Source organism: Dryobates pubescens, chromosome 4, assembly GCF_014839835.1.
Source record: "Dryobates pubescens isolate bDryPub1 chromosome 4, bDryPub1.pri, whole genome shotgun sequence".
NCBI lineage: Eukaryota > Metazoa > Chordata > Aves > Piciformes > Picidae > Dryobates > Dryobates pubescens.
This window is the reverse complement of record NC_071615.1, coordinates 34,478,023-35,054,738: the sequence shown is the minus strand read 5'-3', so window position 1 is coordinate 35,054,738 and position 576,716 is coordinate 34,478,023. Positions and strand designations below refer to the sequence as shown.

Genomic DNA, 576,716 nt, shown 5'->3' with positions numbered 1-576,716 from the left:
TTTTAGGGAATTTCTTCCTGGTTATGTGTGTGTGGAAAAAAAAACCCAAACCAACAAAAAAAATAAGTTGGTGAAGTGGGACATTCCTGGAAAGTTTCAGTGTTGACAAATATGCATTTTTCATCCATCAGAATCCTAGTTTTAGAATACAAACCATTTTCAACGAGCTAGCATTGATTAAAAAAAACCCTGTTGTGTTATTTTAAACTCCGGTTTGAGTTGCATTCCCATGGAGTGTTCAGGTCCTAGTCCCCTGTGATGATTTAGATGCCCGAGAGAGCTATGAATCTGAAACTTGTCAGGTTGAGCAAGCTCCAGTGTCTAGGTCTTTCTCTTCCTGAATGAACAGCAGGCTGATGCTATCAGCATTTCCTCCTCCTTTCATGTCATCAAAAGAGACATGTGTACTGCAGCCTAGTAGCTCTGCCCCATTCCTCAATCAGGCACAAGCAGAGGAGCCAACCGAGAGCTGCATCTTCTGGCTGTCTGGGAGAGGACACTTCTTAACACATCCTGCTGTCTTTGACAGCTTGTGCTGGCCGAAGACTTTTCACAGCTATGGATTTGAATATTACAGTCAAACTTAGCACCATAAACACCTGGACCAGGCTCTCCAGGGCAGTGGTGGATTCTCCATCCTTGGAGGGATTTAAAAGCTGTGTAGATGTGGTGCTGAGGGACATGGTTTAGTGGTGACTTGGCAGTTCTGGGTTAAGGGTTGGACTTGGTGGTCATAAAGACCTTTTCCAATCAAATCCATTTGGACATTCTGTGTGATTCTGTGAATTTCATGCCTGCAGCCAGCAGGTTGGATTTTTTTCAGTTGAGCAGGACCAGGTTTCATGTTGCCTCTCTTGCTCTCTGGATTAAGCCTCAAGAAACTGTTTCCAGGACTGAAGCTGCAGTCTGTCAATCATGCCCAGCTGCTAGGTGTGTAAAAAGTGAGAAGGAAGGACAGAGTGAGCCTCCCCAAATCCCCATGTTGACATGTTACTCTTTCATCACCGAATATCAAAGTAGTCCAAGTTAATCCTACAACTCTTCCTGCAGGACAAACAAGTCTCTGAGTCAGTTGTGCACACAGCAAAGAACCTCTTCCCTTCCAAAACAGGGAGGTGTTTTAGAGCAGAAACTCTGCTAGATGCACGCACACACATCCAGCAACCCACTGAAATCAGAGAACAATGACAGGGGCTATATATTTCATTTTTTCTTTTCCCTCTTGCCTCCTTGGCAAAAGGAGGGTGGGTGGGGACAGACACTTTGGCTCCACGTTCACCTAAAAGCCCTTTTAAACACCCGGCGCGTTGAGCAACAAGGAGGCAGCAGTTTCTGTCTTCATTTCTGTGTGTTGACAGGGAGAGAGGGGAATTTTAACCGGATCAGCTCGTTTCCCGTGGCGAGGCATGGTTCACATGGGTGTAGCAGGAGCGAGGTGGATCCGCAGCCACGAGCGAGGGCTGCTGTGACACAGGGAAGCGGCCGCGAACTCAGAGGCGTTTTCATCTGGATGAACTCCCGCCTCGCGCTCCAAATCCCAAACTGAATCCAAACCTGAGGCTGCCACATCAAAGTAAGGTCAGGTTCCAAGCCTGGCTCACACCACCCTGTGAGGCACGAGAGATCGCCTGTGCGAGTGGAAAGGCGTGGGAGCTCCAAGCCACAAGGAGAAGGACTGCTTGGTGAGGTTCCAGCCAAAACCACTTCCATACAGCGCCTGCTAGTGAGGTCTGTACCATGATGTCCTGCCCACCTCTGATTTTCCCACCAGTTCTCCACTGAAGCAAGATTTGTGTTATTTTTCTTGCTCAGAATGCTCAAAGTTGACTTTGTCGAGTGTCCTGCCCAGCTGACGGAAGAGGTCAAGCCCAGGAAGCTGATGTGGTCTAAAGGAAACAGAAATAAACCTGGCCCCTGAGTGGAAAGCTGCAGCTTGCTGCTTTCTTCTAAGACCAATTTGCCAAGATGGAAATGTTCTGGAGGCAAAGGGATTACACCAGACATGAACCTGTCTTGCTGTGTTTTGTAAAAAATTGGGTGTGTAGAGTAGAGCTGCCTCCAGGCACGTTCAGCCTGCAAAACCTGTTCATCTCAGTAGAAAATAGGATTTACTGCCCTCAACTGCATCACAAGAGCTCTGCTCCCCTGTAGGGTCGGATTTGTGTTGTTAAAAAGAATGTCCAGTGTTGCTTTAAGGTCTATACAAAATGGGAAGAAATGCTTTTCCTGCCTCAGAAGGCATGGAATCCTGACCAGAGGGGTGTAAGATGGGATCTAGTTTGTTACACAAAATTCGCTGCTGTGTAAGGCCCAGTATCACCTTCCCTTGCAAACAGAGCATCTGCTGCTACCAATTTAAATACATGGAATCATGGAATCATGGAATGGTTTGGGTTGGAAGGAACCTTAACAATCATCTAGTTCCAACCCACCTGCTGTGGACAGGGACACCTTCCACTAGACCAGGCCTTGTCCAGCCTGGCCTTGAACACCGTCCCTACATCCACGCATCCATCTGCATGCAGCCATACATGGACACTGGTGGTATTTATGACTGTTCAATTTTTCCATGACTGAGTTTTTCTGTCCCTTTTAATGGTGCCCAAACAGTACCAATAGTAAAAGTTCTTGCTCAGTGATCATGTATTTCACAGAATCACAGAATTGTTTTGGTTGGAAAAGACCTCTGAGATCACCAAGTCTAACCATCAACCTAGCACCACCATGGCCACCATACTATGTCCTGAAGCACCGTCTCCACACACACCCAGGGATGGCTGTTCCCTCACCTCTCAGGCCAACACATTCCACTGCCTGACCACCCTGACCATTGATTTCAGTTGATGCCAGATACACCTGTAGATTAAAAACAACTTTTAAGCTACACCTTCTGCATCTCACTTATGACAATTCAGTTATTTGCACTTTGTTTACTCAGACACATCATACAACATCGCAGAGGTAAATTCTTATGTGGCACTTCCAAATCTGAATGTCTGTCAAACTCATATAAAGAACTTCTGTGGCTTGGAAAACACTTTGAACATGGATAACACCCCTCCTTCCCCTGCAAATGGGTATTTGACCAGTTAGGCTTTAGTTGTCTGAGTCTCCAGCTTTCACATGAGGTTGCTTTGTGATGCTTTGCGTTTGGTGCTGTGGCTCTGAGATCATCAGGTGAGCTTCCCATGGTGACTCATGGATGAGTTGGGACCCGAGGGGAGGAGGTGAAAAGGGAGGAGGGCTGTGTGTGGGTACGTGCACAGTGCAGGTGATGAAGCAAGGCAGGTAGGTTGTCTTGCAGAGCCTTTAGTTCATATGGTTTCTGCATCTGCCACTGCTCAGTGTGACTGTGGATCACGTCACAGACAGAGGTAATGGAGAGGTTAGACTCAGAAAGTCTGTGTCAGCCTCTCTGCACTTGGGACTTTCTCCAGCCAGCAGCATGGGGATGTCCTATTGTGACTTCTCTGGTCTTCCTGATGCTAGGAAAGAGTCTGCTGTGGAAACATGGGATATGTGGAAAAACACCTTTGTCAGGGATTCACCCTCTGTTCCCACAAGAGAAGAGTGAACCTGTACTGTTAGTTGGGCATGGCCAAAACTCACAGCAGCATGGGGCTGCACATTCTCACCAGTGCCCGTCTCAGCATCAAGGGTTGGATGGGGCACTGGGTTTTATAACAACCTGTCATTTTACCTGTGCCTGTATTAACAAACAGTTACCTTCTTGGAAGTGTTTGTGCCTTTCCTGTTGGGATCCTAAAAGAAGTGGAACCTCTCGGTGCAAAACAAGGTGAAGGGAAGGAGAGTAGCAGAGTAAGAAGCAAGAAGGGAAGCTGTGGTGTGTCCCTGCCATGGTGGGCTCCAGCCTGCTCTTTGGAGGACAGGTGAGGTGAGGGACAGTAAAAAAAGATGTCTGAAATGTCTGTGATGTTTGTCCTTCTTTGTGATAAAACTTAACAAGGGTTTGCCTCAACTGTCCTCAGAAAGATTTTCAGTTTCCACACATTTCTGTTTTGCTCTGTAGCTTGTGGTGGATGTTGTCATCTTCAGAAATTGCACCAACAAATATTACAGCCGCAGGTTTCTCTGATAGCATCAGAGTCCCATGTGTTTCCATTCCCTCACACCTCCCGGCAGCATGTGACATTGCCCGGTGTGCCAGCGGTGCCTGCCTACAGCTCCTCTGACCTCACTTTTGGGGTGGGTGAGAAACAAACCATTGCATATTGTGAAATCACTGGTCTTGTTCTGGGAAAGCATCTGCAGAAAGAACCTCAGGAGACTGCCCTCCAGGCTTCCCCTTTGGATTGTTCCATCATTGCTAACACTGGTACAACTCCAGTGATAGTAGCAGGGGGTGCTGCTACCATTGGGAGCTTGATGTGTCCTGGTTCATGCAAGGTGACACAGTAACAGGAAGGCTGAAGACCTATTTCAACAAGCCTCTCCCCACTACTGCAGAGGCACTTGTGGCCACAACCATAGCATGTTGCAAGGAAGATAAAAAATGTTGGGATGTTGGGTGGAGGTTCCTAGAGGCTGGTTTGCATGCATGGGACTGGCTGGCTGCAGGACAGAATGTTTGTGTGTTGTAGGTACTACCTGAGGTGCAAGCCCTGAAGCCTGGTCCATGGGGTGAAGTTGTTCCTGAAGCACTTGGTGAGGGGAGACCTAATGCCTGAGCTTGGCACCAGACTGTCAACCATCCAGTCCAGACAGATGGGATATAAAAATCTCTAGAAGCAGGTCACCTAAGCTTGGCTTTTCCTGAGATCTTGGCTGGTGAGCCCAGGGACAGGAGGTGTGAGGTCTGGGACCCTGCCAGGTCCTCCATGGCAGCAACCAGCTTCCAAAACAGAAACTTCTGCAAACCATGGGCCTGGTTCTCAACCCCTAGAGGATTCTGCTGATGCTTTCACTGCCCTGGGTACTTTCTTATGTGTAGAAATTGGTCCTGCTTTCCTGCTTCACTTCCCTTTTCAAACAGGCACCAAAGTAAGGGAGTATCAGTGTTCCTCTATAGCTCTTCTCAGGAACTGAAGTGAAATTTGGGGTGTCTCTAATGTTCTTCTGTCTTATCAGTGCATGGGATGTGCATTTGGGCTCTGATTATTTATGTTCATTGCCTTGTTGCTCTTACTCGCATCTGAATTTGTGGGGTAATTACACAGGCAGACAGAAACCACTATGGTCCATTCCCAGAGATAAAACAACCCAAAGCAGGTGTTACCAGCACACTCAAAGAAATAACAATATAATGGGAAAAAAGAATCCCTGCATTCACAGTTTGTATTTTCATGGCCATTGGAAGCAGAGAGTTATCTGCTGGAGTCATTACCATGGCATCTGGCATGTACTAGCAATGGAATGACCTATTCTGAATCATAGAGCAGTAAATGTTTGCACATAAAAGACTCATAGAGCATTTTTATCCTCTGTACTAAAAAGCTTACCATTGTTTTGCCTCTGGATGCCATCTTCTTCAATTCTGAAGAGTAAATCCTCCATATTTTCATGTGGAACCAGTCAGGCAGGAGGGTTCATTTCCTTCTCGCAGTTGTCCTTCCTCCAGGGCCACTACACGCCTGCTCTGATGGTTTGGAGAGCTCACATGTCCCCACCTGCCTCTGGTTATACTTTCAGCTTTCTTCCTACTTTCCTTGAAGTGTCCTCTTCACCTCAGGAAACCAAACAGCTGCCGGTTTTATCCAGCTCTCCAGCTGGCAGCACTAGGGCAGAGATGCTGTTGTTCCTCCAGCACAACCAAAATGTTCTGGGTGGTCACCACTGCGAGCAAAGCACAGCAAAAGGAAGAGGTTAGTGGGAGATCACAGCTCAGGCTGCAATGGGTCTAATGGTCAGGTTTACAGGATATCATGGTAAAACCACCCCTGTCATGTCTATGCTGTAGCTCCACAACTGCAAAGACCTACTCACGGTGAATACAAGTTCAGAGGCATACTTGGAGGATTTGAGTACAGAAACCCTGAGAACAACAGAGGAAAAAAGTCCTCAGGAATTTCAATTTTGTAGTGTACAGTTTTTAAAGGAATCTGACTTATCCCCAATGTTAGGGCAGTGTCAGGACAGCTCCATCTCCAGACAGTGCTGTGACCCTTTGAAAGCATTTTTGTGGTCAGGGCGTGCTTCTGCTCCTAAAAATCAACTTCAAAGCAATTTTTGCCTCCCCCCACCCCATCCTGAAAAACCCATAAATAAATAAAATAAAAGAAGGCAAAGTAAAGGGGACAAGATCTTAGCACTTCCCAAAGCAAAGGAGATGAAGAAGTTTTTAACAACTGCTTTATGATCCATGGACTGCCCTTGATCTGTGTGTGCACAAGAATGAGAAAATGGCATCTCTGGCTGGAAAGAAATGTTTTGGATGCTGAGATTCCTTAAAAATGATAAGCTCTCTTGAGAAGGCAGAGCCCACCCTTCCCTTCCTGGGTCAGACTTAATGTGTGATTGGCACTTAATGCACAGAGCAGGGACTATGGACCTGTATTTTCATTGTTTTATTGATGGCTCATGATACTTTTTCTGTATAATTTCCATCATCCCCTGCCATGAAGCCTGAGATTTGTATAAATAATAATGGAGACACTGCAGAAATTCTGCCCCCTCCACATTTTCCCTGGCAGGCACTGATATAAACAGGTACAATTGCTATTGATATCACATTGACTGGAGTCGTCACATCATTAAAATGTTCGTCTGAAGATAGCACTGATATGTGCGATGTGATCTGAGCCTGGGTGTGTGAACTACAGTGATAGAAAAGAGAGGGAGAGGAGAGAAGAGAGGTGGGAAGGAGAGAAGAGAGGTGGGGAGGAGAGAAGAGAGGAGGGGAGAGGAGGGGAGGGGAAGGGAGGGGAGGGGAGGGGAGGGGAGGGGAGGGGAGGGGAGGGGAGGGGAGGGGAGGGGAGGGGAGGGGAGGGGAGGGGAGGGGAGGGGAGGGGAGGGGAGGGGAGGGGAGGTTCGGAGAGGAGAGGAGAGGTTCGGAGAGGAGAGGTTCGGAGAGGAGAGGTTCGGAGAGGAGAGGAGAGGTTCGGAGAGGAGAGGTTCGGAGAGGAGAGGTTCGGAGAGGAGAGGAGAGGAGAGGAGAGGAGAGGAGAGGTTCGGAGAGGAGAGGTTCGGAGAGGAGAGGAGAGGAGAGGTTCGGAGAGGAGAGGTTCGGAGAGGAGAGGTTCGGAGAGGTTCGGAGAGGAGAGGAGAGGAGAGGAGAGAAGGGGAAAAAGGGAAAGGAAGGAATAGAAAAAGGGAAGGACCCCATCCAGGTGAGATTTTAAAATCTCCAGAGAAGGACACTCCACAACCTCTCTGGACAGCCTGCTCCAGGGCTCTATCACACTCATAGGAAATAAGTTTTTCCTTAAGCTGGAGTGCAGCCTCCTGTGTTCTAGTTTGTACCTATTGCCCGTTGTCCTATCACTGGCTGCCACTGGAAAGAGCCCAGCCCCATCATCATGCCCCCTCCATCCTTTAGATATTGATAAGCACTGAGAAGATCCCCTCTAATTTGTGACTCAGAGAAGGTTTAGACAGACTCATGGAGGATATTGGTGGCTGTTCATTGTGACTGCATGAAAGCCATCTCCTGCAGAAAGACCCTGATGATAGCTAGAGGCTGAGAGTAGAGCAAAGGTCCCACCTAGAAGTATGTCTTCCTGGGTTATCTGTTAATTAGGTTAATATCCACTTCTGGTAGATCATGAAAGTGCACACTGAGAGCTCATGTTGAGCTTCTTGTCCACCAGCACCCCCAAGTCTCTCTCCACAGGGCTGCTTTCCAGCCAGTCACTGCCCAGCCTGTATTTGTGCCTGGGATTGCCTCGATCCAGATGCAGGACCCTGCACTTGGTCTTGTTGAACCTCATGAGGTTGGCTTGTGCCCACCTCTCCAGCCTGTCGAGGTCCCTCTGGATGGCATCCCTTCCCTCCAGCGTGTCTGCTACACCACACAGCTTGGTGTCATCAGCAAACTTGCTGAGGGTGCACTCAATGCCACTGTCCATGTCACTGACAAAGATGTTCTTCTTCCTAACATCCAGTCTGAATCTACTCACTTCTAGTTTTGCTCCATTCTCTAGTCCTATCACTACCTGACATCCTAAAGTCTCTCATCAGCCTTCCTGTAGGCCCTCTTCCAATACTGGACGGTCACAATAAATTCTCTTTGGAGCTGTCTCTTCTCCAGACTGAATAACCCCAAGTCTCTCAGTCTGCCTCCATAGGAGAGGTGCTCACCCTGATTATAATAAAATGATTGCCTGAGAAGTGTGGATTCCATTTAGACTTTTCAATGAAACACTTAGTAGACTTTTTACTGACTGGGGAGGACCTGAAAAAAGTGCTATCATTTGGCTACAAAAACATGGCTTAGTTCCAGTACTAACAGCATAGCTCTGCTGAAATAACTTTGGTGGGTGCAAGCATCTATTGTGACATCATTGAGAGAAGTGTTTTCCTTACAGCAGTATTACTTGGGTGTGGGATATTTTTTTTCACACACATTAATAATATTGGTTTGTTTAGATATTTTTGACAAAAATGGTGAACCAGTGAAGGGTGAAAGCTCTCAGGTCCCATGTTAGCAGTACTCTGTCCTCAATATTATTATCTCTCCATTTTGCTTCTTTTGGGTGAATCTCAACATAGCAATTCAAGCCCCATCAGTCACATAATATCAGATGGTATAAAGACATAGAATCATAGAATTGTTTCAGCTGAAAAAGGCCTCTAAGATCAGCAGGTCCAGATGTCAAACTAATAGGACCGTGGCCATTAAACCATGGCCCCAAGTGCCATATCTACACATTTCTCAAACACCACCAGGAACAGTGACTCCACCTCCACCTGGAGGTGTTCAAAACCCTGTGGACATGGCACTTTGGGATGTGGTTTATTTGCTGTGGTGGTGTTGGGTTGATGGTTCAACTTGATGATCTTAAAGGTCTTTTCCAGCCTTAGTGATTCTGTGATTCTATCACTGAGGTCAGTGAAAGATGAATGCAAAATGCAGCCATTTCGGCTGAACTGGGAGCCATGTCTGCACAAGGTGGAGGGCTCACAGCAAGTTCACACACTCACTGCAAAGGCAGCAGAAGAAGGGTCTTGGTATCTACTCCAAAGGCTCTTGCATGAGGGCAAGAGCCGCCTTCCCTTTTTTTTGGTTGTATTTGCATTGATAGAATCCTGCTATCCAAAACCCCAAAAGGAAATATTTCAGCACAGAGACAGTCTTCAGTGATTAAACTGTCATGAAATACAGACAAAGTTGGTAGGGTTGATTTGCTCTCACTGTGCCTTGACGCAGCTGTGGCTTGGATGAAACAGAACGGGTTATGAGTCAATCAGACTAGGATGGGATCATGCCAGCGGTCAGGGCAAGCAGCTAGTTAGAAGAACACAGAGGGTTACTTTCTCCTTCAGGTTTTCTTTCTTCAGTGCTGGTGATTTTTGACCCTGAAGGAAATGAGGAAGGTGTCCCCATCACAGTCCCTATCATGGTCACATGATACATGCACAATACTGCAAGGACCTACCACCTCCAAACCCTCACCCTCATCAGGGCCAATGCAAGGCTCTGAAGGAGCTTTATAGGAAAGACATTTTTCCTGCAAGAGTGGTCAGGCATTGGAACAGGCTGCCCAGGGGCGTGGTGGAGTCATCGTTCCTGGAGGTGTTCAAGAAATGCATGGACGAGGCACTTTGGGACATGGTTTAATGGCCATGGTGGTGTTGGGTTGATTGTTTGACTTGATGATCTTAGAGGTCTTTTCCAACCTTCATGATCCTATGATTCTATACTACTTAGCTTTTATGGTTGCTTGTGCATGAGACATGGAGTTCAGTTTTGTGTTTAATACTCTCCTAAACTATCTCTGCCTCTTCTCTAAGTTTCTCCTCTTCCCTGCTGTTAGTTGGTTTCCTTCAGTGTTTCTTTACCATAACATTAATTCTGTGCTCACTGTTTTTTAACACTGGTCTTCTTGGCACACTGTCTGTTTTAGTAAAGCCTGGCTGCTTCTTGTGCATGGAAAAGCTGCAAATGAATGGCATGTTCTTCATGTTGGGAGGAATACATATGTAATAAAAAATTTCTTTCCTGAAAGAGTAGTCAGACATTTGAACAGGCTGCCCAGGGAGGTGGTGGAGGTGGTGGGGGTGTTAAAACAATGTAGACGTGTCACTTGGGAAGATGATTTAGTGGGCATAGTGGTGTTGGGTTGATGGCTGAGCTCAGTGATCTTAGAGGTCTTTTCCAACCAAAACCATTCCATGATTCTCTAATATCACATTAATCTCTGTGGAATACCACATTAATCTCTAAATGAAGTGCATCCTGAGCTTTCTGACTCTTACTGTAGAGATTTGTGGATGAAAACTTAAGAGAGGTTGACGATTGTTTGAGGATGGTTATTTAAGAGCACAGAAATAGCTGGGAGCAAATTATGTCCTGACAACATGCTTGTGATGCACTTCATGCAGAAGTGTCTGGCTGTTAAATGGTCACACTGCAATGCTGGCTAAAGTTGCAGGGGACTTTCTTCTGGAAAATGAAGTTTCTCTTAAAAAGCCCCAAGCACTTTGAATAATTGCTAACAATAACCTGGACTGCAGTGCTTCAGATGTACAGTTCAGGAACATTAAACCTCTTAACCTTTGAGTTGCCTACTTGATTTTAAATGACTGTGCTACTCAAGATGATAACAACTGTGCTGCTTCATTTTTTATTTTATTTTTTTTTCTTATTAAGGACACACATGATTTCTCCCCTGCACATTAATGCTGTCATTATAATAATAAAGAATGGCAAAAATACAGGTATCAGAAGATTATTAGTACCTTCCAGACATAGTCTTTTCACAGTTCCTGTTTCTAGAACTACACCACTCTAATTAGCCTAACAAGTATTGCTACATTCAGAGTGTCAACAATAACATTTGATGACACAGAAACCTTTAAAGAGACTCATTTACTCCATTGTTCTGTCTGGAATTTGTTTGAAGAAAAAAAAAAACACCAAACCCCAAAAACCCAACCCTCTGTTTCATGTCTGCTCTTCCTCTATGTTTCTTTTATGGTGTGTAGAGAAAAGCAACAACAATAGCACCCATTTTTGGGGTTAAGGTGAATCAAACTGTACATCATAGGGGAAAATCTGCTTTCTTCCAGAACACCAATGCACAAACACATTGCATGCAACACAAACCATTCTGTTGAGGTGGGGTGCATTTGCATGCTAAAAGATCTTCTCCACATCAAAATGGAGATGCCACACAAAAGAAGAGACAGACCACGGAGAAAAAAAACATGTTTTGCTAACAGCAACAAAGGCAGATAGGCTTTTAGTAATGGATAAGATAAAGTATCTTGCCTGAATTCAGCTAACTCTGAAGTGTAACATTCCTGCCATGGGACTTAAAAGAGATGCTGGCTGCATGAATCAAAACTCAAAGGACCTTTGAGAATGGTGTGCAGCTTAACTGCCCTGAGCCTCAGCAGTGGGGATGGACAGAAGTAGGTTGCAGCCACAGAATGTGCTCTTGGGGCAGCCAAGCTGTAGCCCATGTTACTAGAGCAGCATCAATGTGGCCATGAGAGATGAGATGAATGGGGCAGAGCTCCCATGAAGTGCCATGGCTGTATATGCCCGTCTGCATGCCCAGCACCATGTGAATCATAGAATCTCGGAATCCTTTTGGTTGGAAAAGACATCTAAGATTGTCCAGTCCAACCATTCTCTAACTCTACCAAGTAAGGAGCTAAACCATGTCCCTCAGCGCCAGATCTCTGCCTCTTTGAAACACCTCCAGGGATGGGGATACAACCATCTCCCTGTGAAGCCTGCTTCAGGCATTGAGAACCCTTTCAGTGAAGAAGTTTCTTCTAATATCCAGTCAAGGGAGCAGGGGAGGCACTGCTTCTGGCCCTCTGGCCACTGCTTCTGGCACTGCTGCAGCAAGATGCCTTTATCCCATCCAAAATCTTCTTGGATAACCCCAAACCTGAAACACAAGACCCATTTTCTCCAAAATAAAATAATTTTCACTTAGAATGACTAGAAACACTCTTACCACAAGAAAGATTTGATGAGCAGGCACAGACCAGATTAATTAGCTTGCCTGCAACTCAAAGCAGTTCTACACATCAAGGTTGGAGGGAGGCAAAGCAGCACTTGTGTTTTTACATAAACACTCTGTAGGATTTCAGCCCACCCATGGGACATGGTCGGTTTTGCCACCCTTTGCTGGAACTCAGGGTAAGCTACAAGTGCAGAGGGTTGGATATTTAACAGAGTTAAATATTGCTCCACAATCCTCAGTGGATGAGCTGATTAAATGGAATTTTTCTCCTCCATTAGATGTCTCCTGGTTTTATTAACCTCCTTCTTTTCAAGTCCACACCTCCTTCAGATCACCATTTCAGATACTATCCTTATTTATGTGCAGTGGATTTGGACTAGATTCACAAAAAGGTTCACCTAGCACCACTTTGCCTGCCACTGTACTTCTCAGCACCACCATTTGCATTCCCACTGAGCTGCTGCACACACCCAGAGGAGTCTATTTCTCTGCCAGAAAAATTCCTAAATATGGGCCCAAAACTTGCCAAGGTCATAACACTCTGAGCCCCCAAGCACCTCAATCACATCTAAGCTCTTCTGGGATTTGCAAACAAAGTGTTATCCCTCTCTTGCCAGGCCTGACTTGACATGCATCTTCAGAGTGCACTTTCCAGAGCAGGCACCATGCAAAGTTCAAGAAGAAGAATGGTGGTGAGTCTCCATGGTTGATTGTCCCTCTGGACTCAGTACCAGTGAGGCCACACTGTGAGTGTTCATTTTTGGGCACTCACTACAAGAAAGACATTGAGGTGCTGGAGTGGGTCCAGAGAAGGGCAATGAAGTTGGAGAATAGGTCTTGTGAGGAACAGCTGAGGAACTGGGATTGTTTGGTCTGGAGAAAAGGAGACTGAGGGGACACCTTCTGCCTCTCTACAACTACCTGAAAGGAGGTTGTAGAGAGGTAGGTGTTGGTGTCTTCTCAAAAGTCACAACTGATGTGACGAGAGGAAATAGCCTCAAGTTGCACCAGGGGAGATTTAGGTTGGATATTAGAAGAAACTTCTTAAAAACTCTTGGGACTTTAACTGCCCCTTCCCCTGCCATCACATCCTATCCTTGCACTAAAAACCAGTAGAGACATTTTATGTCCTCCTGTAGTGAGTGCAGCTGTACCAGCACTAGCAGTCCTAGCTTGTAGGGTAGGGGCTAGAGAGACAATGCCTGACAACTGCAGAAGTCTGGCAGAGGACAGAGGGAGATGTTTGGCCTCCAGTCTGTTGTGAATGGGGAAAAGGGAAAAAAGATGTTGCCTCTGTCACTTCAGGACAGCCATGTATGTTGCTGGGTGCTGTCTGAAAGCATCCTCAGTGTCTGAATGCTAACTCAAATTGTATTCCAAGTGGAATGAAGCAACTTTCCAGGAGCTTAAAACCATCATGGGGCAGATCAAAGAGCCTGCTGTGACTTCCTTACTGTTTTGACTGGATTACTGTCCACAGCTTCTCCGCTTGATTGGTTAGGTTTATTGTGCTGAGAAAGATTAAAAGACCAAACTGCACAAGAGTAGATCTCTGGAATTCAAGTAATAATTATGTTAATATTTCTTAAAAGCCATTCCAAGTCAGTTCAGTTATGGAGCCAGTCCTAGCATAAGACAAACTGGCACAGTCACTGCGGGTTTCATAATGCCCTATGGACACAACTAACTGGGAGGAGAAGTGTTTGGAAAGTATTTCCAACCACATGAAAGACAGTGGCATTTACAAAATGGTGATGTGTGTCTGATGTGCTTGGGGAAGATGTCCATGGCTGCATCTCATTATAGGATGTGGGACGCTATCAATGTAGGACCCTACTCACAGTGAGCAAGCCACAGCTCCAGATGGAGAAGAGCAAGAATCCAGCTATGGCTGCATGGACTGTGAGGGCTGTTCATCCTGAGCACCTTAATAAAGAGCTTTCCCAAACCCATCTTCTTACCTCCCTATTGAGGTGGAGACCTCCTCTACTTTGTTTCTGTATCAGTGAATGGAAAAACTTGTTCTCCTTAGAATCACTAAACCATTATATGGCTGGTAGGGATCCCCGGAGATCACAGAATCAAAGTTGGAAATGAACTTTCATGTCTAACAACAACCAGAATGGTCTCCTACTGTCATCCAGTCCAGACTCTTCTTAAAGACTTCCACAACTTCTTCAGACAACATGCTTTGCTGCTCTTACTCTTAAAGAATTGTTCTAACTGAAGCACAAACCTTGCTTTATCCACTACAAGCATCCAGGACAAATCTTTCCTCTTTGCAGCAGCCTTCAGTGGAGACTCATTTTGTCACACCTGAGGGGATTTTTGAAGGCTGAAGAACCCAAATGCTTTTGCCTTTCCTTCAGAGGTCCTATTTCCTCCAGCCCTTCTCACAGCTGCTCCATGAAACCTTCCTGGTTGTCCTGTGACATTCTGGCAATGTAGCACACAAGACTGGAGATAGCATTTGCAGTACCATGAAATCCATCAGCTCAAAGGCTTAGACCTTTATGTATGCCCAAACAATCAAAAGTGCCATTTCCTCACTTGGTGGTAGAATAGGGATAACTATAAAAGGAAAAAAGGGAATTAAAAAAAGAAAGAAAGAAAGAAATTTAAAGAAGCTTCACATGCAGACATCCCATCCTTCAAGATATATCTCTGGTCATCTGAAAGCCACGTCTCCAAACATAGAAGGCACACTTTGCTGGATGTAAGGTAGAGGGATTCAGATACTGTGGGATCCCAGCTCTCCCCGGATAAAGCCTGATGTGGGTGAAGAGGACAAGAGGAGGGCAGCATGGGGGTCCTGACCAGTGCAACATGCTAGGTGCACACAGTCATGTTTGGCTCTTAGACAGCAAATGACATGTCAGCAACAGCAGGAGACAGATGGGAGCAGGCAGAGAATTTTGGTTTGCTCCTGGGATATCAGGTCCGTACTTGGCCTCTCAATGCCTTTCTATATTAAACTTTGGTATAAAGGAGGACACAAATTCAGCACCTAGCAGCTGGAATGAATCAAGAGCAGATTGAGTCAATCCACAGTAAGAACCTTGAATTTCAGAAGTACCCACACATGGCATGTTATTAAAAAGAACTACTTGGAAATAGCTATTCTGGCTCCAGACAGAGGCAACCCAACAGGTCATGTGGTAAAATTCAAATGCAGCTTAGAAAATCAGACAGAGGAAACCACATTGAGGTCTTGGAGTGGGTCCAGAGAAGGGTATCAAAGCTGGTAAAGGGTCTGGAGAACAGGTCTTGTGAGGAGCGGCTGGAGGAACTGGGGTTGTTTAGTCTTGAGAAGAGGGGAGACTTCACTCTCCTCAGTTCTTTTAAAGGAGGTTGTAGTGAGGTAAGGTCTCTTCTCCCAAGTCAAAAGTGATAGGACAAGAGGAAATTACCTCAGGCTGCATCAGGGGAGGTTTAGATTGGATATTAGTCAAAAAATTCTTCTCTGAAACAATGGTCAAATACCAGAATAGGCTATGCAGGGAGCTGGTTGAATCCCCATCCGTGGAATTGTCTCAAAGAGTCAGAGATGCTGAGGGACATGGGTAAGGTCCAGCTTTGGTAGGTAGAGTTAGGTAACAGTTGTACTTGATGATCTTAGAGGTCTTTCCCAACCAAAATGATTCTGTGTTACTGGTGAAACCACCACCAAAGTCTCACCAATTTCCACAAGGCTAGAATCTCCCTCTTTATTTTGGTGTGGATACACCCCAGGCAATGGGTGCTGTGAGAATTTATCGCCACAGAGGCTGTGACTGAAAGGACCTGTCAGGTCATTCAGTCTCTTCTGCCAAAGAATAAATAATTTGTTCCTTAGTGATACCAGGAAGGAATCACAGCTCACACTGAATTCAATTATCTGCCTAAAAGGCAATGGGAATCTAAGGACTTGCAAGCAACCTTTATCATCTTATTTATTTCCCAGTGATTTCCTGAAAGTAGTCACAGCTTGATGCTTTTGTGAGGTCCCATAGCTCCCTTCTCAGAGAAGATGTATTTAAAGTAATCATCCATTTATGCCATTTATATCTGGCAGATAGCTGAACACTAAGCACTGTTGTAGACTTGTCTGATAAAAAAATAAAAAAAAAAAAGGGAAGACATTTCTATGAGAATGGGATTTCTATGGTATTTTGGGGGAAACACTCTGCTTATACCATTTCTCTAATTTAGATGCTAAATTCCATAGAAGCACAGAATGGTCTGGGTTGGAAGGGACCTCCAAAGGTCAGCTGGTCCAACCCCCTCTGCAGTAAGCAGGGACGTTCTCCACTGGATCAGGTTGCCCAGAGCCCTTTTGAGCCTCACCTTGAATATCTCCAGGCATGGGACTTCAACTACCTCCTTGGTCAACTTGTTGCAGTGTTCCACCACTCTTCTCTAGTGTGAAGCCACTGTCACTTGTCCTGTCACTGCAGTCTCTCTCCGGCCTTCTTGTAGCCCCTTTTGGGTGGTGGAAGGGAATTATTAGGTCTCCCCAGAGCCTTATCTTCTCCAGGCTGAACAACCCCAGCTCCCTCAGCCTGTCCTTGCATCAGAGGTGTTTGAGCCCCTGATCATTTTTGTGGTCCTCTTCTGAACCCACTCTATCAGGTCCATGTCCTCCAGAGCTGGCCACAGGTACTAGCGGACCATGGAGGAGAGTCATGTGTGAAGCTTTGGTGTGCCATGAGCTCCTTTACAGATGAAAGGGGGGTCAATTAAAAAGTGTCTCTTTCATTTTGCCCCCAGATTCCTGCAATGCCATGGAAATGAACGGGATTAGAGTGGCACAACCAGGAGAGGTGCAGCGGTGAATCAGAACCTGGCGCGAACAGCCTGGTTTAAGTCGTGTTCAAACTGTGTTAATTGGCAGAAGATAAAGCATCCACACTGTTTGTTTTGCTGCTGTTAAGGAGTTTGTGTTGAAAACCATGACTAGATAACAATTAACAGGCTTCAAGTAATCAATCAGTAGTATTTCATGAAAAGAAAACGTAATCTAGAATCTTGGACTCGGCTTTAAAGCTCGATGGTGGGGTTTGTTTTCTTCCTTTCTTTTTCTTTCTTTGCCTTTTTCTTTCCTTTTCTTTTGGTTTGGGTGGGGGTTTTTCTGGTTTTGTTTCTTTTTCTTGTCTTCTTTTTTTTTTTTTTCTTTTTTTTTTTGCAGCAGTGCTGCAAAGCTGAAACTAAATCTAGGCTTGCACTTGATTAGCAGTTCCTTATTGTGGTTTTACAATGTTAAATTTGTACAAACAGATTAAGTGTGTTTTTTAAGCTGTTCCTAAATAGCCTGGGAGCTAGGAATTAAGTGCAGATTCTACCCAGCCCCTCAAAACCCAACACACCCTTCTCCAAGGCCAACACCTGCTGTTAAAAATACACCACACAATGGCTCTGATCTTATATACCAGCAGATGTGAAGATGCCCAGAGGTCTCTCAGATGTTTGTGTTCCTGGGTCACGTGAGGGCACCAGGAAGGGGAGGGAAAATTACCCTGGAATTCTGGAGGTCACTGCTGGACAAAAATAGTGAAAATTGCACACATGTTGAGAAAAACAAAAGCTTCAGAAATCTGGAAGTTTGGCCAAGAAACTTTACTGAGGGCAATGTTTCATCCCTGAATTAAAAGAAAAGAAAGGGGAATGAAGAAAAGAAATGAAGAAAATGTCACCAGGAGAAAGAAAGGACTTTAGGTTGGTCTCTAGCCTCAAGCTGAAAATAATTAAAAAGTCTTAGCCAAAAAAAAAAGGGAAGGTGATCCTCTCTCACAAGGCTTCCCTGGGTGAGCTTTTCAATGTCCTTACTGTAGTTTGCATATTCCTACTGCAGCTAGCTTCTATATCTTCAGCTTACAAATATGAATCACCATGAAAGACCTGCTGCACGTTTTTGCATCCAATAGAATTTTATTCCCACAGAACCTGCCTGGTCTACATTTGTTTTATCTGTATATTTTTAGCCAAGGAAAAAGCCTCACATTTGGCCTCATAATTTTATTTGTGTACTTACCCACATGGTAAGTTGGATTCTGGGGAGATGATTCCCACCAGCAAGTCATTGCTTCAATCAAAAAAAGCTTTTCAGCTCAGCTCACCTAGCAGTGTTGGTCATTTCTTTGGTGTTTGCCATTGTTGAGTCTGCAGCCTTTTCCTTATGCTGAGGAAGGTCTCATGCAGTCCCCACTGGAGGGAATGGTGTTGGAAAGGATCTGGTACACATGTGGAGGGGGATGAAAGCCCGGGCCACGCATGCACAACACATGGCAGCACTAACAGTGCTCAGAGCTTCTCAAAATAATCAACTGAGCAGCAGTGACACAGCAAAATACATCATAATCACATCAATTATGCAATCATTATTTTGTGAAAACAAGCCTCTGGGATTTCTTTTTAAGTAATCAAAGAAATATCAGATGGGAAAACAATGAACCTTCCTATTGCAAACGAGCAAGTCTCCACTGGGGAAGGGAAAAAAATACAAGAGAAAGAGAGAGAGAGAAAACTAGCCCCAGACAGGCCATGAAGTGTCTAATTCTGCCTACAAGAACGTGACCCTCTGTCTTCAGCCCTGGGAGAGGGCAAAGCTGCTCAGCACCAGCTTGTTCATGCCTCCTCCCCACCTATGGGTGCTGCACATCCTCTTTCACAGAGTCAGAGAATCATTAAGGTTAGAAAAGACTTTGAAGATCATCAGGCCTAACCATCAACCCAACACCACCATGCCTGCTACACCATGCCCCCAAGTGCCATGTCTACACATAGAATCAGAATGGTTTGGGTTGGAAGGGACCTACAAAGGTCATCTAGTCCAACCACACTGCAGTGAGCATGGACACTCCAGTAGATCATACCTCTTTAAAACACCTCCAGGGATGGGGATTCAACCACTTTCCTAGGCAGCCTGTTCCAATGCCTGACCACCCTTGCAAGAAACACATTTTTCCTACTATCCAGTCTAAACCTCCCTGGTACAACTCAAGGCCATTTCCTCTTCTATTATCCCTAGTGTTACAGACAAAAGACCAGCCCCTACCTCCTTTCAGGGAGTTGTAGAGAGCCATAAGGTCTCCCCTCAGCCTCCTTTTTCACCAGGCTAAACACCCCCAGTTCCCTCAACTGCTCTCCTTTTCTCCAGACCCTTCACCACTCTGTTGCCCTTCTCTGAATTCACTCCAGCACTTCAATGTCTTTCTTATAGTCTTTACCCGGGGATGCTATCAGTGTGACACTTGTGTAGGGCTTGATAGGGATGGAAGGGGCAGTGCTGGGTATGTACTGGTGCCCATCACCATGGATTTTTCACCTGGCCCTCCTATTCCAGCCTCTTGGCACCACATGAGCATCTGCAGTTTGCAGGTCCCATTGACTGGCTGATAAATCCCATCCTGTGAAGAGAGAAGCCCACAGCCTGCACTTGAGGGAACCCATGGTGCCCCCAGAATGTGCTGCACAGCCTGGCTCCTCCCAGGTCCCCACAGCAGCCAGGCTGCAAAGGCACAGGGGTGTGGTTTTGGGGTGATCAAGCTCATTTTGGCAGGCCACCTTTGTGAAAGCTGGCAAAACCCCTTTACAAAATGCTCACAGCACTGCAAGCACAGAGGCTGCAGAGAATTCCAACATCTTCTCCCCACCATACTTATGCAAGTGCTCTCAGGCACTCCTGCCGAGCTGCTCCCAGACCAGCAGTGTGCAAGCCTTGGGGGATGGGTTACAGCTGCTGCAACCGCAGCCTGAATTTGGCAGCAGGCGTTGGAAGCAACTCTAAAGAAACACTTTGCCTTGCAGCTAAGAAGTGTGATAAAAATCTGTGAGCATATGAATGGTGAGGGGAAAAAAGGGTCAATTCAGTCCTCTCCCTTCCCTCTCCTCTTCCTCTTGGATTTTCAGATCATCGCCTGTGCCTCTAATCTGCTCTGTGGGGCAGTTGGGTGTCTCCCCTTGTCTCCTCACCTTGACTCTGCTGGGAGCAGCATGGCTGGTGTGACTGATGAACCCATGGTGCTTGTGTGCTGTGTGGCACCCAGGGATCCAACCCACCCCATAGCTATCACCCCCAGGGACCTCACAGGCTGCAGCAAGGTGGGAACAACCACTTCTTGACAGCCAACCTTGTCCTTTGGAACCTGATGGAGCAGCATCTCCCTGCTTTATGGGACAGAAGAAGGAGGCACCACATGGGGCTGAGGGTGCCAGCCCTGGGCCCTCACCTGCCCAGGCACCCCATGAACTCCACCCTAAATAGGCTGGTGCACGCCGAGGTAATCTGGCCCCCGAGGGAAGGGATCTGGGAGCAGCGAGTAGTGGAGCCTTGCCTTGCTGACATCAAGCGTGAATAATCGGGCTTTAATGTGGCTGAAAGGTGGGAGGGGTGAAGGTGGCAAATGAACCACCTTTGTGCCCCGGGCCAGGGCATGGACGGTTGCTGGTTCCTACCCCTTCCCTCCATCCCTCCTTTCAACCCGGGGCTGGGGAGGCAGCTGTTCCACGCCCCCCACAAAATGCTTTGAGCTCAAAGGAGCTTTATAAACCTGATCCCTGGGTGCTGCTCAGGTCTCCCCGCCCTGATGTGACCTCTGCTGCATGGGCTCTCCAAGGTGGCCAGCCTCCCACAGTTGTGGTCCCCCCATCCCAGGGCAATGCTCTTCTTGGGCTCCTTGAAGGCATGGCCCCCAAAAGTTTGAAGGATTCAGGCACCTCCTTCTCATTACATTTCACTGAGGATTGGTTGATGCTTAAACCCTTTGGATGCTTCTGGATAGCCAACCCCAAGAGTCATGCTCTTCCCCTCCCTTTGCTGAGCAGAGGGAAATCCCTACGGAGCTGCTGAGGGTACTTGTGGTTTCCCTGGGGGCACAAGGGACATTTCCCTTCAGTGTCCTCTATCACCACAACCTTCAGCACCTCCAGCTTACTCTTCCTGCTGGGGTGCTTCTGTTTGTGCTCAGCAGGACAAGTAACATTAAAAACTGGGCAAGTGAGAGGATCCAAGTTTTAAAAATATTCAGGGTTGAATTTTACTTTTGCCCCCTTTTCCTTAGCTCTAACAATTTAATTGAGGTGGTGGAAACTTCTTAGATCAGCCTTGCCATGGGAGAAATGATTCCATGCATCGACCCCTTTTGGTACCAGCTCATTGCTGTAAAACACAAGGCTGGTAACATGAATGTCTAAGCCAGTACCTTGTCTGGCTTCATATTACATATCCTGCCTGAAAAAGCCTTCCCTTTCAAACACAAAGAAAGGATTTCCCAATGCACCCCTACTGATGCTTCCTCTCCCTCTCCTTCCAGCCTGGCTGTTTTTATTCCTTACTTCCATTCTTCTTCACCCCCTTCATTTTCTTCCAACTTGTGTGTTGCCAAAGGTGCTTATTTCCCTTTCCCATAACCAAACTATAGATTCCAGTGCATTAACAGGCTAGCCAAAGGCAGGCAACCCCATTTATCTTGGAGTTGAATCTTTTCTTTACTCTTCCCAACAAATCTAATTACAGGATTGCTCTGCTGTGAAATCTTTCTGACCTGCCCGTTTCCCCAGTTCTGAAGGATGATGTTAGGAGATATGTGAAGATATGGGTTACTGTATTGAGATTTCTTGTATTTGAACTTCAGGGCTCTTCAGCTTTGCTGTGAAAAGAAATCTCTCAGCAATTCTTCCTTTAGATTGTGTTTAAAAATATCCTGAGAACATACAGCTAGGTTTACATAGGGAGGGCATTGGGACTGTGTGTTTCAGCATGAACTACTGCTACGGACCACAGTGGAAAGCTTTGGACACTCAGCTCTAGAACCAACTCCTAGAAAAGAAGACTAATATCATAGAATCATAGAATAGTTTGGGTTGGAAGGGACCTTAAAGATCATCTGGTTCCAACCCCCCTACCATGGTCAGGGACACATTTCTACTAGACCAGGTTGCTCAAGGCCCTTGAACACTTGCAGGGAGGGGGCACCCACAACCTCCCTGGGCAAATTGTTCCAGTGTCTCACCACCCTCACTGTCAAGAATTTCTTTCTAATTTCCAGTCTAAATCTACCCTCTTCCATCTTAAAGCCATCTGGCCAATATTCTAGTGATTATATATAAAGTAGAATCACAGAATAAAATCATGAAGGTTGGAAAAGACCTCCAAGATTATCAAGTCCAGATTAACAGGTGTAAGGGAGTTGCTCCTTCCTAAGCCTTTTCTGTACAAAATGATAAAAACACCAAATGAAATGAAACTTTGACTGATACACAATAGCAACACAAAGCTTTTGAGTTATAGTTTTGAAGCAGAAAATAAAGAGAAAGATAATTTGATAGAGTGAAGGCAGTAAGAGGCATTGTATTGTACACAGCAGACTGCATGAAGGGCAGATATGGATTCAGATAGCTTGAAAGGAAAATTAGTGTCTTATGTACAGATGCTTCTCATTGTCATTTCATTTGCTCTCATTCTGCACATGTACAGCCATAGTTCTTCAGGTGAAATTTATTGTAACTCTAAGAAAAGCAATAAAAAGCCAGTTATTAAAAGAAGAACTGGATCTACAGTTTGCAGTCAGTAGTGCTCTGAAGTACACAGATATATCCAAAGAAGCAGGGGGAGGAACTATAATAAGCTTGAAGGAATCAGTCTTGAATTGATTTGGGAACTTTCAATTTACTGTAAATTCTGCTTTTGGCTTCCATAATCACAGAATCATAGAGTGGATTGGGTTAGAAGGGGCCCTAAAGATCATCTAGTTCCAACCCCCACTGCCATGGGCAGGAACACTTTCTACTAGACCACACTGATCAAGGCACCATCCAATCTGGCTTTGAACACTGCCAGGGTTGGAGTCTCCACAACTAATGATAATGGAAAAGAAACAAATGTAGAGAAGTTTTGGAGTTTGGAGACTCAAAAGGGAAGCTTTGCCTTCACACCTGATGCATACTTGCAGAGGAAGGTCAAAGTAGCAGGTAGGCCACTGGATTATGACTCAGAAAACCTGGGGGGAAGAAGACCTTGAGCAACCTCATCTAGTGGAAGCTGTCCCTGCCTGTGGCAGGAGGGTTGGAGCTGGATGATCTTGAAGGTCTCTTCCAACCTAAACTATTCTATGACTCTATGAAAGACCTAGGGGCAAGGAGACCTAGGAAGAATTTAATCTCTGTACCAAACTTCTTTGATGACAGTGAGGAAACCTTCTGTGTCTTATGTCTACATCAGTAACCGTCTGGACTGCAGAATTTCTATGCTGACCTATTTTTTGTTTTTGTAAGCAAACCTCTCCATATCCACTAAGCACCAACCAGAGCAGCTGGGCACTAGTGCAAAGAGCCCAGATTACACAGGCACAAATGTTTTGCATTAAAAAAATGCAAGTACAGATGTAGAGCAGGGGAGATGCAGACACTGGGGCTTAGCTTCCATTGCATTCCTGGTACAGTGTGTGACTGCCACCTCCTTCCCTCAGATTCATCATATAAAGAAGGTTTTATGCTTGTTGTAAAAATAGTGTTAATGCTTTCATTTGACATTGTCGTGGCAGGGGGAAGTCTTAACTGTAGAGACAGAAAGTCCCTCGGGGCTAGACAGTCCAGGGCAGCAAACCCAGGAAACTAGGTTTGATACCCAATCCCATAATAATGCCATCTGGTTTTAAGGTGGCAGCAAGGCCAACTCAGACTCTTTTCTCCCTTCTTTTGTCTCTCTGGAGGGAGTTCCTTATCTAGCAATGTGGGGAAGCATGCCTCTTTGTGGCCTTCAGAGGCCTGACTATTTTTTCCTGCACAATTTTGGCCTGTTTAGGCTTAATGGAAGGGAGACAATGCAGGGCATGGGGGGGGGGGGGGGGTGTAGAGAAAAGGAGCACTGGGGCTTGTGGTTTAGTCTGGTTGGAGGAAGGTTTTTGGGGTTTTTCATGTATCCTGTATATGTATTAGGTGTTAAGGATTCATCTTTCTGTATTTTCCTGTGTATTTTTGAATATAATTCTGTATTTCTCTACAATTCAATGACAGCATCTTTATTCTGCTTCCTTTGGGAGTAAAATTATATCTGTCTGCTCTGTAAACAATGACAAACATGTTTAAAGGCACAGGGTAGAGTCTTAACCAACAACTTACAAACATGAAGGAAAAATAGAGAGAGGCAGGAGCGCACCAGATTTTACTGTGGCTTTGCTTTCTTTCTTTCTTTCTTTCTTTTTTTCTTTCTTTCTTTCTTTTTCTTTCTTTCTTTCTTTCTTTCTTTCTTTCTTTCTTTTTCTTTCTTTCTTTCTTTCTTTCTTTCTTTCTTTCTTTCTTTCTTTCTTTCTTTCTTTCTTTCTTTCTTTCTTTCTTTCTTTCTTTCTTTCTCTCTTTCTTTCTCTCTCTCTTTCTTTCTTTCTTTCTTTCTCTCTTTCTTTTTTTTTTTTTTCCCCCCTGTGGTCTTTTTAAAGAAGAAAAGGGCATGAGAGGGAGAAAGAAAGGTCCGAGTTGAATAAATGTAAATGTATGAATGAGACACTTCTAAGCATAGCCAGGTGTCTTGCCAGCTCAATGCAGAGAGGTCACAGAGAAATAGAATGTCTAATCATTGGCATAAACACAGCTGTGCATACTTACATTTTCCATACCTATTTTGCTAGTGGGGAAAAAAAATAATCACTCCTCAGAAGATCTTTTCCAGCCACTTCTTGCTTCTTTATTTTTTATCCAAATTCTTTTTTTCTTCAGAAGTGTGTTGCTTTCCCCCCCCCCCCTTCTTCTTCTTTCTTCTTTCTTCTTTCTTCTTTCTTCTTTCTTCTTTCTTCTTTCTTCTTTCTTCTTTCTTTCTTCTTTATTCTTTCTTCTTTTTTTCCCCTTTCTTATTTATTCTACTTTTTTTTCTTTATTTCTTCTTCTTATTTTCTTTCTTCCCCTTGTCTTTTCTCTTCTTTTCTTTTCTTCTCTTTTCCTTTTTTCTTTTTTTTTCTTTTCTTTTTTTTTTCTTTACTTTTATTTTATTTTCTTTTCTTTTATTTTCTTTTATTTTCTTTTCTTTTCTTTTCTTTTCTTTTCTTTTCTTTTCTTTTCTTTTTTTCCTTTCCTTTCCTTTCGTTTCCTTTCCTTTCCTTTCCTTTCCTTTCCTTTCCTTTCCTTTCCTTTCCTTTCCTTTTCCTTTCCTTTCCTTTCCTTTCCTTTCCTTTCCTTTCCTTTCCTTTCCTTTCCTTTCCTTTCCTTTCCTTTCCTTTCCTTTCCTTTCCTTTCCTTTCCTTTCCTTTCCTTTCCTTTCCTTTCCTTTTCCTTTTTCTTCTCTTCTCTTCTCTTCTCTTCTCTTCTCTTCTCTTCTCTTCTCTTCTCTTCTCTTCTCTTCTCTTCTCTTCTCTTCTCTTCTCTTCTCTTCTCTTCTCTTCCCTTCTCTTCTCTTCTCTTCTCTTCTCTTCTCTTCTCTTCTCTTCTCTTCTCTTCTCTTCTCTTCTCTTCTCTTCTCTTCTCTTCTCTTCTCTTCTCTTCTCTTCTCTTCTCTTCTCTTCTCTTCTTTAAATATTTGGGAGGCAAAAAATAATTAAGCTCCATCCCCTGACTGGTTGTTCTCTTTGAGATGATTTTTAGTGTTTAGAATGTTGCTTTGCCTTTCAAATATTTTTGGTATCACATTGTATAGGAGTGTGTGCAGACAACTTTTTATTTTCTTTTTTTCAGTATGGAATTTAACACTTGTAAAATTTGAAGGCAGAGAAGAAAGAGACTTGAAGGATTTTTTTTTTGTTTGTTTGTTTTGGTTTTTTTTTGGATGGCAAATGCAAAATGGGAAGATTTAGTTTGGACAGAACCAGTGGGGAATAAAAGAACAAAATGAATTCTGCTCAACGTGAGGCACACAAAATTCAGCAGGAACCACCAAGGGTTATGATTCTTTAAAATTTCTACAAGTTTGAAAAGAATATTTGAAAACCTTTGGATTCAGGGGGAGCATTTTGAAGAGCTATGTGTTTGGGACGTTTTATACCAACCAAATGTGGAGCCAGATTGTAGAAAAGCAAACATGCTTTTGGATAAATCAAATAAGAGATATTAACCCTCCCTAGGAACCTTACCCCACCTGTACTTGCTTTTAAGGAATTTGTTGTCACAGCATTTGGCAAAGAGAATTTATGCCAGGGTAGGAAATCTCCTTGCAAAATTAAGTTGAATAATTGAAACTGTTCTTGGCTGGTGACCAGGCAGTTGCTTTTAGCACATCATTTGAAAACAAGGGGCTCAGCCACCAACTACTGCTGCAGTGCATATGGATAAAACTTGTAGATAACACTCTGCTATTGAGAATTATAGCAACTACTCCTATCTGCATATCCATAAGAAATCCACATTTTTCTTGTTTGCTTTTCTTTTATAACATGGCAAAAAATCATTGCTCCAAGATGAAAATGTCTTTTAGTTTATAGGGCAGGGAAAAAGAGGTCTGTTGCTTTCTCAAAATAATGTTGAGTCTGTTGCATCCCCAGAAGAAATTTTATAAGATGAGATTTTGCTGCTGTTCTAAGAATGTGATATGTTTGCTCCTTTGGAGGTTGAGAAATGAGCAAACAGGGCTCGATGCTTGTCTGAAGTCCCATCATTTTGAGCTATTTCATTTGCAGTAGACAAATGTCCTTTGGAAGATGGCTCCCACCCATCTGAGAAATGATCAACTCTTTCCTGACCCACTGGATCTCCACACAATCTGCAGAGAAGCCACTGAGTAACAGGACAAACTGGCATGCTCAGCTCCCCTTGAAGCTGGACCTAGTTGACTTGCTGTCTCTTTTGGGACAGCAAACAATCGAGATGGCAGGACTAGATGGGAATGATTTTGCTAATGTGGCTTTCCATCTCTGTGTGGGCCCTTAGTGCACCTTCTTGGGAGAAGAGACAGGTTGTACATGGGAGATCTAGGCAGAAACCATAACTGAATTTTGTTGATAAACCAAATTCTTTCTCTCTGGTTTTTGGTTTGTTTTTTTTTTTTTTTTTTTTCCCCTCTGGGAAAAGTAGGAACAAAAGGAAAAGCGACAGAGTGAGATCATTATGGCTAATTCTCTTTTAAATACCCAGGCCAATTCAGATAATGTTATAGCAAGGGCCATATTGAAGCAATTTCTAAATAACCTTTCCTGCCTGCTTCTGCACAACCTTATCACTGTTTTTGCTACAGAGAGAAGCAAAACTCCCACTATGGCTTCAAGCAGTGCACAGGGCTTGCAATGCACTCCAACAGCAGCTCTCTTGAGCACCCTCAGCAACTGAAGGGCTCTGCTTCACCTTTTGAGATGCAGCTCCATAGCTGTGAGCTACACAGGTTTTAAAAAACATTTTCAAAACCTACTTTGATGGTAAAAAACCCCCAAGACACATGAAGTAAAATCATCTCTTTAAAATGTATTTTTTTAGCAGTTTCTTCGTACAATGGAGTCCATTGAGTATACAAACAGCTCATTGTAAATACCTGGGAGACCCAAAGCTGTGGAGGAGATCAAATGCTCACAGGCAGGGGATATCCAAAGCCAAGCTTTCCTTGGGTGCATTTAAAAACCTTGCAGGTTTTGTAGAACAGAATCACAGAATTGTTTCATCTGGAAAAGACCTTTAAGATCATTCTGTGATTCTATGTTCACAGAATCCAACTGCCAGCCCAACACCACCATGCCCCCAAACCATGTCCCACAGTGCCACATCTGCACATTTTCTGAACACCTCTATGGATGGTGACCCTACCACTCCCTGGGTCCAGTGCTTGAGGATGATGTTTGCAAGCACTAGAACCAGTTTTGTAATTTCAATGACCCAGTGCAGCTGCTGACTTCTGGAAGTCTGCATCAAATCTGCCCCATAGTGAGAACCTGTCCAAACACTTCCCCATTGTAGCAAGCGGAGGGTGAGGTGGGTGCTGAACTTCCCAAAGGGCTCAGAAGAGTAGCAGGAATGTGTAACCAGTCACATGGGAAAAGCCTAAGGGACTGGCAAAACTCAGCCTGGTGAAGCGCTAAGAGGAGTAACAAAATATCTCTAGACGCCAAAACGAAGGCAGCAAGCAATGAATCTCACTAATCTACAAGGCCAGAAGAACAACTAATGGAGCTTGAATGACACAAACGTCACAATACTAAAAATGCTGCAAAAAAATCCCCTGTCACAAAGAGTAAGAAGAGAAAGCATTGACAAAATGCAAAAGGTTTGATTTATTTTCCAGCTCTGCTGTCGCTTTCCATTGTGTCTTTAGCTTTTCCATCACTGAAGGAGGCTCCAGGAGGATCAATGAGTTAATATCGATGTATGCAAGTCACAGAAGAAATAGTGACTGAACTGAGGTCCCATCAATTTTACACCCATATAACCACAACTGCATCAGGGTATGTGAAGAGAATAAACAAAAGAGGCTTCTACTTTCCTTATAGCAAAGGTCATATAAGAAAAGCACATCACCAGATAAATGGTTCTTTGTGTACATCTTACTCACAAGTCATTCCTAGAAAGACAGCATCATATGTGGTTATTAGCCCCTTTTTGATTCTCTGATGTAGCTGCCAAAAGAGCAACTGTTAAAGGAAGACTTTAAATTACATTTTAGAAGCATTCAATTTTTCTGTATGAAAGAAAAAAAATATTATTTTGCTTTGCTCAGTATGAAATAAGACTTTTGGTCACTTCTAAGAGAAGCTTATGAGACTAAAGTTGCAGGAAGGGAGAAGGAGTCAACTTTTTTTATCCAGTGGTTCCAACTGAGGAGGAGAAAGGGGTTCAATAGTCCTCTTCCCTGCTAGTGAGCTCCTTGTCTGCTAGGCTCCAGCATCCAAGAAGGAAAACTTCGAGGGTGCTGGAGTGGAGCACTGGTTCAGGCTGCCCAGAGAGGTTGTGGAGCCTCCTCCTCTGGAGACTTTCAAACCCCACCTGAACACATTGCTGTACAATCTGCTCTAGCAGAGGGGTTGGAATAGATGATCTCCAGAGGTCCCTTCCAACCCCTGCCATTCTGTGATTCTGTGTGATTCTGTGATCCCCAGGCAAAGGAAGCTGTCACTTTGTCTTCTTGACACTATTCCATTTTTTATGCTTATATTTGGTTTGCTTGAGGTGAGATGATCCACCTTTGGATATTATTCTCCCCACCTGTCTCAGCCCACATGTCCACCTGCCATCCCTTCTGTCTAAAGGCCAGCATCTACCACAAAAAGCAGTGTCAGCAGAAAGGACTGCCCAAGAACCCATCAGGAAACACAACTGTGCCAGAGCCATGCCAGAAACTGGCAGGTCATAACCCTCTTTGGGCAGATGTGGAAACTGAACTTGGGTTCTGTTGAGCCTGGAAGAGTGTCCTGGGTGTTGACAAAAAGGAGACTATCATCATGACCCTCTGTTTATGCTGCCTGGTCAATCTAGCTTTCCTGCCCCAAAATGTAATTTAATTTCATGAACTGGAATATCCATCTGGAATTAGCTGGTAGAGTTAGTCCAGCCAAAGCCAGGGATGCTAAATTTATTACCCAGCAACTGAAAATCAACAAAAGTAAGGAACATCACAGTTCATTATCACAGAATCACAGAACATGAAGGGTTGGAAGGGACCTTGAATGATCATCTAGTCCAACACCCCTACCAGGACAGGATCACCTAGAGTAGGTCACACAGGAAAGCATCCAGTCAGGTTTTGCAAGTCTCTAGAGAAGGAGATTTCACGACCTCTCTGGGAAGCCAAATTCAATGTTTTGACGCCCTCACAGTTTTCGTTATGTTCAAACGGAACCTTCTGTGCTCCAGCTTGCACACATTGCTCCTTGTCCTATCATTTGGCATCTCTGAGAAGAGCCTGGCTCTGTCCTCCTGACACTCACCCTTCACATATTTATGAATGTGAATGAGGTCACCTCTCAGTGAGGTTTACATGCAGCCAGGAGAATAGGCTGTGGAACAGAAATAGGATGGCTTTGAAGGAGGGTAAACTCTCAGATCAGGTCAGGTAGGAGCATGGTAGAGCCTCAGTGACTTGCAGCCTTTAAGTCATGGTCACCTGTCTTTCTGAAATGTAGGCTACAATTCATGAAGAAGTTAAAGACCTGATGCCCAAATGCAGGTCATACCTGCTCCATTGGGGCCTTAACATCCCCAAGAGCAGATGACGTGAAAGTCCAGAACACAACTGTGACAATGATCGTCTTTGCTCTTAGGGTTGTATTTGATGTGTCACATTGAAGGCTACCTATAAACAGGAACCCACTGGAAAAGCTGGCTCTGGTTTCATTTATATATTGGCTTATTGAAGGTAATTGTGTGATTATTCTCTCACTTTTGATTTAACTTGAGGTGACTTTGAAGAAGTTTGAGCTCCATTGAAACAGAGCAGAGTTAAGAACCTCCACACACAGACTCATGCTTAAATTACAATAGAATCATAGAATTGTCAGGCTTGAGGACAGCCCTGAAGAAAAGGACTTTGGTATGCTGATGAATGAAAAGCTCAGTAAGAGCCTCCAGTGTACCATATCCTGGGCTGCATTGAGAGACCTGTGGCCAGCAGGTCAAGGGAGGTGATTCTCCTCTACACTGCTCTCATGAGACCCCACCTGGAGTACCGTGTCCAGTTCTGGAGCCCCTATTACAAGAAAGATATGGGCATGCTGGAATGTGTCCAGATGAGGGCCACAAGGATGATCAGAGGGCTGGAGCTCCTCTCCTATGGAGACAAAGAAAGTTGGGGTTATTCAGTCTAGAGAAGAGAAGGCTCTGAGAAGACCTTATTGTGGCCTTCCAGTATCTGAAGGGGGCCTACTAGAAAGCTGGTGAGAGACTTCTTAGGGTATTGGGGGAATTTTTAGGACTAGAGGAAATGGGCATAAGGAAGAAATTCTTCATCATGGGGGTGGTGAGGCACTGGACCAGGTTGCCCAAAGAGGTGGTGGAAGCCCCATCCCTGGAAGTTTTTAAGGCCAGGCTGGATGTGGCTCTGGGCAACCTGATCTAGTGGAAAGTATGTGAATTGAAACCTGGCTTGTTGTCATGCTCCCAGCTTGGATGCAAACAAAATCACTTGAGGTACACCAGAGCCCTGAAGGATGTAGGATTTAATTGCTAATCACCACTGACAGTCTGGTGGCTCAGTAGGCAGGAGACGCAATGTGCCAACTGCCAACAAGAAGTGAGTTGGTAATAAATTAAGATGTGTATTCTGAGATTTTGGCTGATTCCAGACAGCCTGTGGGAGTGGCAGAAAGAGGAACTTTGCAGTCTTAAGAAGCTGGTTACAGCCAGGCTCAGTGGAAAAAGAACACGAGCCAGTCGCTCCATGTTATGATCACAAAGTGATCTGGTAATTATGAAAGACCATTCTCTGTTGCTCAGCTGGTGTTTCAGAGCATTGCTGATCCTGAGTTTTCTGGTATAATCTAGCTAAAATTGATTGCCCTGCAGTCACTTGATCCTAATTCATGACCACTTTGCACTACCAGCACAGGCTGTCTCGGACACTTCTCATGGCAACATCCAGTAGAGATCTGCTAGCCCAAAACTGGAGTGACTTATCTTCCAATTAGTGAGGAAATGGTTTTATCCAGGAAACAGTCTACACCATCAAGGCCATTTCACAAAAGATCATTTCTTCATCATCCTTCCTAGAAAAACATTCAAATGCATGCTCAAACCCAAGATGGGTTAATCTCTTAGAAAATGAAATTAGAGGACTGTGTGGAGAGCTTGTCGGGGCCAGGAACACACATTGCCCCACAGAGGTACCAGGGCTCAATGACAGATGAAGATATAAAATGCCAAGCTGGGGGCTGCACCAAAGAACATCCCTTAATGAGGGGTCTGAGAACCTAATAGATGTCAGCAAGGGGTTAGTCTAAAGCAGGCCTACCATCACCTCTGAACAACCAAGGAGAGAAAGACCTTACCACTCTGGACTCTAACCTCTGCCTGTCCTGTAGCAGGAGCAGAGGGCAGCTTGTCCTCCAAGATCCCAGAATTTCCCAAACTGTGCTTCTGCTCCCCACCCAGCAGACACACAGCCCAGCTTGACCCAGGGAACAGCATTCACTACAAAGCAAAGGAAAAACCCAAAATAAAGCAAATATCAGTGGGGGGGAAAAGAAGCAATCGATGAAACAGTCACTTCTGCAGTGCAGCTGCTTGGTCCTGCAGGGTATCGATGACCAGCCCTTTGTGGATTAGTAGGAAGAACCTGCACTGTTGCGTTACCAAGATAAAACTATTCAGGTGTGAATTTCCCATCGCTTGAAGACATAAAAAAACCCCTGACAGCAACTTCTGAGCACATTCTATTCTTCTTTCCTCCTCAGACCCGTGTTAGAAAAACAGTTTATTGATCTGTGCTAAGAAATCAAACGTTGTTATAACTCGGAAGGGTGTCCAGTTACAGAGAAAATCGGTGGTAATCGGAAGCTTCGTGCAGACCTGGCGTGACCCTGCTCATTCCGGCACAGAAAACTGTTTTTGTCTAACTTCGAAAGAAACCAGACAAACCCTGTGAGGTTACTTCTAATCCTGACACCACTCTCACAATTGCCATATGCTGGGAACATGCTTTCTTGCCTATCTACAGTACGTATCTGAAGGACTTTGTTGCAGCCCTGATATTTGGCATAGCTTAAGCCTATTTAGAACATCAACACCATCAATCACTTGGTACGGGGGCTGAGCAGCTGGATGAACCTTGGCTATCATGCGAAGGTTATTTGTCATCTGGGCAAGCCTGTGTGGTGTGTAACACTCTAGTCCCAGAACAATTTTCCCTCTCCAAAAATATTCTCTTTGATTCAGGAAACACGTGATTAATAACCAACAAGGGCTTAAAGATGGAGGTCAAGGCTGAAATCTTAACCAAACAAGTGCATTGCTTACTAAGGTTTGCGTCAGCCTTCAGATATTCCCTTGAAGAGCACCCTTGGTGGAGAAATGCAGAACTGTTCAAGCTGGAGGAGAGTAGATTTACGTTGGATATTAGAAAGGAATTCTTTACAACAAGGGTGATGAGACACTGGGACAGGTTGCCCAGGGAGGTTGTGGATGCCCCCTCTCTAGAGATATTCAAGGCTAGGTGAGGCCTTGAGCAAGCTGGTATAGCAGAAAGTGTCCCTGCCCATGGCAGGGGGTTGGAATGAGATGATTTTAAGGCCCCTTACAACCCAAACCATTGATTCTATGTTCCTAGCTAACATGAGATTTGAGATACCTGGGTAGCCATGGCCACAACAGATGTTTCCTGAACTGTGAATTGTCACAGTTCTTCTTACAAACTGGTAGCCAGACAACAGCTCTCTAACAGCATCCCACATTTATCACAGAATCATAGAATAGTCTGTGCTGGAAAAGACCCTAAAACTCATCTATTTCCAATCCCCTGCCATGGACAGGGACAACTTCCACTAGTTCAGGTTGCTCTAAGCCACATCCAACCTGTGCCCACATTACCTTCCTGTTGTCTCCAAGACAAGTGATACTCAACACTTCTGACACTGAGGCAATTAGCCCTCCCTTCAAAATAAGAAATGTTAGCTGAGGTATCTTAACCAGCTGTGTGAGCCAAAATATGAGCCAGGGAGTTTACATAAAGAGTCTTAGCATGCTTAACAAGCATGTAGCTAATGATTTATTTTTGTAAGCCTCAACAATAGAGACTACTGGATATAAGCAAGTACTTCATCATTTGTGTCTCTGTGCTGTTAATGAAAGACTAGTAATTAGTGGGTGACTAAACTTCAAAAGTACATGTTGCTTCAGTACGTGGTGTTGTGAAAGACACATTCTCCCCAGGCATCTGCAGAGCCAGAAGGGAAAGGGAGGAGAAAAATCTTTTGAGAGCTTGCCTTATCAATGAAAGTATTTTGTTCATATCTTCAGCCCCACTTCTTAACCTCTCTTCACAGCTTATCTCTCTCCATCTTCTCCATATTTGTTAGGTGCCTAATCTTGTTTAGAGTGCAAATAAGCAGGGAAGCTGCTTGTCACTGTGTTTTTATAAGCAGGTCTCAACACAAGGCAGAGTAATCTAACATCTGCCTTGCTGGGAGGTTTGCTGGGTACAAGGCATAGGCTATGCTTGTGGTCACAGGCACGACTCTGTTAAGCAATGACAATGCCTGCAACCCCCAAATTTGTTAGCACTCATTGTTACTGAAGCAGGGTGAGTGACCTTGTCATATCTAACAGCTCTGAGCAGACACAGCAGTGGAGATCCCGAGGGCAAAACCAGAATTTCCACTAGTGATGTAATAATATACCAGGATAATTAACCCCTTTTCCACTTCCAGCGGCTTGAATAACTGCACAGTCCAGCTGGCAAAATCCCGATGCTTGGAACCCGTGCAGCCACGATTTGTACAAACAAAAACCCAAACAAAAGTCACAAGTGGTCTGCCTCATCTCCAAACAAGTGCAGCATTCAGACAGCAGAGCGCTTCTAGCCTGGCAGCAGTCACGCTAGCATGGACACCACCACCTCCTTCTCCCAGTGCTGCTGGAGCAGCAGCAACAGAAACAAAGGGTACAAGAAATGGCAAGAAGCAAGCCAAGGAGATGGCAAAAGATGGACATTTTGAAGTACTTTTCAAATGCAGCTGAAAACCCAAGGGACTGACGAATGAAATACCTTGTTTACAGTTGAATTCCTGATCCAGGTAGCTAAGCAACACGGCACCATGGCTCCATAAAATGGAAGCAAAGTTAATTTTTTAACAATGCCACATTACCTTTGTACATCTTGTTCCTACTCTCCCTCAGGGTCTTACATGAATGAATCAGAAAATTGCTCCCTTATGTTAGGCTTGTGTCTGCACCTGCATTAAATTCATGTCAGAGAGGGGTGGAGGAAGCAAATGCTGGGAGCCCCAATAGGATGGTACCTCTGGATTTCAGCTCCCAGTCTGCTCAGCATGACAATTGCCTTTAATAGTTTTTTGAGGCACTACAAGAAACCAGCCTTGCACCAGTGGTGGTCCCTTCAGATTGAAAAAAAAACCAACAACAGTAAAACCAGGTCACCCCCCTGCAAGCAGTCAGAGCCCATGCAGATTCAGATTCACAGATTGCATCAGGTTGGAAAAGACCTTCAAAGGCCATCTTGGCCAACCCCCCTGCTGTCAGCAAGGGACACCTCCAAGTCAATCGGGCTGCCCAGGACCACACCAAGTCTGATCTTTAGCACCTCCAGGGACAGGGCCTCAACCACATCCCTGGGGCAGCCCGTTCCAGTATTTCACTACCTTCATTGTAAAGAACTTCCTCATGTCCATCCTAAATCTCCCCTGCTCCAGTTTCAAACCACTGTCCCTCAGCCCTGCAAGCCCTTCTAAGCAGTCCTCCCACAGCCTTCCTGGAGGTCCCCTTCAGATATTGATGGGAATGAGTTACTTGCACTCACAATGTTTTGGTAAATAAAGTACTTTCTTTTTGCACCAGGTTAATATTTTTGACAGTAGAAAAGTGGAGTTTTAAGCCATTGAATCTGGGCCTTGTAGGTGTCTCAGCGCTGGACCTATGCCCACAGCCCTGGTCTGGCCTTGAGCCAAATCCAAAGCTGAAAGCTCTCTGCTTCTGGTTTTGGATGTCTGATTTTGGCACAGGCGGATTGGAATGTGAGCTCAGCCTCGAACCCCAGCATTAAACTAAACCTAATCTGAAGCTTCAGCCTGCTTCACATTATTCCTGCTGGTTAATTCCAGCTGTTAAACTTCTCCCCTCCACACTATCGAGCCAGAGAGCGTTTTGTTGACAAATTTGCCATGCATTTCAAGGAAAGCAGGTTCTGGCCAAGGCTTTGGGGTGATATATTTTTTTTTCCACTGCAGGAAATGGAAGTGTTGGCAAAAATATTCACCGTTGTTTAGGATAAGAGAGTGTTTGGACATATCCAGTTTTAAGCGGTCTGCTTAGTCTGATACTCTTGATATATGAGACAGCAAAGAAATATGTCTAGGAGTCTTGGAATGAGGCATCTTTTTTTATAAGATGAGTGAAATACACACGAGGATGAAATATTGCTTGCATATTACCACCAAAGCTGGTTAAAATTCACTCAATTGACTCCAGATGTGGGTTTCTTCAGCAATTTTAAAGTTAGCACTACTGTAACTAGGTGTGAGGCCAAGGCAAACTACTCTGGTGCTTTATAGCACTTGGAAGCTACAGTAGTCAAATCAAAATATGTTACAAGAGAATCAGTTTCTTTAAGCTTAGCAGCAGGAAGGATTTAATATACTGAATACAGCCAACCCATCTTCATTTGAAAGAACATAAAATAAATCCTTACCACATTTTGTGACTTATTATTTGCATGAAGGACCCAGTTCAAGAGGCAGATCCCTGGCATGACTCGTGCAAGCAGAGCCATACAAGTCTGCGCTACTGTTAATTTCATTTATTTCCTTTCCATGAGATGACAACTATGTGTAAGGTGAGCATGAGCCTCCACGCTCTGCTGATGCAGGTCAGTTGTCTGAATATTCAAAGCTACTTTTTAACACTTATTAAGCACTTAATGGAAGAGACTTTTTTACTCTTTCCCAACCAAAACAATTCTATGATTCCATGATTCTTTTCCTATGCCTTCCCATTCCCCTTGCAATTAGGAACTCTGTGTAAAAATCTTAACCAGCAAGAAGTTTGTCTCATCCTATGGTGATGGTACTGTGCGTTTTAGCAATGTCTTTTAGTGCCTTATCTATTCACTAACCACTTGTACTGGCACAGAACATTCCAGCTACTGTCTTCACTTACAACTTCATGATTAGGCAGTGGGAGTGATTCGATAAGGAAAGGTAAGCAGCCTCCACAGTGCTTTCCTAACTCACAGCTAATGTTGTCCTGAGCTCCAAAGGCAATGCCCATCCTCTGCTGTGCTCAAGGAAGAGAGGGTTTCCATGGTAATAGATATTCAGACTCATTCTTGACCCACTGACACCTCTATGATGATAAACCAACTACATTTTCCCTGCAGCTCAAACCACTTCTTTTTTTTTTTTTTTCCACTGCAAGGCTGCTAAGATCCTGCTCTTAAAGCCCCAGGTCCTGGGGCAGTAAGGTTGCCACCTTTCCTGAAGTTGATTCTTTTTTTTTTTTTTTAAATTTTTGTTTTAATTGATGAATTTTTTTCTGCTATTTTGTTTTTAAGGGCACCTTAAAAATGAAGAATCTGGGAGAGAAAATAATTTCTTTTAAAAGTAAGGACTTTGTGTAAACCACTCTCCTGACTTTGGAGTGTTTAATGCTGGCAACGTTGCAGCCACACTATGCTGGAATGACAGACATGCTCCACTTCCACCACGGAAAAGCTTTCCCTGGCTGCAAGGGAAGAAGTCAGACTTGCCACAAAATTGCACAGCAACCTAAGTGTTTAAGACTTTCTCTAAACCACTCAAAACCAGCTCCTTTTTGCCTGACATTTCCAGTGTGGGCATATTGCAAGAGGAAAATTTTAATATATAATGTAAGGGTGGTCAGGCAAGTTTGCTTTTAATATGTTTCATCGAGACACTTGAACGTGTCCAGAGAAGGGCAACAAGGCTGGTGAGAGGCCTTGAGCACAAGCCCTATGAGGAGAGGCTGAGGGAGCTGGGATTGTTCAGCCTGGAGAAGAGAAGGATCAGAGGTGACCTCATTGCCCTCTACAACTACCTGAAAGGTGGTTGTAGACAGGAGGGGGTTGGTCTCTTCTCCCAGGCAACCAGCACCAGAACAAGGGGACACAGTCTCAAGCTGTGCCAGGGGAGGTTTAGACTCGAGGTGAGGAAAAAGTTCTTCACTGAGCGAATCATTCGTCATTGGAATGGGCTGCTCAGGGAGGTGGTGGAGTCGCCGTCCCTGGAGGTGTTCAAGGGGAGATTGGATGTGGCACTTGGTGTCATGGTCTAGTTGTGAGGTCTGTTGGAACAGGTTGGACTTGATGATCCTTGGGGTCTCTTCCAACCTTAGTTACTGTGATACTGTGATATAGTTCACAGGTATAGGAAGGAAACCTGAAGTCACTTAGGGGGTTTGGACTGACCTGCTGTGGAAATAGTTTTATCAGAGAGCTGCCTTAGTATGGGCTGGTGATGGAAGGACATAACCTTAGGTGGTATAAACAGCAGCCTGTAGCTCCACACATAGCTGGGGGGGGGACGGGGACACGGATGCACTTTGCCGTGAATGACAATAATCATGCAAATTTCCCCTGATGATTTTAGAATCCTCCAGTTCTTTAGTAAACCATCTCTTTGCCAAAAGTTTCAAAGAGATGTAAGCAGCAGAGAAAAGAAAAAAAAAAAGTGGCAATAAAAAAAAAAGAGAAAATCTCTTAGACTTAAGAACCCTTGGCAAGCTACGCAGCCCTGTTTGATTAAGTGAAGTTGCAATACAAAGACAAGGATTAATCACACAAAAGAGCAACATAATTAATTGCAAAAGCTAAGGGAGAACTTCAAGAAAGAATGCATCCTTTCATTTCCCTTACAAAAATACAATTAGCAATTATTACTGATTTCCTGGAGAAAGTCCAGAGCAGAATTAAAAATATGTGGAGTCACAGGGAAGTTCATTGGTCCGTGGGGACAGACACGCTGGGCTGGGGGAAGCTTGTATTTGTTCAGCAAACTTCTTGTTTTCCGAGAGATCCCTGCTGAGTTGCACATCAGGACACCCATCGCTGGCTGTGTGCCAAACCTGGTGGGTGGAACTCTTACTTTTAAATGCCAATGATCCATTTAAAAAAAAAACCACACCAAATTTCTGCCTGAAAATATTGCAACAGCTGCTAAAGAAGGAACAGTTAAAGCTCGTTGTAATTAAAAAGAAATAAAAAGTTGTTACAGGCAATCAGAAAAAAACAAAACTCATCCATTTAAAAATAAATACTTTACAAAGTCATCATGAGCTGACCAATTTCACCTAGAATCATAGAATCATAGTATGGGCTGGGTTGGAGGGGACCTCCAAAGGTCATCTTGTCCAACCCCCTCTGCAGTCAGCAGGGACATCCTCCACTAGATCAGGTTGTCCAGAGCCCTGTCAAGCCTCACATTGAATATCTCCAGGTATGAGGCTTCAACTACCTCCCTGGGCAACCTGTTGCAGTGTTTCACCATTCTTTTCTAGTTTGAAGCCATTGCCCCTCATCCTATCACTGCAGGCCTTTCTAAAGTCTTTCTGCAGCCTTCTTGTAGCCCCCTTTGGGTAGTGGAAGGGAATTATTAGGTCTCCCCAGAGATTCTCTTCTCCAGGCAGAACAACCCCACTTCCCTCAGCCTGTCCTTGTAGCAGAGGTGTTTGAGCCCCTGATCATTTTTGTGGCCCTCCTCTGGACCCATTTTATCAGGTCTATGTCCTTCTTCAGAGCTGGCCACAGTACTCCATGTGAGGTCTCACCAGAGCAGAGTAAATTAATTGAGCTCACGTGTAGCAAACTGAGGCATTTCAGTGGAACAACATCCTTTAAAAGTATCTGCCTGGAATCACCTGATCATCCCTCATGTTTCTTCCACGCTATGTAGACACAGATGCTGCTTAGACAGAAGCACCTAAGAAAAAAATCCTAGCTGGTGTAACCCACGCAGTGGGGTTTGTTTGTTCCTAGCTCCCTGCGACAGCAGTAGCTCCTGAACAGGACTGTTGCCTCCTCTGCAGGGACGTGGGAGGATGCCACAAACATAGAATCAGCACACACCCAAAACACCCTTTTTAATAGAAAAAACAACCTCCCACAAAAGCATTTGGCTCTGTATCTCCTGCTCACTTGCAGCCTTGACTCTCACAGAGTTTTCTCAGAAGCCCTTGCATTAGAATCCTACAATGGTTTGGGTTGGAAGGGACCTGAAAAATCATCTAGTGCCACCCTCTGCCATGGACAGGGACACATCCTACTAGCTCAGCTTGCTCAAGGCCCCAGCCGACCTGCCTTTGAGCACTTTCAGGCTTTGAGCCTCCACAACTTCTCGGAGCAACCTGTTCCAGTATTTTGCTACCCTAAGTAGCACCTTAGTTAGCTGAGTCTAGTTTGGTGTCACCCAAAAGGCTTCTGCTATATTATTTCATCTCACTGTAACCAAGCATTTCAATTGGCTTCTTTTCTGTGCTGCTGTTGAATACCTGAACAGTTTGTACATCTTCTGTGGTGCATGAAAGCAAAGAAGCATTGTGTTTAAAGCTGCAAAAGAACAACATAGATTTCAAGTTCCAGGTGCTCACAGGACCAAAAGTACCTCCAGAAGGACATTGATCTGGAAGAGCAGAATTGATGTAATTCTATTTTGGGGTGAAGAATAGATGTGGTGGAGGTTGTAAAGACTTCTTATTAAATGCCCATGTGAAGTGGCAATGCTGAAGATACAAACTCTTGATCAGTGAACTGTGTTGTATAGAAACCATCAGCGAGATTCCTGTATTTGCAGGGAGCTGGACGAGTTGTTCTATCTCATAGGTCTTTCCCATCTCAGATTTTTATCACTGTGATTCATGCTAATTGTTAGTAGGAAATCACTTAGTGTCAGTAATAGCAGTGACACATTCATTTCTTTTTAGTCATTGCAGTGATATTGTATTGGAGGTGAAAGAAAGGGTTTATTTCTCCTCTCCTTTCCCCAGAAGCATGTTTGGATTTCATGCATAAATAGTCTTTCTTCCCTTAATCTGCTTCACATGACAGTATGCATTTGCATAAAGCTTCTACTTGGGAAAACCATTCAAACCTTTATCAAGAGGCAGTAGATGTGTCACAGAATTATGTCCTGCTTTACCAGACAGCTTCCCCCCCTGCCCTTTTTTTTTTTCCTGATGCATTATTTGTTATCATATGCTAATTTATTATAATGGTTATTAAGAGCACTAGGCCTTGCCTTTCAGCATCACACATTTCCCCAGGCATACCCTAACATTCCTCTCTTTTCAGATGTGCTCATCTTCTCCTGTCAGGAAGTAAAGAACAATTAATACACACTGCAGATAAAAATGTTCACACCAACCCACTTGTTATTTGTTGTGGCTACAGCTTCATTATGCTCCTGTGCTTTCTAGCCCTACAAACTGGATCTTCCCCAGTGAGAACATGAATGGTAACACATCTTAAAGTTGCTCATTTTTACCACACCACCTGTGTGGTGGCCAGCGGGACAGTACTTTAACCCCCCCAAAAAACAAGTTCTGGGTCAAATAAAGCTCAGAATCAGAGCTGGGACTTTCAATTCTTCATGACCCTGCTTCAGAGGTATTCACCAGTTGAAAGGAGATGAGGAATGAAGTGAAGATCGCAATTGTCCTCACTGGCTTTCTGCCACTTTGAGCTAAAATCTTACCCCTAGTAGCTCCTCCCTTCAGGAGAATCTGAGCTCTCTAGACCAGCAGTGAAGAACAGCCTCCCTTTTCACTCCAAGCACATCCAGTTCCCTAACCAAGAAGGAAGATTTCAAACTCCCATTCTATGCCCTTCCTAAATTCCATGTGGAGAAGCTCTCACCTGAAGCTCATACTCTACAGCTTTTGGCTGTTATTCTTAAGTCAACAGACTCACACTGGGACAAAGCTGATTCTATCTGTGGCTTCTACTCTGGCCCCTTCTTAGCTCTTGGATTCATTCTGCCTTTGACAAAATGTAACACATGGGATAATTCATATTTGTGGCTATGTAACTGAAGAAAGAGAGATCCAGTTTTGAAAAAGCCTGCAATTTATAATGTAACAGCAAGCCTAGACATATTTTATGGCTCTTAATGAACAATAAAATTGCTGTGGACACTTATGAAGTCAAGTTCCTTTTTGTCCCAATCCTGAAATACGAGTTTGAACAGAGCCAGTATCAATATTTTTCCTCTTGATAAAGTATTGTGTGTTTCAGAAAGCCAAAATCTATATAAACTTCACTAAAATGTTCCTTTTCTATGGAGTCATGATGTCTCCAGCTGATACAATACTCACCATCATAACTCTTCTCAAGAGAAAGAGTTATAGGTAGATTTTGTACCAACATTAAGGTCAATATTCAGAAGAAGAACAGATTAGCATCCATTCAGAAGAGAGGTAGAGCTGTGTTGAGAGGTTTGGTGACACCAGAAACTTAAAAAGCACAAGTCAATTAGCTTCTCCTATGGGAAGAGTTTGCATTTGCAGCTCAGCTGAAGTGGCACTCAGTGAACTAAACTGGTGCTAAACGTGGCAATACATCACTGTGTGCATCCTTAGATACCTACCCAAAATAAAGCCGTTGGAGGGATGCAGGCAAGTGTGGGTGAAATGAATGAAGGTGAAATTCTATCTCCAGTCATCAACATATTAAAGTCACAGCTATTTTTACATGTTATTCCACTGAGGTAATTCATGAGAAGTGGTTTTCAGAATGGGGCAAAATACAGTCACAGTCCTTAATGGTCAGGCTTATTTAATGTGCATGCAAACTGAAGAAGGTGGAGGTGAAATATTATCTCTAAAACAAGTCATTGAAATCAGGAAGTGGATCCTTTAAAGAGACAAAAAATTATTCAGTGGGAGGCATGCAGGGTTTTCTGTAGCAGGTATTTTGTGTGGAGAAATGGAGCAATAAAGTCAGACCAGCATGCAGAGCAAAGTTGGTCCCTCCATCCCTTTGCCAGTGTTTGCCCTTGTGCACGCCACTCTCTAAGACTTTTTTTCATGGGGCTAGCAAGAGTAAACTGCAGCAATGACAGGGACACACATCTCCCACTGCCCAACCCCACTGCTTCCCCACTCTGCCTTCAACACTCCAAATTGGTGTGGTTTTTTCCCCCCTCCTGTACAGCACATTGGTAGGCCGGTTTGAGTAACTATTACACTAAAGCATCAAAGACCAAATGAATAGTACTAGCTGTTGGGAGACCTCCTTGTTCCTTGCTGAAGACATGCTGGGAAAGAGTATTTTGAACAGGACAGCTGAAATGATTAATGTGACAGCAAGCTCCAAAACCCCCTGTGTGGCTACATGATCATGGCAATTCCCTGGCAGGCCCTAAACATTGCTCTTCTCACAAATACAGGTCTGCCAGACCAGCAGAGCACTATCTGTTGGGAGTGCTCTTCCTCCAGTAGAACACTGAGGGCACTCAATTTAAGTGTACCTGTCCCTTGAGAGCTACCACAGCTGTAGCCAATAATAATACTGGAATCTGTCCAGAGAAGGGCCACAAAGATGATCAGAGGGCTGGAGCTGAAGGGCTCATGATGATCATAGGGCTGGATCTCTTAGGAGGACAGGCTGAGAGAGTTGGGGTTGTTCAGTTTGGAGAAGAGAAGGCTCCAAGGAGACCTTATTGTGGCCTTCCAGTATCCGAAGGGGGCCTACAAGAAAGCCGGGGAGGGATTTGTTAGGGTGTTGGGTAGTGATAGGACTAGGAGGAATGGATCCAAGCTAGAGAAGGGGAAATTTAGATTAGATGTTAGGAAGAAGTTCTTCACATTAAGGGTGGTGACACACTGGACCAGGTTGCCCAAAGAGGTGGTGGAAGCCCCGTTCTTGGAATTTTTTAAGGCCAGGCTGGATGTGGCTCTGGGCAATCTGATCTAGTAAAAGTGTCCCTGCCCAAAGCAGAAGAGTTAGAACTAGATGATCATTGAGGTCCCTCTGTGTTTCTGTAATGATAGTGGTCAAAGTGAGGACTTGGGTTTCTGTAGTGAGGAATGGCAGCTTTTTTCTTGCTGAGATCAGTAGCAGCTGAAGAAATCCAACAAATCTTTCCTTTTTTTTTTTTTATGAGCCCCTTAGAGCTTGTAAAATAGTATTAGCTATTATCATAGTTAATATTGCCTGATGTGGAAATATAAACTTGGGAAAGCAAGGACTAAAACATTTGTGTTAATGTAACTCCTGCCATTTATATGTATTCATTTGCTTTTGAGCAGTTTTCCATATTAAAAAGAAAGAGAGATTGATTACTCTGAATGTGGAAAATACCACGTTGTCACTAATATATTTTATTTCATTACAACAGAAAAAGCAACAGAAAAAGAGGTTTGTAATATAATTCCTGTGCACAATTCTTTATGCAAGTTGGTTGCTTTTTGTTGTGGGTTTTTTTTTTGGTTGGGTTTTTTTTCAGACCTAACACACACTTGACAAGAAACAGATATGTTGAAAGACATCAATAAATGTACTGATTAAGAGTTTGAGACACTTACTTTAAAAATCTGGAGCAAAGGATGAGTATTCTAATTACCTGAGACATGTGAAGTCAATTGTCCTTAATACTTTAAGAATGACAGATTACTAATGAATAGATATTAGGGCTTTCTGCTCTGTTGCTTGCTGAAGAATCTGTTGAAGGACAAGTACTTGGATATGTCACCTTGTGTCTGGGGAGGGGAGGAGGGAGGTTGTGAAGAAGAATGAAAGGATGATGATGGGAAAAGTGAGATTATCTTAGTGTTGCATTCTTTCCTAAATCCAAAGTGAGACCCGATTCTCCAAGTGAAAACAATGCTTTGTGGTTTTCAATTAGGAATACTTCAAGGCATATGCAGCTTAAGCTCTGAGTGTTAGGCTCTCTTAACAGCTCTGAGGAACGCTAAGAAATTGCACAGCCTGTGTTTCCCATATATATCAAAAAGAAGGAACCAATTGTCTTTAGTGCTGGAATGACATGGCCCTCTGAGTAAAGTGTTTGCTGTTTTCAAAAGGCTCAAACCAACAGCTAAACTTCTAATGGTGTTAATACAAACCCTCAGCTACAAGATTTAGTCTTTGTTTTAAGCAAGCCCTTGAGCAGCTTTGCTTTTAGACAGAAAAGGCACACCTGGGAACCTACCCTGCTCTTCTACAGGTCAGGAAGTGTATGGCTTGAGGTTAGTGAGTGTGGCATTTCCTTTAAGGAATGATTTTTGCATGGAAACAGCCTGTGAGAACTGCAGCGTGAGGCTGGACTTGGCACAGTCCTTAGAACTGCAGCGTGAGGCTGGAGTTGGCACAGTCACCTAGTTTACATCTGCATAAAATAAGCCATCATTTGCTGCTTCCAGCACAAAAGAGAGTCTTTGCCACTGCATTTGGGCACAGCCATGTGAAATAGAGAAAACCCAGCAGCAGTCACACAGCAAACACAGTAAGTGCATGAGGTCTTCCCAGGACAGCTCCCACAACCAACCTCATACGGCAACAGGATCCCATGCAGAAGGTCCCTTGATGATAGGGCTGGTGTGGAGCTAAACAAGACAGCCAAGTCTTCACCTCTCTGTGACAGACAGAAGCAGTGTATACTCTCCCAGTGACTGATGCTCATGCATTAATGCCTTACTGCCCCTCTTGACACAAACCCCATTGAAACTGGTGACCTCGCCATGGAGGTATTTATGACACGTTCATTACCCAGCATTTGAACACCTGGAAGAGAAAAGGCTCTGGATTCTGTTACCAATCCTCTGAGCTGTGCTGTTCCACTAATTACTTTTAATTCTCATAATAAAATAACACAGCTATTTCTCTGCCCATCTTTCAAAGTGCCATGTAGAAACATTATTTACTCCTTGCTAAGTCACCAAGTGAGAAAGTGAGGCTGTGTTTCTCTTCAGATCCACAAGAAAGAGAACTACTCTAACAAAACGTGCTTTAGGCATAAAATAATCATGTTCATTTATGGAAATAAATATTGGCATCTTTTTTTCCCCCAACACAATTAACATTCCATTTCCAGGGTAAAAGCCATGAGGCAGTGACTGAACCCAAAACACAGCCCTTGAGAAGGAAGATTTCAACTAACACGTACAGAAATGCACCTAAATACATCATAATTGGCAAGGCACACACAAAAAAATAATGAATTGCTGAGAGCCATTCTAAATTTGGCAGCAGATCTGTTAATATTGTGGTCCTCTAGACACAAGGGATATTTACCCTGCTTGGGTTTTAGCAACACGACCTCCCTTGTAGATACAAAATGCCAGTTACATAGAGGGCTTATTTTCCTATGGCTTTCCCAGAATCTGAGTCAAGATGAGCTCTAGCTAATATATCTGATACAAACATCTCTACACATACAGATGATAAATGTTTCTACAGGGTTGTTGGTTTTGTAGGTTTGTTTGCTGTTCGGGTTTTTTGTTTGTTTGGGGGTTTTTTGTTTGTTTTGTTGGCTGTTGTTTCTGTTGTGGTTTGGTTTGGTTTTTGGTCCCATCCCCACCCTCCCCCAGAAAGACCATTCCCCTTAGAGTGATTAAAGTAAAAAGGCTCAGGATATGGACTTCTTATTCTTTGTGCTTTGATAGGCTTAGAAAAAAAATGGTGGGTAGCAGCAGAGCCCAAAGTACATATCACGAAATTTCAGTAAGTGTATTTGCGTAGAAATACTTGTACAAAGTACTCAAGAAAACAGGACTCAGTATCATTTGGGGATGTTCTCCTCAAAGTGCATGAGATAAGAGGAAAAGATGGAACTTAAAGGCAACAGAACAGTAACCATCTGCCAGGAGCAGAGAATAAATCCAGAGCAGTCCTATAAATCACATATATTTATAAGATGAAATGAGTGGAGAGGTAGAAGTTGAACTGGAGAATTGTCTTCTCATCCTCCCACTTTACTCCCTACTTGAGAACAATCATAAAAATTCAAATTAATTTGGAGCAAGGGCCCATTCTCCTGCTAGAATCCTTAATGCATTTAATTTCTTCTAGTTACTCTTAAGAGCTTCATCAGGGAAACAATTATATGATTCATGCACATCTAGGACAGAAAATATTTTAGTGAACTAATACAGTGCTTGACTCTACATTCTTACGGTCAAAACCACAGGGAGAAGAGACAAATTTACCTATATAACCACAAAAGTCTTTTTCACTTCCCCCAAGGTATAACAACCAGGTTTAATTATAATTACACCTTTACTTTTTATGAAAATATTTCCATGTTACTTCTGTCCAGGCGTGACAAACTCATCTGCATTTCAAGGACCTGGGGAAAAAGGGAAGTGCGCTGACATAAATGACAGACTTTAAGAGACTGAAGGACTTTTAGAGACTGAGTATATACAAAACAAGGCAATTTCCTCCAACAAAAAGCATCAAAATGTGGATTTTAGCAAAGAAAAATCCCAGCTTGAAGATGTGTCCCAAAGCACATTTGCTCCCAAGGGTGCTTGCTGGAGGAAGGGAAATACAAAAGGAAGAATACTGCAAAAGGGAAGAAAATCCACCTAACTCAAACCATACCATTTTCTTGTCTGATAAGTCCAGAGCCAGGTGGCTAGAATAAAAGATTGGTGTTTATCTTTTGGAAGATCAGTGCTGATTCATTCTCATTATGGACAGCTCACCTGTGAGGCTTTATAGATGCCTTGGGGGGGAAAGAGCTCAGCAGGGGTTAACTTTTTGTTGAGGAGGAAAAAGAAAGGCAAGGTGAGATTTGGGGTTTAATTAGTGCAAGGGGAACTCCCCTCTCTTTTATATACCTGGTACAGAGAAAAACACAGGTAATAATAATAAAGAGTCTTAGGACAAGGGTTTTGCTAAGCACAATTCCTGAAGCATTTCCAGGTCAGTTTGGAGGTGGGGGAAGGGAGTTATCATTATAAAAGCTTCCCCTGAGATTCAGTAGGGAACTCGGCTGTGAGATTTGCAGGAGGCTTTAGCATGTGTGAAATCTGGGAGTTTATTGCTTGAATTAACTCTGAGCTGAGGAATAAAGTGTACTTAATGCACTTTTAAAGCACTGTGTTTTACTTCCCCGTTTGTTTCTATAAAAAGGATGCTTTCCAAGCTGATCTATTTGTCCCTTTGGGTTTTACCTTAATTTGCTTGGTTGACTCGAATATCTGGTCCCAAAAGTTATTTTTTTGCTGTGATCCACTGTAATTTCTTTCTTCCTTTCCACTTAAAAGGCTCCAGTTTGGCAAGACTGAAGTTTTCAGGTGCTGGAAACCTAAAACGCCAGGCTTCTCTCTAGTGTAGTGACTGCAAAGATAAAAGAAATCAGTTAAAAAACCCAAACCAGTTGCTTTAGTCCATTTTGCAGGTGATGTGGAATAAAACACCAGGCTGTTTAAAACTAAAAGCTAGAACAAAAAAACCCAAACTAAACAAAACCCAGCTTTTGCATATGGCTGGAAGGCAGTTTATTTTGAACAAAAGCCCTCTAAAGTGATTCCAAAACGACTTGCTTGTAGAGGCAAGGTCTTTCTTTCCATAGCAGCAAAGCATGTTGAGATGTGTTGCCCTCTGTGGGGTTAGCAGATCTGCTCCCACCAGCCACCTCACCCATCTGCTGCCACCTCAGATGGCAGAGCAGCAGGAGACAGTGCCAGACTTTATCACTTTTATGTCAGCCAGAAAGAGTTTTCCATGTCCTGCCTCATGAGTTTCTTCATTCTCTGATAAAATCCTAGAAGAATTGGGTTACCTTCTCTGGGAAATTTTAACAGGAAACACCCCTGGCAAATAATTATGTTTTATATTTGCAATTATTTTTTTTTTTTTGGGTGCTTCTAGCTCTGTGTTAGAGTAGGCAGCTGCCTGCTTTGCCTACCCTTAAAGCTGGCCCTGCCAAATGCTCTGTTGTATTCCCACTGAGGCTATGAAGTTTACAGATTAACAGGACTGCTTTAATGTGGCAAACAGAAAGGCTACAGATAGGTCAAAATTACTCTGATGTTAAAAACCAATCAGCATCTTTTGCTTTACATTTTCACAGCTAAGTGAAGTGGTTTAGCACCAGGCTTGGTAGAGTTAGGTAATGGTTGGACTTGATGGTCTTAAAGGGCTTTTCCAACTGAAACAATTCGATGATTAGCGCTGGAGTTGAGAAACAATTTAAAAAAATAAAGCTTTACAGCTTCCTGTTAAATGTAACTATTTCACACTGTGTAATTAATTGTGCCCTTGCTCCTTCAAGCCTCTCAAACTGAAATTAATAATGTTGTGGGAAGCTGTGACTTTTACAAAGATGTGTGGTTTAAAACCTGCGAAGAAATACGGATTCAAAGAACAAAAAAACCCAGAGGAACATAAAAAACATTCTGTCTAGGGGAGAAATGAGCCTGTTTCTTCACTTTGTCAGCTGGAGGCTCTGCAATTCCCCCACCTCAGTAAATCTCATGAAGTGAGTAATTTGAAGTAGATGACTGTGGATGTACAGTGTAGTAGCACATACATCTTCTGGCTCCACATCACTCATGTGCTTTCAGCTATGTTATGCTCTGTCTTCTGCACATGACTCAAAAGAAGAAACAAACAAACAACCTCCAGTTTGTCTTTCAATCCCATTTAATATCCAGCATCAACTGAAGATGGAAAATGGGAGACTTGAGTAATTTGTCCTTAGTCCATCTGTTTGTTTCACATGATGAGACAAACACCTTCCTTCTGCTGATTTTATTATTTCTGAACTCAAAAAGGAAACACTACTGTGGTGTTGCTTACTATTTTCCTACAGCCTGGCCTGCTCTGAGCCACAGGACTGCTGGCAAAACCACAAGGGCAAGCAGTGGGGTAAAACATGGCTGGCAAAAGTTCTTGCCCCTGCTTCCCACACAGATCCAACTGGTGGCCTCTGCCCCCTCACCTCGGGGTCTTTCTGTCTCTGGAGGCTTGTACTGTCCTGCTGATCAAGGAAACAAAGTTGAATACTGCAATGCCAGATCGAAACCAGTATGAAACTTGATGGATAGAAGGGTGATGGCTCCCCAGTCTATCCCATCACAGAAAGACTGACCAGTGTAATCCTTATTTAAATGCCTAGCCTCTGGCTCTCCTATCCCCTAGTGAAGCAAACAAAAACAAAGGATCCTGAAGTTTCTGGAGAACGTTATTGACATGGTAATAAAATACTCAAAGAAACAAATATAAATCTTGCTTCAAGAAGTTACAGAAGAAGCTGGGACTTTTACCACCAGCTGTGGTGGAAGCAGGCTGTGTCTATATTAGAGCAGGAGGAGATGTAATTGTTTTTATCCCAAGACCACTAAGCTAAGTTCTACCAGCTTCCTCCAAGGAGTCCTGGAGAGCTGCACCCAGTGCTTCCCACCAAGAGGACTGGCACATGGCCACTGACTTCAAGGTCATTCAGCCTGGAGAAGAGAAGGTTCCAGAGAGACCTTAGAGCAGCTTTCCAGTATTTGAAGGAGGCCTCCAAGATAGCTAGAGAGGGACTTTTGGTGAAGGCATGTAGTGACAGGACAAGGGAGAATGGCTTCAAATTGGAAGAAGCTGGATTGAGATTAGATATTAGGAAGAAATTCTTCCCCATGAGAGTGGTGAGGCACTGGAACAGGTTGCCCAGAGAAGATGTGGAGGCTCCAAGACTGGAAATGTTTAATGGCAGGTTGGCTGGGTCTTGAGCCAGCTGGCCTAGTAGGAGACATCTGTGCCCATGATAGGGGGGTGGAACTAGATGATTTTTAAAGGCCCTTCCAACTCAAACTCCCTATAATTCTATGAGACAGGCATGGGGTGTTCAATCTTGGTAGCTCCTGTGCCGGTGCCAGTGAAATACCACGATGACAAAGAGATGAGGTCTTCTTTCACTACCTTGAGCTCTGCACCTCAGAGAAGTGATTTTGCCTGGTATCTACCTGTGTGCTGAGTCAAATCCTGATGCAAACTTTAAGTAAGAGGAATGTAGGTAATAAAGAATCAGATTGGAGGGCAGGAAGAAGGAATAATTGCAATAGAAATAACAAAAAAGGTAGAAAGGTTTGGTGGGGGTCTCTGCAAGAGACTTGGGATGTGAATGTTTGCCATGCCTGAGTTTACAACCCTAAGTTAGGTGCTGAGGGTCTGTACAGAGAGGAAGAGCTTAGTTTCTCAGGAAAATTAAAGCAATTAAAATTACCTACTCAGTGTCTAGAAATGAGAGTCCTAAATGGAGGAGGGAACTGCCCTACCTAATCTGGGAGAAACGGGCAGTATTGCTAACTTGCAAAGGGAACATGTGAGAAAAAGAGTAATTTTCCCTCCTCTCTTCATCTACTAGACACTTCATACTGATTTGTATGTACCTGTAGAGTGTGGGAACCTGGATTTAACCAAAGCTGTTCCCAAACTTTAGGTAAAATGAAATGCAGAAAGAAATGTTGATTTGCCTCCTCCAGTTTGTTGTTCTTTAAATCAGGTAATGAGCCTGCTCCTAATGAGTAACTCCAGAGACAAAAGAAGTGGGAGGCGAGAAAAGAGAAGGCACTTAGCTTAGGTGGGAACTTCCCAGGAATTCAGGGGCAAAACCCTGCTTTTCAGTGAGGTGAAACTATTTTCTGATTCTTAACCCCAAGACATTAAAAGTCTGTCTTGCTTAGGGAAGGAAATTACTTGCTCCAGCTCCTGGAGTAATTAATTCCTGAAACAAAATTAATTCCTGAAACAAAAGGTATTTTAGTTTTTTCACTTCTATTTTTAAGAAAAGGTTAAGATAGTCACCACACATGCAATGCTGAGGGAATTCTTGTTTGTAACAACAGCCAGAATACAGTGAGAGCCAAAGCAGTCCAGGTGGTAACATACAGGAACACAAAATCTCTGTCCCTCAGATATTTCTGGACCAAGAAGAGAAAGAAAAAAGATAGCTGACATGAATCACTATCCTCTACCACTGACCGTCTTCACAGACACCTCCAACTACTCCGTGCACCAAGAGGCAATTTAAACACTACACCAGCTTTTGCCTTTTCTTCCTCTCCCCACCCCACTTTTCCCTTTTCCTTTCTCTATTTATCTTAATTCCCAAGCTTCTTTTGTAGAAGGGATTGTATAGGAATATTCTGGGGCAGGCTGTACTTGCTGCTTTGAACTCCTCCTCGCTGTTGTATTGGCAGTATCTCACTACCCTTACAGAAAAAATAGATCTATTGGATGTCTAATTGCTGGTGTTAATAATGCTAATATAGTTTTTTGGTCAACTTTTGTTATCTGTTTACAAGATCCTACTCAAATCTTACCATATGTAAATTAATAAAATAAAAATGCATACTGGGATACATCTCTTCCAGCTCCCTCTCTCTTGGTTGCTCTCTACCTACTGGTGGGACACAGCCAAAAATACAGACAGGAATTTGATCCCATTGGGAGAAGAAACATTTTAAAATAACATAAGTCTTTAAAAACAAATAAAATCTTCTTTACTTTGAGGGTGATGGAGCACCAGAGCAGGCTGCTTAGAAAGGTTGTGGAGTCTCCTCTGGAAGTTTCCAAAACCCACCTGAATGTGTTCCTGTGCAGCCTGATCTAGGTGAACCTGCTTGAGCGGAGGGGTTGGTCTAAGTGACCTCTGGAGGTCCCAGACAACTCTCCATTCTGTGATTCTGTGAAGAATTATTTGCCACAGCTGGCTGTAGTAGAAGACAGCTAGATCCCAACAGCTAGGCCATTCAATGCAGTCCTCTGTTTCAAGTTTTAGCAGCAGCATCATGACTACATTAGTTTGTGATCTGAAAGACACTTAACTGCCCCAAATCTGCGCCCATAAGTTCTTTCAGTCACAGGAATACCATGTGAAGCACATGCAGGAATGTTTCCATAAAGGGGTCACTTTATACACTGCCTTGCAGCTGCCCTCATTTTCTGACATGAGTCAGTTGGGACTAAGCAACTTCCCACCTTGCTTCTCATGGAAAAGATATCCCAAGGCAGGAACTCTCACTCCCCACCTTCCCCCCCCCCCCCCCTTTTTTTTTAGTGTGGAAACCTGAAAACCCTTTCCAAGGAAGAAGAACATCAGACTGAAACTTGTGAAGCTGTCTTTCATAAGGCTTATTGGAGACTTCTCTACAGCAGTCCCTCCCTCTTCTCCTTCCAGATTATCTCAGACCATGGGCTGAAAAACATTGTTCTGAAGTTAGTTTCCAAATGATAATATAATGCAATGGAACAGAAATCCCTCCAGGACTATTATATTATATTAAAATATTTTAGAACTGCAGGGGAAAATGATGTTTCACTGAAGAAGAAAATGGTAAAGTTGTTTCATAGGGACATAATCTAATATTGACTTCAGAAAAATGCAATTGAGTCATAATCGATTAGACAATTTAAAAGCCTTTAATGAGTTAAAGATGTGGTTTCTTTGTGGTTGCATTATGGTTGGAAAATTGATTTCTCAGAGACAAGACAGCAAATGCTTAACCTGGGTTACTGTGCTGCATGCCCTTACAATCCTCCAAGGAGACCAAGTTTTTGGAGCAATTTTACTGTTTTGCTGTGCTGTTTTTTAGGTTTGAGTATCAAAGCTGTGCAGTCCTAACTAGATGACATTTGAAGGTCCTTTCCAACTCAAACTGTTCTATGGTTCTATGATAAATTTACTGTATCCTTCCTTTATGCTCACAAACAGGTATCAGACTGAGATGGGTTGGTGACCGCTCTTTTTACTAGTTTTTACTGTGGTACCTTTGGAAACTCTCTCACAGGAGAAGTGTTGGCATTTGGAGGTGTACTTTGGGGATTTAGCCATTTTCTTCCTTCTGTGGCATTATACAAGTAGTCCTCTGTGGATTTGTAACAAGCTGGTTATCTTATTTCCCTTTCTAAATCAAATTAAAGAAACAAACGGGGAAATGTCCTGTTTGAAGGATGGGGGGGGAGGTATGCAGAGAAGGCAAGCAAAGTAGATAAAAGCTGATATTAACATTCCTACATTTAGTTCCTGTGTCTATAGACATTATAGACATTAACCTATTTAATATGAATGCTGTCTCTATGGCCATCACAGAATGCCCACAGTAGGCTTGATACTGGTAATAAGAGCTAAACCATGCTGGATTTCATTTCATTCCCGCTGATAGCATTTATCAGCAAAATCTGGATTTAAAAAGCCCTCCAAAATATGCAATTTAAGCCTCATCATAACTGGGACTGCTGAGGAGGAAAGTGAGGGGATTATCTGGGGCCTGGAAGCACAAATCTAAGGGCGTATTGTCAGCGTGGGCCACGGGCCTTTTGGCAAGGGGCATCGTAAGCCTCAGCTGACAGGCCTGTTCGCAGCTGACAGACGAAAATATGAAACTTAAATTCTTCATGACAGATAGCTGTGCTGAATGAAGAGGCCGGTGGGACAGTGCGGGGTTGTGGGGCTGGGGAGAGTGACAGATGCAGGCTCTGTATTTGTCTGCAGCGTGGGGCAGCTCTTTGTGACTCGCGCTCAGGCAATTTCTCCTTAAGACCCTCCTGCTCTGCCAAGCAAACTCTTAAAGCACACTGGGTTGCCTTTCCCCCCACCCCCCATATCTTTTCCTCTCAGATCAACTTTTTTTTTTTTTTTTTTTTGGTCTTTTCTTCAGCTGATGAATGCTGAGTCTTAAAAGACAGGGGTGGCAGATTAAATTTAATATGCAGGCATGAAAGATGTTTCCTGGATGCTTCTCCATCGTACCTTTCCACCCAATCTAACACGCTGCTATTGTAGGAAGTTTTTCTGCTGGTTTATGAACTGTGCTTAATCCTCAGTGATGGCAAGCTTTGTCAAAAGTTCTGAAAAAATGTGTTTAGAAATGATTGCTCCTTTCTGTCAGCATCCTGCCCCTCCAGCCATGCCTGTGCTCAGAGTTCCACGCCCAACAAGGATGCCCCTCAGTGCAGGATGGGGCTCCTGGTGTGAGATGCAGGTTATGGGAGCAGAGCCCAGCACATCTCCTGCCTCCAGATGGGGTTTGGGGATAGCAGGGAAAGTGTAACTTTCACACCTGCAGGTCTGTGAAGTCTGAGGCTGACAGGGCCCACGGTTTTCACTTGCTGTGTCCCTCCCAGCCCTGCTGCCTAGCTCTCCCATAGCTTGCAGCACCTGACGATAGGAAGGTCACTCTTCATGGCCCTTGAAGCCTCCTGAGGGTGCACCAGCCTCCCACAACCATGCACCTCTTGTGCCCACCACTACTTAGCGGCAGCTTCCCAGCCAGCTCCCTTCAAGCCATGCTCCACTCAAGACATGGCCAGTACAGCCACCAAGCTCCTGGCTTGGTGTCCTACAGGGCATCTCACCAGATGATGGCAAAGGTCTCCTCTGGCTTTTGAGTCTGAAAAAGAACAAAACATCCAAGTTTGGGTTTTGTTTGTTTGCTTTTCCTTTGCAGAGGGAAGAGCCCTGCTATGGAGCCGTTAGGGTCACCCCTGTGCTTTCAGACCCCTTACTATGCTATAAAAAGGGGAGACAGGAGCCAAGAGTAACAACACATAGTATGGCCTCTGGCCAACTCTAGAGTCATTACCTCCACAGAATTCCCTCTGAAATCAATGGACTGTAGGATCCAACCCTTAATATTTGTCTTCTTTTATACAAATTGTAATTATCAATTAAAAAAAATAATAAACAACAAACAACAAAAACATGAAACCCAGAAAACTCAAAGGTAATATGTTAATTCTTACCAGATGCACCAAATATATCCTTACATGCTAGAAGCCTGGCAGGACTGCAATGTCACAACAGACATTTACTGAAGTACCTGGGGGAATGTTACAAAAAGTGTTAGTAGAAAATGGTCTTTCAGCTAAATTACCTAATATATTTGCTAATGGTATCTGATTTAAAAGCCATAAAAATACTAAGTTAAAAAGCACATTAGAAGATGTGGTATATTTATAAGTGTTTGTCACCTTGGCAACTAAAGCGAAATACCAAATCTAACACTAACTTTGATGGGCCAAGACCTTGGAAAATTGATAAATACCTCCTCTTTATAGCAATGATCTGCTTTCAGTGAAGAAATACTGCACTGTAAAAGGAAGTTCTTCATTGCATCACAGGATTTCTGTTAACTTTCAGCTATGGTTTTGTTCTCTCTGTCCACTGTAGTATAATTTTAAATCTTGGCAATTAAAACAATACATTTTTAAATACTGTAAAGTGCTGAACATAGAATCTCAGAATGGCAGGGGTTGGAAGGGACCTGCAGAGATCATCTAGTCCAACTGGGTGTCAATCAGATTGGACCTGCAACCTTGTACAGTATTTCAGTGAATTGAAGACCAAGCCCATAGGTCTAAATATCCTCTATCCAGACAGTCATGCCCCAACAGCTCCTGAGTGAACATCTCCAGTGAACCAGAGAACTGACCCTTGTATTAGTGAAATTGCTTTCTAGTGAAATACATGCAATTTATCTGGAGCTGATAAAGCATCTATTAAGACACTGGTTAATAGATGTAGTTGGAGCTATTTTTCAAGTATTGATAATAGGGTGGAAAAAGGGTTTCAATTAACCGAGGTAACAAGTATCACATGGATAGACATGTGCTCTTACACTCAAGTGCACAATTTTCACTGATTGATAAACCTAACACACACCACTTGAAACTATATTCCAGTTACATCACTTCACCATTAAACTCTTCACTTACCCCCAAATGAATAGATTAACATTGAGCAAACCCTGCTGAAAAACTGTCTAATTCAGTGAAGCTTCAATACAAATTTGCAACACCCATAAAAGAAAATTACAATTTATCATTTGGATATCACAATTTATCATTTGGAAATCGTTGTTTAAAATGTACAATTCAAGACTTTTATGCAAGAAGTGTTTCTGATGTGCTTGTTAAATAAGTTTATGCAAAGCTGCAAAGTATCATCATCAGCATGTGTATAATAGAGCATATAGCTATACAACATACACAGCTACTCCGGTGAATATAATCATGGAATGGCTTAGGTCAGGAGGGACCTTAAATACCATCTTCTCCAACCTCCTTGCCATGGGCAGAGATGCCTTTCAACAAGACTCAGCTGCTCAAGGCCTCATCTAACTCAGCCTTGAACACCCTCAGGGAGAAGGCATCCACAACCTCCCTGGGCAACCCATTCCAGAGCCTCACCACCCTCATATTGAAGAACTTCTTCCCAAGATCCAGTCTAAACCTACTCTCTCTCAGCTTCAAACCATTCCCCCTTGTCCTATTACTAGACACCCTTATGAAAAATCCCTCTCCAGCCTTCCTGTGGGATCCCTTTAGGTATTGGGAGGCAGCTTGGAAGTATTTGAAGGTATTGTCAGCATTGGAAGTATTCAGGTATTGGAAGTCCCCCCAGGCTGAACAACCCCAGCTTCCCCAGCCTGTCCTTATAGCAGAGGTGCTCCAGCCCTGGGATCGTCTTTGTGGCCTCCTCTGAACTCACTCCAACAGCTCTGTGTCCTTCTTATGATGGGGACACCAGAACAGGATGCAGTATTCAAGGTGGGGTCTAACAAGACAGCACAGAATCCCCTTTCTTGCCCTGCAGGCCACGCCGCTCTTGATGCAGCCCAGGACACGATTTGCGTTCTGGGCTGCATGAGTGCACTGCCGGCTCATGGTGAGTTTCTCAACACAAAAGTGATTAAATTGTATTATGAAGATTACCAGCTACATGGCTTTAGCAAATTTGTATTCATAGCTTTTGATTGTTCTCATGTATGCCTCAGGTAGACTGGATTTCCCATTTGTTTAAAATAAACAAAGTAGGTTCTATGATTCTGTCAATCAAATCAGTCTTTGATATGCTGAAGAAAAATGACTGTAGTATAGGGGCATTTCTGAAAGCCACTGAAAATGCAGAGAAGGTGGGATTGTCTTAAGAAGGGATGTAAAACCAGTACTGTTAAAAGATTGTGGACCAAATTTGGGAGACCTGGAGTTGTTCCCTGAAGACCAGATAGCTGATACACACCTTGTAATACCTCAAAGGATTTAGAATTCAGTACATACAGTTTGGCTGCACACAGAACTAGAGGTCAATAGCATGGAATCATAGAATTATCTCAGTTAGAAAGGACCTCTAAGACTTGACACCACCGTGGCCATTAAACCATGTCCCAAAGAGCCATGTCCACACTCTTCCTGAACACCTGCAGGGATGGTGACTCCACCACCTCCCTGGGCAGCCTGTTCCAGTGCCTGACCGCTCTTGCAGCAAAGAAATTTTTCCTAATATTCAACCTAAAGATCCCCAGGCACAGTTTCAGGCCATTTCCAATTGTTCTATCCCCTGATACTAGGGAGAAGAGACCAATCCCCACCTCACTCCAATCTCCTTTCAGGTAGTTGTAGAGAGCAATGAAGTCTCTCCTCAGCTTCCTCTTCTCCAAACTAATTTCCACTTGCTCTGAGGTTTCAACTGAAGATGTTTTTCCATTATACCCAAAGTTCAGCTGTCATGAGTCCTTGGTGAATACCTGGAGATCCTTCAGCTCATTCAGAGTATGACAAAATATGATGTTTCTAATTAGCCTTGTGCATCTTAGTTACGAATTATGACAGCATAGGTGAGATCTGCTGATCTCTCTTTCTTCCAGCATATCCACCTTTTCAGGGCTCCTTTTAGCTTTGGGTTTAAACTCACCAACCAAGAGCCAGGCATTTGTACGTATCCAGTTCCGCCATGCCAATAAACCACACATGTGATAACTGGTTGGGAAGGCAAATCCTAAATTTAGTCATGTTTATGGGAATTGAGGAGCCATTGCTTCAGGCCCATCTCTCAGATCTGCATGTGATTGTTTAAATTTCTTTTTTCCTTGTGGCTTACATACAGCCTGCATAAACACCAAACGTACAATTTCAGACCTTCTTGATTTACTTTGGTTATATTGCAGACTGCAGCCATCTCAAACCACTTCTGAGGGAAGACACACTGGAAAATACGGACTTTTCCCTGTAAATGACAAGGCAATGAAAGACAAAGAACGTAAATATTTGTTATATGGCTTTTTATACAGCCTATATATCATTTAACATTAATGTGCAAGAACTTCTGTGAAGATGGGGGTTGGACTAGATGACCTTTGGAGGTCCCTTCCAACACAGACCATTCTATGGTTCTGTGATTCTATGTTGCCATAGCCAGGCACAATCATAGAATTATTCAGTCTGGAAAAGACCTTTCAGATCATCAAATCTAACCATTAACCCAGCACTATGAAATCTACTGGTAAACCATGCCCCTCAGCATATCTACAATGCAATGGAGAGGATCTGAAAGTCCCAGGATTGCAGAGGCCTTGGTTTTGAAATAATTAATGTTTTCCTAACTTTAAATATGCTATCAGTTTCCTGAAAGAAAGGCAATTGTCCTACTGACTGATGTTATGTACGCTACCAGGCAGCACAAAACTGTTGCCTGTAAAACACAGATACGTGTCCCGAATGGTTTTAATAAAATCTGTGCTACTGCATGGGTAAAAAAAAGACTTCGTAGGTTTGCAAGAGCATGAAAACAAGATTATTAAACAATCTTTCAGACCTCAAAGATCTGATATGCAGAAGTGCTTTGCACTGGCATCTCTTGAATCTCCGGGATCTTTCAAAATCAGGCCCAGAGCTTGAATAGGAACGTCACCACAAGACATTTTCATGCTATTTGCAGATTTTTCTATACAATACCTCCAGCTTTTGATTGTGCTAAAACCTTAAAAGCAAATCACAGAAAAGACTCCCCTATTGTGTATTACAAAAGATACAGCCAGAAACAGTAAAACTGAGAGAGCTGTTTCCTAATGCACTCCTTCACATGACAATCAGTTTGGATCTTTTCCTCTCTCTCTCAGCCAACCTTACTAACAATGCACTCAAATCTAACCTTTTTTTTTTCCCACTGCAATACACTCCTGCAGGTGATCCTGCCTACTTTTAATTTACTTGGTACCTTAGAATACTAATTAGCACCACCGTACCACCATATGAACCTGCTTAATTGTATAGTTTACCTGTTGTCGTTTAGTAAGTACTGCACACATTGACATAGGAATTTCTGTCTGTGTATACAATATAGACAAAAGGATTTTACATTTACACTCTGTAATTCCATTGGGTTTGTAGATCAGTTTGGCTTGCACTCAGCCTTTATTCTGGTGCTGTTTTTACAAGCATTCCAGCTGTCGCTGGTGTTGTGCTTGTTATGGGGCTAAGAATTAAAGTTACAGAAGATTTATGTGCTTTGGAAAGTCAGGAAGAGAGAGAGTCCATTTTCTAAGGTTTTCTTTAAATAAACTACTATCTAACTGAAACAAAAAGTGCTGTCAGGTTTGCACTCTTGTACATACAATGGCCCACAGTCTGCCCTGAGCTGCTGCACTTGTAGAAGGATTGAACAAATCACAGAATCATAGAATGGTTTGGGTTGGAAGGGCCATTTAAGATCATCTAGTTCCAACTTCCCTGCCATGAGCAGGGACACCTCCTACTGGACCAGCTTGCTCAAGGCCCCAGCCAACCTGCCTTTGAACATTCCCAGGCTTGGAGTCTCCACATCTTCTCTGGGTAATCTGTTTCAGCGCCTCACCACACTCCTGATGATGAATGTCTTCCTAATGTCTAATCTCAGTGCATCTTCTTTCAGTTTGAAGCCATTCCCCCTTGTCCTGTCACTACATGCCTTCGCCAAAAGTCCCTCTGCAGCTACCTTGGAGGCCTCCTTCAAATACTGGAAGGCTGATCTAAGGTCTCACTGGAACTTTTCTTCTCCAGGCTGAACAACTCCAACTCTCAGCCAATCTTCATAGGAGAGGTGATGCAGACCTATGATCAACTTTTTGGCCTCCTCTGGACCCGTTCTAGAAGGTCCATGTCCTTGTGTTGGGGATTTCAGAGCTGGACACAGTACCACAGGTGGGGTCTCCTGAGAGCAGAGTAGAGGGAATGAACCAGGTTAAGATCGGGACTTGACCCAATAGCTCCTTGTGGTTCTGATTTGACATACTGCCTCAGCTTCACTTGGTAACCTAAGATAATGCACAGGCTTTGATTAAGCTCTCAAGTGTGCCCTCATTTAAAAAGCAATTAATTGACACCTCTGCTGGTGATACAGCATTTCTTTGTTCATTTCTGTAAAAATGGTTCATCAAAATCCCTACACCCCTACAAGGAGTCAGTTACATGAAAAAGATACTCAGACACCACAAGCAGTTATTGCAGTTCACGGCAGGAATGGGATTAATCTGTTTGAACACAGGCAACTGGTACCATTTTAGAAACCCTGGGGCATCTTACCCTATCTCAAAGTGTCATTTGGAATAGCCAAGGTCTCCCAGATTACAACAGGCAGCCCTGTGTTTTAGGGCATCTCATCCAACGTTAGAAACCTTTGTTTAGGCAACTGAATTGTACCCTGACAGTCTTGATATTTGCATGGAAAGGCAAGTTGTGGTGAACAGTACCTAGTAATTAATCACATTGTGATTATCCTTATTCATTCAAAACATCAACACAGTCTGTGCTGAGGCCCAGCAATAAACATTCTGCTGATAGATGAATTCAAGAAACATGTTGACAAGGCACTTCAGGACATGGTTTAATGGCCAGGATGGCCTTAGGTAGACCCAATGATCTTAGAGGTCTTTTCCAGCCAAAACAATTCTATGGTTCTATGGTTCTATGAGTTCTACTGATCTAGTTATGTGTATGTGACTATATATTCTTAGATGGAATATATAGTTATCCCAAGATTACATGGTTTTTCAAAATCTGTTTCTGGATGCATCTGCTAGTCTTCCAGGATGCAGAGCTGAGGGATCAGAGATTGAGTGGCCAGAAAAGGAAAGGGGAACAATATATAGTAAGCATCCTGCCCCCTGTATGGAGGAAGATTCAGAGGAAAATAAGGGTGAAAATGTGCTGTGATGGACTGTGAGGAGAAGAAAGATGATACCAGGAGTGGTAAACAAAGACAGGAAACAGCCTGCTGGTGGTGTTAGTTCTTGATTAGGAGCCCGTTAAGTTTTGGCTAGAGGGCTAAACCCAAGGAGACATTTTGTCAGCCCAAATGTGGAGAGAAACCAGAAAGACAATAGAACAATTAGACAGAGGAAGAGAGCAGAAGTGAACAAACATATTGCCCCTATTACAATGACACACAGCTAGAGCTTTGTGGCAATACTGTCCAGCTGCCTTTAGACTAACTGAAAATGAGAAAATAAATCAAACTTGCTGTTGACTGTCAAGGGTAAAGAGAGAACTGTTTCTTTTTCAGCCACTGGTAACCTGATAGCTTGCCACAGTGTATTTCACATAAGGAAGTCTGTAAGGCAACATTCAAGTGTTCCTTGTGATTAATATTCCTTATGATCTCCAGCCTCCTAATCGCATCCTGACCTTAGCAAGGGTCAACTGTGAAGAAGGGATGGGCTGTGGGAGCAGGGTGGACTACCAGGAGGTGCTGCTGAATGATGGAGCGGCTGGAGAGAAAAAGAGGACCTCTGCAGACATGAATAAATAAATAGTGGCAAAGCAAAGGCACTGACCTCAGGAATAATGCCACTGGTCCAGAGCATTGAAAGAAGTGGGGAAATGAATTCCTAACACCTAGATGCATTGAATGTAAAATATGCTTCCTTCTAGGTCTTTCCCCCTCCTCCTCCCACCCCCCCTTCCTCTTAATGCAGAAAAGCTACAGAACGAAATGCAGCGCTATCCTGAGAGACAGAACACCCACTCCAAAGGGATTCCTGCATTAACTAATGCTTGGACTGCCAGGTATGCTCTGTAGTGCAGGATAGATATTCTGCACTGCACAGCTAATCCTTGCACTCTGAATGGTAACTTTCTTGCTTTTTTTGTTTGTTTGTTTATTTGGTTGTTTTGTTTTCAGGAGCTCAGTGCTTTCCTATGGGACAGTCACTCTTCCATCCAGATAAGCTCTGTGGGCACTGCTGGTCTGAGCCAGAAGTGTCCAACCTTGTGGTCCATTAGATACAGTGCCTGCACACATGGATACCACATTGTGTGGATTAAACCAGCTGGGTCAAATACACACAATGTCAATTTTTCTTGTAGCACAGGATTTCTCTAAATAGGCACTGCTTGGTAGCCTGGGACTATGCAGGCCACCAAAACAACAACTTAGCCTTGAGAAGAAGAGACAGAGTAGGGAACTCATTAATACTTATCAATATTTAAAGGGTGAGTGTCAGGTGGATGGAACCAGACTTTTCTCTGTGGTGTCCAGTGACAGGACAGGGGCAGTGAACACAAACTGGAATACAGGAGGTTGCACACAAACATAAGGGGAAAATTCTTCACTTTGAAGAGCAGAGGTTGTGAAGTCTCCTTCTCTGGAGGCATTCCAAACTCACCTGTGTGATTTACTCTGGGTAATCCTGTATGGCAGAAGGATTAGACTAGATGATCTTCAAAGATACCTTCCAACCCCTACCACCCTGTCATCTGTGGATCTAAAACCCTCATCATGTCTCTGAGATTTTTTTTTTCTAAAGGACACCTTTAATTGCTTATAAGCAATTAATTTCCAATCTGTTCCATTTCCTCTTTTTAATCTTCCCTTCAGAATATGCTTTCAGGCATTAAAGTGCCCAAGATGGGTCCAGGCATAAAAATGACTAATAGTGCTCCTAAAAAAAAAATATATCTGCAAATCAGAACTAGTGTACTAAACACGATTTGTTTCACCTTGAAGGGGGGGAAAAAAAAAGTCTCTAATTCAGAAAAAATGCTCAATTTCCATTTTTCATTTATGCAAATTACACTCTGAATAAATACATCTACATAATCTCACCTCCCTCCTAGACGACTTGCAGTAACATTTGCCAAGCAAAAGACAGGCTTTTCTGGTACTAATGCATAAAACATGCTGAATAACAACAACAACAAAAATTAAAGCAAATCATAAAATACCTGCTGTGCAGCTCTGGAAAGGATAATAGAGGGACTTATGAGTTACTCAGGATTGTCCTGTTCAGTTATTTAAAGCATGCTACTATTTAAGGGTACATATAAGGTAAGGTTTTAATAAAGATGATCGTATCCTAAACCACTGAAATCTGTAGGATTTTTTCCCGTTTAAATTCCATGGAACAGGCATGTAGATATCTCTGCTGAAGCGGCCAGTAGTGTCAGGCTGTTGGTTCTGGAACATCAATTTAGTCAGCATGCAGCTGATAGACTATGTAGGGGCTGCAGCTCTAAGAATGCAGATCCTTTATACTCTTCTGGGAATGTAGGAATTGCCTTTTCTAATTTGATCAAAACTGTTTCTTGCTCTGTGTGTCCTTTGTCCATGTGAGATACAGGCTTGGTAACTGCAAAGATTGCCACTGGTCTTGGGACTGCAAAAGGGATAAAACAAAAATCAGTGTCAGTCTGCTCTGATTAGGTATCAGTGGCCTTTTTCCTCCCTGATTGCCTAGGGGAGATGCTGAGTGGTAACTCATATTCTTGATGGCCTATCTAGAAACTCTCAAACTCCAATCATACTTGGGGCTTGGACATTCTCCTGTAACATTTCAAATATCTTTACACTGGGGAAAATCTGTTCTGGATAGCTGAATCCTTCAGTTTTGGTGTTGTTTTTTTCTCTAAATAATTAAGACTAGTCAATGGGGCTAGGTCCACCAAAAACCTTGAGCATTACAAACTGAGTTACCAAATTTGCAGATGCTGGGATGCTTTGTGGAATTCAAAGATGTCCACAGAGTTTCTCATTGGAGAAACCTAAGTTCCTTACCATGCTTCTTGGGGGGCAGTAAGATATGGGATATACATATATCCTATGTGATATCTGGGACATACTCCAGATTGAGTAGGAATCTACCTAAAAATGCCAGCAAGAAGCCTTAAGAAAATATGGTTGTGCCTCTGCTGAGAAACCACAATCACAAGACTAGCACCAAAATCAGTGACATAGGAATACTCAGCTGCACATATGGGAAATGCAGAGGAGGATTCAGGTACAAGAGTGGTTCACAGAATCACAGAATGTTAGGGGCTGGAAGGGACCTCAAAAGATCATTTAGTCCAACCCCCTGGCAGAGCAGGATCATCTATACCAGATCACACATAACATGTCCAGCCGGGTTGTAGTCAGTCCCTACATAAGCAGTGTCTACTGCTTCAGGACTCTTTGATTTTCCTTGTTTCCCTATGCAGTGGCTGGCCATATCCCTTAGGGAAGCACAGATTCTTCTCTCTGCTGGCACTCCAGAGCTTCCTTCCCGGCAGCTTGACAAAGGAGGAGAAAAGGGGGGTGGAAAGGCCTGCTATATCTTTTCTTCCCAGCAGATATGCATGTAAAATCTTCAAAACAACTTCAAGTTGCTTCCTGCTCCAGGGCTACTTGAAGCTACTTGTCCATAGGAGTTTCCAAGTTACATTTTTTTCTTAGATAACATTAGGTGCATTTGGGCATCTGAGTATTCCCCAGTGTGCTGCAAACTCCCTAGTTTAGCTCTGGGGTTTAAATATGGGCCTTAGTAACTGATGATGGATCTTTGCAAGCTTTTGATATGACAGATCCCTGTCCACTTTGTTACTTTATCTTGTATGTTCTGAATATTATTCCAAAATGCATGGCTTGCAACAAACTCCAGCCAAGTTATCATTAGATTCTACATATAGATTTATTAAACCTGCATTTTCATACTTTTCACAATCATCTGTGTCATGTGAGAACAAAATGTGACCACTTGATTAGAACTGGCAGAAAGGCTCATTCCCCACCTTGCCTTAACTATAGCCACATGCCAGAACACCCTTCTACTGGGTTGAAACTGGACGATATATGAATTCCCACATCATTTTTCGTTCAGTTTCCCTGACTTTAAATCTAGGACACGCTGTAACCCAGCTGTGCAAGTCATTGTCTCTTGAATCAGCTTCTCACAGAGCAAGGGAATAAAAAAACCTCAACCTCTGCAACAAACTGGCAGCGCTGTTAGAAGGTGATTGCTGCCTAGAGAGCAGCCAGGGGAGCAGCCACACGCAGAAACTTGTTCAGGCTAGTAAGCACTGAACTTTGCTTTTGTTTAAATCTTTAACAGAAGTTAGAATTAAGTGAAATGAATACACTTTGGAATATTTAAAACCCAAGGCATTTCTATTTTTTCCCTGCAACATCCTAAGTCTTTATTGAATAATCATAACCTCCACTGCAAGCTGCTTGCCTGTCTGATGTGAGGGACAAGGAACTGAAAAGTTAAAGTCAACCAGATCTAGCACGTTAAAATGCCAAAAGGAAAAAAGCCCACACCGCGGGAGGTTATAGATTAGAAAGCCAGCAAGCTGATATTTGATAGGTTTCGCCTGACTCTAAATCAATAATGATAGAACAGAGGGAGAACAGATGTCTTCAGTAGCGGCAGTGGCTTGTGTGAGTTGGTCTACTGGTGCAGCGAACAGATTTATCCACAGTATGGAATATTTGCCACTCCACCCAGGGAGCCCGGGCTCATTCCGGAGCGGCCAGCCCCTGTTCCCAGACCGGTCCGGTAACCCGCGGCTTCGGCAGCCGCAGGAGCCGTGGCGGAGGAGGGTGCGGGCACGGAGCGGCTTATGGCCTCTACTCTTCCCAGCCCCACGGCACCTGCTGCCTCACTGCGCTCCGTGGGTCAAAGCGGGCAGCAGCCGGAGCTGCCCAGCAGCGCAGGAGCCGGCAGCCGGCGCGGTCGGGCTCTGGGTAACGCGGATACCAGCGGGTGCCAGCGGGCAGCCAAAGCCGGCGGGCGACCGGCGCCAGCGAGGCCGCCCTCAGGGGACCGCAGCGAGAGGCGGAGAAGCAGCCCGGGGCAGGCCGGGCCGGCAGGACGCCGAGGGGAGGCGGGGAGCAGAGAGGGGCGGGGAGCAGCGTGAGACGGCCTCGTCACGGGCAGAGGAGGGGGCCAAGGCAGGCGGGGCTCCGGGGCGGAGCGAGGCGGGCGGCCGGCCGAGGGCCGGCTAGTGGCGGGGCGCAGGCGCGGTGGTGGCCGTCGCCGGTATCCCATCAGCCTGCGCGGGCGGCGGGACGCGGTGCCGGTGCAGCAGGCCGATCATGTCGGAGAAAAAGCAGCCGGTGGACCTGGGGCTTCTGGAGGAGGACGATGAGTTTGAGGAGTTCCCGGCCGAAGGTGCCGGGCGGGACGGGGATAGGAAAGGGAAGAGAGGTGGCGGGGCGGTGGCGTCGGCGGTTCCGCCTGTAGGCCGCAGCCTGGCCCGGGCCGGTGGGCCGCGGCGGGGAAGGAGCGGGCTGCCTCCCGGGGGCGGCTGGGCCGGGGCGCGGCTTGTCAACGTGTCTCTGTCCGCAGAGTAGTCCTCGGGGTCTGCGGGGCGCTGCGAGGCGCCTCGTGTTCCGTTTTAGCTCAGCGGGTTTCATCTCCCCGCCCCACCTCGGTGAGAGGTGCGTGCTATAGCCTCCTTAGAGTCGGGGTCAAGCAGGAAGGTGCTGCCTGTGTGCGGCTGTGCTGGTGTCACGGTGCGGGGCACATCGCACTGGAAGTGCTGTGTCATTGTGCGTGAGAGCTGGGAACAAGTGCCGGAGAAACTTGCTGCATCTTGGCTCAGGAGACAAGAATCACCAGGCAGAGAGGAAGGGTGAAGGCTGGAAGCCGAATGTAGGGTGAAGAAGGTGTGAAAAGGAGATAACATGCTCCAGTTACTCGGAATCTCTCTACCTTTTAAAGTACAACATATGTTGGTTTGCTTTCTCTAGGTTCAAATATATTAAATGAGAAATCTGGACTTCAATTAAAAAAAATCGGTGCCCTTTTAGAGATATAATATTGAAAAGACTCTTTATTAGGGCACGATTGTTTATGCCCATGATTCTGTGAGCTGTCTCAAGATGTGGATAACGAGAAATTTTGTAAAACATGATGGATGAGGTGTCAGGGTTTGTTTTATTCTTGTAATATCATTATATGTGGATTCTTTCCTTTGACCTTACAAACCTTACATGTTCAGAATCCCTCTGTACCAGTAAAAATAATATTTTTGCACTTGGAGAAAAAGTGATTAGCATAGTTTAGATGATAGCTAAACTCCTCTGAGAAGACTATCTCTTCTTTTCCATATGTTTCCCAAACAGGCGGAAGATGTTTCTGTTATTTAATGTAAATTAAGTATTTGCAGTAGCGGTGAAGGAACTCCTTAAAGCATGCTTCTGAACCTTGGCTTGGGCAGAGCACTGAACTGCTGTTGCAGAAGATGGAACTAATTCTTCTTGACTTCAGCAGTACTGCTAGAACCAAGTACTGTGCAAACTTTTTGGGTGGAACAAAGATTTAGTAAAGAGTGACCACAGTCAGGCTTCTTGCTGATCTGTCTTGCAAAAAAAGAGAGTCTCTAAAGAAGCCCATTGAAATTTTTGTGTGAGATAACATTCAAAGTGGTCTGGCCATCCTTTATATTTTCAGTGCTTAGGAAAGAATCATGAAAACAGTGTGCTCAAAGCCATGCCAAATTGTTGTTCTTTCTAATTAAAACACCAGAAGAACTTTGCTGTCTATTGCCCAGGCTTTAGCCAAAGGAAATAAGATAATGCAGATTTACATGAATGGATACAAACTCTGGCTTTTGGGGGATCTATTCTATCCTATTCTATCCTATTCTATCCTATTCTATCCTATTCTATCCTATTCTATTCTATCCTATTCTATCCTATTCTATTCTATCCTATTCTATCCTATTCTATCCTATTCTATCCTATTCTATCCTATTCTATCCTATTCTATCCTATTCTATCCTATTCTATCCTATTCTATCCTATTCTATCCTATTCTATCCTATTCTATCCTATTCTATCCTATTCTATCCTATTCTTTCTCTGCAGCCTTAGCATTTTTCTTCAAATACTTGGTCAATTCAAATTTATGTGTTGAAAGCAGATGTAGCCTGATTTTGTAGGACACTTTATTTGATGTATAGCATGACAGATTCTAGTGTGTGTGAATTAGTCAGTGCTTTTCAGGAAGTAAAGTGTAATGTGTAAAAATAGAGGATTTTTTTCTCTGTGTGTGTCCTCTGCTCTAAAAAATGTTTTTTGTTTTCCTTTCCCAGGTGCAAAATATGGAAATTAGTGATTGGTATATTAAAATACTGCTAAAAATGAGTCCACCCGTGACAGGTTTATCAAAATGTTGTAATATGAGTGTGCATGAGTAATATTTAATGGTAGCAGGCTCTCAGATGTTGTTAATACTTTCAGTCTCAGATAATGCTATATTATTTTACTCTTACTTTGTCACAGGCATATAATGTAGCTGGGAATAATGACTTCAGTATGCGATTCTAGGGTGTACTGTCAACATACAGAGACTACAGAATCTTGTAGCTACAGTGATGAGAATATAATTGAGGCTTTCCCTCAGTGTGGGAGATGACATGAGCCTCTTTGACTGTTTTTGCTCAGTGTGATTTGGAGCCTATTTTTGCAGTCTCCCCAGCTGACCTTTTATGATTTAAGCTGCTCTTTTGTTGTGATGGATACTAGTTGCTATGTCTTGTATCTAATTTGTAGATCTTCCTAAGCAACTTGTGCATTAGTAGACAGAAAAGTTTGACTTTTTGTCCTCTTTCAATTGCTTTGAGCTTTGGTTTTTGTGTCTTTGAAATCTACATAAATGATGTGGGTAATAAAGCTTTTATTTTGACCCAAACTGTAAAATCTGTTGGATATAAATAGGCAAAGCTTATTTCAGATAGTACAAAAATAAAGTCAACCCCTCTGAGCAACTAGCAGTACAACTAAGTTAAATTTTTTATCTTTTTTTCCCCCACCTTTTCTTTCCACTTCCTTTTTATTGCTCTCCTTAGGATTTCTGTGCTCCTTCATCTTTTCCCATTATATAATTTGACTAGGGAAGTCATGCCTTCTACGTGCATGTATTTAATCAGTTACAAATGGGTTTTCCTCCCCTGGTTAATCTCAAAGATTGATCTTGTTGCTTGTCAGTGATAGCAAAAGAGAAAAATGCAAGGAACCAACCTTCATTCTTAATTTCAAAGATTCATTTTGTTACTTGGCAGTGATAGAAAAAGGAATAGAAAATTCAGGGAACCAACCTTCATTCTTATGAAGGGGCTCACAGTGAATCGATTTTAAATCTTTTACCTTACTAGCTTGATTATTATTTTTTTTTTCAGACTACATCTTAGTGTTACTTTAAGCCTTAGTCCTCCAAGCTTTCTCTGCATGTGCAGCAGATTTATTGAATTGTAAAGGGAATAATGTTATCTCTTTAAATATAACAACAAACTTTGACCAATCCAAAGTCACAAGTGTCAGAATTGGGATGCTTCTTATTTTGGTACCCTTAGAACAACCTGATGTCTGTCAGTAGAAGGAAGCTGAGAAGCTGTGTTCCCCAATGAACTGTCCTGCATTTACATAGTGGTTCTGAGCCTTCCTGATTGTATTTTTTTATCCATTTTTGTTATTTTGCTAAAGTAGTTGGTTTGATCTTCGATATTCTTTTATATATAATTAAGCATTAAGAGGGAGATGAGTAAATTGTCAAGGGAGATGTGCCAGATTGTTATAGGAAAAAGAGAATTTAAATTAGCAAATGGACTGTTAATATCTTACCTCTGTACTGAAACAGCTTCTGCTGCTTTGAGAGCCAGAAGTAGCTGGTGATGGCTCACAGCTGCTGTTTGGTGCCTGTCTCAATTTGTCTTTGCTTCTGCCTCACAGATACTTTTGTGGCATTTATCCCTAGGCTGTGCGCATCTGATCTGAGTGAACTGAGGATTTGTTTGTTTGGCAAAAATGTGTGTTTGCTTGATATATATATATATATATACACACATATATTTATTATTTCTTTTAATTAGAAAAAGGTATTTAAATGAAACCCATGAATTGTCTACCTTTTGTTGAGCTTTTATGAGTCAGATATGAAATACTGCTTTCTTTCACATGGTGCTACAGCTTGACCGTTTAAAATGTCTCTTATGAATGTGTAATCCTGCAAGCCATGATGTGAAGTGTGGAATGATTTTAACCACCTTGCATTGTTATGATAATTCATTAAATTGTGAGGTGTTTTGGACTTTTTTGGGTTTGGTGTTAATTTTTTTTTTCTTCTTTTCATTTTTAAAAGAGATTTCTGTGTGTTTTGGTCTCATAACTACTTAAATATGATCCAGACTTTTAAGGAGAGAAACTAGTTACTGGCAGAAGTCTACCTTGTGCAGAGGCTGAGCTAATCTGTCGATGAGACATGGTTCCAGAGCAGTGCAGGATACAATACTTAGAGCTCTTTTTTGTCTTTAGATTGGACTGGCTTAGATGAAGACGAAGATGCACATGTCTGGGAAGACAATTGGGATGATGACAATGTAGAAGATGATTTCTCCAATCAGTTAAGGTAGTTTTATTTTTAACTTCACATTCCAGAAGCTGGGTAAAACATTTAAAATAGCATTGTTTGGGTAATATCTGCTTACTTTAAAAAACAGAGATCTGAAATGAAATGAAGGAACCTTCTGCTTTTCCCTCTAAAGCCTTTCAGAGCCAGACTTGAAGGATTACAGCACTGTGAAGTAGTGATCAGCATCTCATCTTTTAATAATTGCACTGTGAGCCCTGAAGTATGCCTAATGTCACTGATGTATTCAGGCTTTTGCTGTGTTACACAGCTTGAACAGTACAAAGATCTTTACAAATTGTGATGCAACCGACACTTTTCCAATTTGTCATGAAGAAATCCTTTTCTAAGGGCTTTTCTACGTGTGTGAGAACTCTTGAGGTGCACTGCAACTGGAGTAGGTTGCCAGGAGAAGTTGTGAAGGCTCCAAGTGTGGCAGTGTTCAAAGGCAGCTTGGCTGGGGCCTTGAGCAAGCTGGGCTAGTAGGAGGTTTCCCTGCCCCTGGCCGTGGGCGTGGAATTAGATGGACTTTAAGGTCTATTCCAACCCAAACCATTCCTTGATCAATGGCAAGGTATCCGAGATCTCTCTTCTGTGTGGTACACAAAGTGTGTTTTTCCATGGTTTTCCCCCACTGTTCTTTTAAATAGCATTTCTGTTCTTTGTCCAAATAGACTGATTTTCTAGGGATTAGTTATCTGGTTTATTATTAGGGTTCCCTTCTTGTATGCGGTGAGCATAATGCTTATGAGCAACGATATCAAAGTAATTGTTCATCACATGCCTTGAAAAAAGTGACAGCAAATTGCGTACCTCTAATCCAGTTGTTTAATCCTCTTTGCTTGTCGCTTGTTTCAGTTAATCCTTTACTGCTGCATTATTATAACTTAAATTGTTTCAAGCATCAATGCTAATTCACATTTTGTAATTAATCTCTCAGTGTGTTGCATGAAGAGCAAACTATCCGTAGCACTGCCTGGTTGAACAGTTCCTGGGCTGAGCTCTCTTGTTGTAGTTGGCTGAAAATGATCCTTGATGCAGAAGATACAGAAATGGTCTGTTAGTTTGTAGTTGGTTTTTTTAAGTCTGAAAAGCAGTTAAACTAATACTGGATAAGAAGTTGATGTGTTGGGTTGATGGTTGGGCTTGACCTTAGGGGTCTTTTCCAAGCAAAGCAATTCTGTGATTCTGTAGACTGAAACAATCTTTCAAGGGATAGTGTAGTTCTTGATAAACACAGCTGATCTTGACAAACCTTCAGTAACTGTGCCTTCACTGTGGCTAGTAGTGCTGGTGGCTGTATACTGGTGTTGAAATGACAGCTTGTCATGTTGCAGCATGCTTTTATTTAATCATTAGAAAGGGAATGCTGCTGTGCACTTCTAAAATTGCACAGTTAAGTAGGTAAACTAACCTGGAACTAAAGGATCTTTAAGGTCCCTTCCAACCCAAACATTTTCATAGACACACAGAATTATTTCAGTTTGAAAAGACCTCTAAGATCGAGTCCAGCTGTCAAACTAAGACCAGCATGGCCATTAAACCATGTCCCAAAGTGCCACATCCGCATGTTTTTTTAACACCTCCAGGGATAGTGACTCTACCACCTTACTGGGCAGCCTGTTCTCACCACCCTTTGTAAAGAAATTTTTCCTAGTATCCAAACTAAAACTCCCCTGGCTGCTTTCTCTCCTTCTGTTGCCTGATATTGTGGGGGGGTGGGGCGGAAACTGACCCCCACCTCACTATAGGCTCCTTTCAGGCAGTTGTAGAGAGCAACGAGGCCTTCCCTCAGCCTCTTCTTCTCCAGACTAAACAACCCCAGTTCCTCAGCTGCTCTTCACCAGACCCTTCACCAGCTTTGCTGCCTGTCTCTGGACACACTGGCTTGGACTACTGTATCTAGACATGTGTGCTAAGGTGATAAAACCAGGATGTAGTTCTGGCTGATGTGTTTGGAAGCAGGTGAGAAGCAGCAAACTGGTGACAGGGCAAGAATGATAACATTTGGAGTTGCTGAATTGCTGTCCTGGCAATGTCTAAGGGGAAGAAAGAAATCCTTTTCCCTCAGAATTGTTCACTGGAAGGTGTATTGCACCAAGATTTAAAAGTAGTGCTGCTTGGCATTTTTCTTTAAAGCAGGGAAATGAAAAAGTTAAATGATTTTGGAAGTAGATGCATTTACATCACTTAGTGAGCTCATTTGGTTTAAATCTTGAGTGTAAAGCAATATATTGTGGGCTTTGTTTTTTCTAATGCTCCTGGAGTTCTTACAGGTTGACAAGTGACTGAGAAATGTACTTTAGAACCTCAAGTCCTATTCAGGTGACCCAAGCATTCTCTTTATTTTTTTGGTCTTTTATCACTTGAGGTTGTTATTTAATGTGCCATGTTATTGTGCTAGATTCTATGGTCCTGCTCAGGCAGGGGTGTTGGACTCGGAGATCTCCAGAAGTCCCTTCTGACCCCTAACACACTGTGATCCTGTGAACTACATAATTACTTGCTTTAAATGCTGGCAAAAAAAAGGAGTGTATTTGTGTGTTTTAATATGCCTCTCTTTTTCCTGTACAGAGCTGAATTAGAAAAACATGGCTACAAGATGGAGACCTCCTAGATTTTTTTCTGGCCGAACATGGAGTGGTTTGATAATGAACTCTGGACAGACTACACAAAGAAGAAGAGGTGGAAAGTGAACAGACAGACTTAGCTCATTGTCTGCTTGGATTTATTATTGTTTTGTATTAAAATAAAGTTTTTAATCTTAGCCTAGTTGTAAGCTGGTAGCATGTATTTCAGTTCTGAAATGTCTTCTGTCACATAAGGCATGGACCTGCCTAGAATGCTACAAGTGATCTGTCAGTGGCTGATGGTATTGTGCCAGCCCCCCTCATGGGGAACTAAATAGACTAACCCAAATGAGCACTGGTGAATGTTTCTGACATAGGGGATGTGGAGATTTCAAAATGAAATCAAACACCTATTCCAATTGAAGTGCAGCAGAGGCAGAAAGGAGTTTTGGGAAGTGCTAAGGCGTATTTTGCCTCAAGATGTGAGTTCAGAATGACTTGTTTTATTTTTCTTAGCCATTTCATGGGGGTGCCAGTTTGATAGACTTGAAAGATAAAACCCACTTTAAAGTGCACCTTGCAACAGCAGAAATCCACACTCTCCAATCTTGTCCTGTCATTTCTCAAGCTTGTTAAAGAGGAGATCTCTCTGGAGGTGAAAAGTTCTGTTCCCATGCTTATTTAAGCCCAGGAATCTGCTGAAATTGCCTCCAATTTGCCAGTTACAGCAGTTCATCTGTATCACACCACCGTGCCTGCTGAGAACGGAAATCAAACTTCCAACTCATTTCATGGAGGCCCACAAATAGTTGCCAGATAGATAGAGCAGTGGTGACTGGATTTGATTACTCTCAACTGGAAAACAGAAGGTGGAAATTAAAAACCCTGTTAGCAGTTCCAGGAGTCCTCCCCAAAGGAGCTGTTCAAGCTGGTTATACACAAAGATCATGGGAGATGTGACCATCCTGGAAGTGTAGGATGTGACTGCAAATTAAAAACAATTAATAAAGGGGCAAATGTAGCCATGTGCTGCCTTAATTTGAACTGGCTGCTTGCTTTTTCAGCAGCTTACTGTAGAGAAAGCAGAGATGTCATTGTTACTGGAAGTGGGCTTTTAGAGTAAAGATGGACATGCACTAATAGTATTAAATGCTTTAACCTCTTGAAATAACTAAGTATCTTATGTTATACTTGCATTTATTAATGCTTCCTCTACCCCAAAAATTATGTAGGTGGTGCTGTCTTCATAGTGGTGGCAAGATTCAATGTGACCATCACCTTCTTTTGCTGAGTGGTTCTGCAAAACTAAATGTTTCAGAGGGTGTGGAATGCATTCAGTTTGTCTACTTGTGTACTGCTTGGGAAAAGAAAGGGGAGGTCTGGGCCTGCCCTATGCCCAAGTAACTGTCTTATTCAGATTGCATTGTGTGTCTCAGAACCCAACAGCAGCATGCAAAGTCCTGGAGTTCATACTTTGACGAGTAACAAATGACAGGTCTGCGTGGTGAGTGGCAGATAGCAACGCTAATGGCCTCAAGTTAAGATTGGGAGTTTAAGGTCATCATAGAATGGTTTGGGTTGGATGGAATCTTAAATTCAACTAGTCCCAATGCCCCTGCCATGGGCTGGGACATCTCCAGCTTGCTCAAGGGCCCATCCAGCCTGCCTTTGGACACTGCCAGGCTTGGAGCCTCCACAGCTCCTCTGGGCAACCTGTTCCAGTGCCTCACCACCCTCAAGGGGAAGAATTGCTTCTTCATGTCTCATCTCAGTTGAGCTGCTTTCAGTTTGAAATCATTGCCCCTTGTTCTGTCACTGTATACTTTAGTCGAAAGTTCCTCTGCAGCTCTCCTGGACACCCCTTCAGAGAGCAATTTCATGCTGAATGATAAAAGCATGTTCAAGACAGTGCTGGGATTGGTGCTGTTAACTAACAACAACATGAGGGGAGTAATGACTCTGACCAAACAAGATGACAGAAGAATTATGCAGGTGTCTGGTGCAATCTTTGGGTAGGGAGGGCTGTTTTCCATTACTTGATTCTGGAAACATGGGCACAGCAGCCCTGCCCCATCAATTGCCTAACAGCAGAAGGAAACCATGGAGGTGGCAATGCAGCTTTGCCTCAAGAAATCTTCATTTTTGCTGAGCTGCAATTGTCTTCTGTTAGGATCTTATTCTGCTTTCTACACAAAAGCAGAACTGGGAGGGAAGCCCAGCGGAGGTAGTCTGCTGGCTCTGCGCTGTTGCGATAGTAACCTTCAGCTGCCAGCACATGACCTGAGACCCCCAACAGGAGGAAAAAAAAAGCAATCACTTTTAAAGGTCACCCTGGATGCTATGGTCCTGTAATGCTGTGTCTGCCTGGAAGAATTTCTGGCAAAGGAGTAAACAAGCCATGTGCAAAGTGCCACCAGAATGCAGTATATTGCAAAGCCAAGTCCTTCCTGGAGGTTGATGGCCTCTGTAACCACCACTCAATTCTTAATTTTCTTTGCCTTCAAGTTTATTGCATGGTTGTGTGGTTGCTCTTCAGCTTTCTGGTATAAAAATAACTCAGGAAACTTCTTCCTTCAGATTGGCTTATTTATTTAAAGCCCAAGCTGCTTTTGAGACAAGCTAAAGACTTTTAAAATGATTGACTTTTTTCCCCATTTGGGTTTTTACTTCTCTGCCAGCTCAGCTTCAAGCTGTCAAGGTTCTAGAGAGAAGCCAAGGTGACTGCCCAGGATGTCACAGTGACAAGTCACTATACCAATTCACCCTAATTTACCTGCTGCTATACAACTACCAGAGGAACTCAACTCCTCATGTGCTTGCAGGCATGAGTTTTTTAGATTGGCCATGCTGGGAGCGCTTATTTTTGAAGATCTTTCCCAGGAGTGTTCCAGTGATCCTTGTTAGCTGAGGAATGCATGAAGTGTGTGAGATAGGAATGCTTTGGGGGTGTGAGGAGGGGCACACTGAGAGAAGATAGGGGCTTGGGAAGAAGGATCTGCGGCCTTGAGAAGGATAGGAATGTGGTGGAGGGAGGGAGGTTTGGTAAAGATCTGAGCACAGGAGAGGTTGGGCTTTCTAGTTTGGGAAGCAGGACAGCAAGTGGAGGTGTGTGTGACTGGGTGTTGACTGCTGAGTAGTCTGTTCTCTGTTGTGGGAAGGACTTTCAAGTCACAAAGACATCACCCTGTGTTTGGGGACTTAACCTCACCAGCCTGTGCTGCGGCTGCACCGTGAGACTCGTGGATACAGCGTCATTAGTCTGAGCCTTGCTGGGGTATGCAATGTGTCTACAGCTCTCCTCTGCATGAAGACTGAGGTGGTGAGGTTGGTAAAATACTGGAACAGGTTGCCTAGGGAGTGTGGTTAAGGCCCTATCTCCAGAGACATTCAAGATCAGGCTCAATATGGCCCTGGGCAGTGTGACCTAGTTGAGGTGTTCCTACTAACTGCAGGAAGGTTGGACAAGATGACCCTTGAGGGACTCTTCCAACCTGATGCAATCTGTGTTCAGCAGCACAGTGAAGGCTGACTCACCATGGCCTGGATGCTGAGGATGTCCAAGACAAAGCAGTGCTGGAACAGGCTGCCCAGGGAGGCTGTGGAGTCTCCTTCTCTGGAGACTTTCAAAACCCACCTGTCTGTGTACCTGTGCACTCTAGCAGGAGGAGGTGGACTAGATGATCTCCAGATGTCCTTCCAACCTCTACCTTTCTGTGATTCTGCTTTCCCAGGCTCCTCCTGCTATCTTGCCCAAGAGCAGGAGCAGCTTCCCTTGATAGTTCCTGCTCCTGGGTAACACCCTGTCCGGTTCCCTGCTGTCCACGCTGCAGAACACAGAGTTTGGGTCTCCATACAATTTGCAAACACTGTTAATATATTTTCCTCCATCCCTGGGGGATGGAGCTGTGTTTGCCCCTCTTTGAAGCACAGTCTGAAGTGTTGGGTGTGAGCCCCCAGGACCTGGTGTTTCCCTGAGCAGGGCAGAGTGTCAAATGCTCTGCAGGTTCAAATGTCTCTTCAACTTCGGTTACCGCTGTGCCTGTTCAGTGTTTCTGCCCATCAGGATTTATGGGGTATCAAGTTAGCCACCCAGAAAAGGAGGAACAACCTTTGGTGAGGAAGGAAGCAAAGACTCCATAAGCCACCACTTTCCTCTGCTAGTTTTATCCTGAACCTTCTTTTTGTCTTACCCTGTTGTTTTTTTTTTCTCCAGTGCTAACAACGACTAACAAGTCCCTGGGGAGAGTGGGAAATACATGATCCTAAAATGAAAGGCTATGGGAATGCAGATGTAAGGGGGGGAATGGAACTGACATTGCACAGAGGTCCAATTCCAGCATTTCCTATCTGTTACAGCTCTGACTTTACAACCCTAATAATAACCTTTTAATGCAGGTGTGATTTTTGGTGGGGGCTGTTTTTTGCTGGGGTTTTTTTGGTTGGTTGGTCGAGGGTTTTTTTTTTTTTTGCATGATAATACATCTAAATTTGATTTAATTCTAAGGCAGGGAAGGAGGTAAGAAGATTGATGCCCAGAATGCTGAGGGTTTTTTTTGTGTGTGTATGATGGAATTTTAGTAAAGAGTGAATGTTATGTAACATTTCAAACACACCAAGATCCTTCAAGATGAAGTGTGTGATAGAAATGTGAAATATTTGCAAACTGTAATTTAGCAACTGTGCTAAAATCACAGCCAGGCTCCCAACCCTCTCCTATGTGGTGGGTGAGATCCTTTGTCATCTGAGAGCTAAGGGCAGCGAATGTGAGATTCATTAAGTAATTATATAGGAACATTAATTTCAAATTAATTTCAACGGTCGTCTTAGACATTAGCAACCAAATTAGGAGACCAAAGGCAAACAGTAATGCGGCTTAATACTTTCAATAAATGAAGGCATTTGAAGTGATTTACATAAATTGCATGATAAGCCCTCATTTAATGGGCTTCCAAACACTCCCCACCTCCCCTTCCCGTTCACCTTTGCGTGCTTCCAGGATGTAGCTGTGCTCCACATCTCCCTGGCTCTCTCATTACAGCACACTTTGCTCAAGTCCTTCCTATGTGGGCTTCATAATAAACAGTCCAGCTCTCTGGAATTTTTTTGTTGTGAGCTGGAACCTTTTAATGCTTCTGAATCTTCAGTGCTGGGAGGCATGGGGAAGGAATGGAGCTTCCAGGAAAATAAGTGATAAAGAATACAAAAAATAAAAAAAAAATAAAGAAAAAGAAGATAAGGGTATTGGGGATGCTTGCCTAGAGGCAGGGCAGGGAGATGAAAACCAGACCATCAGCAAGTGAAAGGGTCACATGTAACGGATAATGATCAGCCCTTTTCATTGTTTCTGCAGTGAGCTCAAGGCTCCTAATGAAAAGGAACAGGCACTGGTCTGGATTTATGTTGCACCTGATGGAGGCATGGCACTGAGGATGCAAAACCAGCCCTCCCAATACTCCTCCTGCCATGAGCAAAACAAAAGCACTTCCTTCCCAAGGGAGCTGGTAGTCTGTGAGGTGTCCCAGGAGGTGTTCAAAAATTGTGTGGACATGGCACTTCGGGACACGGTTTAACGGCCATGGTCTGTTCAGAGTCAGGTTCTGGCTTCTGCTGGTCCCTGGTGCTTCAGAAGATAAAAGGGCTGTGCAGATGTGGCAGCAAGATGAATACTACTGCATGTTGACTACTGGGAGCATTGGCTCGAGCCTAGAAAGTGACTTTATAGAATTGTTTTTATTGTAAAAGACCTCTAAGATCATTGAGTCCAGCTGTCAGCCTAATGCCTCTATGCCCACTGAACCACGTCCCAAAGTGCCACGTCCGAGTGTTTTTTGAACACCTCCAGGGATGGTGACTGCTCTTGCAAGAAAGAAATTGTTCCCAATATCCAACTTAAACTTCCCCTGGCACAATTTCAGGCCATTTCTTCTCATCCTGTCATGTGCTACTAGGGAGAAGAGGCCAACACTCCAACCTCCTTTCAGGGAGTTTTAGAGAGCAATGAGGTCTCTCCTCAGCCTCCTCTTCTCCAGATTAAACAACCCCTGTTTCCTCAGCTGCTCCTCACCAGACCTTTCTCCAGTCCCTTCACCAGCTTCCTTGCCCTTCTCTGGACACGCTCCACTCTCTGGCTTGGCATTTCACAGGTGAAGCATTTAGTGATGAGAAATGTAAGGGATTTCGTTAAAATGTGCATCAGATTCTACTGCTTGCTTGGCTGCTCTGTGATCAATGTCCATTAGAAAAGAGAGCAAAATACTGTTTCGTTTCCTGGGAGCAGGGGTGAGATGACATTGACACTGTGCCTCTTTCCCAGAATGTCATTTCTAGGCATTATTAGGCTGAAGCTTGCCTCATTAGAGACCATCTCTTCCCCTTTGTAGTTGCTTGATGTCCACACTACAAAGAGGGTCTGGCATGGAGTAAGCTTTAGAGTCATTACGTCAGTTAGAAGAGTAATTATACAACCTGTAGATAGAGATTCGATTGCAACTTGGGGCAGCTGCAGAAACTGTGTGAGTCATCTTCAGCAGAATGTAGATGCTGCAGTTATAAATAGGCTCCTTTTTTGGGGCTGCAGTGACATATTTAGAAATTGCTGTTCTCTTTTAAAAATAGCTTTGATGTTCTACAGGTATCTGGGACTTGCAGGTTCCATTGTTTGTTGAGAAAACACTCGCTTCAGCAGGAGCTTTCTGGCACACCAGGGACTTTTACAAACACAGCACCTAACAGCTCCCCTCCCCGCCCCAAGACTTGCATTGAGACAGAAAAGAAGCAGAGGATACCCTGCAAGAGGGGAGGGGTGGGGGTGGGGTTGTGGTGGCCACTGGTAAAACAGCACAAATAATGAAACAAAAAAATAGAGTTTCCTGAGAGAAGTGGTTAGGATGAAGCAAGAGGCACCCTGATTCAGCCTCAGGCTGAGAGAACTGGAGCTCTTTAGCCTGGAGAAGAGAGTGAGAGGGGGTCTTATCAGTGCTGAACAATATTTAAAGGGTGGTGGTCAAGAGGATGAGGCTGAGCTCTTCTCAGTGGTGCTCAGTGATAGAACAGGGGGCAATGAGTACAAACAAGAACACAGGAGATTTCACTTGAACTTAAGGAAAAACTTCTTTGAGGGTACTGGAGCAGGCTGCCCAGAGATGTTGTGGAGTCTCCTTCTCTGGAGACATTCAAAACCCGCCTGGATGAGTTCCTGTGAAACCTGATCCAAGTGATTGTGCTCTAGCAGGGGGGTTGGACTAGCTGATCTCTAGAGGTCCCTTCCAACTAATTTGAGAAAGTTCCCCATAGCAAGAAAAGTAAATATTCTGCATATTGAGAAGGTAACTCTGAGGCAAGTGTCCCAGTACAAAACTGCTTTAATGCAGTGAAGGTCCCACATGCCTGGAGAGCAACCTTAGGAGGTCAGACCAAGCGGGAGGGATCAGCTGCTGTGAGATTCTGGCTGGGAGGAGCATCTCTACAGCAAAACCTTCCCATCAGCACCACTAATGCTGCTGGCAGGTAGACACAGCTGTTCTGTTGTGAGTGGGGAAATGGTCTTGAAGGAGGATTTTTGCCTTCATGGAAGGATGTCTCTGTGATGCAAGCTGGTGACTTTTACAGCTAGGATGAGCGGGGAGCAGCAGTGATCGTCAGAGCACTTCAGCATGAGCTCTGTAGTGAGCACCGTTAACCCTCAGCACTGATTGCTCTTTCTGAGACTTCAAGTGATTGGAGAAACTGCCCAGCCTTCACAGAAGGAGTTGAACCTCTCCAGCCTACTGCTGAAAAATCTTGAAAACAAATACCTGGTTAGTTTGGGAGGGGATGGCGGAAGTCAAATATTGCATTAGTGGGTTTGGAAAACCATGTGAAGAAAGAAAAAGATGGAATGGGAGAGACAGAAAGAGATGTGGAATGCAAAAGAGCTAAAAGGCACAACAGCCACTGGGTTGGAGATAGCAAGAGTCTTGCTCAGGTTGCCAGAGCTCTTTTGTCACAGGTTTACAGGCTGTGGGAGAGCTTCAACCTCAGTATGAGCCCTACCCTCCCTCCTTGGGACTCACCTCATATGGGTGACTATTTTGTTATGCCTCCCACGGACCCTGCATCCTCCAATCTTCCATCTCTCCTTCCACGTTGGTCAAGGGATTTAGTAGATACAGACACCCACAGATTTTTTTCACTTCTAGCCTGCAGTTAGAAATGATCTGCTCAGAAATGGGGCAAACTATATGGAAGGGCATCAGACCCAAGGAAGCGTCACAGAGCTCTGGGACACCAAATAGCAGAGGAGAACCTTAGAGTGGGCAAAAATGATGGGGTGGGACAAAGAATCATAGAATCATAGATTTGTTAGGGTTGGAAGGGACCTCAAGGTTCGTCTAGTTCCAAGCCCCCTGCCATGGGCAGGGACACTTCACTAGATCAGGTTGCTCAGAGCCACATCCACCCTGGCCTTAAAAATCTCCAGGGATGAGGCTTCTACCACCTCCCTGGGCAACCTGTTCCAGTGTCTCACCACCCTCATGGTGAAGAACTTCTTCGTAATATCCAATCTGAATCTACCTATTTCTGGTTTTGTTGCATCCCTCCTAGTCCTATCACTACCTGACACCCTAAAAAGTCTCTCATCAGCTTTCTTGTAGGCCCCCTTCAGATCCTGGAAGGCCACAATAAGGTGTTACTGGGGCTTCGTCCCATGATACTTTGGCCAGCAGATCTCTGAAGCGATCAAAGTCTGCATGCCTAAAATCCAGGGTTGTAAGCTTGGAATACGTCCTCCTAGTTGCCCTGAGGATCTCAAATTCTATTGCTTCATGGTCACTGCAGCCAAGGTTATCCCTGAGCCTCACATTGGTCACCAGCCCTTCCCTATTGGTGAGAACAAGGTCCAGCATAGCACCTTTTCTCATCGGTTCCTCTACCATCTTGAGGAAGAAATTATCTATGTATTCCAGGAACATCCTGCGATCTGGAAATTGACCAAAGAGGTTGAGGAATCTCCTTTTCTGGAGACTTTCAAAGCCTGTTTGGATGAGTTCCTGTGCAATCTGATCTAGGTGAACCTGCTTTAGCAGGGGGGTTGGACTAGGTGACCTTCCAACCCCTACCATTCTGTGATTCTGTGGTTCTTTGAAGAGCAGATGTTGCTTTCTCAGCAAGGTCAGTGCTGGGATAACATGCTATGTTGTTCTCAATATTCCACTTTGCTACTCCCACTGGCATCCTTATAATTATCAAATAAGTGATTGACATGCTTTTAATGATCACTAGAAGCTTCTTTAAGAATCTCCTACTAAAGTGGTCTTTCATGTTACTGGAGGCCAATGCTCTCTTTGATAGTCACCCATTGCTTCAATGGCTTTGAAGTTGCATTTCTGTTCGACCTGAAATAAAACTGAGTGAAGGCAATGCAATGGCCGCAGGAATGCATTAGCATTTAAAGGAAAAGTCTGCCTAAAACTCACTGGGTGATCACTGATGGTCAAATAAGGTTGTCAAGGGAGGAGGTGGATGGAAATCTGTGCTCCTGGTAATGAGATGGAAGTTGAGTAACAGCAAAGGGAACATGGACAAAACAGGAGGTGTGCAGAGCTGCATTCCTATGAGGACCAAAAAAATCACCCATGTGTTGTTGGGGAGCTGGCACTGCTGACTTTGCTGGAGATTCAGAGACCTAAGTAACCTAATGAAGTGTCATAATTAATTGGAGGTTCATTTCCTCTCTTGGAAGCCATGAAGAGTGGTCATTGCTTGCTAAAAGCATTTAATACTCCTTGTAATGGAGCGAGGATATTTCTCCCCCTCACCAACAGAAGGCCATTACCAGCATGCTGCTGGGCAGTATGGTGGCCAGCAGCTCTGTTCCACCACCATCCAGCCCCTAAAAAGGGGTTCAATGCTCCCACACGTGGAGGAAGTCCTGCCAGGAGGATGACAGGGTTTCCACAGCAGCTTCACCAACCATTAACAAGCTGCACTTTGGTGTCAGGGAGGGATGTGTTTTGGGAAGCAGCTCTGTGCAGCGTTGCTTCATCCTCTGTGGGAAGAGCCAAGAGGTCAGGACTTTATTATTCAACTTGCTGAAAGCATAGAATCACAGAATAGTTTGGCTTGGGAGTGACCTCTGGAGATCATCTAGTCCAGCTCACCTGCTAATGCAGGGTTCCCTTAAACAGGTTGCACAGGAACATGTCCAGGTGGGTTTTGAATGCCTCCAGAGGAGATGCCACAACCTCTCTGGGCAGCCAGTTTCAGTGCTCTGACACCCTCACAGTAAAGAAGTTTTTCCTCCTGCTGAAAGGGAACTTCCTGTGTTCCAGTTTGCATCCATTGCCCCTTGTCCTATCACTAGGCACCAGTGAAAAGAGCCTGGATTCAATTCTTGACACCCACTCTTAAGGTAATGTAAACTTTGATAAGATCCTCTCCCACCCTTTTCTTCTGCAGGCTAAGTAGCCCCAGGTCTCTCAGCCTTTCCTCACTAGAGAGATCTTCTCATCCCTTAGTCAGGCTTGGAAATAACCTTTCTTGGATTTAGCCCAAGCAAAAGGGAACACAATCTCTTCCCATTGGGCAAAAGGAATATTTCAGTCCCTAGAAAAGGAGGGTTTCATTTCACTTTAAGAAGCACTTGGAAAATAGCCAGCTTTAATTTGAAATGCAACGTAAGCAACGTTTAAAAGCTACCATCCCTGCAAAGCAGAATTTCTGACCTCCAAACACAGAACACAGTCTCCAGTGAGCAGCTTTCTGTGAGCTCTGCAGAAGTATTTTCACCAAGGCAGCTCCAGTATTGTGCCAACTTAGTGTAATCATTGTAATCAGCCGAACCAATTACAGCCTAACCACCTACTCTGCACATAATATTGTAGGTATGTATTAAGGATGTTCTGTTAAAATTGGTGAAAATCCTCTATTTCAGCAGCAGGAAGAAAAGCCTTCAGCACTATTTGTATCTTTCCTATTTATTTATTTATTTTGTCGTTCGTGCTTCCTTTCAGTGGAGACTTTAAACAGAGTTGCATTTCTATTGTGCACCTTGGAAAAATATTTGTATTTACAAATAACACTTTAAAGCTGTGAGCCTGCAAACATTAATGCACAGGAGTGACTTTTATTTATACACCAGGAATAGTTTTAGTCAAATGGCCTGATGTTTGCAGCATCAGAGCCTGAGATATAATGTACTGTTTTCCTGTTGTGCCGCTTTTGGTGCAAAAAAATTAATGGATGCATTATTTAAATCAGGCATTTAGAGAGAAGCTTTGCAGCCTGGCTGCTTGGGGCTTTTTTTTCTTCTCTCTCTCTCTCTCTCTCTCTCTTTTTTTTTCTTTTCCCTTTGCTATCATATTGTTGGAAGAAACAAGTAAATAAAATCCGAGGGAATGGGAATTGAATAGAGAGGGAATGAAACGAAAACACATGCCATGTTCAAGATGTGAGGCACACCTGCTCCAGCCTGAAATGTCCCAGATTCAGAGCAAAGGCAATTTTCAACCTTCCCTCCGACACAGGATTTAGTAAAACTCTTGATCCGTCTTTTCACATCGGAAAAAATCCTTTCGTCGTTCTGCTCTCCATCAGCCCCAGAGGTTAAAGCTTCCCTTTCAGCTCTGATTGTCACAGATGTGGCTCTGCATGAGTGGAGACCCTGGGTTTACCCAGGTCTGGCCTTTGCATTCAAGCTCAAATGCCATTTCTTCCAAAGCTCACCCCCCCCCATTTTGTTTAATGCTCTGGATATACTTGGCAGAGAGAGTGCTTGGGACTTTGCTGAAGTCAGATCACTTTTTAACTACAAGAGTGAACGGGCTCTAGCTTCAGCCAGGATGGGTGGACTGTGCTTGCTTGGACGCTGGAAGGAAGAAGATGAGGTCAACAAGCGAGGCTGCAGCAAACCTTTCCCATGCAGAAAAGAAATACCACTGCCACAACTGGAGTGCTGGGTTAATTAGGCAAGTGAATTGTGCCTGATGATGTCCTACACACAGATAGCCATGCTTCTGGGAGTGATCCTTCCTAGACCTTGCATTAGAGATTTAACTAGCTGCTAATGAGAAAATGCACCACCCACCTCCATCAAAAGCACTGCTTGACTCCTTTAAGATTAGATTTTGACCCCAAAGTTGTGGTACTCTTTTCACTGCTGTTTCTGTCACCCTCCAGTAGCTGCTGTGGTCTTGGTGCCATTGTGTAGAAGGAGTCCCCACACAGAGGCTGGGTCCATAGCACGCTCCACTGGGTGCTGAGGTGGGTGGGCTGTAGCTTTGAGGCAATGTGGAGATGTAGTACTCTTGGGTGGTTAAGAAGGTTAAGAAGTTCCTGCACTTTGATAGGCAGAAAAATAAAACATTTCTTTTCATTTTTTTAAATCCCCCATTAAAAACACCTACCTAAATAACTTGTATCCTGTCCTGTCCTTTTATTGTCACTGGTTTGTGCCTGATCTATCAAGCTGTGGAGACCTTGCATGCTCCTTTGTACCAGGGAGTTCCCCAAAGCAGAAGAGCTGGTTGTGTGAGGAAGCTAAGAAAAGAAATACCTGTGTGAATGAAATAATGACAGTCCCAGCCCCCCACCTGAAAGAGCATCTCAGCTGCACAAATTTGAGTATGACAGCAGCTCTACCTCCTTCCCTGGCATGAGGTTTTTACAAAGATGGAGAAGGGACGGAAAGAGACGGATGTTTCTTGAGATGGATGGGATGTTTTATGCCCACCCAAATGGGCTGTTGCTTTCCTGGGTAAATGCAGTGTGGACTTGTTGAGAAACAGAGCAGAACCATTTCACGGTCTACATGACAGGCAGTTTTCTATTGTATCACAGAATCATGAAATCATAGAATGGTTTGGGTTGGAAGGAGCCTTCAGAATCATCTACTTCCAACCCCCTGCCATGGCCAGGGACACCTTCCACTAGACCAGGTTGCTCAAGTCCTCATCCAACCTGGCCTTGAACAGGGAAGGGGCATCTGTGACCTCCCTGGGCAACCTGTTCCAGTGTCTCACCACCCTTACTATAAGGAGTTTCTTCCTAATGTCCAGTCTAAATCTGCCCTCCAGAAGCTTCAATCCATTCCCCCTCATCCTATCGTTACAACCTCTTGTAAAGTCCCTTCCTGGCTTTCTTGTAGGCCCCTTTAGGTACTGGAAGGACTCTACAAAGTCTCCCTGGAGCTTTCTCTTCTCCAGGCTCTCATGACCCACAGAAACTTGGCATCCCCCATGAAGACCTGACCACCTCTTGGTTTATTTATGCTCTGGCTGTCCCTACCTGTCCGTCTCCACTTCCTGCTGCAAAGAGACTTCATGGTGCACACACACTCTTCGACAGAAATGGGATCTGCCTTCCCATCCAGGAGAGACACAATAACTACCATGCATTGTTGACTGTGAATATGTAAATAAGTGCAAATGAAAATGCATCCACTCTCACACAGAATAACATTGCAGCCTTAAACTTCAGCTCCATCCAGAATGATTTGCTAGCACTTGGTGCTCCAAGCTGAAGTGCCAAAAATTGCCTGTCTTGTGCAATTTTCAAACATTCCACCTGCACAGAAGGAAGGGGGGAAAATAGCAATCTCCAAGAGAGAGCAAACTCCATTTAACATGTTTTACAAAGTATTAAATGGCTTTCTTATTTCAGTTGAGGAGCAGAGAAAGTGCCCTTTGTGCTGTACCCTACCAAGTACTTGCAGTATCTTCTGTACCAGGTAGTTTCACCATCACAGCCCTTTGCATGGTCTATAAGTTCAGTGGGGAGGTATTAAATTTGTGTGGCTTTTAATTCCTTGGAGAACTGAAATAATTCCATCCAAAGTGGGACACCAATGTGGCCTTGTGGCCAAGAGGGCCAAAGGTATCCTAAGGTGCATTAAGCAGAGTGTGGTCAGCATGGCAAGCGAGGTTCTCCTCCCCCTCTGCTCTGACCTGGTGGCACCACATCAGGAGTATTGTGTCCAGTTCTGGGCTCCTCAGTTCAATATGGACAGGAGAGTTCAATGGAGGGCCACAAAAATGGTGAGGTGACTGGAAGAGCTCTCTCTTCTGAGGAGAGGCTGAGAGACCTGGGGCTGTTTAACCTGGAGAGAGAAGACTGAGAGATCTCATTGATATTTGTAAATACCTGAAGGGTGGGTGTCAAGAAGAAGGGGCCAGGCTCTTTTCTGTGCTGTGTTGTGGTAGGACGAGGGGCAATGGATACAAACCGGAACACAGGAAATTCCACCTCAGCATGAGGAAAAGTTTCTTTACTGTACTGTGATGGAACGCTGGACCAGGCTGCACAGAGAGGTTGTGGAGTCTCCATCTCTGGAGGCATTCCAAACCCACCTGGATGCGTTCCTGTGTGATTTATTCTGGGTGATCCAGCTCTGGCAGCAGGGTTGGACCAGCTGATCTTCAGAGATCCCTTCCCACCCCCACCATTCTTTGATTCTATGATTCAGAGTGGCTTGGAACTGAGTATAAGGAACTGTGTGTTTTTTCCCTCAGACTTGATGTGTTGGATCCAGGTCAAAACTTGTAGTCAGGACAACTGACCCTGGAAAATAGGAAGTTCTTTTAATTTAATTTGTGCATATGACACAGTGCAGACTTCCTTGACATATTTGCAGCATTTTGTCTTGCCCTCTAGGCTTGAAATATCAGGAGAACAATTTGTCTTGTGATGCTTGGCATGTCTGTTGCTGATGCCAGTGTACGCTACAGAGAGAAAAGGCAAATGGGAATTAAAAAGGTGCAACTCAAAAGCTAAAGTTAAACATCAGATGTCTTTTATTTTACCTCCTCACACATGGCAGCCACTTCAGTCTTTGTGGTATTTGCCAAAGCAACTAAAAATCACACAAATGCTCTGGAGTGAAGCTTGCTCAAAGGCAATATGAGTCACTCTGAGCTGATGTGCTTACAGACAGAGCATTTGTTACCAAGCTGGCACATCCTCCACTGAGCCGTGCATGTTGCCACCTGATTGTCTGACCATCTCTCATGAAGGCTGTGCTGCTGAATGAGCCCCTCCTGAGGAGCTGCCGTGATGGTCTCTGCCAGCAGCACAGGTCCAGGGTGCACACCACCAGCATTCCCAGGCTGGCTAGGAGCCAGGAGTGACAGAAACAGCAGTTTTCCCTGATGGGAAGGGAAAGCAAAGAGGAATTTGGAGTCATTTGCTCAGTGCTCTTCTGTGAACCAGGAGAGATGGCTGGTGGCTTTGATGGCTGTTTCAGCCCCAGCCTCTCCAGTTTGCCTGGTAGCATCAGGTGCTGTGGCACAGGCGTGGAAAACCCTTTGATCCGGAAGAGGTAGACTGGATGGAAGAGAACTGAGTAAGGAAGGTGACAGCGATGTTAAAAGATACCTGGCAGCTGAAAAAACTTTACTGATCTACCAATACTGAGTGAGGGCCAGCAAAGGTAAGAGCTCAGGGTGATGATATTGTATATCATCACAGACACCTCAGGATAGGAGAGACTGTCCAGCTCTGGGGTTCTCAACACAAAAAAGGACATGGACCTGTTTGAGTGGGTACAGAGGAGGCTACAAAATTGATCATGGGGTTGGAACCCCTCTGCCATGAGGACAGACTGAGAGTGTTTGTTGAGAGAGTTGTTCAGCCTGGAGAAAAGAAGGCTCCAGGAAGACCTTGTTGTGACATTTCAGTACTTGAAGGGGTTGAGAAAAAAGATGGGGGACATGGTTTAGTGGCAATCTGGTAGTGCTGGGTTAACAGTTGGACTTCATGGTCTTAAAGGTCTCTTCCAACCAAAATGAGCCTATAAAACTGTTATGATGAGCACTTTGTGACTGTTTAGAAGGGCTTGTAGGGATAGGACAAGGGGCAGGGCAGATTTAGTTGGTCATAAGGAGGAAGTTTTTCACAATAAGAGTGGTGAAATGCTTTTTGAGGCCCTGTCCCCAGAAACATTCAAGGTCAAACCTGATGGGGCCCTGGGCAGCCTGATCTAGTTGGAGATGTCCCTGCTCACTGCCAGGGTTTTAGACAAGATGACCTTTGAGAGCCCCTTCTGACCCAATGCATTCTGTCATTCTGTGAACTTGAGACTCTCTCATGGTGATGCAGGGATCTCCAGTACCATGTCTGGAAATCCAGCAGGACTTTTGCTGCCAACACACCAGACAAACACCTATAGAGGGTCTGTGCTGTGCAGAAAACCATCTCCCTCATCAGGTCTCGGGAGCTTAGAGAAAGTTCATGGCTAACTGCTCATAAAAAGCAAATGTTTGGCTGCATTCATGGCAATTTCTCACTCTGCTCCCTCCGTGTCAAAACGATTATGTTTATTCTTCAGAGTCCATAAAGTTACTCAGCTCCCAAGCCAAAAACATGTGTTGAAAAGCCGAGGTACATTAAAGGCTCCTCCTTGATTCTAGCCATTTCACACACATTTTCCCTTAGCCATGGCAGGCTTCCAGCATAGCTGAATCCAAATGTTGCTCCTCTCACAGGCACATAGTATATGTACATGGTATATTGCTTCTGGAGAAGGCTCCAGGGAGACCTAAGAGCAGCCTTCCAGTACCTGAAGGGGGCTGCCAGAAGGATTGAGAGCAAATGTTTCCAAAGGTCTGTAATGATAGGACAAGGGGCAATGGCTTCAGACAAGAGGAAGGCAAATTTAGATTGGATGTTGGGAACAAGTTCTGCACCATGAGGGTAGTGGAATATTGCCACAGGTTGACCAGAGAGGCAGTTGAATCCCCATCCCTGGAGATATTCAAAGGGAGGCTCTACAGGATTCTAGGCAACCTGATCTAGTGGAGTCTGCCCCTGCTTCCTGCAGAGGATGCTGGACTAGATGACCTTCGGAGGTCCCTTCCAACCCAGACCATTCTGTGATTATGTGATCCAAAGCTTGGGTTATGCCTTCTTGCAGTGCAGTGTTTACTCCTCACCATAGGTGTGTAAGATGAACCTGGTGGCACCAGCTCGGATGCTGCAAGTGCAAAAAACCCAACATGCACAAAACAAAACAAGAGGCAATCCTTCCTTTTGGGGAGTTTTGGCATTTTTTTAATTTGCATTTATCTGCACATCTCTGAGCATTGTTCAACAGTCAAACAATCATGTGTTGGTGGTGAGGAGGCAGGTGAGTTATAAAAATGAACTGGCAAGATTCTGATTTGCAGGGAGTCATTTGTTTTCACTGTAAGGCAGGGATATACATTGTCAGGCTGGTAGAAAGGAGCCTTCTCAAGAAATGAGAGTCAGATTTCCCAGTTTGGTTTCAGAGCCATGCTTGCTGGCTCTATGTGCATAGAGTAGCAAAGCAAATCCAGCTCTCCTGCTGCTTTCCATTTCCCAAGAGCCCCCTTCTCCTCTCTCCCCAGCCCTCCCCTTTCTAGTCCCACATAAATGGAAAATGGTGCTGGCATATTTTTCTAGGTGGAAAAAGCAAAGAGCTTGTAACCTTCCCCTCATGTCAATCATCACTGTGCAGTCCCACCTCAGTCTGGAGCTCAGGACTCTGCATAGCTACACTGCTGCCAGAGCTGCATTTCTTACCCAGGACTTGTGTTTGCTGTCTCTATTTTCTGTCTTAACCATAAACCTGCACCAAAAAAGGATGCTTTTCTTCTGCTTGCCCTCCCAAAGTCCCAACTTTGGCAAGAGTCACTGGACAGAATCTGGTGACATGGAGGATAAGGTTGTGCTGTCTTCTTTTGGAGCACTTGGCTCATGTGAAGGTCAACACATGTCTGGGGTAGCCAGTGGTTATAACTGTGATTCCCAGACCAGCTGCTTACTGCTGTCTTATTTTCCCTGCTGCACCTGGAGATTGCTTCTTGGTTTCACTCAGATCATAACTAGTACCAGGACTCTGCAGCCATTGTCTGGCTGTAATAAGTCTAAAAACCATGTAGATACTTGCACTTCAGGACATGGTTGAGTGGCCAGGGTGTTGTTGGTATGACAATTGGACTTGATGATCTTAGAGGCCTTTTCCAGCTGAGCCAATTCTATGATTCCATGATTCTATATTACTCAACCAGGGTATGACTCTACTGTGTCCTCTTTTGGGCCCTGCAATATAAAGAAAGGCATTGAAGTGCTGGTGTGGGTCCAGAGAAGAGCAGTGAAGCTGGTGAGGAGTTTGGAGAGCAGGTCTTAAGAGGATAGGCTGAGGGAGCTGGGTTGGTTTAACCTGAAAAGAAGGAGGCTGAGAGGAGGCTTTGTTGCTCTCTACAGCTACGTAAAAGGATGTTGTAGTGAGGCTGATGGCTTCTTCACCCAATTAACTAACGATGGGACAAAAACAAATGGTGTCAAGCTGTGCCAGGGGAGGTTTAGGCTGAATATTAAGAAACATTTCTTTCCTGCAAGAGTGGTCAGGCATTGGAACAGGCTGCTCAGGGAGGAGGTGGACTCACCATCCCTGGAGGTGTTCAAAGAACAAGTAGATGTGGCATTTCAGGACATGGTCTAGTGGTCATGAAGGTGTTAGGTAAAAAGTTGAACCTGATAAACTTGGAGTTCTTTCCCAGCCTTAATGATTCTATGATTCCAAGTACGGCCTGAAACACCATTCTGAGCTGGAGCGCTGTCCCTTGCTTTGTGACAGCAATGGGTTCATCACACTCTTCATTGCTGCAATTAAAATAAAAAAAAAAAACAGAAATAAATGGGAAGCAATGAGGCTGGCAGCAGCCACATTGTCCATGGGGTACAGTGAAGTAGAGCAGAGAGCTGAGCAGGGCAGGAGAAAGGCTGGAAGCTCTAAGCCATGGCTCTTCAGGTGTTTTCAGAATATTTTTTCTGGCTCTCATTTTTGGGATCCTTAAACAAGCCACAGGTCTCTGCTTTTCCCTTGTCTGGGGCTTTTGCTTATCAGCCTCTGGCAGCTGCGCTGCTCCTCCAGTTCCCCAGCATGTCAAGCAACGTGTGATACATTGCAATTACCCCAAGGGTGGCAGTCCCTGGGGAGAGCTGCCAGCACAGTTCAGCTCAGCAGAGACTGTGAGTTATTTTCAGGTAGTTTTGAAGATCGTTCAGTGACTCCCTTACATATTTTACAGATTCTCATCAAGATTTTTTCCTCCTGTAGTTTTCCAAATCCCTGTTTCTTCTCACAAGTAAGAACAAGAAGACATTGCACCGTGGAGATGCAATGGCAACTGAGAGTACCAGACTTTAGGAGGTATCTGATTTTTTTCCCACAGATTCAAATTGAATGACCAAATTGCAATGATTTTGAGTTAGTTTTAGCATAGTCTTCTTGGTCTCTTCTTGATCTCTCCTTCCATATCTTCCCTTCCCTCACTGACAGTCACATCTCTCTGCTTATATCCTGATAGCAACCCATAGCCAGTGAATCTTGCCAGATGTTTTCTCTCACTAGACATACTCCACCCCATTATGAAGCCTCCTAAAATGTCATTAGATTGATCCTACTCAGTCCTTGACAAGGAGCTTTGATCAAGCATTTGAGGAGGTTGCCCAGGAAATCTGTGCAGTCTCCATCCCAAGGAGGTTCAAGATTTAGCTGAGTAAGGCCTTGAACAATCTCATCTGATCTCAGAACTGACCCTGCTGTGAGCTGGAGCTTGGATCAAGATCTCCTCAGATCTTTCCCAGCCTGGATTACCCTGTGATCCTGTAGAATGAGTTGGGCCAGTATGATATGGTCTACCTAAAGTTTCTAAAAGTTAAAGGAGATTTGTTCAAAGACCTAAGGAGAGAACCCTGAGGAGGAGGGGAAAAAAAATCACAAACAAATTCCATCCCTTTCCTCATGAGAGGTGAAGTGATAAGTGTGTTGTCACAGCCTTTCTCTCCATGTTGGATTGGTCAGCTGATTGTAGCCACTATCTCACCGTGAGGCACTGTGGCAGAGCTGGAGCAGTTCCAGGGTCAGAGACTTGGCAGAAAGCTTCACATGTGTGTTGGGTCACTGTATGTTGTTGTGCCTTCTTGAAAATGGAAGTAGCAGTTTCTCTCTAGGCAATAGGACTGATTTTAAATTGCTTTCTGATTCATTCAAACTAAATTTCTTCACCGAAAGAGTTATCAAGCACTGGAACAGGCTGCCCAAGGCAGTGGTGAATCATCATCCCCAGAGATCACACGTTGTGGAGATGTGATGCTGAGGGACGTGGTTTAGCACCAGACTTGGTAGAATTAAAGAATGGTTGGACTCAATGATCTGAAAGATCTTTTCCAGCCTAAAGAATTCTATGATTCTATAACTTTAACTTTTTGTTTTAATAAAGAGTGTATTTCTCACCCTTATGGCTGGAGAGAAAAGCTTGAGATCCAGTAACTTATGCAAAGACCCTAGCAAAGGAGATGTGTGGTAACCTTCTTGCTTTTAATTTTGGCCAAGCTGATCTTGCTTCCTAACCTCTGTTATTATCTACAGGACTTTCTCTGACCATTGAATAAGGATGTGAAATCAGTTCTACTGTTGATGGCTCCCCCATCCCAAGACCTGTTTGTTTCCACACCACGTCGCTGAATGTTGTCCTCCAACTGTGATGCCAAAGAAAGGGCTTGGGCACTCCTTGAGTGTCTCTCCAGGAAAGTCAGCTAGCTTAGACAAAAGGCTGAGGATGCTGATCTGTGCTTAGCCAGCCAGCTTTGCTGGTTGAACCCTGGGTAACTGGGAGTCCCTTCCACCTGCACACAGTAAGACCTGAAAGAGGATCTTGGTGTGTGGTCATTGCACCCATCATTTAAACTAAATGGAAATGGCAGGTGAAGTCTTCCATTCCTTGTCTTCCCTTCACAGCAAGGATGTCTGTATTTTTCCCTCTCAGATGCTGCAGCAACTTATTCTGGAGAATTTCCTGCCTTGCACCCAAGAGACCTTTTTAAGCCCCTTACTTGGCACCGTGTTATAATTTTGTCGGGGAAGAAGGTGGTGATTTCTGTGTCAAGGCTGTTTGGCACAGAGCAGGACGTGGATGATGAGTACAATAGAACAAAGGTGGCAGATAAAGACCTTTGCAAAGCCTTAAAAATCAGTTGATATTCTCCTTCCACAAAAGGCAGGTGCTTCCTCAGTCCATACGTACTGATGGTTTGTGGTCACTGACACCTGGCTGGCCAATGAGCCACCCAGCAGATTAGGTGAGCCAGCCAAGGCAGTTAAATCCCCTGGTTAGCATCCCTTCTGCTCACTCCCTGCCCTGAAAATCCACTGCAAAGAGAGGAAAGGTAGGGAATGGGAAGGGGGAAGGGGAGCTCTTGTAGGAGGTTTCACCTGGATACAGTTGCTATAGGAACCACTCTCTGAGCAGCTCCAGCACCTCCACTACACAAGGAAATTTGCTTGCCCTTAACAAAGAGGCAAAGAGGTTTGCTGGCAAGTGTAGACATTCTGCCCTGCTCACCCCTGGTGGGATGGGAGCTCCTTGGCCAGCCCATTGGGTGACAGTGGTGTCTGCAGCAGGGTAATGAACTCCCTTGCCCTGTGAGGCAGGATGGGGAAAGATTGATGCTCTCTTTGCGTCTGCAAAGAGCAGTGATGGTGTTCAAAGGGCTGCTGAAGTAAATGGTTGGTGGTGGACATTCTGTGATTGAGATGCAGAATGAAAATAACCAAGAGATAGTGACAGAAATCAGGAATTTTATCCCAAAGGGAACAGAAAAGGGGAAAGTGTATGTAAGCTTTGGAAGGAACAGAGTAGTGGAAAAGGTGAGAAAAGAAATCGAAGCTGTGGGAGAGGTGGGTGGCATTAAAGGTGGAAACCTTGGAGACTGAAGCAGCATTAGTGGAAAGTGCTCGGCTTAGTGTTTGTAATGTTGGCTGAGATCCTTGGATGAAAGGCTTGAGCAGAAAGAGCAATAACTGTGGGTGTAAATATAATTTTGATAGCTTTTGCACTAGCTATTAGCTTCAGTCCTTGAAGCCTCGTCTCAATGGAAGGTGAGGTGGTGGCTCTGTGTCATTATCCCACTGCTGGGTGTACATTTAGACTTGATGGTGTGGTCCAAGTGCAGAGATTGCAGCTGCTGGAGCAGGGGCTTATCAACTGTACATTAGGGCAAATCTTGACCCTTGGTTTGTGGGGAATAGTTCACTGGCAATGAGGAACAGAATGTGGCAAACAAGTTAATTACCTTTTCCTAGCAGTTCAACAAGAAAAGTGACTGCAAAATGGACATTTCTGGAAGAGCCTGTATCAGAGAACGGTGCTAATCATCATGAAGCAGTGAGAGGAGGCTGCAAGGCAGGGAAAGGATTCAGCTGAATTACACAGAGGACATCCAAGTTCAGCAAAGCACTTAAGGAGCTGCCTAATTTGAAGCCAGAACTAGCTCAGAGTATGAGACAATTTGAAGTGATCAAAGAAGGAGCAATCTAAGGCTGGCTCAACAGGGCAGTGTCACTTAGCAGGAGCTCAAACAAGCAGAAGGAAACTTCAAAATGGCTCAGAGCAGACAACAAGTGCGTGAGCAGAGGTCAGGTGAAGAAGTGTAATGTGGCAGAGGAGGAAGGTGGCAGCAACAGGAGTGAATTATAAACTATTATGATAAATGACAAGTGGATTATAGTAAATCTTCTTGTAGACTGCAAATCAACCAGGGTTGGAGCCTATTTACCATGTGATGCACCTTAACTTCAGGAATTAATGGTATAACCTTAAACAACTTCTGCTAAATGCACCACTTGACTAAATTACACAATTTATGTAAGGAAACCCAGATTTCACATGTCAACTGATATAAATACAGTGTTGCTATAATTGTATTTTTTTTTTCCAAAGGCACACATTAAAAAAAACACAAACCCAAAACCATGGAAACTGAGCACAAGAAAAGTATCTAGACTCACATCTGCGGTTTGTGCACTGCCAGCAGAAGTGAAATTGAAAGTGGGTTTCCTACAGTCAGCTTTGCAAAGGTCTACATCATGGAGCTCCTGACCTCAACAAGTACATATCAGGGAAGTTAAGATGGCTTGAGTTGGAAGGGACCTTAAAGATCATCAGGTTCCAACTTCCCTGGCATGAGCAGGGACATCTCCTGCTAGGCCAGGTTGCTCAAAGCCTCATCCAGCCTGGTCTTACAGACTTTCACAGTATCACAGTATCACCAAGGTTGGAAGAGACCTCAAAGATCATCAAGTCCAACCTGTCACCACAGACCTCATGACTTGACCATGGCACCGAGTGTCACATCCAATCCCTTCTTGAACACCTCCAGGGACGGCGACTCCACCACCTCCCTGGGCAGCCCATTCCAATGACGAATGACTCTCTTGGTGAAGAACTTCCTCCTCACCTTGAGCCTAAACCTCCCCTGGCGCAGCTTGAGACTGTGTCCTCTTGTTCTGGTGCTGGTTGCCTGGGAGAAGAGACCAACTCCCTTCTGGCTACAACCACCCTTCGGGTAGTTGTAGAGAGCAATGAGGTCACCCCTGAGCCTCCTCTTCTCCAGGCTAAACAATCCCAGCTCCCTCAGCCTCTCCTCATAGGGCTTGTGCTCAAGGCCTCTCCCCATCCTCGTTGCCCTTCTCTGGACACCTTCAAGTGTCTCAATGTCCTTCTTAAACTGAGGGGCCCAGAACTGGACACAGGACTCAAGGTGTGGCCTAACCAGTGCTGAGTACAGGGGCACAATGACCTCCCTGCTCCTGCTGGCCACACTGTTCTTGATGCAGTCCAGGATGCCATTGGCCTTCTTGGCCACCTGGGCACACTGCTGACTCATGTTTAGGTGGCTGTCAATCATCACCCCCAGGTCCCTCTCTGTTTGGCAGCTCTCCAGCCACTCCGACCCCAGCCTGTAGCTCTGCATGGGGTTGCCGTGGCCAACGTGCAGCACCCGGCACTTGGACTTGTTGAATGCCATCCCATTGGACTCTGCCCATCTGTCCAGTCAGTCGAGGTCCCTCTGCAGAGCCCCTCTGCCCTCTAACAGGTCAACATCTGCTCCCAGCTTTCAGGGATGAGGCATCCACAACTTCTCTGGGCAACCCATTCCAATGTCTCACCATGCTCATACGTGGTTTCTTTCCAAAATGTCACTACTGCCAACGTTCTTTTGCCTAATCCCACAAAAGAAACCAAGCAGAGCATACAAGAGAAGCCAGGAGCTAGTTGTACACTAGCAGTTAACATAGAGTCACAGAATGCCCTGGGTTGGAAGGGACATTTAAAGGTCATCTAGTCCAACTGCCTGCAGTAAGCAGGGGAACATCTACCTGGGACATACCCAACTAGATCAGGACTGCTTCAAGTGACCATGTGCTTTAAAAATGCTGGCAGTGCTGGCCTGCTTCCAGCAATCCTTTATACAGTCAATGAATTTCCATGAAGTACTGCTTATGGTCTGCACAGGGCAGTGGTGGGTTTGCACCAGGGAAGGTTTAGGTTGGAGATGAGGAAACATTTCTTTCCTGCAAGAGTGGTCAGGCATTGGAACAGGCTGCCCAGGGAGGTGGTGGAGTCACCTTCCCTGAAGGTGTTCAAGAAATGTGTAAACATTGCACTTTGGGACATGGTTTAGTGGGCGTGGTGGTGTTGGGTTGATGGTTGGAGTTGCTGATCTTAGAGGGCTTTTCCAACCTTTATGATTCTATGAAATCAGTGCAACAAGGTAAGACACTAAGTCAGAATTGTTCAGTGTTCCTAGGTTGCCTTGGACTAGCTCCCATCACAGCTAGAACATTTCCAGATGTTTTGCAGTATTAGTAGGGTGGCTCATAATTTTTAATTGGCTTGGTTTGTTTCTTATATGCTGTTTGGGTTTTTTCCTGAGAATAAAGCCACATAAATAACAATAGATCCAAGCCATTTATTGCCGTACAACAAAAGCAAAACTGAAAGCTTTTATTCCCACAAAATCTAACAGACAAGAACATCCTGACTGGCAAATGATTTCCCAGCCCTTTCATCAAGCACAACCTGGCTCTTAAAGGCTAAGACTCAAGACATTGACTCTTTCTGTTTTTTCTCTCTTTTTTTTTTTTTGAAGGAGGCTGTCCAACAAGAGATCTTTGACAGGCTTGAAACACTACAGCAACCTTTAATTTAGAGAAATTATTTCCAGTAGGGAAAGCAGCTGGTCATGTGCAGGACTCAAATTAGGACCACCACCACCACCAACCCCCCCCCCCCAGAAATCAGGATGCATCACACTCTCCAGGCTTGGCTCAGCTCTGGGCCTGATTTGTGCCTCACCAGCAGCTGTTCAAATAAGGAGCTGCCCTGAGGAAAGATCTGTACAAAGGACTGGGTGGGTTTTCTGGGCTTTTCTTTTTTCTTTCTTTCATTTCTTTGCCTCTCACCTAAACCCTGCAGCAGCCAGTTGGCCTCGTGATGGATGATTATAATAATTATTGGAAAACAATTGGAGTGTGATCAGGCAGGGAGGGCGGTAATTGAAATATTGACAGGTGGTTTACTTTGTGCCAAACAGGAGTTTTAAAGTGCTTTGAAGGACTCCTGGCTAGGATGCTTCTGATAAATTCTTCAATTAACTGCCTTATAGATTTTACAACAGGATCTACAGAAAGGCCACAACAAGGCTTTCTAGAGGTGGTTGTGAATCTCATCCGAGTAATTTCCTGTTAAGGAATGCTTTAGCACCTATGCTTTGAAATCATTCTTTTTTCCCCCCTCTGATTGTCCAAAGACCCCAGAAAGTTTGTCTGTCTTCTTAGATGACTAAATATCATCGACACAGGAGATTGTCACAAAAACATCCCTGACACACGATACAGTCACAATTGGGTGATACTAAGGTAATCACATCACGAAGCTGCACATGGCAGGGCAGAATTTAATACCCAGGCAACTATGCCGATGGTAAAAAGATGATTCATTTTGTAAGGATTCTGTGAGTTTATTTGGGGGTGGAATGCAGTTTATGGGCTGGATAGCAGATGTTGGGAATTACTGTGAAACTAATAACATTAAAAAGTATCTTTTCATTCAAGCATTGCACATAATAGACTAAAATACTAAGAGTGTTTCCAGGATAGTAACAATTCTATATTCCTCAAAACCTCCTGGTAGGCAAAAATACTTCCCCAAAGGGTGCTGAACCTGAACTGTTTCCTTGTGGCATTGCCTTCTCATTAAAAGTCATTCCATCAACTGCTGTCCAAGAGCAGTACAGAACATTTAAGCAATCAGCCTTGCAAAGGTTTCCACAAATGTAACTTTTTCTGAAGCTTGACATCTGAGATAAGACACTGCCTACCTTTTAAAACAATATTATTTATTTATCTAAAAATATGAGTCTATGATTTTGGACCTTACAAATGAGGTAGCAGTTTTCCATCAGCTGCTCCTCTGCTGGTAGAGAACACACCCCTTGGGGAAAAAAAGAAGCCATGATCTTTGGATGTTAGGAACAAGTTCTTTAGCATGAGGGTAGTGGAACACTGGAACAGGGTGCCCAGGGAGGTAATTGAGGCCCCATCCCTGGAGCTATTCAAGGTGAGGCTCAACAGGACTCTGGCAACCTGATCTAGTTGAGGACATCACTGCTTACTGCAGAAGGGATTGGACTAGATGACCTTTGGGGATCCTTTCCAACTCAGACCATTCCATGAAAACATGAAGCATGGGGCAGGGAGCTGCAGATCAATTTTCATAGGTAAGTGGCTTTTACAAACAGGCACTCACTGGATGAGGTTTCTGCATCAAATGAATCACCTTTGATGTTGCAGCTGATATTTCTGAGCCAGCTGATTGTTTGGAATTTAAGGCCACTGATCTGCAGTAAAACATTGTAAGTAATGGAACTATCTTTTTAGCTATCTGCATTACTTCTGCCAGCTCCAGGATTAACAAGGCAACTTAGAAGCCTCTCTGTGGTACCATTTCTTAGAATCATTTTGGTTGGAAAAGACTTCTAGGGTCACTGAGTCAGACCTTTAAGATCATTGAGTCAAATCATTCTCTAACTACCAAGTCTGGCGTTAAACTGTGTCACTCAGCACCACATCTCTGCATTTATTTAGTAGCATTTCTAACATTTTCATATTAACTCTTAACAAATTGCAATGTCCTTGCTAAAACCTTAGGAACAGCTCAAGAAGCTGTTTTCATCTGGTTGCCCTAGAAGGCAGCCTCCCTGAATTTCTCTGGCTGGCCAAATGTGTCCTGCTCCATTTTCCTCCCACTTTTGCATCACTTGTACCTGAGTGAGGCTGCTCTATCCCTACAACCATCAAAGTCTTCATTTAGCAGAGTGTATTTTCTGCTGTTACAACTTGGTACCTGGTGGCATGTTTCAAGCAAGAGGCATTAGATATCTGAGCAGTGGGTAGAATTCAAATGTACCCTGGAGCTCCTCATGTCAAACCAAGCAGATGGCTTCCAGGTTCATGGGAAATGGGTGGGAGAGGAAAGTCATTCCCATGACCACTCTTCTCTTGCTGCTCAGGGATTACCATGCAAAGACAGAGCACAAGTGAGGGTCATCACCTCTGGAGGACACAAGGACTCTGGCTGAGGGAGAAAAAGAATCCTGTACCAGATTCCCATAGCTCCTTTTGCAGAGATGATTTGTGAGATTTTTCAGATGTTGAAGAAATTCCCTAAAAACATAGTGGTAAGCAAAGGAAAATGATGAATTGAATGCCCAGGGAGGTGGTGTAGTCACTGTCCCTGGAGGGGTTCAAGAGGGGATTGGATGTGGCACTTGGTGCCATGGTCTAGTCATGAGGTCTGTGGTGGCGGGTTGGACTCGATGATCTTTGAGGTCTCTTCCAGCCTTGGTGATACTGTGATACTGTGAATTCAAGAGGAAATTTCAGGGTCCCCCCTGCCATAACACAGAGGGGGACCAATTCAGAAAAGCCAAACCTGATGGGACCTTCCCTCTATAAAACCCTTTGATTTTCTGAAATTAAATGTAAATTTGAGTATTTAATTAACAGAACTATTATTTTTTTTCCTCATCTAGACCTGCCCAGCACTTCAGAAGCACCTCATTCTGGGTGGACCCAAACAATCTGGATCTCAGTCACCTCTTTCCTGCTGAAGAATAAAATTTTTTCAAGCTGACTTGGAGGGAAGTAAACAAAAAAACCAAAACCAAAACCAAAATTCTGCAAATCCTGCCTCTGTCCAGCAGAGCAGGTCAGTTGTGAATGCTGCTATGCAGGAATGAGGATGGACATGACCTCCCTCTATTTTCTACCATGACACATGGAGCACGTGTTGTGGGATCTAACTGCAGGAGAGGATGAGTTGGCCCACGTCCATGTCCTCTTCTATGCACGGTCAGCTGCATGGCCAAACCGCTTTATGAGCCTCTTGCTATGTCTGGCAAGCTGGAGTAGATTTGAGGCTTATTCCTGTTCAGAAATGAAACTGGATCACAGGATCACCGAATGCTAGGCACTAGAAGGGACATCTGGAGGTCATTTAATCCAAGCCCTCTGCCAAAGCAGGATCATCCAATGTCTTGTTCTCTTGCCCCACCTTCTCACAAGTACTTGACTCTGAGAACACAATGGAAAACAAAAGAGGTCTGATGAAGTTATTTTGGTTTGTTTGAGAGAGAAGGATCCATGACACTGAGGACAAGAGAAGACAATTCTCTGTTCCCCATCTCCTTCCCTGCCCTCAAATCCAGGAAGCCAGAATCTGACTGTTTTTTTTCCTTATTCCTAATTTCCTTATCTTAAAAAACTGAGCTAAGTCATGTTAAAAAAAATTAAAAGCTGGGCTAAATCACACAACAAAACCCCTTAAAATGTGGCCTAAATCACACAAAAAAACCTTCAAAACTGGGCTAAATCCCCTTAGCACCTAAATCAGGTTGCTTGCTGCCACCTAACATTGCTTTCTGCAGCACCTCATTAATATAGTGGGGATCAGAGCACCACTTTTAGAAACAACCACAGAAAACCACAAATTTAATGCCTTTGGTGCCATTTTTTTTCTCTTCTCCTTCCCCCCCCACCCCCATTTTATCTTCCATGGTCCAGACCTGGTGATCTGGCTTTGTTTTGCCTGTGGAATTTCCTCCGTGGTCTTTCTGCAATCACCTGATGTGGCAAGGAGCTGCTGAAAAATGCATCCTCTGTACCTTGGAAGAACCTGTATAAATATTCTCAATAAATAAATAACAGTTGTCATTTTCAAAATATGACAATCTCCAGTTGCCTGTGCTTAAATTGAATGACATGTCATTTATCCTAATAGATGTGAATGCATGTATAGTACATGTGAGTGAGTCACCTCATTCTTATTCACCTCAGCCTTGGTCTCAGTTGGGGGCAAGTGCCTCTAACAAGGTTTGGATGGATCAAATCACAAGCAGAAAAAATCTTGGTCAATTATAGATGCCTAAGGCTAAAAGGGAGGTGTCTTTTTCTCTTCTTCTTCCTTTCTTTCTTTCTTTCTTTTATTTTTTAAATTCTTTTTAAATCTCACCAAACAGAGCATGCCCCTCCTATACCGAAGGAGCAAGTCAATCTGTGGAATTTCTGGGAATATCTCTTCCCCCCAACCCCTCCTTGTAATTTAACGTGACTCAATTCTCCATCCTGATAATACAAGCAGCGAGAAAAGCTCCTAATCCTATTGGCATACCCTCTTGTCAGCACCTCTTTATTTCCCTGCTTTAAAGGCTCAACATGTTTTGATTTACAATAAGCACCAAGATAAGTGCAGGTGCCCTCTCTAAAAAGCAAGGTTAACTCACCTGAGATGAATTCTTTTATTGCAAACAAAAGGGAGGCATGAGGAGGAAATACAATTAATACAGGTGCTTCCCTGGAACTTTGCAAATGCCATTTGTCTTGAAATGACAGAAATCCCCATTATATAAACAGGCTCCAGAGGCTGGATTTCTATTATTTCTGGAGGGGAAGGATTTAAAGCAAAAGATAAATGGAGTGGGGATGGTGGGGGGAAAAAGAAATCCTTGTACTTACAAGGTATTTATTTGACAGCAAAACTGCTACTGTGCTATTTTGTCATTGTATTTTTTAAATATGCAAATGCCTTAATGGGTGGGGGGGTGGGGAGGGCAAAAAGAAAGCCCAGTCTAGATGAGATTTGCAAGTTAACTGGTTTTTGCTGATGATGTGCCATAGCCTGTGTATGTCCAATGCACCACTCAATCTCACACATGAATCTCTTAACGAGTGGTTGTTTGGTGATATTAAAGTTAGATCCTTCTGTGTGTGAAGCGTTGCCAGACTCTGAGAGCCTTGGATCTCCATAGCAGAATGAGGATGCTCCTTCCCTGCACCCTGCACGGTGCAGCTTGAGCTCTTGCTTCCAGTGGGGCCCTTTGAACCACCAGGAATGCAGATCTGTCTGCCCTGGAGGGGCAGGTCCATAGAACTGCTTCTACACCCACCATATCCTAGGGGTGCTGGAGCTCAGGGTTCCAGCACTACCTTGGAGCTGAAGAATCAGGCATCTCCTGGATGAGAGGTAATCATAGAACCACAGAATGATAGAATCACAGAAACATAGAATCATAGAATCACAGAATCATAGAATTACAGAATCACAGACTGGTAGGAATTGGAAGTGACCTCTGGAGATCATCTAGTCCAACCCACTGCTAAAGCAAGTTAGCCATTAACAGGAACATGTCCAGGCAGGTTTTGAAAGTCTCTAGAGGAGACTCTACAACCTCTCTGGGCATGCTGGTCCAGTGCTCTGCCACTCTCAGACTGTCCATGTTGCAGCTGGCATCAGGTGTGCTAGGAAATGCATCAACAAGGAAGCAAGCAGGGAGGGCACCAGCCTGTTAGGTGAGGTACTGCTCTCCAGACACTGTTCTCTTTCCAGCTGTGCTACTGCCTTACCCTGGGCAAGCTCAGGAAACCACCCCACCTTTCTAGTACTCCTCATGCCCCTTTCTCCTGCTGATTTTGTCTGGCTAGTCTTTCACTGCAGGTGGACCATGAGGCCCTGGGCTTTTTAGGTCCAGCAGCTATTGTGCTATGAACAACAGTCTACAACATGGTTTTCTAAGAGATGCATGGTTTTCTTGGGACCATGTGCCTCTCTATCTTCTGCAATTACAAGCATGAACCCTTGGTGTTTACAAGCAGGTAGGAGGAAGGTTTGAGGCTATCATAGCTGCTTACAGTCTAAAAAGCCATTTCAGAGTGGTATTTAGATGATAATTTACCAATTTCCTTTATAATTCATATATAACTGCTTAAAAAACACACTCTAAAATTACCTTAAAAAACGGGGGGGTGGGGGGGGAGGGGGAAAGAAATTGTAACACTTAATAGGATCATCAGACAAACAACTGCAATTATGTTGACAAGTGCATTACACTGGTTTAGATGTTCAGCTGTATCATCACCAAACCCAATACCCTCTATTTCCTCACCCAACTGCTGTGGTTTTTTTCTGAAGAGTGCTCCTCATGCTCAGTTCTTAGCAGCTGAAGTTCTGACTTTTACAACCAGTCCTGCTTGGGTGGATTTCTGTAGCCCTATGGAAACTATTGGCTTCATAGAATCATAGAATTGTTTCAGCTGGAAAAGACCTCTAAGACCACCAAGTCCAACTGTCAGCCTAACACCACCATGGCCATTAAACCAAGCAGCAAAGTGCCATTTCTATACATTTTTTGAACACCTCCAGGGATGGTGACTCTACCTCCTCTCTGGGCAGCCTGTTCCAAAGCCTGACCACTCTTGCAGGAAAGAAACTTTTCCTGATGTCCAAACTAAATCTCCCCTGGCACAATTTCAGGCCAATTCCTCTCATTCTACCACCTGACAATAGGGAAAAGAGCCTGACCTCCACCTCACTGCAACCTCCTTTAAGGGAGTTGAAGAGAGCAGTGAGATCTCCCCTCAGCTTCCTCTTCTCCACACTAAACCACCACAACTCCCTCAGCCTCTCCTCATAAGACTTGTTCAGTTTAACTATGACCCCCAGGAGGAAACCTACAGAAAGCAAATTGCATCATCTGGACCAAAGCTAAAATATTGAGTTGAGCTCATTTCCCTTCTCTTCCCACACAGGCTTGAATCCACTGCACATCTCAAAGGTCCTCCATTATCTACTGGATCTTTTAGGTGCAAGAAAAATGCTGGATGGGTCCCTTTCCCCTGAAAATTCAGGATTTATTCAGGCAGGCTGCAGCAACATTTATCAGCCCTAGTGTGCAGACACCACCTGCTCCAGGAGTGACAAGTTGACACGGTCGTACGCTCAATTAAACCTTCTCCTCAGTTTTCAACAAGTGCATTAGCCTACTAAAGTTGTGTGCAAGTTTTCTCATACATTTTAACTACCTTAAACTTAAGATGCTAAAACTTTGCCTGCAAACCTTACCTTGGTTATTTGGAGGAGAAAGACCTAACACAGGTGTTTTTGGGTTTTGTTTGTTTACAGATATTTAAGGAAAGTCAAAATTGCCCTAGAGTTTTTTCCCCCCATTTTATAGCAGCTTCCCAAGGTAACCATTCTTAAAGGTATGATGTGTAAAGCAAAATATGAAGGACCAATGCCATTCTGGGGATATGAAGGACCAATGCCATTCTGGGGTGTATTAGAAGGGTTGTGGTTACTAGGTTGAGAGTGGTTCTCCTTCCCCTCTACTCTGCCCTGGTGAGGGCACATCTGGAATATTGTGTCCAGTTCTGGGCCCCTCAGTTCAAGAAGGGCCTCAGGGAACTGCTTGAAAGCGTCCAGCACAGAGTAACAAAGATGATTAAGGGAGTAGAACATGTTCCTTATGAGGAGGGTCTGAGGGAGCTGGGGCTCTTTAGTCTGGAGAAGAGGAGACTAAGAGGTGACCTCATTCATGTTTATAAATATGTAAAGGGTGAGTCCCAAGAGCCTCTTCTCGGTGATACCCAATGACAGGACAAGGGGCAATGGGTGGAAGTTGAGGCATAGGAAGTTCCATGGAATCGTGAAGAAAATTATTTTCACTGAGGGTGACAGAACACTGGAACAGGCTGCCTAGGGGGATTGTGGAATCTCCCTCCTTGGAAATATTCAAAACCCTCCTGGATGTGTTCCTGTGTGATCTGGTATAAGTGATCCTTCTCTGGCAGGGGTGTTGGGCTGGATAATACTTTGAGGTCTCTTCCAACCCCTAACATTCTGTGATCTGAAAACCCTGCTTTCCAGAAGTCTCCTGAACAAGCAATCCCAGCTGATGTTGGAGATGGAGAAACATTACCTGAAAATCTAGCCCTGTTGTTCCACAAAACCTGCTTTGAAGACTTTACCAACTATTCAAGTCCAACCTCAGGTGGCAGCTGAGGTATTTTCACTTCAGGGCTCTTTCCTTGCAATTAGTTCCCCCATGAACAGGTCCTTTCCTTTGTCTAGAACCCCACAATGTTCAGCAAAATATTTGTGTCTAAAAATAGAGGGAAATGTAACAATTTGCTCAGTTTGACTGGTCTGTGGATGCAAATGTCCTTGTAGGAAAATGGGACATTTTTAGAAGAAAAGCTTTTTCTGCTGAAATTCTTTTGGATTTTTGTTGTCAGATAAATTAATGAAAACTTCACCCAGGAGAAGCAGCAAGCTTCTCCTGGTGCAACCATCTCTTGCTAGGGTTTTATAGTTCTTTCTTTAACGGAAGGGTCAGACAAACATCTGTCTCCAAAAATAATTGTTAATTTTCTCTTGAATGAGTGATGGAGCAGTTGTTTCTAAGGAGTAAAAAGTTCCTGAGGGTATATCAGAAACTGAAGGTCATCAACAACTTCATTTTTGGCAGATTCAGACTTCCAAAAAGACCACCTGCTGCACACTGAACTTTCTGCGAAGAACCAGAGGTAGATATCCTATCTGCCCTTCTCACTCAGGAGCCTCAAAGGGACATGTCATGTCCATTGCTCCCACCATGGGCTGGGGGGGGTCACCTTGCTACAGTTCAGCCTCCAAAGTCTGAGGCTCCAAACTCTTCTCTGTTTGGTGAAGCTGTTTTATTTTCAAAAGGTCAGAGTTTGGTATAATTCAGGAGGTCGCTGATGGGCATTCATGCCTGAGACACCAAATATTGAATGGAAAATGCTAATGTAGGAATGGCACCGCTGAGCTGAGGTGCTCCAAACATGTTGGCCTTTTTATGTAGGAATCAGCCACTTTCCTTGGTCTTCCCACCCCACCTGAGAAGGGAGGATGAGTCACTTCATTATGGGCATTTCATTTGTCTAAACTGAATCTTCACCAGAACCAGATGATGGTGCAACAAATGCTGATGGGGGAAACTGAACTACAAAGTGATGAAAGCCATTCTTCAGTAGCAGTGAATGTGGTTTGCAGCAGTTAGCTTCAACTGTTGTAAAGAGTGTTGGAGAATATGAGGGAACAGCTGTAGCACATTTAATTTTCACTCTCTGTGTATATCCTCAAAGCCTGTGGATTCATAAGAAACAGCAGAAGAGGAAGGTTTCCCTCCAGAAACCTTCTGCATAGAAGCAGAAGAGGTCTCTTGCAAGGCCATGCTTCTCAGAGAGTGTGACCTTCAAGCCCACGCTGCAGGAAGACAAACCTCTAATTAACACAAAAGTCTGTGGTGAGCTAGAGGCAGGGCAACACTGTCTTCCTGCTACACATGATAGAAAGGAGTCTGTCCCCTAAATGGAGCAGCAGAGGGGTGCTCCGGGTTGGCTCTAGAGGAGTTTTGGGTCTTGACCTGAAGAGTGATACCAGGTAAGCCTGCAGGGTCCACCACAAGGAACGTCTGTGTGCAGCTGTTAGCTTTGAGTTGCTAGATACCATCTTAAATACAATCTTACAATTCCAACTTCAAAATTCCATGGGAAAGCCAGAAAAATATCCTCTGCCCAAATGTTCTCATAATGGACCTGGGAATGTCTTTTGTTTCCTCCAAAATGTGAAAGTTCACAAAGCTCAAAGTTCACAGAATCATGGAATCATAAAATTGTTTCAGTTGGGAAAGATCTTCAAGATCATCAAGTTCAACCATTCTCCAACTCTACCAAGTCTGGAGATAAATCATGTCCCTCAGCACCATACCTCTGCCTCTTTGACACACCTCCAAGGATGGGGATTCAACCATCTCCCTGAGCAGCCTGTTCCAGTCTTTGAGAACCCTTTCAGTCAAGAAGTTTCTTCTACTGTTCAACCTAAACCTCCCCTGGTGCAACCTGAGTCCATTTACTCTTGTGCTAATATGTCTGGGCAAGGAATTTAAAACGGGCGGCTTGGAACTAGGTTATCTTTGAGGTCTCATCCAAGTCATTCTATGCTCTTAGGCATGCTATGAAACTGATCTGCCAACTGTTTGCGAAGAATGTGGAATGAGAAGCACTATTATGTCAATAAAAACTACACTTTGCACCTTCAAAAGGCACTGTTATTTCTGGATGTGATTTTCAGACGTGCCTGATCCCCAGCTGGTATTGCTCTCAGTCAACTCAAAAGGAGTTTTACCCTAAGTTTGATGATATTTTTTTGGAAAATCACACCTAATAGTCTCTCAGGAGTTATGAGGGACATTATTTTCTATCTAAGGGAATGCAGTACCTGCAATAATGATTGCTAGGATTGGAGGTAAATGCTGTACGTGCAGGCAGAGGCTGACAAACGTTCATTTGCAAACAGAGCGAGAGCCGTTCCCAGGCGCTGGTGCTATTGAGCTGCTCTGGTGGGGCTTGGGCACTCTTATCTCATTCTTCCTTCAAAGTCCAATTGTGCTTGCAATTGTTGTTCTGATAATTCAGCAGAGCACAAAATAATGTTGGTCTCCTTGTTGCTATACTAAGAGATGCTTCTTATGCAAGACAAAAAGACATTTCTGCCTTTTGAAAACGTCCTCTACGTTTCACCTTGTCTCCAGAATGGATATTAAGAAGGTGTTTGTCCCCTAAGTCCTCCAGTTTAAAAATCATCCACTATGACAGACTTTCTACCCTGCTTTGATTCCTGTGCCAGCGTAGAATCATAGAATTGTTTCAGTTGGATATCACCCCTAAGGTCATTGAGTCCAACCATCAACCTAACACCACCATGCCCACTAAACCATGCCCCAAAGTGCCATGTCTACATGGTTTTTGAACACCTTCGGAGATGGTGACTCCACCACCTCCCTGGGCAGCCTGTGCCCATGCCTGACCACCCTTTCAGCAAAGAAATTTTTCCTTATATCCAATCTAAACCTCGCACAAGGCATGAGCAGAAAGTACGTGGCAGTCTCCTGCTAGAGATTTTCTCAGCCGGCAGAAGGAGCCTGGCTGGTAGTCTATCTCATTTTCCAGGATGTGGCAGAGGGGTTGAGAGTCTTGGGGAAGCTGCAGCATGCCAGAGCTGTGGGGAAGCTGGAGGCTGAGTTTCTTTTAGTCTCACCAGGTCTTCAAAATCAAGCCCACTTCCTGCCAGGAAATATGTTGAGGATTTTGAAGCTTTTGCTGTCTCCATAAGATCTACTTCCAGGGATGCTACAGCCACTGCCAAATTTCCATGTCTTCTCTGAATGACACCAAGGTGACAGATGTCATATGAAAGTACAGATAATAGAATGTGTCCTGAATTCAGAGCTTGCAGAGAGGTAGTAGCTAGCTGGCACTATTTTCATAATTACAAGTAAATAGGCTTTTAGCAGCAGCAACCCCTCTCCCCCCCCTAATCTAATACCAGTAATCTAATTAAAGAGCTTGTGAAAAACAGATTCTATACCCATATGATGATGTGATGACCTATAAAATGATGATAGATGTCATTAGCTGGCATCAGGAACTAGGAGAAAAAAAACCCTAAGTTTATTGTGGGCAATATCTGAAACTGTAAATTCCATGGTTATGTGCTGATGTCCACGAAACACTGGAGTTCCAGTTATGTTGGCAGATGGATTGAATGGAAAGACAGAAATTAGGGGGGGAAAGGCATTAAAAAAAAAAGGGAAGGGAAGGGAAGGGAAGGGAAGGGAAGGGAAGGGAAGGGAAGGGAAGGGAAGGGAAGGGAAGGGAAGGGAAGGGAAGGGAAGGGAAGGGAAGGGAAGGGAAGGGAAGGGAAGGGAAGGGAAGGGAAGGGAAGGGAAGGGAAGGGAAGGGAAGGGAAGGGAAGGGAAGGGAAGGGAAGGGAAGGGAAGGGAAGGGAAGGGAAGGGAAGGGAAGGGAAGGGAAGGGAAGGGAAGGGAAGGGAAGGGAAGGGAAGGGAAGGGAAGGGAAGGGAAGGGAAAGGGAAGACTATGAAGAGATGGCAGACTGTTTCCCTGGAGCCCATGGAGGTTAGTGGTGGAGCAGATATTCACCCACAGCCTGTGGGGGACCCCATACTGAAACAGGTGGAGGCCTGAAGGAGGCTGTGACCCCACACTGGAGCTGACTCTTGGCAGGACCAGCAGACCCATGGAGGAAGGAGACCACAGTGAAGCAGGTTTGCTGGCAGGACTTGTGACCTCATGGAGTCTCATGATGGAGCAGTCTTTTCCTGAAGGACTGCATGCTGCGGAAGGGAACCATGCTGGAGCAGTTTGGCAAGAACTATAGCCCATGGGATGCATGTTGGAGAAGTCTGTGGAGAACTTTCTCATATGAGAGGGACCCTATGGTGGAGCAGAGGAAGAATGTGTGGAGTCCTTCCCCTTAAGAGGAAGCAGCAGCAGAAACATCATGTGATGAACTGATTACAACTCCCATTCCCATCTCCCTGTGCCACCTGGGGGTAGAAGGCAGAGAAAATCAGGAGTGAAGATGACCCTGGGAAGAAGGGAGGGGTGGGGGAAAGGTGTTTTAGGACATGGTTTTATTTTTCATTATCTTATTCTAATCTAATTGGTAGTCAATTAAATTAATTTCTCCAACTCAAGTCTGCTTTGCCCATGATGTTAACTGGTGAACCATCTCCCTGTCCTTAGCATTTTATCTTCTCTTCCCTGTCCAGCTGAGGAGGGAGAGTGAGAGAGCAGCTTTGATGGGCACTTGGCATCCAGCCAGGGTCAATCTGCCACCCAGACTTACCTCAGGTGAGGTCAGGTTAAGGAAGGATGGATTTCATCTATGCAAAATGTATAAGAAGAAACTGCAGGTCTTGCTTCTTGTAAGTGTGGAATACAGTTTTAGAGGTACTGAATATTTCAATGTTTGTATTAAATGCTCTTCACTTCTATATTTCATAGCCACATTCTTTCTATTTTCCATTTGCTAAAAGGAAAAAAAAAATCAAAAAAGAGAAAGAAACTTTAAGTTTAGGAAGAAATCCCTGCTATCCAGCACCATGCAATTAGCATATATGAATAGGAAATGAGTTCCTGCTGCTGTGGACCATTGTTAATCCATATTGATGGGGTAGAAAACATGACATCAACTATAAAAATCCAAGAACATTCCTTAAAATATTCAAATGATGTGCCTGGCCCTGCCTGTATTCCCTCTGCATCTTAAATTCTCCTTGACTTTGTGGGTGCCTGGAATGCAGGAGGAATGCAGGATTAGCTACGTGTGGTATGACTTACCTTGACAGCAAGACCAGCTTTTGATTCTGTCTGAAATTCTCTGAGACAAATATTCAGGTCAAAGGAACTGCACCAAAAGGGAAAAAAAAGATGCATACACATTTTGTACAGCTGCTCTTTGTTCTGGGCCAGATGCCACCATGAGCTGGATGGGGCTCTGCTCAGCTACTGCTGAAGCTGTGCAGGTCTAGAGAATAGGATAGGGTAGGATAGGATAGGATAGGATAGGGTAGGATAGGATAGGATAGGATAGGATAGGATAGGATAGGATAGGATAGGATAGGATAGGATAGGATAGGATAGGATAGGATAGGATAGGATAGAAAGAATAGGAATAGGAATAGGAATAGGAATAGAATAGAATAGAATAGAATAGAATAGACCAGGTTGGATGAGACCTTCAAGATCATTGTGTCCAACCTATCATCCAACACCACCTAATCAACTAAACCATGCAACCAAGGACCCTATCAAGTCTCCTCCTAAACACCTCCAATGATGGTGACTCCACCACCTCCCCGGGCAGCCCATTCCAATGGGCAATTACTCTCTCTGTGTAGAACTTCTTCCTAACCTCCAGCCTAAACGATCATGGAGCTAACCACCCTTTGAGCTCCTTCACTATACTCACTGCTGCTTGTTCTTGTAATGTCCCTCCCAGTTTTTCACAACCTTTTAGCACTACAAACTTGTCTTTATTCCATGGCTTTTAAAGGTGAGAGAAAAATATCAATCTGATGATAGCTGAGACACTGAGCAATTCTGTATTTTCTGGGAAGTTCTCAAGAATTAGTGTTGAGGGAGTGCTCTGAGAATTGCTAAGTAAAAAAAGACTCAGGAGTTATCCAAAGTGGTGTGTATTAGAGCAGCACTAAGGCTGATCTTAAATGCATCCAAAGCCAAAATTAGCCCCTGTAGCTCCAGAGATACAAGCAGGCAAGTTGCAGTCACATTCACTTTCACCATCCCACATCTTTTTTTTGTTCTCTTCCGTGCTGAAAGAAGCATCTCTTTCAAGCCAATAAATTGTATGTGTAATTGTATCTTTGCCTCCATTAAAAATGCACATAGAGGTATCATAATCCATAAAAAGATGTACCTCTGAGCTCAGATCTGTCTGTGAGAGAATATCTGGGTACCCCTCGAGCCTCCAAAGAAATGTATCAGTCTACCTAATGTCAGCCCACCGCAGTGTGGGCTGGTTCAAAGGCTTTCTCTCAAAGCCCATTTACTTAAATTGTGGTTCACAAATTGTTGACCTTCTTGACTTTAATGACATCTTCTGAACCATCATTATTGATAGGGGAAGTGTGTGAGTCATTTCTCACCCAGCAAATGAAGGTTCAAAAGTTTGGAGCACAAGCCAGCCCTTTACTTTTCAGACCAATCTTTCTACCCCAAAAAGTCAAAGCCATTAGTCCATTTTAGGATTTGCAGGCTGTGAAATGTCATTCTAAAAAGAACATCCATTTTTTGAGTTATTGGAGTACAAAAGCTACCTTATAAAGGTATCACAGTACCACTGATAATAGCTTTGGCAAAGACCTTTCAGGTCATCTAGTCCAAACCCCAGTAAGGAATAGTTATACTAACCTTTTGTATTAGCCTTATTTTGAACACCTCAAACCTGATGCAACTCCATGACTGAAGGGTTTGTTCAAGCACCAATTTCCTTCTCCTGTAATCCTCTAAACCTGACTTTTCCTTTCTTTTGAGTTGGGCCTCCAATCTCTTTTTATTAACTTCAGCAGCACAAAATGTCTCTTTCCTGAATTCTTGTCAATTTTCACCTCAGATGATTGGAAAGTCTGGTTTGGATGGGCAGCCGGTGAGCTGATGGGTTCCTCATCATTCATAGGGCTGTTTTCACTCTCTCACCATTTTGTCAGGTTCAAAGTGTTTGAGATGACACTTTTCTGCCTTTAGGTCATTTGTTGGAGGGTGCAGAATCACAGAATGGTTTGGGTTGGAAGGGACCTTAAAGATCACCTAGTTCCAACCCCCCCTCCTACCATGGGCCTCCCCCAGCCATAGACAGGGACACCTTCCACTAGACCAGGTTGCTCAAGGCTTCATCCAGCCTAGTCTTGAACACCTCCAGGGAGGGGGCATCCACAGCTCCCCTGGGCACCCTGTTCCAGTGTCTCATTCTGTCCCATTGCAATTCCTCCACCAGAGTGAAAGCCCCAGGGGTGGGAGCTCCCCAGCTGCTTACTGGCTTACTCCAGACGTTAAGCTGGAGGATCTGAGTGTTCCCAAAATCAACAACAGCAGGAATCATGATGTTAAGATATAGAATAATCTATTTGGTTTGGTTGGAAAAGACCTCTACGATCCTTGTGTCTACCAACCAAGACCACCATGGCCATTAAACCATGTCCTGGTCTATGGGTATCTTCTTTTGTCAGAGGGATCTAAAATATGGCAGGGACTGCCTTCCATGGAAAAATAAGCTTTTCTCCCAGTATAGAATCATAGAATCATTAATGTTGGAAAAGACCTCTAAGATAATGAAGTCCAACTGTCAATACAACACCACTATGCCCACTAAACCATGCCCCAAAAGTCCCATGTCTACACATTTTTGGAACATCTTCAGGGATGGTGACTCCACCACCTCCCTGGGAGGCCTGTTTCAATGTCTGACCACTCTTGCAGCAAAGAAATTTTTCCTAGTATCCAACCTAAACCTCCCATGGCACAATTTCAGGCCATTTCCTCTCTTTCTGTCACTTGTTACTAGGGAGAAGAGGCCAAACCCCCACTTCACCCCAATCTCCTTTCAGGGAGTTGTAGAGAGCAATGAGGTCTCCCTTTAGCCTCCTCTTCTCCAGACTGAGCAAACTCAGTTCCCTCAGCTGATCCTCACTAGCCCTGTTCAACAGACCCTTCCCCAGCTTTGTTGCCCTTCTCTGGACCTGCTCCGGCACCTCAATGTCCTTCTTGTAGTGAGAGCCCCAAAACTGAACCCAGTACTCAAGGTGTAGCCTCACCAGTGCTGAGTCCAGGGGGACAACCACTCCCCTGGTCATGAAGGCCACACTATTCATGATACAGGCCAGGATGCTGTTGACCATCTTGACCACCTGAGCAGTCTGCTAGCTCATGCTCAGCCAGCTGTCAACCAGTATCCCCAGGTCCTTTTCTGCAGGGCAGCTTTCCAGCCACCCTGCCCCAAGCCTGGAACACTCATGGGGTTGTTCTAGATGCTGTCAGTTTTGTTCTTCTCAGCAAGGCTGTGTCAAGGGGAGATTGGACATGGCACTTGGTGCCATGATCTAGTTGTGAGGTCTGTTGGAACAGGTTGGACTTGATGATCCTTGGGGTCTCTTCCAACCTTAGTTACTGTGATACTGTGTGATACTGTGATATTTCAACTCAGGAGAGAAAGGGATAACTTCTCCCTCCATGCAAGAAGATGGCAATGCTGCTGTGGGTATATTTGACACTGTGTGAGTTTATCCTACCCAACCTTTGGCAAAACTTGGGGAAATTGAAGCTTCTTTAGACATTGCCAGATATCAGCTCCTAATTTAGCCACTCAGCAGTCTCTCTGAGGGTAGATGATTGCTTTGAAAAGCCCTTGTGATGTTTCCTCAGCCATTCAAAAGCAACGCACTATTTTTAACGTGGGGCATTTTACCACCTTCTTGCCCACCAGCCTGCTTGGATTTCTCCCTTATTACAACTCCTACACTGGAAACATTTTCTTCTCATTATGTGAAAAGTAGAAGTTCCCAAAGCTGTATAAATAATTCATGAGCAAGCATGCCTGCCATGTGTGGGAATAAATTGTACGTGTGCGAGAGGAAAAGTTCAGGGGGGACAAAAATTGGAACAAACGAGTGCAGGAGGCACTAAACCCGGGCTGGATTTCTGGCTAATTTCTACCAGGCCAAGAAAATGCCAAGAAGAAAAAGCAAGGCAAATGGGCTTGAAGAGACAACCTAACCTGGAAGCAATTTGGGGCCAGGACAGCATGTTACATGCGTGTACAGCATCTGAGTACATGCTCTGTGTAGGGAGGGAGTGCATAGTGTTGTCTAGATACACACCATAATAGTTAACCACAATTGTATTGACTGCTAATGGAAACCAGCAAGTGGTACCTCCTACATCCCTCACAGTAAAGGGGACTATGCAAGAAGAAGAGAAGGCCATTGAAGGTGGGATATGTCATCACTGCAATGAAAATAATTTAAAATTTTAAAATAAAAGCTACTTTGAGTAAAAATAAAGATTCACCATAGAGCCACAGAATTGTTTTGGTTGGAAAAGACCTCTAAGATCATTGAGTCCAACCATCAACCTAACACCACCATGGCCACTAAACCATGCCCCAGAGTGCCGTGTCTGCACTTTTGTTGAACACCTCCAGGGATCGTGACTCCACCACCTCCCTGGGCAGCCTCTTCCAATGCCTGACCACTCTTGCAGGAAAAACATTTTTCCAAATGTCCAACATAAACCTTCCTTCCCTGGAACAATTTCAGGCCATTTTTTTCTTGTTCTATCACTTATTCCTAGGGAGAAGAGACTAAACCCTACCTGGCTCCAACCTCCTTTCAGGGAGTTATAGAGAGTGAGAAGCCTTCTTTTCTCCACACTAAACAACCCCAGTTCCCTCAGCTGCTCCTCACCAGTTCTGTTCTCCAGACCCTTCAACAGCTTTGTTGCCCTTCCCTAGACCTGCTGCAGCACCTTAATGTCCTTGCAGTGAGAGACCCAAAACTGAACCCAACACTCAAGGTGTGGGCTCACCAGTGCTGAGTCCAGGGGGACAATCACGTTTCTGGTCCTATTTAATACTATTTTTACCATTTAATACTGATTTTTAAAAGCAACTTTTATCTGAATGCATTTTGTCTGTTATTGTGTGTTTGGGAAACTTTGCAGAGATGTTTGCCTTCACAGTCAGCTTTGTTTCTTTCTTTGCCCATCATTGCTACTACAAGAGAAAGAATTGAGACACTGTTCCCCAGGCGCTTCAAAAAGTGAGGAAATTTAACTCCGGTTTTGGATAGTACCTTGCTGGGCTCCCACTGTAGCCAGTGGAGATAAATGGAATAGAGAACCCCAAACAGACACCAGTTTATTTCTACTATTGCCATTGATTAGATAACTTTCTTCAACTCCGTGTGGCCCCTGGTTACTTCCAGATGGCTGAAATAAAACCGGATGAATCCTGTTCTGAGTATGTAGCACTTGGACTCAGTGATCTTCAGAGGTTCCTTTCAACCTTTACCACTCTGTGGCTCTGGGGTTCAAGCAGGGAGCACTGAGGCATCCCTCAACTGTTTTAGGAGGTGAGCAGCCCTTGGCAATGGGCCTTTTGGCTCACATGCTTTGTTTTAAGCAACTCCATCCTGGGTAACTCTTCTTTCAGGCGAGGCTGCTGGTGTTCTGTTCCTGATGGGAGGTCAGGAAGGATAGAGCATAGAATGATAGAATCATTAAGGTTGGAAAAGACCCCTGAGATCATCAAGTTCAACTTTCAGTCCAACACTACCATGACCACTAAAGCCACGTCCTGAAGTGCTATGTCTACACATTTTTTGATCCTCTTCAGGAATGGTGACTCCACCACCTCCTTGGGCAGCCTGATCCAATGCCTGACCAGCTCAGGCAAAGCACCTGCTGAAGATTTAGCCCACTGAGTTTTAAAACAGAGAGAGGTCTTAAAGAGAATGTGGACCTGAATGTGGAGGCATGTACAATAAAGCCCCAAGATAAGCTTTGCATTTCCCTGTTATCAGCCTATACATCACCTTTGTCATTGCTTGGAAAACATATGGTTTACAAACCAGGCACGTTCCTTCTCCACAGCTCATAGAGATACAGAAACTGAAATCAGATTTTATGAATGGAAAATGAAATTAGCCTGAAATTACAGTGATAGATGTAGCTTTAGAAACTCTTAATTCACTTCAGTCGAGTGATTAACTTCTGCCACTCCACAGTGCTCCGTTATTGCAGAGTCATTTGGTGACATTAAACAATTAAACTTTAGACCTGGGAATAATTTTGCAGATCTTTATAGAACCATAAAGTTCATTATTGTTTCACATGCTTGTGATGCAATACGGTGTGTAGCTCCAGCTGTTTACTCTAGCATAAAGCCAGCCTCTGGATAAAAAATGTTATGCTTTGGGCAAACTACCGACTCCCCATCAGTCCAGCTCTCCCAGATGGCCCTTCTCTGCAGGGCAGAGAGTTTCTTTGTCTCTCATGGTGAAACCTCATGAAGTTCAACAAGGGCAAGTGTAGAGGAGTGTACCTGGGAAGGAATAACCCCCTGCACAAGGACAGATTAAGGGTTGACCTGCTGGAAATCATCTTTGTTGAGATGTGCTGGTGAACAGCAAGTTCACCATGAGCCAGCAATGTGCCCTTATGGCCAAAAAGGCCAACAGTATTAGGGAATGCATTAGTAAGAGTGTAGCCAGCAGGTTGAGGGAGGTTCTTCTCCCACTCTACTCTGTCCTGGTAAGGCCACACCAGGAGTACTGTGTCCAGCTCTGGGCTCCCCAGTTCAGAAGAGGGACAGGGAACTACTGGAGAGGGTCCAACAGAAGCCACACAGATGCTGAGGGGACTGGAACATCTCTCTTTTGAGAAGAGGCTGAAAGACTTGGGGCAATTCAGCCTAGAGAAGCACAGACTGAGAGGGGATCTTAGTGCTGATCACTAGCTAAAGGGTGGAGGTCATGAGGATGGGGCTGGACTCTTTTCAGTGGTGTCCAGTGGTAGAACAAGGAGCAATAGGCAAAAACCGGAACACAGGCGGTTTCACTTGAACTTAAGGAGAAGCTTTTTTCCTGTGAGGGTGATGCAGTGCTGGACCAGGCTGCCCAGAGAGATTGTGGAGTCTCCTTCTCTAGAGGCTTTCAAAACCCACCTGGTCATATTCCTGTGCAACCTGCTCTAGCAGGGGGATTGGACCAGATGATCTCCTGAGGTCTGCTGCAATTCCCAGCAATCTGTGATTCTATGAAAAGCTTCTGGAAAATAGTTTCTGCTGCAACAGTCTGACAGAATTGCGGGTAGCAGTGGTCAGAAACAATTTCAGCCAGCCCTGCTGCTGGTGAGCACCAGTTTTCCAAGTGGCATTCCAGAGGCTGCAATGCACCTCAGCTGGCATTCAAAGCCCAGGAAAGAGCAGGCATTTTGACTTTGCTTTGCAGTATCTAGCCTGGTCCCTTTCTTCGTGTCATTATTCCACCACAACAGGAACGTTTTCATTGTAAATAGCCCTATTTCTAAGCAAGAAAACTGGGGCCCTTTGAGGAGGGAAATTGTTGTTTTACTGGAAACACATGTGAAATGTCATGATTTCTCATTTTTTTTCACCACCAAATTACCATTTTGTGTGACACACAACAAACCCAGAACATATGTATGGGTGTGAAAACGGGTAATAACAGAGCAGGGGAAAAAATGTAGTGAATGTTCCCAGCAATGTTTCAGGACCCTGCTCTTTTAAACAAGAGTAGCTCCAACACACATTAAACTAACAAGCAATATGTGTTTGATTTCCATAATGTCCTTGTTGACAGTAAAGGCAGCTAATTAGTCTAATTGATATTTGTATTTACTTCTCAGCTCTTCTCTTGTGTAATTTTGGAGAGAAGCTCTTCATGCTTGCTACCCAAGCTCTGGGTTTAGAGACCAACTTTCCCAGTGGCACAAGGGGCTTTAGGGATGGGTACAGATCCTAGGAGGTTTCTGTGGGCACAGGATGCCCTGATGCATCTAGAAAAAAAGACTGAGCCTTTGTGGGATTGCCAAAATCTCCCGGGGTCAACAGCAAGCCACCATCCTCACCCGGTCCTTCTTCATTCCTGGAGTCAGCTGCCATCGTCACCTGACCCTTCTCATTCCTGGGGCTACCATCTAGGCTCTACAGAGTGGGGCCAGAATGTCTAAGGATGTGATTGGTCCCCTCTACTTGGCACTGGCAAAGCCCCACCTTGAAGGAAGACTTTGAGGTGCTGGAGCACATCCAAAGAAGACCAATCAACTTGTGAATGACCTTGAACATAAATCTTAGGAACGGCTGAATGAACTGGGGTTTAGTTTGGAGAAGGGGAGGCTGAGGGGAGACCTTATTTGCCCTCTACAACTACCTCAATGGGGGCTGAAGTGAGGTGGTTCTTCTCACATTCAGCAACTGACAGGACAAGAGGAAATGGCCTCAAGTTGTGTCAGGGGATGTTCAGGTTGGATATTAGGAAAAGTTTCTTTACAGAAAGGGTTGTCAGGCTTTGGGAGGAGATGGTGGAGTCACTATCCCTAGAGGTACTTAAAAGACACATGGATGTGGTGCTAAAGGACATGGCTTAGCAGTAGTGGCTTAGCAGTCATGGTGGGATTGTGAGCTCTAGGCGAGCAGTTGGACTTGATCTCAAAGGTCTCTTCCAACCTCAATAGTTCTGTGATTCTATGAAACTAAGTTTTGAAGCCTGGAAAAGCAAGGATAAGCTAATTTCCAAGCAGAAGCTGCTTTCCAATCAGAGGTTGCTTTCCAAGCAGAAGTTTATTTCCAAGTAGAGGTATTTTTTCCCCCCACGCTCTAGCTACCAAATGTTACTTACAATAAGCTGCAAGACTCCAGAGGTGACAGCAGCACAGGAACAAATCGCTGCACGACAATCCCACTTACTGCAGCAAGAAACGGCTTTTCTCTGTGACCGCATCTCTAATTGGGCTGTAAGAAATAGCATTAGAGCAGTGGTGTATGAGCAAGAATCATATTTGCATGAGGCTCATGGCTGGTTGTGGCTCATCCAGATACCACTTTACAACTTCAGTCATCAAATCAGCAGAACCACAACAGGCTCTGGTACAAGCCAAAAGGGGGAAAGTGCCATTGTAAAACTGAACACAGCTGCTTCCATAATAGAACTAATTGCATATTGCATCGCAGAGCTAAATTAGTAGTGAAAACAGTTATAAAACCAGCAGACAGTGAAACACGACTCACTGAGGAATTGCTGCCAGTTCGGCGAATTCTCCACTGGCCCCAGTTCAACAGCCCACACCTGCATTTTCTGAATGGTAAATATATAATAAGGCATAATTACTAGGAGGGGGGGGAAAAAGAGAGAAAAAAAAAAGGCAAAAAAAAAGCCCTTCAAACGTGACAACACACTGCTTGTTTATTGGGATGGTGAATAGTGTAGAATAAGTTTGACCCCGCAGTACTTCTGAGCCACCTGGGGTCACAACACAAAGAAGGGAGAGGATCCCAAACTGCCTCAGCAAGGAGGGGTTATCTGTAACATAGCTGATGGCTGCTTCCCATTGACATGCTAAAGTGATAAAAACTTCTGCCTGCTACTAAATCAAAGGAGAGCAAATAGGAAGAAAGCATAAATAATAATCACTGTTTAAAAAAAAATCAGATATTTATAGCCTGGCTTAAATATTCAAGCTGCAGCGACTTGAGATGTCTCAGCTGACTTTACTCACAGTAATAGCTCCCGCAATAAAAAACAGATGTAGAAGGCAAATTTCATCTGTTCCTTCTGCTTGTGGTCCCTTTCTCCCCAATCTTTCCAGAGTTTTCTGACTCTGCTGTCCACAAGTCCCTGAGAGAGGTGGAAATCAGGCCTTGGGCTCAGGGAGTGCCTGTGTGGAGTTTGATCTGTCCACTGCAGACCTTGGAGTTGGTGCTGACTATCAAAGCCAAAGTCTTTCTTGGGCTCCAAGAGTGTCAGCACCCAGCCGTGATTCCCAGTTTGAACAGAGATTTTGAAAGGACAATGGTATACTTGAGTCCAACCTTCCTTATCTCACATAAAATTCCTTCCTTTCTTATTTCTGCAGAGGGTAGGTGGGAAATCTGCTTCTCCCACATTTTTATTAGCCCAACAACGTTGCAGTGCTCCAATTGCTTCTTTCAAATCTGTTTCCATGCCTGTCTCTGGACAGATCTACTAGAGCCACATTAACATTTCTTGCCTCACCTCCAGAGCAGCAACTTTCACTGACCAAGAAATTCAGACATCTAAATTCATTTAGTATTGTCACTAGTGCTCCTGTATGTATTTCATGGAAATAATTTATCTCCCAGATATCAGCTCTCAGAGGTGCAGGGGTCTCTGCCCTGAGGCACTTCAAACTCATTAATAATCTGAGTGAGCTCAGGTAGTTTGATATCTCAGGTCACAGAGTTGAGCAACTGTCAGGATTGACCTTACAAGAGAAGGAAAACAATTCATTGGTATGCTTTCATTAAAGAGCTCTCCCTGCTTTCAGTGCTCTGATACAGCATCACTGCCTCAGGCAAATCCATGTTTTTGTGCTCATGACTCCCACCAACACTATCACAGAACCACAGAATTACAAATTATAAGGTTTGGAAGGGACTTCTGGAGATCATCTAGTCAACCACCACCACCACCACAGCAGGTTTACCTAGAGCAGACTGCACAGAACAGAATCCAGGTGGATTTTGCATGACCCCAGAGATAGAGACTCCACCTCTCTGGGCAGCCTGTTCCATACAGACATCTGGGAGTGCATCAAAACAAATCAGATTGACTGAATTGTGTGTGCAGGCTGGAAATGTCTTCCAGGGATCAGGTAGATCTATTTCTAAATGAGCAAAGCAGCTGATGGAAACAACAGGAGCTTTATTACTGACATGACAGGGCCAGGACTGCACCCCACATTTCAATAAAATATTCAAAGTAAGATTTTGCCCAAGACAGTACAATTTTAGGGATTGCTGACTACAGTAGCTTTTTACTTCTAGAGATCCAGGTTCAAATTCATGCTGTAGGACTATATCAAGTCCTGCCTCTGTATATTTTCTTTTAATATCTATAGACATGTTTTTTTGGTGTGCACTGCCTGCCCTGGACAGCTCAGATTAGGGCAAGAAGCCATGGTATAATTCAAGACTGAAAGATATCAGGAGCACTGTGTAGAGAGTTGCTTGACTTAAATGTTTATTCTGGCAAGCATCAGAATCATAGAAGCACGGAAGCACAGGAGCATAGACTCATGGAATCATGGAAGCATAGAATACACTGGTTTGGAAGGTAAAGGTCATCTAGTCCAAACCCCCTGCAGTAAGGGACATCTCCAACTAGCTAAAGAGCCTCACACAGAGTTAGAAACAAAAATTCCTTTAGCTCTGAATTAAAGCTGTGCAACCAGAAAGAAAGGAAGAAGGGAAGGAGAAGAGCAGGCATCATGCTCAGAGTTCTCCTTTGGTTTAAGGCATCAAGAATTAGTGAAAACATAAGTGTGGGGCAACCAGAATCCTAAATCCAGCCGAAGTGTTAAGCCATTTGTGTGCTACAGGGGAGAAATTAGAATGCAAGCCAGAACCATTTGTCCTGTTGTTTGCACTCAATCTACACATGCTCAACATTCATATTTTCACATGCTCAGTGCCAGTTTTCCGCCTGCTCTGCGTGCATACATATGTGTGCTTGCAAGTATTTAAAACCACTTTTCTTCTGATAAACATGTGAGAGCTGAAGTGTAAAATATTAAGCAAACAAGTATTTCTGTGGAGCTTTGGAAGATACTCAGAAAGTCTTGTTATCAGCTTCTCATTGGCAGGCTCGTGGCATTGCTAAAACCCCAGTGCCAGCCAGCACTAACAACCAACCTTTGATTCCTCTGCCACATCAGCTCCTCAGTGCTGAATATTTCTACTCACATGGTAATATTTTAGCCAGCTGCTGAGTTTGACTTCCGTGTAACTTCTGGGACCAAAGAGCTGCTCTTTTTTCCTAAGTTCCAGAGGAATGGAATAAATTTAGGCTAAATAAGGATGATCATTCTAGGCAAAGATTTCCTTCATTTAATCTTCCCATAACCCAAAAATGCAAGGGGTATTACCACTTATTTAAACAAAACTAACGAATTTCCAAGGGAAATTAGAGAATCAGACCTAAAGTATTTGGATTAAGGAATCTAATTCTGCAGCCTCTTTGCTTGTGAAGGAAAAAGCAGAGTGGATGAGAGCCACATGCTATGCAGTTTCTCAGCCTGGTAGATTTAGTTTTCATTCTCCACCTCTCTGGCCAGAATCTCTGTTTCATTCTCATCACACTTCATGCTCCACTAATGTTGTTTGAGCAGCTGTAAATTCAGACCCATATTTAGACTTTTGCGGAGGTCTGACCTTTATTCTTCTGCTTGACTTCCAGTGCCAGGACTTGGTTTCACCTTCAGAAATGATCTTGGTTATCTAGCAAGTGGTAGCTTGAGTGCCTAAAGAGATGTTTATGAGCCTACAAAACACACCCAGTGGCATGGTGAACTCCATCTTCCCAAAATTTCTCCATCTTCTTTCATCTGTGAAGCATTCCCAAGGAAAGTCACCAAATCAAGCCCAGCTGTATCTTCTCTGGCAGCACTGGGGGGTGGGGGTGGGGGGGAGGGGGGGTGCCCAAGTACTTAAATTGCCATGCCCACTAAACAATGTCCCAAAGCACCATGTCCACACATTTTTCAAGCCTCTCCAAGGATGGTGACCACATCCCTTCTCTGGGCAGCCTGTTCCAATGCCTGACCACTCTTGCAGGACAGAGATTTTTTCCTAATCTCCAACCTAAATCTCCCCTGGTGCAATACAAGGCTATTTCCTCTCGTCCTATCACTTGCTACTAGGAAGAAGAGACCAATCTACACCTCACACCAACATCCTTTCAGGGAAGGTCTACCCTCAGCCTCTTTTTCTCCAGAATAAACCACCTCAGTTCTCAGGCACTCCTCACAAGACATGTTCTCCAGGCCGTCACCAGCTTTGTTGCTCTTCTCGGACCCTCGCCATCACCTCTATGTACTTCTGGTAGTGAGGGGATTCAAATCATGACAAGTTTGTGAGAAGATACATTTTGGTCAAGAGCAGTGTGCCAAATTTTGGTTGTGAGTGTGGATCCAGTGGTCTTTGTTTGACAGTTGTCATGTGGTTCCTGCCTCTGCCAGGATGTTAAGAGTCCAGGAGGGAAGCGCTAGTAGTGGAAATGGGGAAGCAGGGCCCTCAAGGAGCTATGTGCCTGGATGGACAGCAAGGAAACTGAACCCGGAAGACAATCATAATACCATTCAAAGAGGAGGTCAGAAATTTGCATTTCTTCATGGACACTTAGCAGTCAGGAGAACATGGCAACATCCATGGATGATCTGAACAACTCCTGCATGTGTGCCTGCATGCACTCAAGTCAGGCACAGCCATGAAGGTCTCCCTAGCCACATCTCTGAAATATGATGGTGAATGAAATTCTGGAAAGCAGGGTAAAACCAGAAATGGCTCCAAACACAATTAGAATGTGTGGTGTGCCGTCTGCATCGTTAATAAATGTTTGTCTGCAGTGAAATGCAATTAACGTGTGAGATAATGCAGTTTACCTCATTTAGCTCTTCACTGGCTTGATAAACAAATTCTGCCCGTTAACTGTCCTTGCTCAGCAGATGCACTCCCCACACATGAGCTGAAACACACTGCAGACCACAAACTGGAACAGGTGCAGGGATTATAATGGGGTGATGAATTTGTCAATTTACCAACTCTACATGTTGACAACAATGAAGGCGTTTTATTTTAAACACTCAACATTGAAAAGCTCTTTTATTCCCCCCCCCCTTAATCTAGGAAGTCCAAGATGAGAGGAAATAATACATGCAAACTTCTAATTTTAAATGATAGTACAAAAGAGGTCCAAAAAATACAAAAGAGGTCCAAGGTGAGAGGAAATAAGGCAATAGAAGTTCATAATGCATGGAAACCTCTAATTTTAAATGGTAGTGCAGAAGAGGTCAAAAAAACCTTTTTCAGATAACTTGCATGTACTAATTAAGAAGGCTAAACTTTGAAACTATACCACAACCTAGAACGGTTGGACCAGATGATCTTTGAGGTCCCTTCCAACCTGGCATTCTGTGATTCTGTTGTTATATGAAATATGCTATCTATGTTGCAATGGAGGGTTTACCAGAGGAAAGCAGAATGAGAGCTTCTGATTCCTCCTCTGTGAACAAAGAAGCTATAGAATTGTAGAATAATCATAGAATCATAGAATGGTCCAGGCCAGAAGGGACCTCCAAAGGTCACCTAGTCCAACCTCCCCGCAATCATCAGGGACATCCTCAACTAGATCAGGTTGCCTAGGGCCTTTTTGAGCCTCACCTTGAATATCTTCAGAGAAGGGGCCTCAACCACCTCCCTGGGCAACCTGTTCCATTGTTCCACCACCTTCATAGTAAAGAACTTGCTCCTAATACCCAATGTAAATCTGCCCTTCTCTAGTTTGAAGCCATTGCTCCTTGTCCTGTCACTGCAGGCCTTTGTAAACAGTCTCTCTTCATCCCTTCCTGTAGGCTCTCTTCAGGTGCTGGAAGGCTGCTATTAGGTATCACTGCTTTATGCTCAGTCTTGCTCATAATCATGCTGAAGGACTGTCATCTTTCTCCAAGGATAACAGAATCACAGTCACGGAATGTCAGGGATTGGAAGGGACCTCTGAAGATCATCTAGTACAACCACCCTGGTAGAGCAGCATCACCTAGAGTAAATCCCACAGGTACACGTCCAGGTGGGTTTGAATGCCTCCATAGATGGAGACTCCACAACCTCTCTGGCAGCCTACTTCAATGTTCTGCCACTCTCAAAGGGTAGAAGTTTTTTTCTTATGTATAGGTGGAACCTCCTGTGTTCCAGTTTGTGTCCATCCATTGCTCCTTGTCCTGTCACTGGACACCACTGAGAAGAGTCTGGCTCCATCTTCCTGACACTCACCCTTTTACATATTGATCAGCATTAATGATCAATCTCCTCAATTTTTTCTTCTCTAGGCTAAACAGCCCCCTTCTTTTTTTGCCTTCTTGAACCCCATGCCTTTGCTTTGTGGTATTAACTTACACTGGATCATCTGAATTGCTATTAATTTGTTTCACCAGTCTCCATGATTTCACTTAGTTCTCCAAGAGCAATTCAGTTCAGGTGAAGTTTCTTTGTCTTTGCTGTTCAACTAGGGCTGAGTCTTAACCCAGCATAAATCGAGGTACTTCCATTGTAGTCAAAGGAGCTAAGCCAACGTTACTAGGGAACATTGTGCCTGTAGTGTGAATAACAGCTGAAATGTTGCTATTCTCAGCCCCTCTTTCAAATAAATTATGCTGGGTTTAAGTGTGGATAATGAAAGCCTGGAATCAGCCTTGGTGTACATGGGTATAACTCTTCTGACAGCAGGAACATTGCCTTCGGTTACCCCACACCTGAATTTAGCCCAGTCAGTTCAGCTTGGCATTATCAGTGGGAAGATGTGGCTGTGAGTTCATGAAATGTCACAGTCTTTTAGCTATAAAGGTGACACTTTAAATTGTCTTAAAGAGTAAGTGTGCACTTAATTTACATTTAACAGGATGGTTACTGTATATCATTTAAATACTAAATCAGTATAAGGTTTAGTACATGCACCAAGCTTTAGAATTTACAGCAGGTGGGGAGAATGAGTTAAATCATCCCTAATAAAAGGCTGTTGGCTTGGTGGAACTCCAAAAAAAGAATATTTTGGCCTTTAAAAATTTTTCTTCTTTTTTGTTTTCAGAAATTTTCATCACAGAACACAGAAGCAGCCTGAGACAGACAACTTCCTTGCTCATATTTTCATCTGCTTAGTAAACCTAAAGGAAGATTAACATTCCCAAAGACTGACTTTTCTACTGCTGACATAGTTGGTTGCCCAAAACATTGCTGCTCTATTCTCCAGCTACATTTAAACTGCTGATGCACTGTTTAAAACAGCCTAACTAGGTCCTATAGGCATAGGACAAGTAGTCAGAGCCATAGAGGTTTTTTTCTTGGGGGAGGAGGAAAGATTTTTAACCTGATCTAGTTGGGGATGTCCCTGCTTACTTCAGGGGCATTGAACTAGATGACCTTTGGAGGGCCCTTTCAACCCAAGCCATTCTATGATTCTCTATTTTTTTCATTTTGAGGTGAAATTTCAACATGCATGAACTCTGTGTGTGTGGGATTAAAACACTTTTGGCCTTGAATTATGACAAAAAGTTTTGGCAAACTATGAATTCACATCCAGGATGATGGGTCTTTTTGCATCCTCTGAGCATTTAAGAGCCAAAGGTCATTGATTTGTTAACTAGGGGGGGAAAAACCCCAGTTGTTAGTGTAAATTACTTTAAGTCACTCCTGCTCTGCAGCACTCTCTTCATGCTTTTACTTGTTGGTATGTGTAAAGTATTTTGAAGTGGCTTACCATGGCTAGATTGATTATCTTTACATATATATATATACATGAATCACAGAATGATGGGGTTTGGAAGGGACCTCTGGAGATCATCTAGTCCACACCCTACCACCCTACCAAGCAGGGTCACCCAGAGCAGGCTGCACAAGAACACATCCAGGTGGGTTTTGAATCCTTCCAGAGAAGGAGACTCCACAACCTCTCTGGGCAGCCTGCTCCAGGTTTCCAGAATCCTCAAAATAAAAGAGTTCCTCCTCATGTTTAGATGAATCTTCCTATGCTCAAATTTGTGCCCCTTACCTCTTGTCCTGTCACTGGGCATCACTGAACAACGACTGGCCCAGTCCTCCTGATACCTACCCTTTAATGATTGATAAGCATTGGTAAGATCCCCCCTCTCTTCACTTCTTTAGGCTAGAAAGCCCCAAGTCCCTCTGGCTTTCTCCATAAGACAGATGTTCCAGTCCCCTAATAATTTTTGGAGCCCTTTGCTACAGCAGTTCCCTGTCCTTGAACTGGGGAGCCCAGAACTGGACATAATACTACAGATAAGGTCTCACCAGGGCAGAGTGGATGGGCAGGAGAACCTCCCATGATCTGCTGGCTACACTCTTCTTAATGCAGCACAGAATGCCTATATATAAAAGTATGAATATATACATGAATACATAAATAAATAAGAGTTAAACTGTTTTCTCTTAACCAGCTCTGAGAATCTGTGGTGTTGCCTAAGACTGAGAATCACTAAGGATTTGGCTAGATATAGTAAACAGTTTTTCCTCCCCACATTCTGGAGATCACTGACCTTTGATGAACCCCCTAGGCTGCTTGGCAATTCACCCTGTGCTCAGCGGTGGCCCTGGGAAACTCCCAGTTCATCCCAAGCAGCAGTTGTTGCTTAAGCAGCACCTCACCGCTGCAAGGCAGATAACTGCTGCAGAAAAAGCCTTGGCACAGGGTTTGAGTGCCTTGTTTGCAGCAGCAGATGAGGCAATGCTCAGACTGGTGTTCAGGGCTCTCCCACCTCATCCCTACCTTCAGCCCGTAGAGCTCACAGTGCCAAGAAAGAGGCTGCATAATGTAAAACTCTTCCTTTGCAGCTCATTTTGAATTTTTGAGCTTGTGTATCTTTGTAAGTAGCTGTCAAATTAAACAAAATAGGAGTGGAGGAGTAAGCATTAGATGTCAGAGCCCAACGTAGTCTGCTTCCATTTAGTCTAGTTCATGCGCTGACATTTTCAAACAATGCATTCAATTTTTTTACACTAGAAATGAAAAAGCATATTTTCCTCTTTCAGCCTGTGACCTTGTCTTTTGCTGATGACTTCAGCCATTGTTTGTAATAGTCAACCCCCTGGGGCAGAGAACAGAGTGATTCATTTGTACTTAGGGCACTTGGTTTTATAGACCACTAAACAGACTGAAATTATTTTTACTTGAACCTCACATGAGACAGTCTTCAAAAGTCGAAATGTTGCCAAACTGGAGCCCTAGACTCAGATTTCAGTGGGCAGTGCAACCTGTTTCTATAGCAGGCCAAGAATGCATACCAAGTTTTGGGAAAGATCTTTTTTCTGATTATTCAAATTTAATCACAGAATCATTAAGGTTGGAAAAGACCTCTAAGATCACCAAGTCCAACCCAACACCACTATGACCACTAAACCTTGTCCAAAAGTGCCGTGTTTTTTTGAGCACCTCCAGGGATGATGACTCCACCACCTCCATGGGCAATCTGTTCCAAAGCCTGACCACTCTTGCAGGAAAGACATTTTTCCTAATATCCAATCTAAAGCTCCCAATTTACAAACATAACCTTATGAAGGAATGAAGGAACTCACCAGTATGTAAATACCTCTCAGCTTTACTGATGGCTAAGGTAAAGCATGATGGAAATCTCTGCCAACATATCTGCTAGACAGTGCATAAACTATTACTCAAAAAATGGTACTGGCTTAAGGTGTTCAAGTGTCCCCTACCAGCAGCTGCTGACCTCTGTAAGTTAGCACCCTCCCTGGTGGCAGCTTCTCTGATCACTTCCTCACCCTCTTCATGTTCCGTCAGCAGTTTTGCTTGTCTGGCTCCTGTAGCTGTATGCCAGGCTTAAAGGAAGGGTTAAATTTTGTAACCTCCCAGAAGCTAGATGAGCTAAACAGGTCTACAGCAACCCATGGGTGCCAGCAGCAGCAGCTCATCTTTGATGTGCTGACTTCTGAGTAATACCAACTAACTTGTTAAATGAGAGAAATCTAAAACTGGGATTATAGCCTCAGCTTCACCCAAATCCAAGCTAGCACTGGTTTGCATTTCGCAGACCGGGACCTGACAGGTGAGGATTTGCAAATCCAAATCTCCTTTGGTTTTTATCTGTAGCAGAGGCAGGTCCAACACAGAACTCTCATTGCTAACTCTGGGGAAAAGTTTGCATTAAATGGGAATTGGCCTGATCTCCCTTCTGGATTCGACTTTGACAAACAAGCTCTTGCAAAACTCAAACAATCTCCAGTTTGGTCATCTCTGCTTTGCATATTTCAATAGCTCTTTGCCAGCTGCCATGCTTATGATAATAAGAACAACAGAAACCAAAGTGAAACCACAAGTTAAGCTGCTTATTATATAATTTAATTAGACTCCACTGCACTTTCTCTTCCAATTCCCAACTTACAAGGATTGAATTGTTAGGTACATTTTTCACATTGGGATTCTGAAGAGTTTATTTTGACCTGGCAAATGATTTTAAGTCTGAGGAAAAGCAGGTCGTGCAGTGGTGAAATAAAATAGGAAGTATGCAGTTTCTTCTCACCAAGCCTGGTATCTGCGTGACTCCAGCACACAAAGAGCTGGTGTGAATTTCAGGTCCTGTGCCTGCCTTCAATCAAGGCATTTGCAGAAATTGGTTGTGACATGGTTTACCCAGTGGTCTTTGCTGAAGGAGCACTTTTTGCGGGGGAACTTTTGTATCAGATGCTCACAACTTACCGGCTTCATGAGGTCACATGTGCCACTGAGTTAGGAAGGAAGGAAAAAACATGTTGTTATTAGCAAGCCCCTCACCTCCCTCCCTCCCCCATCACCTTCCTCCCTCCCTTTATTCCTCTTTCCTTCGCAATATCTGCTAAACCTGCACAGGCACAAGAAAACGGTGTCTTTTTCATCTGCAATTCGAGGTCCAGAGTTTCCTTTCTGGGGGCACGAATGTTGATTTATCCCCCCTTGGAGTCGATTGACTGATTGTCCCATAACACACCATTTAACTTCGATGTCGCCAGGACATTCGTTGTCTCCCCTTCAATTCTTCCTTCCCCTCACTTTGGCTTTAAAGGCCACATTTTCCAAGAGGGAGACAATCATGAGAAATAATGTTTTTTTGAAAAGGGAGTGATTGTCACTGAAACTGATAGGTCTGTGTGATAACAAAAGCTGTCATTGCCTCTCATGGAACATGTGCCCCGGGGACTGGGAAGAACAAAGAGATCCTTAGAGAGGAGCATCGAGCCATGTGTGTCCTCTCATCTCTGTGGCACCAGGCAGAGCCAACAAGCCATTTTTCTCATACAGCACTGGGACAGATAAATGAAGGAAGCATTTGAACAGTTTCCATTTAAGGAAGGAGTTAAATAGTTGAGTCATTCTTTTCAGCTATATTATTCCTTCTGCACTTTTAGCGGCAACCAGTCAGAAGAGGAAGGACCAGGGAGAAGCTGCAGGTTCTCCATGTATCAACAGAAACATCAGACAGAGAATCCGGTCTTTTCTCCCATCCTCCTCCTAAGCATCAGCTCTTCAGTCCTCTGAAGGGAAACTTAGAATCACAGATTTGTTTTGGTTGGAAAAGACCTCTGAGATCATTGAGTCCAAACCACCACCACCATGGCCATTAAACCATGTCCCAAAGTGCCATGCTTACAAGTATTTTTAATACCTCCAGGGATGGGGATTCAAGTGCCTCCCTGGGCAGCCTGTTCCAATGTTTGAGAAATCTTTCAGTCAAGAAGTTTCTTCTAATATCCAAACTAAACCTCCCCTGGGGCAATCTGAGGCCATTTGCTCTCATCCTATCACTTGTTATTAGAGTGAAGAGACCAACATGCATTACAGCCTCCTTTCAGGTAGTTCAGGAAGATCTCCCTTTCCACCAGTCCCTTTGTCCTTGTGTTTGCCTTTTTAGCAGACTGAAGAGATAAAAAATACTCCCATTTCCCTGAAATATTTCCTAGAGGACAGATGAGAGAAATCCACAGAGATCCTGGATGGCAAATGCCAAGCTTTCTGCCACCTGCTTAACCAACTTATCTGCTGCATTCTGCCACTTATTAATTGTTGCTAATTCATTTTATTGCATCAACTGTACAGTGTCACTACTCATGGTCCTTTGTGTCAATCCTTTCCACTATTTTGAGATGCAAAATTAATAAGTTGCAAAACAGTGACTGCAATCACCTCTGAAAACGATTCCCACATGCAATTCAATAACAAGAGCTGTGTTGATCAATGATGGCTATTATGGCTACACGATAAAAGGAAATGCAGCCCAGCTCTCACTGGAGAGAATAGGACTCTGTGGGCCACTCAGAGGTCTCTAACTTCCCTCTGAGGGATCCTGGAGGCATTCATTCATCCAGGCAAACATCCATGTGTTCCCTGCTTTACATGGGAGTAACAAACAGGGCTTTTATTACCGGTAGTGTATGGTTGAGCCCATGGACCAAGATGTGCAAGCTCTGCATCCCAAAGTGGGGATGCTGAGAGAACAGGGACATAGGACTGGCTTGTGCTGAGGAACAGTGACAGAGGGAAGTAGAGCATCTGTTATGAAGAAAGGCTGAGGAGCCTGGGGCTTTTTAGTCTAGAGAAGAAAAGACAGAGTGGATCTTGTCAAAGCTTATCAGTACCTAAACAGTGGGTGTCAGGATGACAGGGCAAGTCTTTTCAGTGGTGCTCAGTGGCAGGACAAAAGTTAACAGCCACAAATTTGAACATAGGAAGTAGCATCTAAACATGAGGAGGGACTTCTTTACTTTGAGGGTAGCAGAGCACTGGAACAGGCTGCCCAGAGAGGTTGTGTAGTGTCCTTCAATGGAAGCATTCAAAACCCACCTGGCTGCCGTCCTGTGCAGCTTGCTGTGGATGATCCTGCTCTGGCAGGGGAGTTGGACTAGATGATCTCCAGATGTCCCTTTCAATACCTATAATTCTGTGGTTCGGTGAGCCTGTGAAATAGGGCTGGCTTGTCAAGAAGTAAAAGAGACATAGGCTAGCTTATGCTGAGGGAACAGGAACATTGGATTGAACAGGAAAAGGGATATAGGTCTGGCTTCTGATGAAGGAACAGGGATATAGGGCTGGCTTGCCTAAGATGAGCTTCAGACACAGAACTGTGGTGAAGCTTGGGTAGGTTTCAGGTTCCCATAGCTTAGTAAATGCACCAAGATACTGAGATACCATCAGAGGCTTGCTGGCTGTTCTAAATAGACAGTACCTGTTACCACTGCTGCTGTTGGTTGCTGTTGGGACCTGCTGAAGGCAATTAGATTTTTTTACTTTGCCTTCTTTTGGTGCTTCTTACAGCTGAATCTTCTAAAATATATGATGCAAAATTAATGATCTATTTGACAATGAGTCAGATTCTCAAAGCTTTTAAAGGTTTTAAATGTCCTTCTACAATGATCACCCTACAAGAAAGCTGGGGACAGACTTTTTACAAGGGCCGGTAGTGATAGGATGAGAGGGAATGGATTAAAGCTGGAAGAGGGCAGATTTAGTCTGGAGATTAGGATTAAATTCTTCACAGTTAGGGTGGTGAGGAACAGGTTGCCCAGGGTGGTTGTGGATGCCACCTCCCTAGAGGTGTTCAAGGTCAGGTTGGAGGAGGTTTTGTGCAACAGCAGAGGGGGTGGAATTAGATGAGCTTCAAGGTCCCTTCCAACCCAAACCATTCTATGATTCACAAGCCATGACTTCAGTTGGCTTCCGTGTTTCTGAGCCATATCTGGAAACCCAACACATTTGAGAGTCATGGCTAGCTAAATGAGCCTAATCAGGTGCAATCAGGTATAGACACAAGAAAGAATAGAATTCTTCACCCAAACTTGTTGCTGTTCTTATTTTCTCATGGGGCAAAATCTCCAAGAAGATAATAAGGTTAATTATAAGATTGCATAGAAAATGAGCCATAATCCTGCACTTCTCATTTCTACATTCCAATCCCCAAAGTTAAATGATGATAATATTCAGCAGCAGCAGCAGTTGCTTACTGCTGTCAAGAGGCATAAAGCAGTAAGGAGTGTGTTTTGCTGAAAGTGATATAAGAAATGGTATCTGTATTGGGGGTTAAACTGAGGGAGCTTAAACCTGCACACAAGTTGAGAGGTGTCATGGGTTCAACCTGTCTTAAACCAGGACAAGAGGTCTGTGAGCCTTTCTGGGCTACATTAAGAAAAGTGTGTGACCAGCAGGTCAAGCTACATTTTCCTCCCCCTCCACACTTCCCTAGTGAGGCCACCTCTGGAGTATTGTATCTATTTCTGGGTTCCTCAGTTCAAGAGAGACAGGGAACTACTGGAGAGTCCAGTGGTGGCTACAGGGATGATTAAGGGAATAGAATGTCTGTCTTATGAGGAATGGCTGAGAAACCTGGGGCTGTTCAGTCTGGAGAAGACAGAGAGGAGGTCTTATCAATATTTATAAATATCTGAAGGATGAGTGTCAAGAAGAAGGTGCCCAGTGATAGGATGAGGGGCAATGGATAAAAATTGGAACATAGGAAGTTCCACATAAACATGAGGAAAAACTTCTTTACTGTGAGGGTGACAGAGCACTGGAACAAGTTGCCCAGAGAGGTTGTAAAGTTTCCTTCTCTGGAGGCATTCAAAACCTGTCTGGACACGCTCCTGTGTGGCCTGCCCTAGGTGATCCTGATGTAGCTGTGGGGTTGGACTAGATGATCTCCAGAGGACCATTTCAGCCCCTAGCATCTGTGATTCTGTGGATCTTTGCCTTTGCAGAGAGCTGGAAGGTGTTCATCTAGGGCAGTCAATTAGTCTCACAGCACACCTTCCCGGAGGCCAACCTACACTAAAATCCAATTAATATAATCAAACATGGCATGTCCATCTAGTCCTGTCCTGCTGCTTTGAGCAGCAGCTGAAGAGGTTGTAGAGACTCCATTACTTCCAGTAGTGCCAGCAGCACTCACAAGGCCATACTGGGGCAGTACCCAGGGCCTCTATATGGGAGCTCTTGAATCCCTCAGCAATGTTGCCAAACAGAAGACCATTATTCCAAGAATTTCCTTGTTATAGACAGAAAAACAACAACAACCACACAAGCTCAATGGTCATCAAGAGCAATTACAACCACAGCACACAATATGCACTATTGATTTAATCTGTTTCTCTTTCAAAACAGCCTCAGACTGCATTTGTTTATGAGCTGGTTTATCAGATTCAGGCAATGCTAATTACAAAGCAGAGGCAGCAGAAGTGTGCTCTCCACAAGGGCTCTCAGGGCTTGGGAAAGCTGCCACCCTATTCCCATGAGCCCCAAAGCCTCAGTGAGGTTTTGGGAGAGGTGCACACCAGGACAGGGAAAGTACTTAGGATGTTATGTGACTAGCAATCAGGTATGGTTTGTTCTGTTAAAATCATAGAATTATAGTATCATTAAGGTTGGAAAAGACTTCTAAGATCATCAAGTCCAACCATCAACCCAGCACCACCATGCATGTTAAACCATGTCCTGAAATGTCCTGTCTATATGGGTTTTGAAGACCTCCAGGTGCTCAAATCCAAATGGATGAATCACAGCATTAACAGTCACTGCTAAATGATTCTGCAATACCATTAATACAACATTTGTTGAAGGGTGCAGATTAAAGAGCAAACCCAGCTTGCATCATGCAAGTAAGGAAGACAAACTGGACTTTGCTCTGTTTGGTCCCATTGCCAAACTTCTGGGAGATATACTAATGCCCCACCACAGAGTGCTGGTCATGGGTACATGCTGGATGAAACATTAATCCTTGAGCTGAGGTGATCGTGGCATCAGGTTTTTAAAGCACACACCAGCCACACCATGAAAAAAAAAAGACATGAAAAAGAATTCAAAGCCTGAGGGCTGAGAGACCTGGAGCTGTCTAGCCTGGAAAAGAGCTGACTAAATGGGGACATTCTCGATGCTGATCAATACCTAAGGGGTGGAGGTCATGAGGATGGGGCTGGGCTGTTTTCAGTGGTGCCCAGTGATAGGGCAAGGGGCAACTGGCACAAACTGGAACAAAGTAAGTTTCACTTCAGGAAAGTCTCCTTTACTTTGAGGGTGCTTAAGCACTGGAATAGGCTGCCCAGAGAGGTTGCGGAGTCTTCTCTGGACCCGTCTGGTCATGTTCCTGTGCAACTTGCTCTAGGCAAACCTGCTTTAGCAAAGGGTTTGGACTGCATGATCTCCAGAGGTCCCTTCCTACCTCCATCATCCTGTGATCCTATGACTGCTGGAGATAGTGCAATCGATGAAGGCATGACCCTGTTCCCAGCCACCTGACCGAGCTGCTTCCCTGAATCCAAGGTGAGCTTGAGGAAGGCCAAGTGTACCCAAACCAGACACACACTTATTTATACATTTACACCTATTAAAAACAAAAACCAAAACAACAAACCAAACACCTCGAGGCCTCTGCCTGGTTGTTACTAATCACCACCTGACTGATTTTCCTCTTAGACATGCTTCTGCTTCCCCTCCACTCTGCTCTCATGAGACCCCACCTGGAGTACTGCATCCAGCCCCGGGCCCCCAACACAAGAATGACATTGTACTGTTGGAGAAGCTCCAGAGGAGGACATGAAGATGGTCAGAGGGCTGGAGCACCTCTGCTATGGGGACAGGCTCAGAGAGTTGGAGCTGTTCAGCCCGCAGAAGAGAAGGCTCCAGGGAGACCTTAGAGCAGCCTTCCAGTACCTGAAGCAGGCCTGCGGGAAAGCTGGGGATGGATATTTTACAAGGCTGTGTAGAGGTAAGATGAGGGGCAATGGATTTAAGAGGGAAGAGGGGAGATTTAGATTGGATATTAGGAAGATATTCTCTACAGTGAGGGTGGTGAAACACTGGGACAGTGTCTCAAGTTGTGGATGCCACTCCCTGGAGGTGTTCAAGGCCAGGCTGGATGAGGCCTTGAGCAAGCTGGGCTGGTGGAAGGTGTCCCTGCCCATGGCAGGGGGTTGGAATTGGATGAACTTAAAGGTCCCTTCCACCCCAAACCATTGTATGGTTGTATGATTCTGTGATTCTATGATTTTCTGATTCTTTTCTATGGTTCTGCTGAGAAACTTCACCTTTAAAACCCAGCACTAGGTCTGACATTGCAAATCATCCCATAAGCTCTATCTGTCGCATTATCTGCAGACGGTGGCTTCATGCTGAATCCCTGGCAGAAGATCCTGGTCTAGTTGGGGATGTCTCTTCTTACTGCTGGGGGGTTGGATTAGATGACCTTGAAAGGTCCCTGCCAACCCAGTGCATTCAGAGATTCTGTGATTCTGTGCTTGTCCCAAGCCTTTCTGTGTTTTGGCTTCTGAATAACTCCCAGCATGTACAAGAAGCATCCCTCTGAACCACGCAGCTTGTGTGTCTTGTAAAAATTACTTCTAAATCTTACATTTCCCTTGCAGCTCATCTATTATTTGTGGGGAGAGCAGAAAGTTGGGGGTTTTTTAATGTTGATTTTTTTTTATTCCTGTCTGTCTTCCATTAAACTAAAGAACTCTATAAATCAATAATAACCTTTTAGAGATGAACCTCTTTGTAATTATGCCTCCAAAGCCAGATAATTGTTTGCATATTTTTATAGAGAAATAAAGAAGGGAAACATGTGTTCAGTGTGATTGAACTGGAAAAGGACAAGAAAAAAAAAAGAAAAAGATAAAGTGAAAGAAAAAAAAAGGAATTGAAACTGGTTATCAGCATCCATTACTTTCACACTTTTCATCAACATTTTATATTACTCATAGCCAATTAATTTCTCTTGCACAGGAGTCAAATCACTCAAGCAGACAACGAGAGACACAGCAGAGAGGAGAAAGTAGAGTCTCTCAATTGGGATCTGATTTGGATTTTATTACAATATGGTCTTTATTAAGGATAATAATCTACAACCTCTGAGTTAAGGGAATGGTTGATTTCAGTCAAATCAATCTCTGTGTATCTCTCTGATGCCTGGGTGACATTTCCCAACAGGAAGGGGCTAAGAGCCCAAACGGGAGTGATCTCCCATTAAGAAACAACACAGACATCTTGAAGGCACTTGGTTTGTAGAATAAGATGACAGCAACCAGAGTGCCCTGGGGCACTTTTCCAGGATGCCTACTCCCTGCGTGCCAGCCATCTGGGTTCATTTAAAGCCCCTGCCTGCCTCTGCATGTGTGTGTGCACACGCGTGTGCGAGGGGAAGGTGGGGAGTGGTGGTGGGGGGACAGTCTCAGGTTGCAGGCTTCAGTGTGGGCTGTGCTGGGGGCTAAAACCTCCCGCCTGGACCTTCTCAAATCCACCAACATCATCTGCTGGTCCCTCCAGAGGAGCAATTTCAGCAGGACCAGCTGCAGGGGGGATGTTCAGCATATTCTTTATTCAAAGTGAAAGATGCTAAGCAGGAAATTTCAGGAGCCCTCTTGTTCAGAGAAAGAGAAAGGAGGATCAGGGGGAGAAAATAGAAACTGGAAAACATCCATGAAATTAGTCCCCAATCATTGCCTATACCGAGCATTTCCTGACAAGCTGTCAGTCACATATTTGCAGCAGGTTATGCAAAGTCTCCTTCCCTGGTAGCTTCACCACACGACTAATGTGAAAACTCATCTCCCAGCATTTCAGAAACTGAATCCACCAGTGTGCTTTATTTGGAGTTAATTTTCAAAAGAAATGTAACATTTTGTGAAGGCTAGGACATGGCCAGCAGAATGTTCCAAGCCATACATTCCCTCTCCTTGTTAACCCCGCAGCTAAGATGTTTTAAAAGACAAGTGTAGAAGTCTGAAAAGATGTTGCTGCTCTCCCTCAACCTTCCAGGCAGTTTGGATAGTGCAAATAAATTTCAGTATGGTTTGGGGAGTCCTCTGAGAGCTGCAGAACTGTAAGGCAGGGAAGGAATTGAACTCTGCAGTCCCACAGGGATGGAAAATAGGCAGAAATTCAGCAACGCTCTGTCAGTTCTGAAGACAAGATGTCTGGAAAATGTGGGGGGAAAAATCAAGTGAACTCATGTAATAGAATCATAGAATCATTAAGGTTGGAAAAGACCTGTTGGATCTTTGGGTCCAGCCACCAATCCAATGCCTCCATAATCATTAATCCGTGCCCCTAAGTGCCATGTCTACTTGGTTTTTGAACATCTCCAGGGATGATGACTCCACCAATGCCCTGGGTAGCTTATTCTAATCTCTGAGAGTCCTGAGTAGCATGACACTAAGGAAAAAGAAGGACCCCATGGATCACATGGACTGAATACAGAACAGAAAAATCTATAATTAAAATGTCCTCTGTGCTTTCATGCAATATATTGTAAGGAAAATGGAATAAATTATATAATTTTTATAGCTTTTAAACAAAATTTTGAAGTACCCAAATTGCTTCAAGAGCTGTTAGACTGGTTCCATTAAATTCAGTGGATTTGTTCAGTGGTCTTCACCAATCACAGATGAAAGGTCGAATTGGAGAAATAACAATGCCATGCAGGCAGGAGGTAGAGCTGTGACACCAGCCTTAACTGCAGCATGTGAGGCACAAAGGAATGTCCCACCCTCAGGCAAAAGCAGCTCAACCAAACCTTTTATATCCCAGCTGATAAAGGCAGGAGCCTTGTATACCAATAGACAAAGCACTTACAGAGAAAAGGCGGCACTGCAGCTCTTCCCTAGTAAAGGAGGGTGTTTCTTGGTTAAAATTCTACTGTCTTTCTGGTTGTGCTGATTACATCACTGCTGGCTTACCAGTTTCAGTAGATACTGATGATTTCACTAGAGGGTCTACCTTTCTTCAGGTGAAGAAATATACCTCCTTGACAGGTTATGGAGGACAGGTGAAAAGAAAAAACTTCCAACTCCTGCCAACTTTTACCAGTCTGATGGGTGAGGAGATCCATGGATCTCACTATATCTGCAGAGGTTCACAGAGGCCTCTCCTGCCACAGTTAGGGTCTCAGTAGGCATCTCCTACCAGAACCTCAGCTTGCCAAATTGCTCATTGCTCATAAGCAACTGTATTATCCACTGACTTCCAGTGGAGTACAACCAAGGAAAGTGGTAGCACATAAGTAAATGCCCTCCTGGGTCTTTATAGTAAGGTTATGTTTGTCTAGTCAGGTTTATATATGCACATTTTCTGTCTGAGCCAAAAGGAAAAATGAACAAGGGAGGATTTAGCCAGATGGGACTTTGCCATGCCTGCTGAGATGTGTCCAACTTTTAAAAGCAAGAAAGCAAAACCAGAATAAAACAGTGGAATTACCTACTGGTTTCATCTATATCCTCTGATGCCATGTGGTGATAGATGCAGAGAAGGGCCAGCTACTTCAATCTGAGCAAAATCCAACACAGGAGAGCAGATTGGAGTAATTCTGCTGACCTTTCCTCAGGTGAACTTATCCTTTCCATGACAGGTGTTAGTAATGTCTTGCCATTTTTTATATGTTTAATTTTAGAAGCCTTTAATGAAGGAAAATTCTGCTTTCTTGCACAGTAAGAAACAATTCCTGCTCCCCACACAATGTATGGAGCAGATGGCTCCACATTAGAAATGGTAATTGTGACAGAGGCAGAAAGGAAGAACCATAAACAACATACAGGCCTTTGCAGTCCCATTTCTGTGTCCTATCAGCTGGACCATATGGAATAGCCCATTAAAAAATAATTATGTTTGGAATGAAGTGGCATTAAGAGAAAAATTGCAAATTCACTCCCTGAGTAGCTCCTCTGAAGCTGGTGGAGTTGCCCTAGGGATGAATTTGGTCAGGTATATGTCAACTGGCTGTAAGACATAATTTGAACTCCTACCTTTGCCAAACGAGCAAATACACACACGCCATTTATTGCCAGCTCTGTTGGTTTAAGAGGGGCTCTGTGTTTCAAAGCTAACATTTCTACCACTTGTTACTGTGGTTGTCTCTTATTAACACAGCAAATAGCTAATGAAAATCTATGGCCTTGGAAAAACCCAGCTCATAAGTTAGGACTTTAAATGAGCCTGCCTGTCGTATAGCCTCAGCGTGGTACCCCACTACTTTTTGTCTCCTTCCGTCAGTCCATTTATAAGGACACAAAATCACCAGGTTACAAAGGTTGCAAGGAACACTTTTTTTTTTTTTTCCCCAAAAGGAAACAAGTCTGGCTCAACTGCAAACAGGTCATGTTCTATTTAAAGTCAGGCTGCATTCATTTCTCATGCCAGAGAACCCAATTCATCCAGGGTGTAACTCCACAAACATCAGCAAAGGTCCACCGGAGACTAATTTAGTTCGAAGTGCTTTAAAACCTTGCTTAATTTATGCATGTTTCAGTTTGGCTTTAAAGTCAGCAGTCTCTCTGCTTCACTCACTGCTGCCTTCTACTGAAAGAGTGGGCAAGCATTGGAACAAGCTGCCCAGGGATTTGGTGGAGTCATCATCCCTGGAGATGCTCAAAAACTATGTAGACATGGCACTTTGTGACATAGTTTAGAGGGCATGGTGGCAGTGATGGTTGGATCTTATGATCTTAGAGGTCTTTTCCCACTGAAATGATTCTATAAGTCTACTAGACAAGGTGCCACTTCATGGATGCCCCCCTCAGCCCAGTGAAGAAGGGCTTGTCCTTGGAACCCCTTGGCAGAATGTAGAGGGAGATGCTGGAAAGCTGTCTACTTTCTGAGCTGCTCTTCCTCGTGTGTCCTGCAGAAAATGTGACACCAGCATGGCTATGATAACAACATGACCTGTCCAGCAGGCAAATCTGCCTCCAGTTTGGGGCAGGCATTTTCTGGGACTACTGGAGATTTTCAAAACCTGCCTGGACACGTTCCTGTGCAACCTGACCTGGGTGAACCTGCTTTAGCAGGGGAGTTGGACGAGGTGAGAGGTCCCTTCCAACTCCCACTGTTCTGTGATTCTGTGTGGTAGCTCTTACACTTGTCCATTTGAAACAGATTTTCATTGTCACATGTTGCAAGGTCGCATTTGTGTAAAGCAATAATATACCTCTCAAGCTGCACCAGGGGAAAATATTCTTTACTGAAAGAGTGGTCAGGCATTGGAACAGGCTGCCTGGGGAGGTGGTGATGTCACCATGCCTGGAGGTGTTCAGGAAGTGTGTAGGCATGGCAGTTTGGGACATGGTTTAGTGGGCATGGTGGTGTTGAGTTGAGGATTGGACTTGATGATCTTAAAGGTCTCTCCTAACCAAAACAATTCTATAATCCTATGATCATCTCAAGATCATCATAGCAATAAGTCCCTGGCCTCCATCAGAGACTAATTAGACCCATAACATTTAACAGCATCAGAAATTTGGATTGTCTGAAGTGTCCTTTAGCTTTCTTTATTCTCAAATATAACTCATCCATCTGTTAACAGGACACTTGCGAATCCCCACTTCAGGATAGATATTGAGGTGATGAGGAGGATGTGAACTCCTGATGAGGAGGTTGCATCCGAGCTCTAATCACCAGACTTCCCCTAATGGAAGCTCTATGCAGGTCTGATTTGCAGAAACTCCTCCCAGGGTAATTAAAGTAGTGAGCTGTTAGATTTTTTTAAACAAGGTTTCTGGCCCTTCACAAAACATGTGTGCTATATATCCTTAAACATGACATGTTTTCCTCAAGGAGTTCCTTGTCAAGAATCTTTGTGTTTAATAGTGGGTGATGATGAGAATATGCCCTAAATGAAACGTAATTGGAAATGAGATTATGTAACTTTACTTCCTCCCTAAGTAGACTTTCTCTTGACATATTGTAGTCAGGTTTTGCATTTAAGTCTTTAGTGTTAAGCAAACTGACAAATACAAGATTTCTTTTGAGAAATGAAAGGAAAAAGAAAAACACAAAAACACAACCCCCACCGAGATCTGATTTACATCTGCTGGTCTTCTGCAGCAGGAGGAAGCAGAGCCGTGTTCCAGAGGAATATACTTGAAAGGACAAAATCCAGTGGGTGAGGATTTATTTTAAAAAAGTTAGTTTAGAGTGAAAATCCCCATGCCACTTAAGCAAATCAGACATCAAAACAACAACAACAAAAAAGCTTTAATTTCCTAATTACCCTGCTGGTTGTCAAATAAAATTTTAGTCACTATTAGTACAGCTGCTTATGCTCCTTCACAACAGCTCTTGAGGAAAATAGGTGGAGTTTTTGTTTGATTACAGACAGTGAACTCAATTTATTTTTTAATTTATTTTTTATTACATCCAACTCAATTTTTTTTTTTTAGTTCTTTTTTTTTTTACATCCAGGCTTGAGACCATGATGTGATATTTTTACAGGAGGGTAAACGTAGACTGGATACTAGAAAGAAATTCTTTACAGTGAAAGTGGTAAGACACTGGGATAGGTTGCCCTGAGAGGTTGTGGATTCCCCTCCCTGGAGGTGTTCAGGGCCAGGTTGTATGAGGCCTTGAGCAACATGGTCTAGAGAAAGGTGTCCCTGCTCATGGCAGGGGGATTGGAATTAGATCTTCAAGGTCCCTTCCAACCCAAACCATTCTCCGATTCTCAGATTTTGTGTTGAAGATTTTCATACAATTTCAGCAGGCAAAAATAAAGAGTCTGGTTAAGTGATTGTCAGTCAAATCTCAACCTGAGTTTGGCTGGAAATTCCCATTCAAACTAAAGAAAGAAAAAAAAGACAATTTAAAATAATACAAGATTGTATTTTGAATAAAATACTTTGCAAATCCATACACAGCCAAAACTTATAATGGAGTTTGATGCTTACAAAATACCAACTTCCAAAAATCACTACAGAGAGGGGAAAAAACCAGCAGACTGAGAGGGGATCTTCTTAATGCTGATCAATAGTTAAAGGGTGGAGGTCATGAGGATGGGGCTGAGCCCTTTTCAGTGGTGCCCAGTGGTAGGACAAGGGGCAAAGGGTGCAAACTAGAACACAGGAGGTTTCACTTGAACTTAAGGAGAAACTTCTTCACTTTGAGGATAGCAGAGCACTGGACCAGGCTGCCTGGAGAGGTTGTAGAATCTCCTTCTCCAGAGACTTTCAAAAATCCACCTGGACACATTCCTGTGCCACCTGATCTAGGTGAACCTGCTTTAGAGATTGGACTAGATCTCCAGAGGTTCTTTCCAACCCCTATCATTCTGTGATCTCTGATTCTCTGTTGCCTTCTTTCATCTTGCAAAATTTCTCTGCTTTCCCCACTGAGTGATGATCTCACTGAGTGATGATCTCCTTCTCTGGGGACTTTCAAACCCCTCACGGACATGTTTCTCTGTGATTTACTCTAGGTGAATCTGCTCTAGCAGGGATGTTGGACTAAATGATCTCCAGAGGTCCCTTCCACCCATCCCAGTCTGTAACTCTGTGATTAGTGCTTTACCCTTTTGCAGTGGGCCTGATTCTTTCTAAAGTTGGTCTGTAATTCTGCTAGTGATATTACTTCTGGAAAATCCGGTGTGTGGAGAGGTCTATCTTTATTTATTTATTTTGTAAGCCTTAAAGGCTTGCAATTTGCACTGCTAAGTAGCTACAGCAGTAAAAAAGATCCTTTTTTTCCCTGTGCAAAACTGATAGGATCTTTTACCAGTGAATAGCTTTGCTCATCACATTTATCACATGCAGCAGGGCTAGTGGCTTGCTGGGTTTGGTTGAAAGAATCCAGATCTTCCTTGGACAGCTTCTGTCTGGAAAAGATGCTGATACCTGCTACAACTTCCCCATCTTTTCCAGGGGAATAGTGCTTCTGTCTGTGAGTGCAGACCGAGTGTGAATAAAATGATCAGTAAAAGTAATTACAGTATCAAGGGGAGCTAAGCTTCTGCCAGGGCTGCTGTTCCTATCTCAGTTTTCAGTTAAACCAAAACACTTTATCAAGTGTCTGGGGATGAGGTTTAAGCATCTGATATTCAGATTAGAAAGATCTTTTTGCTGAGAGTGGTCCCCTCTGGCCATGTATTTTCTATGTATCCAGATGAAAGGAGATGCACCCTTGGGTAGAGTATTATCGTCCCCACTGTGATGTGGAAGTTGCAGTAATGCACTTCTGGGAATCACAGCCACAGCAGCTCAGCAGTGGCTGAATGGCTAAGAAGAGGAAAGAATGAAAACAGCTCTTGGTCTTGGAGATAAAGAAACAGCCACTAAACTGGGCTCCCCAGTTCACAAAGGACATGGAGCTACTGGAGAGAGGCTGATCGAAGGCCATGAGGATAAGGGAACTGGAAGAGGCAGTGGAGTCACCATCCCTGAAGGTGCTCAAAAAATGTGTAGATATGATCCTTTAGGATGTGGTTTAGTGGGCAGGGTGGTATTAGTTGGACTTCATGAAATCTTTTCCAACCAATTCTATGTTTCTGTGAGAAATCTGGGACAGTTTAGCCTCAAGTAGAGCAAACCAAGTGGCAATCTTAATGTTGATCAGTGTCTGAAGGGTAGAGGTCATGAGGATAGGGCTGAGCTCTTTTTGGTGTTGGCCAGTGATAAGACAAGGGGTAATGGGTACTAACTAGGACACAGGAAGTTTCACTTGAACTTAAGGAGAAACTTCTTTGGTTTGAAGTTGGCAGAGCACTGGAATGAGCTGTCCAAAAAGGTTGCGGAGTCTCTTCCTCCAGAGACTTCAAAATCCACCGGGATATGTTCCTGTGCCACCTGATCTAGGTGAAGGGCCTACTTTAGAGTTTGGACTCCAGAGGTGCCTTCCAACCCCTACCATTCCATGATCTGTTATACACTGTTGCCTTCTTCCATCTATCATAATCTCTCTGCTTTCCCTATTGAGTGGTTATCTCTGCAATTACCCTGAAAGACCTAATCCTAATGCTCTATGAATTCAGAGGGCTGCAGCTAGAAGAGGGCAGATAAAGGTGATTCCACTGCCTCCATGGTCCATGTGTAACATACTTACTGGCTGGGTTAGGACATTGTCCTTCTTTGGCTACTGAAGAAATGACTAGGGTGGTGAAAATCTCCCAGTCTTCTCATCCCTTTCCTGTCAGGGAAGGATTTGAATAAAATCCTAAACGCTTTCATGGGAAGCCTGAAGCCCCTTCAGCTCCCATCTAGTCTATTATTAACACTGTTTGCCTCCTGTTCCTGCCATTAATGACCTTGCAACCACTGGTATCAAAAAGCAGTGTATTCTTTCATATAGATGCATGTCCTGTGGTGGCTTTTCAATAGCACTGCTGGCCATTTGTGCTAGCTGCCCCTCTTTTGATACAAAGGGAATTTGAAATGATATTTACATACAAATACAGATAAGTAGAAAATGCATCAGTCACAGAAAGAAAATGAGACACATGTAATAGAAAAAGAAGTTTGCATCCTTTTCTCTATACTCTGAGGCTACATAAGTGTTAGTAAGCACTGGGGATATAGAAAGGCAAAAAAAAATATCCTGTGTGGAGTGGGACAGGACATTCAGGCATTGGCAGGAAGAAAAGGAATCCTGGGGATGCAAGGACAAAGCAGTGCTGGGGATAAGATAAAAAGCAGAGCAAACACTGGACAAGAAGACCCTGAAAGAAAAGAGGTAGTGAAACTTTCTCCCCTGGTCTCAGCCAAAATGATTTCTTCCTCTTTTCAGTTTCTCTTCAAATGCTTCCTATGTTTGTCTGAGCCTGGCTGCTTTGTGGCCAACTTTAACCACACCTGTAGGTGGTGACTTGTATGGAAGAGCTCTCATCTTGGTACTGCAAGAGAGAATCAGTCTAGAAAATGTCATATGCACATGATAAAGAACAGAGCAGCACAAACAAAAGTAAAAATTGGGTGATAGGTTCACTAGTAAGGCTGGAGGGCTCCACTGGAACTGTTCAAAGATGTTGCTCTAATGGAGATAGCTGTACTAGGGTGTGATGGCACTGTCATCAAAAGTTTGCTGGTAAACTGCACTCCAAGTTTCTCTTTAAGCTCAAGTGGAACCTCCTGTGCTCTAGTTTGCACCTGTTACCCTTTGTTCTGTCACTGGCCACCACTGAAAAAAAGCACAGCCCTATCTTCATGACCTCCACCCTTCAGATACTGATCAGCATTGAGAAGATCCTCTGTGTCCGCTCTTCTCCAGGCAAAACAGCCCCAGGGCTCTCAGCCTCTCCTTGTAAGAGAGATGCTCCAGTCCTCTCAGCATCTTCGAGGCATTCTGTTGGATTCTCTCTAGTTCCCTCTCTCTCTTGAGCCAAAAGTCCAAAACTGGACCCAGTTTTCCAGATGTGGCCTCACCAGGGCAAAGTAGAGGGGGATGCACCTTCTCTTGACCCAATGGCCACACTCATCTTGATGCAGCCCAGTGTACTGGTGGCCTTCGTGGCCAGGAGGGCCAGAAAAATTACAGTCTCTTACCTTTGACATTTTCCATAACACTTTCCATAACATTTTCCATATTGAGTCTTCATGCTCTCAAGACTCACCTGGCTGGAGATGGGTGAGGTGGCTCATTCCCATGTGACTATAAACCAGAATTTGGCTCAAGGACACAACTAGTTTTAAAACCCGGGAATGGAATTTTCTCCAACAATCCTTCAATTAGGAATACCAACTAGCTGGGATCTGGCTTTCATTTCTTCTGTTTACAAGCTTAATTTATGTTAGGTTAGACCTCTCCCAACTTCAAAATGAGCAATTGTGATCAGCTGTTCACTGCCCAGCTGATCAAGAAGGGTTTGCTTAATTAGGGAAGAAGAGTAATTAGGTTGTCAAAGTTTAAACCCCCCAGAAGTCTGTAGCAAGAGGCTAGATGGAAGGATTCCTATCACCGTATTTATTGACCTTTAAACCCTTCAGCTCTTCTGTCATTGATGTTTAATCGAGTCACTTAGGCTGTCAGGCTAATAACTAAGATAATGAAGTAGTCTAGGACCTTGTTTTGTTACTTTGGGAGTCTAATTCTAATTTTAGAATGCTAAAAATAGCTTCACTAAAAATAAGACCTTGTGGGTGGGTTTTTCTCCTAAAACAATTGAACTTCTGTTGCTTCCCTCCCCAAATCACTAAGATGTTATTGGATTTCAAAGAGCTCCCTGGATGGCAAAAGTTAATCATCACATTAAAAAAAAAAAAAAAAAAAATTGGTGAAGGGCTTCATCAACCTCAAGTGATTCTATCTGAAGATAAAGATGGGATTTGTCACTTGTTTACAAACCTTTCCTTCCAAACAGGAAGGGAAAATAACATTTAGCAGAGCGAAGGCATAAGAAGAGCCTTTTGTAAAGGCAACTCCTTTAAAAAGAAAAGGTATTGAGCTAGAAGCAATGACTGCCAAAATGTCTTAAGAGAATGTTAAGTCTGTGGGGTGTCTACAAGGAGAGTTCAGGTCCTCTCAACATTGGCCTGAGCACTTTTCAAAATGATTTTATTTTATTTTATTATTTTATTTTACTTTATTTTCTTTTGTTTTGTTTTATTTTATTTTGTTTTATTTTGTTTTGTTTTATTTTATTTTGTTTTAAGAATTTTAATTTTAAAAAAGTACTTTATCTTATCTTAAAGTGTTTAACTTTTATTTTTATCTGAAGTTTATTTTAGTTTTTAATTTTTATCTTTTATTTTAAAAATACTTTAATTTTTTTATTTTACAATCTTTAATTTTCCTCTTCTTAATCTTACTTTTGAATTTTATTTTTTTTTACACATTCCTTTTATTTTCCTTTTTTTTCACTTTATTTTAACATTTTTGATTCTATATTTTAAGTGTTACTTAATTCTATATGAATTTCCATTTTCTTTTATTTCATTTATTGTTGAAATTTTACTTAATTTTATATGAATTTCCATTTTCTTTTATTTCATTTATTGTTGAAATTTTACTTAATTTTATATGAATTTCCATTTTCTTTTATTTCATTTATTGTTGAAATTTTACTTTCAAATGTTATTTTTTACTCTTTTCTTTTCTTTTCCTTTCAGGTTTTTTACATTTTCTTTTAAAAAGATTTATTTTAAACACGTTAGATTAAAATTCTTATGTTGTGGTTTTAAGATATTTTATTTGCTAACTTTAATTTTAATTTTAAATTTTGGTTTATTTTCAAATTTTAATTTCTTTTAATTTTGTTATTTTTCTTTTGATCTCATCCTCAGGTTGCTAGAAGTCAAATTTATTTTGCAGTGCAATTTCATTTAGTACATGTCTGCATGCACAATACCTGGGCTTCAAATACTGTTGATAAAGCTGCAGTTTCTTTAGTTACCCTTAGGTTACAGGGAGATATATAGATACAAACACACATACACACACATATATATATATATATAGATATATATTCTTCACTTTATAGCCATTTCAATAGCCTTTTTTTTTTGTAGGAAAAAGAGAAAGTTTTGGCCAAAAAAAATTATTAAGGGATGCAACTTTTTAGGGGACAATAAAAAAGAAAGTTTTAGGAGAAAGGAACATTGTGGGATATGCGGTTTAGGGGAAAAAAAAGAGAACATTTTAGGAAAAAATACTTTTTGGGACAAAATAACATTGAGGGGTACTTTTTTTTAGGGGAAAAAAGAGAACATTTTAGGAGAAAAAATACTGAGGAATATGATATTTATAAGGGGAAAAATCTAGAATATTTTAGAGAAGAAACTTCTTAGGAAAAAAAAGCCTTTTTTTTTTAGGATAAGAGGAACAACATTTGAGGAGAAAAGAACACTGATGGATATGTTTTTTAGGGGAAAAAAGAACACTTTAGGAAAAAAAAACTGAGGGTTGTTTTTTTTTTAGAATAAAAAGAAACATTTTAGGAGAAAAGAACACTAAGAGAAGCTTTTTTCATGGGAAAAAAAAAAAGAACATTTAGGCAATAAAGAACATTGAGGAATATGTTTTTTAGGACAAAAAGAGGGGTTTAGGAAAAAAAGGCATTTTAGGAGAAAAGAGAACTGAGGGATATGGTTTTTTAGGGGGGGAAAAGAATAAGGATAAAAACTTTTTCAGGAAAAAGCATTGAGGGATATGTAAAAAAAACATTTAAGGAGAAAAGAACATCCAGGGATGCATTTTTAGGAAAAAAAGAGGACATTCCAGGCAATAAAGAACACTGAGGGATGTAGGGTTTAGGAAAAAAAAAAGAACATTGAGGGATACATTTTTCAGAAGAAAATAACACTGAGGAACTTGGTTTTTAAGAAAAAAGAGAACATTTTAGGAAGAAAAGAACAAAGAGGGATGCAGTTTTTAGGAAATAAAAAACATTTTAGGAGGGGGAAAAAAATTGAAGGATACATTTTGGAAGTAAAAACATTTAGAAAAAAAACCATTGAGGGATAATTTTTGTTGTAGTAAAAAGAGGAACATTTTAGGGAAAAATAGAACATTGAGGGATGTGGTTTTTTAGGAAAATGGAGAGTTCTTTATTACTGGAACTTTGTGTTTTAACGGGAATAAAAGAAAAGAAATCCCTTACATTTGGGATTTTAAAAAAATTATTATTTTTTTTCCCCATCATCTTTTCTCCTCTTCTTCATTTTGAAATTCTCCATTCCCTGCAGCACAGCAGGTTGGCCTCTCAGCTTTGCCGCCATAAAGGCACCTGGCCAACAGGTCAGCAGTTGTTAATTTTACTTTCTCCCTTCCTGTCAAGAAAAATAATTTCCTGACTTCCCATCTCTTCAGAAGGCTGAAATAGATGTTATGAGGACAACCTTACATATCCTATAGCCTAAGAAATTTCCCAGATTATTATTGTGGATCACACAGCTGATTGTCCTAGATAGAGGGGGAGAAAGTTACCACAACTCACACTTGCAAAGCCTCATCTCTGCCAGCCCCCTACTGACTTGTGATTTAATGCCATGTGCTCCCTCTAATAACAAAACTTCCTTCAGCCTGAAACTGAGGCTGTTTTATTTGTCTGCTAACCACTGGGCACACCTTAAAACGCAACGCAAACACCAGGAATGTCTTTGAGACTGCATCCATTATTCACTGTGCTTTCATACCAGGCTTAAATCTGGTGGCAGCTTCATTGTTAACTAATTCAGAATGCTTCCGTAATCTTAGAATCATACAATGGTCTGGGTTGGAAGGAACCTCCAAAGATCATCTGGTCCAACCCACTCTGCAGTATGCAGGGGCATCCTCAACTAGATCAGGTTGCCTTGAATACCTCCAGGGATGGGGCCCCAACCACCTCCATGGGCAACTTATTTCAGTGTTGCCTCACAGTGCAGAACTTGCTCCTAACATCCAATGCAAATCTATTCTTCCCTAGTTTGAAGCCATTGCCTCTCATCCTATCACTGCAGGCCTTTGTGAACAGTCTCTCTGGAGCCTTCCCTTAGTCCCCTACAGGTACTGGCTGGCCACTATTAGGTCTCCCTAGAGTCTTCTCTTCTCCAGGCTTGAACAGCCCCAGCTCCCTCAGCCTGTCTGAGGGTGCTCCAGTCCCCTGATCATTTTCATGGCCCTCCTCTGGACCCTCTCTCTCCATCAGTTCCATGTCCTTCCTGTGTTGAGAGCTCCAGAGCTGGACACAGTACTCCAGGTGTGTTTTCATGAGACCAGAGTAAAGCAGCAGAATCACCTCACTACATCTGCTGGCCATGAACCTTTTGATGCAGCCCAGGATGTGATTGGCCTTGCAGGGTTGTGGCTTCCACAATCTACTGTGTCACATCTTTCTCCTTGTGGATCCTTAGCTTTGAAGGAGATGAGATTCTGCTTCTAGTGAAGTCTTTTCTGGAATTTCTTCACTATTACTCTGGACCAAACAGGGTGTCAAAGGCTTCATTCAGCAAGAAGACTTTTATCTGACCACACTAACTTGTGCTGACCTCTCCCCAAAGGACATCCTACCAAAGGTAGAGTTCCCTGCATCACTGGTACCATCTGGTGCATCAGTTCCCATGCTTTCCTCCAGCATCACCAGCTGGGCAACAAAACTGGAGAAGGGTCTTGAGAATAAGTCTTATGAGGAGTGGCTGAGGGAGCTGGGGTTGTTTAGTCTGAAGAAAAGGAGGCTGAGGGGAGACCTTATGACCTGAAGGGAGGCTGTAGAGAGGTTGGTGTTGGTCTTTTCTTGCAAGTCACAATTGATAGGACAAGAGGAAATGGCATCAAATTATGCTGGGGCAGGTTTAGGTCAGACACTAGGAACAACTTTTATACAGAAAGGATTATCAGACTGGAACAGACTGCTCAGGGAAGAGGATGAGTCATCATCTCTGGAGTTGTTCAAAGAAGTTGTAGAACTTGTAGACACGGCATTTTGGGCCATGGTGCTGGTGGGTCGATGGTTGGACTTGATGATTTTAGAGGTCTTTTCCAACCTTAATGATTCTATGATTACTGTCAGGAACCTGCTGCAGATTTGCCACATTTTCCTAGACCTCACCAGATGCCTTCACTACCTTAAGTCATCTCCCTGACACTAGGCCCCTGAATCCCGCCCTAGATGCAGAGCCTTTGCCTTCTGTGTCCTGCTTTGGAAATGACCTTGCAGCATTGCTTAAACTTACATTTAACAATGTACATGAAAACCAAAACTCAATGAAGTTGCACTGCCAGTGGTAGCTTGTAGGCACACCAAGATGAAAAGGCTCATGCTCAGCCAGAGCCCATTTCTCAGTGCATATTAAGATTTCCCTTGCTTGTTATAATCTATAGAACAAAATTATATGAGCTTCTTATTAATGGATAGGCTTCACCATCTTCTGCTGCCTCACTCTGGGCTTGCTGCAGAAGACCTGAGCTGCCTGCACACTGGTATGCTCATGGCTTGGGTTAGTGCTGGTTCAGCAGGGCCCTGAGGAACACTGCAGCCACTCATCCAGCCTCCTGTATTTGCATTCCTGGGTATTTCAGGAAGGCCTTTGAGTTACATGTTTCGACACAGCTGTGTTGACTCTGAAAGAGAAATGGTGGCCTTAAAAAAACTCCACCTCTCTAAATCAGTGAAGGGATTCACTGAGTCTGGAGAAGAGAAGGCTGACGGGACACCTTTTCACTCTCTACAGCTCACTGAAAGGAGGTTGTAGGGAGGTGGTGTTTGGTCTCTTCTCCTAAGTAACTAGTGATAGGATGAGAGGAAATGGCCTCAAGCTGCACCAGGGGAGGTTTAAGTTGGATAATAGGAACAATTCCTTTTTGGAAAAAGTGGTCAGGCATTGGAAGAGACTGCCCAGGGAGGTGGTGGAGTCAGCATCCCTGGAGATGGACATGGTTTAATGGCCATGGTGGTGCTGGGTTGATAGTTGGACTTGATGACCTCAGAGGTCTCTTCCAGCTTTAATGATTCTAAAATTCTGAATTTCTTTACTGTCAGTAAGAACAGAATTCTCTTCAGCTATCCAAAATTCTTGCATGGGCTGCCCATTTGCTGTGTCCTCATGATACACCTTTTGTTCAGAAAACCCCAAAGCATATTTTTCCATGGAAAAAAAATATTCAAGTGACCAAGAACTTCGAAGGAAGTCAGTCTTTGCCACAGGTGCCTTTGACCTGAGAAATAGTTCTGCTTTACTTATGTTCTATTCATATTTTATTTATTATTTCTACTCATGTTTGTATTTTATGTAATATGTCTATTAATATACAGTTATATTCTGCATGTGTATGTCTGTGTATCTACACATGGAGATATTTGTTTTGGATGCATTCATCAGTTTGCTATCACCACAGATTCTTTTCTTAGCAGTTGCACTCATTGTGCTCCAAAAGTTTATAAATAAAAAGCTACCCAGAATTACAATGCAGATTTTTTTTTTTCATCTCACACATCTTTAAAATAGCTGCTTTTCCCTTTGTGGGAATGCAGCAGCATCCTGCCCTCGCCCATGAACACCTCCAGCTGACTGCGGGATGCATGAAACAGGCAGAGCTGACACTAAATGATTACAGGGTTTAATGAATCTGACTCCAGTGTATGATAACCTAAAGACAGTGAACATGTAGCTTGTATCATGGGGGAGAAGGGTTTTGCAGCTATAAGAGTAGCAGCACCACGTCCTGTTGACAACAGTATGATGACTGCATTCTTGGATGTTTGAGCAAAGACAGGGTTTAGATGTGCAGGGAGAGATTGGTTTTGCCTGGAATGGCTGCAAGCCCTGTAGGTGCTGAGCTCAGCTTACATAAGATTTTTCTCAGAAGGCAAGCTGGGAGTTGGCTTTATGTCCACAAGTCAGTATGTGTGCTCTTCTCTGTGCCAAATCCTTCCTGCTCCTGTGTAGGGAATTGATCACTGCTTTATTATTTTGAAAACAATAATTTGAATCCATTTTTCAGCCAGCACTTTCTTTTTTCATCCTACTCGTACTTTGCCACTGTTTGCCTCTGAACAGTGGCTTGCTGCATACACATAGCTCTGGCCTTATCCCAAACTAGTTAATGATACCCTTCCTACCTCAGATGATTCACCCTTTGCTTCCAAAATGGGAAGTCACTTCTCTTTTCCTCTCCTACAGGCTCTCGTGTGGTGCTGTTGGAGAAAGACTGTCTGCTATATTTAAATGGTATTCACGGCTGCATTTCACTGGTGTTTGGAAAAGCCTTTCCAGCATTCTTCCAGAGGAAAGCATGCCAGGTTAATTCCTGTTGGTATTAGCAAGAAATGCAACAGATAACCTTTATTTCAAAGTGGGTGCAGATGCTGCTCCCTAAGCAAGCTGCTGGGGGTGACACCCAAAGGATCTTGATGCTACTTGTCTTCCTCAGCCTGCTACTGGAATATGAAGCCAGGCTGCAGCATAGAATCATAGAATTATTTTGGCTGGAAAAGACCTTTAAGGTCATTGAGTCCAACCATTCTCTAACTCTACCAAGTCTGGGGCTAAGTGATGTCCCTCAGCACCACATATCTGCCTTTTTGAACCACCTCCAGGGATGGGGATTCAACCAGCTCCCTGGGGAGCCTCTTTCAGGGTTTAAGAACCCTTTCAGTGAAGAAGTTTCTTCTAATCTCCAACCTCAACCTCCCCTGGTGCAACCTGAGGCCATTTCCTCTTGTCCTATCATTGGTTACTTGGAAGAAGAGAACACCACCCACTTCCCAACATCCTCCTTTCAGGGTGTTGTAGAGAGCAATGTGGTCTCCCCTCAGCCTCCCTTTCTCCAGACTAAATAACCACTTCCCTCAGCTTCTCTTCTCAAGACCTTTTCTCCAGACCCTTCACAAGCTTTGCTGCCCTTCTCTGGACCTGCTTCAGCATTTCAGTATTTTTCTTGTAGTGGAGACCCTAAAACTGAACTCAGGACTCAATTTGTTTCCTCAGCAGTGCTGAGTCTAGGGGGGAAAGCATCTTAACTTCCAGAGACACTTTTCAGCCCAAGACCATGACACTGTCTTGTAGGGCCTTAGAAGGTATTTTGAGAAAGGACTTTCTGAAATTCTACCACAACTTCCTGGCTCCCACCACCAAGACATACAAAATTGAAGATAATGGAAATGGAAAATTCTGAGGCACCAACTTCTTAAGTGTGTTGGGCTCCCTCACATTTGCATTCAACAAGGAAAACTATACTACCAGGCACAAATTGGCCCAGGTACCTGAGAAGAAGCAGAAAGTGTTTTAGGAAGAGTTAAGGGAGCACATTCTCTTTCAAAACAAGAGAAGCCACCAGCTTCCAGATGACTGTTTTACCCACAAGGCTAGTAGAACAGAACAGAACAGATCAGAATAGAATAGAATAGAATAGAATAGAATAATAGAATAGAATAAACCAGGTTGAAAGAGACCTTTGAGATCATCGAGTCCAACCTATCATCTAAGATCATCTAATCAACTAAACCATGGCACCAAGCTCCCCATCCAGTCTCTTCCTAAATACCTCCAGTGATGGTGACTCCACCACCTCCCTGGGCAGCCCATTCCAATGGGCAATCTCTCTTTCTGTGAAGAACTTCTTCCTAACAGCCAGCCTAAACCTCCCCTGGTGCAGCTTGAGATGGTGTCCTCTTGTTCTGGTGCTGGCCACCTGGGAGAAGAGACCAACCCTCACCTGGCTACAACCTTCCTTCAGGTAGTTGTAGACAGCAATAAAGTCTCCTCTGAGCCTCCTCTTCTCCAGGCTAATCAACCCCAGCTCCCTCAGCCTCTCCTCACAGAGCTTGTGCTCCAAACCCCTCACAAGCCTTGTTGCCCTTCTCTGGACACGCTCCAGCAAGTCAACATCTCTCCTAAACTGAGGGGCCCAGAACTGGACACAAGTTTTCTCCAAAGTAAGAAGAGTCCTTTTAAGGTGATGTCTGAGAGCCAGAAGTCTTTTCAGAAGGAAACCTCTGGTCAGTAGATACTGTGGCAGCAAAGCTTTTGAAATCTGTTAATCTCAACAACAGGCTCTGGTGAAGAAGAAGAGGCACTTCACTAAGTAGAACCATGGTGTCATGACTGCCAGCCATGTCTTAGCTAGAAATGTTTACAAAGTGTCTGCCACTCTAATATCTAAACGCTGTGCAGGGATTACAAAAATGGACAGAGAGCCACTCGGAAGGACAGTAGATCAATTCAGAGATGAAAAGCCATATCATATTTCATCAAGCAGAATTCTGTTCATTTATTCAGTTGTAGCCTGCTGCCAGCAATTGTAGGACGCAACAAATGGGGCATTCAAAAGCCTCAAAACTTCTAGAAGAAGTGAATAGCATTGGCTCAAACCCCACTCAAAATTTCTAGGCTTACTAAAGAGCTTCTCAAGGGGCCCTCAGAAGATGACAGCTCTATGCATGCAGGAGCAGAAGTTATGCACCCAATGAGGGTCCTTCATGTGCTTGGCTTAGGAATGCATGTTATGTCATGTCTGTGGCCACAGGCCAGCCTCTGTTAGAAGGAACCTTCTGGTACATTAGCACCCCATCATCACACCACTTCCACAGGCTGAAGAGTTTTACAAGCTTAGCATGATTACATTTGACATGCTTCAAAGTCCTTGAAAAGTGCAGACTCCTCCTGTTGTACCAGTTTCCTGCCTGAACCCAGCTATGATAACCTTCTGGTGCACACAGAGAGGTCAATCAACTCTGCCACTGTCCTTGTACTCTTCCCTTCATGAGCCCTGCCAGCGTTAGGGACTTCTTGCTCAAAGACTACTACAGCTCCCTAAGCAAGGTCCCTGCTCTAGCTACCACAACAAGGAACCTTTTCTTTTCTCTTTCTTTCATCTGTTCTTCTCAGTCTCTCAGTTCTGCACTGTGCAATACTATTATTTTGCCTCTTCACTGATGCTTCTCTTTCTGGCTTTCCCCTAGCAGGAGGCCATCATGGTGCTAGCAGGCTTGTATTGTTGAGTCCTTCCAGTGCATGGAATTAGGATTTCTGTTCATTAGTTCATCTAATGATTGCTTGCAGGTTTTGAAAGGAAGCAGAAAGAAATCAGTCTCTGTGGCTCTACATGATCTTCTTGCATTGTTACCACTGGTAGAAAATCTTATTAATCAACAAGCTACAAACTCAAGTTAGTGTTGAACTGAAATCATGTACTTGTGATGTAGTCTGAAGTTCAGGAACACTCAGGAGAAGGTGGAAGAGCAACAGGGGAACCACATGGCAGGTGAAACACACACATGGGACTGCTGGGTCACATCAAAGCAACACATTTGTTAAAGGTCTCATCTCTCAAATCCCAGCAAGGTATCCATAATGCATACAAAGACCAAAAGCAATTTAACTCAAGCTTGGTGCAACCCATCATGAAAAGAAGAGCTGTAAGAAGATTTACATTTAATATCAAGCTTTAAAAATGTTCAAACATTGAGAACAGGACAATGGGAGAATGAAAAGCTTCCCTTCTTTTAGCAGCTTTAATTTTCAATATGTTAGCACAGAAGCCTTCACATTGAAAAAGGGGCTGATAATGTTTTTAATTCTTGCCATTTTATCATGGGTTTTTAAGGAGCTTAAAAAAATAAAATGACAACACAGGTCTTCAAGTTTCATTTTCAAAAGATGTTCTAAACAGCACAGCAAATGAAAATCTCAGTTTGTTTGAGGATTTAAGTGACTCACTTGATCACTCTTGGCTGTTGTATGCTAAAAGAGGATATAGCAAGCAGATCCCTATCTAGAAGCAGCACAGAAATAGCTGCTGATAGTATAGAATAGAATAAAATAGAATAGAATAAACCAGGTTGGAAGAGACCTTCAAGATCATCGTGTCCAACCTATCATCCAACATCACCTAATCAACTAAACCATGCAACCAAGTACCCCATCAAGTCTCCTCCTGAACACCTCCAGTGATGGTGACTCCACCACCTCCTCGTGCAGCCCATTCCAATGGGCAATCACTCCCTCTGTGTAAAATTTCCTCCTAACCTCCAGCCTAAACTTCCCCTGGCGCAGCCTGAGACTGTGTCCTCTTGTTCTGGTGCTGGTTGCCTGGGAGAAGAGACCAACCTCTGCCTGTCTACAACCTCCCTTAAGGTAGTTGTTGAGAGCAATAAGGTCACCCCTGAGTCTCCTCTTCTCCAGGCTAAGCAACCCCAGCTCCCTCAGTCTCTCTTCATAGGGCTTGTGTTCTAAGCCCCTCACCAACCTTGTTGCCCTTCTCTGGACACGTTCCAGCAAGTCAACATCCTTCCTAAACTGAGGGGCCCAGAACTGGACACAGTACTTGAGGTGTGGCCTAACCAGTGCAGTGTACAGGGGCAGAATGACCTCCCTGTTCCTGCTGGCCATACTGTTCCTTATGCAGGCCAGGATGCATAAAAGATGCTGGGTGGAACTACGGACATCAAAAATCAGTCTCCATTCTGGTGACGAATCAAGACATAGAAAGCTTTAGATCCCACTTATTGCAATGTTTTTTTCTTATTTAATGTAATGTAATTTTTTCTTATTTAATGGAAGTAATTTCCTGGGCTCTAAGCCTTGCCTCTTTGCTTGAGTGCAAAGAATGCAGAAGTCTCCCTTAACTACCAAAATAAATCTGGGTAGTCCTCCCAAAGAAGTCGGCCAGATAAGCAAGGAAAAAATATTAGGAAGTTTCCACAGAGATGGCTGCACCATGGTCTAAACCAGGTGAGGTTTAGACTGGATATTAGGAAAAGTTTCTTTGCTTCAAGAGTGGCCAGGTATTGGAACAGGCTGCCCGGGGAGGTGGTAGAGTCGCCATCCCTGGAGGTGTTAAAAAAATATGTAGGCATGGCACTTTGGACATGGTTTAGTGGGTATGGTGGAGTTGGGTTGATGGTTGGTTAGATCTTTTCTAACCTTGATTCTAAATTTCTATATTTGTCTGTTCCCAGATAATAAAAAAACTAACAAGTATGGAGTATTAGCAGCTGGGATTTGCCAATGTATTCACTCCTGGTTTAATGGTTCTCTTGTACAAATAAAGGGGACTACTTCTTCTTACAGTGACAAATCTCATTGGCATCAGAGGGGAAATTACAAAAACCTGAGTGCTTTTTAAAATCCCATCAACTCTACTTTCAAATCAGACCCAGCCTTACTGGTGAGTTGCCCACTATTGTATAAAATAGTAGGCACACATATAAATTTTTGGTCAGACTATGGGACAAGACATTGAAATAGAGAGATGATTTGCTTTTTGGGATGCCATGCAAAGTGGAGTGCTCTGCACTCAATTTCTTCCCTCTGCCAAAGCAAGATTTACCACTTGGTCCTGCTTTTTCTCATTTCTTCTTTACATCATAACCATAGCAAAGTTGTTTTTTTCATGACATCTTTGCTCTGGACAGAAAAGCACCTAAATAACTTCCATGAGCCTGCTGCTAATGCCACTCTGTGGATGGGCTGGCAGGCGATGTTGTCAGAGGTGTGCAGCCAGGATCCCCTCCTGGGGATGCTGCACCTTGTCCTCACACTCTGCCTGTGTGCCCTTGCTCACCCTGGGCCATGGTCTCCCATCTAGACGGTTGCTTTTGGCTTCCAGCAAAACTGGGCAGTAGTAAAGAAGCCCTTTGGTGGCTTGACCCCATCCACAGCCTGGATTCATCCAGGCCTCATCACCCACCAGAGACTGTTTATTTTTTCCACGTCTTTTACTGGCTCCATGGCAAAGGCTGTAAATACTGCCTTTTATCCCTCTTAAAAACTCAGAAGAAATGTGAATGTTGTCTTAGTACCTCCAAGACTGAGCTCCTTTGAAAGAAAAACAAAACACGTTTAGCATCCAGGTATTAGTCTTCTCCAGCATGTGTGAAGGGCTCTTTATTTTCCATAAACATGAAATGGAAAAGCTCCATGGCCCATAGTCCTACTGATGTGGGGTGTCCATACCCCTTGGTTGGCTCAGAGCAGCAAGAAGGAGGTTTGTTAACCTCCCCAAGAATGGAAATGGCTACATCTGCAGTATATTTAAATTACTCTAAATGGATGACTGAAAAATCCAGGTAAAGGATTTGGGGGTTCAGCTACAGGAAGTAGAAGAGGCCAGGAGAAAACACAGAAGAGGGTGGTAATCATCGAGGGACAGGAGACTGGGTGGGGTAAGCTGGTGCTGATGAGGGCTGCAAAGTGCAGAGCTCAGCCTGATGTTCTTTTATAGCAAATAGTTACATAATAACAGCAAATGAGGGGGAGCTCCGGGAACTCGGCCTCTGTCCTTTAGAAAGTTCGGCAGCCTTTGGAAAAGCAGGGCATTAAAAGCTTTCTTCTGTGCTCTTGCAGAGCTTTTGCTTTCTCACATTGAATTTGTGCACCAATATGCGCACTGGAATTAAGAGAATGTGTTTGCTCGTAGGCCACTTCAAAACACAACATCTTTCCAGTCCTGTGGTAGAAAAGTGGCAGGAAATAATAAGGGCACAGAAATATGCATCATCACTCCACTGTTTTGCTTCTTTATCCCATTTTAACATTTTTCACTGTTTTTCTTGCATGGATTTTCCTGCACTGATTTCTCTCTCTGAAATGTGGCCTTTCAGCAGAATCTGCTTTGGTTCACAGTGACCTTCAGTGCACATCATGGAGAAAAGGTAGACTGGGCACGGATGCTGCTGGCAGCCTGGGCTGGTTTAGCACTAGATTTGGTAGCATTAGATAATGGTTGGGCTTGATGTTCTTAAAGGTCTTTTCCAGCTGAGCACTGGAACAGGTTGCCCAGACAGGTAGTTGAGGTCCCATCCCTGGAGTTAATCAAGGTGAGGCTTGAGAGCGCTCTGGGTGACCTGATCTAGGGAAGGATGTCCCTGCTCATGGCAGGGGGGTTCGACTAGATGACCTTCCAACCTGGGTGATTCTGTAATTCTATAATTCTATGATGATTCTGTGATGCAACAACCCTGTGCCCTGTGAATGCACCTCTGCTGCACCTTCCTCTTCCACACATCCACTGCATGAACCACAGCTGCTCCTGTTTGTTTTAATGATGTCCCTTTGCTCCAAGCAGTGATGTCCACACTGATTTTGCATTGACTTAGCCCCAGCTGCTCACCTTTGGGATCTGGCCTGCGACTCAAAGTCTCCACAAATAAACACTGGGCTTAGGAAAACCCACTTGGATGTTGCAATTGTAAAAGCTGACATGTAAATACGAGTGGTTGTACATGCTTACTATTAGTAAGTTGTGCTGGTAGGTAAACAGAAATGTCAGTGGTCAGGGAACAAACAGCTTTACACATCCTGTGTGGATAGCCAGGGCTGTGCACTTCTCCCATTGTTTGCTATTTGCATTCTGAAAATCAAATTGACAGTTGAGATGCCAGAGGGTAAAAATACTCTGCAAACTTAGCTGCAAAAACCCAACTGTCATGAGTTCAGGTAGTCTGTATTTTCTTTCATGTGCTGTCAGTAATACATTCACACTTCCAGAGGCTCTCAGATAAATATTTGCTTGCAAATGCCAGTGGAATGGAAAACTACCTGGTGACTCCTGATGCTTTGAATCAGGATCCAAGGCTAACCCAACCAACAGTTTGCAGTGGATTTGCCTTGGTCAGTCTGCTGCTTCATTTCCAAACAATCTCATTTACTCTTTATCATCCCAATATTTGTGGAAATTTTACTTCTAATTTTGAACATGCCCCTGTGCTTTGCCCCTATATATCATCTGCAGTGTCAGAGAATCATAAAATTGCTTTGGTTGGAAAAAGCTTTGGTTGGATGACCTCTAAGGTCATCAAGTCCAACTGTCAACCCAGCACCACCACAGACATTAAAATGACACGAGGAGATCAATCAAAACCTAATAGTCCATGTTCTGAAGCGCCATGTCTACATGTTTTTTAACTCCTCCAGGGATGGCGACCCTACCACCTCCCTAGGCAGACTCTTCCAAGGCCTGACCACTCTTTCAATAAAGAAGTTTTTCCCAATATCCAACCTAAACCTCCCCTGGCACAACTTAAACTGATTTCCTCTCCTCCTGTCACTTATTACTAGGGAGAAGAGCCCAACCCCCACCTGGCTCCAACCTCCTTTCAGGGAGTTGTAGAGAGCCAGAAGGTCTCCCCTCAGCCTCCTTTTCTCCAGACTAAACAACCCCAGTTCCTTCAGCTGCTCCTCACCAGCCCTGTTCTCCAGACCCTTCACCAGCTTTGTTGCCCTTCTCTGGACCTGCTCTAGCATCTCAATGTCTTTCCTGTATTGAAGGCCCCAAAACTGAACCTGGGACTCAAAGTGTGGGCTCACCAGTGCTGAATCCAGGAGGACAATCACTTCCCTGGTCCTTCTGGCCATACTATTCCTGATGCAGGCCAGGATGCTGTTGGCCTTCTTGGCCCACTGGGCATACAGCTGGCTCATACCCAGCCCACTGTCAAGCAGCACCCCCAGGTCTTTCTCTATTGGGCATCTTTCCAGCCACTCTGCTCCAAGCCTGTAATGTTGCATGAAGTTATGACCACTGCACTTCATATAGTTAGAGGGCTGCATCCTCAGATGCTGGAAATCAGAATAACTACAGTGAAGTCACAGAAGAGACCTCGGTATCAACGAGCTGAAGATGTGGCCAGCTTAACCTGCCTGAAGAATGAACCAGTTTATTTTTAAACTGTTGGTAAATGAAGTTAAACTGCACTGTAATGGCAGCAATGCAATTGGCTTCTAAGCTTTCCCGGATTCTTGTCATAATAGCAATTAGGAGGCAAGTCAAGGCCTTTGCCGACGACTTACAAATATACACTGTAATATCCTCTTGCCTTTGCTGTGGAGGTCCTGAGGTTCAGGGTCTGAAAAAAAACAACTTTGTCTTCCCTGTGGACTCCTGTCTGAAACCTCGACTGTCTTGAGATCAAAGAAGATCCCTTGTCTGTGTTGTCATTTTGAGTGACAGATCAGCAATGTGTAATTCAGTAGATCAAGCCCTACTATGAAAATAATAATACCTCTTCCTTAGTTAGATCGGTGAAATCAAAGTGATGGTCTAACACAACTTAATTTCATCCTTCAGAAAGAAGTCATTCTTGAGCTTGCTGTAACTTCAGAGATTTTTTTTCCCAGCAGTTCCCTGATTAACCCTTTTGGTACTCCAGCCTGTGCTTCGTTTTTTGTCTATCACTGTACCGTGTGCTCTTTTTCCCTTTGCTTCCTTTTCCCTCTTCTTTTTAAAATGAACAATTCAGAAAGAAATCTACATATGCAGGCATCAGGAAGCAGAACATATCTGTGGTAGCAGGGCCAGGAGCCTTAGATTTCTGTAAAATACACCCACAATGCCAGTCAAATTCTCCCTGAATAGCTGTGCATGTCACGGAGTTCTTCCTGGGGTCACAAAACTACATCTCTACATGCTGCAAGAGAAACCTGCTCTGCTAAAGCTTAAAGCTGGTGAAGATGAGAAGTATAACTGAGCTTTGGGGTTATAACTGGGAGATAAGGTGACAAGGCATTTGTGGGGAGACCACATTTCCATTTACAGGGAGGAAAAGGAGGAGCACAGCCTCTCTTGATGGTGTGGACACTGCTTTTCTTGCTAGCTTTGCTGCAGTGGGTTGGAAGGGGCCCTCAGAGGTCCTCTTGTCCAACCCCCCTACAGTCAGCAGGGACACCTCCAATTAGATCAGACCACCCAGGGCCACATCTGGTCTTGAATGTCTCCACAAATGGGGCCTCAGCCATGTCCCTGGGCAACCTGTTCCAGTATTTCACCATTCTCATTGTAAAGAACTTCCTCTTGATGTCCGTTGTTCATGTCAATGCCCAATGCTTGTTAATGCCCAATGCTTGTTTCTTTGTGTTTTTAATCCTGTTCAACTTTATGCACCAGGGTAACTTCAGTAAGAATCTCCTAGTTTCTGTAGAACATTCAGACAAAAGAAGTTCTGTCTTTTTGTCTGCTTGGAGAAGGAAACTTTCTTCCTCCTCCTGTCTTTGCAGGAAGGTCTGGTGAGTACTTAAACCTAACCATTCAGAAGACATGGCTACCTCTAACCATACCAGTTCCCCCACACAGTTCATTGTTTCACAGCTGCTCTTGTAAACTCATTGGGGCAAGAAAGACGCAGCCAAGGTCAGAAGAAAAAAGGATTTAATTTTAGAGATAATCCTTTGCATCACCTTGCAGGAAGAAAAGAGACACTCAGAGAACAATTTCTGGAACATCAGTCAATGGGTGACTTATTCCTCCCCTTTCTTACTTTCTTGGCCATTTTTTCAATTATTCTTGTACAGTTCTTGACCCAAAATGTGAAGAGATTATTTGTGTTTAGGTTGAATAGGTTCCCATAGTTACTCCCATCCAGAAGAACCAAACCAGTTATCTGATATCTATTCTGTTACTATTACATGTACTGTATAGGACATGGAACTCTTAGAGCAGGTCCAGAGGTGGGTCATGAGATGCTCAAAGGGCTGGAGCACCTCTGCTATGAAGACAGGCTGAGAGAGAGAGGTTGTTCAGTGTGGAGAAGAGAAGGCTCTGGGGAGATCTAACAGCACCCTTCCAGTATTGGAAGGAGACCTCCAGGAGAGCTGAAGAGGGACTTTTGACAATGGCATGTAGGGATAGGATGAGGGGTAATGGCTTCAAACTGGAAGAAGCTGGATTGAGATCAGACATTAGGAAGCAATTCTTCCCCAAGAGGGTGGTGAGGCATTGGAGCACGCTGCCCAGAGAGGTGGTGGAGTCTCCATCTCTGGAGTCATTCAAAACCTGCCTGTGCAACCTGCTCTAAGTGGACCTGCTAGACTGGAGGATGTCCAGAGTTCCTTTCCAGCCCCTCTCATTCTATGATTCCCAACTGCTCTGTCTGACATTGCAGGTGAGGGTGCACCTTTTGGGATGCTGGCCTGCATAACATGTGAACTGCTGCATATCTGAAAGAAAAGTGTAACAATGAAACCAAGAACATGCAGAAATCCATTGATTTTCTTTACTGATGATATTTCCTCTAATACCTTTCCATAAGCATAGACTGCATGGGCATTCTCAGACTCCTGCACCTAAAAATCCCAGGATATTCATTTCCATCTGATGAGAACAAGAGATTGTTTCATGTCACAACATTGGATTTGCTCAATTTGCCCAAGTGAATCAAAGTCAAGATTTTGTTTATGTTGAAAGCTCAGGATGCTTATTAACTTTGGGAAGCAAACACAAAAGCTCTATTATATACCTTTACTGTATTAAAAATAAATAAATAAATAGCAATCTTTGATGTCTTCAGCATGCCACTTTTTGAAGTTTCAAATAGTATAGCAGGCCAAGCGTGGAAGGAAGAGCTTTTACTTTGGTCCCTGAGTTGATTGACCTGTGATCTCATGCAATAAGCAACTAATAAAAGCAAAACTTAGATGCTGCAACAGATTTCCTTATAAAATTAAACTATTCCCCCCACCCTCCCCCCTTAGCATCACAAGTCAGAGTATGTTTGTGATTGTTTTAGCAGTCTCAGAGTCTCAGCAGCCTCTGCATGCTTAGAGAAGTTGAACTGCTTTCAAAGGGGATGGCAAGCTGTACGGTCAGAGAGGGCTGAAAACCCTTCATGTTCATTAAATTGTATTTGGAGAAGGATAAATCTTTCCTGCATGTCAAGCAGCCATCTTTTCTGCTTTATTTTAAAAGCTGCTTTTCAGAGATCTAAGACTAAACAAGCATGCAAAGGCTTCTTTAACTACACCAGTTTTAACTTGCTTTCCCCCCTCTCTAATAAAAGAATGTTTATGGCTTCATACCCAGGACTGGAAAGAAAAGGATGTAAGGAGGGAAGATTAAAGGTAGAAAATCCACAGGCTACATTTAAAAGTAACTTAAGAAGCTGTACTCCATGAAGAATATGAAAATAAACTCATTCTTCTTTCTGTTTAAGCCAAAATATTATGACATTTTTCTTTCTATTTTTCTTCTGTATTCTTTTAATTTGTCTTCCTTTCTTTCCCTTTCTCCTTTTCCTTTCCTCCAAACAACCCCCACCCCCTTTCTTTCTGTTTTTCCTCTTTAATTTCTGTTATTTCATTCCTTGGTATAAGCTTTTATCTGAACCTGACAAAACCCCAACATAATAATGGCATTTTCTGTATTAACTGAACATCCAACACCAAGTGATGAGTTTTCGAAACACTTTCCTATTTAACCAGGAGACAAACCAACTTTATGGTTCACTCAGCTAATTCTAAGTTGTTGGTATTAAGTGGGATAGCTAACTTTTTCTGCTGCCTTATTTCTGGTGCCCTCTGCTTTGACAAACACAGATTATTTAGAAAGAGGAGGGAAATCTTCAAGCATTGCAACTGTCACCATTCATTGACCTTACCAAGGCAGGAGCCATTTACATTAGCAGAGTCTGAAGGTTTGCTTTTCAACTTGCTTACCCAGAAGCCTATAAAGTGCCATCTCCATACTGTCCTCAGTGGAGGACTACATCATTTATGTGTTCTTACCATATAGCATTAAGAATGCTACACTAAATTAACTGAAAGGATAGATAAACCACATCTAATATACTTTGTAATTATGGTAAGTGACTTTGCTCATTCTCTGTGTTCAGCCATGCCTCCTATTCAGGGCAAAAGGAACAATGTTCCTCTATACTCCCTTAGCTATGCACACCATGGAAGTCATCAACCATATTAATATTGCTATGCAGCTCCAGAAAGTCCTCTCACCTTTCTTTCATTCATTGTGGCTGTGTTCTGTGACAGGTGCAGTGAATATCTTTTGCTGAGATATCCTAAATCCACTCCTGATGCCACCTGACCTTCTAACCATGATTTTCATGCAAAGCAAATATGCCTTAAATGGTCTGGAACTGTGCATTGTCCTACCATTCCTTCAGGGGAAAAAAACAACCGACCAACAACAAACCTTTGGATATCAACATCTACTCCTCTCTGAAAGGCACCTGAAAACAAGCAGCTGCCTAATGTTTTTCTATTATATTTTAGCACACAATTAGCACACAATAACACAAAGCAACTTTTTGGTGTGAATGCTCAAAGAGGCAAAGCATTATCTGAGGGCATTACCTAATTCCAATTCCTTCTTTCATAAGTTTTCTGCATGACCTCAGGACATTCTCTTAGGATAAAATTTCCAAGAGGGATTTGAACATTAAGCCTAGATCTAGAAAAGGGCTTAAGTGATTAAAAGGGAAGTTAGGGAGGCTTTGAGGACCTGTGACCGAGACTGCAATCCTGCCAACGCCTGCTCCACTGCAGCTTAACCTCAGAGGCACCTAAGGAACATATGGGCCTGAATTTTTTTTGTTTTAAAATGCTTTAGAGATATCAAGTACTGCAAAAGATGTGAAGACACCCCTTCTGAAGCACACAAATGTCACTTAGCATCATACATGGAAAATAAATAGCCCATCAGACTGATAGTAGGAACTGGGTACTGGTTTTCTTCTCATTCTGGCCTTGTAAGTGATAATATTCAGGATTTCATTTAACAAAGTTATGATATTTGGATATATGAGGTCTAATACCCAATTATTTTAGTAGCAGCTGGCAGCCCCTACAGTTCTAAGATTTGGTCTTTGGATGCATAACCTGCTTTTGAAGATGGGACTTACATATTTTTAGTGATGTTACTTGCAGTATCTCTGGACCTCAGCTATTCATCTGGGAAAGGGGCTTGAAGATGCTTTTCTGCTAACCAAGATGTTATGCTAGGTAAGGGCATTCAACAGCATAGAGCTTCTAGGCACTAACGCAAATCTATACCAGATTAGTTTGGGTTAGATTCTACTCAGTTAAAATTCATAGAACCATTTTGGCTGGAGGAGACCTCTAAGATCATCCAGTCCAATCATTCTCTAACTCTACCAAGTCTAGGGTTAAACTATGGCCCTCAGCACCATATCCCTGCATCTTTGAAACACCTCTGGGGATGGGGATTCAGCCACCTCCCTGCTGGTTCATGTTCAGTGCAGTACAGCTCCAAGAAGGCTGATTGACAGCTGCCTAAACATGAGCCAGCAGTGTGCCCAGGTGGCCAAGAAGGCCAATGGCATCCTGGCCTGCATTAGGAATAGTGTGGCCAGCAGGAGCAGGGAGGTCATTGTGCCCCTGTACTCTGCATAGGTTAGGCCACACCTTGAGTACTGTGTCCAGTTCTGGGCCCCTCAGTTTAAGAAGGACATCGAGACACTTGACCATGTCCAGAGAAGGGCAACAAGGATGGGGAGAGGCCTTGAGTACAAGCCCTATGAGGAGAGGCTGAGGGAGCTAGCATTGTTTAGCCTGGAGAAGAGAAGGATCAGGGGTCACCTCATTGCCCTCTACAACTACGTGAAAGGTGGTTGTAGCCAGGAAGGGGTTGGTCTCTTCTCCCAGGCAACCAGCACCAGAACAAGGGGACACAGTCTCAAGCTGCACCAGGGGAGGTTTAAACTTGAAGTGAGGAGAAAGTTCTTCACTGAGTGAGTCGTTCGTCATTGGAATGGGCTGCCCAGGGAGGTGGTGGAGTCACCATCCCTGGAGGTGTTCAAGAGGGGATTGGACGTGGCACTTGGTGCCATGGCCTAGTCATGAGGTCTGTGGAGACAGGTTGGACTTGATGATCCTTGGGGTCTCTTCCAACCTTAGTTATACTGTGATACTGTGTTAGGAATTGAAATTACACAGTGATGAGTGGTGGAACTGCCACAAAACAACCATCTTAATATTCTAGTCCTTCTCAGAAATTCTTTAGCAATTTTGACATGAGTATTGCCTTTTTTTTTTTTTTTATGCACTATTAAATCACATTTGTCAAAAAAGGTAAAGCAAACAAGTGCAACATATTAAAAAGGCTCCTCAAGAGTGTTTTGACCTCTGCCAGAGCAATCTATTTGTTCTGCAAATGTGACAGTTATTTGTGCAAATTTCTGTGCTGGTCACAAGAAATTTCACACACTGGAAATTACTACATTTTGCAAATCATCTCACTGCTGATCTGCAGAGCCTGCACAAAGAATAGGAATCTAAATAGTGCAAATATCCTCCTGATGTAAAGATATATTGACCTCTGGCAACAACAAAATCTTATTTTCAATCTGACAGACTTAAAGTTGACTTTGATTTGTTTTCTAAGCAGTTGTTTTACTAGGTAAGAAAGTATTCTCATGATTGTATGCATTATTTCCTCCCTGTTTAGTTTAAAATAACTCCTAACAAGGGATCTTTGTGAACTATTTTTCTTTGGAAATTGTTTCACAGCCTCAAAGACTTTTCTGCTTGGAATTAGTTCCTGTTACTCTTCTCAAAAATGTAACCTGCTAAAATAATCACATTAGCTTGAAATCCTTGCAACTATTCCCTTCCAAGGCTTTTCAAGGTTAACAGGCAGTACTTGCTTCACCTCTCTATCCTCCTTCTTTAGGCTTCTCTGCAGTCTCTCACATGCTAGCAATCTTATTTCTTTGCTTCACAGCTGACCACTGATACCAGAAACCAGAATTATAGAATCATAGAAACAAAACTCTAGAATCATCTAGTCCAACTGTCAACACAAGACCACCATGCCCACTAAACCATGTCCCAAAGTATCATGTCTACAGATTTTTTTAACACCTCCAGGGATGGTGACTCCACCACCTCCCTAGGCAACATGTTCCAATGCCTGACCACTCTTCCAGTAAAGACATTTTTCTTGATATCCAACCTAAACCTCACCTGGTATAACTTGAGGCTATTTCCTCCTATGAATACCATGAGGTGATCTGTAACAGCTTACTGTGAAGATGCAATGGACACAAACTGGAACACAGGAAGTTCCACCTCAATATGAATAAAATCTTTACTGTAAGGGTGACAGATCACTGGAACAGGCTGCCCAGAGAGGTTGTGAAGTCTTCTGCTCTAGAGACTTTCAAGACCTATCTAGCTGCATTCCTGTGACACCTGCCCTAGGTGCTCCTGCTTTGGCAGGGGGATTAATGATCTTCAGAGGTCCCTTCCCACCCTTACCATTCCATGATTCTGTGGTTCTAATGTGTATTGCAAGGTATGGCATTTAGAACACAATTTTTCACTGGTTGGTCATAGCATTATTTTTCCTTTCTTTCTTGAAGTGATTTATCATTACATAGGTGTATTATTTTTAGTGCCTGTAATGATCTAGTTCTGAAATGACAAAGGATCGTAGAATCACGGAGTCATAGAATCATTTTGGTTGGAAAAGACCTTTAAAATCACCAAGTCCAACCACGACTTTACCAAGTCTGGAGCTAAACCATGTCCCTCAGCACCACATCTCTGCCTCTGTGAAAGACCTCCAGGGATGGGGGATTCAACCACCTCCCTGGGGATCCTATTCCAAGGTTTGAGTACCCTGTCAATGATTTTCCACACCTTGCCAGCAGGAAGATATCAATAAACCCAAGCAGTTAGATTTAGTTTTATGTTGTTTTCTAAAAGCCAACACTGATTAAGAAGGCCTCTGCTAACCCCTGCTTCCAGTTTTCTGCAGGAGAAGAGATGCTGGTTTCCCTAGGAGCTGTGCTTCCTTTGCTATAAGAGCCCTCTGTTACATATAAATTAGTCTGGATAAACATGAACAGTGTTTGAGAAAGTCACTCCAAAAATGCTGCTTTGCTGATGCCTGACAGTCACGCAGCCAGTGGGAGCAAGATGTGTATAGTGCTGCTGTTTTTCACAGAGGGAACAAAGGGACAGGCTGAGCTACTGCATCTCTGCTTTGTTGATATTGGACACTTATCCTGGACAAAGTGATCCAGAGGAAGATAAACAGAAAAAAAAAAAGACTTTGATTTTTTCAAAACAGTGACTTTGAATTGGCCGGAAAAGAAAAATAAAGCAAGCCAGCACCATGTTACCACATGCCAGGAGACAGTGGTAAGTTTTTATTTTTATAGCACATTCTGGAAAACATCAGGGAAGGAAGAGAAAAAAAAAATATCATAGAATCACATAATTATAATCCTCTATATTAGGAATTAAAATACATTTTTATACCGCTTCTCGTGTCACATTTTAGACGCTTTTGTGCATTTTAGGTAATTGGCAATGTTAAGAATTAAAATGATGGGCACAAAAAATGAAGATAAATATAAATTATGTCTGCATTTTGATAGAGGGAATATAGCAGAGTAAACCCTCTCAGTTTCTGAGCTTGTACCTTCAAAAGTGATCTTTTGTATTTTTCTTGGCTGCAGTGGGCCTCTGGATGCATGGGAAGCTCTCCTCGTGTGTCTGATTGCAGGACTGGGACTTCATGTGGTAAGTCTTTGAATGTTCCCCACTTTACACAGAAAAAGCTCTGGTCTGTTGGTTACCACACTGTAATCAATGCAAGGCTAGAAAAAGGGAGAACGGAAGAACTGCATCATTTTCATCCTCACATCCAAAATAGTAAACCCATGAAAATGTCAGCTATATAATAAACTTTTTGTTAGCTTACAGTCAAAGTGGCTTCTGGGCTTTTGTGGAAACCTTCATTCTTTCTTCTGAAGTTTATAAAAAGCACTGACACTCTTTTATAGAGATCTGATCCTGACTGACCTCTGCAGACCTCAGTGGACTATATATGTGGGTTCTTCTGGCCATGCTAGAGACTATGTTGTCATTGCCTTCAAGATCTTCTATGTGAAAGGCCAGCTAGAGTGTGCTGTGAAGCCAGCCTGACATTTCATACAGCTCAGCACCTTTGAAAACTGACTGTAAATAGAGAAAAGCAAAAGCTGAGGCTTCTTGAGGTCAAGGAGGCAATGAGCCAACCCAGTGAAGGCCTGATCTCTGCTGGAGTCACTGCTACAAATATAAAATGAATGAATGCTAACACCAATAGAACAAAAGACAGCTGAAGACCTACCTACCCAAATGTTAGAAAACCCATGGGCTTTAGGAAAAACTGGAGCCAAAGAGATCACAAAGAACATTAAGAAGAAGTTCTTTACTATGAGAGTGGTGGAATACTGGAACAGATTGCCCCGGGAGGTGGTGGAGGCCCCATCCCTGAAGACATTCAAGGTCAGGCTTGATGGGAGTCTGAGCTGTCTGATCTAATTTGGGATGTCCCTGATCTGACCTGAGCTATCAATGGGGCTCTGAGCTATCTGGTCTGGTTTGGGATGTCCCTGGTTACTGTAGGAGTTTTGGACTAGATGACCTTTAAAGGTCCCTTCTAACCTAATGCATTCTATGATTCTATAAAGTTCAAAGCTCTTTTGAAGTAATGCAAATGTTTGTAATCAAGGCCGAATCTAAAGTGGCAACCATGTGATGAACAACACCTCCAACATACTCAGATCTAAAGAAGTGGTTATCTGATAAACAAAGCAACCAAAAGGGGCAGGAAAATGATGAAGCAACATAAAAAGAGAACTTCTTATTCCAGGATGTATGCAAAGCAATGGAGGCAATCTCAGGCAATATAGTATTCTTATTTCTCGAAAACAGTCATTCTTTCAAATCATAATAAAAGCTATCCACAAAACACAGTTTTAAGAAAAAACCAAACCAAACGAAAACAACCAAAAAAAATCCACAACCAAAACAAACCCCCCCACAAACCCCGAAAAACCAAATACCCCAACAAAAAAAACCCAAAGAACTGGAGAGAAGTTACCTTCTCTTGTGTCCAGGAGCACTCTCAGAAATTCAGACAGGAGTTGTGGACTCAACATGATTTTATTCTAGTAAATGTAACAGGGTAGGATCCTTAGTATTCGTAACAACAAAATAACAATCCTTTGGGACTTCTATTGAGTACCTTAATGCAGGAGAATTTTGTAGTGGTGTGTTCTAAAATGTAAATACATGCAGTGGAGATGGGGATCCCTTTTTGTACTTTCAGCTTCTCTGCCTTTTAATTTCCTTGAGAGTCAGTTTGGTCTTGGATTTTTGATAGCACACAGACCACCAAGGTTTGTTTTGTTTTGTTTTGCTTTTTTTAATGGAACAATTCTTTCCTTACAATAAAACTACCTTCTCCAGTTGTTTTCAGTGCCCCCTCAAATCCTCCTCTGTCCTCTAATACCTTGACTTTTGCTTTTACCTGGTTAGTGTTTTGAGATTAACCTGATGGAAATCAAACGTGATGTCCACAGTCAGAGATCCATAAATACAACTGTATCAGAAATGCCATCCCTGTTTACTGTTCTAATTCCGGTTATATTATCAAAGAATCACAGAATGTTAGGAGTTGGAAGGGATCTTGAAGGATCATCTAGTCCAACCCCCCTGCCAGAGGAGGATCACACAGCAATGTGCCCAGGAGGGTTCTGAATATCTCCAGAAAGGGAGACTGCACAAGCCCCCTGTGTAGCCTGTTCTGGTGTTCTGTCACCCTCAGAGGGAAAAAAAATTCCTTATGTTTCCATGGAACTTCCTATGCCTCAACTTCCACCCATTGCCCCTTGTCCTGTCATTAGGCATGACCAAGAAGAGGCTCTTGGCACTCACCTTTTACATATTTATAAACATGAATCAGGTCACTTCTTAATCTCCTCCAGACTAAAGAGCGCCAGCTCCCTCAGTCTCTTCTCGTAAGAAAAATGTTCTACTCCCTTAAACATTTTTGTGGCTCTGTGCTGGACTCTTTCAAGCAGTTCCCTGAGGCCCTTCTTGAACTGAGGAGCCCAGAACTGGACACAATATTCCAGTTGTGGCCTCACCAGGGCAGAGTAGAGGGGGAGGAGAACCTCTCTCAACCTACTAACCACACCCCTTCTAATACACCCCAGAATGGCATTGGTCTTCTTGGCCACAAGAGCACATTGCTGGCTCGTGGTCAACCTTTCATCCACTAGGACTATTAGCTGCAATAACCTGCCACGTTGTTTGTTCCTTCCTTCTGTTTTCTCCATGGTGGACTTTGATGTTTACAGTAGGATGCTGAAAGCAATCTAAGGACTTCTGTGAGATAGGATAGACTAAAAGAATTAGCTACCATTTCACAACAATTTTCTTCTTTCAGTCTCACATAGTGATATACGCCATTCTGTATGGAGAGAGGAAGCAGAGAGACCAGAATTTAAAATACTTTTCTCCTGCTCACCTTTGCTCTTTTTCCCCATAGACCCTAAAGAGTCAGGCTCAAACTTGTGAAGGGATTTCCTCAATGCTCCCTCCATGCATATGTCCTCTTCCCCCTTGTTCTGCCTCAAAAAGGAATCTCTATGGATGCCAGCTTTCAGCTAGCCATACCTGGCAACAGGCAAAAGAAATGTAGCCATAAGCAAAAGAAAATGTAGGTGTAATTTTATGAATGTTCCCCTTATAGTAGAATTTCTTCCCATTTTCAAGGAAAATGTTGACATTTATTCCATCTGAATATCATCTTAATCTATTCCAGCTGGGCTAGGTTAGGGTTCCACTAAAGAACTGAGCAGGATGGTCCTCTTCTCAGGATAAAAAGGCTTTAAATACTCTTATCTCCACTCTCTAGGATTCACAACAGGCTTTAGACAAGCAGATGTGATCCTATACATGTGGGGGCTCCAGCTTTGGAAGTGTTCAAAGGCAGGTTGGATGGAGCCTTGAGCAGCCTGGTCTAGTAGGAGGTGCCCCTGCCCTTGGCAGAGCAGTTGTAACTAGATGGTCTTTAAGACCCTTTCTAACCCAAACTGTTCTATGAGTCTGTGAAAGTGGATTTGTCTAATCATCTGAGAGATGCTGGAATTCATGGAGCTGAGGACACACTTCTGTAAATTGCTTCCTGAATTGTTTATGACTATGGTGTGACATGAATGAAGGAGAGGCATGAGTGAAGAAGCAGCTGATACCCCTGTGACTGCATTCTCACAGCCAGATGTTGACTACTGTAAATGCCAGAGTATGCATTGAGGGCAAATACCAGCTGGACCTAAAGCTGTAGACTGTATGCGGGGTTTGGATCAGTGACTCATTTTTCTTTAGGTTATCCTCCAGTCCAGGAACTAGGATTATAACATATGAATCAAGGCCACTGTATCTGCTCTGGAGAATGTGATTAGCTTGTTTAACAACAAAGTCTTGCTGTAGGTATCCTTAACTGGAATCTGAATTCCAAGGCATTGCTTATGCTGTCATACACTCCTTGGGTGTGTGACAGCACAAAAAGACATGGCATCTCTGTGTCTTTTAAGCACCTTCAGGGCTAAGGATTCAACCACCTCCTCGGACAGCCTGTTCCAGTGCTTGAGAACCTTTTCAGTCAAGAAGTTTCCTCTAATGTCCAGCATAAATCTCCCTTAGTGCAACTTGAAGCCATTTCCCCTTTTCCTGTCATGTTACTAGGGAGAAGAGACCAAGACAGAAAAAAACAGACCTTAAGAAAAATTCATTTTACAAAACTGTCCCAATGAGTAAACATGTTTGTGACCTGAATCTACTTCTGCTTTCTAAAGGCTAGTTTGAGAGAGGCACAAACCCTCAGGTTCATTCATTGTAATTGTTGTTCATAGCTGTGGTTGTTTTCCTTTGGACTCCTGCTCTCCTTTTCCTGCTCTGTGGTCTGCTTTGCACAGTTCACTTGCTCAGGCCATGGAAATAGCTTCCCTTGGAAAACAGCACTGGAGCTCTGCAGCTTAAAAATGTCACAGCACTGCAGAAAAGACTGCAGAAAAACATTCAGAAGCAAAAGGCAGGTATTCAGGAATGTCCTTCAGCTTAAAAAGTGGCATTCACTGAAGATAAACTGGATTTCTGCAATGGGAGATTATTAGTTGTATTTGCTTTGCATTAATGAGAACTGGGATTTACAGTTAAGGACAAAGACTTCAGACTAAAATAGGAGCACTGTTTTGTTCTCTTTCTTGGGAGAATTTATAAGCAATTAATCTATAATTAATCAATTAAATCTTTAAATTCAGCCCTTGATTTATTCCTGGCTAAATATGTTCTTCACCAGCAGCAGCCTTCAACCAGTTTTTTTTTACTGTGTCTACTAAAAATATTTTCTCTCAACTTCCAGCTAGTTCAGCAGACTACCACAGCTTGAACTCAGAATTTCCTCCAGGCATCAGATGAAGACAGCCAAACATGTCTTCCACCCTGGAGATCTCTAAAAAACCACTGCAGCATGCTGAAACCTCACTTCCCACTACACCTGAGTAGTGCAATCTATTTTATTCAGCAAAAGGACTGTGCAAACCCTAAATGTGGGTCTGGGATCCTTATTAACCCTGACTTCTAAATTCAGGAGTGGCACTACTCTCTCTCATGAAAATAATTATGCTTTGAAATACTGCTCACCATGAAGCATGAATTCCCTGAGAAAACCATTAAGGAAGAATGAATCTGTACAGAACACTGCTAAACCCAGAGTGTTGAAGTACATCTGTCACCTATGAGGCTTTGTTTTTAAATCTGGCATTCAGAACTTTTACAGCACAAGATACATTCAAGTAAATAGTTTTCTTTTTCCCAGTACTGTAGAACTGATCTTTAGAATTATAGAACTGCTTTGGTTGGAAGAGACCTTTAAGATCATTGAATCCAATCATTCTCAAAATCTCCCAAGGCTGGGGCTAAACCGTGTCCCTCAGCACCACATCTCTACCTCTTTGAAACACCTCCAGCGACGGGGATTCAACCACCTCCCTGGGCAGCCTGTTCCAGGCTTTGACAACCCTCTTAGTCAAGAAGTATCTTCTAATCTCCAACCAAAACCTCCCCTGGTGCAACTTGAGGCCATTTCCTCTCCTCCTATCACTTGTTACTAGGGAGAAGAGATCAAGACTCATCTGGCTCCAACCTCCTTTCAGGGAGTTGTAAAGTGAGTAGATATCCCCTCAGTCTGCTCCTCTCCAGACTAAATAACCACAGTTCCCTCAGCTGCTCCTCACCAGACCTATTCTTCAGACTCTTCACCAGCTTTGCTGCCCTTCTGTGGACCCACTCAATGTCTTTCTTGTAGGGATTTCTTTTGCATTTACAAATGAAAGTTAGTAATCTGTTTGCACCTTAATGTCTACAATTAGTGCTAAATTAAAGAACAGGAATACAGGACAGGAATAAAGAACAGAATCACAGGAATAAAATTGGATACCACCTGAAGCAAAAGGCAACAAAGAAATCAGTGATTTGTACAAATCCTGTTTGTAGTTGGAATGCTTTCCACTGTTGCACCATTACTTCTACAACTGTGTGAAAAAACATTTTGCACCAGAAACTTTGATTCTGTCTTGCTAAAGTATCATTAATCTGCTCTAATTTTCTGTTATTCTCTGAGAACCAACATTCCTGTTGCTTGAGACTTTACAATGTCTGATCAATTATTGTTTCAAGGGATGGCAAGACTTTCTATACAGCCCATTCTGTGCAGTCATTTACCTTTCTAGAAGACTGAACATACAAAGCATTTTAATTCTAACCATAAAATATTGGTGTGAGTTTTCTTCTCTCTGAGCTATTTTGGGTAAGCTGCCCTTTTCTTCAAAGCTACAATAAGCAATCTCATTTATATTTCTGCTGTTGTATTGTTTCTAATTGTACCTCCTTTCCTTCAATGGCAAGGAAAGGCAAGGGAAAAGAGAAAAGAAAAAAAAAAGAAAGAAAAAAGAAATAAAAGAGAAAATAAAAGAAAAAATAAAATAATGTAATAAAGAAAATGTAGAAAAGAAAGGGAAGGAAAAGAAAAAAGAAAAGAAAAGAAAAGAAAAGAAAAGAAAAGAAAAGAAAAGAAAAGAAAAGAAAAGAAAAGAAAAGAAAAGAAAAGAAAAGAAAAGAAAAGAAAAGAAAAGAAAAGAAAAGAAAAGAAAAGAAAAAATGTAATATAGAAAAAAAGGTATTCTACAAATAATTTATTCAACATACAATTGGATATACTTTTCCCCCAGAGTTTCCCAGTATATTTCAATTTCTTCCCTATTAACCCATTACTACAGGCCAGAATACTCTGTAGTAGCTGATTTTAGCAGAAGTGATGCAGTCATTTTGAAGAATAAGATGAGAAGAGTGTTAGAATGGTGCTAGAAAGTTAGCTGTGGCCAGAAGCCTTTGGAACAGATGGAGGAACACTAATAGACAGCTGATGCTTGCATTAGGATGTACTTTTTATGACTTCATATCAGCGAAGTGAATTAATCTGAACAGATGGAAAGTTTGCAAGATTTCAGATCTGCAGGTTCTCAGTAAGGGTTTGCTCAGCTGGCACCTAAATTCTTGGAATATTTGTTGTCTGTTGAGGCAGCAGCAGAAGGTGCAGGCTCTCTGCATTTCATGGAATGACAACTCTGCTGTTGTTGGCTAATGCAGCACTTAAGAGCCAAAGGAAAACTGGGGAATTTCCTTTCTGCTTTCAGTGCACAAAAGTGGAGAAAATGGCTCAATTAGGGCACAAGAGAAGCAAGTCAGAGCTGGTATGTTGGGAACTGCAGTAGAGTTTGAGAGAAGAAGATGGAAGATGATGAAGAGGAGCCATTTCCTAGTAACAAGTGATAGGAGGAAAGGAAATGTCTTGGGGTTGCACCAAGGGAGGTTAGGTTGGATATTAAAATAAGCTTCTTGACTGAAAGGGTTCTCAAACACTGGAACAGGTTCCCCAGGGAGGTGGTTGAATCCCCATCTCTAGAGGTGTTTCAGTGAGGCAGAGATGTGTTGATGGATGTGGTTTAGTACCAAGTTTTGGTAGAGTTAGAGAATGGTTGGATTCTATGATCTTAGAAGTCTTTTCCAACAAAAATGGTTCTATGATTTGAAAATGTAAAAGGAGTTGGCAAAGGGCTTCAAGCAGTGAGCTGTGAAGGAAACCAACTGAAGAGGGATGAGGTTGCAAACACTAGGATTAGAAATAAGTTAGAGTGGGGATGGCTGCTCAGTGACAGAAAGAATGGAAAGGTGGTTGGTCAGATAAAGTTTCATGAGGAGTAGCCAAGGACATAGAACAGCTGTGAGGGAGAGCTAAAGATATGAATAGGAGTGATACAGGGACAAAACATTATCAGGACAGTGATAGATGAAAGGCCAGTAGCAACCTGGACTGAGGTAAAAAAGCTCACCTACAAATACAAGCACAGTAGTGCAGTCCCTTCAAGAACTGGAATATTGCAATCACTGAACTGTCTTCTCTACTCTCAGCTCCAGCAAGAATGGGCTAGAAAAGACCCCAAGTGGAGATACCACCTTAGATGCCTACAGAACTGTACAGGGAGGCTTCTGAGGGGGCTCTAGCTTTGAGACCGCATTCCCAACCATCCTGACCCAGAGAATTTAGAACATCTCTTCAGGTGGCTTCTGATAGGCTACAAAAAGACCTGACCAGGCATTTCAGAATCTGCATGCAGGTTAGTTAAGCAAAGAGAGACAGAGTTACTGACCTCTGAAAACCTGGCAAGAGTGCTTGAAATCACTTTCTGCTATGCAAAAGGTAGCAAATGAATAATGATTAACAGATTCCAAATATCAACTTTAGACCAGGCAGCTGTGGTCAGAATAAATGGTTTATGTTAATGATTTACATCAACCTTTCAAACTTCGTGGCACCAAAGTGAATATCTTTCATTTTAGCCACAAAAATGTAGAATATCTGCCTGAAGGGAAACTGAAAGCTCAGCTATTGTGATACTTGACCTAAGTATTTCAAGTTCCTCCTTGAAATACTGTGTCCAGTTCTGGCCTTGTAGTTCAACAAGGGCCTCAGGGAACTGCATGAAAGAGTCCAGTGCTGAGCCACAAAGATGCCTAAGGGAGTGGACTATTTCCCTTGTGACAAAACGTTGAGGGAGCTGAGGTCTCTTTAGCTTGGAGCAGAGGAGCCTGAGGGGTGACCTCATTCATGTTGATAAAGATGTGCAGAGCAATGTTGGGAAGATGGAACCAGGCTCTGTTCAAGGATGTCCAATGATAGGACAAGGGACAATGGGTGCAACCTGGAGCAGAGAGGTTCCATGTGAACATAAAGAAAAACTTACTCATTGTGAGGGTGACAGAGCCCTGGACCAGGCTGCCCAGAGAGATTGTGGAGTCCCCTTCACTGGAGACATTCAAAACCTGCCTGTTCATGTTCCTGTGTGACCTACTCTAGGTGACCCTACTCTGGCAGGGGGTTGGACTGGATGATCTTTTGAGGTCCCTTCCAGCCCCACACATTCTGTGATTCTGTGAAATACAGGTATCTTCAATGTACCCAGGCTCACCTTGCTTCTATGTAACCAGTCATGGCCTATTTCTTTCCTCCAGAGATATGGGACATAGAAGACTCTCAAAAGATCTGATTAGTTGAGTTTCACTTAAAATGTGTCAATGCAATGTGAGATAGCAATCCCAGAAAACCTGATCAGAACTGATTTCTTGGTTCTTGTCCAAAAAACAAACAAGCTCTGCAACAGGGCACTTCAGGCCACCAAATTAGGTCTTTCAGAATAAAAAGGAGAGCATATTCTGGAGCTGAAGGTCATTTCTGCTTATGCCCAACATGTGCAGGATATGGTTCTCCTACTAGATATCAAATATGACGAGGACATAGGAAGAAGGCTGTCACTTTGCTTAGTTTTTAAGGGCAAACAAACCAAGACCAGAATTTCCACTGGATACCTGGGAACTCTTTGGGAACTAGGACAAGCTTGGGAGATAATCTCTGCCATTTCACAACTGCCCAGTGCCAGGAGGTCTCACAGAGGTGTCTCGTTCATTGTAAGAATTCCAGCTGCTCAGTGCTATTCTAAATGAGCTTCTGAGCAATGTTACAATACTAGCAAGCGCCTTCAGGAGAGTTTTTAAGATGACATTTGCTCCAACAAGACATACTATTAAGTAGACAATGATACTGTTCTGAAGTTCCAAATGTTCTTCAGGTTCAGCTTCTCTGTGAACCTCACCAAGCCCATTTTCAAAGAGGCAAAATGAAAGTGAGTGTCCCCACTATCAAGGAAAATGCTGGTTGCTTACGGAGCAGCAACCACACTGTAGCTCTTCAGTACTGGCTATCATCTTAGCATCTGGATTCAAGAAGGGCATTGCTTTCAAATGCTCAGTAGCAAAAGTTATACAGATTCTCTCAGTCAATCTGGCTGGATCTAGTAATGAGCCCCAGGATGACTGTACATGTTCTGCACTCACAGGGACATGCCAGAAGAGGAAAGTACACAGGAGTTGAGTGCATTTCATGACTGCTTCTCCAATGCTCCTACAGAAGGCTAAGTTAATGTATTCCCTCACCAGGTGATGAACATATAAATGATGTGTACTTTCAGTCGCTCTACATTAACATCAACAAGCAAAGCAATACACGATAAAGTGGTTCTCTTCACAATGGAACACAAAAGGAACATTTCCCCCCTTTTGCCTGCTTTCCTCTCTCTCTCCTTGGAAAAGGACACTTTGCTGACTCACATCTGATTAGCCCTGTTACTGTAGTAGGAGCAGTGGAGAAGGAGAAAAGAGCTGGATTCTTTTCTGCCTCATACATCACTATCCACCCACAAAATCTAATTGAGGATAAATCATCTTCTCAGGTGGGAATTTTCCTATTGATTTCAGTGAGCATAGCAAGAGATGTTCTGTATTTGTTTAAATCTTGTTAGCCACAGAAATAGTGGCCAAAACAATCCAAACATCTGTTGAAGTTCGACTTTCAGGAATTTAGCCCCTGAAATCTCCTTTTGATATGTAGAGTGTGGACATCTGGTTGGGAGAGCTTGGAGACACTGAAAACAAAAGCTTCACCACACATTTTTAGTGAGTCACCACCACTCATACAACTCATCCTAAAATACCCTGCCTGCTTCTGAGGCATAAAACCCTAGATCCAGATGGTTTTTTCCCACCTGTCCGAGACTGGCTCCAACCAAACTAAAAACAACAAACAAAATGAGGAAAGAAGAGAGAAGCAAGCTATCAAACACACAGATATGTGAGCAGAGCAAACCAGAAAGTCTGCTTTCCTGTGGATTCTTCTGGAGTTTCAAGAACTCAGAAGCTGGGATGACTTTTCCCCTGTGATTAGGCTTTGCTGGTTTCTCTTTGGATCTGGATTAATTGGAGTACATTGAAAGACGAACTTAACAGTGTAGTCTGTTCTTCAATGGAAGCACTAAGACGTCTTTATTCTTCACCAGGCTGCTGTTTTTAACACAATCTGGAGGAATGTAGCACCTCTGAGAAAACTTCTTTTCCTTCAGGCCTGGCTGAAACTGGCTAACAGCTGACTTGTGACCAGATAGACACAAAACCACTGTGACCTGCTTTTCTGGATAATGAAATTAAAAACAAGTGCTTCAAACAATTAGAAGTTATCCTCTTCCTTAGGTAAACACACTTGCTATCGGCACATCCAGTCTTGTAGGTTACTTTAAAACCTTTTGAACTTTTGTCTTTATCCAGCTTGTTTTAACAAAACAAACACCAAAACCTGGCACATGCTTACAACAGGGAGCTGTAAATAGCTAAGTGGGTGATTCTTCCAGTCAAAGCTAAGCACTGAAATCCATGGAAAAGCTCCAGCTGGCTTTAATGGACTTTAAGCTAGACTCTCTTTCTTCAGCTATGGAAATAAATAAATAAACAAATAAATAAGCAGCCTAGCTCATAGCAGGTCCTGTGAAAATGTGTACTAATAATTAATAAAGATTATATCTCCAGGGAAAATAAAAACATGATGAGGGTGGCTGGAGGATGAAAGAAAACCCTGAGTTTCGAGGTGACCAAATGTTTGTATTTCCTGACACCTAACTTTGGTGGAGCAAAGAGGAACTCAGTGCTTTCTTCAAAACTTTGCTGAGCTTCTGTGTCTTCCTGAAAAGTCTTGGCTAATTCAAATCCAGTTGTCCTCTTGCACACAGCGTGCAGACTTTGCCCCATACCCTTTGTAGGCACACGTGTTCTGTTAGAGGATGCTTAGTCTCTTCTCTGAGGAAAGCCTGGTTAAAGCTGTGTGACTATGAAAACATGACCAACACTTTGACAAATGGATTTATTAACAGAGTTCAGTTAGTCTTGTTCTGGATAGTGTTTTACATCTGAGGCATTTTGGTGGCTAGGGTAACTTATAAATAGCAAATTAACACACTGTGCTGAAAAATCTGATCTACTTTTGCTCTATCTTGCAGTGATTGACACATTTATTATAATTTTTTCCTCTTCATTAATGCTTCAAAATTTAGAAGATCTAATCCCTGCTTTGGCATTTTAACTTGCTGTTGCAATTTCATTTACTTAATAAATAAAATTGCAGGAAAAAGAAGGTAATTTGCCCCTTGATAAACCACCCTCTTGTTAACTTCCACCTATGAATTATGGCCAGTAAACATGCAGTGTGCAGGGGCATAGATTCAAAGAATGGTTTAGGTTGGAAAGGACCTTCAAGATCACCTAGTTCCAACCCCTTCTTCCAGGGGTAGGGACACCTTTCACTAAACCAGGTTGCTCAAGGTCTCATCCAACCTGCCCTTCAACACCTCCAGGGAGGGGGCATCCACAACCTCCCTGGGCAACCTGTTCCAGTGTCTCACCATCCTCACTGCAAAGAATTTTTTCCTAATCTCCAGTCTAAATCTGCCCTCCTCAAGCTTCAATCCATTCTCTCCCATCCTATCATTACAAGCCCTTGTAAAAATTCCCTTTCCAGCTTTCTTGTAGCCCCCTTCAGGTAACCAGAAGACTGCTCTATGGTCTCCCCAAGGCTTTTCCAGGCTGAGCAGCCCCACATCTCTCAGCCTGTCCCCATAAGGGAGGTTCTCCAACCCTTTGATCTTTTTTGTGGCCTCCTCTGGACCCACTTCAACAGCTCCATGTCCCTTCCATGTTGGGAGCACCGGAACTGGACACAGTACTCCAGGTGGGGTCTCACCAGAGCAGAGTAGAGGGGGGACAATCACCTCTCTGGTGAGTGGATTTGGTGTAAACAGACAACGCTGATGGTATTGTTAGGAGCTGGCATTTGCACTTATGCAAATGTTTTACTGCTTCAGAATAACAATGATTTAATCCAGCAGCACAGTTCAGCACTTGACATGCAAACACAACTGTTATTGTGTTTTATTTTTTGATGTGCCCCTTATTAGAAGAAAAATATAGATAACTCTCATATCTGAAAGATAATTTACATTCAGCACTTAGCTTCAAAAAGATGATACTATAAGTACACAGTCTGGTAAATATTCTAAGCATACACAACTTGTGCTGGGTGATAAAATATTCTGAGCATGTCCTAAAATGATTCTCTCATCAGAGATGGCTTGTTACCTCCACCATCAGCAGATACTGATAATTAATCAACTGAAATGAATCTTTACAGAATAAACAAATCTGTTATACATGAAGGATGATTATGTTCTTTTGGCTGTGAAGATTTTTCATAACTTATTCATGCCAATGGTGTGCCTGAGTTATGAAGCTGCCTTTTTTCCCCCCCCCCCTTATGAAATAAAAACAGAACCCTTTGTTTGTCATCCATCCCTTCTATTTTCTGGGCTTTACCCAAGTAAATCAGCACAAACGCAGCAGCTCTGCTGATTTACACCAACAGATGAATTAACTCTCTATTCATCAGCAGCATCAACGTTTCCTGAATTATTTCAGATGCATTCCTAACACACAGCCCTGGTAAAGAAAGCATTTTCAACCCTTCCATTTGAGCAGTAATGTCTATGTAAATGCCATCATCAGCTGTAAGCCAGAATCATAGCTGGCTCCTTCCAACTTTGTGAATTCCACTCCCTCCTGGCAGAGGTGATACACTCTCTGGGGGATAGGGTTGTATTTTGAGTTGAGAAAGCCATGAAAATATACCATCATTTCTATGGCTTTTAAAATGAATCCCTACTTTTACATCCTGCTTTCATGCTCACTTTTCCTCAAACTATTGCAATGACCAGCCTGGTTTTTCAATGGCAGGAACACTAATAAATGATGAATTTGAGATGTGCATGTGAAAGACTTTAAAAATCTTATATTCTAAGGAGCAGAAAAGAAGATCATGTTTGGCTGACCTCCTCAGCAATCACAGATAAGCAACAAGATTTAAATTATAAGTGTGTGTGAGATATGTTAAAAATCAACAGTAAAAATAAACACAACAAAACAACAAACAACTGAAAACTGACAACTGTCAATGTTCTAAAATAACCAGCAAATATACGATCTGCTGAGAACATTCTTCTGACAGAGAAAGCAGAATTGTGAATGATTCATTCAGATTGAGTCATCCTTTATTTTATTAGAGAAATACTCAGGGTTAGGCATACTATGGGAGCACAAACTCTTGGCTGAGGTTCACTAACATTGATGTGCTAACTCACAGCAGCCAGACATCCATTATTGTATAAAATAGTGCACAACAAAACACAAACCCACAGGAACAACAAAAACACACAACCAAAACCCCTTGACATAAGGAAGGGGTACAGCTTCATGCCTTTCCTTGAGGCTTCACTGAGGGAGAGGAGTCAATGGAGCGTTTTAAGAAGTATTTAAACAAAATCTGTGCAGGAAAACCTTGTGCTCATTTCTTCTGAACATCCAGCTCTTTCCCACTAGGAATGAGGTCACTTGTTTATTTCTACTCTAAGATGTATTTATAGGAAGCCATCCTTAGTGCAGGTTTTGTAGTAAGTTGACATACAGCAGGCTGGAGATGCTGCTCGGTGTATAATATGCCACAAAAGAAGACATCTGGAAGACAATTACTATATTGTGGAGCAGGAAGAAGATATACTGAGAACAGTTCAAGAATTTGGAGTATCTTATATCCTGAGGACCTTGGGTCAAGCCTTTGCTTTACTTCAGGTTTTCACCAAGGTATTCAGTGCATCCAGGTCTTTCCAGATCTGATCTTTCCAGATACAATCCTTTCCAGATCTCTCCTGATGCACTGAGATCTTTGTAGATCCAAGATATTTTCTTGTCTTTAAGCTATGTACTGAAGTGTCTTCAATTTAGGTATCTGTCTGCCACTGTAAAGTCCAGAACACTGCAAGAGAAATCATAAAAAGAGTAGAGGAGTCAGAATAAGATCCAAAATAGTCAGCACACTGTGCTCTACCTTACACTAGTCAATAGGAAAATACTGATCCTTTATCAGTCCTTTATCAACTAAAAAATAATAATCATGAGCCCCAGGCTGTCAGTCTCCCCAGGGTAATCTTTAATAAACTCAGCAAAGATCTTATGTGCCTATTGAGATATGGTTGTCCTGCTGTGCAATACCCTAATAGTTAAAACACCAGCCACTGAATTAGCTTTATTTCTCTTCTACACGAAAACAATCAAAACCTATTTTTTCACCTCAAGAACAGTGTCCAGATACCAGCCTGTGGCTTCTTTTGGAAATGAGCTACAGCTTTTCCTGCATGACCCGTCTCCACATATACAAAATCAAGACATCCTGCATGAGAAGAAAGCTAACTCTAGGCTGTTCCTCGTTGTAGAGGGGAGCCCTGCAATGACTGTGTGCTCTGTTTCATGAGTGTTAGGCAGTGACACAGAAAAAGCCATTGGTTGAGGAGACACAATCTTCTAACTTCTCCAAGGAATCCGTGTGTGTTTTGCAGTCAAAACTGACTCACAATTTTACCCACATCCCATCGCATTTTACCCTACGAAAGTCAAACTTCAGTTCACTTGGTTTTGGGTTCTCCTGTGCACAACAACACAGCTTCACTAGAAAGATTGAAAAACGTTCCTCCTCTATTCCCCAGAGCAGTTTATGGCTTTGTGGTTAAAACATCCTGAAAGCAGTATGACACATGGGCCTGAATCTAACCTCTGTCAACACTGAACTTTGAAAACAAGTTGCTTTTATAGCCAAAGAAAGTGCTGTAATCTCCTACAGTCACCATCACATGCCATCTCAGAAGGGAACATCAGCCTTCACTGCCTTTTCTATGGAGACAGGGAGCTTGAGCCTGCATGTGTTCATTAGGCATGGGCAGAGACCTGCCAGGACAAAGCCTTCATGCTGATCACACTCAGGTTTGCGTGTAAGCTGGGCAACAACATTCTGGCCTTGTAGTGACCAAGGCACTGATAGAGGCATGCTCAGCACTTGAGGCACATGGAGATCTTGAAGGCTGGGAAATGAAGTAAATTTAGACAAGATATAGGAAGGGATATTTAAAGGTTATGTAGTCCAATCCCCTTGCAGTGATCAAGGACATCTTTATCTAGATCAGGTTGCTCAGATCCCTGTCCAATTTGACCTTAACTGTTTAAAAGGATGGCACATCTGTGACCTCTTCTACCACCTTTCTGGACAACTTGTTCCAGTGTTTCACCACCCTCTTTGTAAAAAATGTCTTCCTTTGATCTAGTCTGAATCCATCCATCAGGTTGGACAGGTCCCTTCCAACCCAAACTACTCTATGATTCTATCATTCTAAGGGCTAGAAGAGCTTAGGTGCTGTTGCATTTAGGGAGCAGTTGAATGAGGCTTACCAGGACCATCCTTTTTTATTTGTCCCTCTGAATATCACCACCTGTCTACTTCAAACATAGGTTTTTACTTCTGTTTTTCCTTGGCAGTTGGCTCAAGATTGTGTGGCAGTATATAGGTGCAGTAATTAGCAGTCTTAACATGGAGGGGAGGGGAAAAAGTCCATTTAAGCCTGTTTTCATAAAAATAAAGCTGAAAAAGACAGACTTTCAGCCTCACATCTAAATATCCTGGCTTCTGTAGATCACAGAATGTTGTGTTTGTATTCTAAAGAATATAAATGTTATGCTATTTTCTTTCTGTATTTTTTTCCTAAGTGGTACGATTAAAACATCGTGAGATTGTTTTCTTGTTGTTCATAAATGGACTGCTATTATCTGTTCATTTATGACAAGGTGACAGCATTTACCTACCCAGTTTGCAGACAGGCACTACACAATAGGATTTTTTTTGGTGTTCGTTTGAAAAGGTGTGGCTGGAGGAAGGTTCCAAGTGTGTTTTGCTCTAATTGCTGTTTTCTAGGAGGTGCAGTGAGAAGGGCTGTGCTGTCTCATAGAACAGCTGAGCACATGCAGTGGGCACATGGATGCAGGGAACGTAGTAAAGAAAAAGAATCCAGCGAGTCGTCTTCTTCACAAGAAGACTGAAAGAGAAGGAGGCAGATTCATTGCCAGGCCTCAGAGGTGATAGAAGAAACTTCTGAGGGGCACAGAGGAGACTGTATGAGTTGCTGAAAACCAGGAAGTCATTAATTCATTGGACTGAAAACAAGCATTTATAGTGGGCAGGCACAGATGCATTTATGAATCCTTATAATTTCTCCACTGTCTCCCTCTAAGACAATTAAAACTAATTGAAGAGTTAATTGTTCTGGTTTGTACTGTAACAGAACTGTCTTTGAGATGCTTTGCCTTTTTAGTATCCTTATGAAACTCACTTTATGAAGTGAGCATCCTTATGAAAATCACTTTATTCTTATGAAAGTCACTTTTTGGCAGACCTGGAGAAGAGCAAGGCTCTGGGGTCACCTCATAGTTGCCTTCCAGTACCTGAAGCAGGTCTCCAAGAAAGCTGGGGAGGCAATTTTTACAAGGGCTTGTAGTGATAGGATGAAAGGGAATGGATTGAAGCTTGAGGAGGGGAGATATAGACTGGACATTAGAAATTCTTTACAGTGAGGGTGGTAAGACACAGGAACAGGTTACCCAGGGAGGATGTGGATGCCCCCTCCCTGGAGGTGTTCAAGGCCAGCTTGGATAAGGCCTTGCGTAAGCTGGGCTAGTGGAAGGTGTCCCTGCCTGGGGTGGGGTTTGGAACTGGATGATCTTGAAGGTCTTTTCCAACCCAAACCACTCTGTGTTTCTGTGTTTAGGGTAAGTGCTAGAATATCCACCTCAAAGCTATGACTAACTTGGTATCTCATTGTAAATGCCAAGCCTCAGCCCCAAGCTACACTTACAAGCAACCTCTAGTTACATGCATGTGACAAGTTCCCTCTCTGCACTACCAGCTTCTCAGGGCAAGAAACATAGAACCACAAACTGGTAAGGGTTGGAAGGGACCTCTGAACATCCTCTAGGCCAAATTTCCCTGCTGGAGCAGGATCACCCAGAGTAAATCATACAGGAACATGTCCAGGCAGCTTTTGAATGCCTCCAGAGCTGGAAACTTCACAGCCTCTCTAGGCAGCCTGTTCCAGTGCTCTGCCCATCTCAAAGGGAGGACTTTTTCCTTATGTTTAGGTGGAACCTCCTGTGTTCCAGTTTGTGTCCATTGCCTCTTGTCTTGCTACTGGACGCCACTGAGTACAGCCTGGCTCCATCCTCCTGACACTTGCCCTTTAGCTATCAATCAGCATTAACGAGCTCTCCCCTCAGTCTCCAGGCTACACGGCCCCAGCTCTCTCAGCTTCTCCTCATCAGACATGTTCCAGTCCCCTCACCATATTAGTGACTCTCTTTTGGGTTCTCTCCAGTAGCTCCTTGTCCTTCTTGCCCAGAACTGGTCAGGCATTGGCAGGGCTGGCAATGCCCTGGGTACAGCCACAGGCCCCCATGCCAGCTGATACACTGCCAAACATGCCCAGACAGGCTGTCTGGAGACAGTCTGCAAACTGTCTGAGGCTGAGCCTGCCGTACTTGTGGTCACCCTGGGTACAGCCATGGACTCTGGTGGGGCTGCTTATGTGTCACATATATGCTGACTTAGGGACAAATGCGGCATGAACCTTTGGTTGAAAGCTCAGCTCCTTCTCGGGACATCCCAGAGTGGAGCCTTTGGATACAGCAGCCCCAGATGGGGTGAAACATCCCTCAATCTGGGATGGAAACTCGTGGGAAAGAGAACAGCTCTGGGCAGGAGAGCGGGGTTTGCCGAGAAGCCCAACACTTGCGTGGCTGGGAAGGTGTTTTGGCATCCTCCCGCTGCTTGCCCTACTGTCTGCTGAACACGCTGGAGGCATTTCCTCGGGTTAACAGCACGAGTAGTGACACTAATTTGCGACACGGCCACTCGGGACCCCCAGAGGGGCTTGCAGTGCCGCTCAGAGTCCCTCTGAGGCGACTCAGAGGCTGCCAGACCACCAGGCATGAAGAGGAGAAAACCTGAGATGAATCGCGGGTGAGGCAGGCAGTGCCCGCCCCGAAACGCCCGCGGCCCGCCGGTGCCCGAGGCCAGGTTTCCCAACGCCTCTTCCCGGTCACCCGCAACCCCTGGCGGGGCCGAGCCGGGCCGGGCCGGGTGCAGCCAATGGGCTGTCGGCGCCGGGAGTCCCGTCCGTGCCTGGCAGAGCGGTGACGGCCGGCGCTGGCGGGCTGATGCGCAGGCGGGGAAGCTGCCTGCCGCGGTCGGAAGGGAGGGGAGGGGAGGAGAGGAAGGGAAGGGACGGGAAGGGGGTGGCCGCGCCGGGCACAGCATGGCTGCCAAGGTAAGTCACCGCCGGCGGCGGGCGGGGAGGCGGCGCGGGTGGCGGGCTCTCGGTGCGCGCCAGCGCGGCCGTTGGCGGCGGGGAAGGGGCCGCGGCGGGAGGCGGGCGGCTGCCGGTTGCCCGGTTTGACCTCGGGCCTGTCCTTGGCGAAACTCGGCCGCTGGCGCCTCCTCCTCGCGGCTCCGCGGTCCCTCGCCGCCGGCCCCGTGGGAGGACGGGGGTGGGTGGGCTACCGAGCACTCCCTGTAGGGACGGCTGGTGAGGTTTGCGTGCCGGCGGGTAGAGAGGCGAGGCGGCGGAGATCTCCACCTGCCAGCCCCGGGGAGCGGGCCTGCTCTCTGCTTGTAATGCACCATCGGCGTGACACTGCGCGGCCGCCTCCGCGGCCGGGGAGGTGAGAGGCGACAGGCGGCTGGTCCCGCCGTACAGGCGCCGGTGCTGCTCACTGCGGCCCTTACCGCCCACGCACTGCCCCGCCGGGCACAGCGGCCCGGCCCGGCTGCGGCTTCGCTGAGCGCTGGTAGGCCCAGCTGTGCTTCAGTGAGCGCCCCGCCATACACATAGTTAACATACAGATGCATAAACCCGTGCATGCCTGCAGCTTATATGTACACTTAGGTTTGGCCAAGACAATGCAGTAGGTCCTTGGGACGGCAGCTGGCAGGTCAAGACCTTGTGGGGCTTGCCATGCCCCAAGCGGGCGCTGATGTTGGCCCTGCCCCGCTTGCAGGCCTTGGCATGATAGTCCCTTCTTGCTTTCCCTCCTATTTTCTTCGTAAACCTGCTTTGATCTTCTGTTTTCACATTTGATTGTAAATTCCAACTGGTTTCACAGTACTCTCCAGTCACGTTGCTACCTGTTAGTTTAGGCTTTCCTCTATGTCAGGAGGATAAATGAAATTTTTTTGTTTAAGAACATGCTTCCATCTCAGAAAAAAACCCCCAGCAACTAGCTATTAGCTGGATTAAGGCCATGTAAAAAGCAGTTATTACACTTCTAATAGTAGGTAAAATTATGTGTGATGTTGGCATTTCAAAAGTCGCTGCTAGGTGTTCATTATGTTTCTTTCAGTACTAAGGCTTAAACCAAAGTAAATTTGACCACATCGTGCTCTTGTTGAAGTCAGTGATGCAACTTACATTGAGAAAACACTGGAAGAAAAAGCTTCTCCGAACAAGGCAAAGCAGCACATGTGCTGGGTCTGGCTGGAGTTGCTTGCTCCTTCATTTTGGTGAGCCTATGGCAGAACTCCTTCAGTCAACACACACCTTACTGAGAACTTGGGTTATCTGAAAGGTGTGCTGTTTTAATGGCAATGTGTAATTCCTCTTTGCTAGGACATAGGAAACATTCATCCTCAAATCTTAGGTTTGTTACTTGTATATTTTAGCTGTCCCATACTTATTTTTTTGGTGTTCTGTGGTGGCCCACTGGTCCATACTTGCAGCATATCAGTTGCATCATACCGAAATCTCGGCGTTAGAAGACTATAGAGTCATTCATTCACTAAATTTATGAGGTGTTTACTTAGCTTTTCCTCTCTGAACAGCAGTTCTTAGTCTGAAATCTGTTTGAATCCACACCAATCACATAAAGTATATGTAGTTAGTTTTTTGTCTAACCAGGTAAATGTGGTTTCCTTGCTATATGTTTGCACAGTGTCCTTTTCGCTCGGTTTATTACACAGTTCAGATCACCAAAATGTGTGCAAGCACATGTATTCACATGTATTCAAGACTGGAGGGGAAACCGAATTGAATAATATAAATTCCTGATTATGTCAGGCTTGGCAGAGATACCTGATAAAAGGAATGGCTTTGTCACTGGTGTCGTAAACATCCTTGGTGCATTGCAAGACGGAGAGACAGCATTTTTTACTGCAGGGTTTAAAGCGCTCTCATAGCTTCTGAGGAAGGCTTCTGCTTGCAGGCTTGAATGTGTATGAAGAGGCTTAGGTTGGATTGGATGGATTAATTATTAAGTTACTTTGCGAAACTTCAAGGGGCTTTATCTTCTCAGGGTGAAATAGTTGCTGTAGAACACGGGTAAATTTCTGTTATGACTTAAGTGAGTGGCAAAATGTAAGCAATGTTTTGTATTTTGAATGAGCTCAGGTTCTGCCAAGCACACATATGAATAACTTTGCCATCTCAAGAGCTTCTGGGCCTGAAGTTACTCACATGTGCTTGCAGGCATGGGCCTTGATTTGTGTTCTAACTTCCTCACTGATGCATCTCAGTAATGTTTGCCTTTTTCACCTCAGCCAAACAATGGACTGGTGAGTGGAATGATTTTTCTAAAATCCCATCAGTACCTTTTCCTTGCCAGTGTCCTGCATGACCACTTCCTTTAATTTTTTAATTATACCCTTTTTGAGGTATGTGAGTCTTTGGCATTGTTCTTTGCTTGCAAGATATCAAATGTTGACATTTTCAGCAGACTCTAGAACTTCAGTCTGTCAAAAACCAAACCCCAAATGGGGTACTGTTAAGGCTGTGTAGTTAAGCACTCAGGTATGAAGAAATGGGCAAAGCTTTTATACATGGAATCTTTAATGTCCATTACAGTGCCATCTAATTTTCTTCCTTGTTGTATAAGGCACTGGGTAACATACATTTTAAACAGTGTACATTGCACGTCAGTGTCTTAGTCTTTCCAAATGTTGTCTGAAAGTGTTATGAAAATGACACTTTAAATTGTATTTGCACAAATTGCTGGTAAACACTGCAGGTGAGATGTTTGAGTAGATTTTTACCCCATTGGTAACTAAATTGCCAGCAGAGGTACTGGCTGCTGCTTCTTCTGCAGTAATGATGGTTTATATAGTGTGTCATGCTTTATTTCTTCGTTTTGAGTGTTTAACAATGCAGTCACAGTGTTTTTCATGCCCTCTGGGCAGATACCTTTAAAGAGAAGTTGCACAGTCTAGCTAATGCCCTTTGTCATTCATCTGGTGTGTGTTTTCCAGCAAAGTTAACTGTGTGTACCGAGTGAATGTAAGCTACCCTTGGTCCACCTACTGCTCCACAGTGCTGGGCAGAGCTGTTGCCTCATGCATGTGCAAAGTGTGACTTGCTGTCTTTTTGAAGTTCTGCTGCTTGCTAAAATATGAACTAATTCTCAGTGGGAAGTTCTGAGGTACTCGTCAAGAAGACCTCTTTCCCTAGCTATTTTTGCCTTTGCCACTGTGCTGCTTTATCTGTTCAACTTAAGGTCAAAAACTGATGTTTCTAATGGGAGCTAGTATAGATTGTATATATATATGTATTTATGCTCCATAAAACTTCATCTCTGTGATGGGCAGCATGTGAATAAACTTCAATACTTGTATTGAACTGCATTATACTGCTATAGTAGTTGATCTCTCTCTAATGTAAATGTGGGGGGTTTTATGCATGTGTGAACTTGGTTGCCTCTGTTACCCAGATTGTATGTTGTTATAAAACGATTGTGTTATGAACAAAGTGAACGCAAATGTCCCATGCTAGAAAAGGCAGTTGTAAAATGACTTTAGGTGAAGGCATGGACCTTTCCTCAGTACTTGGTGGGGCTATTTGCATGCTTAATTTTTAGTGCATGTGAAAGTCTTATGAAGAACTATACCTGACTCTCAGAAATCTATCAGTGAGGTAGCACAAAGAACTTTACTGACGTGACAATGTTTGGGTTGTTTCTAATGCAAAGTAAATAAAAGTTATTACTCAGTTTTCACATATTTAACAATTTAAAAATTCTCTTTCCTCTTAAGCTTTTGTGGAACTGTCTGCTGTTTGGAGTAACATGTTCTTTCCATTTACTGCTGCATTTACCTTTAAAATAACAAACCTTTTCATGTTAAAAATAGTTAGTCCCCATCATAGGCTCCTTTCATATCTTGGTGTTACTACAGTCAGACATTGCCCACTGAATAGCCCAGTCCTGCAAGATGCAACACCTTGACTGGATTAATGGGAGTTCTCTGAAGGATTGATGCTGCTGGCCCTGGCTTTGTAGGCTTTTTCGTGTGCAGAAGTGATCTAATGCCTGCACTGGGTAATGGGAATGAGGTCTGGAGAAGCAGTGGTTAAAATACAAACACCATGGCTGTGGCATTCTAAAGGAGGGTGATTCCAAACAATGCCAAAACTGTTAGATGCTGGTGCAACCATGCCACCTGATTATTTTGCTGTCACATACACCCAGCATGTCCCCCCTCATACAGCTCCATCACCTCTTTGTTCAGCTTCTTCTGTGGCTCCTCTCCCCTGTGCTAGCAATAGGGTGGAGTATGCCTGGGAACAGACTGAATTCACTCTTCTTGTCCTCAGTAATGCCATTCTTCCCTTCGTTCAGCAAAACAGAGAAGGTTCACATTGCATTGCATGTGGTTTTGGTGGGCCCTCACAAAGGAACAGATGAGGGATCTTAGCATCATGATGGGCTGTGAAAGGAGTGGAGTCCCTTACGGACAGGCTGCAGCCACTCAGCAAGATCAAAATTGTAAGGGTAAAGTGGTTGGTGAGTAAGCAGAGAGCAATCTCTGCTTTCCAGAAGCATCACTGAGTTTATGTACTGTAGTTTCAACAGTGTCATAACACTTAATATTATCATGGGGATTGTTTGGGACATGACAGCACCACATAAAGTCCTGTTGCTAGTCTATACAAGTCTAGTGGTGCTCTCTGATGTGTAGTTACATTTTGGAACTGTGCATCAGTGTGTAAATTCTTTAACAGCTCATGTATTGTGAGACTCTTATTTCCCTTCTCCCCATCAGAAATAACCTGTATTTTTGCTGCTTTTGACTTACTACTGCATCTTGTCTTCTTAAGAGACGGGAATTTGCCTAATAAAGGGACACAGAGTTAGTATGAGTGTTGGTGACGTCAAACCTTACTCTAAGTACAAAGTAGCATGTGTGTTCACTGTGACTGAAACACAGTAGAAAACAAATCATTTACCCCCCTTCCCCGCCCTCCTTGCTATTGTTCATGTATTTAGCTTAATTTGGTTTCTTTTACTGCATGAATCTTTGCTTCTGACGTTTACCTTTAGGAGAACTGCTTCAGTCCTAGTGCCACAAGGTGCACAGTGAGTTTTGGGGCCCATGTTGTATTACCATTCCATACCACCTCCTCCCATTTCTTTATCAGAGGAAGGTAGCATGAGGTGAGGTGGTGAAAGAGGTTGATTTATGTCTTTTAATATGTTAGAGAGGTAGCAATGGGATCACATGTTACAACTGCCAGTGGTTTGAACAAGCTTTTGAAACTTGCTCTTTGCCATTGTGGTGTCCCTGTAAGTGGAACTGCAGAATGACCTCATCTGTATAGCTCTAGGAGAGTGCTGCTGGACCCAACAGTTACATCCTTACCTGTGCCTCATTTGCTGGGATCTCCACTGAAAAGGATTTAAAACTCTCTGGATCTTAGCACATCAGGAAATGAATGACTCTTTCTATGCAGCTTTGTGTCCCAGGAGGTTAGAGAAGCTCTTCCAAGGCTGCTTCAAATGGTGTATTAAAGGTGCTCCTCTTGGTCCTGTAATGTAGACAAGCTTACAGCCCTGAATGCTAACAATGTGTCTCCCGACCAGCTTGTTTAGGCCAATATCTATTTTATTTATCTATGTTGTCCAAGGAGTATGACAAGGAGGTAGGTGATACTGTATTTCCTGGAAGCTGGCATGAATGTGCTGCTTAATTTTAGCTCCACTTTTGCTTTTGATCTGTGGAATTGCTGCTGCTTGGGCTATAGAATGGCTTTAGAGCCTGTATGTATGGCACCAAACCTAAATTTTCCTAAGGCCTCTGGGTACTGCTGTGACTGCTTAAATACAGCTACAACACAGTCTGTGGAAACAGAGCAGCTGATGTGTTATGGTGCTAGATAACGGGGGCTAGTGAAACGTACTGCTGCATGTTTTCTGGGAAGTATCTGTGTCTGTCATTTGCAAGGAGATAAAAAGGTCCTTGTAAAAATATTCTACCTTGGATTGCTTTGGAATAAAGCAATTTCAAGGGAAGCTTTGTTAAAACACTTAAAGGAAGACTGCAAATGCGTTTTCCATAACATTTTAAAATAATTTCATGCTATTTACAATACCTTAGAAACGTGCAATTGCAATTATATCCTTTACCAAAAATGTTACTTGGCCTGCACAAAACCCAGTGTGTTAAAGCATAAAATTGCTCAGAAGGAGTGGGTTGTTGACATTTTTATTTTTCTCTGAAGAGGGAAAAAAAAACCCAAAGAAACATTTGAGAGGGAGTTGAGAAGTGAACACATGTACACCAAACTGTGTTTGGGAAGAAACAGAGCTTATGGAACACAGCGGGCTCCTCTTGTTGGATACTTGGGAGGTCTCTAACCTCAGCTGTTGGATTCCTATGCTTCTGATGTCTTGCACACCTAGGCAGCCTGCAGGAGCTGATCCTGTGCTGACCAGTAAGGTCAGTCTTTGGGTCTCCTTGAGGATCTGCCATACCTCCTGCCTTACTCTTGGCTATGTGGAAACCGGAGCCTGGATTTTGGTGAGGACGACTTTTTGACATTCTTTAGATCAACACCTCCATTTGACATTGAAAGTAGAATTAGAAAACCTAAGGTATCCAGAAACAGGTACCACAGCAGCCAGCATGCTGACTAGGGAGCAGGGGAAAATGAAAAGATAGGGGTGTCCCATGATGATCTTCAAACAGCAAGGCTTTCACCTCTGTTTTGAACAGGGATGCTGTGTAATTAACAACACAAGGAGTGGGCCAGTTACTAGCAATTAGGGCACCCAGCTGGAAGGGGGGAGATTGGCTTTCTTTGTTGCCAGAGAGCATTTCTGCATTTTGCATGAATGATGCCTCCACCTGCCACAGTTTTGGAAGGTTGCTCTGCTTGATGCTGACTACGATTCTGGCAGTGCACGTTAGACCCGATACCTGCATGGTTGCTGGGCTGGAGTGAGGACACCTGGTCAGTATGTCTGAGGTGTCTGTATGTGCTCAGGAAGGGCTGCAGCACTTCTGGATGTGCACCTTGGTGAACTTCTGGAATCCAAAAAATCTTAACTGGCATGTGCTTTTCTGCTTGTAGATGGATTGGGTTTTGCATCATGCTGTGACTTGAGGTAGTGGAACATGCTCATTGATCTGACCCTCAGAGGCTGAGCAGAGTGGAGTTTGCAAATACACAAACACATTTTCTTTGTAGAAAGTGCAGTGAGATTGGCAGGCTTGTGCCCAGGCAACCAAACCTTTTAAAAATAATTCTAAAATCTTCTTAATATCATCAGCACTTTGTTTTAGGAAGTTCCTGGTCCTAGGTTAGGTTTGACCAGGCCTCTGGGGCTGGTTCTTTGCCTATTCTGCCTTCCTGATGCTGGGTTGGTTGTTTCTTTGCTCTGGTGCCAGGGCTGAACTCACTGTAGCTGTGCTGTTGGTTGGGTTGGCTTGGAGAAGCGCCTCTTGCTTCCTGAACCACCAGGGAGCTGTGAAGCTGTGATTTAACCTGGCTAGTACTCAACATTCAGTAGCAGTACTGGGGTAAGGTCATGGTGCTGGGGTGAAGCAGAGTGGATAACTTTTTCTCCTTTAGGAATGTGTATGAGTTAAGGTTCTCTTCCCCCTCTACTTTACCATGGTGAGACCACATCTGGAGTATTGTGTCCAGTTCTGGGCTCCTCAGGTCAAGAGAGACAGGGATATACTGGAGAGTGTCTAATGGAGGCTATGAGGATGATGAAGGCCCTGAAACATCTGTCTGATGTGGAGAGGCTGAGAGACCTGGGACCATCTAGAATAGAGAAGAGAAGGCTGAGAGTGGATCTTACTAATGTTTATAAATACCTGAAGGGTGGGTGTCAAGAAGGGGCCAAGCTCTTTCCTGTGGTGTCCTGTGATAGGGCAAGGGGCAATGGTTACAAACTGGAGCACAGGAATTTCCACATAAAAATGGGGAAAAAACTTGGAGGTGTCAGAGCCCTGGAGCAGGCTGCCCAGAGAGGTTGTGGAGTCTCCGGAGACTTTCAAGACCCATCTGGATGTGTTCCTGTGTGACCTGCTGTTGGTGATCCTGCTTGGGCAGGGAAGTTGGACTTGATGATCTCCAGAGGTCTCTTCCAACCCCTATCATTCTATGGTTCTGTGAAAGGGGAATGACCTTACTGGGGAGGATGGTGGAACCTTGCATACAATGCAATAATCCGTATGGGTTTTTTTCTTAGATTGATAATTTTTGAGTTGCTGATGCACATGTGAATTGGTAAGCACTATGGCATTTTATCAATTGCCCACATTCAAATATGTTTAGTTTAGGTTGTTGTTGTCTTTATGACTCTGACCTCCACATCACCTCAGCCTTGCTCCCTACCAGGCAGTCCATGTTAGGCAGTCCATCTATAATGTCAGTGCAGAAGGAGACCAAATCTCAAAGGCTTTGGATCAGAGTTGGAGGGAGGTTCATACATCTCTGGGAACAGGCACCTTGGATATTTTTGTGAGTGTTATCATTATGGTGGTGGGGTTTTTTTTTGTTGGTTTTGGTTTGGTTTGTTTCTTTGTTTGTTTGTCCATTTCTTTTTTTGTTTTAAATCCAGACGTCATATTTGGAAAATTTACCCAGTCTGAGTTTATTCTAAACAGTGCTTCTGCAGCTTGTGGTTGCTTTAGTTATTCTAAAATACGTCTCTGTTCTTAAGTGTCACATTTTCTTCACATCTCCACATCTCCTGCCTGGGGGGATAGAGAATTTTTCTTTCCTCACAGCAGCCTTTCTTGCGCCTGACAGCTTTTGTTCCTTCTCAAGCATCATTGCTGGAGTTTACCAAATTTAAATGTAGGCTTTTGGGAGGATCTGGGGTTTGCCATCAGTGAGAGCTTCACTTGGATTTAGGTAGGGCATGGTTACATGACAGTGTTTGCTGTGGAAGCTGAGAAGGTGAGAATTTTGGTTCTCACCAAAGCTCTGGTCATCTGGTCCAAATAGCCTCGACTTTTTTGTAGATGTTTCAGATTTTCCTATGACCCTGTCTTGTCTGTGTGGTCTTTCCACATGTTGGGCATTCTTAGTATTTTAGGTAGCTGTGATTTGCAGTGAATATCACAGATAACCACTCTTGAAACTGTTCTGGTTCCACAAGCAGTCCTTATGACAAGAGAAGGCTTCCCAGACATATTAGTGCTGTTTGAATTGTTACTGCTTCTCTTTGATTGAAAGTAGGTACAAATACCACATGTTAGCAGTGCAGCTTAGTACTAGATGAATTAAATTTTATGTAATGTGGAGAGAAACACACAGACACGTGTCTTGATCCAAACAAGGCCAGGTTGGATGAGGCCTTGAGCACTCAAGCCTAGTTGAGATGTGTCCCTACCCGTGGTGGGGAGGTTGGAGTAGATGGTCTCCAAGGTCCCTTCCAACCTGTGCCACTCCATGATTCTAAGAAACATGTAGGATCACCCTATTTTGTGAGGTACTGTGCTTCCCAGAAAGCAGATAAAGAATGCAAAGCTCCAGCACCTCTCCTGGTTATCATACAATGGATTAGGTTGGAATGGACCTCAGAGATAATCTAGTTCCAACCCTTGTGCCATGGGCAGGGATATTGCTCAACTAGACTCATCCATTCTGGCCTTAAACACCTCCAGGGAGAAAGCATCCCCAGCCTCCCTGGGCAACCCATTCCAGAGTCTCACCAACCTTGTACTGAAGAGCTTCTTCCTAACATCTAGTCCAAGCCTACTTTCACCTTCAAACTGTTCTCCCTTGTCCTCTTGCTAGACACCCTTATGAAAAGTCCCCCTCTGACTTTCCTGTAGGCTGCTTGTAGGTATCTGGGACAGGCATGTCTGAGAACAGACCAGGCTGATCAGGGAGCAAATGGTTAATGACATGTTGTAAAGTGAAGAAGAGTCCTTTAGAAATTGACCTTTTGAAAGCACATGAAAAGCTTTTTGACCAGCGTACCTTATTTTCTGAGAGCTGCCAGAACAGGAAATTAAATTCCCCTGCTAAGGTCTAAGTTTTGCTAAGCCAACAATGATGATCCTGGAGTTGTAGTTATCTGTAGAGCTATCGGTAGGTTGTATTGAGATTAGCCACAAATTATATAGCTGGAACTTGATTATGTCTTCTATTCAAAATGGAGTTATTAAGAAAATAGTTTGACTTTAAGGATTTTTATTAGCATGTAGTCTTGATTTCCACACACCCCCCCCCCCCCCCAATCTTCAGGTCACCCTGTAAATCAGTCCCATGTGCAGGCAGTATACTCTCACCCTCTTAAAGTCTAGTTTCTTAAAAAAAAAACTCTCATCAGTATAAAAATTTCAAGGCTTTTAAGGGCTATTTTTACAGTTATGGGGAGCTATCAGATGAGTAATTCATGTGCTTTTTATAAGATGTTTTTTATGTCTTTGATTAGGGCAATTGAAGAATTGCAAAGAGCAACCTTAATTCCAAAGTAAGGATGTGGAAGAAGGTGGTGTGTAGATGACCACAGTTGTTTGCCAACCTTATAGACAAATGGAAGCACATTTTTTTACCCCCTGTCCTCCTTCAGATACCTTTATGTAATTAGTGTTCTGGAGTATTAAACCCTTGGCCATTGAGCTAAACAGCTGCTGAGCAAATTTAAAACATGACCTTTCTGAGCTGTTGTGGAACTGCAGAGGGGATGGAAGCAGAAGGGCTCAAGTCTGAATAGAATTGAACAAATTTCTTCTTAAACTGAAAACTTTAGGAAAAGGATGAGAGCAGTGATTTGATGCATCTGAATTCCATTTGCTGCTTCTTCAATAGAACTTACCTTTCTCTCTCCATTTGTGACACTGTCATATTGTTGGTGCTTCCTTCATAACCGAAGTTGATTTACTGGAATTTAAATAATTGTGTAAAATTCCATTGACCACAGATTTTTCCAGCTTCATGCCCAATTTGTGTTTTATCTTTTCACATACTTCAGTTAGGTGAATGCTACCTGATCTTTATTCACTGAAGGTTTAAAAATGTTCTTTTCCTGCAGCTAAACTTCATTTCTGTCTGAGAGGATAAGCTGAAACTTACCAGAAAATGGAAGGTTCAAAGAAGGTTCCTTTGCAGACTGGAGTCTTTTTTTAGTGCTGCTTTTGCCAGGAGATGAGGAGAGAGCAACAAGCAGTACTCTTGTTCTTTGTTTTTCTTTCTGATGTTGTTTACTGGCAAAAAGGTCTGTAGATCTCAGAATATGGAGTCATGGAAGAACACACAGTTTTTTTACCTTCCTGCTGATAGTGCTTCCACTCTGTGTAAAAGTGCTCTTAGTCAACAAGGGAGGATGACTTCACAAGGGTGTTCCCAAGCCAAATGCCAATCATCTGGCCAGTAGGAGGAAGAAATTCTAATTGACTTCATGTTGAAGTTGCTGTTCTTTATTCCAACTTCCCTGAATTCTCTGAGCTGATGGAATTACTATAATTTATTGGGGGTTTTGCCTCAATCAAAGCGTATTTAAATGGGAAGTCAGCAAATGTGCTTACTTCATTAACATAAAGCAGTAAATTAGTTTTTAAGGCATAAATTTGGGCAAATTATTTGGTGTCAGAGTAGGGTGAGCAGTGTCTGGCTAAATCTTTCATCACAGACTAAGTGTTAATCAAAATGCAGGTTAGCATCTCAGAAACATTAAAGGGCATCAGCAGGATTATGAAACATTCTGTCTGTGCACACAACGGACCACAAGAATGATCAGAGTACAGGCAGACCTGCCATATGAAGAAAGGCTGAGAGAGCTGGGTTTGTTCAGCCTGGAGAAAGAAGGCTTAGGAGAGGCCTTATTACCATGGACCAGGTAGCTACCAGGAAGGTGGGGACTCCATTTTTCTGAGGAGCCATGTGGAAAAGACAGGTGATGGGGACAAATTACTGCGGGGGAGATTCCCATTGGACTCCAGGAGAAAAATGTTTCCTCATCAGCACAGTTGGACATTGGAATAATCTCCCAAGGGAAGCAGTGGATTCCCTTACACTGGGCAGCTTTCAGGCAGGGTGCTGGGCCAGCTTATTTCAACTAGACTGTTACCTAGAAAGGCTGGACCAGATGGTCCTTGGGGTCCCTTCCAACCTGACATTCTGTGAGTGTGTGAATTCTGGTTTCGAGGTCAGTGTTCAAAAGTGTGCACATGGGATTTTCTGTGCTGAGAAATGAGCTCTCCTGCCTTAATGCTTCTCTCTATTCTTGCATGTTTGTGATGGTACTTTGCATTTTTTGCTGCAGTTCTTTTACACCAGGTGCCCATTAGAGCTTCTTGGTGGAGTCTGGTCTGGTGGGTGTTGTTATGGGTCTCTCCTGGGACAGAGACTAGGATTTTGTCCTGTATCGGGACAGGGGGTTCCCTACTTAGAGGACAGTTGGTCCCTTCTCCTTAGTATCAGATGATAGAACAAGAGGAAATGGCCTGAAATTGTGCCAGGGGAGGTTTAGGTTGGATATTAGGAAAAGGTTTCTTTCCTGAAAGTGTGGTCAGGCATTGGAACAGACTGCCCAGGGAGGTGGTGGAGTCACCATTCCTGGAGGTGTTCAAGAAATGTGTGGACATGACGCTCTGGGATGTGGTTTAGTGGCCATGGTGGTCATAGGTTGAATGTTGGACTTGATCTTGGAGGTCTTTTCCAACCCAAACAATTCTATGATTATATGAGTTCAATAAAAAGTATGTTGTGCAGTAGTAATAAATCATTATCGTCTCACCTTTGGTATATGGCTTCCCTGTCACATCCATCTATTGATCGCTTGACTTGATACATAGGTCTGATTTTAGGACAGCAGAAAAGAGGTCTGAAAATTAGTATTAGTGAACAACCAGCAGGCTATTTGTTGTTATTGTCATCTCTCTGTGCCTTGGAAATACATCCCATTTCCACTTCTCCCTGGATCCTTGGCTACTAAAACCTCTTGGTCACGTATTTTATTATTGTAGGTCTTTATCGTGTTTGACAACTACTGTTTGATGGAACATCACTGATTTAACAGATCTTTGGCAGAAGAAACCTTTAAGCGAGGCACTGAGTATGAAAAGCCATTAGAAAAAAACAGGGTATGTAAAAATACTGTGTCTGGCTGATTCCTGCTTTCAGCCCATTGTGCAGTCTGAATCTGACTGGAGAAATCTTCACGTGTTTAGGGGAAGAAATTTTTGAATAATTTCACATTTCCATTAAAATAGTTTTTGTCACTGACATCAAGTCAGCCTTCCTCCTTCCTGTCACTTCACCTGTCTAACGCTGCTTGCCATTATGTGTCAGTCTAACTGGAAACTACTTTGTAAAGATCATGAATTAGTCCCATGTTGATGCTGTTCAAAAGGAAGAAAAACATGGCAACAACAAACTTTTCTACAATTGCTTTTACTCTGTGCACACACCCAAATTGGTTCCTTGGTCTACATCTTTTCTTCATCTTTTCTTGCCTGGCTGACTGCTGGGAAGCAGGAGGTTGTCTTTTCTGTGTTGTGAACATTGTGTTACAGAAGTTCTGGGCTTCTCACAGTGAAGAATGCAGTGGGGATTGTAAACCTCATGTCATATGCTTTTGGTGCTCTATTGCATGTAACCTGTAGGTTCAGTATCTCAGGATAATAGCCCAAACCAGAATACTTCATTTCAAGTGTGTTCAACTTAAATACTATATAATTGAAAGAGATTTGAGGAGCTGGAGTGGGCCCAGAGAAGGGCAAAGAAGCTGGTGAGGGCTCTGGAGAGCATATCTGGTGAGGAGCAGTAGAGGGAACTGGGGTTGTATAGTCTGGAGAAAAGGAGGATGAGGGGAGACCATCTGGCTCTCCACAACTCCCTGAAGGGAGTCTCTTCTGCCCAGTGACAAGTGATAGAATGAGAGGAAATAGCATCAAGCTGCACCAGGGGAGGTTTAGGTTGGATATTAGAAGAAACTTCTTCATTGCTTTCAATTACATCATCCCCCAGCCTGTACTGATATCTAGGATTGTCCCAACCTAAGTACAGGACCTTACACTTTGCCTTTTGTTGGGTGATAGCAGGGTGATGACTTCACCCCAAAGCGTCTAGGGAATGAGATGGAAACACTTCTTGTTAATGAGACATGGAAAGAGTAGTGCTAGAATTTCTCTGGTCCATTAAACCCTGCTCTGTGTTTAGTTAATCTGGTCCTAGATTTTAGTTTAACTTCAGTGTCCTCTCCCCAAAATGGAAATCCCTTTCTTGGCAATAAAATAAAATATGTAATTCTGTTTCCCCCCTCTGCTAAAAGTGCCTGCCTGGAAGTAATTTTAGGATTAAATTTGTGTTTTAATTCCTGTCTTCAAATAAAAAATTCTATTTGACATCATCATCACTTTCCCTGCAAACAGATGATCTCAGAAAAATATTCTGAGGGCAGTGCAGCAGAAATAAATGTAAGGTTTTAATGAAACAGTTTTTGCTTTATGCAAATCTATGTGATAAAATAGGCTTGCAGATGAGAAGCCAAAAGTACTCAAGCTAAAATCAGAATAGATTCTAATTAAACATATTAAAATGCTGAAAATGTTTCTGCAGTTTCTTAAGGAGATTAGAATTCTTTGATTGTTGTTGTCAGGTATCTTAAAAAAACATCTGCAAATTGAGGAGAATTATTGTGAGCTCTTTAACAATTTTGACTGAGTTGCAGCAAGTCAGCAGCAGATAAACCTTTAGCTGCTGCCTTACCTTAAACAATTTAGGTCTTCATTGGATTATTTGCTAATTCAATTGCAGATTATTTCCAAGTAGTGTCTTTGCCAGCTTCAACCTCTTGTTCAGGGCAGTAGGAAGAAGGAAGGTTACATGCCCACAGTGCCTTGTGGCAACTGTGTGATCTGCTGATGTTTAAGTAGCAAGCATTTGTGTATTGTTAATACTTAAGAGAAGAATTGTAAAAGAAAATATTAAATTGCCTTTACTTTGTAGTTGCCCTTGTCTTCATGGATATGATCTAATAATTTGACCAGCAACCCATAGGATGAAAATTGAAGCAATGGTTGTACCCTTGCTTGCAGGCAAAAGAAAGTGTGTTTGGAAACTTGTCTTTTAGTATAGAATTGCTTTGTTTGGAAAAGACCTTTAAAAGCATTGAGTTCAACCATTCTTTAACTCTGCCAAGGTTGGTGCTAAACCATGTTCTTCAGCACCATATCTGTCTCTTTGAAACGATTCAACCACCTCCCTGGGCAGCCTGTTCCAGTGTTTGAGAACCCTTTCAGTCAAGAAGTTTATTCTCACATCCAACCTAGACCTCCCTTGGTGCAACCTGAGGCCGTTTCCTCTCCTCCCATCACTTGCTAGGGAAATGGCTCCTCTTCCTCAGCCTCCATCTTCTTCCCTCAAATTCTACTGCAGTTCCCAACATACCAGCTCTGACTTGCTTCTCTTGTGCCCTAATTGAGCCATTTTCTCCACTTTTGTGCACTGAAAGCAGAAAAGTAACTCCCCAGTTTTCCTTTGGCTCTTAGGTGCTGCATTAGCCAACAACAGCAGAGTTGTCATTCCATGAAATGCAGAGAGCCTGCACCTTCTGCTGCTGCCTCAACAGACAACAAATATTCCAAGAATGTAGGTGCCAGCTGAGCAAACCCTTACTGAGAACCTGCAGATCTGAAATCTTGCAAACTTTCCATCTGTTCAGATTAATTCACTTTGCTGATACGAGGTCATAGGAAGCACATCCTAATGCAAGCATCAGCTACCGGTTTCCCCAACTGCTGTGATATTTTACCATACACCTTAGGTATTTTGCATGACAGGCAAAAAAAAAATCTTGGCATGTTTATGTGGGAAAGGTGGGATGGATTCTATGACTCCTTCAGCTTTCACCGAGCATGGGTACCCTCCCAGTGACCCAATACTCCACTGTGCTGAGTGCTGCACAGCCAGAAAAAGAAAACAACCTTTTTTTTCCCCCTTTACCCTTATTTCAAGTAGCACAGTGTTGTTATTTGCTTAAAGTATGTGTTAGAACGCTGCTGTTATTTTTGTCAGCTCTGAGGACACGTTCTCAGCTGCAGGATGTGAGATTTTTGAGTCTCATCATTTTGAAGTCTTTAATAAAGTTTGCTTTTGTGTGTGCGGTGCTGTTTCCATTGTGCAGTTGTCTTTTGTTCTTTTTAAGGTTGTAGAATCGGATCCATACACACACAGGGATTCATGCCCACTCCCACACCCTTCCCAGTTCTCTGAGCTGCTGAGGTGTAGCATTTTTTGAATAGAGTTGAATAGCTGGATTTAATTATAAATAGGATCTTGAAAAGTGAACTTCTGTGTTCAAAGAAGAAAACACCGAAACAAAATACATTTACCTGTCAGTTATTCCTACATAATTCCTGTCACACAATTATTAGTCAAGACATGTAATAGATAGGAACTTCTCTCCATCACATCTCTTACACTTGCTCATCCACAAGCATGAAGTCACAAATAACAACAGTTACACTATCATCAACTTCAGGACAGAAATTGAGGTGCTGGAGCGTGTTTAGAGAAGGACATCAAAGCTGGTGAAGGGTCTGGAGAACAGGTCTGGTGAGGAGCAGCTGAGGAGCCTGGGGTTGTTTAGTGCGGAGGAAAGGAGGCTGAGGGGAGACCTTCTGCCTCTCTACAACTCCCTGAAAGGAGGTTTCAGTGAGGTGGAGTTCAGTCTCTTCTCTCTAATATCAAATGGTAGAAGGAGAGGAAATAGCTTGGAATTGTGCCAGGGGAGTGTTAGGTTGGATATTAGGAAAAATTTATGTCCTGAAAGAGTGGTCAGGCATTGGAACAGGCTGCCCAGGAAGGGTGGAGTCACTGTCCCTGGAGGTGTTCAAGAGACGTCTGGACATGTCACCTTGGTTTAATGGCCATGGTGGTGTTAGGTTGATGGTTGACCTTTCCACAAGTTTTGGCACTGATTAAACATCTGTGTAATATATGGATTTTTTTTTCCCTTATCACAGAATTAGAATCCTAGAATCATGGGATGGTTTGGGCTAGAAGGGACCATAAAGATAACTAGTTCCAAGCCCCTGGCCATGGGCAGGGACTCCTCACACTAGACCAGGTTGTCAAACCCTCTTCCAACCTGGCCTTGAGCACCTCCAGGGAGGGGGTATTCACGACCTCCCTGGGCAACCTGTCCAGTGTCTCACCACCCTCACTGTGATGAATTTCTTCCTAATCTCCAGTCTAAATCTCCCCTCTTCCAGTTTAAAGCCATCCTCTCTCATCCTATCACAACAAGCCCTTGTAAAAAAAAATCCTTTCCTGGTTTTCTTGTAGGTCCTATCAGCTAATGGAAGGCCTCTGTAAGGTCAGCCTTCTCCATGCTGAATAACCCAAACTCTGGGAGCAGATCACTCTGTTTTGGTACACCTGTATCCCCCTGCTCCAGGTTTACTTTCTTTAATGGGCTACAGGTTTATGTTTATTGCTGCAAACCATCCTTGCTTGCTCCCTGTGACCTTGTGTCACCGTATAACTTCCATTGGGTTGACATCCAGGAGAGGAAAATCGCAGAGAAACCTTTGGTAACACTCTTCAGGGTTTCTGTTTCTGCCACTGTTTGCTTTCTTGGTTCTGTGATTTATGAAAGTGTCAAATAAAGCATGGGATACTTCTTTCAAGTTTGCTGTGTACACTGCATGATGTCAAGTGCTGAGCAGAACTCTTGAGAAGTTTCCAGGGTTTCAGCATCATATCTGTTGTTGTGAATGCTTTGATGGGGACTGCTCTTTGGTAGAAGCAGCTGATCATTTAGGTTGTAAAAGCTGCATCATGCCTTGCCAGGGGCAGAGTGAACATTGGGGTGTTAGGGGCTGAAGCTGGGAGAAACAAACTGGACAAGCGTTTTCCTGTGTCTGTGTAGTTGGTAACTGTGTTGGTCCCCAGTCAGTTTGTGTGCAGAAAGAGTGTGGTGTGTTGGAAACTCCTTGTGTGAGAGCAGTCTTACGAAGGAGCCAGCTGCATTTGCTTTGGGACTTTGAAAGCAGGATCAAAGCTAGCAGGTAATTGCCCAATAAAGTAGGTCTGTTACCTTTGATGCACTTGGGGGAAGCAAGGCTTGCACTTAGCATGGTCCAGGAACCGAACTGGGAATCACTCAGAGAGTTCTAATTGTGACAGAGTGAAGATAGATGTGAATAGTTTGGTTTGAGGTTTGCTGTCTATTAGCTAGCAAATTTTGTACTGTTTCACCATGGTGTGCAGTAGACTCAGCACAACTCTCAGCAGTGTTTGTTCTGTAGCTCTGCCTACAGCTCAGCCTGTAGGATATGAGAAGACTTTGTTGATGACTGTTAATAACATTTCCTTTTCTTAGCTTAGCTAGATGTTATTAGAGAGAGGAATGTGGCAACTGCTACTTAGTGTAGGGTTACATTTCTGCAAAGTATAATTGTAGAGTTTGAGCATGAGGATGAAAGCTGTCTGTAGAAAATAAATGGTGTTGGCTCAAGGCTGACAGTGCTTGGACTGATCAGACCAAATGTACTTACTTAGTAGTTATCAGCTTATCGTACAGTGCTTCTTACCCTAAGCCTTTGGGTACCTGTGCCAAATGCCATCTAATTACATTTTGCTAGGACCGATACCCAGCTTACCCCAGGGAGGTCTGGTGAGAAGGTGTTTCTGATCTGCATTCTGTGCAAGCTCTCCTTGCAGCTGTCTGGTTTTGTGCTTGGTAAGCTGGTACACATCTTCCTTACAGACTTCTCTGTAATGCTGAGTTCTGTGTAGCTGGATTTCCACTGCAGATCTCAGGCAAGTTCTTTTACATGTATTTTGTGGTGCAGAAGGAAGAGCAGTGCTCTTGCCGAGGTGATAATATGCTGAAGCGTATTTGTCTACCAAAACCTGGCTACTGGGGCAGCTGAAACAGGAGGCAGTGCCCTAGGCAGATGTTGATGCAGAACACTGTCATACTTTGAGGCTGTTCAGCCTGGAGAGAAGGTGGCTCTGGGGAAACCTTAGAGCAGCCTTCCAGTACCTGAAGGGGGCCTACAAGAAAGCTGGGGAGGCACTGTTTACAAAGGCTTGTTGTGATACGATGAGGGGCAATGGATTGAAGCTTGAGGAGGGCAGATTTAGACTGGAGATTAGGAAAAAATTCTTTACAGTGAGGGCAGTGAGGCACTGGAAAAGGCTACTCAGGGAGGTTGTTGGTGCCCTCCCCCTGGAGGTGTTCAAAGCCAGGTTGGATGAGGCCTTGAGCAGCCTGGTCTAGTGGGGAGGGTACGCTTGCCCCACAGCAGGGAGATTGGAACTAGATGATTCCAATCATTTTACCATGCTGTATGTGATGGAAAGTGACCAATGGGAGTTGCTAGATGGGAAGAATGATTGTGGGGTTTTGTGGTATTAATGTGAATATGGAAGGATGATTCTGATCTAAGCAAGCAAGGTAGTTGTAGTAAAGTATAGGAGTGTTGCTTTTATAGTGCTGTTTTAGCATGAGACACACCACTAATAGATTGCTGGTCTGAATTCAAACTTGGCCAGTAACGGTGCTCTAACTGGTTTCAGATATTCCAGTCACTCATTTAAACAAGAATGTGAGGTCAAACTTTTGTTTGATCTCCTTTGGAGCTGCAAATTTTGAGTGTACACATACACTTATAGCCAGAAGGAAACATTATGGTGATCTAATCTGGCCTCTTACATAAACTGGGCCACATGTGGTTGAATCTTACAGGTGGACTCAATAACTGTGATGAAACTAAAGAATATCTCTAGAAGACATGAGGTTTAAATCTTGGTTTGGGGTCTTTCAGGGCTGTCAAATACATTGGGTCCTTTAGTTGTGCTTAAGAACGGAGGAACTTGCAAAAAAGAATCTTAATTTCAGCATAAAGCTAAAGTTTATGATCACTTGTTAGGCCTTTTCATCAGCCGCTTGATGTCCACATGGAGGTCAGTGACAAGTGGTGTCCCTCGGGGGTCTGTACTGGGATCAGGACTATTTAATATCTTCATCAGTGATACAGACAGTGGGATTGAGTTCATCCTCAACAAGTTTGCAGTTGACACCAAGCTGAATGGTGCAGTCGATGTGCTAGAAGGATGGGATGTCCTTCAGAGGAACCTGGACAAGCTCAAGAAGTGGACCCATGTGAACCTCACAAGGTTCAACAAGGCCAAGTGCAAAGTTGTGTACCTGTATCATGGCAATCTCTGGTATCAATACAGACTGGGAGATGAAGGGATTGAGAGCAGCCCTGTGGAGAAGGGTTTGAGGTTACTGGTGGGTGAAAAGCTGGGCATGAGCCAGCAGTGTCCGCTTGCAGGCCACAAGGCCAGTGGTATCCTGGGCTGCATCAAAAGAAGCCTGACCATCAGGTCAAGAGATGGGATACTGGCACTTTTCCCTGGTAAGACCTCACCTGAATATTGTGTCTAGCTCTGGAGTCCTCAGCCTAAGAAAGACATGGATTTGATGTAGCAGGTCCAGAGGAGGGCATAGAAATGATCAGAGGGCTACAGCACCCCTCCTATGATGAGGGGCTGAGAGAGTTGGGGTTGTTCATTCTGGAGAGGAGAAATCTCTGGGGAGATTTCCCTTTCTTATAGGGGTACCTATGAGAAAGATGAGGACAATTTTTATAGCAGTCTCTTGTGACAGGACAAGGAGTGATGTTTTTAAACTAAAAGAGGAGAAATCTCCACTAAGGAAGAAAGTTTTTATGATGTGGGTGGTGAGACACTGGCTCAAGTTGCCCGGAGAGAGGTAGTAGAAGCCCCATCCCTGCAGGCATTCCAGGTCCACCTCTTAAGTTCCATTCCAGTGCAAAGAATTCTATGATGCTGTGATCAGACATCCTCTCTCTGTATGTGGTGTTCGGCAGAATTAAACAGGCTCAGCTCACTTGTGGCCAGCAGTGAGTCAGCCCTGCCACAGCTCTGCTTCTCTGCTTGCCAGAAGGGCTGCTCTCCAGCATCTTAAACTTTTGTGGTGTCAGCATTTTTTTGAACATCATGAGGTAGAGAGCAACATCTTTACCTCCATCAACTTCCTCCTTCACATTTGCTCTGAAGTTCAGGTGTTCAGGTTAAACTGTGAGGAAGAAACAGTGTGAGAGATGTTTGTCTGTATTTTTGGATAGGATGTGATGTTCTCCCAGTAAACTTTCTGCAACATTGTAGCAATTCCTGGATCCCCATCTCCTTTCCACTCTTGTCCAAATGGTGGCTACTAGAGTGATCTTTACTATGAAAGTGAGAAGATCAGACACTTTAATTCTGCCATTAGATTAATGCTGTATTGATATTAATTCTCATTTTCCTAGTCTCCTTTTTCTGTCTTGCTCATCCACGGTGTTATTCTTCTTTACTGGGTGGAGTACACTTACTACTTCATTACTCCTTTTGTATCTCTTCATATTATGTATCATCTGACAACCTGTTTCTTCTGCCTTGTGTATGACAAGTCTATTAATAGAGTTGATTGGAAGTGTAATAGAATTTTCTCTGATTCCCGGTGGATTCTGTTTTCTTGCACCATGAGGGTAGTGAACATTGGAACAGGTTGCCTAGGGAGGTAGTTGAGGCCTTATCCTTGGAGATATTCAACGTCAGGCTCAGCAGGGCTCTGGGCAACCTGATCTAGGAGGAGGAGGTCCCTGCTGACTGCAAGGGGGTTGGACTCGATGCCCCTGGGGGTCCTTTCCTACCCAAGCTGTTCTATGATCCTATGATCATTGTACAGTTACATTTTACAGTTACAATGAAGAGTCTCTCTGTGTTTGATGTTGAGACTCAGAATGCATGTCAGTGTAAATGGAGCGTAAGTCAATGAGGAGTAGTGAGCTCTGCTGGAGAAAGTGGGCTGAAATTAAGAACATGTTCTAAGGGAGTCTAAGGATATGAGGACCTCCAGTGTGCAAAACAACTGTCCATCACTTGCAGAACTTCTTTCTCCAAGCTCCCCTTGCTAATGGGAGGGATCCCTGGGCAGTCTGTTCCAGTATTTCATGACTCTCACTGTAAAGAACTTCTACCTTATGTCTAAACCATTGCCCCTTGTCCTTTCACTACAAACCCTTCAACACAGTCCCTCCTCAGCCTTCCTGTAGGTCTCCTTCAGATATTGAAATGTAGCTTTAAGGTTTTCCTGGAGACTTTTCCTCTCCAGGCTGAACAGCACCACTTCTTTCAGCCTGTCTTCATAGCAGAGGTGTTCCAGCCCTCTGGTCATCTTTGGCCATCCTCTGGACCTGCGCTAGCAGGTCCATGAACCTCTTCTGTTGAGGGCCCAAGAGCTGGACAAAGTACTCCCTCAGAACTTGTTTATCCAGGACCTCTTCATGCAGCTAGAGAGGTGCTGAACAATGGCAACTGGACTTGGGAGCACATTTTTTCTCCTGGGTTTCTCAAGACTGTTGATGTCAGTGAAACCAAAGGAGAATGAGTGTAAGTTTGGCTATTGGCATGTGACCTTTTCCTTTCTTCTTTTTATCTTTGCTTTCTTCAGGTTAGATGTCTGGGACAGCATTACATTTAAACTTTGAGGGAGATGAAACTATTTTTAATGGCTGTAGGTGTTAGAAGTGTCTTTTGTTTGCCTGTGTAGTGGCAAGATTCTGGATTGCAGCAGTATAGGACTGTTGAGGTTCCCAGCTGCTCTAGACTACCTGATTTTTACAAATGAGGTTAGATAAAATCTCTGCTTACTCAACAATGATTACATTTAGAACAGCTTGTACTTTAAGAAATGCACATTTTTAGCTTCTCAGCTTCACAATTACACTTTGATTTTTATTTACTTATCTATTTAAAAACAACTGCCTCCACATGGGTTTCTGTGCAAACATGAAAGTGGGAATCCATCTGTGGACTCTCTGCGTCTTAACAAAACTCCAGGTGTGGCTTTTCCCTTTCAAAAAAACCCCAACTTGTAAAATTTTATTAGAACCCTTATTCATACACTTAAAAAAAAATACTCTTTTTGTGTGTGTGTGCTTGTTGTCTTTCTCTTTTTAAATGAGCTCTTCAGGGTAAGGGACACCTTAATAAAGATTTAAAGTATCTGTGGTACAGGCTTACACAGACTCCTGCAGCACTCTAGTGTGCTACTAGAAATGCACTTGCAGCCACATTCACCTTTTACTCTAGGAGTCAAGGGAGCAGGTAGTCATGTTTTGTTGATAACATCTGTGAAGTTTTATTCTTAGGTCAGGGTAAGTTTTTTTTATGTCTGTTCCTTTGGGTGTTTATTCCTTGTTACCAGAGATGTTTTCCCAAGTTTTTGGAAAATCCAGATTTGCTTGCAAAATACATATATTTTAATTAGTAACAAGTGAATGTGCTGAATTGATTTATCATACAATGGTGGGTATGTTGGCAAGAAAGATTTTATCAATGAATGGTTCTTTACCATAGGGGTGGTGGAACACTGTAACAGGTTGCCCAGGGAGGTGGTTGAGGCCCCATCCCTCTTAGCTGCTCAAGGTCAGGCTCCACCCAGCCTGATCTAGTGAAGGATGTCCCTGCTTGCTGCAGGGGGGTTGGACTTACATGATTGTTAGAAGCCCCTTCCAACCCAAACCATACTATGATCCTGAAGGAGGAGAGGGAACCTCTACAGCAAGCACAGATGAAGGGGATGAAACCACTTTCTCCAAAAGCAGCAAATTTCATGATGTGTCAAGAAGGAAAATACTGAGGAGCTTACTCAATAGCAGATATAGAATACTTTTTAATTCAGTGTTGTTTTTTAAAAAATCATTACTTTGAAGTTATAAATATAACTTGATTTTTAATGGAACTGGCTACTTGTCTGATCTGCAGAAAAATCCAGGTATTGTGGTCTCTGAATTTACCACCTCAGGAAAGGTCTACACAGTAAGTTTAAAAGGGTGGAGGGAGGAGGTAGAAGTACCAATAAACCAAATAATGACACTGGAACTCAAAAGTCTTTTAGGAATTTGGTTTTTTTTGGTCCAGTTTGTAAACTTGAGTATTTTATTCTAGCCATCTATCACATGGAGGTCTGCGTGTGGTGCTCTGAAATCCTTAGAGAAAAGATGCTGACAGTATACAAGTCTCTATGGTAAAGATGGTGCAGTGCCAAATCCCAGCAGAGGAGTATGCTGAAAAGCTTTGATACTTGACTGTCTTTATGACTTGTTAATGTGTGCTTGTTTAAGAATTTCAGGCTTGCATAAGGGGGAAGCAGTTAAGGAGAAAAATGTTGAAAAACTTGGTGGAAATGTAAAATGAGTAAAATAAGCATGGCCAGCTAAGGCAGTACCTCATTTATCTAAGGTGAACGTTTATCTGCATCACTCATTCTGTTGTTTGAATTCTGCCTTTGAAATGACACTTTGACACCTTTTTGTATAAATTAGGCATATTAATGTAATTGCATTTACTTGTAGGTGGCTCTAACCAAGAGAGCTGATCCCGCCGAGTTGAAAACAATATTTTTGAAGGTATGTCTAAAGTAAATATTTTACTCTTTCTGCTTAAATTTTTTTCCTATCTTTTGCTCCTTTATTGCAGCATACAACTCTTGATAGTTTTTCCAACCATTAATCATTCACTGTATTATTACCATGTTAGACTTAAATACCATTATGAGAATTGAACAATGCTCACCAAGAAGTCAGATACATTCCTGAGTGATGATTGTATTGACTCAGAAGAAGTATTACTATCTTAGAAAAAACCCTGCATTGTTCAGAGAATGTGGTGGGAGTTTCAATATTGTTCCTACATGTGGTAAAATGTTCATGTAGACACCTTGCTGGTAGACCATTGGGTAAATCAATCCCTTCCCTTGCTTTCCCTTGCTTTCCCTCCCAAAATTCCATCTGTGGTGGCCTGCTGTAGAATTCTGCAGGTAAAGAAATGACTCCTGTACTTGCTTGTATACTTGGAGAGAAGTGTCCTTGAGTGTTTGCTGGAAATTTGCCTTCTTTGACCCACTTCCTACATTTAAATAACCATTCCTAACTTTCCTAAGACTCACCAGTGTGGTGTCACTATTAGCTTGGTAGCCTGGTATGAAAAGAAGAGTACAGAAATGGGTGAGTGTGGAGGAGGATGTATATGAGGAAGGTGCCACAGGGAGCTGGGGTATCTGAATTATTTTTGTGAGGGTGTTTGAGTGCCTAGCAGAGCTGGTACCTTCCCAAGTTCCTCCCTCCACCCTCTCTCTCTCCAGCATCATGCCCTGCTCTCTGTGCACTTCTGGCGTGTTTTCCATTGTCCTTGTGAGCTATTATTAACAGCCTGTGTAGGTGTCACTATGTATATTGCCAGTATTTATAGTTTTATCATACACTGTCAGTATTTATAGCTCTGAAATCAGATTTTCACTTGAGAAAGCCAAGATTTTTAACATATTAAGTCCTGGAACTTCTGTTTGTCAGGAGAGCAAAAAGGCTCTTGAAACAGAATGGGATAATGTGATTTTCAGAGGGGAATGCTTCAAGAGCAGGAGAAAGGCAGCAGAAAAGCAGGCTGTTGATGCAAGAAGATGGTAGCATTGAGGAAGGGAATCAACACAGCAGAGAGAAGCCTGGTCTCTTCTGCAACATGAACTGGTGCTCAGTGGCTAGGGGTGTGTGGCAGCTGGTTTGGTGAGAACAGCCTGGAAATTGTTTCCTACTTGCCTGTGGGTGTTCACCTCTCTTGTGTTTCCGAAGGTTGTAGCTCCCTCAGCTTTCAGTTTTGGTGGACTGAGTGGGTCGTGGTTGAGCACGCTAAATACCACCTCCACCTCCTTTTCCCCTCCTTTTCCACTGAAAAGAAGGGGTCTCAGTGAAGCAGAGTAATGAAAGGCGAGCAAAATGCTTTGTTCAGTGCAATACAGATACTGCTGTGCTGCTTACTGCAGAGAAGGAAGAGGGGATGTGCTATGTTGTTTTGTGATCTACAGCTGGGTGATGGTCAGAGCATTAATTAAGCTGGTTCAGTCTATTTTAAGTAGCGAGGCCAATCCCCAGATGGTGGGATCTTCAGTTGTAAAATAACTTGACAGCCATTCTTCCTACTTCAGTTAAGGACTGAAAAATATGATTGCCAGATAGAAATGGTACCCACTGTGTAGAAAGAAATAGGAAGCTATCAGTTTGAATACAGTTGATTACAGTCAACTTTTAGCATATTTAATACATCAGACTCCCAATAAAATGTTTGCAAATCTTGCTTAAAGTGGGATTGAACTGGTTAATACTCAACTATCTAAAGTGTATGTAAATAAGTTACCCCAAAGCCATTAAGTACTATTGTATAATATCAAATTCTCTGTGGGTATAATTGCCAGAGTGGGGAAAAACACAATTGTAAAGGAGCATTTTTTTAATGTCTCTGCTCCAAAACCAATAGAATTGATGTTTTTTGCTCTTTTTGTTATGATAATTTCCAAGAGTAACTCTACTTTTTCTAAGTCTTCTACCATAACCCCTAAGAGATTAGATTTTAGTCAAAGTGATCAAGCTGCCATTTTCCAAGGTCATTTTCTATATGTAGTATAGAGGACGTGATTGGATTTCAAATGCACTTCAGTAAATCACAATGACAAGAAACAGGGGGGACACTGAAACCTTGTGCTGTTTTCTGTTATTGAGTGCCCTAGCAGGGGGTTAGCCTAGCTGGAAAAAGGGAAGGAAAAAAAAGAAAGAAATATAGAAGCATAGGCTGTCTGACTTATTTGATTTGTTTCTCAATAGCAGCTGTGTTAAAAGTTCCTAAGGCTGGGGTTTCTGAAAGATTCTGTCTTCCTGCAAATGATTCCATTGAAATCAATTGATCTGCTAGTTCTTATAAAAGTATACAATTCAAAATTTCTTGTGGTGTATCAACTAGAAAGCTTCTGTTACCAACAGGAATCCTTAAATGCTAACCACTATATAGATGCCAAAGCAAGTTATGCTTTGTTGGGGCTTGCTTCTCTGAAGCCTTGTTCCTTGCAGATGCTGCTATACCTGAAAACTGTATTTATATAGCACTAGAAGAAAATAATCTACTTACTGTTACACTTTGGCATCCCTCTGAGAGTTGCATGCCTGCAGCAGGTATAACAGTACTCTGCAGGCACTAGTGCGGCTCTGAGAAATGAAAACTGGCAGTTGCCTTCCGTTAGCAGAGCCACAGCAAGGTAAAACAAAACGTGTGTCTTCCAAGTAGGCAACAAAACAGCAATAGGCAGCTAATTTATTTATGACTTTAGTGTGGATAATGCTCTGTGGGGAGCTGCAGCATGGTTTGTCATCCCACCTTGCCTTAAAAAAACAATAATAAAGGAAGAAATGAGCACTTGCTTTCCTCATCAGTGCACATTTGTTATTCCAAGGCAGATCTGTTTCTCTTAAAGCTAACGTGGTTCTGCAGACGTTGCCTGGGATTTCTTTTCCTCCTAATTCTTGTTCTTATCCTTTTTTGTCCCTTAAAATCCAGTGGTTTGGGTTTTTTTAAGGGTTGATTTCAGATTTACCCTTCTACAGAAAATGAGGACTTTAAACTGTGAGAGGTGACTAAGGAATCAGGGTAAGGGTGATAGCAAAGGCAATTACTTTAAAAGTATTTGAATGTTACTTTTCCTTGTTGTGTAACATGCTGTTGGAGGCTTTGCTTGGGAAAAAAATACACTGGAGTTTTCTGGAGTAATATGGCAGTAACTATGATGTAAAGCAGGAGTAACATATGCCAGTGGTGTTTGGTAAGGTGTTGGATCTCTGTTCTTGTCTCTGCAGTGTGCTGAACTGTCAAAGTTCTGGTTTTCTGTTAGATTGTTCTGCAAATGCCATTCTCTGGCCTCCTTTCCAGCAGTTCATCCAAGGAGTATCTGTAGGTTCTCCTTTACTGAGGTACCAGCCATGGCTGAAGGTAATGTGGTGGAGCTCCTCCAAAACAGCACCCTCAGGTGGACACTCTTGTGGGATCTTTACTCCACTAGCCCTGCAGTGTCATTTGGTGGATGTAAACCTGCCTGCTCATCTGGGAGTAGAATGGTTACACAGAGGAGACATGTCACAGAAATAAGATATGCTGGAGTATCCCAGTGCTGTCAGTTTCAGTGGGCCTGAGATGCCACAGGCATGCTTAAAAATGCACTTGTTCTTCTTGTCTTACTTCACAGAAACTGTACTGAAGCATTTCTAGGCAGCCATGGAGAAGTTGTTGACATGGTAAACAGAAAAATCATATCTCTGTCAATCCTGTGTACTGGGAAGACAAGCCTGCAGCTGCTTCAGTACTCCCCACTTTTTCCTGTTGTGAGTGTGGGCTCCAGGTTCTTCAGAGCAGAACTGTCATCTCTTCTGACACAAGCCTGCTCCTGATTTAGGAACTGAGTGTGGTGGTAGGAAATGCCTGGAGAAGAATGTATCTGAGGCACTAAATGTTGTATTCATTTAACAGTATGCAAGTGTGGAGAAGAATGGCGAGTTCTTCATGTCTCCTAATGACTTTGTCACACGGTACCTGAAGATAATTGGAGATGGTTTGCCTAATGCAAGCACTGTACAGCTCCTTGCAGGTGTGGTGGATCAGACGAAAGATGGGTAAGTGATTTTTGGTGTTGCTTTTTTTGCCTTTCTGTTGTTCATTCTGAAAATACACACTCATTCTTCCAAAACAGTCTGGTCCCTGAAGGGTGGTGTGGGGTTGGGTTTGGTTTGGTTTTCCTCCTGCAGATACATAAAGGAATGCAGTGTCTTTTAAGTGGAAAGAGAAGAAACAATGTTTTGAGATGCATGTACCATTTAGCTGAGCAAACCATTTTCTGTCTAACTATGTGTTTTTAATTCATTAAAGCTTTTATGTTTGTTGCCTGTCTCCTCTAGCTCTTGCTTTTCTTTCCTTCTCCAACCCTATCTGTCTCTGATTACTTCATGTATCTGTCACAAACATTCAAATAGCAATCCAAAGTAAGTTTAGCTGGTGTAGGAAGAGATGGTAGAAAAAAAAGTACCCCTGCTTTGCCTTGTCAGTAGCACTGGTAAAAGGTTTTTTTTGCCTTTAGGAAGGAGGAGGAGCAACTAAGGTATTTAGGGAGCCACTCTGCAATCCTGGGAAGACAGCAATGAAGTTGGTTGCATGTGGTTTCCATTTGAAAGGCTGACTTGGGCAATGGACAAGATGAGCTATCTCTCCATCTTCCTCTCCCCTTCTTTAATGGTCATTGCCCAGGCAAGCTGCCTTTTCACTCATACAAATGCATTTTTTTAACCCTGCTTTTAAAGTAAAGAAACTTCAGAATAATTAGCTATGGACTTAAAGGCTGTAGTTGTGGCATTTTTAGAAACCAGAAAACTTCAGGCATGACTCATATCAGTGGTTGCAGAGAATAAAAGGTGAGATAAATGAAGCATGACAAGGGAATGCAGGTGTCCTACGGTACAGATGCATGTGCATGTGAACTTCTGCAGCAGTTTTTGTGCCCTCTTTTCTGCTCAGCCAGCCTCATGTAGCTGGCAGCTAGGCACCTTAAACCTTGAAGATGAGTTAATGTGGTGATTGTTTCCCCTGTTAAAAACGCTCTGTGAGAGGTTATACTGGTAACATTGGCCTGATGGCAGCAAGGAAGTGGTGGCTTCAGATAGTGTTTGACCGAAACCATGAAACATTTCCCGGATTGGAAATTCCCTTGGTTGGATGCCTGCAAACCCAGCATTTTCCAAATTGCATGGCTCCTAATCCAGTTTAGAATAAGAAGATTGAGAGTATAATCCATGCCATGTGATTTGGCTGTCCCTCACAAGCAGAAGCTGAAGAGCGAAATGTAGAGCTGTAGCCTCTGTGAAGTTGTTGACAGGTTGGGATTTCATAACTTGGTGTGATCTTGTAGGAGTTTCATGGTGTGGTGTTGAGGCCTCTAATTGCTACTCTCTACCATGAGTGAGGACTGCTTCATGTAATCCAAACTGGGCAGTTACAAGGGACTGCATGTACCTAAAGTGTCTCTTCTGGTATTCAAACTGTCTTCTTGTTTAGCTGCTATCCTACTATGTGAAGGACTGGAGAAAGTTCAGGGAGTGATTAGCATCTATCTCTGTAACCTGACACTGTAGCATATTTTTCACCTGGCCAGGCATTTGTACCTTCTTCTAGTGGTGTACAAAGTAATTCTCAGAGTGATCATCTGAAGCAAGGGTCAGTCACTTTTGGATTCCTGGAATGGGATAGCAGTAAGACTTACTGGTCTTCTGTTGAATGCTTTCCAGCTTGGCTGCCCAGATCTCCTAGTTTTAAAGTGATATATAAACCTGCTTTTTAAGCTCCTTCTGAATTTGGTAAGAAGTTAGGTACAGGTGCCAAGTGAGAAATACTAAAATAGGTAAGTTGCAGAGGTGAAAAGGAGACAGCTCAAGAGCTTTAGACTCATGAGCAGAACATGGGCAAATAAATGGGCAAAGAGTTGCTTGCCCCAGAGCTGAGATCTTGACTGTGTAAAGAACAGTAGCTCTTACGTACAACCTCACTCCGGCTGCTGTGGACAAAATCTCTTGTGTAGCTGTAGCAGAATTCCTGCATTGCCGGAGACTGAGGGTTTGAGGGTATCTAGAGGAGCTGCTGGTGGTGTGACAAAGGTATGAGACCTCTTAAGGCAGACTGTCATTCAATGAATATCTGTTGCCATGGGAGCAAGTTTTGCTTCCATCTTTAGTCAGGGCAAGGGGTTATTTGGAGGTGGGTTTTCCTTCTGTGCTGTTACAGAGGCACCTTTTAAAGGCTCCTTTTAAGAAAAGGAAATGCTTTGCTTGCTGATGACCAGAGAGGCTTTCCAAAGTGGTTGGTCAGTGACAACAAAGTGTTGTATTGTGTGACTATAGTTTGTAGAAAACAGTCTTAAGAACCTTGACTGGTTCCTGGCCTTAAGCTTCTCATCCCTACATTTAATTGAAACAAAAAAATCGCTTAATTTGGCTTCAGCTGGATCAGAAACTCCCCCAGAACACAATGGCTTTTGCAAAACCTAGAGGACACAGTCTCAGGCTGCGCCAGGGGAGATTCAGGCTGGATGTTAGAAAAAAGTTCTATACAGAAAGAGTGATTGCACATTGGAATGGGCTGCCTGGGGAGGTGGTGGAGTCGCCATCACTGGAGGTTTTTAGGAGAAGACTTGACGGGGTGCTTGGTGCCGTGGCTTAGTTGCTTGGGCGGTGTTGGATTGGTTGATGGGTTGGACGCGATGATCTTGAAGGTCTCTTCCAACCTGGTTTATTCTATGTATTCTATTTTGAACAGGCCAGGCATTTTCCATCCTCCCTTCCCTACTATCAGATATTGTTTTTTCAGTCTTTTGTTGTACTTCTAAACATCTGTCTAACAAAATAAGTATTTACTGCACATCTCTGTTTGGACTGTAGTAACTAACACTTTACTGAGACATAACTGCATGCTTTATTTTTAGAAAGGACAAACTATTCATAATAACACTTGGAAATGCCAGCAGTTTCCATTATTATTGGATATAAATTTATCCTCTAATGCACCAATTTACACTATACTTAGTTTACCTGGGCTGCAGCATAAAATAATAGATGTAGCTTTAGTTTGTGTCCCATTATGTTATCATGTCTAAATTGCTGATCTAGTAAAAACAGATGCATTGATTTCTGAGGAAACCTCTTCATCATTGCATTTGGATATGTTATCACAGTGGGTCTGCTTAGCCTGGAGAAGAGAAGGCTCTGGGGAGACCTTAGAGCAGCCTTCCACTACCTGAAGGAGGCCTACAGGAAAGCTGAGGAGAGACTTTTTATAAGGGCCTGTGGTGACAGGACAAGGGGCAATGGTTTTAAGCTTGAGCAGGCTAGATTGAGTTTGCGCATTAGGAAAAAGCTCTTTACTATGAGGGTAGTGAGATGCTGGAACAGGTTGCCTACAAAAGCTGTGGATGCCTCATCCCTGGAAGTGATTAAGACCAGGCTTTGAGCAATGTGGTCCAGTAGGAGGTGTCCCTGCTGAAGGCAGGGTTTTGGAACTATCTGATCTTCAAGGTCCCTTCCAAACCAAACCATTCTGTTCTGTGAAAGGAGAGGGTAGCAAATAGTAGGTTTGCTGCACCATACCCAGTTGTGTTTTGACTAGCTTTTTGGGGAGGTTTAAGTTGGATATTAAGAAACATTTCTTTCCTGAAAGAGTGGTCAGGCATCAGAACAGGCTGCGCAGGGAAATAGTGGAGTCACCATTCCTGGAGATGTTCAAGAATGTGGGGACATGGCACTTCAGGACATGGTTTCATAGCCGTGGTGGTGTTGGTTTGAAGGTTGGACTCAATGACCTTAAAGGTCTGTTCCAACCAAAACAATTCTATGATTTTTGTTTGTGTGGATGTTTTTAAAATACCAAGATTTCAACCTTCCTGAATAAAAGGTTCAATATTGGCACTGATGTGAAGGTGGAGGAAGACTTTGACCAGTTAAGTAGGATGTCCTCAAGATCGTAGTAAAAATTCTGTAAACATCTCAGCTTCCTCTGTCAGTGCCCTTAAAATCACAAGGCTTTTCCCTGCTATTGTAGCATAAATGAACACTTGTTTAGGTGGATAAAATAACTCTTAAGTAGTATATTGAAGTCCATGTTAATACATGCTGTTTAATGCCACCTAATGATAGTCAGGGAAGGGTTATGCTAACCCCCCCCAAAAAAAAAGATGATGCTAAACCGGAGAGAAAATGTGTTACCCAGGCAACTACCCTTGTGCAGCGGAGAGAAGTGAGCATATGGCTCTGTGTTCCACGTTATTTCAGCATCTTTGAGCATTAAGAACCACACGTGTAATTGACTGTGAAAAATTACTGCTCAGTTACTGTATTGTGTGGTCATAATAGAAGTAAATGAATACGTCATTGTTGGTAGAATAGATCTGTTGGGAATCACTCGCGGGCTGGTCTACTTAAGGAGCAAAAATACAATAAGAAGAAAATAGCTGGTTTAATTAACATGTAAAAATTGGGTTAATTTGAATTCAGCTGGCACAGCAGATATTAATGTCTCTTCTTTAACAGTCTGGCTAGAACCACACAATTTGTACACTTTTAATCTTCCTAGTAGTATGAATAATTGCTTTTGAAAATGGGGTTATTTTAAGCATCTCTCTCTGACTTATTAGGGGGATTTATTACTTGCAAGTACTGACAAAGAATGCTTCTACCAGTTTAAAATCTTGTAGCTGTGTTAATATGTGGACTTTTAATCAAATCCAGGCCTAAAACCAGAGAATATGTTCTTAGTGTGGTGCTGTGTTTCTTTTCCTGCGCTCTCATCGCTGTGTTGGGATCTGGTGGTAAGGACATGTGCTGGTTGTTGTTCCACACAAAAAGCAGCTGTATCAAAATGCTGCTGGTTGATATTTTAGATTTTTAAATTCTAAATAATCCTATTCTAGAGTCTTGTCTCTTGCTGTCTGTTTTATTCTTTCTGGATGTGGGCTTTACACTTTTTGGGACAGAAGAGCTCAGGGCTTTGTGTCTGTTTGCTGTTGTGGAAGTTGTCAGGTATGGAACCATTAATGATGGATAATGATGAGCTTTTATAACCTGCAAATAACATGGTAACAATAAATATGCATAAATGCAAAACGAAGTAGGTTGTGATATATTGCTTGGAAATGGAAGGAAGTACAGCATGGAAAAAAATTCCTTTTGTCTTAGGAGAGATGGAATTCGCTTCTGTTTAACGACTGAGTAGCTGTGTATTTGGTGCCTGGCAGTGGGGAGTACTGAGAGCTCCTAAAGAGTTTAAATTAAACTCAGAGGCCTGCCCATGTGCCGGGGTGTGAATATGTAGCAAGTCATTGGCTTCATTGCCAGTAAAGCTCAAGGCATGCTTAGATGTTTACTGGCACCATCAATTGTGAGTTATTAAGAATACCTGAGAAGGTTTCTTCTTATTTATTTCTCACACTGCGTAATGATCTATGGTGGCAAGTTCCCAGAGCTAATTATTTGTCAGACTATTTCTGACTCTACATATACTTTCTTTTATTTAGTGAGTATGTATAGAGGGAGGTAATGCAGAACAGTTTTTTTTTGGCCTTCTCTGTACCATGGTTTGTTTTTTCTCAGTGTTCTCATCTGTTTCTCCTCTCATGTTTTCATGCTGATCATGGAAATCAACCTTGGTTACCCTGTGAATGTCTGACTTGTGTGTGACTTGAAATGAATTCCCTGAAGAGATGGTGACTGAAAATTGCTGTATAGCCATAGGTCATCATAACTTGGTGAAGGGAATGTCTTTCCCAACCTATTCAAACGCTTTATTCTTCACTGTTAGTGCACACTGAGTGGGAGTTTTCATTGAGCCAGCTGCAGTGTCACTTGGAGTCCAAGTCCTAAGGATACAGTTAGTTTCTAATGAAAAACAAAAGCAAAAATAAAGCCATTGGATTTATGTGTATTTCTTGCTATTTGTTACACAGCCAAGAGGGCCAATGGCATCTTGGCCTGTAGCAGGAACAGTGTGGCCAGCTGGAGCAGGGAGGTCATTCTGCCCCTGTACACTGCACTGGTTAGGCCGCACCTTGAGTACTGTGTCCAGTTCTGGGCCCCTCAGTTTAGGAAGGATGTTGACTTGCTGGAACGTGTCCAGAGAAGGGCAACAAGGTTGGTGAGGGGCTTGGAACACAAGGCCTATGAGGAGAGGCTGAGGGAGCTGGGGTTGCTTAGCCTGGAGAGGAGGAGGCTCAGGGGAGACCTTCTTGCTCTCTACAACTACCTTAAGGGAGGTTGTGGACAGGCGGAGGTTGGTCTCTTCTCCCAGGCAACCAGCACCAGAACAAGAGGACACAGTCTCAGGCTGCACCAGGGGAGGTTTAGGCTGGAGGTTAGGAGGAAGTTTTACACAGAGAGAGTGATTGCCCATTGGAATAGGCTGCACGAGGAGGTGGTGGAGTCACCATCACTGGAGGTGTTCAGGGGGAGACTTGATGGGGTGCTTGGTGCCATGGTTTAGTTGATTAGGTGGTGTTGGATGATAGGTTGGACATGCTGATCTTGAAGGTCTCTTCCAACCTCGTCTGGTCTGGTCTATTCTAATCTGTTCTATTCACTGAATTTTGTGTTTCTCAGATCTTTGGGAATCTTTGTTCCCCAGCTACTTGCCAGGTAAACCCATTAAATCTATTTCTCGCTGCATTGCCATCAAGCAGCCTTGAGAGAGAACAATTTTAAACCTCCCAGGCTGCCAGCAGGCCCTGCAGCCACACTTTTGAAGATGATTTTAAGGTGTACAACCTAGACATTAAAGAAGCAACAAACCAGAAGAGCAGTTGGCCCTTGCCTCTTTAGGAGTAGGAGTTTGATCTTTATTTGAACTCTTGGGTGTGACCCAGAGAAATCAGAACTGCTCAAGGTCTTTGCTGTATCAAATCTACTGCTGGAAACAATGCCAAGTTGTCTTAATTTATTTCTGCTTATTAACTAACTTAACGAAGGGTACCTCTACTTTTATCTGTGCTCGTGCATGGGGAACCTGGCTGTGATGATGAATTTGAGTCAGTTGCTCTTGGGCTGAAGAAGAATGTGCAGACTCCAGCTTGAAATGTGTGACTCAACATGCAGGACTGGAGGGCTGCGATGGATGACTAATAAATTGTTAGCAAGCTGATAACACCTTCTGATCGCTTCCTTCTGAAGTGAGTGGCAGCATTTAGGTCTTGAATGGGTTTGCTTTCCAAAAGCCTTAAGCACTGAGTCTTGAGGGAAGTTATTCATCTCTTTATTGGCTCTCTGTCTTGCCAGCAAAGGGCGGTAGGCTTCCCCAGAGGGCAGTGCAGTTAGACATTAAAGCTGAGGTGCGTCGCTGAGCACTTTGCTTGTTTTTTGTTCTGTTGTGACTTGATGAGTAATTCATTGCTCAACAGTCACAGAATCACAGAACATTAGGGGTTGGAAGGGACCTCGAAGGATCATCTAGTCCAACCGCTGCCAGAGCAGGATCACCTATACCAGATCACACAGGAATGCATCCAGGTAGTTTTTGAATACCTCCACAGAGGGAGACTCCACAACACCCCTGGGCAGCCTATTCCAGTGTTCTATCACTTTCACAGTGAAAAATCTTTTCCTCATGTTTCCATGGAACTTCCTGTGCCTTAACTTCCACCCACTGCCCCATGTCCTCTCACTGGGCATCACTGAGAAGAGCCTGGCTCCATCATTTCCATCTAGTGATATAAAGGCCTTCTGACAGCCATTTTAGGATAGATTAAAATCCCTATTGATAACATTTTTGTGCACTTTTTGGTTGTGATTTGATCTTTTTGTATAATCTGTGCTAATCTTGTATTTCAGTTTTTTGCAAGCAGGTGGTTTCATAGCTCTTGCTTTTTCCTTTGTCCCTTAGGTTGATATCCTTTCAAGAGTTTGTGGCATTTGAATCAGTCCTGTGTGCTCCAGATGCATTGTTCATAGTAGCCTTTCAGCTGTTTGACAAGACTGGCAAAGGAGAAGTTACTTTTGGTAAGACTGTTCTTACATATACACTCTTAATTTAAAAAAAAACTATTTATGCCAAACTCCCCTTCACCTTCTCTTGCAGTAGGAAACACAGGGTGTTTACAGTACTTCCACTGGTGCCAAGCAACTTTCTGGATGAGATTTTTAATCATTTACATGTGGACAGCCTGAAGTCAAGGTCATGATCATCTTTCTGGTTTTCTCTGGGAAACTGGTCACTTCTTTTTTTCCTCAAAAGGCTCGTGCAGGTCTTCAGAAGAGCAGTGAAAGGTGACTGTAGGAAATGATTGTAAAACCACAAGGAAGTTGCCAGAAGACTTGAGTCTGAAATTACCCTGAATTATTTGTTGTTTAAATTGGCTCTATTTCAAACTGCCTTCCTTTTTAAAGCTTAAAAATTTTCTTCTGTGAGATTTTTACAGTAATAAATCCATTATTGCCCACCACCAGAAAGTTCAGCTGTGTATTGGGAACTGTGGTGTTTGCATCCCCAACAACAGAAATAGACCAGCTTAAAGCCTGTGGATGGGGACTGCTTATTTCAAGGTACTGTTATGGTTTAAGGCTGGATGCCTTTAAGAACCAGAGAGTTGAGGACCTCCAGGAAGACCAGAAAGGTCCAGGGATGGACCAGAAAGTGTAATCTTTTGTTATTTCATTCCCGTAAGTCCTGCATCGCTATAAAAGTGAACATTTCTGTTTGTTCGGCCTTTTTTCCTCCCTCTGCTCTCCTGTACAGGCAGGGCCTTATCTTTGGTTGCGTGCAGAAGGTTTGCAGTCTGGCTCCAGCCTTGGTTGAGCTAATTTTTACTGTGTCATTTGGGTCTGGGTAGGGAGGCATGGGGCAGGCATTGGAGGCCCTGGGAGCTTTGAGGCCCAGGATATGAAGCCTGGTGGGAGGTAAGGTTTTAGGAAGGTGATGGTCTAGTGAGGTTTTAGAGAAGCCCAGAACTGGAGAGCTGGGCTGAATATGAATTGTTGGTAGTGTTGTATGTAGTTACCAATAATACTTCCATTTAAACTTTTAATTCTTTCCAATTCTGTGTGGAGCATTTCTTTACTCTTTGAGAAGAGTTAAAGAGTATTTGTCTTGCCCCCTAAGCTGAAGACAGGACCACAGAGACAGCTTCTGGTGTCTGCAGAACTATCTGCCACCTGTCTAATGACAGTGACCATTGTGAAGAAGGATACAGAAATTAGCAGTTTTGAGTAACTTCAGACATTGAGCTTGCACTTCAGCAACTATGGGGCATACTTTTTTTTGTCCTAAGCACCTACAGTGGCTAAAATTGCTATTTCTGATCAGCTAAATTTGGACATGATTAATCCATGTGTCTGAAGTTTTATTAATTGGTTGTTAAACAGTTCTGGTTTTTTCTTGGGTCTATTTTGTTTCTTCAGCATTTTGGCTGTCTGTTGGGACTGTGTGAAAGATGTGGGGGTTTGTGTGTAATGTTGCTTGTTAGAACAGCTTTTACACAACCACCAGGAACGCTCAAAGATTTGAAGGAATTTCAGGGGGATCTGTGTCTGATCATAACCTTGATGAAGGTGATATTTTGTGCCTAAGAGACTTGTGCACGTGTGTGTACAGAGAAGCAATGAGAGATGGCATGCTTTTAAATCAGGAAGGTGCACATATTTTGCAGAGGTTTTGTTCCAGCACAGACAAACAGAGCTCCTGGAATGCCTGTGATGTGCAGGTTCTTGTCTGCGTCAGAGCCCCCGGTTGCTTGGAGCACTCATTAATAATCTAGGAAGAACTGTAGTCATTTGAGCTGAATGCTGAATCAGTCCAACTCCACTTTTTAACCCTTGGCAGTCTGGCTGGCAAATGTTTCCCTTGATGTTACACACAATGAATCAAGGGATTTGCTTGGCATTTTAAGTCCATTGAAGTCCTTCTGGTGATGAGAGAAACTCCAATGCCAGGCTGTATTTAAGGCATTTGAAAGAGGAGACAAGCCAGCACTGACTGAGCCTCAGGTAGTTTTTATTTAATTCCTTCCTCTCCCTCTTTAAAGCATAAATCCATACCTTGTGGCTACCACCCTATAAATGCCTGGAGTGGAGTGGATGCAAGAGCAGTCTTGGCGATGTGCATTCTCAGCAGAACAGGTTGACCTTTAGACAAAGCTGGTTTCTATTTTTCTATCATAAGGGGAAAAAAAAGAAGCTTTTTTTTCTCCTTGCTATGACACTCCCCCCCAATATTTTCATGCACAACTTATTACAATACTCTCCTGTAACTTTGCCACTCTGTGCCTCAGTCATGTGTCTCTTGAAGTTAATTATGAGATCTTTTTCCATTGACTTGAATGAGAGTGGGATCAAGTCCTTATCAAGGTTAGGAGACTTAAATAGGGGTTTTGTGTCCTGTGGAATTACAGTGTGAAAGGAACAGAAGAAAAGGGAAAGGATCATTTTTCACTATACTGCTGTTAAGTGTAGTATCTCAAGGATCCCATTATAAGTCTGTACCTCATTTTATTGTTGTAAAGAAACAGCCTGGCTTATCTCCGCAGTCATTGTTTTTCTGTATGCTGAGATCATGGCATAAATATTTTAGCTCATACCCAACAGAATATAGGGCTTCCCATCTGCAAACCTCACATTTGCTACTAAGCAAATCATCCAGATATTTTTTCATTTTTTGCTTGCACAGGTGACTTAGCTTAGCACCTTTGTTAAACAAATCAATAATGGACTTTATGTCAATCAGCTTTTACACTGAGTGCCACATCCAGGCTGTGGATATTTAAAGACACGTTCTGGGTAAAGAAATTCCAGGTATTTCATGCTTTGCATTGATTTTGCTTGAAAAAATGCTGCAGCCTTACTTTAGCTTCTGGCTTGGAAATGCCTTTGCATTTTAGCCGGGTGTTGACATCTCTACAGTTTTAAATGTTTCATTTCTTTCAGGTTGCAAGTTAACTGTAGCTGGTTCTTTGACAGAGCACTTTGAAAAGTGCTGATCTGCATGGCTGGGGGGAGTAGGAAGTATTTCTAGTTTATTGCTTTTGGAGGTGAATGAAATGGCCACTAGTAAATTAGTGGCCAGTGGCTGACTGAAGCTACACCTGGCTGTTGCATCGTGTTGTAGATTTATCTGCTGCTGAAGTGTCAAAGCTTTGACAGTTTGCAAGGAGTTAAAGCTCTCAGCAGGAAAGTGGGAGGAAGTTTAGCTGGCTTTTAAATTCGAGGCAAAGAGCAAACCATTGCTTCTTACTGTTGAGTGTTGACAGGCACATAAAAGCTGATAATGTAAGTCCAGGGGTTTAAGAGACTTAGTAGAGTTGCTTTTTTGTCGTATGACTGTATTTTAATGCCTCATTAAAGAAGCAGAGCCCTTTGAAAGTCTTTACTAGATGGCATTAAAAAAAAAAAGAAAAAAAGGCAAGATGATTGGGTAAAAATATCAGTGTTTAAAAACTTGGTTGTTTTAACCTCCATCTCTAATTTCGGATGGCTGGATGAAACGATGGGAGCTGACGCTTCGGAGCTGTGAGTAATGCAGTGATGAGAGCCGGCTTCTGGAACTTTCTTTTGCTTATCCTGGTGCGGTACTCACCGCTCTAGTGAAGGGCAAAACCAACAGGAGAAGCACAAAAAGAGCTGTGATTGCCCGAGACTGAGCTGCCACTGAACCTTGCTATGAAGCTTTTCATGCTGATTTGGTTTAAATGAGGATTTCCCACGAGACAGAAATTCTTGCTTTCGTATGGAATGAAATGTGGCTGTGGTATAATGTGGGTTCTTTTTCTGGGTTTGGGTTGGTTTCTGTTTTTTAAAAGATTCTCTTAATTCCACCTGAAGCTGTTTCAAAATGGAGGCAGTGCTGTGCTGCTCTGAGATGCAGGAAAGAGTATGCTGTGAAACAAGGCAGTCCTCTAATTTTAAACAAAAACAATACAAGAAAATGCAAAACCAAAACCCCTCAAACCCAGCCAAAAAGCAGAGGAAATGAGGAAGCCCATACTGTTGTTTGTTTAGCCTGACAGCTGCAGAATCAGGCAATGTATTCTGCTTTTGTCTCAAAGCAAAACTTATGTGTAGACAGCAGCTATTGTGAAGCTCTGCTGTTATTAATTACATCAGTAGAGTTCTTAGATAAAACATTAATTAAGGCTACATCTTACTAAGCAACTCCTGTTTGCTTACCTGATCCTTGAATTGCCTGAATCCTTGTTTGTAAACGTTCTAAAAGCACAGAGCTCCTTACAGAGGTTTAAACAGAAACCTACGCAGCTTCAGAGTTTCTCTTCTGATAATGCTCTGAGACTTATTACAGGAGTCTCACAACTGCTTTTCTGACCAAAGGATTAGGTTCAGACTTTGTGAGCTAGCTCTTGCTTTTCTTAGAGGATTATTTATTTTATGCTTTGCCCTGTAATTGCTTGGCATGACTTGGTTCTTCTAATGGGGTCTGTAATTACTCTATCTTTTTCCTTGTATAACTTCTAGCTTAGTGATGCCCAACCTGGTCCACTCAATGCTGTGTAAAGCAAGGAAAAGCTAAATCTGAACTACCAAAATAAATCACTGAGGCTATAAGCTTTCATCATTTGATAAATTGCAATACTCAGTGAAATTTCCATCACTGGTTCATATTGGTTGGAAACCATTTGTAGCTAGTGGTGTGTTAGCTTACACCTGTGCAAGGAAACATTTGTGTAGATTCATAGAATGGTGTAAGTTGGAAGACACCATAAAGATCATCTAGTTCCAAGCCCCCTGCTGTGGGCAGGGACACCTTCCACTGCACCAGGTTGCTCAAGGCCTCATCAAACCCGACCTTGAACACCTCCAGGGAGGGAGCATCCACTGCCTCCCTGGACAACCTGTTCCAGTGTCTCACCACCCTCTCTGTAAAGAATTTTGTCCTAATTTGTAGTCTAAATCTGCCCTCCTCAAGCTTCAATCCATTCCCTCTCATCACTACAAATCCTTTCCTGGTTTTCCTGCAAGCCCACTTCAGGTACTGGAAGGCTGCTATTAGGTCTCCCCAGAGTGTTCTCTTCTCCAGGCTGACCAGCCTCAGCTCCCTCAACCTGTCCCCACAGGGGAGGTTCTACAGCCCTCTGATCATCTTTGCAGCCTCCTCTAGACCTGCTCCAACAGCCCCATGTCTGTCTTGTGCAGTGCTCCAGATGGGGTCTCACCAGAGCAGAGTGGCAGATTAACCTTCCTCATCCTACTGCTTTTGATGCAGCCCGGCACATGGCTGCCTTCTGGGCTGCCAGTGACCATTGCCAGCTCACACTGAGTTTTTCCATCAGCTAACACCCCCAAGTCTTTCTCCCCGAAACTGCTCTCAAGCCACTCCTCACTCAGCCTGGATTTGTGCTTGGGATTGCCCTGACTCAGGTGTAGGACCTTGCACTCAGCCTTGTTGAACTTCAGGAGGTTGTCTTGGGCCTACCTTTCAAGCCTAAGTCCCACTCGATGGCATCTCTTCCGTCCAGCATTTCACCAAGAGCAGTTTTAATGAGAAGAGAATGTCAAGTAGAATTTGTGGTAGATTTTTTTTTCCCCTCCAAACCAATTTTTGAAATCTTTTTGGTAACTGTTTGTGGTGAATTTCAGTTCTTAGACATATGTCACCTTGGAAAGGTTTTCTTGTTTTGTTTTTTTCCTACTAACTAAAATGTTATGTAACCAGGCAGGCTTTCAGGAAGGCATCCTAAGTAAAACAAAGCTTGTTCAGTCACAAAGTGAATCTGTCATTTTCAAGTGTTAGGAGAAGCTCCATCCTTTTACACAGTTGTGTTTCACTTGGTCTAGAAAATGCAGCTGAGTTTTCTAAATCATCCTGAATGGAAGTTTGGTGTTTAGGTTTGTTCTTTGTTGTTGGGTTTTTGATTGTTTGTTCTGTTTTTAAATCCTAGAATCATAGAACAGTTTGGGTTGGAAGGGACCTCCAAAGGTCAGCTAGTTCAACTCCCCTGCACTGAACAGGGACATCCTCCACTAGAGCAGCTTGGTCAGAGCCTTGTGGACTCTGACCTTGAATATCTCCAGGGATGGGGCATCAACTACCTCCCTGGGCAACCTTTTGCAGTGTTCCACCACCCTCATGGTGCAGAACTTGTTCCTAGCATCCAATTTAAAGCTTGTCTTCTCTAATTTGAAACCATAAGAGAATAAAAACCTGAGAGCATTTGCAGCAGATAGGTGAAACTTCAAGCTTATCATGGATCTTTTGGTGGGGATAATTCATGAAGGCAGAAGGCAGTTCTCTGTAATAGTGTTTTCATTATAAAATTAACCTCTAGGCCGTGTTCTTGTTGAAAGGTTTGGATAGGACAATAAAGTTATAACCAAGTAGAATCATGGAATCATTAAGATAAATAGAGTTCAACAGTTACCTAACTACCAAGTCTGGTGCTAAACCATGCCTCTCAGCACCGCATCTGTCTCTCTGAAATACCTCTAGGGATGATGAGTGAACCATTTCCCCTAGGAGCTTGTTCCAGTCTTTGAGAACCCTTTCAGTGAAGAAGTTTCTTCTGGTATCCAGTCTAAACCTCCCCTGGTGCAACTTGAGGCCATTTCTTCTTGTCATACCAAATGAATTTGGTTTAATAGTAAGTGCCTCTCTCCACAAAAGGAATGCATGCTGAATATTTTGTTAGGATTCATACAGGACTTTATGGTTTCCTGGGGGCTTTGGTTGTTGTCATCTTTCAAGTCTACTTGGGACATCTGAAGGACACTCAGTTAGCAACTCTGGTTGTAGTCTCACCTCTGTGTACAACAGGTGCTCTATCACCAAAATGGATGAGATTCACGTATGAACAGAAGCAGCTGCTTTCAGTGAGAGACTCCAGCCTCCTGTGTCTCTGCCCTGCCATGCCTACCTCTAAGAAGGGTACTGCACCCCACTGGAGCTGTTGCAGTAGTATCTCTTCTACCTGGAGATGCGCAGAGTCAACAAATTCATCTTCTGAGGGCAGCCGAACAAATATGATAAGCTTTTGCTTTCCACTGATGTGTTCCAGATGTTACCTGGAGGTCCAAAGCCACTGTGAAGGCATCTATTTTTGTATATCTGTGTGGAGCTTTATTGCACTTCTTTAAATGATAGGTTTGTACTACAAAAAGAACCACCCTGATTTTAGGAACTTTTTAAATGATTTCTGAACAACCGAATGTGGATGCAGGCCACGATGAAATTGGCATGCACGTTTTGTATGGTATCTTGTCAGAAATCAGCAGAGCTGCTCAGAAGCTGTTCCAGTTGAGTGGGTCAAAAATCCACTTTTTATGAAAGGCTAAGTGTAGATTTGCACAATTGGCTATAATGGCTCCAATTTTAAAAGAGATAACAGAGAGCACTTCCAGTTGGTGGGGTAATTCAAGAATACTACATGCTCAGGTGGCTAAAATATTATGCCTTCTGCTGCTACTTCATGCTACTTAGAAAGGAAAAAACTAGGTGTGGAAAAGGTGGGGGAAAAGCCAATTTGAGAGTAAATTTCAACTGTATGAGGTCAGTCTTTGGTTAACAGTGAGCTGCCAGTTAGCTAGCTATGATTCTGTACAGCCGTGTGTCATAGAATCATAGACTACTTTGGGTAGGAAGGTACCTCCAAAGGTTGTCTAGTCCAACCTCCCCTGTAGTCAGCAGGGACATACCCCTCTAGAGACTTGTTCAGAGCCTTGTTGAGCCTGATGGTGAGTATCTCCAGGGATGGGGAATCAACTACCACCCTGGGCAACCTGTTCCAGTGTTCTGCACATTCATGGTGCAGAACTTGTTCCTAACATCCAATCTAAATCTGCTCTGCTCTCATTTCAAACTGTTGCCCCTCATCCTGTCACTGCAGGTCTTTGCAAACAGTCCCTCTCCATCCTTCTTGTAGCCCTTTCAGGTACTGGCAGGCTGCTATTAGGCCTTCTCCGGGCTGAACAACCCCAGTTCCCTTAGCCTGTCCCCATAGTAGAGGTGCTCCAACCCCCTGATCATTTTCTTGGCCCTCTTCTGGACCTGCTCCATCAGGTCCATGTCCTTCCTGTATTGAGGGCCCCAGAGCTGGACACAGCACTGCAGATGAGGTCTCAGCAGAGCAGAGTGGCAGAATCCCCTCTCCCCATCTCTGTGCTGCTTTTGATGCAGAACCCAGGATGCCATTTGCCTTCTGGACTGCAGACACACACTGTTGGCTTGCTTCCAGCTTTTCATCCACCAGCACCCCCAAGTCCTTTTTTGCAGGGCTGCTCTCAATTTCATCATGCCCCAGCCTGTGTTGATATCTGGGATTGCCCCAGCCTAGGTGCAGAACCTTACAATTCACCTCATTGAACCTCATGAGATGCTCCTCAGCCACCTCTCCAGCTTGTCCAGGTCTCTCAGGATGGCCCCATCCTGTCCTTCAGACTTACCAACCCCAGCACTCAGCTTGGTGTCATCTGGAAATTTGCTGAGGGTCACCTCAGTCTCACTGGTGATGAAGAGATTGATCACTACTGATCTCTGTATTGATCAGCACTAGTTCCAATATTGATCAGCATTGATCCCAGTATTCCCTGTTGGAATAAAAAAAGATTCCTGATTACTAGGCAGCTTTCAGGGAGCAATCAGAAGCTTCCACACCAGAACATATTTACATGGTGGCAGCAGCAGTTATACCAATTTAAGCTTGACTTTTATTTTAATGTTTTCCCCATCACCTTTTAAAATTGTCCTGGAATTACAGATTTAGAAGGTAAAAACTTCAGCCAAGCCTGAAGAGCTGGGAAAGCGTTTTGTTATTGCAAATTTGAATGTGAAATTCCATATAGCAAAACACACAGGCTGTGTAATTTAGTTTTGTAAATTGGAGAATTTGCTGTTGTTTAGCAGTTAATGACTAATTTTTTTTCCCCCCAGCATTTCAGTGCAGGACTTGATTTGATAAACTGATAAAAGAAAACAAAAACTGAGAACGTGCTGGTAGTGCTCAAAGTGAAAATTATAGTTTGGGTAGGTTTGGGGGACAGATAGTTAGACATTTTAATTGAACTAAAATAGTTTTATACTTATCCAGTACTGTTGTGGGAGTACATTTGGTGGTGCATTTGAAATGGAAGTATTTAAGTGGGGAAAAAAATTATATGTTAATGCTTTGCAAGAAAGTGATTTTTTTTTTTTCCTTCTTCTTTTGGTTTTTTTTTCCCTACCATCTATCTAAGCAAAATAGCTGTAGAAAGAAATAGAGCTCTCAAGTCTGTAGTGGAGAGTGAAGTGCAAAGTTTAGGATAATTTCTTCGTGCCAGGAGTTTGCTTTTATCGCTTTGATTGTTGAACTGCTGTAGGAAAGAGCCATGGGGATTCTGGAGTAAACTTGTGTTCCTGGACAGCTGCAGTGACAGCAGCCCCTGCCAGTGTGGAAAAAAAGGATGTTTGGATTCTGAAAGTCTTGTGTTGTTCATGTCTCTGTGATACAGGGATAACAGATGTGAGTCCAGATGATTCACCATCCCTGGAGGCGTTTCGAAGAGGCAGAGATGTGGTGCTGAGGGACGTGGTTTAGCCCCAGACTTGCTAGAGTTAGAGAATGGTTGGACTCAAGGATCTCAAAAGGCTTTTCCAACCCAAATAATTCTGTGATTCTGTGATGATTTCACTTAGCCACACGGACACAGGGACATGGAATTTGAAATGACAGCTTTGGTTCCATCCAAGCACCACTGGCTTATGTTCAGCAGCAGGAACCCCTGCTTGTTCAGGACTAGTCCATAGCTGGACCAGCTCAATGAGGTTAAAATTCTCAGTTTTGTCGAGTTTAGTTTTATCTTTGGGGATTTTCTCTGGATTTGGAGTAATTAGTCCTATTTTAACAAAATAAGCTGCCACTTACACATGCACACATAAAATTCCCTAAAGAGGTGAATCCCAGGCCTTTTTTTAGGTGTTTATAATGCAAGTGTATCTGCACAGCTGTGATTTTCAGGTGCAGATGAAACTGATCTTAGACTGAGAGCACTACTGGAAGGGGTTGCACTCCATTGAGTGAATCTGTTTTATGAGCCAGCACTGTGCTCAAGTGGCCAAGAAGGCCAATGGCATCCTGGCCAGGATCAGAACTACTCTGTCCAGCAGGAGTAGGGGAGTGATGCCCCTGTTCTTGGTCCTTGGTGAGGCTACAGTTTAAGTACTGGGTTCAGTTCTGGGTACCAGAGTGTAGGAAAGACCTTGAAGTGCTGGAGCATGTCCAGAGAAGAGCAAGGAGGCTGGTGAGGGGTTATATGGGGAGCAGATGAGGGAGCTGGGGTTGTTTAGTCTGGAGAAGGGAAGGCTGAGGGCAGATCTTACTGCTCTCTACAACTATCTGAAAGGAGGTAGGAATGAGGCTGGCATTGGTCTCTTCTCCCAAGGAACCAGTGACAGGAGAAGAGGAAATGAGTTTAAGTTGTGCCAGGGGAGGTTTATATTGGACATGAGGAAAAATTTCTTCACTGAGAGCATGGTGAGGCATTGGAATAGGCTGCCCAGGGAAGTGATGGAGTCACCATCCCTGGAGGTGTTCAAGAAGCGTGTGGATGTGGGCTTTCAGGATATAGTTTAGTGGTTGTGGTAGTTGGGTTACGGTTGGACTCAATGGTCTTAAAGTTTTATTCCAGCATTAATGATTCCACGATTCTATTTTTAAGCAGCAGCAGTACCACCACATGGCAGAGCACAGACAAATTGCACTGACCTGAGCTGCTATCTATTCTCAAATCAACCTCATCCAACTCCCCTTCTTGAGTTATGTAATGCAACCTCATTATCTTCGCATTATGTGCTCCATTTCTGCTCTGCCAGCTTCAGGTTGAGTGTTCTGCCAGGTACTTGCCTTGTAATATTTTTTTAAATTCAGAGCTGCAGAATAGACTGTGGTCCATGTTTTGCAAGGAGTTTAAGAAGCAGTGAAAATACAGCACTGGGGGTGTTGTTTCAGAGCTTCTTAGCTGTGGAAAAAGGTGACAGCCCTCCCTGTTCTTACTGCTTTGTGAGGGAAGTTGGGAGGGTAGAATCATAGAATGGCTTGAGTTGGAAGGGACCTTAAAGATCATTTAGTTCCAACCACTCTACCATGGGCATGGACACATTCTACTAGAACAGGTTGCTGAAAGCTTCATCTGGCCTGGCTTTGAATCTTTCCAGGGCTGAATACCTTCTCTTTGCAAACCTTAGTAATCAAGCTATTCCACCGTGGGGCTCCACTGCTTTTCGTGCAGCCCAGGATGTCATTGGCCTTCTGGGCTGCAAGCACACACTGTTAGCTCATGCCCAGCTTCTCATCCACCAGACACTAATCAGAGGACACTGTAACTTTCATATGATAAAAAGATGAAGGAATGATTATTGTTAGGAGCCTGGCCCCATCAAAAATAATTTGAGACTGCTCAGATTTTCCTATCTCTTGTCTCACACCAAGTGAAAAAACACCTTTTGCTCTGACAAAGACAAATGTGGAGTCCAAGCAAACATAGCTTCTGGTAAACAATGAGTTGTTCCTGATCTCATCCAGACATTATCAGTGTCTTGCTTGGGGGAAGTTCAGGAGATGGGATGAGAGGGAAGGAGGAAGCAGATGAGCCTCTGATTCCTGTGCAAGGGACAGGCTATTCCGAAATATCTTCATTCCTCTGGAAAAACAGAGTGGTTGCTACCAGGAAGAGACAGCCTCCATTGCCTCTTTGTGGGCAAGACAGGCTACCTTCTTCATGCTGGTTGCATTTTTTGAAGGAAGACTGGCAGAAGCAGGAACTTCATAAAGGTGATCTCCAGTGGCACATGACAAGGTGCCTCGAGCTGTGTCAGTAGGAAGCATCCTAAATAAATGACTTTCAGTAGAGGGACAGGACCTCACCCTGAACCAATTGGCTTTCCCTCCTGTTGCCTTGAGAGTAGAATTTTGCTCCTGGAGAATGCTGGCAAACAAGATCCAAGCTGGAGCTTGAAGACATGAATGAACAATGCTGTCCTGGGGGCACTGATGTTCTTTGGAAAAAATTCTCATAGGACATTAGGACTTGAAGTGCTGAATTTTAAGAATTTGAGGTTAACTGGGGTCAGTCTTTCTGTTTGTGAGTTAAATCCAACGTCTTTCACCACTGATTCCCTGTGATCAGTGGGTGGGGTGTTTTAAAGCTGAAACTACTTGAAGGATGGGAACAGGTCTGCAGTGTCATCTGCTCTTGCTGTGAAGCCCCTTTGCTTTAGAACAAGCTGTCCCTGTGGATGACACCAACTGCAGTGCTTTTGGGACTGCCCAGGACACCTGCCCCTTTCACCTCCATGGGACCATTCTTTGTGCTTCGTTCGTGTGGGTGCTTCCTGACATTTCCTGGCTCTTGGTTGTGCCACCCTGCTCTCATTTTTTCCAGCTTCCTTGCCTAAAAGTGGGAATTCTAGCCTGGTTGGGTTTCCCCAGGTCAGCAGAGCCTTGGTGCCTGCTTGGCATGGGCTGAATCAGAAGCCAGAGCTCAACTTGCCCTGGAGATGAGACTTCACAGCCACAAGGAGTCGGTTCCCACCTTTGCTTGTGGTGCTGGGGTGAGCTGGAAGGTGGCTCCCAGGCCTGCCTGGCAGGCAGAGGCTGGCTCCAGAGAGGTGGCTCCCAACTTGTTCTGCACACAGGCAAGCACAAAGCTCTGCTGATTTCCTTGGCCCCAGGCACCAGCCACGCTTGGGAACTGGCTTCCAGGTCTGCTGCTTGCAGAGACAGACAGGAGCTCAGGGTTTGAGCTCCCAGTCTTTCTTTCTTCCACAAAGTGTAAAGGGAGGAGGAGACCAGCTCCTGGCCCTGCTTCTGGGTAGGGAGTGTCTCCTGGGAACCAGCTCTCTGTGCCCACAAGAATTAGCAGGAGACAAGGACTGACTCTTGGCTGGCAGTGCTGGAGGAGTCATACAACAATTAGGAAGATGTGTAGCAGCTGGGAACCTTTGGCCTTGAGCTTCTCTTTGGAAGATATCTTTGCCCTGTATTTTTGGCAGAGACAGACTGTCACATTGAAGTGGGTGCTGGTGTGTGAGCCAAGTACTTCCTCAGATCTTGTTGCTGCTGCCATTACTTATCGTACAATCATAGAATGACCGAGTTTGGAAGGGGCCTCAGAGATCATCAACTTCAACCTCCTTGCCATGGGCAGGGATGCCTCTCCACCAGACTTGGCTGCTCAAGTCATCATCCAACCTTGCCTTGAACACCCCCAGGGAGGAGGCATCCACAACCTCCCTGGGCAGCCTATTCCATGATCTCATCACCCTCGTACTGAAGAACTTCTTCCTAAGATCCAGTCTAAACCTGCTCACCCTCAGCTGAAAAACATTCCCCCTTGTCCTATTGCTGGACACCCTTATGAAAAGTCCCCCTGCAGCCTTCCTGTACAATCCCTTCAGGGTATTGGAAGGCAGTTCTGAGGTCCCCTCAGAGTCTTCTCTTCTCCTGGCTGAACAGCCCTAGCTCCCTCAGCCTGTACTCACAACAGTCTTCGGCCCTTGGATCATCTTTGTGGCCTTCCTCTAGACTCACTCCAACAGCTCTGTGCCCTTCTTATGCTGGGGATGCCAGAACTGGACTCAGTATTCAAGGTGGGGTCTAACAAGAGCAGAATAAAGAGAAAGAAACCCTTCTCTTAGCCTGCTGCAAACCCTCCTCTTGTTGCAGTTCCAACACTATATGGTCCTTATTACTGATTGTACAACTTGGTGTGTTTCAACTAGTTGTTTCTTTTTTTTTTGGCCTAAAAATCTGCCAGGCCTCTAATAAACTGTTGCCCAGTTATGGCTACTAAACTCAACTAGGCTATGAAGCTTGCATTTGGTTGTCATCAAACCTGTTACCCTTGTAGCAGAGGTCTAAGGTTGAAGTCTGGTTAGTACTGGAGGTAGTGATAACTCTGTGTTCCTGCCTGCCCATCTCCTATCCTGCATGTCACTGCTCCTGTAAGACAACTGCAATAAGGTGGATCTTGACAGATGCTGGTATTTTTGGAGTTGATTTGTTTGAATCTGGAGAGCTCTGGGAATGATAACAAAAGTCTGAATTTAGAGTGACACAAAACTTTCCTTGTTAGCAGCTTGACAAGATCATGCCAAACACTGGTTAGCTTTATAAATTGCCTTTTCATTTTAATCTCTTCTTGCTTGAGTTTGAAACATCCAGTTGAGTCTCTTCTAATCAAGTGCTGTGAGTATAAACTTTGAAAAGGTAATTCAGAAACTATGCTGTGGTGATTTTGGTGAGCAAAAGAATTAGATTTGCTTTACAAAATATCAGTAATTTTGATGAGCAGTGTTGCTTTCCTATTAGAAAATATCCTATGTGTTTGTATGCTTATCTATATTGTTACTTGATTATTAAATGGTCATTTTTCTTTTCTTTCCAGAGGATGCTAAGCAAGTTTTTGGCCAGACCACGATTCATCAGCACATTCCTTTCAACTGGAATTCAGAGTTTGTACAGCTGCATTTTGGAAAGGACAGGAAAAGACACCTAACATACCCGGAGTTCACCCAGTTTTTACTGGTGGGTCTAATACAATTCAGCTCGTCAAGAGTAGTAACAATTCAAGACTCAAAAGTATTTGCCAATTTGCAATTTAACACTGGTAGGGAAGCCAAAAGATAGCCTCAGTGTGGGCTTTTCCAGCCAGGGTGCTGCACCTCAGTAGTGTGTTGATAAATCAGATGTGCTTATGGTGAAATTGCTGATGGAGGCTACCTGGCGGCTTGTATTTTTTTAATTACCTTTTGGTTTTGGCAGCTGTGTGCAGAAGCTGATCTTGTCTGCATTGTTGTGTAGACAGAGATGTGAAATTAAAAACACAGACCTCAAAGCCTGAAAAATCTCCTCTATATTTAGATCCATGAGTGGAAAAAATAGCTTAAATAACAGTATTGAACATCTTGGCCCCTGTTGCCAGGCTGGTATTAAGAAGTAGTTCTGTCTGTCAACAGCAGGTTTTAAAGGTCTTCTCCAGCCAAAGGCTTTCTGTGTTTGCCAAACATGTTTAATTCAGTGTTGATATCCAGTAAAGATGTTTTGATGGAAGCTCCTTCCACACACTTTCTCACTTTAGACCTTTTTTTGGATTATCAGCATCTCAGTTAGGGAAATGCTTTGTTTGTGGTGCCTTCCTTTTTTCCTTGCTGGTGGTGCCTTCCTTTTTAACTTGCTTGTGATGGCTGCCTTTCTTCCCTTTCCTTGGAATTCTTGGTTATTTATATTTTGGTGTACTTTGTTATACAAAGTAAACCAGTGTGCTAAGAGAAAAGACTCAGATTATCTGTATTTCAGCAGTACTGTTAAAAATAGCCTTCAGTAGGAAAAGTGATCCTTGAGGTGGTGCAACACGTGAGTTTCTTATTTGTATTCCTTATGAATGCTTAATGCCTGTGTTAGTATTTACACCAGAGAGTTTTAAATGGGAACCTGCTTCAAGACTACAAGGTTTCTTTTTTTTTCTTGTTTACACAAGTATGTTAGTTCACAGTAGGAGGTAGTATCATTTTGATGAGGAATAATTAAGATAATGCTATTGAGACAAATGTTTCAAATTGACTTCATAGAACAGAGCCTAATTAACTTTGTATGAAGAGGATGTCAGGTATCACATGATTAAATGGTATTCCCTCAGGTTTTTAGTGACTGTTGTAACTCCTAAGTAGCTAAGATACAGACCAGGTCTGTGACAGACTAGAGCTTCTTTGGGATAAACAATAAATGTACACAACAAGGACAAGTCAGGGAGGAACAGCCCCATGGACCAGGATAGGCTGGGGACTGACCTGCTGGAGAGCATCGTAGGGAAAAGGGCCCTGGGGGCCCTGGTGGACAACTGGATGACCATGAGACAGCAATGTGCCCTTGTAGCCAGGAAGGCCAATGGCATCCTGGAGTGGATTAGAGGGGGTGTGGTTAGTGCATGGAGAGAGGTTGTGCTCCCTCTCTACTCTGCCCTGGTGAGGCCACATCTAGAATACTTTGTGCAGTTTTGGGCTCCTCAGTTCAACAAGGGTCTCAAGGAACTGCTTGAAAGAGTCCAGTGATGAGCCACAAAGATGCTGAAGGCAGTGGGACATCTCCCTTGTGAGAAAAGGCTGAGGGAGCTGAGGTCTCCTTAGCTTAGAGCAGAGGAGCCTGAGAGGTGACCTCATTCATGTTTATAAACATGTGGAGGGCAGTGTCAGGAGGATGGAGCCAGGCTCTGCTCAGTGATGTCCAATGATAGGACAAGGGACAATGGGTGCAAGCTGGAGCCCTGGAACAGGCTGCCCAGAGAAGCTGTGGAGTCTCCTTTTCTGGAGACATTCAAAACCTGCCTGGATGTGTTCCTGTGTGACCTACTCTAGGTGATCCTTCTCTGGCAGCAGGGTTGGCCTGGGTGATCTTCCAAGGCAATTCTGTGCTGTTACTTGTTTAGGAAAAAATGCCTCTGGCTGCACATTCTGGTGTTCTCAGACCTCCTTCCAAAGACAGAATAAGCCCTGTATATGTATCCTGATTTTTGGTGGATTAAAATCTGTCTTAACAGTGTACCAGTCTTGTTTGCATCTGTTTCTTTAGAGAGCTGAGGAAATCCTGAAGAAAAAGTCAGAATAAAATAAAGGACATTTTTCCATGCAAAAGCCCAAACAAATGAAAGATGAGGAGGGAGCAGGAAAGAACCTGTAACCTTGTAGCCTGGGAGATTTAAGTGCAATTTTTGTGTCTTCAGGTTCTTTTTAGTGTTTTTCCCTTGAATTAGAAAAAGAAAGAGCTGAGGCAAGAGATTTTAACTTTGGAGGTGAGTCCTAGCTACCAGGCTTTCTCATCCTATGCAGGGGGGGTTCCTCTTTCCTTGTCTGAAAGGACTTTTCTTGCATGTGGTTATATTCTAGGGGGAGTTACATTTGGGTTTGGTGTGTCTTGCCCAGCTACTTCATTTTGTTTCATTATTTTATTAATTATCTCTGCTGCGAAAGTGACTCTTAGGTAGCTGCAATGCAGAGCAAAAGGCTGTCTTGGCATATGTCATTGATCATAATGAGCCAGACATCCCTTTGGGTGATGATCCATACAGGAGAGAAAGAGGAAGTGTGAGCATACATGTGGAGAGTCAGGATGGCAAGTCATCTTCAAGTTGCACCAGGGCATTTTTAGGTTGGATACTAGAAGAATCTTATTGACTGAAAGGGTTCTCAAACCGTGGAACAGGCTGCGCAGGGAAGTGATTGAATCCCCATTCCTGGAGGCGTTTCAAAGATGCAGAAATGTGGTACTGAAGGACCTGCCTTAGCCCAGGCTTGGCAGAGTTAGAGAATGGTTGGACTCAAGGACCTGCCCATGGTGGGGGATGTTGGTAATGCATGATCCTTGATGTCCCTTCCAACCCTGACAATTCTGTGATTCAGGAAAGGGTCTGAGGCTGCTCTGAAGATACTGTCAGTGTTGGTGCAGGCAGTGAGGACTTTCCAATAATTAATTGTCCTAAGATGCTGCTGTAGCTGTCCACCAGCAATACAGTATGTGGGTACATCTCTTTCCCCGCTTCCTAAAACACTGCTGATTCTTCCTTGCAGCATTCTGTTGTAGATACTGGAATTTGGGCACAGAAATGACTCTCAGCACAACTGAGAGAGTTGATGTTCACAGGCATAGAAATCTTCCTTTAAGCTCTGTAACCTTTGGTGTTCAGCCTTTCCTTCTGATCTGCTGCCTATGCATGAGTCAGTCTCCTTGGTCTGATGTCTAGACCTTGGACCTTAGACAGCAGGAGACCACGGTGGATACCAAATTACCTTCCTGCATTCCTGACGTGTGAATGCTCTTCACATTGCATTTAACATGGACCAGATGGTTCTGCTTCAGGTACTGCTTTGTAAGTACAATGCAATTTGCAACTTTTAATGAAATAATCTGGCTAGATTCAAATTCATTCACGTTGGGTCCTCTTATGCCACATAAAGTTGTTCCATATTCATTACCTGTCACAGCACTTGGGCTAATCATCACTTCTGGCAAAGCTAAAGGTATGTAGAAAGTACCATTAGTATATTTTATCCCTACACAGTTAACAATCTGTTTGCATCAACCCAAGGCTCAAAGTGTGGGTTGTGTTGGGTTTTGTTTTTTCTTAACCCTGCTTCTCATTTTGCTAGCTTCAAATTTGGTCATATATTTTCACTCTGTATCTGTCACATCTGTGTCTGGATATGGTCATGTTCCATCATCACTTCAGTGGCAAGGCTGCCTCACAAAGAGCAATACTGGCCCCTTTCTCAGCATGTAAAATCTATCCCACACAATTAATTGTAACATATGCTTATATGGCAGCCTGGTAAATCCATTTCCAAATTGCCTGGAAATTTCTTTGTGCCCAGCATACTGGTTAATGAAGTAGTTACTCTTTATAATTGAAGCCCAGAATCTACTCCAGTGGAAAGGATTGTGTAGTATCTGATGAGTTGTGGATCCATTGGGATGGAACCCAAACACAGATTTCTATCCAAGTGCAAAGTAAAGGAGCTTTTAATGAGCCGTAAGCAAGAGTTGAAATAAATCTCTCAGGTAGGAAATAATCTGATGAAAATTCTGATACCAGCATTGCCTGCCACGATGTGCAAATTAATTCTCAAAGTCTTATGCTACCTGGGGGAATTCTAGGCTTCCAGTGTCAGGGAGAAGCTTGTTTTCTAGGTATATTTAAATTTAGCAGAAGTCTAGTGGGAGAAGGTTCTTCAGGATGTGTAAATTCGTGTTGCAAAGCAATGAGGATTGTGTTTCTTGAAACCTTCACCTGTCTGGGTAAACAATATTGGGCTGAAATAGGTGAAACAATAGAAATCACTGCAAGTCTAGGTAGCATCTCTAAATACTGCAACTCTGCTGTTTTGGGGTTTCAGTTTATTTTTAAGGTGGTATTTTTTGTATTAGCTGCATGTACCCAGCGTAGGTGATTCACAGATTGTATTGAGTTGGAAGGGACCCGCAAAGGTCATCTTGTCCAATACTCCTGCAGTCAGCAGGGACACCTCCAACTAGATCAGGCTGCCCGGTGCCACATCGAGTCTGATTTTGAATGTCTCCAGGGATGGGGCCTCTGAATGGTGTCCAGATCTTTTACTGTATTTCTGTGCTCGATGCTGCCAGCACGACACTGCCAGCAGTTTCAGTGGTTAAAATAAATTGCCTGAGAGAAGAAGAAAGCAGCATTCAGTTTCCCATGTAATCCTTCTAAATTCAATTTATTTTCTCTTTGGTGATGCTGACACTTAATGACAAACATTTTTTGCTCATACATTTCCACCTGCTGGGTGGTGAGTATTTAGGGAGAGAAGAGTTACTATACATAACTCCTCTGCAGAGCTCTCTGCTTCCCAGGTAGCTGCCTGCCTTAAGCTGACGAAGGATTTTTGTGTTCTTGTGCTCCTCTCACTGTAAACCTCTCAAAACTGCTTGCTTCCTGATTTCTGTTAAAATTACAGTCACAATTGGAGAGAAGCAAGAGCTTACATGGCTGAATCCAGCCAGAGTGAGCATTATTGCTGAAGTGTGGCCCTTCCACATAGGGGGCTGTAATGTGAAGGAAACGTGACAGAACTGAAATGGTAACACTTCAAATAACAACCCCCACAGATGCTTCTCATCCAAAGCAGAAACTCCTGAATAATTCTGTGAGTGAAGGACAATGTTGAAACACTGATCAGTCCTTTCCCCCTCCTCTCCCTCCACTTTCTTTCTTCTGCCCTAATGTATTAGGCAGTTTTCATTGTACCTTTCAGGTACAGTTTTTAAATTAGAAATTAGGACTCAAACTGGAAAGTTCAGGAAGCTGAAATAAAAAGACAAGCCCAATTCGAGTGGCAGCATGCATTGGTTCAGCCTAGAGAAGAGAAGACTGCGGGGGAATCTTAGAGCTGCCTTCCAGTACCTGAAGGGATCCTACAGGAAGCTGGAGAGAAACTTTTCATAGGGGTGTCTAGCAATGGGACAAGGTGGAATGGTTTTAGGCTCAGGGAGAGTAGGTTCAGACCGTGTCTTGGGAAAAAGTTCTTCAGTATGAGGGTGGTGAGACTGTGGAATAGACTGTCCAGGGAGGTTGTGGGTGCCTCCTCCCTGGGGGTGTTTAAGACCGGGTTGGATGAGGCCTTGAGCAGCCACGTCTAGTTGAGAGGTGTCCCTGCCCATGGCAGGGAGGTTGGAGTAGGTGATCTCTGAGGTCCCTTGCAATCTACGCCATTCTATAATCTGTAACGTGAGATGAATGAGCTGAAGGAGGGATGGCAGCTGCAGACCTCAGGCACGTCTTACCCTGCACCAGCTGAATTTTGCTTTCACTCTTCACTATTTTCTTGAATATGCAGTGACATAAGTATCAACTTACAGGAGTCCACGTTCACTGTGAATACATCATGCTGGTGATTCTTGACTAGTCTGTGTCTTGGTTTAACAGGACTTTTAAGGCATGGATTTGCAAATAGAATGGAAATAGTAGGATAAAGTCATGCTCCACTGCAAGATTTGCACAGTAGTGCTGACATGCTTTTGTTCTGATTGCATTTTGTATAATAACTAATCATGGAAGTTGCACACACAATATTCAATTAAATTAAGATCCTATTTTCTTAAGTGTGAACTCTCTTGTAGGATTGCATTGTATAAAATCTAACTGTTAAGATGAACCTAACCTTTATTTTTATTTGTTCCCCCATCTGTTTTCAGGAGATACAGTTAGAACATGCAAAACAAGCTTTTGTGCAGAGAGACAATGATCAGTCTGGAAGAGTCACAGCTATGGACTTCAGGGACATTATGGTCACTATCCGGCCACACATGCTGACACCATTTGTAGAAGAATGTCTAGTAGCTGTGAGTAGTTCTGGTATCCCAGCTGGCAAAGAGCTGGGATACACATGTGGGATTCTGGTTTTATGTATCTCAAGCACTCTGTGGCACCTATCCCAGCTTCTGGATGCTTATTTTTAAGCTTATATCTACACGTATGAAAGGAGGTGTTTAAGAAACCTGTGGAATTGGCACTTTGGGATATGGTTTAATGGCTGTGGTGGTGTGGGGTTGAAGGTTGCACTCAATGATCTTAGAGGCCTTTTCCAACCAAAATGATTCTATGATTCTGTGTTTCTAACCCTTACTGCAGAGTGTGTATCCTGAGTGTTACTGATCTCTTGAGGCAAAAGACAGAGCAGGTCAATGGACCTTAATAATGGCCTAGAAATGTAGCGATTGCCTATTTCCAGTCATTCCACCCTAGTAAACTGTCTCAGGTCAGGATGCCATTGCATCCCATTTAGGAAATCATCCTCAAAAGGCTTGCTTTGTAATGTCAGTTCTAAGCTCCCAAGTGTATTTTCCAAGTACCTGGGAACTGGTGGTGAACTGGACCACCACCCATGGGCATTCACTACCTATTAACTGATAATTGTGCACTTCTTTTCAACCTGAAGTGCATAAACCAAATCAAACATTGCAGTTGTGCAACTTCACTGAAGGAAAAATAGAAAAGAGATGTTTGGCTTTGACCAGTTCTAATCTTGGGAACTTGCAGCAGCACTTTCTGAGTAATCCAAAGTCTGTCCTTATCCAGCTTTAGGGAAACCTGTTTTGCAAGGAAGAATTCCAGGGAGATGTATGAAGTGATGAGAACTGTTAAATTCTGGCTGGAGTACTGGAAGAAGCATCCAGACTTAGGGATTGACAATGAGAGCTGCTATTTTATTCTTGGATTGTATCCTCAGTCTTGTTATCAGCTTTCCTGGGTCATATACTCTGTCATAAAACATAAGAAAAATATTTTTGATTCTCCCTCAATGTCAATTAAATTTTGGCAGCTTATGCATAGTTCTCAGAAATTTGCTTCGTTACTGATCTTATGCTTTAAACAAGGAATTGATCCAATAATTTTTCTTTCTGCAGACCCAACACCACTTTAAAATAAAGGTTTAGGCTCAGTTCTCATTTGAGAATGAGGAACTGTTCAAACCTTGTCGTTCCCCTTTTGTTTGACTGCCTGGTTTAAGCCTGAGAGCTTACTGCTGGTTTTCCATGACTTGAAATGCCTGTGGATTTAAATGTTTCAGCTGACCTTTCTCAGAATATGTTTTGCTTTTTGTTGGGATTTTCTGTAGAGCAATATACTTTACATGTAGAAGTAGATTTCCTCATTACTAGAAATAAGCCAGCTTATGAAACGTTTCCAACTGAAGCAGGACTGAAACTTGAACTTTGTAAATTACTACTGGTTATGTTGTTATAATCCTGCATATGTATTTGTTTAGGTTTGTAGGGTGGGGAGACTTTCACGTTCTGGTCATGATTAGTTTCAGTAACATAAGAATCTTTCATGGTTTTCTTTATTTTGCAGGGTTGTGTGTTTTTTTTTCCTTTAAAGCAAGTCTGCCTGTGCTACCGTTGCTCTTGTGAAATAACATTGTTTGAAAACATTCTTTGCAAGGCTTGTCTTAGTCTTGTAACGGTCTCTCTTTTCTTCTTTTTACTGTCTCGTCTCTAGGCTGCTGGAGGTACCACTTCCCATCAGGTCAGCTTTTCCTATTTTAATGGATTTAATTCTCTCCTTAACAACATGGAGCTCATTAGAAAGATCTACAGTACTCTGGCTGGAAACAGAAAAGACGTGGAAGTCACTAAGGGTTGGTTGAAACGTTTGCAGTCTGGAAGTTTCCTTGGCCATTCGATTGGAGTGGGTAGAGGGAAAGACCTCATCTGTGTGCTTTTAAATCAGTGGGAGGGGGAGAAAGCCTCGTTAGCATTCCTTGGTATCCTGCTCAGATTTGTACACTCCTGTTGGATTCCACCCTCCAGGTTTTTCATTTTGTTTCAATCAGAAAAAGGTCCTAGTAAACTGGTGGCAGGGGTGGGGGGGCAGGGTGAGGAAAGTATGTAAAGATATTTAAAAGTTTAAAAAACTTCCTAGGACTCCTGCCAAATTGGCAGCCTATTAAAGTGACCTTCAAGGGTAGTTGAAGAATTCCATAAACTTGTATTGGCGGCACAGTAAGCTGATCTACAAGCTTGGAACAAGATGTTATCAGCTCTATCTAACCACTTTTATAGAGAATTCCCTGTGCAATGCCAAGGTTTCATTAATGTGGCCTACTGGGACTATACATGAAAAGTTCCTCGTCTCTTGACTCCTGAGGTTTTTGATTTTTTTTCTGTTTGCTTTTTATTTGATTCCCCCCCCGCTCTGACCTGCAGCTGATTGATACCTTATGTCAAAGACCCTGAATCCTGCCGATAGCACTGAAGGATAGAGCATTTCAGACATGCCTTTATGTAGTGGCAGGAACACTCTTGTGGCGGCGGGTCGGTCACTTTTATTCCCCTTCTCCCATCAGTATCTTCTACTTAACACTAAAATGCAAAGCGATTCTGGGGTGCTCTGGATTGTTTGTTCTGCTTTGCTTTCTTGTCTGTGTTTTTATTCCACCTTTCTCCCTCCCCTATCAGCATCTTCTTAATCCTGAAATACAAGCCAGCTCTGGAGTACTCTGTATTGTTCTGATTCACTTAGTTTTTGTTTTCTGTGTTTTTATTCTGTTGCAGAGGAGTTTGTTCTGGCAGCTCAGAAATTTGGTCAGGTTACACCCATGGAAGTTGACATCTTGTTTCAGTTAGCAGATCTGTATGAGCCACGAGGGTAAGTGGAGAATTATCTATCCTCTTTTTCTTGGATGGAGTTGGGAGGGTGGTGTTGGGGAATGGGAGAGTGTAGTGTAGTGGCCACATGCAGATGAGTTCTTGTGATCTGAAACCCCATCTCTAAGCACATGCTAAGCTGAATTAATTTCCTCAGGCGCATGACGTTAGCAGATATTGAAAGAATTGCTCCTCTGGAGGAGGGGACATTGCCCTACAACCTGGCTGAGGCCCAGAGGCAGGTAAGAACAGAAGCCACTTTCCAGTGCCGGGTAAATAGATTGCCAACCTCCTCCTGTGAGCTGAGTTGCTTTTCTTTTGTGTTGTGTAATGTCTGTGAGGAATAACTTCTTGTTAGAATTTGGGTTTAACTCCTGTCATGTCCTCTCCATCTCTTCTCTGTGCCCCTTTCCCTCAGGCTGCAGTTTGACAGGTTAAATGTGATTGGCTTCAGAATGATAATATGTATATGAATGTCATCCAGCCACATAGTAAATATTAGGTGTATACCTAATTAAGGTGTTTATGTTCTTTGATTCGGTTGCTCTTTGCTCTTTTTAATGAGGAAAGAAGATTTCCTGTTTCAGATAGGGGTGGTGAATTCAGCATTTAGCTGTAAATGGCAGCCCTTGTTCTGAACCCACAGAGACTCACACAATGGTTTGAGTTGGAAGGGACCTTAAAGATCATGTAGTACAAACACCCTTGCCGTGGGCAGGGACACCTTTCACTACACCACACTGTTCAAGGCCTCATCCAACCTGGCCTTGTACACATCAAGGGAGGGAGCATCCATAACCTCTCTGGGCAATCTGTTTCAGTCTCACCACCTTCACTGTAAACAATTTCTTCCTGATCTCCAGTCTAAATCTGCCTTTCTCAAGCTTCAATCCATTCCCTCTCATCCTATCACTGCAAGCCCTTGTAAAGTCTCTCTCCAGCTTTCTTGTAAGCCCTCTTCAGGTACTGGAAGGCTGCTCTAAGGTTTCCCCAGAGTGCTGAACAGCCCCAGCTCTCTCAGCTTGTCCCCACAGGGGAGGTGCTTCAGCCCTTGCAGCATCTTCATGGCCCTTCTCTGGACTGCTTTGTCTTACGCTCTTCTGAATGTCAAAATAAGAGAGATTATATTTAGCCTAACATCACAGCTTCAGTAAAAACATTAATATTCAAGGTTGTTGACTTTAGGTGATGTAACAGCAGGCGAACTTGAGATGTGCTTAAGGCAAAAAGAAAAAACAGTGTTCTTCAAATGGCAAACTTCTTCATCTCCCAGTTTTCAAAGCATTTTAGCCTATCTTATATTTTCATTGACACAAGTTTCTGTACAGATAGACTTAAAACTAACCTTCTGTTCCTCTCTGTCTCTATTTTAAGGCAGCCTTAACTTTGTGTCTTGTGAGACTTAGGGGGTTTGGGTTGTGTTTTTATATTTTTTTTTCCTGCTTTGGGTCTACACAGAGACGCCAGTTTGACCACAATGAGTTGATGCAGGCTACATTTTTAGGACTAGCAGGCCATAAGCCAGGCCTCTGTGTGTGTGTGTGTACACATGCTTCTCTTTCACTTCTCTTTCTTCTTCTTCTCCCCACACCACCCTCTGAACACCCCCACCACCACTCCAAGGCAGTATCTAGGGTGGCGGTTTTCTGTTTGTTTGAGCAGTGACTAAATATTGACTATGCTGGGATGAATTCAGATGACTTGGCTCCCAAAAGCTCACCATCTATTCCTAGAAGACTCCTAAAGGGGTTAAAAGCTTTTGCATTGGGCTGAGTATCAAGTTAAGTAAGTTACAATAGGTGGCAGTAAAATGTAGCCAGAAATGTGGTGATGAAAGTAGCAGCTTCTTCAGTTTTTCCTTTGGGACCACTGTCTTTGATAGTAAGATTTATGCCATTTTAAGAGGCTGGGACACACAAACCTACTTAAGTCTTAACCATTTCTTCTGCCTATCTGTCCCACCTCTTCATTTTTCCATCCAATTTCTTCTTAATGTCAGCTGTTTGATGAGACCATAAAGATTTTCATCTGCATTGATAGCCTCAATTTATTATCTGGCCAACTCCACCTACATTAGAATATTAGCTAAAACTTAAACATTTTCAGGAAAAAAAAGTATCAATGTATTTATTTTGTCCTTTTACTTGTAATATCCTAAAAAACAATAGAAATGAAGTATTACAAAAAGTGATAGTAAATGTGGGAGCCCTTTCACCCCTGCAGAATTCCTGTTTTCCTAATTCTTTTCTGTCAAATTTTAATCTGCAGCACTTGTGAAATTTAGTTTTCATTGCATTGAATCCAGCATTCATAGACTGTCAGCGAAATGAAACTGTGGGTCTGTTCTATCAAACCTGATTTTCCTTTAGCTAATATCTATGAGCAGTGCTTACATACTTGTTTTGATAGCCTGAGAAGCGCTAAATGCCCCTGGCTTTGGTGACAGTAGAAAGGAATCCTAAACTGGAGCTGCTTTTAGCTGTTGAAGATGAATGGCTGAAGTGTGCCCTAGTATGCACATTCAGACCAGAGATTTTGGAGCTGAATAATTTTGTTGTAGTATCAATCTTTCTTTTCTTTGCTATTCCAATCTGAAGAGCCTACATTACCGGGCACTTGGAAATCAGAGGAAAAGAAATAACAATAGAAAACAAAATCTCCAGCGTATTGTAGGATTTTTTCCCCCCAGGTATCTGTGTAGTCACATCTGTCTGATCATGAGATGGTCTCTTGTGAAGTAACTACATTCTGATTACTTTTTCTTGTCTTTCCTTTTATTTTAAATCCTGCCTCGACAGAAAGCTCCAGGAGATCCGTCTCGACCTATTCTCATCCAGATTGCAGAATCAGCCTACAGGTTTGCCCTTGGTTCAGTTGCTGGAGGTTAGTCATGACTGAGCAAAAAAAAATACTCATCTTCACTGTTTGGGTTTTGTCTTCTTTGCTTCTACTCTTCTGCCTGCCATGTAAGTGTGGAAGGCTTATCAGTCTTTCCCTTGGATCCATGTCTAAAGTGTTTAAGATTGAAGGGGAAGGGGTCACCTGGTCTACCAGAGTTCTGGGATTTACAAACCACTGGAGTTTGCAGGTGCTCCTATCAGATGTATCAACAAGCCATCTTCAGAAGAATCAGGTTAATCATGAGGTAGGGCTAGGAAGTGCTTTTGGTTAAAACTGTGGAATGTAGTGTAATGCATCCAGAATGTATTGTGCAGAAAAAAGAGAGATACACCTGCTACTCAAGACGTAAATGTAGAAGGTGAGTTGCAGTCAAACACTGCAAATGCCAAATCCTGTTTCCTTACAGCTTGGTTTTTTTATTTTTTAAAAAATGTATTTTTTTAATTGATTGATTGATTGTATTTGCAGCTGTTGGAGCCACTGCAGTCTACCCCATTGATTTGGTAAAAACTCGAATGCAAAACCAGCGCTCTACAGGCTCCTTTGTGGGAGAGCTGATGTACAAAAACAGCTTTGATTGCTTCAAGAAAGTGCTGCGCTATGAGGGCTTCTTTGGACTTTACAGAGGTAAGGTTAAAAGGTGGTGTATACTAATGATGAGATACTAAGAACAGTTCAGTGGAACTCTGGATTTGAAAAGTTTTTTTTTTTTTTTGTTAAGACTTCATTTTTGCCTGGTTTGTGCTTTTGCTTCTACTCTGTTACAGGTGAAGAGTTAGTTTCTTCTCAAGTAGAACCTCATTATAGTGAGAACATTTCTGTAGGACCTCACTTGTCCTTTCCTTTCTCATCTGCAACAGGGCCACAACAGCAATTTCCTACAGCAAAAATAGGCTGCTAGTCAAATTTTCATTTCCTTGGCTGTCCTTAGTACCAAGAATGGGTTGTCCTCTTTGGCAAGAAGTTGGATCATCCAATTTCTTGGTTTATTTCAGTTGTTTCAGTGTTCTTTCTTATATGTTTTCTTTCTGTTTATTACCACAAAAGCAGAGAGAAAACAGGACACCTTGTTACTAACAAGATCTTTTTGTGGTATCATTTGTGACAGAAAGGTCTCTCTGAACCAGTTGCCTGGGAATAGTCATCAAGTTTTATGTTTGCCTCTTAGCTTGTCAGTGTTGAGTCAGCCAGGGAGGTTAACTGGGTTTCAACCCACTTAGCTTTATATATGTGACCAATACAGCCAAGGTATGAAATTAGCTGTTTCAGGCTCCCTTTGTAGTCAATGGAGTAAACTCCAAAACCTCATTTTACTCTGTTCAGGATGTAAAACATCTCCACTTTGGCTATCTTATGTCAGTACCTTCAGTCTTGTGTCAGTAACCACCTTTCAGTGGGCTTTTTTATTTACTCCTTGTCCCAGGTATGGTGTAAATTCAGCCAACACTGACATAGTCCTGGAGGACCCCTGGAAGTTTTTAAGGCCAGGCTGGATTTGGCTCTGGGCAGCCTGATCTGGTGGAAAGTGCCCTGCCCATGGCAGGGGAGCTGGGACTGGATGATCCTTGAGGTCCCTTCTAACCATGACAATTCTTTAGTTCTGTAATCATGAACCACTGCATGAGACTGCAGTTTTATTCTGTCACAGAGATAAAGCAAATTGTAGTTCCGATATCTCAGTTATGGAGATCTCTTGTGTTGCTTCATTTTACCCAGCTTCTTAGAAAGTTTGTATAACTTTTGAAAATAAGAGTATCATCATGACAAAAATGAATTGCTGAAGTCATTTGAGTCAGGAATGAAGAACTGAGGATTTCAGGAAAATATTGTTATGATTTATGATGTTAGGAAAAAGTTTTTTACAATGAGGGTGGTTGAGCGCTGGAACAGGTTGCCCAGAGGGATGGTTGAGGCCCCATCCCTGGAGATATTCAAGATGAGGCTAGATGGGGCTCTGGGTGGCCTGATTGATCTTGTTGAGGATGTCCCTGCTTGCTGCTGGGGGGTTGGACTAGACCTGTGGAAGTCCTTTCCAACCCCAGCGATTCTATGATTTGCCAAAGTTGAGTTTGTTAAACTGTGTGTGAAACAACATTAAAAGGAGGTGGTGTAGTACATGTGCATTCTTTAACATAAGACCAGAATTACTGGAGGTTGGCTAAGTAGCTCCTCTGCAAAGTACAGACTTGTAATTATTTCAGCACAATTGGAGATGGGAAGGCTCTGGTTGTTATTGACTGAGCTTGAGGCAGGTGGGTTGTTGTTTTTTTTTGAGGAGGCCTAATAATATAATACCAAGTATTGATGTGGTTTCTTTTTTAAGGATTTCTAACAATCAGACTCATAAAAAGTCCCACTTATTGGATAAAGAACACAATGTATTCCCTGCAAGTGTATGGCTGCTTCTTCCAGGTTACTGAAAGAACAAAAATGCACAAGTCCACTATTACCTGTTTTCTGCCTGATTAAAACTCCAGCACAGTGGCTTTTTCACCTGGGAAGAGAAAACAACAACAAACACCTCAGAAATGTCAATAGATGCGTTTTCTTAACTCCATTTGCTTGTCCTGTTTTTGGAGTGATTGTTTCACCAATTCTTGGGGAACTTCAGGAACCTATAGCTTGTCCTTCAGTTCCCTATCCCTTTTACCACTTTTCAGCTTTCCAAGCAGGCTTGAATAGTGAAATCTCAGGCAGTTTGGTGGAGCTGAACTTCTAAACCCAGGCCAATAATCTCATTTCTGGATTATATAGTAGGAGTTGTGTGATGGCAAAGAACACCATCATTTCAGAGACAAAGTGAGACCTCTGTTTCTCCAGATTCTCTGCTTAAAGGGCACCCTCATTCAACTTCTGGTTTTTAAGGAATCAAACAGAGAAAACTCCTTCCAAATGTTGAGTTTCCTCTCTGAAGCTCAGGCTGTTGTTAGCTTTCTAAGGAGATGATGCTGGAGAAAGTTGAGCAACTGAATGCAGAGTGAAAGATTCTGGTTAAGCTTGAGAGAACAAGAAAATGTGAAAGGGAAGTTTTATAGATTAGTGTAGGGACCCAATTTAAATTCTTACAGCAAGAGTGATCTCATTCTAATCTTAAATACTGTATTAGGTAAGACAAACTACAGACTGGATCGCTTTGGCTCGTAGGTAACTACTATTCTTTTTCATGCTGTGGTGCACTCAAGATGTGGAGGGGTTTTTCCACTGGAGGAAGGAGTAGTCATTGGTAGAATTCTCCTGCATAGCAGAATAATGATAAAAACCTTCCAAAAAAAATTATAGTAGAAACATTTGGAGCAGTTCCCTCTTTGTCATCATCTGCTACTGCGAGGAAGCAAGCAGGAATTGCAAACCCTGAACGCAGCCATTTCAGCTGATATTTTAAACACACAAGGCTTCTCTCCATCCAGTGAAGTGAGCTGATTTTCCTTTCTCCCCCCACCTTTGGTAATCATTATTTTATTCCAAATTTAAAAAGGGCAATACCACATGTTCTAACCCCCACCATCTCAGATAAGGATAAATTACACCATCTTGTGGATATAAAGAGAGCACTAAATTCTGTTTAGTGTCAGTTTGGTTCTAAGGATAATCAGTGTTTCCACTGAGGAGATACTTTGATATCATGAAAACCCAGCCAAACCAAACAACAAACACACAAACCTCTGGAGCATCTTTGTAATATGCATTGTTTCGATGCTGTATAGCTAGAGACACATAAAACATTTACCTCAGATGTACAGTCCTCAAAAAAAATGAATCTTTTCTCAGCATGGCTGAAAAGAATCCTCATCTCCTATCCCTATAATTTACTGTTGTGTCTACTGTTATACCTGAAATACATATTTAGAAACTGGCAGGTATTTATATATATGCAAATAGAAGAGATTTTTGGAAGCTTTGATTTGTCAACATCTCTTCCAGCTGATGAGGTCACCTTCATTTCTTAATATTCTTTTAATCAGAAGTCCACCTGATGAGTAGCAGAATGCTTCACAGTCTTTAGCAGTGTGTCGAAGTAGAGATTATTTCACCTCTGCTTAATCGAAATTTGATGGGAAATTTACATACCAGAGAGGAAACCTGAAACTGTTCAGTAGCCACTTCTAGAGGATGAAAAAGACAAGAGAAGCTGCAGAAGACTTTGTCATCTGTAATCATTAAGTGCCAAGGAACTTGTTAGTTTTATATTTCCTGCTGGTGCTTCTAGCACTGCAGTGGTTCCAGATGCTTTCTGATCTTTGATTTTAGTCTCATTTGTCATCCAACTTCATTATTGCTGATAGACTCCCAGTGATACAAAAAGACTGTGGCAAAAGCTTTCCTCCAGAAGTAGGCAATGAAGTACAAGCCTGCTTGTACCCAAAGTTCTGTCAAGGCACGAAATCGTCAAGAAATACCCCATTTACCATGACAGTGGTGGAACACTGTAACTGTTGCCCAGGGAGGTAGTTGAGGCCCCATCCTCGGAGATATTCAAGGTCAGGCTGGACAAGGTTCTGGGGAACCTGATCTAATGGAGGGTATCCCCTCTGACTACAGGGGGGTTGGATTAGATGACCTTTGGAGCTCCCTTCCAACGGAAACCATTCTGTGATTCTATGATTTCTCCTCTGAGGAGCTGTGCTTGAGTGGAAACTGGTGATTCATTGTCCAATAGTAATTTCTTACGTGAATCCCGTCAGAGAGAAATTCATCAGTGTTCTTTTATTGCCTTTCTATCAAAGGTCCAAATGGTTTAAAATATTTTACTCTCTGCAGTTAGTAAAGATAAAATCACATCTGTTACACATTGTGAAATTGAAGTTGCACTGTTAGAGGAGAGAAAAAAACACTTTGGCCAAATCTTTTTAAAGTTGATGGATCACCTCACCTGGGCTGGATGGGCCATTGTGTGTATATTCCCAGTGTGTTTACTAACTTGTGTGATGTCACCATCTGAATGGAGCTCTTGGTGCTCTCTCTCATACATACCCTCATCTTTCCCAGAGACCCCTGCTACCACAGTATGTCAGATGTGGAGTGGTACATGGTAATTGCTACTAAAAAGCCTTTCCTGTATAAAAATGGGCTGAATAACATGTTTGCTCTGCACTATACCAGCAGGCTGCCTATGTGCAAAATGTTATTCTCTGGTGTTGTAAGATGCATGCATTTCTAAGACATTGACAGGCAGTTCTAAGCCTGTCACACAGACTCACAGAATTGTCAGAGTTGGAGGGGACCCCAAGGATCATCCAGTTCCGCCCCACCCTGCCATGGGCAGGGACACTTTCCACTAGATCAGGTTGCCTGGAGCTACATCCAGCCTGGCCTTAAAATCTTCCAGGGATGGGGCTTCCACCATCTCTTTGGGCAACCTGTTCCAGCATCAGTGTATATGCCACACTGCTGATCTGCTAGTGCACAGGAGCACTGAAAAATTCCCACTGTGTCAGGATAACCCCATGAGAAAAATAACACTCGTGTGTGCCCCTGAGGTGCTTTATTCTTCCTTCATCATGTTCAGAAACCTTTCAACAGTGCTTGAATGGCAAGTGGTGATTCATTGTCTGATAAATTACTTATGTGAATCCTGTAAGAGAGAAATTTGGCCTCCCATGAGAAGAGAATTTAGTTTTGATGGTCATAACGTATAGAATGCACAGGTATCACTTACAGATAACTTAATTACATAGGTATGAGAACAAATGAAGAGTCTGCCTACCTTCCTGAAATGGTGGAGACAGTAGGACTAGCTGGTATCTGGCCAGGATGTAAAATGTAGAATTAAAATGAATGCTGCCTTCTTTAGATGTTCAGCCTGGAGAAGAGAAGGCTCCGTGGAGACCTAATAGCAGCTTTCCAGTACCTGAAGGGTGCTACAAGAAGGCTGCAGAGGGATGTTTCCAAAGGCCTGCAGTGATAGGACCAGGGGCAATGGTTTGAAATGAGAGACGAACAGATTCAGATTGGATGTTAGGAACAAGTTCTGCACCATAAGGGTGATGGAACACTGCAACAGGTTGCCCAGGGAGGTAGTTGAGGCCCCATCTCTGGAGATACTCAGATGTTCAGGGTCAGGCTGGACAAGGATCTGAGCAACCAGATCTAGTGGAGGATATCCCTGCTGACTGCAGGGGGGATGGACTAGATGACCTTTAGGGATGCCTTCTAACCCAAACCATCCTATGATTCTATGTCCTGATCTAGCTGGAGATGTTCCTGCTCACTGCAGGAGGGTTGGACTTAGATGACCTTCAGAGGTTTCTTCCAACCCAAAGCAGTCTATGATTCTATGCTCTCTTGCAGTAGGCATACACAGCATTATCTGTAATTAAACTTGGAAAGTACTTTTACACCATAAAATCATTTGTAAAGTAGAGAGAGGAAAAGAGAATAATACTCTGGGGGTTTAATTGTTCAGTTTGGGTTGTTTGGGGCTTGTTATTTGTTTGTTGTTGTTGGTTTGGTCTCTTTTTTTGTTGGTACTGGGTTGTTTGGGTTTTTGGGGGTTTTTTTTGGTAACTACCTATTCTATTTAATAATTCTCTTCTACAGTTAAGTTTCATGGAAAGTTTTGACCCATTCAGATCTGAGTGCAAGAGGAAGGGAGCAGATGGGAAAAAGAAAACAAAGCCTGTGCCAAGATAAACTTGTTTTTCCTGAGATTTTATGAGTTCCTTTTGCAAATGCAAAGAGTTGGGAGCTGAAAAATGGCTAAAAAGCCATCTTCAGCTCAGCTGAGTGAAAAGGAATTTAATTTGTCCTGTGTTTGTACAGACCTCCAGCTGGACTGTTTTAATAATTTTATGTCTTGATACTTCTAGAAATTTCTTTTTCTGCAATTTATTTGGTAAGCTATGACTTCAAAGCCATGTTGTATATAGCTTAAGTGTAGTAATATCTGTATATGTGATGTCAAAGGGGGTCTGCACCAGGAACTCCAGGCAGGATGATTTTCTCCTACTTCTGAAAGGGGTCCTAATTTTATTATGCTGCTGAATGCTGGCAGCACCACTCTAGCCCCAGGCTTAGTTGGTAAGCTTTGCCTATTTTTAGGTCATGTCATCCAAAAATTGACAAAATATCGACTTTTCACTTCAAACAAGTGAAGCTGGCAGTCAGAGATTCCCACTTCCAGCTCTGTGGTGCATCACTTCCAAAAAAAGAGGAAATTCCATAGCTGGAAAGAAAGCTGCATAACTTCCTTTGTTTCAATCTGGGCAAAGAGCTTAAGAATGCAGTCATACATGTTTGAATGTTTTGCATTATTTTGATTCCTATCCCCTTGGGTCCTGCCATCTGAGGCTGTTTTTTTTAATCCCCAAAAAAGGTATTTCACTCATGATTTTTGAAGTGGGTGCACCATGCATCTCACAAAATTAATTAGGAAGTCCTCCTTATACTGTGAAGGTGAAGAAAATAAGAGTTGGTTTAGCACAGGGTGCTTGAAACACAGTTGGCAAATCTGCCTGTAAATGAAAAGTGACCTAATATCGCTGATTTCAAAAAAGCTAAAGAAACAAATACATAGAGGCAGTTGTAGCACTTGAAATGGTAGCACAAAGTTTAATCTCAAAATGGAATGTTTAAGTGCTCTCATTAAATATAATAACATAAAATTGCTGTCAGAATTGCCCATTTCTAGGTGGTGATCTCTGCATATATTTGTTGATTTGTTTAGTTAATACCAAGTTACTCGATGCACTGAAATCTCTTTCCGTGTTACAGGTCTGTTGCCGCAGCTATTAGGAGTAGCACCAGAGAAGGCCATAAAACTTACTGTAAGTTTGCAAATGGATTATTTTCACATTTCTCCATGTTGTAAAATCCATGTAATTACAATTAGCAGGCTAAAAGGTTTTTATCCTTAATGTGTCAGCAGCGTGGCAGAAGGTACTCCATCAGTTTTGCTTGACATCAACTTAATTATCAAAAGCACAAAGCAACTGTTTATAATGGACTTGTGAGCACTGCAAGTGACATGCGAGATATATACAGATATGTTGGGATAGGGAGATAGGGGAGAGGGAGGGAGAGAGAGAGAGGAGAGATACATTTAAGAATCTTACTGAAAACTTAATTTTTGGACTCATTCCAAACTATTCCAAGCTCGTTAGACTTGTTCAACTCATCTGCTAGTTGTAAGTAGCACAAGCCTTTGGTTTCACTTCTTAGCAAAAAGGAATCATCATTTATTTATAGGGCTTGGAGAGCTTTTGTTTTTATATATCCACATGTTTAATCCTAGTGCAACAGGAGATAATGTCATAGGAACATATAGTGAGGTGTTGGTAGGAAAGGATTAAGAGAGGAACTTTTATGCATGCATTTTTTCCCCCTCTAAATGTTTTACTTCTCTAATTATTACTTCTGAGCGATTTTAAGGCACTTAAGAATTTCTTGTTATAACCCAATCACAATGTATTGGTTATTCACCCACAAGCTACTATTCACCAGGGCTAATATTAATGCATTTTAAAGACTAGAAAGGTGCTTAATGCTATTAATTGAATTACTACTGCATTAAAACTCACTCTTGAACATTCTGATATGAACTTCAAATTATATTTACATCTGTAAACCCAGCCAGCATTTCCTAAATGATTTTATCATTAGTTTTCCCACCAGAATTTTATCATTCAATAACTTACTCTTGAACATTCTGGTACGAGCTCGAAACTGTGTTTACATTTGTGCACCCAGTGAGCATTTCCTAAATGGTTTTATCATTAATTTTCAGATCATGATTATATTATTTAATAACTTACTCTTGGACATTCTGATACGAACTTGAAATTGTATTTGCAATTGTAAAGCCAGCGAGCATTTCGCAAATGATTTTTATCATTCATTTGCAGGTAATGATTTTCCTATTTAATCAGCCATTGTTATCTCACTAATGAATCTTTCAATTATGCTGCAGATCTTTGTGCAAAACAAAGCCAGAGCTTTACAATAGTTCACATAAAATCTAAGATTTGTTTGTTACCTGTTAGTTTGGTGGCTTCGTGGCTGCTGTTTGCATTTTCAGTGGCACAGAATTTGCAGCTGATGAGTCTTTTCTCCAACCTTGTAATTTGTCAGCTTTCCTAAATGCTTGTGGTTTGTTTTGTTTTTAAGGTTAATGATTTTGTGAGAGATAAGTTTATGACTAAAGATGGCTCTGTCCCATTGGCCGCAGAAATTCTTGCTGGTGGCTGTGTAAGTACCTTTAATTTCCTTCCTATGAGATGAATGAATGTGCAGCGTGTTAACTCCAGGGACTAAGACTTCTGTTCAACCACAGATCTGGTTCGAGAGCAGACTCTGCCAGAGCATCTCACTTCTTTCCTAGATAGGCCATCCCTTCTTGATGAAAGGGTAAATGTTACTCTGCATCTTGCCTTTTAACTGTGCTGTTTAATTCTCGCCTCTGAGACTTTTCGTTTCCTTAATAACGAACGTGTCTTTTATTCATGTTGGCTGTAGTTTATGGCCTGAAGAGGATTCATGCTAACCTTTCCAGAAGTTAATAATGAGTTGCTGCTTTGTGGCACCCACTCTGCCACGTCACTTCTTTGCTGATGTGTTATTGCACCCACTAATTTTCACTTTTTTGCAGTGATACTGGCTTTTTGAAATGGCAAGGACTACTCATGCTTCTTTGAGTTCCTAGCAGACGTAGGCTGGGTGATATTAACTCTATACATAATGCATTCCTGAATGTAGGCTGTACTTAAAACCCACTAAGGTTTGGGGGTTTTTTTTAAGAGTGTTTTGCTTGCACAAAATAGTATCTTAATGACCAACTGGCGTATTACTGGGTAAATGAAAATACTTCACGGTTTGGTCTAGTTCTGTCTGTTCGTATTACAGCTTATTTTATCTGGTATATTGATTTTGCTCAAGCAAATGTAAATACTTTAGGTGAAATGAATAGTTGTTCAAAGACCAGTGCACTTCACAGATAAAGAACACTGTTTATTTAAACCAGCTTTGATCACTGGGGCAGAGCAATGTTGGTGTATTTTCAATCTGTCTTTGTTTCTGCTGTCATAAGACAGATGAGGTCACATGTTCAGGCAGCATCTACCTGTGTCAAAAACTACAGCAAGCAGCAACTTAAAAACAAATGCTTGTGTCTTAACCTCAGTAGGTGCAGATATTTTGTGCTGTATGTGCTTGCAGAGAGTGTGCTATGATTATTTGAGCCTCGGGTGCAGTTGCAGGCTGAGAAGCCCTGGCTTTCTGTAATTCTCAGGAGATGGGGCAGAATTTGGCTGCTGTCTCACTGCTCCTTCTGTTTGATCACTGACCTGTTGTAGAGTGCCAGGTAGGATCCCCTTGTTCTGTAACTTTAGGAGCATTCAGGGGAGAGAAGAAAAAAAAAGAAGGGGAGGGAGAGAAGAATGTGGGTCTCTAAAGCCCTAAATAAAAAGCATGCCGTAAATGAAGGGAAAATGCAATAAAGTGCTTGCTGAGTAAAAGAAATATTTGCCCCTTACACTAATAAAATGTCTTATGAACATAGCAGCCATGGAGAATTCAGCAACATTTTCATTTTAAAGTGTCATTTGATCTAGAGTTTTTATTTTTACAGACTGCTGTGAATTTTTTTTAATGCAATACAAAAAGCACTCTTTACAGAGACCTGTCATTCAGGAGAATGCTGCAGCAAGCTTTTTGCCAGCAGTTCATTGTGAACTAAGAGAACTGCTTGAAGAGAGAGGTGCTTTGAGATGCATTTTAAACCTCTGTAAATGTTGCCTTTTCGTATTTGCTGTTTGAAATCTATCTTAGCAGCGAGATGCTGCACGAAGTTGTAGCAGTGGATGTGTGGTGGCAGAATGCCTCGACTTTCCTTCTAACTGGAATGCTCCACTTAAGGGCATAGCCTAGTGCCAGGTAGATAGGTTGCAACTTGTCTTTTCTGCAGGTGGCCTTTGGGCTTTTTTCTTTTTCTTTTTTTTTTTGGTAATTTTAAACCCAATTCATACTAGCAACAGAGACTCTCATTATAAGTGGTGCCTTGTGGGGTTTTTTTGGGGGGTGAATTTTTCTCTCATGGTCTAAATACATGCATGAAATATGGGATGCCAAAGACAAACTTGTTGCTGTAGCTCTCAGTGTTGTACGGGCCTGACTTTATGTCCTCGTTTAAGCTGACAGGAAAGCTGTGGTTGCAGTGTGGAAACACTAAGGATGCTGTTGACTGCTTTTGACAGTTTTCAAGCTTTGGGCTTTTACCTCTTTTCACAATACAATAGTCACTTCTGTGGGATGCGAAAAGACAGGAATGGAGTTTAAAAAGGGGCAGCCAAATAAGATGAATTTTATCCAAGACACCTACCCTATCACCTTTCTCCACTCTCCACGTCTTAATTCTCAGCTGTGAGTTTTGTTCCAAACACAGATGTTCAGTTTTCCTTCTCCAGTGCCTCTTTCCTTGGAACGTATGCATTGCTCGTGCAAGGGCTGTGTGCCGGGATGCCTGTGAGATTTTAATGCTTGAAATACCAGCCCTGCCAGTACTGTGTAGCATGAATAGCTAAGAAAGGGAGGACAGAGCTGATACTTGGATGGTTTGGGTTGTTCAGTAACACAAAGGGCTTTGAAAGGGTCAGTATCACCTGAGTAGCTCCACTCTGCTGTTTGCCCAACCATTGCCAGGCGTTGACTTTTAAGTCCCCAAGGACTTCGCTTTGCATCATAATTACTGAGAATTAGTACACATGGCTGACTTTTGCACTTGTAACTAAAGCTGATTGTTTCATTGAACAAGTCTTTTTCTGTTTTGTAAACTGTTTTCTGTCCTGAAAAAAGAAAAAGGGGGGGAAAAAAAAAAAGAAAAGAGAAGAAAGAAAATAGATCTTTTACTTCATGACCTGGTGGCACTTAGTTCAGTTAACAGCCTGTTTCATAGCGTTTTATTATGTGAAGATGAAAGTGATAGGTTGGTTTGAGATTTATTTTCCTTTGAGACCCCCAAGAATATAATTAAAAGTGTAACCTTTATGTTTTCCTACGGAATCTTGAGGAGGGTTGTTAATGTAAACGACAAACTCCGAATTTCCAGCTCTTTTGTTTGCAGGACTGGGGGATTTGTTACCTATAAAAATATCTGTAGCTTCCAGATTTGCACCGTGCCTGACACCCCCCATGAACTCTGCTCTCTGCTGTGCTTTTAGGGCTCTCATGACTCGTGCAAATCCTATACAGCCTTTATCATTATGAGGCTAGTAAAAAGCTTCAGTTCCAAGACGTAGTGGAATGATACTTTAGAGCCAGGATCTGCTGAGCATCTAAACCACAAATCTGACGACCCCCTTGAATGAAAAAGTGCACAAGTATGCTAGGTTTGATTTCTGCTAATGCTCTGACTTACCTTCAGGGGTTCTTTAATAAAAGGATGTTCCAGGGTAAGCTCTAAGTGCAACTTGAGATTATGATATTTTTTTTTTGTAATAGCAATAATCTTGAAGTTTTTGTAAGCTTTTATTTTTTTTTCCACAGTCTTCCAATTCATTTTCTGTTTTAAATAAAAAAAAGTAATCACTAGGCATCCTGAGCTGAGCTGCTTGCTTCTTTTAAACTTAATTCACTTTAGGGCATTTGTCAAAAAAGCTTTTTTTGTCAAAAGCAATGTAATTTTTCTGGGTACAGGAGCACTCATCAGTCTTCTGTTTTGATTTATATTAACCTATTGAAAACTCTGTAAACGTGCCATAGATACTATTTTGGGGGGAGGCTGAGGTTTCTACCTTGAGCACTAAGTTGTTTTCCTTAGTTCCTTAAATAAAGTAGTCCCATTTTTTGTAATTAAAACAAAACAATAAAATTACATTTTTGTGTCTGGCAGTAACCAGGAAAGAGCTGTGAAGATGCAAAATAAAGAATGATCATAAACCACATCGAAAATGCTTAGAAAAACCAGAAGTATTCTAGCATGACTCCAAAGCAATAGCTATGCAATATGTGTTGCCTTCTCTGTCTGTAGTAATACAGTTAAGCTTAATTTTCAGCAAGGGAAAAAAGCATTCTGCTTTATTAAGCTTTCCTTCTGCTCTCCCTCCTCTCCCCAAGCACACACACACACACACACACACACATTCTTTTCCATCCCAGCTGCTCAGTGTGCGCTCACTATTAGCCAGTCTCAATCGTATGGCGCGGTACAATTACAGACCCCGTACAGATCTGCTTTTATTTAAGTTGTCAAGACAATTTGAGGCATATTTCTGGAGACTTTATGGGAATTGTAATAAAGTTAAAACATATTGGACCTGCTTGGACAACTTCAACTCCACTACGGAATGTTAGCTACGGTTAAGATGGAGTTCGTCTAGAAAGCGCAAAAATCCTGCCCAGAGTGAATTTTCCTGAAGGACTCTGATGTGAAATTCCAGATGAATTGTGCCAAATAACTAATCCAGTGCAAATAGTTTTGTTAATCTGCTTACAACATTTCTATTTCAGAGAGTAATAAAGATAAAAGTCCACAGCTGAGCTGTGTTGCAGTGGAGGTAGAGGGTGTGTGGACTGCAGTTCCCACACTTCTTACTGCAAAAATGCAGGCATTTCAAAGTTGTAGACTAAAGGACGGTTTCGTACTTACTTTCATTATTCAGAAACCCAAATCTGATCAAATTCTATTCTGTTTGGCAAGGAAAGCTGAGCATAAGCCTTCATGCTTACCTTACTTTCATAAGGTAAAGTGAAAGTAAGCATTACGTATGCCAGGGGATAAAAAATAATCTCTGCCTGTATGTCTGAACAAAAGAGCCAACTGCTGTTGCACAGGAAAGTTTTGCTGTGGTTTCTTGAGACAGTTGAGTGATGATGGTCATCTTGATGGTTGCTCAAATTTAGCTTTGAAAGCAAATGGCATAAATCTCTTGAACAGATTTATTCTCAGAGGTCTCCTCTCCCTGTAGCCAGGAAATCTTCACTTCCATTCTGTTCAAGAGGAGCTCTACCTGCGTCGGCACATCCACATTTCTTGTTTAAGGAAATGTTCACAAGTTCCTAACAATTTTTTCCCCTCTCTTGATTAAATTAGAATCCATTTTCTTTTAGCATAAAATTTATGTTAAAAGTCTACTTAACATAATTAATATAATGTAACAGAATATACTGCAATTAATTGGGTATTTTTAAAGTGTAGCTTTCTCTTCTGAACCACTGTAATTGGAGTTATTTTCAGTATGCCGAAAATTAATTTCAACTAACTGAACCCAAGAAACAACCCAGCTAGATCTGGACTTAAATTTAACTTCACACTTGCAAATCTCTTGTATTTCAGCACTGCTCTGCTTTAATTGTCTCTGATTAATTTTCAGCTAATTTTAGAGCTAAGCCTTACAATGGAGTTTGGGAGGACGACACAGAATAACATGATAGCTCTTCCAAGAGGTTGTACCACAGGTTGGGGAAGTTCCTGTAGAGTTCCTGCTTGGTTTTGTTTTGTTTTGTTTTTTTGACTTCACCCCACATTTCCTTGCAGGTTTGGTTATTTTAGAAAGCAATACAGTCTGCTGAGCGTTCGCCCAGTCACACCAGTTTAATCTGGCCTTTCCTGAAGCCACTAAGGAATTGAGCAGAACATGGTTTCACTCTGTTTTGAAATTTGCTTTTGGATTAATTTAATTCCTTTTCCACAGGTATTTTCCCATAACGAATCAGAGATGTTTTCCACTTTTCCTTCCTTTTCATTTCCTTTCTCCCCTTTTAAAAAAAAAAAAGGAAAAAAAAGAGGGAGGTAAATTTTGAGCTGTGAAAGGAGGATAGGTTCAGGTTAATATGTTTCTAATAGCAGACCCTCACAATGCTGAATTCTATAAAAGGCCTTTCGCCCCCCCAGACAAACATACTTCATATTCTTTCCATTTTCCATTTTAAATGTATTTTTCCCCTATTATAGTTGAGATATAATAATTTTCTGTGAACATACATTGCAGTTTAAAACATGTATTTGACAGCTTCATTTTTATCACCACATCCTTTTCTTTCATGACTCCTTTCACTGGCAGTAAAATATTTTTGTGTTTACCATTGCAGGTTCAAAAAAAAAACCACCCAAAAAACTAAACCAAGAGTAAAACACAAAGCCTTGAACTCCAATCAGGAGTTAAAAATCTAGCTTTCTATGAGAAATAAGAAGATATTTATCATATCCCAGTAATTTATGATGTGACCAAGAAATAATGGCTCACAGTGTTAATACAGCTACCATGCCTTAAGACTTGAAAGGTCTGTAAATCATTAAATGATTCTACAACTAGTCAAAATAGACAAGTAGAGCAGACAGAGCCAAATGTTAACATATTTGACAAGTCTGTAAGTTAATTGCTTTTATAATGCCAATCAAGTAGGCTCCACTTTGATTTTTTGGCTAGGCTTCTAAGAACTGAATTACCTATAACGTGGAAAATATCAAATCCACAAGGTAATTATTTTTCCCCCCTCACTGCAGGCTTGGTCAGTGCTTCTAAACAAACCATCCTCCTGTTTGTTTCTGTTTGGCCATCATAGAGCAATTGTCACAGGTTGTATCTGAGTCTTGCAAATCAGTCTGTGCTTCTCTTCCTGCTAATTGTAATTTTAGTTACACGAGCTTCTCCGTGAGCCTTCGGAGGAGCTTACGTCTGTGTTTTATGTACACTTGGATGTTAACAAGGCTGTGATTCTAGCAGCCCTTGCTGGTTGAGCTGCCCAAAGTAAAACTGCAGCCAGATCAAGAGAACGCTGTCCTTGGAAGACAAGGATTAGCTGGAGAGAAACACAGTTCTGCTTGAGCAGCATGAAAGCTGTTTCTGTGCTAGGCTGGTCAGGGTAGTGAAAAGCAGATGATTGAGGGCTCAGGAAATCTCCTCATGATCTGAAGAAAAGGTATTTACTAGATGAACTCCTATTGCTGAAGGGGGCTATCAGACTCCTCTATGGATAGGACCACAGACCAGAGGAGACAAAACAGCATGAAATGGTTTGTCTGGGCTTTTGAAGCCTGCCTTTATCAACAGAAGATTTAACATAGAACCAAGCTTTGAGAATCCAGCCTGCTTTGCCCTTTACATACAGCACCACGTCATGAAGGTTGTTGTCTTTGAAAGCTATAAGAAAAAGTCACTTTGGACATATGTCTGTTAGTAGCTTTGCTGGGAGCAGACACATCCACAGTGAAATCAGCTCTGCAGCAGCTCGGTGTAATTCATCTGATGCTCTTGGGATCAGACTTTTGGAGGCCGTTTGCAGCACTGCGGTGGCACTCCGTAAATCTGGCTTCTGCCTTAGAGTTAGTATGTGGTTTTGTAGTAAATCATTGCATAGTTCTGTGTTTTAGTTGCCCTTCATTATGCAATGAGGATAGTAATTCTTTCATTTTTACATCTCTTGAGTGCATTTTTAATTTAGGTGTTTTGGTTTTTTTATGACAGGGAACAATATTTTGTGTATCTGAGGCTCAGCACTTTTAGGAAGGTAGGCTTTAATTAGGATTAATGTGTCCTAGCTAATGCACAGGAAAACAAGCTGCATCCAGCAAAGAGTAAGGGAGTGGGACAGTGCCTGATATTTAGTGTGACTGAGTGTGATCAGCAGTGGATTGAACGTTTTGGAACTTGCACCTGCTTGTCTTTTTTGTCAGGTGAACAAATAGCCCAGACATTGTAGAAGCTTTCTTTTGCAGAGGTTGTTTATGGATAATTCTATAATAGGTTGCTTATGTGTTTTAATGGTTGCCATTAATTGCCATAATTGCTATCCCTGGGTGATATTGTTGGGAAATATTAACACTCGAATAGCATGAGTAATCTTTTCTTCATCCATGAAACCTTAAAAGGGGATCTGTGACAAGTCAGATGAGCTGTAGAGGAAAGATCTAGGCTGACCTTAAATGCTTTTAGCTGAGAACAAGAAAAGGGCTATGATTTGAGGTAGGTAATATGGTTAGTTAAAGGCACAAGAGCAGGTCACTAGTGATGAAAGGAAAAGAATCTAGTACTTGCCTCTGGTATGGAAAACACAGAATTCTCTTCTGGAATTGCAAGCTGTATTCTCATCAGAAGCTACACTTGAAGCTTTCAAATGGAGATGTGAAAGCCCTAGGACAGTTGGGTCTGGCGAGCTCATTTCTTATCTAATCTCATAAGGGTACAAAAAGCAGTTCCATTAAAAAGAACAGGAATTTCTTGTCTGAGAGTAATGATGGGGGTTGCAAATCTGTTTATTTTCCAGGAAAGTTTATTGCAAGGTGATTTGAACATATGAAGAAGTAGAAAACATTCTTATTTCTTAAGCAGTTGTTATAAAACTGTTGTGTGGTTTCTTTGTTCACTGCGCAGTGTGGGTTGGTTTTTTTTTCCCCATGGACAAAAAAAAAGTTAAAATAGCTCAACTGTTTCTCTTTCTCCCTTCTGTTTAGTGAGGGAGGAAAGAGGAGGCATGTGACAGACAGTGCTGTATTACTACTGTACAAGGCTATACTGCCATCGAGAGGTGTTGGGTGATATCATACCAAGCGCACATCTGAAGAGCTCCAAAAATGAAAGGGGGAAGCGGGGGGAAAGGAGCTTGTTTTAAATAATTTCATGTTTATGGGTGCATAGCCAGCTGGTAAAGCACACTGACCATTTAATAGGCATGCATATTTCTAGCTATGTAATGTATGAGGGGTTCTTAGATGGCAGAGGTATTTTCCTTTTATTTTCTTGCTGTACTTCTGAGACCAGAAGTGCCTGTGATGAGGTCAAATGTTATTTCAGGATATGGACCCTTTGTAGGCCCTTACAGGTGTAAATATCTAGTGCAGTTTTTATTTTAATCAGGTGATAGCAACTAAAACCAAAATACATTTGCTTTTACACTCTGTTCATTTATTTCCTAAAAAGAAAAGAAAGACTAGAAGAGATGCCAAGTAAACCAGAGCTGAGGGCATTCACGTTTGTAACTTCAGTCTAGAGAAGAGAAGGTCCCAGGGAGTTCTTACTGTGGCCTTCCCATGCTTAAAGGGGGTTTATAAGAAAGATGGGAACAGACTCTTTAGAGGAGCCCTTTGCAACAGGGCAAGGGGGGATGGTTTTAAACTAAATGTAGTCTGAATCTCCCCTCTTTTAAAGAAGAATTTCTTTATGTTGAGGGCGATGAAACACTGTCACAGGCTGCCCGGAGAGGTGGTAGATGTCCCATCCCTGGCAACATTCAGCATTTTGGATGGGGCTCTGAGGAACCTGGTCTAGTTGTGGATGTCCCTGCTGACTGCAGGGGCCTTGTTTTAGGTGATCTTTAAAGGTCCCTTCCAACCCAAACTATTCTGTAGTTCTATGATTCAGTATAGAAAAGCTGGTGTTACTGGAAGCCATCTATATTAAACAGCTGATGAAGTTGATTCTTGTGACACTTAGCAGGGAAATCATTAAGTGTGAGCAACCTGAGCTTAAACTGTGTTTTGTCTGGCTAAAATCAAAATTCAAATCCTGACCTTTGGTAGCATATTTTGAAATTTTAGAATGAGACAGACCTTTAGCTGCAGAAGTTAGCAAAGAGGGTAATGTTCTTCAGCTTCTGGCCAAAGAGAATGAATGAGCAGGGTGATGTGATGTGCTGCTGATGTTTTGATTGGTTTTGGTTTAGGTTTTTTCCCCCATCACAGTTTATACCAACACCTTGAAGAGACTGAAGGAAAAAATAGATTGATGAGATTTCTTTCATGGTACTCACTACATAAAAACTCAGAAAGAAGACAAAAGCCATGCTTGTGATTTATGCTGCTGGTTTGGAGATCAGGATATAGAGAGACTCTTAGGAGTTGGGTGGGATGCACACACTGGGCATGCAATTAACCTCTTTACCTCAAATCCCCTTCTTGTAAAACTGGAGTCATTGTACTTTCCTCACAGGAGCACTGGGAGGAAATACCATTAATATTTATGAGATTCTTACATCCTATGATGATGAATAACACAATAGGAGTTACCAGTACTAGACAAGCAAGAAATAATTTCATTAGAGAGTATAGTAGCCAACTCCTCTTTCCTTCCCCCCCGAGTTTGAGAGTAGGGAGCTACAGTTACCAGCATAGATGGTTAAATAACAGAAAGCTCCCCACTAGGCAGCTGTGCTTGTTACTGCTAGAACTGGCTCTGCAGGGCTGATAAACCAACCTTCCTCTCCATCACAAAGCAGGCAGGTGGTAGAAACCCTCCTACCGAGACCCTCTCTCAGGTATTGTCAGGCTGATCACTTTCAGTTATTCATTGTTTGATTTTTGGAGTGCATCTTTGATCAGATTCAGAGGATGACAAAGGTTGTTCAGGGAGTCCTGGCCTAGCATCTGGACAGTTTTGTGGAATGACTTCATTGGAAATTTCCAGAGTCCTTCTTCAGACCTGCATTGTGGGCAGCCAAACCAGCAATCTTTTGAGTAATGCCTGGTGCATGCAGGTCTCAAGTGCTGTAAAAATGTTAAGGCAGTGAGGTGGGTAACTAATAATATCCCCATTTTTCTAATAGCAAGCTGAAGCAGAGGAAGTCTTGGGTGATTTACTCAGAGCCACAAATATCTAATGCTGCAAGTTCGTGTCACAGAATCACAGAATGTATTGGGTTGGAAGGGCTCTCAAAGGTCATCTTGCTCAATGCCCCTGCAGTCAGCAGGGACACCTTGATCTGATTTTGAATGAGAATAAAAGCAAAGCATTTCTGCAGTCAAAGAAATGGGAAGTACTTCAGTTGCTAGCAGATGTAACTGTTTATTTTTGCATGCCCAACCTGGATGCATCTCCTGATCTAGTTGGAGAAGTCTGCAACACAGGAAGGACATGGTTTAGTAGTCATGTGGTCTTGGGTGACAGGTTGGACTTGATGATCTTTGAGGTCTCTTCCAACTTTATTGATTCTATGACTCTATGACATGGACCTGATGAAGAAGGTCCAGAGGACCACAAAAGTGATCAGGGGACTGGAGCACCTTTGTGAAGAGGAGAGGCTGAGGGAGCTGGGGTTGTTCAGCCTGGAGAATGCTCTGTGGAGACCTAATAGCATCCTGCCAGTACTTGAAGGGACCTACAAGAAGGCTGCAAAGGGACTGTTTCCAAAGGTCTGTAGTGATAGGACAAGGTACAATAGTTTGAAATGACACAAGAGCAGATTTAGATTGGATGTGAGGAACAAGTTCTTTGCCATGAGAGTGCTGGAACACTGCAGTGGGTTGCCCAGGGAGGTATTTGAGGCTCCATCCCTGAAGATATTCGAGGTGAGGCTCGACGGGGCTCTCAGCGACCAGATCTAGTGGAGGATGTCCCTGCTGGCTGCAGGGGAGTTGGACTGGATGACCTTTGGGTGTCCTTTCCAACACAAACCATTTTATGACTATGTTGTGATGGTGTGCAGAAACACTTAATATTTGTAACTGTAGACCAAAATACTTCTTATATAGGAATTTGTAAGTCACTATGAGGACCTTTCCAGTTTGGGTTTGACTTGGTTTAGTTTTTGTTTGGTTTTTTTTTTATCATGGGAGGCCAATGGCATCCTGGCCTGCATCAGGAACAGTGTGGCCAGCAGGAGCAGGGAGGTCATTCTGCCCCTGTACACTGCACTGGTTAGGCCGCACCTCGAGTACTGTGTCCAGTTCTGGGCCCCTCAGTTTAGGAAGGATGTTGACTTGCTGGAACGAGTCCAGAGAAGAGCAACAAAGTTGGTGAGGGGCTTGGAACATAAGCCCTACGAGGAGAGGCTGAGGGAGCTGGGGTTGCTTAGCCTGGAGAAGAGGAGACTCAGGGGTGACCTTATTACTCTCTCCAACTACCTGAAGGGAGGTTGTAGACAGACGGATGTTGGTCTCTTCTCCCAGGCAAGCAGTACCAGAACAAGAGGACACAGTCTCAGGCTGCGCCAGGGGAGGTTCAGGCTGGATGTTAGAAAAAAGTTCTATACAGAAAGAGTGATTGCACATTGGAATGGGCTGCCTGGGGAGGTGGTGGAGTCGCCATCACTGGAGGTTTTTAGGAGAAGACTTGACGGGGTGCTTGGTGCCGTGGGTTAGTTGTTTGGGCGGTGTTGGATTGGTTGATGGGTTGGACGCGATGATCTTGAAGGTCTCTTCCAACCTGGTTTATTCTATGTATTCTTTGTATTCTATGAGTAAATAAGAAGAAAAAAGCCAATGTTTGTTTGTTTGTTTGGAATGCTTACTTAATAGCTTTCATTTTGAGTGCAGCCCTGAAGTCAGCGTATGTGCCAAGTAGTTTATCAGTCTAATTTCTGATGGCGACAGGGATAGCAGTTTTATACGTACCAGGATTCTGGTTTGGTGTGAAAGCAGTTAAATTAAACTGTGCCAATGTGAAAGTCAAACCCAGTTGAGCTACACTAAAGCCTGCTTTTTTTTTCTTTTTTCCTGGTCAAAATAGGAAACATTTGGGATATTTTGGGGGTTATGTAAAGACTTTAATTTGTAACCACACTGTGTATGCTCAGCCTAAGTGGCAGGCAAGAGTAGCTATTGGTGTGATTTGCCCTTTCTTCAGCACATTATTTAAACCATATTACTGCTCGGATTTTGTGTTTGGAATGATAGTCAATCTGAGCTGTGATTAATTCCTGTACCGTCGGGGTGATTTAAAAAAGATGTGCCCTCAGAGTTCACATGCTAGGCATGGCTAGATGCAAGTGCTTTTAAATGCAGCTTAGTGCATTTTCATACAGTCATAGCATGGTTTGGGTTGGAAGGGACCTTTAAGATCATCTAGTTCCAACCCTCCTGCCATAAGCAAGGACACCTCCTGCCCGGCCAGCTTGCTCAAGGCCCCAGCCAACCTGCCTTTGAACACTGCCAGGCTTGAAGCCTCCACAACTTCTCTGGGAAACCTGTTCCAGTGCCTCTCCACCCTCATGGGGAAGAATTGCTTCCTAATGTCCAGTCTCAGTCATGCTTCTTTGCCCTTTGCATAGCTTGTGTGTTTTCAGAACCTAGAGAATGGCACAGCTGTTAGGTCACAGAATGAAGAAATGAACAGAAATTGTAATGATAGTATTGAATTTGGGCCTGATGCAGTTGAACTGCTTTACTCCTTCCAAGTTTTGGGGGTTCTTGTTTCAGATTTTGGTTTCCTTTGTTCACTTTTTGGTGTTCTCCTTTCAAATTTTGAGGTTTTCCTTTCAAATGCTTAACTTGGGATCTGCCAGCCTAGCAGAAAGGTTATGTCTCACATTGAGTAACTGTGTATGAGATGAACTTTAGGAGAATAAGCAGGGAGTCTTTCCAAATCAGTTGAGTGATGTCTTCCCAACAAATGGAGAGAGATGTGTTAAAAATTCTTAGCAGTTCTTGATTAATAGAATCCTTCAATCTGTAAACCACGTCTTCTTTGTTTCCTGGTGTTCAAATAATGATGTGGAGCTCAGACTCTGGAATCAAGCAGCATTTAATGGCACTGAAATAGGTAGTTCAATGGATTAAAAAATCCAGCACATTATACCTGCAGTTCTGGTCTTAGGAATCCATGTGTTTTGTTTTATGAACTCATGAAAAAGCTTCTGCCAGACATTTACTCCTCAAGAAAGTCTGAGTACTGTGTCCAGCTCTGGGGCCCCCAACACAGGAGAGACATGGACCTGCTGGAGCAGGTCCAGAGGATGGCCACAAAGATGATCAAAGGGCTGAAGCACCTCTGCTATGAAGACAGGGTGAAATAACTGAGGCTGTTCAGCCTGGAGAAGGGAAGGCTGTGGGGAGACCTTATAGCTTATATGGGAAAGGCACCTGCAGGAAGGCTGGGGAAGGACTGTTTAGAAGGGCTTGGAGTGATAGGATATGGGGCAATGGTTTGAAATGAGCAGGGTAAATTTAGGTTGGACATCAGGAGGAAGTTCTGCATAATGAGACTGGTGAAATAGTGGAGCAGCCTGCCCAGGGATGTGGATGAAGCCCTGTCCCTGGAGACATTCAAGATCAGACTTGATGTGTCCCTGGGCAGACTGACCTAGTTGGAGACGTCCCTGCTGACTGCAGGGAAGTTGGACAAGATGAGTAATCTGTGAATAATGTTTTCACTTCCACAGTACTGGCATCTACATCTCAGTTTCTTTACTCAGTAACTAATTCTTCCTTTCACTTCATTACCTGCTTTACAGTATTCTCAGCATGTCAACATTGCATAAATTGGTGTTGGTGATTGTATCCTTGCAGCAAGAACTGTGCTAGTGTCTGTCTGATGTACTGCAGTGTCCTGCAGTGGCTGACCTGCTTCCTCTGTTTTCCCTGACTGGAGGAGAGTGGAAGCCTTGTGAGCTTCAGTTTATTAACTGATACTAAAACTTTTGTCTGCTGATAGCTTGACTGACTGCAGCAGGATTAACAGTGGCTTCTCTTAAAAGTAACAAATGATGTAATGGCTTAATGCACTGCCTTCCTCTTCTAATTTCAGGCTGGAGGTTCTCAAGTGATCTTCACCAATCCACTGGAAATTGTCAAGATTCGACTACAGGTGGCTGGAGAAATTACCACAGGTCCACGAGTTAGTGCCCTCACTGTATTGCGGGACCTGGGCTTCTTTGGTCTCTACAAGGTAAGCTTTTTAACAGATTAGCATGGCCTTAAAAGCCATTTGTAATCAAAACATCATTTCATTGTCCTCAGAATCTTACCTAGGTGAATGTAGTTGCTCTAAAAACATTCATTATTTTGTGGTACTGATCTTTTATATGAAAAGGGAAAAAATTGTCTGAAGTTTTTTGAGCGTGTGGCTCTTGTGGATTTGACTAAGATTCCCTTTCTCACTTCAGCAGGTGTAAGTATTGTTCATTGAGCATTAGCTTGTGATCTCTGGTGTAATTCCTGATTCTGCCCTATGGAATAAGAAACTTCTTTTCAGCTGCTTCATGATACAGAGCTTACAGTTTTGAGGCTGTGCTTTTGCTCCTCTGTGTTTGATTCAGTAACTTTCCCAGATGTCATTGTTAGTTTGGTGAAGGGAATTAATTGCAGCACAGTAAGAGTGAAGAAATACAGACAGTGGGAGCCTAGCATAAAAACAAACTTGCCCTTGCTACTTCAGGAGAGCATTGCCACAAATCACATCAGGAAAAGCTGCTTTTCTGAGTGCATGCTGCCAGCTCTACAATTCTGCTTTCTACAGGGCTGTCCTCACATAGCTGTGTAAAGATAGGTTGACCGGAGCAGAATTAGAAACATCTTCTGTTGAATCTAAGAGGATCTGTGCTGCAAATAATGTAAAGGTTTAACATACTGCCTTCTACTTCTGGGTGAAGGAGGCTAGGTATGGGGGAGTATGAAAGCTCTTGGAGTACTTTGAGATAGCCACTGCACATGGTATTGAAACAAAAACTGTGATGAATGCCACACACTTCGGAGCACCATGTGGTGCTGCTTCAGTTTCTGCAGCCTGCTTTTTGGGTGGGAGCTTTTCCATTATCCATTTGTCCCAGTATTTCCAGTGCAGCAGGCAGTATTCCTCTGTGTCTTACTTCCATCATTGCAACTGTAAAGATGCTTCAAAAACACCAAATGAGCTTCTTAGCCCTGAAATTCCATCTCCAATCCTTTAAAATCGTTCTGTTACCATTACAAAGTGGAGGCCTGCCTGGGAGTAGCTGTCTGTATGTTTTGGCCTGGAGAGAAGCTGCAAGTCTGAATAGGATTTGGTGGGGAGTTGGTTTTCCCTCTAAATTGACTTGCTAATTTTTTAGGTGTTTTACTGAAGCTGATGCTATTGTGTCAGCTCCCAGTAAATGGCTTTATGGTGTTGCTCAGGTCAACATTTACAACTGAAAACACGGCTATGGTAAACAGCCTGCACCCCTGAGGCTGTGCAGGAATGGAGGGCAGCTACTGAGTTTTGCTTGACCTAGTAGAAATAAAACTTAAAATGAGATTGAATGCTAAACTAGTGTAGTGAAATGAACATTTTTTTTAGGTTATTTTTGCTCTTGAACTTCTCTTGGTGGCTGAGCAAAAATTTTGCTACATTTTCCCCAATTTTTAAATGGTCATATTATGAATTACTTCTCTTTTCTAGAATAGCTCCTTGGTGAATATTTGTAAGGAATACACCTGAACAGGAGCTGGTTACAGCTCTGTGTGGCCTTGAAACAGGCAGTTATTTAACCACAAGCTACACAGTTTTGTTGCTTCCTTCATTAAATCCATTTATCTCCACAAAGAAAAGCCACAGAAGGGTTTCAACTCTTTTGTTGTCTCTGTCTCTCTCCACCCCTCTACTCTGCTCATTGTGTTCATGTCCTTTTGTACAGAAGCATAGAATGGTTGGAAGGGACCTTTAAAAACAAAGGGATGTCCTATGTATTTTTTCTTGTTTTCTTTTAAATAGTTGTTAACCCAAATTTCAAATGTAATCTTTCATCTCGTAGTTGGTAACAACATTCCCTGTTGTCATTTGGGTTTGATTTGGCATGGCTTGAATGTATGATCTTTCTTCCCCCTCTTTTTTTTCTTTCCCTTTGGTTCCAAAAGAAAGTAAACCCAATAAAAATTAAGTCCTCTGCAAATTAAGTACTCTGTCAGCTTTTGGGTTGAGCCAGCGATGTTCCTCCTTTTTCCACTTCACTTGTTAGAAATTCTTGTAAAGCTGCTGTAAGAATGGCTTGCTGTAATTTTCCACAGCAGTTTCCACCACTGACCACCCAAATAATTCACTTCTGATGTCTGGATTAATGATACCAAGTTGTGTCACTGGAAAGAGTGAAGATGGGTGCTGTCTACATTTAGAGAGTAGAATCCTAGAACAGTTTGGGTTGGAAGGGACCTTAAAACCCATCTCGCTCCAACGCCTGTGCCACAGGCAAGGACACCTACTAGGCCTCATTGCTCAAGGCCCCAGCCAACCTGCCTTTGAACACTGCAAGGCTGGGAGCTTCCACAACTGCTCTGGGCAACCTGTTCCAGCAGTACTGGAGTAGGAGTACTGCCTCAGCAGTAGGAGGAGCTCTAAAGAGCTCAAGATCCTCTGTTGCCTACAGAATTTCCTTAAAGATGTTGCTTTGTGGCGGAAAGGAAGAAGGATTCCTGATGTTCAGCTGGTGAAATCCATGAAGAGCAAAGATGAATGGTTTGCCTGCAGTGCCAGCAGTGGAGAAAACAGGCTTATAAAGATAGAATAAAAGGAGGGATGTCACATAATGATGGAGCCCAGAAGCTGTGATGCTAACTTGAAACTAATATTGCCATAATGCTATTTTTTTTTTAGATGGGAGCCCAAATAGTTTAAGCATTTGGGTTCTTTTTTGTCGTGATTGAGAACGTTACAAGCTCACAGCAGACCTGAAGTGTTTCCATTGCTTGTCAGTGTAAGTTCTTCTGTGTTGATGTTACAAACCTCTGACATCAGTCTGCTGCACGCTGAGATTTCTGCCTCCTGCTCCACTCCGGTGTCATTTCCTTTACCACATTGCAAGGACGGCAGTGAACAGGCTTTATTCCCAGTTCAGAAAGAAATCATCTCGAAAGCTGTTCTTAGCACCATAGATCAATCCAGCACGGTCTGCTTGGTTCTCATGAGCCTTCTATGCTGAAATTTGGGTGAAAATTTGTACAAGTCCATATGGCAGTCAGCAGGGAAGAATCTGCTTTCATTTAATATAACGGGTGCCAGAAGATGCAAAGAATGGCATATGTCAGTCTTGGCTTCAGGAGGCAAAGTCCTTCCTGGACACTATGATCTTCAGAGGTCCCTTCTAACCTCTACCATTCTAAGATTCTATGTTTAATGGCCATGCTGGTGTTAGGTTCACAGTTGGATTCAATGAGCTGAGAGATTTTCCAACCAAAACAATTCTTTGATTCTGTGTCTTAAGAAGATCTTCTACTTGTTGTTCGAATGCTTACATTTTGTGTCCATTTCTACCTAGGAAGCACTTTCTGTGGATTCAAAAATAAAATGCCCACACCCCACCCCCTCCCCAGTAAAGGAAATCTCAGTGTTCCAGTCTTGCATTAACAGGGGAGACCAAGGCAAAGACAAACAAATCTTATTTGTCAACAAATTGACAGAAGATGTCAATCTTATGTCAACAAATTAGCAAAGGAAATGCTGTGTAACCCCTTTTTGCATCCAGCTGAGTGAATCTTACATTGATTAGGATCATAATTATCCCAGCAGCCTAGTTCCAATCAATAGCCATTTGAGGATCTTCAAGAAGATGACTTGCCTAGTTTTGATGCCCCTCTGTGTTAGTGACATTAATATTCTCCTGGGTCATTCGTTGGCATGTTAATATGGTGTTCTACTGTGCTAGTGGCACAAAATTCACAGTAGTACTCTGCAGATACCTGGGCTCTGGGCTCGGCTCTGCTCTACTTCTAGCCTTGACGTTAGAATAATTTGTGTTGAAAGCCAGTCTGGAGGCCATCTGGGCAACCTGACCTGGTATTTGACCACTTTTGTGGGTTAAAACAAACAAACCTCCAAAAGATCTTCACTCTTTTCCTAATGCCTGATATGAATTGGCCATGGTCTAGAGTGGACCCTCAGCCAGTTCGCTCATGATACAAAACTGGGAGGATTGGCTGACATGCAAGTCAGGCTGTGCTGCCATTCAGCATGATCTGGACAGGCTGCAGAGCTGGGTTGAGCTGAACCTCATGAAGTTCAACAATGGCAAGTGTAGGGTCCTGCACCTGAGGAGGAATAACCCCATGCACCAGTTCAGGTTAGGGGTTGACCTGCTAGAAGGCAGCTCAGCAGAGAAGGACCTGGACCTGGTGATCATGAGCCAGCAGAGTGCTCTTGTGAATACAAAGGCCGGTGATATCCTGGGGTGCATTCAGAAGAGTGTGGTCAGCAGGTCAAGGAGGTTCTCTCCCGCTCTGTTTTGCCCTGATGAGGCCTCAGCTGCAGTTTGTGTCCTGTTCTGGGCTCCCCAGTTCAAAGAATTACTGGAGAGAGTCCAAGGGAGGCTGTGAAGCCGGTTAAGGGATTGCAACATGAGGCTCTTTCACCTGGAGGAGAGAAGACTGAGAGGGAATCTTAGCAATGACTATAAACATCTAAAGGGTGGGTGTCAAGCATGGGGCCAGTTGCTTTTCAGTGGTGCCCAGTGCTAGGACAAGGAGAAAGGAGCACAAGCCGAAACACTGGAAGTTCCATCAGAACATGAGGGGAAACTTTACTCTGAAGGTGGAAGAGCACTGGACCAGGCTGCCCAGAGAGGTTGTGAGATCTTCTCTGGACATGCTCAAAATCTGCCTGGATGCAATCATGTGCAGCCTGTCCTAGGTGATCCTGCTTTAGCAGAGGGGTCAGACTGGTTGATGTGCAGAGGCGCCTTCCAACCCCAGCCACTCTGTGATTTTGTGCACGTTGTGAATTCTTTGTAGAAATCTGTTAAAACATTTTACTTCTCAAAACCCAGCTGCCCCTTTGGGAGGCACATAACAGCACCTTTGCAGGAGGAATTTGTTTCGTCTGTTTGTCTTCCCTCTGCCAGTAATTGCTGCTGTGAGAGCACCAGGGCATGGAAGATTGTGACTATTGATATCTTCTTTAGCTACAGATGTTCTGTAGGTGACAGCTTTTCTTAACAATATAGAGACAATATTCTCCAGTCAGGGGAAATATAATTTAACCTAACACAAAATGTCATTTGTGTTGACTGCAGAGGATTTTTCAAGGAAGGGATATGTTGGTTGTGGTTGTGTTCATGATTACAGTTACTAGAAGGTATTCAGCTCAGATTTTGTGGTCAGGCATTGGAATAGGCTGCCCAGGGAGGTGGTGGAGTCGTCATCCCTGCAAGTACTCAGCCTGTTCTAGCAGGAGGTGTCCCTGTCCAAGGCAGGGGTTTTGGAACCAGCCAATATTTAAGGTCCCTTCCAACCCATCCTATTCTGTTCTGTGGAAGGAGGGGGTAGTGAACAGTGGGTTTGCTGCACCATACCCACTTGAGTTTGGACTAGCTCTTTGGGGAGGTTTAGGCTGGATACTGAGAAAAATTTCTTTACTGGAAGAGTGGTCAGGCATTGGAACAGTCTGCCCAGGAAGGTGGTGGAGTCACCATCCCTGGAGGTGTTAGGAAAACATCTAGACTTGGCACTTAGGGAATATGGTTTAGTGTCCATGGTGGTGGTGGGCTGATGGTTGGTCTCGATGAACTAGGAGGTCCTTTCCAACCAAAATTGATGCTGGGATTATGCTTTGGTGATACCAACAGTTTGCATTTCCAAAACCAGTCAGAAAAGCTTCCAGAGTCTCTTCAGTTGTTGTTTTTTGTTTGTTTGTTTTCCTGAAGCTTATAAAAGAGCTTCTGGTGGTGTTGAGCTGGAAAGTGTCATCTCAGGTCACAGGACGTGTACCGAGCTGCGGTGCAGTTGCTTTGATACCAGCTGAGGTGTTTGAAATCCTGAAGTTGTAGGTTTACAGCAGAATGATAAACAGGGTAGTAAAAGCATTTAGTTAATTTGCATCTGCCGTGCCTATTTGTGACTCTTCTCCTATGTGAGCACCTGCTCTTCAGAAGTGTTCTTTGAGAAGAAGCCCCAGAAAAGCAGTTCCAGCTGAGAACCTGATCTTCAGAAGTGTTCTTTGACAATAAGCCCCCCCCCCAGAAGCAGTTCCAACTAAGAGAACCTGCTCTTAGGAAATGTTCTTTGAAAAGAAGTCCCCAAAAGCACTTCCAACTAAGAAGTGCTGCAATTTTTGTCTGCAAACTGATTGTGAATTGCTGGCACAGCATTTTGTTTCCTCTAACTTGTGCTAAAACCAATTTCATCTTTTGCTTGGTATCAGTCTTACGTGAATAAAAACCCAAAGCAGCTCTTACAGCATTGCCGTTTTACAGCAGCAAAACGTTTACAGCCCTTGAAAGCAAATGCCAGCAATATTTGACTGGCTGTTACAGAACCTGTTAGGTGCTCTGGGGACTGCGATTCCAAAGGGTTAAGCCTGTAGTAAAACCCAAGAAGAATGCAAAATGATCAAGAAATGACATGCTGCCTATTGTTTGCAGCTATAGGATCAAAATAACAATTATACATGCCAAATAAATTCTAAACCTGTAAAAGGAGCAAAAGAGGGGGTTGCTGTAAGTACAGGTGCCAGAAGCATTAAATAACCCTCTCAGACAAGGTGCACCACTGTTGTCTTGAATGCTGCGAGGTCCCCCCAGTCTGGCATTTTTCCCCCTGCACCAGACAATGTGCATTCACTGCAGGAGACTCGGCTAAGCCCGCGTCTCCCAGACCTGCCGGCTCCTTCTGCCCAACCCGACACAGAGGTGCCTTTGTCAGTCTAATTACCCTCCCCTTGTAGTAGGAATAGTTTGTTTAGAGCCTTATTTGCAGGTAGAGCTGGTAGAAGCAGGAATTAGCATGCTAAAGAACCTGCCCCAGCACCGACTTGAGCTTATTTATCCCAATCTTTGACGATGAGGGTTGGTTCTTGGTTTGGATTTTTTTTCCCCCCTCTGCTGGTTTGTTCAGTGAGATACTACCCGAGATTAAGAAGCTTTAAGGTTATTAAAGAGATTGAAGATGGGAGCCAAGTGGCTGCTGTTGTGTGAGGAAGGCTCATGTCGTGGTGTGTAGGATCTCCCAACAATTTCATGCCTGGCAGGTCTGCACCTTGCCTGCCAGAATAAACTGGGGCGGATGATCCCTGCAGCTTGCTGGGGATTGATTAGAACTCCTTTTGGCTTTCAGCACGTTGTCCACATCAAAAAGGTGCGAGGAGTAAAATAAATGTTCCTTGTGCTTTCCAAGATAACTGTGGCAAATCTCCCCTAAGCCTTCCTAATTGGCCCGGGCTGGTTGCGGATGATTAAGCTGAAGTTAAATGAGGCCTGCTTTTAAAACATGCTTTCCCAGACTTTAAACAGAACCATGGGGGGAAACTTTAGACTGTTGGGATGCTGGACCAGAGCCAAGCTGGGTTATTATGAAAAGTGGATCCAAGTTTTGATCCAGGTTTTGTTTACACTGAGCCAGCTAAGCTGATGGACATACCTCCCTCTCTGCCTACCTGAACATACATCATTAGTGATATTAACCATATGCTGTTTCTCCCCCATGGAGAAAAGAGAAAAAAAGAAAAAAAAAGGGCTTTTTACTGAAGGAGGAGGAATATTAGCAGCTTGGGGTGAGTGAAGAGTTGCTCACATTTCACAGAATGCCAGGTTGGAAGGGACCCCAAGGACCATCTGGTCCAATGTTCCTAGGTAACAGTCTAGTTGAAATGAGCTGGCCCAGCACCCTGCCCGAAAACTGCCCAGAGTAGGGGAATCCACTGCTTCCCTTGGGAGATGATTCCAATGTCCAACTGTGCTCATGGGAAAACACTTTCTTCTGGAGTACAATGGGAATCTCCCCAGCAATAACTTGTCCCCATCACCCCTTGTCTTTTCCATGGGACTCCTTGGAAAAAGGGAGTCTCCGTCCTCCTGGTAGCCACCCACAGTTTGGTTTTACCGATTTCCTTAAGTCATTTTAACTGTGTTGAGATAAAGCATGAAAAAAACACAGAGGGGGCAAAAAAATGTGCAGAGTGTTTAATGACAACATGGCCAAGAAAATCAAAGTAATGTGCCTTGAGAGAAATGGCAGCAAGGGGGTCTGCTCAGAGGAAACACTTTTAAAAGCTGGGTTTTCATACAGAGCCTAGTAAAACCCTATTTCTTTCTTTATACCTGAAGATTATACTGTAAAACAAGCTTCTCTTGAAGATCACCTTCTATTCCCAGGCAACCAGCACCAGAACAAGAGGACACCATCTCAAGCTGTGCCAGGGGAGGATTAGGCTGGCTGTTAGGAAGAAGTTCTTCATAGAAAGAGAGACTGGCCATTGGAATGTGCTGCCCAGGGAGGTGGTGGAGTCACCATCACTGGAGGTGTTTAGGAAGAGACTTGATGGGGTGCTTGGTGCCATGGTTTAGTTGATTAGATAGTGTTGGATGATCTCAAAGGTCTCTTCCAACCTGGTCCTGTCCTATTCTATTCTATTCTATTCTATTCTATTCTATTCTATTCTATTCTATTCTATTCTATTCTATTCTATTCTATTCTATTCTATTCTATTCTATTCTACTCTATTCTATTCATCTTTAAGGCCCCTTCCAAGCCAAACCATTCTGATTCTGTGGCCCAAAACAGGCCAGAATTTCACGTCAGTACAAAAGTAAAGCCTGTGGGCTTTGCAGGTAGTTTTGAGAGGAGAATCCAGCCCAGCACGGCTTTGTTCCATGTCTGGTGACCCCATTCAGCACCCATGGCAGTGTTTCCAGCTCCTTTATGGCATTTCCCTCAGTGTATCTGGACAGGCATAACGAGAACCAGCAACTGGCAACGCTAATCAGACAGCTCCAGCTGAGCAATAAGGCAAAGAGCCTGAACAGCTGGAGTCATTAACCTCTGAAGGGACTGTCAGGGGAAGCAGCCACTTTTCAGTCTGAAAACGTCAAGAAGTAGACTGAGAAGTAGTGGTGGGGAGCAGCCGGGCTGCAGCAGAGTGCACTGTGCTCACCACGTTGGGTAACTGAGCCTGAGACACACCAGAAGCCCGAGCTAAACATCTAATGCCTGGGTTTAGAGAAATCTTTATTTTCTCAGAGGCATTCTGTGACTGCAAGCTGCACTTATTAGCATCACCTGGGAACTGGCAGGACCTGGTTTTCCTGCCACACATCCTGCTTGCCCACCCCTGCTTTGCCTCCCTGAAAGGCAACTTCTCAGTTTTTCTGACACCTTGCAGCTTTGTGTCTTTACTTGATAACCAGCATCCAACTTGGATAAGCAATGTGTTTTAACTGCTATTAGAGTACGAGCTAAGCTTACAGATATGTCCAGGCATAGCATTAGACTAAATTCTGTGGACATTAGCATGTCCCCTGTGAAACGTCTGGCGCTGTGCCATGCCCTGGCAGACCCCCACACAAGAGAAGTTCAGTAACAAGGGCACCCCAGGAGGGCTCATGGATGAACCTCAAGCAGTTTCACCATGACTCCACCCTTGTTTCAAAGAGAAGAGGCTTTGGCTCATTCGTTAAACATTTCTTTCTCAAACTTTGAAGATTTTAGCCACTTTCCAAAGCCACCTCCTCTTTGTGCCTTCCTGCTGGTCTAAGTCCTGGTGTGTTCAGGCCCTGATGTCCTCTGGATCTCCGTATCGAGGAAAGGCAGATTGCAAGTAACTCCGTCATTGAAAGGGTTCTCCAACCCTGGAACAGGCTCCCCAGGGAGGTGGTTGAATCCCCATTCCTGGAAGTGTTTCAAAGAGGCAGAGATGTGGTGTTGAGGAACATGGTTTAGCTCCAGACTGGTCAAGTTAGAGACTGGTTGGATTTGATGATCTTAAAGGTATTTCCTAACCAAAATGATTCTATGGTTCTAAGCCCCTGTTGCTGCTGGAATGTGGGTATTATTTGGTGTTTTGTTTTGGTTACCTTCCATACTGACTCTTGCTTTTCTTCCTGCTTCAAAAAGAGTTGAGAGTTTGCTGCAACCTCAGAACTTTTCATGCCTCTTTGCCCACCCACTTAGGTCTGAAGGCAGCTATATTGCTGGCAACTTTGTTGGCTGTTTGCACCCCTGAATAAATTGTTAGCAAGGCAAATTTTACAGTAAGAGCTGAAGCTTACTTGAAGCAAACTGTACCCCAGATCTCTTGTACTTCAAAAATCAGAAGTAAATCATCCTGTTGCTGTTCTGCAGACAAGTTGGCATTGTGGCCCTACTCTCTTGCTTTCCCTTGATTTATGTGGCATTACCAGTTGCAGTGTCTGCATAGATGCATGGTCTGGGCACAATTTCCCCTGAAATATTTATTTTAAATAGAAATGAGAGGGGCCAGACCTGTCCTTTGGCTCAGTCTTCTTCAGCCACATCTTAAACTCTCACTTCAGGTGCATGGCTGCAATGCCAACTAGTTAATATCTGCAAAGCTCCAAAACATCTTCTGTTACCAGCAAATAGCTACAGTCCCAGGGAGTGAGGGGAACAAGCAGACAAGATAAATCATCATAGAATCATGGAATGGTTTGGGTTGCTTTAGGGTCATCTAGTTCCCACCCTCTTGCCATGGGCAGGGACACCTCCTGCCAGACCAGCTTGCTCTAGGCCTCATCCATCCTGCCTTTGAACACTGCCAGGCTTGAAGCCTCCACAGCTTCTCTGGGCCATCTGTTTCAGTGCCTCATGGGGAAGAATTGCTTCCTGATGTCTAATCTAAGTCCAACTTCTTGCAGTTTGAAGCCATCACCCCTCATCCTGTCACTCCATGCCTTTGTAAATTCAGTGACAGAAATTGCTGAACCAAGAAGCAGCACCCAGACCCAGGGTGACACATGTGGACCTCTCCACATGTTGAGAGAAGGAATAGGTTTGTCTATATGCTTTTTGCAGACACCAACCAAACAAAAATAGGACATTGCTCTGTTCTCTGCTGTTCTCACAGTCCATCATGTTGGATTTACTTCTCAAAACCCATTCTCTTTCTCAATGCAGGGTGCCAAGGCCTGTTTTTTGCGTGACATCCCCTTCTCAGCCATTTACTTCCCCTGTTACGCTCATTTGAAAGCTTCATTTGCCAACGAAGATGGGAGGGTTAGCCCTGGAAATCTGCTCTTGGCTGGATCAATAGCTGGTAAGTGCCCAGGTTTGTCTGTGCAGGTCACTGTCTTGTATCTGGAGCTCAGTGGTCGTGGCAGTGAGACCTTTGAAAAGTTCAGAACTACTGTGTGCAGTGTGCAACCTTGTGCCCAAGTGCTGCAGAGTGAGTGGATGTTAAAGATGCTGTCACTCCTGCCAGAATCACACCATTCGGGGAAAACAAAGGGAAGAGCGAAGTGCTGCTGTTTGCCCGTCAGAGAATGGTAGAATGGTTTGGGTCCTTTCCAGGGACTTGAACATCTCTCCTATGAAGAAAGACTGAGAGAATTGGGACTGCTTAGTCTGGAGAAGAGAAGGCTAAGGGGATCTTCATTAATGTCCGTAAGTGTCTGAAGGGTGGGTGTCAAGAGGAAGGGGACAGCCTCTTTTCAGTGGCACCCAGCAGTAAAACAAGGAACAACGGATAGAAGCTAGAACAGAGGAGGTTCCACCTCAACATGTGGAGAAACCTCTTTACTGTGTGGGTGACAGTCCTGGAGCAGGCTGTCCAGAGAGGTTGTGGAGTCTCCTTCTCTGCAGATTTTCAAAGCCAACCTGGGCATGTTCCTGTGTGACCTGCCCTGGGTGATCCTGCTCTGGCAGGGGGGTTGGACCTGATGATCTCTGGAGGTCCCTTCCAACCCCTAACATTCTGTGATTCTCTGTGATTATCTAGTTCCAATCTCCCTGCCATGGGCAGGGACACCTTCCATTAGACCAGGTTGCTCAAGGCCTTGTCCAGCCTGGTCTTGAACACATCCAGGGAGCATCCACAACATCCCTGGGCAACCTGTTCCACTGTCTCACTACCCTCACTGTCAAGAATTTCTTCCTAATCAGTCATGTGTCATCTTTCTGAAGTTGCTGTGTTTGTGGCTGGCTGACTGGTAAGGTTTTGTTGAAATTGTTCATAACTACAGGGCAGGACACTTGTGAAACTGTTTATCATTAGAGGAACCCTTACATTTTGATATCTGGAGTCTAAAAGCTGTGCTGCATTGCAGCTGTCTAAGCACACTGACACAGCCTGTGACAAAATGATGCCATTTGCTTGCTGCCCACAAGACCCCAGGCAGTCACTTGGCTTTGTGAGCACAACACCATTCTTTTATTTTAGTGCATTGCATTGAACAAAGCAGCAAAGCTTGGGATAATTTCTGTTAAGCCATAGGTTGCTAATTCCTGGCATACGCAGGTGTGAGAGATGCTGAGTGTGATCTGGGACATGTTCCAGTCTGCTGTGTAGTGGATAGGAGAGCCAAGGAGAGACAAACGGTGCTTGACTTGTCACAGATGCAATTGAGTGCTCCAGAACCCAAGGGAAAAGACAGAGAGGCTTTGTAGCCTCAGCTTGCCTTTGTCTGCTGTGTAGCTGGTTCCTGGCATGGCACCCAGTTTCTACACCCAGAGGGGACCACCATTTGGTAGCTGCCTCCTGGGGAGGGCATCTTGAGAATCCTGCTCTGCCCAAGGTTTTGTCTTCAGGAGACAGATGGGCTTGATAATTTCTGCAACAAGACTTTGGGGGGCATGTACTAAGCAGGAGGGCTGACACCAGCAGGTACTTGCATTGTGGCCAGTGGGGGCTGCTTGGTCTCTCTGAGTCACAGCCAAGTTCTTCTTCCAGCATGACCCTTGACAGGCTGCTGCAGTCTGCTGGATGAGAGCAATGATGGAGCAGCATGAAGCCAGTACAGACAGGAGGCTGGTGGGTTGGCTGGGTTTGGTCATTTGCTTTTAAGCTTTGCTTTCTCAGGGGAAACTCTTGATGGACAGGATTCTACATAGGGCTGTGACTCTTGAAGAGCCAGGGACTTTGATGGACAGTGCCTGGGCTCAGGATACAGCCAGAGCCTGGCAGTGCAGAGCAGTTAGTCTGTCTTGTTGAAGCAGATAGTTTCAGCTCTTTGGCTTTGCTCTGTGGTCAGTAGCCCACAGGCCAGAGGAATCAGGCTGGCCACTAGGAAAGCCAGTTGTGTTCAGACAACTGGTGCTTAAAACCCCCTTGCCTTCTTCCCTCCCTCACCCCAAACCAGAGGCAGCCTCCAAGCCCCTCAACAGGAGCTTACAGTCACCTTATTTCTCATCCAGTTTAATGGAACAAAACAATTTTTGACCTTCAGATCATATTTGCAGCCTTGAAACATAAGCTGGCATTTTTAAGCCAAGTCGTGTCTTAGATTTTCCTATCTTCTGTCTTTCTGGCCATTGTCAGGTGATTGCAGACTGAGATAACCTGGCCTTTGAAATTCAGGCACAGAAGCAGTCTTTATTGTTTGCTGATACGGCTTTACCAAACCAGCAGGAATGTGAATTTTATCCAAGTGCTTCCTGTGAATCCCATCCTAGTGTAACTCTCAGGAGCAGATGATACACAACTCGTCCTGCTGTTTACCAAAACAAGGCATTTCTTCTATTGGGTGCAAGAAAACATGCTGGGGGCATACATGTCCACTGCTTTGCCACAAGGAAGTCAAGGGGAAGACAAAACAAGAGCACCAGCATCCCTGAAGTGGTGGTTTGGTCTCTGGGCTGATGTCCCTACTCTGGCTGGGGATCTCATCCCTGTGACCTCTCTCTGGGTGTGGCAAGTTCCACCTGTTGTCTTTTTGCAGTGCTGCCCAGTGGCAGGAAAAGGGGCAGTGGGCACAGACTTGAACATTAGAAGTTCCATCTAAACATGAGGAGGAACTTCAATATAAGGGTGGTGGAGCACTGGAGCCGGGTGGTGGAGTCTCCATCTCTGGAGACATTCAAAACCTGCCTGGATGTGTTCTGTGTGACCTTCTTTAGGCAAACTTACCTTGACAAGGGGGGTTGGACTTGATCTCCAGTGGTCCCTTCCAACATCCTTTCCCATCCCCTACCATTCTGTGGCTCTGTGATTTCTGCAGCTGGGATAGCCAAGCTGGCCAAGCTCAGATGCCCATCTGTGTTCTTTGCCAGGGGATGTTCATACAATGGTTTAGGTTGGAAGAGACCTTGAAGATCATCTAGTTCCAAACCCCATGCCATGGGCAAGGACACCTTCTACTAGGTCAGACTGGTCAGGGCCTTGTCCAAGTTGGCCTTGGACACCTCCAGGGAGAGAGCACCCACGACCTCCCTGTGCAACCTATTCCAGTGTCTCACCACCTTCACTGTAAAGAATTTCTCTCTAAATGCTGCTTCTGCTGGGTGCATTTTGTCCCTTTTCACTGTTGTTAGGGACACATGCAACATGGATGTCACCTCAGCTTGATCTCCTTTTGTCTCTCACTGTCCACCACATCTCAACCTATTGTGCCACAGCAATTTCTGAGGACTTGATTCTAGTATCAGCTACAGGATCTCTCCTTAATTTGCTCCATCTACTTAGTGCCTCCATGAACTTCCTTCTCCTCCCCTTACTCCTCTCTTTTATTGTCAGCTCCTGCTGTGCCATTTGTCTCATTTCCATTGTAAGTTCCCCATGGAAGTGACCTGTAAATTTTTATTTGTCTGTAAAGTCTTCTGTCCTGTGCACACAGCTCCTAAAACCAGGATTAAAACCATCTTGAACTGCAGAATATCCTCAGTAATAAGGTATGAGGAGGTGGAAGTCAACGTGCAGTGAGCAGAGTTGTTTCAAAGTATGGCCTTTGGTTTTCACAGAATCACAATGGTGTGGGTCGGAAGGGACCTCCAGAGGTCATCTAGTCCCACGCCCTCTGCAGTAAGCAGGGGCATCCTCAACTAGATGAGATTGCCCAGGGCCCTGAAAACCCTTGGTTGGCTTTTGAAGGACAAAAGTCTAGCTTTAAACTGAAGGCTCAACCAATATCCTGGTGTGGGCAAGGCTAAGCAAAGAGGAATTTCAGGGTTTCTGGAGCTCTGAAACCATAACCAGGATTTAGCTCTTGCACTGATAACCGGGCATTATTTTGGGGGGTCCATGAGAGGAGGAAGAGTTCTTATTTAGGGTGGTGCACACATGCTTACATCTCCTGGGGCAGCCTGCAGGACAGGTGCTCTGATGCTTGGGGCCAGACCATGCTGATTTGGACACCTTAAGAAAAAATAAGCAAAGGAGATTGGTGCAGCTCCAGGTGACCAAGCTGGTGTGGAACAGAACAGAATGGAAAAGTAATACAGCCGTAAGAGCCGGTGGCATCTGGGTACAGTCTCGGTGCTTTGCTTTCTTCTTTGGGCTTTTGTGTGGTCTATTCTAAGCATGGGCAACCCCAGTTTGGAAAGGAAGTATTTTAGAAATACCACCCAGTGGTAATTTGGGTTGGTTTGGGTAAATTAGAATCTTCCTCCCGGCGTCCTGCTGAGGATGTCAGCTGTGGCTTTGCGATAAGACAAAGGAGAATGGTTTGAAGCTGAGAGCAGGCTTACACTGGATCTTAGGAAGAAGTTCTTCAGTATGAGGGTGGGAGATTCTGGAACAGGTTGCCCAGGGAGGTTGTGGCTGCCTTCTCTCTGGGGGTGTTCAAGGCCAGATTGGATGAGGCCTTGAGCAAGCTGGGCAGAAGGTGTCCCTGTAAGTTCCAGCCTGTGCCTCCCAGCTCAGCAGCAAGCATCTGATACAGTTATAGAATCATAGGGTCAGTAAGGCTGGAAAAGACCTCTAAGGTTGTCAAGTCCAACTGTCAACAGCACCATGCCCACTAAACCATGTCTCAAAAAGTGCCATGTCCACACGTTTCTTGAGCACCTCCAGGGATGGTGACTCTACCACCTCCCTGGGCAGCCTGTTCCAATGCCTGAGCACTCTTGCAGGAAAGAAATTTTTTCCTCATATCCAACCTAAGCCTCCCCTGGCACAATTTCAGGCCATTTCCTCTTGTCCTATCACCTGATACTAGGGAGAAGAGACCACCCCCAACCTCTTTTCAGGAGACGCTGTCTCTGAGTGAAGCCACCTCCACACTGGCTGCCTTTTGTTGCTTGTTCTGCTTCTGAGTTTCTGCTTAAACCAGATGGGGCTGGGTTCTCCTGATGTAAGGACGAAAGGCAAGGTTACCCCTGGGCAATAAAAGGTCTGTAGCATATGTGACAAGTTGGTAGTAACCAAGTGCTGATTTTTGTGTTGTGTAGGTATGCCTGCAGCCTCTCTGGTGACCCCCGCAGATGTCATCAAAACAAGGCTACAGGTGGCAGCCCGGGCAGGACAGACCACCTACAGTGGTGTTGTAGACTGCTTTGCCAAGATCCTTCGAGAGGAAGGTCCAAAGGCCCTGTGGAAAGGAGCAGGAGGTGTGTACAAGAGCTTTGGCTGCTGAGGGATTTCTGGCTGTGGGGGTTGTCACTTAGGAGCTCTTCTCTTCTCTTTCAAGCTCGGGTGTTTCGGTCTTCTCCTCAGTTTGGTGTAACTCTGGTGACCTATGAGCTGCTGCAGAGGTGGTTCTATGTGGACTTTGGAGGAGTGTAAGTATGTGGTGTCTGAATCTGAAGCTGTGTGGGTCTTGGGGGTCCTCAATGTTTCCGAGTCAGGGTCAAGCTATTCTGGAGGACACATTGCAAAGGCTTTGTGAATATTACTTAAGCCACACTAGACTGGTGAAGGTTAGGCTGATAGCCCAGGACTTGTTCCACAGCAAGACATCACCGCAGCTTCTGTCACAGGTTCAAGCTGGAGACCTAGGTTAGTGCAGAGGATGCAGACTCCCTTTTTACAAAGGAGTCCCATGGAAAAGACAAGAGGTGATGGGGACAAATTACTGCTGGGGAGATTCCCATTGGACTTCAGGTGAAAACATTTCCCTATGAGAACAGCTGGACATTGGAATCATCTCCCAAGGGTGGATTCCCCTACACTGGGCAGTTTAAAGACTCAGCTTGACAATGTGCTGGGCCAGCTCATTTTAACCATACTGTTACCCAGAAAGGTTAGACCAGATGATCCTTGTGGTCCCTTCCAGTCTGGCATTCTGTGAGTCTCTGATCCTCTGTGACACTGGTGGCACAGCTGCAGGGGAAATGTGCTGCCTGCCAGATCAGGAGGCACTCTCTGCCAGGCCTTGTTTGGTGTGGAGATGTGCCCCAGGTTAGGCAGGACCTTGACTTCTGCAAGACTCTGTAAGAATTACAGAATCATTTTGTTTGGAAAAGATCTCCAAGGTCTTCCAGTCCAACCATTCTCTAACTCTACCAAGGCTGGGCTAAACCATGGCCCTCAGTACCACATCTATGCCTCTTGGAAACACCTCCAGGGATGGGGATTCCCATCACCACCTCCCTAAGGAGCCTGTTCCAGGCTTTGAGAACCCTTTCAGTCAAGAGTTTCTTCTAATACCAACCTAGGACACCTCTGGTGCAAACTTGAGGCCATTTCCTCATGTCCTGCCATTTGGTATTGGGGAGAAGAGACCAACTGCCATCTCGTTACAACCTTTCAGGTAGCTGTAGAGAGTTGTTTGACCATACTCACAGAATCATAGAATTGCATTGGTTGGAAAAGACCTCTAAGATGATCAAGTCCAGCCATATCCAATTCAATCAATGTGAAGACTCCCAGCTGTTGTGGAAGGTTTTGTTGCAGGGTGTTTGTCAGGACACTGTAGTATTTGATTTGCTTACTGGGAGGTGCACTCTGATGTCTCAGTCACCTGACTCTGTGGAGGAAATGTTTGTGAATCCTTCTCTTACTATATGGAAATGAATTGACTCTCTTTTCTTATTTTGCAGAAAACCAGCTGGATCAGAGCCAGTTCCTAAATCTAGGATCACTCTCCCTGCTCCCAACCCTGACCATGTTGGTGGTTATAAATTGGCAGTTGCCACTTTTGCAGGGATTGAAAACAAGTTTGGACTTTACCTACCTCAGTTTAAGCCATCGCCACCTACCTCAAAGGCTGCTGCAGCAGTAGGACCCTAAGTTTCTTGCTGTAGGTTTTTTTTTTGTTATTAGTTGGGAAAGAGCCACTTTTCTAATTGGTTCCTATTTGGTTCCTTTAGCTTCTCATCCTAGAACAGTTTAGCTTTGTTTGAGTTTTGAAGGCAATCTTCACCCGCAGTGTAATCGTTTGTCTTTGTGCTTCCTTAACCAGATCACTGTGAAATCCTTACCAGTTGTTTTAAGTTTGGGGACCATGAATGTATTTCTCCACATCTGACCTGTTGCTCATGTTGGGAAGACACTAATGTTGGGTTCTGTTTGCTGGGGAGGGCTGGGTCTGAGCTGTGAAGCAGATCATCTCACAGGCCATGCTTGGTTGCAGATCGCCAGGGCGGATGTGGCACAGCGGACGGCAAAATGCGGTGGCTGCCACAGCACTGGGAGCAGAGCCATTCCCACTGGCCCTGTCACTGGGCTCTAAACTTAGCCTGGCAAGCAAACACAGCCCTGGTACCAACCCTTCCACCACCTACACGCACAAGTTCTGTTTCTGGATCGTGTTCTGAAGCTTTTCTGTGGAAGATGGGGTTGGGGTTGGGTAATGGAAACCACATTTCTAAATGTTTGGCCGTTGTATTACATTCCCGGTATCGAAATGCTCCAAAAGAAAGTGTTTATTGTCCATAGTCTTTGCACTTTATGGCAGAACTTTTGGCATTCCCCTCCACGTGAAGAAGGAAATTTTCATGACTAGGTGCCTCCCTTGAGTTGCTGGTGTTTGGAATTCAGTTTGTAAATGCACTTCTCTAGTAAACCCGCTGCTTGTCGAAATAACTGCGATAGGAAATCATGCACTGTATCGATGGTACCTGCCTTAACTGCTGGCTTGTAATTGGCAAATAGGTTGTTTCAGATTCTTATTTACTTCATTCAGTCAAAAAAAAAAAAGAAAAAAGAAAACCAAACAAAAAAGAGATTAAAAATACCCTAAATGAAAAAAGATTTTACTTAATTTCTCGGTGCCTTGCACAGTGTTTAGAAGAATGATGTATTTATGGAGCTAGAAATAAACCTTTCAAACAGATGCACTCAGGGTGGTCTGTTCCAGAGGAGCCAGGTGCATCGGGCTCCAGCTGGAGACTTAGGTTTGAGGGCGAGTGAACATTTGAACATGGAGGCTAGAAGAACACCTGCAGCTTGAGAATAAAGACACCTGAAGTGTCCCCAGTGTAGGAAAGACGTCTGTTGGTGTAGACAGGAACTAGGGGGTGTCAGCTGATGAAAGACTCAACAAGAGCCAGCAGTGGTCACTGGCAGCCCAGAAGGCAGCTGTGTGCTGGGCTGTATCAAAAGCAGGGAGAGCAGCAGGACAGGAGGGGACTCTCCCACTCTGCCCTGGTGAGACCTCACCTGCAGCACTGCCTCCACTTCTGATGCCCCCAGCATAAGAAGGAATTGGACCTGTTGGAGCCAATCCAGAGGAGACCATGAAGATGACCAGAGGACTGGAGCACCTGCCCCATGGGGACAGGCTGGGAGAATTGGGGCTGTTCAGCCTGGAGAAGGAAAGGCTCTGGGGAGACCTTGGAGCAGCCTTCCAGTACCTGAAGGGGGCTACAAGAAAGCTGGGGAGGGACTGTTTACAAGGGCTTGTAGTGATAGGATGAGAGGGAATGGATTGAAGCTGGAAGAGGGCAGATTTAGACTGGAGATTAGGAAGAAATTCTTTCCAGTGAGGGTGGGGAGACACTGGAACAGGTTGCCCAGGTAGGCTGTGGATGCCCCCTCCCTGGAGATGTTCAAGGCCAGGTTGGCTGAGGCCTTGAGCAAGCTGGGCTGATAGAAGGTGTCCCTGCCCATGGAGGTTGGGGGTGGGGGGGATGGGGGAGGGGTTGGAACTGGATGATCTTTTAAGATCCCTTCCAGCCCAAACCATTCTCTGGTTCTATGTCACTGAAAAAAAAAAAAAAAGATATTTTTCCCTGGGTCAAAACCCAGGACTGGAGTAAGCTTTGATATTTTGAGCTTTACTCTTGGGGGTGGGGTGTTGATGTATTGTGAACAGCCTGGCTGCCTGGTCAGCTGAAGTTACCACTGGGTGCCTTCCATGACCCCTTGTAAGAGCTGGCAGAATTTGGGCTTGGTTATCCTCCTGGGGTGCAAGGTGAGTGCCTTCAGTGTTGACTGTAAGCTGAGGGAAGGCAGAGGTGAATTCAGGAGGACTTGGGTGTGCAGTGTCACAAAATCCTGACATGGAAATTGTCTCTTACTGTGTTTGTGGATTGGTCATCATGGAAATTACTCTCTTGAACTAACCTGCTCTGCTCTGCTCTGCTGAGGCCTCACTCTTCTGGTACACATGTCCAGTTCTGGGCTTCCCAGTTCAAGAAGAACAAGGAACTGCTGGAGAGAGTCCAACAAAGAGTCACTAAGATGCTGAGGGGACTGGAGCATCAGCCTCATGGGGAGAGGCTGAGAGAGCTGAGATTGTTCAGCCTGTAAAAGAGAAGGCTGAGGGGAGATCTCATTAATGCTGATTGCTAGCTAAAGGGCAAGTGTCAGGAGGATGGAGCCAGACTGTACTCACTGCCACTGTCAGGGGCAGGACAAGGGACAGTGCACACAAATTGGAACATAGGAGGCTCCATGTAAACACAAGGGTAAAACTTCTTCCCTTTGAGGTTGGCAGGGCACTGGAGCAGGCTGCCCAGAGAGTTTGTGGAGTCTCCATCTCCAGAGGCATTCAAACCTACCTGGATGTATTGCTGTGGGATTTACTCTGGGTGACCCTGCTCCGGCATGGGGATTGGGCCAGGTGATCTCCACAGGTCCCTTCCAACGCCCACCAGTCCGTGACTCTGTGTCATTTACATTTAGAAATCAGCAGTGAAATGGAGTGGTGGTGGCAGCCTGCACAGTGCTCATGCACATGAAAATGAGGGGAGAAAATGACATCTCCCTGTAGCTGCATTATGGGAGTCTGGATGAAGCAGCGTCAAGAGACTCTGTGCTGGGCTGGGACAGCTGCTACCGCAACCCTCCATAGCCAAGGCTCCCCAGCTGACAGCTCCTTTGTTTCAGAAATGGGGGCAAAAGCTGCCCCTTGTATTACTTCAAAATCAGCTGTCAGGATTTTTGGTCACCAGAGCTAAACTGTCTCTGGGAGCTGTCTGTGCTTCCCACTGGAGATGTTAGACTTGAGGAGCTGCTTTTACCCTTCATCTCTCGCTTTTGCCTGACACACTGTCAAGGGTGCTGTGGAAGGTCAGCAGCTCAGGGAAGACCTCTGAGTACTGAGCTGCATGTTCTGGCCCAGTAAAGGAAACACCTTGCCACATCTGTGGGTTCAGACAGGAGCTGCCCTCATTGCTGCACCAGCTGGAGCACATCCCAGCAGAGCCTATCCCGTCAGGGCCCAGCATAGCCAGGGCCTCACAGAAGAGAAGAGGAGCTGGAGCTGAGCTGTTGTGAGACTTGCACAACCTTTTGGCTTGGGTAATGCTTGTGTTCTGCCTTCCCTTGCCTGCTGCTGCCCCCTTTCCCAGGCCTGCCAGAGTGTTTGTGACTTGTCCTTCATTGGAGGAATAAAGGGACAAAACTCCTGCCCTAGGAACCAAGTTCAAGTCCATCTCTCCTATGGCAGGTCCATCTCAGAAGGCCACAGCCATCATCTTTTCTTTGGCAGGCAGATGAGCAGGGATAGACTGGCAAGCTGTCACCCCACCCATGGTGACCCCCTCCCCATTAACTCCTCCTTTTGGGATAAAAGTACTGGAACAGGTTGCCCAGGGATGTGGTTGAGGCCCTGTCCCTGGACACACTCAAGATCAGACTCAAGTGTGGCCCTGAGCATCTTGATATAGTTGGAAGTGTCCATGCTGACTGCAGGGGGGTTGGGCAAGATGACCTCTGAGGGTCCCTTCCAGCCCAGTGCAGCCTGTGAATCTGTTCAGTCCTTACACCCTTCTTTCTAGCAGAGGATGTAGGCAGGGGCAGAAGGGTTGAAGAGCCACCATCTGCTTTATGAACAAGCAGCCCAGGCTAAACCATTCCAAAGCATGCTGCAGCTCTGTCCCGAGAGCCTGGGGAAGATCTGTACCCATAGCAGGCTTCCTGCAGGCACAGAAGGTTGCATTCCTGCTCCGAGAAGCTTCCAGGCCAGACCACATCAGCTTGCCTTACAAACCAACCAAAGGCCCTAAGGACAAGATATTTGTCCTCTCTGGGTGTCTGCCTGATTTGTGCAAAGCGTGGGAGGACCAGGATCAAATATAGCCTTGCCTGCTTCCTGCAGCCCAGCTGCTTCCTCGTGACAGCACTTCCAGAACAAAGAAATGACAAGAGGGTGGTGATGTTCCCCAGCAGCAGGAGTGGGGTGGCCTGTCCATGGAGCTGCTACCCCACATTTGTCCAGCAGAAGCTGAGGGTTGCTTTTGTGCCTGGTCCCTGGGGAATGGGTTGGGTTTGAGCTGGCTTGAAGCATCAGTGGGTTGCAGGATGCTGTTGTGAGCAAACATACCACAGGCTCCAAAAATAGCCTGGGCAGGTTTTTCTTAAGCTGCTGAAAACAAGAAACCTGACAAACTGCTCCACATCTTCCTTTGGAGGGGACAGCCTGTTCAGAATTGTCCCTGCCAGGCACTCCATGATACACACATCATCCTTAGCAACTCAGGACTCCAGCATCTGCAGAGGGAGGAACAAGATTCATGGAGTAAGTTGGGTTGGAAGGGACCTTAAAGATAATCTGGTTCCAAGTACCATGAACAAGGGACACCTGCTAGACCAGCTTGTTTAAGCACCACCACCACCCCTCCCTGCCTGTCTTTGAACACTTCCAGGCTTGAAGCCTCCACAGCTTCTTTGGGCAACCTCTCCCAGTGCCTCGCCACCCTCATGGGGAAGAATTGCTTCCTCCTATCTAACCTCAGTGGAGCTGCTTCCAGTTAGAAGCCATCGCCCCTTGTTCTGTCACTCCCTGCTTTTGTCAAAAGTCCCTCTGCAGTTCTTCTGGAGCCCCCTTCAAATACAGGAAGGCTGCTCCAAGGTGTCCCTGGAGTTTTCTCTCCAGGAAAACAAGCCCAACTCTCTGTACCCCTCCAGCTTTGCTGTCTCAGCACTTAGGCTATTTGCAGTTGACCTATTTGCGCTTTTTGCACAAGCTAGAAGAGGATTTCCAGAGCCTGAGATCATTTGTCAGTGATTTAACAGTTGAGGATGTGGACATTTCAAGACATTTGTATCTTAAATGTCTCCAGAGAGCTTCAAACACTGCAACTAACTGAGAAGCAGCCTAGGGTGAAGTGGTTTCCTTAAGGCCACATGCCCTGGTGCTGCTTCCTGGTGCTGCTTTCTACTTGGGCCCTGAGCAGGGGCAGCCTCTCCCAGCACTGACCATGAGGATGTCAGCTTGCTGTGCATCTGCCTGTGCATGGCTTGTGAGCCACCAATGGCCAAAGCCCTCTCCACTTCCATTTTGCAGGGCCTCTGCATTGCCCACACACAGAGGCAACACTTAGGTAGGCTTTCTTGAAAATGGAGAAAACAGGAGAAAAAGAAAAAGACCACCAACCTGGAGATGATGTCTGCACTACTGCTTTGTGGTGCCTTGCCCCATTGGTTATCAGCACTGACCTTTAAGCTACAAAGTGCTGCCAGTTCTTCAGGACAATTCCCAGGGTAGCAGAAGGAACACAAGGCTCCAGTCTCATGGAGGTGCCAGAAGGTCAGGAGATGCATCTCAGCTGTGTGATCCAAGGGAAGATCCCCCTTATCACAGCCCACCTGGGCACACACTTTGGCCAGCTGTTGACCAGCAGCCCCAGGTCTTTCTCTACTGGGCAGTTTTCCAGCCATTCTGCCCCAAGCCTGGAGCCTTCATGGGGTGGTTGTGACCCAGGTGCAGGACCCACACTTGGCCTTGTTGAACCTCATACAATTGGCCTCAGCCCATTAATCCAGCCTGTCCAGATCCCACTTTAGAGGCATACTACCCTCAAGCTCCAATCAGGTTTTCTCCAATGAAACCTCACCCTCCAGGCCCTGAAGACACCACTGACCACGCTGCAACAGGCTGGGTTTGATACCTTTTATTGGCAGCAGCAGTGTCCTACAGGGGACCCATGGCCCCTGTGTCAGCCCATTAGTGTTAACTTGCATGCCAAGTACTGGTGACCAACCTGGACTAGAGCTGCAGTGCCTAGAAATAATCAGCATCTTTAAGAACAAAAATCAGGGAAGGAAACATTCCATCCACTCAAGCCAACCTTCACAGCTGTGACACCTTAAGCAGCAGTGATGTCCTGTGGCTGTGTGGCCGTGGAAGGACAGCATGGCTCTCCCATTCTGCTCATGCTTTGGGGTCGTTACTTTAATGCTTGCCAATAAATAGGTTCCATGCAGCACACCGCAATAAATAAGGAGCAGCAAGTTCTGTAGAGTACACCCATTCATAATATAAGTCACCATGTGAAACACCACATCTAAAAGCCTTTGGCCCAGGCCCAGACAAGTGGAGCACACCAACCACATCTGCACGTAATCATATCTGCCTTCATATGGATTCAATAGGGCTGTGCCAGAAGGGCAACGCGAGCACGAGTTTAACCAGGGGTTCCTAGCTATTAAATACAGCTACTAAGTAGTTAAAAGGCAACAACTAAACCCATAAAGGGTTGATTTGTCTTCTCTTTCTTACTTCTCAGACAGAAATATAAAGTATGAAAACGCTCTGGAGATCATCAGCCTGGTGTAAAGCAGTGGGATTAGCATGGAATGCTTGGAGCAATACTGGCACGTACACTGGCATCAAAAGCCACAGCAGGACTGACTCTGACACTGGACGCCGCCTGCTCAGCGGGGTGAAGCTGCTGGGCTGGGCTGCTCCTGCTCCTCTTCCCCTAGGCCGACAGCTCCACCGCCCCTTCCTCCTCGCTGTCTGCACGGTTGGCGCGGATCTCCACCAGGGTCCGAGCGAAGCGGGTCCATTCGTCGTTGTGGGGAACAGCCAGCTGGGGGAGAAACCAACAGGGAATGAGGAGATCATGTGGGGAGACCATTTTGGGAGACCACGTGCTTGTGCCCAAAACAGAAGCACTTCTATCACAAGCAGTGCTGTGGTGGTGCAACGCTGCACTGAAACGATTTGCCTGACAGTCATTAAAGTTCTTAATAGTAAAACGCATCACAGATTCATGGAATGGGTTGGGTTGAAAAGGACCTTCAAGATCATCCAGTTCCAACCCCCTGCCATAGGCAGGGACACCTCCTACCAGACCAGCTTGCTCAAGGCCTCATCCAACCTGCCTTTGAACACTGCCAGGCTTGGAGCTTCCACAGCTCCTCTGGGCAACCTGTTCCGGTGCCTCGCCACCCTCATAAGCAAAAATTGCTTCCTAATGTTTCATCTCAATCCAGCTTTTCCAGTCTGAAGCCATTACCCCTTGTCCTGTCACTCCATGCCTTTGCCAAAGTCCCTCTCTAGCTCTGCTGGAGACTGCCTTCAAATCCTGGAAGGCTGCTCTGAGGTCTCGCTTCAGCCTTCTCTTCTCCAGGCTAATAATCCCAACCCTCTCAGCCTGTCCTCACAGGAGGGGTGCTGCAGCTCTCTGACCATCTTCATGGCCTTCTCCAGATCCACTCCAACAGTTCTATGTCCTTCTTGTGTCTCTTGTGTTTAGTTACCCTCCTCTGTGCTAAGGAATTGACAACCACAAGAGACAGCTTCTCATGGAAATGTGGCACCAGCTGGCTGCTGCTTCACTGATCTGACTTTTCCTATCATGATGCAAGATCCACCTCCATGCACCACTGATGACTCTAATGAAGAGCTCTTGAACATCAGGCTTCAAGAGGGATGTGTCATCTAAACAGCTAAACTTCCAGACAAAACGCGGCAGTACTACGGCAGAAGAACCCTGCTGTTATTTCCAGCTGGATACAGCGCTGCAGTTTCTGGAAGATAATGGAACTGAGATAATTAAAACCCCCAAAAATAAACCCCACCAAAATAAGCCCAAACCAACAATCCAAACAAAAAGGCCAAGCAGTATTCTCAGACTCTTCTCACCAACTCAAACCCCAGTCAACAGCAGCAGGCATCCCGATGAGCTGTGCACGGTTTTACTGCTTTCTCAGAATCACAGAATGGTTTGGGTTGGAAAAGACCTTTAAGATCATCCAGTCCAAACATTAACTCTACCAAGGCTGGTAGCTGTGCCTCTGTACCCACTATGTGGAAGCCACCTTGGCCCTCAGTAAGAGGTGTGGCTGCACTTCAGGGTTTTCCTTTTGTTGTCTTCCACTTGTTGCATTTTTCCCCAGGAATGGAGACCAGATTTACAGGCATAAATAAATTTGGCATTCTTCAGCCTGGAGAAAAGGAGGCTGAGGGGAGATCTTCTCACTCTTTACAACTCCCTGAGGGGAGGTTGGAGCCAGGTGGGGGGCTGATATTTTCTCCATAGCAACAAGCGATAGGAGGAGAGCAAATGGCCTCAAGTTACACCAGGGGAGGTTTAGGTTGAATATGAGAAGAAACTTCTTGGCTGAAAGGGTTCTCAAAAGTCTGGAACAGGCTGCCCAGGGAGGTGCTTGAATGCTCATCCCTGGAGGGATGTGTTGCTGAGGGATCTGGTTTAGCCCCAGCCTTGGCAGAGCTAGAGAAGGGATGGACTGGATGATCTGAAAGCTCTTTTCCAACCTATATGATTCTGTGAATCTGCTTTGGAACAGTTGCCTCTTGGGCTCACATGCAGGGATGTAGGTCTGGTATGGTCTTTGTTCTGCTCTGTGAGAAACCTTCAGCAGAAAGAAATGTGACACCAGGATGGAGGTCAGTACACAAGTACCTGTAGCACAGGTTTGGTGACAGCCACACACCTATACAAGCTCCTCCATAGTAAGCTATGTGCCAGTGCAGAGATCCTTCTGCTGTCACCACACACCTATATAAGCTCCTCCACAGTAAGCTATGTGCCAGTGCAGAGATCCTTCTGCTGTCACCACACACCTATATAAGCTCCTCCACAGTAAGCTATGTGCCAGTGCAGAGATCCTTCTGCTGTCACCACACACCTATACAAGCTCCTCCATAGTAAGCTATGTGCCAGTGCAGAGATCCTTCTGCTGTCACCACACACCTATACAAGCTCCTCCATAGTAAGCTATGTGCCAGTGCAGAGATCCTTCTGCTGTCACCACACACCTATACAAGCTCCTCCATAGTAAGCTATGTGCCAGTGCAGAGATCCTTCTGCCACAGCTGCAACCCAAACTGGCTGTGCAGCAACTTCCCTGCTTCTGTCCTAGATTCAATCTCTTGTGATGTGCAGGGCACCATCACTTATCAAGCTCTAATGATTTTACTCCTGAAGTGAGACTCCTTCCATGTTTTCATTCTAAAGTGGAACAGCATCCCAGGCAAAGGACTGAGTTTAATGAAACCTCATCTCTCCTTGTCTGTTCAAGGCCTAAACAGCATCACATTTATGAAGTAGCTGAAGAAGATGACAATGTCAGTCTACAGGAAGAACAAAAGGAATCTATCTGTGACATTAGCATCGTTTTATTTCCTTCACTGCACAGCGTGGCCACAGACAAATCCAAGTGCAGCCTATGTGAACTTGGTGTCTCAGACTTCCAGAGCCTCCCCACAAATACATGCATCACTTGTTGCTGTTATCATAGAATCATTAAGGTTGGGAAAGAAATTCTCCCTAATGTCCAACCTAAACCTCCCCTGGTACAACCTGAAGCCATGTCCTCTCATTCTTTCACCTGATAATAGGGAAAAGAGAAAGGTCACTCTGACCTTCTTTCAGGGAGCTGTAGAAGGCAGTGAGGTCTTCCCTCAGCCTCCTCTTCTCCAAACAACTTGGCATGGCAGGGAGGTTGGAGTAGATGATCCCTGAGGTACCTTTGAACCTAAGCCATTCTATAATTATTCAGGGAAAGGAGATGCTCTGACCAGACTTCTGACAAAGGCATGGAGTGACAGGACAAGGAGTAATGGCTTCAAACTGGAAGATGCAAGATTGAGGTTAGCCATTAGGAAGCAATTCTTACTCATGAGGGTGGTGAGACGCTGGAACAGGTTGCACAGAGAAGCTGTGGAGGCTCCAAGCCTGGCAGTGTTCAGGGCCAGGTCAGATGGGGCCTTGAGCAAGCTGGACTATGGAAGGTGTCCTGCCCATGGCAGGGGGGTTGGAACTGGATGATCTTCAAGATCCCTTCCAACCCATTGTATGATTCTGTGATCTGCATCAGCTAGTGGTGAGCTCCCCAAGCAGGCAGAACAGCAACAACAAAACAGCTCCTGAAGACACACATCAGCATACAGTTCAGATCATTCAAACACCTTCTAGTAACATTCCCTCCTTTAGGTCTATTTAAAAAGATTAAAAAAAAAGAAGGAAAGATTTTGAGACCAAAAAAACACCCCACTTTCCATGTGCCTCTAAAAAGAATCCACCCAGAAGGCTGAAATCAGATATTGCAACATATTGCAGAGAGTTTTGTGTATTTCCCTCCTATCCATCTTTTTTATGGCTGAGAGTTTCAGCTCTGTTTGTCCAAATCTCTGTATAGCTCTGGTTCCCCTGGAAAACCACTTTCCAGCAAATCAGTTATTCATTGAGGATATTTCCCTTTATCCCTGGCTCCTTGCCTTCCCTGGAGCCTGTAAATCTTTGGGATGGGTGCAGACAAACTCTTCCTGCCTTTATCCCTCCATGCTTTTGTGGCAGCACAGCTCTCCTCTGAGGGCTGGGGACTCTCCCAAGGAAGAGCAGCAGCAGTCTCCACTTTGGAGGACCCTGTGTCCCATAGGCTTAATGGGAGTTGTCCACATTCAGCCTACTGCATTTCCTTTGAATGACTGCACCTATGACTCAACCTGACACTGAGACACTGAGTCACAACCTGCAGTCCCAACCACCAAGTTAATAACCACACTTGATTTTGTCTTCACCTAGAACCACAGGATGCTAGGGGTTGGAAGGGGTTTCAGAAGATTGCTGGTCTAGTAGGAGGTGTCCCTGCCTATGGCAGGGGGTTGGAACTAGACGATCTTCAAGGTCCCTTCCAATCCAAACCATTCTATGATTCTAAGGTCATCCAGTCCAATCCCCCTGCCAGATTCAGACTACTCAAAACAAAAATAGCTGTGGGAAGTACCTTGAGTACTTGGTTCAGTTTTGGGGCATTCACTACAAGGACATGGATGTGCTGCAGCAAGTCCAAAGAAGGGCAACAAGCTGATGAAGGGTCTGGAGAACAGGACTGGTGAGGAGCAACTGAGGGAGCTGGGGATGTTTAGTCAGGAGAAAAGGAGGCAGAGTCATGCTCTCTGTAGCTCCCTGACAGGAGGTTAGAGCCAGGTCTCTTCTCCCTAATTACAAGTGATAGGACAAGTGGTAATGGCCTCAAGTTGCACCAGGGGAGGTTTAGGTTGGATATTAGAAGAAATTTGACTGAAAGGGTTCTCAAAGACTGACATAGGCTGCCCAGGGGGCTGCCTGCATCCCCATCCCTGGAAGTTTTTCCAAGAGGTAGATGTGCTGAGGGCCATGGTTGAGCCCCAGCCTTGGCAGAGTTAGAGAATGGCTGGACTGGATGACCTGAAAGCGCTTTTCTAAATGAAACAATTCTGTGATTCTCTGAACCTACTCAGCACTATCTCTGACTTAGGGGTTGCTTTGAAGGGGTGGATTTTTCCAACCAAAGCAGTCTGTAATCTCTTCTATAACACACATCCAGTGGACACAAGGTGTAAAAGGAGAATCTGCACCATGGCTGGGAAGGACCTGCCAGAGCCTGTGGGCTGCGGCTGGCCAGATTGCCACACACTGGTTTCAATAAGACATTTGCAGGCAAGCCTGCATGGTGTTCCAGGAGACACTCTGAGGGTGACAGTGGTTCCAAAAGTCAAAACTCTGTGACCCACTCAAACACATGTCATGGGAGCACACTGCTTTCTTAGTTTTGTATCTAGAAACCCTTACTCTGATCTAAGTTGATGGGTTCTATAGCTAGCCACCACACTCCTCTGACTGGCGTGCACCTTTGGGTTTGTTGCTCTTTGGAGGTAAAGGCTGATCTTATTTTAGACAACCCTGTTTGCTTGTCCCTGCTCCAACCTAGCTGTACTTGCAATAAAAACCTCTATAAAAATGAATGTTCCTCTCTAAAATACTCTGTTGCTCTTCTAACTTTCGAGAAGGGGAAGTTAACCACTCTTGGAATAGACAGCTGATGATTAAAGCTTAGAAAATATTCAAATTAATTTGAGTTGGTGGAAAACAGCCAGTCTGGTAAACTAATTTATTGACTGGCATCTCAGGCTTCACACCAAGTTATTTGTGTATGTGGTTTGTCACCATTTCTATATTCTTTCAATTTCAAAGTGTCATCCAGTAAATATAACTTCAGGAGAACAGAATTTGTGCTGTTTTCCCTAAGCAGAAATTTTGCCACGCTATATTGTTCAGATCAACCTCTAAAATGATAGCTACCATATCACCATCTAAAATGCTATCACCCTGTCTTGGAAAAGCAGAATACTTTGTGCAGTGGATTAACATCTGAATGCAGTCATTCCATTTTTAATGACGACAAAATATCATAGAATTGTCAGGGTTGGAAGGGACCTCAAGGGTCATCGAGTCTCAACCCCCTTCCATGGGCAGGGACACCTCACAAGATTAGGTTGCTCACAGCCACATCCACCCTGACTTTGAAAACTTCCAGGGCTGGGGCTTCTATCACCTCCCTGGGCAACTTGTTCCAGTGTCTCACCACCCTCACGGTGAAGAACCTCTTCCTAACATCCACTTCTAGGTCTGCCTGAAGGTGGCTGCTGGAAAGTGGAGTAAAGAATCAGGCTTGTTTTCTGAGTTAAAAAGGAAAAAATAAGAGCACTTGCAGAATGCAGATTGTAATGCTTCCAAATGAAAAACAAGAATTAACAGTTCCACTTTCAGCAGTTGATCCTATCTTCCAGGCTCCCACAGATGTTTTATCCCTCCCACTGAGGTGAAAACAGGTACAGAGATGTAACTATTACATCTCTTGATACGCACACACACTCACAGAGAGCAGGCAGGCGTGCACCTCTGCTGGCCCCACTCTTGCCCTCCCCAAATCAGCTACAGACCACCTTTGATATTTTTCTCAACCTATATGGATTTTGTATTTTTTTTTCCCTTGAAAAAGCCTATATTTTTCCAGGCAACACCCTGTGCCACACACATGGATGGAAACAAAGTGGGAGGTAATATGCAAGGAAATGGCCACCAAAGTAACCAAGAGCACCCTTTTCACATAGCTGCAGTCCCACTGTCGTTAACTCCTGGGAGAGCCCAGCATCACTGCTAACAATGGATGAAACCACTGGCAGGAACTCAAACCCTGCATGCTGCTTGCAGATGATTTTAATAAGACACAGTGTTGGGACCACAAAGGATACACTCCAGAGTAGCTCTCTATATATTTGTTTACTTAATTGAAGGGGTGGAATACCATAGGCAGCCTAAATACTGCATTTATTCTATGCACAGCAGTCAGTCTAGTGCCACAGACACACTATACACCACCCTTCCACGAAGTTAATTACTTAGCCCTCATCTAGATTAATGTCTGTTGTGATTTATTTCTTTGCATTTCACCAGCAGGGTCTGATTTAACTGATGCTGCCATAGTAAAAAGAAGACAAAATATTAGCTTGTATGACAGGGGGGTAAAAAAAAAGGCAAAAAGCTTAATCTCAAACAGAAACTGAATCCATTTGCAGCAAACTTTGACTTTTTCTCCTAAGGAGAACAGTAGCTGCTGAGTTGTGACACAGTTGATGGTAAATTATGTTTTGAATACCAAGCAAACAATGGTGTTATTTTAATAATTTATATGTAATGTGCAAAGATACACTGAAGAAAGGGCCTGCATAGGAAGATCTCAAGCATTTGAATTCATTCTTTTCTAAATGTAATCCTCTTTGTCTGCAGCAGTCATCTTGATGCCAGTCTAACAGGAGAACAGCCTGCAGTGTAGACCCTGAATTAGACATACATGACACATAAATGCATCTTCACAGAACATGAAGGCTGCAGACTGAAACACTTCAAAGATAGGAAATGTCAGAGACAAGGCTAACTCCCTCAGTTGGAGCATGCTGTTCATTCTGTGTTATGATCCTGCCTTTAATCTTAGAGAAAAAAAGTAAGAAACAACAAAACCTGTGCTGGAAGCAAACACCAATTATGGAAAACTTCAGCCTGAAGAATGAAAACTTGGTAGGGCATATGGAAAAGAAAACAAGGAAGTGGGAAGGATCTTTAATTGCAGACAATGCTGCAGTTCCACCTATATAATATCAGAGCTGTCCTGAATTAACCAGAAAGAATGATCAGAGAATAGTTTTGGTTGGAAAAGACCTTTCAGATCATCCAGCCCAACCATTCTTTAACTCGATGATCTTGAAGGTCTCTTCCAACCTGGTTTATTCTATGTATTCTATGTATTCTATGTATTCTACCAAGACTAAACAATGTCCCTCAGCACCACTACCTCTTGGAAACACCTCCAGGGATGGGGATTCAAGCACCTCCCTGGGCACCTGTGCCAGTGTTGATGCTCGAGCTATGAAGCAGACTATGCTCTCCTCAATCAAAATGCTGCACTGGGCATCGTCTGCAGAGGATAAAGCACTGAGTCATCACCAGCTGTCCTGAAAGAGATGACTGAAAGCTGAAATGCAGATGACTTCTCTTTCTTTAGATCACCTCTTATTTTGGAAAGAAACACTTGAAGCTATAAGCTGTTAAGCACACTAGACTGCTTCCACCAGTTCCCAGTGGGGATCCTCTCCTATAGATCTCCTTGAGTGATCCCTTCCATGGCAAGGACTATTGGCCTGTTGAAGTCCTAGGAAAGAGATTTCTAATCATTAATCAGCTACAGGAACAGAAGGAGCATCTGTCACACTTCAGAAAAGCTAATAATTTTGCTTCAAAAAGAGGTGGTGCCCTAAGAGCTCTTACAGTTCCAACCTTTCCACCACTTCTGCAAGGATATCAATTTACAGGTTGATTAAGAAACACGGTGAGGCATGCTGCCTGCCGTTCATCTCCCAAGGGATGCCAGCCCTGCTCTGATTGCCATTTCTCAAAGTCACTGAAAGCTCCTCTCATTTCTTGTCGTGAGTTTCAGGATGTTTAATGCTTGGAGATATGAGATCAGAAGAACAGGAATACTGTGTCCAGTTCTGGGCTCCTCGGTTCAAGAAGGACAGGGACTCAGTGGAGAGTGTGCAACAAAGGGTTGCAAAGATAATGAGGGGACTGTGGATGAGGAAAGACTGAGAGAATTGGGGGCTTTTTAGTCTGGAAAAGAGGAGACTGAGGGGATCTCATCAACGCTGATCACTTAAAGGCCATGTGACAGAAGGATGAGACCAGGCTTTTTTTCAGGGGTAACAGGCACAATATGAACATAAGAAGTTCCATCTAAACACGAGGAGGAACTTCTTCATTTTAAGGGTGACAGAGCACTGGAGCAGGCTGCCCATAGAGGTTGTGGAGTCTTCATCTCTGGAGACATTCAAAACCTGCCTGAGATGTGTTCCTGTGTGACCTTCTCCAGGTGACCCTGCCTTGGCAGGGGGATGGGACTGGGTGATCTCCAGAGGTCTCTTCCAATCCCTACTATTCTGTGATTCTGGTAGAGAAAGAATTCTCACAGATTCTGTTATCACTTCTCATTATTCCACTAGAAAGCTTAAAAATATCCAATGGATGAAAACTGGAAGGTAAGGAGCCACTGCCCTTTCTACATTTATTTTTTTACTGACAGTTACATTAATTGGAAGAGCTGTCCCATCATTTTCCCTTAAAACACCAGAGCTTCAGCCTATGGGGCAGCTGTGCTGGCAGAGGTACCTCCCTGGAAGTTCAGCTGAGTGAAGGGTTATTGCCCTAGGGAAGAAATAAATCACAGTGTCTTCAGCACAGCTTGCTTCCTTTCCAAACCAAGCCAGCCACGTCCACGCCATGATTCATGCCAAGAAATCTGGCAGAACAGGAACTGGGAAGGACTTTTGCCACGGCTTTCTGGCTCCCAGTTGGCAAATGGCCTCTCACCAAAAGCAGCTTAGGAACTGCACAAAGATTTTTTGGTTTGCAAGAGAGTTGCTGCCTTCCCTGAGATTTTGCACACGTTCCATTAGCAGCAAAAGCTCATCCATGAAATAGCAGGGGGTTTGTTTTGTTGGGGTTTTGTTTTCATTTCAGGCAGACTTTTTTCCATCACTCTAGGCACCGAAGGATACATTTCACATTTAAATTAAGCACTGAATATGAAATTTTAGCCACTGAAGAGGATGTATTAAGGCCTAGAGTTATCCTCAGTTGATATTTTAGGTTTAACTGTTACTTTCCAAGTCATGAATTAAATAGTTCTTCATGTTCAAAACACAGACCACTTTGCAAATCATTACCAAAAAAAAAGAAGGATTGAAAATGTAGTTAAGGATTCTCAGAATGAAAACTGCCTCTGGATGTGACAGGTTGAAACCACAGAAGCATCATGAAGAAAATTAATTACACAAAGCAGCTCTTGCTTCAGAAATGCAGAATGATAACACATGAATGTCAATGAAATTTGCAAACTGCTGCACACACACTGAGCTCAGAACTGAATTTTGCATTGGGTGCTTTGCCCTGTCTGTTACTTAAAGCTATGAACATTTTTCAGTTACACTTCTTTGCACATCATAAAGGGGGGAAAAGCTTTCAGAGGAATTATCACCCAACAGACTAGCTAGTTATTTAAAATACATACTCTGAGACACTGTTAACATGTAGTGACTTCAGCTCTGAACACTATGGGGGGATCAGGATGCAGGGCCAAGGTTCATAGATTGATGGAATGATTTGAGTTGGAAGGGACCTTAGAGATACCTAGTTCCAGCCCCACCTTCCACTAGACCAGATTGTTCAAGGACTCATGCAGCTTGGCCTTGAACACCTTCAGGGAAGGCGTATCCACAACCCTCCTTGGCAGACCAGCTAAAGCACTGGCTCAGCCTCCACTGCCTCATCTACAATGACCACAGAAAGCCTGGACACAGATTATCTTTTCCACTAAGCCTCATGAAAGGTTTTCAGGAGAAGCAGTAACTGAGGAGCCAGGAGTAAAGCCACTGGTAGAGCTAATGTGCTAAAATGTACAGTGGAGGGACTGGTATGTCCAGTCTGGAGCTTGCCTTTCTCGCTTCTCTCCTGCCCTTTACAGTGTTTCCCAGCTCAGCAGGAAAATACTGTCAGGAAGATTGCCACATCCAGCTCTCCTTGCTCCCCCTCCTGCAGAAGGGGAATGATCTCTTACAGCTTCTCTTCTGCTGCTCTCATCACTTCATTATCTGAGTGCCTTGTAATAGTGCATTAAGCTACATGATTAACTCCTGTCACATGTAGCTTGTTCCCTCTGATCCTCTCTGCAGGGGGAGGATCTGGGCCTTTGCAAGGGAAAAGGAAACACACTTCGGCTTTACAAGTGGTGTGCCAAGGAATCAAAAGGGACTGGAGCCAGCTTTCTGTTGGTTGGTTGACTGGTTTTCTTAAAGCTTTTTATTTCACATGATGAGGACTTGAGGAATCTTATAAAAGATGTTTGTATCGTAGTGGAAACTCCTGTCTTTTTTCCCCCATTACATTCTCCAGGGAGCTAGTCAGCTGCCTTTGGAGAACTACTGACAAAGTTCATGAGAAACAACTGGAAGGTGAGGATAACAAATCAATCAAATTTTTAGGATGATGATTTGTTCCTCCTCCTCCCTGTCTGTTTTCACTCATGTCCATTTGATTCCACTCTCTAATCAACAAAAGAAAGGACATCTTCATTAAACATCTGGTACTTCCTTCTGTAGTTTCAACAAGTCAGATTAAAGCAGAAGTGGGATTCTATGTTCAGTTAAATGTATACTGAAAGAGAAGAAGCTCTGTCACCAAGGATGAGTGTACCTCCTGGCACAGGTAGAGGGGTGGCCCTATGGGCCAGGTGTGACCCACTGCTGTGTCACACACAAGCACATCACAAAATCCTGTTTACAGGTGCCACTTCCAGAGGCTGTTTGTCCCACTGGCCCTACCTGCTCTGCAGCTTCAATATTCTTCTAATCTTTGGCTTGAATCCATGGCCAGCATGCAGCCATGTGATAGTGGCAGCATGTCCTCAGCTTCACCAGTTCTCCCTCTCTGGCCCCAAGCACTCCTATATCTCTAAGTACATGAACCATCCATATCACCACCAGGCTCAGAAAACCTTGGCTAGTCACACCAAGTTCTTCATTCTTTCTGCTCTTCCAGTAGCCCAGATCCACATCTCTCACTGATACATTGAAAAAATACATACTTTTATACAAGAGAGAAACTGGGTTTGAAGTTTTGTAAAGTCAGAAGGCCACAAAGGTGGTGACTGAAATGAGCAGAGAGGCAGCAATGCTGCAGGATTTTCAAGAGGTGACAGGGAAGGAAAGGGCAAGTCCTTAGACTAGCACTGTAGGGAAACAGCTCCAGCCCTCAGCAACCAGCCTTGGGTCAATCAGATGAGTCAGATCACTGAACCATAGAATCCTTTTGGCAGGAAAATGCCTTACAGATCATTGAGTCCAACCATTCTCTAACTCTACCAGGTCTAGGGCTAAGCCACAGCCCTCAGCACTGCATCACTTGTTACTAGGAAGAAGAGACCAATACCCACATCACTCCAACCTCCTTCCAGGGAGTTGTAGAGAGTGAGTAGATCTCCTCTCAAGCTGCTGCTTCTTCAGCCGCCTTCTTCTCCAGACTAAATAACCTCAGTTCCCTCAGCTGCTCCTCACCAGTCCTGTCCTCCAGACCCTTCATCAGTTTCATTGCTTTTCTCTGGACCTGCTCCAACACCTCAATGTCTTTCTTGGAGCGAGTGCCCCAAAACTGAACCCAGGACTCAAGGTGTGGCCTCGACAGTGTTGAGTACATGAGGCTCAGTACACTATGGCTGTTTTCCCTCTTGAAAAGTACTTCTCTAATCAAGATCATTACTAGGAACACAGGTTTCCAACTTACTTAGCTACCAAAGCAGAGAAGAAAAGTAACTCAGAACCTTTCCCATTTTTATCAACTAGCACAACCACACCAACAATCCAGCCAGGAACGAGAGTGCACAGAGGTACTCAGAGGCAGAAGTGGACACATTTCTATGTCTGGATGTAGCCAAGCCCTGTTTTAAACTGTAAAAGTACATAAATGCTTGGCTTTTAACTTATAACAACATTGTTTTTCTGCAGGAGAATAAACCAGTGCTTACATAAAGACCTCAAAGCATTCAGAGTAACCTAAAGTAATGAATATTGTAATGAGAAACACAAGTATTTAGGGTGATAATGACTGGACTTTGCTCTACTTAGATCAGCTCACCCCCTATGGAGGCTACCAAAGCTTAAAGATTTTATCACCCTAGTAATCAGCAATGGGTAATGGCCTTCATAAACCACAGTAATTAAATTGACTGATTTCAAACTAGTGTATTTTTTTCATTAGGGAGTTCTTATTTAACCTACTTCAAAAATCCCTTTGTGGATACTGGCTGTATCAGTCCAAGTTCAAACAGCAAGGGACAGAGAGCTTGTTCTGTTCAACATTTCAGATATTATTCAAGTGAAAAATTGGAGGTTTTATTTGGTCATCTTGAGGAGCTCCCAGTTTTAAAAGTCTCTCAAGACTGAAGATTATAAAATTGAGGGCAGAAGGGAAGCACATCAAAGCCTTAGGCTCTTTACATTTTCAACAATTCTGACGAGATTCTGCTTTGTTAAAATATGCTTTTTAAAGTCTTTGAGCACTTTGGAGGAAAACCTGGTTGTAAGCACAACCCCTTCTCTATTTGCTCAAATTTGCATTCATGATATGTGTGTGAGCCAGTTCTCCGTGGCCCATGAATACCTGTAACTCAACACAGATTTTAAAATACAGTATTTTATGAAGAGTCTCAACTCTGCTTCTGTGGCAAAAAGCCCCTTGTTTCCTAACTCAATATATGGTCTACAGGAGCTCTATGATGGCAGAAGCAGACCTACTGGAAAATCCAGCTGGATAAGCACATGACACAAAACTAGGGTTTGTGTCTCTTTCTCTGGGCTACAGCAGGTTTTAACAGCATGAAAGAGATATTGGATGTGTTTTCCATATGGTATCTATAGTGAAACACAGGGATCTGAATACTGGAGAACAAAATACCAACCTCACTAAAAGAAAGACACTGAAGTCCTGAAGCAGGTCCAGAGAAGGCAATGAAGCTGGTGAAGGGTCTGGAGAATAGGGCTGGTGAGGAGCAGCTGAGGGAACTGGGGTTGTTTAGTTTGAAGAAAAGGAGGCTGAAGGGTGACCTGGGTCTTTACAACTCTCTGAAAGGAGGATGGAGTGAAGTAGGTGTAGGTCTCTTCTCTGTTGTAACAAGTAGTAGGACAAAAGGAAAAGGCTTTGAGTTGCACCAGGGGAGGTTTACGTTTGGATATTAGAAGAAAATTCTTGACTGAAAGGGTTCTCAAAGCCTGGAGCAGGCTCCCCAGACAGGTGGTTGGATCCCCATCCCTGGAGATGTTTCAAAGAGGCAGAGATGTGGTGCTGAGGGACATGGTTTAGCTCCTTACTTGCTCGAGTTAGAGAATGTTTGGACTGGATGATCTGAAAGGTATTTTCCAGCCAGAATGGTTCTGTGATTCTATGACTCTAACCCTTTCCCACTCTACCCAGAAAATCAAGGGACTCGGAGCTGCTCACAAATATGCATTCCTCCCTGACCCGAAACCTGAGAATCCCAGAGGACCTGTTAAAGGCTGCTGAAACTAAAGGAAATTATTTTCTAGGCACCAGTGGGATATTCCTTACTGTACCACTTCATCCACATATTTCAGGCAGCTGCCAGCTTGTCCTTCACTGGTCATGCACTTGAAGATGACATAAAGCATTGATCCCCATCATGGAGCAAATGGGAAATGCACCAGCAGCTAACACAGCAACCTGAAAAGAGTTTGAGGAGATACTGACTCTGAAACCTAGCAAAGTCTGGTACCTTCCAGCCGCTACCATCTATCATTCTATCAAAGTCCCGTGCACATCAACACCATTCTGATTCCACTGCAAGGAAACAAGGCCAGAGGGGATAACTGTGTAACGAATCCCATCTAACTAACTGTTTTCTTTGGCAAGGCCAGCCTTCCTGGAAGGTCTGGGCAAAGACCTTTTCTTCCTTCTCTCCAGTTCCACCTGTCACACTGATTGCCCTTTAAAAGCATGACCAGAATGGTGATCTTTCAGGTAGCTGAAAGAGATGCAATAGTTTCTCCTGTAACTGGTTTAACAAAATCCCGCACAGTAATGACTCCTTGCGATGACAGTTTCCAACTCTCCTATCCTATGCTACAAACTTACTTTTTAGCTTGTATTACAATCACATAAGAAATCATTGATCTACACTTTCCATCTATTTATTCACAGTGCAAGCCTGTGTCCTGGAAGAGATTTACAGGGACAAAAGGAAAAAAAGAACTAATGGAAGGTGGATGTGAAGCTGTTTCTTTCACAACCAAAGGTGCAAAGAGCATTCTCAGTAAGCCAGGTAAGCAACAAAGATGGTTGTCAGAGAATATTTGTGACAGTAGCAACTGTGTAACCTCACTGAAGCATGCAGAACAGGAGCAAGCTTTCTAGAAAATGTATCCACAAGGAAGACATGCAGCTAGCTCTCACTATCAATCATCTGGACAGCTGAATAAATCTATAGGCAGTGGTCCATGCTCTGTTCAAATCAGCTCCTACCATACCACAGAACCTTTGCTGCCCAGTAAATAAGCCCACAGAAACTAAAGTAGGTTAGACACGCTACCACAATAATAACATCTCAACTGCCAGAGCAGCAGAGGTTTGAATATTTAGATCTGACAGAGTCAAGTGCATTTACAATGACTGGTTATATTCTCTGGTTAACTCATACAGCTTTAAGATCCCATCACACCAAAACAAACAGGTTTTTGTCTCTTTGGTTGGGTTTTTTTACTTCATTTCATAATTCAGTCTTTAAATCAGTGGTTACTGATCCACAAGAGCACATCTCTGTCGGCCTGTTGAAGTCTTCCCTCCCCTGGAAGTGTGTGTGTGACTCCCATTAATGCTAATGGGCATAAAGCACAGCATTGAGGAGAAAATAGACCCCTCGCTGTGAAAATGAACGTGTTCACTTCTTTTCAGACACCATGCCAAAAATCAAACAACTAAAACTGCATACTCTAAGGAAATAACATTAGATGGCCTAACTGAAAAATCTCACCCTTATTTTTAACTACCTGGTCATGGACCCTGCCATATTTTCCATCTTTCTGCCATTTCTTGGCTCATAAAGACCATGACTAGACAACACATCCAAAAACTGGATTGGTACAGACTCCTAATGACTGGAGAAGCTGTTACTCATTGTAGAAGCCCTCAGTTCCAGCCTCTAGAGATGCAAAAGTATTTCGGTGTCTCACTTAAGGCTTTATAGTGAGAAGACTTGTGCTGGAGAATATATATGAGCACCCTTCTTTTTTAAACCAGAATAGACTGCTAACAACCCAGCAGCATCTGAAGTTGTTGCAGTCCAGAGCACCTCTCCTAAATTTGGTACACTGATTACTGCAGAGTCTGATGCTGCCAAAAAGAACCAGGCAACAAGTTAATGAGCTCCTTCATTCATTATGGAAGAGGAGGAGGGGTTGCAGTGGCCCAGGACCTGTCAGCACTCATGTGGATGGACATCCATCTGTTTGCTCAAGTGTGGATGGAGCTGGCTGGAGATGCTGGGGCTCTGCATGAGGAGGGCATGCAACATCCATGAAGCTGAACACTTTGTGTAACACTGATCTGGACTCACACAAATAAATACTACTCAGTTACTCTCCTTTTCCTTTTCAAGTCTCTCTTTGTGATCTGAATGCATCGCTGTGACTCATTTTGCAAGGTGAAGTCTGAGAGGAAAGGCCAAAAACTTAAATATTGCCTCTTCTGCTCAGAACACAAAATCTATTTTCTTCTGGGTGAGTTTGCATGGATAAACAATCCTATGAATGTTTTGGTGCATGACATGCAAAAAGAGACATTTCTGCAGTCTGTCTAGACTGCCAGGCAAGATCAGATTGTGCTGTCATCAAAGACATTTCCACAGCCTGTCATATCATTTGGAAGACAGAAAAAAACCCCACCTTTTCAGAACAATCATGGAAAAATGAAAAAATAAATACAAACAGCCTGACCTGCCAGTGTCACAGCAGAAATCTGAACACAGTAACCTCAGACAATTCAGAAATTATGCTAACAATAGAGCAAGAAGTTTCAGCAAACATTTTTGAGGAAAGGCAACTCCTGCACAAGTGAAAGCAATCCAAAAACATGAGTCATGCACAAGTAATCTTGCTGCGGGCCATAAAATCACTTTATGAGAGTTACAGATAATTCCGTGTGTATTCTATAATGTTTCCCTACTGTGTAGAGATTGATATCTCAGTATCCTATCACAGATAATGATGGAAAACAAATTCTCCACATAAAAGCTGATTGCTCAGAGATTCACCCTTTCACTCTTCCAAGGGCATGTATTGCCAGCAGAAGGCTCCATGCCACACTCCTCAACAAAGGAGATCCCATCAGTGATAAACAGGCTGCAGTTCAGGTAGTTTTCATAAGATGTAGCAGAGTGAATTGAAAGCAGCCTTAGACACAGAACGTGCATCCTGCTATTTCTCAGTAGCATCCCCCCCAGTGACACCTCTCATTTCCACCTGCTAGTACTTTTGCACATATTCAGAGTTATTTAGTATTCTGTACGCATCTTGATAAGAAAAAAAAAAAGCATAGAATCATAGAACTGTTGAGGTTGGAAGAGACCTCTGAGACCTCTGTGATCATCAAGTCCAACTGCTTACCTAGAGCTCACAATCCCACCACTACTGCTAAGCCATTACCACTGAACCACATCCCTGAGCAACACATTCACACATCTTTTTAATACCCCCAGAGATGGTGACCCCTCCACTGCCCTGAACAGCCTGTTCCAATGCCCGAGAACCCTTTCTGCAAAGAAGTTTTCCCTAATATCCAACCCGAACCTTCCCTGGCACATCTTGAGCCTGTTTCCTTTTGTCCTGTCACTTGCTGCAAGAAGAGACCAACCCTCACCTCACTCTAACCTCCTTTGAGGTAATTATAGAGGGTGATGAGGTCTCTCTTCCCCCAGCCTCCTCTTCTAAAGGCTAAACAGCCCCAGTTGCCTCAGCTGTTTATTGTAAGACTCGTGTTCAAGGCCCTTCACCAGCTTTTATGACAAAGCCAGTCATGAAATAAAAGATATTGGAATATAAAGGGTGAACAATTCAGGACCAACTTTGGAACAATGCAGCTGCTTTTTGCACCTCTGTTCTCCTCTTTTTTTTCAATTGTGCCCATAGAACCATTAAAACCAAATTTTAAAACACACAAACTCTCAAAGACGACTTTTCTCTCTAGTTAACTCTTTACCATGATAGCTTGAAGACTAACACACTGTTGGCAACCCAGAATCAAAGGGGACTTTACTGAAAGAAATCTGGCTTCCTCTTTGGAGGTGTCCTGCTCACATGTTACATACAACACATGATCTTGTCTCAGAGGTGGATGTGGCATTCTCTAGGAGCCAAACAACATTACCTCTCCAACATCATAGATCCATATGCGGCCTTCTGAGTCACCAACTGCTACCTCCTTCCCAGCCTGGGCCCAGCGCACACGGTTGAGGGCAGAAGCTCCTTCTATGGTGACACTGGCTGTGGGAACCTGTCAAAACAGCAAGAAGGACATTACAATCAGGCTGTCTGCAAACCCAGGGGTCAGTTTTGAATATCCTGCTTAGCTGAGTGAGTCAGAAGTGCCTTGGTCTCGCTGGAAGTAACGCACAACAGTCATCAGGGGAAGCACAAAAAAGAGTTCATTGTTTTTTCAATCACATGTGCTAAAAGGAGGAAAGAATAAGAGGTTGCCTGGAATGAGCAGAGAAGAGTTTTCCACTGTAAAGGGCAGTAAATGAAATAGTTTTTTCCCCCCTTAACCTTGGAGGCACACAAAACCACATCTGCTTCCGTTGAGAATGTCAGTTACTTATGACCAAGAACCAACTTGGCTTCAGTCCTGGCCTGGCTCCTGGCCCCTGGCTCAGACCCAGATAACCTGAGGGTCAGCAGACACATCCCTGTGTTTATGCTGACTCATCCTTTAAATCCATATTCACCTCTGCAGCTAGATGCAGAGGTTAAAACGTAGGTATTACAGCAGAAAATCCTGAGCACTTCGGAGCAAGGATCCAGCAGTAGTGAGAAGAGCTGACCTGACATTTAGGAACTCCTACAACATATTCCCACAATTCTTTTACATCCCCAGGAGAGTTCTTCTGCTTTAAATACACCTGGATACTGCCTAAATTCCAACCCCCCCCTCCCAGCACCAAGTCAACCAACTTAACAGGTGATGCACAAGAATACATAAAGACTCTGGTTAATGTGTGGGATGAATAAAGCAATGAACAGGATCTTAGGAGAAGCATTTGTAATCTGTGCTGGAATGAGGGCATCAAAAGATGCTGCAGGAAGGAGAGCTGTGTGGGTGTTTGTCCCAGATAGGTGGATCACTCCATTGATTTAGGTCACCTCATATGACAAATGATGGTAACCTGCAAGTCTGCTAGTGCTCCACCCAGCCACCTTTAGTAGGCGCCTAAAGCTTGGCATGATGGTCTTCCAGAAAGGCTTTTTAGCTTTAATGGGTCATCTCCTACTAGACCAGATTGCTCAAGGCCTCATCCCACCTGGCTTTGAACACTTCCATGCTTGGAGCTTCCACAAATCCTCTGGACAACCTGTTGCAGTGCCTCACCACCTTCAGGGGCAAGTATTGCTTCCTCATGTCTCATCTCAGTCAAGCTTCTTCCAGTCTGAAGCCATTACCCCTTGTCCTGTCACTCTTTAAGCAAGAAAAGAGTTGGACGACAGAGTCCAGGCTGTCTCTGGAGGAGTGACAGGTACTCCTGTACTCATTGTCAGCACAATGCAGCATAAGCAGAAATAAAGCAGCCTGAAAGTGGTATTAGAGCCTGGTGTGAAGGACCAAATGGACACAATTAAAATACCCAGTGTTTTGCTGCTTTCATCTCTGTTCCCTGGCAGTAGCTTTTATGTTGTAGTTGTGAAATAGGCCCAAAGATTCAGGAGAAAAATAATTTTAAACCAAGCACTGTACGACTCCCATGCCAACCTCCTTCTCTTCAGCTCAGATGCCTTCATCATGTCACACAAGGTGAGTGACAGTAGGAAGCTGAACCTTTGCAGGCTTCCCAAGCCTCTCCTTATGGCTGCAGCATGTGTGCAGCCACACCAGCAGCAGGACAAGGACTGGGCAGCAGGGCTACTTGCTTTGCTCTTTTTTCCCCTAGAGACTCGAGCTCCTCCTCCTCACTGACCCCGACACAAGGCTGCACAACCAAAGTGGCACCTCGAGCACAATGAGCCTACCAAGCTAAAGCACAGCCTCTGCAAAGGGCTTCCCATAGCATTCTGAGCACCCAAAGTGAAATGCAAGAGGATTTTGTTTGCAGAATGATGAAGAAACAGTTTTGGAGAGCAAAGACAAAGCAGATACCATTCTCACCCCCTTCAAACGTCATTCAAATGCAAATAAGCTACTGGACTCCTCTCCCTATTGCCCTAGCCCAGGCAAATATTACCCAAAAAAGCTGTCATGCTCCCACTCCTGCCTCAAGCCTGTTACAGCTTAGTGGGCAAGAGTCAGTGTCCCAAACCTGGCATAAGGTCACTGATCCATGATAAAATCAGTGGAAAATGAGCAAGTTTGACTCCTGTGATCACTGATTTCTAAAAAACAACAACAACAACAACAACAACAACAAAAACCAAAAACAAAACAACAACAACAACAACAACAAATTAGATAACCTAAAAAAATCTTTTTAAAAAAAATAAAATAAAAGAGACCATTTCAATTCCAGCCAAAATTAATTTCATCACATTTGGAAAGGGGTTTCTTCAAAGAAGAACTAAATGCCACATTTCAGAGTACTAATCCACTAAGCAGCTACGTTTCTCAGCAAGCTGTAGATCAAAGGTACTAGTTTCACATACAACTAGACACAGCATACACTGGAGGCACTGAATTTTCACCAAATCTTTCAGAAGACTTAAGTCAGGAGCTGGGGCTGAGGTGGTTTATTTTTTTTCCTGTTCAAACAGCATTCTTGCAGCGTTCCACAGGAAAATAAGCAATACCCATGCCACAGACACAAGACCACAAACCATGCTTTTTTTCCAAAACCTGATGGTTTTGTCAAATGCTGTTACTATTCCACACAATTATCTACCCAAATAAAAAGGCAGTGATGAAACAGGCTTGGAAAATCTAAAAAAAAATAAAAATAGTATCTTTTTCTCCAGTATAGTCAAACCAGAGGATCTTAAAATAGCTTTGCCTGCTCTCAGTAGTGATAGATTCAATTACACATGCCCATTTTAGGTTTCAGAGAGAAGAATTAATTTGATAATAGCAGCATTATGAGGTTTTTTTGTTTTGTTTTGGGGTTTTTTCTTAATCACATTTGAAATACTTTTCAAAAATCTCCTGAAGCTGGTGCTTGCCCCATTTTGTAGCATTTTGGAGATGCAATTTTAGCAGGTAGCAGAGGAAGGAAGCAGCAGTCCGGAAAAAACCCGCACCATAAGAATATTCCTTTCGGGGTTTGGGGTTTTTTCACTTTTATTACTTACAGAGTGTCAAAACCTGCTTGCAAATATATCTGTTGCCTGCTTCTAGAAACAGACACCGTGTTCATGCTTTGAAAGCCAAGATAAAAAACACCCAGAAACAAAAAGCAAACAACCCAGGAAACATCTGAATGGGTCAGAGCACAGCAGAAATGAGCAGGTTTGAACGTTGGTTTAATACCAGGTCATAAACAGGACTCATCAATAACCTAGAGATTTTCCTCCAGTTTTGATAAAAAAGAGAGATGTTAGGGACACAAAGGTAAAAAATTGGCATTTAGGATCCTGAATCCATCTGCAAAATCTCACTACACACCTCCATAAAAATAATATTCAGTTGGGAAAAGAAATCAGGAGTAGGCAAGGAATATTTTTTATTTTTTTCCCTATTCATTTATGAAATATAAAATAAAATGTGATGACCTCCATTGCTATTACAAAACCAATTTCTGGCGTCCACAGAGCAACACGAAGCACACAAATTCTCTTTGCTGCTTTGAGAATAGTTCGATTGGTTAACTCTGTGATACAACCGTGTTATTTTGATGAGAGAGCACCTAGCTCTCAGGAGAAATGTTTTGACTAAATCCGGTGGAAAATGTGTTACAGCTCAAAAATCTGAAGGTAGCATTTTGTAACTAATCCCAGGTGTCTTCTTAATTGGTTTACAAAATAATAACTAATACCGTGGCTTATTATTTCCCCAATTAAACAAAACCAGGTCTCATTAATAACAGTAACACCTAGCTCTTACACAGCTAGTTAAACACTTTAATACCATTTTCTACTGTCTTCACAAATACTTTGCCATCTCGTATCTGAAATCTAAAAGCAATAATGATCTAAGAAATAAGTGCTGGAAGATTTCTCATTACAATAATGCTGACAAGGGCTTTCTCCCGGGGAAAAAAAAAAAAGAGAAAGGGCAGTGCAGACTTAAATGGCATCGTCAATTAGAGAAATCTTGAAAATTATAAACTCATTATCACCTACCAGAGAGCTGGTAAAAGCAAACAAGGATCACTCCCAGTTACAGGGTTTACAGGAACTGCTTACACTTCTCTCTCTCAGTGCTGCTTCTCCCGCACGACAAAACCGCACATCTACCCACAATCTGCCAGTTTATCGCTGACAGAGACTTAAAACATTTGTTTCCTCAGGACTTGGGAAGGAAACCAAGCGGTTATTTCTGACTCCAGAGACCCGAATTCAGTTCTCACAAAAATACAAAGCTCGGATAGCACAGAAATAATTCTGGCCTGATCCTTACACCAGAGCTGATTTTGACCTCTCAAAATGAAAATAATCTGTTGAATCAAGGATGGACTTGCAAGCAAAGTTGGACCGAGCTTGGGTTGTTTTTTTCCCTAACGTTGCTATGTATTTATATGTAAACACACAGAACATACATCAGCAGTTCTCTCTGTACAGCCTTAATATTGATGGGAATGGGATCAAGCAGGCCATACTAATTTTTTAGGGTTTTTTTAAAAGAAATTGTATTTTCACTGAGCTAAATGGCAAAACATCAGTTGATTTCAAGCAGAGCAGGATTGCAGCCCTGGTATGTGAGGAGAAAGGTGGTGGTTTTTTTTTTTCCTTAAAATGCTGGGGTTTATGCTCTGTGTTTAAGCCTGCATTAATGAGAACACCTGAAGGATATGTCCCTCCCTTCCCAAAATAAATTCTGAGGAGCCTCCTCCTGTATATCCTCCAGCTGTATGTGCTCTAATTAAAAAGGCTGTGCTGCTTCCTGCTCCCCGCACTTCAAAAGGCCTCACTGCTCCCCTTGACAATGCAGTGCCCGGTGCTGGTTCCTCTTACCTGTCTATGCTTATTTATGGCAAGCACCACTCACTGGAAGCCATAAACTGTGCCCATATTTTACTCTGTCTGAAATGTATAGCATGTATACATGAAAGAAATATTTAATGATCAAACTAATTTAAAACAAAACCAAAAAACCCCACAAACTGTACAAAAACAGGCTGTATGGGGGGTGGGGGGGAAGGGAAGGAATACTGCAGCTTGCTCTTTGGTCTTCTGGTTTTTGGAAATTAAAAGAAACTGACTTTTTTTTTTTTTTTAATAGTCTGTTCTTAATTTTACATAACATTAAGTAAATATGGGCAAGGCTTCAGCTGTGGAAAAATAGTTTGCTTTTTATGCTGAATAACGATTGCTGGCCATCTACAACTGACCTCGAGCAACATGACAGGTTTTTCTCAAGACCATTCTTTAGGGGAAATTCAGAGGTAGAAAGAAACAGTATCAATATAAATCTGCAGGGTTTTGTTGGTTTTGTTTTAATCTGAAATACTAGCAGTATAAAAGGACACTTGTCATGTCTAGAAAATTATTTCTCAAAAACCACAGTATCTGCCATTCTCAATCTTTGCACAAAGCAACCTGAGTAATCTTTTCATGTCAGGGAAACTCAAACGTACAATGTTTCCTCCCCAGTGTTCCCCGCTACTAGCTAGCGGCAATGGAAAGAAAACTTGCTATTTTTCATTTGTAGTTGTGCCTTTAGCTTTCTCAGTAAGTTTTAAAAGAGAGGGTATAAAAATCACAACATGTGAGAGAGATGCTGTGTGCTTAAAAAAGTCAAGTGATTCTGACTGGAGGTGAAGGAAGACTCACGGGTATGGGGCTTGCAACTTGTAATTCCCAGGGGATTTAGAGGACAAGTACAAAGAGGAATGAATTCTCCTACTCAGACACAAAACATCTCTAGAGCACAGGAGGCTTGGAGATGAGCTGCCCAGCACCCCTGCCCATGCTGCAGGTGGGAGTGCTGACAGGCCTGTGGTGGCTGTGGAGGGGTAACCACCTGAGCCCTGGGAGAGTTGACAAGGGGTAACTACCTATATGAGAGGAGGGCTGACAAGAGATGACCACCTGAACAAGGGCGGGTGACCTCCTGGGCAAGGGGAGAGCTGAGGGGGGACCTGCTCAGCAAGAGAAGGGATGCCAAGGGGTGACCACCTGAGCAAGGGGAGAGCTGGCAAGAGGTGACGTCCTGAGTATCAGGATGCATCGAAAACGTGTCTGAAACATGTTGTGTTAGAAACAGGTGGGGGCAAAATAACAGCAATAAAAACCAAGCAACCCCAAAATACTACAAAACGGGTGTGGTTTAAAAGCGCACCTTAACATAACAGAGACAGGAGGGAGCCTCCTTTTCCCGAGTCGGCACCGCGGCTTTTTTATTTGTGTTGGCTTTCTGCCGGGGGTGCCGGAGTAGACCCTCCCCATCCTTGACAGGTATCCCAGAGCAGCAGCGGCAGCAGGCCCGCCGGGAGGGCGGGAGGAAGGTGGGCGGGTGGGAAGGAAGGGAAGAAAGGCGGGCGGGAGAGGGGGGCGGTCAGGAGCAACCGACAGCGGGACCTGCCCTTCCCGCCGCGCCCCGGGGCGCGGGTGGCGGCCGACGCCGAGCTCCCCGCGCCTTGAGGGCCAGCCCAGCGCCCCCGGCCCTCACAGGGTTAAGGTCTCTCCCGGCAGCCCGCCGCCCGCCCTCGCCTCCCAGTCACCGGCCGCCGTCGGGCCGCCTCACCTCGGTGTCGTTATTCAGGTTCCACAGATCCAGGCGCCCCATCCCGTCCACACAGGCGAAGAGCGCGGGATGCACTGGCGACCACATGACATCGTAGACATAGTCGGCATTGTCTTCAAAGGAGTAGAGCGGCTTGTTGTGCTGTAAAGCAGAGAGAAGCATGAAGACTTCGTGGCGCTAGTGCTGCCCGGGGCTGTCTGGCGAGTCTAATTAAAAACTTTGCACATTTACAAAGTGTCATAAAACTTCCCCAGATGAAAGGTCCTGGCGAAGGGTGTGGCTTGCGCTTTAATGGGGCAACAACTGTCCGGTGGGATAAATGAAATGCCCGGCGTGAGCTGGGTGGGACTCGCGGGTGACGGGGAGGCGGGAGCGCGGGGAGAGCGCCCGCGGCCTCTCTCGCTGCCGCGCAGCACTCCGGCGGCGGGAGGGGGTGGTGCGGGAGGCCGGCACCCAGGCACCGCTGTGCCCCTCCAGCCAACCGCGCCTGCGGTCGCCCGCGATGAAGGACCGTGAGAGCGGCGGGGAGCAGCGCGGTGCCCTCCGCGGCCCTTCCGCGCACCGCGGGCGGCGCCTGACACCTAGCGGCGGGCGGGCCGAGCGCCCACGCACAGCCCCACTTCCCGCCGCTCCCCTCGGGGCCCCGCTTCTCGCCGCTCCCCTCAGCGCCCCACTTCCCGCCGCCGGCCTCAGGGCCCCTCTTCCAGCTGTTCTCCTCGGGGCCCCGCTTCCCTCGCCCTGCCCGGCCCCGCGGGTCCCCGTGCCCGGTGAGGCCGTGAGGGAAGGCTGTCATCGCCAGCGGGCGGGAAAGAAGTTCGGAAGTACATCAGGAATAAAGTGTAATTGTCCGTCATGAATTATTCATCGCATCTGGCTCGTCTTAATTTTTGCATAATGGTTTCGCTAATCCCCGATCAATTAATGGGAAATGAGATTTGAATGAGAATGAAAACTCCAGAGATGAAGGGAATTAAGTATTCTCATGGCTTGTGACAGGAAGCTAAACAATGGGACTCCTGCCTCCCTCGACCCTGCCGCCTTCCTGGCAAGCGGGGCACGGTGGGACAAGGGCCCGCTACCCCCCGACCCCCTTCTGCAAGGAATAAGGCGAATGTCCCAGACCTGTCTGTGGAACCTGTGCCAGGTTCCTCTGGAATGCTCCCTCAACTCTTTTACAAAGGAAACAACATCAGGAAGGCCTCAATGCATTATGTGCTCATGCAATATTTGTCTGTAGAGTGGTTGATGACAACTATATAGCGTTTCACTTAAATATTATTAATTTAAAGAGATAAAGCAGTCTGTTTAATCTCTGTTTACAGCTGGGCCCTTGCCACTTGATTTTGGTCCTCCTGCACTACATGCTGGCTTTGTTAGATGGTGGGGTCAAGCAGTGTGTTGTTCATGTTGTTCTTTACTACTGGTTGGTAAATAACATTGAAATACTTTTGTTTGTCACAGGTATTAAAAAAAACAACAACCAACCCACAACAAAAAACCACAACCAACCACCCACCACCAACCAACCAACCAAATGTATTCAGAGATCTAAAAAAAGTAAAATTACAAAAGAATTAGTTCTATGGGCTCACTTTCCCTCTGCCTGAATTAAGGAAAGACAGTCTGAATGATTACAGGACCAGGTCCCCGATCCTCCTAACTGCCCTAATGGTTTTTGTGCACTTCCTAAAAAGAGTAAACATTGACAAGAAAATGAAACTAGACCTTGAGCTTATTACCTGACATTTCTACAACATTTAGTTGTGCAAAAGAACAGGGAAAAAATATATTGAAGGAGTATTTTCTTAGCTAAACAAGGTGGTGTTCTCCAATCTGCTTAGTGTGGAGCTACTTACATGTGTTAATGGAATTGCTTACATACCTGCGCCAAAGTATTTGCAGGGTTGAGGACCAAATGCAGTCTAAGCTTTTGACGAGGCAGAGAGATTTCATAGGAAATTTCTAAGTGAATCCTTACAACTAGGAGCTGGGAAATAGTATTCAGAGTGGGCCATGCAGATCCACAACGTCTGTCTGCTGTATTGTCCATTTTCACTGAAACATCTCATTTAGATTCAAATATCAGCTAAATGCTGGGGAAACGGGCATTGAACACACCAGGGTACTGAAAAGAAATCTGTTCAGCTGCTAGATGGCTGCTGTTTTTCTTAATCATGGGAAACGTGCTGCACATAGAGCACTTTAACACGTAATGTCATGGGAGAAGTAACAGAATTCCGCAGAATTAAGAGGATTATTAAGATATCAATCAATCCAAGGCAAATTTCAATCAGCATTTCTTTTTCATCAACATATCCAAACTTGTCTGCCACTCTATTTTCCAATTAATAAAGACCAAGGCATTAAAAGGAAGGGTCAGAAGCTTTGGTGCTAGTCTGCATCTTGCTGTTCACAGCCCTTTTATTGTCTCTAACAAATAGCTTTAGCTGATGTGCCTCAGTTTGCTTCCAGTGAGGAAAGTCCTGCACACGTTTATATACGCACTTAGCCTTACAAACCCAGGCTGCACAATAAAACCACTTGGAGATTGCTGGTATTTGAGGTGGAAAGCACAGCTGATAGGCAGCATGTGTTGGTTTTACCATGACAGTGGAAATATTCAGTCAGATGGGAAATCAGAGGGGAAATGTGGGCAACAGGAATTACACAGCTTTTGAGAAAGGTCTCAGACATTCAAGCAATGACACACAAGTGGACAAGTTCCTATGTGATCTGCTTTAGGTGTAGCAGGGTGGTTGGACTTAATCAGCTTCCAAGCCCTACCATTCTGTGATCCTGTGAGAGGAGTTTGGAGTGGAACATTGAGAGGAAATAAGAAGTTGCAGCCAGGTGAGCAGCCCAACCAAAAGGCAAAAAGTCAACTGGAGCATGATGGGAGAAACAGGGAGACCTGTGATGTGGTACAGCCAGGCAGTGGTGGTGGAGCTGAAATACCTTCATAGTGCTCCCAGTATCTGCCCTCTCTGCTTGAGCAGCCTTCAATGGTGAAAAACAAAGTATTTCCTATACTGTGTCCTTTTTTGCCTTTCACCCTTTAACAGAGAGGAACATAACTGCATCAGTCCAAACTGGAAGTCCTTTTTGCTTAGCATCCTGTCTTCAGTCATGAGAGCAAGTGACCTTTCTTAAAAGCTGACATTTCATCCTGGTATGAATTTTCCCCCTGAGAGCAGTTACGCTGATTTCGTTGTGCAGCCTGGGTTTGTAAGGCTAAGTGTGTATATAAATGTGTGCAGGACTTTTCTCACTGGAAGCCTGTTAACTAAGGGCTCAGAGCTGCAGAGTCTTTCAATGTAAGGATTTGTAAGGGCCAACACCCACTACTCTTAGAGCACACTGAAATGGAGAACCATGTAGAGGTCAGTTTTAAATTACCAGCATTTCAGCCTTACACACTATATAACTACTATGTGACTATTGATTATAAAACAAATGGAATTTAAACTGGATGATCTTTCTTAAGTACCAACCTGTTCTGGTTTTCAACAGACAAACTTGGGCCAAACCTACTTATCATAGAATGGCTTAGGTTGGAAGAGACTTCAGAGACTATCTACTCCAACCTCCCTGCCATGGGCAGGGATACCTCACAACTACCTCATCCAGCCTAGCACTGAACACCCCCAGGGAGGAGACATCCACAACCTCCCTGGGCAACCCATTTCAGCATCTCACCACCCTCATACTGAAGACCTTCTTCCAGTCTAAATCTCACTCACCCTCAGCTTCAAACCATTCCACCTTATCCTATTGCTAGACACCCTTATGAAAAGTCTATCTCCATCCTTCCTGTAGCATCCCTTCATGTATTGGAAAGCAGCTATAAGGTGCCCCCAGAGTCTTTTGTAGGCTCCCTCAGCCTCTCCTCATAGCAGAGGTGCTCTACCACTTGGATCATCTTCTCACTCCAACAGCTCTGTGTCCTTCTTATGCTGGGAACACCAGAGCTGGGTGCAGTTACTTATTACCAAAAAAGAGAATTTTGGGGGAAAATGTGCTCCTACTGAATTGATGGGGGTCTGCCATTGATTTCAACAGGACAGGATTCAAGCATTTAGTGGAAGAAGGTGAAAAAGGCAATTCTAAGACACATGGGTTTGCATCTTTATTTAAGCACGTCCTCAAAGTGTCTATTGTGGATCCTCAGTGCTTGTAGATTGGCATTGTTCAAAGGAACAATGCAGACTGAACTTCTAAACGCTTGGGAGCTGTCTAGGAACTGGTGTTTGTCTATGAGATAAGAAACTCACCAAAATAAATACTATGTATTTATATAAAAAGATTTTTTTTCCCCCTCCCCATATAAATCTGACCAGTCTATTCCACTTCTTATTTGCATAAAAGAATGTTCTTTAATCCAGGAGGCGCCACCCGTAAAGCAGCTAATTACCCATGTAAAGGAATGTGGACATGTCCACAGGTTTTAACTAGCATCTGACTTCTGAGAGCCTTAGAAAAAGCTATTGGCCTTGCCTCTTTCATGAAAGGAGTGTTTTACACCTTGGCACAATTCCTGTGAGAGTCAGCTGCACGTAAAGGTGTTTCTCTAGACTGTTTCTTCAGCAGTAGAGATGTGGCACCATGTACTCTGGAGTATCCCCTTATTTCTTTCTTTCCATTCTGAAGCCATTGAGTCAAACCTGTACTTCCAGCTCACACTATACTAACAGCAGCCATGAGTGTTGTGTGGTCTTCTTAGAAGATGAGTCAAGCTAAATGGATTCTTCTAGGTGTCCAGCAAATGTGACAGATTCATCATTCCCTGGCATAGAAACTTTCTGAACAAGCTGATACATCTGTTTATGCTCAAGCTTGGGCTCTTGGAAAGAACAGAGCCAGAGTGGTCCTGAGCAGAGTGGCTGCTCTTGTGTCTGGCCCTTGAAAAATTAGGAAATAGAAGATTGAAACTAGATGATAAGGTCTGTATGTAAGGAACTAGAGGTCCCTAGATAAGGAACTCCCAAATCTGTTTTCTAATTGTTATGATCTGCTTTCTAATTGTTCCCAAGGATGGCAATGGGAAAGAAAAATGGGGATGTTTATTGCTCTTGCGTTCTAGCCACCCAATGTCACTGGCTAACTTAGGTGCCCTAAATAGAGTTATACAGGTAATAGCTCCTTCACCTGTCTTTAAATTCCTTCTAGCAATCAGATTTAGTGTTGAGTCATAGATAAACCTCTGGGACTCAATGGACATTTGGCTGAGCTGTGACCTCACACGTCATCTCACTGTCTATGAGGTCACTGAATCACACCTAAATTGCATTTTTGGGCAAGGGATCAGGCTCCACTTTTACATTTGGTAGCAGCACAGGGGAATAAATGAGCGTTGAAATGACCCTTTACACCTCATAACCCTGTTTTATTTATTTAAGTAGTATTACTACACTGGTTGGCTTTGGGCATCCTGAAAGTTGCAGTCAAGGCAGAAAACTACTCTTAGAAATTATTGTTCTCGCAGAGATGCTGAAGCTGTCGCCTCTCTTAATTGCCAATAATAAAGGAAAGTCCAACATTTTTTGCTTAAACATGTGGAAATTATTATAGATGGAGGAGGGGACAAGGGTGAGGCCAAAAGGAAAGGGGCTATGGGAGCAGAGCAAGTCTGCAGATAACATGACGATTACATTTTTGTGGTTTCCTTCAAAGTCAAAGCGTCACGGGTGAGCGTACAAGAAGGAATCAAGGGGAAAAGAAAAAGCTGCATGATTGGCACAGGCTGTTCTAATGAGAACTGATCTTAATGGCCAATGCTGTACTCTAGTCATGAGGTCTGTGGTGACAGGTTGGACTCGACGATCTTTGAGGTCTCTTCCAACCTTAGTGATACTGATAGAGGATAAAAAAAAAGAAAAGAACTTAGGGAATCAGACATTACATGAATATAGGGGCATCAGAAAGTCAAACAGCAGAGCTTTTGGTGTCTGTGGAGATAATGTGGAAGCTATACCAACAGGTATATTCTATACTTGGTTAATCTTCCTTAACTGTTTTAAGTCCTCTGCAGAGGTGCAACACATTCAGGCTGTGCTGCCTAGACTTCAGTTGTTCTCTTCTACCTTTCCACTTGCCTGGGGGAGAAAGACCTTTATACCCTCTGAAGAAAAGAAGCAGAAAGCATGGCATTCCTCTTCACCACTACCTATTAGCTGAGGAACTATTTTCAGTGAGTTTTATATAAATTGTATGACTTGATGTCTAACATAAATCTGAATCAATGATACCCGCTTGCAATGGATGATTTTGCAAACATCAGAAGCTGTGAGGCCTTGAAACTTGACAGAACAGACTTAAGAAAGACTTTATGGAGAAGCTAACAAGCAGACAGGTTTATAGTGAGGCACCAAGGCAGACAGTATTCCCCAGCTATTCTTCCCAGTATTCTCCCCAGTTCCTGCTGGCCAGGCTGGTGTATGCTTGTTTCTGTGTTTCAGATCATCCAGTTTTACTACCAGGCTCTAGCCACTCTTACTCCACACTTGCAAGTGCTGTGCCTACAGGTTTTCTTTGCTTGAGGTTTAATACCTTCTGCGCCACTTGCCCAGATCAAGCTGGGTGCAGTGTGGATGGCAACAACGGAGAAGCCCGCACAGGTATTTGCCATTTGTTCCGTATTTCCTCAGCCGGCTGACATCATCACTACATGCTAATCAAATTTACCACCTTTTACTCAAAACATGCTTTAAGCAAGCCAGCACTTCTGCCTATGCTACTGACCATGTGTTTCAGTCCCTTTAGAAATGCTATCGTTTTCTTTTGGGTTTCCACCTATTTCTAAAGATGCTTCAACTACTTCCTTTCAGAAGCTCAAAACACTACTGGTTCTATTGTCCTTGCCTAGCAAACTGAATCATAGTTTATGTAGCTCATACTCATGCCTTTTTGTGATTATGTTCCTACTTTCCACCCCCTCACCCCCTCCCAGAGGAGTTGCTAAGAAATATGAGCAAGGTATGGTTTCCCTAGACTGGTGGAAGAATCACGAGAGGAAACACCGAACACAGAGTGAAATGTTGAAGGGCAGATTTGGCCTTCTAACTCTAGTTGTTACTCCTTGGTTATACCCTGCATAGGCAGGATCAAGGAGCAGAGCTGAAGATTCAGCTGGATGCTTTGGGAGAGGCTGGATCACTGTCCTCTGCTGTCATGCAGGAGAGGTGGTGGCACGCACTTAGGTCCTGAGCCTACTCTTGCTGGAGACTGGTCTCCCTGCTTCAGGCCTCTGGTTGTTGAAGAGAAGTACTTTGGCTCTAACTATGAGGCAAGGAGGGGAGTGGGATAATTTTAACTGCTGTTCCCACCCCTGTGATTCTGACAGGAACATTCAATATGAGGCCCCAGAAAATTCGATTTTTGTTTTTAATGGAAAATACTGCTTCATCCCAGGGTACCCAGCCCAGCATTGCATGTGGACTCAGCCAATTACCAGGCTGCTGCAGTTCCAGCTGCCAGGAAGTGCAAGCAAGAGCATAGGAACATTGCAGGATGCCTGAGACAGCCTGATATTACAGCACCGTCTGCTGAACAGTCAGGATTAGTATTTGTAGCTGCTGCCACCAGGATACCTGCAGAGCTTTCATGGGTCAGCAAGCAATGGCTTTGAGGCTAATTATTCCTGAAGAGAACTCCATCTTGCAGGATTTTGCAACTCCATCTTTTTACTGACAGCCAAAGTCTGTGACCTGGTAGAGAAAGGATGACTACATGAAGCAGCTGGGACAAAATTTTCCCTAGGGAAGAAGTCCTGGGCTTTGTATTTTAATAAGTTCCCTGAAATGTTTCACTATTACACGTGAGCTCAATCCTCCAGCATCATTCTGCAGCAGTGGGAGGTTTGCAGTTTGATTTCAGGGGAAAAAGGAATGATGACTTTGGTTTGTATCCTGAAATCCAATTCTGCTTTCCATGGGCAAAGGAAGCTTTCACTGCTACAGCTGGATTCACGCTAAGGGTTGCTGAAATAGTTTAGCCCACTGAGTTTTTCAGCACAGCCTTGGTATTTTAGATGACTGTTTTATTTTTCAGTGTTTCACAGAGAAGGAGCATGGTTCGTGAGAGTAAAATGAAGTATGTTGGCCAGCTGAAGAATATTTTCCTATCACTTTTCAAATATGGCTACACCAAAAACCAGAATAATGAGAAACATTTCATGTGAAGAACTTGGGGCTAATTTCAAGCCACCTGACTTCACTTTGGTTTTGCTTTTTAAAATTACCTAGAAAATACCATAATCTTCTTTTTTCTACAGCTGGATGAGAGCCAGACCTCTGGCTCCAGAGGTAAAGGGCAAAAAACTAAAAAAGTCCTGTCTGAACAGGCAACTCCACCCTCTTCCCCAAGTCAGCTTGGCCTTTTGACAGAAAGTGAGCTCTGAAGCAAATTCATTCATTGCCTTGCTTTTGGATCAAGCTCAACATTCTGAACTCACACCACAGAGAGACAGTTTCCATGAAATCCAGAGTGCTATTTTATCACCCTTTGTCTTTCCCTGTAAGCAGACAGAATTAGCATTTGGACAGTGATTAATCAGATGAATCGTTTAAACTGCTTTTATCAAAGAGAAAAGGCAGCACTGGAAATGCAGTGTTGTCAAAAAGGAGGGTGGCTGCCCTATAAGCAGAGTCAAGATGGAGGTCTGTGTTGTGATGCAGCAGGAACAGGGACCCTTCTAGTCAAGTATCCAAAATAAGGAGTGAAATTGTCCCCTGAGATAGGCATTTGAGCCCCACCAAAATCAGTGGGAGGGAGGAGTAGTAAAGGATTCCCCAGAGAGAAGAAAATAGGGAGAACTGTCTGTATTCATCCCACCTACTCCCAAAAACAGACTAAAATCTTGGTCTCGCTCACAGTTCATTGTTTCTTTTCCCCTTTTTTCTTCTTGATGTTATTTCTTCTACCTTCTAAAGTCCCCATACTCTTTTGAGATGGCACTAGAGGCAGATGCAAATCCAGATTTTGTGAGGTGGTAGTGCAGAATGTAGGTTAGCATCTGGTCAGAACACACAGCAGCTTTCTTCTGCTTGTATCTCAGCTATTCTTTGTGTGGCATGGGTTAAAGAGGCTTATTCCTTCCTGGTAGTAGTTTGGGAGAAGCCAAAAAGAGAAGATAGGCCCAGGAGCTCAGAAGTGCTGCCCTATCTGCCAGTGTAGAGATGACCTGAGGCTGTCAAGAGAGCCATCAAAAGCTACAACAATTATGTGCCAGACTTTGGCTCCTGTGCAGTAAACGGTGGGAAGCAATGGGAATACCGTATGCATTGCAATTACTTCTTTCCAGTGGCTGCATAAGAAATCAAAGTACAGAGGCCCTAAATAAAGGATTCAGGAGGATCCCACCTTATGTGCTGTTAGTCACCTAAAATGCCTCATGTGCTAATGTGAACATGGCCCTAAGGATTTAAGAAAGCTTAGAAAATAACATTGAACATGAGTAGGTTCAAGACTGAAAGTAGTGATAGTTTCTAAACTTCACAGAGTCCAGCTCCCATCTACACTTTGGTATGTGCAAGGTAGGGGGCATGAGTAACCTCTCCATTTCACTGTTGGGTACCTGGCTGATGCTGCTACAAAGTAGAAGTAGGGTTGGCCCAAAGTGAACAAAACTGGTTTTCATCAGGAAGTGTCAGCATATTAAAATCAAAACTCTTCTCTGAGAGGATCCTACTTTGAGTGAAACCAGAGTTACTCACAGGCACAAGATACATCTCAGAACAAAATGGCAAGTCCATCACAGCACTTATTCCTCTCAGGGAAGACCCATGTTCCAGTCCCACTTAGAGGGGCCTTTGCAGCATGTCTTGGTGCACAAACCTCAAGCTTACAGGATGCTCTTATGGAGCTCCTACATTCCTCATGGCTAGCTGCATATTCACTGGTATATGACCATTGTCTATAAGGCAGGGGAATGCACTACACCATTAACCACCAACACAGGATTACAGAATCACAGAACTGTCTTGATTGGAAAAGACTTCTAAGATCATTGAGTCCAACCATTGACCTAGCACCACTATGGCCATTATGCCACATCCTGAAGTGCCACATCCACACATTTCATGAACACTGCCAGGATGGTGACTCCCCCACCCCCCTGGGCAGCCTGCCCCAATGCCTGACCATTCTTTCAGCTAAGAGATTTTTTTGTAATACCCAACCTAAGCTCCCACTGACACTATTTCAGGCACTGTCCTTATGTCCTATCACTTGATAGTAGAGAAAAGAGACCAACACCCACCTCACACCAGCCTCCTTTCAGAGAGTTGTAGAGAGCAAAAAGATCTCCCCTCACCCTCCTCTTCTCCAGACTAAATAACCCCAGTTCCCTCAGCTGCTCCTCGTAAGACCTGTTCTCTAGAACCTTTACCAGCTGTGACTCTGATCCACTCTAATTCTCTGTCATAGGACTTCACTAAATCAACTCATTGACTCCAGCATTGCCAGTTACAATTAAAACAATTTTCATGAGGGAGAATTCACCAAGTTGTCATACTCCATTCACTGAATTTACTGTCCCTTTGTCATGACCACAGGCCTGACTACCATTTTGTTTAGATCTTTGTGAAGAGAAGACAAAGGAGAGGGACTAGCAAGGAGCTACCACTGATGTACTCACTGAGGGCATCATCTCAGTGGCAGAGTCACCATACCTGGAGATGTTCAAAAACATGTAGCTATAGCACTTGGGGACATGGTTTAGTGGGCATGATGCTGTTGGGTTGGCAGCTGGACTTTCAAACCAAATGATTCTGACATGCTAAGTAAGGCAAAAGGAACACAAAAGCAGGTAGTCTGTCACTGAAGGCTTGCTAATAGGTGTGTGGTAGTCCTGCTACCAGTCTGCTCACCTCTGTCCCTCCTAATTATGGCACTCACCACCATTACTTAAACATTAGGCAAGGAGGAAGAGAAGCATGGAAGAGGTTACAGCGATGCTGCTATACATATTCCAAGCTTTCCTCAACTGTCCAGAGAGAGTGATTGCCCATTGGAATGGGCTGACCGAGGAGGTGGTGGAGTCACCATCACTGGAGGTGTTCAGGAGGAGACTTGATAGGGTGCTTGCTGCCATGGTTTAGTTGATTAGGTGGTGTTGGATGATAGGTTGGACACGATGATCTTGAAGGTCTCTTCCAACCTGGTTTATTCTATTCTAAATTAGCATAATATCATCTGACTGAAGCTCCTGCTCCACCACCACCATTCCTGCACCCATCCCAGAGCCAGGGGCAAGACCCTCACCAGCCAAGATACCACACAGAGGAGCTCAGCCCCTGTGAGGAGCCCCAGCCAGCACCCGTGGGGGATACTGGAGTGATCATCAATCATTGCCCTAACAACCGGGGGGCCACCAGGCCCCCCGGCCTTTGTTGTCACCACCACCATCACCCAGTGTGCACCATGGGCACTCACCAGTGAGGAGAGGAGGATCCTCCAGCCCAGATGGGCTCAGCTGGGGGCTGCTGCCCTTCCTGGGGGGGATTAAATAGGGGAGTGGGTGAGGAGGGCAAAGTGGCCACACCTGGGGTGGGAGGAGACTCCAACAGAGCCCAGGTGCTCTGGGTTTGAGGGGAAAAGGGGAAAATGGGGCAGGTGAAGGACTTTTAGGGTGTCAGGTAATGATGGGACTGGGGGGAATGGAAAAAAAAATGGAGGTGGGTGGATTGTGATTGGATGTTGGGAGGAAGTTCTTCCCCATGGGGGTGGTGAGACACTGGTATGGGTTGCCCGGGGAGGTGGTGGAGGCCTCATTCCTGGAGGTTTTTGCAGCCGGGCTGGATGTGGCTGTGGGCAGCCTGCTGTGGTGTGAGGTGTCCCTGCCCATGGCAGGGGGGTTGGAACTGGATGATCCTTGAGGTCCCTTCCAACCCTGACAATTCTGTGATTCTAAAACAATTTTGCAGTTTGGGCTGGATGTTAGGAAGAAATTCTTCCCAGAAAGAGAGATTGGCCATTGGAATGGGCTGCCCAGGGAGGTGGTGGAGTCCCCATCACTGGAGGTGTTTAAGAAGAGTCTGGATGAGGCACTTGGTGCCATGGTCTGGTTGATTTGATGGTGTTAGGTGATAGGTTGGACCTGATGATCTTGAAGGTCTTTTCCAACCTGGTTAATTCTGTGATATAATCCTCTGTGAATGTGACCTAGGCATAGATGCAGGAGGAGAAAACCAGTCATAAGCACCTCCCCTCAATGGAAGGATGAGAGATAAAGATGTGAAGGATGAAAGAGGTAACAAAATCCATCTCTCTGTCCATACATTTATCGACTCCATGTGCAGCAAACAAACTGTCTTCTAGGCTTTAGCTGATACAGTCCCTACAGTCCAAAGGAAGCTCCTGTCCCTTGACACAATAGGTGAAGACTTGCACTCCAAACAGCAATTGCTACAATAATAACAATACTTACAGTTCATCATTTAACCTCATGCTATTCCTTCATGAGGATTAGTGCTTAATTAATTAACAACACTTAGCATTTCCACTTAGCACTTTACCTCTTCAAAGCCTCATACAGACAATACCTAATTAAGGGCAGAGCTCTACAAACACTTCACATCAGGACTTCCCTTTGCCAGCTCTGCATCCAAGACTAGCTCACATGCTCTAGCATGAATTGAAGTTGAAAGCCCTTTTGACTTCATCAGAAACCAGAAAATGCCCTGGCTATCAAGTGACTACCTCTGCAAATTCCTTTTCCTCCTACTTCTGGTTGCTCACAGTTTACACAGGGATCTAATTATTGGCTAATAGGATAGGTGATAATATGAACCTTGTATTAGTGTTATCTACAAGACCTTCCTTCTTTCCTCAGTGCAAACCTTAGTCTCAGTCACCTGGTTGCACTGCCTTTAGAGAGAAAATGTGTTAACCACAAAACCAGATAAAATGTCAAGCCAGAGTTTTAAAGGGAAATGTTGCTTTCAAGCCATCAGTCAAATGCCTGCTAAGAAAGTGCCTTTCTTGTAAGCACCCCAGGGTGCTACACAACATCAATAGACAATACAGACACAGAGCTTTTATGGTTCACTTTACAATTGGACCTTGACTCTGAACCTGTGAAACAGAAAGGAATTGAATTTCATGACCAGAGAGGATTAAGCAGGACAACACTGGTAGAAGCAGGAAAGCAATGCAGCATTGGATGCTGATAGAGATTAAAGGTACAAATGAGAAACAAACCATTTCTGAGTAAACTCTCACAAACCAACACCCAATGCTTTGTATCAATCCACTATTTTTTCAGAGAATCAAACATGCTGATAGGTGTCTTCAAAGCCCAGTGACTGACCAGGCTCTGACTGAACAAAGGGAGCCCTAAATATGTAATAGCTTCAGCCAAGAGAATTATCCAGACAGTATCACATCACAGAATCACACCACAGAATCATTTTGGTTGGAAAAGATCTTTAAGACCGTTGAGGCTGACAATTACTTAACTCTACCAAGTCCGCTGCTAAAACATGGCCTTCAGTACCATGTCTGCTTCTTTGGAACACCTCCTGGGATGGGAATTCAGCCACCTCCTTGGGAAGTCTTTCCCAGTCTTTAAGAACCCTTTCAGGGAAGAATTTTCTTCTAATATCCAACCTAAATCCTTCCCCTGGTGCAACTTAAGGCCATTTCCTATCCTCCTTTCACTTGTTACTAAGGAGAAGAGACCAACATCACCTGGCTCCAACCTCCTTTCAGGGAGTTGTAGAGAGCCAGAAGATGTGCCCTCAGCTAAACAATCCTATTTCCCTCAGCTGCTCCTCACCAGCCCTGTTCTCCACACCCTTCCCCAACTTTGTTGCCCTTCTCTGGACCTGCTCCAGCAGCTCAATGTCTTTCTTGCAGAGAGGACCCCAAAACTGAACCCAGGACTCAAGGTGTGGCCTCACAAGTGCTGAGTACAGGGGGACAATCACTTCCCTGGTCCTGCTGTATGGAAAGAAACTTCTGCCAGAAAGAAAAGAAAGAAAATACTCATCACAGCTTGAGAACGTGTCTAGTGTCTCAGAGAATGTCCTCACAGGGCAGCTGCTGACACTGCTCAGGCCTGCTCCAGAAGAAAGCAATCCAGTACAGCATCGTGGCTTCCAGCTCTGAGTGGAGCTGTGGTGTGTCACATACACATCACAGCTCACATCAGCTAGGTCAAACAGCCTCCTCTTCAGGAAGCCCCTCTTGCCAGATGAGCTACAGCTTGAGAGATAGTAGAAATGTAAATGGTTTGGTTCTTTGAAAACTGACTGTATTGGATCTGACCTAACCATTTTGGCACCAAACTCTTCCACAAGGATAACTGTACACTGCTAGCTGCAGCATCTTTGTGTCCAAAATATGCTGTGCTAGAGTTACTGCTAACTTCTAAAAATCTCAGGGGCTCAAAATAAAACTCGTGCTTTATTATCATTTAACATAATTTCATCTAAGCTGCAGATGGATGAGACCCTTATAGCCATACTCAGCATCAAGCTGAGGGTCAGATACTCATCCTAGACATTTCTGAATATCTGTGTTTGGAAGTCAGTACCTGTGTTTCAATTTCTCCTCAGTCCTCACAGACTCTTTCCCCCTTATTTGGCTCCAGCTTCACTCCTCCAATATTTCTTTGCCAGAAGTTACCACTGCCCAGGACTCCTTTATCTTAGACAGCAAACAGCCTAGCAACCCCCAACCAGCTAACATCTAAACCCTCCATCACTTGGTTATCCTTTTTATATCCTTGGTTATCCTGAGGTTTACCACCCATGACCCATCTCAGATCCATTCCAGCCTGCCCAGGATTACTCCCCTGGACCACTTCTGCATTGGTTAAGACTGGATTCACTGGTGTATGTGGTTACATGCAAATCAGGTAAATTATCCACCTCTTTGTTGAATGAGTTTCCTAAAACGTAACACTCAAACAAAACCTTCAGCTGTGGTCAGCTTGGGTCAGGAAAAGATACCACCTGCTAATTAGCATGCAAATTGGGTCAGGCCGATTACAAACTATGGAAACTGATTCCAGTTCTTGTCTAGGAAACTGTGCTTTTGTTTGCAGCACAAGGCTCTCACATGAGCCCTTCTGTTCCCTTTTGTATGTACATTTGCTGTGCATCTGTCCTAGCACCTCCAAGCACTGATGCCTTGGAAGAACACATGCTGAGATACTTCCTGACTGGGCTCAGCTTCCAGCACTGGAACTTTGCTGGGTGCAGTTCAAGATGTAAAATAAACACAGTCATGAAAACATGGATGAGACAAAAGCCTGGCAGTTCCCTGTCTGGTGTACGACAAAAAGAACTGATTAGATGACTTACTCTTACTTTACTGCTTATTCTCCTGTTCAACTCAGCCTATACAAGGAATCAGGTTGGTCTCTTTAGTCATAGAATCATAGAATGGTAAGGGTTGGAAGGAATGTCTGGAAATCGTCAAGTCCAACCTCCCTACCGAAGCAGGATCACTTAGGGCAGGTCACAGGAAGGCATCCAGACTGGTCTTGAAAGGCTCCAAAGGAGGAGACTCCGCAGCCTCTCTGGGCAGCCTGTCCCAGTGCTCTGGCACACTCACAGTAAAGAAAATGTTTCTCATGTTGAGGTGGAACCTCCTCTGTTCCAGTTTGTATCCATTTCCCCTTGTCCTATCACAGGACACCATTGAAAATAGACTGGCCCCTTGTTCTTGACACCCACCTTCCAGATATTTATAAGCACTAATAAGATCTCCACTCAGTCTTCTCCAGGCTAAACAGCCCCAGGTCTCTCAGCCTCTCCTCATAAGACAGATTTTCAGTCCCTTCATCATCCTCATAGCTTCCATTGGACACTCATTAGTATATCCCTGTCCTTCTCAAACTGAGGAGCCGAGAACTGAACACACTACTCCAGATGTGGTCTCAGCAGGGTAGAGTAGAGGGGGAGGAGACCTGCCCTTACCTGCTGGCCACACTTTTCTTAATGCATCCCAGGATACTATTGTCCTTCTTTGCCACAAGGGCATATTGCTGTCCATGAATAACTTGCTGTCCACCAGGTCTCCAAAGTCCTGCTCCATAGGTTGCCATTACCCTGTGTTCCTACAGTTCTATGGGGTGTTGGGGTTTCAGAGCTTCACAGGGCTGTGTAATCATTGCTGCTGTTCATAATACTCTCCATATAAGAGGTCAAGGAGACACCTCAACAGAGTAGTCAACAACCCATCCATGGTGGTCACAGATGCAAGCTCCAGCATGTATTTCCTCCCTGCTTCCAGCCATCCGTGTCAATTTGTACTTTGTGACTATCACAACCTCCTAGGGCAATGAATTTCATGAGTGACATTGACTGTGTTAAGTCAAACATGTGCTCCCCTCCCTCTTCATCACAACAAAGTGTTCCTTGCAATTTAGCCTGTACAGGGACTGCTGCCTGGATTGTTTGATGACTTACAGTGTAAGACAACCTCATCTTCTTGCTTCATGGAATTGCTCAGCGCTAGAGTTCACACTGAAGTGCAGGCCAGCTGCAACTAGTTTTGAAAGGCACATTCCAGGGTGAACATGGCTGACACAGTTACACCAGGTCTATATTTCACTTATCATTCTACCACTACACCTGTTCTAAGCACAGCCTCTCAATGAATTGATGCTTGGGATCTGGTGGAATGAAATATTGAAATGTTTCTGACAATGGCATTTTCACAAGTTTCATTTCCCAGCCCACCCCAGCTCAGAGTTCTCACCTTTGTGGTCCACAACTTGACTGTCCAGTCAAATGATGATGTGACAAAGAGATGGGAAAAGTCAATTGGACCCACTGCCATGTGACAATTGATTCCTGTGACAGGTCCTTGGTGGCCTTCAAAAATTTCCCCAATGCCAGCTTTACTGCAGGAAGAAGAGACATTGGCATGATTCAGAGAGTGATTTAACATCTGGTGATTACACATTTTTCTTTAATCTTAGGTTTCTGTTTCCTTTTAAAGTTCCATTTAATCTGTAAATCTCTCCTTTCAGTTAAACCTTTGCCTGCAGATGTTAACTTCCATGGGCACAATTAATTAATACTCAGGATCCATCACAGGGAGACTTTTAATTCTGATGACTTGCCTTACTCACTTTTACATACACTGTCTACTACTGTAGCTCAAATAACATTTATGTATAATTATAATATAATTCTAAATTATAATTATACTATAGCTTATGCCTCTGAGTAAGCCATTATCACAAAGAATAACCATGAAAAAAATGCAAATATGTTAATGACAGATCATGAGCAATTTTTTTGCTCTTAGATATCTAAAATAACTTTCTCCAGCAGTCAATCAAGTCACTAGCAAACCAATCCTTTTGCATGAAGAGTGAAGGAACTGTTGCTGTGATCAGGTGTCCTACAGCCATCACTTTGAAGAAAGGGATGTGTGCATTTCATTGGCCTGAGGATGGAACAGCCCTTAGGAAGGAAAAGCACAGTTCTGTGCGAGGAAGAACATGAGTGGAGAGATGCCAGCTCAGTTGTCACTGCTGTCTCCCAGCACATGCAGAAAGAGGGGTCATGAAATGACCCTTTTGGTTACCTTATAGCAATATTGCCAGTGGAAGAAAATACATCAAAACTAGCCACAGCTCTGACAAGGCTGCCAGCCCTGTGCCAGGGTGAAGGCAGCGTACCCAAAGAGATGAGGAACTGCACCAGAGGAAACCAGTCCCTCCTATTGCTAGCGTGGTGCCCCCCTCACCTCTCCTGGTGATCATGACAGCATGGCTTCTCTGGAGACTTTCAAAACCTGCCTGGACAAGTTTCTGTGCAACCTGACATAGGGGAGGCTGCTCTACCTGGGGGTTGGATTAGGTGGTCTTTAGAAGTCCCTTTCACCCCTACCATTCTTCTGTGATTTGACCTGCTCATAGATTTCAACTATCTGTCTAGACCTTTGTCTCACCTCACAGGTGAGAAAGAGACATTCTGAGGTCCCAGTCATCTCTTCTTCAGGCAGATGTCTGAAAAAGGTAAAGGAAATCAAACCCCAAGAGCAGTCATTGCTTCCCACCAAATAGGCAGGGAACCTGGGGCAACTACCCCAGTACAACAGGCTGTTCCACAGATGCTCAGGGTCAGGAGATTCCTGTCCTAGTCATGCAAAGTAGAAGAGTACAGATAGCATTGATCCAAGAGGAAAAAACATCCACCACTCTCACAGACACTTGGACACCTCACACCCACAGAGGTACACAATGTTATTTAAATACAAAGTGCTGAGCATCACCTTCCATGACGACAGGCTGTGTAGACTGTGCCCTCCTCACTGCCCACGACAAAGTTATTGACGTCTCCGGTTGGGAAAGCCATCCCTGTAACCGCCACTGGTTTGGACTTATTGTACACCAGCTCCATGCTCTCCTAACAAAACAGATCTGTGTTATTATTCTGTGATCATCCTTTTGTTTCCCTGCTTTGAGTTTTAATTTCTAATCCATTTCTAAATGTTACATGGTGAGCAGGAGGGGAGGAAGAAAGCATTTGATGCAAGACTTTGGTTTCTACATAGGATGAGAGCAAACGGACTTAAGTTGTGCCAGAGAGGTTTAGGTTTGGATATTAGGAAAAGTTTCTTTGCTGAAGAGTATTCAGGCATTGGAATGGGCTGCCCAGAGAGGTGAGGGAGTCACAGTCCCTGGAGGTATTCAAGAAATGTGTGGACATGGCACTTTGGGACATGGTGTAGTGGGCATGGTGGTGCTGTGTTGATGTTTGGACTTGATGATGCTGGAGGTCTTTTCCAACCTTAATGATATGATACTATGACACTGCAAGAAGATGCAGTGTCATGAACTGGGATGCACTGATCCTGCCATCCCCACCACTATCTGTCACATGTTTGAGAGCAGCTGGAAGGCACTGGTCTTCGCTACATCATCTTCAATCAGGCAGAGATGACAGGTGAGAATTTCAAATCTAATGGTGCAGAAACTAAAGATAATACCTTAATGGTTACACTTGCCAGCTCCAGGCTCTAATGAAACATGCAATACCCTTCTATTTACAAACAGTTTGGAAACGAATCATTTATCGAGCAATGTATAATATTGTGTGCTCCTGAACACTGTACCATTTGTCCTGTGCAGCACAGAACAAAAAACCTTGGCTCCTGGCACTGCCACCATTCTGAGCAATGCTTCTCAAGGATTTGCTGAAGCAACCAGAAACACTCCCTCCGGACCCTACCATCAATCTAGAAAACAACAAGGATATTTTCTTTTTTTCATTTGGTACATCAGCATGCTTGGTTTTGCTATTGCCAATGCAACCAGCATGAACAGTTTGTGGCTGTTGCAAGATGCACACAGTTGGAGCAGATTCTGCACAGCTTTGTGGTTGTTCAGCCTAAATGGTGTAACCCAAGAATCCACAGAGGGGCTGAATGATGTAGCCATTCCCATTTTTAGCTATTTGAATGGGTATGGTTTCTACGTTTAAGCTGCTGTTCTTCTAGGGCCAAAGCCTGTGGAATAGATTGCCCAAGGAGGTGGTGGAGGGACCATCCCTGGAGGTGTTCAAGAAACCCATGGATATGGCACTCTGGGACATGGTTGGTCTTTGTTGATGATCTTTGTTGATGATCTTAGAGGGCTTTTCCAACCAAAACAATTCTATAATTCTGTATTACTCAGAAGGGCTTTTTGCTATGGCTAAATAAATAGCTCATCCCTGTAAGGGGCAGGGGGGGCTGCTAACCCCCACTTGGTTTCCACTTCTCTTTGAAATACCTTTTGTTCTATTAAAAAGGCAAAGTGAGACCTGGAAAATGCATTGGCAGAGCACCTGTGGATCATATATGTCTGTGAAAATCTTCTGGAATGAGATCATCATTTAGTATTTAGACACTTTGGACTCTCTTCCCAGTGCCTACACCAAGGGTGTACAGAAATGCTCTGGATCTGTGTCTTTGGAAAGTTACAGACTGTCACACATCAGCAACACTCTGCTCCTCCCAGTTTAAAGCTATGGTATGTAGCTTCACATCGAGTCCTGTGTCTTTATTTTCTAGATCCCCACAAGCCACGTGCCATTCTCCAGAAGTGCCCAGTCTTTATGGACATCAACTGTAAAGGGAACTCAATTTACTACCTTAGACTTAACATAGACCTAGCCTTCAGATGGCTCAGGTTAGGACAGAGGAGTCCCACCTCTTGTATCCACACTGAAAGGCTAATAACTTGGTAGTAGTTGCACATTGTTGCATGATTAGTGGATGAATGGAAACATTAAGAGGAGCTGCTACACAATGTTTAGAAACAAGATCAGAACCCATGATACCAGATTAATTTTAAAACAAGAAAATTATTTATCAAAACTGAGCGATGCTTTGGAATAGAAACTGTGCTACTCCAGAAAATAATGCTTAAAAGATGCTTTGCATGGACCTTTCTCAGCATCAGATTCTTTGTTTAGTTTCCATTATTCTAATCACTGGTGGTTTGGGCAATTTTCCTGGGTTGTTTTTTGCATTTATTTCTGACAAAAAGAGGAGGGAAAGACAACATTCCAGAGGGGGAAAATTTGTTCTAAAGCTTTTCATTTGCATTGTTTGTTGTTTTGGCTACTGAAGGAAACTTTCTGACTGCGTGTCCTGGAAGCCTGTGGTGCCTCGGGCACGTTCAGCAGCAGCAGCATGATCGAGTCCGTATTTGTTAAACAATGCTGTAGAGTAAGAACAATTCCTGCCACGGCTGACTTCTGTAATTGCTGTGCTTTAAAATGGATTACTTCATTTTCACTTGAAACTGACCTATGTATTAAGGTATTACAATAATTACATGATTTGTGGTAAAGGAAATGGGGTTTGGCTCTTGGCAGAGACTGCTGGAAGCAAGCTGTACTCATTCAAGGGCATCCCTTGGTTTTAGTTTGTATAGGATGTGAGGATTTGGGGTTTTGGGAGCTATGTTCCATTAAGCAGGTATCCTGCTCTACCAAAGGTGCTGCCTTCTTTGGTTTTTTGGTGTTTTTTGCTTCCCCCCCCTATAGGTGAAAACAAACCCACCTGTGGAGTTGAGAGCATGTCCAGGCTCCAGGAGCACATTTTGCCATCTGTAGAGACGGTGATGAGATTGTGTGCATTCTGCGTTCCAACAACGTTCACACAATACACAGGATGCTGAAAACACAGGAAGGTGGAAATCTAAGCCATTCGCACATCTGCAGGACCTCACATCTCCTAATGTCTCAGATGCTACTTTAAAGAATGATTAAGTGGTAACAGAACGCTTGGAAATGCAGGACTTAGGTTTTCATAGAATCATAGAATGTTTTGGGTGGGAAGGGATCATCCAGTTCCAAGCCCCCTGCCATGAGGCAGGGACACCTTCCACTAGACCAGGTTGTGTAAGGCCTCATCCACCTGCCTTTGAGCACTTCTAGGGAGGAGGTATCCACAAATTCCCTGAGTAAACTGTTCCATTGTCCAACCACCCTCACTATAAAGAAATTCTTCCTACTCTCCAGTCTAAATCTCCCCTCTTCCAGCTTCAATCCATTGCTCCACATCGCTACAAGCCCTTGTAAAAAGTCCCTTCTCAGCTTTCTTGCAGGCTCCTTTCAGGTACTGGAAGGCTGCTCTAAGGTCTCCCTGCAGCCTTCTCTTCTCCAAGGTGAACAACCCCAACTTTCTCAGCCTGTCCCCACAGAGGAGGAGCTCCAGCCCTCTGATCACCTTCATGGCCCAGATAGGAACTGTTTTGGTTTTAATTTTAAGAGGTACATTATGCAGGTGGAAATTATTTCAGAGTTTCATTTTCCTCATAATAATGGTTTAGCATCAGACTTGTTAGATACTGGTTGTGCTTGATCTTTTCCAACTGAATCAATTCTATGATACAACAACCCAGTGGAGTAATACTGTGCACCCACAGGGACACATATCATTCTACTGATGGCTTTTGACACTGGAAATAACTGGCAGAAAGAGGCAAATTGCCCAAACAGATTCAAAACTGAAGGCTTTATGCAAGAAAATAGCTGCATAACACTTGAACTTTCCCAGAATTTGGCTTGCATGCTAAATATTTGCAAATGTACTCCAGTTGAAAAATGTGGACAAGTCCATCAGAATTCTTCAGCTCTGGCCAATATGTCTTTTAAAATCTATCATTATAAATGTAGAGTGACTAAATTTAGGGTGTGACACCTGGGTCACCACAGCACAATCATTCCATAGAGGATGAATTATACTTAGTACGCAACAATGAAACTGAACCTATTCCCTTTCCAAGGAACCTGGTAACGTTTTGAGCCTAAAGCCTCATCTGGTGATGTAAAAGGGATGGTTCAAGTTCAGCAATCTCCAGAGAGAAGAATCAGATTGAACAATAAGATTTCATTTCCTCTGACTGGTGCAAGTGATACTGCTGAATTAAGGGTAAGACAAATACGCAAGTCAAGCAAAGAAAAACTGCGTTTCTCTGCCTCTTTTGCCAATGAACAGATCTGCGTCTTCAGGTTCAAGAAAGTTGGACTTGATGATCTCAGAGATTTTTTCCAACCTTAATGATTCTGTGATTCCAGGAAGAAAAGATACTTTTCACTAATACTTTACCTATTAAAAGAAAATTAGGACCAACTTACAAGAGACCCCTACAGAAGTTCTAAGCACACAGGGTTAGAAACCTAAACCTAGCATTGGTCCTGCTGAAAGGAATGGCAGAACTACCACTTACTTCAGACAACTTCAAGATCCAACTGCAGGTCACCTATCCTTGTAGGATGGACCTTCTTGCTGCTCAGTGGTAAGCTAATGACTGCAGTGCTAAGCACAATTAGCATGTGCTGCTATGTGAAATAAGCAGAGACCTATTTTTTTTCATTGGTGTTTGAACTCCAGTAGTCCAAGCAGACAGGAACAGAGTGGGTGGGAGGAAGCTAAAGCAAGCAGTGGAGTACCCAGAATATTGAGGGGGAGGGAGAGAGCAAGTCATGTCTTTCCAGTAGCACCTCTGTGTGTCAGGTCTGGCTTTAATCAGAGCTACCAACCATCAATTTCATGCACAATAAAACTCACGACAGAAATTAAAAGAGCTAAGGAAAATGGATGAAAAAGACAACCAACTGCATGTAACAGAAAGGCTAAACAGGCTCCTTCCTTTCAAAGGGTTTCTGCCAGCTTGCTTTTATTTATTTTGGAAATGAAATCATCATGCAAAAGGGTTTTGTCTTCATTAAAATTTCCTGTTGTCCCAAGTGCAGATGTGTGGTGGGTGTGAAGGGAAATTAGTGAGTAAGCTGTGGGTAGAATTCTCTTTCCTGGTGAATCCAGGGGGCAATCAGTGATGCTAAACTTCGGGAAGGTTTCAGCCAGTGATAACAACACACTCTCTATCTGTTTCAAATAAACTGAGCATGAGAAAGAAAAGAGAAAAATCCTCTTTGCACATATGGCATCAGTTCAAATTAAGAAATGGCTGTTCTGCTCGTGGGTCCAGCAGCACACAAAGTAACACTGCTACAGCAGTTGTCTTCATTAAGTCTTTCTTTTTTTTTTCCTCCTTTTTAATCTTGGCAGCTAGAATTCAAAGCCAGCCTTTTGCAACCCAGACTTCATTTATAGTTTATGTAAGTGATTCCTATAGACAAGAACATCAAGCAAGCACTCTTTTATTGTAAAATCTGATCACTCCTTTAAACCATCATGTTTCCTCGTGTTAAGCTGTGTAAACACTTATTTATACCAATCCAGGACAGCATAGAAAGTGCCCATCCACAACTGAAATTAATTTATATTTACATTTGCCAAAAGCAAAACATCACTTATTGTCCTACTGCAACAATCAAACCAGTTTCATGCATAATTCCAGGAGGTACACTTTTTTGTCTTAAATGGTGGGGGGGAGGGGGGTTGAGTGTAAACAAATTACTTCCCATTAATCTTTTTTACTAGAGTTTGAGTCCCAGTTGTTCAATTTTCAGTGACAGTCAGCTTCTTGCCACTAGTTTTCTGGTCTGCTACATCTACATCTCTAAATTGCACTTCCAGGAGAGACTGTTTCTTTTCCTGCATATGGAACAACATTACTGGCAACAAAATGAGCAAAAACATTAGGGAAATGAAAAAGCAATGTTGAAGTTGCAACCCATGGTACAACTCATTAGATGATTACATCAACATACATGATAGTGGAAATCAAGGGAACAATATTTGTGCTACCTATCCCACTAAATGTGTCAGTGCACACCTGCCATTTCTTGATATGAGATTTGCCATCATCATCATAGAATCATACAGTGTCTTAGGTTACAAGGGACCTCAGAGATCACAGTATCACAGTATCACCAAGGTTGGAAGAGACCTCAAAGATCATCGAGTCCAACCTGTCACCACAGACCTCATGACTAGATCATCTACCCAACCTCCCCACCAAGGGCAAGGACACCTCTCAGCTAGACTCAGCTGCTCAAGGCCTCATTTAACCTGGCCTTGAACACCCTCAGGGAGGAGGAATCCACAACCTCCCTGGGCAGCCTATTCCAGAGTCTCATCACCCTTGTATTGAAGAACTTCTTCCTATGATCCAGTCTAACCCTGCTCTCCCTCAGCTTCAAACCATTCCCCCTTGTCCTGTCTCTAGACACCCTCATGATGTCCTTCTCCAGCCTTCCTGTATGATGCCTTCAGGTATTGGAAGACAGCTCTAAGGTCCTCCTGGAGTCTCCTCTTCTCCAGGCTGAACAATCCCAGCTCCCTCAGCCTATCCTCATAGCAGAGTTGCTCCAGCCCTTGGGTGATCTTTGTGGCCCTCCTCTGGACTCACTCCAATAGGTCTGTGTCCTTTTTGTGATGGGGACAACAAAACTAGATGCAGTATTTGAGGTGGGGTCTCACCAGAGCACAATAAGTTGGAAGAATCACTTCTCTGAATATTTTACATTAATTCTTGTGCTGTGGCTTCTAGAGTTGTCATTTAACTCCAAGGATAATATTGTCACAGTCAACTATAAAAACTGAACCTTGATCTGCAAATTCCAAAGATAAAAACCCCAGAACTGTAAAAGCTGGAGGTGCAGAAGATCTATCACTTTGTCTGATCCTTCACCCTGCTATAAGAAGATTATAATCTGCCTTGGAAAGGATGGTCATCTCCCAACCTGACAGTACAAAGCTAAGCACTTACAGGAGATGGTTGTACTGGTCTCTTGCCTACTTCTTTCCCTTGGATTAGTTGATCTCCAGAGGTCCCTTCCAACCCCTACCATTCTGTGATTCCAGGGCCACACTTTAGTTTTCATGTGTTGTGCAACCAGCATTATAGACACATCTTCACTTCCTCTGAGGACCATTTCCTGAGGAAAGGAGGAGGTGACTTTTGTCCTTACCGTGTGAGCAGCAGCAGATAGGGGAGTTCTCTGAACTGGAGTGCGCCTGTGACTGCGGTTATCCCACAAGACGATCTGGCCAGAGTATGTTCCACCAACCACCAGGTTTGGATGAAAGCGAGCAAAACAGACAGACATCACAGAGGACTGGAGTAAAACAGGTAGAGAAGAAGGAGAGGTTACATGGTCAATCATCTTCAATTGTCTCCTTAAGGAAACATTGAAATTAGCATTTTGTGTTTTAGAAACCACTGTGTGAGCTCAATTCTTATTCCTTGCACACCAGCAGTCCTGCTAAAGCCAACAGGACACGTGCAAAGAGCTAATTTCGTCACTAAAAGCTGCAGTTCCTGTGGTACTAGGGAAAATATGTACCACTGGATGAGTATTAGCCTGATCCTAAAACCCTCTCCATTTCCTCTCATTCTATCACCTGATACTAGAGAGAAGACACTGACCTCCACTTCACTGCAACTTCCTTTCAGGGAGTTGCAGAGAGCAATGAGGTCTCCCCTCAGCCTCCTTTTCTCCAGACTAAACAAACCCAGTTCCCTCAGCTGCTCCTCACTAGCCCTGTTCTCCAGACTCTTCACCAGCTTTGTTGCCCTCCTCTGGACCTGCTCCAGCATCTCAGTGTCCTTCCTGCAGTGAGTGGCCCAAAACTGAACCCAGTACTCAGGGTGTGGCCTCACCAGTGCCATGTAGTGGGGCACAATCACTTCCTTATTGCTGGTCACACCATTCCTGATCCAGGCTAGGATGCTGTTTGCCTTCTTGGCCACCTGAGCACATTGCTGACTTGTGCTCAGACAGCTGTCAACCAACACCCCCAGATCCTTTTTCCCCCAGTGTCAGTCACAGCAACAAAAGGTAGCTGCCAAACTGATTTACAAATAAGAAAACCCACCTCTGAGTAAGAGAACTTCAGTACTGCTAAGAAGGGCTTCAAACTCAGCTATAGTGCAGCTGCCATCTAGTTCCCACAGATCCCCCATAGGTTATAATTACAGGGACCCTACAGCACATGTTCTACATTTTAGCTCTTTGTTTAATGGCTTCATGAGTTGTTTTAATCAGCCCCTCTCATTCCTTATAATGAAGCTGACAGATATTCTTACATGAAGTGAAATGGCCAGATGATTTTAAAATAGCACAGCTCCACCACTGTGTACACCCCACAGCAGCTACAAGGCTCCACATGTATTTTAAGAAACCCCAACTCAAACAGTCCTTCCACAACAAAGTTCTCAGCTCATCCCAAATGAACTCAGGAGACTCTGAAGCAGGGCAAAGAAGCCAAGTGGACAGTGTATTTTTAAATGTTGTGTTTTAATGGTTAGCATAAGGTTTGGAATCCAGAATCCCAGAAGTACAGTCAAATGGTCAGGACAGAAACTGCTAAAGTGTGTTTTTCATAAAGTTCCAAAATAACCTACAGCCATTACATGGCCTTGAGCCCTCTGCACTGCTTCTTGTTTTACGTAGCTCTCCCAAGTAACTTGCATTCTTCAGCTGGTGAAATGTTCACATCCTTTTAATTATTTCAATATTATTTTGCTGTTGAGGAAAAACTTCTGTCAAAAGATGAGAATTTAATGATTTAAGGACTCTGCTGTGTAGCACTTAATACAGTGATTATTTTCTTACAGTTAATGGCAGTACTCGAATGAGTAAGGGCTGTAAGATCCAGCCCATTCATTTAACAACTTTAAAAGCATTCATTTCTTATCCTTAATGGGAGAGAGCAGCAGATAGGTCTCCAGTCTGTCTGGACAGCTCTGTGCTCAGGGAGGGCAGCAGAAATCATAACCCTGTAAGCCTCTTCTGCCCCCAGGCTGCCTCTTGTTTCCCAATTCAAGCAGTCTCGCTTCTCTAAATCGTGGCTTTGCCAGTGACTTCAGAGGAGGAGGAGTCAGCACGTGGTCAGGTTTTAAAACAACAGCTTATCCCTCTTTGCCTTTCTACCACACCTTTCTAGGGAAATCTCACAGCACTTTCCAACAACCATGGTAAAGCTTCCCAGTTTTTCAGTCAGGCATATTTCACAAGCTGTAGGTGCTCAGTTACAGAATCACAGAACTGTCAGAGTTGGAAGGGACCTCAAGCATCATCTAGTTCCATTCCCACTGTCAGGGGCACCGACACCTCACACTAGATCAGGTTGCCCAGAGCCACATCCAGCCTGGCCTTAAAAACTTCCAGGGCTGGGGCTTCTACTACCTCTCTGGGCAACCTGTTCCAGTGTCTCACCACGCTCATGGTGAAGAAATTCTTCCTAACATCCAATCTGAATCTACCCACTTCTAGTTTCACTCCACTCTCCCTAGTTCTATTCCCCCTACTCAACATCCTACGAAGTCCCTCACCAGCTTTCTTGTAGGCACCCTTTAGTTCCTGGAAGGCCACAATGAGGTCTCCTTGGAGCCTTCTCCAGACCGAATAACCCAAACTTTCTCAGTCTGTCTCCATTGCAGAGGACAGAAGAAGCTCATTTCATAGTGTGTGGCAAGAGTGCATGAAGAACTGTAAGAGGGATCATGTCAGGAGGCAATTCCACAGGGAGTTTAATGTCCACAGTGTATAAGCAGCATTTAGAAGAGGAGGTTCCCAGTATTATCTTTCTATGGGTGCCACAGAGCATCTGTGTCTGCTCATTGTTGGGATGGGTAAGGGACAGGCAAGCTGCAGTGTTTGGTCACCTTCTTTTCTCTGAATTGCAAATACAGGTGATGATCTTGAAGGTCTCTTCCAACCTGGTCTATTCTATTCTATTCTATTCTATTCTACAGTCTACTGGATTTAGCTTTCTCTGCCCCCATTTAGTTTTTTCAGCAACCTTAACGAAGTATTTCTGATAATTCTGGCTTTATGATCTCCCACACAGATTTTCCACTCCTGTATCTTGGTGATGGATATCTGGTGGGTGCCACAGGGGATAAGCTGCCTTATCTGCTGTGTGTGCTCTGCCTGTCCACAGAGGTGAGTAGTTCCCAAAGGGCTTGAGGAATGAGCCTGAGGAATGAGCCTGAATTACAGAATCACAGAATGGTGGAGGTTGGAAGGGAATTCTGGAGATCATCTAGTCCAAGTGCAGGTTATCTTAGACCAGGTTGCACAGGAACACATCCAGCAGTGTTTTGAAAATCTCCAGACTTCACAGCCTCTCTGGGTAGCCTGTTCCAGGGCTCTGTCATCCTCACAGTACAGAGTTGTTGCCTTATGTTTAAAAGTAACCTCCTGTATTCTAGTCTGTGCCCATTGAGCCTTGTCCTATTACTGAGCACTACTGAAAAGAACCCAGCTCCATTCTCACGACCTCTACCTGTCTAAACTAAATAGCCCCAGCTCTCTCAGCCTCTCCTCCTAATAGAGGTGCTCCACTCCCCTCATCGTCTCCATTGGATTCTATCCAGTAGTTCTCTGTGTCTCTTCAACTGGGGAGCCCAGAACTGGACAAAATACTCTAGGTGTGGCCTCATCAGGGGAGAGTAGAGGGGGAGAAGAACCTCCCTTGACCCATTGGCCACACTCTTCTGAATGCACCCCAGGAGACCATTGGCCTTCTTGCCCACAAGGGCACATTGCTGCCTCATAGTGAATTTGTTGTCCACCAGAACACCAAAATCCTTCTCCACAGAGCTGCTTTGCAGCAAGTCATTCCTGGAGGGTTATTCTTCCCCAGGTGCAAGACTCTACACTTGCCCTTTTGGCTGCCATCAGCTCATCTCAGCCTGTACACAGAGAAGTGCAATAGAGGTGAGGGGGTGGTGGCTTTGCTAAGCCATCTCTCCCTCCTCCCTTTCTCTCCCTCCCTCCCTGCTGAAGCACTCAACTCAAACAAGCCCTGAGCCCTCTTCAAGTGGCTGGCAGAGCTGGTTTTCATTTTAGAAGCTTAATCCAGCCCAGATTTGGATTAATGATGGCATATTCCTTCAACCACAGATACACATGCTCAGGACACACAGTCATTTGGATTCTCCTTACTGAGAAGCCTGACCTCAGTACCCACATCTGATGTAAGGCCCCAGAGACTTAGCTGACTGTGCTCATGTCCATAGATTTGGATGGCACTCTGCCCAGCCACCGGTTGAACAAGTTCACAAAGAGCTGGGTGCTAGCAATAATGACTTTCAATGGGTAATGAATACTGCATCCAGCAAGACCTCTTCTGCAGGAAACCACCCCCATAGGCAGTGCTGCCATACTGGTGCCATATGCCTACACTTGACACCATATGGATCTCAAAACAATACTTTGTCAGTGGGAAGAAGCGATCTGAGGAGTTCACAGACATTTCTAGACTCCAAAATACCAGGTTATGTTGAAGCAGGCACTCGGCAAACTCCTGGGTTGATTTTCTAGCTGAGTAAAGACATGCGAAAAAGGACTATAGGCTGTGGTGACCAACTACAGGTCAGTCTAACACAGACAATGGTGGGAAATAAAATGAGCTGCAGCTGAGGTAAAGAGGCAGATCCGTTTCCATGCTTGAAGGAGTTGGCTTAGAGGGACTGAGAGCAGAGGGACAAAACTGTGGTACTGATAATTAGCTAGAACTGTGAAAAGATTCTATAGGAACTGAAGAATAGACACTGCACCTCTGACCACCTATGCCTGCTCTTCTAATGTATAAATAAATAAAGACAAAGGCCAAAAGTACTTTCACAATTTCCTCACAAACTTTTGCTCTCCCTTCTGCTCATCAAGAACAGATGAGCAGGTCAGAAGAACAGGTCAGAAGGGACCTCTAGTCCAACAGTACACAGGGACATCCCCAACAACATCAGGTTGCTCAGAGCCCCATTGAGCCTGACCTTGAAAATCTTCAGGGATGGGGCCTCCAGCACCTCCCTAGGCAGCCTGTTCCAGTGTTCCACCACTCTCATAGTAAAGCACTTTTTCCCAAGGTCCAATCTTTTTCTGGCGAGGCAATCAGGAGATCTCCTCACACTCACATTGCTGCACACACTTATCTGTGTCCCCAGAACAGACATGGGTGATATACATTAACTGCAAAGGTGGATTAAAATCATCATCTAGAAACAAAACAGCAACTGAGTTACTAAATACAGCCCTTTGTTGTTGTTGTTCCTGCCAGGCCAAAGAGTGAGAATCGGCATGGAAAGCAGAGCTATCAGATCTGAACATTAGTTTGTTTGGTTTAGAGCCCTATATCTTCCCTCCTGCACCACAGAAGAAGTTCTGAGATACCTTCAAAGAGGCAATTCTAGGGTGATTTTGCCCCAGCTAATGAGATCACAGAATCAGAGAATGGTCTGTGTAGGAAGGGACCTCCAAAGGTCATCTAGTCCAACACCCTCTGCATTAAGCAGGGGCATCCTCAACTAGATCAGGATTTGTACACTGAAATAGAGAATATGTTCTCTCCAAGAGATTTGTTTATTTTTAGTATCACCTATTATGAATCTGGATTATTTCTGTTTCACATAAATGTCTAAGTATAATTAGTAGTAATAAACAAACAACAAAGAGGATAGCAGCAGAATGACAACTGGTTTTCCCCATTCAATTTGAAAAAGTACTTAAGACATGATTTATGTCTCTGGAAACCTTTACCAAAGAGATTAACTCTTAATTCTAAAAGCTTTAAATGTCAAGACTTCTCTCCTGTTCTCCCCACCCCCAACAACTCTCTTCCTATTCAGCTAAGAAATAACATCTGAAAGATTTTGCTCTCGAGATTATTTGTGGCTCCATCCAAAATTCTTCTTCTACTAAAAATAAAATGAAAGCAGTTGTCACCCTTCACGTATTAAAATAAATAAATACACCCAAACAAACCCTTCTTCAAACCAAATGTCAGAATCCTGTTTAATTAAAAATAAAAAAGGAAGTTTATACGTGGTGATGGTGTGTGTTGACATCTATCCCTTTGATTTACAAGAGTAGGGACTGGAAAGAGCAGATTGCTTTATTCAGGAGAAAGAAAGGGAGGGGGCGGGGGGCCCAGTGTGACAGGAAAGAGTGTAGGCTGTATTAACTTCAGTGCTTGTTAAAACATGAAGGATTAATGGTAGAAAGGGAGGGAAGAATTGTGAACGTCTCCAGTTTAGGATCTTCAAAAATGTTTGGGGATTCTAGGAATGTCTCACCCGACCACATGAAAGCTGTACAGAGAGACTCAGCCACACGACTGCTCTAAATCCAAAGCTGGTATTGCTCCACTTACACCATCAAACCAATGGAGCTGAGATGTAGCCACAAATTAAATTTATTTTTATTGAAAAAGTACTAAGTCCTTAAAAAGGAGGAAAAGAGTATGTCAGGAAATGCAGCTCCCTCTAAGCTGAGTTTACAGGGTAGGTAGCAGCCATCTAACCTCAGTGCTGACATCTGAGCATTGCAGCAGAATCACAGCACTCTGCCCAAGCCTGCAGAAAGACAACCTCCAGCCTCTCGCCTTCATTTTAAGCAGGGCAGCTTTCTGCTTTCATCTCTGTCAGTACAGGTTCAGGCCTTGTAACTACAAGAATTAAATTATCAGAAGAAAGTCCACAAAATGACTTGCCAAAAGGGAATCTGCACTTCAGCCCCTTTGGAAAGAGCATTTGCTAGTGTTCTTCATTTGATGGTGTTGTCATGACTTAGAAAAGCAGCAAAACCGCTTGCTGTGTTGCAAAAGCGGATAGACATGATCCTTTCCAAATCTGAAACAGGGAGATCCTGCCTGCCTTGATCTGTGACTGCAACAGCCCACCAGTTTGCTAGCCCAGAATTACCACTCCTATGTGTGAGCCTAAGAATAGAGTCTTTGCTGAGTATCACAATTTCCTTGTCAGACTGACCATCAGAGAATTAAAGCCTGGAGAAATAAGGAGCAATTTCTTATCAGCAGCACATCAAAATTAAGTTTTCATCCTATCCAACTGCTTTTCTGCTGAGTACCTCAATTTGTCAGGTTTGCTTTTTTTTTCTGAATGAGACCTGGCCATAGGGTCAAACCCTTAAGATCCACATGCCTGCATGTTGGAGCAGGAAGCATGTCCTTGGTGTGTCTGTTTTATTTAGGTCATGATAATCTAACAATTATACAAGAGCACTCTTAATTGATTTGATTGATTCACAAGCCTGAAGTGATGGATCTGTACCACCCTTGCAGACCTGGAGATTTAGAAGGTTCTGGGGAGGCCTAACAGAAGCCTTCCAGTACCTGAAGGGGGCTAAAAGAAGGTTGCAGGGGGACTGTTCCCAGTGGCCTGCAGTTATAGGATGAGGGGCGATGGTTTGAGATTAGAGAATAGGAGATTTAGACTGGATGTTAGGAACAAGTTCTGCACCATGAGGGCGGTGGAACACTGCAACAGGTTTCCCAGAGAAGTGGCTGAGGCCCTTCCCTGGAGATATTCAAGGCCAGGCTCTACAAGGCCTTGAGCAACCTGCTCTAATTGAGGATGCCCCTGCTCACTGCAGGGGCATTGGAGTAGATGACATTTAGAGGTCCCTTCCAACCCAACCCATTCTGTGATTCATGTGTCTGTGTGTGAAGTGGTCAGAAATGCCATTAAGAAGCAAGTCTTCAACTGAAGAGTGTTCAGTTGCCTTCTCCCAACACAGAAATCTACTACCAGAAATCCTTTAGAAATCAGTTATCACCTACATGGGACATGACAAAACAGAAACTGTCTGGTGTGTTACTATTGACACTTGTGAATCTGTTAAGCAGTGGTTGCTGTTTTCATACAGAAGGAAATGCCAAGGGATTTTAGAAGTTAAAATCTTCGGTGAATTGTAGCCTGAATAATTTTCTAGTGGTGAAATCTCAAGAAAATGTGTTCTGCACACATTTACATTTAGTCACCATGATTTCTGGTTGAAAAAGCATCTCAAACACAAAAGGTGTCTATCCATGCACCCACTGGTTGGTGATACAAAGGTACTTAAGGTGTTGCAAAGTGCAGCCTTTCTCTTCATCACAACCTCTCTGAGCAACCTGTGCTAGTTGTAAGTCACTCACACACTAAAAGAGGGGTTTTTCCTACATTTAAATGCAACTTCCTGAATATCATTTTGTACCCACTGCCTCTTGTCCTGTCACTGGGCACTACTGAGGATGACCTGGCACCATTCTCTTCAGCACTCCTTTAAATATTTAGACACATTGAGCCTTTCCTTCTCCAGGATGAGCAGCTCAAGCTCTCTCAGCTTCTCCTCGAATGACAGATGATCTGGTTCCTAGATCATCTTCGAGGCCCTTTGCTGGACTTGCCCCAGTATGTCCAAGTCCCTCTTGCATTGGGGAGCCTGAAACTGAATGAATCTCCATTTAGTGGACTCTTCACTTATCAAAGATGCTACAAGTCTTTCATTGAATGGACATCTGCCTGATCCTGGAGGCAGGTCATTTGGGTTTCCAGGTTAAGTCTAAGGAGCGAAGTGACAATAGTATTATCTTATTTTACTTGTTTCTAAGCAGTTGGCATTTTGTACTCTGTAGTCTCTGTCACTTGGGCAAACTTCTACCGTTCACTGTCAAAATAATTACAGTAATTTTTCTTATCTTTTTTATTTAATTGCAGCTTCCAGTGAAGACTGACAGGCTATTATATTTGCCCAAATCCATCACTTTCACTGATCTATCATTTATTAGCAGTGTCACTACATAATTTGGAAATAATTGAAAATTAATTAAACATTGCACATGGATATGAGGACTGAGAGACTGAGAGGCACAGATAAACAGCTTGTCTAGGGGAAAGGCAGGAAAGCCTGTAGGAATGGTGGTGGGAACATGAGTTGCCTTTGCACTGTTCACATCTCCTATAGTAGATTACAGTACAAATTCTGATCTGAGCAGGCTGGCTCTGCACCCATACAGCATTAGGGAGCAGCTAAGGCCAAAAGGAAGAGATTGCTACTTCCCATTACAGACCAAATTTTTAACCCCTCTTTCTCCAAACTTAATTTTCCTGAAGTTTCACATCCCCTTTTTCTCACAGGAAAAGTTCAGCTGTTTGGTTTCTGCCATTTGGTTCCATGAGTGGTCTTGTAGAGGAAAAAGGAATGAGGTAAGTGATTTGCCAGTCTCAGGGTCAAAAACTTAGTTACTATAAATCACCACAACCATGCCAGCTTACATTTGCTGACTCCTGCAGTAACAGAGAACCACATCTTGCTGAGTCATCCACTCTCACCAGTGAAGAGATATTTTATAATGCACAAATATCCTACCAGCAAGAATGGCTTTACCACAGACAACTCACAGCGAACAGCAGTTCTGCACAATTTCTATACGCTAGCAACTCAGCCCAAATTTTGGCTTAGTCCATGTATTTATAGATGTAAACATGAGATGGAAAACATTAAGCATATTCTTCTTAACATTAAGCAATAAAACAGCGCTTAAACATTAAGCCTATTCTTCTCCTGATGGTCACAGTCAGGCTCTTCTCCCAGGCAACTTGTGACAGGACAAGAGGGCATGGCCTGAAGCTACACCAGGGGAGGTATAGGTTGGATATTGGGAAGCACTTCCTCATGGAAAGGATAATTAGGCAACAGAATGGGAAGTGGTGGAGTCACCGTCCCTGGAGGTGTTTAAGGAAAAATTGCAGTGACATGGTCTAGTCAATATGGTGATGTTAGGTCATAGGCTGGACTTGATGATCTCAGAGGTCTATTCCAGCCTCAATAATTCTGTGATTCTGGAATCAATATTTGTCTCAGCTACAAAAATACCAAACACTGCAAGAGCAATCAAAACTAATTAACCACAGGTCCTAATGCACCCTGGCACATACTGCTGTGGATACAATGAAAACAGCTCTGATCTCTGAAATGGGGTAAGATTTTAAAAGCACATTGCTCCTTTCACATAGGACATTTGCTTGTCATCTCATGATAAAATAAATGCACTTTAGCTTTTCTTCTCTGAGATTTTTCATCAGAAAAGCAATCCTGTTGGAACAGAAAAATTCGCTAGGTAGATCTGTTTTGTGCAAGTTAAATCTAGGGTATTTGTCATCATTCTTGTTCTGGTATTGTGATTATATAATGGATTGTGAAATCTTCACAAAACACTGCAAATGATTTTGTACAGGCACCTATTACTAAGAAAATATCACTTTTTATAATCATAGGACAGAATCATAGACTCATAGGCTCATGGAGTCATAGAATCACAGTCATGGAATGATGGAATCATAGAATCATAGACTCATGGAATCAGAGAATCACAAACTCACAGTCACAGAATTATAGGATCATAGACTCATAGTGTCATGGAACCACAGAATCACAGACTCAGGGTCATGGAATCATAGAATCATAGTAGAATCATGGCATCATGCAATCATAGAATGCACTGGGTTGGGACCTTTAAAGGTCAGTTAGTCCAAGCCTCCTGCAATAAGCAGGGACATCCCCAACTACATCAGGTTGCTCAGAGCCCAACCAAGTCTGACCTTGAATGTCTCCAGGGATGGGGCATTCTGGACAACCTGTTGCAGTGTTCCACTGCCCTCATAGTAAAGAATGTCCTAATGTCCAATCTGAATCTACCCTTCTAATGAGAACCTAATGATGTCAGTGACAGCAAATATGATGACACTACACAAAGGAGTGCTCAAACAGTAAGAATTACTGGCCAGTGTCTGGGGGAGTTGGTAGAAACGTCCCTTTCGGCTACTTTCCAGAAGACTCCGTGCCTCATGGCAAACGACTTCCAAGGATAATATCAGTATCTCAGCTAGGGATACCATCAGTAGCCCATGCAGCCAGCACGTGCTTCTGCTTTCCCTTTGTGGGAAGCAGGGAGTGTTAATCATCATCAAATCAATGCTCCCCATGTACAAAAGATCTTTTGAGGGCCTTGTCAGTCATCCAGCTGTGGGGCCAGGGGGTGGAAAGCTGTTGATTTGGGACCTAAGGCAGAGGACAGTTGTATCCTGGGCTGTAATGATGGATTCCTTGGGTTTGGGAGCCTTTTACAGCACTTTAGAAGAGTAACTGTTTTATATTTTGTGCCAGGTAACACAGAAAGAGACTTCACTCCTCACATAGAGCTCCCACAGAGACAAAAATCATGAGGTGAAATGATTTGCTTGAGTTTGGACCAAATGTACACTCCATTGCAAGGAGTGAAGTTGCACTGTGAGCAGTTACATAACCCAAACAGAGAAGTCATGCCTATGGCTGTTTATCCATCATTTGCAGTGCAGCTAGGGAATTGCAGGGTATTTTATATCCTTTAGGAGAAAGAATTCTGTGGAAAGATCCCAGTGACTTATTGATTTCACATCTGATCCCACATTTCTCGTTCCCCCAAAACTCTTTCAGCACCGGGAGTTTCATATATACAAGACACACTTTAAAATGCAATGTCCACATCAACAAAGGAAAGTTAGGGACTTTTTTTCCCCCCTCTCTTCCTTCCTCCCTTTTTCTTAAAATATTTTACAGGAGGTCATGCTGAGATGTAACCAAATCGACCAAACTAAGCTACAAAACACCCTCAGGAACAATTGCAGGATTTGGTGATTTTGTTATTCTCTCTCTCTGTGATTTTGGGATAGTGTAACAAATTTGCATTTTTTATGAAGAGAGTTTTTCAGTGTTCTGAGTTGAATGAATCATGTCATGTGTTTTGAAGTATCAATAATCTAAGCCATCTGCAAAGGAATGGTTTTGCAAAGGCATCTCTTTCAGGACACTCTGTGGATTTTGTCACTGCTTGAGGTTTTGGCAAACCATCAATATCACTATAATTTTCTCTTATGAAATATAATTTTTGACTGAGATATTTTTTTTTCCCCTTAGCTAGCTAAAGCTTAAATATACTGCATGGCTAACTCTTCAAATCCAAAGGTTAGGATTTCTCCCAACTGCATTATTTGCATGGTGCATATTAGATGCCAGTGGTTCAGAAAGGTACAAAGCAAGTTAGCAGTGAAACAGTCTTTCCCAAAAAACAAGGCGTGCTGTGTTGGGTAGAATCATCAGAGAATGGGTTGGAAAGGACCCCCAAAGGTCATCTAGTCCAATTCCCTTGCAGTCAGCAGGGACATCCCCCATTAGAGCAAGTTCCTCAGAGTCCTGTCAAGCCTGACCTTGAATATCTCCCAGGATGAGGCCTCAACTACCTCCCTGGACAACCTGTTGCAGTGTTCTACCACCCTCATACTCTTTGTATTTGGTCTGAATTATTAATTAACTTTAGGAAGAGAACCAACATCTTTAAGTGCAGATTCATTACAAACTGCTATTGTAATACTTAATACTACTGCTAATAGTGACAGCATATCATTTAAGCATATGACTTTCTCCCACCTCCAAAAAAGGGCTTAAATGCAGGAACCTCTTAAAATTTTCTACCCAAGAGAAGCACATTTGTCACTTCCTAATTCTTTGATTCATAACTGAGATCTGATTTTCAGCTGAGTGAGATGATCCCTGTTAAGCATTACTCAAAGCAAAGAAGCAGTCTGTTGCTGGCAGATTTGTATGTATGAAAACAGTCCTCAAGTAATTCAGAATGTTAATTGCTAATAGGGAAACTGCTCCCTTCCTTTTGTACTGGCTCCTAGACTGATGGGAGAGGGCATACAATTAGGCTGTTACAATGTACACATTGGCTTTGACGGGTGTGCTGCTCTTCAGGGTTGTGCATGAGGTACCAGTCAGGACTGGCTCATACACCAAGAGGCTGTGCAGCCATTCAGTGAGACCTGGACAGACTGAAGTGCTGGGGAACCTAATGAACTTCAACAAGAATAAATGCAGCGTGCCCCTGAGGCCAAGAAAGCCAGTGCTATCCTGGGGTGCATTGAGATGAGTGTGGCCACAAAGTCAAGGGAGGTTCTCCGCCCCCTCTACTCTGCCATGATGAGGCCACATCAGGAGATCTGTAGTTCAACCCCCTGTTAAGAGCAGGGTGAGCTGTGAGACTAGACAAGGTTGCTTAGGGTTACATCCAACCTGTCTTCAAAAGACACCGATGGCATGAGCTGTCTGGACAACCTGCTTCAGTGCTTGACTGTCCTCATGGGGAAAAATCTTTTGCTTCCATGCAGTTGGAACCTCTCTTCTGCCACTGTCTCTCATTCTTCAATCAAGTACCAAGTTTCAGTGGTTATTCATCAAACCCACTTCTCCTTTGTAGACCAGTTCTATTTTAACATATGGACACTTTTTAATGAAGAAAAAAATATCAAACAAACAAACCAAAAAACCAACCAACCAACAAACAAAAAAACCCCAAACCCCACACTTTTCCAAAGGCAGGTTTGTGTTTCTTCAAATTTGCAGTCAGTTCAGAGCCATGACTTTTCTGAGACTTCCAGCACTTTAAAGACCAAACACAGATGCCCACAGTTCCTCTCACTAGAAATTGAGGAACTAAACAAGTCAGCTCTGTGACTAGACATGCATGTCTTCAGACTGATTTTACTTACGAAATTCTGGGATGCTTGGAGCAAGCTTAGGGTCTGTCATTTCTTTCATGGTTCTAATGAGCTGAATCCTTACTTGAAGTTTAGACAGGAGTAAAAAAGTGAGGAAGCCTTTGTGGAAAAGCATCAACATAATTTTCAGAGAAGACTTGCTTAATTTATTAAGTATTCCAAGCATACTTTATTGACAATTAAACTTGCGATAGCTTTAAAGTTCTGGAGGGACTGACCTCTGGTCTAGCTTCCATACAGAAAGAAACTCAAGGGTAAGAGATAAAGGACGATTTTAATCACTAGTGCTGTTACTTCAGCCCACTCCATACACAAGTCTTGTGGATTTGGGTGCTCAGTACCTCTAGAAGGCAGGCTGCTAGAGCAAAAAGACTATCTGAAGGAATTTGTGTTTATTTTGAAAGAGCAGGCAACAACAAAGGAACCAAATCAGGGAGGAAAAATAAGGCAACTGCTGCCAATATCAGCCACTAAATAGAGCCCTTCACTTACCTCAGTGCATCAAATTCTAAGATAGGCATTTCTGACTCCATCCATTCAGTTGAAAAGGGAAAGACCACACCAGGATAAGCAATGAAGAGTGGTCAAACACATAACTTAATGACAGTGTATAGAAGCCACTACAAAAAAGCTATGGGAGAACGAAGCATTTTGCGGTGCAGCTGAGTGGCTGATTTCTGTACCCAAGCCACCAATATTTTCCAAGCATGGACAGCTTTTCTTGAAATCAAAATAGAAAACACAAGTCCCACATACCACAAAAAAAAAAAAAAAAAAAAAGACAGTTTGGTAAAGAGATGGAACCAACTGAGTAAATCTGACTGCATGGCACTTTAGGAAAAGAACAGAAATAGCTGCAGCTATTAAAAGTGATATACAGCTGAAATCTTGCTGTGATTATGCTAAAAGTCAATCTGACTCCTTGAAAGAACTCTTAAATGGTTACTTGTTCCCCAGATAAAAGCTACTTCACATGTGCTTTCCTTCCTTAAAAATACTCTGAATGGAGTCACTTCTGAGTGTCAGATTTGTTCTTCTCACTGCCCTTTTGAGACATTTGGAAAAGAGCTGAGAAAGAGGAAATGAATAGATCAGGAAATAATCTATACTAGATCAAAATGTAGCCAAGGTAGTCATCTTTTCTTGTTGTTGCCATCCTTAGACTGAGTACAGGAAAGGAGAATTGATTAAGCTTTCCAAACAATGCAGAGTCCTTCAAATCAGGAAGTAACCTTCAATTTGGTTTATTTGCATGAAACTAAAATCTTTAGCTGTCTTTGCCTCTCTCCTCTCTTGAAGCCATGGATGTTTGAAGCTGAGGTCCAGATACCTCAACCAATTTTACTAATCCCTCTTCACTTCCAGAAGAAAGGAAATGGTTTTCAATATACTGAAGTCCACTGATTACTTCTTTCCCTTCTCTCTTCCATCTCTGGGTCAGCTCCATCCCAAAAGCTTTGAGTTATAGCAGCAGTGTTGTATCTGTGCTAACAGGCTTTGCTGAAAGGAAGGGCAGATTTCAACTAGACTCAGTCTGAGTTCTTATTTGCCTCAGTCAACCAGATATGTTGGAGCAAAGTTTCAGATACTTCTTCAGATCACTGGCTTAAAAAGCTTATATCAGTCCACTGGGAAATAGAAACAACATCATGGGCAGAGATCGTAGAATCATTGAAAATATTGCGTTGGAAGGGACCTTTAAAGGTCATCTAGTCCAACATCCCTGCAGTAAGCAGGACATCCACAAATACATCAGGGCTCCATCAAGCCTGACTTCGAATGTCTCCAGAGATGAGGCCTCCACCACCTTTCTGGGCAACCTGTTGTGGTGTTCCACCACCCTCATAGTAAAGAATATTTTCCCAATGACCAGTAGTACATAAACAATGAGCACTGCATTACAAATAATCCTCATAATGATGGGTGATGTGGATTTTTGTTTTCTCAGAGGCAAAGGACATTAAGGACATGCAAGTGCTTTCTAAGAAAGACAGTAAGACTGAGAATTATCATTGTCACTCAACCAACAGAACATGAATGTAAAAGGACAGCTCTGTGCTTTGCATAAATTGATGCAGAGCTGAGCTCACCTTGAGTCATATCACCAATAACCTGTGCCACACTAATTTTGTTGTTGTCACCCCCACCCAAACACAACCAACAGTAGCTGAGTGTGAACCACTGTTTAAAATTCTCCCACCAAACCAAGGAAGAGTCAATGTCATTTCCATGCCTTTGCTGGAATTCATTCCCTCTGTGGATACTGCCAAACCAACCCAACCAGAGATGACTCATCTGAAGGGCCTCATAAAATACTTCTGAAAGGCTTGGTTTTGCCTTTGGAATGCATTGAATTACACTAAGAGTTTGTGATGCTCCAGCATGGGGCAAGAGGACAACCCTGACTCTTCCCTACAAGGACATTCCCAGTCTGCACTCTGCAGTGTTAGCTGCATGCTCAATGTATTCCTGATGACCTAAGGAAAGCATGGAGCACTCATTCCTTTGGCAAATGAGATCACCCTTCCACTTTGACTTTGCTCCTGAGACAACATTTTTTTGCTTGCATAGGAAAACAAATGAACAAATTGCTCGCTCCCTCACTCTTCCTTCTTTTCCTATTTCTAACCTTGTGGTAAAGAGATGTATGATGAGCTGTGGAGGAAAAAATCTGCAGGAGTCCTAGCTAAAGGACTGTCAGCAAATCACTCAGTAAAGTAGAAATATAAAAACCCAAAGAAGGGCAAAACCTAAACAAGTAGAAGAAAAGAAATATTCCACAGGAGGAGAGAGTAGAAGCCAGTAGGAGTCAGCTATGTTTAGAAAGGATTTGGTGGATCCCATGGCAGTTCACATAAATTAACGAGCAAAGAAAACCACTTGGCTGATAGGAATTTCCCCCCCTTAATTTATGTTAATTAAAACTGAGTATTTGTAGCACAACATATTGTAGAGCTGTGAAAAGCTATTGGTCTGGTTATGACAATTTCAATGACCCTGAATAAGATTACAAAAAGTCATAGGAAGAGGCACATAAAATTAAGAAATCTCTTTTAAATCTGTACAATATACCAGGAAAGACAGAAAAACTTTATGGTTCCTAGCTTCAAGAAGTTACCAGATGTACACAAGAGGTATCTGAAGTTCTACCTGCTGAAGTTCAGCCAGTTCTTTAGCTCACACCCACAAATACTTCACAATCTATTTCTATTGAGGCTACCACAACCCCTGAGGTGGAATTTCTTTAAAGTTCCTCAGAAATTACTTCCTAAACCTATTTATTGATTTGGCATCTCAGAAGTAGCTTGCACAAATTCCTCAACAGTCACATCTGAAATGAGTTTCTAATCATCTGTATCTCACTCTCTGAGCCCAAAAATAGAAAGGCAAGTGTTATATTGGTCAGCACCACAGAATGTTTATTAAGACCAAGTGTTTATAGGCAGTCTTTGGAAAGGATATAGAAGTTCACTGGAAAAGTACACAACAGTACTGTCATGATGAGGTGTGATAAGGTGTGTGTTCACCTCCAGCTCCTGGGCTGGACTATTACAAGGTCATGTATCGCAGAATGAAAATTGGGCCCATCTCACAGAAGGCCTAAAGGAGTGACTGAATCAGGATGGAATAAGGGAATATTTCTCCTGCAAAATGGTAATACAAATGATACAGGGCTGACTAATAATACAGTTGGTTTCCACTAACTAACAGCATAAACTGATCTACAGAACTGAATTCCAGACTCTGAGCTATGGGGTTTTTTTCTTACTTTCCATCTGAGTCAGTCAGAACAAAACCTGTGTTCAAGACACTAAGTCTCATGCTTTTTCCTTCCCCGTTTAATCTCACATGGGTATCCTCATCTGATCTGAGATGCAGAAGAGCTTTCATACGTCAGAAGCCAAACAATGGTGGCTCAAAACCAGATATAACTCATAAAGGGCATATAGTGCAAATTATCTGTGAACGGTTTGACCAACACAATAAATACTTCTCATGGACAGAAGAACTTACTTCATTTAACTGAATGATGATGAATCTGGGATGCATGTGAGAGCACAGTGCCATGTGTGCCTCTCAATTCACAGGTCTTAAGTTGACAGTTGTAAAAAGGGGGGCATCCAACTTCATGGGAGATTTAGACAGAAGCTCAGTCAGGCTAAATCTCTGTCCACTATTTTGTCCTGTGTGTGTTTTTCTAGTGGAGAATGTAGCCTGTCTCAGTGCTCTCAGTTTAGTGAGTCATAACTCCCTTGTTGAAGTGTTCCTACTTCTAAAACCAGATAGAATTTTTAATCAATGGAGCACATTGTTATGTCTGTAGTCAATCCCTCCTTGCTGTATTCAGAAGGGCTACCCTGAATCTGGATATTAGCTTGCAAAATCACAGGATCGCAGGATGTTAGGAGTTGGAAGGGATCTCTGAGATTGAGTTCAACCTCCCTGCCAGAGCAGGTCACACAAGAATGCATCCAGACAGGGCTTGAAAGTCTCCAGAGAAGGAGACTCCACAACATCTCCGGGGAGCCTGGTCCAGTGCTGTGACCCTTACAGTAAAGAAGTTCTTCTGCATGTTGAAGTAGAACTTCCTGTGCTGTAGTTTACATCCGTTGCCCCTTGTCCTATCACAGCGCACAAGTGAGCAGAGGCTGTCTTCCTGACACCCAGCCCTCAGATATTTATAGACATTTATTACATACCCTCTCAGTCTTCTCTCCAGACTGAACAGCCCCAGGTCTCTTGGTCTTTCCTCATAAGGCAGTGCTGCAGTCTTGTAGCCCTATGTTGGACTCTCTTAAATAGATCCCTGTTCCTCTTGAACTGGGGAGCCCAGAACTGGATGCAATATTACACATGGGGCCTCAGCAGGGCAGAGCAGAGGGGAAGAAAAACCTCCCTCCATCTGCTGGACACACTCTTCTTAATGTACCCAAGGATGCCACTGGCCTTCTTGGTCACAAGGGCACATTGCTGTCCCAAATCAATATAGTTTCAGGATTATTCTTCCTGAAGATGCAGTGGACAACCTCTTCTCTTGGATATTTCATTTAAAACATTAAGCTGTATGGCCATCCTAGAAGAATCTGAACATGGGATCTGAGCTAAGGTCTTAAGCAGTCTAAAAGAACAGACAACTCTGCTGAATATATCCAGAAAAAGGCAAGTTCTCATTTCAAAGGTAATACACACACATAGAGATATATATGCACATAAATCCTGATGGCATGTTTGTTGTGCAGGCCTAGACTCCTTGTGAAGTTGTTTTGCAGTAGAGTAAATTAGAAAAACATGCCCAGAATTAAAGGTTACTTAATCGGGTTGAAGCAGTAACTTCAATTCCAGCAACTCCCTCCCACTATGTTACATCTGATAATGTCCCCAAGTCCAAACATAAACTTAGTTCAAAAAGATGTTTGGTCCTTGAATGTAAAACGACACTGAGCTTACACAATTAGCCAGGTAATACATATCCTTCCAAGAGAAGCAATTTTTACCGCAGAATAATCTGCATTTCACTAATCTCAGATTGTTACATTCTACGTCCTGAAACTTTTCCATATGGCTTTTGAATACCTCTGTCCTGTATTTAATTATCACAGAAGGATATTAATGAAGAGGTTGGAAATTTGGCCCAAGTCTTGTTCCACAGTTTGGGCAGTTTGATGGAGATAGAGCCAATGAGCAGAGTATTTTAGTTGATACAAGGCTGTGCCATTTCACATGCAAAAGCAGTAGCAAAAGAGGACTAAACAGACAGGATCACAGGATGTTAGGGGTTGGAAGGGACCTCTGGAGATCTTCCAGTCCAACCCCACTACCAGAACAGAACCATAGAATCTAGTGCAGATCACAGGAACACATCCAGACAGGGCTTGAAAGTCTCCTGAGGAGACTCCACAACCTCTCTGGGGAGCCTGCTCCAGTGCTCTGTGACCCTGTCCCTCTTAAACTGGGGAGCCCAGAACTGGATGCAATATTACATATGGGCCCTCAGTAGGGCAGAGTAGACCTCCAGAAATAAACCACCCAACTATTTCTGAATTGTCCAGAGGCTTCTAAAATAGTATGGTCATAATGTAGCACTGAGTGAAGCAAAACAAAACTGGTTTGCTAAAGTGAGGGCCAACCAGACAGAAACTGGTGGAGTAGTCCTTGTAAATGTAGACCTTTCCTATTAGGCTGTAAGACAGACATGTGCCCAGAAAGGCAAAGCCTTCTGCCCAATTTTCAAGGCAAAAGATGATACTGAGCAGAACCAAGGCAAGAGTAGGCAGCTTGGAGTGCAGAGGATGCGAGGAAGCTAACGTGGGTGGGAAAGCATATGTTGCTGCCTGGCTGAGGAAGTGGTACACCACAGTTACTTCATAAGTGCAAAGGCTTTATAAACTAAATCTCCTAGGGACTGTTTTAAATAGACAAAGAATGACACGCAGCCCTGACAGCCTTTCAGCATTGTTTGAGGAGGCTGCCTGCCTTCTGAAAACACTGGACTGTCGCTTGTACCTCTTCCAAAACCACCTATTTTTACCTCAAGCTCTTCATAGATGCACCATGTAGTAAACTGTTTTGTCTAGTGTGAAATTAATGGCTTCCTCAGTCTTACCTGACAATGGAAAACATATTCTGGTGTGGTTTTCTTGAACTTCATGTTCCATACCAAGGCTACCCCATCAGGCTCATGTGGAGCATCTTCATTATTGTTGTAAGATGCAACCATCAACTCAGGATACTGGAAAGGAAAAAAAAAAGCAAAAGCAAACTTAAACAAGATAGATGATGAAGAACCTATGCAAAATGAGATGAGACAGAAATAATCTGCACTAAATGTGCAATATCTGGTTTCAATTATAATACACTCTAGTCCCATTGTGCTATTCAGCTTCCTCTTGGTCTTATATCTTCCTTGTCCCTGGCATTCTTACAGCTCCTGCTCCTTGCTCTCTTTCAGTTACTCTCAGATACCAAAAAGGTTTTCTTCAGGGTGTTCATATAAAGAACCCAATGCAAGGCAGAGGAAAAATCCGAAAGCCTGAGTAATTCTAACATATTTACTTAACCATTTCCCCAGGGACAAACCCTTGTCTTAACTGATTTTGATACCCCATAGCACTGACAGGTTTCTCAGCATCCCTGAAAACGATTCTTTGTTATTTCATTCTTCACTCTTCCTATTCACTCACATGAAGAATCAACTTGAAAGCTCTTCTTCTAGCAAACAAAACATTTCCTTCACAGAAGCTCAATTTTGCAAGACGCTGAGGTCACCTTGCAAAGCGCAGGGTGACCTCCAATTCCACTGGCTCAGTAAGACTGATGTAACAAGCACTCTAAAATAAGATCCGTATTTTCTTGTACACTTCTTATCCAGTGGTGGATAGAAGTAGATATGGAGCAGACCTGTGTATTTGCTCTTTTTATACCTATCCACATCTAGCCACACACATGTAACACCTTACACGACAAATCACATTTTCAGCTTCTGTTCATGACCTTGTATGGTTGCAAAATACCGTAAGAAGTGACAACTTGCCCATAACACATCAATTTCTGCCTATGCCATTGCACCCACTCTCACATCTGAGACTAGGCACCTCTTTCCTTCTGAATAGTTGAAGTAAAGGAGTGGACCTTATTGAATGTCCAGAAAAAAACACCTAGCTTCTACAAACCAATGTACCAGCAGCCCAAGCTCAGCAAGATCCATACTAAACTAGGAATGCTTTCCCTCAAAATTTCTCAATGGTCTTTGAAAATTATTGCCACTTTTTGCTTTTCTCAGGTAAATGCAAGCCAAGCCATTCACCACTTTATAGGGGAACACTGCAGCTGGGCGATGTAAAGGAAGCAGGGCAAAGAAACTGCTAATAGTGCTGTTGGGAGCTGTGAATTTGGTCCAAACCAGGCATTTTAAAACTAAAAGGAAAAAAACACCACCCTTTATATCATTATCTGAACCTCTCTGCTCTCAAAATCCATTTGGAAGGAATAACACACACAGCTATAACTTTTGCCATCAGCGGCTGTTCTTTCCCACTTTATGTACACTTCTGTGGACAATACATCACTGGGCTGATGATATTTCTATTCAAAGTCATTGTTCCAAATGAGCCTGGCCCCACATGTGGGAGAACCAGCAATGACACATGGCTCCCATAGCTGCCTCTTCCCCATTTTAGGGTGGCTCTGACTGGGTTGTAGCTGCATCCTGGCAGACTCTGGCTGCTTGAACACCTTGTAAGAGCAATTTAGCACCCAAATCACACTTGCATGGGATTTAGAGAATGCAGCAAACTACCTACCTATTCTCTCTCCTCAACAACACTTTGGGACATGGTTTAATGGCTGTGTTGGTCTTGAATTGATGATTGGACTCAATGACCTTAAAAGTCTTTTCCAACCAAAACAATTCTATGAATCTGTGAACAGAGGGAGTCTTGAGGGTGGTTTAATCCCACACCTGATACACCACCTCTGTGTGGACACAGCTGTGCCAACCTGCCCTCCACTGCTCTCACTCCCGCAGCAGAGATTACAACCACTTCTGAACAGTGAGCTCAGCTGCCCCTTTGAACCTTTTCATCCCACACTGGCCCAGGTCCAACAACACTAGGCACAGTAGGCTCTTGCCAGGGCACTTGATTTTGGCTGAACAGGTTCAGTACAATTTGCACAAGCAGCTGAGTCCACTGTCATGAAGGAGCAGACACCTTGGCAGACAGAAGCGACCAGCCCTTCCACCAGCATGATTGCAGACAGCTAGGGTGTGTGCCCAGGTCTGAAGCACCAGCTTAGAGACACTTTGGGGCTGGTTCACACTCCTGGGAAATTTAGCAAGCATGTTCTTGTTGGCAGCATGTCTGGCCATAAACAAACACTGACTCAAACCTTTCTGGTCCACGCATAGGCACTGCAATCACAGTTTCTGTATGTGACTGGAAATACAGCTTGAAGTTTACACAGATGCTGGGGTCATACCTAACTGGGCACCCATATTATGAGGCTTTTTGACTCTTAAAAAAGCAGAGCTGAATGCAGCACCCTAAATCCACGCTGGGATTGCACACTCACTGCTTCATTCTGTCTTGCATTTACAGAGTTTTGCTCCTTCCCAGGTGCCCAGCTATCCTGAGAACAATGTGGAAATGGTTCTGTGGGAAACAACATTCAAGGCTGCTGCCTGAGAGTCCAGAGACAGGCCAGTATCCCTGAGACTGTGGTGTTCTTGGCTTTAGGTGAGCTAAGTTACCTCCTCATGGATAGAGCAAGGTGATCCCGCTCTGTCTCTCTGTTTATACTCAGTCTGTTGGGTCTTTCCCTTAGATCCTTGATGAAGCATCTAAGTCGTTTTCCCTTTGCTCTGCAAAAGAATCAAGGGCTAATGGGTTAGCTTTAATGGTATGAATGATCCCACATGTTTGGGACTGTATTTTACATGCAACTGGGAACAGAATAATTTATTTAATCAATGCATCAAGGTCCTTTGTTTGATTAAGCTTCTATTTGCCTCCAGGCTGTTTTGCAGCAACACTTTTATCATGGAAAATTGGGCAATGTGTTCTGCAGTTCCCAGGAGCATTCAAGCTGTCCTTTGGCATAGTGGACACTGCCATGTCCTGGAGCATGGGTGAGAAGCAGAGCTAGTGGTTATGGGAAATACCTCCATCCAGTTCCAGCTCCTGCCCCAGGATACACCTCAAAGCAGGCAAGAGAGGAGGCAAGTCCCTCCTCCCAGGCTACTGTGGGGCAGTGTCCAGAAGCCCCTGGGCATGGGGACACTACTGGGGTGGAGAAGCCCAAGCCAGGGTGCCAGGGAGATGAGTGTGAGGAGTTAACAGAGAGGAAGGCAGGAGGGGCCACCCTGGAACAAAGAGGTGGGAAACAGAACATGCCTGGGAGCCCCAGGGGCTGAGCAATTACATTTGGCAGTGCTCTTCTGAGGCAGCTTTTTTTCATGCTGCCCTGGGAATACAGTAAGAGCTGCCTGTTAGGAAAATATCAGATAAGAATTCCATGTAATTTCCAGCCCCTGAACAAGTGAACAACATAAGATAAGTGTTTCCTCAGGCTTATATTTGATTTCTGTGGAAATCCATATGTGCTTAAAGGCCACCCACATCACACCAGTGCATACCTGTTGTTAAGCTGACATTTGGTATGAAAGTAAAGGGATAAAGCCTTACACACGGGGCGTGAGCTGGATATTACAAGAAGCCTCTCTGTAGCTGGCTGTTGTGCATCACATCTGGTTGGACAACCAGACCTGTACAGCGTACCAGAAACACTCAGTGGAACCCTCCAATTCCTCTCCTCCTTGCTTGCCTGCCAGCTTACCTGAGAAGTACCTGGAGGGATGGAAGCAGCCCTACTGCCATTCCAAGGGGAAGGAGAGAAGGATGGGTGTCAGAGTCACTGTGCTCCTCACCCACTGCTGCTCTCCAGCCCCCATACACCATCTGTGGACTTGGCCCGATGTGTCTACCTGCACATCTAACATGGTACAGGAGGAGCAGCTTCTTCTAAGGTTAGGTTATGCAAAGCTTGCTCTCAGCAGTGGGCTGAGCTACTTATGCAGCATCTTTGCTACCCACAGAAGGCTGCATCAGGACTCTGGACACCACAGAAGCAGAATTGTTTTGGTTGGAAGAGACCTTTAAAATCATCAAGTCCTACCATTCTCTAACTCTACCAAGGCTAAACCACGTCCCTCAGTTCCACACCTCTGCCCCTTTTCAACACCCCCAGGGATGGGGATTCAACCATCTTCCTGAGGAGCTCTAAGAACCCTTCAGTGAAGAAGTTTCTTCTCATATTCAACCTAGATGTTCCCTGGCACTACTTGAGGCCAACCCAAATGTCCCCTGGCACTACTTGAGGCTATTTCCTCTCTTCCTGACATTTTTTATTATGGGAGAAGGGACCAATCTCCACCTGATTCCAACCCCCTTTCAGAGAGTTGTAGAGAGCAATGAGGTCTCCCCTCAACCTCCTCTTCTCCAAACTAAACACTCCCAGTTCCCTCAGCTGCTCCTCACCAGACCTGTTCTTCAGGGCATGTCTGAGGCTGGCTTTGGGGCCAACTATACAGGCTGGCTCACATTAACACTTTCCAAGTCTATGTCCTCCTGCAGAGACTTCGTTGTATCTGTATAGTGGACCACGGAGTAGAGTCTCCTTGGTTTCCTCCACAGGGAAACCAGCTGCTTTGCTCCAGGCTGGAACAGAGGAACAGGCTAACAGGGATGAAGCAGAGAGGATGAGAGGGGCTGGAGAGAAACTGACACTGAATGAATTTGACAGAACCTGTGATGATGATGATGATGATGTGTGTACACTAATCCCAGCTCTCCAACCAAGTAATTAATTAACCTGGTTTCTGTGCTTTGCTGATGTGGCTGTATTGGTTTGGGGAAGCTTAAGCGGCTCTACCATCAGTTTTATTCAGCAATATGACATTGCTTTGTGGTGCACAGAACCTGGATATGTTCCAGACACGCTGCTTCAGTGTATCCCCAGGCCAGCTGTAGCCCTCTTCCACTGCTGGAAGAGAGGACCAGCGTTTTTCAAAAGACTTCTTTTCAATCTTGTCAAGCTGTTCAGATACTTCCACATTCTGAGTTTCAACATATTAGAAAAAAAACCATTTTATCTCTCACTTTTCTTATTTATTTATTTAATCTATTATTATGTCTAACTATTTATTAAGTCATTTGCTATATAATTAATAAATTATTTTAATTGCTTTAATTTCAAATCTTTTGCCCTCAGAAAATTTCCAGGCGCTGAAGGAAGGGAAGGAGAAGGCCTTAGTATACAAGGTAAAGATTTCTTCATCTCAGCAGGCTTGTTAACCTATGCATTTAATACCAGACTCTGGTTTGGAAAACAAAGTAACATAAAAAATAAATAAATAAAGGACATCTTCATTACTGCCCATTACTCTTCTTTGTGAAGAAACATGCATTCAGTATATGCAATCACAGAATCAGTAAGGTTGGAAAAGAGTTCAATAACCTTACACTCTGCAGAATGAAGAGCAAACTGAGGCTGGTCTTATTTTTTTGGGGGGGAGAAGTTGGAAGGGATGTAGAAGTATCTCCCAGCTTCACTTCTTACCTGAAGAGACCAGTCCATACAGGTGACGACACGATGCTTTGACCAGTGCTCATCATAAAACTGACGATTAAAGGAAAGGTTGGCTCCTGCTTGAACATCTCTGTGTGGATTCAAACAAAGTGACAGTTTGTAAGTATCAGGGTTTGAATGCTTTGAAAAGCAATGTAAAGGTTTCTGAGTACCTCTCAAACCTCTGCCTAGCCTCGGGAAGTCTGCCACTTTGATTTAATTGCTCTCACTGAACTGTTTTCACAGAATCATAGCATGGTTTAGGTTGGAAGGGACCTTAAAGATCATCTGGCTTCAGCCTTCCTGCCCCTTGCTGATCTGATAATGAATCTGCATCAAGAAACACATTTTACAAATTTTCCTGACTCTTCTGGGTAGCTGACCCTCTCAGCCACCTGAGAACTGAACCTGGCTCTGGCATTCAGCTCTGCTTTTCCTGAATCTTCACCTCCAAGCTATAACTCTTACATTGGATTCCTGAAAACTTTAAGTGGCAGCACCTCCTCCCAGGGATGGAGGTGGTGGATGTCTTCTAGCAGCATGAGGATGGGCTGAAGCTCAGTGGTGGCCCAGCACCACCACACTGATGCATTTAGCTGCTCACAAGGAGTATGCTGTAGAGTACCCTCCAGTAAGTAACTTCAGAGCAACACAGCCACTGATATGCCACAAAGCTTCAACAGATGTGCATCTGTTGAAATATAAATACTCCCTCTCCTCCTAACATCATCTACTCCCCTATCAGTTGCTGAATACACAACCTGTCACCTCTTGCCTTATGCATTCAGGCTGCAAACACTTTGGGAGATCATTTTCATCCATACAATGCAGAGCAGAGGGGGATCCACAACAGATCTAAGGCAGTAGTGGAATATAAATGTGTCTCAAGCTGTCATGATACAGGCACACAAGAACATACACATGTAGCTACATAGACATGTGTGTACATACATTTATCTGTTTCAATTTTTGATGCTTTTCTTCAGAATTTGCAATTTCATCCCCCAAATGAAACAACAAATGAAACCACCTGCATAACTTGTCACAGGAAAAAAACCTCAAAGCAATAAAGCATGAACAAAAAAAGCATAACAAAATAAGTTTGCTTTACAAAGCGACCCAGGCCTTCACAGCGAGGTTTTAAACTTAACTGTAAAAATGTTTCATTTAGTTTTAAAATTAAGGCTTTCTGGCATTGGAATTAATTTTATAAAGGTTGCTTATAAAAAAGCAAACAAACCCCGAACTGACCCATCTTTCTCCTCTACATCTCTGCCACTGTAGTCGAAGAAGATGTCTGAATCTTCAGCCAAAGCTCGCTCAATTACACGTATTGTCCGGTCAAAAAATATCAGGAATTCTTCTGAATGGAGAACTTGTTGTTTTTCTTCTTCTGTCAGTTCTCTAGGAGGAGCTTGAAAATGAATAGATGTAGTTAAGAGTATGAGATTTCATCCCTTCCCAATGAATCAGTATCTACAGTGGGTTTCTTTTGACATGAAAGCTTGCTGTAGCAACATCAAGACAAGAATCAAAGCTTTGCTCTTAAAATCATGACTAAGAATTTTTAAGTGTATTTAAACATACTCCTGTCTGTTCCTAGAATGTAGCATTTACATAGAGGAGATACTATATCCTATATATTTATTATTCTGAAATGGGAAATACTTAAAGCCCTCAAATTAAATAAACTGAGAGTTCTTATTTCAGGAAATGGCTGTGACTGACGTTTAGGCAATGCCTAACTCAGAAAAGCAGAACCCTTATGTAACAGGGGAGCTGTCAGAGGACCCAAAGATAAAATAATCTTCTTAACTCATACTACAGCTCTTTGTGTTAAAAGTGCTCATATAATCTCTTCCTTAACTTCTCCCCATTTCTCCTTGGTGTCACTGATAAATTCTGTCTTTCCTTTACATCTCCTCTCAAGCAGTGAAATAAATAATGAAAGCTATTCTCTGAGGCAGCAAAATGGAAAGCAATGTACCAAGCACCAGCTTCTTTAAGGCAGTTTTATTTCCCTACAGAGGAATCCTAAGAGCCAGAGTAGGCAACACCACTGAGCTGTGGCTAAAGCTGCATTGGGAGGGGGTAGGAGCCAACTCAAGCACCCATCAGGATAGCCTGGCTCCCACAAGATGAAGTTGCTTCTTTACAGGTAGGCAGAGATGCTAAACCTTTGCTTACAAACAAATATTTCCAATATGGCCCTTCATTTGAAAAAGACTCTTTGCAGGATACACTAAAGCTACATCTCCATCAGTTTAATGATCTATTGGCAAATCCTGACTTAAACGTGAGCATCAGAGGGAAAGGAATTTGGGATGCTGCTGTAGCTGCAGTGGAGAATTCTGTGCTCAATTACACTAGCAGGGTGCTATTGATATTGTGGGAATGCTGTATATCATTTATCTGCTTTCAAAGCATCATTTTAGTTAGATTTCAGAACAACTTCCATTTCAAAAAATGCCATTAGTTTCTTCACAGTTGCAACTAGCTTTGATTCCCATCACGAAAAGCACTGGAATTATGCAAACAGAGAATTTTGTTCCAAATTTCTAAGTAGGTAACAATCCACGGTAAACAGATTTATTACAGAATTACAGAGTTTATCTGGTGATCAAAGGTCTTCTGCATTTGGCTTTACACTACAGATTCGAGGTGTTTAGTTGTGAAAATGACCTTGCAGTCTCCCTAGGCCATGCTGTGTTAAAACATCAGCAGCCCAAGCAGATAGTTCAACTTGGTGCCTCAGAGAACACTCAGCATACCTCCAAGTTTAACTCCCAGCCCTGTCACATATACCTGATTTTAATTAAACAACAAGTGACACAGTTTCAGGTTGTAGTTGGAAATTGTTTTCCACTTGTTGTGCCAGGCCACACAGCTGCTTTCAGCTATCAGGGAGATGCTTACCGTCTGATTTTCCCATGATTCACACTAGATTTGTGAGCTCCAGTGCCCAAGCATAAGGTAAGCAGGACTAGTGACATGGTCAGATTACTGCAGTACTCAGGTCCCCAGTTTTCAGTGTGCTTGCTTTCAGAGCACTCTGGTTGGGAAAGGCTGTTACCACCATGCTTAGGTTTGCCTCACCTGGTCAAAGCATTAGCTCTGAAAGACAAAATCCCCCTGCACTATACCTGGGCTAAATACAGAGGGTAGGAGAAATGCAAAAGGTGGAGGAGCAATTTGGCCCTCAGGAGAGGGCTGTGAAGCAGCTGTGAAATTAGAAACTTTAGCCTTTGATGACCTCCTATGGTCTTGGCCCTGTGCCTCCTACCACATGGTCCCTGTGGAGCTCCACATATCCAGAGAATATCTACATCCCCCTGCATGGTCCCCCTGAGTAGCAGAGCAACAATTACCAAGGCAGGAGCACAATTTGCCTCTAAGTGCTTTAGACAGAAGAAATTCATGTGAAGAAAAAGAAAAAAAGAATGACTAGCAAGAAGTCCAGGCTGACCTATTGCAGCATCCACTGCTGAATAGTAATTGGCACTAAGGGATCTCATCTGGCAAGGGAGCCTGTAATGAGGCAATATCCCACTGTCACCACTAAAGCATCGCTTCCTGAGAATCAAAGACAACAAGCATGACAATGCAGCAAAATGGCCTAAAAGGGGAGAAAATAACTCCAAAGGCAACTGGAAAACTCATTTTAAAACTGCCCCAAATGGTAAAAATTATTTGCTAAATCAAATCCTCTCTACAGCTTGGAAATAGAAATTTATTACTCGGCCATTTGCCAACTACAACTGGCAAAGAAAATACACCCCCCAAAAAATCAATAGAAAGGGAAAAGGCAAAAAAATAAACAGCTTGGGAGCTGTGGAGTGTTCCCAAGCAATGGAGACACACACAATCTGCAGTTCTACCTCAGCAAAATCTCCCTTGCAGTTAGCAATGGTCTGTGGGAGGCCAGCAGTCTGTTAAACCCTCTTCAGCATCAGAAAACAACTTGGTTCAAGTTTGCAGGGAATAAATCAGCTTACCTCATTCATCTGACTGACACACCAGATGCCCCCTGGCAGTATTAAGCTTCATATTTTAACCTTATTTTCTTCTTTCATTCGGCTGCCTCTGAAGTTTTATTTGAGGCAATCTCTTCTTACAAGAATGTTAATATCATTACTTTTTTCTAGTGTAAAACATTGCTGTAACAACTGCAAATACATGAAATATAAGCAAGAAAGCCAAAGCAGGCAGGCTTGTTCTTTCAAATATGAAGATTTTCTAACCATTTATCTTTCAGAGCTGCTTCCATTTCCCCCTTGTTCCTTCTCCCTGTCTGTCCATTACCTCAAATAAAATAAAAATAATCTGTGTAATTTTCTGCAATTTTTCTTCCTATCTAGGAGCTTACAGTTACTTTGATCTCAGCTTTCAAGAGACACAGGCTCTCTTCAAGAAAAACTCTGAGAAATATAAGTAGCTGATCAAAGTAAGTTTTGTTTTGTTTTGTTTTGTTTTGTCAGAGGGACCTATGTGATGTGACAATACCTTCAGAAATTCCCTCTAAGAATACAAGCATTTGCCTTCAAGGATCTGCTCTCCCTGGTGTAAAAACCTACCAAACCACATCTAACCTTCCGTGCCTCACAAAGCCTGGTATGATTCTCAGCTTACCAGTGCTAAACGTTCTGTGCTTACTGTCTGGAGTGCAATGACAGCTCCTGCAAGGAAAAGTCTCAACTTTACTCTTGTTCCTATACCATGGCTTCATGATGAACTATTGTGCCTGTGAGGAGCTGAAGCCATCTGCAGCCCTGCATAGGTCACAGCAGAAGAAATCATAAAATCGTTTGGGTTGGTAGGGACCTTAAAGATCATTCAGTTCCGACACCCCTGGCAGGGGCAGGGACACCTCCCACTACACCACATTGTTCAAGGCCTTGTCCAATCTGGCCTTGAATGCCTCCTGGGATGGGGCATCCACAAGCTTCAATCCATTCCTCAAGCTTCAATCCATTCCTTCTTATCCTATCACTACAAGCCCTTGTAAAAAGTCACTCCCCAGCTTTCTTGCAGCCATAGGGAAGGCGCTCCAGTCCATGGTACAGCAACCATGTTCTGCCTGATGGTCACTAAACATCCCACCTGCCCATGGACACACCAAAATATGGACAGGATCATGTAACCACAAGAGAGTGCTGTCCAGGTGGCTCGGTGGTTATGAGAAAGAACTAGACCTCTAAATTATCAAGTCCAACTGTGGACCCAACACAACCATGCCTGCTAAACCATATTCCAGAGTGCCATATCTACACCATTTTTAACACCTCCAGAGATGGTGACTCTACCACCTCCCTGGGCAGCCTGTTCCAATGCCTGACCACTCTTCCAAGCAAATGGATTTTTTCTGGTATCCAATCTACATCTGCACGTCTGTAATGAAAGACATTGCATGCTTGTGCATGAGCAAAAAGGTCTAGAATATGTAACAAAAATGGAATGTGACATGAAAACAGATTTGTTCAACATGTATCCCTGGAAAATAAGAGCGTTTTATGACTTCACATGAGTTAACATGATCCTCAGAAATACCCTATTTTAAATCAGGTCCTTTACCTACAAATTTATTTGGACTGCACAAAATAAACTGATATTTAACACATACAAGTGCTGGGTTCTGCACATTGGCCACAGCAACCCCATGCAGTGCTACAGGCTGGGGTCAGAGTGGCTGGAGAGCGGCCAGGCAGAGAGGGACCTGGGGGTGCTGGTTGATGGTAGGCTGAACATGAGCCTGCAGTGTGCCCAGGCAGCCAAGAGGGCCAATGGCATCCTGGCCTGCATCAGGAACAGTGTGGCCAGCAGGAGCAGGGAGGTCATTCTGCCCCTGTACGCTGCACTGGTTAGGCCACACCTTGAGTACTGTGTCCAGTTCTGGGCCCCTCAGTTTAGGAAGGATGAGTTGCTGGAACGAGTCCAGAGAAGGGCAACGAAGCTGGTGAGGGGCTTGGAGCACAAGCCCTATGAGGAGAGGCTGAGGGAGCTGGGGCTGCTTAGCCTGGAGAAGAGGAGACTCAGGGGTGACCTTATTACTCTCTACAGCTACCTAAAGGGAGGTTGTAGACAGGCGGATGTTGGTCTCTTCTCCCAGGCAGCCAGCACCAGAACAAGAGGATACAGTCTCAGGCTCAGGTTTAGGCTGGATGTTGGGAAGAAGTTCTATACAGAGAGAGTGATTGCCCATTGGAATGGGCTGCCCAGGGAGGTGGTGGAGTCACCATCATTGGAGGTGTTCAGGAGGAGACTTGATGGGGTGCTTGGTGCCATGGTTTAGTTGATTAGGTGGGTTGGATTGGTTGATAGGTTGGACACAATGATCTTAAAGGTCTATTCCAACATGGTCTATTCTATTCTATACTGTTTCCCACTATGTAATATTAAATAACTATTTTAATATGTCAGAAGATAAGGTGTTAGAGAAAATACTTCAGTAGCTATATTATATTACATTCATATTAAAACATTTCCTTTAGATCTTTAGGAACAAAGATAAAAAATGCTGGAGAATTGTTATCTGGCAGAAGCAAGTTTGTCACAAACATAATATAAATAGTTCTGACAACAGGATCACGTTCAAAAATATTTAAGTATTGGGATTAGAGCCTTCTCCCAAGGAAGCCCAAAAGCTATGCAAAAAACAACTGAGCAACAAAACAGAAAAAAAAAAGAAAAAAAAACCCACACATTTAAATAAGGAGAATAGAATATTTAAAATACTCTCCTGGAACCTCAGAAATTGCAAAAGCCTGACAAAAGAAATGAACTCTGTTGAAGGAAAAAAACCAACAAACCAAAACAAAACAAAAACCCAACAAAAAGAGTAAGTGAATGGGAAAAAAGGATGCATTAATGAAATCAGCAAAGCAGGAAGCAGCCTTGGTATAAGGCCAGAGATACAGCAAGAGGCAGAAGATCCATAAAACCCTTTTAAGAGCTGCATTATTTCTTCCAGCATGTATTTAAACCCATGTGAATTCTAGATGTGTTGACAACTGAGGATGGTGGAAAGCTACAGCATGAGAACACGAGGTGCTAAGGGCCTCTCAGCAGCATTTGGCCCTGTCTGCCCATAGCTTGTGGTGCTCTTGTTTCTTGTTCTCACTTTCAGGTCAGGTTTGATATGGCCTTATCCCTCTTTCATATGTGCCTTATCCTGGTTTCGCATGTGATGTATCCTGGTTTTGCTAGGCCTAAAGTGCAAGACCCCTCACAGCACAATTGCTGAAGATGTAAAGGGAGATTTCCAGGTGCATTTAGGATTTTTTTTTAGTTCTGGAGTAGCAAGGTGCAGAGCCTTTGCTTTGAAGCATTGCCAGGCAGGGCTGCTCCTGTTGATTGTGTTTCTGTAGGGGCCATGCTGAGCAGTATCACTGAGCACACCTGAGCTGGGCTATCAGGATGGGTTGACATACCTGAGCTCCCTGTGGTGCTGGTGGCAGTGAAATCATGGCGTTACAGCTATTACAAACCTCAAAGAGATCACAGGGGCAAAGCCAGCAACCTTGTCCTGCTTCTTCAATGCTGGTGCTGGCTGATCTGGTATAATTTCTCACTTTCTTCTTTCTTGACCTAAATCTCTCCCTTTCCTCTTTCTTGACCCCAATTCCTCCCTTTCCTCACCTTGGGATTCTGTTTTCAGTTTTCAATGATACTGTGCTTCACAATGTAAACTGGAATGAATGAAGCTTGCACTCTCCTGTTTCAGTTCTTGCTGAACAATGACAGACTCCTGTAATGCTTAATTAAAGACCTAAACCCCATGCACAGGGCCAGGGCAAGAGATAGCTACAGCAGCACTTTGAAGCTGCAAATCTCAGCCTTCCCCAGCACAGCCTTTCATGCAAGTTTCTGTGGATTTAGCCAAGGTTTTGGATAAATGCAGGTTGAGGCTCACCTTCAAGACTCTGCCTGTCCCACTGTTCATGTGGTTTCTCCTGACACAAAGAGGCACCTTAGGTGGAGCTCCAGAGCTCTCTGGTGGTGGAAAGCCCCAACCCACTTGATGCCACAGTTTGAAACTTTGTTTATGTGGTCAGGAGAGGCTGGAAACAGGCAGAATCCAGCCCAGTTCATCAACCTGTATCCCACACTTGGCTCTTCCAAACAGGGGAGACTACACACACAGGAGACATGGGTGGCAACAGGCAGCTCCATGGAAGAAACACAAGGGTTCATAGGATTCAGTCAACAGGCCAGGTCCTCGCCTCTCACTCCACAAATGCTTTGGGGTGTTCAAGCTGCTCCTCCACCCTTAGCACCTCCATAGCTTTCCCAATGTTCCATATGCTTCAAACATCCAACAGACCAAGGGCTCACCTCCCACTCCAAATACACTTTGCATGGTTCAGGATACTCCTCTGCTCTTAGCACCTCCATGGCACTGAAATGCTGCCAGAGGTGTTCAGCCAGGCAGGCTGCCCAATTGCAGGTGAGTCTTTGTGTGACTTGTGAGACAGGTCCAGAGCTAGAGTCAGACCCTGCAAACAGTTGTGTCCGCTGAATTATCCCACCAAACCCTGCAGAGAGACTCTGGAGTGTCTAGGGGCAAGGTAAGGAAATGCAGCATGCAATAAATGTCTGTAGAATTAAACTGGACTACCAATAAACCTCAGAGAAAAATAAAAATTCCAACCCATCACGTTTCCTCTCAAAAATGCCATCTTAAATATAGAGCACCCCCGTCCTGTTGTCTTGGGGAGACTGAATATACTGGATCCAAGCTTTATTTATTTATTCTGACCCATTTTTCCTATTTTTTGAGTTATATTGATGAAAAATTCTCTGCCTTCTGCTTTCTACACTTCTCTCTCCCATGGCTTTTTTTTTATTTCCTTACACTCCTATAACTCCAAAAAGGCCACACTGATTTTTTTTTTTTTAATCTGTTAAAAAATGTGCTCCCTGAGCTGAAACCAAATTTCAGCCCAGAGCAAATTTTTACGGCTGGGTTATAAATCCCTGAAAAACAGGATTCATAATGGAAGTGCTGACACAGCCTTAACTGCTCTAGAGCAGTGTGAATGGCGCCACTATAATATCTATTAGAGATTCTTTCAAAAGTTTGCAAAATATTGTCTTGCCTGGCAGAGAAAAAGAAGCCAGAGCCCTTAATGCCAACATAAACATGCTTTTAACCCATTATGTGCTAATTTGCTGGAGGGGGGGGAGGGGAAGGGCAGCTATTAATTCTGAGGAGGCACACATAGAGTGCAGCACCAACAGGAAATGTTCTTCTAAACTCCCGCTTGACTTGTAACATGGTTTTAATCACTTCCATGAAACACAAACGATGGCTTCAAACTCTGAATGTTGCTCAGAACATGAGAAGGGTGATTACAACAGAGAGGAAAATGGGATTTTTTTGGCAAAAAGGCTAAAGCCAACTGGGAGAGAACGACACCAAATGCTGAAGAATGGGACTCTGTTCTCTGTCAGTGCGGGGATGACTGCTTCATTTGATGGCCATCAGCACACCACTGTTTCATCAGTCTGCTACAACAAGTCCTGCAGGTCAAGTTCACTTCTATCAGGCAGTGAGGATGTTTTCTTCTTCCTTGACCCCAGACAAGTGGAAGCACCTCACAAAGCTGATTCTGCTAAACCAAGCTGTGCCTCGATTCTCCAGCCTGCAGTTTGTGTGTCTGAGACTAGGGCTAAACTAGCCCAGTTGGTCTGGGCAGGGGGGTCCCTGAAGGGTTCTGCTGGGCAGGGAAAGGGAGCACTGCCTCAAGACTATAGCACAATGAAGAAACAAAAGGTATTGGTAGTGGCATTTGCTCAGCAAAGGCTAACTTGAAAGCCCATGGAAAAGTGAAATAAATCAGTTTAGGATTGTATTCAGACTTTGTCTTCTCTTCATGCAGGAGTTTTTCTCTCCAGCACTAATGTTGCTTTTATGTGGAAATAAATGGGAGTAGGATCAGCTGAAAGCTGAGGGATGTTCAGTAACACAGAACAGTGCTTACGCACTGGGTGCAGTGGTACTGGTTTTCATGCTTCCTGTTGCCATGAGTAGAAGACATTTTGTGTACTGTGTTAGGTCCAGTGACTGCTAGACCCATCTGTGAATTTACCCCACAGTTTGGGGAGGAAAGGTAATTTTCAGTAAGTTTTTCTGTTTTAACATATTTCTTGCTTATGTCTTCTTTTCTGCCTTTGCATACTCCCGTGTGAGTCCTGTTCCAGCTGTCACCACTGCTTTCCTTCACCCATGGCCGCAGCAGCTGGGGGCAGTGGAAGAAGAAGAGGGGTGAGGATTGTGAGGAGTGGGTCCAGAGAAGGACCACTAAGATGATCAGAGGGATGGAGCACCTCTGCTACGAAGACAAGCTGAAAGAATTGGGGCTGTTCAGCCTGGAGAAGGGAAGTCTTCAGGGAGACCTTACAGCTACATTTCAATATCTGAAGAAGACCTACAGGAAAGCTGTGGAGGGACTGGTTAGAAGGGTTTGCAGTAGTAGGATGAGGGGCAATGGTTTGAAACTGGAGCAGGGCAGATTTAGGTTGGACATAAGGAAGAAGTTCTTCACAATGAGAGTTGTGAAATATTGAAACAGGCTGCCCAGGATTGTGGATGAGGCTCTATCCCTGAAGACATTCAGGATCAGACTTGATGTGGCCCTGGGCAGCCTGATCTAGTTGGAGGTGTCCCTGCCCACTGCAGGGGGGTTGGACAAGACAACCTTTGAGGGTTCCTTCCAACCTAATGCAATCTGTGAATCCATGAGTGAGTTCCCCTCTCTGTTTCTAAAAGGACCTAGTGAGCAATGGACACCGCAGGATTGATGGCATGGGTCATGCTCTTTAGATGGAAGAAAGATCAATTTATAATCAAACCAGCATGGCTGGTACTGCAGGTCACTTCAATGTGCGAGGAGAGCCAATGTGGGCACTATCCACCAGACTCAGGTTTTGGGGACACTGCTGTAAATCATGAGAAGGGAGCATCCACTGCTGTATTCAAGTTAACAATTTGATGGGCTCCTCTCTGTGAAATGACTCCGTTTTTTCCCCCATACTGAGATCTTTTTGTGAAAACCAAAGCCAAGGCCACAGAATAATCCTGATAATGATCACCATAGCACAAAGTCACTTAGACTCTACCTGAGGAAGTTACCTTTCAAGAAGGTAAAGTGAGTTGTAAGCAGTCCTGGCAATACAGAAATTGCTGAAGAAGTAACTCGTTTCCTCTCACACTGGAGCTGTTGATATTTTAGCTCTTTTCCCCCACTCCACGCAGGGGTGAGCATTGACTGCTCAAGGTGACACATCAGAATAGCCAATGAACTACTAAATTTCCAGATGAGGAAGACCAAACTTCACATCCCTCTTCCACTTATGAAATCTAGAACAAGTCTAGAGAAGCAGTCAAGAGAAACCCAGCATATCTACCGTGTCCGAAGCTGATGAGAACTATTTCAGCAGCTGTCTCTTGTCTGCACCAGAAAAGAAGCAGTAACTTGAATTTTTACATTTTGGAGATAAAAGTCCACAGAAATGGATAGAAGGGGTGGACCTGCCTGGCTTCAGCTTTAACCTTAAGTAGGGGCAGCTTCTACAAAAAAAATCCAACTTGATTTTGACAGTGAACATTTTCCAGTGAGATGATTTTCTGCTGGAGGATTCCTGACCATCACAAGGTTTAAGTTTGCTCCTCTCAAACAAGCAAACAGTTATGGTCTTTAAGTACTTCTGAAGACCAACCAATTTTATGGAGCTGCTGGAATGCCTGGCATTCCCATTTTAAATCTTTCATGTAAGCAGGCTATTTCAGTCAGAGGACAAGTAAGCACCAGCCCTGGAATCCAAGAATCTCTACTTTGTTCCCAGACTATGCGGACATGTAACTTCTAAACAGATGAAGTCTTGTGCCTTCCACAGGCTTCTCAGACCTACCAGCTGGGTCACTAGGACACAATTTTCTAGTTTCATGCTGTTCATATGGTCTTTAATCAATAAAACTGCTGACCAGTTTGATTTTGCAGTGTTCTCAATAATAGAGACTACCTATGAGAATAACTACTTGCAGGATTCAGTTCTTTAAAGCCGTAACAAAATACTTTTCATTTTTTCAAGTACCTTCTTTCACTTCCTGCTTCTGGTCTTGATTTTCTGTCTCCAGGTCATCCTGTGCTTTGGGTTCCACCAGCTCTTCATCATCTTCATCCTCTAAAAAAAAATTAAAAGGAAGAAAAATATTTGTAAAATTCTCCTCTTTAAAGGGGATGGAGATAGTATAATGTGCTTTATGAATACAAACTGCTACTAAACACAGGTAAAGCAAAGTGGAATGGAAATGTCTACATCTGTACTCAGAGGTACGCTCTCAGACATTTCCCCCCCCAGACTGCAAGACAATCTGCTAACACAGGGCACCTGCCACTTCTGTTCCCTGTGGCAACTTCCCATCTCAGATGTCAGCTGAATATCTCCCTGACCTCACAGATGACTTCTTGGATGGCATAAGAACAGATGCAAACATGTTTCAGCCTGGCAGCTATTCCATGGCTGGGACACCTGCTCTCCAGACACCTCATTTCCAATTCAATTCTCACCAGATTAATTTGTCTTTTGACCTACAGGAAGGGGTTAAATAGAAACCTGACCTCAGGTCAGATGCCACTAGCAAGTAAACAAGCATGGTACAGTTCTGAAAAGTCATCACCATCAACTAGGAGAACACAGCAACCAAAAGTGCCATTTGGAGCTTAAAAGCCATTCTTGCATTAATAGGAATTTAATGAACACTAAAATTTGACACATGTCAGTTACTACTGCCAGATGTTTTAACGACCTTTCCTGACCTATGCAAATACCTCTCTCCCTTCCCCTCTCTCCCCACACTCACATGTTCTCATTTTATTCAGCAAGGCAAACCATTCATTCCTTGATGTCTGTCTGAAGTTACAAGGGTTCTGATTGTCCAGACCAAAATATCATACAAACAGATCTGGAAAGATAGTGGTTCACCAAAATTACCCTTACAACCCAGGGCCAGCACCCAACCCATTCACACACTTGAGAGGGCAGGGATGCTCAGCCTTCTAGATTCAGTGAACTACAAAGACTTATGATAGATCTGATCCTAAAAAAATGAACTATAGCAATTGACAATTAGCATCAGAAAATGTGCTATGAAGGAAGTATTTTGGAGTCATTCTGGAGCTTGATGTACCACCAAGCTCCACCGGTACCCTGGGTTGGTCCGTTACTGAAAGAACACATCCTGGCCCTGGGGCTGCAGTTCCTTCAGGGCTTTCTGAGCAGTCTGCCTGTCAGCACACAGCACTTCTCCAAGCACACTCCCTGCTCTAACACTGCCACGTTAACATGGCCTGAAAGCGGGCAGGGGGCCACATGTCAAGCTTCAGCTACTGGCACCTTCTCCTGTGAAGGCTGGCTGCAATCAGGCCTGCCTTCTTGGGGAGATGTTGGTGCTGACAGGTTGCATTCAGCCAAAAGTAACAGGCAGCTGCATTTTGTTTTCAATAACGTAACAAGCACCATACTGTTCCCACCATGTTGCCTACACTGGGACTTCTCCCCCCAGAAGCCCACGGAGCATATGTTGCTAGCTGACATCTTGGCTGGAGAGCATGGCTTAGCCATTTACTGTAAAGAAGCGTCTCAGCATGGCCAGATATGCTTTACCTTCTTGGGAAAACAAGGTGACTCAGCATAATCTCACCCTACCACTAGTGACTGCAGGAGAAATGCAAAGCTCAGCTCTCCATAGAGAGGTGGGATAACCATGTGTTCCTCAGGATGGGAAAAGAGGAGAAATCCAGCATGGATGGGCAGGCATTTCCAGAACTAAAAGTACCGCTAAGGAATGCCGCTCCTTTTTATAGATTTTCCACACCATGAAACTTGGAGTAGGGAAAAGGCAGGGAGTTCAAGATGCCTCCCTTTGATGCCTCACTTGACAGTTATGTTTCCCTAGGTACCCTATGTAGAAGGGCTATAGAGAAGAGCTTTAAGAGAGCGAGTCAGTGTGTTAGACTTCAACAGTGTAGACACAATATTCTGTCCACTGCCTGAAAGACAGATAACATCCCACAGAGTCAGCAGAGACTCAGGGAGAAAAACTCTCCTGCTGAACATACATAGGAGAGGTTAAAAAAAAAGATCCCTCTGCCACTGATTTGTGGTGCTAGCAGAGCTGGGGATGTATGAGAGAGGCACTCCCAGTTTCAAAGGACAGATGAGAAGTGTGAGAAGAGAGAGGAGTGAGCAGCAGAGCGGTGAGAGAATGCTCTGCTAACCTCAGGCACGCATGCACCTACAGATAGTGTGCAACAGTGTGCAGATACCTGCACACAAACACACTTATGGCAGATACCCAATGGAGCCAACTCCCATAAGAGTTTCGTGAGTCTTGCATCACAAGCTTTCATTCCCTAGAGCATTAGCTCCTGGAGCCAGCTGTTTACATATGGATTTCAGCTTCCATTTTTAACCTGTTTCCAACCTGTCAGCTGGTGCCAGGAAGTTTGAGAAGGGAAATGATTTGAGAAAACCTGCAGACAGCAAACAAAAACCCAATGATATTTAAATAGAAAATCTGGGGATTTTTTAAGGCAGCATGCTACGCTTTTTAATGCCTTACTTGTCATTTGGTAGTGGATAGGGACAATGCAGAAAATATGGAGTTTGAGATGTAGTAATTTTCAGAGTGAGGTGAAACAAATTTATATCTGTCTTCTAGATGTCTCTGATCCTTCTGCTTTTGGCTGCATGCCTATAGCCCATTTCTGTTTCTAAAGCAGAGTAGTTATGAATGGCTGAGGCACAGCTGGAGCAGAGAGATGTATTGATATTTTATCACTCATTAGGGTAGAACTTCTTCACTTCCCTTCCTTGCTCCTCTGGGAACAATCAAAGCCAAATTTCCCTAGATCTAATTGCAGCAGAAAAAAATAATTAAAGTCTATTATATTCCTGTGAGACAGGTGAGGCACTGGAATGGGTTGTCCAAAGAGGTTGTGGATACCCCATCCTTGGAAGTGTTCAGACGCAGGTTGTACAGGGCTTTGAGCAACCTGATCTAGTGGAATTTGTCCCTGCCCATGGCAGGGGGGGTTGGAACTACATGATCTTTAGGGTCCCTTCCAAGCCAAACCATTCTATGATTCCGTTACAACACATGCAATGCCTCCTGCCAAGGGGATACACATCAACGAATCAGTTTTACTAAGAACATAGTTCAAGAGCTTTTAGAAGGTAACCCACAGTTCAGATTTCCTTATTTATGTACAGAAGAATGCATACACAGAGAGCAATTCAGATAGGAGAATGAAAAGTTTGTGAGCAAAATGCTAAAATGTTAGCAAATGCCAGAATTTGGGTTGCCTGGGCACAATTAGCTCCTTCCCCCTCCCCATGTGACAGCACGATGACATCATTCTGGAATTTCCTCCTTCTTGAGTGTTTGGCCTCATTTTCTGGGTGCTCAACACAAGACACCTGAGGCCTGGAAGTGCAGAAGTTCTGAGAGCTGAAGCCAACTGGCCCTGTGCTTTGAGTGGAGAAAGTGCTAGGGAAATGCTACACATGCCAAAGCTCCCACATGTCTCAGCTTCCACCAAAAGTTGTCATTCTGACATTTTTGTCCTTTCTTTCCCTGTGCTTCAGTGCTCTTGTATGATGGTGTTAATACTGTGAAAACAATAATGTGCTCACCCTGCACAGATGTGTTGCAGAGAGATGTTCAACAGGATTTGGAGCATATTAAGATGGTATCATGGCAGCAACAGAGGGAACAAAAAAAAGCTTGGAAGGGGATGAATGTTTTCTTTGCTCGGTGTTAACACTCGGATCGTGTGCATTAATGTGAGATCTGAGGCTACAAAACCAAATGGAAGAAGATAAAACCCCAAATAGTTAAAAACCTGCCTCCCCACTGACTGAATGAAAGAAGAATCCATTAAAGTAAAAAATCCTACATGTTATCATGTAATGAAAACTGTATCATCATACATATTCAAAAGGGCTAATTAAGGATGCCCAGGAAACATGCATGCTGGAATATTCAATGCTGCTTAGCTTTGCAACCTGAATGTTTACTTCTCATATTTATTTTCCTGATACTGCACACAATTTTATGCCAATGTGTAGGTACACATGGTCACAGTACAGACATTTGCTGTGTGTTTGTGCATTGGTACATTTGACTGTGCACACACATCAGAGAACAATGGAAAATGCTTTGGTATTCATTTTCCTCTGGTTTACTCATACGTGAAAAAGCAAACATTCATTGTGCATTTCTTGGAGAATCTGTGAGTGTCTACATGGCTATTTGTTTCCACATGTGCCTTCTGGGAAGAGTGGCTGGAAAGCTACCCAGCAGAGACCTGGGGTTGCTGACTGATGGCACGCTGAACATGAGTCTGTATGTGTCCAGGTGGCCAAGGTGGCCAGCAGCATCCTGGCTTGGATCAGCAATAATGTGGCCAGCAGGACCAGGGAAGTGATTGTTCTCCTATACTCAACACTGGTGAAGCCACACTTTGGAGACTGGGTTCAGTTTTCAGCCACTCACTCCAAGACGTTGAGGTGCTGAAGCAGGTCCAGAGAAGGACAACAAAACTGGTGAAGGGTCTGGAGAACAGGGCTGGTGAGGAGCAGCTGAGGGAACTGGGGTTGTTTAGTGTGGAGAAAGGGAGGCTGAGGGAGACCCTCTGGCTCTCTACAACTCCCTGAAAGGAGGCTGGAGCCAGGTAGGGGTTGGTCTCTTCCCCCTAGTAACAATTGATAGGACCCCAAGGGCAGGTTCCATACAGATCCTAGGGCCAGAGAACCATGGCAGCACTGGGTCCAATTCCAGCCTTCCCCAAGCATCCTGAGCCCAGCCTTGTCACCTCTGACTTACAGGCTGGACAGATGGCAGAGCCCAATGTGATAGCATTCAACAAGTCCAAGTGCCAGGTGCTGCACTTTGGCCACAACAACCCCATGCAGCACTACAGGCTGGGGTCAGAGTGGCTGGAAAGCTGCCAAACAGAAAGGGACCTGGGAGTGCTGGTTGACATGAGCCAGCAGTATGCCCAGGTGGCCAAGAAGGCCAATAGCATCCTGGCCTGCATCAAGAATAGTGCGGCCAGCAGGAGCAGGGAAGTTATTCTGCCCCTGTACTCAGCATTGGTTAGGCCACACCTTGAGTACTGTGTTCAGTTCGGGGCCCCTCAGTTTAAGAAGGACATTGAGACACTTGAATGTCTCCAGAGAAGGGCAATGAGGCTGGGGAGAGGCCTTGAGTACAAGCCCTATGAGGCGAGGCTGAGGGAGCTGGGGTTGTTTAGCCTGGAGAAGAGGAGGCTTAGGGGAGACCTTACTGCTCTCTACAACTACCTGAAGGGAGGTTGTAGCCTGAAGGGGGTTGGTCTCTTCTCCCAGGCAACCAGCACCAGAACAAGAGGACACAGTCCCAAGCTGCACCAGGGGAAGTTTAGGCTTGAGGTGAGGAGAAAGTTCCTCACAGAGAGAGTTGTTAGCCATTGGAATGGGCTGCCCAGGGAGGTGGTGGAGTCACCATCCCTGGAGGTGCTCAAGAGGGGATTGGATGTAGCATTTGGTGCCATGGTCTAGTCATGAAGTCTTGGGTGATAGGTTGGACTTGATGATCTTTGAGGTCTTTTCCAACCTTATTGATTCTATGATTCTATAATTCTATGACTTGACACTATGGGCAGGAGGATCCACACTCTGAGGCTGGGCCTTAGGCATGGTGTGGTGGCAAGGCCCTAGGGCTCAAGCCCTGCACTGCTCACTCCTGGCTATGACTGCTGCCAGCTCAGGGCTCCAAGTGCCCCACAGGGCAGAGGATCTGGGGCTCTAATGGTGCCATGTTTACAAGACTTTCGGATGAGGAGCTGAGTGAGACAGTCTAAGAATTGTATACAGCGAGATGCTAGATTATGGTTAGACTTGATGATCTTAAAGTCCCTTCCAACCAGGCAATTCTGTGACCAGAGGAAATGGCCTCAATTAGTGCCAGGAAAGGTTTAGGTTGGATATTAGAAGAAACTTCTTCACTGAAAAGGTTCTCAAACCCTGGAACAGGCTTGCCTGGGAGACAGTTGAATCTCCATCCCTGGAGGACTTCTAAAGAGGCAGAGACATAGTACTGAGAAGCATGGTTTAGCACCAGGCTTGGTAGATAATGGTTGGACTTGATGATCTGAAAGGTCTTTTTCCAAGTGAAACAATTCTATGATTCTGTGATACTCAGATTGGACATTCCATTACAATAATTGTCCAGGGAGATGATGACACTTCTGTTGTTCCTGAAGACAAACAGCCTTTCCCTGTTTAAGAGCATAGCTGGCACTGGGAAGTTTAGAGAAATAACTTTTTAACTGCTTGCATTACAGCAGTAGGAGTCTTCTTAGTCACATTTGGCAAACGCAGAGCTGCTCCGAGCACCAGTAGTGATACACCCTGTTCAGAAGAACTACATCAGAACCCAGCTGTCTCTTAAAGGAACCACATGAAAAAGAGCTAGTAACAAAGTATGCAGCTGCTGTGTAACACCTCTCCTTTGTAGATCTCAAAGGACTTTTCAAGGAAGGCAGTTTTACTATGCCCATTTACCACACAGAAACCGACAGATAGACCCACTCACTGCAGGTCACTCCTTAGACCAGCAGCTGAGTCAATAGAGGGTTGGCTTCAGAATTTCAGCTTAGAGTCCTGCCCACTAAGGCCACTCTACCTTTTACTGTAATAAATATTTCTTCAATGGAAATGATCATTAAATACTTATTATATAATAATAAGTTTAAAGTTGTTTATCTACTGAAGCTTGTGAAGCCACATGTGGCATTAACATAGACCAACAGAGCTGGACCCAATACCATTTCTTTTTAACTCAGAGATGATGGATTCCCAGGCTCTAAAAGGTGGCCAGCTAGTCCCAACAGTGTTTTGTTTAACACGATGAAGTAAAAGCAGAGCAATTGTTCTCAGCTTGCACTTGGTTTGAACACTCTTGCTTCTGTTCCAGACCAGAAGTTGTCTTGTTTGTCTATAAACTTGCCAGAAATGGTCTTGTTTGTCTAAAAAAGTTTCTGCTTTATTCCAGCTATAGAAGTTGCTCTAATAAAAAAGGATGACCTTTCCCTACAAACCTGGTTTTATTTAATCTGCGTGCAAACTACTAGTTTTCAAATATTGTGCAACTACAGGCTTCAGTGAGTCTGCTCTGTGCCTGGTCTTGACCTCCACAAGGATGGATCAGCTTTTTGCAATGGCAATAAGTGGAGGGGAAGGCCCTGTAAGAACATGGCTAACACCCTGGGCACCTGTAGGAGAAAGGCCTGGGTGTGCTGAATTGGATCAAATGTTCAGAGAGAGCACAGATGATCTCAGAAAGTCAACCTCTGCATTTCTACAGAGCTGGACTATTTATTACCTGCTTGTATTTTCCAGGGTTTAAATCACTGTATTTATTTTTACAGTGTATAAAAACACACCAGGCACATTCAGGACAAACTAGAACACAGTAATTACATCTGAGAGGATGGCACATGACACTGGCTTAGGGTTTTAATTCTTGAGATGAACACTCTTGTCCTTAGCTCAACATATTCTTTGTTGGTTGGCTGAGGTTTGGGTTGCACTGGATAGCACTGGTACTGCTCAAATAGTTTACTGAATAGCTTTTTTTAGCTTTTTTTTTTTCCTTTTATGTAATTATAGCTCCCTGCTCTGGTGATACAGGTACCACCAGTCAAACAGCAGGCAGCATGGTGTGCATTATTCCAGGGTAGAAAATTTACACCTCCTCAGACCTGCATCTCTAAGATTAGCTAAGATGGAGCTTCTGTGTGTTGGTTTTATATTGACAGCTACACTGAATTAGACTGACAGCTCTGGTTTTAATTCTGGGTAGGTACAAACAATCCCTTTACCAAAGACCTATCTTTAACAATAACAATTTAATTAGCATCACAATTACATCTTTTATTGCCTGAGTCATTGATCTGTGAGAAGCCAGTGGGTTATTATATGGGGGTTTATATCAGCATTGACCTTCCTTCAGTGCATGGAGAAGATCAGCCATGCATGACACATTCAATAAAATCAAGTGACTTCACAAGAAGCAAACTTAATATTTGCAACTACAAAATGGCTAATGGTTGGAGCTGATGATCTTCAAGGATTCCATGAAATACCAGAAACTGTTGTATCACTTCTATATTTACAGCTCTCCGAATTTATGTTGCTGTTTCTGTCATGAAAGAATTACAAACTGAGCAAGGACAAGAGTGTACTGATACAAGCTTTGATCAAACAAGTTGAGTATTACAGAATCACTGAATGGTAGGGGTTGGAAGGCAGGGTCACCTAGAAAAGGTCACACAGGACACATCCATGAAGGTTTTGAATGTCTCCAGAGATGGAGACTCCACCACCTCTCTGGGCAGCTGTTCCATTGTTCCATCACCCTTGAACTGAAGAAGTTCCTCCTCTTATGTTCAAGTTTGTGCCTGTTACTCCTTGTCCTGTCACTGGGCATGACTGAAAAAAGACTGGCCCCATCTTCCTGACCCCCATCCTGTATTGATCAGCATTGATGAGATCCCCCTTCAGTCCTCTCTTTTCCAGACTAAGAAGTCCCAATTCTCTCAATCTTTCCTCGTGAAAGAGATGTTCAAGTCCCCTAATCATCTTTGTACCCTTTGCTGTACCCTCTGCAGCTGTTCCCTATCCTTCTTGAACTGGGTTGCCCAGAACTGGACACGGTATTTCAGATGTGACCTCACCATGGCAGAGTAGAGGGGGAGAAGAACGTCCCTTGACCTGCTGGCCACACTTCTTAATGCCATTGGCCTTCTTGACTGCAAGGGCACACTGTAGGCTCATGGTCATCCTGTTGTCTCCCAGGTCCTTTTTCTCAGAGCTGCCTCCAGCAGATCAGCACCCAGCCTGTGCTGGTGCAGAGTGTTGTTCTTCCCCAGATGCAGGACTCTACACTTTCCCTTATTGAATTTCATTACATTTCTCCCTGCCAAACTCTCCAGCCTGTCCAGGTCTGGCTGCATGGCAGAACAGCCTTCTGGAGTGTCAGCTACTCCTCCCAGTTTCATATCATCAGCAGACTGGCTGAGGGTCCACTCTGTCCCTCCATCCAGATCATATATTGAATAGGGCTTGACCCAGTACTGACCCCAGGGGACACCACTAGCCACACACCTCCATTTAGACAACTGCCCCATAATGCTGGCATTCCCCTGAGAAGGAGCTAAAGCTCTGTCTTTCCTTTTTAACCACATTCTTTCCATCACTAGCAAAACATGCACCAAGCTAGGGAACACTTAACTTTTTCAAATAGGACTGCTTGACATTTCACATTTTTGAAAAATCTATGATTTGCAGTCTGGCTGAATGACCTATTTTTCATATAATGTAATTTTTGGAAATGTGTCCAGTTTTTTCACTTTCATCTTCTGACTGCCCTTTGAAGCGAGAAGAGAATTAATTCATCAGTGGATTTTGTTTGCAGAGTGGGATGTGAGACTGGACGTACATTGGGCACACGTTAGTCATCCCAGATGGAAATATTCTTGCATGTGGGCTCTTCCTGGCAGCTGCCTCCTAAAATGTATTTCACTTAGCCAAAGCAGGGAAGAATACTCAATGCTGAACACTGCAAAAAACAGAGGTGAGCAGATCTTGGCCCAAGCTCTGTGCAACAGGCAACAAGTTTCAGATGAGAACTTCATGTGAACTTGCGCTTGCAAGCATACTCGTGTGCCAGAATCATATGCATGCAAGGTATCTTTGCCTCCTACTCAGAAAGATACTTAAGTGTGCATTGGACAACATAAGGAAGTTCCAGATCACCCTTCTAGAGTTCCCAGTCCCTGATATGACACATTCCCAACACATCAGGAAGAAGTTCTTTACTGTGAGGGTGGTGGAACACTGCCTCCATTCCTGGAGGCATTCAAGGTCAGGCTTGATGGGGATCTGAGCCACCTGATCTAGTAGGGGATTGGACTAGATAATCTTTAAAGGTCCTTTCCATCCCAGTGCATTCTGTGATTCTATGATTATCTTGTCCTTGTGAACCAGTACAGTGAAGTTGTGCTATCTAATGTCTGTCAGATTAAAACAGAACATTAGGAAAAGAAAGAGTAAAATTGGATGGATGGATGAATGAATGTCTGGAACTATCATATGGCCACATCACCTAAGACTTGAACAGAAGCATGTGACAGTCTTCCTTCACTTTCCACCTATGAGTTTTTTAACTGTCTGAAGAAAAAGCTCTGTGAGCATGTTCTTTGACTGCTGTTCTACAAGAGCAAGAACAAATCCCAGCACTACAAGAACTTCAAACCTAGCATGTTCAAGCTCCCCTGACTTTTTGTTACCTTGAAGTGTTGTGGTGCTCTTTCATGAAAGACAGGCTTCACCTACTGATAAAACACAGGCTGTATGAGTCACAGTACCTTTACTAGACTCAAGTATATTGACAATCTTTTGGAAGAAAATGTTGGTTTAAAGTTTAATCATAGAATAATAGAAACTTTGACACAGGTATCACTTTAATCTAGAAGATTGCAGGACACTTTCCCCTGGAATTAACGTATTTAGCCCAAGTTTTCTTGAGTCTTGCAACATGAAGTACTACTTTATGATCTCTGCCACATCTCAGAATGCTTTTCTGATCCCATTTTTATGTTGTGCAATGCAAAGGTATGCAAAGCTTCACCAACTCATCCCAGAAGGAGCAGGTGCCATTGCCAGGCACTACAACCAGATCCCTGAAGCCCTCCTCTTAGGCTTCAGCTATCTTTGTATTAGCATAGCAAAGGAAATCCATATTTCACCCCAAAACCAAACACTGCAGCCTGGCTGACTGAGAGGAGTCATTTAGTTCAGAAAATTTATTTTGCTGACAACATAGGCCGTGCCTGTACTCTTGCCACTTAAAAATTTGTCCTGAAATTTACTACACTTCCCTCTTAAAACAAGCAGCCCCTAAGTAATTCTCACTCAACATTTCTTTTTAAAGCTCTCCTTAACAATTACCACATTCAATTACTCCTGGACTCTCAGGTCTCCTGGAGCATGATTTTTTCAAAACCATCTCCTGATCCAGAGTTTCACCACTCAGCTCCAGTCCCTATGCCTCTTCCTGACTTGTGTTTGCAGGCAGACTTTTTTGGTGTATTATGAAGATAGATCTTATTTTTCCATTTTGTGACAAATGATAGCCTATCACAGCCAAGTGGCAAGAAAATGTCACAGAAAAAGAAGTGGTTTACTGTTGCATTTCACTAAGATCCTTATAAGGCCATCCAGATCTTGTCACAGCCCTGATTGCAACTCTTTGCACTGGTTCAAGTGTTAGAATCAATGCTTCAGAATACAGTAATTTCTTTACCAATAAAAATGGAAAACTGCCTCTGATTCTACAGGGAAGCATTTCTCTAACCCAAGAAACTGATTTTCCAGTTACTTGGCCTGAGCAGAGTTTTCAGTTGTGGTGAGAGTCTCAGAATTCAAAGTGTCCCTTGTTTTTAGTTTCTGGTTGGTCTAGACCAGACATGGATTTTTCTCTCCTCTTTGGACTGTTGCAACATCACACTGGTTGAAAGCATTTTTCAGTCCCCTGAGAACTAAACTGCAGAGAACCCCACTGGAGTCATCATCTCTTCTAGCTGATTCCCTTTTCTCCTCTTCCTCCCTCCTCAAAGTTCATGCTCAATTCTATTGTGATTGAAAACATTCCAGTTGGAAGATGTAACACAAAAAGAAAAGTACAGAAGTTTCCTTTTCTTGGGCATGGTTGGGTCTTCAAATAAAAATGTCAACATGAAATAATGGTTGAACAGCAGAAGCCTTACAGCAGCATTTACAGACCTCTAGCTCCGAAACCAAATAGCATAAATTAAAGATATCCTGCTACAGTATAACTGTGGTTGTATTATCCTTGGGGAAGAAAGGGATGAAGACCCTTTGCTTCTGTGGGGGAAGAAGGGGTTTCTAAACCATGGAGGTTTTCACAACCAATGAAATCTGTAAGGAATTCCTCCTGCTGTGCTGCTGGAAGACATCCCAATATCCCAGCAGTGTGAAATGACTCCTGCCCTGGGAAAGGGCATGGAGACACGTGGCAGACTCTGTATATTGGGCCTGTTCAAGTCATTTTCAAACACTCAGATCATGTCAGAGTGTTAAATCACAAAAGTCTAAGATTGTTAATGAAAACCAGGCCCCACAACCTATGGCACCAGCAGCAGTTGTAAAACAAAAGCTGCTTTCACATTACACACACACATACGCACACAGATGATGGCCCTGGCACTTGCACAGCGCCTGGTTTGGAGGGCAGTCACAGAAGAGGGCTACTTCAGCTGGGCACTAGGCACCTAAAACCTTAACACAATGTAGACCAACAAAATTGTGAGGGATTTGTACTGCTGACATACATAGGCTAGGGCTTGTAGACTTGTTTAGTCCTAGTGCAAATGACTTCGGACTCCACAGGCCACCTCTCCTATTTTCACTGTGCTTTTGCTTGAGCAAGATTACAAAACCTTGCTATTGTGAAAGAAATTGATTCTCCACTTCCATACTTTGTCCCCACCCATGAAGCCACAGTGCTTTAGGTCACATTCTCCAGCCCTGTCTCCAGGCTTTAACTTCTCCTGTAGGCATTAGCACAAGTCCTGGCCTTTTGTAATGTCTCCTTTATTCTTTGGAATAAATTCAGTCCAAATGCCTGAAACTGACTGTGTGGCCACATAGTTGTTTGTATGCCTGTGGATTAACTTTTAACTTCATAGCGTCATTAAGGTTGGAAAAGACCTCTGAGATCATGAAGTCCAACTGTCAACCCAACACCACCATGGCCATTAAATCATGTCCCAAAGTGCCATGTCCACATGGTTCTTGAACTCCACCACCTCCCTGGGCAGCCTGTGCCAATGCCTGACCACTCTTGCAGTAAAGACATGTTTCCAACCTAAAACTCCCATGGTGCAACCTGAGGCCATTTCCTCTGGTCTCTCTCTATTCTTTGTCAATTTATGAATAAAAATCAACACTTCAGATGTAGATGTTACTTTTGTAACTGAAATATCCGAAAGCATAAACCTCTCCTTTTTGACACAAACCTCAACAGAGAGAAATGGAGACAAGACTGCTGATGGATTGCAAGGATAATTGGGAAAACCAACTATATTCCTAAACAATTACCACAGAAAAAACACAAAATACTCTCTCCCTTTGTCTCTCTGACACAAGCAGGCATGCGCTTTGCTCATCGCCTCTAAAAACAACCATTAATCACATGGCAGATGTATTTTACATGAGCAAAGCTTCATTACAACATCTGTCTCTTAAAAAAAGGCAGGCAAAAAATAATTTTATTAAAAAATTAAGCTACAGAAAAATAGCTGGGTCAGGGCCTTATGAGTGTGTGCTCATTACTTAGATGGGAATTGAACAGATCCTACTTCACCCTTTCCCACTGACGCCAGTTCACCTTAAGTCACTGGTGTTAGGTCTGATTTGCATCAGCGTGTGTGAAAAAGGAATTCCCTCTGACAGTTTTGAACTTGTTAGATTTTAATTTCAGTGTTTTTTGTCCTGCCATACTGGGAAAGTACAGGCTTTCTCTTCTAGTGTCTCAGTTTCAAGGCTATAGAAGCAAGCAACACCCTGGTGGTGGTGGTGGTGGAGAGAGCAAGGTGCAAGCACATCAGCTGCTTGCTCGAAGGCACTCCTGAAATAGCTGCAGGTGATGGAATAAAACCCTGGTCTCCTGATTCTTAGGCTGATACTCCAGCCAGTGCTTCCACCAGGGCATGAGATCATGGCTCAGCTTTCATTATATCAAACCAGCTGTTAAAAAACACAGCCGGTTTCCCTCAACTGCCTGCTGCAACCTGTCTGGTGAACACCTGGCTCCTGGTGCTGCCGTCCACACTGCTGGCAGCCTCCCTGTCCACACGTCCTCCTCCCTGTCCCTTGCTTTCACCTCCCTGCTTCCACAGCTGCTGCACCTTGCTGCCCACCCCAGCTGTCCCTTGCCTTTGCACCACCCAGGCTTCTGCTTGGAGTCACACTTCAAAGTCTCCCACCCCTTTCAGGTGGGCCTCTTCCTTCCTCCTGGCTCTTCTCCAGCTTTCCTGGCATTGGTATTCCTGACGCAGATATCAAAAATCCCCTACTTACAATCCAGGGGTTTGTGCATGCCAAGAGCCATACCCACCTGCAGATACCTGTTTGACACAGATGAACACTTCAAGGTCTTTCTAAGAACTTGGTTTGTAAGACACTAATTAAAATAAATAATGCAAAAAACACCCCCCCACCCTTCAAGTTTGCAATTGCCATGGTTATTGCCAGTGCAGCCAGGAGGATCAGAAATGTTTTTTTCTGTGCTTAACCTCAACAGTAGCTTCAGATGTCTAGTTGGGGAACACAGTTTAGCTGGGTCTGCAGTTGGGGTGCACAGGAAGATTAAACTGCATTGCACAAGCTTCACAGTTCAGGCTCATCAGGAAAATCATTTCTGTGGCTACTTTCTATCTGTCACACATTGGGAAATGGATGCTTTGAAGTTCTGTACAATGGGTTGCCTCTACATCAAAATCCTCCCTTTGCTCCTGAAACACTGTAAAGACCCTCTCTTCACTCAGCTCACAGGTACAGATGGCCATTAAGTCAGAAGAAGCACATGAAAATGGAGATAAAATAAACTGGGTCATGCTACCTCATAATCCTTCATTCCAAGAATCATAGAATAGTATATGTTGGAAGGGATCTTAATGATCATCTTGTTCCAAGTCCCTACCATGGGCAGGGACACCTCCCACTAGACCAGGCTGCTCAAGGCCTGGTCCAGTCTGGCCTTGAACACCTCAAGGACAATCTGATTTGGTTGGAAAAGACCTCTAAGATTGAGTCCAACCATCAACCTATGATCACCATGGTCATTAAACCATGACCCAAAGTGCCAGGACCACAGGTTTCTTCATCACCTCCAGGGACTGTGACTTCACCACCTCCCTGGGTGGCGAAGAGACAGCTCTGGCAAGACCAAATTGCCTTGTATTCACATTTTCTGAATGGATTTTTTTAGGCTTTCCATTAAAAAGCATTTACCATAGATTTTAATTAAGTGAATCCAAATGAAAATATTTTAGTGTTGTTAACATATACCTTTCTTGAATGACACCTTCTATCAACTTGCTCAAGGCCCCAGCCAACCTGCCTTTGAACACTTCCAGGTTTGGAGCCTCCACAACTTCTCTGGGCAAACCTTCCAGTGCCTCACCATCCTAAAGGGGAAGAATTGTTTCCTAATGTCTCATCTCAATCCAGCTTCTTCCAGTCTGAAGCCATTGCTCCTCATCCTATCACTCCATGCCTTTGTCAAAAGTTCCTCTCCAGCTACCCAAGAGGTCTCCTCCAAATAGTAGAAGGCTTAGTGTTTCCCTCGAGCCTTCTTTTCTCCACTCTGAACAACCTCAACTCTCAGCCCATCTTCACAGGAGAGGTGCTCCATCCATGAGACCATATTTGTGGCCTTCTCTGGACCTACTCTAACAGTTCCATGTCCTTCTGTGTTGGGTGCTGCAGAGCTAGACACAGTATTCCAGGTGGGTTGTCACAAGACAGAGTTCTTTCAACCTAGAACAAAACTATATTCTGCAATCTGAAATTTCCCAGCAGTGCATGAAGAAGGGATCCTTCTGGGACTGACTTTCATGCTGTAGTGCCTGAGGGGATGCAGTCTTAGTTGAATGGTGTTGAATCAGGGTTTAGAATCTGATATCAAAGCAACACAGAAGCACAAGCTGAGGGTAAGGATGTCTTTCATCATAGTAATGACAAGATCTCTTATCCTGTGATCAGAGATTCTCTCTTCTATGACTTCAGGTTAATAATTTGTTTTAGATGGGACACACTTCAAGTCATGCTCCCAGTACTGAGTGTCTGAAGGCAAATTTCACATCCATGTCCTGAGAACAAGGTAACAGACACCAGGGACAGATCTACTTGGTGCACATTTGAAACACAGCCCAGTACACCAGACAGTGGAGATATGCAAAGGGGCATTTATAACTTTTGAGGTCTGCTCCTGGCTTTTCTTTCCCCACATGCAGAACTCCAAATGAATGGCACAAACACACTACAAAGCCAACAAAGTACTACCAATCTGCTTTAACAGACCTTGCATGGAGAAAGAACTCCCCAAGCAAGTCTGATGAGCTTCTCAGAAACCATTGTCTCAGTTGCCTGCACTGTTACAGAGTTGGATAAAAAAGGAAAAATCCCCACAACAGAGCTGTTTGCTTTTGGGGGTGAGCATTGGGAGTAATGTTACATTCAGCAGCCACAGCAGAACAAATAGAAACAGTGAGCTTTCCACTGCATTAATGAAACTTCATTCAAAAGGTGAAGAGTAATGTTCTTCAAGATGGATAATTCACATAAGCTGTGTGATTCAGGCACTCAGGTCTCCACACCACCTCAGGATTTATGTTTTATTTCAGTTTTCATCAGACTGCTCATGAATGACCAAGGACAAAAGAGCATGTGTGCATTTTTCTTTCTCACTGGTCCCTGTTAATGAGGACTCTGTTGCATTAAGACAGTCAAGATTGTCTCTGGCAAAAAGTGTTGAGCCAAGGTGTTTGTGCCTGCATAAAATTAAGCCACAAGTAAAGCACTTATTTCTGACAGCAGATTTATAATAGCAAAATCCCAGCAGGGATGAAGAGTTAGAAACCCCTGTTGTAGCCTTTTTCATAAACTTCACCTTGATTTAGTGTCTCAAACAAGTAGCGGGAAAGGCTAACAGCAGAGGTAATCCTATCATCTTTGCTCCGACAGCACTATTCCATCTTCTTGGCTTCCTCATGCTGCTAACACGAATTCAAATCATCTGTGTTTAAAGTTAAATGCAGTGATTGACAGGTCTTTGTAGTCTCAGTCCATACTGAAGATTATTCTAGATACCTATCAGTTATTACTACAAGCTCTGTCTGATATTCAATACCTACAGGGAAAATTGTTTTTAACAGTGTAATGTCTGATCTATTTTGAAAGCTATTTTAAAATAAGAAACTAACTATAACCAGGTGGTTCAAATCCAGACAGGTTTGGGGTTTGGTTGACTTTTTGTTGGGTTTTTTTTTTGGGGGGGGGGGGGGTGGTTTTGCGGGAGAGAAGGTGGAAGATAACAGCAGAACTCTGTTATACTGCAGTAACAACCATGATTCAGAGCAAAACACAGCCAAAGAAGCAGCATTTTGTTTTGATTTCATGACATCAATTTCTGTAAAAACACCTATTCCAATAACAGAGCACACAGGAAAGCTGAGGGGTTTACTCCTGGCTCGTTGTAGCAACTGATGACAGTATGAGGAAATTGCTTGCTGTCATGAACAAAAGTCCCTTCAAAGCTCAGTTGCTGTGCTGGAAAACTGGGATGCTAGAAGAGACCTCTGGGTGTCCTACATGCCTTCATGTGGACACAAATGCAAAATGAAATAGTGATTGCAGTGCTCAGACCATCCACTGTGCTAAAAGGCCAGTAGGGCAGAAAGGCAGAAGGATGTCCTCTTTAATAGTCCCTGAGCTCAACGCTGTCACCCCCACAGTTGGGATGCAACCATAGCCTACTGCTGATGATTGCAGCATGGCAGAATAGGCTGCTTTAGGCACAAGAAGGTCAGCCAGTTGGGTAGGAAAGCACCCCAGTAAATGCCCTTGCACCATGCTGCCATCAGTAATCACCCCAGTCAAAGGCCCTGCACTGATGGGGAGGGAAGTGGAAGCACTGCCCTCTGACAAGGGCAATCCACCAAAGATGGAAGATGGGAGGACTAATAGACAATGCTAGCTGGTGCCCTTCTTCAGTTCCCTGATCTGATTACTCAGAGGCAGGGTCTTCACTGAACGTGTCCCATCCTTTGCCACCACATGGTTTTGCTGCTGAAAGATTTGGAATCATTCTGGCTGACAGTGTCATGCTCTCAGTGCTTCCCCTATAGCACTGAAATGTAACATCAGGGAAAGAACAGAATCCTAGAATCACTTTGGCTGGCAAAGACCTTTCAGATCATCAAGTCCAGCCACTAACTACCAAGTCTGGTGCTAAACCATGCCACTCAGCACCACATCTCTGGCTCTTTAAAACACCTCCAGGGATGGGGATTCAACCACCTTCCTGGGCAGCCTGTTTCAGGCCTTGAGAACCCTTTCAGCCAAGAACTTTCTTCTGACATCCAACATGAACCTCCCCTGGTGCAACTTGAGGCCATTTCTTCTCATCCTGTCACTTGCTACTAGGGAGAAGAGACCAACACTCACATCACTACAAAAGAAGAAGCTTGGCACAAACAGCTCTTAAACTCCACGACTTTTCAGGGCTCCTACTAACATGACTGAGATCACACCCAGATCTTTGTGATACTTGAATAACTTTTTGCTCACTGTTAAATGAATCTGAAAATGTTAGATGGGGGCTTAACAGTGCTGCTCAGCTCAAGAAAGTTTTTCCTGGTTATGTGTGACTGGGATGTGAGGAGCCAGCACAGCTCTTGTGTTTTGGCTATAAACCGCAGTAGGAAAAGAATAAACAAAACTGGGGAATGGAGCTTGTGTGTCTTGGGTCGGACAAGATGGTTCAGGCTGCTGAATTTCTAGTGTCTTTTTCAAGACTTAATTTATCCCTGGTTGGTACTCCCTCTGCTTAGCAAAGAAACAAACAGAAGTACAAAAGAGATGAAAATACAGACTTTACAAAGCCAGACTCTGCCCCTTGAAGTCAAAGGCAGTAAAGGCATCGGTAAATGCATCAATAATTTGGCAAGATGGGAAAGTCACGAAGATGGGCAAATTCCATCAGCAGAATGACAGCTAAAAATAACCTCACATGGAAATGTGCACGGAAGTTCATTTTTCATGCACTGGGCAAATCAAATCCAATCAGTTTTTACATTCTCACTATTGCCCCATTACATTATGAGGGAGCTGAGAGACGACAACAATTTAAACAAAAAGATCCTCCCGTTTGTCAAGCTGTCATTTTTCCATCTGCAAATAATGAAACATAAACTACTCTGAAAGGGAGAGAGATGGAAGGGAATGTGTTCCATGGATCTGTGGAGAACCACATAGAAACACATACAGAAAAAGAAGCTGCAGCACAGAGCATTTCCTGACCTCCTCTTGGCCACAAGTCTGAAAGAAGTCTCCAAGGCAAGAAGCATGAAAGAGCTTAAACAAGAAACCCTTCAGAAGTACAGCTCTTTGCTGCATGAATACCACAACACAGGGAAAATCTGCTGTGTAGGAGTACAGTCCTCCCACTTGAAAAGAGCTGGTAATGCCATCATGTCACGGAAAGATTTTCTTCATGGCTTTTGTGCATTGAAGGCATTAGCAAAGTGGGAAAAGTGCGAGCTGACAATTGTGCGAGAAGAAGGGCTTCTTAATTACATTGTAAAGCAGGTCTCACTTCAACATGCAGCAGAATTAATGGGGAAAAGACATGTCTTTGCATACAAATGGAGGCAAAATCAGTGCAGGTTAATCTAGCAGACAGTGTGCTCCAGAGCTTTTTACAAATTTTAAGGAGATAAGCTTCAGTAATGGCATGTAAATATTACTACTGCTTCAGCTTCCTCCTGTAGTGTTTGCTGCAGCAGTACTCACTGGCTCCCTGGGCTACCTTCATAAGTCAGTCCAGTGTTTGGCCTAATGCTTTGTCTCGTCCTGCTGTTTCAGCATTTCCCTCTTCACAGATTTCCAGCTCAAGATTTGTTGACTCTTTCCCATTTAGCAGTGTCTGGATGCCTGCTCACATTCTGTGTGCCACGTGGCTTCAACCAGTTACCTCCATCCTGCTCGTGGAGATGAGAGTTGAGCTCAGATCAGTGTCTTGCTGTGCTCCCACCCAGGCAAGTTTCTCCACCTGGAGATCACATCTGTGCTGGACTGCAAGTCAACAATCACGCAATATGGAACATCAAGGCATTCAGCTCACACTCTGAACCCTCATGACAACAGAAGGCACAGCCCAAGTGTCAGAGCCAAGAACTAAATCTGATATCTTACACACAATGCTGTGTAAGCACCCAAATCCACATAAGATCTGCTGGATTTTGAGTCAGTAGCACTGCCTGAAGACTACACCAGGAGGATGGCAGCTTTGCTGTTAACGCCAGACTTGCTGGCTAGGCTGAATATAAACATGCTTATTCATACCACTTCCTTTTGTTACACATTGGTGAATAGCAGCCTTCATCTCTCTGCATGTCATTTTTCTCATCTCGCTTGGTGTATCAATCACATTGCAGGGACCAAAGAATATTCTCTACAAATCAGCAACACAGACAGCTCGTGGAGTACAAAATCCTCACATCCGATGAATACCAGAGACACATTTCCCTCCCTGTCCTACTGATGGAATTCAGATTTAAAGGCCAGACTTGCTTTCTTTCCTTGCTCTTGGAAAATTCTAAATAGCTGTATTCTCCTTCTGCCCACTGATCCTTCAAATGGCATTTTCTTCACAAAACATGTTTTAATTTTCCTTCATATGCCATGGAAGTTCACTGTGATCCATATAAACCACAGCTTCTGGCCCTAGTGACCTGTGTGCACAAGGTGCAGTGTCCATTTGCAAGCAGACACATGCAGTGGTGCAGCTCAGCACTCCCCCTTGCTTTGGGCTATGCTTTAATACAACAGGCACCAGGAGCCTAACATGTAGCAGTAACAAGCTGTTCCAAACATGTTTTTGTGTTTTGTTTCCAGAGGAGGTGGGGTGGGGACACAAGGGATGCTTAATCATAAAAATGCTGAATATTTCAGCCTTTCCCCCTCCCACCACCCCATTTAAACGAGCAGTGCAGCTGGAATGAAATACAACTCGGCTTTCAAACATTTTCCTATTTAATTCAATTTACTTCCAGATTGATAGCTAAACTCAAACCAGGTTTTTACCCCTTTTCTCCTGGATGGGGAAGCAGAGATGAACAAGTTCCCTTTGAACTCAGTTTAGAATGTTTCTGGATTTTCCTATTAACTGAAAACAAACAAACAAACAAAAGCAATTATTAAAGTGGTCCATAACCTATTTCCAATGGAGAATTGCATTGAAATGGGGTGAAGAGCTGAGTCTCTCTGCAAGCCTAAAGGACAGGTGTTTCCAGGAACAGACACATGGCTGTCAGACAGCCAGGATGGCTGTCTCAGCAAGAGGACAAGATCTTGACTCCAGCATAAGAGGGGACATCACACTGCTGGAGTGACTCTAGAGGAGGGCCACAAAGATGATCAGAGAGGTGGAGAATCTTCCCTACGGAGACAGGCTGAGAGAGCTGGGGCTGTTCAGCCTGGTGAGGAGAAGGCTCTGGGGAGACCTTAGAGCAGTATCAGAAGGGGGCCTACAAGAAAGCCAGGAAGGGACTTTTTACAAGGGCTTGTAGAAAGGATGAGAGAGAACAGCTTGAGGAAGGCTGATTTGGACTGGAGATTAGGAAGAAATTCTTTACAGTGAAGGTGATGAGACACTGGAACAGGTTGCCCAGGGAGGTCACAGAAGTGTTAAAGGCCAGACTGGAGGCCTTGAATGACCTGGTCTAGGGGAAGATGTCCCTGCCTATGGCAGGGGGGTTGGAACTAGATGATCTTCCCAACCTAAACCATTCTATGAATCCATGAATGAACCTTTTATTTTTAGAAGCATGCTTTCTGCATTTATGAAGTGCTAGGAGACAGTAGGAGCTGTGACTTTTGGGGTATGTGGCTCTGAGAAGAAGTCATGGGTATAGACCACAAGAGGTCAGACCAAGAGGTGAAACTACCCATCCATTGTTTGTATCATACCAATTGACTTCTGGGAGGAGCCACACTGAAGTAACACTTGATCAACTGTTTCGGGAAAGATATGAGTAAACAAAATGGAAATGGATAACAAAATCACAATTTCCACTTATAAAAGACACCAGCTAGGCTTTTCTAATACTAAACAGGGAATATTGGGACTTACTTTGAGTGATCCTTCAGCAGAACAGAAGAATTAAAGGGTTGTGGACACAAGACAGTTCACTTGAGGAAAAGCACTACCTCACCCCAGCCCTGACTGTGAACCCATGCTGCCAACAGCTCCATTATCAAGCAGAGATGTTTGATCTCCACAAATGTCAATCTTGCCTCTTTCATAAACATTCACTGTATTTTAATACTATTTTCTTTTTTTTTTTAAAGTCTGGTGTTGGTGACTATCCCAGAGTTCAGATGTTACTCCAAAGTTTAGAAGATTTCATTCCAACATCAATGTTTTTTTTTCTGAAAGTATACTGGAAATTTCACCAGAAAATCTTTTCACTCTCCAATCTCCACATCATTCAGGTTTCATCTGGGTCAGAGACATTACTTTGCAGCTTGCTCACATTTTTCTTACATAGGTTTACTCAAGTCCAAAAGGTAATATAGGAAAATGATAAGGGGATGACCTTCAGAGGTCCCTTCCAGCCTTGACCAGACTGTGGGCTAAAAATGAAGTTAACTGGGTCTTCAAGAAAACAAGTGGCTTGAATTTTGGACAGAAAATGAATCTGTGGGATTTCTGATTTGAACATTCCTATTGCCAGCACTTCCTAATGAAATGCTAAATGCATTTCTGAACAAACAGCATCCCTCACAGTATTTGTAGCTAAGGTATCTGTCTTGTGCTTTTTGATAGCTTGACACCAACAACCCCTCACTGGAGATGGAGTTATCTGGATCTAGGAGGAAGGACTGTTGTTTTACTTCTACAATTCTTCCAGAGCCTACAACAACGAAGCACATCTAGAACCTCCTTTACATTTCATTTCCATTCTGGGGCTGATTTTACACACCACGAGCGCAGCTTGATTTCACACCTCTCTCATAATTTCAGTGAGTACAAGTTCAGGCACTAAGCCAGCCCTGATTCTGAAAGGCTCAGCCCTGCAAAGTCTATTCATGCTCAGTTACACTCTGATATTTGGAAGGGCCCAGCCTCCCTTTAGCAGCACTCTACAATTCAAAAGTGAGGGTGAGCTGGTTTCTGTTCAGAAAACTTTGCTCTGGCCTCACTAGCAGACCCAGACCTTCCATGTGCACAGGAATGCCAGAAACACACAGGGAGAAAAAGGTCTGTGAGGCAAATAATTTAGAAATCAAAGGGTCATAATCTACTACTTAAAGTATTTTGTGGATTAAATTACTGAATAATAAGGAAAGATGAGAGATTAATGGCAACCTGGTCCAAAGTCCCTTATTTATACCCAGGCCAAATAAAATGGCAGGCAGGTGCACTGTATCCTTGACTCTACAGAGGACTTCTGTCTGCCCCTCACTTTTCAATCCCATTAAAGTTATTATATAAGCTTTTGTAAAAAGACAGAAAATACTTCCCAGAGTTAACGACAAATACATTTTATCTTGAGTATTTACCTCCATCAATTACATTTTTTTGGCAGTACTATAAAACAATGCAAGGGAAAAAAAACCCACCCCAAACCTTTCCTCAACCCATTCTAAGCAGAGCTCCTTCCAAAATTACTTTGATATTTGCTTAGAGGAAATCAAGACAGACTGTTATTTTTTTTCCCCCTTTCTTTCTTCCTGGCACTAACAATCAGCTGAGATTTTTCTATTCTTTTAAGAATTTCCAGAATTTCTGTTCTGTTCTCTGTTTTGCCACTTTTCTGCCATCACAAAATTTCCAGCACAGAGAACACTAACACAGCAGTAAAGAATTTCTAGAGAAAATAAAACATATATTTCTTGCCTCCAAATAGTGGGTTTTTTAAAGTTCATCTATAGATGAGGCTATGCCTTCTATAACTCCTGTTCCAAAAGCTCTTCCACAACTTTCTGTTGCACAATTATACTGTGTTCTGTAACAAAGAAAAGAGCCTAAACAAATGAATTGTCTGGCAACAAGTTTGCTCATTTATAGTCTCTTAGAAACATGGCAAACAAAAGAAAAAAAAAAAGAAAAGATGCTCTGTAAGAAATTTATTACATCAGATCCCAATTTTCTTTCCCCTAAGTTAAAGTGTTTTGTGATAAAGAACCACACCAGAGAACATCAACAAAGATCAGAAGCTGAACATAATGGACATTCTAAGCTATATCCTTAAACAGCAGAGCATCTATTGTAGTGTTCAAGTTAGAAGGAAGAATAATGAGTGGGGAAATAAATGATACAGAGAAATGGCCTTGAGGAACTTTCACTTCTATGGATCAAATCCTATCTGATGGAAAGGAGTTGGTAACTGAAAGCTGTTCAGAGTACACAAAGTAAGAAGGTGACCTTAGTCTAATTCCTAATAGGTGAATACCAAAAGCACGCACCAACTACAAGTTACATATTGAAGCATTATGAGACCATGTCAGGCAGAGGCTTTAGCTAAAAATGGGGATGTTAAAAAATTTTACTGAAATTAAGCTTTTTGGTGCCAAAAGGGCAATGTTTTGGCAGTCACAAGATACCTGTGATTTCAAACTGCATGAAATATCTTTTAACACTTTGCAAATCAAATAGAATATCTTGGAAGTAGTCAAAACCAGGTTGGACGGGACCATCATGGTCTAACAGAAGGTGTCCCTGCCCATGCCATTCTATGGCATACAGGAAATGCAGCAGACATGATTGCAAAGTGAAGACCTGTAGAGAGGAACACAGTTTAAGCCACTAAAAAGTGTGGGAGGAAAGGAAATAATGGGAGCTCAGCTCTCTAAGTCTTTTCTAGGCCAAACCCTCCTAGAAAATCAAGTAGAAAGGCTGAATGCTCAGCACTTTGGGTAACCAGGCTATTTGTTTAAGGGCCTGTATACAGATTTATGAGCCAAAGTTTCATCTCTTTATAAATCCTTAAGCACAAAGGCAGAGGGTTAATATTTCAGAAGTGTTCAGTTCTTAATTACATTTTAAAAGTTTAGGTGCAAATCTATGCTGCAGAGGTTTTCAGAAGACCTCAATACTGAAGAACTCCCAGCATGGCTGCCTTGAGGCTTCTGCAGAATCAATCACAAAGTTTACTCATCTCAGACCTAAATATACTTATAGGCATAACCCTAGGACTCTCCTCCTAAATACACTTAAAGTTAACTTTTGTGCCTATTACTAGTAGATGCACTGTGTAAGACCTGTCCCATCTCTGAGGCCTCAGCTCTGCCCCTCCATCTCCAGTGAATTTCCCCAACACACAGAGTTCTAAAAATTCTTATTTCAGTGCAAAATTGCCATCCAAATGTGAGGGCTGGAAGGATTGCAGAAGACATGGGTGTGTCAGAGGTGACCTGATCACCCTTTCTGTGTGAATCCATGGTCTCCATCACTCCCCAGGTTCAAAACGTGAGGTGCTGCTCTCATGCCATGCCTGAGAGGAGACCACATCACCATTGTCTTCAGGACCATTGCTTTCTAAACAAATACATTGCTGAAAGAAATCTTGAGGAAAAGGATGCAGAAAGGAATAATTGAAAAAACAAGGGGAATTGACTAAACCAACCTAAGGAATATTTTTCTTATTTCAGCATGAAATGTTGACAGAATCAAATGTGGGATTAAAAAAACCAACCTTCTAACGCGCAGTTTCATGTTACCTCCACAAGAGTTTTGATTCCACTTATGAGACTTCCCGAATGAAAATGCTGGCTGTGTGCCTGCCTCCAAAATACTTTTTTTTTAACTCAGCAGAGTGGATTTGCCAGTTGTCAATGCCACTTCTTTGCTAGCCAGCAAAATATGTTCATACTCACAGCAGGCAATTACCATTCTTTTCTTTACTGGTAAGGGGCATGACTTCACTCCTAGGCCTAAGATGACTGGATCCTTTCGTTGCTGCATAGTCTAGTTAGCCAGTGTAATAAACCCTTCAAGCAAATGGAACAATTATTTCCTTTCTTTTTAAATGGTTTCATCTGAGGATGGTTTTGTAAACAGGAGAATTGGTTTTACACATTTGCAGCCTAGCTCCAAGGGGCACCAGTTGCTGGGAATGCCATCGAAGCTAGGCTGCCTCGTGCCGTGGCTTGAAAACCAGGGTTACATTCAGCTCTCCAAACACAGGAACATCAGGGATGGGATCCAAGACTTCTTGAAGTTAATGGGATCCTTTTAATTAGTTTCAGTGTCTTTAGGGAAGGCCTTCAGGGCAAATATTCCTTTTTGAAACTTGTTCTCCAACTCCTGAGGCCAGGAGGTGGTATTTTTGACACATACACAACAGTGCTGCAAATGTTCCCAAGCACTCTTATTACCAGCCCCAAACCATAGTGAGGGGGGAAAAAAGGGAAAAAGAAGAACAGGCCTCTGGAATACAAAGATCTGATCTGCTTTGTCTGATAACAGCAAGAGTAGCTCAAAGAACACTGAATGGGATAGAGCTAACAGGTCTGCACATCACTGACATCGAGCAGACATGGCTCATTAGTGTTAGTGTCCAGATCTGTGTGAGTAAAGATTAACACACTAACCACTGAGAGGTGTCACAGGAAAGAAAAGAAAAGAAAGAAAAAAAATAACAACAAAACAAAACAGAAGCAAGAAGAAGAAGAAAAAGGAGAAGGAAAAGAAGGAAAAAAAAAAAGGAGGAAAGAAAAGGGGGAGGGGAAAGAGGAAGGAAAAAGATGAAGGGGAAAGGGAAACAAATGAAACATTTAGGATCCTTATATAAAAGTGGTAGCAAATTAGCTGTATAAACCAACTGCCTAAAAGTGCTGGGCTCAGAGATTTGCTGTGATCAGTCAGATCTTGCAAAGCACAGCTGGGAACTTTGGGGCTGAACCCCTGGATTATCCACATTCATTCCTAGAATATAGGGATGACATCTTTCCTTGTCAGACAGAAGAAGCACAGCGTCTTGTTTCTGCTACTACACAGCACTCAGGCTAAAGCCAGCACTGTGCTAGAGACAGAAAGCGTGGCCTTGGTCACACTCTGACATTCATGCAACAGAGCTCCTTACTCAAGCAAAGTTAACTGCCTTACCCCGTGTTTGTGCCACAAAAAATTGTATCAGAATCTGCACCACAGTATGGGGGCTGCAATTTTCCAGCCCAAATATGATCCTGAAGTGGAGTTATGTAGAACAACCTGTCTGTACCAGAAAATGCAGACAGCTTCTTAAGGGTTACATTTCCTTTTTACATACTTCTACATCAAAACCATATTGCAGCATAGCCTGGGATTCAAATGCATCCTACAAAAACAGGCAGCATAACTCTGATACTGAACTCCAGCCCAGTTTTAATTGACTGCCAGCTCTCAGCCACTTCCTAAAGCTCCAGATAGCCAATAACAATGGTGTAATTTCTGAATGTGTGCTTCTCTCAGCTGGAGATGAAATCTAAAGACTTTGGCTTGCCTGTTGAAATATAAACATGATTTCTTAAGTCCCACAATGGACCCCCACCTTAGACAGCTTTCTGAAGGCAGCAAAAAAAGAATTCAGGACAGCAGCAAACAGGCAAACACTTATTAAGAGGATATCCCTGAAGTATAAACAAGGCAATGTTTTCATAATTCATTGACAAATAATTTAGTGCTGCTGGTTAAATCCCTTAGAAATGTCTTCAGGCACTGGCAACAGGGTAGGCTGATAAGTATTTTTAATTAACGCCACTGTAATCAGGCATTCCATGCACTTAGGATGGTGTTACCATGCCAATACTTAACAGCAAAATGGCTTTCTGTGCGTTCTACAGTTCCCCAAACATGACTCTACAAAACCCAGAAGCAGCAGTCTTGGGCAAGAGGACTGTTTAATGATAGGAATTTAGGTGAACACTACACACTCTACATCATCCAGCTGGCACTGGCTGTAAGATGACCTACCTTTTTTGGTCTCAGCTAAGTGTCCAAGAGCAGCCTCACTAACATTTCTAGGCTTATCATGCCAGGCAGTGTTGATTGTGCAAGTCAGCTGATGAAGTAAATTGGGGGTTCATGAGTCCCTTCCTTCTCCCCATGGGTTAGTCCCCATTCCAAATGTCCCTATTTTCCCAGTTCTGCTACACTCACTAACACCCCCAAACACCTTCCACTTCCTCTGCAGAAGCATCTCAATGACAACCTGACCTTTCCTGTCAAGTCAGAGTAAATTTTTAGGCCCGTGCTAGAGATTAAAACAGCTATGCTGAGGTCTGAAGGACACCCAGCTTGATATCAGTAGCCCACAACAGGAGGCAACACTAGTTTTGTTTATTTACAGCATTGGCTGAAAGGCATCAAAAAGGCAGTGAAAAACATAATGTCACTTCCTGAAGGAGGCATAAAGGTGCAGGAAAAGATGTTCTTTAGGCAGCCAGAGAATGTCGTTTTGGTAGCAGCAAGGAGGCCGTCTCTGTCGCTCTGGGAAACACGCTTAAAGGCAAGCTGAGTTCCAGGGCTGGCTCCCAGTGTAAGGGGAGGGGTGATTTAGTAATTATTACTCTTGTTCATTATAGCATCTTGTGCCCACAAAGCTTGCAGAATATTGGCACTATCCCAAAATATCTCCAGTGCAGAAACAACATCACAAAGCAGCAGAGTGCAATGATGCATCATCACCTCCCCACACAGCAACATGACATGAACAGTCACTAAGGAACAAGACAGTGACTTTATCACTGAGTAATTTAATTGATGACTTGAGCTCTAAATAGCCACTTCCTTTCACCTCCTCAGCTGCATCCCTCCTTCTGAAGATGTCACCCACACTAAACTAGCACTTACTGTTGTGATAGTGATTGATGCTTCATGGCAGCAAGTAGCAGGAAAGAGATCAAGTGGAAGTTCATTAACTTTAAGCTAATGCATTTCATGGTAAAAACCCCCAAAAACACACCACCAAACCGAATCACTAGAGGAGGGAGAACAAATTTGATTAACAGGAGATGATCTGTAAAACATCAGGAATGCCCAAAAGCCAGATGGAGCAAAGGGTGAAACAATAGAAGATGGAGGAAGCTAGAAGAACAGAAGAAGAGGATACTGTCTTGGAGCACAAGACTGACAACACAAAAAAGCCCCCAGGAAGCAGGTTTCCTAAGTGTTTAGTAGACAAAGCGTAAGTCTGTCCCAACAGCTGCCTGAGTTGTTTGCTTATTTTGTTCTTTTTCAGAAAAAAATCCAAACATACAGAGAAACTGAGGGTAAAAGTGTATATAAAATCATGTCAGTTAATTACTATTTCCTATACCCCTGACTTTGTTGGTCAATGGCAGTTTCAATATTGAGTGATCAGGTTTCTCTTGATCAGATTGCAGAGAAATTGTGAACTCATCTCACAGCTTCACCAAACTCAGTGGGTGTATTGGAGGCTGGCCAGAGGGTTCACCAGTAGCTCAGACGCTGACAGAGCCGCTCAAGCATCTCTGCCTTTTCCACCCAGCCTTTTCTCATTTCTACTCCAAAACTTCTTTCTCTAGTCATACCTTGAATCCACTTTATCCCCTTGTGTGAGTTTATTCTGTACATCCTCCACTCAAATACCTTGTCAAAAGATTCCAGGTGGGTCAGGACAGAAACCAAGCTTAGGACCTTCTCTATATTTCTAGGTATTGTTACATAACAAGACTAAGTTTTCCGAAATCCCCAGCAGTAGTGGGATGGAGGCAAATTCCCACAGTGCAACTCAGAATTTCACAGGCTTTGAAAATACCTCCAAATTTCTTCATTCAGTCTCTAAACAGAGTAGGGCTATGGAACATGCCGATACTTGAAACTTAGAACTACCACTTGGTTAATTATACAGCTGATTATGTAGGACTCTGTTGGCTGACTTACACACAAAAGCTTGGGCATTTCAGTTTAAAAAAAAAAAAAAAAAAAGTTAAAATAAATAGAAAGACCTACTGCCACAACGTGGCAGGAGCTAGGAATGATGAGAAACAAGGTCTTTTGGCTTCATGTGTGGCATTTACAATATGGAAAACTCCATGCCACACATGAAGTACAGTAAAAGGAACAGAAACAACAAAGTAGCTCTTGGTTTCCTTATTTAAACACTTGGGCTACAGCTGGAAGCTCCCCTTCTGCAAAAGCAACTCAGTCAGCACAAGCCCTCTGAACTTTTTCACCCAAGATGCCTTGTAGAAAAAAAAAACAACTATTAAAAAATAGAGTTTCTTTTACAGAAACTGGATTTTGACAAGTAAGTGCATCTATTTAGTGAGGTTGTTGAATTTGGGAAACCAGAGTTACACCCAGCTAATACTGCTTAAAAAAATAAAAGCCTTTTGTGCATTTTGATTGGGATGGCTGCTAAAAATACTCCTGTGCAGCTGTTTCATTTGCTGTAGCTGGAATGTTAGTTTTATACTTTTAATTGCTACTGTACAAAATTCTTTGATTGCATTTGATGAAATTAAGATTTTCAGTGTCTAATGATTAAACCTAGGGGAAAAAAATGTAGCCACATGCTAGTTAAAATGTAAATTGTCTGTGCAGGGAGAAAGGCAGGTATATCTTCTGAGACAGTTGTCAAAGATCGAGTTATAAACTTCAGACAAACAGTTCATTCTACAGTCTCCTAAAGGTCAAGAAAAGGTTTTCTCTTATTAAAGAATCTAGATCCCAGTCAGAGAAGTTTTGCACTTATTTCTGAGGACAAACTATATCCCTGTAAGAGCGAATGCTACATTTTCGAAGACCCAGGATAGTCTGGTTTGGATACACATAATTTTGTGGATGCAGTTTTTACACATCGGCCCTCAGGCACGCAGACGCTGGGATTCACATGGACAAAGCCACAGCTGGGAGTGTGCAAATACACATTTGTGTAAATAAGAGACATGTTTACAAGAGCAGGCAGAGTTTAGTGGTTGAGGTGTTTTGCCATGCATATAGAAACAGAGATTCTGAGCTGTTCTGGAGTGATGCTGAAAGCCACCCGCAATCAACCAGATATTTTGTGTTTTGTACCCTGTCCATGTCAATGCAATGGCCTGCAGAAGAGAGAGTGGAATTCCCAACCTTAGAACATTAGAGCCCTCAATGGACAACCACTGTTGATTTTTTCCTTGCAGAAGATGCATGACACAGATCTTCTGTCTGCAAATTTTGGAGTGCTCCAGAATTTTCAGCTCTACTGTAAAACTGTGGTAAGAACTGTGCACTTCAGCTGATGTCTTTCCTCTAGCTGGGATAGGAGACTGCTGTGTCAACAGCTGGGATAATGAGGCTGATGTTCGTGTTACCCTCTGGAAACTCAAGTCTACCACTTCAGACAATGTTACTCAAGCATAGCTCTAGCAACAAAGTAAAGATATATTGTTCCTTTAAACAAGAGCAAGCCATATGAGAGGGAAAGGTGAAGTGCCAAGGAAGAAATAGTGTATTACTAGAAGAACAGACTTGAGGAGCATTTGTCCTCGCAAACCTCTTAAGAACCACAGCAACAACTGTAGCATGTTGATACCTACGGCAGAGTGTTCATGCAACTGCACTACAAACACTGGACTTTGCTGCTAAATAAAAATGGTGCACCAACTTCACAAGCTGCACAGGGCCACCAGGAATTGAACAGAAGCCTCTGCTCCTGTGCATGTATGTACGAGGCATGCCATTTTTTTACTGTTTCATTTTTACCTAGCAATGACATCACAAAGGTATGCAGGTGAAGGACAAGCACGCAAAACACAATCTCTTCTCATTTTTTTCCCCTCCCTGCAGAAAACGCCAGTATTTGAGACAACCTCAGAGTCTGATTCTCACAGGGCTAAATTGTACCTTCATTTAGCAATCTAGATATTTCCTACCATCACATTTTTAATTAACTTAAATATTTTAAGTCAGGCACACTTGATTCTGCCTCCTGAGCACTACACACTTTGTTCCTGTGTAACAAGCTCTTGTCATATACATAATAATACTGCAAAAAAACCCTTATCAAATAAAGTCTTATAGTCCCCCAAATGAAATCAGTACAAAATCCATTCTTCATGTCCCACAGATCACAATAAAAGCGGCATGCACATGTGTGCATCTGGGGGTTTTAAGTTCCAGGGGGTTTGTTGGCTTAGTTTTGTGTTTTTTGTTTGTTTGTTATTTGTTTGGTTTTGGTGTTTGGTTGTGTTTTTTGGGGGGAAGGGGTGGTGGTGGTTTAATTGATTGGGGGTTTTTAGGATGGGAAACATAGGAAAACATGTTGCGTTAATGGGTACGGATAAGAAAATGGTCTAGTTTTCTAGCCCAGAAATCTGAGGTGCTGTTACGAGACTCAGAGCAAGATTGGGGTCAAGAGTCATGCAAACTCTGTCTCTGGAAAGGAGTTGATCACGTATTAGGAAAAATTTCTTTTCTGAAAGAGTGATCCGGCATCAGAACAGGCTGTTCAGGGAGGCGCTGGAGTCACCACCCCAAAGGTGTTCAAGAAAAGTGTGGACATGGCACGTGGGGACATTGTTTGATGGCCATGGTGGTGTTAGGCTGATGTTTGGACTTGATCTTGGAGGTCTTTCCCAATCAGAATAATTCTAAGATTCTCTGCTGTGTCTATATGACATACTACTAAGGGCAGGCAGGGTGTAAGTGTGGGACAAGAGTTCCTGTATCTGCCCCAAAATCCCTGTGTAGCCACAGGATCATTCATGATCTATGCTGCAGGCTGTGCTTGTGTACAGCCCAGAACATACAAGAGGTGAAGGCTGATCTTCTGTATCCCAGCTGCCCTAGATATGGCCAGTGGTGCACAACATGGAAGTGGGAGCACAGGGCATCATGCTTTATAGCTCAGCCCCAGCCAGCATTTACAGTATAGCCTCACACTTTCCTTGCATTGCTTTCCCTGCTACAGACCATAGAGGAAAATCCTGATTAATCTCTGCATGTGTAGCCATGGCTAGAATGGTTTTAGGAAATCACAGCAGAAATATTTCCTCTATGGGTTGATAGAAATGACACCTGCATTAGGCAGTTCAGCCCCTCACACTGATTTTCCTACATCCCCTGGCACTGATGTATTTAGATCCTTAAAGGCTCCTCAGGACTTAAGTCAGGCCACCCCTATCCTGCTAAGTATATGCTTGCAAAAGTTAAACAAGTGTTGTCAAGAAGGCTGTGATCTGCCCTCAGCCATCTCAGGCATTTGCTAAATCTGCCCTTTTCTGTGGTGTTTTCTGTGATCACTCTGATGCCTGCAATCCCCACAGGGGTAGGAACATCAGGAGCACTTGTTTATCCAAGCCACAGAGAGCTGTCTACATTTGAGCACTCTTCTCTTTTGATCTCACACACAGAGTTTTTTACCTATTGAGGCCAAATTTTTAACTATTTTTAGCTTTTTAACTTTTCCTGTCATTTCCAGAAATCCCAACTCATTAACATTAAAATCTAATTTCTCCTGACAGATTGTGTGAATGCAAAAAAAATGTAAAAAATCATGTTTCTAGTTTCATGTTTAATGTTTCTATTAAATAATTAATATTGCCTCCTACTCTGGAGACTTTCAAAGCCCACCTGGATGCATTGCTGTGCAGGCTACCCTAGGTGATACTGCTTTTGGCAGCGGGGTTGGACTCAATGATCTGTGGAGGACCCTTCCAACCTCTAACATCCTGTGATGCTGTAATGGCATAGGCTTGACAATATTTTTGTGACACAAAGTTCAAACAATAACCTAGAGAGATCCTCTCTCATTGCACACAAGGCTGAAGACAACCCAAATTGTAAAGTGGATGCTGTGGAGCCTAGGAAGATACGGGCCATCTTTTTGTTTATTGAAATAAAGATCAAGAACCATTCCAATGTTTTGTCCTGGGTTTTGCATCAAAGACAGAGGCTGATTCAAATCAGTATGAACAGTAAAATCCATCCAACTCTGGGGCATGACTCAGGCTTTTTTTTTTTTTTTCCTTTTGAACTCCCAGCCCAAAAGTAGCACACGTGGTAGAAGGCTTGGGTTCATTTGCCAATGCACCACATTTTTCATCCTGTCACAATATACCTCATGCCAGCTAATCAGCCAGCCAAGAGCTGCAAAGGATGCTCAGCACCTCCATTCCCAGTAGGTGGGAAAGTGCTGTGTAGGGAGAGGTTTGGATAGGTGGAGAAACACCGTTTCTAATAAGTTATTTGTGACAAAGCAAACGAAAACCCCAAAGCCTTACAACAATATTGTAAAAGATAATGTAGCAGTGTCACAGAGCCTTTCAGAAATAATTAATTCAATTACTTTGAATGTTCTTATGCAAGCTCTGGCATGCAAGTACTGCCAAGTCCGTATAACCAAAGCCAAAGGTGATGAAAGATCCTGTACAAGCACAATTCCTCTTCCCTATCCCTCCCCCAAACCTGAAGTTGCCAGGGTTTCACAGATGTTTGAAGATCATAACACAAGGTCAGAGGATAACTGGTAAGGTCAGCTGGAAAAGGGGGAATGTAAACATTTTTTTGGGCTTTCATGAATGGGGAATCTCAGAATAGGAACTTCAGGCTGACAGAAAAAGGAGATAATATGACTCCATTGCTCTCCTACACTGTACTTCTGGCTCAGGGTTCACAGTCACTTCTACACGACCCACAGTCCTTTTACCTGCTGATTCTGGAAAAGAGGATAGTAAAAACATATACATTCTAACCTGGCAAGAATAAATTTACATTAAGGAATACTGAAGATATATTCTGGAGGCTTTAAGCAAACCACCAACTGATCTTTTTCCCTTTGGTTTCATTGTAAGAGAGTAGCACACTCTACTGGCTGTTTCCTTGCAGTTTTCTAGAGAAACCTCTGCAGGGTACTGTAGGTATCTTTTACTTGCACTGACAGTATAGCCTAGCTGGAAAAAAAGACATCTGAAGGACATGGGTGTCAAAGCCTGCTTCTGCCACCAGCTCATGTTACTCAAGGCAGTATGCTGCACAACGCTGCATTTTCTGTGTTAGAAGAACAGGGATGTCACCAACCACTGCAAAACACAGGGACACTCAGAGTTTAAAGGCATAGACAGTGAGGTTTAGCACTGCTGTTACTAAATTTACAACGAAAATACAGTGGCAGAGGTTTAAATTTCATCTTTCATACCAGCCCACTTGTATAAGATTCTTTGACATTTTAGCACAGCAGAGTCTCAGGGGGATGCCTGTCTGTATACTTATCAAGATGTCTGTGGTTAAGCTCCTTCTGTTCTTTACTTTTGTGCCTCTGTGCAAATACATGATTTTGCCTGGGAAGTATAGAAATGATGAAACTGAAGACTGCTATTTTGCTGATTTTGCATGGAGTACATTACAAAGAGATGTCAGTCACCAGAATGAAAAGTCCATCTCAGAGGCATGTGCTCTACATGCCAACTTGAGTGCTAGACCACAAGTAACAGTTAAACTGGTGCTCCGGTGTTGTGTGAAGCTTCTGCTCTTAGCACCCCAGTACACAGAATCCAGTTTCAGGTCACTGATTGGTTTACTGTGTTTTTCTTTGCAAAATATACTGATTCAGTACATTCCAAAAATGTTACTGTTGAAAAATCAACTTGCATACTTAAACACCCTTGCATGTCACAAACAGGGAACTATTTTTCCAGGGTAAAATGATTTCACAACAACAACAGTAAACCCATCAGTTTCACAAGCAACTATCAGTAGTCATTAGTGTACTGCAATAATCTGAAACAAATCTGTGACTTTCATTTTATGCAACCATTTGTAGTATTTCACTACTACAGATAGATTTGTTTCCTTAACACAGCTCTGCACTAACTTCAGGAGGACATATCTTCATTGTCCAACTACAGCTTTGCATAGGCACAGGCTATTTCTAACATAATAAAATAAACTTCCTCACTAGAAGCATAGAATTAAGGGAGAATGTAAAAAAAACCCCAGCGAACAGATTGTATAAATCCTTTTGTTCATATTTACACCAAAACACTTTTATGATGACCTGGTTCTTCAGTACAAACTCACTTAGCTTGATTCTGCATTTTTGTTTTCCTTTCAGATAAAGGAACATAACCAAACTCTTACAGAGTCTACAAAAGAGACAACATGATTGCAAGAGACTTCCAGGCTTTTATTCTGGAGAGAAAGAGACAATTCCCTGGGGTCACTGAAAGTCAAACGGGCTCTTATGTGTAGCTGTCATTTTTAGTTTATATGAAAACAAATCAATACTACCTCCACAAAAATCTGACTCTTTATAGTGGCACTAAACTAAACTCCTCTTTATCATGTCCTCAACAGAGTTTCGTGTTTTCTTTTGTGTTTACAAAAGATTACACTCAACCAATTGCACCTATGAACAGAGTGCTCAGATCTTTTATCTGGGGAGCTGGACAAGAGCTTGCTTCATGCAACTACTTCACTGTGTACAAAAGAATATGATTCTATGAAGTATCACTACAAGAGAGGTAAGATAGTTTTCAGAGAATGGAACATTGCACACGCCAGCTAAGGAAGGATGAAATTTACTCCTGCAGAACAAGCTAAATCCTTCTGGTATTATAATTCAGCCAGCCAAACTTTAGTTCCTTCATCCTTAGGGCTTGACTCAAAACTTTTTGAAGTCAATAAAAGACTTCTCCTGACTGCAGTAACTCTGCCTCAGATCCTAAGCCATGCTTCTACACCTTTCACTCACCCTTGTGCCTTCCCTCCTTTCCAAACCTTGGAACCAGAGTGCATGTTTCATGGCTCAGAGGAGCCTTGGGGCTGATCTAAATTACTTGATCTAATATTATCTCCTAGAGAACTATCTGGCAGGGACAAAGAATCAGTCTATTGCACCTTTGCCTCTGGTGTATCTCCATAATGGGCTCAGAAGAATGGTTGGCTTGACACAGCAAAGATTTTTAGTGTGCCAGAAGGAATTCATAACCAGAAACTAATTCAGCTGGTTTTATTTTACTGGCGGAAAATAAGGCCAGGTTCTGGCTGGAAACAACTACAATTCATCTCAGAAAACAACTTTCTCTCAGCCCTGCATTCCTTCTCAGCCATGGGGACCTACTGAGAGCCGGGCTCTTGGAGCCCTTCACTGCAGGAGAGCATGCATGACTCTCTGCATCCCAATGACACCAGTTAAGCCAGCAGACACAATGGTAAGGCTTGGATGAATAAGGACTCTCCTTTTACGTGGCGATTACACTCTATCTGAATTTACAAAGGTTGGGCTCACAGTGCCCATTACACGTGTTTTAAGTGTCTCTAAATCTGGCCAAATCCTAGCAGGATAATATCCAGAACCCCAGGTTCCTCTCAGAAAGGTGCTGCCTTTCTCTTTTCTCTTCTATAATCTGCATCCCCATAGTACTCTAGCAGCCATACATTATTCAATAGAGCATTGAGGGTCTTTTTCCCCTTCTTATTCTCACCACAAAAGAATTATGTTTCATTGTTATCTGGCCCAAGGTAATGGTCAGATGGTATGGACTATTGGCCAGAAACAGCTCTCCCATGTCAAGTGCATGTCTCAAAGCCATTTGACCATATAAGTATTTCCTGCAATCACAGTGCACCTTACTGGCAGAAGAAGTATGTAACTGGCAATTAAGAAGTGAAGAGCAGTCGAAAGGAAGATTTTGCATTTAGTTCAGCACTGCAGAGAATACAATGTGCAAAAACATCACTCTGCAAAGCAGAACCAAAAGTGTATAACACAGACAATCAACCTGTAAAGCTGTACAACCACCACAGCTTTTTTTTTTTTCTCTTTTTTTTTTCCTCCCTGCTAGTTCCTACCCACTAATTTCTTTCTTTTCTTCTGCTAGTTCCTACCCACTAATTTCTTTCTTTTCTTCTAAGTGCAATAATAATATTGCATGGGTTTATTTTACTTGCTTGCCTCTTTTAGGATAATCACAGAATCACAGAATTGTTTCGGTTGGAAAAGATCTCTAAGCTCATCGATTTCAGCCGTCAACTCAACACCACCATGCCCAGTAAACGACGTTCCAGGGTGCCATGTCCACACATTATTTGAACCTCCAGCAACAGTGACTCCACTGCCTCCCCTGGGCAGCCTATTTCAGTGCCTTACCATTCAACAACCTGTCAGCCTGCTTAGACCTTTTCCATTCTAATGAATGGATTTGCGTGAACCACATCAAAATGAGAAGCTCGTTCTTTGTTTCATCCTTTTACTGTTGACCAAATTTGTTCAAGCAACCTTTGTGTGTAATCAGAGTAAAATTCTGGAGCAGATATAGTAACAAAATTCCCTTTTAGGGCTTTAAAAACTCTATCAATATAGGGAAGAAATCTAACGATCATATCAGCTCATCATCAAATGCACACGAACATATTCATCTGAAATTGATTGGGAACTGGGTGTTAACAACTGCCGGAAATGCATGGAGTTATTTCTGTCCTGTCACCTAGTATTTTTTGATCTCTTGATGAAACTTCAGCACAGCAAAAGAGAAATGTTGCTGCAGCCTGCAGTTGTATGAAATAGGAAGCAAGCAGGGGGTTGTCTAGCACCACTTGCATCATCTAAATGGAGAAGAAAAAAACTGACCACTGGAAACTGATTACTAAGCAAACAGTCAGATGCATGGGTATGTTCCTTCTCTTTCCCAAAGTATCTTTCAAACACTTTGCCTGCTGTGAAACTTGCTAGACAATGTATAATTGAGGACTGTGTTGGTGGGTCAGTGACATTCTCCACACTTGATGCCTGCTGATACAGGCAGACTGCTCCTACATAAATTTAGTCCAGTTTAAGCAAGCAATCTGGGCTCTCCATGTGGTCAAGAGGCTGAAATAGGCATCACCTGAAGGCACCTCATTCCACCTTTGATTCTCATGTTGCTTCTCTCTAGCGATGTCCCTGTCTACACAGGCAAGCCTGGCAACTAACAGAAACGAGGCACTTCATGGTGAGCTGGCTAAGACAGGTGCTATGTTCTGTGATCCAGCTGCAGTGGGGGTCTTCAGAGGGGCTGGCCCAAAAAGTGATAGACATGGCATCCCTTCAAGTCTTCACCATGGGCACCCAGAAAAATGTCAGGAGAATACCAGTCACCTGGTGCCCTGCTGGGCACCGTCATTCTTACTCTCTCCTTACAAGTGATGGGTTTTGTCTTTTTCTGTATTTATCTACATGGACTTGATCCACTGGTGAATATGAGAAAGGTTTGTGATATTTGGAGGGCCAGCTGATGCTGAGGGTGCATTTCAGGTACTGGTGTGACTACAACACAGAGCTGCTAAGCTATACCTTGAAATTCCTGTCATGTTGTACAAGAGAAGAGCTTGTGCAACTGAACAGCAGCAAATTCAGACCTGAAAGAGGAAATGCTTTTTTCAAGTAAGGTGTAATTGGACCTTGGAGCTCATTATGACAGGATGTTGCTGGGGTTATGGTCTTACAGGAGTGTAGGAATGTAGTGAAACAGTAGTAGTGTCCAGGGTTGTAATGGTTAATGCTAAAAGGAAGAGTATGGGAACAAAAAATGAAACCTTATGCTTTGGATTTAAAGCAATCTCAATTTACTAAGAGAGATCTTTTCTGAATGTGATGAAAAGAGGGAGGAATTATCCATCTCTCCCTGCTCTGAGCTGCTGAAACCTTTCTCTGAAATGCAGCATTCTGGGTGTCATTGAAAATGAAAGTGCTCAGACTTGATCCACTGGCATTTATGTTCCTGAGGATCTCCTGTAGATTGTATTCTACAGTAAGATACCACTCTGTGTGAGATGGTGTTGTTTATGGGCAGGACATTTGGATGGATCAATTCACTGTTTGTTTATTGCCAGATGTCTTTTCAAGCCATGTATATATTCATTTCTTATAAAGTGTAATTAGACTTTGGAGCTCATTAACACATGATCTCCCTGTGGTGTATGCATGCAAGAAAAGATTTTGTATTTTTAGCTGTCTCTGAGGACCACAGAGATCACAGTTCAGACAGTTCAGGCAAGGATATTCCTCTGGGAAGATAGGAGGATGGGAACAGCTCCCACTGATACTGGCAGAGACAGCATGTGCAAAATGAGGGCAATATACAGCCCAAAAGAAAATGCTAAGGGCGACAAGGGATGGTTGTATATACCCACAGAGAAGGTTTCAGACATGTTAGCATGAGGTGAGAAATTGTCCCCTCATCAATTAATAGAAGGCTTGGAATACAGAACATGCTGACTTATGCATTTTGCTGGGGAAATAATTGGAAATCCTTTCTTACTGCAAAGGAGACAAGTGGATTTAAAACCTATCATATTTTTTGATGACTAAGTTTCCTCTGTATGGAAGAAGAGGTATAAATATTGCATTTGAAAAATGTCACGTTGCTAAAAAAGCTCCAGTTTCACCCGGCTAAAATATGAATGTAAACAACAGATCTGTCAGGCATGGCTGTAACATACTGCTTAACACTGCTAACTTAGAATATGCACCTATTATTGTTAGTTCCCTTAATGAAAGAAAGCAAAGACACTGCATAAATTCTTGAACACATGTTTCACTTTTCCAGCTGCCTTGTGCTGTAGAACATCATGCTAACAAGAAGTGATGCTAACAAGAAGCTAAAACCAGTGTAGCAAATGGGGCATTTAAATATATATAAACATACAGACATTCATATATAAATAGAAGCTGGCTATTTTGGGGGAAATGAATGGATCCCTATGCAGACATATTTCAGGTTAATATTACCTATATTTTCCTACATGGTAACCATTACAGTCCTGCTTAATCAGAAAAATAGTAATAATAAGAAAAAGGGTTAAGTTCACTGCTAAAATGGAAAGTCAATATCAGCTATCATCTCTTTTAGGCCCAATGTGAAATTTTGTCTGTCAAGCACAGGGAGCAAAAAGAAGATGAATTTTGACATTTTTCCTCAGTCACTTCCAGTCAAGGCTTGACACCTCTACCTGCTAGCAAAAGGCCTGTGTTCATATTCAGACATTTCCATACATGTCACTGACAGCATCACAAACCCCAAATCTGCCTTAGCATTACAAAAAGCATATTTTAATACCACTCCCAAATATGCTGTACTTGCACTGTCTCAAAGAGATTATTTTTATCCTTTCCTGCACCCAAATCCATGTTTTCTGCTGTGATTTTCAATCTCCACTCAAGTACAAAGCACCTATTTCACTATTTAGTGAGCAGGACAGCTCAGCATTGCAGCAGAGCAGCATACATCTAACTATCACATCAACAAACTACTATCACAGAGTCACAGAATGCATCATAAAAATGGTGTTCCCCCTGCACTTGAGCTGGCACTGCGCCCTCAGGACCAAGAAGGCCAACAGCATCTTGGGGTACACTAAGAGAAGTGCGGTCAGAAGGTTGAGGGAAGTTTTCCTCTCCCTCTGCTCTGTGCTGGAGTATTGTGTCCAGTTCTGGATAAAGAACTACTGGAGAAAGTTCAGCATGGAGCTACTGAGATGGTTAAGGTTTTGGAACATGCTTCATCTGAGGAAAGGCTGAGAGAGCTGGGGCTGTTTAGCTTGGAGAAGAGGAGGCTGAGGGGAGAATCTTATCAATGATTAAAAATATCTAAAGGGTGGGTATCAGGAAGATGGGACCAAACTCTTCTCAGTGGTGCCCAGTGACAGGACAAGAGGTAAACGGTTCAAACTGACCATAGGAAGTTCTCTCTAAACACAAGAAGGAACTTCTTTGCTTTGAGGCTGGCAGAGCACTAGAGCAGGCTGGCAGAGCACTAGAGCAGGCTGGCAGAGCACTAGAGCAGGCTGGCAGAGCACTAGAGCAGGCTGGCAGAGCACTAGAGCAGGCTGGCAGACAGGTGGTGGAATCTCCATCTCTGGAGACTTTAAAGGCCCACCTGAACTCATATGCTATCTGCTTTAGGTGATCCTGCTCTGGTAGGGAGGCTGGACTCAATCTTCTAACCCCTGCCATTCTGTGATTCACACTGAAGAATGACTGCTATGCAAGCTTTAAGTTATACTCTTTCCTCTGAAACAGAAACAAGTAACTAAAACGAAACCAAGGGAACAGCATTAAACAGGTTGAGATGTTAAATACATGATGATTACTTAGAAGCCTGTAGGCTGATCAAACAAAGTGGGAAAACTGACCCTTTGAACTTACAACCTGCTGTGGGGGGTGGTTTCTGCTGCAGTGACACCCTGTTTAAACCCTATGGCTACAGTCCATCTGCGGTTCACTGGCTGTAATTACAGCTTTAATACTGTAACTGCAGCAAACAAGTCCCATGGTGTATTAGACTAAACACACCAGGCATTCTGTCCTTTGACTACAGCCTGTCTAATGGCATTGCAGGCTCCAGCACATAAGGCTGCTCTTGGCCATGCACTCCCAAGCAGTTAAAGTTGGCCTGAGCTAGTTCCAGAGGAACACCACTCCAGCCCAATTGGGCATTGGACAATTACTTGAGAATATCATTTAGGGCTGAAACTGGTATTTATCTAGTGATTGAAATCAGTTGGGAACTCAGTTACTGTTGTGTCAGCATTATGTCTTTCCTGGAGCCTTCAGCACTGTTGGTTTGGCTCATTCCTACACTGGGCATTTCCAGCTGGGCTGACGTGGCAGCTGAAGAAGCAGCATACTGAGTGTGTTTGTTTGGGTTTGGGGTTTTTTTTGTTAAACTTCACTCCTTATTCTGGCCTCTCTCCTGAAAATAAAACACACACAACCCACATTAGGAGAACTGAACTCACTTTGACTATCTTTTCCATTTCTCTTCAGAAGTCTGCCCATGCTCCCCCCTTGCCACGTGACAGACAGGAGCATGACCCAGAGCTGGGGACTTGCTTTGAGCCTCTTTTATTGAACATACTAAAATGCATGGCCTCATCTCTATAGCTTCCCAAACAGAAACTGATGTCTGTGTAGGGTTAGTGACCTATTGAAACTCTTGAAATGTGAGGTCTCCCTCTGCCTTGATCAGATGTCCTGGTTCTCGCCCTGCTGTTAAGCGGCCAGTGGAGCTCCTGCTGCCACATCTCATGGTGCATGTATGTAAACCTTCCTTTAGCGAGAGGTTTCATCTATCCAGCCCTGCCCAAAGACCAGCCTCTAAATAGCTTGATTCTTCCTTAAATCCTGTACTGGAATGAATCATTACCACTCATTAGCTTTGTCCTGACCTGCAGAGTAGGAAATGTTTCTTTTTTCCAAGCAGGATTTTACTTTTGCTTTCCTTCAGTAAAGCACAAATTTTCCAGTGTTTGGACATTTCTCTTGCTCGCTTTGTAACTTTCTTTTTGGCATCTTCATTCAAACTCATTATGCATCAATGACCTCAAGGATCATCTAGTTCCAACCCCCTGCCATGGGCAGGAACAGCTCACACTAGATCAGGTTGCCCAGAGCCACATCCAGCCTGGCCTTAAAAACCTCCAGGGATGGGGCTTCTACCACATCCCAGGACACCCTGTTCCAGTGTCTCACCACCCTCATGGTGAAAATCTTCCTAATGTCCAAGCTGAATCTACCAATTTCTACTTTTGTTCCATTCCCCCTAGTCCTTTCACTACCTGACACCCTGAAAAGTCCTTCACCAGCTTTCTTGTAGGCCCCTTTAAGATATTGGAAGGCCACAATTAGGTCTCTTTGGAGCCCTCTCTTCTCCACACTGAATAGCCCCAACTCTTTCAGTCTGTCCTCATAGGAGAGGTGCTCTCCTATGAGCTCTCCTATATTCAGTCATTTCATTAAAATATTGGAAGAATACTTGGCACCTAGTATGGCCAAGGAAAGAAGACTGCACATGAGTATTTAGACTGCCACTACATCCTTAAAATAATGTAGGTTAGAACCTCAAAAATAATATATTGCCCTTAATAATAACAGCAATACTTCACAGAGTTGGAAGCACTTTTCAGCCTGGGTTATCAAAACACTTTACAAAGGCAGTTAAGTAAGTCTTATTATATCTCTTCTGCTCCGAGGTGACAATGACTTTGTGTCAGTTATAACTACAGAACAATCCAATACTTATCCATTATTCAGCTTCCTAAAATAACCTGTAATTCTCTAAGCAACTCTAACAGGAAAACAGAGTTACAAATGGGGCAACCAAATGATTCATCCAACAGTGAATTTAACAGTTTATTACCACCACATTGCACTCACACTGCAAAGAATAACAACTTGCATCTATACAGCGTCTTTCAGCCTGAATGATGGTAAAGCACCAGACAAACCTCTCTGAGGGCTGCCACATGGCAGCATAATGCAGCCACCTCTGGGAAGGAATGCAGACAGCATACTGAAGCAGACAGCACAGTGAAACAGAAAATTAAAGAAAAACCCTACACAAAGCTCAGCTTTTTAAAAGGCAAGCTGAAAAAGGGGGTGTAAATTCTCTTTAGAGGCGAAATATAGCAGAGCTCTTGTCGGTAGGTGACAGGAAAGTTCCGTGAGACAATCAGTTGGAGAACTCTGTGGGGTTTCCTAAATAAACACAAAAGCCAGGGCCCCAGCAGGTGGCCAAGTTTGATATTCAAATCATTAACATTTTACATGTGGAGTTTTCATTAGGACAAGGTTACCACATGATGGACAATCTGTATATATTTGCAGATGTGGCATGCAGGGAAGTCAAACCTAGGCAAGGAGCATAATTCACAGCAATCTCTGGGCCCGAGAATAGCTGAAGGCAATGTCCAATCAAAGTAGTGTCAGTGCTGCGCTGGGCGAATAAATGAGTTGCTTTGACAGGAAATTCCAACAGCAATTTTAATTCTGATCAGGCTTCAGGAAGTGGAAAGAATAAAAACACATCAATTATAGTGACAGGAAGTTTTAAATCACATGGCAAGCAGCTGCTGCCAAAGGACACGTCTGCCAGCTTTGTTAAGGAGTATGGCATTTTGGTGAGACCAAAATCTTACACCAAAAATTCTACAGGCTGACATCAGCCCCTAATTGTATGTTACCCCACTATGAGGGGAAGGAAAATGACACAGTGCAGACAGCACACCGTCTTTACAACAAATCAGAGAGGCTGCTTGGGGTTTTTGTTTTGTTTTGGAATCCTGACCCAAAACGAGCATATCTGTAACAACTGCAGCACACACCACCAGCTAATGATATGGAGGGAGTGGAAGGCTACTTCAATAAAGTAGGAGATCCCAGCAACCAGGCAGAGCCCAGCACTTCCTGAGTCAGCCTTAGGCTGCACAATGATCAGCACTTTAATCATCTTATGTACATTGCCTTGGTTTATTTTCATTAATCCATATTATAAATGGTGACCACTGATATAAATCAAGGAAGCAGTAGGAGGAAACTTGAAGAGAAGTTTGATACCAAGTTCTTAGCTTACGGTGCAGGGATGGTGTCTATCTCAAACAGCATCCTTCAGTTCATAGAATCAATCATAGAATCATAGAAGGGTATGGGTTGGAAGGGAATTCTGGAGATCACTCAGTCTAATCCTGCTGCCAAAGCAGGATCACCTAGTGCAGGTCATACAGGAACACATCCAAACAGGTCTTGAAATCTCTAGAGAAGGAGACTCCACAATCTTTCTGGGCAGCCTGCTCTAGGGCTCCATCATCCTTACAGTAAAGAAGTTTTTCCTCGTGATGAGGTAGATCTTCCCATGTTCCATTTTTGTCCATTACTCCTTGTCCTATCGCTGGGCACCACTGAAAAGAGCCTGGTCCCTTCTTCTTGACACCCACCCTTCAGATATTTATCAACATCAATAAGATCTCCTCTCAGTCTTCTCTTTTCCAGACTAAACAGGGTCAGGTGGTTTTCCATGTCCCTGTGCAGCACCATGTCTAACACCAGTGAATCCTGGGCCAGATTTCTTATGTCAGAATACAGTAAAGCTGGGCTGGGAATGGTGTGGTCAGGGCTGGGGTGGGCATGGGGAACAGGTCTCAGGATAAGCTTACAGGCTGCCCAGGGGGGTTATAGAGTCTCCCTCTCTGGAGATAATCAAAACCCACCTGGATACATTCCTGTGTGACCTGGTATAGGTGATCCTGCTCTGGCAGGGGGGTTGGACTGGATGATCTTTTGAGGTCCCTTCCAGCCCCTAACATTCTGTGATTCTGTGATTTTCCTTCTGTTGTATTATGATTCAAATGGGTCTCACTTCAGAGCAAATCATTCCAATGGATGCAAATTGTTCTAGCCTCTCAGGTCCACTGAAGCTGGTACCCTGGTACCCCTTTGTTTAAATGACCAAAAGTGTCTAAGGGCTCAGAGCTGAAGACTGGGTTTTGTTGACTGCTGAAGGTTACATCAAACCTGGCCTTGAACATCACCGGGGGAGGCAGCCACAACCTCCCTATGTAGCCTATTCCAGAGTCTCACCATCCTTGTACTGAAGACTTTCTTCCAGTCTAACCCTGCTCTCCCTCAGCTTCAAACCATTCCCCCTTGTCCTGTCTTTAGACACCCTCATGAAAACTCCCTCTGCAGCCTTCCTGTAGGATCACTTCAGCTAGTGGAAGGCAGTTCTAAGGTCCCCTCAGCATCTTCTCTTCTCTAGGCTGAACAACCACAGCTCTCTCAGCCTGTCCTTGTAGCACAGGTGTTCCAGCCTTTGGATCATTTTTGTGGCCCTCCTCTGGACTTGCTCCAACAGGTCTGTGTCCTTCTTATGATAGGGAACCAGTACTGGACACAGTATTTGAGTGTCACATGGATGCAGATAGGAAAGTATATTTTAAGCTGGAAAAAACCAACCAACCAACCAACCAAACCACCACACACACAAAAAAACCAAAACACACACACACACACAAAAAAAAACCACCACCAAAAAATCAAACAACTCAAACCCCACAAAAGCAGCAGAAATATTTATGCAGATTTAGCAAAGGTCACCCCAACTCTGTATAAAGTTTTCCTTTTCAAAGAGAATATTATTCAATAAAAAAAGACTACTGGAAGAAAGATTTAAACCCATTCTACACCAAAATTTTCATGATGTGTTTGGAGACAGTGTGAATATTGGATTCCAAAACACATTATAAAAAACCCCAACATCTGTCAAGATAAGACATGCTACATCTTTTTATTTAATTTGAACTTCTGCTTAAATAGTAAATGAAGCTAAAACATAGAAGTGCCTGCCTAATTATCCGCATTCAAATCTCTCCTCAGGAGAGATTCTGTAGGCTTTGATTCAGAGATTTTTAAACATTTAAGGAAGATATAGGAGCCAAATCTTCAAATTCTTCTGAAACAATATAAATATATACAGATATATAATTTCCTTATGCTTTTAAGCATATTCAACACATGGACAATGTGGCCTGAAGCCAGAGACAAAGAAAAGTGCTGGCAGACTTCTTAAATGTCCATTATTTTTCCAAGTCTGTTCCTATTATTTTTTATCTTTAGAAGATTCTCTTTATATTCTGATAGAATCAGTGTTTCCAATCCAACACCACTCAAAGGATATCTATAGCAGAGCTTGCCAACAGCATCCTGGCCTCAATCAGCAAAAATGTGGCCAGCAGAACCAGGAAAGTGAACTCAGCACTGGTGAGGCTGCATCTCAAATATTTGGTTCAGTTTTGGGCCCCTCACTACATCAATAACATTGAGATGCTGGAGTGTGTCCAGAGAAGGGCAACAAATCTGGTGAAGGGTCTGGTGAGGAGCAGCTGAGGGAACTGAGGTTGTTTAGTCTGGAGAAAAAGAGGCTAAGAAGAGATCTCAGTGCTCTCTATAACTCCCTGAAAGGAAGCTGGAGCTAGGTGGGGGTTGGTCTCGTCTCCCTAGTGAAATAATGGGAAGATATGGCCTGAAATTGTGCCAGGAAAGTTTAGATTGGATATTAGGAAAACATTTCTTTATTGAAAGAGTGGTCAGGCATTGGAACAGGCTGCCCAGGGAGGTGGTAGAATCACCATCCCTGGAGGTGTTCAAGAAACGTGTGGACTTGGCACTTGGGGATGTGGTTTAATGGCCATGGTGGTGTCAGATCAATGGTTGGACTCAATGATCTTAGAGGTCTTTTCCAATGAAAACAGTTCTATGATTCTATGGTCTTATTAATTGTCCATTTTTGTCATCAAAATCAGCCTTTTTCACCCTAAAACAGCATGCCAGTCTATGTATATGCAGATACATATCTTTTCCCATGATGGCGCAATATTTCAACTGCAAAGCTACATAACCAGCACCAAAAAATCACTTGACTCTCATTACATGCTGCTGCCCTGCAACAATCTATATGACAAAGACAGTAAGCTTAGAAGAGTGTGAGAAATTAATCTTTAAGGAGTAGGGCTGAGTTTCAAGATACTTTTAAAGGAAAAAAGAAAAAGAAATGGAGATTTCTATATATAGACAGTTATGCAAAAAAACCTCCTAATGACTACTCTAGCACTAAATCACTTTGTGCTTCACTAAGTCCCTAAAATGGATGAAAGACTGAGTGGCACAAGCTTTTTGGTTTTGTTTCCCAGTATTGTCCTGTCAATCATAACTATGAAGATGTGTGACAATTACTATGGAAGCAAACCTGTGCATATATCGTCAGAGTGCAGCATTGTCTCACATGACCTAAAAGTTTCCCACACAGGTCACCAAGAAGTATCCTTTGAAGGACAAGTGTCAGGTGTGTACTTTGGCTGTACCTTGATGACAATATACTCAGCAACACCATTTTATACAATGTCCTTGTGGTAGGTTGAGTTACACTTTCACCCTTAGGTGAACTGAGAAACCTCCCCTTTTACAAACTAAACTCATTCTTTAGCCCCCACTGTTGCTGTGGTAGTTTCATATGCCAATAAAACCTGCTATAAATCAGATTCTCATGCCTCATCCTCCTTTGTTAATTAGGCACTTTGTGCAAAGTATCTACAAACCATGGAAAGAAATCTTTGGTTTCAGTGGTTTTACTTCTTTTCTGCTTGATTTCTTCTCTGTTTTTAAAAGCAAGACTATAACCAACACCTGGACTCCAATGTTTTCTTGTGGCCTTGTGTTTCTGCTTATGTCCTCAAAGGACTCATGGGTTCACTGTCAAACCTGTCACTGTTCACAGGCTGATGAAATTCTAGCAGTGCATCATGAGCATAAGCAGCTGAAACTCAACCCTTGTAGTCCCAGGATTTAGCTCTTCTCAGGCTTCTTTAACTTTGTTCCCAACACTGCTTGCCAAAAGTAACTCTGGGAACAAAGGATACTAGTTAAACATCATGTTGTTTTAGAGCTGGAGATCAGAGGAGTATATACAGGAGCCTTAAAGCTTGACCTCTTGACAACAGGTTGCCCAGGGAGGTTGTGGATGCTCCCTCTCTGGAGGAGTTCAAGGCTAGGTTTGGACAAGGCCTTGAGCAACCTGGTCTAGTGGAAGGTGTCCCTGCCCATGGCAAGGGGGTTGGAACTGGATGATCTTTAAGGTCCCTTCTCCCTTCCAACAGTGCCTTTCAACGTTCCTCTAAGTTTTTCCACTCTCTGCAAAACCACTGCAAGTTCATAGACTACATTACTGAGACTTCTCCAGGGACCTTGCCACTCCCTGTAGAGATGCGAGTTCTTCCTAAGTTCTGTTCCTGTGGTCCAAGCCATCTTGCTTCATTCATTCTTTCCCTGGGGAATTTGTTCAAGATTCTTGCACAACTGAGATCTCAGCATCCGCATAACCACAAACAACAGCTCTGTACTTCAGTTTGGCTACACCCAGACTCCAGATTTTGAAAGGCGAGTGCTTGAAACAAATCAAAGCCTTACCTCTTTTAGCAAGACTTTGCTTCTTGACAGAAGAAATATTGACTGAATACATCTTCAAGAAAGGAAGACAGGTTGTTGCCCTTTTGAGATACTCCGCATGAAAGCCCACCAGCAAGAGAGATTCAGAGGACTAGAATTCCACTAACTCTAACCAGCCATGGGAATGACCCAGCCTGTTGTAGCATCTCAGCACATCTCATCAAAAGTACTGAAACATTTGTTAACAGGACTGGCTGCATGCTATTACTGACTTTTAGTACAGCAGCACCAGGCATGCCCATCAGAACCTTGTGCCTGGTAGAGATGTCAGTTTTCAGTGTGTTAAGCAAAGGTTATTCAATTTCCCACTCCTAATACAAGCAACAAGTTTTCCATGGGACAGCAATGTGCCCTTGTGGCCAAGGCGGCTAATGGTATCCTGGGATGCATTAAGAAGAGTGTGTCCAGCAGATCAAGGGAGGTTCTCCTCCCCCTCTACTCTGCCCTAGTGAGGCCCCACCTGGAATACTGCACCCAGTTCTGGGCTCCCCAGTTCATGAGGGACAGGGATCTACTTAAAAGTCCAACATAGGGCTACAAGGATGGCGAAGGGACTGCAGCACTGCCTTATGAGGAAAGGCTGAGAGACCTGGGGCTCAGTCTGCAGAGGAGAAGACTGAGAGGGGATGTAATAAATGTCTATAAGTATCTGAGGGCTGGGTGTCAGGAAGGAAGGGACAGCCTCTGCTCACTTGTGCCCTGTGATAGAAATGGATGTAAACTGCAGCACAGGAAGTTCTACCTCAGCATGAGGAAGAACTTCTTTACTGTAAGGGTCACAGAGCACTGAAACAGGCTCCCCAGAGAAGTTGAGGAGCCTCCTTCTCTGGAGACATTCAAGCCCTCTCTGGATGTGTTCCTGTGTGACCTGCACTGGATTCTATGGTCCTGCTCTGGCAGGGGTGTTGGACCCAAAGATCTCCAGAGGTCCCTTCCAACCCCTAACATCCTAGAAAACAATCAGATAACTAGACTCTTTCATGTCAATGTGTCCTCTGCACAGACAAATTCTCAGCAGCATGGCTCAAGAAATCCAGGCTACAAGGACTGTTTCTGGGGGGAAAAGAAGTAAAAATTCATATTTATGCATTCATGCATGTGCATTTAACCAGATACATAATTCTCTTAAACTTAAGAGACCTGCTTTTAAATACTTTACCCCTGTGTCATACCTTGGAAACTACCTCAGGGCTACTAGGAAGGGGGTTTTAAACATCCCTCAAATAAAACACATCATTATGCATTAGAGGAAACTTCATTCATCAGGGAAGAATGGCACACCAGCTGGAGGTGAACACCATAAAAACCACATAAAGTTTTAATTAAATTCATTAAAAATTCTTTGTCTCTCACTGCATTTGGAGACAGATAAAGAAGCTTTTAACAATGGCCAGCACACAATCAGGTTTGTCAAAACTAATAATAATAGAAAAAAGCATTTTTGCTTACCCTGGGACATTCTGGAGAAGTTTGAGTAAGTGTATTATTTTTAATATGGGGCATTTAGAAATTACTGCAAGATGTGGCTGGGCTTGGAGCAAGAGTTGCTGCTTCTATTGTTTGTTGGATTGATAAAAGGTGTTAATAATAAAAGGCACATTTTTAGCAGCTGACAAAGTTAACCTGGAATATAGGCAAGCAGTGAATTTTCCCCTTAAAACATATATATATGTATGTGTGTACGTATGTATGCATATTTAGCAGGGTCTGTTGCAGCAGGACAAGGCGTGATGGTTTTAAACCAAAAGAGATTTAGACTAAAGCTACGGAAGAAACCTTTTATAATGAAGGTGGAGGTTGCCCAGAGAGGTGGTAGATGCCCCATCCCTGGAAACCTTCCAGGTCAGGCTGGATGGGGTCCTGAACGATCTGATCTACTTGAAATTGTCCCTTTAGAGGAGTTGGACTAGTTGACCTTTAAAGGTCCCTTCCAACCCAATCCATTCTATGTTTCTATGACATATAAACCCATTGCTCATGAGCAGCATTTCTTTACAGCATGTCTCCTATATCCCATCCTGCTAAGTATGATTACATCTCCTTCCTGTCAGAGCTTGCAATCTATCAGCAAAGCAAATCTATCCTGAGCACACAGCATGCTAAATATTCGGAGGATGAAGCCTACTAACCAGGGTAAAAGAGGATAGCTCTTATGTAAATGACTTTGTTTTCCAAAGCTGGAAAGCCTTGCAAAATACTTTTATGTTTAATCAAATCCAAATAAAATGATTCTACAATGTACTGAAGGGCTTCACATGATGAGCCAGTGACAATGTCAGCTATTTAGACTCATGGCAAGTACTTCATGTTGATCCCTGTCCAGCTCCCACTGAAGTCAGTGGGAGTCCTTTCCCTGATTGCAACATGAGCCTTTGTTACAAATTATCTCAAGCCGATGAACTGTGAAACAGAAAAGCTACTTTTACTGATCATTCCTAATCCATACTTACTAAGGATAATTGTAAACTAGCGCTAACTAATTCACTAATTAGGTCTGAAAACATATTGCATAGGAAATATGTACAGTTGGGTATTAATTTTTGATACTTCATCAAGATGATACATGGTAATAGAGCAATAGAGAATAGAAGAGAATTAACCAGGTTGGAAAAGACCTTCAAGATCATCGAGTCCAACCCATCATCCGACACCATCTAATCAACTAAACCATGGCACCAAGCGCCCCATCCACTCTCTTCCTAAACACCTCCAGTGATGGTGACTCCACCACCTCCCTGGGCAGCCCATTCCAATACCCCCAGGTCCTTTTCTGCCTGGCCACTCTCCAGCCACTCTGACCCCAGCCTGTAGCACTGCATGGGGTTGTTGTGGCCAATGTGTAGAATCTGGCACTTGGATGTGTTAAATCTCATGCCCTTGGACTCTGTTCATCTGTCCAGCCTGTCAAGGTCCCTCTGCAGAGCTCTCCTACTCTCTAGCAGATCAACTCCTGCCCCCAGCTTGGTGTCAACTGCAAACTTACTGATGATGGACTCAATCCCCTCATCCAGATCATCAATAAAGATATTAAACAGGATGGGGCCCAACACTGATCCCTGGGGCACACCACTAGTGACTGGCTGCCAGCTGGATGTGGAACCTTTCACCATCACTCTCTGGGCTCAGCCCTCCAACCAGTCCCTAACCCAGCACAGAGTGCTGCTGTCCAAGCCACAGGCCGACTGCTTGGCCAGGAGTTTGCTGTAGGGGACAGTATCAAAGACCTTGCTGAAGTCCAGGTAGACTACATCCACAGCCTTCCCCACATCCACCAGGCAGGCACCTGATCATAGAAGGAGATCAGGTTCATCAGACAGGTTCTGCCCTTCCTAAATCCATGCTGGCTGGGCCTGATCCCTTGGCCATCCTGTAAGTGCTGTGCGACTACACTCAAGATGACCTGTTCCATAATCTTGCCTGGCACTGAGGTCAGGCTGACAGGTCTGGAATTCCCTGGCTCATCCAGCCGGCCCTTCTTGCAGATGGGCATCACATTGGCCATCTTCCAGTCATCTGGGACCTCTCCAGTGAGCCAGGACTGTTGAAAAATTACAGAGAGTGGCTTGGCCAGCTCATCTGCCAGCTCTCTCAGCAGCCTAGGATGGATTCCATCCAGTCCCATGGACTTATGGGGATCCAAGTGGCTAAGCAGGTCTCTAACTACTTCCTCCTGGATCACAGGGGAACTATACTGCTTCCTGACTCCATCTGCCAGCTCAGGAGGCCAGTTGTCTGGAAGACAACCTACCCTGCTATTAAAAATTGAGGCAAAGAAGGTGTTAAGTACCTCTGCCTTTTCCTCATCTTTAGTTACAATATTGCCTTCCATGTCCACCAAGGAGTGGAGGTTTTCCTTGCCTCTCCTCTTGACATTAATATATTTGTAGAAGGAATTTGTTGTTTGTCTCAATGATCTCTTGAGGTCCCTTCCAACCCCTAGCATTCTAAAATTCTACAATTCTATGATACAAAAACTATTATAGGTGAAATGAGTAGTCCCATGACCTATGTGGTATGGCCAAAAGGGGGAAAAGAGCCAACAAAAGCATCTCTCTCCCATCCTACACCTCAGCAAACTCGTAGCTTTGTCCATTGCACAGACAGGGTGCTATACATTTTGGATTTTAGATCCATATCCTCTTGTGAGGAGGAAGGAGGAGCAGACAGCAGCTGCTATGGGCTGATCACAACCCCCTGTACCAAACTCTGTGAGCTGCTCAGCAAGAAGAGGAGGTAGAGGAGCTGGAAATGAAGGACTGAAGTTAAGCCAAGGAAAAAGGAGAAGGGGAAAGGTATTGTTTCAATTTTGTCCTTGTTTCTGACCATCCAAATCTATTTAGCTGGCAATAAGGTAAATTAAGTTCCCCCTACACACCAAGTCTGTTTTGCCCATGATGGTAAAACCAAAGTGATCCCCTGTCCTTATTTCAAACCATGAATTTTATCTTCTAATTTTCTCCTTCTGCTCAGGAAGAGAGTGGCTTGGTAGGCAACCAAAGTCAATCCACTACAATGTGTATGTCTCCCAGCTTCCTTTTGTGAAGACAAGAGCCCAGGCCAGTTTTGAGCCTCCCCTCGGGAAGGTTGGTTTGAGCTGTGTTTTCAATCTGCATATTACCTGTGCTGCAGTGTCAGTGCATAAAGACTTCCTCACACAGTCACAAGCAAAACCTTCAGTGCTTTCTGTGTTTGTTTCATAACAGGTGAGTGGCTGCTTTCAGCATGTTGTTGCTGAGTAACTGGTGCCTAGGAGAGGGGGAGAGAGACCTGAACGTATGGGTGGATGCGACAAGGAACAAAATATGAAACAACCACATTTCAAAAGTTCTCCAGCTCCACAGCTAAATTGAAGACCCTCAGAAAAAGTTCAGCTCCAAACTTAGTGAATCATAGAATGGTTTGGGTTGGGGGGACCTCCAAAGGTCATCCAGTGGCGAGGTCTGAAAGTCCTCAAACCTCAGCAACAGCTGCTACCAAGACCAATGAGACTATTCATAAGTGCAGAGCCCAGGAACATTTTGAGCCCTGATGTGGCAAACTTTACCAGACAAGTGGGGTGAGGAAAGAAGGAAGAAGAAAAGAGCATCCACAGCAACATCACACAATTAGAGACTTACAGTAAGCGTGAAGCTTCACGTGCAACATATTTTAGAAAAGACTAATTAGCATCTTTTCATGTTCTGTGGGCCTTAAGTAGGGAGCTAACTTGCAAGAAGACCAAGCGCTGTTTTGGAGGTCTGCGGCTAGGACATACATCTAAATGAATTGTGGCTCAGAGTGACTTGATGGCAAGTTTATTTAAAATAAGATAGATGGCCAAGTGGCAGTCTGGTTGAAAAGTGACATTGTTTGTGGAGACACTCTATTGTACTGCAGCAAAAGAGATTTCCTGCTTCTATTAATAGTGGCCAATGGGGATTCCTGCTGAGACTTTTACTTCACTGACAGACATTTAATTGAGTTTTGTCTTCATCCAGATCCTTTCTTCCATTTTCATTGTAACTCTTGGCATCTGTGAGTGAGCAAAAGGATTCTCTGGAAAGGGTCCAGCTACTATTGATTTTGAAGGAGGGATTCTCAAGTACTTCATATGAGATCTACAATTTGTCATAATAAAAGCAGTATGGATTTACACCACCTTGAGAGGGAGAAGTGGGGCCAAGGGCTCTGCCCTTGGTGCTCAGGTCAGGTTATGAAGATAGACTTGGCAAAAAAAGACCCAGCTTATGTGCATTCTCATTCATCTTTATGGTGGGCAATAATGTGGGATGTGACAAACCCTCTTCATTCTCCCCAACCCAACCACTTGGCTCCCTCTCCAGTTAGTCTGAGGGTAAGCAGCTGACACTTCTCTGTCCAAGGCAGGTGGCTTCCACTATGGAAATGAGCCAATTAAAGGAGGCTATAGAGAGTCACAATTGGCCGGCTCCTTAAGCTGTGACTCAGCTGTAGAACAGAGAGAGCTGATGGAGAATTATCAGCTGCATAGTTTTTGACCCAGTACTTTAGTAGTAAGGGTTAAAACTGAGGAGGGGATTCTGGCACATGAATATTTTTCTTTTCTTTTTGTTGCAAGTGCCAAGAAGCAAACTGAGAAGTGTGAAGTAACGGAACACTCTGATTTTTCCCCCCCTGCACATCTCTTTAACACTACTAGTGAAGGGCTTTCCATATTATGGCCTGTGTCTATTCCAGCCCTGATTTTATACCTACTGAGAGGATTAGAAAGATTAAGTGCTAATTAGAGCACCAAGGATTAATAACTGCTGCTTCAGCAATGCACATTTTTCTTCACCTTTTCATTAATTCCAGCGGAGATTGGTCCATGTTACAAACTTTGCCAAAAGCTACTAAACATGCAGTACAAGGTGCTGGGTATTAGTTTTCTCGTATGCACTGAATAGGTAGCATCCATTAGGCTGAAGAAGGAATTACAGAGATGGTAGGAAAAGGCATGCTTTGTTTCTGAGGAAAACAAAAGGCTATGTCTTCATTGCTCTGTTGGAAGTGCTCTTAACTCAACCTTCCCCCTTTTTACCTTTTTCCTAACTTCTGGTGTGAGCATTGTAACATGGACAACTATGACAATTCAAAGTATATTCAGGTACTACTGAAATTATTTGCACAGTAAAGTGAGAACCAGCAACAGGTAAAAATGGCTAATAGAAGAACTGTCCACTGCCTTTTCACTGGCTTGACTGGGGAAATTGTGGTGCTGTTCATCATGAGAGAGTTTCCCTCTCATGCTAAAGCCCAGTTGTAACACATTGATTGCCATATGTTCAAAAATAAGTTTAGAACTATTTGGTAGTTTGAGGGGGACACATAATAAATCAGCTCAGTACAGCAGTTTCCAGAGAGGAAAGACTTGGAAGGAGGTTTTCATTTCCAGCTAACAAAGGATTCAATTTGCATACAGGTGGTACAGGGCTTCTCTCTGAATTCATGGATCACTGCTAGTTTCAGATGTCAGGACACAAAGATGGGTCAAAGGCACTGTGAGATTACTTGCAGCTAGCTAAAGGAGTTTGAGGTCAAAGTTCTTGTTTTTCACCAGGTGACACCAGATGTACCAGGGTCTCAGTCAATTATGTTTTTCCCATTGCAACCAGAAGAGCAGGTTGGGTTCTGCACAAGGGAGCTGACTACCACATGTCTTCTTTTATTCTGAGATAGAGTAACCTCTCATCTCCCACTTGGGTGGAGGATGAGATCTACTTGCGCCAAAGCAAAGATCATCCATTAGGATCAAGCAGGATCTGCAAGGAGGGGAGGAAGAGCATAGTCCTTGTCCAAGCAGAGTCTGCAGAGGCTTTGAACCAATTTGCTTCCACGCACAGAAGGACAGTTGCACAACAAGCCCTTCCAAGGCAGCCACCATGTGAAAACTGGTTCCTCACTCCATTGAGAAGGCAGTTAATCTTTCTGGTTTGCTTCTCAGCTTCTGGAGCCTGAATGGTTTAGAGAAGATGTAGGCACAGCTGTGAGAAGCCTGCTCTTTTCCTCCCAGCCTTGTAAAGAATGACATGTGTTACCTGGGCTTGCATTTAATGTAAGAGAAAGCAGGGTCTGCAGAAGGCCCTGGGCTACTTTGGGGCAATAAACTCCCATGTACATGGGCCTGGTTGCCAGGAGACCTTCCCAGGATTTTGTCAAGATTGTGGAGGAGCTGCAGAGTCAAACTACTCTGTCCCTCTGTAATGAAATGATAAGGGAAACAGAATCTAAGCTCCCTAAAAAGTTTTCCTTCCTCAGATCTTCTTTACTGTGCATGACCTCCATTAAATCAGTGCTTAGTAGATAATTCCCAGAGAATTTCTGCTGCCTAACAAATTCTCAGATCTGCCTGTTCAAAACAGTTTAGCTTTAAGAAAGCACTGCAAACTATGAAAACCATCCTGAGTATAAGAAAAACCTTTCTCTAGAAGTCTTCAGAGAGGATCCGGGAGGAGAGACAGGGAATGGGAACAAACACTGCAGCAATGAGCACTGATAAGTATATTGATAGAGTGTGGATGTAACAGGACACTTTCTACAAATGTAGTGGGACTGTTTTACAGAAATCCTGGTTTAGCCCATATGTGCTACCTATGTCAGGAGAATGGACACTTGATGTCTCCTCCTACACCCAAACACTGAACTGTGCATGACCACAGGCAACAGCCTCTTCATTCTTTCTCCTAGAAGAAAGACTTGTCAGTGTCAAACACATTATTCTGCAAAAGGAAAACCACAGAAGCACATTTTCCAAAGCCAAGCCCTTATCTTAATCCTGTACTATATAAAAATAACGTAAGCCAGCTGGTGAAGAAAGCCTTCAGTGCTACATACCTAATATACACAGCCTGCTTGAAGTAGAACACAGACCCACCACATCTGGTGCCAGCCTGAGGTGGCTGTCCTGGAGAATATGTATTTTAATAAACTCTGCTTTGCTAATTGTACTTCAGGGAGGGGTGTACTTCTCTCCCTCTACTCTACTCTCGTGAGACCCCACCTGGAGTACTGCGTCCAGTTCTGCTGCCCCAACACAAAAAGGACATGGAACTCCTGGAGCGGGTCCAGAGGAGGCCATGAAGATTATCAGAGGGCTGGAGAACCTCTCCTGTGGGGACAGGCTGAGGGAGCTGGAGTTGTTCAGCCTGGAGAAGAGAAGGCTCCAGGGACACCTTAGAGCAGCCTTCCAGTACCTGAAAGGAGCTACAGAAAAGCTGAGGAGGGACTTTTATAAGGGCTTGTTGGGAAAAGACAAAAGGCAATGGATCGAATCTGGAAGAGAGGAGATTTAAACTGGATATTAGAAAGAAATTATCTCAAGTCAGGCTGGTGAGACACTGGGACAGGTTGCTCAGGGAGGTTGTGGATGCCCCTTCCCTGAAGGTGTTCAGGGCCAGGTTGGATGAAGCATTGATGGCAGGAGGTTTGAACTAGATGGTCTTTAAGGTCCTTTCCAACCCAAGTCATTCTATGATTGGTAAGAACAAGGAACTGCAGCTAATTTCAGTAGCATATTATTCCCCTGGAATTTTTTCATATACCTAGAACTGATTTTTTAAGACACTTTAAAAAATGCCTGTATATAAAACATTTTATTTTTTTCCCCAGCTTTTTGTATAGCAGCTCCGTTTATTCTCACATTTCTGTCATCAGCCCACACATTCACACAACTCAAGCATCTTCTGTGAAGTATAATCCTTGCCTCACAAAAGATCAGGAAAGTGTTTTTCCCACGGGTCACCTCACCATCCTTCCTGCACCTCCAGCATCCGAGGCAGGACATGCCAGTTCATCGCTTCACCACCAGAGAGCACTGCCCGAATGCCTTTGGAAAAGTTTTCTGCCCAACTCACAAAAAAAACCCAAACCCAAACAACCCAGCCCTCCCCCAGAAAAACCCCACCTTTGAAATCTTGTGATTTAGGCAAGAGGATGGAGGTGTGACAGGCATAAAGAGGAATTATTCAGAGACTGTTACATAGTGCAACGCCTCGGATCTTTGCTCCGCTTCATTCTAGTCTCATCCCCTCTCGTACAGTCTGGTACAGCAGCACAAAATAAGCTTTGTGGTTTAATCAAACAAAGCAGTCTTGAATCAGGGTGTTTAAGCCATCTATTGAGATCCACAGTGAGGCTCTGATGGACTGAGGGTTGGGGGGGAGGGGAAAAGCAAACTAGATTTTTATAGCTAACTAAAAGCCCTCAGTGACGCACAATACTGCGCAGCACAGACCATAATATGTCCTACAGAATCAGTACCCATCACTATTAACACTCAGCTCTGTATCTTTAAAAACAGTTCTGCTTTAGTGCCAATTCATCCTAGGTTGTCTCCTCTTTTAGTAGTAATTTCTACCCCACTTCTGCTCTGCTTTCCACCAGCACCTTTTCTTTGTGACAGAGGGCTCTCAGCACTCCCCTCAGTTATCTCCAATGTCCTTCCCACCACCAATATTGTCCTGTATCCTGACGTGTATGTTTCAGGCATGTTGATGCACAAATCTGCATCTCCATTTCCTATTAAATGAGGGGTTGAGCTATTCTCAGGTCCGGCCTTGTCTTTGGACTGGAGCTGAACTGTAAGAATGTCTAGAAGGGGAAAGCCAAAGTAAGCTCTTTAACTTAACCTCCAGCTTCTGATCCATGAACTCCAGACAGACTGGCCATGGGAAAACTCAGGTATAATCTTGCTTAGTTCTAGGACTGGCTTTCACAAACCTAGAGCTGAGCTACAGTCAGATATGGGAAGGCAGAATTAGTTGTGCTGGAGATCTGCTGCACATTATCTTACTGGAAAAACAGAGCCACAGCTCCATACTGAATAAATGTGGAAATCTCAGTCCCTAACAATCCAAGTAAAAAATCTAAGGATTTTTCCCATGGAGCTTTAAGAGGCCTGACTCATTTTCACAGCATTGCAGGCTTGTCAGTTCTAGCCACAGGTATCTCCACATCTAATTACCAAAACCCAAAGCAGGACACAGTCCTACCAGAAGTGTCAGTGTGTGACACACTTAGTCACATGAAGTTTACTTGCTAATGAGAAGCCTACATTAACATGTCTGCATGAAGTGCTCTGCTCTCAGGCGGCCAGTGAAGAGCTGTTGATGCAGCCAATGGCACCCAGAGTGAGTTTTGGGTTACCCTGCAGTAATCACATTTAGTATTACACACAGATACCTAAACTCATGTGTCCTGGTCTCATGAGACTGTGAGCAGAAATGCCCTCTCCTGCTTTAAAAAGGCTAACTTTGGAGAACATTAGCTCAGAGAATTACAGTGTCAAAGAGATGTAGAACCCAACCCAGCCTCTAGAATTTTGCCACTTCACAGAATGGTCTGGGTTGGAAGGGACCTGCAAAGACCATCTAGTCCACCCCTGCTACAATAAGCATGGGCATCCTCAATTAAATCAGGTTGCCCACCTCACCTTGAATATCTGTCAAGCCTCACCTTGACTATCTCCAGGGATGGAGATACTTCCAAGTGGTGTGGAGAGCTTATTTTTCCTCTTCCCCCAGTAGCCAAAGTATCCTCAGTGTTTGAACACAGCAGATAAACAGATGGATCATGGAACTGAACTGCATTCTTTGCCAGAAATGGGAAAACATTTGTGACATAGGATGAGGTTATCTTGCTCAGGAGGTAAGTATTTGTTTTCTCCACATGAACAACCATCTGTTGAAGCTGGTAAGCAGGGGAATTACACAGGACCTCCACTGTTCTGGAAAGTCAGATTTTCTTCCCCTGAATACAGGATCTACTGTTTCAGAGATGCATTTCAGACAAATATCTTTGCATTGACTGGATGACAAGTCAGGAAAGTGAGAATATCTCAGTTTACCAGAGGAGAAGGAGTTTCTACTTCATAAAAGAGGAATAATAACATCCCTGACACTGGCCAGCAATGCCAGAGACCTCACAGACATTTGCCTTCTTACTACTCCCTTGTTATTGAGGGAGCTAAATGAGAGCAGTACTCCCTTCTCAGTGCAGGGACAATGTGATGATTTCCTCACTGAGATTTTATTTCCTGACCCATCAGAGAGCAGGGGAACTGGAGCTGAGGTGGGCATCCAGCAGAGCTTGAATGTGCAGGCAATCTCAAAAGGCAGCTTGCAGGCAGATATGCAGACTTCCTCCCACTGCTGTACAACAGTGAGGGGTTCATCCTGGGCAGAGGTCAGGCCATGGCTTTCTGATGCTGCTGTCTCCTAAGTGTTCCTTCAGCAAAGGGCAGTTCTGCAGTACTTTGGAGGCTCAAACCATCAAAGACTACATGGGGCTGCCATTCGGGGCCAGGGTGAAAGCCTCTCTACAGTGAAGGAACTTGTGCTAGAGACCTCTCTGAAAACACTTGGCATAGCCTAGGTCCTAATCAACTCCAGAATAGAAAAAGCAGCACAAGCAAAATGTCTCTCAATGCCTATGGATCCCTAAATTCAAGTCCAGTTACAGAAGGAAGAGGGGAAAAGTAAAGAACATTTTTTCCCCCTCAAGCTCCAGAGCCAAAATCTGTGTTTTTAAAGTCATCCTTCAAGGAAGAAAAGGCTGAAGCTTACTGTGACCTAAATAAAGCAAAAGAATTAGGTACTTGTGATCAAAGGGTTGAATGATGCACATACACATATCCGTAAATAATGTGGTGGGTGGGGGAAATGACATGTCATTATTCCTCTGAAATCAAGCAAAATACCTGTTCTGAAAAGAGGAGTTAATCTGTTTTTATACAGTGAAGAATAATGCCACACTATTTCTTCTAAAATTAGCAGCTGACAAGCTGAGACCTCAGGGCTCATAGCATCTGGCTCTCTGGCACCACACTGTACTTGGCACAATGAAGCTTTCCTTTACCAGTTTTATAAGGTTTGGTGGGGAACAGCCACTACCACAAAGGCAGGGTGTCAAAGGCCCCCACGGAGTTTCTTTCTTTTTCTCTAGAGAAGCAATGCACAGAAAACCTGATACTGACATTTCAAAAAGTGCTGCAGAGCTTTGAATGGACTCAAGTCCCCTGTTACACAATCACAGAATAGTAAGGTTTGGAAGGGGCCTCCAGATATCTGCAGGTCCAAACCCCCTGCCCAAGCAGGATCACCTAGGGCAGGTCACACAGGAACACATCCAGGTTGGCTTTGAAAGTCTACAAATGAGGAGACTCCACAACCTCTCTGGACAGCCTGCTCCAGGGCTCTGTCACCCTCAGTTTAAATGTTTCTCCTCATGTTGAGGTGGAACTTCCTGTGGTCTAGCTTGTATCTATTGTTCATTCTCCTATTACCAGGTGCCACTGAAAAAAGCCTGTCCGCTTCCTCTTGACACTGACCCCTCAGACATTTATAGACATTGATAAGATCCCCCATCAGCCTTCTCCTCTACAAACTAAACAGCCCCAGGTCACGGTCTTTCTTCACAAGAGAGATGTTCAAGGCCCCCACTCATCCTTGTAGCTCTCTGCTGGACTCTTTCTAGTAGATCCCTGTCTTTCTTGAATTGGTGGTTTAATTATACAGGAAAGATCTTTCCAACCAGCTGCACCTTTCACCAGTTGTCTTCCAAACCAGAAGGAAGTGGCTGATAATCTCATCCTAAAATTCTGCATTTCCAGTGTCCAAGGCAGGCAGCACAAAACCTGAGTTCTTAAAGCTGAAGTAAGACTCATCTAAGTAAATAAGGAGTTTTATGGGGTTTGGTTGGTGATTTGTTTGTGGGGTTTTTGTTGGTTTTTTCTTTTCTCCAACTCTAAGGCTTAAGTTATTGAATAACTGAGCACACAATCATGGTAATCACTGAGCAATTTCTCTTGGGAAGATAATGGCTACATTTTTATCACAGGAATGCATAGGAACAGCATAGAGACTTATCAAAACTTTTCTCCCAAGGAATTCCCCTTTGTTTGCTGACAGTATGAAGCCCTCAGCATTCATAAAGAGGCTTGGGAGATTGAAAACCTGAGCAGTCATTTCCATCAGTCATGAGAAATCAAAAACACAAACCTTACCTACCTCCTAGAGAGGTTCCAATTAAATTAAAATGGAGTAACCAAACTTTCCTCACTCTCCTTTACTGATGCAGGGCCATAATCACGTCCAAGTTACATGTGGAGAGTTCCCTAGCAGGAAACTGTAAGTTACATTTTCTCTCCCCCATGCACCTGAGGGGTGGTATTTTCTCTGTGTTTAAATATAAAAACTTCATTTTTGTTTATGGTTTTTCCTTGATTCTGGCGACACGGAGAACATGAAAGATAATAAACCAAATCCAGTCACCCAAAACACTTATCACCATTTGACCTTTCCCATCACAGGTTTGGCCTAGGCAGTGTGAAGTGTATGACTTTTTAAATTTACACTTAATCTTCTTTCATACAAGGGAGAGATGAAAGCTTCCTCTGTGTTGGGACAACCAGGACAAGCCATATTGCCTGCTGTGCTTGCTGTCCTGACTGCCACCTCCACAGAAGCACACTGTTGTTTGGGGGGTTTTAACTCCAAGGACAGAAGGTTGCCCTCTTGGCTACCCAAGAAAAGCATTTTGCAATAGTTAAAGAGCTCCTCAGAAAAAAGCAAGAACAATTTATTGGAAGACATTACTTCACCAAGAGAAGTTAGCCTGTACAGAGGGGCACATCAGCTAATGAGTGCTGGAGTTGCAAGTCTGAGAGAGGTAAACATATCAAAGCCATGTCTTCAACTCCTCTTGTCCATAGGGTCTTGCACTGGATAAAGGCCCCATCTCAGGGAGAAAGGGCATCTCCTCCATCTGACCTACCATTGACTCCATGATAATGCTCCAGTGCTAAACATCTACTGGTCTCCAAGTAAGGAGACAAAGCCTCAGAGACAAACCTTATCTGCTTTAGCAATCCTCAGAAGGACAAGCAGAGATGAGCTGGCAGCCCAGCTCCAGAAAACAGGCTGGCTGTGTTTATCACTGCACCTCCCCTAACAGTAACTTCCTAGTTAGACAGATTTACTCACTCATGCTTGCAACCTACTTGAATCTTCTTCTGTATGGAGCCTGCACTCTCCTGCAGGAGAGCATGTGATCATTGAACTTTTCTTTACCCCTGGCTGTTAATACTAAAAACTACAATCAAGACTTTCTTTGGTTTTTCTTCTGCTTTGTAACAGTGTGTAAATTACTTCAGCCATGGTTTCAACTGACCTGCAATCAGTGTTCTGCGGTTTGTACTGGCAAATGTGTAGCCTAAGGGACAGATAGATCAGCATTCTCCTATTAACTACTCCATGTAGTTACTTGTCAAGAGGAAAGCAAGCAGTTAACAGATAGCTCCATAAGTACAGATAATATATCCATCAGCAGAGAGAAAACAGGACTATCCACATCCAAGCATCTAAGCCTCAGCACATGGAGCTGACCTGGAACTTCTCTTAAAATTCATCTATTTCCACTACACTGATCAAAATATCTGAGGGCAACTTTCCCTCACTGCTTCTTTACAAAGCACTGAATTAATAACTTCCTTGAGAAAGCAAGAAAAACAGACTAAAGCACTATTCTAACGATATTCATAATGATTTATTTGAAAACATGTTCTCATTAAACTGTTATCTGAGCACAGCCTGTTGTAAGGCAGAAGCACTTTGGTCCCACCTAAATTGCAAGTCATTATTCTAATTATTCTCACCAGCACAGCCATTAATCACATGAACAATACCTGGCTTGCAGAAAATGTGCAATAAATAGCTATATTATGATTTACTTTTTTTAAAAAAACATTCTTTAACTTGAATGCTTAATGTCAAACCAAATAGCAAAACAATCTTACCTTCAGATTGATGCGTGGCAAGAGGTGTCTGTGTCTCCTTGGAGTATGATACCACCTCCCGAGGTAAGAAATCAACCTGGGTGATCTTTGAGACCCCTAGTTTGTGCAGTCTGCGTCTAAGATGGAATACATGACATCAGAAGGTTAGTCATGTCAAATGAAAACCAGCAGCAGGAACAATTTGCTTGTATGAGCAGGATTACAAAAAATAAACAGCCACACTTCAGTTTTAGCCAAGATGAAACACGACACACTCTGCATAGTAAGTACCCAGTTGCAGCGAAGAAAATTAACCTGGGAACCATTTGCCATAATAAAGAAGAGTTACTGAACCTCTAGATCATGCTGCTGAGAGGGACTGAAAATGGGAGAAATTACCTATTTGTGCCCCTTGTAACAGGCAGCTAAATCATCTTTTGTACCATCATTACTGCAGTGTTCTGCCTGCTCAAAAGAGTTAATCCTCGGCCTGAGATACACAATAGTGGGAAGGGCTCAGGGGGTGTAAACCAGGCTGGATTAGGAGTGTCAAATGTTCACCTGAGAGCAATAGTAGAGGTTTTAATTGACAAGCTGGGTGATTTCCATGAAGATGGAGATCCTCCTTTCTGCAGCAGTCATTAGTAATACAGCTGAAGTAGGTTTATGATTAGTAGAGTCCTAATGCAAGGAGAACCCTGACACACAGCTGGAACAAGGCAAATATAGCCTTCTTTTCTAGTAATTCCATTTCTTTAAATAAATAATGGAAATAAATCACTAAAGATAACTAACTGAGAGAACAGGGCAAAGAAGAGACAGCTGAATATAATCACAAACACTTCTAGTCATACACAGTTCACTCAACAATGTGGGAGGGAGGATCAATTTATTTCTTGAATATTATTTGATTGTAGGGAGGGGAAAAAACCAAGCAGTTACTTGCAAGTGTTTTAATGGGAAAAAACAAACAACCAACTTTCAGTAGAGAAAAGAATATGCAGATAATAAACAAATGAGCTAAATGAAGTCCAGCTGGCTAGATCAACCAGCACAACCATGCTTATACATTTTTGGGATATAAGTGGAATAGGCACCATGTTCCTGAGCTGCCATGTCATTAGAGAGAATGAGCAGTTTGGAAAAGCAGAAGATTCAGACACATTATTCATATCATCTCCATTTTCTAGATTGACAGAGGAACGGAGGTCAAAGGGGGTTTGGATCTAATTCATTTACAATGGTTTAGGTATTCAATTACAATTGACAGCTGCAAGGTAATAGGAATCTCAAAAGGAAATTGTCATTATTGGTTGACACCTACTGAACCTTTCAGCTAGTTAATGCTACATCAGCTATATATTTTTCTAATCTCTCTCACTGGCTGAGTTGTTATTAAGCTGAATGCAATTAGATTCAGCAGGTAATCAGTATGAATCAGCCATATCATGTAACAAAACCCACTAGAGCAGAAATAGTTGTTACAGCTCTGAGTCTTTCTTCTTATTCAAAGATGGGGAAAAAATAGCAAGTCTTCCCTCTTACAACCATCTGTGACTTTGCCAATATGAACAAAAAGGTGTGACTGTCTGAAAATCGTAAAGAAAAACTTCTACATCATTACTGGGGGCAGAAAAAACATCTACAGCTTGTGATATACATCAGCTAATGAAAGTTTTGGTAGCTTTACATTGTGTAGTTTTAGGTATGTGTGAATTCAAGCTTGAATAAATATCTCACCCCAGGAAATCTTGTGTGTGCTTTTCTCTCCTTCAGCACCACATCTGCAAGCTCTGTTGCCTGGTTGGTCAGTCAGACATTCCTATGTAACCAGGCCCCTGATGCCTCAGGCTACTAGTTCTGTTGACTCAGATTCTTAAGCCTTTTGCATTGAAAGAGCTTCTTGACAGTGGTCATGGTTAAGTGTAAGCTCTAATTAATTATGTGTCTCATCTGGGCCTAATTAGAACTTCACCTAATTCTAACAACAGTTTCACAGGAGGATGGGGAACACCAGTCCTCATGGAGAGCTGGATTTAGCTGCTAGTTGGGTTAACCTCTTTGTATACTGTTAACCAAGAAGAAAGCTACATCCCAGAGTGCTGTGCTGGGAGAATATGTGGAATTTTTCACCTAAAATATTTCTAATTCAGGAATTACTGGTGGCTGTAAAAATGTCTAGTGTCACCCATATCCTGGTAATTACTGTTGAAGATAGGGAGCTCTCTTTTCAAGAGGAATGGGGTCTCTCAGTTCTTTTCTGCCTTCGTTAAGCAACCTCAGTGGATCTTGGTAACTAAGTTGGCCTAGCTGTTGGTCCCAAGCATCCCAGGGACACCTGGAGCATCCTTTCAGTATCTGGACTCTACCCAATATACACTGCAATGTTCTAGTCTTTAGTGCTTTTTGGGGCAGCACTAAGCTGTCTGTTGCTTTGCCACCCCCATTTTCATCTGAAGTGCTCATAATTCTTATCCTTTACAGTGTGCTGGATATTCATTTTAGTGAGCACCTAAGCTTTGAAAGATCCCTTTCAAAACTGCCTATGGGATGCCATTAGGATGACAGTAACTGAAGCCTATGCATTAAAAGATGATTCTTCTCTCTGTAGGTGCCAGAAGAAAGACATATAAGCTAGAAGTGTTTTGCTACACACATAATTTGTGTCTGCCTTGGTTTTGAAGACCATTTTCCTTCAAAAGGGGTAGGACTTCCATTACAGATTTACTTCTTTTCTGTCTTTGCACCAACCACTGGAAGTCTTGTGGCTATTCTCAGGGTTATCTTTCCATGAGTCAAATAAAGGAACTTGCCTTGCACAGTCATCTGAGGAACCTTGCTACTGGGAGTGTTCATCTTTTAACCCAAATTTCTGGAAAAGAGCAGCTAAAAAGTTTCTCTACATAAAACATCTCAAAAACTCAAACCTTTTTGATGTTGTCCAGGTAACACAGTAAAAGCTGGATCCATCTGTAGTGAAAATTACAAATCTAGCACTTCTGGATGTGAAGAAACTGTTCAGAAAGCTCTCTGGATACTTTCTACTCTTTGTGGTCTTTCCTGTGAATAGTCCTAATAGTCCTAATAGCCCTAGCTGCAGCTGGGAACAGTCAATTAGTAATTACAGGGAAATTTTTGTTTTTCTTATAGAATGTTGAATGAATTTTACACAAACTAGTATAAACCATAAGTTACTTGCCTGAAGACTCAGACAGGCAAGCTCATGACTTCATAGAGCAGTTCCTTCAACATAAAGATTTGATCTTGTCTATGACTCAGGTTCTGAAGAACCTGAAGGACTGCTACCTATCCTTTCTAAAGAAACAGTTTATCCTAACTCTTTCTTCAGGCAGGCATTTCAGATGCTTGGGATAAGGGAATGCCATCCCAAACTGAATTTTTAGCTGTAGTAGAATTTTAAAAATTCTTGATTGGCCTGAACTCAGCTAAGATGGCAATTACTCTTACACTATGATTGTGTGCACAATTATAAGCACCCATACAGAGCTCCTGAGGAAACTGCATGTAGAAAGAGCATAACTATGGCAGACAGGAAGGAGGGGAGGAAGAAGTAACTTACAAATGATTCAGAGCAAAGTCTGAATCAACAGGGACAAACAAGACCAATGTAACTGTACATGCACATTTTAAGTGCCACAATAATAACATTTCATCTGTAATGAAATAGTTATTGGTATTGCATTTCAGGCAACAGAAACAGCAGCTTATCTTTTCACAAGCTTCTTTAAATACTTGTTTTATTTCCAGAAAGCTGGCTTTGATGAAGCTTCTTATTGATGCAACTGAAAAAAGGAAACTTAAATTATGGTCTTTTGGAGTCAACAAAGCAAATGAAAATCACATCAAACCAGCTCAGCTGGGAAGCATTTTCAACAAAATTCTTGCAAAGAAATTATAAATAAATAAATAAATAACAAAAAGAGCTGACATATACCCAAGTTCAGAGTCAGACTGGAGCTGTAGCACTGAGGGGTCTGTATCCCATTGCAAGGTCCTAGGGTGGTAATCAGCCGTGCAGCACAAAGGGGAGGGGAAAAAAAAGAACACACAGAATTAACTGAAAGGATGAACAAAACCCCATCTCATTAGTTACATGCTCTATGTAGTACATTCAACCTCCAAATGCAAGGGACAGCCACAGTATGTCAAACAAGGTTTGCATGTCAAACTGCGATAGGGCAGGCAGCTTATTAGAGTTACCTATTACTGGTAAACAAAGGGAAGAAGCTGGGCTTCCTTTCACATATCAGTTAATAAAACTTTGATTTTCTTTTTCTAAAAGATTTCTAGCTCTAACTATGGTTGATGCATTCAAAATAATCTGTAAAATCTGCAGGCATCATTTATTGTCATCATATTTTTACAATAAGGTGGGCTGAGCACTTGCCATGAACTCCACTGCTCTCCACTCACATTCCTCAGACTAACAGCAAGCCATCCTGTAAAGCACAGTGCTCTGGGCACCAACATCACACAGTGCATGTGCCAACAAATGGCACACTGACACCAGCTCTGACATATTCTGTGGCCATTTGAGACAAATAAATAAATACATTCTTCTTCTTTTCCTCCACAGAAAACTTCTGGAGGAGAGGAGAGTGATACATCAGGGCAAATCAGGCCTCTGACAGTCTCTTAAGGGACTGCTGTCATATGGGACTGTCACCAAATGCATGGAATGCTCCAGAGGTGCGGTGTCTGTGATGATGTTGTTGCTTGCATTGCAACTTGTCATGCTACCATCTCTAAAACTCTTTGCAAACCCTCATGGCCTTTCTAAAGTGAAATACTTAAAACAACCCAGATTAGAAATACAAAGCCTGACATATTGAGGCCAAGGGTTTCAAAAGTGCCCACTCATTCCCTTGGATCTTGATTTATTTTTTCTCCCTTGAGAAGCCACATCTCATATGCAAGAAAACTGCCAGAATCCATGACAGAATTAGGAAAATAAGTTTAGCTCTTGAGCACTTTGCTGCAGTATGAGCACCAGATTATTCACTGCTCTCACTAGCAGAGGCTAAAAGCAAAGTGCTCCTTCACTAAAGCACCAAGTCATGCAGACACTTTGGACAATGATGGTCCTCAAAGTTCAAAACTCCCCTCATTTCTCCTGAATACAAATTCTGAGGATACAGAGAGCAGAACATTAGCAACTTCTGCCAAAACCAGGTGTGTAACCCTCCACGCTCACTTTACACCAGCCCTTCTGGAACAATACAACCTCTGCCAGTGACTCACTGAGACAAAACAAGTTATTGAATTAGGTTAGAAATAGATCTCTTAAAGCCATATAATTATGCTGCCTCCTGCACTTGGAAACTCACCCACCCTATTCCCAGTGTTAACTCACTCTCTGGAGGCACAGACAAAGGCAGGTACTGCACTCTGTCACGTCAAGAGTGAAAGAGAATCAATCTCAGCACTCTGCACGTACAAAAAGAATGAGGAATTGCAACACGAAGGTGCTTTCCCATGCAACGTAAGGGCACTTGTTCTTCTCAGCTTCTTATGATCCACAGTGCTGTGTTTTGGCAGGAAAAACTTCACAGTGATACAGAAAAGCTTCTCCAGGATGAAACTGGGTCAGAGACAAAACAATATAGTCACAAAGAACAGATTTTTTGCCTTGTAACCTGACTAGCTGAAGCGCAGTGGAAAGTGGACATAACAATCTGGATGCCTGATGCAAGGCAAAGGCATCAGTGGCTAATGCATTACAGATCTTCTAGTACAAACACCGCCTGTATGAAAATTCCTCTTGTCACGTCACCGAGGTCTACAGCATGTACAAAGTCTGTAGCCATTAGGACTGGCTATGTAAATGCCAGTTTCTCATCACGGGAGCTACTTACAGGTGCACATCCAGGCTTTCCAAACATTTGAAAGAAAACATACATAACTCATTTCACTTCCACTTCCCTCCCCATCCACTTTCAGACCTACCAAATTTCCCAAGGGACCAGGATTATTCCATTAGAAAAATCTCCATCATCATCTGATCAAAACAAGACTCTGCAACATTTACCCAGTAACCAGCTAAATAACCAAACTAAACAAATTTAGAGATCTCAGACACTCAAGACAGCACTCAAATCCCCAAAATATGACACCAGCAACACTGATGATTTAGACCATCACTTGTTACTTTCACTCCATGCATGTAATGGAGATTTGTTCTTCCTTTAAGTACTTCATTATCTGGATTCTGACACAAAGACTTAGCCATTATGGACATGGCTAAGTACTTTTAATACCAGTTCTGCCTGACCCCTGATTACACCTCTTTTAAAGGATTTTAGTGCTAAATTTGTGCTCCAAATGGTGATTGTTCTCTCTGTATCACTCTGTTACCACTTGCAAAGGTTTAAAGGATAGATAAAGAAGCAATCTGCTATTCTGTCCTCTCCATCTTGGCTGAGAAATTTTATAGCAGGTAACAGATCTTCAGGTTTCAAGTCCCTAGCTCTAAGAAGCACAGAACTCAAGTGACTACACTGGCTTGCTACAGGGGAGAGAGCACAGAGAGTGACTACATGTTTCAAGGAACAATATTGATTTGTCCTTTGCCTCTTTCTGACACCTGAAGAATGTCTGGAGATCAAAATGAAAGTGAGTGTACAGCCAAGATGTCATCTGGACCTGCAATTTAGCCAGTTTCCATGGTAATAACATTGAAAAAGAAATAAGTAAGATTTTTGAGGATCAGCAACTCAAAAATGATGTTGAATAGCTCATTCTGTCCTTCAGACCAGGAAATTAAAGCTAATCTCTTTGTGATGAGCAGACATTGCATATGACATTCCTTGATTTTTTGGGTGAATATATCATCTCTGCTTGTTCTGCTGTGGACAGTTCTAAGTGGGGATTGTGAAATGCCATTGGATCTCAGTAAAAAAGTGCTGCCAGTCTTTCTCTGATCTACTGCCAGAAGTCCAGAGATTTCTTCATGAAGAAAAAGATTTGGTTCTGTTCTTTTTTTTTCTTTCTTCTTCATACAAGAAGAGTGAAATTAGCTTTGGGACTTTTAGTCATCCAAAGACATGGGCAAAGGGAGCAATGTTACAGCCCCTGAAAAGATGTGCATAACCTAGAACTGCTTGACTGATAGGTCAGGGAGGTAGGGAATATTTCATAGAGCTCAGGTTGGTGAAAGTCCCCCCTAAATGGATTCAATGGATTTTGGTGCAGATCTACATAGGAGACACAAAACACTTTACCTGAAAATTTTTATGGGCACAAGAGATGAGCATTATATCAACCACTTTCCAGTCCTTCCACAAACCTCCTGCAGGCCATCTGAGCTCTTCCAGCAGGTGAAGTGAGTGCACACAGCATGGGAAAGGTCCCTGGAAACTCATGGAGCATGAGCAGCAGAGCCAGGACTAAGCCAGATCCACCCGTTCCCACCACCCCAACCACCACCCCAAGAGCGCAGACATTATTTTTAATCATAACTACCCAACACTGTCTAAAAGCTGCTTGTTGTATCAGGCTCCCACATAGTGGTGAACAATAGCCCTGCCATCAATCTTCCTCTTACATGTTCAGCACACAATGGCTGCCCTTGGCTGATTGCTGGAACTATTATCAAATAACAGATTGTGCTAAAGCAGAATGAAGGGAATGAGGGGGTTTTAGACCTTGCACTAAGTAGACAAGGCACAAGTATTATTACCTCTCTTATAAACTGATGGGCTTTCACTCTCTTCCCCTAGGCAGACATATTTCAGTATGCTGGTTTTTCTCTGTCTTGTGAGCTCAGTAATTTTTCTTCCTGCATTTAGGACAGTATCAATGTGAGTGCTATTTCAGCTCTTAGTGCTGAAAAAGCACCAGGTGAATTTGATACAATCCATGAGCAGGAATAACCTGCAGAAAGAAACCACCAGGAGGAAGAAGCCCAGATGCAGGACATTTATTAAAGAATTGGATGGTAAAGCTAATTGGTACATTTTCCTATTCTGAAATCACACCCATGGCACCAGGAAGACATTCAGGACACAGTTCTAAGAGGACAGAGACCATTGCAAAATCACAGAATTGAATTGTTTCAGTTGGAAAAGACCTCTAAGATCATCAAGTTTGATCATGAGCCTAAGACTATGTCCCAAAGTGCCATGTCCACATGCTTCCTGAACACCACCAGGGATAGCCACTCCACCACCTTCCCAGGAAGCCTGTTCCAATCCCTGACCACTTTGTCAGAAAAGAAATTTTTCCCACTTCCAAACTAAACCTCCCCTGGCACAATTTCAGGCCATTTCCTCTCATTACATAGAATACATAGAATACATAGAATAAACCAGGTTGGAAGAGACCTTCAAGATCATCGCGTCCAACCCATCAACCAATCCAACTCCGCCCAAGCAACTAACCCACAGCACCAAGTACCCCGTCAAGTCTTCTCCTAAAAACCTCCAGTGATGGTGACTCCACCACCTCCCCAGGCAGCCCATTCCAATGTGCAATCACTCTTTCTGTATAGAACTTTTTTCTAACATCCAGCCTGTATCTCCCCTGGCGCAGCCTGAGACTGTGTCCTCTTGTTCTGGTACTGCTTGCCTGGGAGAAGAGACCAACATCCGTCTGTCTACAACCTCCCTTCAGGTAGTTGTAGAGAGTAATAAGGTCACCCCTCAGTCTCCTCTTCTCCAGGCTAAGCAACCCCAGCTCCCTCAGCTCATTCTATCACCTGATACTACAGAGAAGAGACCTAGTAAAAAAAGAAGAAAATGTAAGGTCAGAGGTGAAAAGAATTTGACCAGAATAATTCCCTGTCCTGTATTTATTATTACCACTGAAAACCAGGCCCTCTGCCATCTGTTATGATGCCCTGTGGAACCTTATCTCCAGAAGATTTTATTCTGATTGCATAGTGTCAATTATGTAGATTAAAAACATGGAAAAAAAGCCTGAAATAAATAAACTAAAAATAAAATACAATATTTAAACTCTTTTGGAAAGCTCCCAACCTCAGAATGCATTAATGAAGCATGGAGTCTGTCATCTAAAACTGTCTGGAACCCTTAAGAACTTCTCAGCTGATTTAAGCAACTTTGGGTCTGGCCCTAGTGACAGTATATGATGTAAGGCACCACTGCAAATACATACACTTATTCAATCAGCATCATAAAATTATATTTAATATCTGGAATCGTGGCCAAATTGCAGTACAATTAGGCTCTGCTAAGTGCCAACTCTCTGGTAAGTCCAACACATTTCATTCAACCAGTTTGCAGCATGCTGGCAGCTTAGTTCTGACTCTGCTTCCCTGAAGCTAAAATAAAATCCTCCCTCATCTGTTGCAGTAGCTGCAGAACATGTCCTGTGTGACTTCTTTGCTCCCTCTACTCTTCCTTCCCAGGTCAAGAGCAACCAGGCCTGAAAAGCTATGCTTTGGAAAAAGGCTGCTCCCAGAAATGACAGCTAACCCTGCTTTCCCAAGGGGCTTCTTGCAGGGTAGAAATCTCTTTGAAGCATTACAAATCACACCTTCAAGCAGAACTGTGAGGAAAGCAAAGCACCATATTCTGGCATCTGCTGTCACCAAAAGCTCGTACTTTCCAGACAGGAGAAAACTGCACTGACAGTGTAATGAGTCCCGAGGTCTCTGCTGAAGTGAGATATCCATATGTGTCCCTAATGAAACACCATTAGACCTGACAGGTCTCAAGCCCAGCATCTTCCCTTGCAGCACCAGCAATGTCCTAAAATGACCCTTTGTGTGGGAAATAGCTGTGCCCTCATAACCCTAAAATGCAGTGAAGGAGGGTGCCACGACTCTACAGATTAAGCTGTGCCGAGGTTTGCAGAGATCAAAGGCCAATCCCATTAAGCAGAGCAGAGATTGTTACTAAACTGAGAGATAAGAATTGAAGGAGAGACTCACCCACAACATACAGAATCATCCACAGCATGTGAAGTCTCACAGCACCTTTGCTTACCAGGGTAAAGCTTCCAAAATGATCTGAATGTTAGAAAGAAATTACTAGTTTCATTTTTTTTCATCTGGGGTAGCAGGGAGTTTTAACATGACCATGAGTATTTACACTATCTTCCCCTAAATGATGTGCTCTGGCAATGAAGCATGTCACCATGAGCCCTCTGCACAGGAACAGAAAGACAGGAGACTGCTCCATGCAGCAGTTCTGACCACTCAATTCAGGCTCCATTCCAACTCTGAGTAGGTTTAAGAGGTGGCTGTCCACTGAAAATCTGGGGAAAATAGCAAAACTAACTTGGATGGGTAACTTGAGAAGGTGAATAAAGAAGATGAAGCCCAATTCTTCTAGCTGGTGCCCAGTGACAGGACAAGAGATAATGGACACAAACTGAGAAATGGAAATTCCCCTCAAACATAAGAAAGGTCTTCCTTACTGTGAGGGTGGTTGAACACTAAAACCAGTTGGCCAGTAGTTTGTGGAGTCTCCAACCTTTCAGATACTCAAACACAACTAGACAGACCAAGCAACCTACTCTAGTTGATGCTGCTCTGAGCAGGGAGGGTCAATTAGATGACCTCCAGAGGTACCATTCCACCTCAGCCACTCTTGGTTATATGATCCTGTGCTCCCCCTTTCATCTCCCTGCTAGCAGCAGATGAGGAGACAAAAGGTTGTCTGCAGTGACAGGAGAGCTACTTGAAAGTCTGCAAGGCACAGTCTGCTTCTTGCTTTCTTCTAACTTCAAATACAACTACCAAAAGAAGTCCATCAGGGGGGGAAAAAAGGCAACTCAAAAAGCCTCAAATTGCAAAGAATTACAGGATTTGGGGTTTTTCCTTTGATGCAGAGGAGTCCCATGCTTCAAATACAGGCCTGGATTGCATTTTTCTAAAGATGCAAAATTGCTAACATTAAGAATTGTGCACCTGCACATGGGTGAAACAATGAAAACCAGGCTCCAAGCAGTTTGTCACAGAATCACAGAATGGTAGGGGTTGGAAGGGACCTCCAAAGATCATCCAGTCCAACCCCTCTGCCAGAGCAGATCACACAGGAAGGCATCCAGGCAAGTTTTGAATGACTCCAGAGAAGACGACTCCACAGACGACTCTCTGAGCAGCCTGCTCCAGGGCTCTGGCACCCTCACAGTGAAAAGGTTTTTCCTTCTGTTCCCATGGAACCTCCTCTGCTCCAGCCTGCACCCATTGGCGCTTGTCCTATCACTGGACATCACTGTGCAGAGCCTAGCTCTGTCCTAACACTGCCCTTTGCATCTTTATAAACATGAATGAGGACACCCTCAAGCTCCTCTTCTCCAAGCTAGAGAGCCCCAGCTCCCTCAGCCTGTCCTCAGCAGGGAAATGTTCCACTGCCTTCAGCATCTTTGTGGCTCTGTGCTGGACTCTCTCAAGCAGTTCTTTGAGGTCCTTCTTGAACTGAGGGGCCCAGAACTGGACACAATATTCGAGATGTGGCCTCACCAGGGCAGAGTAGAGGGGAAGGAGAATCCCTCTTGACCTACTAACCACAATCCCATACAACTAACCACACACCCCAGGATTCCATTGATTTCTTGGCCACAAGGGCACCTTGCTGGCTCATGGTCATCCTTCTGTCCATCAGGATCCCCAGGTCCCTTTCCCCAGAGCTGCTCTCCAACAGGTCAGTCCCCAGCCTGTACCGGTACATGGGGTTGATCTTTCCCAGATGCAAGACTCTACACTTGCCCTCTTAAAAGTATTGGATACAACTGTGAACGTGAGATCTATTTTAAATCAGCAGAATACAGCACCTCAGATGTGCTTGAATGTCTTTTTTTCAACACATTTACAAATATTGGCACTAAATTACAGCCCAGTATTATCTGCAATTTCAATATGTACTCTACCATGTAATTTAAGGCTGCAGTGACTTAGTTATTCAGTTTTAAAGAGTTCTAACTACTTTGTTGTGCCAGTTTCTCCAAAGCTCCTACTTTGCTATTGATTAATCAGAAAACTCTGAATTAAGAAACTGTTGGTGATGTTTAAAACTCTCTGTGGGCATAGATAGGCTGCTGTTTGCTTCCAGTCCTTGCATTCTAGATTTTTATCATCTTAATTTTCTCCACTATAGTTTTCACTTTCTGATGTTTGCCGTATACATCAAGAGACAGAAGATTCAAAGCTCAGAGACGGAAAAGAACCACTTGCCCCAATTGATGCTTTGTATTTAAGCCACTATTCTGCTGCCATCTGTGCCCTGTTTTGCAGATCTGTTCCACTTTGAAAGGATTGGCAAAAAGAAAAATACCTTCCTTGTGCTGCTTGTTTGCTGAAGCACATTATAAGCAAGATGGCTATCAGCAGCTAGGGAGGATTTGTGCCTCTCAAGAAGACACTCACTGATGCTTGTAGAGCTGTATGCTCCAGCACCACTCTGGTTTCTTGTCTTCAGAGCTGGGCTGCTGATTGCAATATTAAATGCCGTAATACATTCAGTGAACAAGGAGTTTGGCACCCCTCTTGGAGCACAGCCAGGCACTTGGGGTTTGCATTTACACTTCCAAGCAGGCTGACACCTCTGACTTCCAGCCTTCACCAATAAAAAGAGCAACTATGACCTTCCTGAGAGCAGAGTGCTATCTTTCAGCTGCCTGGCAACCACCACAACCCTTCTCAGAGGGGATTCAGTTTAAAATATTCTCTTTTTTCCTTTTTCTTTCAAGCTATATTTATGAAAATTCATGGACAGATAGTATTTTATATACATATATATCACAAAATTATTTTTAAACCAAGGCTATGCTGCTAAATGGATTTCAGAATTTTCAAAGTCCACTTGACTTTATAAATCAGAAAGAACAATTCTTTGATTGTCAGAACATACCACAGGACCAACACCTTGTGGATTCCCATTTCACAGAGTTCTACTAACTGAATCAGCAGTTAAATTCATTCTGCTGAACCTATCTGATGTACTTCAAGTCTGTCCCTGGATTCAGATCTACTTTACAGAATATAGTCTCCTGGCAGTGTAATGAGCCTTCTGATGCTCCCCATGTCTGTGCTATAGCTACAGGAATCTTACACTGCAAATTTATACTGGTTTACCAAGAGGGTCACTGTGAGCAGCAGGCTGGAGCTGAGAGAAAAGGTCAAATAGAAGCTTCTGCTGAGCCTATGAACTGACACAGATTTACAGTACATGATGCAGAGCATGAAGAGTCCTTTGGAAAGTGCAGTAATAAAAACACATGTTCAGGAGGGGGAAGGTACGAGTTGTTTTGTTCTTGGTTTTTATACCAGAAGTAAGTCTATGTAACAAAACAGATCTCCCTGCTCTTGCAGAGGGGCTGGACTAGATGACCTTAAGAGTACCCTTCCAACCTGTACCATTCAGTGATGCTGTGAAATGATCACAAATGTAAAGAAAGACCTCGCCAGGAGTTCTGCACGTTAGCAGCTCTGTCAGATACTTTAGAGCAACCACAGTCCTCTCGTCAGGACACTTTACAGATTCACAGATCACAGATTGCATCAGGTTGGAAAAGACCCTCAAAGGTCAGCTTGTCCAACCACCCCTGCAATCAGTAGGGACACCTCCAATTAGTTACTGAAATAGCTACTCAGAGCCTATTATTATTATTATTATTATTACTATAATATTTTATTTTTCCAGATTAAACATAAAATTGTGAATGGGACTAGTGAAGGAGAAAACATCTACATGCACAAACCATAGCAGTCTAACAATGTTAAACACTGTAACATAGGAGGTGATCTCACACAATTTAATTAAATCAAGATGAAATTCTGTGCAAGAGAAGTGTTTAAGCTGAGCTGGCCTTAGCAAGTAAGAGGATTAGTGTTTTAGTCCCTAAAATCATCTCATTGTCTGACTAAATATATGCATGATATGCCTGGAAATAACTACAGTGAGGTAAGTACAGCTGGGCTGATAACCTAAATGGTTAAGTGGGGCTTGATACATTCATATTATTTTCTTCTGGAGGAAGCTGGGGCTCAGGTTTCCAAGGCATTTTATGAAGCACCCTGGGAATGGCAATCTTTCCATCTCCTTTAATTTATAGCATGGAGATGCTTGCTAATGGGAAAAATAATCAAAGATCTGGAGGACCAATCTCTATCCATCCTTTAGGAATGAAAGCATGAAAATCCTTAATGATGCCACAGGCTCACATGCTAAAAAGATTGCAGATGATTCTAATTAATATGGACCATTCTGACTTTGGAACTGGCATGCAATGAAAAACACTCCCTGCTTTCTAGGTCAGATACAGAAACACTTGAAAGCAACTGCCAAATATCAGTCCCTAAGGTGTCTGCTTATGCTTGCAGGGTGGAAAAAAATAAATTGGCAGGGAGAGGCTTCAGATACTGAGGGCTAAATATACACTGAATATGAAGGAGAACAATTGTGGTTCTTCTTGCGCAGGGATAAAAGGAGGAGAAAGACTGTGAAGAACTTGCCTTCTTCCAGTCTCATGTGCTTATCTAGGCAGAACAAGCCTATGCAGGAACAAGTTCTTTACCATGAGGGTAGTGGAACACTGGAACAGGTTTCCCAGGAATGTAGTTGAGGCGCTGTCCCTGGAGATATTCAAGGGTCTGAGCAACTTGATCTAGTTGAGGATGTCCCTGCTTACTGCAGAGGGGGTTGGAGACTAGATGACCTTTAGAGGTCCCTTCCAACTCCGTCCATTCTATGATTCTGTGATTCTATGATGCTATGATGCCCTGATGCTATGATTCTATGATGTGTGCAAGCAGCTCAACACAGCCACACTCATGGAAGGAGAACTTGCCAGCCCTGTTACTGTCCTATACATGAGCTGGGGACAGGAAGCATGAAAGATTTGCAGCATCACTTTAAAAAGCAGCAGAGTTCCTAGGACAAAGATAGCTGAGATGGTCAGAGTGTCTCCAGGCAAGGGGAGGAGGCTGACACTGTCACTCCTTCACAGATGCCAGCACAATTCAGGTCAAGAAGGCTTAAAGCAGAATTTGGCCTCTAACACTGCTGGAAACTGTGAGATAAAGCATGTATTCCAAGAGACCCTCACAGCAAAGAAATCAACAGCTGGGGTGTGCATTTCTGCCTTACCATGGAATGGCAACCATCCCATACCAAGCCCAAAGCCATCAAAACGGAGTGGCAACGCCAGCACCCCACAGGTTATTCTGTTTGCCTCAACAGCAAGCAAATGGCTTGCTTGACTCTGCACTGTGAAAGACTCACTAGAGAGCAGAGTTCCCTAGGGTTACAATCTTCAAAATACCATTCAAGTGAAGGGCACCATAAAGTAGTTATTTTCCCTCAGTCTTTCCTGTAGCTTCCTCAAAACCTTTACATTTTTCTGTGCTTGCCTTTGGCTCAGCCTATTTATGAAATATGTATGTCACTAAAATGGTCATTTAAAAGCCACTTTGTCCATATAAAGTGATCTTAAAAAAACCCCACACTGTACAAAGCCCATAAATCTGCTACTAAACAGTTACAGCTGCTGCTCCTGAGGCAATACAGCACAGGCCCTCTTGGACTTGAAGAAGGATGCCTATCAGTTGTGAATATGGTAACACAAAGAAATGCTGGTAATGCAAAGCTGAGAGGTAATGATGGAACAGCCTCATTGCACAGGATCTGTCAAATGAATTAGCTTAATGACAGAGCAGCTAAGCCCCAGGCAGCATGGTCCTGTGGGTTTAGCACATCTTACGGAAGCATGGTTTTGTTAAAGTCTGCAAGGGATGTTTTCTGTAGTTAAAGAGAAGACAGGAGGTAGGCTGCATGGACTATAGAAAGCAATCTATTACAATAATCCTGCTTTCCCTTATAAAGGAAATTGAAACCAGGATCCACCTTCTTCTGCCTTCTTTAAGTAAACAGTAAAGTAGGCATTTAAAAAGGACAATGGCATTCTGATACCTTTTGTTCAGAAACAGAATAAGAGGGGTTGGAAGGAACCTCCAGAGATCTAATCCAACACCCCTGCTAGAGCAGATTCACCTCAATCAGACTACACAAGAACATATCCAGGTGGGCTTCGAAAATCTTCAGAGGAGACTGCACAACCACTCTGGGCAGCCTGGTCCAGTGCTCCATTGCCTTCACAAGAAAGCTCGCTCTTAAGTTCAAGTGAAACCTCCTGTGTTCTAGTTTGTGCTCATTGCCCCTTGTCCCATTACTGGCTACCACTGAAAGGAGCCCAGCAACATCCTCTTGACTTCCACCCTTTAGGTATTTATCAGCACTGAGAAGATTCCCTCTTGGTCTTCTGTTTTCCAGGCTAAACAGACCTAAGTCTCTTCTCTTAAGAGACGCTCCACTCCCCTCTTCATCCTTGTGACCCTCCATTGGACTCTCTCCAGTTCCCTGTCCCTCTTCATCTGGAAAGTCCAGAACTGGACACAATACTTCATGCATAGCCTCACCAGGGTAGAGCAGAGCGGGAGGAGAAACTCCCTCATCCTGCTGGCCACACTCTTCTGAATGCACCCCAGAATCTATATCATTATATATCTGAGAAGGAGGAAATGTTTGTGTTGGAGAGTCAGGCATGAAGCAATGCAGGATTAACACAAGTCTCCAGTGTATGTTTAGATACTGCATTCTAAAGAGAACACCTAATAGCTATACAAAAATGAGTAAATATGCTGCAGAGAAAAGGGATTGCAATTATGTCTGTTTCTCCCTGCACTGGGACAACACAAACTGAGAGTGAACATCAACACAGTGAAAGAAAACATATCCTAGCGTGGGGCTTTTTTTGTACCCAAATGGCTCCAAGTGGCCACGAATTACTGAAAGCAACCAGAAGACTAAGAGAGGCACATGCCAAACCTGTTTCTTCAGAATACAGCTATAGTAAAATCTTCCAGAATCAAAGTAGAACACACCTCTGCCTACCCAGAACTGATCCCCAAGACCAAAGCTGTCTCTCTTGTGCAACTGAAAGCATTCAAAGAAAACTGTCAGTAGTTTCTAGCACCATTATTCATTTAACTTCTGCTCATCCTTACAGTTGCTGCCATGGCTCAGCGAGAAGCTGGAATGCTCCTGCAAGCTAGCATTAGCCCTAGTGAAAAGGCTGGGACAAAGAGTGGCACTAAAGATCAAGCAGCTAAAAACATCCCCATTGAAACCTGGGCTGCACAGGACAGAAATGGTTCCACAATTTAGTGGTATTACAGTCTGCCCCACACCTTCTCCTCCTAAGCTTAATGGCATCAGGGAAATGACACTGTTGCTCTAGCAATTGTGCTGGAGATAATGGACAATGGTCCTGCAGGATAGCAGCACTACTAGTCTGTAGATTGTATGGCAGAAGGGACCATTGTGACCATGCAGCTTTTCTTCCTGTGCAACAAAAAAAAGTTGTATGATTTTTCTGAATGAGTTTTTGTTTGACCTGTTGTCAGCCTGCTGGGCAGGCGCATGACCCTGAATGACCAATGTGCAGTGACAGAAGGTCCAGTAGAATCTTTAGGTAAACTGCTTTGGGGAAGAATTTGTCTCACCATTAAAATTGTATAAAATTTTATAAAGTTTTATATTTGTTCAGCTTCAACACCAAACACTGTGCTGCTCTTACATATGGCCTGCTGGAGCCCTCTTGCTCCCCATGTAACTATTAACCTTGGTGAACGAGTTAACAATTCATTTTCATCCTGTGAAGACTGACATTAGGAAGAATTTCTTGACTATGAGGGTGGTGGAACACTGGAACAGGTTGCCCAGGGAGGTGGTGGAGGCTTCTGGATACATTCAATGTCAGGCTTGATGGGGCCTTGAGCAATGTGATCTCGTTGGGGATGTTCCTGCTTACTGCAGATGGGTTGGACTAGATGACCTCTAGAGGTCCCTTCCAACCCAACTATTCTGTGATTTTAAGTCTATGGCTCCAGGATAACATTTAACACAGTTCAAATTCTCCAATGTATCAATTGCCCTTCCAGAATAGCAGCCATCAGAAACCTGGATTTCTTGCTGAACTACACTCACCATTCTGTGAGAAATCACAAGTACCTGCCAATGAAAACATAAACATACCTCAGATACATTTGGTGATACTGAGACCAATATATTAAGTCTGACAACTACCAGGAGTGCCAACAACTCATAGAAGTATGAACCCAACCTAGTTCTGAACCAGAAACTGCTGTCTCAAATAGGAATGTATGATGATATCTTGCTTTTTCCAAAGCTTGCAGCAGGGCCTCCCCCTCTCCTGTGGTGAACCAAGATCTATGGCTACACAGTTTTTGGGTTTGTTTTTGGTTTTTTCTTTTTTTTTAATATCCATATCTTCCTCTGGAGGACACTTCAGCAGTGAGCAGTCAGACTGACTGCCTGCAGGATGTCTGTGTGAGCTCATTATTTCTGCAGCAGCCTTAGTAGCAACAACAACAGATGAGCCACAATCTCTACGACCAGGGCATTAGCAGGATCTACCTGCTCTCCCCTAATGCCTGTGCTCAGTCTACTGTTGTACGGCAGAATGAGGAGAAGGGGAAGATCTTCAAAGCACTATGGCATGAGAGGGGATCCTGCAAAAGTGCCCTTGGAGAGAGCAAAATGGAAGGATGCATTAGAAAGAAGCAGAGTATCCCTGCTAATACAGATCAGCAGGCATTCATCTATGCAGCTGCCAGGTCAGGACTATGGCCTAGGCAATCCTCAGGGAGAAAACAGCAGAGACATTTAATCCTTTCTACCCACTGTGATGACAGATCTGCCAACACATTTTGCTCTCCGGGTTTGATGGCTCTATCAGGCATGCATGTTCGAGTGTACCTCTTCACACATCCACACACTGAGCACATCTGCCTGCACCCAGTGACAAACTAATTGCCACTCAGTGCTATCCACAGGTTACAGAGATTCCCCAGGGCATGGATCACACATCTTTGAATTTCCATTACCACAAACCAATTGCTTCAGGCAAACATCTGCAAGCAGCCTTCCAGACACACAACACAGCCCTTTGAATACCAGAGAGGATGGCAAGCAAACTGGTGGACTACAAATAAGGTCTTGGGATTCCCACTGAATTTCTGGTGTGGCCACAAAAAGCCAGAAATGGATGCAAAAAAGAAAGCCCACAATGCAGTACAGCATGAGCTTTGAAGAAGAGGTCAAACTCTATTCTTCTCTGTAAGGACACATGGTCACATGCTTCCATTGCTTGCTGCTGACAGAGTCAATATCCTAGGGTAGGTCAAAGCAAAATTAATTCCTCCAAGAGCATTTCACTACTTTAACAGTAAAAAAAAATTACACCATTAAGTTTCAGAAGAAAACCAGAAATCCAGAAGTCTCCAGCCAGTGTTGTCATAGCTGCATGTAGGACTGTGGGAAACAGCTTTATCCTGAAGAGCAGCCCATACTTAGCTCACAAACGATTTTTGGGCTGCTCAACGTTATTTGATTTGCTGAAGTCTGCTGCATTTATTTATGAATGTAGCATTACACTACTCTCTGTGTTTTGAGCAGTCATATCTTCTAGGCTAGGGCTTTCCTACTTAACAACCTCCATTTCTTCTAGAAGGTAGACCTGGGAGAAGGGCTGAGATCTCAGCAGCATCTGTGCAACATGCACATCACAACATACGGTGTCTGCATCTGGCTGAAAGAGAACTAAATATAGCCACAGCTTACAAAAGTGTGATTTTTCTAAGCAGAAGGCTAGTGTGGTATGAGATCTGGTGACCTGAAGCTCTGTGACATTACTGCTGTTGTCTGTAAAGGCATGGTGTCTACTCCTGACAACTAACTGTGGAGAGCAATTGCTGTGTTGTAAAGCCATTAGCAGAGTCTCGGCTCGCAGATCTGGCAGCTCAGCTTTATGTTGAAATAATCTGATACAAAAAGAGCTATTAGGACCCATGTTTTACACTTCCCAAAATATACAGCATAGCTGTTTGGACCTCTTCTTGCTTGAACATATGCTCCTTTACCAGGAGCATCCTCCCTTCTTTTCTACTCCACACTAGGAATTACTCAGTGACTGACACTGCATTTGTTATTCAAACCATACCAACAAAAAAGGTTGCTCTTGTGCTCATCCCTTATACACACTCTGCCACCCCTTTCATGGAGGAAGAGAGCTGCAGAGCTCCCATTCTGCTTGAAATTCTCTGATATCTGTAGTTTCCAAGGCAGAATTATCCGTTAGTCCTGGGGTGTTTCAGCCTATTTCTGTACAAGCACCTCCATGCCATGCCAATGTCAAATACTGGTATGAGCTGTAAGAACATGAGGAAGTCTGGAGTTACACCTGTGAGGACTTCAAGAGGGACTGGTGATGTGACCAAAGATACCTTACATGAGTAATAGGTTCTACCACTTTAGCATTTCCCCTTGTTTTTAGTGTATATCCACACAGAACGACAGCTTCCTGTGGGCCATTTTGGAAGCATAAATTCAGCTCTTGCATCCAACATGAGGTTTGGGGCTCATAACTTCAGATATGCTTTCTGTATAGATTTATTTACCTCACCTCAGAGACCAGTCTTACTGGATGATAACACACAGTGGCAAATGCAGAAAGAAAAGTACACATTAGATACAGCATGTTCTCATTTTCAGAAGCAAAGGTAAAAATGGGGAAGGAAGGGCAAAATGAAAAAACCAAACCACAACACATTTATTCACCACTGACTCTAGGTCTTACCTTCCTAGGGGTCCTAGATCTCCTGAGTCCTGGCTGCCTGCATCACTGGGTGTGCTCACTGATTTCGAAGAGGGAGACATAGGGGTTGGGACTAAATAATGAAAATAACAGGTATCCCATGTTAACACATGCAGCGACTGCACTGATGAAGAGCAGTGTCAGACAAATCAAAACCAATGGACCAAAATGATAGTGGATGAATGAGGAGGAGGAGAGTTTGAAATGGTGAAAGCAAATAAGGAAGGAAAGAAAAAGAAAAGGAAGAGAGTCAAGTGAATGTTAAGTCTTAAGGAAGTGTTAAAACTGACATGAATTTAGACAGGGTTGAAAGCCCACTGGGAATCTACAGCAAATCAATGGTGGAGATATCTGTGGAAAATAAATAGCACTTGCTTTCTTGGGTAGAATTTAAAGGTGACTTGCAAAAGGTTTTAAAGGTAGGAAGAAATATCGGGGGCTTGTCTTGTCAAAAAACTAAGTGAACTCTTCTGGCAAAGTCAAGTAGGCAATAGAACAAGCATACTGTCCAAACAGTGAATTGAAATCAAAAGCCAGTGTCCATTAGAGATGGTCTAAGGCTGCAGAGTGGAAATGGCATCAAAAATAAAAGCTAAATAAGGAAATCCAGATAAGTTAAAATCATTTCCCAAAGATTGTGAGAATACACATTAGTCTGCTCAGCGATGATGTTTCCTTCAGTGATTGAGTCAAACAAAGTTTCCATTTTGGCTGGGACATGATTTCAACGCTCAGGGAAAACTTGCCCTTGGTTTAGGTACTGTTATCCCAAGCTCTAGAAATTATTTTCTCTCTGGCTTGCCAGGGCTTTTGCAGCAAATTTCATGCAAAGGCAGTTTTATTTCCTGAAACAGGAAAGGAAGTTCATAGCTCCAGGTCAGCCCGAGTTAAAGCTCTTCAGCAAGGAAATAATAAATAATAGTAATTAAAAAAAAAAGAAAAAGAAAAAGAAAGTCCAAATATCCTGATTTCTTTTAAAATGGTTTCTCAAAACATATTTAAGCTGCAGCAATGGCTCCAGTCAAGATTTAATGCAAAGTGGCCGCATTGAATAAAACACACCAAAAAAGGGGGTTTCATGCCAGAATGAAGTTTGCCATTTGGTTTAAATCATTTGAATTCCCTCTTATAGATTTAACAGAGTAAAACTTTAAACTGTTCTGCTCTGCTCTGTAATGTGTAATGACAGACTTGTCAAGAGATTGGGATTTTCCATGTGGCCAAACATTTCATGCAGATTCTCACCAGAGGCTGTCACGGGAATGCCTGCAGCAGGAAAAGTGAATTCATCTTCATGACAGCCCCTTGGCAGGTTACAGGTATGTCATGGCTGTTTGTGTACTGTGTATTCACAGAGGGGGCTGAGTATCATCTGTGTATGTGAAGCATAATTAAAACTTCCTTTGTATATTAATTTTGAGTGTCTAGGCAGGGAATGAAAGAGGATAAAATATTATAAACTTACATCAACTTATATGTGAATTTTTGTGTTCTTTTGACAGTAGTAAACTAACTAAAATGAGAACTGGTAATTGGCAGCATGAATACACGTGGTTAGTTCATATGATAAGGAAGTACAACCCCATTTTTAGATAAAAATTAGTATATTAAAGGCTAGGACATTAAAAATATATCTCACCTTATAATCTCACAGTATAACTAACAAAATACATTTTATGATACAAAAAAATAATCTAGTTATGACTTGTCAGGCAATTGTGAGAAGTATTTAAAAGCTTCAGTCACAATATCAGAACTCAGAAAAATACTAACTTTCCTTGGTTTTGCTTGATGCAAGTTATTAATTGAAATTCCAATTCCAAATGTCACAATCTGCTTGTGTTTGCACCCAAGCATCTATATAAGGAGCTTTTCTAAATCAAAGCTTCAGTATTTTATCACATTTGGAGACAACAGTGTCTGGAGATAAAATCCCAAATTCAGCTCCAGTGAATTTTGTGATAAGGCTTGATATCGCCAAGAGGCACTATTTCAGCTAAAACAGTGAGTGATCCTGGATTCAAGAGAGAAGAAAACAAAGGGAAGGAACAAGGCAAGGAGGAAGGCAAAGAAGGAGGCAAGGAATGAGACAAGGAAGGAAGGGAATTTCTCACTCTAGGGCCACCCATTAACTGAGACAGAGTGTAATCAATGTAACAAATAATAAGCTACTATAAACTTTGTCATATATAGTTTTAGACTGAGGACTTGAGATTCTAGAACTGAAACATCAAAACAAATAAACAAACAAAAAATAAAGAGGCCAAGCTCATGGAACCAAAGCTCAAATCTACACTAATGATCTGACAATGAGCTTTTTGCTCATTTTTTATTTCCCCTCTCCAGTTTTGCTTGACTTTAAAAGACAATGAGTGGGAGTTCCCACATGACTGTGTTTCTCCTTCCTTAGCAAAAGGTTAATCAGAATTTTTGCAACAAAACTCAGGGCTGAAGAAATACAGCTTTTATAGTAGTATTTTGCGGGTCACCAGATAGATGTGAGAGAAAATAAAACAGTCCATCAGAAAAGAAATCATTGCTGGTATGCAAACCCAATCTGCATTACCTTCCCAAAAAGTTCCTGAAGAAATGAAACAGATGTTTTCGGCAATGACAAGCACATGAGCTGGTATATGGGAATGGTATGGCAGGCATTCAAACAGAAGAGTTCACTTCACTAACACAGCCAAAAAACAAAGCAAGCCAAGCATGCTGAAATAGAAAGAATGCATTCACTCTGGCAGCTCTGAACACTTTACAGTGTGCTTCTCTTAAATACCTAGAGGTGGTTCTGGGGATATACCAATGCTCTGTAACAAAGCTTCTGTCTCTCTTCTTTTGCGGTCTAGGTCGGAGTCTTCCTGAGCTGGCTCCTTCTTTTGCTGTAGATCAGCCTGAGTTAAACCAGAACAGAGAAGTTTCATCCACATACAGCCAGGTGTGTGGAAAATATTTCTAGGCACCACTGGTTGGGAACACTTTGAAATTCACTTAGATATGTTTAGATAAATTATAGCTTTGATAATTTATACTGCATATATCGGTATTCCCTGAATGGAGTGGAGAACTGATCTTTGCAAGGAGTTTTTGATGGAAATCTTCTGCTTCTCACTCATCAGATGAAGCTTATTTAGCTAATTTATAACAGGTGATCATAGAACAATAAATATCATTACCCTGAATAAAAATGGCCCCTTTCTACTTGAATCAAAAAATAAAATTCCATTGAAGTTCAGTGATGTAGCCTAAGGCCTTACATTTTGTCCCAAGCACTTGATGGCAATAAAAATACTTTCTCATAAACTCCAATATATAACAGGAGCAAAAGAAAGGACCAACATGTCTCAAATAGGATTTCGGCAGCCCTGGGCACCAACAGCCAAAACTAATGGTCCACAGGACCCCTCTCTCTTTTCTTAGATATCTATACCTCCTTGGTATAGATATCTCCTTGGAGCTCTCACACACTAGCCTCCCCCCACTCCAGAGGGAGAAGGTACTAGAACCTAGAAACTGAGGGAGCAAGATCTGCATTAACCAGAATACCTTCTATTTTGCTTATCATTCCCCAGTTCAGTAGGGTGGAAATTAAAACATTGATATCCCAGCCTAGTGGCTAGAGCACTACTGAAAGAAAAAGGCTTGCAGCCTTTCTCCTAAGCAGATGAGGGAACTGAACCCATGTCCTACCTCATAGTCTAGTGCAGTAATGCAAGTAGAACAAAATGCAAGTGGTTGTGTCTGGTGTGTTGTCATGTCTAAAACATCTGGTGACATCTGTATCTATGCTTTGAATCCTCAGGTTGCTTCCAGAACAGCTGATCCTATCTAACCTCCACACAGAGGTTGTCCTTTCTGCTGAAACCAGACTATGGGGCACAGGAGACTTACATGGTGCCTCAGCCTGGTCTTGGTGCTGGTTCATGTACAACATAAACCCCTGAAGTTCAGAAGCATCCCCATGTTCTTAAGTTTTGACGCAGCCACAATGCAGCAGGAAAGCCCTTTTACAAAGTTCAGGGATAACCCTGTGCTCAGCTCTTTCCATAAGCTAGCCTGAAGCATGTCACAGTCAACAGTACCACTGTGTATGTCTAAGCACCACTGTACATGTCTAAGCACCTAAATGAATGTTAGACTGCAATCCTGGAGGCCATCAGGCATCAGAGTGCATCCTATTTACAGCACTACAGTTAGGCACTGCAGCATAATCTGTAGAGCTGGGTGTCCTGAACTGGATCTGGCTATCGGGGCCAATGGAAAGTTCCAACCACCACAAGATCTCCACGAGGCATAAAATCAGAGGCAAGGGACAAAGGAAAAGGGCTTAATAGCTTCCGAGTCATTAGCTTGGCTCCCTTCCCTCTAATTCATTAGCAGGCTAGTAATGAACACTGAAAATGTTAACATTTAAAGCCCTGCTTACAGAGGACTCCCCTAGTGACTCCAGCAGCCTCACTGGGGGGTGTGCTGGTAAATGCACAAAAAGGGCTCAAATTTTAAAAAAAAAAGGAGGAAAGAAGGAAAGAAGGAAAGAAGGAAGGAAGGAAGGAAGGAAGGAAGGAAGGAAGGAAGGAAGGAAGGAAAGAAAGAAAGAAAGAAAGAAAGAAAGAAAGAAAGAAAGAAAGAAAGAAAGAAAGAAAGAAAGAAAGAAAGAAAGAAAGAAAGAAAGAAAGAAAGAAAGAAAGAAAGAAAGAAAGAAAGAAAGAAAGAAAGAAAGAAAGAAAGAAAGAAAGGAAAGAAAGAAAGGAAAGAAAGAAAGGAAAGAAAGAAAGGAAAGAAAGAAAGAAAGAAAGGAAAGAAAGAAAGAAGGAAAGAAAGAAAGAAAGAAGGAAAGAAAGAAAGAAAAGAAAGAAAGAAAGAAAAGAAAGAAAGAAAGAAAGGAAGAAAGGAAGAAAGAAGAGAGATTAAAAAGACAGCCAAAACTGGAAGGCTGATTTCTGGGATCACATCACATTTTCAAGGTAATTCCATGAAATTCCTGTACAATATTAAAGCGTCAATTTAAAAAGAAACCAGTTATTAGTAAGGGATAACAGGTGCTTTAAACTATAGTAAGTGTTGACATTTGAAGGAAATGAAACGTAATCACTTAATGCTTCTCTGACTTTGCATGAAAATGAATATCCACTCCCTGTCAATTCTCACCTCTGTTCCTCTAAGTGACTGAATAGAAAGAAGTACAAATCCCTTAATGAAAAACCTAATGCATGTTGTCAAGGACAAATAAACTAATATGTCAATCAAACTCTACCAGAACTGAAAGATGCACCCATGCCAGAAGATGAAAAGGCAATTGCAATTATGTTTTCCTTTGCTGGAGAATAATAATTGGAAATCTGTTACCTTAGCCAGTAATCAAACTAGTCTTCAGAGTACAAAAATACATATTTAGATTGTAATGGCTTGGGGGAAAAAAAAAAGTGAGCCCTCTTTCTGCCTTTTCCCACTCTCCATTCTCTTTCCATTGAAGGAAAGCCCAGGAAAAAGCATTGCAGCAAATCAATTTCTTTTTCTAAGCACACATACACATCATGTTGTCTAAACTGTTGTCATCTGATAGTGCGTTGGTTTTAAAAGCAATTCCCTCACCCCAACTTTCTTGGCTAAAAATAGGCATTTTGATTTTAGGGTTAGACTGGTGTGGCTTTGAGAATCTCATTCCACACGACAGATACCTTGGGGTATATATGGCTGAGGTGCCAGAACCTCAGGAAGCCCTTTCTGCAAGCAGGAGATATCTGAAAGGTGCTTTTGCATACTTACCTCTTTCTTCTTTCTTTCTTCCTCCTTTCTTTTCTTTTCTTCTCTTATCTGAGCCAAACGCTGCTTTTTGCGCTCAAGTTCGGCTTTTAAATCACTTTTGTCTGACATTTTAACTCTGCTGGAAGCAAACACAAGGAAATCAAGGTGAAAACACAACTAAATATTTCCCCTATTTACTGAAGAAAGAAAAAAAAAAGAACAGAACATTGCTTCTAAAATGACACAAATACATTTCTGTGTAAGCACTGGCCCCTGGGCTTTACTGACATTGTAGAAAGCAAGATGCTTGTTTCAACATTTTAATGTCAAGAAATTGGACCAAAATATCACCAAACCTGGAATATATTTTCAAGTGACCCTTAACAGAAAAGTACCTTTGTAAGTAAACTGATTTTTTTGGTCTGCTGTTCAAAATAACACTTCAATGCTTTCACACACCGAATCTAAAGCCTTTTGATTTTCAGCAGCTTCAGCAGCAGTGCCAGACTGTAGGACCCAGAGCCACAAATGAATTTCAGTTCTAAGTATGAGAAGGAGATCTGCCCCAAAGCATCTCCACATTTCTTAGATGAGTAATAATTTTACTCACAAAAATTAGAAATTGTGATATATTTTGCTTCTGCAGGTGCCTTGGATCTCCCAGGATCTCCCACACTGCCACTGTACAGCCCCACACAGACCATCATCTCAGACTCAGTATCCTTCACATATTCACCCCTCTGGGGACCACCATCACCAGACTGGGGCCTATCCTGCACTGGAATCTCCTCCACCCTTTCCAGGCAAAGCTGGGCCATTCCCCTAAAAAAGCTGCAGACAAGGCACAAAACCAGGCAACTCAACAAACCTGAGCTTCTCTTCCATTAAGCACCACATTGCTCTGCCAAGAGGCTTGTGCCCAGATCATCTTCCCAAGAGGCAGAAGACATGCCTAATACTCTTGATTTGACTCCAATCACACAAACTTCACGAAAGCATTTCTCCTGAGCTACTGAAAGACTTCTCACACCATTTAGTCACAGTTCTCTTTAGGACACTGATATGAAACCATAAAATTGTTTGGGTTTTGAAAAAGATGTTTAAGATCATCAAGGCCAATCATTCTCTAACTCTGCCAAGGCTCAGGCTAAACCATGTTCCACAGCACCACATCCCTTTGAAACACCTCCAGGGATGGGGATTCAACCACCTCCCTGGACAGCCTGTTCAAGGGTTTGAGAATCCTTTCACCCAAGAAGCTTTTCTAATGTCCAACCTGAAGCTTCCCTGGTGCAACTTGAGGACATTTCCTTTTGTTCTATCATTTGTTACCAGGGAGAAGAGACCAACCCCCACCTGGCTCCAGCCTTTTAGGGAGCTGCGAAGAGCCAGAAAGTCTCCTGTCAGCCTCCTTTTCTCCAGGAAAACACTCTCTGTATTTTAAATCTGTCAATCTATGCTGCTATCTGAGTTTTGAAAATGAAGAGTAAGGAGATACAAAGTGACATCAACCAGAAACAGAGACAATTCTCTGAAGACTATGAGAGACCCTATCTCTTTCTACAGTTTAAAAACCCCAACACTGTTGCACAAGTCAGAGATGATTTGTTTATTTTCTAACATCATAATCATTATGGCTTGTCACCTAACTGCATCAATACTCATTTTCTTATTAGAATCTGATGATCTCAGAAGTCCTTTCTGGCCTGGATCAGAGGGCTTGATGGTTGGACTTGATGATCTCAGAGGTCTTTTCCAACCCAAACAATTCTATGACTCTGTGATTCAATGGCAATCTTGACTGATAGAGGCATTCAGGAAAAGAGTTAACTTTCCTCTTCATTCACACATCACTGCCCACATCCAGCACTGCAACCCCAAATCAATCAGATCAATGGCACTGCCATGTATACGCAATGGAAGTTTATTGTTTGCTTGATGCATGGGAAAATTTAAACAGCAGCTTTCTTGTGAGCAGCTCTGGGTGGGTGGATGACTGGAGAGCAAATTTAGATGCTGAAAATTCTATGGCACTTTCATCCATCATGAATTCTTCCACAGTAATCAGCTTCTTCCTCAAAAAAAATAATGGCAAAAGTTGAGAAGGGTGACAAAGCTGGTGAAGGGTCTGGAAAACAGGGCTGGTGAGAGCATCTGAGGGAACTGGGGTTGCTTAGACTGGAGAAAAGGAGGTGAAAACTTCTTGCTTTCTATAAGTCCCTGATAGGAGGCTGGACCCAGGTGGGGATTGGTCTTTTCTCCCAAACAACTAGCAACAGGACAAGAAGAAATGGCCTCACATTGCACCAGGGGAGGTTTTGACTGGACATCAGGAAAAATTTCTTTCCTGCAAGAGTGGTCAGGCATTGGAACAGGCTGACCAGGAACGTGGTTGAGTCCCCATGCATGGAGACATTCAGGATCTGTCTTGATGTGGCCCTGGGCAGCCTGATCTAGTTGGAGATGTCCCTGCTGATTGCAGGGTGGTTGGACAAGATGAGCTTTGAGGGTGCCTTCCAAGTCAATGCAATCTGTGAATTCTGGTAAGGTACCCAAGGCATCCTTTCAAGGCCTTGGGGACTCCAGGTCAACCCACAACAATTCACAGTAAATGGGAAAGCTGGGAAGGACATGAAACGGCTAACAAACTGGACCACTGGGGGTGCACGGGGCATGTGGAGGATTATAATTTCTTTTTCCTCCATCACTTTGGTCCTGCTCATGATGATATTGTTTTCAATTTGAGACAGAGAAATCAAAACTGTCAGAAAAACTGCATTTGATATCAAGAACACCAAGTAGCAGCACCTCAAACAGCATTAATCTGTGTGACCAGCTGACGTCAGTGAGCTATTTTTGAACATGAGAAATGCCCAGAGGAGAAAACAAGCTTTTTCATGGCAGTGCAGGTAGTATTTTGCCTAGCAGTCTGCTGAGGATTTGTGGGTTTCTCACAGCTATGGTTGAAATCCCACTTGAAGTCATTTTCCTAATCTGCTGCATGCATTTGAATTCTGTTTCTGAAGTTCTTCCTCAGAGCCTTTTTGGACGAGGCAGTTTCTTGCATCCTTTTACTTCTGTAGTTTGGCAACAGAGAGAGAGCTCCTGTTTCTATGCCAAAAGAAAAAAAAAAAGCAAATGTGTTTTAAGGCTTATGACAGAAACCCTGAGGGTTTAGCATCCCTTTCAAGCTGTTTGTCAGATATCAATGAACTGCTTTCTGAAAACTCATTCCCTCAATGTCAGGGAAGCTAACTGGCTTTTCCCCTGATTTCAGCATGGAAGATTTAGTGCCTGGCCCCTTCTTTACAATGCTCCAGTCAGGGTGATCAAATCCTATTAGAACTTTGCCCTATTTTTAACAAAACAGATCTTGCACACAATAAAGACCATGTTTTAAATTTCCTTCAAAGAATGCTGCCAGAGATGATTTATGGAAAGAAATTAATCTCAAGTTGCTTTCATCTTGCATACATTATAGTCATGCCTTAGCCCCTCCAAAGAGCTTCACACTGGCTATTTACAGCTCTCTTATGAGAAGAAACAAGAGACCTCGGCCTCTTCAGCCTGGAAAAGAGAAGACTGAGATGGGGATCTTATAAATACATATAAATATCTAAAGGGTCATGAGGATGGGGCTGGGCTCTTCTCAGTGATAAGACAAGGGACAACACCTACAAACCAGGCCACAGAAGGTTTCACTTGAACTTAAGGAGAAACTTCTTTGCTATGAGAGGGACAGACGACTGGACCAGGCTGCCCAGAGAGGTTGTGGAGTCTCCTCTGGAGACTTTCAAAACCTGTCTGTGTAACCTGATCTAGGTGACCCTGCTTTATCAGGGAGGTTGGGCTAGATGATCTGCAGAGGTCCTTTCCAACCCCTGCCGTGCTGTGATTCTGTGTGATTCTGTAATTTTAGCGCAAATTAAACACCCAGGGTACGTAACCACCTTTCTCAGATGTCAGCAAGTCAGCAGCAAGCAAGGAGGCGAGCTACTCATCATTCTACTTGGCACTAGCCATGCAGTTAACACTGTATTCATTACTGGGAACTAATTTCTAATAATTGCAATTCTGAGTGCCCAAAGGCATGCCACACAAAGAGAGATTAAGGCAAACAGTAATAAAGATTTACATTTAACATTCTCTGTGGTGCAGAATAACAGCCTCAGGCTTATATATGACCTAATCTTCTCCAGCCTGGGAGATGGCATAGGATAGAGGGAAAAAGGAGCACATTTGGTAGAGAAGCAATTAAATTCAATACTTGGGAGAAGGAAAGCATAGGGACAAACACACTGAATGCTGCATTAAATGTATAAATAGTACCCATAGCACAGCAACAGCCTTGTCAAGGGAGGTCCTTCATCTTATTTTGGTTTTTGTGTGGCCCAACACTAAAAGAAGAGAGTCCTCACTCCAGAAGAGCTTATCACCCATGTGCTAACACAGGTTGCTGTGACATAGCAGGATATGTGGATGTGAAATACCCTCCAGAGAGATTACTCACCTGCACTCTTTGAGTCCTGTTTTGGGCCCCTCACTACAAAAAGGGCATTAAGCTGCTGGAGCACGTCCAAAGAAGGACAAAAAGCTGGTGAGGCATCTAGAGCACAGGTCTCATGAGGAGCAGCTGAGGGAACTGGGGTTGCTTAGTCTGGAGAAGAGAGTGCTGAGGGGAGACCTCATTGCTCTCCACAACTCCCTGAAAGGAGATTGGCGTGAAGTGGGGGTTGATCTCTTCTCCCCAGGAACAAGTGATAGGATGAGAGGAAATGACCTCAAGTTGTGCTAAGGGAGGTTTAGATTGAAGATTAGGAAAAATGTCTTCACTGGAAGGGTTGTGAAACATTGGAATAGGCTGCCCAGGGAAGTGCAGTGACTGAGTCACAATCTCTGGAGGTATTTTAAAAAGATATAGATGTGGTGCTGAGGAACGTGGTTTAGTGGTGACCTGACAGTATTGGGTTAATGGTTGGACTTGATGACCTCAAAGACCTTTCCAACCATAATGATTCTATAATTCTATCATAATTCTGTTTGCACAAACTTCTCTGCTGTACAGAACATCCTGGAGAAGAGGAGGCTCAGGGGAGACCTCATTGCTGCCTACAACTACCTGACGGGGGGCTGTAGGCAGGAGGGAGTTGGTCTTTTCTCTCAGGCAACCAGCACCATAACGAGAGGACACAGTCTCAAGCTGCACCAGGGGAGGTTTAGGCTCGAGGTTAGGAGAAAGTTCTTCACTGAGAGACTCATTAGCCATTGGAATGGGCTGCCCAGGGAAGTGGTGGAGTCACCATCCCTGGAGGGGTTCAAGAGGGGATTGGATGTGGCACTTAGTGTCATAGTCTGTTCACGAGGTCTGTGGTGACAGGTTGGACTTGATGATCTTTGAGGTCTCTTCCAACCTTGGTGATACTGTGATACTGTAACATGTGCAGAACCACTCCACTAGGTTTATCCCACAGCTAGTAACAGCTCACAACCATTTCATTAGAGGCAATGGCAAGTACACAAGCATAGATGATGCAAACAGCATTTTACTCTTGGCTGGACTAAAAGCCATGCAAGGTGCAAACCAACAGACTTATTACAGTTTTATGATAAGCTATAGGATCTTTATCAATTGTTAGTATGACAATATTTGAGCAGATTTTTTTAAAACCATTTATATGAGTGCTTAACAGCAGAAACTATCACAGGCATCTACAAAAAGGTTTACTACAACTACAAAACTAATAAGCTGATGCTTACCAGATGAATAAAACCCACAGAGTTACAGAGCAAAGAGTGGCAACACATGTGTGCAGCTAGGACTAAAGGCAAGAAAAAAACAAAGTGTATAATGAATAAAATAAAAGCAAAGGAAATTATGCCAGTGTGCACTTTTCATAAGCAGAAAAAGAAAATAAGATACAACATATCCCTCCTCTTGAAGCCTCTTTACACCTCCTGCAAGAGCATCTTGTCTCTGTGCTGTCACCAAGTTCACCTAAAAAGAAATCTGAATCTACAAATCTGGTAGGAGATTGAAAAAAAAAAATTTAAAAAAATGCTACAGAGTTTACTGCTGTTTGGTGTTTGGGAGATTTCTACATGTTGTTCATTTGGCAGGCTGCACTGAACTACAGCTATACTCACCCTTTCATGACCCTCAACATCTTGCCTGTTCTGTGACTTTCTGTGTCGTCCTTCTCATTATTATCTCCATTGCAATTACCAAAGGGGTTCATTAAATACTGTTCCATATGGCATCAGTCATCCTATATAACTAATTATAAATAATTGATTCATTAATATACTTTTCTGAACGAAATAGGCAGCTTCTAGTGCTTGTAAATGCTCTACATGTATTATTCATACGCCTGCATAAAGAGCCAGTTACTCTGGAGTCCAAAACTGTTTGAAAGGCAAAGGAGGCTGCACAATAAAATACATTAGTCAGTGATCTCTGGGTTTAAAGAATAGGTTTGTAGAGTGGGAGTACTGCTACTATTGAAGCTACTACACACAGAGTTTTCTACTGGGTAAAAAAAAAAAAAAGATTCATTTCTATTACCATATTTATCTCTATTTTGTACAAGCTAACACATTTCCTACAGTTAGGAATATCATACATTTTTACAACAGGAAAGAAAAATGCCCATGGGATCTACCTATGGCTTTTACAAGTGTAAAGTGAGCATTAAAAATACGAAATTGTACAAAGCAGATAAAGAGCTCTGGTCTGCAAGAAACCAGAGGGAGCATAAATGCATCCTAATCCACGGTATTTGCTATGGAAATAGTGCTTGAAACACACTTCAAATGGGCAAGAGGGACTAGAATCATCTTTTTGACATCCATTTTTAAGTAAACATACAACTACCGCCTTTCATCATGCATCAGAACTTGTTCTTGACTTCAGTCAAATAACAGAAATGCTTTTGCTAAACAGGCATTTCAGTGGTTACAAGATCACAGCAATGGGCAAATATTTGCCACTGCAAAAACTTTGCATTTGCAGTACTTTAATGAAGCTCTTGTGTGAGGAATTCAGGGAAACACTATGTAAAATTGGAGAGACTAAGGAATTTTTTCTGCATAACCTTGAGGCAAAACAGTCGAGCTTTTTACGCTGCATCTGTATATTTAATCTATAAATAAAACCAGTGGTTAAGTGTTAGATTTCAGCAAATGATTTTTTTTATCCTTCAGCTTCTGAACATTTCTAGCAGACAGACAAAGGTCTTGGTTTTGTTCTGTAAAGGTTTACAAGTCCCAGCATCCAGAGATTGGTTCTGTGCTTCCTCCTGGTTGCTATGCAACAGGTCAGTGCCTCTCCAGCCTATTTCTTTTGAGGCTGAGAGGGTGTAAGATGTGTACCCACAACTTTTCAATTATACATCCCCTACAATCTATTACCACTCTTCTTCCTCCGTAATGGCCCTTCTTCAAAATGAGCTCAGCTACGGCAGAATTACAGGGTCCTTGCACAGCAAACCTCTATTGTTGTCCATCCTTCTGGCACCAGTGTCAGTGAAGCATCATCACCTTCTCATCACCCCATTTTCTTATGTCACCTTAGCCTCTTAAATTTACCATGACCTTTTCAATCCCAACAAGCACGGTTCTGAGGAACAGACATCTAGGCTGAAAAGACATCAAGGCAGAGACATCAAGAGAACAAGTTGGTGCTAACTCCCTGAGATACATAAGAAACACACAACATTCCAGATAGGATTAGGATGAATTTATGTGCTACATACTAACAGGTCACTCTAGCACAGCTGCTGCCTGTTTCCTACCAAATATGCTCCCTTTATATTGAGTTCCACAGAACTGACTGCAAAGAAAACAAGATTTTAAATAGGTCTTTTCTTGGATTTTCCTTCAATAAGCACTATGAGAAGAGTTTAGACTGCACAATGATGGCAGACATGGTGCTTGAACATGATTCTCAGCGATGCAGGCAATCCTGATTGGTACCTCAGGCTCTGACTCAGGAACCATTCTCTAGTTAAGAACAGAAGATGTTATTAATCAGACAGCTAACTGCAAGCCTGACAACATTCTGATCTTGTGGAGTATCAGACTTCCAAATATTCATAGAATCAAAGAATCATTTTGGTTGGGAAAGACCTTTAAGATCATCAAGTCCAGCCATTATCTAAGTCCACCACATCTTGTGCTGAACCAAGTCCCTTAGCACCACATCTAGGTGTCTTTTAAACACATAACAATGCTTAGTCATTTCCCTCTTTATCAGCTTCTGTTTCTGTCATCATAGAATCATAGCATGGTTTGGATTGGAAGTGACCTTAAGGATCTGGAAGGGACCTTAAAGATTATCCAGTTCCAACCTCACTGCCATGGGCAGAGAGACCTTCCACTAGCCCAGGCTGCTCAAGGCCCTGTACAACCTAGTCTTGAGACACCTCCAGGGAGGGGATATCCACAACCCCCACAATCCACAATCACCTACTCTTTGGCTGCAGTAGAACACAGGGCTCCCTATGTGGCTCTGCAGAAGCATGGGAGTGGATTTACCAAAGTTCTGAATCTATGTGACTCTACATTCCTCATGAATGAACAGTCTTACTGGCTGTGCTATCTTCAGTGAATTTCCCAGCTTGCTTCGGAGAGGAACTGCAGGACCTAGCAGGATAGTTTAAAAAAGTTTTCTGACCTTCAAAGAGAATCAAATGCAGGCTATAAATTGGGAAGATTTTAGAGATGGGTAACATCAGAGAGATTACAGAATCTAATCCTCAAGATGCACATCACTTACTGAGGAAAAGAAAAAAAGCCCTAGATTTTTGTTTCTGATGTCAATTTCTTTCTTATGTACTTCTTATATAATGCTCAGACTTCAGTATCTGCTGCTATCACCACTACTTCAAAACCTATCAAAACCATCTGATTCATCACAACAGTACCAAAGTACCTCCCAGGAGTAGATTTCATGACTTACTAGGACCAAATGTAGAATTTCATTTCAAGATGAGTACAATTCATGACTTATTAAAACCTAACATAGAATTTCATGTCAAGATGACCATATTTCACGACTAAGACCTAACACAGAATTTCGTTTCAAGATGAGTATAATTCATGACTTACTAACACCTGTGGTAGTTTTAGGCTATGCCTTTAAAATTTAGCTGCATATTTTGAGCAGAAAAGTAGGGAAAAAGTAAATAAATCACTATTGGGTGTAAAAAGGAAAACAAAACATTATTCTAAACAAATTCATTCGATACATGTCTGGGATAAGAGAAGCTGTATCATAACAATTCTTCATATTTCACTTCCATTCCCATTCCTTTTCTCTTCTCTTCTGATCTTGGCTGTTCTGCTTTGCCCAGAGGATGCTGCTTCTGGCTGATCTTGAGATAAGACTAACACTGCTTTCTCCCAGCTTCTCTATCTCTTGGTATGAGGAGGGTTTGGGAGGTTGGGGGGGGCAGTGGAGTAGTTTCCCTCCCTGGTCTCTTTTTTGACCGGGGGGTTTCTCTGTTATTTGCTAATTGTAACTATCTGTATAATATTGTAAATACTGTATATTATGTACATAGTCATTGCATTCCATTGTAGAGTGTAGTTTTTGCTTGTAAATACAGCTTCATTTGCTTCTGAGTTAATCTGGCTAAAGTTAATGCTGGGGGAAACTTCAACCCACCACAACACCTAACAGAATTTCACTTCAAGATGCCTGCTATTCTATCCTAAAATGGAAAGAAGACTCATTTTCTCTGTCCTGCAAACATTTCAGTCATTAGAACATGCACTTCAATTCCCTATGGGGGAATAAAACCACCCCCTCCAACTTTTCAACCCTTCTCCTGAGATGCCCCTAGTGGCATATGACCAGCAAACTGATACTGAAAGCCATTTACCCAAACATGAAAAATGCATGCTTTAGTGTCTGCCTCTTAACCCAGTTATGACAACTGCCAGACAGACATCAAAGTCTGAGCCACACTGCCAGCATGCAGGCTTTGCTGCAAGACTAACCCAGATATCACTTCTTTCTTAAAACAAAAATTTGCTTTGTGACTGATGTCTGTGAGGACATAATTAGGCCAAAAATCTTGCACATTGTTTTAATCTCTGAAGTCAACACACCTAAAGATTTAGAAAGCAAGGTAGAGTCATGTAAGAAATATACAGGATATCTTCTATGACTTCTGCTCATTTTTAAGGAAGCAAAGTGGAAGAAACAATCATTCCCTTTGTACTTATCAGGGCTTCTTTGGCTGTACTGATAAAGCAATGTGACTGATCAGAGGCAGCCTTAGCCAATCATCTCTGGTGATCCATATAAGAGGAAAAATGTATGCCAAGATAAAAAGGCAAGATAATAAATGCACAAGTCTAACAGCATCCTTTAATGGACACATAAAGAAGTGCAAAGAATTCCAATATGAGAAAGGGCTGAAAACCAAGATGTCTCTGTCTTCCATTGACCTTCTCTTTGGTTGAAGTATACCACCCAAATGGGAGAAACATGGGTTTGGGGGGGTTGTTTATTTGTGTTTTGGTTGGGGGAGGAAGGGGGGGAGAAGGAATTGGAGGTGTTTTTTTTTTGTCTTGAGAGGACTGAAACCTACCTCCCTAGGGTGACTGTTGGTTAATGGGTAAGAAAGACCAGAGGAATGGAGATTGCATTCTTAACCATTTTTTTTCTGCAAAGGTTCATTGAACCAGAATCAGATGCAAGAGAGCAAACATTAGTCCCTAAGGGAGGCGCCTGGGTTCTAGTCTGTGTTTCAGAGTTACTTTATGTCACATGCCACAACTGTTTAGTTTAAAACAAAAAGCTGTATTTAGCATCTGAAGCCCAAGACTCCTCTTTCTCACCAAGTGCTTGAAGGAAGGTGCTGAAGAGCCCTTTCTCTTTTCCTCACATGTTATGTTGTACCCAAAGTGTCTTTAATACTTTTAGACTTAATGTGGAGTAGTTCCAATGGGAGAGACTGGTGGGGTCCCTACTGCAGAAAATAGAAAGCTTGCTGACTAAACTATAGACTAAAGTAAATGTCTCTTAGGCAAAAGCAAAAGTAACCTCAGGCTTCTTTACCTTAGATGAGTCTTGTTCAAATTAGGGTGCACTAAAAGAAGGAACAAATTGGTTGGATGGTGACAGCCAGAAGGTACTGGTCAATAGCTTGATGTCCAGATGGAAATCAGTGGCAAGTGGTGCTCCTCAGGGGTCCATACTGGGACCAGCGCTGTTTAATATTTTCATCAACACATAGACAGTAGGGATCAAGAATACCCTCAGCAAGTTTGCAGATGACACCAAGCTGAGTGGTGCAATTGACACACCTGAGGGGTGAGATGTCATCTAGAGGAACCTGGACAAGCTTGAGAAGTGTGCCTGTGTCAACCACAGGATGCTCAACAAGGCCAAGTACAAAGTCTTTCACCTGGGTTGGGGCAACGCCAGGTATCAATATAGGGTGCAAGAAGGAATGAAGATCAACCTTGTGGAGAAGGTCCCTGAGCTGGCAATGTGTGCTCGCAGCCCAGAAAGCCAACCGTGTCCCAGGCTTCATCTAAAGCAGTGTGGCCAGCAGGTCAAGGAAGGAGATTCTGCACCACTACTCTGAGACCTCTGCTGGAGTACTGTGTCCAGCAATGGTGTACCTCAACCTTGTGGAGAAGGTCCCTGAGCTGGCAATGTGTGCTCGCAGCCCAGAAAGCCAACCGTGTCCCAGGCTTCATCTAAAGCAGTGTGGCCAGCAGGTCAAGGAAGGAGATTCTGCACCACTACTCTGAGACCTCTGCTGGAGTACTGTGTCCAGCAATGGTGTACCCAGCACAAGAAAGACATGAACCTGTGGAAGAAAGCCCAGAGGATAGAGCACCACAAAAACAATCAGAGGGATGGAACACCTCTTGAGGAGTAGGAAAGTCTTGAGTACTAAGGATTAAATAGTTGCAATATCACAAGATAGAATCAAGGAAAAACCAGGAGTATGCAGGTAATAAGAGTTAGCCCTGTAGCAAAAATGGACTTGTGATTTGAAAAAGCAAAGCAGTCCTACTGCTCTAGAGATATAGACAGTATTTTATGAAAAACAATACCAAAAATAGATGGCTGCTGACTTTATAGTTAATCCTAATTCATCACTTGGGTTTAGTGAGGTCAGAACCTTTCTTGGGAAGAACTTGTAATTAAACTTTAATTAACTTTTTATTAAAGCTTACTGAATCAACACTGAGCAAGCACAACCTTGATTTAAAGGCTTCAAAATCGATAGCAGCATTGACTAATATCAATATTGCATTGTACCATCACTTAGTTTGAAAAAAGACTCCTATAGTTGGCACCTATAGTTGATTCCCCGCCCCCATACTCTGGTTCCTCGATAAGCAAATAATAAACCTCAGTTTGTGTTATGTACATAAAGAAAAGGTTGCTTTAAAAGGTTTGGAGAACTAGTAAAGTGCCTTTTTTTTTTTTTACTTCTTAGCTCCTTCCAGAGAATCTAATTTATCAACATCCTTTGAGTTCTCTGCTTTAAACACATAAGAAAAACCCTGAAGCTCAATAATTTAGAGTTCTGAGTTCGCACAGGGTGTTGTTAATACATTTGCAGAGGCCCATAAAGGCTGAGAAACTCTCTTCCCTCTGTTTTCTTGCTATTAATCAAGTTTCTGTGCAAAAGAAAATATTGTGGGAAATAATGGGATGGTTTTCCCACAGGCTCTTTCAGTACAAACAGAGAATGGCATCGCTGTTGGTTTGGTGGGGTTGTTTTTGTCTACAGTACAATACCCTCCTATCCCATCAGCACAATTTTTTGGGGGTATTATTATTACTACTATGGAGATAGTGAAAGGCAGGAATACAACATTCACAGGCTCTGCCAAGTGCAGCAGATTACGTACATGAATGGCTAAATGCACACCAGGGGGTATGATTTAGGTCAAATTTCTTGTTTCATTTCAAAGGTTATAGATTTTTAAGCCATTCATTGTTTAATGCACCACACAGCTTGCACCCATACTAATATATAACACAAACTGTCTTTTCTCTTGGCTTTTTTTTTGCAGAAGGAATTTATGTTCCTAGGCAATGAAGACTGACAGAACTTGATAGTCTGTAACAAACTGCTATGAGTGTGTCACAAAGCTCTAAGTCAAAGGACAAAGAAAATAAGAATTCATTTAGGGGCAAATTGAGAACTGAAATCCTTGGGGATTATGATACAAACCACCTTCTGGTTCAGCAACTGCTCAAAATGTAACTAGAAACAAACTGATGCAAAAAGAAAAACAAAACACCAACCCAGCCATACCACTGTGAATGGCTTGATTAATGAAAATGGTGCTTCTTTTATACTACTTAAAGAGAAGACAAACATGTATTATGAAGCAAGTCACATGAGTTTAGACAGTCCCCCAACTTTGTTTGTGCTCTGACAATCAGAGGAGGGATTCTTTCAAATGTTCAGCCAGTGGAACAGTCCTTAAAGCAGGACAGACAGGTTCAAACACAAGGAATCATATTATATAGTAGTCTGATTTGTTTTGTGCATTTGGTTTGTTTAGGGGACTTGGGGGGGGGGATTATGCTGATTTCTTTTTGCTTTCCTGTGACCCTGTTTTATTCAATATTTTAATTTCTGAAAACATACATTAACAAACATTTGAAACGTCTTTGCCCCAATTACCAAGTGACCTGGTAACCACCCTGATCCTAACAGTGGTGGCCTGATGTGAAAAAGAGGAAAACAAGGGCATGCCTTGAATAGTATGGATTTAATACTGCTGTCTCTGGGCTTGAAAAGCTAAGATCTGTGCTAATGGATACAGAGAGGAATAGCTGAACAGTTTAAAGCAAGACAGATCCATATGTTCTCTGCATGTGGTCTGGGACCTACAAAGATTACCTTTCATGCTGACATAATTTTGGGGGACAGCTTTTTTCCTATCAAATTCAGCCTGAAAATACTAGAATCAAGCATTAGGAAAGGCTTGGGGATACTGATATAAACAAGATATCCTCCATTATACTTATTTATAATTAATCCTATTTGCATCTATGCTTTATTTAAGTCCCCATTGTTCAAACACAAAACACATCACCTCCTTCTGCTGGACTGGAACGAAAAATAAATAGCTGAGGAGCAGGATTTGGAATTACTTGTAGTATACTACCACTGATGGAAGGCAAAAAGAACACAGAACTAAAATCAGCTCTACCCTGGGGACAGAAGACAAAAGGGAAGGCCAGTAAGGAGGGAATATGGCACTAAGGCTAGTAGTCATAGATTCACAGAATGGTCTCCGTTGAAAGGGACCTTAAAGAGCATCTAGTTCCAACCCCCTGCCATGGGCAGAGACCCCTCCCACTAGCCCAGCTTGCTCAAGGCTTCATACAGCCTGGCTTTGAACATCTCCAGGGAGGGACATCCACAACCTCCCTGGGCAACCTGTTCCAGTGTCGCACCACCCTCACTTGCAAGAATTTGTTCCTTAACTCCAGTCTAAATCTCCCCTCCTCAAGCTTCAATTCATTTCCTCTCCTCCTATCACCACAAGTCTTTATAAAAAGTCCCTTCCTGGCTTTCTTGCAGGCCCCTTCAGGTACTGGAAAGCCACTATTAGGTCTCCCTTACTGAGGAAGAGAGAAAAGGATAAGTCTCAGAGAAAGATATCAAGAAGGAAAAGAAATGTGAAGAGAAGATATCACTGGCAACACAAAGCTATGTCCTTAAAAGATTCTGTTTGCAATTGTTTTCTGCCAAGTGGCAGTCAATGAGCCCTCTGCCTCTGCTGAATTACTCATTAATTATTCTAGGGCTAAGCAGGGACAGTCAGCCAGCACCTGGGCAACACACAGGGTAGAACTGCACTGACTCAGAAGGGCTCCAGGGAGCTTTGCCCCTCAGGTTGATGCAACCTGCCTTTGCAAATCAGGTAAGCAGATCCACATGCATGGAAGCAGTGTTAAATACCAAAAGATGGTATCATGTGCTTTCACTCTCAGATTAACAGCCAAGAATCACAACGGTCACCTGAGCAGCAATTATTCATTCAGTAACACAGGTATGCACACAGATCAAAGCAGTAGTTACACAGGATCTCACCCAAGGGCTGTTAAGTCAGCATAAAGACTCTCATCAGCTTCAAGAGAATTGGGAGATGTCTCACAGCTTGCAGTGTACATAGCTGGCTCCTGCCGTCACTCTGGAGACTAGAGTCACCACCAGAGAGTCACAGGGAAAGTCCTGTTCCTGTCAGCAGCAATAATGTTGAGTCCTCTGCCTTCAAAACTTTGGCATGGAGTTACAGTGTGTTGCCACCAACACACTTCCAGAACTATCATTTCTGCTGCATGCCTTCTGCTGCTTCAGTGCACTCTCAAGACACTCACCATGATGCTTTTGCCTCAAAAGAGAAAACAAAAAGTGCTGACAAAGCACAGTAAAGAAAAGAGAAGTGGTATCATTTTGAGTTCAGGAGGAGTCAGTATGCCACAGCTCTCACAGATGATCACAGCTGTCCTGTGTCTAAATAAGCTAGCAGCTCTCACATCAGTCTGCTTCAGAGCTTCCTGCAGCTTCTGCCATCTGCCTGGAAGTAGCCATTTCCCAGAAAAGCTGGCAAGATGATGCCACCTACAATGAACAGTACTGGGGGAGCAAGCTCATGTAGACTCTACACTGGCTCATTTTGAGTGCTTGCAGATGGCCAAGTGAACAACCACTCCCGATGTCATGTCTGACTAAAAGGATCTATCATGATTCTAGATGGCTAATTAGCAACTAGCAAAAGGGACATATTGTGTCTACCTGAGATTTAGACTGAGCCAAGGTCTCAGGCTGCTACTGCAGTTTTTCAGCTACTTTCCCCCCTGAGATTTTTCAAATGTTCTGGGGTTTATGCAGCATTATTTCTGCACTACCATTTCTGACTGCTTATACAGGTCAGCTGAGTAGAAGACCAGACCATCTCTCATCTGGAATGTAAGCCTACTTGTGGGACACATAAATGTCTATTCACCTGTACAGTCGGTGGTGTTCAGAAGAACTAAAACAAGCTGCACTGGCAAAAGCACAGTTTCATTAATACAAGCTGTATCTGTACTAAGGGCACTTTGCCAACATGCTCCATCAGTATTCCTGCTGGAGAGTGTCTCTTTTACATGCATACTACATCTTACAGTCGTCATGGTTTGTTTCATTTAAGGTTTTTGAAATAAAAACATGAAAATACCAGATAAGTACTGCACTGAGGTCATGATGTCTGGCTACAGATGCAGAAAGCCTGAGACCATACCTCTGCAGACAGGAATTTCCCTATGCACCTCAGTGAAGATTCCAGTGTCAGCTCCCTTTACCTTCTCTGAAAATTGAAGTCTGTGGGTAGGACAGGGAAGTACTTTTTGTTAACATCCCACCACCACCTCCAGCAGCTCATTTTGGCACTATGCCTCAGTGACTCTGAAAGATTCCTAATTGCTACTACTGCTGTTGGTCAAACCAAGCCAAAGGAGCTCAACAGGGCACTCGAGGCATAGCACTAGTTAATAAGCCTGACTAGTCCTGCAGAGAAACTGTGAACCTCTGCGAGAAGAAGCCAGGTTTATGGAGCGGGAAGGTACCACATGTCTACCTGAATCACAGAATCATACAGAATCACAGAATGGTGGGGGTTGGAAGGGACCTCTCAAGATCATCTACTCCAACCCCTCTCATAGAACAGGATCACCTAGAGTAAATCACACAGGAACACATCGAAGCAGATTTTGAATGCCTCCAGAGATGGAGAATTGATGCTGGTGAAGCTTTGAAAAACAGCAATACCTTTTTAAACTTTTATATTTTTCTGTTTCACTCCCTTATCTTTTTCCTTCCCAGCCCACTTCAGCTCATTGTCCAGTATCCTGCATGGTGAAACCTCTACCACAGTCCATTGTAGCCAGCTTTATTCAATACTCCCTTTATCTCCTCTTGCAGATTGGAAAACTGATGGCAACCAGGAATTATTCTTGAAATCCATATTACAAAAGGAAAGGAGACCAAGAGACTTGATCTGTCAATTTATTTGAAAAGAAAGCAGGTAAGTTCTTGCTGCACCTTTTGGAGTACCTGCACTGCAAACAGCTGCTAAAACAAGGCTTTTATCTGTGAGAGACATAAGTGGAGCAAGGAACTTGAAGCTGGAAAAACACAAACTGGAACACAAATGCATTTCAGTAATGAAAAAAAAAGCCACTGAAAGGCATCACAAAGGAGGGCAGCTCACTGCCCTTCCTCCTATAGAAAGAAGGAAGGTCAGTTTCTCAATTTAAGACCTGCAGGGTACAAATGAGTGTTTGACTATTCTTAGAGAAGTCAATTTCCAAACTCTCAGTAACCACTGCATGAGTAGGGTGTGGTTAACTGCTGCTCCTTTAAAGACTCCTCTCTTAAGCGGTGGATAAGGCAGCACTGCAGTTTTAGGGTAAATTAATTTGAGGCAGAAGTGTTTAAAGCTAGGAGAAAGCTCATTAATCCAACTCTAAGCAACCCCTTGCACCTCCATATACCTGACCCTCTGAAGCCTTTCACATATCAAAGAAAATAATAAATCCTAATCTCCATAATAGTTTGTATAGGGAGAAGAAGAACACATGTGAAGAAGCAGCAACACATCTTGTACATTCACAGACCATAAATGTACGGGTTTGGGAAAAGAAAATGAAGCACAGGATAGTTATCAGAATGAGCACTCCCAGGTGTGAAGATCTGAATGCGGCCTCAAGGTTTGTGTTGAGGAAACCCATTCTTGCTGAGAAATACTACACAGAAATTACAGAAGGAATTTTATACAGCTTCATTAAGTGCAGACACTGCTACTACAGACACCCTCTCAAATGGGGAAAAAAAAAAGTAAAAAAAGGAAATTAAAAGAATCAGGAATGAACACAGAGAACTTCTTCCTATCAAGTCAGCAAGTACAAATGAGGCATTTCAACAAAGTACAATGGTAGTAACAGAAACTACATTCCCTGGTGGCTCTGACAGTATCATCTACCAGGAGGCAGATGGTTATGGGATTTGAATTTCCATTCTGAAAAAGGTTTTGCAGAACTGTGCTTCATGGTATTTAAAGCCACTTCAGAGATAACTTAATGCCCTGATGCAGAAGCAAGGGGCTGACAAACCCCTGTATGTCAGGATAAATTACCGGGTGCAAGTGCCAAAGCCACATGCCCACTTCATTGTGGGTCTTTCGATATCCCTTCTATAACAGCAGGTTAGATTTCTTGGTCTGCTTTATATGTATTTATAATTGAAAATTTGTACTGTCAATGGCAATATTGACAAGAAAACATTGACAGGAAAACATAATTTGTTCTGATCAATAAGAGAGGGGCTTTAGACAGGAAATATTGAGAGGCCTTATGCTCTCTGCTGACCCAAGGGAATTCCTGGAGTGATGTAACCACAGTAACACCCTTTAGACAATGTCTTTCAATGAGCTACCAGAGAAAAAGAGCTTCTCACGGATTCCCTCCTTCTCTCAGCCTTTTAGGGAATTTCCTTAGAAACGGGGAAAGCTCGAATTCCACGGTTGCTGTCGTGCCGGACTGGAGCAAACCCGCTGTTGCTCAGGCTGTGCGAAGCATTAAAGATGGGAAACTTTTTCCCACCTTCCTTTGGTTTAAGCTGCTCGGGCTGAGCCACAACCGGGGAGCCTGCGGCAGCCCCTCTCTGCGGAGCGGCCCAGGGGCACTCTGCCAGTGCCGGGAGGAGCCGCAGGGACCGGAGCAGGTGCCGCTGAGGCCGGAGGGGTTCACCGCAGCCCTCCCCGCCCGCTCCCTCCCCGGAGACCAGGCGCCGGGTTGGGAAAGCCGGTACAGGGCCGGCCGGTTCCTACGGAGCACCCGGGGATGCCCTCTAACCCAGCCCGGGGCGGCTGCCCCGGTTGGCATCCAGCGGCTGCCCCGAGGCTCCGCGGCCGATGCGCAACCCGAGGAGCTTCCGCTCCGCCCGGCTCCTCCACCGGGCCTCCAAGGGGAAGCCCCCGCTCGCCCCCTTCACCGCTACGTCCCTGCCCCGCCGCCCCCCGCTGGTGCCTTACCTCTACCGGCGCCCTGGAGATGCGGAGCTCACCGAAGGTGCCGCGATTGGCCCCGCCGCCGAGAGGCTGCCGTGCCGTGCCGCTGCAGCAGGACCGCCGCCGCCGGCTGAATGTGCTGTCTCACGCTGGACAGGCTCCTCCCGAGCGCTGCCACCGCTAGCGCCTTCCTCCTCCTCCCGCCTCCTCCCCTCAGCAAGTAGGGCCTGGGGTGGGCTGCTCCCAGATCCCCTCTCCGTCACCCCCGCGTGCCACCCCCACACTGGCGCAGGTTTCCCGCCTGCAGCAGCCTAAGCGGCAGCTGCGTGCCAGCCTGGCGATCTGCCCAGCAACGGCTCCTTCACCAGCCCCACGACAGCCTGCCCATCGCCCACCGCCGCCTCCACGGCATGCTTGCTACCGTCCCCACGGCAGCAGCCACCAGCCCCGCAATGGCTTAGCCATCACCCTCAAAGCTGCCTGGATAATCCCCCTCCATGCCAGCCTCACCACCCTTACAGCTGTCTCACCACCACCCCCACAGCAGCCTCACCATCACCCCCACAGCAGCCCCACCACCAGCCTCACAGCAGCCTCACCATGAGCCCCATGGCAGTCTCACCACTACCCCCATGGCAGTCTCACCATCACCCCCATAGCAGCCTCACCATGAGCCCCATGGCAGCCTCACCACTACCCCCATGGCAGTCTCACCATCACCCCCATAGCAGCCTCACCATGAGCCCCAGAGCAGCCTCACTGCCATCCCCACTACGTCATCACCACCCTCACAGCAGCCTCACCATCACCCTCACAGCAGTCTTGTCACCACCACTACTGCCTACCCATCAGCCCTGTACCCGGCCAACTGTCATGAGGGCAGCAGGCTTCTACAGATGCCCTGTCCCTTTGGTTTCCCAACAGGCAGAGGGCTCCAGAGCAGGTGAATGAAAGCCAGCTTTTATGGTTAGATAAGAGCAAGGCTGCCCAAAGACTGAGATTTTGGGTTGTCCGTGTTTTCTCACACCACTCCTGTGGTGGCAGGTACCTGAGAGGAGAGACAGACTCCTAGCAGCACACTTGCTCCTCTCACCACAGTGACACATCCAACTCCTTGGAGAGGGCAGCCAAGCAGTGCTGTTGAAAGAAGTCCACGTTCCTGCAGATTGCATCCACCTTTGTTGTGGATGACCCAGCTTCCCTCTCCTTCTTACAGCACACATATATGTTGCCCCACACAGGAGGAAAACACATCCTTTGGTACCACAGTCTGCTCTATAACAAAGCGATGTCCTCGACTTACTGTTCTCCAGCCCTCTGATCCAAGAGACCAGGAAAGATGATACCCTTCTGAAACTTATTCCTGGAGCCACGTTTGGTTCGTTTTGGTGGGAACTGATAGCTCAAGCTGGTGTCATTCCAGGTCTAGGGCCTGTCCTGGGAAGACCAAAGTATAGCCAGACTTCTGAAAAACCATCAAGGGGCCCTCACTACAAGAAAGACATTGAGGTGCTGGAGCAGGTCCAGAGAAGGGCAACAAAGCTGGTGAAGGGTCTGGAAAACAGGACTGGTGAGGGGCAGCTGAGGGAACTGGGGTTGTTTAGCCTGGAGACAAGGAGGCTGAGAGGAGACCTCACTCTATGCAGCTCCCTGAAAGGAGGTTGTAGCAGGGAGCGGGTTGATCTCTTCTCCTTAGTTACAAACGTTAAGACAAGTGGGAGTGGCCTCAGGTTTCACCAGGGGAGACTTAGACTGGATGTTTGAAGAAATACCTTGACTGAGTGGGTTCTCAAACTCTGGAACAGGCTCCCCAGGCAGGTGGTTGAATCCCCATTGCTGGTGTTTCAAACAGGCCAAGATGTGGTGCTAAGGGACATGGTTTAGCACTAGGCTTGGTAGAGTTAGGTAATCATTGGACTGGATGATCTGAAAGGTCTTTTCCAACCCAAATGATACTATGGTTCTATTCTATGATTCACATCACCTTCAATTCCTGCCAGACCCAGATGGACTTGCACCTGGCCAGGAGACAAACAGCTCTGAACAGGACCAAGGGCATCCACTGCAGGTGAGGTCACCATGATGAAATAATAGCTTGTCAATTTAACTGGAAGCAGGAAATTTTACAACTCCTTATTAAACCAAGACTTTTTCCTAATCAGACACTCAGAATTCAGTTTCAAAAACTGCTGTTTGCTTTTTGGAAATGTTTGCCTTGGTCTCAGCTTCAGCATAAATCCCAGCGAGTTTATTTAGGTTTCTTTGGATTGTGCATCATTTGCAAGTTCCCTGCAAACGCAGCAGATTCCTCTAAATTGTTCCTGACCCAAGAGGCCTTGGGGTCATTTAGTATTCCTGAATCGACAGATCAGGCTAGTTCTCTGTGGTGCTCAATGAGGTTCTGCTGTTGCTAATGTACTGCCACATACACAGAGCCATGATAGCGTCGAATAGAATAGAATAGAATAGAATAGAATAGAATAGAATAGAATAGAATAGATCAGGTTGGAAAAGACCTTTAAGATCATCAAGTCCAACCTATCACCCAACACTATCTAATCAACTAAACCACGTGCCACATCCAGTCTCTTCTTAAACACCTCCAGTGATGGTGACTCCACCACCTCCCTGGGCAGCCCATTCCAATGGCCAATCACTCTTTCTGTGAAGAACTTCTTCCTAACATCCAGCCTAAACCTCCCCTGGTGCAGCTTGAGACTGTGTCCTCTTGTTCTGGTGCTGGTTGCCTGGGAGAAGAGACCAACTCCCACCTGGCTACAACTTCCCTTCAGGTAGTTGTAGAGAGCAATAACATCACCCCTGAGCCTCCTCTTCTCCAGGCTAAGCAACTCCAGCTCCCTCAGCCTTTCCTCCTAGGGCTTGTGCTCCAAACCCCTTCCCAGCTTTGTTGCCCTTCTCTGGGCACGTTCCAGCAACCAACATCTTAACTAAACTGAGGGGCCCAGAACTGGACACAGGACTCAAGGTGTGGCCTAACCAGTGCTGAGTACAGGGGAAGAATGACTTCCCTGCTCCTGCTGGCCACACTATTGCTGATACAGGTCAGGATGCCATTGGCCTTCTTGGCCACCTGGGCACACTGTTGGCTTATGTTCAGCCTACTATCAACCAGCACCCCCAAGTCCCTTTCTGCCTGGCTGCTCTCCAGCCACTCTGACCCCAGCCTGTAGCTCTGCATGGGGTTGTTGTGGCCAATGTGTAGAACCCGGCACTTGGATGTGTTAAATCTCATGCCCTTGGACTCTGCCCATCTGTCCAGCCTGTCAAGGTCCCTCTGCAGAGCTCTCCTAACCCCCAATAGATCAACTCCTGCCCCCAGCTTGGTGTCATCTGCAAACTTACTAATGGTGGACTCAATCCCCTCATCCATCATATAAAGATCATCAATAAAGATATTGAACAGGATGGGGCCCAGCACTGATCCCTGGGGGACACCACTAGTGACTGGCTGCCAGCTGGGTGTGGCACCATTCACCACCACTCTCTGGGCTCAGCCCTCCAGCCAGTTCCTAACCCAGCACAGAGTGCTGCTGTCCAAGCCACGGGCTGACAGCTTGGCCAGGAGTTTGCTGTAGGGGACAGTATCAAAGACCTTGCTGAAGTCCAGGCAGACTACATCCACAGCCTTCCCCACATCCACCAGGCAGTCACCTGATCATAGAAGGAGATCAGGTTGGTCAGGCAGGACCTGCCCTTCCTAAATCCATGCTGGCTGGGCCTGATCCCTTGGCCATCCTGTAAGTGCTGTGTGATTGCACTCAAGATGACCAGGTCCATACTCTTGCCTGGCACTGAGGTCAGGCTGACAGGCCCTGGTTCTTCCTTCCATGGGCATCACGTTGCCCAGCTTCCAATCATCTGGGACCTCTCCAGTGAGCCAGGACTGTTGAAAAATTACAGAGAGTGGCTTGGCCAGCTCATCTGCCAGCTCTCTCAGCAGCCTAGGTTGGATCCCATCTGGTCCCATGACGATCCAAGTGGTTGAGCAGGTCTCTAACAACTTTCTTCTGGATTACAGGGGAACTATACTGCTCCCTGGCTCCATCTGCCAGCTCAGGAGGCCAGTTGTCCTGTAGACAACCTATCCTGCTATTAAAAATTGAGGCAAAGAGGGTGTTAAGTACCTCTGCCTTTTCCTCATCTTTAGTTACAATATTGCCCTCCATGTCCACTAAGGAGTGGAGGTTGTCCTTGCCTCTCCTCTTGCCATTAATATATTTGTAGAAGGATTTTCTGTTGTCCTTCACAGCAGAGGCCAGTCTAAGCTCTAAATGGGCTTTTGCCTCTCTAATTTTTTTCCTTCATGACCTAGCAACATCCTTAAACATTCCATGGGTTGCCTCACCTTCCTTCCAGAGGTGGTACACCCTCTTTTTTTCCCTTAGTTCTTTTAGAAGCTCATTGCCCATCCAGGCTGGCCATCTGCCCTGGCAGCTCATCTTCTGGCACATTGGCACAGCCTGTTCCTGTGCCTTCAAGAAGTCTTTCTTGAAGTAGCTCCAGCCCTCCTGGACACCTTTGTTCTTAAGGGCTGCTTCCCAAGGTACCTTCTGAGTTAGTTCCTTAAGTAACCTGAAGTCCACCTGGAATTCCAGAGTGGAGGTTTTGTTGCTGCCCCTCTTAGCTTGACTGCAAATTGAAAACTCAATTATCTCATGGTCACTGGACCCCAGACAGCCTCCAACCACCACATCTCCCACCAGCCCTTCTCTGCTTGTAAAAAGAAGGTCAAGCAAAGCCTTACCCCTGGTAAGCTCACACAGCAGCTGTGATAAGAAGCTATCCTCCATACCCTCTAAGAACCTTCTAGACTGCCTCCCCTCTGCTGTGTTGAGTTCCCAGCAGATATCTGGCAGGTTCATGTTGCCCATAAGAACAAGGTCTGGTGATCTTGAGACAGCCTCTACCTGCCTGTAAAATAATTCATCAACCTCTTGATCCTGGTTGGGTGTAGCCATCAATTACAGTGCTCCAGTCATGTCAGTTGTCCCACCACGTTTCTGTGATGGCAACTACATCATAACTTTCCTGCTGTAGCAAGGCTTCCAGCTCCTCTTGTTTGTTGCCCATTCTTTGTGCATTAGTGTACATGCGCTTCAGCTGGGCTGCTGGTTTTACCCCTGACTCCAGATTACCACCCCCAGACTCCTGTCTGGGGGGGATTGGTTTCAGCTCTTTCCCCCTTCAAATCTAGTTTGAAGCCCTGTCAATGAGTCCTGCCAACTCCCTTCCAAGAACCCTTTTCCCTCTGTGGGTTAGGCTGTTCTCATGTGCTAGGATTTTTCTCCCCCTCTGGGATGGATGTCCTCCATCTCTTGCTAGCGGGCCTGGTGCTATAGAAAGTTCCCCAAGATCAAAAACCCCAAAATTCTGTTGGTGGCACCAGCCCCTGAGCCACTTGTTAATGACACCTGCTGTCCTGTTCCTTTCAGTATTCCTTCCTGCAACTAAGGGTATTGATTTTGAAAAAATTACCTGTGCCCCTGACCCCTCAGCCACTTTTCTCAGAGCCTCAAAGTCCTTTTTGATTGCCTTTGGACCTCTGGTTTCAGCCTCATCTCTCCCCACCTGCATAGCTATCAAGGGATAGTAATCAGAGGACTGTACCAGACTAGGCAGCCTTCTGGTAACATCTCTGACCCGGGCCACAGGGAGGCAGCAGAATTCCCTGTGGGAAGGATCCAGCATACATATGGGGCCCTCTGTTCCCCTCAGGAGGGAATCACCAATAAAAATTATGCTCCTCTTTTTTTAAGGGAACAAGTCCTGATGCGGGGGGCAGGCTAGTTTGCTTTAGGCAACACCTCAGATGCTGTGTATTCTGTCTTCCATCTTCCCATTCACCTCATCCTCAACTTCCAGCGCCCCATACTTGCTTTGCAAGGGCAGCTGGGAAGGTGAGGGGAGCTGTGAGGGTTTTACTTTGCCTCTCCTAACAGGGACCTGCATCCATTTCCTGCTGCATCTTGGGTCACCTCCCTCTGCTAGGGGAGTTTGCAGAGCCTGGTTCCTCAAATACAACTCCTTTTCACATTCCTTTACAGTCCTAAGTCTAGCAACTTCTTCCTTCAATTCATCCCTTAGATTAAGCAGATAATCGAGCTGCTCACACCTAATGCAGGTGTTATCTCCATTGCCCTCCATTTCAGGTGCCAGGCTCCAGCAGTCTCTGCAGCCGGTTGCCTGGACACCTGCCTAAGTTCAATCTCAGTCTGGGTCCACACAGATCTTTTGAAGACAGCTTTGCGGTGAGTTATCACCGTCTCTCTCCCTGGCCACTGACCAACTGGAGAATGCTTCAGGAACGAGCCCACGTGGCTCAGCACCTCCCTCCCCCTGGTGAGAGCATCGCCGCGGCAGCAGGCTCCACGCATGCCGCACCAGCCTCTCAGGAGAGCAAAGATGGCTCGGGGGGATGGGGGGGGATGGGGGGGATGGGGGGGGGTGGGGGACACGTGCCGTTCTGCACGGTGGGCGCCTGGGTCCTGCCTCGGTGCCCTGCAGTTGCAGATCGTATACATGCAACATGGCATCATAGACTGGATCATGCCATCACATTTCATATCAGGCACGCTGATCTAGATCATAAATCACAGAACCGTAGAGTGGCTTAGGTTGGAAGGGACCCCGACTACCCTGCCATGGGCAGGGACACAACTAGGCTCAGCTGCTCAAGGCCTTATCCAGCCTAGCCTTGGACACCCCCAGGGAGAAGGCACCCACAACATCCCTGGGCAGCCTATTCCAGAATCCCACTACCATCTACTGAGGAGCCTGCCTTGCTCTGTATTCTTAACAGAACAGACAGACAAACTTTGGGAATACAAGACAAACACACAAGCAACCCAATTAAGCAGTTCTCTGAAGGAATAACTCATTTCCCTACAAGTGATGCTGTTTTCTCTGACCTCACCCTCACCATTGTCTTTTCTGATCCTCCACAGCACAAGTTCTCACTTTTTCTGTGGATTCCTTGTTCTAAGGACACAAATTATGTTATCACTAATTATAGGAGACAGAGATAAAATACTGATATTCCAGCAAGACAGGATTATATTCATTTTTTACAGAAAAAAAATTCATTGTGATTAATAATGGCTTTTGAACAGCACATCACAGAAACCATCCAGTCCTTTCAGCACACCCAGCATCTGCACTAAGTTTACAGTTTCCCATTAAACACAAATCCATGCTATTATCCAACTTGCTCTGTTCTGGCAGGGGGAATTATCTGATGATGTTTTGTCTTAATTAGCAGGTGGATGTGCAATGGGGCAGGGTTAAGACTATTTTCAAAACGTTCTCACTTTGTGTTGTAGCACACCTCTGACAAGATGCCTTTCTCCCCAGCAGAGGTCAGTTGTACCTGGACACATAGCACCCATGCTGTCATCTAAAGAGAAATCAAAGATGAAAGGCAAGTTTGGGGCTCATCACAGTCTGTGAATTGTGGTTAAAAAAATCATTGGTTGTCTGTCCTCCCTCTTCTATCTTAGAGACACAAGCTGCACCAGGGGAAGTTCAGATTGGAGATTCAAAGAAATTTCTTCACTGAAAGGATTCTCAAACCCTGGAACAGGCTGCACAAGCAAGTGGTTGAATCCCCAATCCTAGAGGTGTTTCATAGAGACAGAGATGTGGTGTTGCGGGACATGGTTTAGCCCCAGCCTTGGCAGAGTTAGAGAATGGTTGGACTCAATAATCTGAAATATCTTTTCCAAGCAAAATTATTCTGTGTGAAAATTTATTGGTTTCTGTGGACATAAACAAGTGCATATGTGGTTTATTACTAGACTGAAAAAGTTCAGGGGAAAACGATTTGATGTAATTCCTTTCTGAAGTTACTTTATATAGAGTTGTTCACATGGAACTTATTAATGAAGGCTGACATAAGTTGCTCTGACAAACCCGTGATCATTTATGATGCCACATGAGACAAATAATTAGTAGTGCATTGCATTTCCCTGCCTTAGGCAGCAGCAAGTCCTACTCCACAAAGAGCAGTAACCAACAAGCAAAACCTCTTGGAAGTTTGTGCCACTGGAAGATTAAAAATTAATTTCAAAGCAGCCATTCCTAAGGCTTAACAGAAATGGCAGCACTGTTTTAGACATTTTGTATGGCAGGCTTCACCCAGGCTCTGCAAATAACAGAAGCAGTGACAAAACACCTTCCAGCTTTTCAAAGGCAAGGGTTTAAAAAAAAAAAAGATCAAAAGAGAGAATGAAAAAAAAATAATTAAAAGAGTCTTCAAAAAAGTGTGGAATATCACTTCTGATGTCAGGTTTATTGTTAGGGCAGTGAAGTCACTACAGGGCACTACTGCACGTGGCTTTAGGAATCTTTTCTTCAGAAGAGAACTAGTCAGGTAGTATTGGAAGAAGATGAAAAGTTAAGAAGAAAGTATGGGAGAGTTTTGTTTGCTGTTAACTTAAAACAGTTAGTTGTCCAAATAGACCATCAAGAAGAAATTTCTGCAAGCCTGAATGTCCACAACAGGTGCAAGAATATAAATCACATAAATAATGAGTGTGCATGTATCTAATACACAGTCACAATAACCCCTCTGCCCATTGATTTGGTCTACCACCAGCTCCAAGATCTTCGCAGAAACACATCTTCAAAGCTTAAAAAGCATGCATCTTAAAATGGACCACTTATTTCTCAGAAAGTCACAACTAAGAGATGTGGTATAGAAGGAGAAGATAAAGAAGGTCTGTGGCAGATGGTTGAGTTCCACAGTGTTCTGGACTGGGGTTGCTCTTCAAAGATATTGCGGCTGTGTGCTCTTAGAAACAATTATTGCAGTGACAGGCCCTTTTCTGTGCCTCCTTTTGCTCACTTTTCCTAAACATTGGCAACAAAGGGATTAGTGAGAAGGCCAGAAATACTAGTTTCAATAAAATTCTGTGGGGCCATGGGTACGTAACTGAAGAACTTAGAAGATACAAGGTACTGGTTTCAGGATTTGCAAATCAGCCCACTCACACAATGCCCAGAGTGTGCAGGGAAGGAGCAGCAGGGCTGCAGTGGTGTATTTTATTTTTGCTGCTATTCAGGCAGCAGAAAAGGAGATTAAGGGGGGCAGAAGAACACACTGATACTTACAAGAGAGGAAAAAGTGCCCCTGCTCAAACACAACAGCATTAACAGAAATTTCCCCACACCACCTTTAGTCTGAAATCAAATCCTCCATATTGGAGAGAAAACAACACCAATTTGCATTTTTCAGGCATCAAAGGATGCAACATTTCCTTATAGGATTCCTGAGACCTCCCAGATATCAACTTGAAGCTTGGCTTTACCGGTCAAAGTTAAAATCTGCAGTACCTGCAAGGTGATCCATGAATTTAATACATCATGAAGATGTATTAAAATGTATGAAAGCAGCTGTGTGCTAGTTTTGACAATAAACTGAATCTTAAGGCAAACTTGTCATCCAGTTGAAAGTATAAATGCATTATGGAAAGATCATAGAAGAAAGCTCTCTCTCTAAAAATATCTATTTGAAATGTCCCTTATTTTTCAGGCTTAGTTCTGCTCAAGACAGTCATCTTTGCTGGTCTCCCCATTAGGCTTCAAGCATGAACTAGAGGGACTAATTGGTGTAAATTAATAGGAAATTGTGGCCTTAATGACCCACTGACAGAGACAACAGTAATAGGTGCTAATTATAGTATAGTGATCTGGATCTCCTCAGAAGTGGCTGTCACTGTGCCAGTGCACAACAGAAGTTTCCAAGCAGTGGCCTAGCTGTTTCTGTTGTGATCTTAGAAAACCACTTACCTGGGGCCTGAGATATCTAGCCCTGGCCATGGCTTCCATTCTTCAGCCATGCTCTTCTCATCCATACCCATTGCTTGCAGACAAATAAGCCTGTATTTTTCACTCTCTCCCTCATTTTTCCTGACTCAAAGTCTCCAGATGAGGATAAGCAGCTATGCTTGCCTGGAGGCCTAGATGACTCTCACAGAGGGAAGATGAAAGCAGCAGCAGAGAAATAAAACAGTTTAATCTTCTTAAAAGGGGATAACTGATAAAACAGCTTTCAATTGCTGCTTGGTTAAGGGAATTTAATGTTGCAGGGTGTAAGCATGATTATTTCATCGTTACTTCTCATCCCAAATAGCTGTCAGTGCCTGGAGTCGTAGCTGGGTATGTTTTTTCCCATTGAAATCTAAAAATAAATGGTGGGGGAGTTGGGGAAAATTACTCCTGAATGCAATGAGCTTTCAGACACAGCAACCATCTTAGTGAGGAAGCCTGAGGGACAAGACATGGCAGCACAGACTGTTCCACCAAGACAATGTGCATTAAAATTGAGCAGACAAGTGGCCTCCACAGCCAGGCTTTTGGAAGATCAAATCACTTACGCATTTCAGGACAGAGTTGGGAGGCTGTAGCCAGAATGAACAGGACTGCTCTGTCCTCAATTCATGCCTGAAGAAAGAGCTGCATGGCTATGGCATAAGAAGGTAAGGTAATTTGGGATCCCTTAACTCACAGGACATAGAGATTATGACTTGAGTCTGAAAATAGGCAGGCATCTAGTGTCAGTTTAGACACGGTGGTGCATGACAATGATTCATCTTGACTACTTCCCCACCATTTTTGAACACACCCATCTCCTGCATTGAGATGCCTGTGCTTGGGAGGCAGTTCAGTTCCAACACCTTTGCTTTGAGGGATGCCTGTGTCACTCCCACGTATATACAGCTGACACATCTCTAATACATCCCCCAAGATGTAGACATTTAATGCCCAGTGCCATCCTCAAGGTCTGCCCACCTGCTCTCTCCAAGTATGACAGAGCCATGTCTGCAATAAAAAGGCATCTCTAGAATGAGGCACCAGGGACAAGAAATAACCTTGTCCACTTGTAGTAAAAAATTCCATCCTGTTTTGCTTGGCCTAGAGATTGGTGGAGATCACAGAAGAGCTGCAGGCAGAAGGCTTGTTTAAGGAATTGTACACAAGATGGATCTAAAGCGAGTGCCAATTAGAGTAAATGGGGATTAGGGAGAGTTAATGCCTGGAATGAACTTTGTCTGGACAGGGTCAGAACAAGCAGCTTGGGAAGATACAGGGAAAGGTCCAAGAGCAATAGTGCAAAGGACTGAGGGGGGTCTGAAGGGATCCTTGCACCTCCCTTGTTTTCTAGGAGCTTACCTGTAAGACTTTTGAGGAGGAAGGGTCTGCCAGGAGCTGCAGAGGCTGAGGTGTAGCCCCAGACATAGTTCTTTGTGAATCATAGCGGTCACAGCACAATCATTGCCCAAATGACGGTGGGACCTTGTGTTACACAGGGGTCTCATACTTTGAGGAAGAGCAAGGACAGTTCTCACAGCCTGCTCCTGTGTGGAGGAATGGGGGTTTTGCTGCAGCCTTGGGACTCTGTATTTCACAGGACAGCCATGATGTGCCACCAGTTCACATCTCAGCAACCCTTCCCATTCCTGTGTCAGTGGCTGATGTTGCCTTTTCTTCCCCAGGCTGCACCTGCGGTGCAGTGTTTTCTCTAACACCTTCTTGTACACAATTGCTTGTCAGCTGCCTGCAGACCGTGTGTGCTTCCCAGATCTCACGGCCACCCAGCAGCACAGCTGGCAGGTCTGGCACAGATTGTTAGTGCCTCTCCAAAAGCATCCAGGAGTAGTAACTCATTAGCAAGAATTAGGTTTCGAAAATTAACTGCCAGGCTTTGTGGTACAGTATAGATGTAAAGCCACACTCACCAGCAGCATCTTTTATTAGAATCATAGAATCTTAGAATGATTAGGCTTGGAAGGGACCTTAAAGATCATCTAGTTCCAGCCCCTCTGCCATGGGCAGGGATACCTTCCACTAGACCAGCTTCTCAAGGCCTCATCCAGCCTCCAGAGAGGGAGCATCCACAATCTCCCCGGGCAACCTGTTCCAGTGTCTCACCACCCTCACTGGAAAGAATTTCTTCCCAATCTCCAGTCTAAATCTCCCCTCTTACAGCTTCAGTCCATTCCCTCTTGGTCCTTGGAAAAAGTCCCTCCCCAGCTTTCTTGGAGGCCTCCTTCAGGTACTACAAGGTTGCTCTAAGGGTTCCCTGGAGCCGTCTCTTCTCCAGACTGAACAGCACCAACTCTCAGGCTCTCCCCATAGCAGAGGTGCTCCAGCCTCTCTGATCATCTTCATAGCCTCCTCTGGACCTGCTCCAACAGTTTGATGTCTTTTTGGTGTTGGGAGCACCAGAACTGGACTCAATAATCCAGGTGGGGTCTCACCAGCTCACAGCAGAGGGGGAGAATCACCTCCCTGGTCCTGCTGCTCTCACTGGTTTTGATGCAGCCCAGCACACAGCTGCCTTCTGAGCTGCCAGTGACCACTGCCAGTTCTTGTTGAGTTCTTCACCAGCTGACACACCCAAGTCCTTCTCCTCAAAACCACTCTCAAGCCACTCCTTGCCCAGTCTGTATTCGTGCTATTAGCAGTGTCCTATTAATACAACCACACTAAGGCCAAATGATGCTAACATGGAATGATGTTGAAAGCATTGTAAGCAGCTTTATAAGTTTCCAAAGGTGCTGTAACTGTCCCCCAGTCCGTTACACATCCCAGAAATCCTGTTCCAGGGTTCAACAGGGGAAAAATAACCACAACAAACCAGATCATATGATGATCTAGGAGGGCATTGCTGTTTCTACACTGTATTATTATGACAAAGGAGTTGCATGTTTGTAAGCACTCATTAGAGTTGATGGATTTATAAAGGCATATTCCTTTCCCTCCCACCTCTGAAAAAAACCCCAAACCCTTGTGGTATTACTGTAAAGGAGACACAGAGTTAATAGAAAAGTAAATATCTGTGAAAAATGTCAAACTGTGCAAGAGGAACCATTACTTACGTGCCACACTCCACACTAGGAAGATGAATCTATCCCTACCTCAGCATGGGTTTCTCACCATGACTGTGATGAAAATAAAACCAGCTCTGTGTATGTGTCTAGACAATACACCTACAATTCCCTCCAGTAAATATAAATATATGGGAAGCATGGCCAGATACTCTGCTTGCCACTGGTTTATCCTATATACATCTTTCTATTACATCTACCTTAAAGAAAGGCAGCTAATGTTCTAGTTTTAATAAAGGCTTGGTTATAGTATCTTGCTGATGACACCAAGCTGTGTGGTGTAGTTGACATGCAGGAGGGAAGGGATGTCCATCCAGAGGGACCTTGGGTGCGCTGGTTGATGAGAAGGTCAATGTGTGCTTGTAGCCCAAAAGGCAGCTGTGTCCTGAGCTACATCAAAAGCAGCAGGTTGAGGGAGGTAATTTTTCCCTTCTGCTCTGCTCTGCTCTGGTAGCCTTCAAGATCATCAAGTCCAACCATTAAATTAATTAACTACACATCATTATCATTCACCACCACACTTTTCAGGAAGATAGGGTGATGAGAGGGCATGGCTACATTCCAGGGCAGAGCACAGACATGATATAAGAGAGTGACTGAAACAGCCACTATCCAATTTTCATTCTTTTTTTTCCATTTAAATTCTTGTTTAAGCACCAAGTTTTATGTTGGCTTAGGAAAGAATAAGAACAGCCCTAAATGACTCATTACAAAACCACTGCTTTTGTTTCCTTGCCTCTGTATTTTGCCTTGGTTCACACATTGGTGTTTCAATGTGTTTGATACACCACTAGTAAAATACAGTTCTCCAGTCTTCTTGAGCCTCCTGTTTCTTCAAGCTTCTCATGAGACAGAATTCTCATTAAGACTCCAGACATTGACTGGTTGTTGATATTCTGAACAATAAAACACCTTATAAAATGTGAGACTCCTGATAAAGCTAATAGCATGAATAGACTTAATTACTGCTATGCAGTGACATATTGCCACTAGGTGGCAAGACAAGAATTCTCTTGGTCAAGGCAAGAAGCTGGCAGGTAACTCCTACTCATGAATTTAGTGCTAGTATTTTCTTCTCTCTTGCACTGAAAGGTTTTTAAAGTGTAGTGGAACTGATCCTGTGTTTGACAAGGTCACTTTTTTTCGTTTGTTTAAACTTTGTAATAGTGGTGCACTTAACTCTGCCACTCTGGTAAGGAATTACAAAGAGGAAAAAGCAAAGCAAAAAGACAAGGGGACAGCAGTAGATATTGGCTACCTGAACTTCAGTAAGGCTTTCAGCACTGTCTCTTATAAGATCCTCATAGATAAGCCAATGAAGTATGGCCTGGATGAGCAGCCAGTGAGGCATAATGAACACCGGGCCCAGAAAGCAGTGAGCTGTAGCACAAAGTCTAGTGAGATGCCAGGAATTAGTATCATACCTCACGGGTCAGTGTCAGGTCTGGTCCTTTCTCAATGCACCCCAGAAAGTCAACTTTCTGTTGTCTGTTTAAGATGGTTTGAGTTGCTCTCCTAGAAACCTGGGCTTTCAGTGTTTGTCAGCTCTAAAAACATTTCCTTCCATTTTTGTATGAGGAGCATACCCAGGGATTTAGTGGCAATACTATTTCCTATTCATTTCTTAGCTGGTATTGACTGAAATAAAAGTACAGAATTCCAGTTAGTGCAAATTGGCACAGCTTTGGAAATTCTAAATGGAAAACTTGAATGTCTGGAATAATTTCAGAGGAAGCCTCTTTTCATTTTCAACTCTGTAGTATTTTCCAAAAAAAGTATTACAGAATTTGTATATGTTAAAAGAGAAGAGATGTATAAGCTTGACCAGACACCTAAATTAGATCTAACAACGATGTGTTTTGAATCCTAAATACCTAATCTATTTCTGTAGACCTATATCATGTTTTCCCTTAGCATCTCTGCTCAGAGCCAACACACAAATCATGCTGCATGTGGATACTTGGTCACATGGAGGCACACCAAGCTCTCAGACAAACACAGATGAATCAGGAACTGCTTCTTTCCAAGGTGGGAAAAGATGTGAGCATTTTGGAAACGTTGACACTTAGCAGCTGAGGAAAACAACGTGTCTTCAATGAACTCAGGTGTAAGGAGAGGGAGAGGACCATGGAACATTAAATACTATTTCCCTTTTCATCGTGTTCATTGCAAGGTGACATTCAACTGTCTCCAACAGTAAAATAGGAATGCCAGGCTTAGTCCTCATAAATAGGCTCTTTCTAAAGAACCAGCACCTGCAACTGCCATGCTTCTGACAAATTAATTTGTCTGAGCTATGTTTATTCATCTTTCCTACGTTCCTTAAGATAAATAATTTCTGTTTATGTGAACTAGTAGCTTTGGGTTTATGTCATACAGCAGATGTAAACCAGATGTAATCCAGAATGGTTGAACTTGATGATCTTAAAGGTATTTTCCAATCTTCTCTCCTCTCCTCTCTCCTATTCTACTCTAGTTCACTATTCTATTCTATTCTGGCTGCTATTCATAGTCCTATTCTGAATCCAAACCATTGCCTACAACATACTTTGTGACTTGAGTTTTCACTGAAATCAATCATAAATCATTGTCCTGTAGAGAAACCAACTCTCACCTGAACTCTAAATTACATAGGTGGTAAAAACTACAACAGGTTTCTTTCCCTAAATATAAATGTAAAATAACCCTTCAGGTAAAAAATAGTAATAGGCCTTGATAGGACCACTGTATGGGATATCTTTCCTTGGAGTCAATACTGTATGGGCACAACAGGGATGGCTTAGTAAACAGTCTGACATGTCGTGCATGTCTAGTCTGGGAAGCTCAGAAGAGCTATCTAACAAGAATGTGGTGGCTCATGGCCCAACAGCTGATTGAAAATAAGAAAGAGGCTTTCTTCACTGAGATCCTGCATAAAGCAACACTCACTGTTACAGAATTCCATGCAGAGCTCCATTCCACCTTCCTAATGTTTTCTTAATACTTAGCACAGGTCACCTGCAGAAGAGACAGGTAACATGGCTGTGTCATCAGCAGTTCCAGAGTTAGGTGTCACTTGCTTCCCTGCCGATCTGAGAGTGTACTCGGGTGCTGGTGGTCACAGCAGGGAATCATCAGTTCATCCTCCTCTCCTTTCCCCTGGTTCCTGGCACCAGATCTCCCTGCTGGCCTCTCTCAGTTCAGATATTTTGTTTCTTTCACCTGACAGTCCATTAGCAATGACAGACATGTCAGAGTCAAGGCATTAAAAAAATCCAAATTATTGCTTCTTTCATCTAGGAAGAAGAAAGCATGCACAGAAAACAATTTCAAAACAAGAATATGAATGCTTTCCTCAAGTTAGGCAGTCATAAGAACAAAAATTTTCAACTGATTGAATTTGTGTGTAATGGACTCAATGATCTTAGATATCATTTCCAACCAAAACCATTCTATGTTGGAAGCTGGGCAAGGGGCAAACCAGATTCCAAAAACACTCTTCTGAAAATCTTTGAAACTCATAGAAAAAATTACAATCTAAAGCCTAAGCCTGACTTTTTCTTTTCAGTGGGCATTTTGCCCTCTCCTATCCTACAGAGGTTTGGTCCATTTCCTACTGAAGACTGAAATTACTGAAAACATTTAAGTGAATGAAGCAGATTAGGATTTTATCCACAGTCATTCACACACTATCCAGTAACTGGAAATAACACATCTGCAACTTCCACCTTGCTGGGAATTTAACCCATCATTTCAAGCACATTCCAGTGAACCACTCTAATATCTCACATTGCAGTAGCTATGCATACTAATAGTTGCAGCTGCAAGAGGATTTCGTGCCATCCCACTGAAACTCATCCACTCGTAGGTGAACTTTGCTGTTATCTTAAGTTCTGAGTACAGAACATTACAGCAAGCTCTTCAGCAATGCAGCAGTTAGTGAGCACACCATGCCTGTCCTTTCCTATAAACAACCTCTCAGCCTATTTTCAGACACTCAGCTGTCAGGTCCCCAAACACTTTAAAAAGCTTCTCAAAGCCTGGGTTGAACGCCGCCAGTGGCAGCCTGGTTTCCCAGCCATTACACAGAACAAATCTGCTCTTCAAGCAGAAAAACTTGCTCATAGGCCACGTAGCACAGGAGCTGGGATCAGATAGTACACACACTTCTACCAGAACTGGGAAGTGCATCCTTTTGACCATGCTGTAAGCATCAAAAACAATAACTAAAAAAAAAATAATTAAAAAATAACTTTCCTAATGGAAAAAAAATAAATTGGAAGAATAAGGCAGTAGTGTGCATCCAACAGCAGGCACATTTCTCAGTGTTCTTCTGGAAAACATGCTTATTAAAATGGAAAGAGGAGACTAGGGCAGGACCAGACAGGGTCCCTTTCCAAAGGCAGCTGTGGAAAAAGTCATTCAGCTGGTGTTATTATGGGGGAGTTGTCAGAGGCTATTTACATAAAGGAGAGCAATGCTTTTCTGGCTCTGGCCTGGACCTCCTTCAGCATTGCCTAGCATCTGGCACACCCTGGTAACATCTGTGTCATGGGATATACCCAATGACATGCTACTGCTTTTTTGGTCCCTTATCAAAATGCTGAGTGATACATAAAATGCCACCCACAGAATGATGGCAATAAACATGCTGACTCTGTAACCACTGTGAGAGATGCTCCTAGGGAAAGTTAAAAGGTCACCTGCATAGCTCATGCATTTGAAATGTAACCTGGTATATATCAATGTTACCAAGATGCTAAGGCATGGACCATATCCTGCAAGCTGATCAATACCAGTATAAACTGGATAACACTGATGGGAGTTTAGATTACCTTAGCACAAACAGCAAACAGAGCAGCCAGAAAGATACCCAGAAGCAGGGCAGATAATGTCCTTGTCACAGCACTGAGAAAAGAAGCAGGACAAAAAGCTTTGGATGATCTGCATCTATACTTTTATCTGGCCCCTTGAAAGGTTGGAAGGTGTTTCTTGACCAGAGAGGGGAAAGTTAATAGAAGAGGTAATGAAAGGATGGAAACAACCTGAAGGGATTTATGGTCAGATGAAGGCGGTGAATTAGGACTCCCTCAAGCAGGAGCATTTAGTCTCTAAGCTATATAAATAACACACTTGGGAAACTGCAAGTTGCAGGTTGTAGCCTTGTTTTATTTGGCTGTCCTAACTTTAACTGGGGTTCAATAGATCCAATTTTTCAATTTCAGACCATTAGAGAGAAGAAGAAAAGGAGGTTGTAATTTTTTTGTCTTGTCTACCTCATGATCTTTTCAGCACATAAAGGTCACCTGCAGCAGATGTCAATAATCACACTCTTTACAGTTCCCTTAAAGTTCATCATTTCACTGAGCCACTTCACAGTTTACTAAACCAAACCAAATTACTGCTCAGCAAGAGTGAATTGGTGCCTTTCCTATATAATTTTATGTGTTCCCTCTAGGTCTTCCCTGCTCCAAGGTTTTCAAGCATTTGGCACAAGATTTGAAACCTGAACTGGCTGTAAAAGGGCTAGAATTATCTGGATGTTTCAAAAAGTACAATTTGAGATACATTTCCCCAGGAATGGTTAAACAGGGCACACACATCCTTTTTTACTTGAAAGAGAAAATTTTGGGAGCCAAAAAAAGAGCGGCAAGTTGTCACTTTGAGTGACTCGGGGTAGAATTTTATCCCCCATTTTCAATAGTACAGTTAAATTCAGGATGTTGGTCAGACCTAGCACCTCATTTTTCAAGGTGTTATGGGTTCACCACTCTGACTGAAGTCCCTCAGAACTGTGGCCTTTATTAAGGAGCCAGAACTGTTCACACAAAACTACCAAGTGCTTTTCAAAATGTAGCCCACCACTCCTTCGAGTCTTCCTCATGTAAAGGGCAGATCCCATATCCATTTACTGTGTTTCACAAGAAAAGCCAGAAATTTAATGACCGTTTGACTATAACATCTTTAATGGGAAATGTTACAGAAATGTCTTTATTCACTTTCACAAAAGCTCAGATTTTAACCAAGCCTTTAAAAAGGCTAGTTTTCATTAAATCAGGTAGTGATAGGACTAAGGGGAATGGAATGAAGCTGGTGGTGGGGAGATTCAGGCTGGATGTGAGGAGGAAGTTCTTCACCGTGAGAGTGGTGAAGCCCTGGAATGGGCTGTCCAGGGAGGTGGTTGAGGCCTTGTCCCTGGAGGTGTTTAGGACCAGGCTGGACGAGGCTCTGGCCAGCCTGATCTAGTGTGGGGTGTCCCTGCCCATGGCAGGGGGGTTGGAACTAGATGATCCTTGTGGTCCCTTCCAACCCTGACTGATACTATGATACTATGATACTATGAAAAATTCCATCCCAGCTAGGATTCCTCATGTTCATTTGACTTCTTAATTGAAATGTTTACAATTTAAAGACTCTGTCTTTCCACATATATGAGGACATTTGCATACACATCACTTGATGTGCATGCTGTACAACAGCTCAAATGATAAAACATCATCTAGTTCAAATCCCCCTGCCATGGGCAAGGACACCTCCTACTAGACCAGCTTGCTCAAGGCCCCAGCCAACCTGCCTTTGAATACTTCCAGGCTTGGAGCCTCCACAACTTCTCTGGGCAACCTGTTCCAGTGCCTCACCACCCTCATAGGCCAGAATTGTTTCCTAATGACTCATTGAAATCTATTTTCTTCCATTTTGAAGTAATTAGTCTTCATCCTGTCACTCCATGCCTTGGTAAAAAGTCTCTCTTCAGCTCTCCTGGTGGCCCCTTTCAAACACTGGAAGGCTGCTCTAAGGCCTTTGCTTCTCCAGGCTGAGCAACTCCAACTCTCTCAGCCTGTCCTCATAGCAGAGGGGCTCCAGCACCTCTCAAAAGCCCACAAAAAGTGATTAGAGATATATTTGTTCACTTCAGTGAACATGGCAGCATCCATGCACTATCAGTTTAAGTACTCTACTCAATTGCTGTCTTATTCTCACCAGAACGACCTATGCATTTCTGAACTCCAGGTTGTTCACCCTGAGAGAGGTGAGTCTGCCACTCTGCTCTGGTGAGACCTCACCTGCAGTACTGCATCCAGCTCTGAAGCTGTCAACACAGGAAGGACATGGACCTGATGGAGCAGGTCCAGAACAGGTCCATAAAAATCATCAGGGGGCTGGAGCACCTCTGCTACAAGGACAGGCTGAGGGAGCTGGGGTTGTTCAGCCTGGAGAAGAGAAGGCTCTGGGGACACCTAATAGCAGCCTGCCAGTACCTGAAGGGAACAACAAGAAGGCTGCAGAGGTACTGTTTGCAAAGGCCTGCAGCGACAGGATGAGGGGCAATGATTTGGAATGAGAGCAGAGGAGATTTAGGTTGGATGATAGGAAAAAGTTCTTTACAATGAGGGTGGTTGAGCATTGGAATGGGTTGCCCAGGGACATGGTTGAGGCCTTATCCGTGAAGATATCCAAGGCGAGGCTCGACAGGGCTCTGAGCAACCTGATCTAGTTGAGGATGTCCCTGCTCACTGCAGGGGTTTGGACTAGATGATCGTTGGAGGTCCCTTCCAACCTGGGTGATTCTGTAACTTCTTTACCACAGTTTATTAAGCTTCAGCATATAGGGAGCTGCAAATAAGGAAGAGGTATTCAGGCTTCCTCTTAGCAAATCTGGAATGGAAAGCAGAGGGGAAAACACAGCTCCAGGGGAAATCACTGCCCTCCCTCTCAGCATTTGCTGAAAGCTAGCAAGGTGTCCTGTGGTGGTTACCAAGTTGTCTAGAATATGTTCTGGTGGTTTAGACCACCTTTATTGCTTGATCTGAATATTAGAATTTGCTAACATTTCTTCAGCACTGGATGAATCAGAGAACTGGATGAATCAGAGAACAAGTTTATATTTGTTTCTGGGAATGAAGAAATCCCCAAATATTCAACCCTGTTTAAATATGCATTAGTAATGGCCAGAAGCCATGAAATGGAAGACTTGACAATTCACCTTTCAACACTAGTTGTATAAGTGTGCAAGAGGAAATTGCAATGTTTCCTATCAGGTGTAAAGGGAGATCTTGCATATTTCAATGAATCTATTTTTGTGCAGTGAAAAACGATGTGGTTAATATTTTTTTTCGTCTCAATTCATAATGCAATTGGTTTCACAAGAGGTAAAGACATTTTTCATCTCTGTTTCACAGACTGTATCCTATTGTTACTATGCTGATTTATTTTCTTTCAAAGGTGGCTTTATGAAACCAAGGCCTGCAAACAGGCTCCTTGGGGAGCCTGTTCCATCATTTGAGAACCCATTCAGTCAAGAATTTTCTTATAATATCCAACCTAAACCTCCCCAGATCTGATGAAACTGGGAAAACAAAATGCTTTCTGATATCAGCCTCTGACAAAATAACTTTGAGTAATGGTTCAAGGCTGTTGTTCTGAGTAGAAATTCAAGCCATCACACCAACTTCACCAAGTCTCCTGCTACAGTCAACAGTATCAAGGGCAGCTGATATAAAAGAATTTAGCAAAGACACCTCACCATCACAGTTAGTAAGAAAAGCAGTATGTGGATGAATTTAAAGCCTATAATTAGTGTATGGGTTACAGGGGAAGCTAGAGTTCCTTCTTCTTAAGGTTTTGCATTTCTTAAAATATCTAACCCAAAACTTTTACATTGATCCACCTTGTTCCACTAACTCCCTTCCTAAAACTCTACAGAAAAAAGATAATTGTTTTCTGATTCTGCTGAAACATATCTAGGCCTTAAAGGGTGTATTCTCTTAGTAACATTCACTTTTCTTCTCAGTTTTCACAGGTTGTTCACCTTTTCCCAGGTGCTCTTCTCCAGAGCCGGGCTGTTCACAGCAAAGACAGCCATGACCCAGGGTGGTGCTTGTCCTGATGATACCTTTCCTCCCTTTTCCCCCTCTGCATCAGCAGCTGCCATAGAAGATGCCACATTCCCATCCACAAGAGTTGTTATGTAGCCAGCTGAGGCTGGAGAAGGACTTCTTTTTTTTTTTTTTTTTTTCTAGCTATAGACTTCAGATCAGTGCCAGCCCACACAGAGTGCTCACCTCTGTCTTCCCTGCCATGGTATGCTTGGCCAAAGAGTACCATTCACCATTCTCCTAGGTTGTGAGCAGCCTCCTGGATTCATCATGCTCCAGTGACATGGGTAACAAAGGCAGGGAATGAGGAAACAGGGTGTCTGCTGATGAGGGCTTCTGGGTTGCTATGTGCATCCTCCTGTTTACAGCTCCAAACAGCTGCTGTCTGGCCACAGCTCCAGCCCTAGAACCAGCTACTCTACTCTTGAATTTTGCAAACTATGAACAGGCAGAGCAAGACTGTGCAAGTGCCAGAGCAGCTGCAGGACCTTTCCCCCACTGAATTAGTGGCAGGGATGGGCATGCCAGCTTGTTTGTGAGCTGCTCCACAACCTTTCACCTACTTCGCCTATTTTGGCTGCGCCAGGAGCCCACGGCAGCTTGACAGCTCCAATGGCTGCAGCTTCGGGTGACAGAAAGATGAGAAGGAGGAGGTATGACCCTTGTTTGTAATGCTATTTTTTTTCCCATGGAAAGGGCTGCATAAATATTTTTAATACAAATGTGTTAGTAGATTAAAGGATCAAACCAACTGCACAAATGCAGACCTATCTGGAAGCAGAGGGTCAGTGCTTTGCCATGGCGCTGCTGGAAACGTTACTAAGTGCTGCCAGCCCAGCTCATGCCCTTCAGTCATCAGACTATTCCTTCCGCTCACATTCAGTACTTCCTAGTGCCACCATTAATTCCACCCTGCCCTACTGCTCCTCCTGGGTCATCATTTAGCCTTCCTTACAAAATTACAAGTTACTTTTGTCCCTAGCAGAAAATGTTATGCTGGTTTCCCAAGGAAAAAAGCTTCAATCATGTTGCCTCTTCATCTGCTTGCCAAACCACCCCTCCTAACCATTTCAACCAAATCTGGATAGATAATCAACTTCTTACAAACTTTGTACAAACTGGTAGATGGTTTAGGGATGAGAGATCCCCTTTTGGGTCCACATTGAGGAAAAGGATGAAGAAACTCAACCAAGACTTACTCTACTTAAGACCAGCAACCTCACCGGTTGTCATCGTATGTATTCTGACTGGTCAGGAGAGGGCAACCACCTCAGCACAGTATATTGTATCTCAAGCCCTTGTTGGCAGGTGGGTTAGAAAGAAAAGGGTTAAATTTGTGACACATGGAAAAACAGGTAAGCTAAAATGAGCTAAGACACTTTCTATTAGACATCAGCAACAAGGCCAGGTATCGCCTGTTCTGGCCATCCAGGAACACAGCTCTGACTTAAGTACAGCACGTTGTGTCTCCGGCAGCAGGGAGCACATAAGGACATAAGGAGCATTGAGGGGGGAGGAGGCTGATCGTGATGGATAATAATTAGGAGACAAATGGACATGAGGCCAGGCTTCATTCATTCCACTCCTATGGACCCAGCTGTTGTGCAAAAACCAGAAGGTTAACGCAGCTCCATTTTCTTAAGGATGGTCAGCAAAACATGGCTGTGACTGAGCGGCCAAAAGGCTTCTAAGTGCCTCTGCAAAAGGGCAGTTCAGAAGAGGAAAGTGAACACATTAAAGCAGCAGAAGTGAGACCCAGCCTGATGAATGCTGCAGTTTAGAACTGTCCTTCACCATCAAAGTGCTGTTCTCTGACACCTGCACTTCTGTCACATGTACTAGGGCTTCAGAAGGAGGGGAGAAATGATGGTTTGGAAGAGGAAATAAAACGAGAACAAACAATGCTGCAGTCAGGACAGAAAGCAGAGTTATTTGAAATGGTTATGGGTTTTACAGCCTGGTCTTCTTCACATGCAGCTTAGATGACAGTGAATCTTGATATATTGTTAACTCTGTGCCTAAAACTTATCTGTCTTCCCTAATATTCAGTACATCCTTAACAATTATTGCCCAATTTTGTATTACCTACTGTAATACATAACACATCATCTTAGGAACAAGTTCTGCACTGTGAAGGTGGTGGAACACTGGAACAGGTTGCCCAAGCAGGTGGTTGGGGCCCCATCCCTGGATATATTCAAGGTGGGGCTCAAGAGGGCTCTGGGCAACCTGATCTACTTGAGGATGTCCCTGCTTACTGCAGAAGAGGGGTCCCTTGCAACCCAAACCATTCTATGATTCTACAATACAAAGAGAGTGGAGCAAATTTGCATTACAAAGGCAACACCCTTCTTCCAGGAAGCCATTGGAGTAGTAAAACTCTGCTAGCTGTTGCCTTGCAGATGTGTAAAATTCTTGTAGAAGTTTGGTTTCCTTTGAAAAGCATCCAGGTTTTGAGTTGCTGGAACTTTGCCCTTTTAATAATTGGGGAAGGCAACACGCTTCCTATTTTTCCTGCAACAACAACTGCACTGTTTGTTCAGACCTAAACTGAACATGCAAGAGGTTTGTTCATCCCTTACTGCACATAACTACCAGGGAAACTATGAGGAGACAAGTTGCTGTAAAGAAAAGGAATGTAAACAACAGAAATTGCTCCTAGCAGGCTTTTTCCCTCGTACATAACAGAGTGTGCAATATGCCTACTCACAAAGGTTATTCAACTTACTTATATTAAGCAGGGTTGGCACAACAGCAGATTAAAACAAAGTATGTCAACAGCAGGAGAAATAGTGACTTTATAACTATAACAACTGCCCAGTGCAGAGGACTTCCTTGAGGGCCACGAAAATGATCAGGGTTATGAGCACCTCTGCTACAAAGACAGGCTGAGGGAGCTGGGGCTGTTCAGCCTGGAAAAGCAGAGGCTCTGGGAAGATCTAATAGCAACCTTCCAGTACCTGAAGGGGTCTACAAGAAGGATGGAAAGAGATTATTTGCAAAGGTCTGCAGTGATAGGATGAGGGGCAATGGCTTCAAACTAGAGAAGAACAGACTTAAATTGGATGTTAGGTTATTTACCATGCGGGCAGTGGAACACTGGAACAGATTGCCTAGGGAGGTGGTTGGGGCCTCATCCCTGGTGATAGTCACAGTGAGGCTCAACAGGCCTCCAGGCAACCTGATCTAGTTGAGGATGTTCCTGCTTACTGCAGAGGGGGTTGGACTGGATGGCCTTCAGAGGTCCCTTCCAACCCAGACCATTCTACGATTCTATGATTCAGATTTTGTTGTAAAGTGTTAAATCTTGAGATTCTTGCTTGCCATTGGTCAATGGCTTCAGGAAGAACATAAAACAACTCCAAAGCTATCCTTCATAAGCTCCAGAATTTAAACAAATTTGTATGATATTTTTACTTCTGTGAGTCATCTGCAACTTGCAGGCAAAATTAAAACAGTTGAAAACAAACTCCAACATCTACTGCAAATGTTTAACTTCTAGCAAACACAGGAAAAAAAATCAAACTGCTCCCATTTGTTGTTGTTATTAGGTGTCTTCATTTTGCTTCATTTCACATTTCATATGCCCACACTCAGCCATTGGGGTAAAAGATAATATGGCACAATAACAGGGCAACTCTCCCAATAAAATAATAAAACAGGGAACAATAAAATAATAAAGCAGAAAGTGCAGTGGGAACTGATCAGTAAGCAGGGATAACAGATATCATGACTAGGAAGGCAAAAAATCAGATTTTGATTAAAATAAAAATCAATGATAAGTTAAAAGTCTTCTTCTCTGCATTCTAAACTAAGTGTATGTACTTCTGGCTAGAAATAATAAAAAAGAGTATATATATTTATGTGTAGAAGCATAAGCATCTAAACATTGGACTGAGGAGTTGCATGAAAATATTAAGACTACATTCTTTTGTCGCATTGTTTCATTGCCACCTGTTTCTGCTGTTCCTGACCAAGATTTAGGATGTCAGAAGTCCTCTTCCAATTTATCATGCAAAGCCTGACTTTAGAGTCAAGTGGTCTTGGTGTCCTGGGGAATATCCAGGCAGCACTGAAGATCACAGCTCCCTTTCCAGTGAAGAGGAGAGGTTCCAGGCTTTTCCCAGCTCATCTGTGACCCTGAAAGATGAGCTGAGCAAGAGCTGTTCATTCTGCCACCTCTTAGGTCAGCTCTGCAGAGAGTAAATAAAGGTCACATGGTGATTTGGGACCAGTGTGTCACCAAAGCAGCTGCCTTCAAATATATGGCCACTATTCATCTAGGTCACAGTGATGACCTACAAGTCAAGCACCCTGAACCCTGTGGCTAGGATCTAATTTTGCTCCCTTTGCACCTCCATTATTCCCTGTGTCAATCCTGGACTTTCAGTAACTCCATGAGAAGCATCCCCTGCATTTAGTGCAAAGAGAGTTTCCCCAAAGAGAGTTTTCCCTTTGGTTAAAGTTTTGTTCAGGCATTGGAACAGGTTGCCCAGGGCAGTGGTGGAGTCACCATCCCTGAAGGTGTTCAAGGAAAGTGTAGTCGTGGCACCTGGGGACACGGTTTAGTGGCCATGGTGTTGTTGGGTTGATGGTGGCTTGCTGATCATAGAGGTCTTTTCCGACCTTAATGATTCTGTGATTTAAGCCACAGGACGCCAGCGTACCCCTCTGGGCTGCCAACAGCCACCACCCCGGGCCCGGGCCAGCTCCCCACAGCCCAGTAGGTGCCGCTACCCGCCATTGGCTCCCTCTATACGGCCAGACCCCACCGGGCAGTCAATGAGGGTCGGAGGAGCGCGTCTCTCCTGGATCTTGGCAGGGCCGCCCCGCCGCTGACATTGCCCAGCAAACAAGGTCACGGCGGGGGCGCGGGGCCAGCACCGCACTCCGCACCCCTGACGCCGGCTCCGCGGCACCCCTGCGGCTCCCGGGCCAGCCCGGCCTTCCTAGCGCTCCCACCGCGCGTTGGCCACCCGCCCACTGCCCTCGGGACCGGGGGGGCCGGGGGGAGCCCTGCCAACGCCTGTCACGGGGGGAACGTTCCGTTAAGGGCAGCGAGGCGTGGCCTGGCCGAGCCTGCCCCGCGGGGGCTGTAAATAGAGGCGGCACGTTCCACCGCCCGTCACAGCGAGCAGACAGCACGACTCCCGCTGCTGACTGCCCATCCTACCCACCGGATAGCCGGCGACCGAGCGGTCCGCCCGATTACCTGCTTGCCACCCGCCCAGCGACCGGCCGTCAGCTGCCGCCCGCTCACCCACTGACCGACCGAAGCCCCGGGAGCAATGAAGGCCGCCCGGATCGCCCTGCGCACCGCCGCGCCCCTGGTCGGGGGCAGTGGAAGCAGCGGTGGCACCAGCAGTTTTCCCAGCGTTTTGGAGCACTTTTCCCGCTTCTCCCCCTCCCCTCTCTCCATCAAGCAGTTACTGGACTTCGGTGAGAGGCGGGACGAGCAGGGGAGGGACGGGGCGCGGGTCTGGTCGGCGGGGCACTGCGGCTCGGAGGCTTCCCCGTCTTGGGAGAGAACCCCCGGGACAGCGGTGCGGAGGGAGGAGGAACGGGCTGCAGGAGCCAGCGGTCATCTGTCTGGGGGGGTGCGGGCTCTGCCTGCGCTGAAGAAGCCGCCGTCCCCCGGCCTGACTCCCCGGCGCGCAGGAGTCAAAGGAGCAGCGGGGTGAGCCGGCTCCCTGCGGCGCCGGGGAGAGGTCGCCTTGGTAGCCAGAGGCACCCACCGGGGTGGCTGGCGGCCCATGAGTGGCCTGCGAGTGCCTCACTTATAGCTGGAGATAGACTAGAGCTGGTGGTGTTAGTGGAATGGGGGGCTAAGAGTTAAATCAGCCAAGAGGTGTTTTCATATTGTGCCGGGCTTGTTATCAGGGAGGAGTCAGGAGTCCTGTGTTGGAGTGAACGACCTGTACCCAGATCCGATTACTTCTCGGGCAGCTGTAAAGTCTCTGCTCACATGCCATTTCCAGACGTCACCCCAGAGAAGCCCGTGTTTACAAAGGCTGGAGTGATTCTTCAAGTGGATTACAAACAAATCCCGTGTCTAAAATGGGAAATGTACAAGTGTGCCTCCCAGGAACGTGCTGTCTTGCTCTCATGTAAACAACATGCAGCACAAACGTAGAATCATTAAGATTGAAAAAGATCTCTAAGGTCATCGAATTCAGCTGTCAACCTAACACCACCATGCCCACTAAACCATGTCCTGAGTGCTATGTTTGCACGTGTTATGAACACCCCCAGGGATGGTGACTCTACCACTTTCCCTGGGCAGCCTGTTCCAATGCCTGACCACTCTTTCAGTATGCTTAGGAGAACTGGACAGTAATAACATGATGCTGGCTAAGGAACACAGTCCTGAAATCTGTGGAAAGACAGTAATTTGTAATTGTATCTCAAAACGTCTTAACTGTTTTGTCTTGGATGTATTCACAGGCTCAACTAATGGATGTGAGAGAACTTCTTTTGCATTTTTGAGACAAGAGCTTCCTGTGAGGTTTGCAAACATACTGAGAGAAATTGATCTTCTTCCTGATAAATTGCTAGGCACTCCATCAGTACAGTTAGTCAAAAGCTGGTAAGTGAGAACTACTTGAACTCAGCTTGCAGTTTCTTACCAAAGCTGAATTGCAAACTATTATGCACTGTCCTCACCTATCAGTAGAAAAGCAACCTGGTTGTGTTACTGTTTATTTAATAGGTTGGGGTGTTTTTAAACAGTTCAAAATAGCTGGTAGATCAAATCTCTCTTCGTACCTTTGTAAGAATCATGGAATTGTTTTAGTTGGAAAAGACATTTAAGATCATCCAGTCCAACCATTCTCTAATTCTACCAAGGCTGGGGCTAAAACATATCCATCAGCATCACATATCTGCCTCTCTAAAACATCTTCAGAGATGGTGACTCCACCACCTCCTTGCAGACCCTCTTCCAGGGTTTGAGAACCTTCTCAGTCAAGAAGTTTCTTCTAATATACCACATAAACTTCCCCTGCTACAACTTAAGGCCATTTCCTCTCATCCTGTCACTTGTTGCTAGGAAAAGAGACCAGCCCCCACATGGCTCCAAACTCTTTTCAGGGAGTTGTAGAGATATAGAAAGCACCCCCCCCCCCTTAGTCCTTTTTTCCAGACTACACAACCCCAGTTCTCTCAGCTGCTCCTCACCAGAGCTGTTTTCCAGACCCTTCACCAGCTTCATTGCCCTTCAGTGGACCTGCTCCCGCACCTCAATGTCTTTCTTGGCGTGGAGGCCCCAAAACTGAACTAAAGACTCAAGGTGTGGCCTCACCAGTGCTGAGGACAGGGGGAAATACTTCCCTGGTGCTGCTGGTCACACTATTGCTATGCTGTTGGCCTTCTTGACCACCTGGGCACAGACTAGCTCATCTTAGCTGGCTGTTGATCAGCACTTTGAGGTCTGCTTGGCTGGGCAGCTTTCCAGTCCCTCTTTGCCAAGCCTAGAGAGCATTCATGGGGTGATTACAGGGCATTACAGACCCTCAGAGGTACACAAGATGCAGGCCATGCACTTGTTTACACCTCTGACTGATGGCATTACGAACAGCCCTTCCCTAGCCTTGACCTGTCTAGGTTGGAGTTCAGCTAACGTAATCTCTGTGACTGACGCAGTGGCTGGATCTCATTTAACCTGACTTTACTGGCACAGCTGAAGCCTTTGCAGGGATGGCTGAGATAAAGGGCAAAGGTATTAGGGTGAGATCCAGATCTAGCAAACAGTTGCAGCATGCATCAAAGCTGTCAGGTGCCAGCACAAGAGGCTCAAGTGCTTAGCTTTTGCCAAAGCTGATCAGATCTGGAAAAAAATTTGCTTGATTGGCTTCCTGATCAGTATTGTCATTTGTATCTTCCTGTGAAACACTTCTCAAGAGTTGTAAGGGGATCCTATGTATCTCAAGTGAGGGTTTAGATTCCTTTCTGGGTGGCAAGTACAAGGAAAGATTTCTAAAACTTCTAGGGTTCAAGAAGTGCCCATCTGTGATTCCATACTTGGCTGGAACTTCGGTACTTCAAAGATGCTTCAAACTTCCAGCTAACTTACTAAGAATAATAAATGATTTGGGCCACACAGTGTTTTTCCTGGACTAATAAAAATCAAACCAATAGCATATATTTCTTGTGTTCTTTTTCAATAGGTATGTCCAAAGCCTAATGGAGCTGGTTGAGTTCCATCAGAAAAGCCCAGATGATCAAAAAGTCTTATCTGAGTAAGCTTTTAATTTGTTTCTGCAGACTCCTGATCTCGTGTTCCACTCTTCAAAATGTCAGTTTAGAATGATAACTGTCATGAGCTGAATTTGAGGATCTAGCATGAGATGCTGTGCATAGAGCAAGCTGCTTTAGATCTCTGATCATATTTAGCAATTTCAAATAAAAATGATCCCTTGCAGCTTGGTTCCAAGGCCATGCTGTCCCTTGAACTGTCACGACAGAGAAATAGCAACAAAAATTATCTGTGTGGTCATATCCCTGCTTCTTTCCAAGATGTCAGCTCAGGGACTTACTCCCTTCCTCATGTTCTCCTCTGCTCAGACTATTAAGAATGAGCAAACAGGGAGTGAATTTGGCACGGCTAATTATTACACCTTCTGTATTAAAAGTATCAAACTCCTCTGGTTCGGGTCAGGGAGAAATTGCTTTTGAAAGGTAGAATATTAAGGCTGTTAAACACTTGTCTGTGCTGCTGCTGGCTGGATAATGACATGATACAAAGCTTACCTCTGTGCAGTCTTAGAATAATGTTCTAAAATTGTGTGTCTGTGTTTTTTTAACCTAGCTTCATAGATACATTAATTAAAGTCCGAAACAGGCATCATGATGTGGTTCCTACAATGGCACAAGGAGTCATTGAATACAAAGACACTTTTAAAGTAGATCCTGTCACCAATCAAAACATTCAGTATTTTTTGGATCGTTTTTACATGAGCCGGATCTCCACCCGCATGCTGATGAACCAACACAGTAAGTAGAAATTTCTACCTGGGGAAAACCTTCAGCTTCAGGAGAGCCACGTTCAGGGAAACATTGCTGAAAACTGTTGGAGATCTGCCTCAGGCTGTTTCTTGTGACACTGAGAAGTTAAATTAAATGTGTACAAAAGTAGTAAGAAAAAGTCTTTCTAGACTACAGACTAATTGTAAGTCTTGCATGAAATATTTAGGGATCACAGACTCATAGAATGGTCTGGGTTAGAAGGCACCTTAAAGATTAGAATAGAATAGAATAGAACAGAACTACCCAGGTTGGAAGAGACCTTTGAGATCGAGTCCAACCTATCATCCAACACTGTCTAATCAACTAAACCATGGCACCAACCACCCCATCCAGTCTCTTCCTAAACACCTCCGGTGATGGTGACTCCACCACCTCCCTGGGCAGCCCATTCCAATGGCCAATCACTCTTTCTGTGAAGAACTTCTTCCTAACATCCAGCCTAAACCTCCCCTGGCACATCTTGAGACTGTGTCCTCTCATTCTGGTGCTGGTTGCCTGGGAGAAGAGACCAACCTCCACCTGTCTGCCATCTAGTTTCACCCCCCTGCCACAACCAGGGACACCTTACATTAGACCACATTGTTCAAGACCCCATCCAGCCTGGCTTTGAACACCTGCAGAGAGGGGGAATCCACAACCTCCCTGGGCAACCTGTTCCAGTGTCTCTCCACCTTCACTGTAAAGAGTGTCTTCCTAATATCCAGTCAAGATGTATCCTCTTCCATCTTAACCACTCCCTCTCATCCTGCCACTACAAGGCCTTCTCATTCTTCAGCTGAAAAGCCTTTAGATGTCGAACAACAGAACAGCGGCAGTAGGTAGCATTTTAACTAAAAAAAGGCATAAACAATGCTCAGCATTTGATATATTTTGTGATCAGGTTGTTTTAGTCTCAACTAGAAAGGCTTTTTTAACTTACAGAGTATTTGGGATTAAATACAGCATTGTTTTCATCCCACACAGCCCTTCTTTTTGATGATAAATCTCGCTCTGGGCACCCAAGGCACATTGGGAGCATTGATCCTTGCTGTGATGTTGCTGAGGTGGTGAATGGTAAGTATTCTGGGATCTTCAATACTTCTCTTCATGATCAGTATTTATATCTGATGGCAACTGGTTTGGGTAACCACCATGCGTTGTACAGGATGCTGAATGGTTTTCATGGAAACAGCTGAAAACTGCTTACCAAACCAACACCTTTTTATAGGACAGAATTTAGGATTAAAAAAAAAAAAAAACCAAAAACCCCAAAACCCAAAAGGTTGGAGTGAGGCTTAGCAAGTGAGACATAAGGCAGGAGTTAGTTGGTGGTGGTGTTGAGATTTGCTTTGCCTCCTGATAGAGAGCAGATGTCTCTCTTACAGAATGATCAAATTATGAGGAAGATTTGCCCATGTTGCTGCAGTTGCCTTTCTTCTCCATTCTAAGCCATGCAGAAGATGCAGTTATCATTCTTAGAGTCTAACACCTTAGCATCTGAAAATCCTGGTTTGCATGCTTTAGAATGACTTCCTGCAGTGCTTGCTGTTACACCTCATGCATTTTATTGAAATAAATATTTCAGATGCCTTTGAAAATTCCAAGATGTTGTGTGAGCAGTATTACTTAACATCTCCAGAGCTGAAACTCAACCAAGTGAATGGTAAGATGAGAGTTCTTACATCTGTCTTCCTGCCCTTAGGCAGTCTGCTGAGTCAAAAGGCTCCTATTTTTATAACTGTACTGGTACATACCAGCTAATCTGTCTTGGGCTAGTTCCTTTTCACTTTCTGCTTTAGGAACCTAAATTTAATTTCCTGTGTTACATGTCACTGTATCTTATCTTAAATCCTAGGTAATATTAATGAGTTTGAGAGAAGTAAAACTAACCTGTCCTTAAAGTAATATGAGTTGCTAGAGAAGAGCTTTTTATCTGGGGTGAGGAACTGGGGCTATTGACTGAAAGACTGGTTCTGGTCCAAGCTGCCTGCATGAGTCTCAGGTAGTCTGCTTAACCTCTGAAGTTCTTTATTTACAAAAGGGAATTAATGCTTGAGGGTTTGGGATTTTTTTAGAATATTTGAAAAGAAACTGTTATAAACAAGGGGCATTTACAGTCTAAACACTGTCTGAGTGCATAAAGTTGTTTGCATATTTGGGGAGGGAAAGAAACAACCAAACCAACTTGACTTACTCTCCGGTTTGTTGTGGCATGCAGATAAAAGTCCACCATTCATTTTAAACATTGCTTATATTTTTCCCTTCCTCTAGGAAAACTTCCAGGAGAGCCAATTAACATTGTCTATGTTCCATCTCATCTTTATCACATGCTTTTTGAGCTTTTCAAGGTATGTCAGTATAAACTGCTTCTTCTTCCTTTAGTAGTCTGAGATGGAGCATCCATATTTAAAGTCTCTAGCTAAAAAGAAGTAAAGCTTTGCACAGGACAGTGAGACTTCTAAGATGTTCTTATTTGGTAGAAATAGCTTTGGCATTTAAGAAAGAAATGGTTGCACTTTGTAGGAGTGTTTGGACACTTGCATGTGCTGGTAAATGGGACGGGAAGGGAGAGAGACAGTGAAAGTGGGACATGGGGTTGTGACCACTACTAGCCTTCTGCTTTTGGAGCTTGCCCTGATGCCTTTTCTGTGGAGTGAGTGGGTGATACATCTTGAAGTAGTGAATGTGGCTCAACTAATGTGCTGCCAACTTCAGTTCAGCCTTTAGCAACTGCTGAACTCTGTTCTTGTCTAGAAACCTAGTGACTCCTAAGGGAGTTATGTTTCTTAATTTACTTTGGCTGAGTAATGTTGGACAAGGGAGTGTGTAATCCTCCACACATAAAAGTTTTGGCTGTGCTTAGTCCCTTTTAGGTTTGAGGTCTCCTGTGCTCCTGCTATGATAGGTTGTTTGGTGTGTTCCTTGGACACTAGACTCTGATAGGAATGGAGGGTAACTGTGCTCAGCCTCTGCATAACAGGGGTGTGATTTCAAGTGCATAGCTCCAACACACTAACAGTAACCTTCTTTTCTATAGAATTCAATGAGGGCAACTGTTGAATTCCAAGAAAACAGTTCTTCCCTTACTCCAATTGAAGTGACAGTTGTTCTAGGACAAGAAGACCTGGCAATTAAGGTATTTTGTGGCCTCCTACAGTATGGGCTTTATAATCTTTATGATTAAATATGCTGCAGCAAATTCTACTGAAAGAACTTCCAGCCCCTGACAACAGACCAGAGATGCTGGACTCCATTCAGAGCCACAAAACAAATGTTTGCATCTATTACCATTGGAAGCATTTGTTCAAATAACAGAATTTTAAAACACCATTCTTAGGACATGATTGTAATTAATTTTCTTCCCTCTTAAATCAGATCTCAGACAGAGGAGGTGGTGTTCCAGTAAGGAAAATTGAGAAGCTGTTTAGCTACATGTATTCCACGGCACCCACACCGAGGATGGATGATGGCCGGAATGCCCCTCTTGTAAGACATCTTCCATACTCATATTGGTGATAAGGTTGCTCTAAGTGTTGGACAGATTGATAGCTTAATAAATTATGAAATGCTGTGTCCATCCTACTGCCTTGTGGGGTGTGCAAAGATCATTGAGCCTCACAAACAGCAATTAATAGCTTCTGAAGCATTGTTAATATCTGGCTTAGTGCACAAAAACATACTACTTTTAAAGGTAGAAACAAAGTTGAACATTCCAACCTGAATCTAAGTCAGCCAGTGACAGTCATTTACTTGGTTTTCACTCCCACTCAGTCCTCAAACTTACTATCAATTATGCTGTCTTTATGGAAGCAAGCACACCTGGAACAGGCTTAGGCTATTGTAATAGTTTAAGGTCTCTGAGCACTGTTCAGCTCTTTAATTTAAAGTCAGTAAAAACATGAAGCTAATCATAAAAGCTAGTTAAAAAAGGCAGTAAAAACAGATATTAATTTTTTCTTTTACTTTATTTCTAGGCTGGTTTTGGGTATGGCTTGCCAATTTCTCGTCTGTATGCTAAATACTTCCAAGGAGATCTAAATCTCTATTCCATATGTGGTTATGGAACAGATGCTATTATCTACTTGAAGGTATGTATTTTCAGTTGGTTAAATCAAAATAACTACTATGTAATGCAGTGAGGTAACTACTCAGTATTACTTTAAGGTAAATAAATGCTCTGTCATGAGGAGAAAAGCTTTCATTGATTAAGAAATGCCAGCATGATTTGCAACTGGTATTTAGAATTAAAAAGGTCATTTGGCTTTAACTAGTTGATTTGAAAAATTACAGGAGAGAGCCTCATTACTTTTTAGGTTGTGTTAAGATTTGTTATTTACTGGTTCATGGAATACAAAGTACTGGAGGAGGGCAGGCTGAGGGCGCTGGGTTTGTTCAGCCTTGAGAAAAGAAGGCTCCAAGGAGACCTAATAGCAGCCTGCCAGTACTTGAAGAGGGCTACAAGAAGGCTGAAGAGAGACTGTTTGCAAATGCCTGCAGTGATAGGACAAGGGACAATGGTTTGAAATGAGAGCAGACCAAATTTAGATTGCATGTTAGGAACAAGTTCTGTACCATGAGGGTGATGTAACACTGCAACAGGTTGCCCAGGGAGGTAGTTGAAGCCACATCCTTGGAGATATTCAAGGCGAGGCTGGACAAGGCTCTGAGCAACCTGCTCTAGTGGAGGATGGCCCTGCTCACTGCAGGGGTGGTGGACTAGATGACCTTTGGAGGTCCCTTCCAACCCAAACCATCCTATGATTCTAAAGATGTGAGTAACAAATCTGGTTTCTTTACTGTTATTTCTTTACTCTGACAACCAGAACGTTTGTAGAAACTAATCCTTAAGGAGTCTAGTACCTGATCGTGTTCAGCATCTGTCATGCAGAACATATATGTAAACTGAAATACCTGCATAACATGCACTGCTGGGTTTATAAATCACTGGGAAGTAGCACTACACATGATTTTCTACTTTCAGTGTTTACTCATGAAAAAAATCTTGCTTTGAATTCACTCCAGTAAACCAAAACCAATATCATAAGAAGAGATGGTTTATCTATGCACATTACATTTCTATGGAACAGTTGCCCAATAGAATAGTATTGGTTTTGACTGCAAAATACAGGATTAGGAAAGGAATATATTTTAAAGTTTCTGTGGAATTCTGTCAGTGGAGGCTCTTCTCTACATCTTCCAGGACTATCTTGATAACAGGTTACAGAGTAACTCATAAGGCCTATAAAATTGAGCAGATAGGATTTGATGTCACTGCATTTGCCCTGCCAGATTATCCAAAGCAAACAGAGATACTGAAGCACATTAAACTACCATCACAGAAACATTTTTGTAAATAACTGTGATCTGTAGTGTCACTTAACACTTGAAACTGCTTGGAGTTTTGCAGAGTGGCATTACTCAGAGGAAGAAAACAAGTGACTTTTGTTTTCCTTCTTAACTTGTAGGCCCTGTCAACAGACTCAGTTGAAAAACTCCCAGTTTTTAACAAATCAGCCTTCAAGCATTACCAGGCTACCACAGGGGCAGATGATTGGTGTGTGCCAAGTAAAGGCTCAAGGAGTGGATCACAGCAGAGTGCAGCTGCATGAAGGTGGTATCCAGGCACTCAGGGGGATCAAGCTGGCTTCTCAAAAAACACTGATGTTTGGAAGTCTTCATCTACCTCCAAACAAGACAATTCTTCATTTTCTGGACTGACAGAAGAGAAGATCAGGACCTTGTAGCCTAGACTGTCTGCACTGAATGGGAAATCTTGCTGTGGACTTCAGGATGAGGAAAATAGGAAGAGATGTGTATAGAGGACAATCAGACTTCCTTTTTTCCTTATGATCAAAGACTGAATGAGGTAGAGGTGTGCAATTGCTGAGTCCTGTCAAACGCTTGAATTCTCAATACTGCTAAATGCCAGTTATGCTGGTGTATATTTTTCTCTTAGCATAGTTATCAGCAGTTCATCTTAGTACAGAATGTCTCAGGTAGATAACACCTGTACTTTTGAGCTGTATTTATAACGTTTGGAAAAGATCCACTTTAAATGGCAGTCCTGTAGAAAGATACAAACAACAGCAGCCTCCCTGGAAGGTGGGGAGAAAGTGTTTTCTATCTATAAGGAAATCGCATTTAAAAAGCACCCTAAATGATATTCCAATAATAATTCTTCTGTGATGCCTTGCTCTGTGAGTTTCATTACTAGATTTTTCTTTTATCCTAAGCTGTTCATGGAAAACTAGACAAGTAAGGCTCCTGTGCACAAGGTAACAAAGAAATCTGCATTTTTTAGAAAGCTGCTGGAGAGCAATGGTTGGACCAGCTGCAAGGTCATGCCACATCCAGCCTACATCCCTGCAAAGCACATGCCAAGTCAGTTGGTCAGGATTATCCAAGAACAGACATGCAAGTTGAATGGAAAGGTTTTGGTGTGTGTAAGTGTGACATGGGAAACAGCATGTTCAGAACATGATCTCGTGGTTCCTTTTTGTCACGCTGTTAGGTTAATGGCCGAGTACACTAAACTAGAACCCACCCTGTCATCTCTGTCAGGTTTGTAACGTAAAGAGGTACCTGGGGATTCCACACCCTGAAAGCTGTGATTAGCACTGAAGGTCTGTTTGGAAGGTTTTCGTGAAGAGTGGTGTTGGAGCTAGAGTTCTCTTGTAAGAACTCTTCATTGCAATGGAAAAGGCTTAGGAAGTGAGAAGTTTCAAACTGAGCAGCACTGAAAACTACAGAGTAACTTTTATGGACAGCAAAATAATGGGGAACTGTCCCAGGAACAGTGCCAGTGGGAGAGAGCTGTTGGGAAAATCTCCATTCTCAGTAAATTTCCTCCTTTCCATCTTTTGTGTTCATTTTCCCCTTTGTGAGCAAGGTAAACTTACCAATGGAATAGGATTGAACCTGTTGGGTATTCTCAAACTGGCCAGTCAACGTTTGTCAGGGCTGCAGAACATTACTTGAATTTCTCTTTTTTTCCATAAAACTAATTAGCACCTTATCTTAAGTGTTGTGATCCTTTGCAAGAAGTTGCAAGTGCAGTATTGAAAGCATTCTGCTCAGTCAGATGAGAGTTTTCTAAGATGTATTTGTTGGACATAAAGCCACTCCATACTCTACTGTGAATATCAGATGTCTCCTTTTGTGATGGATTTCTCAATCAAAGATAAAGTAGTGCTTCACTTCCTTTAAAAACTACATTTGGAAGTGTTGATGTTAACTAGTGAGCACAATGACTTCACTGCTGCATCAAGGCTGGGTTTTATCACAGTGGATAAGCTGCAGGCACCAAAGAGCATCAGATTGTAGGAGAGCTCAGCTCAGTGAATGGACTGGGTAATAAAAATGAAATATATTTGTCCAGACTATAGAGTTGTGAAAAAGCTGCCTTCACTGCCATAAGAACTTGAGTAGTTGTTGATTTTTGTATTGAATACAAGGTCAAAAAAACATAGCTGGGTGTAGTCAGTGTTGTCAAGTCAACATAAATTAGACCTCTCTGTCTGCACCTGATGATGCTTGCACACAAGCTGTCATCCCATGGTCTGCTGTAAATCTGTTGTCATCTCAAGGTCTGCTGTACGCCTGTACCAAGGCTGCAGCTCATCCAGGTGGGAGCTGTAACTTGTATTTCAAAGCAGCTGAAGCACACAGGTGCTGCAAACAAGTCTGCTGCTGCTTACAGGGAGAAGCTGCTGTGCAGTCACGATGCGGACAGAGGTGTGTCTGTAGCACTTAAGGAACCCACGTGGAATTTCTGTAGTGGTAAAAATCACTGAAGGGCTATCTACCTAGAAAATACACTTTCTTTTTCAGTGTTTACTGAATTTTTATTCCTGAAAGTAGAGCTGTAATTTTAAGCCTTGGTTGTAGATGTTGAAATAATTTTATAATAAAGCCTTCTAAGTGGTTGTCTGTGTTTAAAGTTATTATTATTTCTGAGATGCAGGGCTTTTAAGTATCAACAACTTTTATACTGTGTCAAATAGATGTAGCAGGGAGTGAAACACTGAAACAACTGTGCTTACACTTAATGGTACATCTGTCATCTCCTGAGAGTTTAGGTGGTACCTATAATCAGTGCATCCCCTCACATGTCACCTCACTCTCAAATTAGTATAGTGTTAAGAGGTGAAAATCAAGAATTCTTCATCAGTGCACATTTTACTCTTAAAGTACCTGGGGGGTTGTTCAGTTGCAAAAAATGTGAAGATTCAGTACTGGTTTTCTATGAAAAAAAGGGACCCATCATTGAGTATTTAACAAGTAATATTTTACACAGACACCAAACCCTCTCTTAGAGCTCTGAAGCAGTGAGACAACTGGCTTTTACTAAGTGGTTTGTAAGAGAGTGGTAGTTACTACACAGAACAGATTGTGCTATGTTAAACCAGTCCTCTACAACTGGTGTTTTAGCAGGCTTGGTGTTCCCTGAGAATCTCCCTTCATTGTAAGCAGTGTAAATATGTGTGTAGGTGCTTTACCTGAGAGAGGAGAGGTGAAAACCAGGCAGACTCTGGGTGTCTGGTGGTAAAGCTGTAAGTTACAGCCTTTTGTGCTGAGTTCTCCCTTCTTTACAATGCTTACTTCACCTACAATGCCAGGGAAGAGGATCAGATGGTGTCAGCTTTGACTGACACACACAGAAATGTAGCAGTCTGATACATATCAGTGTGGTGGGAGAAACAACCCAGAGCTAAAGTAATTAATTACTTTAATTACTTAAAGTAATTAAAACTACTCCAGAAACCAACAACAAAAATGCCCCTTGTGCTTTCTATTCCCCATGCACCTTTACTGTTCTGAAGTCTCTGGAAACAGGACTAGCACATTTCCCCTCAAGTTCTTCCAAGCAGAAATAATCTGGGTGCATTCTGCACCCCACTCATGGACAGCTCAGGAGATGTACACACTTCCCATGGGAGCTAGGATGCCATGGATGCAACAGGATGTACAGGACTTTCTGTGGAGTCCATGTCAAGCACATGGTCCCAGCAGGCAATGTGTGGTCTCCTGGCAGCATGTTGCTCACAGACCATCAGTTCCAGCCAAGCTCCTGCAGTCCAGAAGGCTCCAGAATCTAAAATGGTTGTTTAGTGAAGTGACAGAGGCCTCACATCCAGCTCCTGATTCAGCAAAGCACTGGAGGTACAGGGCTGGCTTGCTCCTTGCACGTCACAGGTTCACTGAAATCAGCAGGTTTGCTCATGGCTAAAAGAAATTCTGGTTTCACAGGAGATAAGCAGATGTTACACTTCCCCCCTGCTTTGCCCCCTGATCAGGACATTACCAAGCCAGGTTCCTGATGTCAACAGAAACCAAGCCAAATCACCCTGTGTTTTCTCTTCCAGATCATTAGCTAAAACACGTGCACTGATTTTGTTACTGGTGCCTTGGGCACACGTCCAGATTAATCTCCCTGCAGCCTTGATAAGCAGTTGTTCATTACCATCTTTTTCCTATCACTTAACCAAGCTTTCAAATCCACCAGACTTTGCCCTGAGCATGCAATCATGTTCTTTCTAGAGCATTATTACAAAACAAGCTTTGTTACCTTTGATAACAAATACTACTGGACTAGAAAAACAGCTATTCCCCCTCCCCCCCCCTTTATGGCAGTGATGATGACTTGAGAGGATCAAGTTAAAACCCCCAAGAATTGTCTGCCCTTAAATTCTGGAACAGTTCTGGCAAACAGAAGGTAAAACTTGGCACTTAATGATTATTAGATTCATAGAATGGTTTGGTTCAGAAGAGACTTTAAAGATCATCTAGTTCCAGCCCCCTGTCATGGGCAGGGACACCTTGCACTAGACCAGCTTGCACAAGGCCTCATCCAGCCTGGCCTTGAATGCCTCCAGGGAGGGGCATCCACAACCTCCCTGGGCAACATTTTGCAGAGTCTCAAACCCCCTATTATAAAGAATTTCTTCCTAATCTTCAGTCTGAATCTCCCTTCCTCAAGCTTCAGCCCCTTCCCTCTCATCCTATCCCTACCAGCCCTTGTAAAAAGTGTCTTCCTCAGCTAATTTAGGGACGGATGAGGATGGCAAAGAGGAAGGGGCACCCTTCTGGGTTGACACCTTTGAATTTGCATTCCCCAGAAGCAGACAATGTAATTTTAGATGCCTATATCCCCACCCTGTATTACAGGGCCTAACGTGGCTTTGCACATCAGTGCTGCTGTGGACAGTGAGGGCAGCATGACTGATTCGGGGCCTGGGTAGATGCTGCTCTTCCTTGCAGTCAGCAAAGAGAAAGCAGAACACCCCTGTTGGCAGCCTCACTCAGTCCTGCTGCTTCTCATTCACCTCCTAGAGAGGAAAGGGCTGAAAATCCCTAGGCAGTCTGAATTCTTCCCTGCAATCTCAAATGTTGGATAGCAAAGCAAAAGGCTGAACAACAGTCCTGGGTCTTAAAATATTCTGAATCCTCTTTAAAAATCAATATTTTTATATAAGTAGGAAAACATGGATGGGGTATCAGGAGCTACCATCCTAAATATTACTTCTGCAGCTATGAAAGAAAGCCAAAAGAGAGTGCAACAAATTGGCCCATGCAAGTTGCACCAGGAGGGGCTTAGATAGTAGGGAAAATTTCTTTACTGCAAAAGTGGTCAGGCATTAGAACAGGCTGCCCAGGCTGTCCTGGAGTAATCATCCCTGGAGGTGTTTAAGAAACATGTAGACATGGCACTTTGGGACATGGTTTAGTGTCTCTGGTGGTGTTATGCTGATGGTTGGACTTGGTGATCTTAGAGATCTTTTCCAACATTAATGATTCCATGAAAGCCCCAATTACTGGGCAGACCTGTTGCAGAAAATGAGGAGCAAACTGTAGCTGGTGCTGCCTGTGAAACTCTGTGAGGCACACTGAGCAATGCGATGCATTGGAAGCTCTTTTCTGAGTGTTTATTCTTTTGAGTGATTTTCTCTTCCTAGCAGATTTGCCACCCACAACACTTCTGGTTGATTTTTAACAGACTAATTGGGAAACAGGGTGGAATAGCTGGCAGGGACACTTGTCCTTCCCTCCAATCCCTGCAGCATGCTTTGTACTATACATTGCAAAGGGTATTGGTCACCCAGAGGCACACCCCTGCTTCCAGAGGGTGTTACTGGTGGAATTCAACCTTGGTGCAGGGGTGGATCAGACGGTTTATACCACGCTGGGTATTAACAGGTCTGTGTTATTGCTTCACCAGCTGTAGGAAGCTGTTTGCTCAGGCATAAAACTTGGTCTGTGTTGACACAAGAGACACAGAAGCACTTGTTTGTGCTTAGTTTGGACCTGTTGTAAACCCCTTTGAACAACTTTCCCTTGCTCCTGACAGCGTTGCCTCAGGTTTTGCATAAATACACGATGAAGGAGGCTTTATTTTCAGGCTCTGACCAGGGGCACTCTTAAGTTTTCATTATTTGTGTTATTTGTGAAGATGCCCAGAAGCCTTCTGCTGGTCCAAAACTCTTCATGGGCTTTGCCTCTGTGGCCTCGCCCTCCTTTTCCTCTCTTCTTCCTACTCCTGCTGCTAATGCCAGGCCGTGCACACTCAGAGCGTATCAGCTGCAGCTGAAGGATGGAAACAGCACTTTGAAGGCATATTTCCAAAAGCTTATGATGATTTCCCAGGGTCACTGCATGATCAGTTCACTTGAGGAAAAAAATATTTATAGCATCTTCTGCATATTCTCAGGCTTTTGAATGAAAACACCCATGTCAGAACAGCTGGGGAAATGGCAAAACTCTTCACTGGAATGCCATAAACTGATTCAGGGAGACCTTGGGAACTATGGAGGTGTTTAAGCCCAGGCTGGATGAGGCTCTGGCCAGCCTGATCTAGTGTGGGGTGTCCCTGCCCATGGCAGGGGAGTTGGAACTAGATGATCCTTGTTGGTCCCTTCCAACCCTGACTGATACTATGGTACTATACTATGTTCCAGGGATTAGTATTCAGGGATGACTGAAATAGATGTTTCCATCATTCTCCACAGAGCTGTCCTTGCCTCTTCCTTTGCTGTGCAGCAGAATGATACTCTGTACCTGTGAGTGCTGATGCTAAGAAAGAGGATGTGTTTTGACTTTAAATTTGCACTATTGCAGAGAAGAGCTGCAGATCCTCCCATTCCCTCCCACTGATGAAGAAAATGAAAGTTTGGGGAAGAAGGTTGTCCCTCAATAGTACACTTTCATTTCATAAGAACAGAAAGAAGATTCCAGCAAAGCTGTTGACAATGAAAGGCTAAAAGTAATGTTCTTCACCATTTCTCTCTATAAGCACTGGGAAGTTTGGTTTGTTTGTGGGTTTTTAATGTGAACACTTCTAGCAGAATATGGTAATGGATCAATAGGTTGTCTATAAACATGCCTGAGAAATTCAGGTTCATAGATTTGTTTCAGCTAGAAAAGACCTTTAAGATCATCAAGTCCAATCATTCTCTAATTCCACCAAGGCTGGGGCTGAACCATGTCCCTCAGCACCACACCTCTGCCTCTCTGAAACACCTCCAGGGATGGGGATTCCACAACCTCCCTGGGCAGCCTGTGCCAGTGTTTGAGAACCACTTCAGTGAAGAAGTTTCTTGCAATATTCAACCTAAACCTCTGCTGGTGCAACTTGAAGCCATTTCCTCTCCTATCACTTGTTACTAGGGAGAAGAGGCCAACCCCACCTGGCTCCAACCTCATTTCGGGAGCTGCCGAGAGCTAGAAGGTCTCCCTTCATGGTCTTTTCCTATACAGAAATTAAATGTAAGGTTATGCATGCCTGTGTACAAATATAACCACCACAGTTACTTTAGAATATTGATGGAATTTTAACAAGTGAAAAGATACCAAATTAGTGTGGGATAAAGGAGCTTTTCCCACATCTGAAGGCAGAAGGACAGGACTCTAAGTGTACACAACAGTGAGCATCCACTGCTTGTGCTCATTTCACACCCCTGAGGCTTTTGTAAAGAGCAGGATTAAGTGTGTCCAAGCCCTGGGCGATGTGAGGGCTCGCTTCAATATCCCAGCTGTTTGGGGGTGGGAGCCTAACTAAGCCAAGCTTGCCTCCCATAGTCAGTGGATTTCCTGACACTTGGATGTGGATAGCTTGGTTTAAGCAGAGGGCAGGCTGGCAGCTAGTGCTGGATAAGAGGACATAAACCAGGGCTGTAAATAAAGAGTGAATGGGTATAAACCTTAAAAACACCCCTTGTGAAATGCAGAGCTACTGTTCAATTGCTAGCTGCTGGCTCTTTTGCTCTCCTTACAACTTCAATGCCTTTTTTTTCTCTGTTTTTCCCTCTCTCCTAAAGGACAAACACTGGCTAAGTATCCAGCACAGCTTCCTCTGGTCACGGCTGTGGGAAGCAGTGGTTCCTCTTGATGTTGTGCTGGCAGCCTCTTGCCTGAGAGATAGGGGACCCATGGGGACAGCATGTTCCTCACTGGCTGCACCGGGATCTTAAGAACATGGTTACGTTGAGTCATGTCGAGTGACCACCCAGGCTACTCACACCACTGCTCTGCCTCCCTTCAAGGCTGCTGGAAGGAGCAGCATCAAAGTTCAAGATGAAGGATGGAAGGCAGACAGGAAGGCAGGGAGGCAGGCAGGAAAGAAGGCTGGCAGGGAGGAAGGCAGGCAGGGAGGAAGGCAGGGAGAAAGAGAGAAAAAGAGAGAGAGAAAAAGTGAGAAAGAAAGAAAAGAAAGAAAACAAAGAAAGAAAGAGAAAGAACCAGTGACATTCTGTGGGTCTATGGTGGAGAGAAGGCTGTGCCAGACCCAGATGACAGACTGGAGCCCAGATTGTGCTCAGCACAGACAACAGCAGGCAGCATGCCCTTGAGTTCAGGCCAGCCATGCACTTTTGCCCCAGCAGTGAACTCAGAAACAGCAGGATTGCCTCACCAAAGGGCCAGCTCAGCTTTAGGTGGTGGCTGCAATTCAACAGATCTGACTGCACCTGGGTCTTTAGTGTCAGTCTAACTCTGCATGGGTGTTAAAATAGCCATATTACTTTTTGTCAGGAAATGGCTTTTCTCTGACCACAGTGATAGCTCTTCACCTGCGCTCCCCAGCACGCCGAGTGCCTGCAGTCAGCCGGGGCAGAGCCCTGCCCATCAGCAGTGCCCTGCCCCTCAGCGGTGCCTGTGTTTTCATGCTCTGCGAGCCTCTGCCCAGATAGTTACAGGGCACACACTTCTTTCCCTCCTTGTTATAAAACAGACTTTTTGTGAGTGCTGCTGCTCTTTCATTCCTTCACCTTTTTCCTCAGACCTTAGCAGCTACTTATTCTTAGCCCCTGACCAAGTAGTGGGTTCTGTAGGGTTATGAGGAATAAATACCCTTTTTCTTGACCAGCGGTGTCTGCATTCAAGCCCCTGCCTTCCCACAGCCAGCCAGCCAGCTTCTGGTCGTACTGAGGCAGCACAGCTCCCCTCTGGCTCACTGTTGACATAACCTAACTCAGCGCTAATTGCAGCACCAAAAGCCTAAGCTCCCTTATCAACTGCACTGTTACAAGGCTAAAGCATGGTGTGAATCTAGCACCAGGCAAAAAGTTGACACCAGCATTCCTTGCCAGCCCCGGCTTGAAAGAATGGAGCTGAAAGTGCCATCAGCAGTGTAAAAAATCACCACCTGCTGGCACAGAATCAAAGAACAAAAGAGGTTAGAAAGGACCTCTGGAGATCATCTAGTCCAATGTCTTTGTTTCAAACACCTTAATAGCAATTTAGCAGCACTCCACAGGGTGCCTGTGCAAGGTAAAGCACAGCTGCCAGGCACTGAGAAAATGTTAACTGTGCATGGAAATCCAGCAGGTCACTGGAATGCACAAAACCCATTGTCACCTTCCTACTTTGTGTCTTACCAGGCTTAAGAGGCATTTGGAGAAATAGTCAGAAACAAATTTCTGAGCAACCAACCAATTTCAGCTGCCAGCTGCTGTATATAGCAATCTTTTCTGACCCACCCATCTGCTGCACCAGAGGTCCCTGCCGCTCGACAAATAGAGCCTGTGGTAGATCCTTACATACCTTTAATGCAATTCTTGGGGAGGTCAAGGTGTCAGACACTAGCTAGGCTTTGGCATCTCTGCTAATAGCATGTTCTCCACTGTCATTTAGCAGAAGAGCGAACCCTAGGGAGTACAGGGAAATTCTAGTGCCATATCCTGAAAGTAAATGGAAATATTGCTGTGTCTGACCTGTTTCTATCTTGTAGCATTTCAGAAAGGCAGCAGAAGCCCTTCAAGAGCCCTGCAGACCTTCCAGTGCACTGAAAAGCTGATGTGCCTCTGGCTTCTCAGAGCTTAATAAAAGTATATAACAGCACCCCAGACTGTTTCAATCTTCCTTCCAATCTTAAAGACCGAGCTCTTGTATGTTTAATTTGAAGGTACTTGTCTCACGAGGAAGATCTGCTGCCAACAGCATTAGCACACTTTCAGAGGACATTCCTCAAATATGAGCTCCAGCCAAGCCCCTGTCATCATTTTAATGGACCCAGCAGTGCTTGCAAATAAAAGTAATGCTTCAGACCACACCTTCGCCCCTGCCCCCTAATATTTGTGCTCTTAACACTGCAAAATGAATCACCAGTCTTGCTCAGCCTGAGAGCTTTTTTTAATTCATGATCATAACAGCTAGTTTAATTCTTTCAAAACTGGTGTACAGGATGGAAGATATTGCCCCACAGAAGGAAATGTTTTTGCAAGATGGTGAGGGGTTCTGAGTAAGGAAAATTTCATTGATGTCAAAACCCTTGTGTGGATGTACTGGGGATGTGGGCTGAATATCTCTGGCTGAATCCAAATCAAAGATTTTGACTGGTATCTCTCTGCAAGTCTCCTCACGCATGCACACCCATGACCCTGCAGAGCTCCCAGAAGCAAAATGGGCATTTCAATACCACTCTGATTCTGTGTAGTCAGGAGGTTTGCTTCAAAACCTTACAAGATGATACAGAGAACCTCATCATGCTTCATGCAGACCTAGTGACAATGCTATGTAACAGCAGGAAAAGGGACACAGGTAACCCATCCTCTTCCTCTGCTTGCTTTTCAAATGCTAAGTGCAGAAAGACATGGAGATCCTGGCTGTCTGTGCCAAGTGGCCCCAAGGACCTATATTTCAGTCTGAGCTTTGTAGCTTCTCCAAAGTAATATGCACACAGATCATTATGAGAGGAACAAGGGCTGTGGAACCAGCTTCCCCTTGTGCTGAAGGTCCTGAGGCTGAGTATTGCTACCATTTGGCCAAGCAACAGACTGTAATCAGGGAGCTTGGTTTTGGAGTAGAAGTAGGTGATACCAACTGTTAAGTATGGTTTTAAAGTATCAGTGATAAGCACATAACAAAACATGCATCGTGCTGCAGGACCAGTCTGTATGTGGACAGATCTTGAGACTTACCCAAAGCCACTTTTGTGGAGAGAAGACCTATTCACTACAATTCCAAGCCTTGTGCAACCCTTATGGTCTTGATACCATTGGACAAAGCAGGAGGCAGATGAGAAACACATCCTTCCCTTCCTGCCACCAGAAGCACTGAGAAACAAGCCTGTCTTAAGGTGAAGGCTTTAAAAACACGCTGGCTGGAGTCTGAGCTTTTATTCTTCTTCTTCCAATGTCCTGAGTTGCTGCTTTGCAGTTGCTGGCTCCTCTTCTTGGCACTAAGCCCATCAGGATGAGCAGCAGTGTTGGAGAGCTGAAGCAGCACTGCTGTTTTGGGCTCATTGTCCTAGTATCTAAGAACTGACCGGATATAAATTGATGTTTAAAGGTTTTGCAGGAAAATACATTCCTGAGCACTGCCTTTCATTTAACCTGCTCTCCATGGATAAATTGTTGGAGCTTTGAGTCAAGCTGGATCCCATCAGGGGCTAAGTTTAAACTCACTGAACGAGCCCTTTACAGAAAGGATGTCCATATTTCCATGGACAACTGGACCATGGCTCTGCTCTGACCCACAAATACATGCAGTGTCCCTCTGGCCACAGATGGGATAACTTCTTCTGTCAACCACATCTGTGGCTTAAGAATATCTCTTCATATACACCTCTTAAAAAGTACAAGGACCAAATCATGAAATCTCATTGCTCTCCATTGAGAAGCCATTAAGGAAGCTGGGGGAAAGGGCTGCCAGTGGGAAAGTATACTTCATTCTTCATGCCCACCTGTGCTTTAAACATGCTAATAGGCTGTGAAATGCAGTGGCAACATCTCACACCTGGCTTCATCTCTACTAAGAAGCCAAATGGCAAAAAGCATTCTTCTTCTCTTTCACAGAAGACACCAGACAACCCTGAAAACAATTTTCTGTCATTTAAGGTTATGATTAAATTCAGACTTGCAGTGTAGGGATGACAATTCAGTCTCTCATTATTTCCACCTACAACCACCCAATCTGTTGCAGCTTTGAAAATAGAATCATAGAATCTTTAAAGCTGTAAAAGATCTCTAAGGTCATCAAGTCTAACTGTCAACACCAAACCATGCTAAATCATGTCCCAAAGTGCCATGTCTACACATTTTTTGAACATCTTCAGGGATGGTGCCTGCACCACCTCCCCAGGCAGCATGTACCAATGCTGGACCACTCTGTCAGTAAAGAATTTTTTCTTAATGTCCAAGCTAAAGCTCCCCTGGTGCAAGTTGAAGCTATTTGATCTCGCTCTATTGTTACCTACTTTGGGAGAAGTATCTCCCTGCCCTCCCCTCCCCTCCCCTCCCCTCTCAAGAGTTACAAGACTATGACATTTGGAGGCATCTGCACTTTCAGAACAACAAAACTGTGCATCCCATACACTTAATAAACCATGACCTTGTTACCATGTACATACACACCTCACATGAGCAACTCCATGCACTGCATGGGAATAGAGTACAGAAAGAGGATAAAAAGAAGGAAATGCTAAAAGGTAACAAATAATAAGGTTTGCTTACTGTTGGTGTTTCTAACTGCACCAACAGAAGCAATAAAAGTGCATCAATCAGGTCTTTCTGCCACGGTGGGGATGTTCTCCAGTGTTTTTTAACAGCTTGCAAATTCCTATGACTATAATCAGTTTGATCCCACTGTGCTCCCTGTCAGATTCCACAATGGCTATAATCTGGCACCTGCTTGGTACAAAGCTTGGAAGTGAGGCTGGGTGCCCACAGAATGAAAATGAAGCCTGTTCACTGCAGAGGGGGAGGATCAGAGGGAATTTAGGAACACTGGCGACAGCCTTTTTTCTTCTCTCTCAGCAAGAGAGTCCTGACTACGACAGGTCAGAAAATGCTGCTATTGTTCTGCCTTAAACCTCCCTCTTCCAGATGTAGAATGTCACTTCCAGAAGCTGCCAGAGCAGGGATGTGTTCCAACTAAAATCAGCTACCTCCAGCTGTCTCTTCTGGACTACACGACTTGCTCCATTGTCATACTGTTCAGAAAGCAACAAACATTTTCTTGCCTTGACCGGTTTGCAAATCCCCTTTCCCATGCCTGGCTTACACAGAATCATTAAGGCTGGAAAAGACCTCTAAGACCATCAAGTCCAGCTGTCAACCCAACACCACCATGCCCACTAAACCACGTGCCCAGGTGCCATGTCTACATGGTTTATTTAACACCTCCAGGGATAGTGACTCTACTACCACCCTGGGGAACCTGTTCCAATGCGTCACCACCCTTTCAGTAAAGAATTCCCCCTAATATCCTAAGTGTATCTCCTAGGAAAGCAGTGGGTTTGGAGAACCTAGGTGGGTTTTTTTCATCCTTCCATATTCAATCTTTTTTCCAGTGGATCCCATGGACCTGCAATCATAGAATCATGGAATCCTTGAATCATAGAAACATGGGATCATAGAATCATGGTATAGAATCAGAGTCATAGAATCACTGAATCATAGAGTCATAGAATGGTAGAGGTTGGAAGGAAATACCTCAAGCAGATTTTTCTATAGGCAGCCTGCCTCGGATCCTAATCCTTCCCTGCCAACCACTGTAGTGTCTCTGATAGAAAGATTTCTGCAACTCTGCAGGAATCTTTCATCAGTTTAGAAAGTACAGGGATGTATATTACAACTTCATTCATGTGAGAAAGCATTTATCCATGGCCTGTGTTGTCTTTGAAAGTCTCCATTGGAACTGGAAGCTGTTAAATAGCAATCTGCATTGCTGTCTGGCTAAACATAAACAGACCCGTGAGTTGGATTCCTTCCTAGAGCAGCATACAAGCTTTGATTCATGAAAACTGAGATGAAAAGAAAGAGAAGTGATTTATAACACTAAATAATCTGCACATTTCTACAAGTGCTGTTACTGCCACTTTGCAAAACACAGAGCCACTGAACAGCTTGGCTTCTCCTGTCTGGCTGCCAAGACCCTAATGTGCTGTGGGTTCTCTTGCAAAGGGATAATAATAATCAGAGTCACAGAATACTTCAGGTTGAAGGGGGTCTTTAAAGGTCATCTAGTCCAACGTCTCCACTGAACAGAAACATCTTCAACTACATCAAGTCACTCAGAGCCCTGTCCAACCTGACCTGCAATATTTCCAGGGATGGGTTTTCTACCACCTCTCTGGGTAACCTGCACTCCACTGGCCTACCCCTTGCTCTGGCTTACACATCTTCAACTTGGAAACACCTTTCAGTTGAGGTGAGATTCCTCTCACCTGCACTTAACTGCTAAAAGATGAGGTGCATAGTCCATGTTAGCAGGCTAAGTTCCTTTTATAGTCAGTGAAGGAAGGATATGTATCCTTCCCAGATCCCATCCAACACCATCCTGTACAGGCTGCAGAGGCAAGTCCATTCTACCTGTGTTTCTTGACACCAGGATATGAATTGATCATCAGGCACAATGAGAGACAGCATCTGCTAAAAGCTACCTGGGCATGAATATCAACGTGCAGAAATTTCAGTGCTGCTGATTTCAACCCTGTTCACATGCTATGATTGCTCATGGGGAAAAAAATAAACTTACCATTTAAAAGGTATCATTATGACAAAGCTTTATAATACACAGACAGGTGCAGGGAGCTAACATTGAATTGAGAATCAATCCATAGAGATATGTGGGAGCTGCTGCAGTCCTGTCTGTGGTCATGGCTGTATGCAGTGGCCCATTTCTTTCTGGGAAAGCAATTCTGTGACTCAAATAAATGTCCTGTGTTTTGACAGTATCCTTCTTTTTACTCTCAAATGACAGAAAAACATTGTCAAAGCCTGTTCAGACTGAACCCAGTGCTATCTAGCAGGCAGGAGAATAAATACTAAAGGAAGCAGCAGCAGCATTTAAGCTAGAGTGAACAAAGCATGGAAGTTTGCACCCCTGTGTTTGTTTGGAGCAGGGGACCTTTCCAGCCCTGCCTCCCCCAGCCTGCAGCTGTGATTTCCCAAGGCAGGAGAAGAGAGAGGCTCTGAAGAGAGTTGGTAAAGCCCAGCTCAGCTTCAGGCTGGTACAGAAGAGAAAGGCTGTGTCAGGGCTTTGCTTGGATCTCCAGCACCCCACAGAGGTACACGGATCTAGGAAGGGAGATGCCAGTGGCAGCTCTGCTGCAGCTCAGTAGATGATTCCTTCTGGTTCCAGCAGCAAGTACTTCTTCATGGAGAGGGGGATGGGGAGCAAGGGGACTCCTCGGTGGCACCTTTCTGACAGTATCTCCCGAATTGCACATCTGCATAAGTGCATGAGGGACCGTGGGGAATTGCTGCACGCACTGAACAAAGAGTCATAGAAATCCTGGTGCCGCTGTAAAAAACCACAAGTGCTTTTTAGAGCAGTAAGCCTTTCCCTTCCCTCCCCCTGCCCACATGCAGCCCTTGGCAGGACAAGGCAAAAAGCACGGTCAGTCTGGCCCTTGGACGCACGTCAAGCACCAGAGACCTGGAACAGCCAAATGCCTGCACAGAATCCTTATGAAATCCTCAAATATTTAGTGCTAAAGACCATGATGAAATCTTTGGGTTTGGTGTGTTTGAGGTGACTGCTCCTTTGTGGTGCTAGCCCTGATCTGCACAGGTTCTGCAGCCATCTCGGGGGCAGTGCAAGCGGGTGAGCTATCCTCTAAACCTCACCACAAGGCAGCAAAATGCTGGTCTTACCAGTGAGTTCTCTGGGGCTGTGAACAGCAAAGCACCTTTGGTCCTGCTCATCACCCCAGCAGCCTTTTAGAATAAATAAAATCACATCCCCATGAGAAGAAAAATGCAGGTGCTTGCAATTGGTGTTGAATAAAAGGAGCAAATGGCAAATATGTGACTGCATGTGACTTGGCCCTATTTTATGATCTTGCTACTTGACAGACATGCTTCCACATATTTTCAGATACACTTTTATGTATGAAGAAGTAAGGATTTCTCGCAAAAAGAAATGTTCTTCAGTTTCATATCAAGTCTGGAAAATAGCTTTGACAACTAGGAATAAAATCTCAACAAAGCAATAAAGCAACTGTGGAGTTTTTCCAAATAAGAATGTCCCAATAGCTTAGATTCATAGAATCATGGAACGGTTTAGGCTGGAGGGCACCTTAGAGATCATCTACTCCAACCTCTGTGGGAGCAACACCTCTCAACTCTCAGCTGCTCAAGGCCTCATTCAACCTGGCCTTAAATATCCCCAGGGAGAGACATTCACAACCTCCCTGGGCAACCTATGTCCTGAAAATCACCATCCTTGTCCTGAGATCCAGTCTAGAATGGTTTGGGGTTGGACTCGATGATCCCTTGCAACCCCTAATGTTCTGTGATTCTGTGGTCTGGGTTGGAAAGGACCTTAAAATTCACTTAGCTCCAACCCCACTGCCCCACCTTCCACTAGCCCAGGTTGCTCAAGTCCCTATTCAGCCTGGCCTTCAACACCTCCACTTTGTTATTTGAAGAAAAATAGTAGTAGTAGTAGTAGCAGCAGCAGCAATAGCAATAACAGCGTAAATATGATTAGTTTGATTACTGTCATCATTGTTACTAAGGTGAAAAAAGACCTTTAACTTTTAATTTTGTGTTCATCCAGAATGATTTAATTTTGTTTTGCTGAATAAACCTGACCCCCCCAAAGGTCTCACAGTCCCTCTGGCTCTATAACTCTGTGTTACTGTATGGATGGAGTTCCCTAAACACCACTCACAATCAGATATTAATACACTTAATTTCAGCACTGATTTGAAAGTTTGGGGAAAGCCAAATGAAAAACTAATATAATTATATATAATAATATAATTATAATTAAAAAATAGGTTTAAACTGGAATATCAGGACTATGAGGACTGCCAAATGAAAGTCATCATTATGTGCAAACATGTAGTAGGCCCAATGATTTTGCCTTCTGACACCATGTTGTCCTCTTTGCTCTTTCGTTTGCCATTTCAATTCTCTCAACAGCTCACTAGCTCTGCTCCACAGAAATCCAACCCATGCAATGGAACCTAAAGATACATAGGCATGCCCAGGTAACATGGTACTGTAACAATACTTGCTGACTTAAAAAAAAAATATAGAATAGAATAGAATAGAATAGAACAGACCAGGTTGGAAGAGACCTTCAAGATCACTGCGTCCAACCTATCATCCAACACCCCCAAATCAACTAAACCATGGCACCAAGCACCCCATCAAGTCTCCTCCTGAATACCTCCAGTGATGGTGACTCCACCACCTCCCTGGGCAGCCCATTCCAATGGGCAATCACTCTCTCTGTGTAGAATTTCTTCCTCACCTCCAGCCTAAACCTCCCCTGGTGCAGCCTGAAACTGTGTCCTCTTGCTCTGGTGCTGGTTGCCTGGGAGAAGAGACCAACCCCAACCTAGCTACAACCTCCCTTCAGGTAGCTGTAGAGAGCAATAAGGTCACCCCTGAGCCATCTCTTCTCCAGGCTAAGCAACCCCAGCTCCCTCAGTCTCTCCTCATTGGGCTTGCGTTCCAAACCCCTCACCAACTTTGTTGCCCTTCTCTGGACACATTCCAGCAAGTCAACATCCAGTATGTTCCAGCAAGTCAACATATAAATATACACAGAGACAGATCTGCAGGAACACCAATGCCAGCCACAACCTTTGCACTTGCTGAGTGCAGGGACAGATGAGCTCCTGCAGCTCCCCTGAGCAGGAGTGCTCCAAGGGCTAACATTGCAATGAAAATTCTCAAAGGTGTTCTTTTGTCAGTCAGTGATGTGGCTTTTGTCAAGTGAGGAAGGGGGAAGTAACAAATCCTCTGAGAGTCTCTTCTCTTTCTAGAGCATTCTCACTTTTCTGTGGCTCGATATGAAGATTCATGGAATTGTTTTGGTTGGAAAAGACACTTCAGATCATTGACTCCAATCACTCTCTAACTCCACCAAGTCTGGTGCTAAACCATGTCCCTCAGCACCACATCTCTGTCTCTTTGAAACACCTCCAGGGATGGGGATTCAACCACCTCCCTAGGGAGCCTATTCCAGGTATTGACAAGACTTCCAGTCAAGAAGTTTCTTCTAGTCTCCAACCTCAACTTCCCTAGTGCAACTTGAGGCTATTTCCTCTCTTCCTGTCACTTGTTACTAGGCTGAAGAGACCAACCCCCACCTGCCTCCAACCTCCTTTCAGGGAGTTGTAGAGAGCAGTGAGGTCTCTCCTCAGCTTCATTTTTTCCACACTAAACAACCCCAGTTTCCTCAAGATGCTCCTCACCAGCCCTGCTCTCCAGACTCTTCACCAGCTTTGTAGCCCTTCTCTGGACCTGCTCCAGCACTCAATGTCTTTCATGTAGTGAGGGGCCCAAAACTGAACCCAGTCTTCAACATGGGGCCTCACCAGTGCTGAGGACAGGGGGAAATCACTTCCCTAGTCCCACTGGTCATAGTGTTGCTGATGATGACCACTTGGGCACACACTGGCTCATGTTCAAGCCAAATGTCAATCAACATTTCCAGGTCTTTCTTGGCCAGGCAGCTTTCCAGACACTCACCTCCAAGCTTGGAGCATTGCATGGGGTTGTTGTGACCAAAGGAACGCAAAGAGTGAGCTTGGCCTGTACTCTGTTACAACTAATTAAGAGCTTACCTCAAAGACATCGTCAGGTATGGCTGCTTTCCACTTAGATGTTGATTTGATGTGTTCATAGGTATTGACAACAACCTCCACAGCTCTGGGGTGGGAATGACAGGCTTGGAGCACCTGCAAGCAGGATGAACAAAGACCATAAGTACCACCGGGAAGCTGGGGCTAGCCTGGATGCTTGGCCCTGTGCAATGGTTTACTGAGGTGGACACAAAGAATCATGAGAGGATAAAGCTAGAGATGCAAAAGACACCAGCCCTGTCTACACTACTCAGTGCAAGTACAGATAACCCCCCACATTAGCCCCACATTTTAACACCACACAGAAGTACTGGCTTGGACATCCAGAGCAGAGCAGCTTGCTGATGGGGTGAGCTTTATCACCTAAATCTGGGGATAACTTGTTCATAGTTGGATTGAGTTACTTGACACCAAGCAGAGCTATGCACCAAGACCTTGCTCCAGCAAGGTCATGCAGCACAGGAAAAGAAAACAAATGCCATCATATGAATCAAAAATGCATCATTACAGGAAAATTTAAAAGAAGACTGGGACATAACATAGCTCAGAAATAAAGCTTCCAAGCCACATGAGGTCCCTGAAACTTCTCTGCCCAGTAACTTCAGCTAAGTAGGAAAAAAAAATGCCTGTTGTCACACTCAGGGAGTAACCCTTGGAAGGATTTCATACTGTACAATGCACAGTTTTGTCCCACACAGTCCCCAGGCTTTCACAAACAGAACTGCACAACATCCCTCTGAGATATCTATCAGCCTACTTATTTTACAGGTGGGAAATGACGGTTTGGAAGGAGACCCACTCTGTGCAACAGAAGGATGTGGAGGCAGGAATAAGAGACCCCAGACCTAGCTCTCAGTGTTGCTCTGTTACAGACAGGGCCAGCTCATCCTGGGCTCAAGGGGACACAACCAAAAGTCTGGCATTTTATTCAAAGGCTTCTGGTTGCTTGGCTTGTTAAAATTTTACATATACTGTGGAGGGGCTGCATGATGTTGCTCAGGGCAATGGATGAGAGAGAATAAGTCCTGTCTACAGCACTTAGTTGTCTGATATAATAAGACAGAGCTTTGGGCTTTGCAGGTAAACATCTGCAAAATTATTTGGGAGGGATCCTGTAATTGTTTCTCTCTTTCTCCCTTTTTCCCCCCTTTTTCCTCCACTATAGCCTAGGTCCAGCATTTCCCCTTAATTTCTCACATTTCCTGGGAGTAAGCCTGAGCTGTATTGAGACACATTTCATTTTGAATGCATTTGAATACATTTTAAAGGTCAGAAGCAACAAAATGAGTCAGCTGGCCTGATCTCCACTCTTTGGTAGAAGTCATGAAATACTCATTTTGTATACCCCAGTTAAGCCTCTATGGAGCCAGGTTTGACAAAGGCATGTAGGTTTTCTGAAAGGAGAAAGTGAATCAGCTCTGAAAAATTAGCCTGAACCAGTATTTAGAGTTTGGGTTAGTTAAGAATAAAAATGGAATCTGAGTCTGGTTTCTGGCATTACCAACCACAATCTTGCTTCAGTTAAGTGATGCCACTCTTATACAGGTTGGCATTCTGGGCCCACAGTTTACAAGATTCCAGCAAATCCAGATACCACCAAACCCTGTGGTTTGGATCTCTTATCCCATTCCCGTTCATGACATCACCTCTTTTCATATCCCTACTGTACAAAGCCAATCTTAACCTTGTGGAATTGCAGAGGATATATTCTAGCCGCTCCATGATTCAGTAGCAGCTGGTAGCAGACGTCAGGCTGGGCAGCTGGCCGCACAGATGTGACTTTTATGATATATTGTAGGGGTGCACAGCCATTGACATCCATGATGTTTGCTTCTGCTCCTGCCTCCAGCAGCATATGCAGCAGGACATGATCACAGTTCCAGGCAGCTTTGTGGAGTGGTGATTTGAAATCCTCATCACGAGCATTCACTTCAGCTTTATAGTCTAAGAGCATCCGACAGATGAGGTGGTGATCCTGGCTGTACATCTGATCCTTATAGTGCAGGGCCCAATAGGCTGCACAGGCCAGGGGAGTCTCCATGTAGGCATTGAGGGCATCAACCTGTGCTCCTTGTTCCATGTAAAAGGCCACGAGCTCTGGGATCCCCAAACGTGCAACGGTGTGCAGAGGAGTCTCCTCATCTTGGTTATTTGTTTTGATGTTCACATTTGCTCCTGCCAAAGAAAGATTACGGGGGAAAGATGAAAGCAATGCAGTCCTGGTTTAGGCATCTCTCGGCTTCAGCCCTCCTACCCAAGGAGAAGGTGAGGGAGGGCCGTGAAAGGCACACATGGACATTCAAACAGCTGGAGATGTGGATTCTGTGTTTCTTAAGCCCCCAGGAAACCTGTAGAAACTTCAGGTTCTTGAATCAAGCCTCAGATGTGAGAGCTTGACCCTCAGCTGGCAGAAGAGCTTATCTGAAGCCTGCTTTGGGGCAGCATGCAGGACCAAACCTCTGCGCAAAGTGCTTTTTTCCTGCAAATTAAGACCCGAAAGAAAAAGGAGAGCTTTGCCCCTAGCTCAGCTCATATCCCGAGAATGCTTCCTGCAGCACCTCGGGAACTGCAGGCCTGGGAGAAAGGACATTTCCTGCTAGAGCCATATGTGATATAAGGAAACCCAAACATTGCGTCACCAGCCGAGGATCCGGGGCCCGTTTTCCCGCCGTTCAGCTCCGTTTGTGCCGAGCGGCCGCCGCAGCTGAGGCAACAGCGCCATCTACTGAGGAGCCAGCGGGGACGCGGCGCGGGGGGCGCGAAACACCGGCAGCACTCCGCCCGCCTTGCGCTGGCCTGGACGCGGCGGGGCCTTCACTCCTCACCTGCCCGGCCCTGCCCCAGGCTCTTTGAAGCTGAGGCCTTGGCAAGGTGACAGTAAAAGCGCTCGTGCAGGAGCAAGTGCAAGCAGCGAGGCCAGGCCTCGTGGACTCACAGACAGGTGGGGGTTGGAAGGGACCTGTGGAGATCATCTGGTCCAACCTGCCTTCCAGAGCAGGGTCACCCAGAGTAAATCCCACAAGGACACATTCAGGCGAGTTCGAATGCCTCCAGGCAGGGAGACTCCACAGCCTCTTTGAGCGGCTTGGTCCAGGGCTCTGCCACCCTCAAAGCAAAGAGGCTTTTCTTTATGTTTAGATGTGATCTCTTGTGTACCAGTTTGTGTCCTTTGTCCCTTGTCCTGCCACTGGACACCACTGAGAAGAGTCTGTCTCCATCCTCCTGACACTCACCCTTTAGATATTGATCCCCCCCTCAATCTCCTCCAGGTTAAACAGTCCCAGCTCTCTCAGCCTCTCCTCACAAAGCAGATCTTCCACTCCTCTCATCATCTTAGTGACTCTGTGCTGGGCACTTCATTAGTTCCTTCTTCAGTGAAGGCTCACAAAAGCCCTTGCATGGCCAGACTCACACTAAGACTGAGATGTAAGGATGAGGAAGGAGGAAGAGAAGTCAAGAATTGGCTCTGGGCTGGAAAACCTGAGTGCTAATGCTCTTAAGCCATGTGGAGCGTTAGTCATGTCAGATGTGCATGAGAGTATCATCAATCTAAGTTTGGAGGTGGTAAATTGACAGAGGCTCAGCTTTGCTTGGCTGGCAAGTTGCCCAGATCAGAAGTGGTTAAACTGCATTTACCTGAATTGACCCCGAGTGACAGCACTGAGTGGAGATGGCAGAGTGGGAGATGAATCTTGAAAACTTTGGTACAGGGCCCAAACCCCTGTCTTTGGCTTTTGGTAGTGCTGCTGTGTGTGTGTGCACACCTGCCACATTTTGCTCCAGACCTTTCCCATTTTATCTGGTCTTGAGGTTCGGCTCAGACAGAGACTGGAGTTTGCCAAGTGCTTTGAGATGAAGGGTGGTTTGTTAAGGATTATTACTAGTATTATTCTCCCTGTACTCAGCACTGGTGAGGCCACACCTCAAGTACTGGATTCAGTTTTGGGCACCTCACTCCAAAGACATTGAGGCTCTGAAGTAGGTCCAGAGAAGGGCAACAAAGCTGGTGAAATGTCTGGAGAACAGGGCTGGTGAGGAGAGGCTAAGGGGACTTGGGTTGTCTAGTCTGGAGAAAGGAAGTCTGAGGGGAGATCTCACTGCTCTCTATGACTCCCTGAAAGGAGGTGGTGGTCTGTTCTCCCTAGTAACAAGTGACAGGATGAGACAGGATGACCTGAGGAGTAAACCTAGATGAAGAAAAGAAGTAGAGAAATAGAAACTCCCTGACTGAGAGTTCTTCTGCTGAGGGACTGACCAGGCAGTCAGCTGGAGGCACTGAAACAGGAAACAATCATGGTGTAAGGGCCAGTGGCCAGGGAGTACAGATAGGGTGAGGAATCATAATGGGAAAAACTTCCTCTGATCAAAGAGATGGGAAAAAGCAGCCTGAGATGAAGATGTGGGTCAGCTGTGGATGGAAGGGACAAATACACATGTACTTTGACAAAATGCTTCCTAAGAAAAACCACAGACCATGGCCACCCTCTCTGGGCATGCCACGAGAGATGCCCCAGAGCTTCCCCTTACCTCTCCAAAGCAGCTGCTGGGCACAAGGCATGGAGGTTCGTGTTGTACAGAAGTGCAAGGGTGCCTGCCCACTCATTGAAAAGCAGTTGAGCTTAGCTCCATGGTTGCAGAGGATCTTGAGACACTCAACATTGGCCATTTCACATGCTATGTGGATCGCAGCTTTCCCGTTGGGCCGGCAGTTGATTGTGGCTTTGTGATTGAGGAGGACCGAAAGGCTCTCCAGATGTCCATACATGACAGCTAGATGAAGTCCAGTTGCCCAGGATATCTTTAATTTGTAGCTAGGCAGCCAGTACCCTATACAAAGGGAAAATGTGTTACCATCCTTGGCAAGGACTTGGTTTTGGACTATCAACCTACTGAGAATAATTGAGGGGGAAGGAAGGGTTGGAGTTTTGTTTTAATTTATTGTAATTTTCACCAGCTACAGCTTAGTGCACACCAAGTTCTCTCAAGCATAACTTCATTTTCATTAAGCACTTTCACTACATGCACTGAACAGCCTGCCTTTTGGAGAGACAATTCCCATGCATATGTACTCTGAAGGCAGTTTATGTTTTTCTTGTGACCTGTATAGATAAGATAAAAAATGTGCTTAGGGCATTTAAAATGCCACCAGCTAAAAAATACAGGGGAAATTGGATCTGCCAAGAGCTGAACAAAGGTGGCAATGGAATAAGAAGGCAGCATTTACTTCAGCCAGTGAATCAACAGAGAGCTCATCCTGCTCTTTCTGCATCGGAGATGGCAGGATACTGCGTGTCAGGGGCTAGACTCAGACCTCCAGTGATGCATCACACATAGATGACCACTGGCAACATGGCTGCAGCTGTATCACAGACCTCCTGGCAACTGCTGCCCCTGAGGAGTAGGAGTGAGGGCTTTGGATGATGATGTAAATTAGGTTGGAGAACCAAATACCACAGTGACAATGAAATTTGGCTCCAAAATGTTTGAATTCCTTTCTGAAAATTTCACAGTGATCTCTTTTTTTCCCCTCACTTACAAACAGGTGTAAGGCCAAGTAACACTTAAATATTTGCTCCCAAAATAGGACTGCATACTTAATGACTGCACAGACACAGTCTCACAAGTAATTACTGTAATGATTTCTTTTTAAAAAGCAAACCATAATAATAATGTGCAGAAGGGCACAAGAAGTGTAAAACTCCTTGTCCCCTTTTGATTATTTTAGGTACAGCAGCTGCTTCTTAGCTAGAATGTGCCCATAAACATTTCAGGGTTTGATTTATCTGTTTTTCCTTGGATGAATGCCTGGTTGAATACTGTTATCATGTAAAAGACATGGAAAATGAGGTAAAGATGCATAATGAGCTCAAATTAATCCAGACCTTCATTTTACAATGTCTAATTGTATATATTTTTTTAACCTTAATACCACATAGTACAGGTTTTTACAGTATCCATGTGTGTTGTATCAGACAGAAAGAAGATAGAAAGGAAGGAAAAAGATGTATAGAAACTAGGTGCTGGGGGCAGGGAGAGATTCAAGTTTTTCTTCCCTCCTAGTTAAATTGCAAGTATATTCTGAGATAGATGCCAGCAATGCAGTTCTGGTATGACTGAAAACACGCTCAATTTCCACTGGAAGGCTCCAGTCATGAGAGCAGCAGCACCTTCTGCTCCAGCATGGCTGCAAGGGCTTGTTCCTGACCAGCATAAGCACTTTAGTACTACCAGAGTGTGAGATGTCAGGGGTGAGAAACAGACCATGACATCCACTCTAGAACTAAATTTTGGGGACTACCAAACCCAGTCTCCATGGAATCCATGCCACAAATGGCTACAGCAGACAGCTCTGAGGCACCTGTGTCCAAGTAGGGTGCCAGGCTGCTCTGCAGCTGCTCAACCCTCTCTCAATTTGCTGACTATCCAGGCTATTCTGGCAACTCTGGTGCAATAACCTTTTCATCATATGCCCCCAAACTGGGCACAAAGAACTGGGCTATATCCCAGAGTCCATACATATAGCAGAGCACGTTTCCTAAGTCACCTCTCTGTCCAAATTCACGTGCAATATTCCTCCTTGTTACCAGTGAGCTGTGGAGCATTGTTGGCTTACCCCACACAAAGCTGGCCCTCACATTTATGGTCAGATGTGAGCCATAGATCATAGATTCATAGAATTATTTTGCTTGGAAAAGACCTTTAAGATCATCCAGCCCAAGCATTTTCTAACTCTACCAAGTCTGGTGCTAAACCATGAACCTCACACCACATCTCTGCCTTTTTTAATGATACATGACAGCAGGAAAGTGATCCTCAAAAGCTAAGTTATCACTTTACATAGCCATCATTTTCCTGATTGAGACCACCATTTATTTCTTTGCCAGTGAGCTGGGCTCAGACATCCTGAGGGATCATCTCCATGTCCTCTCTCCAAAACCACAGACATCTCAGCCCAGAGGAACAGGAACCAGGCACTGAGCAGGAAACAGGTATGGACTCTATGGGAGGCCTCATTCAGCTTGCCTGTTTTTTGGGTGGAAACATGAGAAAGCCATGGCACACACAAGGTCAGTGTCCTTGGGAGCTCGCAGCCTCTTTGAAAGGGAGGAAGAAAAGCTACTCTGGCACCCATAGCATCTCTTTTCTGCTTCATTACTTAGGGCTGTGGCAAACCTCAGGCTGTTTGAACAGTGGGATGGTGGGTCTTAATTTTTGTCCCATTCTCCCTCCTTGAGGGCATTCCCCTCTCATGTCACAGTTACCTGAGAATCAGAATAGGGTACAGTGCCTCCTGCCTTTCAGACAAAATGAATATACTGCTGTGATTTAGGCCACAGGGTGCATTTACCTCTCTACTTTTTGGAGAAAGGAAAGACTTCTCCAGACTAGACAGATTAATGATTGCAGCCAAATGATCTACAGTTAAAAACCTGTGCCTTAATCTTGTAGTCTCAAACCACAACCTGAATGCAGCTCAGCCTGCTGAGGACAGAAGAAAAGGTATGTTAAAATACATTCAGTACAGACACTGTCCCCTAGGGAAGTACATCATGACAGGCTGCCCAGTGAGGTTGTGGATTCCCCCTCCCTGGAGGTGTTCAAGGACAGGCTGGACAAGGCCTTGAACAACCTGGTCTAGTGAAAGGTGTCCCTGCCCATGGGACTAGATGATCTTTAAGGTCCCTTCCAACCCAAACCAGGATTCTAAGACTGCATCACTATCAGCCCAATGAAATCAAAAGAGCAGGAGCCATTCATTAAATAAGAGGTAAACACAGTAAAGGAGAAGAGGTGGGATGTTCCCTCTATGCCACAGAAAAGAAAGTGCATTTGCTGTGCTGCTGGCACTGGAGGTGTTTATCAGCACATAGGATTAACTTCTGGCAGAGGCTGATCATTACTGTTTTCTAGTTACACACTAAGAGTCTGTCATCGAGCGTCTCGTGAAGTGTTGATTTTAGCAGAGACCAAACTTGGTTTATTGCTTTTAGTTTTTGGCAATTCAGGCCTGGGTTTTCTACATTCCAAAAGAGCTGTCTTTTCTGGTTGGGGTTTTCCAGATGACTTTTCCTGTTTTGATAAGCCAGCACATCCTCACTTTCTGTTTGAAAAATTAATCTCCTCCCATCCAACAACATTCAAAGTCCACAGGATTTCCTTAGTTCTCCTCAGCTAGGAAGAATTCACTCTACTACTACTGTCAACTGAAAATGGAAGGCACTGAGTGTTTTAGGTTTCTGACTGGTCTGCACACGTGGCTGGGTACATGCCAGAAATGTGTGTACCACTCTTACTCTGCACGTGTCTGTTCTGGGCTTTGCCCCCCCCAGTTCTCTGCAAGGAAATGACAAAGGACTCCTCTTTCTGTTCTCCCCTGAAGCTGCAACAGCTACCTCAGCAGCACAGAAGTTCAGGCTGTTCTCTGGCCTGCCCTCCACCTAGCCCAGCAGGTACAGCTGATAAGGTGCCCTACTGAGGTGACCGTGGCTGTATGAACTGCCTATGACTCAGCTTACATTGCGGTTTCAGAAGAGATCAAAGGCTACAGTTTCTTGAAAACCACTCAAACCAATCTACTTCCTGGCTGGGGAATGCTGCCACATTTACCTTGTTTGTAGGATGCCAGAATCAGGTTTTCGTCTTCCACTTCAAACACCGTATCCACATCTATTTTCTTTTGGCTCAAGAGCTCTTCGAGTGTTTCAAAGTCATTGGACTTCAGGGCTTCAAGAAAGGCCTTTTTCACCAACTTTGCAGCTGCAGCTCGAGTAACTTTCCCTTCCATATTCTCTTCCTCTTTGTATGTCTTTTCCAGATCCATTTCTAGACGTATTTCTTTGTGCTGTGAAGAGGGGTACACTGAGGTCCCTATAGCACAGTTGCATGCTGAAGTTCCTGAAGACCAGAAGGTAATTTTATCACTCAGTCATGCTGATCTGCTTGTTCTATTTATATGAGGAGCATTTCAGTCACTGAAATGCCACTCTTAGATATCACCACACTCTTTTTATGAAAGTGAAGGCAGACATGCTAGCAATAACACCAAAATCAGAGTTATCTCCATGGGCTTTATACACATTAAGCTTCATTAACCTCATGGTTACCCTCTGCTCCTGCCACACTCTTCCATTAAAAGACACTAGTCCCAGGTGCTATTTCTCAGCTGGAGAAGCACTCAGATTTCCTTTCATAGTTATCACTGCTGATTTATTGACTGCAATGGGATGTGATGCTCTGCCTGCAGATGCCTTTAACTAATGCATTTTAGAAAAATAATAAATCCTCCAGGCATTCTTCCTGTGGGAGGTAGCTCACTCTTCCCCAGGACAGCATTCAGCATGCTGGTCCTGGTTTCATTCCTCCAGCCACCAGGCAGGCCTCAACAAGAGCTCCCCACCAGACAGGTCTCACAGCTACCTTGATCTGTAAAGCCTCAAGAGATCATTGCATTGGTCTAGACTGATCTCCCATGTAACACCCTCAGCAGCAGGATTTCTCTGGTGTGCTCAGTGCTCCTAGGAAGGAGAAATGCTGGGATGAAGGGACTGCAGAGCTGTACAGCCGTTTATGGGGTGGGGATCTCACACCCTGCAGCTGGCTTACATGTGAATTAACTCAGGTGCAAGCACTGGAGGCTGCATAGGCTCATAGGCTCTTCACCTTCTCCTGACTACGCTTCATCTAAATTCAGACTTTCTCTTTCACAACCCCATCACCCACTGAACACTTCCCCCTCCCTCCCTTTTCCTTCTGTCTTCGCCAGTCCTGTCCCTGTGTTGACAGCAGGCTGTGAAGACACAAACCCACACATGGCTAGCATAAAAGTGGTTCACACCTACACCTACTTGGGCTGCTGGATGAGACCTTAGCTAGAAGGTGACTATCCACCCTTGATTTAAATCACCTAGCAAAGGACACCACCACAACCATTAACTAGAAATTTTCATGGGTTTCTTTCCTGGGAGTTTGGCTGTGAGCCACATGATACTAGAAGTTGAAGTAGCCCTTGGGCTTGTAGGGTTTCCAGGAGCCAAGCTGCTCAGGCAGCCCCATGAAGACCTGCAGGACCCCTGTCCAGGGGAATGCTCACCAGCTCTCTCCTTGAGCCAGTGCTCAGCAAAGGTGTTACAGTTCATGGAGAACTGTGGAATTTGTGAATTCCTTCTACCTATGTACTTTCAGATGAAGAATATAAAAACTACTTTGTCACAGACAGAGGGGAGTGGAAAATTGTGTGTCCTGTTGCTCTAGGGCCCAGGAAGCTCACCTCAGTCTTTCCAGGCTTACTTAAGAGTCAGCATCAGCCTCTCCATACCCTTCCATTCTCTCCTGCATGACTGCCTCCCTCTTGCTTTGTTACTGTAAATAGTGAAGAACTCCACTTCATACTTTAACAAAAAGTGTTAAGCCTTGTCTGGCACAAGCAGATGAACAAGATGTCCAGAACTCATGGGCTTCTTGTTACCTGCACCTCATTTTTTAAACCTTTTTATTGCTGAAGAGTCATGAATGCACAAAACACTGACCTGACTGCAATCAGTTGTTCACCTCAGGTATACTCTTCAATTTGAAATGGACTAGATTTCCATCTATCATCTTTCAGAAATCATGTTAGATGAACCAAGGACATTCGATCTAGCTGAAGGAATCATGCCAGTACACCTCCAAGCTAGTCTGCTGCTTCAAGGTTGAGATGCAGAAGCACGTTGCTTTAACAGATTACTGCACATTTGCTGATCCATTGTGCTTGCTCTTGGTTGACAAGCAAGGTGAAGTAATTTGTGACAGCTTGGCCCATAGTGGAAGAGAAAGCTGATTCAAATTATCTTACATCCATCACACTCCAAGAGCGTGCACCAGAACCTCAGACCAGATGACGCACTACAACTTGCTCACCTTCAGCAATTTCTGTAGCCCTGTTCCGACTCTCACATTTTTCTTGACATGAATGAGCTTTAAAAAGAGAAAGGAAACAATTACAGATAGCAGTAGCCTTTGTAGTTTGTGTTTTCATGTAAGCTGCATGGTGGCTTCAGTACAGTAACAGGTAAGAATGAGGAAATACTTTATGAAGTACTTTTATGTTATACATTGAGAAACTGACTTTTAAAGCATGACATAAGAATTTTTATTAAATTGCCTGAACTATAATCCAAACATATTTAAGAATACATAAATACTGTAGGTCATTGGTTGGGCAAAGGAAACACTTGGTTTTAGTCTGGAGAGAAGACTGAGAGGGGATCTAATAAATGTCTACAAATATCTGAGGCCTGGGTGTGAGGAAGGAAGGGACAGCTTCTGCTCACTTGCTCCCTGTGATAGGACAAGGGCCAGTGGATGTAAACTACAGCACAGGAAGTTCCACCTCAACATGTGGAAGAACTGCTTTACTGTAAGGGTCACAGAGCACAGGAACAGGCTCCCCAGAGAGATTGACTTTGAAGTCTGGATGTGTTCCTGTGCAATCTGCACTAGATTCTATAGTCCTGCTCTGGCAATGGGGTTGGACTTGAAGATCTCCAGAGGTCCTTTCCAACTCCTAACATCCTGTGATCACCTGTGATCACTTTTTATTCCATATCAGTATTTTTGATTATGATTTCCTCCAGGCATCTCCTTCATTGTACCACGAGGTGGCAGTTTGATTTTGAAAGTCAAAATTGATGTCATCCAAGCCCCAGGGCTGCCAAATATTCTTGGCATCTCACTGTGAAACAATAGCTCATCCTTTGTTTAATCTCAACAGCAGTGCCAGCATTTACTCTAAGTTAGACTTGAGGCTACTATGATGGGCACTGTGCACTCCCATGCTGCATCCACTCAGAAAACCTGGTTTCCACATCTAGGATCAAGTGTCTAAATTACACAGCTCATGTAAAAGCACACTTTTACCAGTCCTGCTTCCAAGTTTTCCTTCTGCTCCACACAGTGCCACACCGCACCCTCCTGTTTCCAGAACAAGCTGCAGGCACACATCTGCATCTCATGGGTGATTCTGCTGGTTCTGCCCCTCATAAGTGGTTACAGCAAGTCAAAAGAACCAGGTGTGAAGGGGCACAACGAGTAAGAGAAGAGCAGACAGCCCTCTTAGAGTGCACACTACTTTCCCCTTATGGTGATGGGACTGTCATGACTGGCTTCAAATGGCTGCTGAAGACCCTCTCCTTCAAAGTTACACCAGGCTTGTTCCAAAGCCCACTTAGGTCAAGAGAAGTATTTCCATTGATTTCAGTGGGTCATGTACAGAAAGGATGTGGAATCTCCTTCTCTAGAGACTTTCAAGGCTTGTCTGGAAGTGTTCCTGGATGATCTGCCCTAGGTGATCCTGCTTTGGCAGGGAGGTTGTACCTGACCTCTGGAAATCCCTTCCAACCCCTTCCTTTCTATGATTCTATACCCTTTATTGGGTTGGACACCAAGCAGCAGAGGTAAGCCGGGAAAAGCTGCTTGAGGTGAGCGGATGAACACATTGGGTTGGTATTATGAGGAGGGTGATCGGTGGCACAGGAGTGTGTATGAAAATCAGAGTTGTGACTGCTCACAGAACATAAAGAGGAGAAAATGAGAAAAAAAAAATGTACTGGCAAGCTGTGCAGAATGTGTCTCCTGAGGAGCTAGGGCCCCTTCATTGGCACATGCTGATGCAGAGCAGTGATCTATTGGCAGCTACATAACTCACTGCAGTGCTGGGAATAGCTTGAGCAGAGTTTTGGAGGTGAAAACAACGTCCTGAACTCTGTGCTGGGGCAGACAGAAAGCCAGCAGAAGGAGAAAATGCTCCAGAAGAACGGTGGTGATGCAGCCAGAGCAGTGGAGCTATTCCTGGCTGCTGCCAGCCTGCTCTGCAGCAACTCTGTCCCAAAGGCAGCACTGGTGGGGGTCGCTGGGGAGAGCATTAGTAGAGGCAGGGTCACCTACCTGCAGCTTTTGCAGGGGTGTGACAAATGTCCTCCCTGCTCCCACATACAGAGAAGACCTTGAAGTGCTGCTTGCAGCCTCCTGCTGTGAGCCTTGCAGCAGCGTATTGGCACACTTGGCTTTGGAGGATTCAGCTCTGCCCTTTCCTTCCTAAGCAGGTCGCTGAAGCAGTACCACAGCCTCCGCATGAAGCAGTCTGTCCTGCTCAGAAACCTTACATGTTAAGGAGGGAAATGTGCTGAACATCAGATCTATGAGGCCCGAAGTAACAACCAAATCCTTGAGTTGATCCCACACTTTCATCTCTTCTGAGCAGTGCACGCTTGTAAAAATCCCGTTGCAGCAATGACTGCAATCCCCTCGCTTCGCTGCGGCCCTTGCAGCGTCTGCAGCATCAAGCCAAGTCTGCCAGGCTGCTGCACACCCTGTGGGCAGCGTTGCCTTGTCTATCCCTTGTGTTGCCAAGAATATCCCTTGTTCCTTCTTGACAGTGCTCAGTTCCCAAGCTGGCTTAGGCACAGCCCTCTTGCTTATTCATATCACACATTTTTTGGCTAATATTCATATTGATTTCCCCCTCCCACTGCTGTACATCTCTAGCCACTGCTATATTTTATCTGATTTTCTTCTTCCAGGATGCTGACTCTAAGTGAGAAGATCACATAAATCTTCTTCAAGCTTCTTGATTTATTTCTTAGTAGAAAAAAAGCTCTTCGTCACTGCCAGATACAAACTATTTTCTCCAGGTGCTCAACTGCAAATCATCTTCTGAGGAAAGTCCTCTGTGTAAATTCATCCCTATGACTGGTTAACTGAAAACTTCTTAACAACAATAGATCAGAATCCTCCTCTTGTTCTTTGCTATGTACATGTTATGAAACCAAAGGCTGATGCCAACAACACTGAGTTGTTGTTCTCACGGAACTTCAGGTCTGAAGACTTCATGGCAAAAGCTTAATCCATCCTTCCATGGTTTTTTCTTTTTTGGCTCTCATGCCTGTTTTATTTCCAGCTTCACGCCCCAGGGATCTGTGGGCTGTTTTGTGTTTCTTCACATTGTTGTGACTCCTGCTATCAGTGTGTTTATTAGGATGTGCAGAAGCTCATGGTTGGAGCAGTTATTGCTGTTAGTGTTAGCTGTTGATCTTGGGATGTTTTAAAATGAGGAACAATCTCTCAAAAATTACTACTGATCTAATTAGTAGCTTGTCAGCCTGTAAAAAGTACACACAAGGTGCCCTGATTTTGCAAAATGGTTAGAGCAAAAGCCATCTTTACCCAAGCACAACATTTGTTTTAATTCTCTTTCATTCAAGAGGTGTGATGGATGGACACAGTGAAATTGAAGTCAGGTGGACAGTATTTTCAAAGCATGGATAAAGAACCCAAAGCTTGCCTATCTAGGCCTAGTGGAAAATTCTTCTTGTAATTTTTGCAGCTTGGTGTCACAGTATCTGACAGTCTTTAAACAGTGAGACTTTGCAACCAGATTTAAACTCTGAGTCTCTTCCTCCTGAAGAAGTGAGGCACGGACTATGGGTTTAAATGAAGCCTGTGGAAGCAGTTCTTTAAAGACAAGTGTTCCTTCACAGTGTTGGGACTAAAATAATTCACTGCCCGTAGAAAAAGCCCTGCAGGTGGCTGTGTCTCTCTTACCCTCTCTCATGCCCAGATCCCTGCTGCTTGGCTGTGCTCTCTGGCAGAGCTGCAACTCTTGTAGTGGCTGGTCAAAAATGAGGCAGTCTCATCAGGCTCTTCTCAGCAGCTTTTGCCTTGCCTTTCTGAGAGAAATCTGTGTAGAGCTGAGATGATGTATGTGAGACGATTCCTATATATTAACTAGTTTCTGGAATTCAAATAAAGTGACAGGAGATTTAGGATAGGCAAACAGCCAAAGTGTGAGAGGATCTCCAGTTCTGCAACTGCTCTAAATGCATGAAGGAACACACACAGCAGAAGCTGTAGGGATGTTCTTTGAACAAGCAGCTGGCTGCTTGCTGGCGAGGGGGTTGGTACCGAGTGCTAGAAAGAGAGGAAATGCCCTCAAGTTGCACCAGGGAAGGTTTAGTTTGGATATTAGGAAAAATTTCTTTACTGAAAGACTGGTTAGGCAGTGGAACAGGCTGCCCAGGCAGGTGGTGGAGTCACCGTCTCTGAATGTGTTAAAAAATTGTATGGGGCACTTTGGGACATAGTTTAATGGCCATTGGGTCAATGGTTGGACTTGAAGATCTTAGAGGTAATTTTCAACCAAACAATCCTATGATTCTATGAATAAGACTATTACTTCTTGGAAGGACTGATTTTGAAGCAATACCAAAACAAAGCATGTGAAAGAATCTTGCTGGAAGCATGAAAGGTGTGGAGAGAGAAGAGGAGATAGCACAAAATAAACAGCGCACCACAGGCAAGGCTGAATGCAGTGGTGAGGCAGCCAGGGACAGTGCAGGGCTGTGGTGAATCGTGCCAGCGGGTTTGATGAATGTTTTTAATCTTCCCTGCTGCCTGTGCTCCCCACCCTTTCCTGATAAATCAGTCACTGATACAAAGTGATAGCCACATAAGCTATCAAAGCTTGCTCTTTCATAGTATTGCCATCTACCTTCCCTGGACAGACAGAGCAAGTCCTCAGGTGCAGAAGTGACAATGGAATTAGGCTAGATCAGTAAACTGGGGATTTTTTTAGTTTTTGGTACAATACTGGATAATTTTGCTTCAATTGCTTGTAATTCTTACTGACACATCCAGAATTAGTATGAATGATCCAAGGTTGGCCTGGCCTTGATGCCTTTTTGCAAGGGGTGCAGAGCAAAAGAGGGTGAGAAGTGAATCGGCTCCATCAGAGTTCAGGCCATACAAACTCTTACGTCATGGGATGCAGCTCAATATGGTGACTCACCAGCTGGAGCCCATTAGTGTAAAAGCCAAGAAAACAAAAGAAAATAGCTCTCAGTTAAGCTTACAGTTGCCTTGATTCACACCAGTTATTAAAAGACTTCATGGGGAAAGAAAATAAGTAGTATTGCTGTTTACCTCCTGAGCCTTTGAGAGACAGAACCAGTAATATGGTAAAAACATCAACATCTGATACCTATTTATATTGTGGTTCTCTGTTTATTGGTGTTCCTAGCATTATATAGAATACCTATTGTAAAATTATATTTGCTTTAATGAGCTCTGAGTTACTTTACTAGAGCTGTATAGAAAAACGTGCTTGCAGTATTAAAAGCTTTTTATTCCATTTAAATATCTGTTGCCATAGTGACCGATCACAACTTTCCCAGTAGCTTTGTCTAGGAATTGGATGGAGGTTTTATTTTTGCTTTGTTGTATTTTTCATCTTGCATTCTCTGGGCCAAGTCCTCATTTAACTCATTTTTATTCTTTTTATAGACTGTCCTTTCCCAGCCATATTCTCAATTACGTCAGTTATAGTTCTGACTGAATTCAAACTAAAGATCATGACTTGGGCTCGTCTTCCTTTAAAATAATTATGTAAGAAACAGAAAAAAACCACAGTGCTGCACACTGTGGGCTTTCCTTATCATCAACAGACCACCCAGACCTAATAAAAGGAGTAGTCTTGGAAGTATCAAAAGCCTTGGGAGTCTGATATCCCTCAGTTTCAACATAATAGTCATGTCAAATGTACGGTGAATTGCATCTAAAACTGAAAAGCATTGGGAGAAAAGCTTTGATATGTCACGAAGATTCTTTACAACCAAACGTTAAAAAGAACAAAAATCAATCCACTTATAGCTCTGCTGCAGCCCAAATCTTGTCAGCAATGTACCTCCTTCTGAGAAACGGTGCTGTTAAGGTGATAGTATTTTTGTAAGTTGTAGCTTTATGGCACTTTACTCAATGCTTGTGTTTTGCTGTAGCACAAAACATCATAGCATAGTGTGTTTCTTGTTTGTTACTATATTTATAAGTCAAGGCTATTTCCTCCCTTTCTTTCTGTTGAAGTAGTTGAAAAGCTGTTGAATTCCTAAATCTCAGTTTGTATCTTTTTACAAAGATACTGCATCCTGAAAATTCAGATTTTGTGGTTCTTTCCTGAGAAACTTTCCTGATGCTTGCATAAATAAATAAGGGTAGCACTGAGTAATGCTTAATTGGACATTTTCCTTAGAGACTATTTCTATGTCATTGTGTTGTCCAATTTGGTGAGAGGATGGATGGCATCAGGGTATCAACCCTACCACAGCAGCCAGCAGTGGTAGAGCCTCCTGTGTTGGGAAACTGATGCCACAACTGGAAATCAGTGCTAGATGCCTGCCTGTAAGGTTGCATTGGACTCTACTTCCCCTTCTACCCTAGAAGAGAATCATTGAATCAGAATCACTGAATCACAGAATCACAGAATTGTTTTGGCTGGGAAAGACCTCTAAGATCATCAAGTCCAACTGTCAACCTAAGAGCACCATGGCCATTAAACCACATCCTGAAGTGCCATGTCCACACATTTCTTGAACACCTCCAGGGATGCTATGTGTAATGCTTTGCCTGATGCATGCACCAATGCTCACACCAGTGTAGCTAAGCCTGCAAGAATCTTTGGCAGTGGTTAGTAGTTGACAGGGATTCAAATCTCAGTGTTCAGGATGTTGTTTTGACTTTTAAAGTGCAAGAACTTTTTAAGTGCAAGAGTGTGAAAGTAGTGCACACAGTCTGGGCTGAGACTCAGAGCCACTGTTGTATGTTGCCCCAGAGTTTTACTGTGCAGAGAGGGATGATGACAACAAGAAGGCAGCTGTCTTGTACTTGTGAAGTCAGGAACTTCCTTCACTTCACACACAGCTTTTATTTTTCAAAAGCTACACTGTCCCTCTTTTGAACAACCATTATCAGTCATGGTGCTTGAGGAGCTGCTAGTTAGAATTTCACCTGCCAGACTCAAGCATTGTATTGCCAAGGCACACTACTGGCTCAGCATGCTTCTGCCTGGAGAAAAAGACAGTATTATTTGCTTTATGCTTGTGACAAGGCTGAGCCACAGCAGGGCAATCAAAGCTATCAGTAATATTCTGCACACCAAGCACACTGTCAGCAGCAAAGGGCAGACTGCCTGGGAGGACCTCTCTGACTTTGGGTTTAGCCTGGCATCTCTCCAGCTTAGCAATTCTGTCACCTATAAAATAGTTAAAGCAGCTCCCTTCACTGAAGTTTCCAGATGCAGCAGGAAGCACTACTTCATAAAAGACAGTTTGCAAAAGCTGGTCTAGGACATAGCCTTGCTTGGGGCTGTTATTGACAGTGACATGTTCTGACATCTTGTCATCACTGAGAACCTTTGCATTACCTCACACCATCATGAAATAACCAAAATATGCTCACAAACTTATCTGGGCATCCAAATTTATGCAGATGCCTCTGGGCTGCTCATGGCTGACAGTGCAGGAGTCTTAAGTTAGCTCCACAAAGGCCAGGCAGAGGCCTTTGCTCACTTTGAAGTAGGACAAGGCTGAAAGCCAGACTGTTTCTGCAAGAGCCTTTTCAACAGCCTCACAAACAAATCCATTGATGTCATTTTGACATGGATTATTCTCAGCAGCTGAGAAAATCAATATATCTTGGTGTTGCTGCAGGAATGATTTTAGCTTTTAAAAGGCACTGTGCATCTGTAGTTGTGAACCCTTTGAGGTCCCACCTCTCTATAAGCAGAATGTGGTGAACGCCAGTTTTCTACCCAGTTGTTGACACTGTATTTAGCTATAGTAGTAGGGTATAAGCAGAAACTTTATCTTCCCTTGCCCTGTGGCAGCTGCCCAGCAGCTGCAGGAATCTCTGCCTTTGAACAGGGAGCTGATAAGTGGTTTTTAACTTTAGCAGAGCTGAAAAACACAGGGTTTGGGAAAATGCTGAGGTCTTTGAGCAAGCCATCTACAATTTCCCTCTGATCAGCTGACAGAATTAAAATGGGTCTAAGCCACAGCCTTTGAAAAGAATCTTGTCATTTGTGTGATCAGCAGATTTCCCCCCTTGCTTGTGACTTCTGCCCAGAGTTGTGTTAAGCACCTTTCTTTCCTACCACTTTTTATTTTTACCTGAAGCTGGTACAGCACCAACATGTCAGGAGCAATCTGATGAGTGTGCCCTTCTCATTTACCCAGTCAAGGAATAACAGAATCATTTTGGTTGGAAAAGACCTTTAAGATCATCCACGCCAACCATTCTCTAACTCTGGTGCTAAACCCTGTCCCTCAGCACATCTCTGCATCTTTTAAACATCTCCAGGGATGGGGATTCAACCACCTCCCTGAGGATCCAGTCAAGATCTTTTTTTCTGCTATCCAACGTAAGCCTTCCCTGGGGCAACTTGAAGCCATTTCCTCTCACCCTATTACTTGTTACTAGGGACAAGAGACTAACACCCACCTGGCTCCAACATCCTTTCAGGCAGTTGCAGAGAGCCAGGAGGTCTCCTCTCAGCCTCATTTTCTCCAGGCTAAACAATCCCAGTTCCCTCAACTGCGCCTCACCAGCCCTGTTCTCCAGACCCTTCCCCAGCTTTGTTGCCCTTCTCTGAACCTGCTCCAGTGCCTCAATATCTTTCTTGGAGTGAGGGCCCCAAAACTGAACCCAGGTCTCAAAGTGTGGCCTCTCCAGTGCTCAGTCCAGGAGCATAATCACTTCCCCAGTACTGCTGGCCACAGCATTGCTGATCCAGGCCAGGATGTTGGTGGCCTTCTTGGCCACCTGGGCACATGCTGGCACATGTTCAGCCAGTTGTCAATCAGTGCTCCTAGGTCTGGGCAATTTCCAGCCACTCTTCCCTAAGGCTGAAGCGTTCCTGAGGTTGTTATCACCCAGGTGCAGGACCCAGCACTCAGCCTTGTTGAACCGCCTTGGCTCATCAATCCAGACTGTCCAGGTCCCTCTGTAAGGCCTGCCTACTCTCAAGCAGATCAACATTCCCACCTAGCTTGGTGTCATCTGCAAGCTTACTGAAGGTGCCCTTGATCCCTTCACCCAGATAATTGATGAAGGCATTAAACAGAACAGACCCTAATACTGTGTCCTGGAGAACCCCGCTTGTGACTGGCCACAACTGGATTTAATTCCATTTACTATGTTTCATTTATTTATTTATACCACAGCTTAATTTGCAAGAGCACATACTGCTTACTGTCTGAGTCCCTGTTTTGGCACAAGATATGTGCAATTCATCTGATAAGATCTGAATGTCTACATGGGAGATGGAGATATCAGAGCTAGTGATCAGATTGGAAAAGTGGCCATACTGTGCCAGACCAAGGGTTCATTTATCTCAACAGCCAACAGAGGTGGTAGGTGGGCATAAGAAAGAGTAAGGAAATGGGAGGCAGGTTGGACAAATCCCTCAAGTTTCTTTCCCAGCTCCCAGTGATGCTCAGCTCAGTATGATGGGCTTTACCTGGTTAGTGACTTTTAATAGGTGTGTCTTTTAAGTACTATTCTGTCTTTCCTTGAAGTAAGTTGTGCCTTTGACCTGCTTACCTGATGTCAAGTCACCAAGTCATCCTGTACAGTCAGAGCAGGGCAACAGTTACTGTGAGGTAGCAATTCATGTGAGAGGTGCCTAAAATAGATCAAGAAGACTTCCCTAAGAAGTGATCATTTCTTTGTATTCATTGGAAAGGAGCCTACAGTGCCTAATTCAAATACATAAATCTTCTCTGTAGATGCCTGAAGGTAGAATCTCCCTTAAAGTCTCTGCTCATCAAAGTCACACATGACTGAAGAAAGATCTTGGTTTCCTCAGCAATTTGCCTCCTCCTCACGATCCCAGCTAGTCTGGAACCTGCCCCCTGGCACTGCCAGCATCCACTGTGTATTCCCCTCCCCAGCACCCCACTGGCTAGCTGAGTAGCTTCAGCAATGCTAGAAAACAGATGGCTGCTCTTCGGTCTGTTACAAATTCCCTCGAGCTCTTGGCCTCTGAGGCAGGCAAAAGAGACTTCAGAGTGACCTCTTGCCATGCAGTGCAATGCCTAAAAGCAGGAATGAAGTGTGTGCACATAACCAGCTGTGGAGGGATATGTACTGTGCCTGTCAGTGGAGGAAGTGAGCAGGGCAGGGAGACAGGATAGCTCTTGTTCTATATATTAGTCATTAGACTCCACTACAGACAGGAAAAGAAAAGCACTCCTCTGTAAATATGTCCAAGGGTGGATTCATTCCATGGGGGGAAGCATGGGTGAAGCAGGACAAATAGTGCTCTGCAGATGCCTGGCCTCACTCTCCACTCCACTCACAAGTTAAGATAACTTGCTATGAAAATAAAAGGCAGTGTTTACGTGGCTAAAAACAAAGGGAATCCTTTCTACTAAATACTTTGGAAGCCTTAAATCTTCTCTATCATGTATCATCATAGGAACATAGAATCATAGAATGCATTGGCTTGGAAGGGATCTTTAAAGGCATTCTAGTCTAACCCCCCCCCTGCAGAAAGCAGGCACAGGCTTAACCAGATCAGGTTGCTCAGAGCATCACCCTCATAGTAAAGAACTTAATGTTTAATCTAAATCTACCCTTCTCTAGTTTAAAAGCATTGCCCCTTGTCCTGTTGCTACAGGCCTTTGTAAACAGTCCCTCCCCAGCTTTCTTGTATCCCTCATCAGGTACTGGAAGGCTGCTCCGAGGTCTCCCCACAGCCTTATCTTTTCCATGCCATACAACCCTGGCTCTCTCAGCTATCTTTATAGAAGAGCTGCTCCAGTCCTCTTGATCTTTTTTTGTGGCCTCTTCTGGACCCACTTCATCAGGTCTATGTCCTTCTTGTGTTGAGGGCCCCAGAGCTGGAAATAGCTCTCCAGGTGAGGTATCATCAAAGCAGAGTGGCAGAATCACCTCTCCCAATCTGCTGGACACAATTCTTTTGATGCAGCCCAGAATGATCTGCTTTAAGAAGATACAGCAGACAGATCTGGATTTCACAATAAACTGTTTTGAAATGCATTGTGCTTGAGTCAGTGGTGAAACACCAGATGCTTTACCAAACCAACTTTAACAATGAGAAAGTTGTCTTTTTATCTGGATTTTGCTCTCTTTTCTGCTGATGTTGATCTAAAGTAAATTCACTCAAAACTGCATTGGCAAAGTATTTATGATGGATTTACACTGAAGTTTAAAGGGGAGAATATTATTCTGGAGCGCTTTTGGTTGGCTGATCTGACTAAATGCAGAGGCATCATATTATTGACTAGACCCTTCAGACTATGAAA

At 43.7% G+C, this 576,716-nt stretch overlaps 5 protein-coding genes across 16 annotated transcripts; 3 read left to right on the top strand and 2 right to left on the bottom strand.

Moving 5' to 3' along the window:
* Positions 1-66,582: 66,582 nt before the first annotated feature.
* SEM1 (SEM1 26S proteasome subunit) lies at positions 66,583-73,789 on the top strand. Its single transcript, XM_054161112.1, has 3 exons — positions 66,583-66,764; positions 70,910-71,003; positions 73,578-73,789. Exons 1-3 carry the CDS (start codon positions 66,689-66,691, stop codon positions 73,618-73,620), a joined length of 213 nt encoding a protein of 70 aa, XP_054017087.1. The 5' UTR covers positions 66,583-66,688; the 3' UTR covers positions 73,621-73,789.
* A 116,944-nt stretch (positions 73,790-190,733) lies between these two features.
* Positions 190,734-301,904, top strand: SLC25A13 (solute carrier family 25 member 13). Of its 5 annotated transcripts, none has more exons than XM_054161102.1 (20): positions 190,757-190,828; positions 193,093-193,107; positions 215,170-215,223; positions 219,158-219,300; positions 227,090-227,205; positions 241,564-241,703; positions 247,881-248,027; positions 249,688-249,826; positions 250,743-250,836; positions 250,993-251,077; positions 253,634-253,718; positions 254,205-254,363; positions 261,447-261,499; positions 262,839-262,919; positions 277,121-277,261; positions 288,163-288,301; positions 293,368-293,526; positions 293,607-293,697; positions 294,958-295,157; positions 301,813-301,904. In XM_054161102.1, exons 1-19 carry the CDS (start codon positions 190,817-190,819, stop codon positions 295,145-295,147), a joined length of 2,043 nt encoding a protein of 680 aa, XP_054017077.1. In that variant the 5' UTR covers positions 190,757-190,816; the 3' UTR covers positions 295,148-295,157; positions 301,813-301,904. The 5 variants fall into 5 exon arrangements, with proteins under 5 accessions (XP_054017078.1, XP_054017077.1, XP_054017076.1 ...); XM_054161101.1 differs by lacking the exon at positions 301,813-301,904 and adding an exon at positions 295,491-296,062; XM_054161100.1 differs by lacking the exon at positions 301,813-301,904 and having other exon boundaries at positions 294,958-296,062.
* A 95-nt stretch (positions 301,905-301,999) lies between these two features.
* Positions 302,000-499,981, bottom strand: DYNC1I1 (dynein cytoplasmic 1 intermediate chain 1). 8 transcript variants are annotated; one of them, XM_054161105.1, is made up of 17 exons: positions 499,805-499,980; positions 480,758-480,875; positions 477,771-477,885; positions 474,974-475,115; positions 458,286-458,345; positions 454,352-454,467; positions 389,498-389,587; positions 378,656-378,818; positions 377,396-377,495; positions 371,886-372,011; positions 351,864-352,010; positions 347,542-347,655; positions 344,764-344,897; positions 343,237-343,381; positions 326,530-326,670; positions 319,858-319,983; positions 302,000-302,118 (listed from the first exon to the last, which is right to left on the bottom strand). In XM_054161105.1, the coding sequence occupies exons 2-17, from the start codon at positions 480,863-480,865 to the stop codon at positions 302,008-302,010; spliced, it is 1,938 nt and encodes a 645-aa protein (XP_054017080.1). In that variant the 5' UTR covers positions 480,866-480,875; positions 499,805-499,980; the 3' UTR covers positions 302,000-302,007. The 8 variants fall into 8 exon arrangements, with proteins under 8 accessions (XP_054017080.1, XP_009905847.1, XP_009905855.1 ...); XM_009907545.2 differs by having other exon boundaries at positions 480,758-480,872; XM_009907553.2 differs by having other exon boundaries at positions 474,974-475,064; positions 480,758-480,872; positions 499,805-499,977.
* A 26,710-nt stretch (positions 499,982-526,691) lies between these two features.
* Positions 526,692-536,352, top strand: PDK4 (pyruvate dehydrogenase kinase 4). The gene is made up of 11 exons (XM_009907655.2): positions 526,692-526,982; positions 527,988-528,129; positions 529,709-529,780; positions 530,350-530,534; positions 531,531-531,620; positions 532,132-532,209; positions 532,818-532,894; positions 533,584-533,682; positions 533,922-534,032; positions 534,521-534,634; positions 536,012-536,352. The coding sequence occupies exons 1-11, from the start codon at positions 526,832-526,834 to the stop codon at positions 536,153-536,155; spliced, it is 1,263 nt and encodes a 420-aa protein (XP_009905957.1). The 5' UTR covers positions 526,692-526,831; the 3' UTR covers positions 536,156-536,352.
* Positions 536,353-550,839: 14,487 nt separating this feature from the next.
* ASB4 (ankyrin repeat and SOCS box containing 4) lies at positions 550,840-563,407 on the bottom strand. Its single transcript, XM_009907534.2, has 5 exons — positions 563,194-563,407; positions 559,114-559,413; positions 556,271-556,761; positions 554,569-554,682; positions 550,840-551,285 (listed from the first exon to the last, which is right to left on the bottom strand). The coding sequence occupies exons 1-5, from the start codon at positions 563,405-563,407 to the stop codon at positions 551,097-551,099; spliced, it is 1,308 nt and encodes a 435-aa protein (XP_009905836.1). The 3' UTR covers positions 550,840-551,096.
* Positions 563,408-576,716: the final 13,309 nt, after the last annotated feature.

What these genes read in the sequence shown, in the direction of transcription:
- ASB4 (XM_009907534.2), bottom strand. Translation starts at nt 563,407, where the DNA reads ATGGATCTGGAAAAGACATACAAAGAGGAAGAGAATATGGAAGGGAAA. An exon ending in CCAGCAGCTGCTTTGGAGAG is followed by an intron (nt 556,762 to 559,113) that starts GTAAGGGGAAGC and finishes TTTCTTTGGCAG; the next exon opens with GAGCAAATGTGAACATCAAA. An exon ending in TACCTGACGATGTCTTTGAG is followed by an intron (nt 551,286 to 554,568) that starts GTAAGCTCTTAA and finishes GGTTTTTTACAG; the next exon opens with CGGCACCAGGATTTCTATGA.
- PDK4 (XM_009907655.2), top strand. Translation starts at nt 526,832, where the DNA reads ATGAAGGCCGCCCGGATCGCCCTGCGCACCGCCGCGCCCCTGGTCGGG. An exon ending in TGCTTTTTGAGCTTTTCAAG is followed by an intron (nt 532,895 to 533,583) that starts GTATGTCAGTAT and finishes TCTTTTCTATAG; the next exon opens with AATTCAATGAGGGCAACTGT. An exon ending in ATGCTATTATCTACTTGAAG is followed by an intron (nt 534,635 to 536,011) that starts GTATGTATTTTC and finishes CTTAACTTGTAG; the next exon opens with GCCCTGTCAACAGACTCAGT.
- SLC25A13 (XM_054161102.1), top strand. An exon ending in TAGAAGAATGTCTAGTAGCT is followed by an intron (nt 248,028 to 249,687) that starts GTGAGTAGTTCT and finishes TCTCGTCTCTAG; the next exon opens with GCTGCTGGAGGTACCACTTC. An exon ending in AAATTCTTGCTGGTGGCTGT is followed by an intron (nt 262,920 to 277,120) that starts GTAAGTACCTTT and finishes TTCTAATTTCAG; the next exon opens with GCTGGAGGTTCTCAAGTGAT.
- SEM1 (XM_054161112.1), top strand. Translation starts at nt 66,689, where the DNA reads ATGTCGGAGAAAAAGCAGCCGGTGGACCTGGGGCTTCTGGAGGAGGAC. An exon ending in TGAGGAGTTCCCGGCCGAAG is followed by an intron (nt 66,765 to 70,909) that starts GTGCCGGGCGGG and finishes TTTTGTCTTTAG; the next exon opens with ATTGGACTGGCTTAGATGAA. An exon ending in GATTTCTCCAATCAGTTAAG is followed by an intron (nt 71,004 to 73,577) that starts GTAGTTTTATTT and finishes TTTCCTGTACAG; the next exon opens with AGCTGAATTAGAAAAACATG.
- DYNC1I1 (XM_054161105.1), bottom strand. Translation starts at nt 480,865, where the DNA reads ATGTCAGACAAAAGTGATTTAAAAGCCGAACTTGAGCGCAAAAAGCAG. An exon ending in GATGTAGAGGAGAAAGATGG is followed by an intron (nt 377,496 to 378,655) that starts GTCAGTTCGGGG and finishes GAATCCACACAG; the next exon opens with AGATGTTCAAGCAGGAGCCA. An exon ending in TATCTGCTGCTGCTCACACG is followed by an intron (nt 347,656 to 351,863) that starts GTAAGGACAAAA and finishes CTGTGTTTTCAG; the next exon opens with CATCCTGTGTATTGTGTGAA.